The 483,373-nt window shown below is 48.9% G+C and overlaps 7 protein-coding genes, 3 long non-coding RNA genes, 1 other non-coding gene and 1 pseudogene across 29 annotated transcripts; 7 read left to right on the top strand and 5 right to left on the bottom strand.

Annotated features, from left to right (window-relative positions):
* Positions 1 to 8,121: 8,121 nt before the first annotated feature.
* GTF3C4 (general transcription factor IIIC subunit 4) lies at positions 8,122 to 29,028 on the bottom strand. Its single transcript, XM_010955903.3, has 5 exons — positions 28,451 to 29,028; positions 20,747 to 22,573; positions 18,208 to 18,338; positions 15,397 to 15,485; positions 8,122 to 14,012 (listed from the first exon to the last, which is right to left on the bottom strand). Exons 1-5 carry the CDS (start codon positions 28,793 to 28,795, stop codon positions 13,948 to 13,950), a joined length of 2,457 nt encoding a protein of 818 aa, XP_010954205.2. The 5' UTR covers positions 28,796 to 29,028; the 3' UTR covers positions 8,122 to 13,947.
* LOC141577510 (uncharacterized) lies at positions 18,243 to 20,235 on the top strand. The gene is made up of 3 exons (XR_012506589.1): positions 18,243 to 18,371; positions 18,986 to 19,123; positions 20,104 to 20,235. It is a non-coding gene; the product is annotated as an uncharacterized LOC141577510 (long non-coding RNA).
* A 323-nt stretch (positions 29,029 to 29,351) lies between the features above and the next one.
* Positions 29,352 to 96,522, top strand: DDX31 (DEAD-box helicase 31). Of its 5 annotated transcripts, none has more exons than XM_074362458.1 (20): positions 29,352 to 29,574; positions 34,078 to 34,334; positions 34,440 to 34,515; positions 35,536 to 35,579; positions 36,677 to 36,747; positions 37,662 to 37,726; positions 42,935 to 42,979; positions 44,346 to 44,387; positions 45,206 to 45,270; positions 46,860 to 46,979; positions 47,108 to 47,214; positions 48,705 to 48,931; positions 49,669 to 49,845; positions 53,205 to 53,264; positions 61,971 to 62,021; positions 63,540 to 63,679; positions 68,442 to 68,523; positions 74,745 to 74,856; positions 80,152 to 80,320; positions 95,008 to 96,522. In XM_074362458.1, exons 1-20 carry the CDS (start codon positions 29,479 to 29,481, stop codon positions 95,186 to 95,188), a joined length of 2,187 nt encoding a protein of 728 aa, XP_074218559.1. In that variant the 5' UTR covers positions 29,352 to 29,478; the 3' UTR covers positions 95,189 to 96,522. The 5 variants fall into 5 exon arrangements, with proteins under 5 accessions (XP_074218559.1, XP_074218560.1, XP_074218563.1 ...); XM_074362459.1 differs by lacking the exon at positions 95,008 to 96,522 and adding an exon at positions 90,815 to 95,001; XM_074362462.1 differs by lacking the exons at positions 68,442 to 68,523; positions 74,745 to 74,856 and having other exon boundaries at positions 61,971 to 62,020; positions 63,564 to 63,679.
* Positions 96,523 to 100,368: 3,846 nt separating this feature from the next.
* Positions 100,369 to 106,852, bottom strand: BARHL1 (BarH like homeobox 1). The gene is made up of 3 exons (XM_010955956.2): positions 106,387 to 106,852; positions 102,278 to 102,500; positions 100,369 to 100,663 (listed from the first exon to the last, which is right to left on the bottom strand). Exons 1-3 carry the CDS (start codon positions 106,850 to 106,852, stop codon positions 100,369 to 100,371), a joined length of 984 nt encoding a protein of 327 aa, XP_010954258.2.
* A 9,782-nt stretch (positions 106,853 to 116,634) lies between these two features.
* CFAP77 (cilia and flagella associated protein 77) lies at positions 116,635 to 239,734 on the bottom strand. 2 transcript variants are annotated; one of them, XM_010955902.3, is made up of 6 exons: positions 239,361 to 239,719; positions 172,212 to 172,311; positions 171,457 to 171,685; positions 145,269 to 145,374; positions 141,488 to 141,589; positions 116,635 to 117,491 (listed from the first exon to the last, which is right to left on the bottom strand). In XM_010955902.3, exons 1-6 carry the CDS (start codon positions 239,553 to 239,555, stop codon positions 117,369 to 117,371), a joined length of 855 nt encoding a protein of 284 aa, XP_010954204.2. In that variant the 5' UTR covers positions 239,556 to 239,719; the 3' UTR covers positions 116,635 to 117,368. The 2 variants fall into 2 exon arrangements, with proteins under 2 accessions (XP_010954204.2, XP_074217543.1); XM_074361442.1 differs by lacking the exons at positions 116,635 to 117,491; positions 141,488 to 141,589 and adding an exon at positions 143,837 to 144,672 and having other exon boundaries at positions 239,361 to 239,734.
* On the bottom strand, positions 165,761 to 167,315 carry LOC105069750 (ATP synthase peripheral stalk subunit b, mitochondrial pseudogene; annotated as a pseudogene).
* LOC141577381 (uncharacterized) lies at positions 198,537 to 200,826 on the top strand. Its single transcript, XR_012506259.1, has 3 exons — positions 198,537 to 198,608; positions 199,203 to 199,334; positions 199,681 to 200,826. It is a non-coding gene; the product is annotated as an uncharacterized LOC141577381 (long non-coding RNA).
* Positions 239,735 to 242,213: 2,479 nt separating the features above from the next.
* Positions 242,214 to 265,239, top strand: TTF1 (transcription termination factor 1). Of its 7 annotated transcripts, none has more exons than XM_045517341.2 (11): positions 242,214 to 242,262; positions 246,617 to 247,638; positions 249,314 to 249,540; positions 250,964 to 251,149; positions 251,920 to 251,998; positions 254,275 to 254,405; positions 256,264 to 256,498; positions 258,947 to 259,036; positions 260,264 to 260,329; positions 263,671 to 263,756; positions 264,533 to 265,239. In XM_045517341.2, the coding sequence occupies exons 2-11, from the start codon at positions 246,635 to 246,637 to the stop codon at positions 264,712 to 264,714; spliced, it is 2,286 nt and encodes a 761-aa protein (XP_045373297.2). In that variant the 5' UTR covers positions 242,214 to 242,262; positions 246,617 to 246,634; the 3' UTR covers positions 264,715 to 265,239. The 7 variants fall into 7 exon arrangements, 6 of the variants coding, with proteins under 6 accessions (XP_045373297.2, XP_045373299.2, XP_074218558.1 ...); XM_010955896.3 differs by having other exon boundaries at positions 242,215 to 242,266; XM_010955898.3 differs by having other exon boundaries at positions 242,221 to 242,262; positions 246,628 to 247,638.
* Positions 265,240 to 269,640: 4,401 nt separating this feature from the next.
* Positions 269,641 to 269,712, top strand: TRNAT-GGU (transfer RNA threonine (anticodon GGU)). The gene has a single exon. It is a non-coding gene; the product is annotated as a tRNA-Thr (tRNA).
* Positions 269,713 to 281,350: 11,638 nt separating this feature from the next.
* Positions 281,351 to 347,004, top strand: SETX (senataxin). 5 transcript variants are annotated; one of them, XM_074362454.1, is made up of 26 exons: positions 281,351 to 281,470; positions 282,394 to 282,510; positions 288,111 to 288,294; positions 289,335 to 289,542; positions 291,470 to 291,579; positions 294,981 to 295,200; positions 295,950 to 296,069; positions 300,041 to 300,212; positions 300,341 to 300,428; positions 300,897 to 305,024; positions 309,532 to 309,631; positions 316,340 to 316,513; positions 318,548 to 318,780; positions 319,851 to 320,018; positions 320,559 to 320,709; positions 325,549 to 325,650; positions 325,867 to 325,982; positions 327,737 to 327,808; positions 329,572 to 329,721; positions 330,850 to 330,957; positions 333,864 to 334,051; positions 334,716 to 334,808; positions 336,447 to 336,611; positions 339,882 to 339,980; positions 340,581 to 340,668; positions 343,868 to 347,004. In XM_074362454.1, the coding sequence occupies exons 3-26, from the start codon at positions 288,118 to 288,120 to the stop codon at positions 344,612 to 344,614; spliced, it is 7,977 nt and encodes a 2,658-aa protein (XP_074218555.1). In that variant the 5' UTR covers positions 281,351 to 281,470; positions 282,394 to 282,510; positions 288,111 to 288,117; the 3' UTR covers positions 344,615 to 347,004. The 5 variants fall into 5 exon arrangements, with proteins under 5 accessions (XP_074218555.1, XP_074218553.1, XP_074218557.1 ...); XM_074362452.1 differs by having other exon boundaries at positions 281,365 to 281,502; XM_074362453.1 differs by having other exon boundaries at positions 281,381 to 281,514.
* An 11,818-nt stretch (positions 347,005 to 358,822) lies between these two features.
* NTNG2 (netrin G2) lies at positions 358,823 to 429,378 on the bottom strand. 4 transcript variants are annotated; one of them, XM_074362449.1, is made up of 11 exons: positions 428,577 to 429,378; positions 424,789 to 424,892; positions 423,829 to 424,522; positions 398,358 to 399,001; positions 372,526 to 372,698; positions 370,071 to 370,097; positions 368,969 to 369,106; positions 363,998 to 364,099; positions 362,260 to 362,427; positions 360,774 to 360,908; positions 358,823 to 360,180 (listed from the first exon to the last, which is right to left on the bottom strand). In XM_074362449.1, the coding sequence occupies exons 3-11, from the start codon at positions 424,039 to 424,041 to the stop codon at positions 359,945 to 359,947; spliced, it is 1,836 nt and encodes a 611-aa protein (XP_074218550.1). In that variant the 5' UTR covers positions 424,042 to 424,522; positions 424,789 to 424,892; positions 428,577 to 429,378; the 3' UTR covers positions 358,823 to 359,944. The 4 variants fall into 4 exon arrangements, with proteins under 4 accessions (XP_074218550.1, XP_074218549.1, XP_074218551.1 ...); XM_074362448.1 differs by lacking the exon at positions 424,789 to 424,892; XM_074362450.1 differs by lacking the exons at positions 424,789 to 424,892; positions 428,577 to 429,378 and adding an exon at positions 427,899 to 427,918.
* LOC141577509 (uncharacterized) lies at positions 403,563 to 406,903 on the top strand. The gene is made up of 2 exons (XR_012506588.1): positions 403,563 to 405,633; positions 406,025 to 406,903. It is a non-coding gene; the product is annotated as an uncharacterized LOC141577509 (long non-coding RNA).
* Positions 429,379 to 483,373: the final 53,995 nt, after the last annotated feature.

Genomic DNA, 483,373 nt, shown 5'->3' with positions numbered 1-483,373 from the left:
GAGAGATTGGAGTGTAATGGGGGGAGATGCCTGGAAATGAATTATCTAGCCGTATCGACTGTACTGAGATGTAATTCCCGTATTGTGGAATTCAGCCATTTAAAGTGTGACTTAATGGCTTTTAATATATTCACACAGTCGTGCAACCATTCTTACTAATTTTAGAACGTTTTATTACCCCCCCCTAAGAAACCCTGTACCTATTAGCGGCCCCTCCCCATCCCCGACGTCTGGCTGTTAGCAGCCTCTCAGCTCCTGTCTGTCTCTGTGGATTTGCCTGCCCTGGTCATCTCATATCACTGGAACCACACGCTGTGTGGCCTCCTGTGTCTCTTCTTCCACTTAGTGTAATGTTGTCAGGTCTGTCCACGTTGCAGGAGGCATCAGTACTTCATTCCTTTTTATTGAGGAATAATATTCCATTGTACGGATGTCTTACAGGTTTGTTTATCCGTTCACCAGCTGCTGGGCGGTTTTGAGTTGTTTTTACTCTTTGACTGTTATGGGAAACACTGCTATGAACACTTGTGAGACAGTTTTTGTGTGGACATATGCTTTAATTTCTTTGGGTATATACGTAGGAGTGGAATTGCTGGGTCACATGGTAACTCTGTGTTTAACCTTTTGAAGACCTGCTGGATCATTTTCTAAAGTGTCTACACCATTTACATCTCCATCAGCAGTATATGAAGGCTCCAATTTCTCTATATTTTTTAAAATTTTTAAAAATTATTTTTATTTTCTATTTTTATTTTTAAACGGAAGTATAGTCAGTTTACAGTGTGTCCGTTTCTGGTGTGCAGCATAATGTTTCAGTCATACATATACATACATATATTCCTTTTCACATTCCTTTTCATTATAGATTATAAGATATTGAATATAGTTCCCTGTGCTATACAGTATAAACTTGTTGCTTATCTATTTTATATACAATAGTTAGTATCTGCAAATCTTGAACTCCCAATTTATCCCTCCCCACCACCTTTCCCCCCCTGCTAACCATAAGTTTGTTCTCTATGTCTGTGAGTCCGTTTCTGTTTTGTAAGTTCATTTGTGTCATTTTTTTTTTTTTAGATTCCACATATAAGCGATATCATATGATATTTTTCTTCTCTGTCTGACTTACTTCACTTAGGACTGTGATCTCCAGGTCCATCCCTGTTGCTGCAAATGGCATTATTTGATTCTGTTTATGACTGAGTAGTATTCCATTGTATCCCCAGGAGACAAAGCAGAGTCCCCACAGAGAGAGAAAGAACCATGGGGCAGGGTGGGTGGAGGTTAGCAATGCATTTAATTAATTAAACAGGATTACTGTCCAGAATATGCAAAGAAGTCCTCAATATTATCAGGATACAAGCAACCATGTAGAAAAATGGAAACAGACACGAGCAGACATTTAACAGAAGAAAACAGGAACGATCAATTAGCCACAGTACATGAAAAACGGAAAACCTCGCTAGCAATCAAAGAAATGCAAATTAGGGTCACAGTGAAAGCTGCCAGCACACTCACCGCCAGCATTTAACAGGACTGATGGACGATACAGAGCGTTGGAGAGAACAGAGAGAAACTGGGACTCTCCCGCAGTGCTGGTGGGAGGGGACATTGGTTTAACCATTCAGGAAACCGCAAGGCAGTTATCTACTGATGCTTCACACGCCTGACCCGCAATTCCGAGTATCACCGAGAGAAGGGAGTGCCTGTGTATACAAACATGTTCATGGCAGTTCTGTTCCTAACAGCCCCACATCGGAAACAACACGTGTCCGTCAATCATGGCATAGTCCTATAATTAAACGTGCCGTGACAATGAAAAAGACTCCTGATAAATGCCCCTGTGGGGGTGAGTCTCACAGCCAGACCCAGAGGACTGACTGCTGTCTGATTCCATCTAGACGAAGTTCAAGGACAGATAAGAGAAATCACTGTTAATAGACAATCAGAAATAATTAAGTCACCTCTGAGAGGATCATTGCCTGAGGAGGGGCACAAGGAGCCTTCCGTGGGATGTGAATATTCTCTTATCAGTCTGGGTAGTGGTTACACTGAAATCTTAAGCCATGGGCCTAATTGTATGTGGTATATGTTAACTTGAAAGCTGAATGCATCTGAGATAGGCTTAAACAGCATCACACATCTGTGACTGAAGAGAAAACTTTAAAAAAGGCACTAAGTGGGCATGTTACAGAAGGAAACATGAACTAAATACGGGGGGAAAGCTCAAACTTTCTAGTAACCAGGGGAATGCACCCTGGGAGAGCGTTACACGCGCCTAGCCTGGTGGTGGCTGAACAATCTGGCAGCTCCTTACGCTGAGGGAACGGGCAGCGACGGAACGCACGCAGACTATTGAGGGGGGTGAGAAGTTCTAGCGCTTTGGAAACGGGGCTGGGGGGCCAGGGGTCACCTGGGAGAGGGAGGCAGTGGCGCCTGCGCTCGGGCAGCAGTGAGAGGCTGCAGGCGAGTCATCAGAGGCATCAGCATCACCTGAGGAGCTTGTGCAACGTGGAGAGTTTAAGAGCCGCCCTCCCGCCACCCCGCAGGCTCTTGCCTTCTTGCATGCAGCCAGGCTAGGGCACCGCTTTGAAAACAGTTTCGCGATCAGGTCCCTGTATCTTGCTACCAACCTGAGGATGAAGCTGAAACGCAAAGGGGACCAGGGCCAAGAGAATCAGAGAATCGGGGGTTCGGACCTGGGGGCCTGGATTGAGTCGCCCGCCCCACTTGGGCCTCCCGCTGGATGCTCCGGGAGGCTCTCGGAGGCACCTGTCTTGAAAGATCCCCCCACACTTCCAACACTGGTTCGTGTCCCCACTGGGAGTCCTGGGCAGGGGCCCCAGGGTGGTAGATGGCGTGGTTTGTTGTCAAAGAATCACAGCCAGAGGACAGTTCCCCCAACATGGCCATTGTCTCCCTCTTACCCCCGACATCTTTTGCTTGTTTTAGGGAGAAAATAATGAAGGGAGGGAAGGGCACAGAACCTGAAAATCAGAGTACAGCCAGTTGTAGCACTAGCCGTGGTGCTGGGCTGGCTGCCCTCCCGGCGAGGACGGCGTCCTCCCACAACTGCAGGGAGAGGACCTTGGGGTTCTGTGCTTCTCCCTTCCTTTTGAAAACTAATCATGTTTAAGGAGCATGGTTTATGGGGTGAATCTCTGTGCCTGTTTCCATGGGACTGAAGGAGTTCCCAGATTTTCAGTTTAAAAACTGGGCCAGTCTTGGGCAAATTGGGACCAGTTGGTCACCCTACCAGGCTGATCAAATCTGGGAACCACAGGCCAGCTGCTTTCAGGGTTGGAGACACTTAGGAAAGCTAGAGTCCTCTATAGTCATGGTCATAGCTGCTGAGTGAGAGGAGGAGGGGGACATGGAGGGAGGGAAGCGGGGACCAAGTCCCCCAGATCCAGGAAACCCCTTCCTTCCGCAGTGTCCCTCCAGCGCCCTCTATTGACAAAGCTTAACATAGTGCTCATTGCAAAGGGACAACAGGCACTTAAGGGTGAGTTTGGAGCTGAGCATTAAAAAACCAGTAAGTGGCACCTGTGTATCACTGATTTGTTCCTTTTTATTGCTGAGTAATATTCCTTTGCATGGCTAGTCTACGTTTTGCTTATATATTTTACTTCTTGATGGACATTTGAGTTGTTTCTAGGCCTTGGAGTATTATGAACAAAACTGCCATATGTATTTCTAGAGGTTACTTTTTAGGATTCTCTTTGTATCCAGACACCTTGCTAATCTCACTTAATTCTGATAAGTTTATCGGTGGGTTCTTTTATGCTTTTTTCATGCCCAATCATACTGACTGAGGATATGATTTCTATTTTTTCCAGTCTTTATACCTTTCTCGTCTTATTGCAATGGCCAAGAACTGCAGTGCAGTGTCGAACAGGAGTGCTAACAGCAAGTCTCCTTTTTCTTGTTCCTGATCTCAGTAGAAAAGTTTTCAATATTTTACCATTAAGTATGAAATTTGTTGTAAGATTTTTTTAGATACACTTACTAAATTAGGAAGTTAATTGCACTTATTCCAAGATTGCTAAAGTTGGTCCTTTTAAAAATTGTTGAAATTAATCAATCTTTTTTCAGCTTTTGAAATGATCACACAATTTTTCTGTCTTATCCATTTACTGTGGTGAATCACATTGATTATTTTTTCCAGGTTCATTCCTAGAGTAAACCACTTAAAAAAAATTTTTTTACTATCTATTAAATGCATTTATTCAAATATATAATGAATTCCTTTTGAGGACATTTTGTTTAGGCTTTTTGCACCTGTGTTTGTCAGTAAGCTTGGCCTTGTCTTACTGGGGTTCCTACCAAAGCAGACCCCGAGACAGGAGGGGCCTGGGGTACTGGGAGGTGACCCCAAGCAGCACGCGTGTGGGAATGGGGACGTGAGACAGAAGAGGGAGAAAAGCCAGTAAGTCTAGGTTAGTGGGCGCGATACTGCTGTGGGCAAGTGGGGTGCTGTCCCACTGCGGGTCCTCCGAGCATCTCTGTGGAACACCCCTCAGAGTCATGCCTCCTGGAGAAGGGCATTTTTATCTTATTTCTCATTCCCCATTGCTTTAGAGTTGCCTCAAGGGGAGTTGACTCCCCAACACTACTGCTGTCTGCAACCAAGCAAGTTCCTGGGGTGCCAAAGCCCTCAGGCAGAGAAAAGAGACACCGATGCTCAGGCTGAGACGTGGTCAGGTGCTGGAACCTGTTTACTGCGTGTAACAGTGGGTCAGCGAAGCCAAGGGCATTCAGTGAGTGACAGGCAGCAAGCTTCTGCTACAGTCCACCCCTTAGGCTGCCCCACTGCATCTGCTCTGGGGCTGTTTCAGAAGCACGCCCTTCACCACTGAGCTAAACCCTCCCCCTCAGCTACTTTTCGATTAGTGTCTGCATAGTATAGTTTTCCATCCTTTGAAACTATCTGTATCCTTATGTTTTATCACTCTTAAGCTACATTAAAAGAAAATCAGTCGGACAATCTTTGCTTTAATTGGATGGTTTATTTGCATGTAATTTAATTACTGCCCTATTTCAGTGTAAACCCCTTATCTTACTGTTTGCTTTTCCTTTTCCCAGCCTATTCTATATTCATTTCTTCCTCCTTTCTTGCCTTTTGGGTTATTTAAAAAATGTTCTAGTTTCCTCCCTCAATTACTTTAATTATAGACCCTCTTGCTCTTCTTCAAGAGTTTACTCTAGAGAAAACATTACTTGTCAAAGTCTAATATGGATTCATTCTATCTGTTCCTGTTCAGGTCCAGGACTTAAAAGAACCAAGTGCCTGACTCCTCGCAGACCTGTCTTATTTCAGAAGCTAGGGCGTTCTGGGGGTTCGTGCAGCCACCTGTGCCTGCCTGCCTCCCCTTCTCAGTGCTCTTCCTTCAGCTTAGTTCCACCCGGCACCACCCTTGGAATTTCCTTCGGTGCTGGTCTGTGGTGATGTGTTATTTTCCACTTTTGTCTGGAAGTGTCTAACTTTCACTCTGAAAGGACTGTTTTTCCAAGCTCAGAATTCTAGGCTAGAAGTTACTCTTTCAGCCCCTCCAAAGGCACCTTCCCACTGCCTTCTCACCTTCATCATTTCCATCAAGAAGTTGATTTTAGTAAGTCTTATTACTGATTTTTTAAGGTAATTTGTCTTTTTACTTTGACTGTTTAAAATTTTTGATTTTCAGCAGTATTACTATTTTAATTTTTATTGAAGTATAATTTATTTATAATGTGTTCATTTCTGGTGTACAGCATAGTGATTCATTTATACATAAGGTATACATATAAAGGTATATATACATAAATATATATATATATATATATACACACACACATATATATATATATTCCTTTTTGTATTTTTTCATTATAGACCATTACAAGGTACTGAGTATACCTTTTCTATGTCTGTGAGTCTGTCTCTGTTTTGTAAGTAAGTTTATTTGTGTCCTTTTTTAAAAAATATTCCACATATAAGTGATACCATAAGGTGTTTCTCTTCCTGGCTTACTTCATTTAGCATGACAATCTCCAGGTCTATCCATGTTGCTGCAAATGGCATAATTTTATTTTTTATGGCTGAATAGTATTCCACTGTATATACAGCTTCTTTATCCTGTCATATGTCAATGGACATTTAGGGTGCTTCCATGTCTTGGCTGTGGTATATAGTGCTGCTATGAGCATTGGGATATATGCATGTTTTTGAATTAGAGTTTCCTCCAGATACATGCCCAGGAGTGAGGTTGCTGGATCATATGGTAAGTCTACTTTTAATTTTTTAAGGAATCTCCATGCTGTTTTCCACAGTGGCTGCACCAAACTACATTCCCACCAGCAGTGTAGGAGGGCTCCCTTTTCTCCACACCCTCTCCAGCATTAATCATTTGTGGACTTTTTAATGATGGCCATCTGACTGGTGTGAGGTGATACCTCACTGCAGTTTTGATTTGCATTCTTCTGATAATTAGCGATACTGAGCACTTCTGTGTGTGCCTATTGGACATTCGTACGTCTTCAGTGGAGAAATGTTTTAGGTCTTCTGCCCATTTTTTAGATTGGGATTTTGTTGTTGTTATTGAGCTGTTTGTATGTTCTGGAAATTAAGCCCTGTCAGTCTCATCATTTGCAAACATTTTATCCCATTCCGTCAGTTGTCTTTTTGTTTTGCTTATGGTTTCCTTTGCTGTGCAAAAGCTTGTAAGTTTAATTGGGTCACATTTCTTTATTTTTACTTTTATTTCTATTGCCAGGGTAGACTGTCCTAGGAGAACATGGCTAAGATTTATGTCAGAAAATGTTTTGCCTATGTTTTCTTCTAGGAGGTTTATAGTGTCTTGTCTTGTATTTAAGTCTTTAAGCCATCTTGAGACTGTGTATGGTGTGGGGGTGTTCTGACTTCACTGATTTACATGCAGCTGTCCAGCATTCCTAACACCACTTGCTGAACAGACTGTCTTTTCTCCATTGTATACTCTTGCCTCCTTTGTTGAAGACTGACTTTAAGCCCGTGGGGTTGGGGTTTATTTCTGGGCTCTCTATTGTGTTCCACTGATCCATATGTCTGTTTTTGTGCCAATACCATGCTGTTTTGATTACTGTAGCTGTGTAGTATTGTCTGAAGTCTAAGTTATTTCTCCAGCTTTGTTCTTCTTCAGTATTGCCTTGGCAATTCTGGGTCTTTTGTGATTCCATATACATTTTAGGATTATTTGTTCTGGTTCTGTGAAAAATGTCCTGGGTAATTTGATAGGGATCACAGTAAATCTGTAGATCGCTTTGGGTAGTATGGCCATTTTAACAGTATTAATTCTTCCAATCCAAGAACATGGGTTATCTTTCCATTTCTTTAAGTCATCTTTCACTTCCTTAATATTTCGTAGTTTTCCACATGTATGTCTTTCACCTCCTTGGTCAGATTTATTCCTTTTACTTTTTTGGATGTAATTTTTAAAATTAGGGACTGTTTCTTTGCTTTCTTCTTCTGATATTTCATTGTTAAAGAAGCACAACCGACTTCTGTATGTTAGCTTGCCTCCTTCCTCGCTGAGTTCGTTCATCAGCTCTAGTAGTTTCCACGCGGAGGCTAGGGTTTCCATACATAGCACCGTGTCATCTGTATACAGTGACAATTTTACCTCTTCTCTTCCAACTTTGGTCCCTTTTATTTCCTTATTTTTTCCTACTATTTTATGGTGCACCGTTAATAATTTTGTGTCCTGTTTGTTGTTTGTTTAGCTTTTCTGATTGTTCCTGGCAGGAGGATTTGTCTGAATTACAGGTTTATTGCTGCTGAAGTATGTAAGTTGCACTCAGCACTTCATTTACGTCCTCACCAGATACTACTGACCTGACCCTGTTAAGGATGTGCACTCTAACAGCCGACTGAAGCTGTCACTTCCCCCCACAGCCCTCACACTTTTTCTGGAATAAACCACTGAGGGCACACTTTACTGCTGCTGAGGCCTTTGCTAGTGGCCGTCTCCCTCTCACACACAGTTCTCTCCCTTCTCCTCTGCCAGCGCCTGGGTTGATACCCACCTTTGCTGGTGCTGGTCAGGATGAAAAGGTTTCTAAGTTTTGCTACAAACCATGTGAACTTGATAAAATATGCACATGATATACAAATAATTCAGTCATTTATTTATTTTGAATAAAAAAGTGGCCAAGATAACAATACTAGTGGCTCTGCATACAAAACACAACATAATTGAGGTTACTCCACATTTACAAAACTGCCATTATGTACAGCACCGGATATTCACAGCAGCTTGAATAGACTCTCTAAGTACTAGAATCATAAGAGCAATTGAGGGGGATCCAAAATGGGAAAAAGCTAAAAACCAATGATCTTTCATTAACTGGAAAACTGGCCAACCAGCCAACTGGTAAAGAAAGAGGATCTGCTACCTTTTTCTTTAGTAATAATTGAAATAGGGTCACCCCACAGAGTGGTATCTGACAAACACCCTCCAAAACTTCCATTTCGTTTTCTCAATAGTCTTTCCCACTTCAAACTTTCCCCAGAAAACTCTGCCCTCATATCAGATAAAAAGCTCAGGACACTGGCTTTTCTTCAGGGAAAGGTCAACTGGTGCTAAGGATACAGCATGGTCTGCTTCAAGCCCAGGAAAGAATTCCGCCCTCTCTGGTCATCAGTTCTTTGCAGTTTTGAACACCCTGGGAAGCGTGAACCATGCTTCCTCTTCGAGGTGGCGGGAAGTTACTCATTCTCTGTATCGAGAGCACCTACTCTGTGCAAGGCACTTGACATTAGGTGCTGCAGGAACTACCAAGACGAGACCGACAGTTCCTGCCCTCGAGGAGCTTACAATCTAATAATGAATGCTACGTACATATGTACAATGCGGAGAAGTGGCTGATTCTTCCAGATGGGGGCGTTCCAAGCAAAATGTGCTATTATTCTTAAAGTTTTTTTTTTTCATTTAAACACAAAGTCTAACACACCACCTTATCAGATGGTAAGAATTAAAAAACCATCTCCTCTCTGTAACCTTAAGTTTTTAGATGCCTGTTCTTTTTATTTCAGAAAATGTCATATGTAAACAAACACATAATTTGAAGCCAAGCACAGAGATTAGCACAGGCATTGGGTAAACAAAATATATCACCATACACAACACAGACTTATTTTTCTATATAGTCTTATTTCTGTGTACACAAGGTTGATTTTCACTTTCCTTTCATACACTGAAGTACAAATCTGAGTCAAAGTCTTTAAAAAGACATAATTCATTTTTTTGCATTTAATTCTGCGTTAGTACCAAAACCAAACAAAACACCCTAAACCTCACCAGTTTGTTAGCCACACGTCAGACTGATGAAAGTCTGAAATGCTCCCAAGCCATTACCACTACCTCTAACACCATCCAATGTAACCATGTCACAGGATTTTTTCTTCATGAAGCATGATTTCATGATTGTGAAGTAAGCAAATTTTTACCTTAGAAGTAACTGTAAGATTTAGAGTTCTGAAATTCAGTTCTCCCCGACTCATTTGCAGTATTTCAACCAGACAGCCTTTGTCACATCAGTTTGCAAGTATCACCCCCCTCTTTCAGCTCCTCCCAGCACCCTCTAGCAAACCGTGTAATACTGTGCTAAATACACTCCCCTCAGATTGTAGACCTCACTCTCCCCTACAGAACAGTTGTAACTTCAAGAAAAGGCAAGGTAAGAAAAGCTAAATCACCTTATCAGATAAAGAAGTTGGGGGAGAAACATTCATATACCCAAATTTAATTTCTTTACAGGACATCTTTATAAACAGTCACTCCCCTGCTAAATGTATTTCCAAAGCAAGTTTTCAGAAACAGCCGTCTTAAACCATACATGCAGACGGGAGGCTGCATCCTATTTACCAGACTCAGACTAGCCAGTGAGTCCTCGCGTTCACAGCCTCTGCAACACCCTGCTGTTCATCAGGACAGTGACGCTACAGCGAGAGAGATCTTCAGAAACAACTCTGCAAATCTGACTTAATACAAGGGCAGTCAAACCGCACGGGCTCCAAGATCAGTTTGAATACCAGCTATGTTAGCAAATGTGAAGATCTTAACTCCAAAAACCTCTTTTAGCGTCAAGAAAGAGCAGTTCAAAGCTTAGTAACTGTGAGACTTGAGACCTGGTCTGAAACTCTGCTTGAGCTGGCAACTGATATTTCCACTAATAGCTTAAGTAAAAACACTCACTTCAGTTAGAACCTTTAGAGGCATTTTTACAACCCGACAACCCTGAGGGGAGGAGCCAGACCCTCGAGAGGCTGTGAGGTCAGCAGTGCTGAACTCCACCCCACAGGGAGCGGGGCGGTGCGCGAGGCCGCGGCCACACTCGGCCGCAGGCACCTGCAGACGGGCAGCCCGTGCCGGGCTACTGACCAGGCTATGTGCTGTTTGTGCCGCCCGATCCCAGAAAGAAAAAGGGCGCAACCTGTCTTTACTTTAAAAAATCCAGGCCTGCCGACTTCGAATATACCAGAGTTTTTGCTCGTCAGGAATAACCAGCTCGGGGCGCGGGGTAGGTGGTAGCGAGGGGCTGAAATCTAGCAAACTCCACCCAAAGTTCAGCCTGGAGCTGTTGAGCTCTCTGACAAGGAAATCAGAATTCAGAATTTTGAAGAAAACCAGATAGTTGACCAAGTTGTTAACAATCGACAGTATTTCCTCTAGGAAGAAAAAGCTACTGCTTAACAGTTTCCTCTAGGAAGGGAGGCCCACTATGCTATTTAGACTTTAGAAATTTGGTCACCAACCTAGTTTTTTTTCAAACATTAAATCTGCTAGCTTGGAAGGCGTCCCAGCAGAGCTGAGAGAACTGCAGGGATGGAGATGGAGAGGTGTCTCCTGGAAGGAGAAGCAAGGGAGTGAGGTCAGGAACAGAGGATGGAGGGACCCCGTGGGAATCGGACAGTGATGGTAACTCCCGGTTTCATTTCAGGAGCTGTGGCAACTCCCCGAACCCTGATGCAGCACACACGCTGCCAGGGCCGCAGATGCCCCGTAAAACCAGCTGTGTTCCTCCTGACAAGACCAACTGGCCTTGATTTCTTTTGCATCTTACCTGGCACCATTACAATGACAACAGATACATTTCAATATTTAATTATCACCCTTTAACATTCTTTTAACCTAATTAACCAGTGACGCTCTCTACTCACAGAACTAACCCACACGCTCCAATGTGAATGTTCTCAGAACTCCTTAGAGGGAGAGGCAGAAAACTGTCACGCTCAGCCGCGAGCTCTGCCGGGGGTTCTAGTAACTTCTGACACTGAAAAATAATGGGTAGTTGTGCCAGGTAAAACAGTAGGCAGAGGCTGCCTGAAGTCTGGGCAGTGGACACATGAGGATTTCATCATGAATATCAAGCGTAACAAGCTATCAACTTCTGATCTAGAATAGTAGGAACAAATTAACCCTAGACAGAGAAGATGTGATGCAGGTGTGGATATCAGACTCCCAAAATGCAACAGTGTCGTAGCTTCAAAGGTCTAGTGGTACAGGACCTGCGCTCCTGCGCCTTAATGCAGAGTGGTGACATCACTTCTGCCACCTCTCCTGTTCCCGTGGAGACAGTGACAGCGGAAATAAACCTGAAAGCCCCTAAACAGGTCAGGCAGGTGTTAGGAAGGTGCAGAGGATACGTACAGGAAGTGTAAACCAGGACAGGCAACTGGTCTGAAGCTTCTGGTGTCACTCCCCCCTTCAAGGTTTCACAGGTCAGCACGCTGTCACCAGGTATGCTGACCCTTAGTGACAGTCAGAACTGTGTTTGTGATGCTACCATTAACTGAAAACCTCCCGTGCTCACAGGCCCATGGGTTAACCGCCAGAGTGGGGGGTACGGGGGAAGGGAGTGAGGGCTCCAACTCCATGTGGGGAAATCTGGGCTGAGGCAGGTGTTGGCTGGATTTCAGAGTCTGAAGAACGCCAGGGGGCCCAGCCCCATGCAGAGAGAAGCCATGTTCTAGTAGAACAGTTGCCATGTTTGTTCCTACACAGACATACAAAAGAATTTGGGAGATCCTTTTTAGTTAACTCCTGAGAGTCAAATTTTCTCCCAAAATGCATAACTGCTTTAAATAAAAACTTAATGTAAGTTTTAAGTGGCAGCGGCAAAAAATCCCCTCATAAGAACAAATCAACTACTACCTCTGATTAGGAATAAAGAAACAAGTGAACCTAAGCATGCCAGGACTATGAAAACTGCAGTAAGTCCTTGACGTGATTGCAACCTTCACTGTCATATTTATGATAAAGTGAAACAGGTCTTGGCACGAGCGACCACAGCTGCACCACTCTCTGAGTTGTGTTATTCATGATCTTAATGCTGCCTGGTTCTCCTCCTTGACAATCAATTTAACACGCTAGACCTGGATAAACATGATCCTTGAAATTACCACAAAAATGAAAAAGATAAGCAGAAGACTCAGCAAGTACAGAATTAAACACAGGGGACACAAACAAAAAATTGAGAAACAAAAGACATTTCAAACCAGACTGGAAGTGCCTCTTAAGGGCTCCTGTCTCCAGCCCACGGGACAGAGCGGGGAAGAGCACTACACGCGTGCTGCGTCCTGCAAATGACAGCGTTTCTCAAGTGAGGACAGAGGACCTTTCACTAAGGATACAAAAATAAAAGCAGTAGTAAGTGTTAGAATAAAGGCAAAATAGTGTGTAGTATGAGCTAGAATTTCACATTTTGTATTTCCCATCCAACTTTCCAGAAATATGCACCCTTTAAGATGCGTGCATTGCAGCCCTGGTAATTAGCACCAATCCCTAGGATACTTATTTTAAAAATCCAACAACACTGTAGCTCCAGAATGTCTATTTTTAATTCCAGGTTTTAAGACCAATTAATGCCTAGTATCTCCTCTTAACAGCCCACAGAAAAATACCTGTATTATAAATATCAAGGACCTTTGCAGAGAGAAGGAATCTCCAGGCTCTGGTCAACAGAGCTGCACACACCTGCCGCACCAGAGCTCAAGTGTCTGCACGTCTGAGTGGTCCGTCTCTTTCTGGAAGTCTCTAGATAGATCCTGTGCACACTATATGGGATATAAATGAAACGTCTGGAAATGTCAACATTAAAAATACTAAGTGTTTTAATTTAATACTAAAAGGAGAAAATATTCTTTTTCCTCTATGTACAAATCTCTCCCAGTCATCACAGTTAAGTCTGAAGCAGGGATGAGATGCAGGTGGACTGGAATACTTGACATCCTCATGCACATAAAGGAGCCGGAGGCAGGAGATCTGATGACATGGCAGAGATCGTTAAAAATGTAAGAGTCACCTGATCTTTTGACACATTAAAACCAACTCTAGTCTTGGCTTCAACCTCTTAAAAATATGTAGTTTCAAGAAAATGTTTTCAATATCCATGAAAAACAGGAATTGGCAGGATGCAGATCTGTGCCTATTTGTTGAGAACAAAATATCCGACACTTTTAGTATCTGCTGGAACACCGAATGCCACGTACCAGGTCACGGAAGCTCTCCGGAGCCACAAGGCAGTTCTAGACCAAGGCCGGGATTAAAGCCTAACTCAGCCCAGGCGGGCCCTTACCCACACTCCCTAGAAGAGGTTGTCCTCTCTGAGAAATGAAAGGGCATGCGTTTTGTTCAAGCCGCTTCAAGACACTTGAAAAATAAGTGTTCCTCACTGAGTAAGGAGTGGGGAGTTAATGTTCATCTCAAAATGACTTAAAATCTCCATACTCCGTCATTTTAAAGATATCCTTTAGTCTCTGGAGATGGAGACTGCACTTCAGCAGGGAGTTCCCAGGGCCCCATTTACAGTCATGAAGAGCACCTCTCCTGCTGTGAAGGCCGGGCTTCCTCCTGTGCACCCGGGCCCTCCCGGCTGGAGGGCATCTTTTATACAGAGCGTGTGCCCTTCCCGTCTTCCCGTCACTGACATTCAGAAGACAGGAGAATCACAGAAGGGGCAGGGGCTTTGCAGCAATCTCTTAATCCAGTCAGGATCTGCAAAAGTAAGATAATTAGTATTAAGTGTTAACTTCAGAAAAGACAGTCGAATGGGATGAGCCCTAGATGGACCAGTGCCAAGAGGTGGGCATCTGGTCCCAGCTCTGTGTCCCTGGACACAGCACCTCACTGCAACACTGTAAACGAGGCTTTAAAGAAAGGACTATACTTTGTTCTGGGAGTGTATCTATCATACATGGTTAATGTTAAAATACTCATAAAATTACAGTAACACTTTTAAAATGTTATTTTGAAGAAGGAAAAACCTGGCAACACTGTGTCAACACCTCTTCCCGCTCTGAAAGCCCCGTCCGGCTGCGGACGCTCCGCTCACTGCTTAGAGCTCTGCAGCTCTCCCAGACCCTCGTTCTCCCCAGAAGCTCTATGTGGCTCAGCTCAAAGTCAGTCAGCGTGTCTTTTTCTTAAATTTGTTTTAATTTTCTCCTGATTTCCTGTCTAAACAGTATACCAACGCTCAATTGCAAGGAGTGCTTAGAAGTTCCCTAAAATTTGCTTCAAAATAATCCAGTAAGAGAAGGGAAGGCCGGAGGACTACAGATGAAACATGAGAGGTCATCAGTTGGAAATTTCCGAAGTTAAACGATGGGTACGTAAGAGTTTCCTACACTCTTTTCTCTACTTTTATGATTGTATTTTCCATAATAAAGAGTTAGAACACAAGCTGCTAATATACCTCCTTCTCAGAATTAGAGCGATTCGGCCAGTTTAGAGCAAAAATCAATAAAGGTGTAGTTTACATGGAATGTTTGGTTTTACTTGAGAACAAGTATTACCCCCAAATGTACATAACTGTCACACTGTGTCTGTTCGCTGATCTGGTGAGTGTAACGTTAATGAACCTCAGGTCATAAACGGACATTCATGGAACTATTTAAACCACTAATCCCCTGCTCGTGTCTACAATCTTATTCCCAGCTACTCACTTCAGAAATGTGGGCTTTGACGCTGGGGCTATCAGGGAGAGAACACTGACCAACAGAAAAACACCACCCCCATGTCTCCTGGAAGAAAGACTGCAGGTGCGACCCCATCGCTGTGTCGGCAGTGCCGCCTTTGGATACGCTACCATCTGCAGAGTTTTCATTCAAATACGACCTATATATGTCATCTAAAACAAGCTGACTTTTTTTGAATGGATAATTTGCTTGCAGTGACAAAACAATAAACTGCAGCCCAACTTACATACCAAAATGCTGTGTGTACGCTAACACGACATATTCCAATGGTCATTTTTTACTTAGTTGTGGCTTCAAAATACAGTATAGAGCAGGATGGACCTGCCCACCATCCCCGATGGCACAATAAGCAGCACGGAGCCTGCGGACGCAAGCTCACCTGCCCGAGGTGGGAAAGCACTCACCTTCCGGCGCCGGGTGGCGGGCGATGCTGTCATGCAGCAAACACCTTCTGTATATCAAACTCTGGCAGGACTGGTAGGTTAAAAAGCACCTGAAAGTGGACGGAGTGCATCGTCAGTCCCACCCGCGGGGCAGCGGCACCGCGCCGGGGGGCTCACCACAGGCGGCTGTCCTAAGCCCGCAAGTTAACGAAGTAGAGGGCAAAACCAGCTCACAAGTTCATGGCCACGATGTCTCCCTCTGAACACCAAGGCGGCCAGACCCACACCAGCCCACGCTTAGTAAAAGTGTCTGTCTTGGGCTCCTGAACCAAGAGGCACAAAACTTCTCATCCAGTCACTGCAGCTCCTTTTTTGCCGCCATGTTTGCAGCACTGGGAAAGAATTTAGTCTGTCTATATCTCATTGTGCTTTGAATTTTTGATATGTTAAAAAAAACCTGATTTTGTATTATACCGGAAATTATTCTTGTTAGCGATTTTTGAGATTAGGCACTATCTTTAAGAATCTACAGTGGGGAAAACCTGACAGATATAGAAGACAAAATTAATGGTGCAAAAAAAGAAGAGCCATGAACCAAAGTGCACAGATTCCCTTCCACCCAGTGACCACGCACTGAGCAGCTTCCAGGAGCAGACAAGTGAGGGAAGGTGGAGCAGTGAGATGGCTGACAGCGCACCTGGCTTCTGCGGGAAGGTTTTCCGAAAGGTAAGTGTTTAAGTTGAGCAACTAAGGAGTGAAAAATATGAAGAGGAAGGGAGGTTGGGGGAAGAAATTCCAAGTAGGTTTACCTTGAGCACAGACCTGGGTGCACAGGAAGGACGGTAATGCCTGAGTGAGGGCAAGCACCCACCCTCATCTGGGGACTCCGGCACTAACTTCAATCAGCAAAAATTAAAATAATTTTTGTGAAAAAAGCCAGCTGAGAGACAACAATGTGTAGCAGTTACACATACAAAATCTGGAGCCAGAATGCCTGGTTCTCAGCTCTGCCACATCCCCCCGTGTGACTTTGGACAAATTACTGGACTTTCCCAGGCCCCAGTTTCCTCATCTGTAAAGATGGAAACAATCACAGTGCCCCACGTGTGGCTGTTGTGAGGACACAGTAACTCAGGATGTGTGTACTGCTCAGAATAGTGCCTGGCACACTGGCAGTGCCAAACAGTGCTGGTTGTTAGAAACTTGTTTCCTGTCCTCCCCTTTAAAAAAAAAGTCTGAACAAATTAGAAAAAGTATAAGAACACAATAAAGATTGGAAAGAATCCAAATATCCATCAATAAGGGAGTAAATAATGGAACATCCGTACAACGGAAAACTCTAAAGCTGCTAAGAACGGGATCTATGCACTGATGTGGGAAATGGCCACAACACTTTGATAAAAGAATTGGCAAGTTGTCAAGATAGTTATTTGTAGCCCAATCCTGTTTCTGTTAAAAATAAATTTAAAAAATTTACTGAGTGCCTACTATGTACCAGGCAATGTTCTAGAAAGAGCCATGAAAAAAACCACAAAACTCCCTGCCTTCGTGAAGCTTTCTATTCCAGAGGGAGGAGAAAAAACAGAAAGTAAAAAAATCAACGGTGGTAACTGCTGAGGAGGAAAATAAAGCAAGGGAGAGGGAAGAAGACTACGGGGGGAGGGGGAGGGGGCTGTCGTCAGGTGGTGCCATTTTAAGTCGCATGGCCAGGAAGGCCTAACTGATAAAGGGACACTTGAGGAAGCCATGGGGACACCTGCTGGACGAGCAGTCCGGGCAGAGAGAACTGCCAGTGCAGAGGCCCGGGGTGGGAGGGGTGCCACGTGTACCTGAGGGGCAATGAGGCCAGTGCACCCCGAGTGAAGTTAGCAAGATGCAGAAATTCATATGAGGTCAGAGAAGGGACGGGGGCCAGGCTGGGCGGTCTGAAAGGATTTTAGCTTCTGCTCATCAGAAATGGACAGCCACTGGAGTTCTGAGCAGAGGGGTGACGTGAGCTGACAATTTTGGCCCTGCTTAGAACAGGCTGGAGGGGGAAGGAAAGACACAGGAAGGTGGGCTGGGAGACAACTGTAATGATCTGGGCAAGAGACGACGGTGCCCTGGGCCAGGGGTGGAGGGAGTGAGAAACGTCTGGATTCAAGTCTGAAATGCCTATTAAACTTCTAAACAGAGAAACTGAGCAGGTACTTAAATATGAAGTCTGGACTGAGGGGGAGAGATTCGGGTTGAAGTGGCACGTTTAAGTTCCCAGTGTACAGAGGATATGCGACAGCCGGGGGAGAGTGCTACCAGAAGAGAAACAGGTCCAGACATGGACATCTAGGAGACAGGGGCCAGGACGCCAGGTGATAAGCGAGCTTTGAGGGGGAGGAGCCCGTGCCAAACGCAGCCCACAGGCCATATAATGAGGCGGCCTCAAGGTTCCCTCTTAAAGTGAGACCCGGGGGGAGAAGGAGGAAAGACCTCCACCTTTTGTTACAAAGTTAAGCCAAACAAAGTATATAAGCACTTCCCATTCTATTAACTTTAACAGGTATTGCTTTGGTAATAATGATTTTTAAAAATTTAATGCTACTTTAGAGCAAAACAGTATTATCAAAATAAAGAAAGAAATCCCTACATATGTTACACAGTAAAAAAAAAAAAAAACCCTCTCTTTAAAGGGTATCCTACTTCAGTCAAACTGACCACAAGAAAAAACAAGCTCACACCGGGTTTGATAGCAGCAGCTTCTCTCCCACCTAACGGCACGGGCAACATCGATTTCAGATGAACACTTCACGGTGGTCTGTGCTGCGTGAAAGTGACGAAGGAGCAAAAGCAGCTTACCGGAGCCAAATGTGGCCGTTGGAGCAGACTGCCTGCTTGCGATCTGTGAACGGCAAGATCTCTTTACACAAACTACAGTGCTCGGGGAACGTCTGCTTGTTCATCTTCTTTGAGATGTGTCCGATCAGCACCTAGTAACACAGGGCAGTCAGCAATGTTTCGTGGTGAGCACAGGGCTTCCGGATACAAAAGAGAAGTGGGACACTATGCAGTATCTTACACAAGACTGGAGCCCTGCTCCTCCACTTAGGCCCATCGCGGAGTCTGGAAAGTAAAAAAGCTAGACCATCACGTTGTGTCAACTGGCCGAGTAAAAGCAAATAAATTCATCCAGGCACCTCGTGAACTATCCCCACTAAAGGAAAAACTGTTCTGGAAACCCAAATCTTATTACTTGCCTTTAGTTGCTCCTGAAATAAGGACTTCAGAGTTCTGTTAGAAGACAAAGGACACTTAGCTACACTTAATGATGTTCTGACTTTCAGAGAGAAAAGCATAACCTCTTAGGCAAAATATCATGTGAAATACTAACTTCGTAGAACTACAGAAATGTCTACTCTTTAAGAAGGGTTTACAAAGTAAAAAGATCATCAGGATTGAAAAATAATAATTTCCCCTTCTGATGGCCCAAAGACCCGTGACCAACCCAGTTTTGGCCTGCAACCTGAGACCCACCGACCCTGCGGCAGGACCCTCTGTGGGAGGGGGAGGCGGGTGGGGCGCGCTCTAGGCCTTGGCCTGACTTCAGCTTTGTTTCCTCCTCTGCTTTGCTTATTAGGGTTGCACCACTTTAATAACGGAAGTCTGAAAAACTCCAATCTGCTTCATTATTTTGCTGGAAAAAACCTTTCCCGGCTCTATCACTGGGAGGCGTGGGAAGCACTGATCCTCAAGAGCCTCCTCGTCTCACTAGCAGGTAATGTCCTTCAGTTTTAACCCATTTACACTTCAGCTCTCGTGGAAGAACTCGAGTCTACCGTCACTAAAATGGGTTCACTGAAGTTCTGAAGGGTATCAGTAGCGCAGAAGTGTGTCTTACCTACTCTGCATGTAATTTACAAACTTCAAACCCATTCACTTTTGGCCTTTTTTGGCCTTGAGAATTCTAATTTATGGTCCTTTACAGCAGGGACAACCAAAGTACTAGGTTCGAAAAGATTCATTTAAGGCACACAGTGGGATTTTAAAACATGAAACGCGTTGTTTTCAATCAAAACTCAGTTGCTGCAGATGGGCAGAGTACAATCTTTCCTTCTTTAAATTGGCTCTGGTGGAACCAAGAACTATGCTAAACATAGCTTTCCATGCTCATGTCGCACCTGGGCAATTATTCTAAATCATTACCAACCAACTGCCATTACAAATTTCCTAAAATGCTAATATTTCAGGCTTATAATATCCCTGCTGGGGCCTATGAAACAGTGATAACCAGAAAACTCTTCCAAACAATTTAGATCACAATGAAACAATTTATAAAAGTTGACTTTCAAAGATGAAAAATCAGTTATATAAACAGTACATCTTAACTACTCTTGAGATTATTGCAAATACATCCTTAGGCGATAATTTTAGGGGTGTATGTACATATACATACATACACACACACTTTCCAACAAGAAAATACAAGGGGTTTGTAAATAGTTTAACATTAGCCATGAAGATCTGTGAATTTATGGCTTTCAGTTAATGTGTTAAATAAGACTGTCAGTAGTGAGAGTGTCTATCTTCAGAATAAAAAGGACCACGGGTGTCCGTGGTTTTAAGCATTTTAGTATACAGGCTGTTCCCTGAAACACAGTTCTTCAGGGTTTTAGATGCTGTTAGCTCAGGATCCCTGATTAATAAGCCTGGATAACCTGGTGAGCTACACAAAGTTACACGGTTTCTTTCCTACAGGAATTCCCGGAACCCTTAAAGGATGATGCACACTGGGAACCTTTAAGAGGAGTATGGCGTACGTGGTATTCCTCCATGTGTGGAGCCCTAGTGTTCTATCAGGGACCTGAATTCTGTGAAACACGTTTTGGGTAACACTGTAAGATTGTTCTAACATCAAAATAACGGTTACACCTAGTTTCTGCAAAAATACCACAAATAATCATGTTTACTTTACATGCCCTTCTAGACTAAATCAGACGACCTCCTCAAGTCTTTCCAAATAGAACAGTCCCTGCCAGGGTCCTCCTGCCCTCCAGAGGCGGGGGGCACACCACACTGCCCCTGTGGTGACTGCCCCATCACAACCTACTCTGCTAAACGCAGCCTCCTGGAGCTCATCCATGGCCCGGAAACCTCCCGAACCTTGCATATCAATCAAAGCCTTAGTGGAGAGTAAAAATGAAATATTCTTTGTGTGATACGCGTATGTCCTCTGCATTAATCCATGTTTCCTATTTATTCTCCTGCACCTCGTGCCAATAAATTACCTAAAAAAAGGTCAAAGAAGTTGTTGAGCTTTACAAATTAAATTTAGGCCATTCCTTTCTCATGAAGAAAGCAGTCTTCTCACAGTTTCAGTGTTTTGTTAACAAACACCTACCCGAGCTGTTCTGTCATCATACTCTTCGTCAGACATTAAAAAGTTACAGAGGCCCCTGGTGGGGATGCTGGTGTTTTCTGTGATCCAGGTGTGCAGGTACACTTCTCCTAAGACTCGCTTCATGTGCTCCCGGGTCAAGTGCATCTCCACAGCTTCGATTTTCCCCTGGATCTCAAGGAGTTTCTCTTCCATTGGCTCTCGGCCTCCAATATCTCCAGACTGAGTGAGTGAGTCATCTGTGGGGTCCTCTGGGTCACCTTCCCTGCTCCTCTCCTGAAGGCCTTGCTTAGCCGCCTGTCTGGAGGAAGTGCCTTCTTCTTGCTGTTCATCGTCAGCATTGCCCATCCCAGGTGAGTCAACTAGTAAGATTTTTGAGTCCTCGTTTGTGGGTTTCCACAAGGCTTCTGAAGGGGTTTTCTGCATTGACTGATACAAAATCCTCAGGAGGAAGAGTTTGAAACGCCAATAATAGGTGGCCCCACTGCTTTCAATCTTTTTTTCCAAAGCTTCTTGTAAAAATTGAGGGATATGCTTGTCTCTTAAAATCTTCCAGCGTACTAGGTCTATTAAATCTACCTGCCTAAAGAGATTCTGAACTGAGGATTCCAGAAGCTGAGCCGCTGCCTCTTCAAAGGTTTTCAGAGTAACGAACTGAACCTGGTAGTTTTTGTTAACGGGATGGAGGCCATTGACCATGCCCTCGGTTGTAATGACGGCCAGGTACGCGCCGCAGGGGCTCACTGCTATCCCGTGTGTCCTCACCGAGCCGAACACATCTGAGAGTTTAATCAACTGGTGCTCAAACTTCAACGCGACGTCTGTGAAGATGGGAATCAGCTGCCTCACCTTGCCATCACTGGAACAAGTATACACCGTTCCATTCTGCTTGTCCGCCGTCATGGAGACGATGGGCAGCGAGTGAAGGCCTGTGACGTGAGAATTGTGAACATTCAGACCTGCTTTGGAGATCAGAAGAAGACACCAGAACACATAGGATCCTCTGGCAGCCACCACTAAGCTGCAACTACACTTCTGGTAAGGGTGGTACAATGGGACACACTTGATGCTGTGCACTGGCAACTGGTCCATTTCTTTCCACAAGACGACAGGCTGCCTCAGAGTGAAGTAGCCTTTAACGGCTTTGAGGTTGACAGGGAGAATTTTCACGGGCCCAAAAGCACTCCCCACAATGAGGCCGCTCATCTTCCGGTTGTTGTGCTCGTACTCCCACCAAAACAGGACACTAGGAGAGTTGATTCCCGACTCAATCGTGTTGCAGGAAGAGATAGATTCCTTTCCTACAAACGGGAGCTGAAACTGCCACACGGCGATGTTCCCGTTCTCAAAGAGGACGGCCAGGAGCACGCTGCCCACGTCGCGGCACTCATTGTTGTGCTTGACCTGCTGAGTGGTACAGATGCCCGACCACTCCATTCTGACTGGTGTCTGCATGCTGTGCCTCCTCTGAAACTCAGCAAAGTCCCCGAGATTCCCTTCTGGGGCCTCACTTTTAGAGAGTCTGTAACTGGTCTCATAAAGACGTTCTCCGTAAATCTCAGTCAGATCGACCAGCTGGACCCACTGCAGTCTGTTGAGGTTTGCCTGGATGGTCAGGCGATTGTCCATGGTCAGTGCTGCCAAGAGGCACCTGCCGTTGGCATCACAACCCATGGGGGACCAGCTGGTGTATTTGAATCCTCTCATTGGTGGCAACGCCTTCCCCTCAGGGTTGAACACCCTATCCAACATGAAAGTCTGACTGACTGTGGGGTCTTTGGAGGTGGCAAATTTCTCCTTACACTCAGCAACTTCTGTTTTTGGGCCCACCTGAAAATAAGGGAGACAACAACTATCAGATAAATATTTCATTCTAAGAGGAATGTATTTACATTGCTCAGGGTGAATTAACTGACTCATGTTAACATACACAGTAATTTTACATCAATTCTGTTAATTTTGGTATGACATGCATTTAAAAGGTCAAGAATTGGAGGGAGGCTACAGCTCAGTGGTAGAGCGTGTGCTTAGCACGCATGAGGTCCTGGGTTCAACCCCCAGTCACTCTATTTAAGTAAATAAACAAATAAACCTAATTACCTCCCTGTTGAAAAAACCAAAATAAACAAAATAATTTTTTTAAAAAAGATCAAGAACATGTCTAAAACCAAATGAGCATTTACTCAGAAAATGGCAATTTTTTTTTAAGGGTCAGAATAAATGTTGCCATTACTCATGGCCTGGTTCCTATGTTCTTTTCAGAATTGACATAAGGAGGAGCAATGATGGAGATGCACTGGATTCTGAAGAGTCAGAGCATTCTGCTGAACCACTCACAAAACAATAAAGGACTTAAGAAGTCATGAAAAAACGTAAACCTGTATGTATCTTTGATAAAATTAGATGTGCAGATTTTTAACAATATCTTTGCAATACCAATGCCAGCTTTGAGTTTTCTATCTGAAATTTCATTTACAAAGATGCTGAGAGCCAAGTCCCACTGATTCTATAGGATAATGTTCACTCTCATTAGACTACTTGCTCTTCCCTGAACATTCCCACAGCCTTCCTGGCTCCCTTGTGTAAAATGCTCTCTTTCTTCCTATCTGAATCCCATCCATCCTTCCAGGTCAAACTCCATGAGGCCTTCTGAGATCATGCTAGCTTTCATTCATCTCTCCCTCCTCCAGGTTCATAACATACATCAGCAGTGCTATTTGTTTAGTGTCTAGCTGTACGATGGTGAGCTTTTTAAGAAGATTTTAAAGGGCCGTTAAAGACGGAGGAAGAAATAAATGACCAAAAGAAAGTGATTCAGGGCCATAAGAAAATATCCAGGAAGGCTAAAGTCAGAAAAGAGCAGGGGGTCAATTAAAATACGATTTCTGTTCTGGTGGAAGCAGGAAGAAGAAAGGATTTGATCCACTGTCTGTAGAGAAACGGGTAACAGAGAGAGAAAGCAGAATCTTTCGACTCCTTTTTAGTGTCAATCTTCCTTTACATAGAGGCTGATCTTCAAACTGGAAAGGGTAGAATAAACATGATTAAAAAGGAATTAAATCCTAAGATATATACAGCTATAATAAAGTCATTTTAAGTGAGTTTAAGTCCCCAAGCCCAGAGGAATTCCACTCCAGGATACAGAAAGAACCATTACATTCCTTGATAAAGCTTGGACAACCAGGAATGTGTCAGAAAACCAGAGTGCAACAAATAGTCAACTGCTAGATCACAGAATAAACAAGCATATAAAATGAAAGATAACTATAAAGTCCAACAAATGAATTAGAATACTTTTTCTAACGTGTGTTAAACAGACCATCCGTCCCCTAAACTGTCCGTTGAAAGAGTTCTGTAACCAAATAAATTTTGGAAATGCTATATATTATACATTATTCCCCTTTCAAGAGTTAGAGCCAGGGAACTACTGTAGAGGCTTACATCAGAGTTATCCTTACAGTTATACTTGAAGAGTTAACTTATTTTTTAAAAATAGAACCTTTTTTTGGGGGGGGGGTCATCTTTTATTATCCTAAATAATATTCTGGAAGTGGTGTCTTAAGCAGTGTATCGATTTTATTTTTTTTATTTTTTATTTTTTTAACATTTTTTATTGATTTATAATCATTTTACAATGTTGTGTCAAATTCCAGTGTTCAGCACAATAGTATATCGATTTTAGAAAGGCATTTAAGGTGATCTCTTGGACATGATGGAGAAATACAACCTGGAAATTCCAATTAAATAGAGGTGTTGCTGCCTAGCCTGTTAACAAAACAATACTAATCAAAGCCCAGAGCTTTGTACGCGTAGATAAAATTTGACTGAAAATCTGTGTTATGATGCCAGACTGCCTGGGTTCAAACTCTGGCTCTATCACACTCTAGCTCTGTGACCCTGAGCAAACTGTTTAAACCTTCTGGGTTTTAATTTGCTAATTTATCAAGGGAATAATAATACATGTCTCATAGAAGTAGGAAGGTTAATTAAGTCAATATATGTAAAGCATATATTAATAAACACTCAATAAATGTTAGCTATGATGACAATTATTAATACTCTCTGAGGATTAGGTAAATGTTAATGAGACCTAATAAAAATATGTACAATGCAGGATAGACAGGAATTAAGTTGTCCACCAAATGAAGGGTAGATATAAAACTGTTCACCAAATCCTATAATGCTGTAAACTAAGCAATACTCCTCAGACTGGGATAATCCTCTACAATGAAAGCTTCTACAGAACTGGATGTCAACTTACAGAATGTGTAACCCCAAACAGCAGCATAGGATGAAATGAAGCTCACGCCCTGTCCTACTCATTGCAGGACGAATCCTTGATAGGATGGAGAGCAGCGTGGATGTCGACCAGTAGGGAAAATCCTTAGGGTTTGTGCAGTAATTTCTAGTATCTTAGGTAGTTTGAATTACCCTACTGCACCTCACCCCAACTCTCCATATCACAAAACTAGTTAACAAATCAAAACAAGAACTCAGATGTCCAGGGAGCACACTAGTGAGTTCAGCTCCCAGAGGCCAGCCCCCAGCCAATCATTTAATTATGCACTATCCTGTTTCCAGCTGGCCACTACTACAACTAATAGCTATGAACTGAGTGAGCACCTAATATATAAAAACTCATTTGAAGTTATTAGACAGTAAGCTTCTTTAGGCCAGGAATATGATTCCAAAGACAGGCAATAGTTATTTAACTTAATGTAGCAGATGGAGTTAATATTGCTAACGTTCCTAACAATTGACACAAATAAAATTAGTTATGCATATATTATTAGAATTTCTAACTGTATACAATTATATGATTCACTAAGTCAGCAGTCCAATGGGAAGAGAAATTGCAACGTATTCTTAAATCACCACTTTACTGCTATTCAGATTTATATCATTCACCTTTATATCATAACCTCAGTACCCTGAACAGTAACTTGCAAGTAACATAATATTTGAATTATTATTTAACTGTGTATTTTTCTTAAAAAATTCATAATCTAAATAACAATCATGGAGCAAAAGCTTCAAAGAGATTTAACATCTAGCATTCTCGTAGCTGTATGCACTAAAACTGTGATCTAGGTGGCAGACTGTCCATGTTTTGTGTTAGAGCAAAGGCAAGCTGGACAGTACCGAGTGGAACTAAATCCCTAGGGATTGTCAATGGGCAGTGACATCAAACTACAGATACAGACTTCTTTACATTCCTACCATTACTCCAGTTTTCTCCCACAGAGGCCTCTTTTATAATTGCAGGGACAACTCAGCATTCACTCACCAGGCAGAGTTAGTTTAATAAGACCGCTAACTGATTGATGGTTTGTGTGAGGCAAATACCAAAGAACAGTACAGAAGGGGAAGATGCCACTACTTAATTTCAGGAAAGCCGTCAATTATTAGAGGAATATATAAAGATTTCCTACTACTCATTTGCCAGTTGTGGAACCAATGACAGAGTCAAATTTTTATCAGAATACAGTACAACAGATATCTTTACATTCATAGCCACAGCATTACTCCAGACCCCCTCCTTCATACTTGTATGACTATTTTTAACTCGAGCATTTAGGGCTGCCAGGAACTGTACTAAGCCACTAAACGTGTGTACATGTGTATAGGTATGTACACAGGTATGTACACATATAAGTACATGTGTTTAACTTATGCTTCCAAAAATTCTCATCAAGAGATTTTTTTATCCTCTATTTATAGAATTTATTATCGTCCTTTTAAAAATAGGCCTATCTTGCTATCTGTTGCCAAAGCGCAATCTCTTAACCCTGTTTTATATTGACTCCAACAATCATGTTCTTGCCTCTAGTGCAGCCAGATTCATACTCCTGACCCATACATACCAGGTCAGTCCGTGTTTAGGATACCGTAACAGCACTTTAGGGCTTCCGAGATTGAAGCCAGCCGTGTCAGACTGACCTTCAAAGTTCCCAAATCGGCCTCACCTTCCTTTCTCTGACTCTCTAGAAGAGACTCACCTGTTGATCCATCATTATTTACACAAAACAACAGCAGGTTAACGTTCCTGACTTACATGTATGTGCATGAGATGAGCATCCCACTCCTGCCATATGGATGACCCTTTCCTCCCTTCCTCTTACAACCCAAATCCGACCTTTTCTTAGGTCTGCTGCAGAGTCACCACCAAATAACCTTACCTGATAAAAAAACACCCCCTCACTATTCCTTTCTTTCTTTAAATTCTCTCTGCTACAGTATTAAATCTTTACTATATCGAGATACACTTAAAATGTTCTCTAGCTGGTGTGTAATATGAACATCCTTAGCAGCAGTAAGTTCCTTTCCAGCAGAGGATAGACCTTTTAAAGCCCCTTTGTTCTGCCTCCCTCCTTGAGTGTTTCTCAGTTTCATAGCATTACCAACATCTAGCCATCTGATTTGTTTTTACTTGAATCAAATTGTTCACATCTTGTCCAAGATCTTAGAGGGCGCAGGTCAAACAAGTTTATCAATGATCTAACTCAACATCAAATTGTCAGTTTAAAACGTGAATAAGTATGCTAAAAAGTGGTGTGGGTTCCTTGCACCCTACCCACAGTTAATAATCCATATTTTAAATGGCTGTGCAGAGTAAGAGTTTTTTTTTTAACTTCACTTTCACAGACACGTTCTCTGTACACAGATACATATCTTTACAGTGCTTATCACTACCTGATATTACATTGTTATTTGCTCGTGACTTGCCGAAAGAATGCAAGCTTCATGAGGACAAGGACTTTGTTTTGTACAATGCTTTATTTCCAGAACCTAGGTTGGTGCCTGGCTGACAACAAAGTGGTATTCAAATATGTGTTGAAAGAATGAATATACCCTTTGATAGTCACACAGATGCATACCGATCTACAAAGGAAATTCTAAGTGAAGTTTTTACACATTTAAACCACTAGAATGAACACTACAACTTACTACTCAAAAGAATTTGAAAATGGCGATAATAAAACAATAAAACTTTAAGAACCCTAAAGTTCTGAAGGCAAACTTCGCTAATATGAAGCTGAAAGCACTAAATCTACATGGAGATCTTGGGCTTAAAGTTTAAGAACTGCACTTACTTCCAGAGGCTTTACTTTTCATTCTACAAAGATTTTTAGTTATTGAAGAAAAACTGGAGTACTAACCCGGACCTCCAGTATTTATCCGTCTGCCCAAGATGAGAAGCAAGGACCATTTATTAAAAAGTTTTTGTTAAGACAACGGAAAGGACCAATTTTTCTTTTTCAAAGTATAAGAAGCGCAAGAAGAGGGCACATCACGGTAAACAAAGCCAGCCAAGGGCCTCGGGGAGCAAGCCCCAGACAATAGGAGCAACGGCAGAGGCAGGTCTGGGGTTGGGTCAACAGTGGGTGGAGCCTCAGAAAGCACCAAGGCAACAAATCTGCGCCAGCAGCCAGCTAGACGCCGGGGCGAAGGAAGAACCTGGCTCCGAGAGGGACCTCCCGAAATATATGTGTGTCAGGGCTGGTGATCTGGGAAACTGGGCACAAACGGCTAGAAGGTTTTTTGTTTGTTTTTTAAGCTACGGCGACCCTAACCACTTAGCTTTAAGCGCCGGGCGCGAGGAGGGGGAATCCCCGAACCAGGCGTGGGTCGGGATTCCCCAGGGACCTGTGACGCGGCCCCGGGAGTGACGAGAGACCCCGGGGCTGAAGCCCAGGGCTGACTTACTTTGAGGAGGCAGCTGTTGAGAGGCGCGGGCACCGACGTGCGGTGGATAACCAGGTCCTGGCCCGGGTTGTGCACGTCGCAGATGAGCTCCAGCACAGCGATGCTGCGGGCCGTGGACACGGACACGCGGTGGTCCTCGGACCACGCCAGCGGCTCCAGGCCGCTCACCGCATACTGCAGCTTCACGGCCGGCTCCCGCCGAGTCACCAGGAGGCGGAACGCGGCGCTGGGCCCCGGGGCCGCGTCCACCGCCGGCTCCTTCCCGCCCCCCTCGCCCTCCTCCTCCTCGGGCGGAGCAGGCCGGCTGGCCGCGGGCCCCACCCGGGCCTTGTCGGACGTATTCATCTCTCCTCAGACGCAAAGGACGGATCCGCGGGCGGGCTAATGCCGTGTCGCGGTCCCGTTGCCGCCTCCGGTACCGCGGCAGCGGGACCCCAGCGCCCTCCGCGGCGGTTTTCTCCCCTCAGGCCCGGAGCGCCGCCGAGCCAGGAAGGACCCCGCTGTTGCTAGGCGACCCAGCCCTGCCAGGTGGCCAAGGCACTGCCTGTTAAAAAAAAAAACAAAAACGCACCTCCTCCGTGGGCGGGAAGGAAATAAGTGGGCGAGGGGCAGGGAGACCGAGCGCCAAGCCCCTTTAGGCGTCTCCCAGGGCGACCAAAGTGCTGAGGAAACAGTAAACCGACGGCAAACCAGGAAACGTCGGTTAAGTGGGGGCACGTCTTTTCTTGTTTTCCAGAAGAACTCCAAGAACCGCACAAGCAGGAGTTGAGTGTAACTTGGCATCCCCTGCCACCGGCCACGCCACGAGGGTCGCCACGCGGGGCAGCCAGCCGTCCCGGTGGCCCCGGTGCCGCGGCTTCGGTCCCTCGGGGCGCGGGCCGTGTGTCCGCGGGCCCTTCGGGACCCGGAAGCGGCGCGGGCGCAGGACCCGGCGGGGCAGCTACTCGGGGTCCTCGCGCGCGTCCCACGTGGGTCGGAGCTGAGCGGCGGTCCCGGTTCGCTAGGTCCCGACTCGCCTGTCCGCCGGCATGGCAGCCACCGACCGGGTGCTTCTCCACGTTCCCGAGCCCCGGGCCGCCGTCCCCAGGACGTTCTCCAGACCCCGTCCGGCCCTGGCTAGGCGGGTGAGTTCCGATCCGGTTTCAGAAGCGTTCGCAGACGGAGCCGTGGCGTGCCGCGGGCTGCAGCCCTGCCTCTCGGTCTGGGTGCGAGTTTTCGCGGAATTAAAAGGGAGTAGGGGGGAGTCAGACATTGGGCAGCTTCTAGAGGAGTCGCTGAGCAACACGTGTCTAAGAGCGGATCACCACCCGGTGGAGATGTTCTTGGAGGGAGCGGAGCGGCGGTGGAGCTGGCTAGGGCTGCCGCTAGTTGGAGGACTAGTTGGAGAGGTAGTGGCAAGGGTCTGAGGCTGTCGCCTCTTGAAGTTAGGAACTGGCGCGTGGGTGTAAGTCCCAGCCCTGTCACGCACCAGCCACCTCTCAACTTCTCTTAGCCGCCGTATCCTCGACTCTAAGAGTCGTTTGTTTCAAGAATGCGAATTGGAGACTGGAAGTGTCTTCGAAGAGTTTTCAAAAAATATGGTACATTTTCATCCGCACGCAATGATAGGGGAAAAGAAAATACAACTCATCAATTAAAATCTCTTCATTAAGTGAGAGAAAGATACCTTAAATTTAACCCAAGCCAGAGCTGAAAGCTGGTTTTTAGGTTGGTTGACTTACCTCCTAGAAAAGAGGAGGGCTGTGGGATAGAAAATCTGTTGTAAGATCATAAGGTACCTTAATGACAAGAAGGATACAATTTGATGCCAAGGAGAGTGTGTCTGTATTTTCTCAAAAAAAGCCACACTTAGTTACGTTGAAAATTAATAGCCAGAGTTCGGTTCTGTTCATCCTTGAGTTCATATATGCTCACGCTAGCTAACACCCACTGTCTGAATTACCTAAAATTTTTAGTGATAATCAGCTTTAGGATTTAGAGGTTTGTGAGTAAGGAGTTTTCAGCTGGGCAATATGTAGCTGCATCTATTCAGAAGGGGGAAGAGGAAGTAAGTAGGAAAGAGCCAGTTGGGAGTATGGGATTTGGGGTAGGACAGACCTGGGATTGGATGCCAGCCTGGCAACATGCTAGCTCTGTGACCTTGGAGATGTTACTTCACCTCTCTGATCTTCACTTTTTCTATCCATAAAATGAGAACAGTAATTTCTACTTCATATCAAGTTGTTAGGAAGGTTAAGAGAGATAATATACATTTTCTGGCCCAGAAGAGCACTTAATAAATGTCAGTGATAAAAAATAAAGTCATATTGGCTCCGTTTTGGGTAATAGAATTGCTGTATCAGGAGGTCAGTGAGGTGCTTGTGCCAGGTACATCCCTAGGGACTAACACATAGAAAGTACTTACTAATACTTTGTTGAGTGAGTTGTATGAATAAAGGTATTTGGTTTTATGATTGCTTGAACCACTGTGTCCAGTGGATATTAGTAAGGTGATGACAGCTGTGTGCAGTGGCTTTGTCCGCACCTGCATTTTTATGTCACGAGTGAGGATTACGTCTCTGCTGATCAGATTTGCTAGCAGCCTGAATTTGGGATGAGTAGCTGATATAGTGGGTTTGGAAAGTCCTTGACACCTTAAATTGTGCTGTACCTAAGACTATGCAGAATGCTTTCTTTCTTAAGAGAAAAGTAGAAATTTATTGTAAACTTGGAAAATAGATGAAAAGAAAACAAAACCACCCCTGATTGTCAAACTCAGAGATAACGCTGGGTAACATTTTGGTCTGTATCATTCTAGAACACAGCGCAAAACAAAATAGGGATCAAACTATCTGTGATGTTTTCTAGCCAAACAGGATCCACTTCCTAAATGGTACTGTAGTGTCATTGTTAGGAACAGTGTTCTCTTAAAATGGGTTGATACCAGTACTGTATCCGCAAATGACTCAATTCTTAGAAGTACTTAGCATTCTGCATACTGCCTGGTGTATAGTATCTACTCAGTATGTTTATTACTATCAGAGACAGGGCGCGTAGCCTGTTAGGGCCAGATGGACACTGGAGCTCATCTGCTATAATCCCCTCATTGGACTGAGGGTGGGGGCGGGGAGCAGACTCAGGGACGTGCTGATTTTTAGGAGATCCATGTCCTTGCTCCTCCGTGCTCAGATGCCACCTCACGAAGCCTTCCTGTTTCTCTGCCTCCCTCCCCCTTGCTGAAGGCCATGGTAGTCTTTCTTCTCGTTTTGTGCCCTTACAACCCTTTGTTTGTACCTCTTCTGTTGTACGAGTATAGGTTTGGATTTACACTTTTACCCTTTTGTCTCTTCCACTAGTCTGTGACTCCTGCAAGGTCTTGGCACATCTTTGTATCATCAGAACCAAGCTCCTTGACAGCTACTAAGTGGTCAGTTTTTTAAATGAATGCGTTGTGGATGCTGGTGTGGGGTGGGAGGGGAGGAGAAGCGAACAAGTAGTAGACAAGTGTCCAGATCTTGGAAAAGAGTAATTCCATCATGTTACTCATCTTACAAGTATTTATGGAGTATTTACTTTGTGCCAGACATGGTCCTGTGCAGGGGACTCAGTGCTGTATGGGACAGGCTGGTCATTTTTTCCAGTCTAATGGGGAAGACAGACATCACACAACAAATTACATGCTGCATTTATTGTTTTACTGAGTGTGACAAAAGAGAATAAGAACAGGGACGTTGGTTTGATAGGGTGGAGAGGAGGTCAGGAAAGGCCCTTCTGGGGAGGCAGTAGGTAAGCCTAGATCTGAAGGGTGGGTATGTTAGCCAGCCAGAGGAAGGGGCGGGGACATGGGTGTGGGAGTAGCATGTGCAAAGGCCCTGAGGAGAGAAGGAGCATGGTACATTCTGGAAACTTGAGGAAGACCAGGACGGCAGAGGGTAAAGCTGAGACTGATGAGATGGGCAGAGGCCACATTCTCAAGGGCTTTGTAGATCGTATGACACATTTTCACCTAACAGCAGTGAAAAACTTGTCTAATACCATGCTTAACGCTGGACACTTGCTTTTAGAGAGAGCTTGACATGGGCATAAAGGGGGACCAGGACGATAAGGGATCCAAAGTTTGTGTCCTGTTTGGAATATTTCATCCAAAGAAGAAGAAAGAAGGAGTTCTGTGATGGATGAAGGAATGTTATGTACAAGAGCTGAGGCAGAAAGCAGACTTCAGGCTGGTAGGTAGGATTCAGGAAGACAGATCTTGTCTGAATGTCAGAAACAGCTTCCTAAGCCGCAGAATTTGGTCGGGAAGAAAATAGGTCGCCTCGTGGGTTGGAGAACAGTAGGGGCAGATGGGCAGGCAGAAGCTGCTGGGCCAGCTGTCTGGGTCCTGGGGTGGGACGTCCATGTGCCATGGGAGAGGCCTGTAGGCCTTTCTGTGCTCCAGGAGTCTGTGGTCTGTACACCAGGTGAAATCTGCACATTTCATTCCGTCTTGCAGATGATTCCAGAGACCCGAAACTTGACTTCATCTCCTTTTTTATCTGAATACTTAGAACTTCGTAAAAATAAATTTGAAAAGTGAAGCAGGTCAGTATTTACTCTATTAATATAGAATATGTGAAGTTGTATTTATTGACTTATTTAGTGATAGAATTCCTTCTGGTTGCCAGGAACAAAGAACTGTTGTTATCGGTAGGTTAGTGGGAAGCTGACGGTCATGGCTAAAGCAGGCCGGTGTGTAAGCAGAAGTCATGATTTCCAGCAGAGAGGAAAATAACATATTCCAAGAGAAACCAAAACTCCAGAATAGCAAGCACTGACTACTCCCGGGATGCTTTTATATTCATGTGTAAACTGGAAGAGAAGGCCAGAGGAAATAGAGGCATCGGGTGTTCTCCTCGGGGAAGTTTGGACATCATGCATTTAACAGCATTCATGTTACGGAAATAAGCAACAGGCGAGAAAATATCCGGTGTTGTAGTCTGTAATCAGCGCTCAGATGGGGAAAGGCGAGGAGAGTTGGAAGTAATTGTGAGAGAGGTGATGGATGGAGCAGAATTCTCATTTGGAATGGAGACTGGGAGGAAGAATCGTCTCCAAGCCATCTGAATCTGGGGGAGCAGCTTGAGGGCAGAGAATGACAGCGATCCAAGCACTCTGGGGCAGAGCAGTGATGAAGGTTCCGCTGCGCGTGGGCTGGGATGCGGCGTCCCACATGTAGTCCCCGACGGGCTTTGTGTAGAGAGAAACGATTCATTTCCCCCTTCCCCGCTCTCCTTGCATAAGTGGATTCCTAGGGACTTGGACTGACTTAGCCTGCATGCTTCACAAGGTGGGTCCTCGCGTCCTTTAAAATAGACTCTATTTGTTAACATTCAGCCTGAAAAATGTTTCTCTTTTCTTGATCCTCACCTTCATCTCGGTGGAGTTAAACGCGAAGATGATTGGAGGAGACTAGTAGATGGATCAGCTGAGCTTTTGTGGGAACTGAGTCAAAGAATCTGATTGCAGACCCTAAACTGTTGCTTGACATATGGGGCGTAATGATCTCTGCGGGGAGGGATGCAATTCTGTGGGCAGTCAGGCTTCACTCTGAGGTCTGCGTTCATGGACTGATGCACCTCTGTTGCTCTTTCCTTTTGGGATCGTTGCAGCAAGCAGAGGCCACCAAAAGAAGATACCACGAGTCCAGCGAGGCTCCCCCAGCGAAACGGAGGAGCAAAGCATCCTGTCTCCCAGCCAAGAAAACTGCCGCTAAAGAGACTCAAGGGACTTTTCAGGGAAAGGCACTGAAAACGTTTTCTCCAAAGAAGTCTTCGGCTGGTGGGAGTAATAGAAACCAAGAGCGGAAACCGGGCATTAAGACTTCATCCCTGTTTAAAAACAACCCTGAAATCCCGGAACTCCACAGGTATGTCCAGGTGCAGACGCACTTCAGAAATGAAAGGAGTTAAGTGTATTCTGCCTTTTTCTTGCTTCTTGGAACTGATGCCTGAGTCTTGTTCATCATTTGCAGACCTGTGGTAAAGCAGGTGCAAGAAAAAGTGTTCACTTCAGATGCCTTTCACGAACTGGACCTCCACCCACATTTAGTAAGTATCTCTCAGTGTTTTATGTGGTCGGGTTTGGGGATGTGTTTATTCATTCCGAATGTCTGAAATGGCAGTTCTAGGAAGAAAAATCAAAGAGTGGTTATTTCTGCTCCAAGTTACCTGAATGATTTCAGGTTGATAAGGTGCTGTTCCAGGACGATTCAAGTGAGCTTAGGATTCTGTTCACTGTCTTTATGCCCCGTGCCCCCACCCCCACCCCGTCCACCCCCACCTTTTTTTTTTAAGAACTCTAAAGACTTTGCTTACCTGATTCACTTAGGACTGGGACTCCAATTATTGGGCTTGAAGACCACCTCCTAATGACTGGACAGATGTGCTATTGGGGCTATTCTGGGTGGCAGATGTCACAGGAACCCTAGGAGGGGGACCTGAACTGGCATCTTGCTGTTAAGGGAAGTCTAGTTATGAAGACTTGAAGGAAGAAGGGGCTTTTTTTAAAACATGCATTTTCTACAGGCAAAGGAACACTTTTTTAAAAAAAAATATGAATGAGCTTTCCAGCCTTATTTATGAGTAAGGAGAGAAAATACATTTGACTTGCAGGGAGTCTGGATTTCCTTGGCTCGCGTGATCACGCACGGCTTACCTGCTCCGTCGGGTGGGTTACACATGCTTGCTTTCTCAGCGGCAGGTTGGAGCAGGCTTTCTCAGGCGTGGTTCCCCGCGTATTTTGGATGGATGACTGTGTCACGGGGACTGCCCTGCACATTGTAGGATGTTTAGCAGCATCCTCTGCCTCTGCTCACTTGATGCCAGGGCATCCTCTCCCCAAGTTGTAACAGCTGAAAGTTTCCCCAGACATTGCCCCATGTTGGGGCGTGGTGGGGTGGTGTACAGAACCGCCTCCAGGTGAGAACCATTGGGTGGGAGGACTTGACTTGATCATGGTCATCACTTTTTCCCCAGTATTTTCTCCCTTTCTACATCCTTAATTGTGTTAAGTTGATTTGTACTGAAAAAAAATCGATAAACAAAAATATTTTTTGTCTTTTCTCTTAGATTTCCACAATAAATTCAGTCTTAAAAATGTCTAGTATGACCAGGTAAGAGTTCCCAGTCCGTCTTGATTCTCTTAGGACTTCAGTGGGTGTAACCAGATGAAAGCAGAATTGTCTGTGGAGGACAGAGCCCGTTTGTTCCCTGGTGTTAGAGAGCAGTGCCCGGTTCTCGACCCTCGAGGGCTTGACAGCCACTTGGCCTCCCCACCTGTCAGATGGAGAGACTGGGTCTCCATCCACTTCCACTGTCAGCTCTGGACTATAAGAGGTCTCTGGTCCAGAGGATGGTCTGCAGAAGAGCCCATGGATGTCTGTGTTTCCTTGAAAGTAATTTGTCTAAAATACAGAATTTATCTTGTCACTTCTTAGTAGTAAAAATTAAATACAGCTGTAAGATAGGAGTAAATATTTGGTTGACTGTAATGGGATGCTGGAAAAAAAAATTTAAATGTTAGTTGTGATCACTGCTGGAGAATAGAAATGGAGTTGTGAGGGTATGGGGGTGAGAAGGGCCCCTCCACGAGTCTGTCTGCTGCTGTCCCTTTAACAGCAGTCACCTTCGCTTAGAAGTAAACACTGGTAAGAACATTGAGGAATGAAGTAAGGAGCCCGCTTGCCATTTTTGGGGTTCAGTGCTGTCACCGAATTGATTTCTGTTTTTGAACGCACACGTAAACACACATCTTGGTGTGTTCACAGCAGTCGTAGCTTGTTTTTCTGGGGAAGGGACAGCGGTTCCTGGCCGTCTGCAAGGCTCACGAGCTTCCTCTCACCCTTCTGCTTGGGAATCCCTCCCTGATGTTTTATCATTCCACATCCCCGGTGTGGCAGGCAAGAGGGCATGTGACAGGCTTTTGTGGTGGCTCCAGCTGTCATCACGCCTGTCCCATTCTTCTGTTTAACTAGTCTAAGAGAACAGCCAGTCTCTTGCAGCTCCAAAAGTCCCAAAAATTAACAGGTTTTTTTCTACTAGCTGTCAAAGGTCTCCCAGCCCTCCCCTTGACTGTTCAGGGAACCTTAAGGTGACAGGTGCTAGTCAGCATGTGAGCAGTTGCGTTTCATGTGTCCTCCGTCCCTGTCTAGAGACGTGGGGGGGCCATACACGATGGATAAGCATGTGCTCTTTCTTTTGGGCCCACAAGCGTTCAGAAGCAAAGTATCCCTGTGTTGCTGGAAGGCAGAGATGCTCTTGTGAGATCCCAGACGGGCTCAGGTCAGTCGTCAATTAATTTCTGCCCTTCCCCACGTGGTCGTGGGGTGTGTCGTAAGGGGTCTGGCGGGGGGTGGTGGCTGCTTTGTTTTGTTGCGGGGAGGGAAGCCCTGGATCCATTCACATCGTGAAAGGAAGGGGACAGTCAGTGGGGCTGCGATCAGGAGCGATCAGGAGGCAGCCAAGTTCCGCTCTCATTCCTCAGAGCCTGCCTCAGGGCTTTGCCCAGCCTCACTCTAGTGGGCAATGAGCATTTTCTTCTGGTATTAAAACAGTTCTGTGGTGAGCACACGCTGAGTGGACGCCAGTCTTTTGGCTTGAACACGAAACACTGTTTTTGTTTGTTCCAGAACAATCTGGACTTGCTCTTCTGACCCTCTTGTGCCCTTAATGGCAGGTCTCCTGTTCTCTGCCCCCTTCTGCCTCCCTACCCCCCCACCCCCCGCGCCGGCTTGGCCACCATTCGCGCGGGTGGATCCCAAAGTTTTTGCCATCCCCTGGTTTCTCCTTGGTCTTCAGAGGCCAGCTCTGGGGTTCAGACAGGCTCCTCCCCACGTGGGCACCACAGAGGATGCTCCCTGACCGCTGAGGCTCCTTGGAGAGGTTAGGGGTAGGGGATACAGGGTGACAGTCACTGAGCTGAACTTCTGTGTGACCTGGAAGGTGCATCATCGGCTCCCTTGTCCGATGTCAAAGGAGCAGAAGCTGCAAGTTTCTTAGAAGCAGTGACTTTACAAAGCAGAACTAGGGGTTGTGGCAGACAGGTGACTTCCCTTTTCACTGGGTGTGGGTGGGCCCCTCCTGTCCCCAGACTTCAGGGCGGCCTGAGGAGAGCAGCGCCAGCTTCCTCTGCTGTCTGTGCTTTTCTGACATCCACAGGCTCCGTGATGTTAACTGCTTTTGTGCTTCTTTAAAAGGTAAAACTCTTGCCTACTGCATCCCTGTGGTCCAGTCCCTTCAAGCAATGGAGTCCAAAATACAGGTGAGTGTAAACTGTGCTTTTCTGTTATTGTTCACGGCGCACAAGAAGCCATCAAACTGAACCAAAGCAGTAAGATTGGGACCAAAAGAGTCTTTTTGCTTAGCTTTGTTTTCTTCCCTCTTTTAAATTTATTACGTAAGCATGTTGCATCTGAAGCCTGTGTCCAGAGTGGACTGGAGTAAACACATGGTCATCCTGGCAGGTCTAACAGGGAACGTTTGTAAGATGCTCCCCGTGGGTCAGACATCCGGCCGAACGCTTTCCTTGTGTTATCTTCTTGACTCTTTTAACTGCCCCAGACCCCCCAGCTGTAAGGTATTACTGTTAACCTTGATTAAGGAAAAATCAAATGGAGGCTTGAGAAGGTCGGATAACTTCCTGAGGCTGAGTGGGGGGATCGTGAAGCTGAGTTTCCACCTCTGTCCTCTTTGGCTCTGGAGGCCCAGCTCCTCTGACTGAGGACGGTGAGCATTGTATTTAAGATGGTGGTTTGTCATGAATAGTAGGTGTGAAAATAAGCACCCAGTTGGTGAGTGTGACAGTTGGGCCACCTCGGATTTAGCATTTCCTAGAAATTTAGTTGTCAAACACACTTAGCACCTGGGCCAGAAGGGCCAGAGCTGGATTCCTTGGGTTCCCTGGGAGGCCGTGTGCCTGCCACGTTCCACAGGCGTGGGTGTCCTCTCAAAACCCAGAACCCCACACACGCCCTGGTTATTCTCACTTGAGAGGAAACAGTGAGATCAGAAATAGGGAGCAAAACAGGTTCACAAACAGGTGAGGAGAGCTGATTGGTTACTTTTTTCTCAGTCTGGACATGCAGAATTAGATGTGTGTCCAGCCTTCCTGTTATTTGAGTGACAAAATAATGAGAGTGTTGCTGTTTATAAAAACAGATTTTAGAAAGTTTCTTTTGTACAGCACAGGAAACTATGTCCAGTGTCTTGTAATTACCTTTAATGGAAAAAAATAAGAAAACGAAGACATGCATGTCTCAGCATGACTGGGGCATTGTGCTGTGCACCAGAGATGGACGCACTGTGACTGACTGTACTTCGATTAAAAAAAAAAAGACAGTGTTGGATCATGGCCTGTAGTCTAAAACAAATCCCCATGGGTCCAAATCGATATAAATTATTGATTAAATAGATGAGACAAGGGAAGGGCTTCCTTTCAGTAGAATTCCATGAGTAAATGTGAGACGTCGTCACCCGGCAGATGCCACGGCAGTACTGTTTCAGGCAAGAATCCCCAGAGCCGCTAAAATGAGAGGATGAAAGCATGATGAAAATAGGGTGTCTACACAGTCTTAGAGTATCTCTCCATAAGATACGGGAAGAATGGTAACTTCACGGGGGAAGCCGGCTGCCACCACCGTAGCCGAGGGGTCAGAGTGGGCTCACCGGTCCTGAGACGTGTCGACATCGTGTCTCCTGATTGGTGCGTGGAGCACGCAATGGTACACCCGTGGTTTTCTTGCCCAAAATGCATAACCCGAATTTAATCATAAGCTTCAGACAAACCCAAATCAAGGCACATTCTAAAAAGAACTGGCCAGTGCTCTTCAAAACTATTAAGGTCGCAAAAAATGAAGCAGTACTAAGGCGCTACCCCAGGTTAAAAGAGGTGAAGGAGACATGGCAGCTAAATGCGACTTGTGGTCCTGAACTGGATCTTAATCTGGAAAAGGGATGTTAACAGGTCAGGCGATGAAATGTGAGTAAGGTCTATAGATTAACTGGCCGTATCGGGTCAGCTAACAGTTAATTCCCTGTTCGATCCTTGCCCTGGGATTCTGAGACTCCGTGCCGCCTAAGGAAGCCTGCGAGAAGGGTGGAAGGGAGTCCTTTGAACTGTTGGTGCAATTTTTTGTAAGTTGGAAATTATTTCAGAATGAACACATTTACATCTTTTTCATACTGGTTCTGTCCGAGGCGAGTGAGTGAGAATTCTGTCTCCTGATGTTCCCCTCCATTGGGCACTTTGCAGTGAGATGGTTCGTACGAGGGGCTTAGCGTCGGGCCCGGTGTAGGTTACAGAAGAAGAAATGTGAATTCTTAGACCAATGTGGTAATCTCATCCGCTTGCACACTCCAGGAGAACTTCTTCCCTTAGAGGTTTTTTCCTTTCGGGAAAGTTGCAGAGTTTGGGCGTATATTTGAGCTGGAATGGGTCCTTTGGTTCTAGCCCAGCTGTCTCATTCCTGGAGCCACGAACTGAGGACAGGAGAGATTCGATTACGTTCCTAAGGTGTAGACAGTGTGGTGGGTGGCTCTGCTCAAGTCCTGGGTCTGAGTGTCATGTTGGGCAAATCATTTCATCCGTCTGTGCCTCTTGGGGAATAACTCGGGTTATCCTAGCGTTGCCACGAGGATCGAGTCCAACGTGGGGAGGTGGGAGCTGCTACTAGGCGCCTAGTGATAGTACTTGCTCATTAAATTCAGCCGTCGTCAACACAGACATGAGGCCAGTCTGAAGGGCAGCATTTTGAATGGCTTACATTCAGACCGTTAACAAGCCTTCTCGTTTTTATTTACTCAAATATTTTTAATATCAATAACAGCTTATTCTATTAAAGATTAAAAATATTCTGTAGACACAGTTTTCCAAGCCCAAATTTAATTCACTTATCTCGAGGAATATTCAGTCTAGGCCCTTGGAATTCATTGCGAAAGGATTTGACCTGTAAAAAACACATCTGGAGGGAGCAGCAAATTCAAGGCGCCCAGCAGAGCCTTCAGTTACTTTCGTGACAGAATGAGAATGGACTGACTGCCTTTCTGTGTTTTCACTCTTTCAGCTATTTTGGCTCTGATTTTTTTTTTTAACATCACATCCATCCTTCCTCACTCACTTCTGCCCTGTGAGGAACTGATTGTTCTTTCTTCTCCTCTGTGTAGTAACACCTTTTGAAATGTCAGCATCTCCTAACGTCACACTGTGGCATCAAGACGGTTGTACTAACATGTTTACCGTTCCTCACCTGGGCTTCAGCACAGTCTCGCCAAGTTGATGCCGAGCACAGACGGCTCTCGTTTGAATTCCAAATCCTTTTCTCCTTGTGGGTAAATGTTTCCCATGCAAAACATGAAAACCATCCTCGTAATTTAATTTGCCGCCAACTCTGCGCTTAGCTTCTACACTAGCGTAGTTTTGATTCACTCACTAGGTGTCTGTGAGCACTTCGGAGGTACAAGATGCCCCGTTGACTTCGGGACCTTTATCAGATTACTTTGTTTTCTTCTGTCGTCATTCCTATTATTTTTAGATATAATGTGCATGTTTTAAAAAATGTGAAGAGTACCAAAAAATACATAGTGGAAGTGAGTCATTCTGCCCCTTTCCCGGAGTGGTTCAGGATGCGAAGGTCCCCGTCACCAGACTCTTGTCTGTTCCCCTGGGGATAGTCTTTGCATATGAAGTACACATGAGTATGCGTAGTTCCCCTATTGAAGTTAATTGAAGTTTTTATTTGTTTGATACACAAATAGTTGCTTGCTATGCATGATTTCCTGGCCTTGCTCTTATTCACTTATATGTTGGGGATGGTTTCCTAACACCATGTTGACCTGCCTTGTTTTTTTTAATGGCTGCCTAGTATTCCACTGCCTGTATGTACCATAAATTACTGACTCATTCCCTCACTGGTGTTCCACACTTGGCTACAAACAAAGCTGTTATAAATACTCTACATTCTATAAAATACTTTAGAATTTCTTTATGCACACATATAAGGGTATATTTTTGAGAAATTTCTGCAAGTGGAATTAGCATTTTTATTTATAATACCAAAATTGACCTTTAAAGGAGTTATACCAATTTGCACTCCCACCAGCAGTGTACAAGAGTTCCTGTGTGCCTGTGTGTTTATCGACACTATTAGCTGTTTTATTTTGGCTTATCTGATGGGAAAATATTGTATCATGGTTTTAATTTGAATTTCTCTTAGGAGTAAAGTTGAGCATCTTTTTATATGTTTAAAAGCCATCTTTTGAATTCTTATTTCCATAAATTAGCTGTTTATGTCCTTCATTTTTCTGTTTGAGTTGTTGGTCATTTTTATTTTTTATTTTAATTGAATGTTAAATCTTCTTTATAAACTAAGAAATTGGCCCTTTCCCTTAGGTGGCATATTGTTTCCCCACATTGTCATTTGACTCAATTTTGTTTAGGTATTACTTTTCCATTCCGAAATTTAAAATTTTTACATAATAAAATTGTTCAGTGTTTTATAGTTTCAGAGTTTTATGTCACCTATAAAAATGCCAACTTAATTCCAACTTTATTTCTAACTTAATTTTTTTGTAAAAGGACATTTGAAATATCCATCTTTTCAGTACTGATACAAATTGCCCTTTTTCTAAACTGTGTTTGCTATTGTAACCTCTATTTGCTAGTATCAATTTTAATGCTACTATAGATTTAAAGTTTTAACATCTGATGTTGTTCAGAAATGCCTTGATTATTCTTGCACATTTATTTTTCCATATGAACTTTGGAATCAGATTGTCTGGTTGTGTATATTACTTTTATATGCATATACATGTGCATACTTGTGGCATTTTTTAGATATATTATTTAATATACACATAGAATGCATATGTATGACATTTTTGTTAGAACTGCATTACATTTATGGATTGATTTAGGGAGAATTAGCTTATTTATAATATTGAGTCTTCTTACCCAGTAATAAGATACATCGTTCCATTTATTCAAATTTTATTTTATGTGCCTCAGAGGTATTTTAAAATTTTTATCCTTCGGATTTTGTACATTTTTAAGCTCATTCTTATCTTTTTTTTGCTAGTATAAGTGTGATTCCATCCAACATTCTGTGTTGGAAGGCTGTTGATTTTTATATATTAATTTTGCATTCAGCTAGTTCACTGAATTGTCTTCTTTATAATAGATTTTCAAGTGATCTTCTTAAGTTTTTTTTTTTCTAGGATAAAATATAATCTGCTAGTAATGACAACTGTACGTCCTACTTTCTAGATTTATACATATTTATTTGTCTTGTCTGATTGCATGGGCCAGAACTTCTAGGTCAGTGTTCTATGGTAATGAGGGTAGTGGGCGGTCTTGTCCCCTCTTTAATGAGATTGCTCTGGTGTTTTACAAGTGACCACCCTTAATCTCTCTGTCTGGGCTCCCATGACCTTCATTCATTCAACTCATGGCACTTTTTTCCTTTTGTGTCGACAGCGTGCTGACGGCCCCTATGCCCTGATACTAGTGCCAACGAGAGAGGTAAGCAGTCTGCTTTCAGGATGGGCGCTGAGCAAGCACTCTCAGCCGTATCGTTGAGTTTGAAAGTGGTGTTACCTTTTTTCTCTCCACTGCGCAAATCGCTACACCCTTTCCTTTGCTGGGAACCACCTTCTGGTTCCTGTCAGGAAATAAAACCCGAGTACTCTTTGAAAACCCCAATTTAAGTATGGAAAAGTATCCTCTGTTACCCGAAAACTAATGACACTATAAATTTCTGTGCTTTTCAAAAGAATTAAAATAATCACACTTTTTCCTTTGCTTTTTTCCTATTGCAACTTAATTAAAAAATAAAACCAATCAGCCCTAAAAATGAACTTCTTTTTTTTAAGAAGCTACTGCACCCAAAATTGTGCTTGTTTCTGAAAGTTAAGCTTCTGGATAGTTTTCTTCTTTCTTGGTGGAACTCTCTTCTATCTGATTTATTTTATTTGCCTACAGAGGCAATTTCAGGGCAGGGTATCTGTTTTCCATGTCACATGCTAATCACTTCCTTGCAGAGAACTGACCATGGAGATGGAGGTCTCACTCAGCCTTTGGTACAGCCTGCAGCGCCCTGTCTCAGCTCCATCCAGTGAAGGAGCGGGCACAAAGCTATTTAAATTTTTACAGCAGCAAACTCGCTGCTTCCCTGGGATGCTTCGTGAATACTAAACGTGTGGAAACTGTGTCTGTCGTTGGATAAAGGGATTATGCAGCAGCTTTTGGGATGGTTTTTAATGGTTATAACTTAATGTTAATTTTTACTATTGGTGGTTTCCGGTGGGCTTGTTGGTGTTTTTGTTTGTTTGTTTCCTTTTTTTAATTTCCCCTCCCTTTAATAAACTGGGGAGATGACCTTCTCTGTCTTTAAGCTATGGCTCTGCTCTGGCATGTCCTTGGGCTGTAGTCACGTCACCTTTAAAGTAATGTTCTCAGGGCTAGCCTGTTGCTCCACGACGTGGTTTACCCCTTCACCCATATTACATTCTTTCTCTTTCCGGAGGGAACCGAATTCAGGTTGACTCTCCTTCATTTTCTTCCATCTTTGTGCCCCTTAGACTGTTCTCTGTGGTACTCTGGGAATTTGAGCCAGCAGAGGGAGCACAAAACACTATTTTTGTGTACGTCCAAGAAATAGATGTGATGTCTCTACCCATATTCTCCAAACTGACAGGTTTCAGAGTCAGTCTCAGAACAAGTCATACTTCCAAGTAGAGTCTGTGTGTAGGATTTATGTATTTATTTTAATCCTAATTTGGGGTCCAGCATTGGATCCTTATTCCTCTACACTCTCTAAATTCGAAAAAATAAACAAAAAGGGGAGACGGGATCTTGCTCCTTATCTGTAACTTTTTCATGTTTACAGCTGGCTCTGCAAAGCTTTGAGACTGTCCAGAAACTGCTTAAGGTAAGGCAAGCCATGAGTTCAGTTTTATCTTTTCTCCCCCTGACTTTTTGAAGAAAGAGAACTATGCCACGGCCTTTTCTTTATTTTTTTTTTTATAGAGCCGGGAACTATTCCGGTCCCCCTCTGTTCCCTGGCTGACTCTGCTCTCCCCAGGTACAGGGTGTGGGCTTTTATTGATCTGAACCGTATTAATCACCGGTTTCTAGTTTGGCTAAATTACAGTGTTTCCTGGTACTTCAGGTCCCGTAATCTGTTCATCACAGTCACCAGCAAGCCATGCACAGAGGTTCACAGGCACATCCTTAAGGTGACCCACTGAAACAACAAGCCACAAGTAGGGTTTGTGTAAGAAAGAAGAGAGAGCGCTTCAGAGCCGAAACCCACCAACCCGGCAACTTAGGCGGAGACTCGATCTGTCCTTTCTTTCATCACAGGGAGGCACGAGGAAGTGTTGTCCTTGGGTCTTAGCTCAACCAAAAAGGGAAAGAAAGGCACTCGACTTGCCGAAATGTGTTTTCAGTTCAGGCTCTGCGGGGACGCGGAGAAGCGACTCGAATCATTTAAAAAGCTCGCATTTCTCTCTCTCTCGGTGTTGGGAACTCATTGCATGACTACAACTTAAGTTACGGCTGCTAACAGTCAGATAATGCTGCCGTGGGCCTGGCCAGGCCTGGGAGTCGTGTCTGCCCAGTAATCCCTCCTGCAACGAGAAGCCCAGTCCTCCCTCCCGACTCCCTTGAGGAAAAGGAATTGGGAATCAGTCTCGGCTTTCATTGAACAGGACTTTGCATTGATTTTGGTCTGATGTCTTTCTGTAGCCATTTACCTGGATTGTGCCTGGAGTGTTAATGGGAGGAGAGAAGAGAAAATCAGAAAAAGCCAGGTAGGGGGAAGTTGGCTTGTTTTTCGTTCTGTTTTGAATCTCGTCGGTCCTGCCTTCCTATTCAGTAAGACTCTCTGGCCCTTCTTCTCCTGGAGAGAGCCTCGTGTCAGGCGACGCGGCCCAGTCCCTGGGTGTGGGATGGATGGAGCCTGCGGGGAGTGGTCACGGGGGGAGTGGTCACCGCTGGACAGTGCTGTTTTTTAAAACACTGGTGAACCAACCAGGGGCTGCCTTTTGATGTGGTCAGTGAGAGTGCTGGTTACCCTCCTGACCCCACCCCCTTTTGTTTAGAATGTGTTCCCTTGACTCCTTTTGTGTACCTTGGGAGTTTAGGCCTTTGTTGTTTGATTTTACAAAGACAAGATTATAAACCTACATAACGCTTTGCCTCTTTGCATTTTACACCCCAATACATCGATTCTTAAGTCTCTGTTGTTAAGTTTGGACAATGTGCTTATGTTCCAGCAAGGAGACAAATGGATAAACGGAATACGCAGGTCCCACAAGAACCTACAGAAGGAGGAGGGAAATTGTTACAGGAAGTAAATCTCATTGTCTGCGTTCTTTATAAAGCATTTTCATTTTATTGTAGTTTAATGCTTAGTAGTTATACCCAACCATGTGCAGCGTCTGTAAGTGAGGAGCTAATACTAAACTGGAAACCTTCATGTGTTGCTCAGGATTAGACTTAGCTGTAAATGAAACAACAGCAGTGGCACAGACAACGTGGAAGTTTTTTCTTTCTTTCACTTTTAAGAAGCCTGATGGTAGCCTGTCAGGGCTGGCGTGGTGTGTGCGCCGGTGTGAGGACCCGGCCTACTTCTGTCTGTGCCACCAAGGGAGGCTTCCGTTTTCAGACTTTCCTCATAGTGTTAGATAGTTGTTGGAGCTCCAGCCATTGTATCCAGTTTCCTGCCAGTTGGAACAAAGATAATCATACCTCCTCCTTCCAAAGGTACTTCTGGGATCTGCATGTTCCGTTTATCCATTTGTCTCGTTGCTGGAACATAAGCACATGCCCAAACTGAACTGCAAGGGAAGCTGGAAAATGCACTCAGCTAAGAACTGTGGGCTTTAATTACTAGGGACTAATGGGATAAAGGCTGTCTGGGGAATAAGAATTAGATTTATTCTGCCTAGTCTATGGGCAAGGGTAGGCCCGTTGTATGGAAGTTCCAAGGATTCAGTACGAGGAAAAAACGTTCTGGCCATTGGCGCGCTGGCGTGGGGTAGGTCACTCAGGTGAGAGGTTCCCTGGCACAGACGCCGTCAAGAACAGGCTGGGTGACCATCTCTCTGGAGGGTTCTAGAAAGCATATATAGATCAGATAAAGGGTGTTGGATTAGATAGTAAAGTTTCCTTTGAGGGTTAGGGTTTATGATCTTAATAGGATTTCAGATCTCACAGTTACGTTCTGTAAGAGAAACCTCTGAGGAAAGCTGGAACGCAAGTCTGTCGCTGTGTTCGCGGTTCCAGGCTGCGGCGCGTGGGTGCTCGCCCTGAGTGTCTCCTTAGCCTTTCCCCTGTGTTTTCTGTTGCTGCGGCTCCATCTGATTTACTTTCTTTTATGAAAAATAATTTTAAACAGACTCCGGAAAGGAATAAATATCCTTATCTCAACTCCTGGGCGGCTCGTGGATCATATAAAATCCACGAAGAACATTCATTTCAGTCAGATACGGTGGCTGATTCTGGACGAAGCAGACAGGTGAGCCTCTCCCAGGAAGCCTGAAAGGGGGAAGAAAAGGGCTCTTTCTGCTGTCTTCATGGAAGCTTCGGTAGCCCCTGAGTGTACATTCGTTCACGTAGATGGAAATTCCTTCCTTGAAATCACAGAATCTTGGATTTGGGTTTTGAAAAGGATATCACCGTGATACTCAACGCTGTAAATGCTGAGTGCCAGGGACGACAGAACGTCTTGCTGTCGGCGACACTCACGGAAGGTGAGTGAAAAGACGTGCTCTTTGTTCTTAACGAAGAGGGAGGGCCCAGGCACAATCTGCATTGTCTGTCAGCAGCAAAGATGCTCAGCCTTGGGGGAGAGGGCGAGGGGGTGAGTATCCCTAGGGGACTGCTTTTCAAACCGCGTGTCCTGCACGCCCGGCCTCCCTCTCCCAGTCATCCTGAGTCTCTGCGGTCCCCAGCACGTGGGGAAGGGGAGGAAGTCAGGTCCCAGATGCGGAGCATCCCAGTGAGGAGGGTCCTGCTGGTGCTCACATTGGGTGGAGGGGGAGGGAGGAGGCCGCCCGCCGCCCGCCACCCGCCTTGCGGCCTCGCGGGGCTGTGATCGCCATCGTTCCCCCGCTGAGAGCCAGGCTCTTGTCTGGAGGCTGACGACCTCTGTCCCAGCGCATTTGCTACTGTGATCCCCCTGCCTTTCTCCTGAAGAGATACTGAACCTGGAAAATCTCTGCTTTGAGCTCATTTCTGTCTGTCCACCGTCGTGAGATGGAATTTCTCAGCTCCTTGTAGTTGGTGGGAACACCTAGGCTGGGAGGCATTGCCGCAGTCTCCACCAGGGTCCCCCACACAGCAAGTCACTGCCTGAACAACAATACAGCTTTCACGCTCTTGGGTCTGGTTTACTCGGTTTACTGGCTGTGTGCTGGTGCACGCATACCAGATGCCGTTCACGTGACCCACCAACAGTCCTCAAAGGGTGTTCTAACTAACAGGAATTTTTTTTTTAATTGAAGTATTGTCAGTTACAATGTGTCAGTTTCTGGTGTACAGCACTATGTCTCAGTCGTGCATATACATACGTATATTCGTTTTCATACTCTTTTTCATTAAAGATTGTTACAAGATACTGACTATAATGTACAGAAGAAATTTGTTTTTTTATCTACTTTTGTATGTAGTGATTAACTTTTGCAAATCTCAAACTCCCAAATTTATCCCTTCCCACCCGTTTCCCCCGGTAAGCATAAAATTGTTTTTACTAGGTCCTAACTAACAGAAATTTTAAGATAGAATCCATGAAAAAGGGATTTTGTGCTCAAAAAATTAGGGAAATGCGACACATGACCTCCTCCTCCTGGAGATATGTGTGCACTCTAGCACAGTAAAGGTCCTGAGAAGGTCTGTAAACCTGTAAAGCCCGTGAAGGAATCCCATGAAACCTTTTCCTCAGGGCCTTCATAAGTCATTTGACCCTAGACCCCTTTCTGGCGGGTGGTGTCTGTTTCACTGGTCTTCCGTGGGTCGGAGCTGAGAAACCGTGGCGGTGTGGGTAGGCGGTCAGGCCACGGGAGGAAATCGGTGTCTGCCCGCAGCAGACTGGCCGTAGGGCTGATCAGTGCTGGCATTTGGTGAGACCTGTTAGCAGTGTCTTCATCAGCCCAGATGTGGAGTGAGGGGTGGCGGGCGCCTCCGTGGCCAGTTCCACACATGTGCCTGTTGGCTATTTGGTCTTTTTCGCTTTTTATCCGAGGTGTCACGCGGCTAGCCGATATCAGCTTACACAACCCAGTCAGTATTTCTGTCCCGGATGAAAGCTATGACCCAAAGAGCAGAGCGGTTCTTGAAGCTTCTGCCCCACGGACTGGCAGTGAACTGGACAGCTTTGCCATCCCAGCGGGTCTCGATCAGCACGTGACAGTGGTTCCCAGCAAACTGAGGCTTGTCTCCCTAGCGGCCTTCATCCTGCAGAAATGCAAGGTGGGTCTGGGGACTGGGCCCAGCCTGATCCAGGGAAGGATCATGGTTTTGTTTCTGCCAGGCTTGGAGGGCCGTGGGCTGAGACGCACGCAGAAGTTTCCCAGCTTGCCTGTGTTTGTGAGCCCAGACCTTCGTAGAGGTCTTTGCGGCCCGTGGTTCTCCGATCATGGTAAAGACTCAGGTCAATGAAAGCCATTATGTTCAGCGTAAAATCTGCCTCAAATGTCTTTCCTTGGAGTGACACTGGGAAGGTCACAGGTGGTAGAAACATGCCGTGAGGCAGAGGTGGGGGCCGGTGCGCATGTTTTTTAAAGAATCATGGTTTTTGTATATTTACTAGATTTGTGTGATGACTTCTAGTACCTGGGAAAATAGTAGGTGGAGGAGCTTGAGGGGGAGGCTTCAAGATGTCCTGCGTGCTCGGAGTGCCCACGGGGGTGCTGCGTGCTGTGGGTCCCGGGTGAGTGAGGGGACAGAGCTAAGGTGCAGCTCCACACTGGAGCATCATTGTTTTCTCAGGGGTGGGAGGCCCGGTCGAGGTTGTAGCCATGTCATTGTCCTTCCCCGCATCCTTCATAGCATGGAGCCTAAGTGTTATTTTTAAAAATAATTCAAAGCCATCTGTCACCTCTGTTTCCAAATTGGGATCAGTCAGCCTGTGTCTTTTACAGAGCGGTTCATTTTAGCATCACCTAATCTTAAAATGTGTGGTGGTTTTCACCCCTTTTTCGCTGTAGTTTGAGAGAGACCAGAAGATGGTTGTCTTTTTCTTGAGTTGCGAGCTGGTGGAGTTCCACTACAACCTCTTCCTCCAGACCCTGCTGGGCGGCTCGGGGGCCCCTGCCCCGGGGCGGCTGCCATCTGCCTCCACGCAGTTCGGATTCCTGCGGCTGCACGGGGACATGGAGCAGGAGGTGAGCGCCACACGCGTCCCGCCAGCGGGAGCCGGGCCTCCCGGGCCCGTCGGACGTGAGCCCGTCCTCCCAGGCTGGCCCTGGCCTCCCTGCGGCTGCGCTGGGCTGGCCAGGGATTTGGCTGCAGCGGCTCACCCTGCTGTGCCGATGTGGCCGGGGGGGCGGGGGGGGGTCCGTCGTCCCAGTTTTCCTTCGCTCTGGGGGCTGGTCCCTTCCACCTGAAGGAGCTCGCAGGCCCGGCTTGGCCTGAAGCTACCTCAGCCAGCTGTTAAGGCAACAGAGTACCACTAAGTAGCTGGCACCAGGGAAGGGCTCTGCCTTTTTAGTACCCAGTGTGTAATTAGGGCTTGATGTCTTCAAATTAAGAGCATTAATGGAGCTAAATTGTGGATCCCATATGGTACTGCTGAGCGTGACTGCTGTCATTGTCAACAAGATGCAGCGCTCCCGCACTCAACATTTTCAGTCGGGAGAGGGCACCGGGCACCAGCGGGGCTCCGGGGCTCGGCGCCGCCTCGGCTCAGGCAGGTATTTTCGTTCAGGGAGAAGAGTAAAACATTCTCCTTATTTTGGGCACTTAGCTGCGTTAGCTTCCCTTCCGCTGCGGGGAAGCCGGCCGTCCACTTAGGGGTCGGGGCGGAGCCTGGATGAACTCCTGGGCTTGTGAGAGGAGGACCAGCAGGGCTCGGGTGCAGGAGCCATCTTGTCCTCGAGGAGAGGTTACCAGGCGGCTCAGGAAATTAGAAAGCCCGAAACAAAGCCGGAATGCGAATCACAGTTGACTAGAACCAGCTTAAAAATACGGGAGCATTCTTAGAGCCAAGGAGACATTTAAGGCCATCGGGTCCAGCCCCTCTTTTTGCTTTTGCCTTTTTTGTTTTAATCGCTAAGGGAATGGAGGCTCAGGGAAGTGAACTCGCTCAAGGTCTCTCAAGGACACAGCTCCTTATTTAACACAGAGTTTCCTGAATATTCCAGCCTTAGTGCGTTTTTTAAACTGTTGGTTCTTGCCTTCAGGACCCCCAGGGCTGGCACGCTAGTTGATTCCGTCATGGAATGCCAGTTTTGTTTTGTAACCTTACTTTACCAGTCCTCTGGGTCTGTTTCCTTCAGACTCACTCTGCACAGTGCATGTGAGGGTGATGAGGGGGCTGGATGTGGACCCAGAGGGATGCAGGGATTTGAATAAAGGTCAACAAAAGATTCTGTAGTTAGGTTAATTCAGACGCTGCATCTCACATTGTAATGGCGGTAACCGGGTAGACTGTTTATAGCCGTGTGCTCTGGGGGCAGACTGCTGGTGTTCTGGTCCCGGTTCTGCCATTCACTGGCTGTGTGACCTCAGGGAAGCATTTAACCTCTCTGTGCCTCAGTGTCCATGTCTCGGAAATGAAGAGAACGGTAGTGCGTACTTCTGGGGTTGCCATGATGATTCACTGAGTCAGCGCAGATCCAGTACTCTGTGCAGGGCCTGGTACAGAGCAGGCATCCAGTACCTGTCAGGTGTCAGGATCATTGTTATTTCTCTCTCAGGGAAAGTGTAGTTTTTTCATAGTTTGATAATTATTCTTAGTATTTTACCTGTGTTGGCTTGTTTGTTAAATATTCAGCCTTCACAGCCTCCCTCTGAGATGGGTGGAAGGTGGCAGGGAGTATCTCTGCAGGTCATTTTCTAAATGTTGTTTAAGGGTCTTGTCGCAGGGGACTAAGCTTGAACAGTCCCCGTCATAGCTACCTGGCTTGTTACCCTGGCCACTGCTCCACGGGGACCTCAGCATGGTCTCCCTGAATGATTGCCATGACCCCAGCCAAGTTTAAGAGCATTAAGAGTTTGAAGAAGGTGCTAGGAAGTTGTGATAAATGCTCAGGGGTTTGGTGATTTTTTTCCTTACCCCAAATCTGAGTATCTGACGTCCAGTCTTTAAGATGTGTCACAGGCTTTCGTGAACTTTCCTGAGGTTTTTTTCTGATTCTGACTCTGCGATACCACCATTGACTCCCTGGGTTCAGCCCTTTATCCACAGTGTGTGCATGTGCTGGGCAAGTTACTCAGCCTCTCTGTGCCTCAGTTTCTTCCTCTAGAAATGGGATGGTGATAGTACCTGCTCATAGGGTTGCCGTGAGGGCTGAATCAGTTCAGACGTGTAAAGCACAGGCCAGCACCTGGCGCACGGAAGCTCTCAGGACATGTTGGTTGTCCCCGTCCACGGTGCTCAGTGAGGTGTATCCTGGGGTCCGGTTGTGGGACAGATGCGTGCACACAAAAGGCCAGAGTGAGACCCACCTCTGTGGCCCGGGGGCTGTGCCAGAACCGAGAGACTTCACTTTTTTTCTCCAAACCTGTAGTAATTTGGTTGTGTTTCCCTTTTTTTGTTGCTGATGGACACAGCCAAGTGTCAGCTGCTTACAACACCGTGACTTGAACGCAGCCCCAGTGTGTCCCCTGCAAGGTCACGTCCAGGGCCTTTTGGTCCAGCAAGTCTGCCTTTAGCTATTGACCCCAAGGGAATATTAAGTGTGTGCGCAGTGACTCACCTACAAACACGTTCGCCGCAGCGTTGTTTGTGGTTATCAGCCATGCAAACGGGCTGAGTTGCCAGTAGTGGGGTGTTGGTCACATGGGGATGGGGCACCTATCCCACTGAATACAGTGTCATCGCAGGAGAAGATGTGGTTTTGGGATATTTATCAGCGTGAAAAGATGTTCACATTCTGTCAACACATCATAAGAGCATGTTAGTACAAGAACCATGGTGCCGATTTTTTTAAAGCCCCATATTTGTTTATGTTTTGCATAGAAAGGGGCTCGGGATAGAAAGTGTTGCCAGCAGTGGTGGTTTGTTTTGAGCAGTAGGATGTTAAATTTTCTTCCTTTGACTTGAAATATAATTTTGGTACAGTTAAATATATGGTTTTTATCATTTTGAAGTATTTTTAAAAATCAGGTTTTAAAAAATTACCCTGGAGGGAAGGTTGGCTGTTCTTCAGCCTCCACGCCTCTCGTAGGAGAAGTATTGGAATAAATTCTGAGTTGGGGGCCCTGAGTGCAGTGACCTGTGACCTCTGGCCCTCACCACTCCCTGCTCTTGATATTGGCTGTTTCTGGAGGGTCCTGTCCCCCACCCCCGGCCTCGCCCTGTTGTCTTACGGAAACGTGCTGCCCTCAGAGCCCCGCCTTTGCCACAGCCAGAGGGGTCTAGTCCTGTGGAACCCAATTCTTCCTCTTTCTTGGCAAAGCCTCTCTGTGCCTAAAAATAGTTACAGGAGCGGTAGGAAACTGGGAGAGTCATGAGCGCCTAAGCCTCCCCGCTGGAATCGGACTCGGAGTTGTAAGGCCCTGTTTCTCCTTGTTTCTGTAGGAAAGAACGGCAGTGTTTCAAGAATTCTCACGTTCCAAAACGGGCGTCCTTCTCTGCACGGTATGTATGGTGCTGCGCTCCATGGGAGGGTTGAAGATTTGTGTGACCGTGGTGGGCATTTTTTGTCTCCCAACAGCGATGTGCCTTGTGGCTGGCCCCACGGGGAGCGGAAACCCCGGGGGTTGCTCGGTGTGGCTGGTCTCTTTACCCGCCTGGTTTGTCACCTGACTGCCACGGAGAGCCGGCTGCCGCCGTGCAGAAGACTTGGCGATTTGCTCACTAATAGTGGCAGCTGTTGGTCTGAAAACGTGTGAATCTCGGCGATTTCTGTCCACCAGAAACTTGTAAATTACAGCTATCGGGAGTAATTAGAGCTGAGAAAGCCTTTCCGTGGCAGAATCACGCTACCTGCCTCCGCTCAGCTTTTTCTTAAAGGAAAATAGCTGGGCTTGGACAAACTTTACTCACTATTGTCTGAAACTGTCGTTCGGCCTGCAGTTCTCAGGGCTAGTTCCCTCGGCCTCAGGCTTCGCGGGCTTGGGTAGCTCCCTCCTCCAGCGCTGCTTGGACCTTTCCCATGCATGCCTCTTGTGCTCTTTTGAAATTGAAAACTCACACCTTCAACGTTCCTGCTTCTCTGGGGACTCACTTCCCCCGAGTTGCTGCTCCCTCCTAAGATTAAAGTGCCTTCACTATTTGTGCCATGTCGGAAGAAGTAACTCAGTCCCCAGCTGGTTATTTGAGAAACCCCTGTGTATTTGGTAATGAAATTGCACTATAAATTTAGGAATCCCACGAACACGCGCTGGGTAGGAACAAAGACGTGAGCCATTTGAATGCCTGTCTGGGCCTCACTTATTGCGATGACTCTTTAAGGAACTGTCACTCCAGACTGCTTTCTTTCCAAGTTGAGAGCCTGTGAGTGAGTGCAGCTTGGGTGTCTCTGAGCATCTGCAGGACGGCCGCCCAGCCACCTCCTGATCAGACTGTGCCGATCCTCATGTGCATGCGCGCGTTTGCAAACGGACAGCGGTTCTGCCAACCCTCATCATTCACATCTGAGGACAGACCCCTGGAATGCTTGCCTCCTCAGGAGCTCTGAGTCGACCAGGTAGCCCTTCCCTAGTCAGAGGCTTGTGTTTGCTTTAAAACTTCAAATGCCAGGTCGAAAGTGACAGTGAGTCCGGGTAACCTGCTTAATGAAGAAATCTGCAGAATCCCACAGCCAGTGACACTCCTGGAGCCTGACCCCTTCCTGTCTCCTCTGTCCCCCTCTCCCTCTTGCTCCCTGTCCTTCAGCCAAACAGGCCCCTCTGGCAGCTCCTTGAAGGTGCTATTCTTGGATTTTCTGGTTTTGGGGTCTTGGACCATGAGTTCCCGCTGCCTGGGACACCCCACCATGACTTAGACTCACCCCTTCTTATGTCTCAGCTTCAGTTTCTTTCTTTCAGGAAACAGAAGCCTGGGTTCTTCCCCACGAGGCACCCCTTGTGCATCCTGTATTTCTTTATAACACTCGTCACCAGGGGTCTAGGGTCTTCCCACCAGGCCATGAGCTGGTGAGCTGAGGGACTCATGCAGTCCCGTCCCAGTGTCGGCCCAGAGCAGGCCTGCAGTAGGCTCTCGGTGTTTGTGGGTTAAATGGGGGGATGGCTGGGGCCCAAGAAACTCGGTGTTAGGAACCACTGATGTATGTCTTTTTCTGAAGACTGAGAGAGGCTGAGATGAATACATTTGCTTGTTGGGAGCGAGTTCACGTTTTTGCATGTACGGGGTTATCTGAAGAGTGACTGTATCGAAACAGAAGGCACTAGGAACCTGGGTGTTGGAGTTTGGATTAGGGTCGGAACAAAATGTTTCATTGTTGACCCTTAAGATGCTGAATTTACCCCTGGTGGGAAATGGTCGAGTCTCCTGGTGTGTAAGTGCCGCCGCGTATTGCAGACACGGGTGAGCCTTCTGTCTCAAAGAAAGCTCCAGCTATTTGAAGTGCCATGTTTTGTTTTGTTGTTTTGGTGTTTTTAGCAGCTTTACAGAAGAAAAGTTCCTTCTTCTGAAATGTAATTCTCAGTGGGGTCAAAAGCACAGGAGGACTTCCCTTGTTCTGCCTGGCTGATACCTGCAGGGAGGTGATGTCAGCTTGGCGAAGAGCACCGCTGACTTGGCAGAGCGCAGACCCCGTGCCCCTGCCCTTGCTGGTCCCGGGTACCCCATGACAAGCAAGCTCTCACTGGCCGCAGTCCGGTTTCTCTAAACCCCTCGGTGCACGTTCACCTGCTGGTCCAGGTCACATCCAGGGGGCCGAGCCTCTGCTGGTCTCAACTCTTCTTTGTGCTGCTTGAAGATATTATTGGAAAAGACTGGGTGGGCGCTCATGTCCCTCCATTTCTGGAAGCGAGCCCAGGCTCCCCAGTGATGAGTTCTTCCTTCCCTTTCGGAGTCCCTTCTATTTCTGCCCTGACTGTCTGCCTCAGCCTGACACTTCAGGCGTCTGAGACCCGCTGGCTGTAATAGCTGGCGCTGGGGTCGGGGAAGTATTGTCACTTTGCGTCTTTTTCAGCAGCCTGTTGCTTGCCAGGCTCTGCAAGCTCTCCAGGAACCTCCTTAGTGTTAATGAGCAGTGGGGCCGCGTTCGGACAGGCAGATGGAGGACCTGCTTTTTCTGGAAAGGGGGGATCATGTTGTTAATTGTTGTGCGGGGATTTTCCCCCTTTGTTCCGGAGCTTCTGCCATTTTGATTTATCATCCCAAGATCCTTTTAACAAGACCAGGAGACCAAATGCCTTGTGTGAGAAGTTGGGAGTGTGGTGTGATCACAGAAAGCTTACAACTATGCTGTTTCCTTTACTTCTAGAAAGTCCCTCCTCCAGCCCCATTTTCTTCCTCCTTTGTATCTTTTCTGTCATAAGGAAAGCTAAGTGTGCGTGTGCGTGTGTGTGCATGCGTGTGTGTGCGTGGGGGGGGGGCGTTTCCTTTCATCTTTTTTTTTAGTTGAAGTACCATCAGTTACAGCATGTCAGTTTCTGGTGCACAGCACTATGCCCCTCCCAGTCATGCACATACATACATATACCTTTCATCTTAATTATAAACATCTTAAAAGCAAAGGCCTTTTTAATTTCATGCAATCTTTTGGGACCTGCTACATGACTGTATACTGTGAGTTCTCGGTAAATGTGAGACCGTGGTGTCATGGATCTGGGCAGAGGTAAAAAGGCAGTTGGGCAGGAGAGACCAGTTTGTGAAGAGAAGTCTTTACACATTTGAAATGTAATTTTGTGTCCTCTAGAAAATTAGGTCTAAGAAGAAGCCAGGTTCAAAGCCCATTTTCCCAAATGGAATTAAGAAATCCAAAGCATCAGATGCAGGAGGTTGGATTATCTACAAAATACTTCCCCCTGCTTGTGAAGCACTCACCCCAAGCCAAAGGGTTTTAAAACCATCATTACGTTGACTGGTTGGTAAAGAGAAACCGCGCTCCGTGACTGGAATATGGTGTTTCCAGGGTCCCTCTGGTTTCAGGCTGATGCATGGCCCTCCCTGGCTGTCCCGGGGTAGACGAGCGCAAGAGCCTTTCCCCAGCAAGGAGAGGCACGGTGGGCCCCCCCGCGTCCGCCGGCCGAGTGCGCGTTGGAGTGTGTTGTGGTTGCCCAGCGCGTGATCTTTCAGAAGACACCTGACGCGCTGTGCTACTTCCCTCCGCCTCTCTCTCTCTCTCTCTTTTTTTTTTTTTTGTGCTTGAAGCACGCTGCTATGTCTGTGCGGTTCTTAATTTCCTCTCCTCCCGGGGACTTTGCAGCATGCCAGGAGGCTGGGAGACAAAGGAGTGAGGCTGTGAGGGTCACAGAAATGCAGCTCGCCACCCGAAAGAAAGTGTCGGCTTTCTTGGTGTTCCCAGGGGTATGCGTTTTTAGGCGAAGTTTATCTTTTTCCACTTTAAGTTCGTTCGTGTTCATGGCAAGATCATTTGGAGATTGTTGGCTGTTTACCCGGTTACGCTAACTCATGTTGCCAGTTTTTGGCGGCTCCAGCCAAGATCTCGCGCCTCTGACAGCTTCTGCCCTCTCTCCTCCCTCCTCTGATCACACAACCCAATCTGTCACCCGGCCGGCGGGGGCCTGTGCCCCGCTGATGGCCGCCCACACACGGCAGTAATGACTTCTGGCAGGCCGGGAAGGCGGCAGAGGCGCATTTGCTGCGTCCCTCGCTCAGAGAGCCGCAGGCCCCCTCTCCCTGTTAGTAAAAGCACTTTGTGAGGTTCTTGGGTAAATAAATGAGTCATTTTAATCCAACTGACAGGCTGGCACCTGAGCAAGCTGCCTTCCATCTGTACCCCTCGGTCTCATGGAGGCGGCCAATTGTCAGGCCCACGGCCCTCAAGGCCTCACTGTGGAGTGTCTTTCAGAACTGACTTTAGCGGTTCTTTCGTCCTAATTAGGTTAAAGGGATGTGGTTGGGTTGAATCTAAGTTCTGAGAGTGGGCAGAGAACCGAAGGCTTTGCCGCGTCTTCTACAGGCTGCGGTTTCCTGTGGATCTGGTGCCGTGGCTGCAGCGTCCGCGATGACGGAGCGCTCCCTGGCCTCTCCGTGGTCCTCGGCCTGCGGGGCGAGTGGGCTGTGGTAGGGGAGAGGCTTCTAAATCCCTGCCTCACTGCTTCTGTACCGGTTCATGAGGGATCGGAACGCTCGGGTTTGTAATTCTCAAGACACTTTTCACACACACTGTCTCCTTTGATCTTCACAGCAACTTGGCGAGATAAGTAAGTTACAGCTGTTTTATAGGTGGACACGCTGAGGCCCAGAGAGCCGAGCTGACCTGCCCATTGGACAGTGCTGATGTGATGCTGGAGCTTGGTTCTCTCTGTTCCTGCACCAGGAAGACGATTCCCCTCCCATCCTCAGCGTAGCCGCCTCGGCCGGGACTGGGCAGGGGCACTTACGGAAGCAGCTGGGTTGAGTCCGAGCCGTGGCTGGTTGGCTGTGGTGAGGTTCCCCGCCCCGACACGAGGAGTCGTGGAGACGGGAAGGTGTCTCAGCCAGGGGTCCTGAGCTCAGTCGCCCAAGTGGGAAAGAGAACCTTGAACAGTCCCAATGGGAGGCAGCTGCCATTCTCCCTGGCTTACCATGTCAGCGTGTTTGTACTCAGAGCGAGTTTCATGAACATCATATACTGTTTTAGCATTTTCTTGGTGTTTCTTAGTTGAATTTACTAAACTGATGAGCATTAAATTTTTTACGAAGCTTGTCTGTAAAGCTCAGACAGCCCATTGTCTTCATGCATCTCCCACTGCAGAGCACTTAAATAAAATAAATCATTTCTTAACAAGAGCTGAGCAGATTTAAGAACCCGTCAGCTTCTCTGAAGACAGTGACGGTGGTTAGCGGAGAACGCGGTTCCCGCTCCCTGAGAGAGCATTCTACATCGTGTTCCCAAAGCATCGGCTCTGGAACGTCAGCCTTCTGCTCTCAGGGCCCTTGGGAGCTGTCTGAAAGCACTTCTGGGTGGTTGACACACTTTTAGTGCATGAAACTTCCACTTAACACTTAAAAATGAAGCCTCTAGCCACCGTGCAAAGGAGACCAGCGGATCCCAGGTGTGATTCAGTCAGGGCAAAGGCAGACAAAGCCCTACCTGCCTGTGGTGGTCCTTCTGGCTGAGGTGGACGATGGGGGACAGCATTTGCCTCGGGTTCTGCCTCCGTCCCTGGAGGATAAGCACCAATTGTTTTAATGTGCTTCTTGCAGAACTTTGCATGGGATTTTTTTAAAAAAACACCTTAAATACATATAAATCCTCAGTGACACATAAAAGTGAGTGGGGGGAACTGTTCTTCACAGAAGAATGCCAGTTATACAATGGAACGAATGAGAGACTTGGAAAGCCACCATTCTGTAGCCATTGGGACACAGACAGGCAGCATCAGAGGCTGCTAAAACCACTGGGCCAAAGGTTCTGGGAAACAGTCTCCAAGTTTCATTCCTAGCTTACTCGTTAATCACAAAGGAGAAAGGTACCTTCACGACAGAGAGAGATGGTGGGGGCCACCTGCTCCAGTGACAGCACATAGTGTCACCAGGACAGGACAGACCGCCCTCAGTGTCCCCTGGTGTCACGTGCTGGGAGGTACCCCCCACCCTGATGTCTCTGCCAGAATTCTCCACCTGAATTTTACCAGGAGGAAACAATTAGAAAAATCCAGTTTCTGGGCTGTTCCTCAAGACACCTGGACTCTTCAAAAAATGATGCTTATCAAAAAAAAAGTCAGTGTTAAGGGCCGGGATACTGTCTACTCTAGGTTAGGGATGTCTGGGGGATATTAAAAAAAAAAGTAGAGTGCATGATCTGTGCTTCAGTCCTGAGTTAGGAAAGAAAAATCATCTTAGGTACAACTGGAGAATTTGAATGTGGACGTATTATTAGAAAATAAGATTATTTAACAGTAAATTTCTTAGGTGTGGCAGTGGTGCCGTGATTATGTAGAACAAAGTCTTTTTATGTAGGAGATACGTGCTAAAGTGTATAGCGGTAAAATGTCACAATAGTTGCCACTTACTTCCAATGGTTGAGAAAACCCTGTGCGTATAGAGAACAAAAGCGGGCGTGCCCACGTTTCGCGGGTGGTGCGTCCACATGACGGATGTACGAGTGCTCATTATACTATCCTTCCAACTTTTCTGTACATTTATATTTTTCTAAATAAAAAGTTGGGGGGAAATAATATGCATTCATTGTTAAGAGAAAAACAAAGCAAACAGCACAGGAGAACGTAAGGGAGAAAAGCAGAAATCACCCCAGGTCCCTCTCCTTCGAGGTAACCAGAGTTGACAGCTTCGGTGACCCTCCTTCCAGGTGTTGGTTCTCAGTTTATCTGTCGATCCGTCTGTCCATTTCCTTTATCCATCTGTCTACTGCATGTCTTTTCTTTTTGTCACTCTTTTTTTCCCCTGGATTTTTTTGGTGGAAGAACGACCATTTGCCCCTTAGAAGGCCCCACGGTCTGGATTTGGCTAATTGTGTCCTCACGGTGGTGGTTAGCCTGCTCCTGTCTCCCCGTATCTCCTCTGCACTAGCAGGTCTGGACACTTGTTTAGATTCCAGTTCAAGGATTTTGTTTTTGTTTTGGCAAGAATATGTCATGGGTGATACTGCACTCGGGACTTCCTGTCACGTGACAGCTGTCATCTTTTTAGTTGTTCTAAGACACGGTCCCAGGGTCCGAATGATAAAGGTCCATTAAAGGAAGTCCACCTTCCGTCCTTGTCCCCTCCCCTCCATTCTCTTCTTTTCCCAGTAGGTCACTATTTTTAGAGGCTTTGGGTTTTTCCCTCCATTATTTCTTTTTGAACTAAGAGCAGTTGTGTTTTTAATTTCCCCCATTTCCTACACATAAGCAGACTCTTCACACTCAAAATATACCCTAGATGTTCCCCCATGTCAGTACATCGGCCCATCTTCGTTCCTTTGGTAACTGTGTGAACTCGATTACACCGAGTCAGTATTGCCTTGTGTTACTCAGCCGGTCTCCTGCTAGACGCTGGGGTTTTTACCAGACGTACAACCGTAAATGGTACCGAAATGAATAGCCTTGTGCACGTGTCATTTTAAATTTTTGCCAGTGTCTCTTTGGAATGGATTCCTAGAAGGGAGATTGCTCTGGGTCAAAGGGCAAATGCCTGTGTGATTTTGCTGGATATTTCCAAATTCGACACCGTCGGGATCTGTATTTTGCATTCCCACCAACAGCGTGTGAGGGACAGCATCTTTTTTGATGGTGGAGCGGTGTAATATAATACAGTCTTGGAGAAGTAAAGCAGACCTGGATTTGAGACCTATTTCTATTTCTTAGCTGTGTGTCCCTGGACAAGTTACTCAGTCTCTCTGAACCTTGGTTTCTTCTCTGTCAAATGGGAGTAATAGTTGTTTGAGGGGTTATTTCAAAAAAGATAATGCAGGTGAAATGCTCTGCCCAGCGTCTGGTGCGTAGTGAGTGCTCAGTGCACTTTGGCTGCGGAGATTCTTGGTGTGACTTGTACTTGAAGGCGAATGTCAACTGTACATTTATTGCTGAAGACTGAAAATCCCCATTTTCTGGTCTCTCTGCCAGACCGGCCAGAAAGCAGACAGCAGTCTCTGTTCCGTAGATAGTGACCAGCTGAAAAGAAAGAAGTACCTCCAGTGCTTTTATACTTCTGGTCTGCGTGGCTCAGTCTTCGGCTTGTGTTCTGGCTCAGCTGTCAGCAGGGGCGAGGCACCCCTCGCTCCTTCCTGCTCTCTCAGGCTAATCAGCCAGTCCTCAGAACTCTGCAGCGCACCTCCACGACGGAACACCTTGGGGCGATCTTCCAGAAGCCCACGTCAAAGCACGTCGTTGTTGGGTGTGGCTGGTAGAGTGGGCTGGGGACAGCGACCTGTGAATGCGTTCACCATAAAGTAGGTTTTCAGATAAAATGGAAAGTACGCCGTGACTGTTCAGAACGCTTCCATGGCGCAGCTGATGGCGACTTACTGCGGTTCTCGGGCTAAAGTGCGGATTTCGTTCTTTTGGGCAAGTGGGCTGGGAGGTTCTGTAGAACTTGCCCCGAAATTGGACTTTTCCCCACAGATGGACTTCAGTGGGTTCCTGAAGTTGTGTGCAAACGTGTGCTCGCAAGTCCGTGCACGTTAGTGGGGGCTGAGCCCTCGTGGTTTGCATTAGATCCTCAGAGCCGTGAGCCAAGAAAGGTTGAGGTGCTCAGTCCTAAGCCATATTCTTTTCTGTTTTGAAGGATGTTGCCGCTCGGGGCTTGGATCTCCCTCAAGTCACGTGGATTGTTCAGGTAATTTTTTTTCCTTTTTTCTTGGTTAAGGGATGAGCTTGAGGCAGGAGTATATATGATTGTGAGTAGCTGTATTGGCTTTAAGCAGGACAATTATTATGACCCTCTTGGGTGTTGCCCTGGTAACCAGGCAGCAACCAGTCTTACCTGCACAGTTCTGACATCTTGCCTCAACCCAGCCCACCTAACTGCTGCAGTACAACCTCCATTCTGCAGTCGTGGGAGGGAGGGGCAGGCTCCCCTGCTCCCAGACTGATGCCTGTCACACACAAAGTTTCAGCCAGCTGAAACTAACGGGAATTACCTGGGCCCCTGGGCGGCCTCGTCGCGTCCAGAAGGAGACGGCTCGGCTGTCCTGAGAGCTGTGACCATGCACGTTGACCTGCAGGGGCAATTAAGTCCCTGACAGCATCTTATACAGACCTCTCGCCGTAGACGCTTTGCTGGAGGGTACAGGTGTTAGCGCTGGAGTCTAGTGGCCTTAGTTTTGTTTTTTCTTTTCGTTAGTCTGCGGGACTGGTATTTTTAAGCCCTTCTGTGTGGGGGCCAGGGGGCAGGTGCCCTGTTTACGTAAGTCATGGTTTATTCACATTTTAGTGGGATTGCATGCCTGTCACTAGCTAGGAAATCTGCTCTGCTCACACAGATGATCACTCTGCGACTAGAGGCATTGTGTCCTCTTTCCTGCTGGCCGCGGCACAAATTAAAAATAGGGAGGCAAGGATCAGTTTATTGTGCGGGAGGCCAGACACACAAAATCGATCATTTACAGCCGGCTTAGAGTCGTGGGTAATGGTCAGTTTAATGTGCCTGGCCCTCTGATCTTGGCCCTCTAATCATTGATTCATGTAGCAACAAAGAAAAAAAGGGAAGAGTGAATAGTTGGTCAGTTAGCTTTAATGATGGCGGCGTGATCACCACAGAGAACGCCTGTTCTCAGTTCTTAAGTTTGCTCTTTTCCCGAGTCAGGAGTACTGCCCGTGGGAGCGGAAGCACGAATGGGGCCTGCCTCTCAGCTGCCCTGCAGCTCTGCTCCGTTGGGGCGATAGGGACCTGATCCTGAGGGCCCAGGAGCAGAGGGAACCTCCAGTGTCCTCTGTGGCCTCACCCCTGCTCTGCTCGTCTACCGAGGAAGTAGGCCAAGGTCATGCGGTCATCCCGCAGCAGCCCCCCCGCCCGCCTGCATTTTCACCTTGCAGTCACCTCCATGAAAAGATGCAAATGGGAAAATGAAGAGACCTGTGGAGAAGTAAAATTAACAGGGAGATACTGGGACGAGAAGATGGCTCGTCTCTCTGAAACTTGGCCACTGTTCACATTCGCATGTCAGAGCCTTGTTATTTCCAATGAAGCCAGGAGTTTCGGGGTTGAGAGACTTCACCTCGTGATTGTGTTAGGGTAACCATAGCACCCGGGTTTAATTTTCGGGCTACCTGGAGGCAGGTGAGGGGTGTTGCACTTTCAATTAATGGCAGTCCCTTGATCTGCGAATGCCTTCATTCTTGTTACCCTTTTTAGTACAACGCTCCGGCTTCACCTGCTGAATACATCCACCGGATTGGGAGAACGGCCCGGATTGGCTGCCGTGGGAGCAGCCTGCTCATTTTGGCTCCTTCGGAGGCAGAATATGTCAACTCGTTGGCTTCTCACAAAATCAAGTGAGTCAGAAACCTGAATGCGGCTTCAGCTGATCTCACCTAATTAACTTTCTGTCGCTTTCTACAGTGGATGGGCCTTGTAAGCTGACGGAGAGCCATTAACCCTTGTGATCCCCAAATGAGTCCCAGAATAGCCAGTGGCAAAAACTAAAACCCTTCACAGCTTCAGCACATGACAGCCTTCGCTGCGTTGTGCGCTCGCTGAGCGGCCTGTTGCACGTCGTTCTCCTTTAAGGCAGAGGTCTGGATTTCATTTCTCTGACGTGTGTGCACCGCCCTCACCGCCAGCTTCCTGAAGAGCTTTTTTATTCACAGGTTTTGTTTCTTGCCATTAATTAACACCTTGGACCTTTAAAGTTGATGTGTCTTTGAAAAAAAATAGTACTCTTGATTCATCACTCGGCTCCCCCTTCCCCAGGAAAAGAAACCGAGGAAAGAAATTGTTAAGAGCAGTCGAGGTAGGCCCCGTGAGTTTGGGGCCAAGGCTCCCCCTGCCATCTTGTGTGAGCCCCCACTGTGCCCGGATCGTGGACTCGGCAGCCTGGAGCCTCCCTGATCTCACCCAGAAAAGGCCAAGAGAGCAGCCCTCCACCTAGCCAGGGGGAGTTAGGGCGAAAGGGCCTCGGAGAGGAATTTGTTTTGTCACATTTTCCGTAAACTCTCCAGCGCCTGAAATGACAAACTTCTAAAACTGGGCTTCTGAAGGCACACAGTTTTTCACACCAATGTATGTTCACGATTTTCTTCTGCTCAGACAGAGTGCAGTGATGCACAGAGTGCCTTTGAAGGCCAGGGCAAGCCACGTGTGTGGCAGGCTGGTGGGCGTGGACCCACACCGGGCACCGAGGCGGCCACAGCCACTCGGGGGCATCTCAGAAGCCACGCAGTGACGCCGGTGCCCAGCCTGGCTCGGTGGGAGGCTCTCGTTTCTTGGTGCGCAGCCTGTGTTTTATGGAAAGCATCCCATGTAACCACAGGGCTCTTCCCCCTGAAGCACAGAGCTGGGAGAAGCGTGGTCTCCTCCATCGGAACCGAAGGGCCCAGGCCGAAGGCATGCGGACCTGGTCTAGGGGAGCCTCGGGACGAAGCGCTGGCCACCCGCTGGGAGAGCTGGGCGTGGCCGCAGCGCCCAGCATCCCACCCCGCAGGCCCTCCCTCTCGCCCTAGTCAGACTTGCCAGCACTCTCCGCACTCTTTCCGGGTTGCTGGCGTGGCCGTTTACGGGCTGCGGCTTCCTCAGAAAGTGCTTCACACCCTGCTGCCTTGGGGGAGGCGCGGGCCCAGTCCCGATGGCTCTGGTGAGAATGTCAACAGGAGGGTGGTTTAGGTGTTCCTCTCACTTAACTGTCTCATCTTGATACAGTTTGTCGGTTGAAAGGGTGGTTTTTACCTGTTTTGGGAAGACGCGCGTCTGCTACCTTCCTTGTGAGGGAAACCTCTTGTCGATCCATCCGTCCATCACTCTTCATCCCCAGCTGGCTTCTGGGTTCCCTGGGGCCGGAGGCTGCTTCACACTGCTCTCTGTGGCCCTTTCTGAGTTAGGCCGGCACCGGATCAGGCCGCTTTGCTCCAGAAATCCAGGGGGTTGAGATGAAACCCCTTGGTGTAGCCCATTCTCACAGCCTGGGAGCCCTTCTCCCTCCGTCCTGGGAACTTGCGTACCGTGGAAGGCGTTGTCAGAGCGGTGCGCTGTTGTCCCGTGTAGAAAGTGCTCGCTGCGCCTCAGCAGACGCCCTCTCACCCCACGGCGCCTCCTCCTTCTGCTCTAGACCCGCAAGTTCACGTCCTCCCCGCCCCTCCCGTCAGCAGCCCTCTGGTTGGTCTGTGCTTGTTCCCTGCGTGTGATCTTGGAGAAACAGGCACTCACAGTCGTGAAGTCACACGGTGACTGTGCAACCCAGAGTCGGCAGCAGGCGTGCCGCTGCCACTTGGTGTTCTCACAGTCTTTCTCTGTGATGGCAGGTTCAGACGTAAGCCGCAGACTGAACAAGGCGAATCAATCACTAGCACCAACACGAACCATTCGTGAGCTGGGTGTGCTTCACAGGTGTGAAAAGGACGGTCATCCTTTGTGATGGCTCGTCTGAGGAAGAGCCAGCGGCATCCGTGAGAAAGCTGACAGCGTGTTCCCCTTCAGGCGAGAACGCAGTGCAGGCAGGGACCTGGGCTCGGACGGGAAGCTCAGGAAGGTGAAGACAGGGGAGCCCCGCGGGGGAGAGATCTGGGCCTTGCGTGCGCAGGGCGGCGTGGGAACGCTCACTTCAGGGGCGAAGGGTTCTGTAGGGGTCCCGCCTCGCCAGTTCCTCTGCTGAGTGTTCGCCCATTGAAGTGCCTGGGCCTGACAGGCTGCCTCGTGGGCGAGGTGGGAACCCGAGTGACGATCAGAAGCCGATCACTGCGTCGTTGCCTCAGCTTGCACTTCCTGGTTTCTGTTAGCGGAAGTCAGGGCAGCATGTTGGGGATCTATACGCAGACGGTTTCTTTGACTTCATGCAAAATAATTAAATCTAATAACTAATTACACAGTGTGCCATGGAAAGAGGCAGACTTGATGATTTTGGGAATCCAAAATGTGCACGTCTAAATATCCTAAAAGGGTGGCAGGAGGTGGAGGGAGGGAAACGTGTGTATGTTTGGTGCCTAAGAACCTGAGAGCCAGGTGGTGGGACGCCGGGATGGCTGATAAATTACTGGGAAGATTCGGGAAGGCAGGCGAGGCTCTCGGCAGCAGGGCCGTCACAGCAAATTGCCGCCTGCCCTCCTATGCCCAGCGGCCTGGAACTCACCCTGACAATTTAATTTAGCAGAAGGGGCAGGAGACAGGTGCCCTGGGCCGTGGCCGCCTCCTTCTAAATGCTCAGAACTTTGTTTCTGCGTCCTTTTGACTGCTTTGTATTTGCCAACTTCTTAAGTTTTCCTCACTTCTCCTTTAAATGCATTTCCAATGAACGTCATCATTGGTTTATTAAAATGTAAATGATTCATCAAAATGTGTGTTTCTTAGATCAGGCATAAGACAGTTCCTTGAATTTATTTATCTGTCTCTTCTAGTAAGGTGGGGTGGTTCAGATGTGCTGATAGAACCACGAATCAGCAGAGTAGATGTGCTTTGTTCCTCAGATGCAATGATTTCTTAGACGAGGAGGAAGACCCTTTTAAACTGTCACTCAGTTCATTCTCAGCTCCTGTTCACTAAGGTCAGCGGTCCCCAACATTGTCATGGGGACACCCGCAGCGCACGAGCCACGCCCTGGCTGGGGTGCCGGCCGTCCAGGGCGCTTGAGGAATCCGCGCCTTTCTCCAGCGTGTAATTCTGTGTATCCCGGGCTGTGAACGGCATCATCCTTCCTTTCTTTCTCCTGACTTCAGGATTTGACCCCAAGTTCTTACGTTTCTTTTACTTTTGTATTCCCCACCCCACCTTTTTTTTTCCTTAAGGGAAAAAAGGACGATAGAGTCAAGTCAGCAAGACAAAGGAAAAGACAGGACGGGGCTACGATTTTTACCTCCCTTCAGATTTCCAGGCCTAAATAAGAGGCAAATTCGATAGCCATAACGTTTCTCTCCCACATGAAAAATAGATTTTCCTGTAAAAGCATGCGTGTCTCCCCCCCAGCCCCTACCTCTCGGGGTGAACACCGCCTTCTCCGGGTGACTCTTCCTGCTGTGAAAAGACTTCACGTACCCACAGGGCTGGGAGCTGGCAGCGGAGAAAGAGCTGGGCGAGGGGTGGGGGCCGCGGGCCTTGAGGGCCGCGGTGACGCGTTTCAGGTGAATCGCTGCCGGAGGTGTGGCGTGTTCATTCAGAGCTTTGTCAGAGTAACCTTCGGGGGACCCGGGGAGAGTTGTCTTCTCCCACGGAGGAGGTTGCCACTCAAGTTTTAATTTACCGTTACGTTAAGAAAAAGAGACATGCAAGAAAATCATTTATCTTTTTATGACCTGCTTTTCTCCCCCGGAGCACCTCATTCCCTTGTTCCTGTCTCCCTGGGATGTGTGTTTCCGCAGCGTCTGTTCCTTCGTGGGTCTTTAAAACTTGAGTCTGCTGCGAGCCCTCCCACGTGGAGGGCTGCGGGCTTGCTGAGCAGGAGGGGACGGGGAGGCTGTCCAGACGCCACTGCTAGGCAGGGTGGGTTGTTCTGTTCTGGTTCCCGATGGTTTCTGTTGCCAGGTGAAGCCTGAGTTCTGGTGTCAGCCATGTGCCCAGAGCCCTGGATTCGTCGGAGACAGGAAGTGAAGTCTCTTCCGGGTAGATTAGGAGGGAGCTCCGGTGCATCGACGTAGTCGGTCACCTGTTTACTGTCACTCAGGTGTTCGCCCCCACAGTTAAGGGTCCTTTGCCATCTCCTTTCTTTTACTAAGTATGAAACTAAAGGGGCAGTCCAAAATGTTTTCTAGTTTGTCATTTTCTGCCCAAGTCAAGGGAGTGTGTCATGTCAATAAGCAGACCCATGTATTTAGTATTCAGGATTTATTGAGAAATAGTGCGATGATTCCTATAAAGGGAATTCTAAACGTAGCCTGCTTCAGTTTATCAGGGAGGAAGGAGACAGTAGGGAGTGTTACCCCACCCGTCCCTCTAATATCACAGAGGTCCCCTCCTTCCAGATTCTTGAACGTCTAGAAAATACCCGCTTTCGCGGGACCCTGTGTGGCTCCAGCTTTACGTGGAACCAGCCCGAGAGGCCGGTTCTGTGCGTCAAGATTCCGGACGTTTTTGAAAGAATGAAAAGTCGACCTTGATATACCTTTCCTTTTACAGCGTTTCTGAGATAAAGATGGAAGATATCCTGTCTGTTCTGACCAAGGATGATTGTTTTAAAAGGAGCCGACGTGGAAACCAGGTGAGTTTTGTGTTTTAGTGTGCTTGCTGCTAACAGACGTGACTCAGTTCCTGACTTGGGGCCATAGAGATCCTGTGTGGGGGGCAGTTGTTTTTAAGGATCATGAACATTAGATGAGGCCAAATAGTTTTTCTTTTTTTCTTTTTCTTTTTTAAGTGGAGGTACTGGAGATTGAACCCAGGACCTCGTGCGTGCTAAGCACGAGCTGTTCCCACCCGCCTTGGTCAAATCTTGATTGTGTTTTTTCTCTATTTGCTCTGGATGTGTTTGCTGGTCTCATCCAGTTAATGGGCTGTAGTCCATTCTGGAAGTGTGCCAGGCAGCAGCAGGCCTCCCAGAAAGGAAGTCTCATCCCAGAAAGAGTTTGGAGGCAGTGTTCCACCCTCATCCCTGGTGGTCCCTCTCCAGATTACCAACAGGGCCCATCCACCCAGGGCAGCATGGAAAAGGGAAATATCTCTGGATCTCCTTTCAGACACACTCAGTTCATCCATTTTTTAACGTGTGCTGTACACAGAGGAAGAGTAAAGTTGAGATCATTAAGAAGAAAAATGTTTATTATCCACACAGTTCCATATGGAGGTCCTGAGCCGTCGCAGACAGCCCAGAGCATCCTTTCCTGCTTCTTTTTTGAGGTTCCCCCGTCTAGGAATCACTTCCTACCCCACTGTAACAGGTTACTCGGTAGATCGCGTGTACTTGTGTGTGTGTGTGTAATTTTGTCCATGAAACTTTAATTTGGGTATTTTACATTTGCTTTCTTATGCCTGAGGATAGACTGGAAAATCAGGGCCAAATAGATCAAGTTTAAGAGTTTCTTTTACACGTTAGTGTGTCTCTTTATTTGGATCGATACTCTCCCCGAGGCAAGGACTCACTTTGACTGACCCTGACTTAAGTTCTCTTGCTCTGGAGGGTACCTAAGGAAACTTACGTAAGGAAGTCAGAGGAAGTAATCACAGTGTCTGGTACCCAGCGTGTGTCCTGGACCTGGGACTGTGCTAAGCTCGTTATACGCTTGGTCCCACTTAATCCTCTTGGCAGCCCTGTGAGGTAGATGTTACCCTCCCACTTTACAGATGAGGAAACTGAGGCTTGGAGAGTTGAGGGAACATTCACAAGGGCACATTAATGACCACTGGCCCTCCTGGGGTGTGAGAGCAGGCATTCTAAGTTCAAAGCACGTGTCCTCCACTGTGTACCAGCCCGCCTCCCTTAGTAGTAATTAGACCAAGAAGATGGAACTAAGTTGCTTATTAAATGAGGTAACATCAGCCATTCTCATAGAGGTGAAATTTGGTCAGTAAATGGTACCGCAGCAAAGGTCCCCATGAATAAGAAACGTGATTTAAGACTCAGTTGATCATATTATTTTAAGTGACACTGCGTCGCAAAGCATCCCGACCACACTAGGCTTTGGACCATCCTGTATTCATAGTTTGTTGTCAAGGGACCTCACCAGAAACTAGACACTCATTGGTCTTGGCGTGCTTTTCTGTTCCTCTGACTGCAAATTCTAGTTAGGGTGGGTTTTTTGTTTGTTTGTTTATTTTTAATTTTCAGATGATCCCACAGCTGTTTAATTTTCACTGTGAGGCAGCTTTGTGGGGTAAGCGGGGGTGCCTGGGGAACAGCCGGGGGGCAGTGCAGCTGGATGGTCAGGAGTGTGGCCTTGGGTCCCATTCCTAGTCTCCCCAGCTGCGTGGCTTTGGGCCGGGACTGCACCCTCCTAAGCCTCGGTTTCTCCACGTGTAGAAGTGAGGCGACATTAGTATTCTTCTCAGAGGAGGTTGCAGGGGTTATGTAGGAAGTAGCCTGGAAGTCCAGGCACAGATAGCAGAGGGTGTTTTCATTATGAGTGTTATTACTGTTGTCACGTCAGTTAGTAGCAGGTGTGGAAGCAAAGCCCAGACTCGGTGACACAAAGCCTCGTCCCTTGTTCTGCTGATTCACCCCACGTGGAAAACTAGCATCTGCCTGCCCTCCCGAAATAAGAGCAGGCAGGACCGTTGCAAAACAAGGCCGGAAAGGTCTGGTCGGATCTAGTCTTTACGACCTGTTTCCGCGACGGGCCCTGGGGTGGGTGTTTACCCCGAGCACAGGTCGGCTCTCTCTGGGGCTCTAATGGTCGCTGCATCTGCACGTGTCCAGGGCAGCAGGGGCGGCGCGGGGGCCCTGCTGAAGGGCGTGCCCCCCGAGTGGGAGCAGAGCAGCTGCCCCCCCCCGCCCTTTCAGGGCCGGGCCATGGCCGTCTTTTGAGCCTCTGCCCCTCCGTGGCCTGGCTGCGCCAGTTTCTCCCCTGAGGCCAGCCTCGAGGACCACTGGGCTGGAGGGGCTGGGAGGAGGCCGTGGGTGAGAGCTGGGCCCGAGGCAGGCACGCGGGCATGGGTTCGAGTCCTTGTCCCTCAGCTGGTCGTCCTGCAGCTGGGGGCTTCCAGTCCTCCCCAGCCTCAGTTACCCGTCTGTGGGGTGAGGCCCACCCCAATGCCCGCTGCTGGGAGGTCTCAATAAGACGGGGCACAGAGTGCCCTGCACGCTGCTGGGTTGCGCAAGCTCACCTCAGCCCTGGCTCTGCCTTGGTGGGTAGGAACGAGTGGAATGTTTCGATGGTCTTATGGCTTGGTGATCGCTGTTTTCAAAAAGAAAAAGTGCTAGGCAAGATCGAGCTTTCACCGACACCAAACGAACTGGTTACCTTAGAAAACTTAGCTAATCATAGCAGGCTCGCGTCCGTGAGCAGCACTTGTTTGATCAGCTTTAACTCAGAGGACAGAGGAAAACTAAACTGAATTGACAACATTGCTATCACGTAGACGTCCAGCCAGAGAGCTAGCTCTGTGTGTGACTCACGTGACCAGTAAAGAGAGACCAGAAAAGAGAACCAAGTAAATGCTGGATGCAACTTTTAATTCTGTTTTACATAAAAAGACAGCGTGTCTTAACTGGCATTCTCGGTTTGGACAGTTCCCTGGAGCAGACACACCAGTGCCGGGCGGAGCAGTGTGGCCTCAGCAGACAGGCCTGCTGCACACACGGCCAGACAGAGCCCTCATTAGGGTGCCCCTCTTCCCCAGCTTGGTTCGAGTCCATTGTAAACGTCCCTCTGGCGCATGTGTTTTTGGGTTTCTGTGAACAGAAAGAAAGCGAGCGAAGCATCTGTAAAATGTATATTTCATATTTAGGTGGATAAAATATATATAGCTACGCCTGGGTGTGTGAATGTTCACCTACCTACAAAGAGAATAAATTCCATCTTTGAGCTTGACTGGGAAGCGCTCGGAAGGTTCTAGGGACCGTAGGGGTAAAACTCAGCTTGGCAATAAAGTGATTAAAACAAAATCTTTCCATTTAGTTTAAAAACACCTTAGAAGTTGGCAAGATCAAGACACGTGCTTCAAAAAAAAAAAAAAAAAAGCCACCCTCCACCGACCGCTGCTCCCACCCAAAACTTTTACAGCACAGATAATCCAGCCCGCCCACCGTAAACTTGTCTGTTGCCTCTTGGTCTGCATGAATTTTCCTTCTTCACAGGGTAGGCACACATCCAGACACGTTCCCCTAAGTGTGCTTTTGTCCTATGAAATATGCCTGTAAGCTTATCCTAACCACACACTCACCAGTGTGGCAAGATACTAAAGCAAGACCTCTAGCCCTTTGCTCAGTGCTTTTTGATTATCTGTCCCCTCCAAGGTCAGCAGGGTCTTACTGACAAAGGGTTCTGAGTGCGTATAGACCTTTTGGACCTCGTGGTCCATTAGTTGCAGGTGAGCATCTCTAAGCAGCCCTAAGTCTGCGTCGTTGAGGGTGGGAGGGCCAGTCCTGCGGGGCAGCCGTGGGCCCTGCGGGTCTGACCCACTGTCGTTACGGGAGCGTCTGACCTGTCTGGGGCTGAGCTGGTGGTGCATGACTCTGCCCCCTCTGGCTTCAGTTTAATTTACACTGTCCTCCCCCAAAGACAACTGAGAAATACCTCAGTCATTCTCAAGAGGGGCAATTTTAAAATAGCGTATTTCTGGAAACGAGGGGCGGGCAGGGGGTGAGACCAGCTTTCTCCTAAGTACACTGTGTTTTCTGCCGTCAACTTTTTCTTACATTTCTCTAAAACTGACCTCATCATTTCAAAGGTGTGAACCTAGTCTCATCGCCTTTTTTCCTACAGATTTCACTTGTATACACACTCACATTATCTATATATGTGTAATTTTTTTCTTTTTCCTTTTTTTTTTATGGTTGGGAAGAAAAGATGCCTCATTTTGAAACCTAAAGGGGGGAATAAGAAAAGCCCTTTGTAATATATTGCCATATTATCACTAAATCCCCTGACAGTTGTGACACAGAAGCAAGTCACCTGTCACTTAAGCTTGAGGTCTCTTTAATTTTCTCCTGGAATTCGCACCAGGCTGTCTTTAATTTGAGGCCTTTATTGGAATTCTGAAACCTCTCTGCCTCCCTGGCGCTCAGATCTATTCTGAGAGCTGTTACAGAATGTATACAATAGCCAGCAGAAGGATTCGAGAGGACTGGGGCTCTGTTTGTTTAACACTCTAGAGGGATTTTTGTGCTTATTTGGTCCTGGCTGCCGGCTTTCAATATCGCTTTGACAACCATTCTGCCCTTCTCATTAATTTTAAACAGTTAAAACACAGGAAAAAGAGGAAAAAGTTTTCATTATTAAAGTGCTTTACTTTTTAATAACAGAGGATTCTGTCCGCCAGGGGAAAGGGCATCCTTGCTAATTTCACATTCATATTAAAAAAAAAAAAAACACGCAAGGAAGGTGACAGTTGTGCTGCTGAGGTGGCTTAACGAAAGAGGGCAGCAAAAAAAAAAAGTTTGCATTTCACGTCAGTTAAGGGGGTAGAAAAATAATCCTCGTTAACGACAACAGCAAATGTCCACTTTCGTAACACAGCTCCTGAGTGACTTTTCTCTTGACATTTGAATGCATAAAACCCTTAGGGGGACCATGTACTGTGAAACCGGCTAGACTGTCATCAACCAAACAGGTAGCAGGAATGATTTGACTAAACTAAGAACATCTTCAGGTTGTTAAGTCTCTATCAATCCGGAGACCGATGTCGCTCAGAGGGGGCTTTTTCTCTCCTCCTTCCTTTGTTCTTCCCCCAGCAGCTTTCAGCGCAGGAGAGACCCCGAGCCCGGCTGGGGCACGGTCACCCAGGCCCGGGCATGCACACCCTGTCCCCCGCAGGGGATAAAAGAAGAGCAAGCTGGCCCTCCCACTGGCTTTTTCCTGGTGACCTACGTGGTCTGGGGGTGCGGATAGAGCTTAATAGCACCGTTCATGGAATGGGCACCTTTGGGGAGACACAGTCACCAGACCAGGCGGGAGCGTCTGAGTTCTTCTCGGCCTCAGTTTCACGCCCAGCAGGAAGCCTTCCGGTTTGTTTTAAGACACAGGAAACACAAAGCCCTTGTTTTCAGAGGGACGTGGAGAGAGGAGGCTCTTCTCTGAGGTTGCAGAAGGATGAGAAAAAAATGAGCCTTTGTTTTATGCCCATTTTCCATCTGTAGAGGGTCCTTCAGGGCCTACAGATGTTTCCTTTTACCGGGGGGCCGTTGGCTGCAGAGCTACATGCTGTCTTCCTCGCGTGTGGTTTGCTGCGAGATCCCACTCACTCCCCCACAGGTCCCTGGGGGCTCAGCACAGCGGTCTGGGCCGAAAGCCCGGGTCTGAAACACGAAGTCTGAGTGTCCTAGGGCCGGGGACACGTGCTCTGCAGCTCCAGGACAGGCCGTAGGCAGGTCGCTGTGGGAGGCCGTTCAGCAGGAGTGGTCAGTGTTCCGTCGATGAGTACAAGGCAGGGGAGGGGATTTAAGGCCAGAGTAGAACATGGAAGATTCATTTGAAAACCGCTTATGTGCAGTGATGTTCTAAACACCTGAGCTGGACCTGGACAATTCCAGCGTCTCCAGTGGACTTTTTTTTTTGAACCTGAGTGCTATGAGGCCAGGAAGAAAAGTAGGTAAATAAGTAAATAAATAAAGAGGCCTGGTCCGCTCCCTCGCAAAGCCACCCTCGTCTTTGCTCGACTTTAACATCTTCATAGCCCTCTCTTTCTCCCTAGTAATATTGAAAGGATTACCCTTGTTGGCCCCTAGGTGGTTACTGTGTGATTTTACTGTTATTAAATCTATTATAAACTGCTTCATTATTCCTGACTCTGACTCTGTCTCCTTTAATCCTTCCATCACCCTCCCAGAAATCCCACGCCGTTGGCCCCCAGGAAATCCGAGAGCGAGCCACAGTCTTGCAGACGGTATTTGAAGATTACGTGCACTCCAGCGAGAGGACGGTCTCCGGGGCCAAGAAAGGTCGGTCAGTTTCTTAGGTGATGGTGGGTGGGGAACCCAGCAGAGCCTCAGCCCCAGCTCCACCCGCTTGGCCCCCGGACAAGCTGAGAGGCCAAGCAGGCGTCTCTGCTCCCTGGCAAAAGCCTTCAATCTCCCTAATTCTGCAGGGTTTGGAAGCAGGCACGGAAGGCTTTAAAGTGATATTAAATGTTAATTTCATCCTTCCCCGTGTTTTGCACAAATGAGGCTTTATCTTGGCTTACATCAGGACTCGAGCTTTGACCCAGCAGCTTGGATCTGAGGGATCCATTTTTCTCTTTCTTTGAAAACTGCAAGGAAGAGACATGACATGTCGGTGGAAAGAGCTGTAGAGATGGAAATTAGAGGTGAAGGTAAGGGCTGGAAATATTAGACCTAAGCAGTTCCTGTTTGAAAGTACAAAGAAAAATGAGAAAGAACAGTGCAGAGGAAGGACTGTAGACCATGAACCCAATTCCAAGGAAATCTGCCAGAGAGTTAGGTATTAATTTAATGTTCAGGCCCTTTATAGGATTAATTGGCTCCTGGGATCACCAGGCATTAGGTGTGGACTCCATAGCCCACTTTGAGCACAGAACAGAGCACAGGGGAAGGGAGCTTGGAACAGCTGAATGTCTTTTATGATGGAACGTGTGTGTCTTGGCCAGTGACTCTCCCATGTGTGCTTATGAGACCTCCCCCTTGTTGGGGGAGCCACAGTTCTTGGTAGTTACCTGCTATTTTGAGAAGAATGCCAGTCTGGCTTCCAGCAGATGAACACTGTAGCATTCTTGCTTTTCTTCTTCTTATGAATTGAAACTTAAAAAAAAAAAAATTCATTTCACAAACATTTATTGAGTTGGGCACTGTTCCAGGTGCTCAGGATACCACAGGGATCAAACCAGACGAAAGTCCCCACCTTTCTAACAGTCCAGTGGGGGAGCAGACAGTGAATGTAATGGACATAGTGAGTAAGTTAGCCGGGAACCAGATCGTCTGGTGAAAGGGGAGGAGAGCAGAGCAGGTGAGGGGACGAAGGGGTGAGGGCAGAGCGATCCCGTTGTGAAGGTGGCAGAAACCCCAAGGGGTTTCTGGGGTGGGGAGGCTCTGACTGAGGGCATCCAGGCAGTGGGGACAGAGTGCAGGGGAACGCAGGACAGCAGGGTGGCTAGTGGGAGGGGGAGGGCGAGTGGAACGGGAGCCACTGGAGGGAGACCTGGTCTGATAGGTCTGCACAAGTCACCTGCTGCCATGTGAGCATGGCCTCTGCGGGCAAGGGTGAGGGCCAGGGGCTGGTCACCAGCAGTTGTGGTCACCAGGATATAGATAATAGAAATGGGCCGGGTCAGCAGATGCTGCCAAGTGCCCATTACATGCCGAGCACATTAGAACAGCAGCCTTGATTGTGACCTGAACACTGCGGCAAGCCAGCAGTGCACAAGATGAAAGATGAGGTCCCAGTAATTGCCCCGTAACTACCAGTAAATAATTAGTGTGTATTCTGCTAGTCTGGTTGCCGATAATATCCTGTCCAAGCATTTCCCTAAAGTGAATTCAACAATTCCTAAGAGTCTTCCTTAGAACCTGCCTTTAGAGAAGTACTGGAACATTCTCTCAAGAGGAATAAAATGTTTGCCCGAGCGTAACTTTAGAGGTTGGTGCTTTGCTGGAAGTTAGGGAAACTCAGCTTGCGGTGCAGTGCGTAGCAAGTTTGCAGCAGAGTTTCTGGGTTCATAACAGTGGCAGCGAAGGGAAGGAAGTCAAAGTCACACCACCGTTGTGACATTGATGGCAGAGGTAGGTGCTTTGGATGTTCTGGTGAGACCACAACCATTTCAGGGTGCCTGGGGCACCAGAGTAAAAGTTACAGGAAATAATTCCCAGAGAATGTGATTTTTGTGTTTTCTCTCATTGTTGTTACCATTGAACTTACTAATCCCAAGAGGCAGGCAGAGCTCCTTGTCTTCTTGTAAAGAATGTCGGAGTGGGGCCACTCCCCACCATGTATGTCCCAGGAAGGAAATAAGTGTATCCTTTTTTAAGGAAACTGCCTAAAGTAGATGTTGGTCACCCCACATCAGACGTTAGGTTCCCCCCATTCTTCTCACTCTTCTTAGGACTGCAAGTTCTGGAGGCTTGGGGGGTGTGCCTGTGATTGCCACACCCTATGACTGGGTACTGTCTTCAGCACTTCAGTCTGCATATGCAAATTCCCCACTACTGACTCGCCTCCCTTTTTGCCATTTCAGAACCCATCTCATGAATAATTAACAAAGCAGCTGGGTTTTGCCTTTATGGCAGAAAACTAGTTGGAAACTGGGCCAAGTATGCATTTGTTTTCCTTTTGCATTTTCTGACCCAGTCATTGCTAATAACCAGCATTTCATTGTTGTCACTTTCCAGAAGCGGTGACCCCTTTTTCCCTCTCACTTTTTGCACCTCGTAGCTAGAGATTCAAGTGGTAAAAACTGAGGTAACCTAAGTTTGAACTCTAGGCTTCTGAACAAAAATTTTGGAGAGCGGAGTCCTTTACCTGCACCCAACCCCTTGTCCTGTGGTTGGAGCCTCTCCTCCCTGAAGAGCAGGGCCCACGTGTGTAGGAGTTGTGCTTGGCTTGGAAGAGGTGCTTCTCAAAGTCAAGAAAACACAAGTCACTGATGAAACCATCCCTCGCCCGTCGGTGTGATCGGAGGTGGCTGGCTACTCAGCCAGATGCTTTGTCTTTGGGAGGGTTGTAACGAGCTGCCTCCTTGCCCACGTCCTCTGGGTAGTTGTCGCTGAGGACGCACTGGCTGGGGAGATGCCTACGCCTCCTCCGCGCAGACCGGGCTCTTCTGAGCGCAGGGGTGGGTTCGGAGGAGCGAGGACGAGCGGCACCTCCTAGGCTGCAGTCCTGCTGCTTTCTGCTCCTGGACCTGGGCATCGTCCATAGATCATCGACCATTCCTGATCAGATGTCAAAGATTTATTAAAGAACAAATGTGATTTGATTGCTAAAAAGGACAACATGTCCTTGTAAGTTATTTTAAATAAATTTCCCTTAATTCTTTCGTCCTTACGACCCTGAAATAGGACTCAGTGACATGAGGGTGCGCACTCTGATGGGCCAGTACTTCATCTGTCATCCCAGACAAGCGTCTGCTTTCGTTACGTCTCTGCTTTCTGCCTGTCTTGGCCCCACAGCCCCTGTTCCTTCTTGACATTCTTGACACTGTGATCACGTGCCACTTCCTGCCCCTTGGAAGGTCCTCCAGGCGGCTGTCGCTGCATCTGAGGTTCCTGCTGCTCTGAATTATCCAAACCTGGGAGTCCACTCAAGTATGGAAGGCCCACCAGTGGTCACGACCCCCGTGAGACAGGAGACTTGAGGACAAGGAGGCTTAGTAAAAATACACAGTGAGAGACGCCCTGAACCTGACCAGCTGTCGAGGGCGAGGGCGCTTCTGCCATTTCTTGGCAAGCGCGTTGGCCCTGTACAGCTGAGTGTGCACGTCTGCTGGGACAGTGGCTCTCCAGCCTCAGCCCCGGGCTGGCGTGGAGGCAAGGGGGAAGGTGCAGGAGCGGGAGCCGGGGGCTAGTCTGCATCAGCGTAGGGGAGCGAGGAGGCCTGGGCGCAGTCTTGGTCTGCCTTTTCAGTCCAGAGCAGGGGTTCGGGGTTGGGGGAGAGAGGGAGGTGGAGGAGATGAGGCCTGAGTCTGCGGGTCCTGGTAGTTGTACCGACTTCCCCTCTGAGGCCTTGAGCGTGTGGCAGAACCCTCCCCGCAGCACAGACCATTTGAAGCGTTAAAGGTTTTCCTTGAAAAACCTAGTCCCCAGTTATTGAAAAGGGGGGTGAGCACAAATCTGAGAGGGGTGCAGAGGAGTTGCCTTGGTTATTATTTCTCATCGATTGGGAAAAGGAGTTCACTTTGCTCAGTAAATAGAGCTTTGATGGATTCCCAGGATCCTTCCAGGAGCTGATCTGCTAAAATGACACTTTTTATTACTGTTCATAAACGCCAATCTCCAGGTGCTGCTGGGATATTACGTTTAAGCTGTGGGCAAACTTGCCAGTCCAGTGGCTCAACGGGCGAGGGCGAGAGAGGGTGGTGTTTAGTGCCTGCTGCCATCAGGCAGTGCAGCTCTGCTGGGCTCCCCGGCTGGCAGGAGAGCGGGGGCTACAGGCAGCGGGGATGGGGAGGGGCGCCTTCAAAACAGTCCCCTCCCGCCCTTTTGGGAGCGAGAAAAGGGCAGACGCTTGATCACTGTTACTGCAAGATATTCAGGGGAACTGAGTAATCGTTCCTCGAAGGGATGCTGAATTAAGGTGTAACCGGAGCTCCACCCTCCTGGGTACCAGCTCTGGCTCCTCTCTGGCCAGTGCCGGCTCTAGAACAGGGGCGTCTTTCTTAATTTTACAATAGGACTGAGATTTTCATGCTAGACCCTCCGATGAACACCTCTAAACTGCTGGCAATCCTCAAGAGGTGAACTGGTTGGGGGACTATTTTAGAAATTTAACAATTTTTTCCTTCTTTTAAAAATTATATTTTCATTTCATTTTCCACACATTCTTCGAATGGGTAAGGAACACTCTGTAGGTCAGTCCTGGATACTTTAGAAAGAATTTGGTGTTACAATCCCATGAGTATATGAAGTGCTGGTCTCCGCGATTCCTTTGGATGGGGGAGCTGGCGGTGGGACTTGGGGCGGAGACTGCATTTAGAAGTAATAAGAGCATACAGTAATAATACATAAGATGCCAGTCGTAAGAAAGCCTTTCAAATTTTGTAACTTTTGCATGTATTAAGTATTCAAAAAAATTTAATATAATTAGGAGAAATTTTTTCTAGTTAAAATGTCTGATGATTTAGTTTTTCATAAGAAAATGATAGACATTGATCCTGTCTTAGTTTATTCACTCATTCTCTCATCCATTCATTTACACAACAAACGTGTGTCCACGGCCTTCTGTGTGCCAGGTGCTGTGCTGGGCCCCACGGCTCTACTGGCGAAGAGAACAGGTCCCCTGCCCTCTGTTTCATTACAAGCTACACAGTAGAATCTGCGATTATATTGGGTTTATTCAAGTGAAATTATATTGGGTGAATTAATTGTGGCTGGTAGATTTTTTTTTTGAGGAATTTAAGAAAACCACACAACTGTAGATTTAGGTTGTTCGTGTCTGTTGTGCTATGCTGGTTGTGTGTCCATCACTGCCTGGCAGACTGAACTGCACAGGACAGTTGTGAGGCTGGGGCAGCTGGGGCAGCCGAGCCCCCACCCTGACGGCCTCCCTCCCCATCACCTGTCTTTCAGCCCTGCAGTCCTTCATCCGGGCCTATGCAGCCTACCCCCGGGAGCTGAAGCACATCTTCCACGTCCGCTTCCTCCACCTGGGGCACGTGGCTAAGAGCTTTGGGCTAAGAGATGCCCCCAAAAATCTTAGTGCCTTGTCTGTAAAGAAGAAGAAAGCAAACCTGAAGAGGTAAGATGAGCTGAACTGGGCCTATGACAAGCAGCTGAGGGGCAGATGGGTGTAGAGAGCTGTGTTCAGGTGGGTAGGGGTGGTGTGGTGTGGTGGGCCGCCATGTGCCCAGTGTGAACTCTTCCAACTTGGGTTTTTGCAGTAAATTATCACTGGTATCTGCTCTTCTCTCCGTGTGATAAGTGCCGGGAACAGCAGGAGAACTGCCTAATCTGAACGCTTGCAAGGCACCTGCAGAAATTCGGTGGTCTCCTGTTGTGCCCAGAGTAGTGGGGATTATTGGAGCAGCAAGACAGATCTGTTGGGCTGTCTTCACTGCCCACTGGTAGAGTAACTTGGAGACACCGCAGTCAGACCTTCTCACGTGGTCCTTGCTGGAAAGCCTCTGATCCGCACGGGGCGGTGTGTTCCATAAAACTCCCAGGACCGCGTGCCGCTCTCCTTGGTGCTGACGCTCCTCCAATGCTGAGCACGACTAGAGACAAGCACAGTGGACTCTTCTCACGACCCCCTCCCCCTCCCCCGACCCTGCCAAAAAGCGTGTTAGGAACTGTCCAGGGGTCCTGGTGAGAGGAGAGTCAGAGTGAGGAGTGTTGCCCTGCTGGTTAGACACTGGCATCTGAGTCCATCTTCACAGTGTCAGGAGGTCCTGAGATGATTTCCCTCAACAAAATACATTTATTTTTAAAAGGTTTTCTTTCTCTCCTCAAAGACAGGGTGTTCTTTTAGTGCCAGACCCAGCCCCTTGAGGGAACCAGAGTATTTTAGATGCCAAGAGCTGCTTTTATAGGAAATTTGGGATGGATTGCCATTACTGCTTGTGGGATGTGTGGGTGGCAAGTATACACAGAACAAATGTTGGGGCACAAAGAACCCTTGAGTCCTCTGGATGGTTATCCTGCATCGTGCAGCCTTCTTTCTGCGTATGAATCACAAACGCCGCTGTACACTTGCCCTGGCACCAAGAGTCTGCAGGTAGCACCACACTTTCCCACACATTCCAGCACAGGGTCTGTCTTGCGTATTCGCCAAGGTGTGCTGGTTGTATCATCAGCCTCATCAGGCCCAGTTCCCCTGGTGTGAAATGACAGGAGGGCCACCCAGTCAGGGAGATGACCGTTGGGCTTAGGGTCAGGAAGCATGGACTTATTTCCAGCTCCAGTCCCGTGTGAGCCTGTAAGCTTTGGACCATTTCTCAGAGCCTCATTTTCGTCAGCTACAAACGGGAAAAGGAAGTCTGTTCACAAGCATCAGAATCAGGTGATACACATGACTCTGTCCTTTGAACCATAAAGGGCCGTACAGATGAAACACCTTAGGACAGAGAGTAGAAACCAGAAGAGTTAAGATTCCAGAACATCCAGCTTGATCTGTCCAGGGACTTGGTGCCTACAAGGCTCTTTATAATGGATAGAATGTTGCCTAATTCGGATCCCCATTTTGGAATTTTTGAGATGCTTGGGGTTTTTTTATTGTTTGTTCTATCAGTCCCTCGCAGACAGGACAGCACTCCAGTAATTCTGTGAGGCAGACATTTCTCCACACCCTGCTGTTCTCCGATGCCCTGACAAGGCTGACACGTCCGGCTCTGGTTTCTTCGGGGCAGTTTGGAGTGCAGAGCATTGCCTGCTGCGACACACCGCGTGCCTCGGCCCACCCTCTGCTAGAGCCCGGTCCTCCCAGAGGGAGACGGTGCCTCAGTTCCTCTCCAGATTTGGGGCTGCCCTGCACCAGAGTTAGGGTCCTGCCTTTGGACCAGCACAGTGTCTGGTTTGAGGTGGCCAATATCTGCGTGTAGTAACTGATTTTGAGTTGGGACAGAACCATGAGGCTTGCAGTCAGATGCGGGGTGACCCCCTCGCAGTCTGGAAGCCTAGCTGTCCTGTCGCCCTCTCTAAAATGCCAACCAACACTTGGAGAAAGTAGTACCAGGATGGCCAGATGATTAGTGGTAAGAAACACGTATTCCGTTCACTCCTCTTCCTGCAGATAAATGTGACCCCAATATTTTATTGCGAGCAGGCGCTCTACCTTTCCGACCGGGAATTTCATTAGCAAGTGTTCACCCAGGCAGCAGCCCTGCCGACTGACCAGGTGTCCTCAGCTTCTCTCCAGATCCTGGAAAGCAGAGCAGCGAGGCGGGAGGTGCTGGGGGGACTTGGAGCCAGCGTCGCCCTTCCCTTGGGAAGCCACTAGGGAGCGAGCAGGCCACCCCTCCTGCCTCTGCTGACCCTCGCTGGCAGATGGGCGCCAGGGCTGCCGCGCCCCTGTGAGCGGGGATTTAGCAGGGCTTTATCTGGGGAAGAATGGGCTGATTAGCCGATAAAGAGCATGTAAGATGGTACGGGGCAGCCTTTGATGTCTGGCTGGCGCGGCAGGGAGCCTGGTGGTGAGTGACAGCAGCGTGTCACAGGATTACTCCGCCCGTGACAATGCCGCTCTCTGTTCTTGCCATGTCACCACTCTGTTCCAGCTACTTTTGCCGTTGTTACGCCCTTCTTTTGAAGGCATTTCTCCCCACACTCCTTCCATCCTCCCACCGCAGCCCTGCCTCGCTGATGCAGACGGGCACTCGAAGATACAGTAGGTACCTTTTTTTGCTGGGGAAACTTGTCACTCCTGGAGGAAGAATGACTTTGCAGCTAATCTGCACGGGGACCGTATAATTGGGGGCAGGGTGAGCCGCAGAGGGGCTTGACAGATTGTCCTCACCTCAGTCAGGGCTCAAGCAAATGCCAGTTGCTGGTTTTTGAGGACAGGAAAAAAAGTCCATTAAACCCCCACAAGTGTGGAGAGTTAACGCCATGGCCACAATGATTGTTTCTGAGCTGAGGCGTCTCCTCCGAAATCCATCTGTCAAGAAAGAGAATGGGTTCCTTATGTCTTCTATGGCAGGATAAAATAATAGCACTAAATTCTCTAAGTTATTCTGCATTCCATTTTATGGTGTTTACTGCCTAAAATAATGACGTTATGTGCAAACCAAATTGGTCAGACTAAGCAGAATCCTGCCCTGCCTGCCGCACCCCAGACAAGAAGTTCAGCCAGGTGTCAGCGTGTGAAGCAAGGGCAGGTCAGGCGAGGAGCCTTGTGGGCCTTTCCATGGAGTGACGGGAAGTTTTTATCTCATCTCTGTGCCTTTATGCCTTTACTGGACCGCTGCTCGGAAAAAGAAAAGAAATAGTTAATGTCCCCAAACGAGATCTTAATTACTAGGTCTCTGACTCCTTTTTCGCCCTCAGTTCTGAAAGGGAACAGTGAGTGTCTTCCCTCTGTGCCCAGAAATACAGTCATAGTCACAGACTCTTCTGACACCGACACAGGAGCCTGTCAGAGCAGCCCCCCGCCCCAGACGCCTGCATACACGTGTACACCGAGAGCCGGTGCTGATGGTGAAATATTGAGTGGCCCCTTAGCAACATGCATCACGAACACAGCATTTTCCTCCCGTGAAATGCAGTTCTCATTTTGAAGCTGGATAGATGCAGCAGTGCCTGAGAGGCACTGGTAACATACCTTCCAAGATTGCCATCTTCCCAGGAGACGCTGAGACCCAGCACCGCCGGCTCTGAGCGGGCGCACCTGTGCTGTTTGCCGGGGTGTCTGTCTGTCTGTCCGTCTAGGCAGTCACACAACACCACACCCAGTGGGGGCTGCGAATCCCCCATCTGTTTGACACTCTGTGGTTCAAGAACGTAGAAACCAACGATCCTTAAGGTCTTAGTGTTTCTGTGACAATAAGAGCGAGCGAGTCTGTTGGTTCTCAGCCAGTCTGTCTCATTTGGATTATGTGCTGTAATTAGAAAAAGCACTGCTTTCCCCCAAACAGCTTCATTGTGGTGACCTAACACGGGCCTCCCCCGCTGCTGCCGTCTGCGACTTTCTGATGCCGTTCTTAGTGCTTGGAAACGTCTTCGTACAAATTTTCTCAAACCAGCCAGCCCCGCTAAGTGTTACCTAGTAGTTCTGATTTATTAAACAGGTAAACAGCCTGAAATTAGAGATCGCTCCCGCCTTAGTACTTACTGGATCTGGGCGTGCCCAGTCGGGGCTCGGCAGGCTGGGCTCGGGGATGAAGGAGGAGGGGGGCCAGTCCCCTGGGTCCCGGCCCCACATCCCAGCCACCACCCCCGGCTCCACTGAGCACGTCCCTCCCCTGTGACTTCCAAACTTCTCATTTAGCGTTCTCTCTGAAATAAGGAGACGTGCTTAGGGCGGTCGTGTTTGCCAGACTTTTCTCACCTGTGAAGTGCTTTATCCTTCAGGTTCAAAATAGAGAGTTTGCAGCCCTCCATTTGGGGGGCATTTTTCCTCATTGAAGGCCTTTGCCCTGCCCCTCCCTGGGATTCTCGTCCTTGCTTTTTCAGTAAGTGTTTTGTAACTTGTAAGAGTCGCTGTGCTGAATATACCCTGGTTGGAGAAGTCTGTACCCCTGCTAGCCATCTCCCTGCCCCGGCCCCCCTTTCCCTGCCTCCGGCCCGCCTTGTTCCTTAAAGGCTGGCTGTGGGAGTGTCACAGTGGTTACGAGTCAGGGCCTTACTCACACAGGCATCTGGGTTGAGTCACCGTTTCTGTTTCTATGGACCAGTGACTCGGTGCCTCTGTGCCTCAGTGCCCTCACCTCTCAGATGGGGGCCCCAGAGCCTCACAGCTGTCTGGGGACCAAGCTAAATGATGTGGATCGAGCGTCGACACGGTGCCTGGGACATGAGCACGGGGGAGCACTTGCTGATACGATGACAAGGACACCAACATCGGTCCTTCCCCCCAGCCCTCATCATTCTTAGAAGTACCCCTGTTAACTGTCAGCCTTTTAGCACCTTGAACTTTTCTTATCAGGAACCACCTTGAGAACACAGTCCTTCCAAGACGCGCACTCAGACGCTGCAGCCGCGTCTCCCCGCAAAGCAATATTCTCATCATTGCAAGCAGCTTGCCTGCCAATTTTTATGTGGCATTTACAGCCTCCCTAATATCACTTAATTAGCTGAAGGTAAACCTGGAGTCTTGCCCGCTGTGAGAATCTCAATTTCGTTCAGCCAGTCGTCATTTTGTAAAAGGACAGATTGGCCAGACAGGAGAGCAGAGGCTGGGCACAGCCGCCCTCGGAGGCCCAGGGCTTCTCCTCGGTCTCGGAGCAGCGTGCAGCTCTCCGGCCCTTGGCCTCCTTGCCTTGCTCTCTTTAGCTTTGAAACCCCATCCTCACCTGTCCCCTCAGCTTCCCTTCTGGAACCGTCTGCCACTGTGTTTCCCACGGCCACTCTGTGCCCCTGCCCAGTGCTGGCAGCTACAGGGCCTCCACCCCCAGGGAAGCCTTGCCCTGGCTTCCAGCCCTTCAGTGATGTCTCGTTACTCCCATGATGAAAACACCCCCTGGGTCCCCGTTCTCTCCTCAGGCCTTCACCAAGTGTGCTGTAAGCCTGGACCTCCCTCCGCTCCTCTTCGCCTCTGGGCCCCCGTCCCTTCTGTGGGGAAGGCGTCCCTGACCCGCCTGCCGGGGGGACACTGTACCCCCATCCTTGTTTGGCTGCTCTGCTCCGTCCATGGTGTTTGTGTGTGTGGTTCGTGTCTGTCTCTGGCGTGTGGCTCCAGGTGGAAACCCCTGTCTGGTGTTCCCCGTCGCAGCCCCAGCACCTACCTGGCACACAACAGGTGCTCAGGACGCATTTTTGAATAGGTGACTAGAACCTGAGAGCATTCTGTAATTCTGAAAGGAAGAGCATGAAGGGAAAGAGTAAAAAGGAATTGTTCTGACATAACAACCAGGGAAATGCATCTTAATTGTTCAGTGAACTCGGCAAACAGCAGACCCTGCCTTTCAGAGTCCCATCCACTCCCTGTCCGTCTGTCCTGAGAGAGCAAGCCCTGGGGCACTTTCCTCTTCGCATAAAATAGTCCCCCGAAAGGACCGGCCTTGGGCCCTGTTTCCCTGCTGTCACAGTAGAGGCGGGTAGGGAGTGGGGTCTCCACTCGGCCTGGGGACCAGAGGGGAGTAGCCAGGACCGTGGTGGTAACTGAGGACAGACAGACATGTCCTGTGGAGCAGGGGACAGACTCTGCTCTCAGAATCTGCTGGGAGTGGCCAGGCCCCAACCCAGGGGACCACATGAAGCCTGGAATCCAGAGGGTGAGAGGAAGGCCATTCTGACCCCCCAGCCTCCAGCACCTAGACCAGGTCAGCCCCTCAGGACGTGAAACAGCGTGGTCCTCAGAGCAGGGGCCGGGTGTCCTCCTTAATGCAGAGGGGTGGCGGGGTGCTCGCCGAGCGTCCTTGTGGCCCGCATGTGGGTTAGGACTAAGCAGGGATATTTAGCATAGAACCTGGCTCAGCTGCGCAAACTCTGCATGAGGGCGTGTTCGACTGGCCCCTCCATCAAGGGCGACGAGATGGGTGACTTTGCCTCCACACTAGACTGTCTCCTTGGGACATTTGTTCTGAGGAGAAGTGTCCAGACTTGGACAAGGGACAGGAAGAGTGCTGTGGATGGTGGCTGGGTTTCTTCTGGTTGGAGAACGCCTGGCACAGAGCAGTCCCTCGGGGACGATGTGGCAGACAAGTTCCTGGCTGATTATGGAGCTGCGCCCCGCATTGCATCGCGGCGGTGCCGCGTGGGCCTGCCCCCCCGCGCCCCGCGTCCCGCGTCCCGCGCAGCTCCTGGCCGCCCCTGCCGCCCACCCCGCGGCAGGGCCCCGCTCTGATGGCAGCCGCACAGCCCTTTACGCCCGGCCCCGGCTTCTCCCGTGGTTTGCCTCTGCCTGCCGCCGTGCAGTTACCAGCTCTCTGCCTCCTCGTGGGACACACACGCCCTCATCCCCACCTGGCTAATGAGGCGCTTAGGGGGACTTCTCAGTGACCCTCGCTTCCTCCACACCTGGGTCACCTGCAGACAGCGGGGACCACAGGGTGTGCTTTCAGCCAGGCAGTCAGGGCTGACAACAAAGAACAGGAACCGGGCCAGCCTCTCCCGGGAGGATGCCCGAGACGTCAGTCACCGTTGAGCCTTCCAAGCACTGGAATTGGAAGGTGCGGCTGGCCCAGCACGAATCGGCAGATGCTGGACGAGGCTGCGCGCGACAGGAGGAGACCCGGCTCTAAACCGCGTTGTCCTTGCCCGGGCTCTTCTCGTCCAGACCATTTGAGAAATCAGGAAAGAAAGCCACGTACCCCCCCCCGCCCCTGCTGCATACACACTGTTTAGTTTCTGTTAGCCTGGAGTCCTCCTGTCGTGGGGACAGCTACTCTCTCCCCTGACCTCCGCCCACGTTCCGGGCCCCTTTCTGAGTGGGGAGGTGTCCACCGCCAGCCCCTCCACGTGCCCTTTGCTTTAGTGACCCCAGAGCCTTTCCATCTGCTTAGGACCCAGACGGAATGACCCCGGGTCTTTTTCAGATGTCATCTCCAACCTGGTCCTGATGTTATAGCCAGCAGTCCAAAATGTGGACTCACGTCTTAACTACTTAACAGTCAAGGAGAGGGGTGTGGTTGGAGAGAACCGACATCCCGGAGTGATGGCGTGTGACTCTGCCTGGTAGTCTTAAGTTCTCTGGTGGCGCAACAGCATCTGCCTTGAGGGCTTCTGTGTGCCCTTGGGAGCGCTGAGCCCACATGCACCCTCTCACTGAGCCCTCATCATGTGCCCGGGACCAAGGCAGGGTCCCCAGTAGCTGAGGAGGAAGTGGCTGTGCCCGGTCGCATGGCACTGGGCATGAGACCCCAGGGTCCACACTCCCGGCACTTGACTGCATCTTCGCCTGCACCCCTTTGAAAGCTTCTGGTTTCTCGAATCAGTATTGGGCTAAGTAGCAAGTAGATAAATTCTGTTAATGGTGTTTCTTTCTGGGAACAGATCATTCTTTGTGTAACCAAAGAAGTGGACTTAAAGCAGGAGACATTTTGGTGCATAGATGCAAGAATTTGATTTGAAGTCAGAGTAGCAAACCCTGGAATGGATCGTAGAAACTTTGTGCTCATGGGGCAGTCATCTCGAAAGATTTTTGAGACACCTGTGGGCAAGATGTGGATCTTTTTCTCTAGTTCCCTTCCAAGTCTGGAGGCAGAAGGAGGCGGTGGAATAAGCCTGGGCTTGGGGTCGGGCAGTCCTGACCTTGGTCCCGACCCTGGCGCTGGCCTGGAACTCTGGGTCCCGGGGGGTCGTGTGGGACACGGGAAGAGATGACGGGCACACGGCACCTGGCACCATGATGAGCACGGAGTGGTTGTCCGTTAGGCCTCCGCTTCAGCGCTCCCTGCAGTTGGGGGGTTCGCCACCCCCACAGTGGACCCTGCTCCCTGGTAGAGCTCTTGAAATGGGCCTGAATTGACCACTTTCATTTCCCACCCTCTGGTCTCTGAGATTCAGATGCCGAATGTGTGCGATTGATTTACAAACATGAAAATACAAGGTGGTGTTGTCACTGATCAAAGGAGGCATCGGCGCAGCGTGTGGCTCGGGTGGAAACTTGGTGGCTCAGTCCCTGCCTGTTTGCACGTGTGGTGATCCAAGCCCCTGCCTTCTCTGGCCGGAGAACAGGGCCTTGCGCCTGCCCCGGCTCAGTGTTACCTTGCAGCTGAGGCCCATCCTTTTGGTCTGTTGGGGTGCGGTGGGTACTCTGTCATCCAGCATGTCAGCTGTCCCTGCAGGCGTCTTTCCGTCTGCAAAGGTGATAAATAGGCCTCATGACGTCATTCGAATCGTTAATAATGGTGGTGCGAGCGGGACAGGCCCAGAGGGTTTGGTGCCAGAATTTGGCCCCAAGCTTATCCATCTCCGTCAGTATCTATAGGATGTAATCACACCAGTTACAGGAACACGAACTGTTCCCGTGTCCACCCAGTATTTCTCCATCTTAACATGTTCACAGAGAATTCGATTTTATAAAGCACTCTAGCACGCTCTGGTTCACTGTGCCTTCGTGCTGGCCCTGTACCCGCGTGCAGGCCCCTTCTGACGTGTGAGCGAACTAGGCTCAGGGGAAGCTGCGACCCTGCGCGGTCATCAGCTAGGTCAGCGCCAGGGTCCAGCCAGGGTCATCGGAACCTGGGCCCCGTCCCTCCGCCCCGGCATGGCCACCTGCTGTGTGCCGTCCATGCCTCAGTCCCGACAGAGCTCCTGTGGAGGTTTCTGGCACTTGGGCCAAGTAATCTCAAAGCTCCAGCCACTTCTGGGGTCCTGACTCAGTGCTTCACTTTCAGACATCGGTCATCTCTGAACATAGCCTCTCTACCCTCTGCCACTGCTCCCGCCTTTCCAGGCAGCAGGTGGATCGTGGGGTCTACCTGCTGACCGCCTGTGACCTGCCCGGGGCTCGGGGCTCTTTTGTGTTCTTCACTGGGTCTGGTTCTTGGGTGTGAGGCAGAGAGGCCTTTTTTATCCTTCTCTCAGGGGTTTTGCTGTAATAGCCACGGCCCCAGCAGGGCTTACCTGGACGGAAGTGTCTCCTGGGGCCCTGGCAGTTTTACAAAAGCCAGAGCCAGTTTGATCCTAAGAAATCACAGAGAAGGTTCTCCTAAAATGGTTGGCCTACCAGCCGGCATCTCTGCCAATACAGAACCCAGACGTTTAAAGAGCCCTGAGGTAGCTCCTCTTCCTTCGGTGACCGAAGAGGTTTGAGAGCGTGTTGCCCTTCGGTAGGCTGAATGATCATCCCGCGCTGGCGGGTTCTGTTCTTGACCTACGTCGTGGCACCAGAGGAACTGCTTGTCAGGTTCTCCGTGGACTTGGTCACTCTGTCATCTGAGAGCCACTGAAACCCTGCTCAGACTTTTCTTCCTCCTTGAGGGTGAGGCAGGAGTAGAACCTGGCCTCAGACCACCTCAAGTCGTCACTGTCTCCTCGTGGTCACTTAGAACCCAGGCGTTTCTTCCAGTCGGGGGCCTTCCTTCTCCTGCAGAGTCTTCGGGGCCTCACCGTGGCCCTCAGCCATTCGCTTACAAGCAGGATTTTTCAAATTAGAGGAAGAAATACACCTTGCCAGTCTTCTCTCTGTTTTAATTATACTGTAAGAGAAAAATCCGTCACAAAATCAAACAAACTGGAAGCCAAAGGCAAAGAGGTTTTCATTAGTAAAAACTAAAATACTCTGGTATTTCAGCACAGGATAAAATGCTGCCGTTTTTTCCCCCCAAAGTGAACTTACCGTTTTTCTTGATTATAAAAATAATACATTTTTATTGTAAAAATTCAGGAAAAAGAGAAAAGCTTAAAAATCACCCCAAAACCACCCACAGTCTAAGTTAATTTTGATTCACAGTTTTTATCATTCTCACTTTCTCTGCATATATACATATATGGATTTTTTTTTAGTATCTATAGTGAGATTGAGCAAATCATGATTTTTAAAGTGCTTTTTTCACTTCAGTTATCCAACTGTGTTACAGTGCACTCTCTCTGGGGTTCTAAAAGTCTTTGAGATTTGATACAATGCGGGCATTGCTTTGGTATTAAAAATATTTTGTGCAAGGAACTTGCTCCTTATTTTGATAAAAACTTACAGCACGCTGGTAAATGTGTGTCACGGAGTCGGAAGTCCTGGGCTCAGATCCCGTCTCCTCCCTGGACGTGTTACTCAACCTCTCTGCACCTCGGTTTTGTCACCAGTAAAGTGGGAGCGCTCGTGGTGCCTGAAAGTTTCACGGGTGTTCAGGTGCGTGGGCTGAATGCCTCCCAAGTGCTTAAAACTGCGCCTGCCGTAAGTAAGGGCCACATAAGTGCTCATAATACCGTTATTATTGAAGTCACATAGCCAGCTTGAATGGCTCTGATTTGAACTGTGTTATGTTTAAATCCACTAACAACCCACGTAACTGTCACTTGCTTATGTGTTGTTCTAATGCTTTGGAGACTGCACTGCTGTCGGCCACAACCACCATCATCACCATCATTATGTCATCTACTCTTGCTTACACAGAGCCCGCACAGGAAGTGTCCTGAAAGTCTGAAGGAATGTTCTAGAAGTGTGTTTCAGGACCTCAGGGGAAAGATTTCTTGTCCACTGTCTTGGGTAACTGGATAACTCTTGTGAAGAAGTGGCTGAATTCTCCACAGCCTACCATCAACCAAAATACAACCCAGATGGGATGAAAGCAGTAGCAGACTAGAAGCAAATACACTCAAGTATGTTCTAAATGCTCGTATCTGAGGAAGGCATTTCTAAGCACGATCTTAAAGCCATAAAACATCTAAAAAAAACTGATGGGCTTAAAAAAAATTGATAGACTTTACATAAAAATACGTATTTTCTCTTGTGATAAAACAAAATTTAAAATTCTGTCCTGCAGTAGAATGCTGTTAACAGAAGCCTGTGTTAGAATGGCTCCTCCGATGTTCACCTATGAATTTACTGATAAAGTTGGGAGAAGGTCCTCAGATCTCTCTCCTCCAGTGGTCATCCTAGCGGGCACATTGGTTTACTAATTAGGCTGTGATTTCACCTCATTGGCAGTGAAAGTGGCATCTGCCTGTCCTGCTGGGTAATCCAGCCTGGTACCCGAGGGGGGTTATTCAGCCTTCACTACAAGGGAGTTCCCTGTGGCTAGATAAACTGATCTGTTGCTTGGTAACTACAGGATTACTCCGGTGGATGCTCAGGACGCCCATTTGAGAGGCGTTTGGGTATTTGGAGGGCAAGGAGGGCAAGAAAGTTGGCAAGTTTCTGGGAGGACTGCAGCTTGGCAGGAGGAAGAACCAAGCCCACATGTGCCCATGGCGGGCATGGGTTTATAGCGTTTCATCTTCCCATCTGTACTTTGCCTGTTTCAGCACTGGGACCAGAACAAAGGGAAAGCAGTCAGTGAGCTGGCCAAGGGAAAGGTGGGTCCCATCGGGGTGGCTGCAGGGTTGACCCCGAGGTTCTTCCCCCTGAGGACAAGGTCTGAGTCTGGAAAGTGTGACCCTGCTTGCTCTCTGGACCGCCACTCGGGGTTTGAGTTTGAGTCCCAAGTTGAAAGCCTGTTGACTAGAGTAAAATCATAGAATGGCTAGGAAAGTTTGAGACCGTAACCTCAAGGCAAGGAGGACCATCTAACCGCATCCTCTACCGCAGTGTGGACTTGAAGACCCTTCATAAATATTCCTGTTCAGTGGCGCAGCACACCCACCAGAGGTTACCTTCCCGGCCCCAGACGTGGCTGAATTTGGGAAGGGACAGATCTTGCGTGACTTGGAGGCAGACCGAGTGGTGTGTATATGCGTGTGCACAACAGTGTGTTACATACCTTTGTGTGGCCTTTCGTGCCGTGTCCTCCGCTCTGCCTGGTGGGGCAGCGGGCTCAGCCCTGGGCGGCTCCTGCGCTCCGGGCGCCTTGCAGGCAGTCGGCGTGCCAGTCGCCCAGATGCGACTCTGGTGATTTACTCTGCATTACTGGTGGCAGGAGCCGTCGTCGAAGTGGTGGCTCTTCTGCCGGGGAGGATATTTTGACTGAAATTTTGCATATTTTGAAACTCGGGTTGTTACGCTTAAAATTATACATGTTGTGAGTACCAGGCTTCAAACAAGGCCGGGAGAAGCAGCATTTCTTCCCGTCAGAACCTTCTCACTCTGTCTGTCAACGTTGCCCGACTGAAAATAAACTACAAGCCCCAGAACTGGCAGCCTTCCTTTGGAGCACGTTTGGTGTGTTCACTGCAGGCCTGTCGCTTCCCCACCACACGTGGGCCCCCGAGGCGCAGACCTTCGCCCGGGACATGGGCACACAGAGTCCACAGGGCAGCGTCCTGCTCTTTACGAAAGGGTGAGGTGATCCCAGAGCCCCGGCCCCGCTGCCAGGGCTTCAGAGTCGGTCCTGGCTCCTGTGTGGCCTGGGGGCAGTCGCTTGGCATCTCTGGACTCCAGCTGCCTCGTGCTTAGCTGTGATTGCCTGCAGCCCCGTGCCAGCCACCAGCCTCTGTGTGTCTTGTTCCCTTTTTACAAAGCCTCATGAGTGTCATTCTGAGTGGCATCCCCATTTTCCAGATGAGAAAGCCCAAGTCGCAGACGGGTCCATGTCCTGCATCTCTGTCCCCAGCAGCTCCTCCCCCCTCAGTTGTCCTCTCTCCCTTCTCTCCTCACTCTGTCATCTGGCCTCCACCCCACCATCGTCCCACTGGAACAGTCCTGTGAGACCATGAAGGGCTCTTCTGGGTCAAATCATGGTCACTTGTCACCCTTGACCCTGCTGGACCTTCCTGTCCCCTCCACTGTCCATCTGGGACTGGCAGCCCAGGGGGAAGAGCTCGGCCAGGTCCGTCCGCGCTCTGTTTGCTCCTGGGCTTCTGCTCTGAGGGTGGGCTTGGAGAGGTTACTTCCCCTCCTCCGGGCTTTGTTTCCTCGTCTGTAAAGTGAGATGGTAATCACACGTACCTCATCGAGGGAAGGGCATGTGAGATGACGTAGAACCCAGACAGTACTTCCCTGTGTATCTGTGATCTTCTCACGAAGTCCCTGTCCTGTACACGTGCTCTTGCTACAAATGTCCGGCCCTTGATTATCGGCCCTGTTACCGGCTCGCCCCAGATCTTTTCCCCAGCGCAGGATGACTTTGCAGTTCTCCCTCTTTGTCACAGCAGAATCCACTGTGTGACTGACGGAGCCCTGGCCCCGCTGTCACTTGCACCCCACCCTCTGCAGGTGAGTTTGAAGAGACGAGGTAGCTTTAACCTGGTTATGATGGGGTCCCTTCCATAATCAGTACAATAGCACAGATTCGTCCTGTTTTAATTCCTGGGCTTCAGAGGAGTTCTATTATATTTGCTTCTAGTCCAGTTTATCCTCTGATTTTTACAGCAAAGAAAATGCTGTAAATATAAGTAGCAGAGGGTAACATCTGCCTTTTGCAAGAAGCCAAGACTGCCACATCGGGCGGCGTAGCAAGATGGATTCAGTGGTAACGACTCTGTTGTTTGGTGAAAATCCTGTCTCAGGAAACATTGTTTTACTCTTCAATTTTCATAATCATTTTTCCTGTGTACCGCGCTGAACTTCTACAAATTTCCCCCTCTGATCTTCTGATCAAATAAATGATAAGGCCGCTGTCTTTTGAAAACAGCTGCTGGGATTCATCACCTGAAATTGATTTTCAGCCCTTGGCGGCTCCCGGGTGGGCTGGGGCAGGGAGGCCCTCCCTCCGACAGCCCTGGGGCTGTGGTCTGTCCCGGGTGCCAGTGCTGACGTCTCCCCAAGTGCTCCTGGGTCTGGGTTTTGCAGGGGTAGGAAGTAATTTACAAGGGTCTCTTCAGCCAGTGAAGAGGTGTCTGCGGCTGACGCCCCCACCTCGTGGCCGCCAGGTCCCTGGGAGGAGGCTGATTGCCTTGAACTGCAGGGGGGTCTCCAGGAGCCTCCGCTCAGTGTTGCCGAGTTCCAAGGCGGGTTTCTCCCCCTTCCTTTTGCAAACTGCTGTATCACACACCTCGTTTGCCATCAGAGTACGAGTGTGTTTCATTCTTTTTTTCCCCATGAAAACAACACAGAACAAAGCCTCACTTTCAAAAATGCCATGATATTTTGCCACCGTTATGAAAATCTGTCAGCACCGTATCTAATCTTCTTGTGCATGTAATATCAAAACATCGCTATTGAAGGGGCTGCACTTCTGTTAATGCAAAAATGTCAGTTCCACAGCCTCGGAACCAGCTGCTCGCAGCCGCTTCCAAATGGGAAAGAAAAAAAAATAATAAAGTTTTCTTTCCTCCTCTGCTGCTATTGTTCTTCAGGCCCGACCTTCAGAGGAGGACCCAGAGCAGACACCGCCTCGCTGAAATCTTGCTCTCAGAATACTCAAGTGGGATGGAGACCAGCGTCGCCAAGGTCAAAAAGCAAAGCGAATGCGCAGGGCCGGGCAGCCAGCGCCCAGCCTCGGCCGTGGGAAAAAACGAAGCCCAAAAGCCTTACTGAGGGACTGCGAGACTTCCCAGGAAGTATTTGTAAACTCTGCGTCCACAGAACGGGGCCTGAGTGGATCCCGGAGCTGGCGTCCTGTTCTCGTCAGAGCGGCCTTGTGGGAACTAACGGTGTGGCCTTCCCCGCTGACTCGTCCCTGAGACTGAGAGCACAGCCCAGAGCAGGGCTAGGGGTCAGCACAGGCTGGATTAGCTGAGCAGCCTGTCTTGTATTTACTCCATCAAGGCAAGACGCTCATCGACACCCAGAGATCACATGGTGCCCCCATGACTTAACGTGAAAACCTAGGGTCCTGCGAGCCAGCCAGGGATTTGACCCTGCCTGTGACGATGTTCTGTAAAGCATCACAGTTTACTTTAACCTACCCTCTCAATACCTCTGTTGGCATGAAATAGGATTTTTAAAACTAGAATTGACTCTGTAAAGAAAGAGAAAAAACTCTTTATCCGATCATTTTCTTGATGTACAAATGCTTTATTAAAAAGGACCACAGGAGTGTTCGGTGCGGGTCAGAAGCGACTCCAGGGTGCCCTGCTTTCCGCCCGCAGGCTGTTCGGAGCCCCCTGTCACATTCACACGCCTTGCGCTCTCCTTCTGGTCCAGGGAGAACACACTTTCTCAGGACAGTTGATTTACTGTTGCTTTTTTATTATTTGCCTTCAAAGACCAGAGGCACCGGTGTCCTGAGTGTTTTCTCCCCTCGAATCCCATCTTGTCTTTGAAAAAGGTCTGGGGTCTGGCCTGTGGCCGGGCCGCAGCGGCCCCTCCCCATTGTGTTTTCTGCGAGGTTTGAAAGAGGACCCCTGGGGCATATTGATTTCCCAATAAATGTAAGATTTGGACACGGGTAACTCCAGAGGGGTCCAAAGGAGAAGAGGGTAAAAGCCTGACCCTCTCCGTCCATCCGTCTGTCTGTTCTTTTCTCTCCACTTTTCCTCCTGTTATCCATTTAAAAATCCAGCCTCCTCCTCCTCTGAAGTTACTGGCACAGGGGTCGAGGCCCCGCTTCAGTAGCCCCTCCAGCTCCACACGAACTGAAGGGAGGGAGAGGATCTCGAGAGTTACAAGGTGGGCTGTCTTTGGGGACCATGGTGTGTGTCGGGGGGGTCCTTCCCTCCATCCCTGTCTGGTAGCCGCAGCCAGCCATCAGATGTAAGTGAACTTCAGCTGAGGACTCGTGAGGTTTAGCGTGAGCCTGGAAGCACTGGTCCTCTGCAGGAGGGAAAAAGTGACTTCTCAGAGCTGGCTATCACATAGAAATTAATAGGGGCAGTTGATGAAATCTGTAACAATAATAATAAATAAACCTGTAGCACATGTCATACTGACTTTGGGCAAATCTGCCTCCTTATATTTCGATGTGTGATGGTCCACACGATTTGGATGAGAAAAGGAGGGATCAAACTTTATAAAGACAACCCAGCCTTGTGAGAAACAGGATTAACGCCAGTGATGGGGGTGATCAAAGAGAAACCCTACTCTCCCCTCCCCCTCATAGTACTCATTCCATTAAAGGGTGAATCCACAGAGTTCGGCATTCCTCGGGGGGAGAAGTGCCAGAAGCTTGCAAGGCACGTAAGTGACTATAATTCTGAGATGGAAACTTACACTTAATTTGCTACCACTGAGGTGAGGGTTTCTTGCCATAGATGTTATGTGGGTCTGTTTCTAAGCAGAATCAATATATTACCCCCAGTTAATAAAGAAACATGGATTTAGCAGATTTAGGGTTAATATTAACTAAATTTAAATAACCTTAAAATAAATCTCTTTCTTATTATGGCTCTTGACAGATTATACATTTCAGGCATCAATTAGGCAAAGCTTTAGCCTAATTCCACTGTACATATTCTAATTTTGTGTGTCTTTCTAATCGAGCCTCTCCTTCTGACTTCCCAAACTTACCTCTTTCTCTGTGTCACAAGCCTGATCCTCACATTTAAGTCACAGAGAACTGGGGCATTTCATGGAATGTTGCAGCCAAAAGCTTTTTGCCCTCGTGGGCTTGTAAAATGCTTTTTTTTTCTTAGTCCCAGACATCTTCATGTCTGCAGTCCTCAGTGGCTGCACATCTTCAGAGGGGTCCCCATTCTCATGCACCGAAGGGCAAAGAGCCCTTGGTGAGTGATTAAGGCAGTGCTGATGCAATGCAAACAGCATTTTCCACTCTTAGAAGAGCAGAGCCAACCAAATCTCAGCAAAGGACATTTTGACAAAGCCTGGATTCCTTTGATTTTTTTTTCCCCCTGTAGTGAAGGGAGGCAAGATTTAGGGAAGAGAGGGGAGTAAATGAGCTCCCCTTAAGGCAGGTGTTCCCAAACTGCTATGCCCTCTCTACTTAGCCCTTCAGCCCCTCAACGGAAAGTCAGCAGAAGCCATTAAAATCCAAATATCGCTTCCAGGAGACAGAAATTGAAGGCTTTTTTCCACTGGAGAAGTTGCCCTGCTTGCAAAGGGCGCTTCACGGGTCTTGTTAAATTGCCTGCATGACCATTACACCTTATCTCTTAATCTGCTCCGTCGGAGGAAAAATTTAGAGCAAAGCCTGCCCAAGTGGGGGCAGTGAGGCACCCGGAAAATCAGCTCGACTTCTTAAAAATGTCCAGAAGCCTTGCAGTGAGGCCTGTCGGGGAATCTAGACTTCTTTTCAACTTTGTTGCCCCATTGAGTCTAGGCTTATAAGGAGGGTGGGGGTGGGTCATTGGAGCAGCAGAGGGGACGCCCTTCTGGGCGCCCCTCCTATTGTTCTGCATGCTGGGGGTCTCACACATGCATTTTTTTTTTTTTCCTATCTCCAATGAGAGTTCCCCCAGCCCCAGGGTTGGGAACAGAGAAACCAATTTAGCCTTCTAAATGGATGAAAAGCATCCTCACTGCCAAGGTTGTAAAGTTATTATTACAGATGGCAAGTGCAGGACAATTTAAAATATTGTAATTATAAACTTGTAGGGAGGCCTTGTTCTTCATTAATGTAAGATATGAAATCGCCTCCGAGGAACAAGGACAATTACATAGTTGAGAATGTGTCGGTGATTTACACTGCCGCTGTGTAAATGTAAGGGTGGTTCTCCAGCCTACCTTCTTCTCTCTCACAAAATGAAAAGCACACCAGTGCAAGTTGTCCTTTGATAGATTTTTAATATGATTTTAAAGAGTTTTGTTTGGTCTCATTCTTATTCAATGAGATTAATTTAAAGCACTTATCCCCTGGGTTTAAGTCAATCCATGTAGGATTTGGGCAGGGTTTGTTGCACTGGGGGGTTTTGTTTGCAGGAGGCTGTGAGAGACTCCTTTCTCACTTCATTAACCCTGAGTTGGGGACAGTCTCCCCCTCAACCCCCACCACAGCCAGAGTTGGGGATTTACCGGCCCCCATTCACATGCAAAAGAACTTGAAAGCCGAGGGAGCTCCTAGACTTAATCAGCTGCCGTGCATTTTGCAAAATTAGAATAATACCCTCACCACCCCAAGAAAGAAAAACGAGGTGTGAGAGTGTTGGGGGCCGGGGAGGAAACAATAGCAGGGTCCAGGGTGGGGGGAGTTAAGAGTTTAAACATAAGCCCACCTCTCCTTCACCAGGCAGCCCTCTTCCAGAGCAACCCTGCCGCAAAACGGGGGTGGGGGGCTTCAGCTTGCTGAGCCCCCAAACTTCCCAGCCCTGGGCGTGTCCTGGGAGTTCGAGCTGCAGGTGGTGTGTGGGAGGGGAGCACCTGAGACCACCCCCCCGGAGAGGGACAGCCTCCGGAGGTGACCTTGGCTCTCCGTGAACGGGAGCCTGGAGTCTGGCTGGAAACTTAAACCCCTCCCCTGAGACCCTGGGGCCGCAGGCTGGGGCTCCGGGGCAGACGCTGCGGTTTGGCTCCCCTCTGGGTCTCATCCCCAGCGTCCTCCGTGGGTGAGGGGGGAATGAGAAGATGCGGGAGTCGGGGTTACCCTGCGAGGCGTCAGGTTCCCAGCGAAGGTTCTTCGGGTCTTACCCGGCGCGGGGAGCTGGGAGCCGCGCCGGCGCCCGCGAGCGGCCGGAGCCGAGCGCGGCCGGGGCGCGGGGCCCGGGGGCCGGAGGGGGGAGTCGCCTCGGAGCCCATCTGTCGGCCCCCGCGCCCGACGGGCCGGTCACCAGCTGCCGGCGTCCTTGTTGCGGCCAGATGAGCCGGCTCAGCGAGGGCACCGGAGCCCGGCCCGCAGCCGAGCGAGCCCGCGTGCTGACCCCCACCCTGGCCCCCGGGACCGGCTGCGAGCAGCGAGGAACCAGATGGAGAGGCGGGGGAGGTGGGGGAGCAGCGTGCTCGCCTCACTATAAAGATAGGAAGACTGAGGCCGGGGAGGGAGACCCCCGCCCACCACCACAGCACCAAGGAAGAGCGCGAGACAAGGATTTCCTTACTGAGGGTGGAAAGAATCCGAGCCCCAGGTGGGGAAAATGAATCTTGAGGAGTAGTAGGGAAGAAGGGCCGAGCGGGGACAGGCGCCTGGTCATTTGTAAGAAGTTTATTTCCACATTTAAAAAAGAACCCGAGGGGCCTGGCTGCCCCTGGACGCAGGCTGGAGGTGAGGGCTGGGGGTCGGGGTAGGTGGGCAAGTCCCCTGGCCCCTTCCTGCACCGCCTGGGAGGGGGTGGGCACAGGCCACAAACTCACTGATTCACGGACACAGTCACGGGCTCATGGGTCACGAATAAATAACTTCATATACACTTTGCACACGGTATGTACAGCTCGGCCGCCGGCCCTGGCGCGGGGGGAGAGGCTGCGGGGAGGCTCCATACCCCCCTTCGCCTCTACACGTCGGGGGTGCGCAGAGAGGACTCGGTGTACAGCTGGAGCGTGGAGGGGGAGGGGGAGGGTGCAGCATGGGGGTCGCCCCACCTGCTCCCGGGAGGGGCGAGGGGCCGTGCCTGGGGCGGAGAGCTGGGGGATGGATGCACATCCGGCGGTGGAAGTGGCTCGCTGATGGAGTGGCGGGGAGAGAAAGGGTGCCCAGGAGGGTGAGGGAGATTCAGTCCGGGGGTCCGGGCCTCAAAAGACTTGGCATTTGGCCCTTCTGGGGACACTAGGCTGTACGCCAGGGAGGGCCGGACAGGGGCCCCCGGGAAGGGGCGTTGAAACCCCGCGCCCTCCCGGAGGCAGGCGGCAGGGGCCAGCGCGGAGCGCCGGGTGCGCCTCGAGGCGGCGCTTCACCGAGGCTGCGCGGCGCGCGGGAGGACGCCGGCCAGCGGGGGCAGCGGCGGGGGCGGCTCGCTGGCGCCCTGGAGTCCGTGGATGAGGATGCGGGGCACCAGAGGTCTCTGCAGGGCAGGCGGCGGCGCGCTGGGCCCGCGGTACAGATACAGTGCGGCGCCGGGATCCAGGTTGGAAACGAGACTCTGCGGGTAGAAATAAGGCGACGGGAACATCCGCTGGAGCGCTGAGTAATTGCCTGCCTCCGCCAGCAGCTCCAACCCGACGGCAGTCTGTCGCTTCCATTTAGTCCTAGGGACCGGAAAGAAAGGTGTAAGGCGGGGGTCAGAACTGTGGCACCCTGACATCCCTGCCTCTCAGGAGTGCTTGTCCCGGAGCCCCTGCAGGGAGTCCAAGAGGGATCACACGAATTCGTTCATAAATAACGTTCTCGCAGTTACAGGCATCGACTCCTTTAATCTTCCACCAGCCTCCCATGGCTGTTATCCCCACTTTACAGATAAGAAAATTGAGGCACGGGCCAGTTTTCAAGATGGCCTAGAAAGAGGATACGCACATTCTAAGCCAGGCTGTTTTATCCCTAAGCTGGGAATCTAACCTTGCCATACCCTGCTCAAGGGATCGCAGTCAGGGCCCTTGGAGTGGAGTGTTGGAGTTCCCCTGTGCATCTGTCCCCTAGGGAGGCCCTCGGAAGGCAAGACTGCCCTGGAGAGGACGGCGGGGCCCCGGGGGCCGGTCTGCTCTCCGTGGAAGGGGGCGCGGTTGGTCCAGCCGCACCGCCGGAGGCGGAGGCCAGCACCGCCGCGGTACCCCAGTTGGCGGCGCTTCTTTGGAAGCACGCGGGCTGGAGACTGCGACTGGAGAGGATGCTGGGGAGGATCCGTGCGCACCTCTCCACCAAGCGCCCGCAACCCCTGCACTCCGCGCACAGGTCGGAGGCTTGTGGGGAGCCCTGCGTTCCGTCTGGTCCGGAAGCAAGGAAGCCACAAAGGGAATGTAGGCCGGGGTTTGCGGAAGACCGGAAACTGGTTGCCAGGGCTGCTGTGGCTGGACTCGTGGGTGCCCCTGGCCAGCGAGGCGGTCCCACTGAGTCCGACTCAGCCACACCAACCCCGTTTCCCTCTGTGAATTATTCATCATCATCATAATTGTGTAATTACTGTAACGGGCCTTAATTATTGATGCCTGGAGCAGTAATCGGTATTTATTATTAATGGGGCAACGTGTTCTGAGGCTTGTTTATGGAAAGCACCATTCTGGCCTCCTCCACTAAGAGTGTGTGGGTGACTGTGGGTGTGTTTGTATTACTTCGTGAGTTGTGCAGATGGATGTGAGTGTGTGACTGTGGGCTGAGTGTGTATTTTGTCTGTGTTTATCATCATCCTGTGAATGTGTTGGGGAGGGAGGTTAGGAAATACCAGTTTCAAGACTTAGTGCCCAGCACCAATTTCCCATTCAATCAGTCACACAGTCCCCAAGGAGCTAGGGCTGGGCCCCTTCCCTCCTCAGGTTTCAGGTACTAGAAAGGGTGGGGAGGCCAGAAGAATCCTGGGAGAGCTTAGAGCCACCCCGTATGCCCCCAAGCAGCTGCCTGGGCTGTCTGGGCTGGTGGTAGGACCTGGCTGGGGTGAGGCAGGCCTTGGACCTCCAGTGGCCCACGTGTCTGTGCGTCTGTCCTGGGCACTGGAGACCAAATCTTGCCCTGTGTCTCTCCCTCACTGTGGACTTTGGGGGAGGCCTTCTCTCCCTGAGGCCTGTTTCCCCGCTTCCCCCCTTTTATAGAATGGGGAAAGCTCAGGAGCCCTCCCTTAGTGAGTCAGGCCACGTCCTGATGGGTCCTGTCCTGGGGCAGGGAGGAGAGGGGAGGGGGCCGTTTCTGCCCCCTGCCGCGCAGCGGGGCCTCACCTGCGGTTCTGGTACCAGGTCTTGACCTGCGTGTCGGTGAGGTTGAGCGAGGCTGCGAGCTCCATACGGTCCTGCACACTCAGGTATTTCTGCCGCTCAAAGCTGCGCTCCAGCTGTGCCAGCTGATGGTCGGTGAAGGCTGTTCGTGCCTTGCGTGGCTTTTTCAGGCGCACCGGGGGACTGTCCCTTGAGCTAGAGATCTCACGGTCACCCTCCTCCTTCACTGGGGAGACACAGCCGTGCATCAGGGCCTGGCTTCGCCAGCCGCTGGCCAGTGGCGTTCTCGTAAGTGCGGCTCCCCACGGCAGCGGTGGCCCCACCGCACTCAAGCCCATGGGGACAAGGCAAGGCCGCTCAGAGCCGGAACCTCTGGGCCCCCAGACCGAGGAGGACAGACACCTCCGGGGAGAAGTAACCCAAAGCCGAGAGAACTCAATCCGCTTTCTCTCAGCCCGGCTCCTCCAATGTGCTGGTGCTCCCTGGAGGGATTAGCGGATTGACTGGGCAGACCTGCCAGGGGAGGGGAAGAGAGGGGACCCAGGGGCTCCAGCCAGGTGGGCTGCGAGGGTGTGTGCTCAGGGGTTTGGGACTGTGCTGCACATTTGTGCCCCGATTCTCTGGCTACATCTGGACGAGGAAGGGAGGAAGCTGAGGGCCAGAGTCTGGGGAGAAAAACCCGCATGGAAAGACAATCCTGTTTACGCTGGAGCAAAACGTGGTCCCGAAGAGCAAATAATTGCACCCACATCCTGCCTGGCCCCTAGGTGGATGTGAATCTATAGTGATAGTTCCCTAATTCTTAAACTACAATCAGCATGCTGTGCAGAAGGCGAGTCACTGGGGGCCCAGATCTGGGAACTCAAAGCGCTTGGAAAAATAAGCAAGGAGTGTTCCCGGCAAATGCACGCACCACAGAGGTCAGCGTTTCCATCAACGTGGTGCCCACTGTGGCTGCCATGCATTTCCGAACCTCGCTTGGGATACCCCAGCAAGGTCTCCGCTCCTGAGTCCCAAGGAGAGGACCGGACAAGGCGGTTTCTTTTTTCCCCAACACTTTCCTTTGGGGTTGACTGCACCAAAAACGTACACTTGATCGAACAAACTCAATGCTCTCCCTCTTTCTCCCCCTGAAGTGATATAACCAGAGACCACCTTGTAAAATTGGCAGCTGGGGGCTGGGGCTTCCCCCCTCTTTTTCTCTATTTTCCTTTATGGTGAGTTTCATTGAGCGTGGCGTTTGCAGTGACAGGGTTCAGCTGAATGTTAGTTGATTTCTCTCTGTAGGAAACAATAATCCGGTTAATTGAGCCACTAGGGAGCAAGACTTTTCAACCGGAAAGGCAGCAGTTCGAGGCTGGGAGGGCACCGGGCACCGAGTGCACCGAGGCGGGTGAGCTGGGTGAGCCGGGAGAGTGCTCGCTGGTGAGAAACTGGGGCCAACACTTTCCTCCCGCCTCCACCAGGCCAGCGCATCCAGGTCCTCCCTGCCCTCCTGGGCTCGGGCCACATTGGAGCACGGGAGACAGGGATATGCTGGGACGGGGCAGGGGGTGGGGGGCGCTTGAGTTCTGTCTATGCAGATAGGCAGATAGAGTTTAAACAACTTCCAGGAAGCAATTACTCAAACTGCAGGCTTGGTGTTGTGGAAACCTTACTTTCTGACCGAATTCCCCGGACTATTTCCGAAGTAGTGGGGAGTGGGTCAGGGTTGAGTTTGTGGTGTTGGGAGGAAAGGGCTGCCTCCTGGGGCTTTTCTCTACTCTGTCTCCTGCGCAAGCTGGAGCCTTCGGTTACACACTCAGTGCTGCTCAGGCTTAACCCAGATCTCAGTGCCTCAGAGTTCCAGGCCCACCGACCTTGCAGAGCACCAGTTTCATTTCTCCAAAGATAGCGGCTCTAGCAGGCAAGGCTGCATGGCACACCGCCTTACTTCAAAGCCCGGTTTCCACTTCCTTAAATGTTATGCTGTGAGGTCTTTGATTCCAGAAACCCAGGATGGGACTGACCTTCCTTCCATGAGCTCCTTGGGGGAAATGACTCTTAGCTTGTTAGGTGCATAGGGGCTTAGATGCCCACCCCAATGTGTCTGTCTCTAGGCAAGGTTTCCTACCTCGGGCCTTGAAAAAGTCGCTTCCACCTTTGAGAAATGCTGCAGGTAGTCCCACTTCCTCTTCACCCTGGGCTTTGTTGGTGCAAAGGCAGCGGCGGTGCCTCGGGGTGGGGGAGACCTTCCACCCTCCTCGGCCCCAAACCTATTTAAGTGCTATGTGGCCAGCCGGCCTACCTCACCTCCCCGATCAGATATCGTCAGGGACAAGAGAAGAAAACTGATATTCCAGTTACTGTAAACGAAAGCTCTCCTCAAAATCCTGCCTACCGGCAAAAAAATAAAAGGAGACAAGAGCCCCGGTCTTTCACTGCCGCCGGCACCAGACGTTAGCACGCAGAGCTGGGGAGTCTCGCCGCTTACTCCAGTCATAGACCCGGGGTGTTGTTGAGAATTGCACATAATAAAACGTGATGTTGTGAATATATATTTACATTGCCTCCCTTGTTCCCCTCCCCCAACCCTTCACACACACACACCTGTCTTTCTCCCGGGCAAGTTTTCCGTGCCTCTCCAAATAGCCCCAGGGGGAGGAGCAAGGGTCGCTGGGCCACATGCCTCTGGACCTCCCTTCTGGCTGCTCCAGCCGGACCTGCCGCTTTCTAGGCACGACTGGCCCAGCCAGACTGATTCAGGCTCCGCCGTGGTGTGGGGAAGCGGAGGAAAGTGAGATGTGGAGTGGGCCCCAAGTGGATTTCAGTTTGAGGTCAGGGTGTTGTCCACAATCGAATTCTTGCTTAGGAGGAGTGTTAAATGAGCCTTCCTAAATTTTTGTGAAGACTTGTGCAATGCAAATATGGGCCAGGAGGTGCAGAGCCCCCAAGACAATAAAGAAGTTGCCTTTATAGGGAAGTTTTATCTTATCACCAGTGTGCTGGGAATTCACTATAAGGCTGAAAGAACACTGAACAGCCTCTGCCAGTCCCTGGTTTTCTGCTGGTTGGGGACACAGGACTCTCTCCCTTGAAGTCCCGATGCTCCTTCCCTTCCTGTCTCTGACTTTTTCCTAAGAAAGAACTTGGGGCCTCTGGCCTGACCAAAGAGCTTAAGTCAAGGCAATGGCTGGGGGTGAGAAACAAAATTAGAGAACTCTTTCCTTCACCCTTCTTTTTTTCCCTTTCTTCCTTCTTCTCTCCGTCCTTCCCCCTTTCATCTTAATCCCAATTTCAGCTCCCTGGTTAAGATGGGATGAAAAGGGAACAACAACTACTAATGAACAGATTCACGGAGGTGGAAAGGCAGGGAAAGGGGAAGCAACCCCAGTATAGAGCTGGGTGCTGGGGAATCGCTGGTACTGCACACACAGCCCGAAGTTGATTGCTTAATGCATGTAAAGTCAAATCCAGTGAGAACAGTTGAGTAGGTACAGGGGCCTCCCCTCTCCACTAGACCTCTGAACCTGTTCCTGGCCAGCCACCCACCTGGCTGCTGTTTCTACTTTGAAGTGAGCATTTCTTTTGCGTGATTCCCGGGGCCCAGATCACACCGAGCCCAGCGGGAGGGAAAGCTCAATTCCTCTCCCTGTCTGGAAATTCAAATTAAAGGGTGGAAAATTCTGACTGTTCTCAGGGCTCCAGCTGAAATTTCCTGCTAGGTTTTCACTCTTATAAAGGGGTGTTCAAGCAGAACCCTTTGGGTCTTCCCTTGCTTCTGTAGGGTCTTTTCCCAGAGAGCCACTGGCCTGATAGGAACTTGTTCCTGCCCACCGGCAGGCTGGATGATCCCAATCGAAGTTTGGAAAGTTTGCTTTGTGTATTTTAGGAAATCTCTCTTAGGGCTCACAGTATCCCGCTCCTCACTCTCTCCACTGGACTCTTTGTAGCCCAAAAGCATAACCACCGGGGCTGGCTGAATGGCTCAGGCAAGACCAACGGCTCAGCCTGGGCCCTGGGGGGAGCTTGGAGTGAACATGTATATGTCTTCATGTCTGTGCCCTCCAGTTTTAATACCAGTGTTCAGAAACATAGCATTCCCCCCAAGTTTTCACCTCCCGTTTTCTTACCTTTATACTCAGAGTCCGATGAGGCGTTGCTGCCACTTTTGTCCAGCTTGTCTCTAAAGTCCTCCCCGGCCTTGGCCGCAAGACGGCCCCCAGGCTCGGGAGCGGCTGGCTGCCCGCTGCTAGAGTAGGGTGCACAGGCCGCGAGTGGTTTGCAGTCGGCAAGGATGTCCCTGATCAGAAAGGAGGAGGTCACGGTACGAGACTGGGCTGGGGCTGAGAGCTGCCCAGGCTGCAGGTGGGAGTCCAAACCTGGGCCTGATGCCCCGCCAGGCCGCGGGGCACCCGTCTCCAAACAGTCTCTTCCTGGCGAGGCTGGTGAAGAGCAGTCGCTGCTGCTCTCCGAGCGCGGACTCAGCTCCAGGGGTGAGCGGCAGTCCCCGAGCAAGGGGTCCCCCTTGGGAAGGGCGGGGCTGCCCGCTCGGTGGGAGAGAATGGAGTCGATCCCAAAGCCATTGGAGCCTTCCATAGCCAAGCTGCGACCTGTCCTCCCCAAAAGCTCCCCACCCACCCCCAACCCCAGCCGCCGCTGCCCCTGCCCCTAGCTGCGGGCTGGCATGGGGAAGGCGGGCAGGGAGCCTGCGGGCACCTTGGATGGAGTTCAGCCTTGGGGGAGCCCAGGAGCTCTGGGCCAACCTCCTCTGCGCATTAGATCCAAAAGGGCTCAGCGCGTCTTCTGCAGCATCGCGCCGAGCCTCCGAGCCGAGGGGGGGTGGTGGGAGTGTCAGGGAGAAACGGGAGGGAGGGTGCGCCAAGTTGGGGAGAGCAAAGGGGGAGACGGACGATCTGAGCTCCCCTTTGGCACAGAAGAGATGCGAGAATGTTGGAATCTAAATAAAGAAGGGCCTTTTAAAAATCCAAACCACACGCTTCCTCCAGGCGAGCGGTTGCCGAGGGCAGTGGGGTCAGCACAGCGGATAGCAGCGGGCCCAAACCGCGCTACCAGCCGGGGGAACGGAGCGCACCTGGCGGCGTCAGCACCGCGGAGAGCGGCGGTGGCGGCCCTCGGCGCATGACGCTCCACCTGGCCCAGGAGGTCCTCTTTCCGCGCTCCCACGGCTCCGGGGGCCCGTCAGCACCGTGGACAGCGCCTCCTGGCTCCGAGGTTGCAGCTCTCAGCCCGTCCTCCGCGCGCGCCTTCGCTTCCCCCCCTTTCTTTAAAAAATGAACTTGTGTCACTTTTACTTTGGGGCTGGGTTTTTTTTTTTTTTTGTTTCTTTTTTTTTTCTCGTTGTGTTGTGTTTTTTTTTTTTAAGGGGACTCGCCCACGTGTCCCCGGAGTGATGAAGCTGATTGGCTCTGACCGATTTTGGGGGTGATGTCACGGCTCCGCAAGCCACTGACCGATTCCTTTCAGTTTGATTAAAAGAGACACTGAATTAATTACAGCACAGACCCAACTGTTTACCAGCGATTTCCACACGGTTTGCTTTCATTAGACTGGTGATGAGGCTCCTAATGAGGGTGATTAACCGAGGGGGGTACAGACTGGCGGGGAGGGGTCCGGAGCCCGGCTGCCGCTGCCGTTGGGTTGGGATGTGAGGTTTTTAAAGTTTTCCCCTACACTTTCCCACAGTTATTCAAATTATTCGTCCGCTGGGCTGTCATAGATCCCTTTTCTTTCCCCTCCCCACCTCCCCCGCCCCACCCAGTCGTGTTTTTTTTTTTTTTTTTTTTTTGTCTTCCTCCAGCAACAGAAAGGGACTAAACCCAGCAGAAAAAATGTGTGTGTGCAGAGGAGATTTTAATTTGTTACATTTTTTCAGGCATTTTCTTTGGGTTCTAGATGTTTTTCGTGTAGGAAAATTTGCAGCCCTCTCTTCTGACCTCTTTGGACCCTGCGGGCCTGGCAGAGGTGGGAAAGCCTGGTGTCTGCACCTAGAAGGAGCCAGAACCACGGCTTCACTATGGGGCGAGGGTGGAGAATCTGGGAGGATAGTGTCTAGGACGTTAGGGGGACCCCGAGAAAGCCGTGTGGCCCGACCGAGGCAGCGCAACAGACCCCAACGCAGCTGACAGCCTCTCCTGTGGCGCGGATCCCGGGAGTCGGGTGTTTTTTGTACCTCTGAACAGAAACGCGCAAGAGCTTCCGAGTGCGAGTATAGACTTCTGCAAACGGCTTCTCATTTCGCGCGGAGCCGGAACTCGCTTGAGGATTTATTTTCAAAGCAGCGCTGGATACATGGTCTTTTCATTGTGAATAACTCGCCCCTCACCCCAACTCCCTGACTCAGCTCCAGTGCTCTAGCTCCGCACGTTTCAGGGCTCGGTCTCCGGTGCCGGGGCCCAGGGAGGCGGGCAGATCTGAAGCGCGTTGGGGGCCTGGATCCATTCCGCCTGGACGCCAGGGATCGCGATCCGGGTCTGCGGTCAAAGGGCGGAGGGAGCCGAGCCCGCGCACTTGCATCCGCATCCCGAGGGCCCAAGACGTTCTTTGCTCGCCCTGCGCCGGGAGCCTCGGCCTTCCCAGGCGGCCCGCGCGCTCCTGGCCCCCTCCCCATGGGCCCCCAGAAAACTACCCGGGGCCTGATGGGGTTCAGCGTCTGAAACCGCAGCAGATTAGTGAGGCACCCGAATACCCCCAAACCCGAGCCGCGGCCCAGGGAAGCCCGGCAACCCGGTTGGAGCAGAAACTTTCTTCTTCCTCTGACGAGGCCGGCGGTGGCCTCTCGCCCGGCTCCCCGCGCTCTCCCCCCTGCGCCCGCCGGCAGATTGGAAGCGGCCCTGCCGCCGGCCGGACTGGGGGCGAGGACGGGCGGCTCCCCGGGGACGGCGAGCCCGGCTCGGCTGCAAGCTGTCGGGTCGGGGAGGCGGGAGGGCGGGCGCCGAGGGGCCAAGAGCCGACAGGCCCCTGCCCCAGCCCGGCGGCCGCTGCAGTGGGCGCCTCCCGTGGCGGGGCGAGCTGGCCGGTCGTTCATTTTCATTTGGTAGATGGGGAGCGGAGCATAAATCACGAGGAGCCTGCGCTGCCTGGCTCTTCCTGGCCAGCCCTCAACTGGCCTGCTCTGGGCGCCTCTGGAGACCCCGCTCCCCTCTCCATTCTCCCGCTTCACCCCTGCGCCCGGCCTGCGCCTGCATCTCTGGAAGACCTCATCTCCTCCTGACCCCAAGGTCCCAGTGTGGGTCAACGGGACCAGTTGTCCTGGTTTTGTTAGCGATCGTAACGCCCCAGAGCCAGGATCCGCGGACTCCGCGAAGCAGCAAGCAAGTCCCGTCCCGCGCTGCCCGCGGGCGGGCCGAGCCGCCCCGCCCCTGCCCAGGGCGGACCTGCATCCGGCGGCGCAAGGACTTTTAATGGCCTCGGGGTCTTAGGCTGGAGTTTGTTTTGGATCCTGCGCCCCGCAAAAGTGATGCCTCCGGTGGTGCTGGGCACTCTCGGGTATCAGAGCTGAAGCGTAAAGCCGGTGGGGAGTAGGGGCGAGGGAGCCAGCCTCTTAGGTGGAAAAGAGCAGCAAGGACGCCAGCTTCCTGCAGCCCTAGCCCGCGTCCCCGGCCTGCTCGGAGCCCCAGAATCTTTAACAGGTTGTTAGTATACTGTCATTAGTACTGAATTACCACAGGCTGTTGTGATATAAAGCATTCTGTGCCATTTATTCCATTTGGAATTTCCTCTGGGATTCAGCCCTCTCTCACTAACATCGTTTTATTCCTATTCGAGGGCTTCCACCTCCACTGCTGTGTCTCCTCCTTTCTCTTTTCTCCATCACCCCGGGGGGTTCTTTCATCCCAGCCTGTCCACAGTCTGAGAGATACGTGTGTACCCACCTGGGCTCTTGTTTAACTAGGAAGAAGCCCAGGAATTGGCATATTACTAAGCATCCAGGGGATCCTGAGTGGGTGACCCACTTCTTCCTTTGAGAAAGGAGCCTGGTTGGTCCTGGAGGGGCAGAAGGTCCAGCAAAGCTGGGCGTGAACCATGACAGGTTACTAAACTTCTGAGAGCTCCGCTGACACAGCAGGAGGCAGGCCTCTTCCCCCCTGTCCCCCTGGGCTCCACCCCCTACTTCAGCTGCCTTGGGCCCTCCCCTGGGAGGGCAGAGGCTTGGAGAACTCAGGGGTGAGAAAGGGAGTGAGAGAAGGTCATGTCCAGAACCAGGCTCCCAACTACTCAGTCTTCACCAGGGGCCCAGAACGGCCACACCAGCACCCAGACCCCTGTCCGGGCTCCCTTTTCAGGACTCCAACACCTCCCCAGCCTCTCACTTCCTCTAGGATCCTTTAGCTTCAGATTCCAGCCCCTGCCCATTCAGTCCTTTGAACTTGCTTTCTTTTAAACCATCAGTCTCTGGATGGACCCAGAGCCCCAGAAGGGCCCTAACCAAGCACTCACAGAACGACCCCAACAGAGAAGGAGAAGGAGCCACTGCTCTTTTCCAGGGAAGGTGGGCAGCTGCACGAACTAGCCTGCAGAAGGCCTGGGCTCTGGCCTTGTTCCTGCTCTGGACAGCTCATCTCTCTTGCCTAGACCTCAGCTTTCCCTTTGCTACAAAGACATTAACACCAGAGGTTTATAGTGAGATGCAAGGGTGGGAGAAGCCCATGGCTGACCTATAGAACCCATGTCCTTCTGCTCCACCTAGGGCACTTGGCTTGGGTTTGGCTTTGGGTCAGGAACAGGCCTGGGCCTCTGGCTGAGCTGTGGTTCTTACCAGCTTCCTCCCCACCCCAGCCCCACCTCCCTTTCCACTGAATGCCACTCAACCACCTCTCCCTGAGTGTGGAAAAGGCCTTGTTATGCTCACCAGGTAAGCACATGGGGAGATGTGCTCAAAGCTTTTTTTTTTTTTTTTTAAATTAATTTTTTGGAGGAGAAGGTAATTAGGTTTGTTTGTTTATTCATTTTAATGGAGGTACTGGGGATTGAACCCAGGACCTTGTGCCTGCTAAGCACACACTCTACCACTAAGCTATACCCTCTCCTCTCAAAGCTTTTTGAGAATGGTCTTGAGGTCTTCTGGGTAGCTGGGGCCAGGGGCAGTATAACACAGAGGGAGTGACATGGTTGAGGTTACAGAATCCAGAATCAACCAGACTTGAAGTAGAACCCTGGCTCTAGGATCCAGGGCTGGGGCCAAGGTGAGGCAAGGGAGATGAATCATGCAAGTCTTTCTGGAAACTGTTGCTAGTTTGTCCATCAGGGATTTTAAAATTTTGATTGAAAAATATTGCATGAAAAGATGATTTGTCTTGGTTACTGAGTTTGGGGGTAAAGTCAAACGGTTTGTACCCATGGCCAGGGCCTTACCTGTCTCACCATTACCCCAGCCCTGCTCTGTGACCTTGAGCAGACACTTCCTGGGCTGCGCATTTTCCAGCTGTAAGGTGCGGAAGATACTGCCCACTGCAGCGGTCATAGTGAGGGCTCTGCCCTTGGCTCAGGAGAAGAGCAATTACGCACGTCACAGCAGGGCCACTGAGACTAGCAGGCAGAGCTTTTCCTGTGGCAGGTTAGGGCCCCTGCTGGGGAAGTCAGCCCCTTACCCCGCCCTTTGCCCTGGGCCTTCCTGCCAAAACCAGCTTTTAACATGGAGGGGACAAGGGATTTGAATGACATGGGCCAGGCCAGGGTGCTAATAATCTCTCTGCTCTGTAAATAAATGGGTTGGACAAGGATTTGGACAATTTGTGGGCTTCAGGGTCGTGCTGTTCTCAATCATTTTTGCTGGTTTAGTTCAAAATCCCATGGGGCTCCAGAAATCAGAAAGAGTGGATTATTTCTTCTCTTCTGCCCTCCCTCCCTCCATTCTCCCTGCCTCTCTTCTCTCTTCCTCTTTCCCTCTCTCGTTCCCTTCTAGATGCTGGCAATGTCATGGGGACTATGACAGGGGATGGACCCGCCCTCACAGATTTCACAGAGCTCAGTGGCACCCATCGACCTAATTTCCCCTTCACAGACTATTTCCTGTTTGTGGATTCAAGTTTATCATTTGGCTACATTCAGTTCTAGGAACCTGTATAAAAAGCCAACCTACTTTTTTTTTTTATTCCTTCTAATGATGATTTCAAGCATCAAAGGGTTGCCCAAGTAAAAAGAAATACAGCAGAAAGACAGTTTTGGTCCATCAGGATAAATGGAAAAGAAGGTGCTTGATTGGAAACACATACCTGTGTGGCTGCCAGGCCCACCTTGGCACCTGAGCTGCTGGACTGCTTGCTGTCACCCACGTGTGCTCTCCCTGGACCCTAAATCTGTGGTTCGAAACCCATTGGGGAGCTTGGATGAGTGAACCAAAAAGACACGTGATCTCTAACTGGGTCCAGGGAACTCTTGGGACTGGATTTGGATTTGTGGCTATGAGCAGTGCTTTCTCTTCAGGCTTCTAGAAGCCCCCTGCCAGGCAGATAGCAGACACTGAGTGCCGTTGGCTCATTTCTACCTTCCCTGATAAAAATCCTGCACAACCTCAGACTCCAGAACTCCCTCTTCTTTCTTCTGGCTGAGAAAATTGTTCATTATCTGGGTATATCAGAGTAGGGGGGTGGGTGGCAGCAATGAGAGAACCAGTGAGGTTTGGACTCTCATTTAAAAATCTGGAAATAGACTGAAGTCAGTAGGGGTTCAGCATGAAAAGAAAGCTGGATGGACCTAGCCAAGAGGTCTGCTCCAGCCCTACTTTGGCTGCTAAGTGAATGCAGCCCTCTGTCTTCTCTGGCAGGACCGGATGTGTCCTCAAGCCCCTCCCAGCTTTGTGAGTCCTGGCGCAACACCCCAGGCCCATGCTTGCTCCCTGCCTCCTGCCAAGTGCACATCCACACGGGCACTGCCTTCCTCTCACCTCCGAGGGGACTTCTAAGAATTTCAAGCTGGCAGGGTGAGGGTCCAGACTGGCTGCCTCCCTGTGGCTTGTGAGGATAGTACACATGGGCCTCTTTGTTTGGTTAAATCTCTGATGAAGGTGTTGCCAAGAAACCCAAACAGGAGGTAGAATGCTCCCAATGCCAACCAGCAGGGAAATAAGCAAAAACAGGGGCTCAAGGCCATATCTCAGGTGACAGCCATGCTCACTCATGTGGCATTTATTGGCACGTGATTATGACAACTTGGGATGGGAAGCTGAGCTCTGTTTCTGCCCATCTTTAACTGAGAAGCAGTTTTGGAGGGCAGGCTCTGGAACACGTAGTGGAGGGGTCACTGGCCTGGCCTGGCTTATTGAGTGGACTCAGGCCATCTCTTTTCCATCTGTGAGGTGGGGAGAATGGTGATGGAGGGGGCAGTCAGCAGATGATCCCCAAGACCCCTGCAGGCTGGAACCTTCTGGGACTCTACCCTGGATCACGAAGGATAGTCAGGGACCCCAGCTGTGCCGGGAGGCCCTCCTGCCCCTGCCCTGGCCAGAGTCAGCATGAGTGAGGACAGGTGTTTGGCTGATGCGAAAGGACACCCGAGAAGGCAGAATCGGCTGGAATCAGACCTGGGGCTTTGTGCAGGCACAAATAATTAATGCGGAGGGAAGGACCAAGCTCGGGGAGGGAAGGAGACAGAGAGGGAAGGGCCAGGCACCTTCTTGGGCCTCCTACTCTGACTCGCCAGAGGGTGGCGCTGTAGGACAAGGAGCTGAGGGACTCTGCAGCAAGCCGCTCAAGCCTGGCCCCGGAGCACCAGGAGAGGCTGGGGGACTCCAGGAGAGGATGGAGGGTGTGCTCCCAGGGCATCTGTCACAGCCTCCGCTGGTCCCACAGCACATGGCCTGCCCACTGCAGAGGCAGGAAGTAATTGGACAGACAAAAGCGATTTCCTGTAGCGTCTTCTGGCCAGGTCCATACTGTCCCCCTTGGCCCGGTCCTTGGAAAAGCAGGCCTGGTGGGGCCACTGACCGGTGGGCATCTTGCTCGTCGCTACTGAAGAGTCTCCAGCTTTTTGGTGGATAGAGCCTCATTCTGGGTCCTTCAGGAAATTCTGTGTCCTGATGTGTACCCTCATTTCCATAGGGGATTTCAGAGCAAAAGAGTGGGTTCAATTCACAATATCTTACCTTACATATAATAATAAAATGCCTTCTCTCTGTATATAATGTACTATCTTCTTGATGCATCTGGATGCAAAGGCTTTTGTTCCTTTGAACATCCTGCCCTTGCCCCTCAGTCATTCACAGAGCTCTGGTTGTCCCTTTTCCATGTGCTTTATTAATAAGAAGAAAAGAATAATTCCCATGTATCTATTGCTTAAAAGTGCCGGATTCTGTGCTAATCACGTTAAACACATTCTTCAATGTAGTCATGATTTCACTTAGCTCGAGGAAACATCCTGCAGCGTGTCAGAGTCCAGTCTCACAGGTGAGGCACAGAGACGTTAGGACACTTACTTGGGGTCACACATGGTGGAGCTGGGCTTCGTGCCCTTGACCACATGGAATGGTGACCAGCTCAGTGGCCAGGACCCTGGGGCTTGACCTGCTTCCTCAGCAGGGTCGGGGCTCCCGGGGGTTAGAAGGCTGCGGGGTGGCTGCAGCAAAGTTGACTGGAGGTGCTGGTTTCCCTCTGGTTTGTGGGGTGGGAGGGGGACTTCAGGTCCTTAGAGTGGGGTGGGGCCCATCAAGGCCCCTGCTGAGCCGGATTCCTGAGGGAGTTTGTTAGTGTGTGTGGTATTTTGGCGGAATTAGCTTCCAGTGAGCTGCAACGTGTACACACGGTGGGGGTGGGAAGGCAGCTCAGGTTGCTCACCCAGACCTGTGATCAGCAGACCGCGTCTCCCTGCCCAGGCTGCTGGCTGATCCCTGTCAGGCCCTTGGCCTGTAGGGGCAGGAGCCAAGCAGATGTTCACGCAGTGGGCCATTCTGCAGCCCCTCACATCTGGGCCCTGGGATCTTAGGCCCCTGATCCTGGGCCCCTTCCCTTCTAGAGGAGAAGACACGCAGTCCATGAGGACCCGGTGCTTTGCAGAGAATAAAACAGGTTGGTGTGGCTTTAACTGGTGGCTAATTCACGGAAGGCCTTTGGAGTAGGAGACTTGACTTTTGAGCTAAGATCTGGATGACAAGAAGGGGCGGGCAGGTGACAGTCTGGGGCCCAGGTGTTCCAGGCAGAGGGAGAAGCAAAACCAAAGCCTAAGGCAGGGTGGGGCTGACGCCTCTGGGCAGTGAGAGGAGGGTGCAGAGCAGGGAGAGGGAGGGCCCTTGGCTGCCTTAGCGGGATGGGGGTGGGGGGGGGCTGTGGGCCCAGTGAGGAGTGTGGATTTTATCCCAAGAGCAGTGGAAGCTTCTGGAGTGCTAACAAGCTGCTCTGTGGGTAGCTGGAGAATATAGGTTCTTGTCTCACGCAGGCAAGAATTCAAGAGTGAGTCATAAAGTGAAAGTAGATTTATTCAGGGAGATACACACTCCATAGACAGCGTGCAGGCCATCTCAGAAGACAAGAGAGGCGGCCCCAGGGTTTGGAGTTGTTAGCTTTTACGGCTGGGTAATTTCCTAGGCTAACGAGTGGGCGGATTATTCCAACTATTTGGGGGAAGGGGTGGGGGTTTCCAGAAATTGAGCCCGCCCACTTTTTGGCTGCCTATGCTCAGCCTGGGAGCTGTCATGGCACCTGTGGGTGAGCCATGCAGCAGCTAGTGTGTTACGGTGAGCCCATGGTGAGGGTCAAGCTCTATCAGAAGCCAAGTCTTCCACCATCTTGGGCCAAGTTGGTTCTAACCAGTTAACCTATCCTCAGTTGCTGTGTAATTCTTTTAATGGTTGTGCCCCGTCCCCTTCCCTCCTGTCTCATGTGGAGAACGGATTTTGGGGGTGCAGCAGGGAGATGGTTAAGGAATCTGCTGCCATTCTCCAGGGGTGATGGGGACTCAGGGAGATGGGATGAATCAGGTGTTTTGTAAGGAAGGTTGCAGGCTTGTTGATGGGTTGGATGTGAGCTTGAAGGAAGCAGAGTTGTGAAGGTTTTTGAAGACACGAAGTATTCAGCATCTGTGTGGTCTCACGTATGAGATGGGAAAAATGGACAGAGAAGCCAGTTTGGTGGGAAAAATCCAGAGTTCTGTCCTGGCTGTGTTGGTTTGACTTGAACACCAGACACTTAAGTGGAGACATTCAGGGAGCAGTTGGATAAATGAGCCTGGAGTTCCGGGGAGGGCTCTGGGTTGAAGCACAACAATTGGGACCCTCAGACTAGAAATGGAATCAAGAACCCGAGAAGTTGCCTGACTTCGTACAGGTGCAGTTGAGGTGTTTTGGAGAAGGCCATCTACCCTGAAGCGCGTGAGGTTGGTTCTCCCACCGGTTATAGGTTTACTGGTTTACGAATAAAGGGCACAAGAGGAGAATGACAAACAGCAGTTTTAATTGGAAATAGATTGGTATCTAATTTGTGGGGAGAAGCCCAAGGACCTGCAGGAATACTGAGGTGCAAATTGCTGCAGCTCGTGCACCTTCAGCCGCCCACTCTCCCAGCAGGTTCTCTCTTTCCAGAGCGGGGAAGGGGGACCTTCCGAGGTCGGTGCTGGTGGAGAAGCCCGTCTGGGCGCAGCACTGAGGAGGTGGGGGCCGGCCCTGAGCAAGGAGCCTTGGCTCTTCCTGCCGTCAAGGGTCCCAGAGAGATAGTACTGCCTTGGAGAGACACTGGGCATCCCAGAAAGAGCAGTTAAAACTCATGTTTGGAATAGAAAGTGAAGACTTTCAAAGGATGTTACTGTCACACTTTCTGCAGGAAATGCCCAGGTTGTTCTTAGCACTGGAGGGCAGAGCCTTGGAATCAAACTGTAGCCTGGAGTCTAAAATCTGCCTTAGGATTTGGGCTTATCTTATCAGGTGAGGGCTTGAGAAGGGGGTGGGCGGCCTGGCCAAGGAGGGGAGTCCTGAAGAGGAGAGTCATCAGGGAGATAAGTGTTGGCTAACTCAATGGGGGAGGAACTCTTACCAAAAACCATTAACCTAAGACCTGAATCTGAGGTTCTTGCCCAAGCAGAACCTGCATAAGGATGGGAGAGTGTCTCGCGTCAGTTGGGGCAGGGAAGGTGAGTCCTTCAGAGGATTTTCTACCGGGTCAAGGAGGCTTTAGGGGTGGCTGTAGTTGCCCATCCGCAGGGTCCCCTGGCGCACGGCATGTTCTTCCCGGTGGGCTTTGAATGCTCTCTGGCGATCGGCCTCAGTGGGGAAGGTATCGAGATGGGGGCCCACCTGTGGACAGAAGGAGAACCGGTCAGTGGACATGAGTTCTCGGGGGCTCGGCCCCGGGGTCCCCCTTCTCTCCCTGGCCCACCCCCTTCTCCCATCCTAGAGTAATAATAAAAAGTGCTGTGAGAAGGAGAGAAGTGTCGGGGAGGGGTGTGGGTGTCCTGGCGCTGCAGGGTGAAGTCAGGGGTGACACGCCATGTGACAGATGCGGAGAGAGCAGGGCTGCCTGGTTTCCCCCTTCCATTCGGCTCACTGCTGGGAACGTGTGCATCAGGAACATCACCTGGCTGTGAGTGAGGTCCCCTGGCAGTGGGACCCGACAGCCAGCATCATCCTTCATATGCGGATGCTCCACCATTAAAAACCCCAGACAAGCTAACCTCACCAAGGGGGCGCCTCCTGGAGCAGCTGCTACAGGTCGATCTGACTCCCCCACCTCTGGGTGGCAGCTGCCCCCGGGGACTCACCAGCACCAGAGCTGGGGCCAGATCCCGGGAGTGGGAGCCTCTGCAGGTAACGTTTTGTACAATCAGTGTTTCAGCCAGCCCTTCCTTCTCAGGAAATGCCGTTGTTGGAAAGCGTTTCTGTCTCCTGGGTCTCTCACACCACCTCCAAAGGCCAGAAAAATCCCCCTAAAATGGCATTTCTCTTTTAGGATAACCTAAGGGAGGCATGGGGTAGGAAGAGTTTGGGCTTGCTTATGTCTGCATTCATTCATTCTTTCATTCAGGCCACACGTGGTAACCGAGTGCACTCTGCCAGGCACCACGGTGAACAAGACAGACTCCCTCTCTGCCAGAGTGGGAGCAGGCGGTGATGAAATTACGCAGCTATTTCACTAGAATTTGTGGAGTGGAGGGTGGAGGGCTGCAGTGAGCACAAATGATGGGCCCCACCCTCCCCAGAGTCAGCAGCCTCTCTGGGGAAGACGTGAAGGGGAGACGGGGAGACTTGTAGGCTGAGCAAGGATTTCCCAGGCGAAGGGGGCTGCGTGGGCTGGCCCTGGGCACCCCCCCCCCCGATGGCGCACAAGGGGACGCGGTGGCCAAGGTGGGGGGATCAGCAGGAACCCTGAAGTCTCTGTCTTGTCTTCAGGGTAAAGCAGGACCCATGCAGAGGACCGCCCCAGGCTCTGGCCAAGAAACAGGCGAGGGTTGGTCCCCTTGGGGGTGGGGGTTAGCTAAGCCCACAGAGCCTTCTGGGGATGAAAGGAGAGAGAAAAGAAAAAACCCGGAGAGGATGCGGTACTGAAAGGAAGTAGAAGGCAGGTCAGGAGGAACTGGTAGAGACCGCCTCTGTGCTCAGTGCCCCGTGCTCTGGCCCCCACCCGGGAGCGCAGAGGCCTGGGGACCCCCACTTGGGGGAAGTCATGACCCTTAAGCAGAGCTCAAGTCCCAGCAGTGGTTTCCCGACAGCAGAGAACAGGATGATGTCTCTGCTGAGGCTGGGCACGGAGCTGCCATGACCTCCTGCTTCCCTGGGGCTGGCATCTGCTGTCTTGCTCCAGACACCGTCAGGCCCCCCAGTCCAAGGTCTGGCACCATTTAGGGTCAGTGAGACCCATACTGTGGGCTGCCTGACCTCAGGTCCAGGGAGCTGTGCTCGCCGTCAGGGGAGACCAGGCACGTCTGGGCGCAGGAGGGCTCAGTGGAAGCCAACTTGACTGTGTTCATTTTCCAGGTGGGGAAGCTGAGGCCCGAAGCAGCGTTTAGTCCAGGGTTGGCCTCACAGGGAATTAGTGGCAGAGATACTCTGTTTTAGCCCCCACCCATCACCCCCACCCCCAGCCAGCCGCTGGGCACTAAGTTCTGGATTCCTTCTAGAATGTTCTGCCACAGCTGCCACTCATGCTGTGTATGGGGTGCTCCCTGCACCTTACTCATGAGGTAGAAAGGGGGTAGGGGGTGTGCAAAGTCTTATTAGAAACCCATAAAAAAATCAATCAGTGGTGATCGACTGAGTTTGTTATTCTAGGACATGAAACCACGTCCTACATCCCCCAGGGGATGTGGACCCTTTGAAGACTCTGCAGAAAGCCATGACCTCCAGGAAAATAAATGCCCACAAGTCCTATCCTACAAACAGGGCAGGCCCTCCATGGACCCTCACGGCAGCATTCCTGGGACCCATCCAGCTCTGGCCTCAGATTATGAGTTTCTTGGATGTGCATCAGGATCATCTGGGGTCCTTGTAACCCAGGCAGGTCCTGAGCTCAATCCCAAAGCTACGAGTGCACCCAGGCAGGGCCCTGACCACAGTCACCGAAGGCCCACCCAGACCTAGGGCTCAGTGCTTGGTGTCAACTCGTCTTGATCAATCCCATCATGATCATGTTCTCAGCTCAATCTCCAGTTTCAGAAAAATTGCCAAGTGGCCTCACAAAAGTTATTGAGAAGAGAGAAGGCCCAGTACATCGTGCGGGATGAAGTAGCCAATAAACAAAAGGCTTCCAAGGTGTGTCTTGTATCCCCTCTGGCAAGGGACAGGGATTTTTTTCCTGACCCCGTGCTTCCCAGGAGGCAGGTAGAGACACTCAGTAAGACTGGTGGGTAGGGTCTCTGGGGGCCTCCTGGTCGCCCCCAGCCGATTTGGATGTCCAGCTGACTGGGACTCGAGGTCTCCATGGTCTTCTGTAGCATTCGGAGTGGCAACAGTTCTGTCCCTGGGAGCCAGTCACCAATTGTTCTTAAGAGGGAAGCACAGCTCTGAAGTCCATGTCTGTGCAACTCAACACATGCCTCCCTGGCCCTTGTACAAGGCTGAATGGTAACCTCCCACCCGAAAAGATATACCCATATCTGAACCCCAGAACCCGTGAATGTGACCTTATTTGTAAAAAGGGGTTTGTAGATGTAGTTACGGATCTTGAGAATATCCCGAATATTCAGGTGGGCTCTAAATCCAGTGACAAGCATCCTTGTGAGAGACAGAAGACACACAGAGAAGAAAGCCACGTGAAGACGGAGCTGTAGATTGGGGTGGCACAGCCAGAACTCAGGGAGGCCAGGAGCCACCAGTAGCTGGACAAGGCAAGAAAGTCTCCTCCCCCAGGCCCTTCAGCGGCAGTGCAGCCCTGCAGCCACCTTGGCTTTGGAGTTCTGATTTCCAGCACGGTTGGAGAATTGATTTCTACTGTTTAAACCACTAAGAGTGTGGTAATTTGTTACGGCAGCCTCGGGAAATGAATAGAAGCCTCAAGCCGGTCCCTAGGTGGTTCAGCTTGCAGGAACGGTGGGAGGGGCCGGCGGTGGGTGGGGCCGGCGGTGGGTGGTGCCAGTGGCAGGAGGCTCAGAACTCACTCTCATCTCAAGAGTAGGTGGCAGGATCTAGGCCTTAGGGGCTGCTCAGCTTGGAGGTAATCAGGTTAAAACCAGCACAGAAACAAAAGAGGACGCTAGGAGAAATTTTCTTTTTTGCAATCTCCTTTTACTGAGAAACTTTGTCGAGGAAGAAATAGTCATTCCTCCATCCATCTAAAAAGTATTTATTAAGCACCCATGTGCCAGGGCTGGTGACGCACCACACCCTTTGTACTTCGGCATCCCCAGTTCCATTCCCCTGGTTTTCCAAAGGGGTGTTTGGGGCATTGGAGGCTCACCGGAGTGACTGACCAATAATTATGTGAATTCACTGTGTGACGTTCGGACACCTCCTACGTTCTCAGCAGCACCGCGCTGAAGTGGGGAGGCAGAAGGCACGTGTGTTGTATGTGGTCTCTGATGTGGATGAATTTCCACTCCAGCTGGACTCTCGTGGAGTTAAGTCATCCACGACAGGGCAGCTTAAGCGATGACAGAGCCATGTAAGGTGGGGTCTGCACCCGCCTCGTTCTCTGAGGACCCCCAGTGCCTGGCACGGGGCCTGGCATTCAGGACATGTTTAAACAAAGTTGGAAGGGTGAACAAAATGAGTGACTGAGTGAGGGAGTGAAGGAAGTGGGCAGAATTCACCTGGCCTCAGGTGGTCAGGGAAGGCTTCTCAGGCCAGGGGGGACTTGAATGTGGCCTGGAAGGGTTGAGATGAGGGAGGCAGAAGGGAGGTACAGCAGGGGAAGTGGTGTCAGCAGAAGCAGAAGCAGGCACCGCGTGCTTCTAGAGGTGAAAATCAGAGATGCTTAGTGGCTGGGGCTGGTGAACTTTCCCAAGAGCTAACTCAGGCAAAAGCTTACCCCCGACCACCACCCTTATGGGACTGTTGTTTAGAAAGTGGAGGGAAATTGGGCCTATTCTGTACCCAAGAAATCCCCAAATCCCCAGGCAGAACACGGGAGCCCACAGAGAGGGGCGTTCTGGCTCTCAAAACGCCAGGAAGCAGGTGCCCCTCTGCAGAGTCTGTCCTGGAGGCCCAGGACCGTTACAGTAACAGACCTGTCGTTTGCCAGAACATCCAGATGTTGTCTCCTTTTTACAGATGGGGAAACGGGAACTCAAAAAGGTTAGGTCACTTGCCCGAGGTCTCACAGACACCAGAGCCATGCGACTCCAGCCCCAGCTCTTCATCCGTCAACTCCACTCTCTTAATACATGCTCAGGAAATGAGTCGAGTGAAAGTCACTGCTGGGAGCAGCGTGGCCCTCATCCTGCACGCATGCACGCTCTCTCCTCCCCAAAATAGCAGCTCAGCCAGAGATGAGGGTCCTAATTACAAGTCAGGCCTCAAGTGCGTGTGGTCACGACCCTACGGACCCCCGGAGTCAGAGGATGAATAGCTGTGGAGCAATGAATTCCTTCCGAGATGCTTCTAAATTAAGCCATCTGCAGTCTATCTCTGCCTGGAGCTAAGAAATTGTAACAGCTTTGGCAGGAGACAGCTCTGCTGAATGAAGCTGAGTTGCTCTCAGGTCAATGCAGGTAAATAAGAGGCAGGGAGCAGGGTGGGCTGGCGAAAGCACCAGTCCTATTTGAATGGGGAGCATCTAAATACATTGTCCAAATAAGGACCGGGCGCTGGACTGCGCTGCGTACCCTGGGGATACACTGGTGAGTAAGGCACACCCACACGGACCCTGTAAGATGCGCTGGAGGTGGTCGCTAAGCACGCATACATGTAACTGCTTCATGGCAATTTAATAGGACTGTGGTCTGGGGAATTCAACTCCATCTGAGGGGCAGGAAAGTCTCTCTAGAGAGGATGAGGGAGCAGCTCTCCAGGGGAAGAGGAAGACTAAGATGCTGCAGATGGTAAGGACCAGCCCAAACCCTGAGATGGGAGATTGTGGACAAACTGGAGGAAATGAAAGCCAATCAGCGTATCTGGGAGAGAGACGAGGCAGTGGAGGTGAGCAACCGTCAGACCTTAAAAGAGATTTGTATTCAGCACTGTTCCTGGGGATCGTACTCCCCTCCCTGGATAATACCCTTTGCCTCTCTGCAAACAGACTAGAACAAAAGGGTCCCAGAAACCTGGGGCTGGAAGAGACCTTGGAGATCACTGCATCCAGCTCTCCCGCGATACAGATGGAAAACCCGAGGCCCAGAGGTGGGAAGCGAGCCTCCCAAGGTCTCCGTGGTCCTGGGCAGAGCTGACACCAGCAGCTACTCCATCACCTTTTCCTGAGGTCCACGCCCTGCCCACTGTGGTCCCCATCTCGCCCCATGGGATCTAGATTCCTGGGTTCCCTTGCTCAATTCATTTGTAAGCATCTGCACTTTCCTGAACTACTTGTGGGAACCAACTTTTCATTTGATTGATAACCTTAATTGTGCCTTTGACATTTCATTAATTTTGCACTTGACTTCACAGTTTCCTTCTTTGAAGTTACTCTGTTGTTCTTTTTTCTAGCATCCAGAGTTGTCTGATGAGCTATAATTACCTTTTAATCTTTCTCTTTTTTTCCTAATATTAACATTTATGGAACATAGCACTAGCAACAATGTCTCCCTCTCAGTTTTCTTTCATCTCACCTCGCAAGCTTTGACTATGTTTATTTTCGTTCAGTTTTCTTTTCATCTAATTTCCATCAGATTTCTGTTTGGATTTCTTCTTTGGTCCTTCAGTTATTTATAAATGTGGTTTTAAATTTCCAGTTAATTTTGTAAGTTACAGTTTTGACTGATTTCTAATTTAATTCCTTTGGTGCCAAGGTAACCTGTGTGAATCAGATCCTTTGGTATCTGTTGCGGGTTTGCTGTTGTTGTTGTTGATGTTGTTACTTTTTAATGCTGTTTGAAAAGTCGGATCTACTTTTGATGGAAAATCTCTACGTGGACTGAGCGGGCACCGTTACAGAAAAGGCACCCATGTGGTCTGGGTAAGGGGATAAGGAGGGGTCACTGTCCTTCCATCCACGTCCCTTCATTGCTCCTTATTTCAGTCTGAATCCTATGTGCCCGGCTCTCTGCTAGGTACTAGGATCCAGGGAAAATTTAGAAAGCCTCTGCTATCACAGAGCCAGGAAACTAGTAACAAAAATTGAATTACACAACAAATTATTCACTTACAGTTATGCTAAGCATTAAAAAAAAGTACCAGATTCTGTAAGATAAGAGCTTAACATACAGGGAATTAAAAACTCATACTTTGGGGCCAGAGAAGAGTTATCTTCCCAAGGAAATAACACACAAGCAGAGACTCAGAGGATTAGGCAGGGTAGGGAGGCAAAAGTGGTGTTGGGTCCCATGGTCATAGGAAAACAGGCAGAAGAAACGGACGGGCAGTTCACGGAGGGGAAATCTGAAGGCCAGCGAACTCAGGGGAAGGCACGCACCCTACAGTGTGTAATCAGGGGCAAAGCAAGAAATAGCAGTTCTCGCCCATCAGGTTGGTAATAATGATCAGAAACGGGAACTTTCATCACTGTAGGTGAGGGTGTTCATTGGTTCAACCACTTTGAGAGGAATTTGGCATCAGCTTGACACGCACAGCCTGTGAACCCCTGAATCCATGTATAGATACACACCCTGGAGAGACTTTTTAAAACGTCCACTAGGAGATGTGTACCACCATCCTCATTGTAATATGACACCGAATCCTGGGAATACCCACATGGCCATCAGTGGGGACTGGATAAACCAAGGTGGTAAATTCATGCCGTGGAATATTCTGCATCAGTTGAGATGAACCTTCCAGAGAGGACTGTCCAACACGGTGGCTACTGGCCACATGTGGCTATTTAAATTTCAAGTAACTAAAATGACAAATTTTTCACATGCAGTCCCTCTGTCACACTAAGCACATTCCAAGGGCTTCAGAAGCCTGCTTGGCCACATGGGCTCCTGAAGTGGGCTGGACAGACCTAGGACACTTCCCAGAGAGTTCTGTAGGACAGTGCTGTTCGAGGTCCATCCAAGTAAAAAACACAACGTCACATTAAATAAAAAGTCTAATTTACAGAACAGAACATAAGGAGGATGCCATTTATATGAAGAATTTAGAACACACAAAATGAGAGGGCAGGGCATAGCACAGTGGCGGAGTGTCTGCTTAACATGCGCAAGGTCCTGGGTTCAATCCCCAGTATCTCCATTAAAAAAATTAATTAATTAAAAATTAAAAAATTAGAAAAAAACACACATAAGATCCCCTGTGTGGTTCAAGGATGGGCGTGAACCTAGTTAAAGGGAAAGACATGGGAGGGAGGGACCTGCCCAGAAGGCAGGGCCAGCGCTGCCTCTGGGAAGGAGCGGGTGAGAATGGGAAGGGGGGCAGAGGGCTTCAGCTTTCTCTGTAAGGGAGCATTGCCTTTTCTGTTTTTTAAGATGAAAGCACAAGGGCTGATTTTCAAACTCCATTTCTTTGTTGTTGTTTTGTTGTGTTTTGGGAGGGGGAGGTAATAAGGTTTATCTATCTATCTATTTATTAATTTTAATTTAATTTTTTTAATGGAGATCCTGGGGATTGAACCCAGGATCTCCCACATGCTAAACACACGCTCTACCACTGAGCTACACCCTCCCCGATCCGAACTGCATTTTGGAGAAGTAACTGGGGGCAAGGGTTTCTCTCTCTGCACACATGCCCAGTTTAGAAAGTTACTCTGTTTTACCAGATTTATCTCTTGGAGACGTGTGTTTGATTCCATTTGAATCAGGAGTTCTGCTGCCACACGGAGTTTCACCACCAGTGGTTTGGGAGTCTGGCTTCTGGGCCCCACCCTCTCCCCATGGGAGGAACCCACCCACTGCTGTCAAGTCACAGGCTGAGTGGCTTTCCCACGATTCCCCAGACACATCCTCCTAAAAGGGGCAGCTGGGCCAGCTGCTCCCCAGTCCCCTCTCATTAGCCACACCGTGGTCCCCTAACTGGACACCAAGCCTTCCAGCGCCAAGTCTGGGGGCCGAGAAGGCAAAAGGTAGGATTTGAGGCAAAATGGATTTTAAAAGATTAAAAGAAAAATCTTCCAAAGAGCTTAAAAAAAATGACAGCTATAGAGATTTTAGTTTAGTTTTTTTAATGTGACAACTGCTCAGGTGACTGGAAGAGAGATTTTGCTTTAAGATTGAGGGGCTGTCTCCTCTAATGAGAGGTACTTGAAAATTATGGATCAGTCCCAGGTCAGTAATTTCTGTCAAGCTCAGGCAGCTGGAGGTCAGAGGCCCCGTAGCACACAAATCCATGCAAGATGCTGTTGGCGGACACGGTGTGTCCTGGGCTCTGAGGTAGCAGGTCCGCAGTGCAAGTAATTAACAAGGGCTGCAGTCTCTCCTGAGACATCTGGTCCCCTAAATTTTTATTCTGCTACTGGCTCTAATTCCTCTGTGGTCCAAAAATAGATGGAGCAAGGACGTAGGACCTGACCCTGCCTGCTGACACACGCTGTATTTTCAAAGAACATCCAAGCTGGGGCTTAGAAAACAAACTTCCTTCCTGCCCCCAAGGTCTAATGTGGGACCGCAGGGAACGGTGTCAGGTGAAGAAGGAAGAGCAACGACCCTCGAGGGTGAGGGGTCGGGGGGACTTCCTCACTTGACAAGAGAGGAGATTGACTCTCCGGATGGTTAAGACGCCAACTCAAGGAGACCCACTACTAAGCGGCAAAGCCAGACCTGGGAACCAGGTCTGCGCCCCACCGACTGTGGGGTTCTTGAGACTTAGTGGGGCAGAGGAAAGACAGTCATGAATGACTGAAAATGAGAACCCACCTGCTATTTTCAGAAGCCAAACAATACCTGTAGCTCATTCGCAAGAATTAGGGAAGGGTAGTCAGCAGTAGTTGAGATCAAAATCAAACAATGAATCTGTTTGCTAGATGCTGGCAGATAAATCATAGGGTTATGATACCAAGCCGGGGTGTTTGTCTGAATTTCCTGAAAGCCTCCAGGTCGGTGCCCACCTCTGCTTCCTCAGTGTCCAAGTTTAATAGGCTCCAGGTAAGTGAGACTCATCATGGGTAACGGGGGAAGCTGAGACCAGAGCCTCCCTCACCATCTGAGGGTGTCAGCTGTCCTAGGCTCCAAAGACAGAATCTGGGCAGTGAGCACTCATCTGACTCAAGTGGGCTTTTTTTTTTTTTTTTTTTGAGTTGTTTCTTTCAGCAGCTTTATTGAGATATAATTCATATACCATAAACTCACCCACTTCATGGGTATAAATCATTGATTTTTAGTCTATTTACAGGCTTGCACAACCACTGCCACAGTCTAAGTTTGGAATATTTTCATAATCCCCAAAAGAAACCTTATACCCTTTGGAATCACTCCCCATTTTCCTCCCCCAGGCCCCTGGCAACCACTCATCTACTTTTTGGCCTCAGTGGATTTGCCTATTCTTGACACTTTGCAATGATGGAATCACCCAGTGCAGGGGCTTTTGTGATTGGCTGCTTTCACTCGGCATAACATCCTCAAGGTTCATCCACGCTGCGGCGTGCATCACTGCTTAATTCCTTTTTATTGCTGAATAACATTTTGCCGTATGATCTCCACGTTTTGTGTATCCATTCAACAGCTGATGGATATTTGAGTGAGTTCCACTTTTGAGCTATTATGAATAATGCTGCTAGGAACATTCAGGTACGAGTTTTTATGTGGATGTGTGTTTTGGCTTCTCTTGGGTATACACCCAAGAGTGGAACTGCTGGGTCACGTGGAAACTCTGTGTTTAGCCTGTTGGAAAACTGTCACAATGTTTCCCAAAGTGGCTGCACCATTTTTTATTCTCACCATCAACGTTATTAGGGTTCCGATTGCTCTGTGCCCTTGCAAACACTTGTTATTGTCTCTCTTTTTAAATTAGAGCCGTCTTCGTTCGCGGGTGTGAAGCGGAATCTCACTGAGGCTTTGATGTGCATTCCCCTCATGGCATCTTCTGTGTGTACTGGTGATTTGGGATATCGTCTTTGGAGAAATGTCTGTTCGTAGCCTTGGACCATTTAAAAAATTTGGGTTGCCTTTTCATTACCGAGTTGTAAGAGTAATATTTATATTCATAGCTACAACTCCCTTGTTAGAAATTTGATTTGCAAATATTTCCTCCTATTCTGGGGGTCATCTTTTCGCTTTCTTGATTGTAGCATTTGAAGCACCAAAGGTTTCCATTTTGATGAAGTCCAGTCTATCGATTTTCCTTTGGTGAGTTATACTTTATTTCCTTTCATATAAAAATCATCTTGATGTAGCATAAAAAGACAAGGGCTCTTAGGAGCCTTAGCAGCTTATTTAAATGGAAGGCAGGGATGGCAAGGAGGCTGCACTTCCCGTGATGGTGGCTCACGCCTGTGTTCTGTTATAAAACATTCTCAGGCTGAATGTAGGCCTGTGAGAAGCGTGCGGTGATTGATTAGCAAGGTCTGCCACGGGCATGGGAGGGAGATGGTGCCATATTTTTGCTCTAAGAGATCAAAATGGAGTCTCCTATGGTGACAAGGAGGAATAAAGACTCAGAACCACACCCTGGGAGAAGACATCCATGTGTCATTCTGCCCTTAACTCTCTCTCACCCTCTTCAGGCAACCTGAGGTCACCCTCACCAGGGATGGCCAGTGGGTAGGTGGCAATGAGGGGGGAAACAGAGGGGCTTGAAAGAGATGAGATGGAGAGGCCGCCGGAGGCTGGGGAGGGAGCCAGCAGGACTCCCTGGAGTCTTGTTATTTATATAGCGCAGCCCCGATGTGGCATGGATGCGGGGGCAAAATAAGAACTAACAAATGCTCCCAGAGTCATCCCATAGGGGACAATGATATGTGCCACTTAAAAAAAGTGGTTCTGCTTTTTAAAACCATTACATCATCTTATAGGGTGCAGAGCGGGGGGGGGGGGGGTTCTTGCTGGTGAGGACTTTAAACGGAGTCTAAGAGAAGAGTCAGCTCCCCCGTGATGAAGCCCTAACAGCACGTCCGCCTCAGCGCGTCCTTTCGCCCTGCAGGCCCATCCCGGCTGGGCTGTCGTCCGCAGGCTGTGGGTGCCCTCCAGCCTCGAGGTGCGCTGCTTTTCTGCTGTGCTTCCGCCTGAGTTCCACCCGGGAGGCCTGGGAGCCACGGAATCCTCCGTCAGTCACCCCAGCTTTGCATCTTGGCTTCTCTTTGAACCGCCTCAGCCCGAGAAGGATGTCAGGCTAGACGCCGGCGTGCAGGAGCCAAATGCAACTTGGGAGGAGAGAGACACAGTGTGTCCTGGGCTCTGCGGTAGCAGGTCCGCAGTGTAAGTAATTAACAAGGGCCGCGGTCTCTCCTGAGACATCTGGTCCCCCAGATTTTTATTCTGCGACCGGCTTGTCTCCCCGGCTCCACTCCGGAGCCCCATCCCGCACACGCACACGCGCACACCCCAGGATGCAAATGATAACAGCAGAGCCATCACTTGTGAAGCTTGACAGAAAATAATGAGAAACACTAAATCTTTTATAAGGTCAACACTCGCCTTAGCCGAGCAGCTGTCAAACAAGAAAAGAATTTAGCGCTGGAGCCACGAAACTTCCATCGGCTCATTAAGCCCAACAGGGCCCGGGCCCGGCGTGGCGGAGGAGACGCGGGGCGCTCCGTTTTGTGTCAGTAATTTGCGGCGGAGGAGGCAAGAAGAAACAGCCAGCGCCAAAGGGGCCCGGGGGGCGGCTGGGGAATCGTTAGTGCGCCGGGAGCGGCCCCGGCTCCTAATTGGAAGCATTGGGCATTATCAACGGAGGATTTGCCTCAGTTCCCTGACAGCTCGTGGGCCCAAAATGATCGCCCACTTGTCAGTGTAAAAGACCATTAAAAACAAACCATTTTGATTTAATTGGAGGCGGTGCACCGAGGGGCCAGGTGAGAAGGCGCGACAGCCCCTCTCCCTGGGTGATGGGGCCGGGGGTGGACGGGGCGGGGTGGGGGTGGGGGAGTGTTTTCCAGACCTTTCGCCTTTCAAAAACTGTCGGAGGAAGGAGTGAATGGGAGATGGAACGGGACTTCACAGCGGCAGCTAGGGCTGTTTTCAATGGGGTTGTCAGCAAACACCGTGACAAGCGAAGCTGCCAGGAAAGGGGGGGGGTTCCTCCCCTTTCCTTTTCAGAGCCCAGATCATCGGAGTCTGCTTGGTGTTCTTCTTCTAGAAGATGGCCAAGAGGCGCCTGGCTAGGGGGCCTAGCCTGAAAAAGGGCAGTGGGATATCCCAGTGGGCTGCTTCACCCCCCCACCCCCCACCCCCTCCTTAGAGATACCAGGATGTGGATGGTCACGGTGGACTCTCATCTTCAGTGGACAGTGGGACTTCTTTTACTGTAATTGACTTCTTTTATTTTAAACTCCAGTACAAGCTAAAGAAGGAGTTAGTGGAGGAGATGTGTCGATAGGAACCTTTCGAGGAGTCCTTGTGAATGGCGTGGGCCCTGACGACGGGCTGGCGTCCCCAGCGGTGGTCCCCCGTGGAGGCCGTGGTGCTGGTGACGCCTGGTTGAGAATTTCACACCGTCTGCATAAGAGGAGGCCACTCCCTGTAAATATAAACCTAAACTCCCAGTAGGTTCTCCCAATAGGGCGGGGGCATCTCTCTGCGTGTAGCTTTTGAGTCAGAGTACAGACTCCCTGATGCCGGGGACTGTGTTTTGCATGTTCATACTCAGCACACGAACGCGGTGGGTACTTGATAAATATTAATTGGCGCCTGCCAGATCTCCGAGAGGTCTATAGATTTGTATATTAATCTCACCCCGTTCCCACAAGCGGCGATCTCATTTGCTGCTGACTGCTTCCCTGTCAAGACAACACACACAGGGGCACACGGTGCTGGAGAGTGTCCTTGGGAGAACGCGGGGGAGATGCGCCAGCCGATTCCTTCATAAGCTTCTGTTCATTTTGATGAAGGATCAAGCTGAGAGGAGACACCAGATCCCTGGCGAGCATCAAATTCCAGAGCTTCAGAATTTTGCTGCTGAATTTAGACAATGGGGATTCCTTAATTACTTTCTCTGGAAATTTACCTGGCAGTGCTTTCCCAGGTAGCACAAGGTGGCTATTCAGGCACACAGTTCCTCGGTTGACAGAGTCTTTGATTTTGTGCTTGGTTGCAAATTAAGTCCTTTGCTGAGCCGTCCATGCAGTGCCCTTCGGTGCCATATCACGTATTCATATTGGCTGTTGAATGACTCCTGTGTTACTGCCAGGGAAGCAGGGGACACGCTCAGATGAGCGGTGTCCATGGGGTGGAGTGCACTGTGCTGGGCTGTGGTGCCGTCTTTCCCCTTTTCTCTTACTGGCATCATGAGCAGGAAGAATTTTTTTCTGGTATCTTTTAAGGACTAGACTCTTTCTGTGGTTGACAAGGAAAGTCACAAATAGGAATATTAGAGTTGGGTGTCCTCAACCCACTAGTGAGGGTACTGGTGCCACACTCCAGACGCTCTTCCAGGTAAATGTCAGTGGACAAGGGACCTGACTCGACTCTTAGGGGCATCCTGTGGACATTCAACAAATCCTGGCTGGATGGTTGGCTGGACAGACAGTTGGATGGATGGATGGATGCGTTAGGAGCCTGGGATAAGGCAAGACCCTTTAGACACGCCCTCGAGATTCAAGCCTCTTAAAGATCCTCCCCATCTTCTTTGCTCTAAATAGATGTTTTATTTTCTTCAATATCTGAACCCACAATTTTGTTAAAAAATCATGTAGAAAGGTGGTTCAAGTTGACAAATCTGTGACTGTAGACAAAGGTAGAGGATGCATACTGAGTGGCAGAGGTCATGGCATCTGGGTGATCCACCGTCATTGCAACCCAGGGTCCCATCTTCTGGTATTCGGAACTCTGCCCCAAGGAACAATCAAGAACCCGGACATGGATGACAAAACAGTGTCTGACTTCAGGAATTTGCAGGACTATCAATGAGAAAGGGAAGCAGGTGATTCCATGGGGCTCCAGAGAGAGAAACACAACCAGGAGGTGCAAGGTAGGAAGAGCCAGAATGAGGCAAACTTTGGCTGAACTTGAGAAAGGAGCTGCTATGGACTGAACTGTGTCTCCCTAAAACGCACGTGTGAAGCCCTGCCCCACAGTGTGATGGCATTTGGTGGTGGGGCCTTTGGGAGTAATGGTTTAGATGAAATCATGAGGGTGGGGCCCCCATCATGGGATTAGTGCCCTTATAAGAAGAGACACCGGAGAGCTTGCTTTCTCTCTCCTTGTCACGTGAGGTCACAGGGAGAAGGTGGCTGTCTGTAAGCCAGGAAGAGAGTCTCACCAGACCCTGACCATTCTGGCACTTTGATTTCCAGCTTCCAGAGCGGAGAGAAACAGATGTCCATTGTTCATGCCACCCAGCCTCTGGCATTTTGTGACAGTGGTCTGAGCAGATGAAGACAGAAGTTCACAATCCTTAGGGCTATTGAACAGACAGACGACAGCCTGCCTCCAACAGGATGTTTCCTTTCAAAGCTCCAAATTGCTTTACGGCAAACATATGGACGTGTCGTGCCGGCCTTGGCGAATGTGTACTTCAAACATAACCGTGTAGGAGGAGTTGACATTGACCCAGGGACTGGGGGGCTTCTTGCTGAAAATGCAGGCTTGGCGGCTACCCCAGACCCACTGGGTCAGGGTCCTGGGTGGGGGGGGGGGCTGCAGTCTGCATTCTAAGCCTCCCCTCAGAGGACCCCAGGCACAGCCAGCGTTGAGGACTGACCCTCTGGAGGAGCAGATGCCAAAGCCCCGTCCGTCCAGCGTGGAGCTGTCCCTGCTCCAAGGCCTTCCCCTGGCTGGGCCGGGCCAAGCACTTCACACGCATCTTTGCACTTGGGTCTGTCATTATCCCCACTTTGCAGATGCAGAGAGGCAGGCCCGAGGCAGGCTGGGACCTGGAGGATCGGTGTGGTTTCTGAGCCCACAGGCTCGGCCCTCCTGCTAGGCTCCACGTCTGCCTCATGCCTTTTGGTATAGCAAGCCTGAACCTCTGGTCAATGGCTTCTTTCCTCTTTAGCCTTGGGGCCAAATTGCAATTTAAAAGAAGCTCAGGGGTTTTGTCCAGGTCTAAGGGCTATCAGGGCAGTGGGAAGTTTTGTTTATTGCAAGGGCTTAACTCAGCCAGAGCAGGGCTGACCACGACCCTCCGGACACCTATAAACTCACCCGAGCTCCTGACCGCCCTCCGCTTTCCTTCCCAGGTCCCGCACTCAGCCCCGCTGGCCCCGACCTCAGCTGTCGGTCCTCAGTACTTATTGGCTCTTTCCGAGCCCGAGACCTGGAGGCAGCTAGCCCGAGGGCTCAGCCGCCACTCACCACTTGTTAACAGTGACCTTGGGGCACGTGCCTTGAAGCCTCCAAGCTTTGGTGGTGTGACTTCTCTCTGCCACGTAGGGTTATTGTGAGCATTGCCATGAAACGACACCATCCACCAAAGCACCCAGCCCAGCACCGAAGGGGCTCTCGGGACGTGTGAGCTGTCAGCGGTGTTTTCGTGCTGCCGTCGGGGAACGTGGTCTTCTTGGACGCCCTTCCATCTGTACCTCCAGCCAGTGGACTTCGGTCAAACCACCCACGTTGTTTACACTGCTGCGGCACCATTTCCTGGGCTCATTTTGAGGAGAGGCAGGGAAAGGCCAGAAAAACAGCCCCATCGTCTTACTTTCTCCCCGACGTATGTTCTCTGGTGCCCATGAACTCCGCATCTCCGAGGGAAACCAGGAAGGCTGTGTTCTTTGCTTGAGGCTTTTAGACACAAGGCTGCCCACCCCGGGGTTCATCTCGCCTGCACTTTTGACAAACCTCAGCTTGAATGAACCTGAGTTTACCCGAGTAGATCATCTAATGTTGTTTATCTGTGAGACCCTGCTGCTGGTCATGTGCCAGGCGGCTTGGACCCCATCACGCCAGCAACCTTGGTGCCTGGTGACAGAGGCTGACAAGTGGGGGTGTGTGGAAATGAGGGGTTTGTGGGAGACGTGGAGGAAGTCATTCCAGAGGTGGCAGGCGTTAACCTGAACTCCTTCTCGAGCCCAGGAGAGTCTCTTTAGATCATTGAGGATTTATTCTCTTGGGGATGAGCTGGAAGAAGAAATTGGGACCCCGAAAGTCCTATCAACTCCCAAAACTCAACATGAGATTCTAGCTCTCTCCAGAGATTAGAAATATATACCTGATGTCAAAACAAGCTGTCTTAGTCTATTTTCCGGCTGATTTTCAACACGAAATTTGAAATATTTTTGCACCCAGTGGGGGAGAAGGGTTTCTGGATTAAACTGAAAATTCCCAGGTGTTGGAAAGATGAAGGGACAGCCAGGCTGGGGGTCCCCAGGTTGCAGGGCTGTTTCTGTTACAAGTGCCAGCTCCCTCATCCCCCACGACACCTGCCATCTCCCTCCATGCCCCAGGTCCCTCCAGACCCCAAGATTTCTCCAGCTGCTGCAGAAGCTTGGCCGCTATCTCCTCTCTGCCCCTCACCCCCTCCCCAGCCTCTTGTCCCCATCCCTAGGGCTTCGGCTCTGGCCATTTGCGACTTGCCAGTATTTAAGGAGCAATGTCACCTCGTGAGCAGGTGCCTAAAAAGTCTGTCTCTCCAAGGTGCCGGATTATGTAAAACCAATTAAGCCTCTGCTTTTATCCCTTCAGTGAGTCAGCTCCTCTGCATACTGATCTGATTTATGATGGGGGGGGGTCTGTATTTAGGGAAGAAATGTCAAGAGCATCGGGGCCTCTGAATCATCCTTCCTGCTGCCCTGTTTCGCGTGTGACATGTACCATCCCTGCTCTCAGTGCCCTACGCGGCAGCCTGGCACGATTCTTATTCCCATGTAACAGAGCGACAGGCAGGGACCTTGGGGAGGGGCAGTACATCTGAAGTCTGCCCTTCCTGGGTCTGGAACGAGTGACTCTGCGGCTTGAGAGACCCCGGGCAGACAACGGTGCATCTTTATTTGAATCGTGCAGGCCCTTTGGAGAGGGGGCGGCTGAGAGGTGGACAGGTCGAGAGCCCGCTCGGGGGGTTTAACAGAGAGTTAACTTCCCAGCCAGTTATGATTCGTGAGAGAGCTTAAAGGTAGGGAAGAAAATCCTTTTCTTAGATTGAGCAGCTCTCACTAATCATCTCTGGGTGTCACTGCTTGACTGACTGCTGATTTTTTTTTCCCCGCCGCCGTCTCCTGTTCTATTAGGAAGCCAGGGACCCAGGAGACCCGAGGCAGGGCTGGTCTTCCACAAAGAGAGGAGTCTGATCCCAGGGTTCAGAGCACAAGAGCTTGTAAATCAAACTGTTAGCTTAATAGCTTGAGCCATTATTCTAAAGCAGTGGGGCTGAAACCAAAAGCCAAATGAAAATATAGTCAATTTGTTCATACTTTGGTGACTGAACGACTATGTAATGTAAGTGGGTATCGGGGCTGTAGAGGAAAGATGGGGCAGTGATGGGGGCGGGGGGCGGCGTGTCCAGGTTGAAGTGGAGACCCCAAGATGCTTGGGCAAACCCCCTCTAAAATGGATCTCGAACCTCCAATTATGTCATGGGCTTGGCCCTAGAGATCTGGACTCAGCGTCAGCCACCTTCATGGCAGGGGGAGAGCGCGGGCCTCTGACCTTCACGCCTGATGGAAACCGAGTAGGAGAAACCAGGCTTGGCCAGCATCCCGGGAGCGTTCTGTGAGCCCTTGGTGGGGAATGGCGCGGAAAGGGGGATGAGCACTGGGACAGGCACCCGGGGAAGGGGGTAAGTCCCCCTCCTTAAAAACACTTTTTAAAAATAGACTTCCTGGTTTTGTAAAAGTTACCAGTGCTCACTATAAAAAGGGAAACAAGGCGGAGAAGAGCATCCGAGGAAGTAAACAGCCTCCAGCTCAGCCCGGGGTCATGGCTGCTGCCACGTGGGACCCCTCCTCCGTGACGTATGGATGCCTCCTTCCAAACGGGGTCACAGTACAGCTTGTTTCCCCCAGTAACATGTGGGGAGATTATTATTAAAGTGGCAACATATTTTGTAATTTTTACATATTTATTTACTATTTATATATTTTAATGACAGTACTGGGGATTAAACCAGGACCTCGTGCATGCTAAGTATACACTTTACCACTGAGCTATACCCCAACCCCTGAAAATATTAAAATGTCAGTAAGCACAGACTGAAGTCAATATTTTCAGTGGCTGTGTAATATTCCACAATGCTGTGAATCAGCTATGTAATATCTGTAATATCTCCCAACACGTACCTAAGTCACTGCTTGGCAGCAGCGTCCAGACTTTCACTGTTGTTGTCAGTGTCCCATAAATACTTGGGGCTCTGTCCCTTTGTCTTTGGGCCATTATCACCGGCAGTCTTTTTGGGCTTTTGGTTTTGTTTATTTATTTATTTAATTGAAGTATAGTCAGTTTACAATGTTGCGTTAGTTTCTGGTGTGCAGCGTAGTGATTCAGTTACACATACATATATATATTCCTTTTCATATTCTTTTTCATCATAGCTGTTACAAGGTATTGAATAGAGCTCCCTGTGCTACACCGTAGGACCTTGCTGTTTATTTATGTTTTGTACAGTAGTTAGTATCTGCAGATCCCAAACTCCCAATTTATCCTTCTACCCCCTTCTTCCCTTCCTGGTAACCACAAGTTTGTTCTCTATGTCTGTGAGTCTGTTTCTGTTTTGTAAATAAGTTCATTTGTCTCATTTTTTTAGATTCCACATATAAAGTGATATCATATGGTATTTTTCTTTCTCTTTCTGGCTTACTTCACTTATATGACAATCTCCAGGTCCACCCATGTTGGTGCAAATGGCATTATTTTATTCTTTTTTATGGCCGAGTAGTATTCCATTATATCTATATCTTCTTCATCCAATGATCTGTCAGTGGACATTTAGGTTGCCTCCAGGTCTTAGCTCTTGTAAATTGTGCTGCTATGAACATTGGTGCATGTATCTTTTCAAATTAGAGTTTCCTCCAGATATGTGCCCAGGAGTGGGATTGCTGGATCATATAGTAAGTCTATTTTTAGTTTTTTAAGGAATCTCCATACTGCTTTCCATAATGGCTGTAGCTTCCAAACTACATTCCCACCAACAGTGTAGAAATGTTCCCTTTCCTCTGCACCCTCTTCAGCACCTGTTGTTTGTGGACTTTTTACTGATGGCCAGTCTGCCTGGTGTGCAGTGTTACCTCGTGGTAGTTTTGATTTGTGGTTCTCTAATAGTTAGTGATATTGAGCATTTTTTCATGTGCCTACTGGACTGGCAACCTTTTGGTAAAGAGGGAGAAACCATGTTGACCAGATGACCGTAGACCATGTGGTTCAGACTGGGTCACTTTTGAGAGCGGGGTTGGGGGCGTGCTGTTCTCCCAGCTGGCCCAAAGGAGGGCTGTCCTGGCCAAGCCGGGTGTCTGGCCCCGTGCTGGAAACACCTGAGGAGGTTTCGGCAAAAGGCAGGAGAACAGGGTGGGCCAGCCTGTGCCTGAATTGCGTTGATGGGGTTATCATCATGAGGGTTGTCCCTACCCCCAGACTCGGGGCCACCAGCTCAAGGTTGGTATCTCTGCAGCATTTCAGGCTGTGGGAATGGACACCCGAGGGTGGAGTTTCTTTAAACGTCCCCGTCTAGCCATCCACCTGTGCAGTTACCTGTCTGCCGTCCATCACACAGTGGTGTGTCGTCAGCACTAAGAACAGAGTCTGACACTAAGGTGCTCGGCGACAAGTTTTGTGAATGAATGAATGAGTGAGTGACCACCAGGACCATCCGCACAGCAGCTGCCATTCACAGGTGATGTGATAAGGGTCAGGTGCTCTGCTAAATGTCGTACACCTGTTCTTGCAGAATCCTCCCAGCAGCCCTGCCAGGGCAGTGTCACTGGCCCATTTTACAGAAGAGAAAACGGGGCCTTGGACAGGTAGCCTCACAGGCCAGGAGTGGCAGGGTCACCACGTGACCCAGGTCTGGCTGACCCAGAGTCACACACACACACACACACACCGCCCCCTCCTCCCTGCCCACAGCCCCAGCACACCTCACCAAGGACAGAGAGAGTCTGGCCTCCAGGCAGAGAGGGCATGGGCCCCAAGCCCAGCGGTCCCACCACTCAGGGACGAGGTGATGAGTTCACAGTTTCCAAAAAACTCTGGGTTTGGGGTCTGCCACCTCCAGGAGCCCCCGTGCCTCCTGCCACATGGCTCCTTGCCAGTGAACTTGGGATCACGGAACCTTGGGCTGGAAGAAATCCTTAAGAACTAGTACCCCCCCAATTTTCAGATGAGGAAACTGAGGTCCAGGGGGGTCCAGGCGCTGGTCCAGCCACTGGCCCAGCCTGGTGACTGGCTGGTGGCCCATGGTGAGTGTTCCGGTAGCATATCCACTCACCAGCTGCCGGCCGACCCTCCCTCTGGGCGCTGGCCCTCGGGCGGTGGTTGCTGGTCACACAGACCAGGAGGGAGCGCTGGACGCTGTGGGGCTGGACCAGGACCCCACCAAGGGGTGCTTCTGCTCCTCTCCCTGGTCCCGCTTGGGCTCCGGACCCGGAGGTGCCCTGCTTGGTGCCGGATGGGGAGGGATGGAAAGCCAGCTTGCTCTGCGCTGACCCAGCCCAGGAGCGCCTGCGCCCTGCCCGCTGCTTTTCCGTGTGAAAGGTGTTTAATTATTTCTGACAGAGTTCAGCGTCGACATCTGTTCACGAGCGGGGAGAGTCCATTTAGGTTATCCATCACTGTGACATGTTCCACTTTTTTGGAAGCGCTTTTTCCTTTCATAATGGGGCCGGGTGGGGAGGGGGGTGAGGATCAGCGCAGACACGAGGCACAAAGACACTCCTGGGGCCACCACAGCAGCAGCAGGAGTGGCTCTGGCCGGCCCTTCTGAGTCCAGACCCCGTCAGTGGCTGCCAGGGGCCGGCGGGCACCCGGACGTTTTGGTTGGGGCGGCGGTTTCATCAGATCTGTGAAAGGCTTGTAAATTCTTCTGTCCTTCTGGGCTGGCCACTCATTCATTCATCCACTCCTTCATTCATTCTTTTTTTAAAAACTGAAGTACAGTTGATTTACAATGTTGTGTTAGTTTCAGGTGTACAGCAACGTGATTCGGTTATGCAATCTTTTTCAGACTCTTTTCCATTACAGGTTATTACAAGATGGCAAATATAGTTACCTGTGCTCTATCCTTCGTTCGTTCTTTCCAAAGACATTTACTGGCCACCTGCTGAGTGCCAGGCCCCGTGCTTGGCTCTGGGGACACAGTGGGGAACATGACAGGCATGTCCTTGTGGGCTCACACTTTATAGGTGAAGATGGGCCTCGAACAACTAATTGCCCAGTTAATTAGTGAGCTGCAGTGTGGATGAATGCCTCGAAGGGTGGGAAAGGAGCCCTTTGATGGGGAAGAGGAGCCCTTCACAGGGGTGAGGCCGGGAGGTGAGGGACAGTGTCCTCAGGAAGCATCCCCAACCGGCCGTGCAGAGAAGAGGCCCTGGATTAGGCAGCCACCCCCCTCTCACAGGGCAAGTTCCTTCACCTCTCTGAGCCTCAGTTTCCACATCAGTAGAATGGGGACATCATAGCTATGAGATAATACATGTCCCGCATTTGGCACACAGTCAGAGCTCAATAAATGCTTTTCATTGGGGGTGCTTCCCAATCAGGAGGGGACTGAATGTTGTAGTGGTGGCGGTACCACAATGGGGCTCTCGGGTTCTCTACTGGGCTGTGCTGGGTGGCGCCCAGGGACCAGCCCTGCTCTGAGATTCCTGTGGCTGAACTTCCAGAATCCCATGAACATCCCCGGAAAAGATGAACAACACTCTAGAAGTCCCCGGGGCTGGCGTTTTTATTCTATTTCTCATCATTTCTATGACACCGTGGAAAGTGCCTTTGAGCTCAGGCCCTGCAGTCAGAGGAACCTGGTTCCAGGCCCAGCCACGTGCTGGGCGAGGAAAGCGCAAACCCTCTCTGCCTCTCCTCTGTACCCTCGGGTGAGGATATGCTTACAAAATAATACCTGTAAATGACTTGGCACTGCTTCCGGCACCAAACAAGAGGCCAGCATCACAGGTTGGCGACTGTGCTCATAACAGTATTTTATAACAATAATCTAAAGACTGGAAGGGGCCTGAGGTCAGCAAACCCCGTCTTTTAGAAATAAAAACTCTTATTTCTGGATTTGTGCTCCTACTCCGGGCCAGGCTATGGGGATACCCGTGTGTGAGACAGGTGTTCCTGATACAGAAGAATCCACGTTACCTGGGGTGGGAGATGTTGGGTGTGGAGGGGGCCCTTTCCTTGCTCTGATGGCAGGGAGGGGAGACCACCTGAGCCCTCCTTTGTCCGTTGCCTTGGGAGCTATGGGTGGATTTTAAATCGGAGCGGAGAGGGGCTGGGAGCCAGTGCTGTAGGGCGGAGTGCTGCCGACGGCATCTCGTCCCCGAGGAGCCACGGGTCTCGGCCCTTCCTGGGCAGGTTCCCAAGGATGCCCCCCACCACGGATGTCAAACAGCAGGAAAATCAGAGAGAAATGAGCAAAGGAGGAAAGAAGGAGAGGCCAGGAAGGGGGTTGTGGATGGAGAAACTCCTAAGTGGGAGACAGCGAAAGGGGAGGAGGGATGAGGTTAGAAAGACGGGAAACCAGGGGAGGCCGGGGACCCGGAGGTGAATGGTGCTGCCCAGGCCGGGGTGCGGGGGCTGCGATGCAGCAGCGATGCAGCGCCTCCCACCACCTCCTGCCCGTGTGTGTGTGGGGACGGCACGGGCTGATAGGTGGCGGGGCACATGGTCACTGACATATGCTGATGAAGGCCACTTGGGCAGGACACGAGAACCACTTCAAGGGGGGCAAGCAGGCTTCTCTGGCAGCCTGTTCGATTGCATTAGGCTCAGGAAGGCACGGCCCCCTTCATTGTCTAAATTGCAGTTTAGCTCAACACAGCAGCCAGGCCTGAGCTGGCCAAGAACGTTGCTTTGTGCAGCTGTCTTCCTGGGACCAGGCGTGACCCTCGTGCCCCTAGAAGGGCTCACGGTGCCTGAGCTGGGCATGCCCAGCTCCCACCCTCCTGAAGCCCTGTCCCTCCCATGACGGCGTCCCCAGCTCCTCCCTTGCTCTCTCCCTGCTAAGAGCCGCTGAAATGAACCTGTGTCTGATGCTGCAGGCTGACGTGGCGAATGGGCCCCGGGTCTGTGCCGAGGCCGGGGCTTGGTGATGCTAGCTAGGTCACTCTGGGAGCCCGTCAGCCACAGGAGACATTTGCTCCAGTTTCCCGGGGACACCACCCCGTGGGAGCCTTAGTGCTGGTGGCACCGCGCTGTCCTGCACCCCCAGGTCCCCAGTGTGGGATGCAGTGCACGGCCCCACCACTAGAGGGGGTTTGTCCCAGACAGTGTCTGCCCCAGTGGACGGACTCCCTGGCTCTGCGGTCAGACGGCCCGGATTCAGTCCAAGGCTGCCCTTACCAGAGTTCTCCACAGTTCCTGTCTGTGAAATGGGGATGACAGTGGCAGCTCCCCACTTCAGTGAGTCGGAAGCTCAGCAGAGCTCAGTGCCTGGCAGTTATGGCATTACTATTACTATTGTTGTTGTTATTGTTCCTATGCCAGTCGACGGGCAGAGGCCCACAGAGCTCCGCTGCCTGGAGGACAAGCACAGGCCGGGCAGGGTGAGGGGCAGCCGCCCGGGCGCGGGAGGGGGCGGTGGGAGGCGAGACTGACCTTCTGGAAGTGAGGCATGTGCCAGAGGGCGCCCAGCTCCACGGGCGGCTTGTACTTCCTCAGCTGGCTGCTCCGGGTCTCGTACAGCTTCCCCAGGATCACCTGCAGGAGGAACGCGAAGGCAGGGCAGTTCCCGGCTGCCCGGAGAAGCGGGGCTACAACCATGCGGCCTGAGGGCCCAGGGTCAGGATGCCTGGTGTCGCAGGCCCGTGGTCACTTTCCTCCTGGCTCCGCCCCCTCTCCCAGCCTGATTTCCTGGCTCCCGCCCCCGGCCCCACCCATGACCCCAGCTTAGCGCTCTCGGGGTGAGACCACGGGATGCCCAGGGTGTGTCGTCCCTGGAGCTCTCTGGGTCTGGCCCGCTGCCGCCCTGAGGGTTTGGATGCGTCCCAGACAGCCGTGTAATTCACTCTGTATCACAGCCCTGGTGGTTACCAGGGACTCCACGATGTTGGAACCAAGAATGTGTGAGTCCATGGATTGTCACCGTTTCTGGGGAGCAGGTCCTCGCCATGGCCTCTTCATGGAGGAGGAAGGCGGCCTCCCTCCCGGGGAGGGATGTGGGGGTCAGTTCGGAGCCCTCGAGATCTCTGTGGGTGAGATTTCAGAGGCACAGGGGAAGTCCTGCTCCTCCTTAACACATGCCCTGTGCCCCCCAACATATGCTGGCAAGCCCCAAATTCGGGGCCTGCAGCTCATGGGGTCTGCTCCGGAGTGAATTGTGTCCCCCCCCCCAGATTCCTGTGTGGAAGCCCCAACCCCCAGTGAGTGCGTATTTGGAGCTGGGCCTTTAAGGAGGTGATTAAGGTTCAGTGAGGTCAGGGGGCGGGGCTGTAGTCCAGTGGGGACAGGTGTCCTTTTAAGAGGAGGAAGAGTCACCAGGGACGTGCACAGAGAAAAGGCCACGTGAGGACACGGGAGGAAGGTGGCCGTCTACAGGCCAAGCAGAGAAGCCTCCGACGGTGAGAAAACAGATTTCTGTTGTTTAAGCCACCAGGTCCGTGGTACTTTGTAACGGTCACCCCAGCAGACTCACACAGGGTCCCAGGTCTCCAACGTCAGCATCAGAGTTGGGGGGCCCTGACTCTGCATTTTAAATGTGTCAGGCACAGTCGGAGCTTAGCCCCATGGCCGTGATCCTTGTGAAAGTTCAAAACTCCCCAGGAGATCTAACAGCTGAACAGGGGGCTTTTTATACCTACAGCCTTGGTGTAGAGACACCCCATCAAACCCCTTTTATTGATTTATTTTGTTAATCAGTTATATTAATTTTATTGAATGCATCCGTGGATAACTTACGAGCCCTTTGGATCAGTTGTCCTCTCAGCTTTCGAGAACCACTCTGACACTTCATCTTTGAACCAAAGCAGAGAGGCTGCCTAGCCAGGGGTTAATGATTTGGTGTTCAGAATTGGAGGGACGCGGGCAAGTCTCGTCACCTTTCCAGCCTCGGTCCCCTCTGTGGGAAACGGGGCATCGATGCCTGACAAACAGGTAACTGTAGGATTTGCTGAGTTAGCTTTGAGCAGAGTGTCTGGTCCAAGATGACTGCTCACTAAATGGAAGTTGTTACCAAGAATTTCATCTGCTTGCATCACCGTCCCAAATCCAGGACAGCCTTACCTGCTGGAGAGACAGGCTTCCCCTTGGATGGTGGCAGTTTGACCTTGCAAACCAACCATCTTATCAACCCCAATAAACCGTATACCAGCCCCTCAGCATTTGGTGGGTCTGAGAGTTTGTAGCCGTTTGATGGACAATGTAGCAGCCACAGAAAATCTTGGAACAGGAAGAGAACTCCCTGGTTGGCTCGACAAGTGTTTTCTGAGTGCCTACTATGGGCTGGCCCAGCACGGCAGGCCCTCATTTCATCTGACCCCCTATTTTTGCCCAGTGAGGTAGCTGAGACCCCAACAAAGTAATGAATTATTCAAAGTCACAGCCATGGGGCTGAGCCAGTCCCCACGCATCTCTAGACTCAGAATATGCGTCCTTGGAGGCTTGGGATTCCGGGGACTCATGACACTCTGAGTTGCCATGAGTTAGCTGCTGATTAAAGTCATGACTCCGGCAGGGGATAGGTTAGCTCAGTGGTAGAGCATGTGCTTAGCGTGGGCAAGGTCCTGGGTTCAATCCCCAGTGGCTCCGTTAAAACTAAATAGATTGGAGCTCTAGATTGGAGCTATAAAGCAGCGTGTAACGGCAATGCTCCCTCGGAAACTGGTCGTTCCCATAGTGAGATGACTCTTTCTTGAGTCATTAACAAACAAACTAGTCACAGGCTGCTTTTAAAATACCATTACAGCACTCTGCTCTTTAATGAGCTGTTGTGAATGGCCGGGAGGGGCACTGGCACCTGGCCGGTCCCGGGTCCTGGGCCCCTCCGTCCTGCAGCCTCTCCTGGCCGGTCCCAAGGTGCCGGGACCCCTGATAACCCTTCCACTCCCCGGCTTGGTCCTGGAGCATCACCAGCGCTGTCGCGGCGTCCTGAGCTTCCCTGTAACAGGCGGGAGTGGGAGCACGCCCGCAGGGAAAGTCCGGGCTCCGGGGCGGGATGCTCCTGGGTCCCGGCCTGGCTGTGACACCTTGACCAGTCACTTAGTCTCTCTGAGACTCAGTTCCACCATCTGAAAGTGAAATAAACTGAATGGTCTGATGAGATGTGGACCTCACGGGGCGTTCCCGAGGAGAAAACACAGCAACGAGGGCTGCACGCAGGGTCCAGTTCTCCGCGTGGAACGTGGAGGAGGGACGGCGTTTGTGTGATTGTTGCAGCAACCAGACACTGAAGTCGTGCTGCGGACGAAATCTGTGTAACGCCACGTGAACATAAAGCGATTCTGATTTTGCCGTGATCAGTCTGGATCTCCTGGAGAAGAGGCCAGCCTTAGTGCTCCAAAAGTTCGAATTTCAGAATCCATTTTAAAGGGAGTACCATGTCTAGCATCTTCAGTGCGGTCAGCAATACAAATTAACAGCTAAAGGTTTTTTTCCCAGGTAAAAACCTCACCGAGCCTCGTACTGTTAGCAATGGGCAGTGCTTGGATGTCGTACTGTCCTCAGTTCAAGTTTCCCTTGTGCCAGTCTGGGAGCTCGGGTAACACCCTCCTCGCAGGCTGGTCCAGTGCACTTGAGATGATGTGTCTGATGGGCGTGGAGTGTATTGGGTGGGGCTTATTCATGAACTGGAAACAAAACATATTACTAACGTTTGATAAAATGTATTCTTGACAGCCCCCTCCTGGAAGTGGGTTGTTCTCTTTTAACTTTGCCTTACCCGCCTTTTCTTTTCTTTTCTTTTGGGAGGAAGCAATTAGGTCTATTTTGATTTATTTATTTTTTAATGGAGGTACTGGGGATTGAACCCAGGACCTTGTGCATGCTAAGCTCACCCTCTGCCACTGAGCTAAACCCTCCCCACCCAGCATTTTCTTTATAGATAGACCAGGCCAGGTGAGTTTAGTTTACAATCTGACTTCTAGATGTGTGGAGTCATGACGAGGTTTGGTGGGAGAGTCTCCGGGCAGGAGCTGGGAGACAGGGTTCCCATTCTGCCGCCGGGGCACACAGGGCCGATTTATGGGTGATGCCAGTCAGAGTCTGCCACTCTCGGGGCTTAAGTCGAGGTTGAACCTGATCATCACCAAGACCCTTTCAACAAAGCAATAAGCAACTTGGTTCCCCAGTCCCACCCCCAGCAACAAACACGCACAGCCCCGCCATCACCTCCCTTCCCTCCGGCCCCGACAGTCATCCACTGTGGAGTGAGAGCTGCGTTTACCTTATGCTTTTTCTCCAGTTTAATGGCTTTCTGTGTGGCCTTTTGTTCCTGCACCCAGAGCTGCTGGTACCGATGCTGCAGCAGATCAAAGAACGGGGTGGAGGGCCTGTGGGGAGGAGGTCAGACAGGCTTGAGGTCTGGGAAGGGCCAGAGGGCCCTTCTCCCCCGGAGGCTGCCCACCTGATGGTGGGGGCTACAAGGCAAAGTGCTCCCCCCAAGCCTGTGAGGGGCTCTTTACCACCTTCTGCAGCCGTTGAAGAAACAGGTGCCGTGTGTGAGTCAGTCAACAAACACTGCTCCCAGACCAAGTGCTGGGCCTGACGGGGAGACAGACTCTCTCCTTGACCAGACTGTAGACAGGATCCCCAGAGCCCTCTGTTTGATTAGAGCTCATCCTCGAGACCTGGCTTTGGCTGCTGATGCCAGTACCAAAGGACCCTGCTAGGTCAGTCCCCCACCCTTGGTACTGGTCACCTTGGCCTGCCTTTGCCAATAATCCTGTTAAGTCAGTTTAGCAAGAATCCCCCTACCCTTGAGGTCTCTCTCCTCTCAGTAGCTTTCCACCCACTCTGCTCCTGGGCTGTATTCAGAACTGAGGGCAGCCCTATAGCAAATTCACTTTCCCCTTTGCAATAGTACTGGATAAAATCCGTCTCTGCCGCTTTTAGCAGTCAGCTCTGGTTCTCTCTGACAGGAATCTCCAGCCAAGGAGCACTTCTCCTGTGTAGAGCATTTTGTGTGCCCCACTCCTGCACAGCACTGTAGAGTGGGTACTATGATCACCCCCATCCTGGAGATGAGAGGGTAAGGTCCCGGAGCTGCATGAGACCGTGTCAGAGAAACCTAAAGGGAGATGAGGGGACTTCTTTACAGAAAAACCAAAGCTAATAAAATCCAGGATGAAGGACAAAATTGAAGGGAAGAGAATCATTACTTTGCAACTCGTGATGAAATCATGGATTTAGGTAATAATCAATGGCTGCTAAATATTAGGTGGAAAGCTGATGGGGAACTTCACAGGGATGGGTAGCAGCTGAACCAAATGACCACTTTTTTTTATTGGGGTAAAATATCCATAACACAGAATTTACCCCAAGATCCATCTTACTGCCTCTGAAAGTGACAGACACGGTGCCAGAAGTGATACAATAGGAGGTACTCAGCACCACCCATCAGATGTTTTTGGGGGGAAAACACCCAAAGTGAACTGAAGCTAATCAGACCTCTAGACCAGCATTGTCCAACAGAAATATCGTGTGGGCTGCCATGTAACCAAAATACTTCCAGTCGCCATGTTAAAGGGTCCAAAAATAAACAGATGGTATTAATTCCACTGATCTGTTTTATTTGAATGTCTTAAATTCAAGACACTATTGAACTCATCTCCAAAACAGAAACAGACTTGCAGACATAGTAAATAATCTTATGATTACCCAGGGGTGGGGGTAAGGGAGGGAAGGGGGTGGCAAGGGATAAATTTAGGAGTTTGAGATTTGCGAATGGTAACCACTATATATAAAAATAGATTAAAAAACAAGTTTCTTCTGTGTAGCACAGGAAGCTATATTCAATATCTTATAATAATCTTTACTGAAAAAGAATATAAAAATTAATATAGGTATGTACATGCATGACTGGGACATTGTGCTGTATGCCAGAAATTGGCACATTGTAACCGACTGTACTTCAATAAAAAAATAATTTCTTAAATTCTTTTTTGGGGGGAGTAGTTAGGTTTATTTATTTACATATTTTTTAAATGGAGGTATTGGGGATTGAACCCAGGATCTTGGGCATGCTAAGCACATGCTTTACCACTGAGTTAAACCCTCCCCCTACTAATATATTTTATTACCCTAATATATCTGAAATATTATCATGTCAGCATGTTACCCACTTAAAGATAGTCATGGGGTATTGAAAAGGTTGTTTTACATTTTGAATTTAAATTCATTAAAATTAAATAAAATGAAATATTTGGCTCCTCAGTGGCGCCAGCCTGTGGGTCAAGTGCTCAAACGCCACAGGTGATTAGGGCGCCTTATTGGACACACAGCTCTCAGCCCAGCTACTGCAATTTATAGGAATTGCAGGGGACAGAGGAACACACCAAACACCACCATGAGGATGCCCTCTGCCAAGTCTGGTGTGTAGGACATTCTACAAGACAAATGACTCAGTCACTTGAAAAAACAAAGGACATTGAAGGAAAAAGAAGATGAGGAAGTGACATAGATTAAAAGTGACTTCAGAAAGGCATCAACCAAAGGCACCGTTTGGACCTTGTTCAGATTCTGATTCAAACAAACCAATGGGGAAAAGCTATTTTTTAGGCAACCAGGGAAAGGTGAACACTGAGTTTTAGAAGCCATGAGGAAATATCACTAGTCTTGTTATATGTGATAATGGTATTGTGGTTATTTAAGTTTTAATGTGAGTGATACATCCTGAAGGTTTTGGGGGTAAAATAATATGTAGCTTAGAATTTGATTTAAAAAAAACTCCAGCAAAAATAAATAAATAAATAAATAAAGCACAGTAAAACAAAATAATACAAAGTACAAGAAAGAAACAGAATTGGCAGAATACATTACTCGTGGTTAAGCCGTGTGATGCGGGTTGATCATGGGAGCACGTTACTCTACTTGCTATACTTTGGTGCGTGTTTGAAATTTTTCATAATAAGAAATAAAAAGAGAAAAAGGAGAAAACCTAGGGATTGAAGCTCATTCTTACCCCTGCTTGCTTCTTTCTAATCTTCCTTTGGGTCACAGAAGGTCTTCATGGCCTTCTCCATCAGACTTGAGCTGATTGCTTTCTCATGTCTCTGGGCCAGAGGGTCTCAGATTTTACGGTGCATAAAAATCACCTAGGCCCTGTCCCCAGAGGTTCTGATCCAGGAAATCTGGGAGTGGGGCCCAAGAAAGAGCATTTTTAGCAAATAAAGGAAGTAGTTCTGAATCAGAATGTCGTGGGTTGAATGGTCCCCCTCTCCTGCAAATATTTCCATTCTAACTTCCAGAACCTGTGAATATGACTTTATTTGAAAAAAGAGCTTTTGCAGATGTGGTCAAGTTAAGGATCCCGAGATGGGATTCCTGGTTATGTAAATGCTTTTGGGGTGGGGGGTTAAATCCAATGACAAGTGTCTTCATAGACACACACAGAAGAGTGGTAAAGGAAGTGGGGTGAAGGCAGAGGTAGAGACAAGCCAAGGGACGCCTGGGGCCCCCACAAGTTGGAAGAATCAGGGAAAGATTCTCCACTAGAACTTTCGGAGGGAGCATGGCCCCGCCCACAGCTTGATTTCAAGCTTCCGGTCTCCAGGACTGCCGGATGCAAGAAAATACATTTGTTGTTTGAAGTGATCAGGTTGGTGGTAATTTGTTACGGCTGTCCCAGGAAACGAGTATACACACGTTCCTCAACCCACATTCTGAGAAACACCCAGAGAAACTGCTGTGCAGATGAGCGCTGTCCAGAGAAGGTCCTGGAAACAGAAATCACGGTGTTTCACAGCTGAAGGCATCATCCAGCGGTGTTTTGCCAATTGTCATGTGAGCATGGATACCTGGGGGATCTTGTTACAGGCACGTTCAGGTTTGATGGGTCTAGGATGTTTAGAGGTGCTGTGTCCGGGACCCACACTTGGAGGCTTAAGACCTCATAGGTCATCCATCCCTGAAGCTCTTAACCCCCTGAAGTCCCGGGAAGTCGCAGACCATCATTTCTGAGCAGGAGCGTACAGACACTGTGTCCAGGGAGAGGGTCCACAACTTTTATCACATTTTCAAAGGTGCAAATGCCCCCAGAAATGTTCAGAGCCTCTGATCTTCCCAAATGATCTTATTTCACAGACAAGGGAAGGAGGAAATGAGGAGAGAGGTGACTCCCAAAGATGGTACAGACAGCGAACCGATGGTGCAAACCTGGAGCCTCTGGCTTTGTGTTTTATTTGGCTGCCACGGCAGTCTATAAAGTCTTCACAGTTGTCAACACTCACCAACTGGGAAATTTTACACTAAAAAACCCAGCTTTCCAGATTGTCCTGAAGATGTCTCAGTTTTGACTGTGCAGGTCTGCATTCCTCAGGGGCAACAACTGGCTGGTGCTGAATAGCAAGTATCACTTAGCCTGAGTCCCCTCCCGTCCCTATTGTCCCTCACTGACTGCTGATTTTGTGGCCCCAGAGACAGACATAGAGCCAGAATGGACCCTAAACATCCAGCCCCGACGCTGCTGCCAAGCCTGTGCCCCCTGGGACAGTTCACCCCCTCTGTGTGAGGACCTCTTTGGGGCCAGGCTGACCTGGGTCTCCATTTGAATGGGGACCCAGTGGCTTTGAAATGCCACTTGAATACAGAGGTCTTGTGGCAGAGCAGCCTGCAGTGCTTCTATGAATAGAGCTGCTTTGTTTTCTGGTTCCTTTACCCCTGCGGTGACTTTTATTACTTAATTATTACACACCCCGTGCTTCTGGGCAGCCTCGTTTATAGCCATGCTTTCTAATGACACAAGACGTATCATCCTCAAGATCTACCCCAAGAGGCCATTCACGACAGAAAAGCTGTCTTCCCAGCTGCCCCCGCCGCGCACGTCAGCGCGCACCTCCCCTCGCCGCCTCCTGCACCCTCGCTGCCCGCCGGCCGTCTTTGTGTCCTGCACCGGCCGGCGGTTCCCATTACTGGAAAGAGGCGGGGAGGGGCTCCGAGTGGGAGAAGAGCTGACACACCTTGTGAGTCACCAGCCCAGCCTGGGCTGGATGAAGGGGGTCCGCCGGGCTTTGCCCATTTCTGCTCTGGCTCATTAAGTTGGGTAAAAAGGTGGAGAGGCTTGTCTGACATGGGGAAAACCCAGGACATAAATCATATCACATCATTCCTTGCTTTAAACACCCTCAAGGGCCTCCCAGTTCTCAGCCTAGACTCCTCGTCATGGCCAGCAAAGCCCTTCCCTCTCCAAAATCCTCCCTGACATTGGCGGCTCCTTTGCCTCCAGGTCTCAGCTGCTGGGTCAGCCCTTCAGACCCCTGTCCCTGAGCAGCCCACCCTCAGATGGCCCTCACCAGGTGCCCTCCCACGCAGAAACTCTCTCATTCATTCGCTACTGGTTTATAACTGGTCTTGGCCAGTGAAAACCAACACCAGTAGGAATGGTTTAGGTCTGAGGAGACGTGGCACAGGGCTGCTCTCAACAGTTGGGTGTTGTTGAAAAAGAGAGGGGGAGAGAGGGCGGGAAGGAGACAGAGAAAGACAGATTAGGCAAAATTTTAGGAGGTACATTTTTCACAATTCAGTGTTCTAAAGAGAATAAATTGATGGAAACTGTAATCTGATGGAGGAAGGGGAGCCTTTTCAACAAATGACGTTGAAACAATTTGACGTCAGAGACAAAACCAAAATCAAACACACCAGAACCAAAACCCAAAACCCAAAACCAAACTCTTGACCCAAGTCTCACACCTTATACAAGAATTAACTCGAAGTGGCTTATAGATGTAAATGTACAACATGAAACTATAAAACTTTCAGAAGAAAACATAGGAGAAAAGCTTCAGGGCTTAGGCTAGGCTAGGTGATCAGTTCTTAGGCTTGAGACGGAAAGCACGATCCACGGGAGAAAAAAAATAGGGAAGTTAAACTTCCTCAAAATTAAGACCTTTTGCTCTGGGAAGGATGCTTTTAAGAAGATGGAAAGACAAACCATGACTAGGAGAAAATGTAGACCACGCGTCTGGCAGAGGACCCTCATCTACACTGCACAGAGAACTCCTGGGGGCGGGGGCTGTGGCTCAGTGGGCGAGCGTGCGCTTAGTGCCCACGAGGTCTTGGGCTCCATCCCCAGCGCCTCCATTCAAAAACAGCAAAGGAAACATCGAAACAGCAACAAGTTGGCCGACGTCAAGGCCATTAGGCCAGTCTCAAGAGGCCACATACTGTGCGATTCCATGTATCCACCATTCTCGGAACGTCCCAGGGATTAGGGAACCATGGGGGAAGGGGTCGCTATGCAGCAGTGTGAGAGAGGGTGCTTGAGGTGATGGAACAGTTGTGTACCTTGATTGTGTTACACAGATCTACACGTGTGGTCACATGCATGGAGACCAGATGCACACACACAAAGAAGGGCGTGTAAGACTGGTGCCACCGGAGTGAAGGCTGTGTTCTGCACCAGGGTAGGTTTTTAGTTTTGGCATCGCACCATAGTTATGTGAGATTTTATCACTGGGGATAACAGGGTGAAAAGCACTCAGGACTTCTCTGTACTATTATTACAGTCACCGGCGAACCTATAATTATTTCAAAGTAAAATATGTTTGAAAATGCAATCAAGCAGGTTAGAGGGAAGACTAGAAGAGCGTTCTACTTTATGGAAGAACATTAACAAAATGACTGTCGTACGAAGAGGTGATCAAAGAGCGTGCAGCTAAAAAAAAAATGTGAGGGAAAAATGAATATAGGGAGTGTCAGGCAATTAAATTTTTAAAAATGTGTTATTTTCTGGGGTTTTGTGGTTTATGATGTTTGTCAGCTTATTTAAAATTTTAATTTGTTCTGATTTCTCTTCTCCTTCTAATTAAGTATTCAGTTTTATGCCTAAATTTAAATTCCTGATTCTGAATTTTTTTTTTTTAAAGACTGCTCCCAAACTTGAACAATCTCCCGGTCCCACAAAACCTAGCGCTGCCCTGCAGTAGCAGGTAAGACGTTTCTTTTCATTATAACAGTGTTCCGTAGACCTTTATGCTAATAATGTGAAAGCAAAACAAAATGGGTGATTTGTCCAGGAAAAAATAAAAAGATCAAGGTTGACTGAAGTGCGTAAACAAAATGTCAAAAGAGCCGTGGGGACCAGGCCTGAGTGTGTTCACATGTGAGCCTCCCAGCCTTGCTGAGAATGGTATTCCAGGGCTTTCCAGAACTTTTCATAAAAAAGCTTCCCACATCATGTTATGATCCCAGAGTAAGACCAAGAGAATGTGTATTTACACTATCAGTCAGTCTCACTTATAAGAGCAAATGACATCTTCAATTTCTTTCATCAGTGTCTCATAGTTTTTGGAGTACAGGCCTTTTGCCTCCTTGGATAGGTTTATTCCTCAGTATTTTATTCTTTTTGGTGGGATGGTAAATGGTATTGTTTCCTTAATTTCATTTTCTGCTATTTCCTTGTTAGTGTATAGAAATGCAACTGATTTAATAGACACCTCTCCAAAGAAGACATACAGATGGCCAACAAGTGCATGAAAAGATGCTCAGTATCACTAACTGTTGGAGAAATGCAGATCAAAACTACAGTGAGGTATCACCTCACACCAGTCAGAATGGCCATCAGTAAAAAGTCTACAAACGATAAATGCTGGAGAGGCTGTGGAGAAAAAGGAACCCTCCTTCACTGCTGGTGGGAATGTAAATTGGTGCAGCCACTATGGAGGACAGTATGGAGGTTCCTTAAAAACTAAAAATAGGCTTATCATATGATCTGACAATCCCGCTCCTGGGCATATATCTGGAGAAAAATACAATTAAAAAAGACACATGCACCCCAATGTTCATAGTAGCACTATTTACAATAGCCAAGATGTGGAAACAACCCAAATGTCCATTGACAGATGACTGGATAAAGAAGATGTGGGGGGGGGTAAGTGGGTGGTGGAATACTACTCAGCCATAAAAAATAATAAAACAATGCCATTTGTAGCAACATGGATGGACCTGGAGATCGTCATTCTAAGTGAAGGAAGCCAGAAAGAGAAAGAAAAATACCATATTATCACTTTTATGTGGAATCTTAAAAAAATGACACAAATGAACTTATCTATAAGACAGAAGCAGACTCAGAGACATTGAGAACACTTATGGTTACCAGGGGTTAAAGGGGATGGGAAGGGATAAACTGGGAATTCGTAAATTGCACCTCCTGGGGAGAGATGGAAGTGTTAGCTCTCTTGATTGTGGTGGTGGCTTCACGGGCGTGCACATCTGTCAGAATTCATCAAACTGTACATCTGAAATCTGTGTAGTCTACTGTACAGGAGCCCTACCACAATAAATGTGTTAAAACAAATAAACAAAAAAGAGCTTGGTCTTTTGGAATTGGAAGTGAGCAGAAAAGCCACAGAGACCTCACCTGGGAAAGAAGTTGACCCTCAGAACAGGTTTGGACAAGGCGACGACACTCAGATTCCGAATCCCCTTGCCCCTCCCACTTGGTCACTGCACTGGTCACATTTATCAGGAGCTACGATACAGCTGCCGGGAAGAACGAAGTGGCCACACGTGTAATGACTCAGAAAGATCTCCAAGATGTCAGTCAAGTATAAAATAAGAAGCTGGGGAGGAAGAGTCAGACCTGCGTAAGTGCATCAACACAGGTGAGAAGGTTGGAAAAAAGACCAGAAGGAAGCCAGAGATGATGGTCCCGGGGGAGGGAGGCAGATGTGATGGGGGGGAAGGGGGCCCCGGGGGCCCCCTCCCCCTCCAGTCTACTTGCTGGTTTTATGGGAGGCTTTTGCAACAAATAAAGCCAAAAAAAAAGAAACAAAGAAAGAAAGAAATCGATGTCTGAGAGGTCATGTGCCTCGGCCAGGGCCACACAGCCAGTGATGGGGGTGATGGATCTGGGTCAGAATCCATGTCCCACCCCCACCCACCAGCCCCTCCATGCACAGCCCTGCAAACATCAGATCAGAAGTCTCCTGGCTGCGTTTTTCTTTTTTTCACCCTTTTCACCATGAGCAGTGGAGGATGGCAGGGCCTCCAGGCCCCAGGGAGGCTCCTGGCCGGAGCCCGGCGCTGCACTGTTCCGGGCTGGGGAGTTTCAGCATTTTCCCATGTGCTCAGCCCTGCTGGGATATGTCTTTAGGAACCATTTTTCTTGTTTTCTTCTGCAACTATTTTTTGCTGCTACCTTAAATTCTGTTCAGTTTTTTTTTTATTCCACTCCAAAATGAATGATTTTGCCCCAGGCTGAGAGCCCCCATGGTCACAATTATAGCCATCCAAACTGCAGCTTTCTTGTGAAGAACTGCAGAGGTTCACTCAGAAGATCTCAATTATTTATCTTCACTAAACGAGGTGGGAAATGTGGGAGTGGGGAGACCGAAGCCCAGAGAGGTCAAATGGCTGGCCCAGGGTCACACAGCACACTCAGCAGCCCAGCCTGGACCCCTACCACTCCAGCTACGGCATCTGCAGCCAAGAGGTTGCAAATCCATTTCCCAGAAGGCTGAAGGGGCTGCCAGCTAACCGACTGCAGATAGAAGCCAAACCTGGGGGCCTGGCTATTCTCATACAGGACCCAAGACCTCCCCAGACACTGTCCTTGCCATCACCAGACCCTCCTCCACACAGGAACTGAGGCCTCTCCAACGGTGCCCACCTGATGCTGTCTTCCTCAGGATCCACCCGTGGCTTCTCCTTGCCGCGGGGTGTCGGGCAGGATTTTCAAAGGCTCGGTGCCATCTCTGTGCCTGTGTGCCCCCAGGAGCTCCCTGGCCTCCCCCGCCCGGGGTGTCAGCCTCGGTGCAGGCACTGAGGCCAAGCTCTGGACGTTTGATGCCTCTCTCTGGCACGGGGGCTCAGTTACTGTGGTCGGGGTGTCAGAGCGGATCCTGGAGGACGAATGGGACCACAGTGGCACCCCACCCCATCCTGAGAACAGAGGGCGCGGTCAGGACGGGTGACGCAGGGCAGGGCCCCTTCCTAGGGGTGCGCTATGGGACTCGTTCTGCAGAGAAGGGGGCTGGACCAGGGAAATCTGGGACTCGCAGACCATTCGTTATGACTTTTTAAAAGCACGTTTGAAAGTGATTCAGGCTTCCACGTGACATTGGAAGGGTCCCCCAGAGTACTGGGGTTGGGGATGGGAGGCTGGGGGCACTTAGAGGCAATTTGGAGCCCAGAGAGAGAGGAACAGAGGGCTGGCTGTGCACAAATGTCTGGAGAGGGGCTCCTGGGCCAGGAGGGCAGAGGGAATCCGCCTGGGTCCACACCAGAGTTGGGGAGCTTGGTCAGGGCAGGGGTCCTCCTGGAGGTGGGGGAGGACTGGCCACAAAGGAGAACGGGTGACTTCTGGGGTGATGGAAATGTGCTCTGCCTTCATTGGATACCCAGGTGTATAAATTTGTCGATGCTCATCAAATTATATATGGACTATTGCATTATCTGTAAATTATACCTCAGTAAAGTTTTTTTTTTTTTTAAGAAAAAACTAAGAAGACAGATTGAGGAGAAAATAGCCAAGGCAAGAGTCATCACAGAAAAAAGTCTCTGTGAAGGTACTAGGGAGCCGTGGAAGGTTTCTGCACAAGGAGAGAGGGCATGCTGACAGTCACACTTTGGAACTGTTGCTGTGGTGGTGGCGTGAACCAGTGGAAAGGAAGGAACAGGATTTGAGGATCCAAGGCCATTGCAGGGGGAGGAAAGACTCAGCAGAGGGGCTACGCATCTCAACTCTGCATTCACTCGTCCATCCATCCATCCACCCGGCCCATCCAGGAGCATTAACGAGCTCCCCATCATGGACTGGGCTCTCTGCACTCCAGGTCACAGGGCACGTGGCAGAAACACCGGTCACCATCCCAGCTCGCACTTCCTGCCTGCTTCCTGTGTCCTTCAGACAATAACTCTAGAGACAGATACTAAGATCCTCTTTTCACAGGTGAGAAATCTGAGGCCCAGAGAAGTTCATGTCTTGCCCAAGACCACACAGCCTGTGGGTGACATATTGTATTTGCCTGGGAAGCCTGTGGGTGTAGCCATCCTGCAACCCTGCCCCCCTGCAGAACAGAAGGCTGATTGCCAGTGTAGACACAGTTAATTGAGCAAGGGCGTGGAATGAGCAAAGTCCCCTCTGAGCCTTTTAATGGGTCTCTAGGGTGACCCAGAGGTGACTGGACAGAGAAGTGAGACTCCAGACAGACGGCTCAGCGTGAACTAAGATGGAGGTCAGGCCTGGCTGGCACCGTGCCGCACAGCCCTCCAACAGCCTCCTGTTTTAATGAGCACTTACTATACCAAGCCTGCTGGTGAGTGCTCCAACTGCAGTCTCACTGACTCTTGCATGATCCTGAAAGGGAGCGTGAACCTTCCTGCCTCCAGACGTGGAAACCGAGACGCAGGGAAATCAAGCAACTTGCCTGCGGTTTGCTCATGGACATGGAGCGGGGAGGCCAGGAGGGTCCCCATCCAGCGTCCCCGGCTCAAAAGATGCCGGGTCCTGATGGTTAGGCTGTGTGCTCAGTGACCCCGCCGCGGCTCCCAGTGATCTGTGCCAGCGGGGCCACCGCCGAGGGCTTCGACAAATTAGTTGCTGATCACCTGGAAGGAACCTCTCGGAAAAGTTCCTCACCACTCTGACGTTCCACGACTAACAACAAAACCATGTCAAAACGAAGCCTGATAAAGCGGGAAATGGGGAATAAAATGAAATAAAATCAGCTCCTATCTGCAAGAAACTTCAAATTAGTTCAATCAAATCCATCTTCCACGGCTTGGCGATTGATACCCCAGACCAGGGGTTGATCTCCGATGAAGGCACTGGGGACGTGCACGGGAAATGGAAATTATCATTTGCAAACATTAGGCTGACACTTTGTGCGTGCGGGGGGATGAGGGCTGACAGCTCTGATTCGCCAGCGCGGCTCCTCTATGTGGAGGAGGGCTCTGTGGATTAAAGGGGGCCCCTTTCATGGCAGCCCATCTTCATCTTCGCTGCTCATTAAAACTTTGTGGAGCTGGAGAACTTGGAGGAAGAGAGGAAGCTGTAGGAAGCTTCTGAGGGACTTTAGGTACACATTTGTTGAAAGGTGTTTGAGAAGGGAGCCTTGGGTCTGACAAACCGGATTTTAGTGCGGCTTTCCGTTCACAGCGGGCTAAAATAATTGGTCATCAGTGACTACTAATTCGGTTTAGTAGCCAGAGGCAATTTTTTTCTTCCTGGAAAATCAATGACAGCACGGAGGTCTGTTCAACGTGATTCTGCTCAAGACGGGTCCTTATTTGGTGCTTGATGCTTTTTCCAGTGAAGACAGCTATTTTGTAAAAATAAAATTAAAATCCATCTCTAAGGTGCCAGCGGTCTGCTGCTCCCAAGGGGTGGGAGAGGCCGGCGCTGGCGCCCGCACAGCCTCAAGGGCTGAGTGGACGGTGGCCTCTGGGACAGGCTGCACCAGCTTGGAGTGAAATTCAGAATATGCCGTGGGCCCTAAAGGTCTGGTTTTGGAGGAGGGAAGAGGCTGGAGGGCTGGGTTTCTCTTGGCCGTTCTAAATCAAAATCCAGCCCACAAGGGACACCTGACAGCCACACCATCTAAGGAGATCCAGCTTCTCCTCCACCTGCGGGAGGTGCTTCTCTGAGCTGGACCCGAGCAGTGAGGCTCAGAGCTCCAGGCGCCTCCCTGCTCCCCACCGCCTGAGGCTTCGCAAATGTGTCCATCTGTGGGCAGGTGACCTTGGTGACCATTCCTGAGCACTTTACATGTGCCTAAAGTTGTACCACTGTTTCTTGTAATAAGCGATTCTGACATTACCCCATAGGCTACCAAAGCCACAGCTAAAGCTTTTTGTCAGTTTGCTTGTTTTTTGTAATTGAATTTTTTAAACTGAGGTCATTGTAGATTCACATGTAGTCTTAGGAAATAATACATCAACTTAAAAATAAAACAAAACAAAAAAACTCCACAAAAACCAAAAACAACAAAAAAGAAATAATACCGAGAGACCCCACGTACACTTTACCCAATTTCCCACAGTGCTGACATCTGGCGAGACTAAAGAACAAAATCCAAGCCGGGACACTGATTATGGAACAATCCACCCATCTTATTCGGATGCCACCCAGTTAACTCGTGCTCACTTGTGTATTTGCTTCGACACAATTTCATCACATGCGTAGGCTCGCGTAGTCACCACCATGGTCAAGACACACAACAGCCCCATCAACCCGAAGGTCCTCCCTGTTGCCCTTGGATGACCTCACCCAGCTCCCTCCTACACTGCACCCATGTGCAGGGACGCTTTTCTTTTCGTCCTTACAAGAACCCTAGCAGAAAGGAACTATTATTGTCTCACCTCCTGTTTTACTGATAAAGCAGCTGGTTGATAAAGCACTATTGATGTTGATATTGAACTATCGATAAAGAGTTCAGTGAGAGAAAACGCCTTGCTCCGAATCCATGTGTGGCAACACTACCCAAATGTGGTTGCAGGTAGAAGACTAGCTCCTGCCTGGCCAGCAGACATGCTTAGTTTGGTCTGTAGCCTTTAAAAATTCTTGTGACCAACATATATTTTTAAATCTGAAGAACTCACATAGAAATCCCAATGTCCGGCTTTTCTTAATGAGGCATTAGATCATCTGGTAACACTGGGCCCACATCCCCACCTGTCAGTAAGTGGCTGCAGCTGCCACCCTGGGACCAGGCATGCGCTTGAGTTTGCTGCAGTCCCCACCACTCCCTATTGTCTTACACAGGGCTGGCTTTGCTCTTTGACCTGCCACGCCTCTGCAGGTACATGGTACTACAGCCCCAGCTCCATGGCTCTTAAAGAGCAAAAGTACTTGGCATCGCTCTTCCTTCCTAAGAGCTCAGAGAACTCTTTCCCATTGACCTCACAGGAGCTAGTATTGGTCCCACGTACAGATGGAGAAGTGGAGGCCCATGGTGACGGTATGTGATAAGCCCCAAGTCTCCCAACACGGGAGCAGGAGAGTGCTGTGTTGAGTCGGAGTCTTCAGGCTTCAAGGCCGGAATTTCATCCTCTCTCTGCCTTCATCCCTGCTCCCCCTAGAAAGGGGGTGCTGGGAGGGACAGGAAGGAGTGGGAGGAGAGAGGGAACTCCCTTAGAGGAGAAACGGGGTGACAAGGCGTGAAGGAGAAAACAAAGGCCAACCTGCCCACTGGGCCTGGGAAGCATGGTGCCTGGGCCCCAGACACGCCTAGGGGCCCACGAAGATGCTCTCATTGCTTTTAAAACGGAAGACAAAGATAAAAATAATCCAGCCTGGATTATATTCAGCTTTATACCAGCACAGCCACGAAATATTTTAAATCATCACCATCATCACCATCACCACCATCACCACCATCACCATCATCACCATCACCATTGTGATTATGATTATTACTACTACTACTATTACTATTCATGGAGGAAGGGGCTCATGAGGGCAAGAGTGTCCAGGGTCCCCGGAAGTCCTGCCCTAGAGCCAGAAGACACAGGCCTTGACCCGCATCAGAGGCTGCATGTTAATCCTGTCTCTCCTCCCCACAGCCTGTGGAGGACAGAGGTTCTCAGTCCCTGCACAAGAGTCGCCCAGAGAGCTCATGGAAGGTCGAGTTGCCTGGGTCCCACCATCGGACAATCTGACTCACCAGGTCTGGGCTGGGGCCCAGGCAGCTACATTGTTCCAAGGGTGCGCTCCCCGTCCCCAGGGGATCCTGGCCACGTGGCCCCTGGTCCCTGGAGGTCACAGCTCTGAGCCTTTGCCCGGCAGAGGCCCCTACAGCCTGGTGGCCACCAGCACCTCTGCCTGGGGAGGGCTGGCCGGTCAGCTCTGACCCCAAGGGACCCCCGCGGCCCCTTCACCCCCTCTCACCCCCACCGCCCTCTTCTTAATTGTCCCGCTCGGCCCGAGGGCCTGTCCTTTCTAAGCGGCCTGGGAGAAGGGGTGGTAATTGAAGCAGAGCCTCTCTCGCTGGCAGGACTCTTAGAGCTAATTAGAGAAGAGGGCCTCTGGGCTTCTGGTTACTTTTTAATTGTTTGTGGATCCGACATAAAAGCTAATGACAGAGGAGGGAGGCTGAGTCAGCCATGCACTCCTGACTTCTAAATTTGTCTAAGAGGTCATTTGCAATTTGTTAACATTTTTCACAAGGGCGAATTCAATTAGCAGTTCCCGCACAGGCGCCCAGCGGAGGGCGGCAGGATGGGCAGCGGAACTAGATGGGTTTTCAGGCTTCTCCCAACTTTGAGCGCCTGTGCCCAGAACTTGGAAGCTCCCCCTGCATCCCCTGCCCCGACGTGCACCCCACATCCGGCACAGCTGGCTGTGGCTTGAGCCCCTCTGGAGCAGAAAAGCCTCAATACAGACGAACGGGCATCACTGAGGAGGAAATGGCCTCTAGACCCCTCCGGAATCCGTGTGCTGGGGGATCCTGGCATTTGGGGAAACAGGCGAGTACCAGGCGGGGATCCCCGATGGGGAGTATGGGGGTGGTAGCGAGAACGCCCAGAGAATGGTCCAGATGTGTCCGTCGGGGTGTCTGCATAAGCTGAGGAGGCCCTGCTCCCACCCAGCAACTCTGCCTGTGGACCGTGACCCCGAGGAATCCTGCACACGGGCGTGAATTGAGCAGGGCGCCTCGTTGTCATGGGAGAGACAAGAAGCAACCTGGGTGTCCAGTGATGGGACATGGATATGCCCACAGCGGCTAACTTGGACAGCGGACCAGGTGACTTTTGCAAATGTGCAGAGTGAAAAAGCAAGTCACCATGCAAAGTGACTTAAATGGTATGAAAACACACTAAATAGTAGGCGCTATCTGTGGACATCTAACCACAGAGCAAAAATGTGCACACCTGGGTGGGAGGCATGCCCGTCCCAGCCTCAGGAAGCAGAGGGAAGGGTGCGGGGTTAGGGACAGCTGTATTTATTATATTTTATTTCTTTAATAATAATTTTTACTTTTTTGAGGGGGGAGGTAATTAGGTTTTTAAACATTTATTTATTTACTTATTTATGTGGAAGAGCTGGGGTTTGAACCCAGGACCTCGTGCATGCTAAGCTATACCCTCCCCCACCAATAATAATTATTAAAAAAAAAGGATCAGAAGCAAATATGGCCAAGTGGTGACATTTGTTAACTTCCAGTGTTGGGTTCATGGCTGTTAGTAATGTAACTTCTGGATCTTTCTTTCTTTCTCTCTTTCTCTCTTTCTCTATTTCTTTCTTTTTCTCTCTTTCTTTCTTTCTTTCTCTCTTTCTTTCTTTCTTTCTTTTTCTCTCTTTCTTTCTTTCTTTCTCTCTTTCTTTCTTTCTTTCTTTCTCTCTTTCTTTCTTTTTCTTTCTTTCTCTCTTTCTCTCTTTCTTTCTTTCTTTCTCTCTTTCTTTCTTTTTCTCTCTTTCTCTCTTTCTTTCTTTCTTTCTTTCTTTTTTTTGGAGAATTTCCTCCTAAACACAAAAGAGAGGACCGGCAGAAATGTCTGGTCCTCGGGAAAGCATTCACACCCATCCTCTTTAGGCTGATTACAACTCTGGACTGATTACAAAGAACTTCTGTATTTTTCATAGAAGCATAACGGGCAAGGGGTAACAGGAGGCCAGGGGCAGCCACTGTACGATAACAATGCTGAAGACGGTTTCTCAAAGCCCAGTGTCTAAAATGCAGCTCTTTCTTTGTGTTAAGATGCTTTGGTGGTTGTCATGGGGTGGCCCCATTTTGGTGAATGGTGGGTGGCCCCCGAAAAGGTATGTCCTAGTTCTAACCCCCAGAACCTGGGAATGTGACCTTATTTGGAAAAGGAATCTTTGCAGATGTAATTAAGTGAAGGACCTTGAGTTCAGATCACCCTGCATTACTCGGGTGAGGCCTAAGTTCAATGCCGAGTGTCTCTATTCAAGACAAAAGAGAAAAAGACACAGAGACACAAAGAAGGAGGCCCTGTGACCATGAGGGCAGAGACTGGGGAGATGTGACCACAAGCCCAGGAATGCTTGGGCCACCAGAGGCTGCAAAAGGCAAGGAGGGAGTCTACCCTGGATCCTTCAGAGGGAGGGAGGCCCTGTGACAGCTGGATTTTGGACTTCTGGCCTCCACATCATCAGACAACACATTTCTGCTGTTTCCAGCCACCAGGTTTGTGGTCATTTGTTACAGAAGCCCGGGAAGCTAATGGCTGAAGCTCAGGCCTCACAAGTCTGTGCCCAGGGGAGAGCTGGACGTCTCCCGTGTTCTTCGGCCTGAGAAATCGGCTGTTCCCAGCGTCAGGGGGGGACCACATTCCAGCTGTCTGTTTTTTCTTGCACCTTCAGTCAACAAGCATTTATCAAGCACCTACTATATTCCAGGCACCGGCGACAGCAGGGAGCAAAACCAGGAGTCACCCGCGGCCTCCCTGGGGCCCCTGCCCCGCCCGCCTGGAAATGACATGCCTGTGTTGCTATTTTATCCATTTGTGTTTCCTGCTGTGTTTTGTGTCCCGTTTCCTCTCTGTCTCCCAAACATCCAGCATAACGCCCAGCAAAGGGGCCACTAAAAGGCCATACATCCTAGGACAGAGGTAACGAATGTGGCCTTGGAGGTCAACCTGGGCCTCGGTTTCCCCATCTGTAAAATGGGGATGAGAGAGTGGCTCCCTAAAAGGTCACTCTGAGGGTCACGTGGGAGGATGTGGCCAGGACCGACCCAGGCCCTGAGCTGGTCCCCAGTGCAACGTGCACATCTACGAATTCTTTTGCTTGCGGCAGCTGTAAGGACAAGAGGTGATGTGTCGGGCTGGAGGCCTGGCCCTTCTCACGGCCCCCATAGTACTGGCTGGCTCCCAGCAGCAGCACCCTCCCCTCCGTGCCTGTGTCACGGGGGACACCGTGTCCCTGGAGGGGCAGAACCAGCTGTACCCCAGCCACGCATCTAACCGTGTTGAGGCCGGGGGCTGCGGAGGTGAGGGGAAGGGGCCCTGGGCCGGGCTGCGCACCAAGCCCGCTCCCCATGCTTCGCCCACCGCAGGCGAGGCCCAGCTCGGGAAGAATGGAAAGCGGGAGCCGCAGCCTGTGAGATGCACCTGGGGAGGCCCCAGGGGGGAGCGGCCGGGCCTCGTTAGCGCTGACCCCCGGAACCGAGCGGCTCCTGATTGATGGGGTTCCGGCGGGACAGGCCCCGGGGGAGCGGTGGTCCTATCTATTACGGGCCCATCGGCGCCTCCCTGAGCCCTCCCTGCTCCGAATGCCACGAGCCTCGGGCCGGGAATAAATCTCTGTCTGGGCCTCTGGAGAGCCAGCCGAGAGGGAAAAAAGGCAAAGTGTGAAAAATGTCTTCTTCCCGGCTCTGGCAACAAAGCCGCCTTGCAGGAAGAAGACAGCAGGGGCTTGGGGAGGTGGGAGAGGATGGAACAGGAGCAGGAGCAGGAGGGCAGCGGGTCCCAGAGAGGCTGGGCTTCCAGGAAGGGAAGAGGGAGAGGCTGGGGCCCTCGAACCACCCCCTTCCCCAGCTGCATCTCCCCCCACCAGCCCCGACCCCTCTAACAGAACTCCCTCCAGATCAGGCCCATGAGGGCAAGCAGGCTGGATCTAAAGAGGAGGGACCTCTGTCGGGTCCAGTTGGGGTGTCCCAGGCTCCAGCCGGGCTGTGACTTCTGGCCAACACCTCCGCCTTCCCTGAGAATCTTTTCCAGCCGCTAAGTGCCAGGGTCCTAGAGTAAACACGCTTTTGCTTACCACCTGCAACCTCTGGCTAAGGGACACTCCGTGCCTCAGTTCCTCGTGGTGAATGGAGATGCCAGGCTTTGGTGAGAATTAACTGAGTTACCCTGGGGAAAGCTGGCCCCAGTGAGCGCCCTCCAACCCTGGCCTCGGTCAGTCATTGTTCACAGACGCATCCTGCTGTGAGGACTCACCTCCAGCTTGCATCTGCCTCCCAGAAGCCAGCGCCTGCGGATATGGGCAGCCACTCTGGAGGAAAATGTGGCTGAAATCTGCTGCTGCCACAGACTGGCCACGTGGCCTTGGACAACTGGGTCTCTGAGCCTCAGTGTCCCCATCCATAAAATGGGGCTACTCGTCCTTACATGGCACAGTCGTGAGGATTTAATGAGATGATGCATGTAAAGTGCTCAGTGTTACACCCATCAGCCACTTAGCGAGGGCTCCGGAAGTGTTAACACCTGTACTGGCCCCCAGACACACACACACACACACACACACACACACACACTGGTCCTTGTTTTGTTTTCTGAAGCCCCTGAGAGCAAAGCCCCTCCACTGAACTCATAGCATGACCTCAGAGAGTTGAGGATTATCTGCATCTTTTCTCATCCAGCTGGAAGACCTCATTTCTTGCCATGTTCTTTGTATCCAATGGTCTCCCTCTCCCATACTACTCACCATCCTTTTATGGGCCTTCTCCTGAATCTTATGATGGCCTACATTTTTAACTTGAAGCTACAAGTGTGACCTGAGCAGCAAAATAAAATAGGAAGGTCACCTCCCTCATTCTGGACTTGTTGCCTCTATTAATGTGACCAAGGAACACATTCAGTCTTTGAGGCAGCATCATTGCAATGCTGATTCATAACATCAACCAAAGGGGAATGCAGCAGAGCCTGCTAAATGACACAGAAATTGCTAGATTAACCATCTCATCTCTGGGTCTCACGTCAACTATCTCTCCTCTTTCAAGAATGTCTCAACGCTTTAAAAGGCCTGGGACCACATTTCTCCAACAAATATTTATTGAGTGCCTACTGTGTTCCAGTCTCTGATGACACAGTGGTGGACAAAACTGACATGGTCCCTATCCTCCAGGACCTGGGTGTACCCAGAGAAGAAGCAGAGAGCTATTTCACTACAGCTGTAGCCAGTGCTGGGGAGCAGACTGGTGGGGGTGGGGGCGCGTTGCCTGGCAGGAGGTACATTTCAGACCCTGCTCCCAGGTGCAGGGGTCTTCCCGAGATCCACGTGCTCCCCCTTGTGGTCAGCCCGGTTTCACTCAACGGCGTTTCGGGTCACCTGGAGCGGGCCTCCGCATCCAGAAACCGTCTCGGCTCCCTGGGACAGTTGCCGGAGAGGGGCTTATTATTATTTCACAGGCATTTGGGTGGGTGGCTTGGATTTTGGCCGTCAGCTCCAGGAGAAACAAAATCACCCAGAGTGATGGATGGGCCCATTGTAAATTTGTAAAATAAATCCGCTTGGCAGAGAGATTCAAAAAACCTGTCAGGCAGCAAACATTTTTTTAACAGCCTGTAAAATTTCCTCCATCCTTCACATTTGTCAGTGTCAGGGTGATGATGCATCTGCTAGCGGGGCGGGCAGCAGCCGCGGACAGGAGGGTGGGCTGGCAGCGTTCCTCTTCTTCCTTAGGTTGCTTGCTTGCTTGCTTGCTTTCCTTCCTTCTTTCCTTCTTTCCTTCTTTCTTTCTTTCTTTTGGTTTCAATGGTCACTTTATTGCAAGATGGTTGAATTAATTAGAAATTAAAACTATAACTTTATGGATGATCTTCAGTCAGATTTAGTCAAATTTTTGTTAAAAGCAAATTACTTGTTCAGAAGTGATCATGGAACAACTCAAAATGCAGAGCAAGAAGGATAAGAGAAACATCTTACTGGCCAATAGATTGTTGTAATTCTCTCATTATATGAAACTCAAACCTTTCATTTTTAGGAAAGGTAAACTGTAACTTCGGGAGACAGCAAACCAGAAGGATCTTGTCACGTAGACTGGTTTCCATTTAGTCAGTCATTCCTAGCTCTCTCCATTGGCCTAGATGCAGTTACAGAGCTGGCTGTGCTTGAGCCTTCTCTGCGAGGACCTTCAGATCTGCGGTGCACTTGGCAACTGTCTCCCTTTCCTGCTGTGCAGAGATGCTCTGAACCACGTGCTTCTCCCCCCAGTTTATCATGTGCTCTTGTTGCTTTTGACGCATCACGTTCTGCACAGCGATGCGATAGTCCAGGCGATACTTGACCTCCCTGCGTACGCTATGGCCGTTCCCAGTACGTAAGCTCCACGGCCATCGCAGTGTTATTCCTCTGGACATCAAAAAGGTAATGGCGTTTCTGAACCAGAGCCTGCTGTGACTTCTCCAGATCAATCGCATCCTGAATGTTTTGGATGGAAGCCTGTTTCACCTCTTCCAGTTGGGCAGTTTTTTGCTCATTGAGTTTATCAGCAAATTTTCCAATAGAGGCGCCATATTTTTTAAGTACATAGACAAGCACCCCCACTGCTGATGTGGCGGAGAAGGTCTCTGCAGCTATCACATGCGTTTCTTGGGCGAGTAAATACAAGATGAGCCCAGTTCCAAGCACATAGGGTCCTGTTACACCAGTTTTAGGATAAAGGAAGCGAAAGAATTCCTCAGGGATCAGCCCCAAATGAGCTTTTCCTCCATATTCAGGAACGGGTGGCACAGGGGCAAGACTTCGCTGCTTGATGTGAAAGATCCTTTGCCTGCAACGCCCCTGGACCCAGGAGGCCTGCGTTCCTCAGGGGCTGGGGGAGCTCCTGCGGTGGCGGCAGAAAGCACCACCGGGACAGCACTGTCAGGTAGTGTCGCACAGCGGTCTCGGGGTCCCGGCGACCCGGACAGGCTTAGGTTTCTTATTTTTCCATGATCTGAGTGCTTTTCAGCACCAGGACTGGAGGGAGTCTAGACTAGATTAACTGGTGGATGAGTTGAGTGATCTACCCAAGTTGCATGTTGCTAACTGGCTTCACAGTCAGACCTCAACGTCGCCATTTGTTCATGCGTGCATTCATCAAATGTTTACTGCCTTTTTTAGCGAAGGCACTGTGTTCAGCACTGGGGATACCGGGGGAACAGAAGCAGGCCTGGAGCAACCACTGTAGTGAAGGTTCTGGATGCCCCGTCACAGAGCTGGGAAGGGAAGTGACGCGTCCAAAGGGAAGCTCACTGGGCTCTTTCTGACGTGTTCAGATTAAGTTTAAAGCTTTAAGAAGATCCAGACAGGATGGCCTTCACCATATGTGTTCTGTCGCAGCCCCTCTTTGATGCAGGAAGAACTTAGGTGACATCTCTACCTGTGTCACCTCCATCCTTGTGTTTGTTAGGGAGGCAGCTCAGGGCCACGGTCACCATCACAGGTGACTAGGCCAGACTAATCCCCATCCCACTACAGAGCAGCCAGGGGCAAGTGACTTCCCTTCTCTGACCCTCTGGCTCTTCTTCTGTAAGATGAGGACGTGAGAGTTGTACTCTGAGCTGTTCAGTTATTTAAGGAGAGGATGCTTCTGAGGTGCTCAGCACAATACTAGTTGCCGTCATTAGTTCGAAGCAGGGTCTGCTCCTCTTCAATCTGGCCCATGTCTGATACTGACCTGCAGAAGGCTATTCGCTCATTGACTGAGTGATGTATCTTCCTGCTGGCATCCTTGCCTTGCTTGTGGCATGAGGCTCCCAGGCAGGGTGGAGGTAGAGCCCTGGATGCCCAGAATCTGCCAGGAGGACCAGCTACTGCCCAGCTCTCCCCTCCCCTCCCCTGCCATTGCTGTCTCACCATAATCAAGGATGTAGGACCAATTAGGAGCTCTAACAATTAAGATGTGCTGAGGGCATGCGAGCCTTTGCAAACACTTATTAAAACACATCAATAATGAAGCCCTTCTTCAATAGTTACATTTCTGGCCTCCAGACATATCTGTTTGTGGATCTGTTTGGGTCGCAGTATGCTTTGAGAGCTGTGTTATGACCTTCCATTTTGGTACTGAGAATTTAAAATTCTTCCCCAAATTGGATGCTGAGATTTGACAGTGAAACGGCAGAGAGAGAATGCATGGATTCTGTAGCTGCCTGATCCTAGAGGTGTGATCGTCAAAGCCAGCCAGCCGGACAGCGTACAATCCAGGCTCTGCCACCGTGCAGCCTGGGGAAGGGCCCGCACCCTCCCTTTCCTGGCCTGTGAAGCGATCAGAATGACACCCGCCTCGCAGGATCCATTAGTAATTATGGGCACAGATGCCAGCCACGTGTAAGTTCAATTCACAGCAGCTTCTGTGAGTGGTGGCCTTGAGCATCAACAAAGGACAGAAAAAGGGCAGCAGGTAGCTAAAGGGTCAGGATGCCAGTCTACACTAGCAGTTGCAAATCAAGTGCCTACCAGGACCGGACAGGTCACAAAAGTGAGAGAAGCCAGGCCGAGTGGGGACTGGGATGGAAGGAAAGGCTCAGCCCTGACCCCTGGTACAGGCAGGAGGGCAGAGCCAGGCTGCCTGGGCTTCTGACTGTTTTGAGGGGGGAGGGGGAGATATTTAGGTTTGTTTATTTATTTATTTATTTATTTATTTATTTATTTATTTATTTATTTAATGGAGGCACTGGGGATTGAACCCAGGACCTCATGCATGCTAAGCACGTGCTCTACCACAGAGCTCTACCCTCCCCACTCTGACTTTTTAAGAGAAGCAGGAAACCTGGGATTTTATATACGATCAACTGATTTTTTTTAATGTGCCAATTCCTTTGAATTTTCTATTTTTTTAATTACTGCACCGGCCAAACGAACATCTCTGTGGGTTGACTTGGCCTCGGTCCCCACTCGTGAACCACACATCCATATGGGCATCCTCTTCCAGGTAATTGCTTAGGGGCCCACTTCGTTTTAGCCGGAGGCTTGTGGATTGAAAGGCACCTCTCCGATTTAGTGACAATCTGTAACCGAGTGATGTGGATTGGAAACCAAATCAGCTAACTGGAGAGGAAGTAATTGACTAATCCCAAATTCAGGTTTTGATCCCGTCTGGCACTGAGAGGCTGAGCGGGCAGCGGATGGAGGCGTGTGCGGCCCCTCACGTCTAGTCGGTCTGTCTCTCATGAAATATGCAAAGGACAAGAGGATTTGATACTAGGGGCCCAGGGGGAGGGCTGTGGTCCAAATTTTCTCTCGCAGGGGGGTGGCAGCGCTCACACTAGCTTGGAGTATTCAGCATGTTTCATGCATTCAGTCTGAAGTGGAACTTTATTTTTTACCATATTTGTAGTTGTGAGTAAACGGTGGTCATTTGTTTCTTCGCTTCTTAATGGATTGGACCAAATCACCCCAACAACGAGTCGGGTGTAATCGGATTTGGTTTTTAACATGCTTTTAAAGTAAAGAAATAAATACCATCGAGGCTTGTAAAAGGTGATCATTAGAGTATGGGCCTTGGCCCCACAACTTCAAAGTAATAGCCCCATTACGGAGAGGGGCGATGATTTTTTAACCGTCCCTTGCATTTATGTAGCAAGGTTGAGGGGCTTTGCAGGCAGGTTGGGCATTTCAGTAAAAGCTTTCCAGCAGCCATTTAACCTCCATTTACGAAGAAATAAAGCGAAATTGATGCTGATTTGGACCTGCTTTGGGGGATATTTTTGTTCCATAAAAGCCCTTTAGCTTGCAATTTGCTGAGCTGCCCTGTCATATGAGAAAGGGCGGCTGTTGATGAAGATAAAGTTTTATGGCCACAATATTTGCTGCTAACAGCAACCTAATGCAGCATTTTCATTTTTGCGCAATTAATGTTAACGTCTGCTACGAAAATTGTCATTAAATACCATTTTAAAATCCATTCAATTTGCATATGCAAAGCCCATTTACCATCACGGAAGATATAGCCAGCACTTTATCATGTCCTTTGCCTGGAATTGTAGCCACTCGGTTTTATAGCAATTTAAGATTTTATATTGAAAGCTAAGATGGTAATGGATGTCCTTTCTGAGCCCAGCTAACTTCAGCTTTTCCATTGTATGTAGAATAACGCAGCCCCAGGACCAGAAACTGTGAGTGATCACGCTGTACCCCAGCCCTGAGGAGGTACGAGGTGGAAGAACGAGCACTGGACAGGGAGTCCATAAGCCTGCCTCTAGATCTGGCTTTTGTCTGGTCACAATTTTATGTGTGACCTTGTGAAAATCTCTTCACCTCTCTGAGCTTCTACTTTCCTGTTTTAAATAGGGACTTCCAATCGAGTGATTGCTAATGGGCTATGTGTTCTAATATTTCACATTTTTAAATATTAGCACACGAGGTTGAGAATCCAGGCCATGCCTTGTTGTGAAGAACTTGTGTGAACTTGGGGAAGTCAATTAATCTCTCCTTGTCGCTGCCGGACGAGTAACCCTGCACAACAGCATGAATAGACTTGATGCCCCTCAGCCGTTCACTTAAAAATGGGAAATCTTGCTCGACACCAGAAATCAACACAACACTGTAAATCGACCATACCTCCATAAAAAGAAATGGTGAATCTTATGTACGTTTTACCCCAATAAAAAGTGATTAGAAAAAAATAAAAATAAAGAAGGAATCACCACCACACACACACACAAAGTACGGTGACATAGCCAAAGGAAGGCACCTGTCCGGGGACAGTGCACCAGAGGCAGGAAAGAGGCTGGGGACAGATTGTCAATGGCCTTGCCGCGCAGATGGGTGGAGAAACTGACTTAGTCACAGGTGTCACACATGGGACTTGGGGCAGCCGGAGGCCCCAGGCCACTCACTGCTGGCTGAGAGCACTTCTATTTATTTGTACAATGCAATGTACAAGTACCAGTGGTTTCTGCAATGTTTGCGTGGTGACACAGTGTGGGTTAGGAAGCCCTGCTTACTGGACATTTGCTGTTTTTTCCCTGCTGTTGTGTTCTGATCACCTCCTTCTGGGTCAGAACCCCTGTTGATACATCTTTCCCATCATCAGCCCCTGTACATTGTGGGGACTGATTCCAGCCGTGCTCCTCTAAGGAGGGGCAAGGGATAGGGCCTGGCCAATCAGAGCATCAGATTCCCCTGGCCTTGGCAGTAATTGGTGCAGAGGAAGACATGTGACCTGGGACTGGCCAATCAGTGTGTTTTACAATTTCTACTCACCCCTGTGGCTGGTTCAGGGATAGGCATGGTACCCAAGTTAGACCAAAGAAAGAATCTTAATCTCAAGGCTTTCATAGTTCCCACACCCTTTCCGCTGGGGTCACTAAAAGAATGAGACATAAGGATGGAACTGCTTCTGGCCATTTTGCCTCATGAGGAAGAAGCTGGTCAGAGAATGGAGCCCAAACTGGGAAGCACAGCTGAGTCACAGAGAGAAATACCGAATGCTGATGATGTCACCTGATTGCTTAGATCCAGCTGTGCCTGAAGCTGTACCTTTGGACTTTTCAATCATGTGAGCCAATAAATTCCTCTTAAAAAAAATTAAAGTAGTTTGCATTAGAGATTTAATCACATGCAACCACATTCTACTTCTATAGAATGTCTTGCATTCCAGAGTTGGGACATAGGTCACAGGTCTGCTTCTGAACCAATCACCGTGACCATGGCTTCTGAAATACGCTGATTGGCCAGACTTGGATCACTTGCCCCTCCCTGGAGTCCAGAGTCATGCTCCCACATTTTCCCCTAATTCAGTCACTACTGGGCAGCCCCCTCACCCCGGGGTGAGGGGTGGAGCCTTAGAAGCCAGCCGTCTTACCGTGCCCGGATCCCGAACGTCATGTTTGGAGGGAGAGAGGGCAGCTCCTTTCTGAGGCGCCGGTCATCCTGGTCACTGATGCGGATGTCGTTGAGCTGACGGTAGAGGAAATTCTCCCGGGCAGTTACCAGGCCGGCTTTCACTGCCCCACGGTTCATGGCGATAAAATCCCGGGTCAGCTCATGGGGGCAGGTAGGCTGCTGTTTAAACACATCCCAGTGTCCAATGGCTGAGAGCAGGGAGAGAGAACCATGGAGTGGAGGTCAGCCTGGGAAGTAAAGCAAGCTGTGGCACCTGACTGGGCAGAAACGGGGGCACAACTACCTTCTCATTAACCCGGAGCTGCTGTGTGACAGCCCTGCCTAACCCTAACCCTGGAAAGGGAAGGCCGGGATTCCCAGAGATGCCAGATGGTGCCTAGCATCCTTCATGAAGCTGGCTTTGCCTGGCCTTGACCTCCTCTGGGCGGTCAGAGGGTTGGTCCTGAGCAGGCCTATGCTTGCAGGTACAGAGCCCAGAGGGTCTCTCGCTTGGGGACGAGGCTCCACGCTGTCTGGGGCCCTTGCTATTTCCCCAACACCGCAGACCTGGACCCTGCGTGGTCCTCTCCTCCTCAGCCAAGCCCAGACTGTGGTTTCCGCCAGAATTGTGCTGCGGGGCAGGCCCCTTGACTCTTTTCCCGGAGCGTGGCCAGCTGCCAGATGGCCCAGGCCGAGAGCTCACGCCCCCCTGGGCTGCAGAGCACCCTTGCTCACCTTCGGGGACCCCTCCATCCAGCCCCCGGATGTAGAGTCCATAATTAAAATTAATTCCGGGCAGACTGCAGCTTCTTTCCCGGGGCTTCCCGAGTTCAGCCTGTTGGGGGAAGGACAGAGAACAAAGGTGAGGAGTGAAATCTCAGAAGACCCTATTACAATAGATTCAGCAGCAGGGAGTCACCGGATGCTCACTTTGCCCCAGGCCCTGAGGGCGACTTTCGGGGTTACCAGGGTGAGGACTGAGGACGGCAGAGCCCTCGGTGAGATGAGCGTTAACTGCTCTTGGGCCCTGAGACACAACTTGGGGCAGCCTGCCTGGTGTGCTCCTGCTCAGGGGCAAGTGAGGAGGGCAGAGCAGGGAGGACCCATGTGGCTGGGGGTGGTCGGGAGCGAGGCCTTGAAGGAGGAGGCGCATTTGTGCGGCGGGAGAGGGGCGGCGCAGTCCCTGCACGGAGCAGCGGTATTTGGGAGCCAGCCTAGATCTGCACAGCTGGAGCTGGAAATGACACACCTCGCAGATGTGCGGAAACGTGGTTCACGGAGACTCACCCGGAGGCCACCCCCGAGGGAGAGGGTGTCATTCCTCCCTAACCCTTCATCCCTACCAGGGACGGCTCAAATCGTTGTCACTGGGGCTGCGTCCTGGAACTTTGCCTGAAGGTGGAGATACAGTGACAAGGACCATGGTCACCCTCCCGGCGGCTGGATAGCCATTGTCACTGTCTGGGTCTCTGGGGAACTCCTCCTTGACCTTCTGCAAGGGGTTTTATGGGAACAAAATCGCTCTATTATCAGTCAGATCAATTCTCCCATTTTGTAGGTAGGGAAGCTGAGGCACAGAGTGACGGGGCCACAACCCACGGTTCCTAAGGGACAGGGCTGGATGTCAAATGCAGGTGCAGTGGGCCTCGGGGTGAAGCTCTGCATCACGGTGCTCTGCTGCCTGCCTTTAGGCCAGCAGCTCCCTGAGGTCTGAGGTCCTGTCTGTACGGAGCTTAGAGCGTCATCGCTCTTCATCAGTGGGCACCTGCTGAGGCTTGTGTCTCAGACACAACACTCGGCTCTTCGTCTGTTTCTCTCACTAATCCTCACAGCTGTGCCGTGAGGCAGCTCAGGGCTGTCCCATTTCTCAGACGGGGAAGCAGAGGCACAGAGAGGTCAGACAGGTTGCACAGGGGCCACACGGAAAGAAGCGGCAGAGCTGGAATTTGAACTCGGGCTGTGTCTCCAGCCCACATTCAGATCCACCCGCTCAAGAGATACCAAGCCGGTTTGCATGGCTCCTAGTGCCATCAGGCCCATCGGCCAGGGACCTTACTAAGAAAGGTGCGTGCAGCTGCTCCTTCCACCCCCGCGGGCCCCAGGCAGTGGGCTCCCAGTTGCAGGGTGCTCTGTCTCCCAGGACATCCCTGGCTCTGACCTCACCGACGGCTATCCAGAGTGTCTGGTGGCTCCAGTCTCACCCTTTCTCCCTTTTCCATCAATCTTTGTTCCTCCTTCTCTGGTTCCCAGTCACTTGGGCACATAGAAGTGCATGAGCCAGGACCACCTATAATGGCTTATCAGTCTTTGGAATAAGCCCCTCCCTTGGGCTGGCAGTCCAGGCCCTGCATCCTCCAGCCCCACCCGTCTCTGCAGCTCTGCCTCCCTGACTCCCCAGTGTGGCCCTGAGATTTAGGCTCCATCGACCTCTCCCCATCCCTGAAGGGTCTGCAGGCGTCCCAGCCTCTTTTGCTTCTGGCCTGCCCGCCCCTTTCTGGTTCTTATTCTTCACACTCTCTGGACCCCTCGGGCTCCAGTGGCCTCTCCCTCGTCTGGCTTCAGTAACTCTTACTAACTCTTCTGTTCATTTGGGGCTTTGAACTTAAGTGACCTTCTCAATTTCCAGGAATACACAAACTGGGCAAGGCTGCGTGGATTAAAAATTCCTACGCAGCCAGAACCATGGCTTCTTTTGCCTTCTTTTGCCTGGTAGCACATAACAGGTGCTCAATAGATGCCTGAGATTTAAAAGCTTCTTCCTCTGGGAAGCCGTCCTGGGTTGCCCTCAGTGTCCTTGTGGCCCTGAACTCCACCTTTAGGGCACTTTCAAAATTACACAGTACAACCTGCTTCAGCATGGATGGGCCGTGACAGTATGATGCCCAGTGAAGAAGCCAGTCACAAAGGACCACGTATTGTCTGACTTCATTGACATGAAACGTCCCAAATAGGCAAATCCATAGAAACAGAAAGTGGATCATTGGTTGCTGAGACGGGGAGGGGAACGGAATGATTGAAGGGTGATGGCTAAGGGGTGTGAGGCATCTTTGAGGGGTAATGAAAATGCTCTAAAAGCGAGAGTGGTACTGATTGCACAAGCCTGTGCATGTGCTAAACGCCCTTTAAATGGGGGATTGTGTGGTATGTGAATTACATCTCAGTAAAGCCATTAACAATTGCTAAGTAGTGTAATTAAGTCATTAACTGTGTGATGATCAGCTTAATGTCTGTCTCCCTCAGTAGACTATGTGCTCAGTCTCTTTTTTTTTTAAATAGTTTTATGTATTTATTTATATCCTCCCTCATTCTTTTTTAAAGTCATTTTTTGTTGTCGATGGGGAGAGGTAATTAGGTTTTTTTAAATCATTTGTTTATTTATTTTAATGGAGGTACTGGGGATTGAACCCAGGACTTCATGCATGCTAAGCACATGCTCCACCACTGAGCTACACTCTCCCCACTCATTCTTTCTTTCTTTCTTTCTTTCTTTCTTTCTTTCTTTCTTTCTTTCTTTCTTCCTTCCTTCCTTCCTTCCTTCCTTCCTTCCTTCCTTCCTTCCTTCCTTCCTTCCTTCCTTCCTTTCTCCCTCCTTCCTTCCTTCTTTCTTGGTTAATTATTCAAAAAATAGACTTCCTTTTTCTAGAGCAGTTTTAGATTCACAGCAAAACTGAGCAGAAGGTGCAGAGAGTCCCCATCTGTCCCAGAGTCTTTACTTTCACTCCTCTTTTTCGAGGAGATCAGCATAGAATAGGTGCTAGTTAACAGGGGTTGAATGAATGAATGAATGAATGAACTGCCTACTTGGAGACCCTGTCTGTTCTTCTCCACTCACAGCCTCATCAGTTTTCTCCCTCTTCTTTCTCGTCTCAAACCCCAGGCCCTGACCTTCCGTGAGAGCTTGGAGTTCTGAGTTCTGAGAGGTGGGTGCCTCTGCCGGGTGGTTTGTTTTGAATTCCTTCCGCAAGATTCACTCTGAGCTGCAGACAAAGCGCTGGCTTCTCATTTGTTTATGAAAATGATCTGGCCTCTCCCGTGACTGCGAGGGAAGTTAATTAAAATGTGACTTCTCCAGGAGAGGCCCCGCCTCCCTCTGGGCAGGTGCAGGTGGGCAGACGTCCAGCTGGCAGAGGAAGGACAGACAGACTCGGTGGCTGTCGCTGGACAGGGGTGGTGAAGAGGGAGGCGGGGAAGCGGGCAGGTGCCTCCATCTGCACTCTTTTTAGTGAGGGTTGCCTAGGAATCAACAACTACCAAAAGCACTGATGCCTGCGGCTGCAAAACTCATCCCCATGGGAGAGACACTCGTTCTTTCAGTGCGTAAATACTGATTTTGTAACTCCTCTGCACCAAGCTCTGTGCCAGGAGTTCTAAGGTGAAAAAAGCAAACACATAACCCCGTGCCCTTATGAAATTCATCTTCTGGCTAAAAGAACAACTGAACAAGTAATGACAACCAAGCGCACCAGAGGGTTTGGTAGGGGAGGACGGAGTGCCTCTAGTTCTAAAACTTTGTGAGTCTACAGAGTGAAAGTGTTTGTAATACGTATATCTGACATAGGACTGTTATCGATCATACATAAAGAGCTGCCACAAATCAATAAGAAAAAGGCAGGCAGTCCTACGGGAAGATGAGCAAAAGACTTGAATAGGCACTTTATCAAGAAGACGTCCAAGTGGCCAGGATCCATATGTCAAGGTGCTCAACCTCTGAGAAATGCAAAATCAAAACTCAGTGCTGTTGGTGAGGACATGGAGAAACCAGAATACTGGTACACTTGGTGGGAGTATAAACTGGTGCAACCACTGTGGGAAACTATTTAGCAGTATCTATTAAAGCTAAACCTAGGAGATGCCTACCAATAACCCGACAGTTCCCTCCTGGATGGCCGGCAGGAATGAGTGCCCACGCCCACCCAGAGGGATGTCTGAGAATGCTCACAGCAGCTCAGCTCGTGATAGCAAAGCACCAGAAGCAACCCAGATGGCCATCCCAGGTAGACAAGAAAAACGTGGTGGCAAATGCCTTCCCTGGAATACTCCACAGCAGCGGTTCTCAGCTGGGGGCAACGTTGCCCCCAGAGGATACTTGCCCGAGCCTGGAGGCAGTTTTGGTTGTCACAGCTAGGCAGGGGTACCGCCCTCCATCTGGTGGGTGGAGACCAGGGATGCTGCTAAACATCCCCCAATGCACAAGACAGCCTCCATCCCCCAAACAAAGAGTTATCTGGCCCCAGATGCCAATAGTGCAGAGGCTGAGACACTGCTTGCCGGCAACAGGAACGGAAGAACAGCTATGCACAGCCACGTGAGTGGTTCTCGCACGACGTGTGGGGGAAGAGCAGCCGGACACACAAGGTGCGCACTGCTCAAAACTGGAGTGTTGCCTGGTGGAATGAAATAGAACACCCTCCCCCAAATGTGGCTGAGAAGCAGATTCAGCCCTCTGCCCTGGCAACTGGACCTCCTTCCCACCGGGCAAGTCACACGGAAGTCTCCGAGAGGGCCACCTGCAGGGAGCTTGTTTCGGTGTGACTTGAGCGCACCTGTAACAGCCTCCTGGGAGCCTTTGCCCGAGCTCAAGCTGTGGGAATGCTCCTGGCCCTTCTCTCTGTCCCTCTCATCCCAAATACCCCCAGACTTGGAGTTCCATCCTTGGCAAATTCATCCTTTAGGTTTGGGGCCATGTGTCTCAGAATCCCTGTGTTCACCCGTAAACACCCTAGAGGAGCAGAGAACTCACCCATTACCAGTTCAGCTGCCCAGTGAGACGAGCTAACTGGCCCCACCCTAGTGCCACCACCATCAAGCACAGCAACAGCAGTGTCACGGTGGACCAGGCTCCATGGGGGCACTTCACGCCCCCCGCCCCCATGCTGCCAACATGCAAAGCAGTCCTATAAAGTGGCGACTACCGTCCAGATTTCCAGATGAGAAATGGAGGCCCAGACAGCCGCAGGGCCTCGTTTATCCAAAGCCTCACAGTTAGTGAGTGGCCAAAGCTGGACTGGAACCCACACCTGACCCCACACAGCCTTGCTGCCTCTTGGCATTTAGCATCACCTGCCTGGGGCACTCCATTGTCTTTGCCCACGCACAGAGCTTAGATCTGCAGACTGGATTTTGCTCACACAGAACAGGTGATTCTAACTTGTTTGCACAGCACCCTCCACACACACAGAGTTCTTAACTAGCCTTACGCCCAGGGGAGCCCCAGGTCCAGTCTGCTGTGTCATATGTAGACTGGGGTTATGGGAAGAACCGTCATTTCAGTGACCTGGACACGGGACAGCTAAATGAAGCCTGGGTCAGAAATGGAAAAAAAGGAAAATCCAGATCTTGGGTTGGCATTCTGGGGAGAGCCAACTTGAAGAAGATTCCAGCGGGGCAGCCAGGGAGAACAGGAGTGCTGAGGGTTCTCCAAGGCGCTTCCTGGAGGCAGGAAAGAGGGTCCAGCCAGATGTGGGAGGTGCTGGCTCTGACCTGGGCCTCCTTCCCAGCTTGTCCTTCTAGAAACCTAGAGAAAAGCTGCCTGGGAGAGAGGTCGGCAGGTCTCTGGGCACCTCAGGGGACCAGTGAAAGACGGACATACAGGTGCTTGGAGGAGCTCCTGACCCTAAACTTCCAGATGCAGGCAAACTGATTTTGACAGACCTCTAAGATCAGCTGCCCTTGGAACCCAAGGGAATTTGAGACCTGACGGTATTGGTCACCGGCTTTGCCGTGGCAACCCCACTCAGATATCCATGAAATTGGTGAGACGTGGCCACAAATCTCAGCTTTGATTGGCCACCTGGGACCCCAAGCAGCCTGCCCCTCTAGCCCAGAATAGGATGAGAGATGGCTCTCAGCTGGAATGTTCAAAGGTCCTGGGGCAGATGGCATGGTTGTTAGACCATGTGAAGCCTGAGAGCACCCTCCCCGTCAGGGATCCCTGGGAACCACACCTTGTTCTCTTTACTACAGAAATAAAGAAAGAAACTAGGAAGAGAGTGAACATTTATTGAGCACCTCGTATGTGCAAGGCTCATGTACTACACTGGGGCCTCATTTAGCAAGCCCCTTTGTTGAGCACTTCCTGTGTCCTGAGAGTTTTTTGTGCTTCTCCCTGAACTCTGCCAACCCCACTGGGAGGTTGGTTTCCCATTTGACAGAAGGGAAAATTGAAACTTAAAGAGTTTCACTCTTTCCCAAAGCCACCCAGGTAGTAAATGAAAGAGCTGGGGTTAAACTTGGCCCCCTGACATCGTAACTCTGTGCTCACCCACAGCAGCCCCTCATGACAGCCCTCTAAGAGAGGCCACATTGTTGCCACTGGACAGATGGGGGAAATCGAAGCTCAGAAAGAGACAGGCCGATGGATCCCTTTCAGCCCCCAAATGCCAGCCCTTATTTCTCGTGGCTGAACTCTAAGACATCTCATGCAAAACCCTCAAGGTCTTTGAAGAGGCACAACACTTTGCACAACGGGCAATTGTGAAATATTGGAAGCTATTCAAATCTGGCCCAAGAGCTGGAATCCCCTGTCGTCCAAGTGTTAGAATCAAGAGGTGAATGTGGGAGAAAAATCCCGGCTCTGAGTCACGCCACCCCGCCCTTCTCGGCAGCTTTCATACTGCGCCTTTTTCTGAGTTTCCTCTGTCACAAAGTGGCTTGGCTGGGATACAGCTCTGGGTGACAGCTGTCCCCATCAGCAGACAGCTTCATTAAACCTCATTAAGATGTCATCCCTCGCTGCCTTATTTCCCATCTCTCAGCTCTAATTAAAACCATCTCTCTCCCCGTCCCAGGGGGTCCTGGGATTCTCTGGGCTCCTTCTGCACAGCAGCTCTCTCTGCTCCCCCACGTGAAGGACCAGGCCCTGGAAATCTGCGCTGGGACCCCGGCTGGGGCAGGCAGCCCCGGCCTGGGAGCCCCCTTGGAGCAGCCAGGCGCCAAGATCAGGACCACTGGGGCTCTCTGGAGGCAAGGGCAGGCGGCGCTTCCCGCAGGCTGCCACCTTGCTCTGAAGTCACCTGAGACCCAGGAAGGAAGGCTCCCAGCCCTGGAGCCCTGTCAAAGCCAATTTTCCTGGGACAACTTCGAAACAAGTGGCCTGACCTCGTAACTCAAGTCTAACAATTCCCCACTCCATATACTTTTAGAAAGTTTTCTCCAGCCCCTGTTTTGCACCAAAGGGGCAAACATGGGTGAAATCAGCCGGCTTTGTTTCTTGGATGGTCTGAACTGGGGCTCACTCTGGACAAACGGGCCGGTGGTCATTTCTAAGATGGGTTTTCTGACTGGGAGCTGGATGCCTGGGTTCTAGACCTACCTTAGATGCTCATCCGTCAGGAGCAAGCCCCAGTAAGGAATCATCCCCACGTCTTGGCAGCCCCAGAAGAGGCTCATTAACCCTCTTGTCCGGCGCCTAACTGAGTGTTTGTTCGATAGTTGAAAAGCCTCCACTCACTGTCCTGCATTCTGGTAAAATGCAGTTCTGTGAAATCCCAGTTATTGCCTGGTAGTTATTAAATAAATATCTGTATACCACTCTACCCACACGCACACATCACGGAGGGGGAGTTCATTATTGTAAAACAACTTAAGATCCTCGAATGAAAAGCACAATATAAATGCAAATTGTGATCATGATTAGCATAGAGGATATTTATTTATTTCCATAATGAGAACCTCAGATAAACAATCACGGGAAATAAGGTGCATTATGCATCAAAGGACCCCGGCATCGCCTTGGAAGCCAGACGCTCTGAACCATGTGTATTGTGTGAGTGGCAGTGTTCTGAACATCGCGTTACGATACTAGAAAGCCGCACACGGGGAGACCACAGCCGTAGATGATCAAAGGCATATAAAACAACGTTAAGTGAAAAAAAACCAGCAGGCTTCAACATTTTACATAGACTCTAGTTATGACCGTGGTAAAAAAAAAAAAGATTCATTGAAGAAAGATGGCTGGAAGGAAGCAGAACAACTTAAGTGACCGTGTGAGGTGTGTCGTTAGAGATGGGGCCTCCTGGGGCCGGGGCTTGTGATTCCACTTTTAGGATTAGAAAGGTCAAAAGACTGAGTTAAAGCCAAAGTGTCTGTTTTCTGTATACCTGCCAAGGGTCAAAGATAAGGTTCTTTTCCCGTGAGAGTCTAACTCTGCTGCGAGGTTGTAATGGGGGCCAAGCTGGCTGCCGCTGGGTTGGGGGGGAGGGGAGGAGGCAGTCGCGGGCCCAGCGGGAAGATACGGGAAGCCAGCAAGTCAATGTCACATAGAGCTAGGACCTCGCTCTGCTTCTTCCCGTGTGACCTTGGGCAAGTCACTGGATGTGTCTTGTCGACTTTCCTCACCTGTAAAACCTCTCCAGGCCGAGGCTTTGAGCCCAATAGCCAGTGGCTTCTGTCACTGCTGTCATTGTTGGGATTGCTAGCGCAGGTCTCCAGCTCAGCCCGCGGAGAGCCCCGGGCCGTGCGGCCCCCTCGCCAGGCCCCACTGCGCCTGCGCGGCCGCCCCACTCGGCCCCTGCCTGGTTCCCACGGCCGCAGGCTGCCTGCGTTTCGTCGCCTGCCTGGTTCCTCCATCCTGCGTGGGGCAGCCCCGGCTCCCTCGGTGCCGCAGCTGATGGATAGCCCTTGCCGGGCTAGGCGGTCACGGTGACAGGGCCCCCGGTGTTCCCTCCCCTCCCCCTTGACAGCTTGAAACCAGGTCCTTCATTTGCATTTACATGATCTCGCTGTGCAGCTTATGAGATCGAGAGATTTATTTGCTACTTAGCTTGATGTTTGATTACACTCGGAGAAGGCAGCAAGCAGCAAAGTGCACGGACGCCTTGCTCTGAGCCTGCGGCCTCGGGGGGCCAGTAACTCAACAGCAGGTTTAGGTGGATGAGGGGGGAACGCGCAGCAGCTTGAAAAAGGCAAACGTGAGAGGTTGGAAGGAACAAACGCCATGATTTGGATTAAAAAAAAAAAAGCAATGCAAACTGGCTGGGTTATGAACAGACCCAAGTCACTCTCCTGAGGAAGCTCATTGTCCTGCAGAATGAACTCCCAGAAACTTCCTCCCGGGCAGAAGCAGACACTCCTAAAAGAGATGTACCTCCGATGTTGGGAGGTGGTGAGAAAGGACTCCTGCTCCCAAGGACGGCTCTCGAATCAGAACATCTGGGTCAACACTGCCTCTGCCAACGGTTCCTGATCTGCGAAATGGGGAAAACAGTGCTTTGTCTTAGGTCTGTGGCTGAGATGAGAAAATGGGGTGACCCCGCAGCATGATGGACACGGAGCGGGGACCCAGTAAATGGAGCATTTATGGGCACAATTGGTCATTTTCTGAAGACATGACGAATAAAGCTAAACGGAGAGAAGTCCCCCAGTGCAATGCTCTGCCGTCAAGTGCCACCTGCCTGTTTTTTGGCTACCCACCGTGCAGGGTTTCATCCCAGCCCCCAGCCAGCCAGCTCCGGATGTGCACAGCTGAGCTGTGCTCGAGGAAGGCAGACTCGTTTTCCTAACAATCTGAGCCAGGCATGATTAGGAGCAGCGATCCGCTTCTGCCAGCCTACACCCCGCCACATTCCAGATCCAAACAGAAGTCATCTGGCACGTGACTGGGACTTTAGAGTTTAGTGCTTAAAAACTCAGGGCCAAATGACTGGATTGGAATTCTGGCGTCTCAACTCTGTGTGACCTCGAACAAGCTGCTGAACCTCTGAGCCTCAGTTTCCTTACCTATAAGATAGGTGTCATGGGGGTCCCCAGCTCATAGGGTTGTTGGAGCATTTCCTAACGCAGGGGGCATTCTTAGCAGAGGGCCTGGAAAGTGCTTAATAACAAGTAGTCGTGCACTAGCCAGTAGATGTCATTCGCCTCTCCGCCGGTGTGAGTCGCCATCGTCCCTGCCTCCATTTGTGCAAACAGAAAACTAGCAATAAAATTACTATGTCTATCTGATGGTTCTTCAAAAAGTTAAAAGTAGAATTACCATATGACCCAGCAACTCCACTTGTAAACATAGACCCAAAGGAACTGAAAACAGGTGTTCAAACTAATTTATGTACACACATGTTCACAGTAGCAGTATTCACGAGAGCCAAAAGATGGAAACCCCCCAAATGTCCACCAGCTGATGAATGGAAAAAATGCAGTCTCTCCATATACAGTAGAATCTTACCCATGAAAAGGACTGTGGTCCTCATATATGCACGGACCTTGGAAACACACGCTAAGGAAAGAAGCCAGATGCCAAGGGCCACATACTGTATGATTCTATTTATCTGAAATGTCCAGAGTAGGCAAATCCATAGAGACAGAAAGCAGACAAGTGGTTGTCTGGGGGGAGGGGAGAATGGGGGGTGACAGCTTAGAGGCTTTGGGATTTCCTTTTGGGGTGAGGAACGTGTCTTGGAAGTGGATGGAGGTGTGGATTGCACAGCATTGCAAAGGTCCTAAATGCCACTGAATCGTACACTTACGAATGATTAGTAGTTAATTTGATGTAAATTTTGTCTTAATAAAAAGAAAAATTAGTATGTCCACAGGAAGGATATGCCATGCCTCCCATCCCGGCAATTTAGGAAACTCCTCTCTCTTCGGGATGGGAAAGGAAAGAAATGCAAATGAAGTGGCCACTGCCTCACTGTGGGACAGCGTGGTCCAAAGACTTCACTCAACTTCAAGGAAGTGAGGCTAGGAGGAGGTGGAGGCGGGGGCTGGGGGGCTCCGGGCTGGGCCATTTCCCACCCGGATCTTGCTGCTCTGATAGTCCCATCGGCAGGAGCTGGTCCAGACATGTCCGCTCAAGGCGTCTTAGAGCTTCATGACTATTTGAAGGCAAGCCCGCGGACCGGTGGAACTGCATGGACCCCATTTCATCTTCTGCCCCTCCTTTGTGTGGTGTGGCCTCACTTTTGGGAGGCAGCTAGCGGTGGAGGGGAGAAGGAACACTGGACTGCGGGTCCGGAGACTCGGATTCTCGCCGTGCCCTGCTCCTCCCCGCCTCCCCTGTCCCGGGACTGGGACCAGACGAGTGACTGTTACTCTGAGTCCTGCACTATCTCACGGCTTGGAGTGGAGCTCAGAGAGCCTCAGATGGGTGATGAAAAGAGGCTCCCAAGCAAAGCCCTCATCCTGAGCCAACTGGGCGGCCGCTGGGAGGTGTGTTTTATTTGAGGGGTCTCGACATCAAACCTCTTGGAAGAGAAAGTTCTATGGTTTTAAGAAAAAAAATCACTCAGTTTGGCCATCTCAGAGGTCCTCTCTGCTTCCACCTTGTGTATATTGATGGGATTGGAATCCAGACTCTGATCCTTCCTCATCAGGACACAGGGCTAACCGTTCCCACCCCAGGGTATAATGACAAGGTTCAGACGAGATGCCCGTACTAGAGGTGCCGGGCACTCAGCAGGTGTGCACCAGCTGGGACGGGCTCCCCTCTGCCCCCCTCTCCCAAGTGCCACCGGTTTGGTATCGGAAGAAACACCAACAAGTCTACTTCGATGTCGCATCAGCAGGAGAAGGCGTATGCTTCCAGACGATGGAGAAGTAACAGAGTAAGAGGCCCCTCTGCCGAGGTGGGGCTGATGGCAGGAGAAGGAAGTAGCATGTGCATTTGGTCATTTGATCAGTTCAGCTGCCAAGGGTCAAAGCCAGTGGGCCTTAGAGGCATTAGATGTAAGAAAGAGCCTCCCTACCAAAAAAAAAAAAAAAAAAAGGAAGGAAAGAAAGAAAGAAAAAGCAAAAGCAGAGAATGATCTATGTACTTTTCAAAACTTAAAACAGAAATCAAAGGAAAATGGAACTGTTTTAAGTTTTGACAGCTGCAGGGATCATTCTGTTTGGTTACTCTATTTATGTTTTCATTTTCTTTATAGATTCATTGAAAATCGCATCATGTAATAGGGAAGAAAAATGTTCAGTGTTTTCTCCCCCCCGATAAACCCTTGTTCCTTCCCGAGAACAGATGAAAACCCCAGCTCCAGTGACTCCTGTTTTGATGTATATTTCATGATATCTCATTGATTGTAAGTTTTATTTCCATGTCAATAAAAAACCGGTATTGTAATAAATGAGAAGGAGTTTAACACAAAATGGCAGCTGACCTGTTAGCATAGCAGATAGCAGAAGCGGAGAAGTGGCTGGAAAATGCAGCCGGCTAATAAGGACGGCTATTGATTCCGGCACGAGGCTGGGCGCTGGAGGACAGGGTCCCACTGCACCCCCGCCCCCGCCTTTTGCGGGCTTGGGGTTGTTTTCTGGTGGCTTCTGGTTGCCGTTTTACAGGGAGGGTGAGGCCGGGCCCTGAGCAATGCTTCTTTTATTTAGAAGAGGCAGCAGCAGCCACTTACTGGGCGCAGGGCACTGCCCTTGGTACCTTGGAGCATTCAGAGATGGATAGTAACCTAGGTGCAGAGGGACGCGTGCAGGGAGGGAGTTGGAGGATGGTGGCTGATCAAGGAAAAAGATGGGACCACAGGAGGCATTAACCACACGCTTTGTTGGTGGCACTTGGACAGGGGTGTCCAAGAGGGAAGTCCCTCACAATATGAGGCTGCCTGGGCGCTTACAGGAGAGGGGGCAGCCATCCAGAAGGGGAGGAAGGCAGGGGAACTCTGGGGGAGAGGGGGATGGAGGGGTGCCCAGGTATCCGGGTGATGCACTCAGGTGAGTCTCTGGGTCTGAGAGTTCAAAGGGCAGCAGCGGCGTGGGGTCTTATGACCACAAGGCTGTATCTTATCAGTGGCCAGATGCTGGTGTAGTTCTAAGGGGTATGCGAAATGGGGAGGCCCCCAAATGGCTAAAAATCTGCTTGTTTGGGCTACACTCTCCGGGAAGTGGAGCTATGGGGGCTAAAAGCAGAAAAGGCCAGCTGGCCCGCTGTGAGCCCACAGGAAGGCAAGAGTTTCCAGACAGGGGGAGCCGCACAGGCAGTTTCCCGCCTCGTGACTATGAAAGGAGGGCAGGAACCAGGAGGGCTGGGAGGCTGGAGGGCTAAAGGGGAGGGCCAAGCCGGGAGGGGAGCCTTGGAGAGGCTGCCTCTCCCCGTCTCTGGCCTCAGTGTTCCCATCTGTAAAATGAGGGAGCAGAGCTGATTGGTCTTTGGGCCCCTCTGGCTCTGCCGTTCTCTTGCTGAAGTGTGTCTGGACCCACGTCACTTCAATCTACGCTGTCTGATTCTTTTGTTCAGGAAGCCAGAGCAGCACTGTGGGGAAGCTTTAGGGTCAACCTGAGCTGGATCCCAGTATCAACTCTCCATCTGCTCGCTCATCTCTCACACCACCCAGTTCATAGGCCTGGGGTGACGAGAGAACATTCAGTGTCCGTCACATAACAGGCACCACTAAATATCTGTAGCAGGACTGACGGAGATTATTATTGGAAGAAGTTGATGCTCCCTGTCCCATCTCCATCAGCAGCATCTGAGCCTGCTGACCAGCTCATGCCTGCCTGCCCACCTGCACTCAACCAGAATGACCAGAGCAAAGCCAACTGCGTTGCCCTGGGGTGGAACTCTACCCATGGCCTCTCCGGCACAACCCACCAGCCACTTTGAGGCCCCTCCCTGGGTTTGTAGGAAATCCTCTAGCTGCTGAGCTGCGCCAAGTACAAAGGATGGAAAGGATTTGAAGAATGGGTTAATGAAGACATTGGATCAGACAAAGCTGGTCCTCCAAAACCCTCCCGCCTACCCACCCACTCACTCGTGTCTGTATTGACAACTGAAAATGGGAAATGCCAAGGCTCCGTGGTTGGGAGCAAGGAATGAACCATGGGAGAGAAGGTCTGAGCTCCCCCGAAGACGTCCGGTGCAAAAGACAGCTGAGCGATATTAACTGATATTAACTGAGGACGAGGGCCTGTGCTGTAAATGATTGAATGGGTAGCTTCTCAGATGGAATCAGACTGCATAACCCAGGTAAAGATTTCAAATATACGGTGTAATTGCTACATGTGAAATCTGTTTGTACTTAGCTTTTAGTGTTGGAAATTACCAAGCTCCATTGCTGCTCCTACCACTAATCATTAAAAAATTAAAAGTGCGAGTACCCATTATGGTAGAAGACTCCAGTGATGGTCTTGATCCAACTGATGAAACAGACGGATTTGGTGCAACTGAATAATTTTCCTCTTCTCTGCACAAAATCAGGAATGCTAGTCATACTCAACGGCTGGGGCGAGTGCTTACAAACTGGTACAGATCAGCCCATAATTACCAAAATAGAAAAAGAACAGCATTTTGTAATGAATGACAAGCGGCTGAGCGGAAATCTAATTTGGTCTAATTAAGCAGCCTTTTGTGAGGATTTGTCTTCAGATGAAAAGAGGGAGCCGAGGAGATCTAAATGCAAATGAGCTCCATCATTTTGGTTTTAAAGGGCGAGGCTGAGACAGCGTCTTCACGCCTGGCCCTCCTCTTGTTACGTGCTTCGTCCTCTCCGTGTCACCCGAGCTCGCGCCAGGCCCCACTTGCCTTGCAGGAGCCTCACATTTCTTGCCCCTTGCCTCTCAAATCTTTTCAAATAGGCACCTCTGGTCAGCAGAGCTGTCAGGGAGCTTTTGCTTATTCGGGAGCACATTTTATTTTGCCCAAAGTAATAAAAGCCAGTGGGGTTTTGCTTACTAGAGGAATCTGCTGCTGCTCTCTGAGGGCGCACCTCCTGAGGTCTGGAGGGTTGAATGTACACCCAGTGCGATCAGCACTGGCAGAGCAACTGGGGAAAAACCAATGCTGTGTGGCAACCTGGAGGGGTAGACCAGATATCCGCCTGAGCTTCCCAGGCTGCTGTCAGCTCAGAGGCTTGAGGCTGGAATGCCCATCTCTTCAGCCAGTCACAGGCTCAATCATCAGACTGGGTGGGTTCTCTCTGGTCCACAGGGGATTACAACACACACCTCGCCCCACACAGAAATGCTGGCAGAAGCCCCTTAGCTTCACGCAGATACTTCAGGGATAAGCAGAGGCCAAACGCTTGGCTGCTGTCCAGGGGGTCATAAGATCACCTTCAGCTTCAATAATTCACTAGGAGGACCCGCAGAGCTCAGAAAAGCTGCTCTGCTCGTGGCTGTGGTTTATTATAGCAAAAGGATCTGGACTAAAATCAGTAAAGAGAAGAGGTACGTGAGACAGGGTCCGGGAGAGACGAGGCACAGAGTTTCCAGTTGTCCTCTTCCAGTGGCGCGTCTGCTTCTTCTGATGTCACTGATGTGTGACAATACGCACAGGGCACTGCCAGCCAGGGAAGCTCACCGAGCCTGGTGCCCAGGCTTTTGCTGGGGGTTGGCTGATCACTCGTGTGGTTGACCTTGGCCTCTAGCCCCTCCAGAGGTTGAACTGACACCGTGTGGCCCAACCTGCACCCCCTTCATCAATCACACTGTTAGCCTGGACCAACTGGTGAGACCCAGGCCCCCAGGGAAGCCAGACCCGCTAGTCAGCAGCACGTTCCAAGGGCTTGGAGGTTGGAGGTTTACTTCCCTGAGGCTGGGCCAAGGCCAGCCCTTGCTCAGAACGTGCAGGATGTGGACAGTCCAGACCTGCTGAGTTAAGCGTTTATGGCACGTTGGCTGGTACCGTCTTCCCAGCTGCCCCTACCGAAGCGGTAAGGCTGTAAGACTGGTTGGGCTGGGTAGACTGAGAAGAGTGAAAGCGAAGCCCACTTCCCCACACCGACTCCACGGCCTCTCCTCTTAGCTTCCTCTTTGTTTTCCAAGAAATTGTGACCTTGGGGGCCTTTTCATCTTCCAAACGGGGAACATCTGAACCAGCGAGGGAGCAGGTGGCTGTGGCAGCTCCTCCCCAGCTCAGCCAGCTCAGCGGCCCCTCTTTGAGGCCCACGGGCTCAGACCATGAGGGCCTGCTCCCAGACTGCCCGTCTGAGTCCACAGCCCGGTGAGTTCAGCCATCCCCTCCTCATCCCCAGATACCTGCTTTGGCCTCAGAAAGCCCAGGAGTGGGAGCCAGGAGGAGGGTCCCGAACTGAATGTGGGGCAGAAGGGGTCACAGAGCATCCTGCAGAGAGAAATAGCGACCCAGACCCATGGGTTGAAACCTAATCCCCAGTGTGATGGTGATAGGAGGTGGGGCCTTCGGGAGGTGATGTGGTCATGAGGGTGGAGCCCTCGCAGATGGGACTGGTGCCCTTATAAAGGAGGCCAGTTAGCCAGCTGTCTGTAAACCAAGAACCCAAACTTGCTGGCACCCAGAGCTATGAAAATAAATGTTTGTGGTTTAAGCCTCCTAGTTTGTGGCAACTCCTTATAGCAGCTCAAGATAATCTGAGTCACGGCTCTGTCTCCAGTGCCTAGAAATAATTCTTGGCATGTAGTAAGTGTTCAATAAATCTTTTTTGAATGGTGAATGAATGGATGACTTTTCGTAACCTAAGAAGCAGGTCTCCTTTTGTACCAGTTTTACAGATATAACGCTCAGCAAGGTTACATGCGTGTCCAGGGTCACCCAGCTAACAGCCAGAACAGGGCCGAGAGACCAGGCGTGCCTGACGCCAGGCACCCTCTGGCTGGTGATCCTATGATCTCCTACAGGCTTTTCATTGTCCTGCAGCACAGAGAAAATCATCAGCTTGATAGGAGGCACCAAGGTAAATGCAAGAGGCTGTTCGTGGCTCCAGCTGCCCGAGGCCTGAGGTCAATGTCACAGCACAGGCAGGTCAGGAAGTCCTCTCTCTTGCCCTGAGCCATCTCCTCTGAATTATTCCCCTGTGGCTGATGCAACAAATCATCAAACACTTGGTGGCTATAAAGAATGAAAACTTGCTTTTGCTCAGTCCTGGAAGCCAGAAGTCCACAATCAAGATGTCAGCCGTGCTGGTCCTTCCGAAGGCTCTCGGGCAGGGTGTGCTCCACGCCTCTGTCCCAGCTTTTGTGGATGTTGGCAGCGCTTGGCGCTCCTTGGCTTATGGATGTCTCACTCCAGTCTCCACATCCATTTTCACATGGCCTCTTACCCGTGTGTCTGTTTCTCACATCTCTCCTCTTTCTAAGTTACTGAATTTGGGATTCACCCTAAATGCTGTAGGGTGTCATCTTGAGTCCTCAACTTGATTACATCTGCAAAGATCCTATTTCCAAATAAGGTCGCATTCACAGGCACTGAGGGTTAGGACTTGGACATATCTTGGGGAGGCACTCCTCAGTCCTATTAACAACCTGACACCCCGGTGCCATCCTGCCATCCGTGCTGACCAGCGTGGGGCGAGGCCACCATCACAGCACAGCCCTGCGCAAACAGCATGTCATGGGAATCACCTTGGTGTCAGGCACTATATCTAGATGAGCTGGACCCGGTCTCCTGGGACTGACCTCGTGTATGTACCTTTTACAGTTCACGGGAGACGGGAGATGACCAGATTGGATAAGCTAAGATCTGGGGGCCCAGAAGCGGAAAGAAGCTTGGCCCCGCCCCAGGAGGTCACTGGGGATGATTTCTCAGATCACATGGTATATGATGCAGCAAGTGAGGGGTGAGCTGGATTTTTCTGGCAGTGACGTGGAAGGGGCGTTCCCGGAAACGTGGATCCTGGGGCCAAGCAGAGGATAAGACACACGCAGAAGGGGCACAGAGGAGACGGGCCTTAGTGTCCCAAGGGAAGTGTAACAGGCCTTGGGGATTCCAAGGAGGGAGCAGTTCCTCTGCCCGCCAGGCTCAGGGCAGACTTCCCTGGAGAGGCAGCATTCGAGAAGGACTTGGAAAGCTGAACAGAGAGAGATGGGGCAGCGTTTCACGGTGTGTGGCAAGGCGGCAAAAAACATGAACAGGAGACATGGGCAGCAGAAAATGGTCCAGCCGCCTGGGGGAAAGAGGGGTAGTGGGGCCAGGCCGTGCCAGGCTGTCTCCCTTAGGGACTCAGGGACGGTTGGGAGACAACGGTGGTGGGGCAATCTGTACTGCAGTTTAGGGAAGTTCGACTGATAACTGAGTACAGCAGAGACTGGAAGGGCGAGCAGGAGGTGGGGGTCCCCCAGGAGCCTGGTTCTGCCCTCCAGGTGGGAGGTGACAAGATCTGAGCCAAGAGGGCAGCTGTCAGGACCGTGCTGACTCAGTGTCCATGCGAGATGTTTGAGCCGTTCCGTCTCAAGTGTCTCCGAAGGTGAGTCGATATATAGAAAGGTGCTGGCTGAATTTCACAAGGATTCTGTATTCTTCCTGCTCCTAAACTAACCCACATCCCTGACCAATTCGCCCAGATTTCTCCCTTGACTGGGGCATGCCAGATAAGCAAGTACTAAAAAAGTTAAGGTCCTAAGTAGGCCCCCTCCCCGCCCCAGCATCCCCTCCGCAGGAAGCCTGGAGCCAGCCTGGGGTCCTGCGGTGTTCCCCGCTGCAATTCAGCCTTAGAACAAGGATTAAATACGCGTACTGGCCCAGATTTTCCTCTTCCCCATGATGCGTGATGTCCAGGCTGGGTGCTCCCAGATACCTGGGGCATCAGAATATCAGAAAAGTCTGAGTTTTAAAGCCTAGGAAACAAGCTCAAAGGAGACCTCCAATACTTTCCTGAAATCAGCTTGAAATGCAGTTCCTCCCCTCATCAAAGACCTCCAGCTCGGTTAAGGCCGCCGGCCAGTAGCAGAAATCTTCTTCTACCAAATAATCCCCGTTCCAACAATAAAATAGTTAAAAGCTTTGTCTAAAAGGATGTGCTTTCTTAATGTAAAACAATCTCAGAAGGACAGAGCATCTTTCCTATTCTACACTCCAGAATTCCCCTTAGAAATCAAATATAATCCTCTTTAAGAAGCTTTAAATAATTTTGAGCTTTCTTATTGACTTATTAAAATGCAGCTTAAAACACGTCTTCCATGCAATCCTTTTACAAGGGTCAGGGATATAAAGTTTGAAGAAATACGATTATTAGATCAGTTGGAAAGACTTAAGTATGCAAGTGCAATTTTGACTATTTCGGAGGAAACTTCCCTGAGCCTTTCTGATACCCGCAGCAGCCTGTCCTGGGACAGGGGTGCGCTGTGCCTGCCCGCCCACGTTTTGCTAACTTGGTGATTCCCGACAGCTTCCCAGAGCAGGAAAATCTGCTGCCACCACCCTACTCACGTTTCCCCCGCGGCGCATCCCTGGCCGCTTCATCTGAAAGCCTCCCTCTGGTCCTAATGACTGAACATTCTCAGAAATCCCTTTGTTAACAGCTTCAAAGGGCTTAGAACATTCCAAGGGTGGGCTTTGATCCCTGGCATCCTTGAGCAAAATGTACCAACAGTGTCCCGATGCACCACGAACCTTCGCATTTATCCCTCGTCACTAAGTGATGCCCCTTCCTCGGATGAGTGGAGTCAGAGTCACAGATCACTGATTCTCATGTTTGAATGAATGAGTGAGTGAATGAATGGGTGAGCGAATGAAAGCGTGCATGCACACGGCCTTCCGAAGCCCAACAGAAGGCCACACAGAACAGGGGTGAGGAGAACCACGGTCCTCCAGGACCACAGGCACTCCCTGCTTAAATGAAAGATACTGACCGATCTTAAGATTCACATTAAACTTTGTTGTTAACCAAGCAAGATTTTTGTCAGTGTAAATCCTTACAAGAAACAAAGCCCTGTTCTACAACATACTTCTATATGTCAGACAGGTTTTGACTAGGATTTGGCAGAAGAGGAGTGGATGTGGTCGATAGGACATCAGGGTCCAGCAATCCGAGAGGGACAGTGCCAGGTTCTGTCACAACTAGGACCCGGGCACCAGTGCCGGGGAAGGCTCCCGAGACACGTCCATGCATTGTTTGGTTTCCACACATCTAGTTTGGCCTGGAGTTGCTCTCTCTGGATAAAGGAAGTCATCCCCACAGGCGGACCATTTTGGGGTTCAGTGTCCAGGTATGGGAGCCGTGACTACCTGCCTGGGCTGAAACCCAAGCTCTGTTATTCACCAGCTGGACAGCCTCGAGCAGGCGACTTCACCCTCGTTGGCCCCAGTCTCCCTAGTTGTAAAACAGGGAAGCCAAATGGTAACCGTCTCCGAGGGTTCTTAGGAGAATCAGAGAAGAGGACGCCCCTCGAGAATCAGGCAGAACCCCGTGAAGTGGCTGGTTCTGTGGGTCCAAACCGGAAAACACTGGCGCTTTCCTGTGCTTCATCCCAACACTTCGCCCAGGACCGATGTGACCAGAACACGCTCTGTCAGGTCTCAGTGCGCCCAGTGCTGGTCACGTTGGTACCCGTGCTGCAGCTTGTTGGTTTCATTCTACGATGAAGAGCCACGCGAATAACTTCCTAAGTAACCGGTCCGTCTCATCACAGAAGCCTCCCCGAGCACCGTCACTTACATGCACCTGCAGACAGTAGCTAATGGCAGGTCAGTGCCAGGCACCGTGCTTAGTTCTGGGGACACTGAACGAGAGACGCAATTCTTGCCCTCCACCCGAAAAGCCCTGGTAATTTACTGACGGACAGAAACAAGGGAACAGGTGGTCCGGGATAGGCCATAGCAGCCGTGATAGGGGTCTGCTCAGGTCCTGGGCTCCCCTGCCAGACTTAGCAAATAAAAAATGCAGGACACCCACAGGTAAATTTAGATTATAGATAGATAGATAGATAGATAGATAGATAGATAGATAGATAGATAGATAGATAGATAAATAAATAAATAAATAAATAAATAAATAAATAAATAAATAAATAAATTTAAATTTCAGATTAACAATGAAGAACTTTTTTTAGTATAAACACATCCCAAATATTTCCCAGGGCATATTTATTACTGCATGGGACATTCTTATTATTCATTGGTTACCTGAAATTCAAATTCAGCTGGACATCTTATAGTCTATCTGGCGGTCCTAGCCAGGTAGGAATCCCAGTTCGTCCCCAGATGGGGGCCGAAGACTGTTGTCATCCTTATCAGAAATCACTTTGGAATCGAGCAGTGACCCCTGGCCCATTACCAAGTGACCGGGGCCCACATTCGTCACGGTCCGTTTGGGCTGCTGTGACGGAACACCACGGCTTGGGTGGCTTCGACAACAGCGCTCTGGAGGCTAAGTCCAAGGTCAAGGCTCTGGCGGATTCCATGTCTGGTGAGACGCCACTTCTGGTTTCAGACGGCCAACTTCTCACTGTGTCCTCATATGACAGAAAGGACGAGGCAGCTCTCTGCATTCCCTTTCAATTTTGTTTTTGTTTTGAAGGGGAGGTAATCAGGTTTATTTATTTTTTTGATGGAGGTACTGGGGATTGAACCTGGGACCTCGTGCATGCCAAACACGTGCTCTACCACCGTGCTATACTCTCCCCCAACCTGGGGTCCCTTTTATAAGGGCACTGATCCCATTCGTGAGGGCTCCTACCTGATGACCTAATCACCCCAAAGGCCCCACTTCCTAATACCGTCACTTCAGGGAGTAGGTTTCAAAATACGAATTTGTTGGGGGGACACAAACATTCAGTCCATTGCAATTTATCTTTCAGGTAAAAATCATACTCCTCTTAAAACAGATGCCCCTATTAAAAAACAAAACAAAATAAAACAAAACAAAACAGCCCGTGATAGCTGCGCTAGCTGTAACCTGGGGCTGGGCGGGTCTCCCAGCACCAACCTTCCTGATCATGTCTATAACATAATGTAAAAATATCCCAAAGTGGAGGAAACATGGGACTCCAGGAAGTGGTGTTAGAAGTCTGATGGAGTGACTGGTGGACCCTGAGTAAGGCCTGTAGATGGAAACAATGTCAGTTTCCCGGTTTTGATATTTCATTAGTTAAGATGTGGCTGTTGTGGGGAGCTGGGTGAAAGGTACCAGGGACCTCTCTGTGCCGTTTTTGCAACTTCTTATGAGTCTATAATTTATTTCAAAATTAAAAGTTAAAAAAAAAAAAAGACAGAGCCAGTGAAATACCCTCATAAAAGAGAATGTCGCTGCCAATATAGGGTTGAATGGACTTTGCAAATAACTCTCATTTTCTGGGAAACACAGATGCGCCTCTATGTCCCCTCACGTCCTCCCCTGCCCCTGTTCAGCTGCCGTGGTATTTTCCTTCATTATGCCAGCGCCTCAGAAGTAAACCTCTCTAATTTTCTACACCACAGCTATTTATTTAAATGCTAACTCGCATTATGAAGTGATAATCCACACGCGCAGGAGATAATTTATGAAGCATTTAAATTAAGAGGAGCAGCTAATTGGGAGCATGTGTCTTATAAGCCTTGCTAACACCAGAAAACTACAAATTAGGGGGGAAATGGAAGATATTTTTATCTTGCTTTTATCTTCTTTTGGAAGGCACTTGGAGGAAAAAACCACCTCCGTGCTCACCCGCGCTGGTCCCCAGCCCTCTCGTGGCTGGTGCCCCGGCCCCAGCGTTCGCTCGGGCTGCTGACAGAGACCCCCTTCCACCCAGACAAGTGGTGGATTTTCCCCACCATGCTTTTTCTAACAAGGGAGCATTTTTTTTTTTCCTTCGAAAGCATCTCAGCTCCATTACAAAGATGCAGGTGGCAAAGACTGGTATGTGTGAGGCATTGACCCCTGACTGGAGGAGAGAGGAAATTTGGGGAAGGGGAAGATCAAAACAAAATACAATGGCAGGGAGGGTAGAGCATGTGCTTAGCACACACGAGGTCCTAGGTTCAATCCCCAGTACCTCCATTTAAAAAAAAAATTAAATAAATAAATAAACCTAATTACCAACTCCCCCCCACCCAGGGAAAAAAAAAAAACAAAGGAAAAAAATACGATGCAATTTATAATTATTTCAGTTCTTCCATTTTGAAAAGGGTTGCCTGGTTTATGCACACTGGCTGAGAGCTCAGTTTGAACAGACAGGGCGCTGTGTATGCCGGGGAGATCATTCACTCATTCTTTCAAAAGATTTTCATGAACACCTACCATGCGAAAGGCACCAGGGGTAGAGCAATGAGCAAAAAAGACGTCATGGTTCTTGGCTGCTTGACAGTTACGTTGTAACCAGAGAGGTGGCCATGACAGGATGAAGCATTTAATTACTCCCTTGGTGTTAGAAAAACGAAGACCAATATTGAAGTGTGTGGAGGGGGCTGTGCTCTGGTCTGGGTTGGTCAGGGAAGGCTTCCCAAGGGAAAGACATTTTTGAGTTGAGACCTGAAGGGTGAGGAATAGCTGGGTGAGAATGAGCTGGGTATGGGCAGGGGCTGGCGGGGCAGGGGACACGGAGCCCCTGCGTTTCCAGTCCCAGGGAGGCACGATCTGGGACAGGTCGGGACAGCCCCATTCTAGGGTCTGGTTCCAAGGCACTAGGAGCCTTTGAAGGCTTTTGAGCAGAAGGAGAAGGGTGACCTCATCATATCTGCTTTTGCTGTGTGACTCTTAACCCAGAACACTTACACACGCACAGAGCTTTTAAAAGGATGCTCCCCTGCCCCTCCTCACACCTGTTAGGATAGCTACTATTCAAGAAAGAAAGAAAGAGAGAAAGAGAGAAAGAAGGAAAGAAAGAAGGAAAGAAAAGAAAGAAAGAAGGAAAGAAAGAAAAAGAAAAAGAAAAAGAAGAAAGAAAGAAAGAAAGAAAGAAAGAAAGAAAGAAAGAAAGAAAGAAAGAAAGAAAGAAAGAAAGAAAGGAAGGAAGGAAGGAAGGAAGGAAGGAAGAAAGAAAGGAAAATAAGTGTTGGTGAAGATGTGGAGAAATGGGAACCCTCATGTGCTGCTGGTGGGAATGTAAAATGGTACAGTCATTATTGAAAATAGCATAGAGGGTCCTTAAAAAACTAAAAATAGAATTACCATAGGGTCCAGCAACTCCACTTCTATATATATATCTCCAGAAGAATTGAAAACAGGGTCTTGAAGAGATATTTGCACACCTGTGTTCATAGCAGCATTATTCACAATAACTAAAACATGGTAGCCACCATGGATCAATGACTAGATAAACAAAATGTGATATATACATATCAATGGAGTATTATTCAGCCTTAAAAAGGAAGGCAGTCCTGACACCTGCTACAACATAGATGAAGAACCTGGAAAACGTTATGCTGAGTGAACTAAGCCAGACGTAGAAGGACAAATATTGTCTGATTCCACTCACGTGAGACCCTGGAGTAGTCAAATTGCTAGAGATGGAGAGTGGAATGGTGGGTGCCGGGGGGCGGCGTGGGGAGCTGTTTACCCCGTACAGTTTCAGTTTTGCAAGATGGAGAGCGTTCTGGGGATGGACAGTGGTGATGGTTGCACAACAACATAAATGTACTTAACGCTATTAAACGTACACTTAAAAGTGGTTAAGCTGATAAATGTTATGTTGTGTGTACTTTACAATTAAAAAAAAATAGGATGTTCCCAGCCTTGGGACACTTGGCTGTGACGAATGTCATTGGTTTATCTGAACTGAAGAATTAGAGCTGGTGGGAGCCCAGGGTGGTCTCTCCTGGCCCCTTCCACTGCGCACATCCTTGGGGGGTGACGGGGAGGGATCGGACAGGCCTCTGGAAGAGGCCCCAAGGGTGTGGCAGATGGGGGTCCTAATGCTCTTGAAGGACAGAAATAGCTCGTCAGGGCCTCTCTCGGTCAGGTGTCCCCATGCCAATGCCGTCTTTATTTCCTGGGGGCCTGATAATGCAGGAAATTGCTCAGTCGGGAGAGCAATTTGACACTGATTATCTGGCCTCTGGCTTTGCCGAATGTTCCTGTCTTCTGCCCATGAGTTCCAGGAACTGCACAGCCTCCTTGGATTCGGTTTACAGGTGTGCCTGGCTCCACACAGGAGAGACACTGACCTTTGACCCACAGGTGCTTGAATGTGTGTAAATCAAATGGTTGTCTGCAGGGCCCCCGGGACAGGAGCTGCGGGGACTGCAAAGCAGGCATGCTCAACAACCCAGACGCCCTTTAGAAGAGTCTGGGGGCTTTTAAAAAGTGCTAATGTCTGGGTCCCAGCCCTACATCGTCTGCAGCCAAGAATGCTTTGTAACCTAATTTATAACCCCATTACTTCTGGAGTTTGCAAATGCAAATGGTATTCATATCAGCTAAGCAGGGGCTGAGGAAGACGGGGATGTTCTGAGGTCTCCAGTGAGGCCCCTCCTCCCTCCTGCCCAGTCCGCTCAGTGCCTCATTCTCAACTGCTTTTTTTTTTTTGTCTCTTGTTTCTGTCTCCTCCTGCCCTCACTCAGTTCATCCTGCTTGTTTCTAAAAACTAACAACTCCCCTATCCCCCTCAATTAAAACAAACAAACAAACAAACAAAAACCCTAACAGGTTCCAGGACCTCCAAGGAGCAAATGGCAAAGAAGTTGCCTGTTCTGCCCTAGGGCCCAGGGGCAGCATTTGGCAAAATCGGGGGACCTTTTAGAAAACATTGTGGGTAACCTATTTTAAGTAATTCTCACTTATTGTAGAAATCAAGCAATCAGATGTGTGTAAGGGCAAAGTAAACAGTCTCCTGTCCCCAGTCTCACCCACTCAAGTCTCCAGTTTCCTCCTTTGTAAAACGGGGGGATGGGGGGCGGTGAGAGGGTTCCTGGGGAAACGGCCACGGAGGCTGAGCCTGGGCTCTGGCCTGGGGTAGACATCCAGTTAACGGTGCCAATCGGTCTGTTAGCTGGTGATGGAAAAGCAGCGAGTTTCCTTTAAATGTGAAATTATAAACCGTTTTTGTTGGCTTTAGGTACCATTTCCTGACAAATACCTGAAAGCTTTTATTGTTAGTAAATAGGAGAGGCGTCTTCCCTGCGGAGACGTTCACTGTTCGCAGGCTGTTATTTGGAATTCGATAAACCCACCTGTCTGTGACCACTCCCCCGACCCAAACTGAGATTAGGAAGTCTCAGGATTAGGGATTCCTCGCCCCGGGACCCTTGGAGTAGAATCTGCTCATGTCTGTGCATCTAAGGCCGAGTCCGTTGCCCTTCTACGCCAAGCCTCCTTCCCATCGGCAGCGCCATTTGCAGACGGCAGGGACCACATCTGTCCTCAGGCCTGACCCCCACATTTCCCTCCAGGGACTACATTTCCTGGGGGTTGCGACTCTTCTGGAGGCCCCTGGTGGGGCGGGCTGAATGGAAGAAGGCGTCACTTCCGTCTGCCTGCCACCAGCTCCGACGGCCCCTCCCTCCCTCCCTCCCTCTTTGCGTCTTAGGCTGGTGCCCCCTCTCCTCCTGGGTCAGGAGGGTTCTCCTATTGAGGCCACGCCCCCTCTTCTCCTGTGAGTAACCTCCTATCGGGAAAGACCAGCTGGTTGTCCAGGGCGGCGTCCGGGGACACTGCGCTTCCACCCTCATGCAGCAGTCAGTTGCAGCTTCCCGCCTGCCTGGGAGCTAGCTCCTTGAAGACGGGCCTGGGTCTTTGTTGCGGCACCAGGAACAGTGTCTGGCACCTAGCGGGTGCTCCGAAACTCACAGTGTGTTCAGTGTCGTGAAACACCGGTTCTGAGTCTACTGTTCCAGGGTGGGATGGGAGGGTGCGCGAGGGGTGGGGAAGCAGGCAAGCCGCACATGCGCAGAGAAGGTAGCTGGCTGGGGGTGGGGTGGCAAGTGGCATTCAGGCGCTGTGTCACGAAGTGCACGTTGGCCAGTCTTTGAGCAGGGCAATTTTCAGCACTTGTGCCTTTTTTACCTATGAGTACCCTTTGGTCCAGCGCCTCCCCGGCTACGATCTAACCTACAGAAACACTTGCACATATTTACCAACACGTTCTTGCGGGGTGATTTTAGAACATTGAAAAACTGAATATGATGGCGGAGGGTTGGGGACGGGGAGCTGGAGGGGGTGGGGCCTGCAGACTTTATGGTCCATCCAGGGAATGAGAAGCATCTTTGCAAAAGGACCAAGTGCCACAAAAAGATGTCCCAATCCTGGCACTGAGAAAAAGAAACACCCATTTGTGGAAAAACAAAACACAAACGGAAAGGGTTGGAACACGTGCAGGCAAGTAAGTGTTTTCTGGAGTCCCTCCCAGGAGACATCCCCCGGGGACCACCCCCAGGAAGCTGGGCTGGGTTTCTTCTCTCCCTCCCAGGGGCACCCCCTCCCGTCCTGCCGCTCCAGTACTGAGATTTGTAAACAAGGCCGCACACTAGAGCAGCCACTCCCTCCGGGGAACCAGGACACCGGCTGTGCGACAGTTACTAATCGCCACTTCTCTGGGCCTCTTTCTTCTCTCCCGCAAAACGAAGGAGCAAAGATGTCCCATAAACAGACATTAGGTGCCCACCGTGTGCCAGGGACCACAGAGCCCTCTCCGGGTTTCCCTAACTTCGCTTTCTTAACGTTTGCAGGGAAAACTGGAAAGGACCCTTGGGGCTTTTCAAAAATGCTTACTGCTTTCTCAAGGACGTAGGCCCTGGAGCGGAGACGGGGAGAAACCGCAGGTGCTCTGCGACAGCGGGTGAAGCGGCCCCACAGAGGCCGGCGCTGGGCCCACGCAGGGAGCCTGCCTCTTTAACAAAGCACCGCCTGCACACACCAGTAATTGCCTTGTTATGGCCATCGGTGTCATCGCTCATCGGCCGGTCCCGGGATGGGCCCGGGGGAGCAGTTCTACCTTTGCTAAACCAATATCCCCCACGACAACCCCCTGCGGTCTTCCCTTTGCCGTCCCAGCAGAATAAATCCTCCGCTGCTCTTTGCTGAATGATCATGAAGACATGATTAAAGCTCTAGATTTATAGCTTCCTTGGGCTGGAGAAATCCAGCTGCTCTCGCTGCTAGGGCCTGCCCCCGCGGCTGCCGGGGACGGGGAGCCGGGAAACGGAAGTGGTCCCCGAGCCGAGGGGAGGCTGCCGAGGCAGACGCAATTAACATGTTAGCCAAATGGCAGCAGGCATCCCTGGATGGACCGCGGGGCCTCTCACTCATCCTGCCATCAGGAACGGACGCAGGCAAAAGTGTGCCCTGAAGCAGGGCACGTCCTGGACCGCACATCTCCTCCAACGTGTGGGCTCTGTCTGACCCGGACACAGCTGGCCCTTCACCCACGCTCCCGCTGGCATGTCCTACCTGCAAGCAACCTCCTTGCACACGGTCACTTTTTTGAGCATTGCCCAAGCGTATGTGGCCTGCTCCTCATTAGAAATGCCTGTGACCAGGAGTGCAGATTTCGGCGGAGATCAGCGGCTGTGTGTTTGGTTACCACTGCTGCTGGTCTGAAGGCCCGGTCTTCATTCAGCATCTCACATGCCAGACACAGGGCTGAGGGTTTTATGTCAGAGAACTTTCATACATTTTTTTTAAATTAATAATATTTTTACCGAGGTGAAAAATCACATAACATAAAACTGACCGTTTTAAGATGCACACTTTGTGGCATTTAGGACTTTCACAATGTTGCACAACCACTACCTCTTTCGGGTACCAAAACTTTTTCATCACCCTAAAAGAAAATGGATACGATTAAGCTTTCACTCCCCACTGTCCCACCTCCCCAGCCCCAGGCAACCATTAATCTGCTTTTAGTCTCTGTGGATTTACCTATTCGAGATATTTCACATAAATGGAAATACCCAATATGTGGCCTTTTGTGTCTGGTTTCTTGCACTTAGCATCATGTGATGAGGCTCATCTATCTCATGTGTCAGTGTTTCGTGCTGTTTATGGCTGTATAATATTCCACGGCCTGGCTGTACTATGTTTTGTAGATTCATCCACCCATTGATGCGTGTTCATATGTTTTTGAAGCGGGTGCTGTTATGATTCGCTTTCTACAAGGAGGAAACGAGGGTTCTGGAAGGTCAGGTCAATATCCAACACCCCAAAACTCATCAAGTGAAGGAGCCCAGGCGTAGCCAGGCATTCTGACCACTGGGCTGCTTAGGAGCTAGGAGAGGAGCTGGGATAAAAGCCATGGCAGAGGAGGAGCGCCGGAAGCAGGATGTGGTGACTTTCGGCAGAATCCGGCACATCCAGGAAAGCTCTTCAATTCACTTTCAAGGGGTCGGTCAGTAACCCTACTGATTATGAAACCCTGCAGGGTATGGTGTGCACTGCACTGAATGATATTTTAAGACCTGGATAATCAGGAGTGGTTTCTTAAGATGTTCAGCCCACACACACACAATCCATCCATCCATCCAGGCTAGGTTAGATGCACGGAGATAAATTAGACAATCTCAGAGTTGTAAACTGAGCTGCAACTGAGAACCCATGTCCCAGTTTATCCAGATTATCTTTCCGTTTTTACCCCAAGGGAAGTCTTCCTCTCTGAGCTGGTCTGGTTATCAACTCTCTGAGTGTCTTCTCCTCTGGTTGTGCTTAGGGAAAAGAGTGTGACTTCAAAAGGGTTCAGTCATTTCATGATTTTTTTCACTGTACTTTTATCCCCTTGTACACATCTCTGTCTGTTCTCGGTGCTAGCCTACTTAGAAGAGCAGGTGCCAGGTCCGACAAAAGACACAACCCCGAGAAGGCTTCCTCTCTGTCTGTCTACATCTGTGCTGCCTAAGACGATAGCCACGGGTCACAGTGCTACTTAGATTTTTTTTTTTTAATAATTTAAAACTTCGTCTTCAGTCGCACTAGTCAGATTTCAAGTGCTCAGTATGCCCTGGGGGTGGCGGTGAGCCTACTGGGCAGAGAGGAGACAGGATGGACGCTTCCATCGCCACCAAAGGTTCCACTGGGCAGTGCTGGGCTACAAACGCCAAACAGCCAGGGGTTGCTCTCTGTTCCACCCTGACCTGCGTGGGCCTGACCCTTGAAAGGAAATCGACATTTTCTTCTGCTGAGTAAAGATCATAGTAAGGGTAATACGTGCCTCCACAGGCAAGACAGACTGAATGGATGAGCAGTGAGAGGACAGAGCCTGGTGCCTGGTGTGGCGGAGGGAGGGGCCAAGTTGGGACCTGCTGATCCGGCCCCGGCCCCCTGCAGGTAAAAAACGGTGGAGAGGCCTGCTGGCGAGGGAGACAATCAGTGTCCCTGAGAATGTGGCTGCGGGGCTATAAACAGCGTGGGCGGGATGCAGCCCTCCGAGGGCTCAGGGACGCGCCTGGCTCCCATATGGCAGGATCCTTTACGTTCTGATTTAAGGCCCGGCAGGATGTTCATGGCTGTGCCTGGGTCTCACACGCACAGCACCGCTGCTCTGAGTCGGGAGGAAACCCACATCTCAAGCCCAGCGCTTCTCTGCTGCCCTAAGCTGCAGAGAAAATGGGCCCATAAAACAGGACGAGGGAGGCCGGGGCCTTGGGAAGGAAGCAATGGGGCTGTCAGACGCCTTAGTGTGCCGGCGAGGGCTGGGCCCGGCAGCCCCGGCATGCCAGGTGCATCAGGCCACATGCACGGACTGGTTTATGGCAGAGAAAAGAGAGATGGCTTCGGAGCTGGTTTTGTCCAAGGCAGAATCCAGAGGAAACCATGCCCCCTTCTTTATGCTCCTTCCCTGAGTTTGCGCTCCCCTTCCCTTCCCGCCTCTGCTTCCCTGAGAGCAAGCAGGAGCAGTTTGTTTTCGACTGCCGGAGGAGGCTTGAAATATTACAAAGGTGGCGCGCGGAACGCTCCCCGCGGCCCTGCCCCGATGGCACGCGCACAGACATAAAAAGCAAATACCATCAGTAACCCGTCGCCAGAACCCAGCAATGAGCCGAGAGTTTTTCTCCCTGCCGGGGCTGTTAGCGGCGATGTATTTCTCCCTGCACTAAGCACCATCTTTCCCAAGGCTGCATTACAATGATTTATAAACCCCATTTCTGGGGGAAACGAATAGATCAAAGTGAGGAGAAAGAGAAGGAGACGCGAGCAGCTGGAGGAGGATATTGAAGCATGAAACAAAAACACAAATGAAAAACTAGGCAGTGACACGACTGAGCTGCTCCTCGCTGCACTCGTATCAGAGAAAAATAATAGCAAAATCTCGATTTTAATCCTCTTTTCCCCTTTATAAGATGCGGCTTTCTGTCAGTTACTGGGAGTCTGAGCCGTCGGCGGGCTCGCGTGGGAACGGGCTGCCCAGGATGGCCCGGGGTGGAGGGCTCTGCCCCGGGGGTGCTCAGACCCCAGCCACATCCTCTCCTTCCTCACTTTCGGGGGAGACTCGTTCTAGGGGCTTGGTGGACTCCTGAGTAAATAATAGGACAGCCCTTCGTTGCCTTCACAAGGCGGGGTGCTCAGCGGTGCGATGTGGTCCAGGGACCACCTTTTAAAAATCTCCAGCTGGATCAGAAGCCTCTTCCCATGGTCTCCCAGTCGCCTGTTGCCCAGACTGAACAGTTTCTTTGAACTGCTGGCGTCCACGAGGACGAGAGGGAGTAGAAACAGACTCGGGGCCCAGCGTGACAGACGCCCCTCTGGAAATCTCAGTTAGACTTTGCACCTGCGCTTGGCCATCAGTGCGAATGGGTGCAGAGACGCGGAATCAGCCGAGGACAGGGCCTGGGCGGGAACAGGCACCCGTGTGGGGAGGAGGGAAGGAGACCTCAGGATGGGGGTGAGACCGGGCTGCCGAGAGGGGGCACCCTTTGAAATGGGTCTTAAAGGAAGGATGGCAGCTGCTGTGGACGGGACCCCTCCTCAGTTATCCGTTCGGAGCAGACTTCCCTGCCCCTTGCTCAGCTGTTTACAGCAAGAAACATAACTCAGAGGTAGGACGTATTGCCTTAAGTGGACAATCTCATCTTGTTGGGAGCCAAGTGGAAAAAGATCACGGAGGGTTTGTTTTTGTTTTTCAGGTGAGAACCCCACGCGTAGCCAAGTACAGTGACACACGACATTGCCAGGAACAAGATTCCATCTGTCCCTAACGAGGCCTCAGAAAGGTCCAGAGAGACACTGCAAGTAGGATAATGAAAGCCACGAGCTCCCACAGAAGAGGCAGCCGAACTTTGCCGTGGCCTGGAGTTCTCCTTCCCGCAAGCTAATTTGTCGGCTTCTCTTTTAAAAGCCAACCCAATCAAACAAAACCTCTGTGGGGCTGTAACCAGGGCATAGTTTGCATGGAGTGTCATGGCATTTTGTGTCCTCGCTCTGGGTGGCCCTGGGATGCTCCAAGTGATAAAGCACTTCTGGTTTAAGGGGACTTTGAAAGAAGGGCCTTGGTATGTGGCTTGGGTGGGGAGAACTGCCTCAAGCCAGGGGTTGGTTGAGGTCAGCAGATTGCCCTGGAGTACCCGGCGCGTCTGCCCTGCAGCCTGGACCCCCCGCTGGCTCACCCAGCCTCGTTAGCCCAGTGGTGAAGGAAGCACTGGTCTTGGCTACGCTATGGGCATGTCCAGTTTCTCAAAAGCCAACATTCCAATCCAATTTGCTTTCCTGAAGGAGTCTTCATTTTCAGAAAAGGCTTCCCTATCCCATTCCGTTCAGAAAGGTGCTGCACCACATCACCGCCCAGCTAGTGAAAAGGGTGATGTGTAGGCGGCTTCTCCGGGATGCACCTACCAGGAGAGTACTCGGAGGTGCTGCTTCCAGCACCCGCTCCCTTCTACTGCCAGCAGAAGCCCCGGTGACAGCTGAATACTTCTGATGGAAAAAGAGGCTTAGTTCTACTGTATTCGTGGTGGTTAGGACAACCAAAGTTTCACCCTCAAATTTGAAAGGAAGCGAACGGACTCACGTCGGTTGTTTAACATTTTAGAAAGCATTCAGGTTCCTGGGGTGACAAGATGCTGTGTTTTCCGCCGGATCTGATTTTTAAATAGACGAGTTACAAACCTCCTGAAAATTGGAGTTTATAATTGAAATATTGATAAACTCTTTCCCATAAAGAAGCTACTAGATACTGTAGTAATAACTAGGAAACGGAAAAAATAGTAAGAATGCTTTTCTCTGCTTAGCCAAGAAATACAATGGCAGAGTTTATTGCTTACAAAACACAGCTGCCTCTCCTCAAATTGGATAGAGAGATGAACCCCGATAAATTATGATGCCCCTAAATTCCAAAGAATGTACATCAATTATTGGGGGTGCCACCGTCATCCTTCTGGGCAGCCTACTTATTAGGGCCATAATTTATTATTATTATGCTTTGGTGCAAATATGCTTTGGCTGATAAAATTCAGATCTATTAAAACACACGTCCTTCTTTCTCTGAATCAGTAAGAGACAACATTCCAAAAGGAAGTATTGTAAATTAGAAAAGCAAATGGTTCTTATGTACTCAGAAGTGAGAGACCAACGATAATTGAAGGAGGAAGCATGCCCTATTATCCAGACTTTCTGAATCTCATCCCGGAATTCAGGAATTGCTACAACAATGAGCAGCAAGATGCAGGATTGGAGCACCATTGTCTGGTGGTTCCAGCCCCTGCCTCTGGACTGAAGCCCCGTTTTATGAAATGATTCTATGTTGTTTTTTAAAAAATGAATCTTTCAGGTTCAATTTTAACCAACATGAGGCACATTGCCTTCTTTAAGAGACATGAATTATATAGGCTTTTTTTAAAAAGCTGAATGTTTGATTTGGGAGGGATTTTGGACATCCAGCCTCCCCACCGTGATGCTCAGCCAAAGAAAAGCCAAGCCGTTTGTATGGCTGAGCACGCACCAGGACTCCAACACGGCGCCACGAAGTGCTTCTCAGCCATTTTCATATCAGAAACAGAACTGCCTCTTAGAATGAGAGAATTTGAGAGTCACAAAGGGCCAAGAGGGCGCCTGGTCTACCCTGCCCGTCAGGGCCAATAAATGATCCTTGTGAAGGCAATGGCCCTCCAGGCTGGTGTTTGGTTCCTGTGACGGGGCACCCCTACTGCCCTGGGCGGCCCATCCCACTGAGTCTTAGTTGCCTGGCACAGACCTGATCGCTAGTAGGGATCCGATGATGGTGGCAGTGAGACCATTCTTCCCTCTGCAGCAGAGCGGAAAAGCTGTCTCCCTGTCCACGGAGCAACACTGCTTCAGGACTTGAAAATCACGATGGAACTTAACCTTGGCCCTTTCCTCTTCTCGTGGTCCTCCCATGGCTTCTGGACTGCTCACCAGCCTCCCTCCTCTTCTTCATGCCCACCGCACGCCAGGTGACCAGAACAGAGCCCGGGCTCTCTCTGCAGAGGGGGAGGGTGCCGGGCAGGAGCTGCCTGTTCATACCGTCAGTGCGCCAACCAGCACCCCTTGGTCGCTCGCTGTGAGACTGTCCTCATGAACAAGCTCGGTCTTCCCAGCTTAGGCCCCCAAAGAGGCAACGTCAAAGCTCTCCTCAAGGCGTGAGCCGCAGAAGCGCCTTCTCTGCTGTGGCCCCTGTCCTACAGGCTCACACCGACCTGGAGGAGGGGACGCAGGCCTGGCGACCAGCCCTGCAGATAGCAAGGGGAGCCCTAAGGGGCTTAAAGTCGGGGAGCGACAGGAATTGGTGTGTTTTTTGCAAGATTCTCATGACTCCGTGTGGGGAACAGAGTGGAAGGGGTGACGTCAGGTAGGGAGAGGCCAGATAGGAGGCAACTGCAATCAGCCTGGGGAGGAATCAGTGATGGGCCTGAACTTAGGGGGAGCAGTAGGGACAAAGAGAGACGGATAAAGGGTCTTCATGAGTGTCATGCGATGAGGAGGAGAGAACTACCGAGTGGGGTTATAGTGTGGCTGCTAGGTGGCTGGCTAGGCACACTCACTAGTTCAAATGACATCTAAACACACACACACACCTCGCACTGCAAGGTGTACACACTCATACGTCCAGAGAACTGCGAAGCACCAGATATCCCAGGCCCCTCATGTGAGCATTAAAACCACCAGCACCCAAACACCACAGTCTGGGGCAGACCCATTGTCCACATCCACAAGTCCAAACTAAGTTCACAACCTTTCTGCAGACCAGCTCCCTTTCTGGAATCTTCTATTTTGGTGAGAGTCACCATCATTGACTCAGTTGTCCAAGCCAAAAACCTGACAAAATCCATCCTCAGCTTTTCCTTGCCCCCCACCTTCAGTCAGGTACCTCCTAAGGAGCTCTCCAGTCCATCCCTTTGCTGCTTCCCCGCCGCTGCTGACTTACCTAAGACCCACCTCCACTTCCCCCCTGCACAGCCGCATTGGCAGCAGCCGCCCCTGGGGCTCCCTGCCCCCGACCATTAATAGTCTGCCCCAGGTAGTCTTGCAAAGAGCCAGCTCCTTCATTTCACTTCTCTGCTTAAAACCTTTAAAAGCACCACAGGGACATGAGCATCAGAGCCAAGATCTCGGGTAGCAGTGCGGTGTGAGGGTTAAGCACAGGGCCCGGGCAGCGGGAGTTCACACGTTCGCTCTGCCGCTTACTGGCTATGTGGCTGCGGGGTGCCAGTGCGGCACGCCTCCACGTCCTTATCTGTAGGGGAGATAATACGAGGCCACACCTCATCGAAGCTCAGGATCCTTTATTATTAACAATCCAGGCCTACATCCAGCCTGTGCCCACATTTTTTTAAATTGAAGTGTACTTGATTTATAACGTGTTAGCTGCTGGCATACAGCATAGTGATTCAGTTATACGTAATATGCATATTCCTTTTCATATTCTCGTTCATTATAGGTTACTATGGGATATTGAATGTAGTTCCCTATGCTATACAGTAGCACCTTGTTGTTTATTTATTTTACATATAGGATTTTGTTCTGCTAATCCCAAACTCCTAATCTATCCCTCCCCTGCCCTACTTTCCCCTTTGGTAACCTGCAGTTTGTTTTCTACGTCTGCGAGTCTCTTTCTGTTTTGTAAATAAGTCCATGTGTGTCATTTATTTATTTATTTTTTTATTTTAAACTTTATTATTATTATTTTAACAGAGGTACTGAGGTTTGAACCCAGGACCTCATGCATGCTAAGCACACCGTCTACCACTGAGCTATGTCCTCCCCCTGCATCATTTTTTTTTAGATTCCACGTATAAGTGATATTATAAGATTTGTTTTTCTCTTTTTTACTTCACCTAGTATGATCATCTCTAAGTTCATCCATATTGCTGCAAATGGCATTGTTTCATTCTTCTTTATGACTGGGTATTATTTCATTGTGTGTATGTGTATATATATACACACCACATCTTTATCCAGTCACCTATTGATGGACATACAGTTTGCTTCCATATCTTGGCTACTGTAAATCGTGCTTATGCCCATATTTAAAAAAATTTTTTTCTTTTTGCTGGGGGAGGTAATTAGGTTTATTTATTTAATGTTTTTCCTTTAATGGAGGTACTAGGGATTGAACCCAGGACCTCATGCATGCTAAACATGCACTCTACCACTTGAGCTATACCCTCCCCCTGTGCCCATGTTGTGAAGTCCTCCCCTGTTCTCCCAGCGTCCACACCCCCAGGTCCCACCCGTGTGGCCTCAGCGACACTGCCGTTCTCACGCGTGGCATTCTTCTTGCTGCTTCTCCACGTGCTATTTCCTCCACCTGGAATTTCCTCCCCACCCCATTTGCCTGTCAGACCCTAAGTCATCCTCCAAAACGCAAGAATCACAAATTAAAAATACAGACAACAGCCAATGTGGGTGAGAAGGTGGAGCCACTGGAACGCTCATACGCTGCTGAGGAGAATGCAAAATGGTATGGCTACACTGGGAAACAATATGGTAGAAACTTACAAAGATTCCATTTATCATGTAACTCAGGTCCTGTTCCTAGATATTTACCCAAGAGAAACAAAAATATCTGCCTACACAAAAACATGTATGGGGCTGTTCATAACAGAATTATTCATAATAGCCCCAAACTGGCAGCAACCCAGACGTCCATCAGCTGGGGAACGGGTAAGCAAATTGTGGTGCATCTTTATGATGGAAAACCACCTGACGATAAAACAGAGCGAGGAACAGATACATGCTACGACGTGGGTGAATCACAAGTGCATTATGCTAATGAAAGAAGCCACACAGAAGAGACTATGAACCATGGGCTTCCTTATACCCTAAATTCTAGCAAAGACAAAACTGCATTGACAGAAAGCAACCAGCAGGTCCTGGGGCCAGGACTTGGAAGGGGGTCAGGTGTGAAGGGGCCCAAGGGAGCTCTCCTGGGGGGGACAACTGTTCCGTGTCTTGACTGTGATGGAGATTAGGTGACTGTACAAGATTACCAGAACTTGCCAAACTGTATGCTTAAAATGGGTGAATTTTAATGATGAAAATAATACCTTCATAAACAATAAAGAGAGAAAAAAATTAAAACCAACCTCCAGACTGGCCCCCTCTAAAAGCCTTCTCTGACTGCCCCACCCATACACCTGCCCTATCCTTATTCCTGTCCGGTTGTTGGACTTGCCCCACGACCTGGGCTTTAGTCAGTCGGGCTATCTCTTGATCAGCCAAGAGGCGGGGGCCTGGGGTCCTTCATTCATCTTTGCCCCTCTGTGCCTTGTACTCTGGAAACCTTTCCATTCGTCCCCAACTCTGTCTCCCCAGGATCACGCAGCCAAAGCTTTGTGATGTATGTGTAACATCCCTGTGTGTGCACGTGTTCCTGAGCGACTAAAACCTGAGCTTTTTCTCTCTCCTCATTTCTGAATTAAACCAAAAAGCTAAATTAGCCCTCTGCCCAGGAGACCTGTATTACCTTGCAAACAGCTAGCACCTCCAAGTTGTCATCTAATTAAGCCACACTCCCAAACAAAGCACATAACAGTGTCACCGCATTAACGATGCTACCCGCCCTGGCAGCCCTAACTGCACACTACAGCGGCTGGCTGTAGAACAGATAACCCGCCGCCGTGTAAACTGCGCTCCTAAGTAGGTCCCTCCCTTCAGCAGATCTCCTTTGAACGCTGGGTGGTTTTATGAAGAAATATTCCAGGGCTGGGCACGGAATGGAAGTGGTAGGTTGGTTCTTTAATCAGCCTAATTTTCCGGGGTGTTCTACCTTTTAGCATTCCAGAAATCCGCTCTTTGAACCTGTACGTAGCGCTGGCTGTTTGAAGTCCCCGTGTTGGCTGCTGTCAGCAGCTGAGTGTGTGTTTGAGAGGAGGGTGCGCTGGGGGTCGCGGGCACGCTGTTCTGTGCAGACCAGAGCTACGTCTGCACCCTGCTGTGGCGGGGTGGGGGGGAGACGGTGGGGAGAGGCCACACGCTCCAGGGAGCGGGAGTGAGGATCCGGTCCATGGCAGGGGTGGCTGACAAAGCCCCCTGCAGCTTTGCAGGGTGAATTATTTGCCAGGCTTGAAATGAAGCTGAAATTAGAATAAGATGGCTTTTTTCCCCTTAGGAGGGGGTCCCCTAGAACAGAAAACGATCAGTTCATTTGACCTAGTTCACTTTTCTGCATCCCCCCAAAAGAGGCAGGTGCTAATTGACAGATGGATGTGCGCCACCTCCAGCTGCATTCAGATTTCACTCATTAGTTGATTTTAAGGGGGGAAGGCACTAAATGCAGAATCAGCGGCAGAGCGTGGGTGCCAGAGGGTGAGGCTCAGGTTTGAACCCTGGCTCCCTTACTCTACCAACTCTGAGACTTCGGGGGCCAGTCACCCACACCGCTTGGGCCTCAGTTTTCTCCTCTGTAAAATGGGAGAACTAATTCCTCTCTCACCAGGCTGCTGGGAGGCTTAACTTGAACGAGAGAACGCCACACATCGCTTAGCCCGCTTTTTCACACGGTAGAGCCCTCAGTCCCCCGCAGGCTAATCATTATTGCGATGCTCCGCATCCAATTGCAAGAGAAATGAGCCAATAGGCCACACACACGTGGTCAATGTGTAGCACGTGCAGGACCTCAAGGCTCAGCCAACGGTGACGATGTGGACGATAAAAGGCCCAAATTTTACTGGGTTTTTCTGAAAGAGCCTCCTACTCAGAATTCAACATTTTAATACAAAGATATCAGGGAAAGGAATGAATGCGGGGGATGAAAAGAAGAGGGCGGGGCTGGGAGGAAGGCTTAGTAATTCTCAAATCAAGGCGAGGCGCTTCCCTCCCCCCGGCCGCTAAACTTGCTGGCAAGGACGGGACGGCTGACGGCACACCCCGCCCCTGGCATGTCACCCCACAATGATCAGGACGTCTCGGGGAAGGAGAGCTGGCGTTAAGTGCTGGCTCCTTCGAGCACCAGCACAACTGTACCACCTGGTGCCTGTCGGTGTGGCCCAGGGACTGTCTGCACGGGAAAACCCCAAATGCAGATTCTGGGCCCCCTTCTGAGTCAGACTCTCCAGACACGAGGCCCGAGGAGCTGTGTTTCTGACAGGCCCCCAGGTTGTGAAGTGGGCTGTGAGCGGCACTGTAAGGCATCTGTCCCGGCTTCCTTAGAGCTGGCGTTTCCGCGGCAAAGAAGGAAAACAGGGCCACTCGTTCCTGGCAGACTTGGAGACCCAGGGCTGCGGGTGGCGGCCTCGGGTTCTGGGTCAAGGTCCACTCCTCTCCCGGGGCTACTCTCTGGGGTGGCTCAGGCTGATCCTTTAATTTTCTAGGTTTTAAGGAGGCTCTTCTGAACCTTTTTTCCATAGTGAGCTAGTTGGCAGGTCAAGTTCACGTGTGCTCACAGGGCCCAGGAACAAACCCAGATCTTGAGGAAAGTCCCCACTGTGATCATGAATAGGATAGCTCAGTCAGAACAGTCCTTTGTGATCAGCATAACTGTGTGAGGGCCCAGAGCATCTGCCTCTTGCTGGAGGCTGTCAGATGATGGAGAGTGGTACCCAAGGCCCCCAGCCCAGCCTGCAGGCCTCCTCCTGGGGAGAGCCCTCAGGGGGCAGAGGGTGACAGGAGCAAGAACAGGCACTTGTTCTCATCTACTTTGTTGTTTAAAAGCCGGTGACCTGTGCACTTTTGTTCTTAGCAGCTTTACTCACAATCGCCCAAGTACCACTGGTGATGAATAGACAAACAAAAGGTGGTTTATCCATACAACGGAATATTACTCAGCCATAAAAAGAAATTTCTGACACATGCTACAACATAGATGAACCTCGAAAACATCATGCTGAATGAAATAAGCCCATCATGAAGGGACAAATGCTGTAGGATTCCACTTACACAGAGACCTCGAGTAATCAAATCCGTGGGGACAGAAAGTAGAATGGTCATCGCCAGAGGCAGGGTGGGAGGGGGAAAGAGAGAGTTGTTGCTTAGCCGGGACAGAGTTTCAGCGGGGGAAGATGAGAAAGTTCTGCAGATGGATGGCGACGGTCGCACACAATGTGAATGTATTGAACATAGTTAAAAATGGTTAGATGGTCGATTTTATGTCATGTGTATTTCAACTCAATTTTTCAAGGGCAGAAAGGCAGTAACTTGCGAAAGTTCGTATTTTACCAGTAGCAACAAATGTTTTGCAGCACACCTCATGGTGGCTTCAGAGCCCGCAGGAGGCCCCGGGGGCCAGCGGGCAGGAAGGCCTTCCTGGGGGGCCGCGGTGGGGGGCAGGGGAGCGCGCGGCCGGGAGCACAGGCTGCGGGGCCGGTGCGAGGCACGTGCACGTGCTGCCACTTCATTTCTCTCTCGTTCCTCCTTCCTGGCACATGTTCAGCCCATAATTAGGAAGATTCTCCAAGGAGAGAGACTACTTCCTGCCCAGATGACAAGCCGTGGCTTAGGCAGATCACTTCCCAGATGTGACATTCGTCTCCCTGGCAATGCTGCAGGTGGCTCGGCGTTTACATGGCCGGAAAGCTCCATCTGAGGCCCTGATCCTCACAAATACCTTCTTCCGTCACTGGGGCTCGTGCCCAGGCTTTCCCTCTGCAGCTCACTTCCCTCAGAGCTGCAAGGCCCCTCTCGGGAGAAGCAGAAAGGGGAAGAGGGCAGGGGGTGTTCAGAACCCAGTGAAGGGTCGGGGGAGCCCTTCACCCCGGGGCTTCCCAGCTCTCATCACGGGATTGTCCACGCGTTGGTGAACCCTGGCGGCCGGCCACCATCCTCTATCCAGGGCCCAGTGCAGAGTTGACACTCAGTAAATGGCTGTTGATTCAATGGTTGATTGAATAAAATGGGGAAATGGCCCAGAACCACCAGACTTCATGCAGTGTTATGAGTGCAAACTTCATGCTCTGCAGGCCCAAATAAGCGATTTTCAAGCGCCAATATCTGCAGTTCAGGCATGTCCAGGAGCCCCACACCTAGAGCCTGGAGTCCTATTTTCAAGGGAATGCTCTGATTTGAGCCTCACAGACCAATATAAGTGACAATAACTGACATTTTGGTAACATAATAATCCAAAATGAGCACTGTTGCCTCGTGACATGTATGTCTAGATGGTCTGTTTTACATCAAACAGACACAGGCCTACTTTACATTGAAAGATTTCTTTTCAGTGAGTATAAATGCCCATCAACAAGTGACTGGATAAAGAAGTTGCGGTACAAACACACCACAGAATAACTCTCAGCCCTGGAAAGGAGAGAAATACTGATACACGCTACAATGTAGATGAACCTTGAAAACATGATGCCAAGCAAAAGCAGCCAGACACAAAAGGTCACATGTCGTATGATTCTTTTTACACAAAATGCCCAGAATGGGCAAACCCACACAGACGGAAGACAGATGAGTGGTTACTAGGGGAAGAGGGGAGAGAGAACGGGTCTGGAGTGTTCTTCTGGGGTGATGGAGAAGTTTTGAAACCAGAGAGGTGGTGGTTGCACAGCACTGTGAGGGCACTAGATGCTGCTGGATTGTATCCTTTGTTTATTTTCTTAAGTATTTGATTTTATTTTTATCTGGGGGAGGTAATTAGGTTTACTTGTTTATTTTGACAGAGGCCCTGGGAATTGAACCCAGGACCTCGTGCCTGTGCAGCACGCGCTCTACCCCTGAGCTAGACGCCTCCCCCCGCCGAATCGCACCCTTTAAATGGTTCGTTGTATGTGGAGTTCACCTCAATGAAGAAAATCCAAGCAGACAATAACCTGTAAGTTAAGATTACGAGGTGTGCAAAATGATGCAGCACAAAGTATAACACAGATTTTTTTTTTCTCATTTGGATATACTTTGCCAGTTGCAATCACAAGATCCAAATGCCACGCTGTCCAGGTAAGAATGGTTTCCTAATTTCTCTCCCTTGTGATTTCTTGTTCCACGTCTGGCTTCCTGGCTGGCTTCCCAAGGGAGGAGGGGGAGCTTTTTCTGTCTTATTCTTTGTATTCCTAGCACCTAAATTGGCTCTTGGTATGTAGTAAATGTCAAATAAATGTGCATTGAATAAGTGAGTGACACCAGCATCTGAGCTTCACTTAGCCTGGGTGAGGGGTGGAGGGTATCATGGGCCAGCTCTTCTCAACCTGGAACCCATCATCGGGGACCTTGTCAAAATGCAGATTCTGATTCATAGGTCTAGGGTGGGAGCTGAGATTCTGCATTTCCAAAAGTGCCCAAGGATACGGATGCTACTGGTCCACCAGCTCCTGGAGGAGCAAGGGCCCAGGCATGCCGGACCCCAAGCCTTTTCATGGAAGATCTCACCCAGCCTCCCTGAACACTTCCTGGTTACCCTGGGGAAGATGATTAAAGCAACTGGCAATTTTTTCCCATGATTCCAATGTAGGCTGTCATTCCAAGGAAAATACGTCCACTTCAATTCAGAACGCTTGGTGCTCAATGTTTTCTTACGTGTGGCAGGGGAGGGGGAGGGAAAGTCTGTGGCCCCCTCCCCAAAAGAAACACGCTGTTCTTCTGCCTTTGTGTTTCCGAGCATGTACACGCAGTTGGAATCACAGCTAATAAACAGGTCATCTTGTACTTCCAAAACAAAAACGTGCCGTGTTTCAGTAGAATAGCAACTGTACATTAAAAAGCTGTCAACTTCACTACAATTTCCCTGAACCTTGCACTGCAGAAAGATACCTTGTCACTCAGAGTCGAGTGCAGTTTCACTGAAATATCTCCTTGTCTGCGTAAATAATGAGCAGAATTGCATGAGCGTATCTGGCCCCAGCCTCCTCTCCCCACTACTCCCGAAGAAACATGCAAATAGATTTATGGGGTGAGCTTCTCAACACTTCACTTTGAAAACAAAGGCAGGTGGTCCCACCGACCCCAGTGCTGTGTATTTAGGATACAGAGGAGGGAGCTGGGGGTCCCGGGGCAAGGAGGAAAGGGTGATGGTGATGAAAACAGTGGTCTTTGCAGCTTCCAGTCAAGGAAGCCAAACTGCTATTCAACTGTTGTTTTGAGAACACACACAGGTTGCATCAGAAAGTGCTGTAGATGGGAGATATTTGCCGAAGAAGAATGACCCAGACCCCAGAAAGTGTCAGCCCACACAGCCTGCAGATTTCAAGACTCAGTTTCAAGAACAGCTCTGCTACCACCTGCCATTGATAGGATCTTCAAGTCCCTTCAACCCTGTGAGCATCAAGTTCTTTGACTCTCAAAGAACAGTGATACTAGTGATGGCCTCACAAGGTGGAAGCAAATGAGGTGATGAATGCAAAAGTACTTTAAACCCTCAAGTATGATCCAGTTGCTAATCATTATTGTCAGGAGCTTGTCAGTGGAAATCAACGTATGAGCTTTGGCACCAGCCCAACTGAGGTTCCGATCTTGGCTCCATCCCTCACCAGCAGTGTAACTTCAGGCAAGTTTCTTTACCTCTCTGAGCCTCGGTTTCCTCATCTGTTTACAGATGGGGATAACAATGGTATTTACCCTTGTGGGGTGATTGTAAGGATTTGATGCAAGAGTGCACGTTGGAACTACTGCCTGGCTGATAGAAAGAACTCAGGAAATATGGTATTGCTGCGGCTGCTGCTGACAGTGACTCCCCACTGACGATAATGACAGTGATGACAAGGAGGGTGATGATAATGGTGATGAAGATACTGATGATGGTGATGATGGTGATGATGGTGATGTTGGTGATGATGGTGATGATGGTGATGATGGTGATGATGATGATGATGATGATGGTGATGATGGTGATGATGGTGATGACAGTGAGATCCCCCATTCCTGAGTGGAGATCTAGATCACTGCATCCTAGGCTCAAGGAACAAGAGAGATGCTGGCTCTGGACATGGAGATTAGGACATATTACCCAGAGTGAGAGTTGGAACTCTAACAAAGACTGATTTATATGAGGATGAATTGGGGAGACTGAGCCAGACCATAAGAGTGGAATCTTTCAGCCAAGAGCTCAGAGGTGGAGGGAGGAAGAAGATGCTTCAGCTGCCTGGCTTGGCTTCATCAGGGGGCTTCCCGGAGCAGGGAAGCCAGAGCCAGTGATTTAAGCAGGTGAAGAAACGGGGAAACTGGCCCTGCATCCTCGTGCCACAGAAGCCCTTTGCTGGCTTAGCAATCTCCACCTGCATCCCCCCGGGTCTTTGGGACCTAGGGCTGGACCCAGTGCAGAATAAAACATTATATTCAACTTCTTCCTAAGTATTTATTTAAGATTATTGACTGTATCACCTCCACCCCACAAAACGAAGGGGAACTCAGAGATCCTCTTTTCCCTGAGATTCTACTGCACAGTGATGATTACCATCGCCTGAAAATATACACATGAGAGACTCTAAAAACCAGTGGTGTACAGAGCCAGTTTGTTCCAGATCACCAGAGCTGACTGTTAAATATTCAGGAATTTTGCAAGCCATTTGTTAAACACAGCCATTATTAAAATTAAATTAAATAAGCTTACAATTGAATAAGTTATATTAAAAACAAAGGCAATAAGTACTTAAAATTCTTCACTCCCAGTCGTTTTCCTACATCTTACCATTACCTATACTCTTGAGGTTTATTTGCATCGACTACATCCGTGTGGTGAAAATACTATATGCTCATTTACCACGCTCAGAGTAATCTTTCTAAAATGCAAATGTGATCATATCCCCCTTAGTGGCTTCCCCCTGCCCTCAGACAAGGTCCAGACCCCTGCCATGGCTTCCTAGTCTCCTTCCTCCAGACCCATCTCTTGCCACTCCTGCCTTGAATTTCAACCTGCAAATGCTGACAGTCTTTCTGTTCCTGGAGTACACTATGCCATCCTCCTCCTTCGGGTCTTTAACCCACGCTGTTACCTACACTCGAGAGGCAAGGAGGGCATGAACCGTTGCAAAATGGTGTGATAAGCACGCAAGGAGTGTGTAACCAGCTCAGGGAGTGCTCAGAATGCAGGTCCAGTCCTTGGGAAGACATTGATCAGAGAAATTTTCAGGATAACAGGACTTTCCATCTTTTTATGTATTTTGTGTTTTGAAAAAGTATTACATGCGCATGACACAAAATTCAGATGATACAAAGCACGTGAAATGAAGAGTAAGTCTCTTTCCCCTTCCTGTCTCCCAAGAATCTCCCTCGCCCCTGAGAGGCCACCTCCACAGGTGGACCTCATTTTATTGTGCTACACGGATCGTGCGCTTTTTTCATTAATTGAAGGTTTGTGGCAACTGTGCATCAATCACGTCTATGGGCACCATTTTTCTAACAGCACTTGCTTACTTCATGAGCTCACTTCCGTATCACATGTCGGTAATTCCTGCGACACTGCAAGCTTTTCCATTATTATTGTATTTGCTATAGCAATCTGTGATCAGTAATCTTTGATGTTACTATTGCAAAATGATTATGACTTGCTGAAGGCTCAGATGACGCTTAGCATTTTTTGTAACAAAGTATTTTTAAATTAATGTATGCACATTGTTTTTTTAGACAAAATGCTATTGCATTAACAGGTAACAGTTAATAGGTGACAGCATAGCTTTTATACGTACTGGGAAACCAAAACCTTCATGTGACTCAATTTATTGCAATACTCCCCTTCCCATGGTCTGGGACCAAACCTGCAATGTCTCCAAGGTATGACTGTATTATAATTTTTTCGGATTATCCTCATAACAGGAATTTTAAAATAAGGGTGAGGGGAGCCATCTAGAATATCCATCCCCTATATACAATTGTTACTACTTTTCATTTTTCAAGAGTTCCCTTCCAGGCCCTGTTCATTCATGGGCAAGGATAATTTTTGCAAAACTGTAACCAAACCAGATGTACAATATTGTATTCTGCTTCTCCAACTCGCACTCATCATTCTATCTTGAGCATGTTCCCTATTGCCTGAACTCTTCATAATTATTGCTTTTAATTCCTATAGCACCAAATCTCCAACTTTAAATGTGGACTGGTGGAACTGTCATGACCAATATCCTTAAAAAGTTGGATTCTTTTCTGAATGCTCTTTTCATAAAAATCACTGTGCATATATTTTCATGTCATGCAAAAAGAAGTGGAGGTACAAATTCTTTCCTTTTTTTTTTTTTTAAATGGAGGTACTGGGAATTGAACCCAGGACTTCATGCATGCTAAGCATGTACTCTACCACTGAACTATACCCAGCCCCCTCCCTGCAAATTCTTCCTTGAAGCAAGAGTGGAGAATGCTCATTTAATTGACTTGGATCAACTGTCCAACTCAACTTTTTTTGGCCCAACCCTAGTGCATTGAACGGTGGCCCCCCAAAAAGATGATGTCCCCAGAACTTGCAAACATGACCTTGTTTGGAAAGTGGGTCTTTGCAGATGTAATTCTGTTAAGGCTTTTGAGATGAGCTCATTCTGGATTATCTGTGTGGGTCCTAAATCCAATGAAAAGTGTCCTTACAAGAAAGACCAGGACAGAGAAGTTAGAAAACACTTGTCCAGATGGGCAAACAAGACATATACACATGTAACCAGAGCCTCCCCAGGTCTCACCCTCTTACAGGTAACTCGTTACGTCAGCAACTCCAACTGAAAGTTCAGTGGGACTTCATCTGTTGACAGAGTCTTGGGTTCAAGGCCCTTATGAGGCTCAATCACTTTTGCTGACCTTGGATTTTCCCATTGAAGTTCGCCTTTCTAAGCACTAAAAAAAAAAGAATAAAAAAAAAAAAAAAAAGACCAGGAAAAGACACACATTGAGGAGAAGGTCATGTGACCACAGAAGCAGAGGCTGGAGTGATTTGGTCACAAGCCAGGGAACACCTGGAGCCACCAGGAGCTGGAAGACACCTGGCAGGATTCTCAAGGCAACACCTTAATTTCAGGCTTTTGGTCTCCAGAACTGTGAGAGAATCTGTTTCTGTTGTTTCAGGCCATCCAGTGTGTGGGGCAGCTTGTTACGGCGGCCAGAGGAAATGCAGACCCCCGCCAAAGCCACAGCCAGACTGTCCCTCCTCGTCCCCGGCTTCTCCCGGGAATGAGCATCTGTGCTGAGGGACGGGCACCCCACGCCTCATGGTCTGCCCGTTGTGAAAATGCCCTCTGGCAACAAAACCTCAGGTTCAACAGCACAGAAATCCCACCGGATATAATCTATATCAAGGTGAACCCTTTCTTTTTTTCACTAGTCTAATGGCCAGCGGGGACCGATGAAGTCATTAGCTGAAATCACCAAGCATTTAAGGGGTTGAAATGAAGGAGGAGGGCCCCGGGGTGCCCTCAAAGTATTGAAGGATCAGGTCATGCTGGGCTCCATTAAATACCGTATTAATTGAATTCTTGCCGCCTTGGCGGAACCAAATGCTTGATAGGATCAGCGTTAAGTCTGTTTGAGCGCAGTGAACTTGTCTCACTAAACACCACTCGGTGTCCTTGAGGCCCCTCCAACTGCACTGGCCACCCACCCCAGGGGGCCAAGGCTTTCCTAAGCAAACTGGCCTCTTGGATTTGGGGGCTAATATGCTGAAAAGAGGTTCAGATTCCTTTCATTGTTATTTGGTTCAAAGTGAACATGGGCAAAGCCCTCTTCCCAGGATCTTGTCATTATTGACAACTGGCGAGAGAATTTCAGGCCACTTAAGACACACTCTGTGGCAGCTCACATCCCACAGAGCAGGGAGGAATCAGAAAGGGTCCTCCGGTAAATATCTAAAAAATTTCTCTCCCTGAGAACCCCAAGATGAGAGTTACAGCATAAAGTTAATAAATAAAACAAGTGGGCAATCTTGTGGCGACATTTTCATTAGCCCATTCTCTTCCTGTCTCATTAGCCTTCGTGGGGAGAGGAAGGATTGTTTTAATTAGCAGGGCTGAGAAGTCTTACTTGGGTTGCCTCCCCTCCCGCTGTTCCCAGGACGACCCTGTCGGCTTATAAATACAATACGAATCATTACAGCCCGCGATGCCACCTCAGAAGGCGACAGGAGAAAGAGACTCCACCCCAGTCCGTGTTAAGCGTCTTGGGACAATGTTCTTTCACTAACGCATCCAAGCATCATTCAAGCGTAGTATTGGGCTTTATCAAACAGCTCAATATCCTCTCATGGAAAAGCTCTTTCTAGTTTGGGACCAGCCATGTGTTACTCTTTTCTTCCCTTTTGTGCCCCAGGCTGCCCAGGCAGAGCGCACATCTGACAGGATGGCCACGGTCGATGCGATCACGGTTCCAAGGTCCCCGAATGGATTTACTTGCTAAGTGTGCAGCATCAAGAGGCCGACCAGAAACGACCCCCCAAGCCCCTGACGGGTCATATACGTGTTCCCACTGCTCTTAGGTACTTGGTGGCTGGATAACACACGTGTTGATATTAATGGGGCCTCAGTGATACAAAGTTCCGCACTGTTTTTCTCTTCCATGAGGCCAAATTGCAGATTCACAGCTTTCAGCCACCTGTGCACATTGCTGTGTCTTCCTTCACAGAGAACGCTCTGTCTTTAAATCTTAAAATGAAAGTTGTCTTAAGTTTGAATTGAAAAGTAAATCTAGGCGCTCACAGAAATGCCAAGGTGACTGTGCACTAGGAAACAGTCTCCCAGGTACTCATTACACCGTTTATTGATTCGCTCATGCGACAAACATTTATTGAGCACCTACTTTATGCCGAGCGCTGCAGGCGCTGGGGAGAAAAAGATGAATGAGATCTGATTCCTGCCCACAAGGAACGAACCCACCACAACAGACACTATAAATACATATGCTAACAGCAATGACAGGGATACACACAGAGTATTATGGCGGCAAGGTCGGGGGGAGCACATGAAACATCCCAGAATGGGGCTAGGTTCACGAACGGCCTCCAGGGTGGGGGGACTCAAAGCTGAGTTTTAAATGCCGAGTGAGGAGTGGCCACATGAGAATGGAAGGCTGGGGGTGTGTGCAGAGAAGCAGCACCTCGGGCAGGGGCAACAGCCTCCGGCAGGCAACCGGTCACCCCACCGTGGGTGTCCATCCTCGTGGAGGTGATGAGGCAGGGACCACGCACCAAAGTGAAACCTCAGCAACAGGAGGACAGGTGACCAGCTGTGTGGAGCTTGTGCGCATTATCCCTCTTTCCCTGTCATTTCCAAGATTTCAAATTTATTCCAAAGAGTGGTGTATTTTTTTTTTAAGAAGAACTCACAACCACTTAACTTGAGCATCTATTATGTGCCAGGCTCTGTATAAGATTCTTGGAATAGAAAAATAAGGAATGCTCCCTGTCCCCAAGGATTACAATACATTAAGGTGATCGCCACCATGAAATTGCATACAAAGAACACAAAGGCAGTACTCGTGTGATCGAGGGAGTCAGGGAAAGTGGCACAGAAGAGGTTGTATTTGGACTAGGATTTGGGGGATGAGAACGTATTTTTTTCCAGCCCAAGAAAAGAGTGAGGAATTTGTTCCAGGAAGAGAGAACAGTCTGTGCAAAGGCCCGGAGGCAGGAGAGGCCAGGGTATAGGTGGGAAGCAGCAGAGAGCTCAATATTCTCAGAGCATGAAGGTGGAGAATAACTCATGAGTTAGGCAAAGACCAGACCATGAAAATTTTTGCCAGACAAGACTCTAGATTCTATTGCATAGGAGATAGAGGGTCATTAAAGATGACAGGCTAACGGTGGAGCGCCTCAAGGGAAAAACAAACAAACAAAAAAACAGGGCCACCAGCGTATGTAACTCTTGTTTATTGCAGCGCCTTCCACAGCTTATCACCAAAGAAACCTTTAAACTGCCAATACATTCATTCATTCTCTCTTTCATTCTTTACACTCACGATGAAATTCAGAAAAAGAGAGTAAAGAAAACAATCCCTTTTTAAATCGCATCCAAAACAGTAAAATACTTAGGAATAAATCTGACCGAGGAGGTGAAAGACACACAGAGAACAACAAAACATAGATTAAGGAGATTAAAGGTGACTTACAGAAATGGAAAGCTATCCCATGCTCTTGGACTGGAAGAATCAACCTTGTTAAAATGGCCAGACTGCCCGAGGCAATCTACAGGTGCAACGCGATCCCTATCAAATTACCCAGGACGTTTTTTCACAGAACTAGAACAAAGAATCCTAAAATTTACATGGAATCACTCTTTCTTTCATATGCTCACTCATTCATCTATTCAAGAGACATTATAGAGTGCCCATGATGTGCCAAATGCTTGCTAAAAAACTTGAAATAAAGAAACGAAAAAGACACAGTCCTTGCCCTAGAGACACGCACAAGTTCACTGCAGGGAGCGAGACAGAAAGGGGAGATTTCAAAAGAGTTTAACGTGAAGGAGGCACGGAAGGTACTGGCAGACCAGTGAGTGCCTTCCAGGACAAGCTTCTTAAACTAAACCTTAAAGAATGTGTAGGAACAAGGCAGCTACACAGTGAACAGGCCAAGGGGAGAAGTGTCTGGGGAAGGTGAGAGCGCACCCAGGTGGGGCCAGGCAGCGGCTGGAGGCAGGGCTGCAACCTAAGGGAAGTGCAGACGGTGTGCAGAAACTTATCAGATCACCAGACCCTCCGTAAAAGCCAGACATTTACCTGCAAGGAACATTCAGACCAATGGCCTTCCTCCCAAACTCTTTGCACCCCCTTCTCCCTCATCCCCAGGCACTCATACACCAGCACATCACCAGGTCCTGCCCAGTCTACCCCCAAATTTGCTCCAATTTGCCCTTTTGTCTCCATCTCCTCCACCCTCATTCAAGGATTGCATTACTTCATTAAGTCCCCTAATGTTTGTCCCTGCGGCCACCCTCGTGCTCCACAGTCCGTTCCCTACTCTGTGAAGGAGGGCCTTTCCAATGCCAATCTGACATGTCCGTCTGCCTCCAGTCCCGACTCCTGCTTCACAGTCTTCACTGGCTCCCCATGACTCTTGGGCCTGAAGTCAAACTCCTCAACTGGCCTCCAACAAGGCCCTGCATGACCCAGTCCCAGGCAGACGCAGTTTTCTGCCTCCTACAACTCTCTCCCATTCCCAGGCTCCAGCTGCTCCAGACTTATTTCAGTGCCTCGAATCTCCAAACTCTCTCCCACCACAGGCTCTTTGCGCTTGCTTTTCCAAGTGTCTCAGATGCCTTTGTCTTTCCCTGCTGTCTCCCTGCCATGCACGTGCGCGCATGCGTGCCCCCCCCTCCACACACAGAGTATGCATTCCTCCCCTGGCTAATTAAAATCTCAGCTCAATTTTCACTTCCTCCAAGAGGTCTTCCCTGACACCCCAGCCAGGTGAAGCCTCTCAATTAGCTGCACCATGAACATCTTCATTCTTATCACGGCTGCAATCCTACATTTATTTGTGATTCTTTGGTTAATGTTCATCTCCTGATTAGACTGTAAGGTTCCACAAGGCCGATGACCACGTCAAATTCTGCTCACCAACATCTCTCTGATGCCTAGTCCAGGGCCTGGCACACAGGGTGGAAATTCAGTAAAGTATCTGCTGACTAAAACAATGGGTGGATGGATGACTAGACGGATGGAGAGATGGACGGACAGGTGGGTGGATGGATGACTAGCTCTGTGGGAGACATAAAGAAGCATGTTGTAGAGTCTGCTTGTAAGGAGCATCTTACAGGTGGCTAGTGATCCAAGTCAGTCACGCTTCAGGATTAAACACCAAGAACAAGGCAAAAGTGCCACAGAAGCCACAGGGTCACACGTGATCGATCGTCCCATGAGTGATCCACGCCACACTGGGGACGCGAACATAGAGCTCCAGGTGCTTGTGTGCCCACAGCCCCCATCGAGACAGCATCCCCTCAAGTTCAACACAAAGGATGCTGCCCCGCAGATTGCCTTGTTATCCTGACCACAACTTACGGACCTGAGACTAGGACCCGAGTCTAAAGCAGTCGCATGTTGAAGTCCTAACCCCTAGGACCTCAGGATGTGACTTGATTTGACCCACCATGTCATTGCAAAGGTAATTTGTTAAGACAAGGTGATAAGGGACCTAGAGTGGGCCCCTAATCCAGTATGACTGATGTCCTTGTAAAAAGGGGATATTTGGACATAGACATACACACAGGGAGAACGCCATGTGGCCGTGGAGACGGCCTCTCCAAGCCAAAGAATCAGGCCTGTAACAGATCCTTCCCTCAGAAGGAACCAGCTCTGTTGACACCTTGATCTCGGACTTCCAGCCTCCAGAACCTCCAGGCAATCAATTTCTGCTTTTAAGCCACCCAGGTTGTGGTCACTTGTTACTCCATCATCCCCGGCCAACTAAAGCAGAGGGCACGACCACTAGATCCAAGAATGACCAGCAAAGTCCTGACGGGGCGGGTGGCATTCAGGCTGCGTACCACAGGGAAGGGCAAAGGGGGAGAGTGTTCACACAGGGAAGGAAGCAGTGAGCAGGCTGGAAGGCGAATCTCATCTCATCTCAGGAAAGAAAAACATTTCGCACCCAGATGGAAGAATCAGGGCTCCTTAGGCTGCGGGAAAGTCTGTGCTGAGCTGTTCAAATCTGGGGGAGGTTGGCGCACATGTGTCTTAAAATGTACTCTCCCCAGCCTGGAAATAACTCCACTGCAGACCCATCGTGCTGATAAATTCCTCATATTACTAGGCAGCATCTTCTTTATATTTAGATTAATAACCACGTAATGATCACCTTGGCTGATTTAGAGGATGTCATTTTAACAAATTATGGTTTAGATCCGTCTTCTCTTTCCCTCTCCCTCTGCCCTCCCCATATTATTCCTGAGGAAGAAACCAATTAATAGCAGCTTGACTGTTGTAATGCAGCCTGCTGAACAATGTTGCACTGTCTAATGGAGTTTTAATTTCCCCACGGTGAGTCAATATTTGCTGTAAGAAAGAAAAATGTCACCATAAACCACCGCCCCCAGATGAATTTGGTAGCACACAGGGTGAGAGAGACTTCTTTTTTAGGCAAACGGTGATGGAAACCGGATCTGGGGGTGGAGGGACTTCACTCTCCACAGATAGGGTTGCTTGTGGTTTTTGCTTCCTCCTTCAGACAATGGTGGCTAGTAAGTATTTTGCTTTGCAAATGCAGGTAACTGTCAGAGACCACCCCCCACCCCAGTTTAAAGGGTCTGAAACAAAGTCATTACAATATAGAAAAGGGACAATTTATTCCGGCCTCTTAATAACTTGTGGGCAGCAGAGAGAGGGGAACATACAGTGGGCATCCCTGTCTGAAGGCATTATGGGGCTTTTCTCATTCCCCCCGACTAGGGTTGCAGGTGGAAACCAAATCCCACTTAAAAAAAAAAAAAAAAAAAAGAAGTGTTAGACTTCTCAGGATCGTGGGAGGAAATGAAGTTCTGCAATCCCCTCTCTCGTAATAAGTCTGTCCAAAAATGATGCTGCTCGTTCTGTTGAAAGATAGTTTCATTTCCTCCTCAAGATTGGTATGAAAAATTTGCCCTGCCAAATGAACATTGTGTACGGAGCTTGTCACATCCTTTCTCCTGACACAAATAAAAGGTAACATTGGGTGGCGGCGTGTAAAACAGCTCTGACAAGGCAGCAAAGGGAGACAAAGAAAGATACATATTTTGATTCTCTCTGGTTCAGAAGCTGGCGGGGCAGGCGGCGGGGCGGGCTGCCGCGGAGTGGCTGGCCAGCTCGCGGGCGCGTCAGGTAGCAATCGAACAAGTCACTTTCATGTAGATTTCCAACGGTATAATGACCCTGTTTCCAATTAGCCAAAACATGACAAAAATCCCAACTTTTAGAAGTGGTGCAAACAGCCAGGGAGAAGCCGGACTGAGTGACAAGGCGCCTCATTCAGAAGTTCACGGGTGCCCCGCGCGGCTGTAATTACGAGTTCCAACACGGTGGGAAATGATTCCTAGTGTGTTGAAAAATAAATAAGGTAAATGATCACCCTTTCATTAGATCCGTACTCATATCATATAAGTACCCTTTTTTTTTCCTATTAAAATTGTTGATTGAAGGCCGTTAGCTGTTTATCAGCTCAAAATTACATTTCTGCTCTCTTAGGGGCTGCCGCTGTTAAAAATCACACTCCGAGCCTAGTTAGTAACAAGAAAAGACTCCTAAAACTGCATTTTCGGGGGGAGGGGAGAAAAAACACGAGCAAGAAACCCAGATTGCACCTTCCCATCCCCAAAGGCATCACGCTTCTTTGTTCTGCTAAGAAAAATTAACCTCAATCTCAGCTCCGGGTCCCTAGATTGATTATCATAGTCATTTAAATACTGTAATCTCATTTTCAGCATTGGGATAAGGACAGGGGTGGGGAGAGGGAGGGAGAAGCCCGGGGAGCGGGGAGTGGGGAGCCAGGAGGGAAGGAAAAGAGAAAACAGAATAAATTATCTGACAAAGGGAAGCAGGCCTTTCGGCTCACAGAGCCTATTTCGGATCCTTCCACTTGATTGGAAAAGTTGATGAAGTTTAAATGAAGCAGAATTAGAACCTCAGGCCACTGAGTATTGACGGGGCTGCGCGAGAACGTGCAATTCAATAGCCCCGGTTGCAGCAGAAAACAAGGGAAAGGCCTAAATGGCATAATCTTCAATCGCATCTAACATCCACGCTGACGAGGCAGGGTAATGAGTTAGGCCAGATCGGGCCTGTTGGTTAAAGAAATTAATCCCTCCTGCCGCCCGCGAGCCGGGCTTTGAAGCCCATTGTGCGGGCCGTCCCGGGCTATCTAAATGCTAACTAACCGTGGGGGTGAGCAGGACTGTGCTTTTCATTGCTGGCGCTAATCTGGTAACAATTTGCTCTCTCTGATTAGGGAGGCGGGAGGGGACACTGCATGAGTGGGAGATGGGGGGGCGCCTTCTCTTTGAAAGGGTGGGGCCCCTCTGGTCAGGCTTGATGGATGTTCGCCCCCAGCTGGCCGGGCTCCCTGGCCGGCAGATGCACAACTTTAGAAAAACCTCAACTCCAGGCTTCTGTGGGAAACCAACTATCCACGCTCCTTTTCTCCTTACGCCTTGTCTCTTCCTAAAACTATGCGTGCTGACACCAGAAGTGCAGACTTCACCTGGAGCCACCCTAACCTGATGCCCACATCCTCCCTGCCTGCCTTCTGCGCATCACGCTCCCTCCAGACTTCTCCTCCAGATGTACCCAAGCTCGTGGCATCCAATTTCTCACCTTGCCTAGTCATTTTCTACGTCCACCATGACCTTCTTCCTCCTCTCAGCCTGGCTGAGCCCTGCTTGGTCTTCTAGCAACATCACTGGACCACTCCAGGCCACGGGGCCCTCCTCCTAACTGTTCTGTACGTCTCATATATCAGAGTCACGCTGGCCCTATTGGTTTCAGCCTCGTGCAGCAACTGCTAGGTCTGTCTGCGTGCGTGTGCGTGTGCGTGTGTGTGTGTGGTGTGTGGAGTATGTGCCAAACTAGATTGTGAGCTCCTTGGGAACAGAAAGCACACTTCTGGAGGAAGATGACCCTCTAGGTAGATGTAGATGTGGATGATGGAGCTGTAGATGGACTGGGTTCTTCTCTCCCAGCAGGACAAAGGCGTCTCTGGGATGACAGTGTGGCCCAACACATGAGGACCATGATAAACTGTGGAACTGCCAAAGAGTGGGAACTCCCACTCTGCCTTCTACCCTCTGCAGGACCTTGGGCATGTAACTGAGTCTTTCTGAGGTCAACACTCCAGCCTTGCCAACCTGAGGTCATACGTATAAAAGTCGGGCGCTTGGCAGGTACCCAACAATGGGAACTGCTGCTGTCACGAAGTTCTTTCGATTTACACAGTGGTCATGACCTCAGGCTGTGGCGTCACAGACCTGGTTCAAAGCCTGGCTCCTCCACACACATGCTGGACGACAGTGGGCAACTTGTGTGACCTCTCTAACCCTCAGCTTCCCCATCTGTACAATGGGAATGGTGGGAATCCGGTCTCTTAGGATTGTTGCAAAGGTTTAAGAGAGCCGGTGCCCAAGAAGGGGCGGCACAGTGCCTGGCACACAGTGGGCTCCACGAAGGGTGTCAGCTGGCCCAGTGGGTCAACAGCCAGGAGCTCCCTGGAAACCCAGACTCCTGGCCTCAGCCTCCTGGTCCCCTCCGCAAGCATCCTGTGAGGTGGTCCTTGGAGGATCCGCCGCTGGAAGCATGCAGCTGCCTAAGGAAAGACGGCGCTTGCAGAAGCACCAGACGCTTTCCCTTTAGAAAGGGAGTTTCTGGAAGACTTGCTTAAACCTCTGAATTTGTGCTCACTGGGTGCCTACGGAGAGAGCACAACCCTGAGTGACAGTTTACAAGGGTTTTGGAGGCAGCTGTGAAGCCCTGCACTCAGTCCTAGGGGATCCCTCGGAATCACCCCAGCAGGTTCCCTCAAACAACTTGGTAAAAACTCAGAGCATGGCAGACTGGAAGCTTGTTTAACCTGCAAAAAGTAAACAGACCGCGGTCGATAACCCTAAACAGTCGCATTGCTTGTCCCGCCCATGATGCTCTGAACACGCGGCCTGGGAGGGGTCAGGAGGCACTTAGCATGTCTGCTCCAGCAGAGCAGGGCCCTTGGCAATTCTTGGGTGAACCCTCAGCATCCTGCAGCCGGCAGACACCCCTCTGTTGGCTGCTGTCCCTGTCGGTGCGGGGAGGGAGGGAGGGGCTGGCACTGCAGACCTGCTGTTGATTTCTGGGCGTGTCTCCCCCCCTCTGATCTCTGTCTTGTTTATTCTACTTGTTCCGGTCCCTGCAGGTCTCATGGCCTCACTCCCTGCCCAGCTCCTCTCACTTGCCTTCCCTGGTGCTTCACTGCAGCTTCTGAAGTTCCAAGGTCCTCCTTGCCTTGGAGGCCCAACACCTCTTGTTTTGTCTGGAACACTCTCGCCCATGGCCCACCCAAACACGACACACACACTCGACCACCAGCACCACTTAACTGACCGGCTCTACTCATCTCAGAAGGTCGGGCTGAGATGTCACGTCCTCAGGGTAGGACATCCATGGCCTCCTGGTGGACGCCTCTTGGCACCTCCGCCACCTCCGTGGGGTTATCCTATGCCTTGGTAAGAGGTAGTTGCCTGATTGCCTGTCTTCTCCAGGGCCCTGAGCTCCCCACAGGCAGGAACTAAGTCTCTGCTGTCCACAGAGGGACCCCCAGGCCCAGAGCACTGCCTGGTACCTAACAGCCCCTCCATAAACGTTTTGCAAATGGTCAAATGAGCAAATGAAAGGTGGGCTCTGGGAGGTTCTCAGGGGAAAAGCCACTCAGATGTGCAGAAACCGAGGCTTCCAGACATCCCAGAGTTTCACAGGAGATTTCAGAGTTAACAGGAGTGTGCAGGAGACTGTGAGCTCAGGGCTGTGGTCCGTGGCTGGTGTGACTGGTTCAGGAGGAGTATGGAGTGCCAAATGAATGAATGACACGTAGCCTGGAGGGGAACTGAGCACCCTCAAGTCTGGCCATCCAGTGCATTTCCCCCCATCCACCTCCCCCAAACATGCCACCCCTTTTCCTGGAAAGCTTTCTCCCTTCCCTGGTCAATAGGTGATTTACCCCGAAGCTAACAGAAGGTAAGTCTCAGGGCCCTTCCTTGCACACGGCCCCCTCCAAGGCCCTGGACTTGATTTCTGATGTCATTTATCACTTGGTACTGTTTTTTCAAGAGAGATCCCCAAACTGCATATGCTTCAGGTCACCAAAAAATCTCCACCTCTGCCCCCACCTCTCCTTACTAATCTTTGTGTCAAGATTCAACTCAAATGATTGGATAAAGATGTGGTGTGTGTACATATATATACATACAAACATGCAGACATACATACACACACACACACACACATACACATAATGGAATACTACTCAGACATAAGAAAGAATGAAATAATGCCATTTGCAGCAACGTGGATGGATTTGGAGATTATCCTACTAAGTGAATTAAGTCAGAGAAAGAAAGACAAATATCATGATATCACATATGTGGAATCTAAAAGAATGACACAAATGAACTTATTTATAAACCAGAAACAGACTCACAGACCTAGAAAACAAACTTATGGTTACCAAAGGGGAAAGGGGAGTGGGGAGGGATAAACTAAGTTTTTGGGATTAACAATACAAACTACTATATACAAAATAGATCCATAACAAGGTCTTAGCGCCCGTGCTTAGGGGTAGAGCACAGGGAACTATAGTCAATATCTTGTAATAACCCAAAATGAAAATGAGCATATGTACATGTAAAACTGAGTCACTACGCTGCACACCAGAAACTAATGCAACATTGTAAATCAACTACACTTCAAGAAGAAGGAAAAAAAAAAGATTCTGCTCGAGCCATCCAGTCCATGAGACCTCCCCTCACCTGCCCCCACCCAGGCATAGCTGCCCTCAAGCACGGAGTAGGAATCCTACCCAGACGGTTGCCCCTGCATCTGTCCCATTTTGATGTTTGTTTTTATGCCTGTTTCTGTCTCCTAGACTGTAGGCTCTTCAAGAGCAAAGCCTCTCCCAGATTGGCTCACCCCTGTATCCCTGGCACCCCGCTCTGCGCCTGGGACACAGCAGGTGATGGAAAGTGTCTGTTAATTCAAGCAGCGTGTGCGTGGCTCGTCTGCCACTGCTTTCCCCGTAGTGCTCACAGAATCCTTGAGTTGTCTGTTCTTGTCCGTTTCAGATCTTTGCTCAGGCCAGTCCCTCTCCAGGTGCCTCCTCTTCTCCTGCTCATCTGGTGGAATCCAACCCATCCTATGGCCCTGGCCTGGGGCACAAGCTCCCTGAGCTGCCCCGGATGCTCCAACGCTGCTCCCGCCTCCCCTCCCAAATATGCCTCCCGGTACCTCTCCTTCCTCCTTTAATAACTTTTATTATTGATTTTAATGTGCAAAACCTGGTTCTCCCTTGACCGGGCCATAAACTCCTTGGAAATGAATTCTTAAACCTCTTGTGTTCCCACCCGTATCTTGCACATTATAGGTGTGCGATAAACATTTGCTCATTGACGGATGGGTTCATTAACAATCTCAGACACATACTAAAAAAAAACTTTTTTCAGCCAATCTCTCTGTTCTTAAAGATCTCCGGGAGACGGTGGGAACATCTGAACGCAGTTCCACATAACAGGGATGTGAAGGCAGCATTGCAACGCGGCACTACGGCCAAACGCACGTGTCCAGCAAAGCTGACCCCAAAAGCTGCCAGCAAATTTTCAAATTCCCTCCACTGCAATGCTATGGCCATAAGGTCACCCCTCTTGAGGTCTTCTGGGGCGCCCCCCGCCTTATGGGAGGCGGCGGATGGCTGGGGCTCCCCTGATGCAGTGACGCAGCTTGGACGCCGTGCTACTGGTCCCAAACGGCCAACCACCTGGCAGTGGTGTGGCCTTTCACTAACTAACGATGGACTTTGAAATCAAAGCACTTCTGAAGATCCACTCTCGTTCCTCTGGACAAACACAAAAGATTCTGATCCACACGAAGGAATTTATCTTGTTCACTTCTGGGTTCATGGTTCCCCCGCAATGAGTATTGTCTGGTTCCTACAAAGGATCAGAAGCCCCTCTCTGGGGATCATTGTGCATTTTCTAAGATGCTCTTGGTGGGCCATTCTCCCCCCGCGTGCTCCTCGTGGTGACCTTTCTGTTCACTGAGCCACGCTGGTCAGTCTCTTGACCGAACCCTGACGTGCCTTTAAATGACTGGGTGGGAAAAGACAGCTGTTTTCTTTATAAAGCACATTTGTTCGCGTCCGTGAAAGGCTATACTTAGTGCCGCATCGAAAGCGTAAGGGCGAGGCTGGTCCACCGCGAGTTTAATTCCTCATGCACCCAATCCGGTCTGTTTTCAATCCTAAGTGAGTTCATGCTGAGGAAAACCAAACCAAACCAGGCCCTGGGAAGGCGGTGCGCCAGGGAAACAGAGCTCGGCCAGAGATCGCTCAACAAACCAGCCCCGATGCGAATTAGTTTATCTGATGAATTACTGAATTGTCCGGATTGCTGGAAATGCTTCTTAATTTTTGAGACTACAACGTGGCTGAGGCTGGAGACAGACAAGCCCTGACAGAAACCACCAAACAGACGGAACCTGTAATTAAGGGAAAAGAAACAGCTTCGAAAGGGAGGGTTTAAAATGGTCATAAAATATATGGGGTTGCGGAGGGGTGGAGGCGGGGACAGACCCAAACAACGATTGGAGAAGCAATTAAAACGAAACCGGCTCATTGCTACAATCTCTGTATTAGGTCTTCAGGAGACCCTGGACCGTGGGGCAACATCGTGAATTCTCCACGTGTTAATGTTTCCTGGTTCAGGGTCTCTCAGCCTCAGCACTACTGACACGGGGAGAGGTGATTCCTTTATCAGAGGGGGCGTCCTGTGCATCGCAGGACACTAGGCAGCCTCACTGGCATCTGCCCACTGGATGCTGGTAGCAGCCCCTTCCCGGTTATGAGAACCAGAAACATCTCCGGACATGGCTGGACGTCCTCCGCAGAGCAAAACTGCTCCCCACCCGAACCGAGAACAACTGGCCTAACTCTAGGACATCATAATCTCTTTCATAAAAACAGTGTCTCCTTGAAATCAGTCTTCACTACATCCTGGGCAGGTGGACAAGGCAGGTTTTAGCACCCATTCTTTACAAATGAGGAAACTGAGGCTCAGACATTAAGCCACTTGAAACCTCCAGAGAGCTAGAAACTGAACTGCTTCCACCCTCAGCCAGGGTGCACCAGCCCGCTCCCGGGCACGTGGCAGCAGGAAGCATGAGATGGGGCGGGTGACAGAGTCTTTCAGCAAGAGCGCAAAGGGGACAAAGAGGAAGCCCTCATCGCCCACTTATAAGTTCGGATTTAGGACATTCACTCAACACTGACTGATGAGAACAAGGCTGTTGGGAGACTGAGCGTCAGAAGCAGGATGATGGGAAATAGCAGAAGTGCCCACTGGGCCCTCCTGGGCCTGGCACCCCTGTGTTGTCTTGCTGACGGCTTACAACTCCCACATAGCCAGGTGCCGACTCTATGGGCCCATTTTACAGAGGGGAAATTGAGGCTCAGAGTAAGTAACCTCACACGTGGCACAGCAAAGAAGTGGCTGAGACCGAGGCCCCCCTTGGATCTGCCTGGCCGCGTGGCCTGACGTCTACACCGTCGTGCTGGACTCTCTCCCCGGTGAGATGGTCGCAGTGTGACGTCTTCCCTGGGCAACCAACTTACTGCTGTAACGTTTGTGATTGCGTGAAAACGCTGGGGCAGCCTGGGACTGTTTTCACAGTCCTCATGTACACTGGGCCAGGCGCTTGAAGGGAGGCCCAGGGAGCAATTTCATCTGAAGTTGAATTGTTATCGATGACCAACAAATGCTCAAATCTTTATTTTTTTTTTTTTTAGCAAATACAAAAGTCAGATAAGAAGCACCTGACACTTACAATATATGCTGAAACCAACCAAGACGCAGTACGACTGTGACAGTGCCTCCTCCAGCCAGGGGTCCTGAGCGGGGAGTGGCGGCCCTGCAGGCGGGCCTGAGGTTCAGCAGAGCCTGTGCCCGGGGCGGCGGCCAGCGCTCCAAACACCGGCCTCCAGGACTGGACGCGCCCAGCCTAGAAGTCCAGCCAGATCTGAACGTTGTCACAGTGCTCCCCGCCTGTGACCCAAACACAGAACCAGCACCCCAAAAACGCATCAGCTCAAACAACAGCTGACAAGCCGGTAGTCTCCAGGGTTAGCACTTCATGCAGAATAACTTGATTGAGTTTCCTTCTTATTACAGTTTTTAAACAGTTAAAGATGTATTTTCTCAAAAAGCAGTCTGAATCAGACATTTTATGAGAACTCTGGATGCTTCTGGAGACTGGTGAACAACTGGAAAAGTGCTGTGCTGTGAAATTTCGTCTGCAGGGCCAGCTGTAAATCAAGAAAACTTTGACTTTTGAATAAAGGGGAAATGGCCTAAATTATACAACAAGCAGCACTTGATCCTGGAAGATTCTGGAAGGTGCTGGAAGTAGCTGCTGACTCTTCAGCCAGGAAGCCAGGACTCGAGAGTTCTTCCAGGAGGAAAGGCCTTCCCACGCACTGCTCTGTGGGGTCAAGCTGCCTTCAGAGATCTTATCTGCACTTACTTTCGAAGCCAAAGCCTTCCTTTTCCAGCGGACAAAGAGGAAAGCGGGCTCCTCACGCAGAGCTGCCCCCCGCTGGTGGGGAGGAGTTTGGGGTGGGCGGTGGTGAAAAGTCTGGGGGAAGCAGCTCCACTTCTGAACCAGCCACAAGGCTGGGCATCAGGGCGTCACTGCGGCCCCTGCTCGCTCCCCGAAGGATGGGCCTGGGCGCCGGGAAGCAGGAGGCTTTGATTTAAAAAGAAGAAAAAGTAGAAAAGAAGGACCAAAAGAGAGAGGCAGTCGCAGGGACAGAGGAGCCCACGGCTTCCCCTGGAAACATGAAAGCCGCCCACCGGCCAGCAGAGACTGGGTTGTTAGGACGGGCAGCCCGGTGTCCAGCCCCCTTCCTCGTGTATTGTTTTCTCCTATTTCGTTGCAAATTGGACAGAAAAGGATCTCAGCACATTCTCTTCAACACACAAGCCAAATGTAACATTTTTGCATTTTACTCGAACATAGTAAAAATACTGACCCGCACTGATGTGTTTGTACACCCGTGCGTTTGTCCGCCCACCTTCTCTGCGTTTGTCTCTGACCTCGCGTTGACGTTCACCGGCATGGATATTTATCAGAGATGATAGGCTCTGAGTGGGCACGCCTAATTTTGTAGAGTATCCAGTTTGAACCCTTGGCTCTAAATAAGAGCTTCCTTGTGATGGCAATGAAAAAGGCGCCAGCAGTGGTGCCGAGTCTTGTGAACTAGAACTCGAGTTGGGGTGAAAATCTATGAACGCTCCCCATCTAAGGAGGGCAGAATCCTTCGGCCCCAGAGGGCTGAGTTTTTCCCAATCTCCACTCCTGATAGGAATCTGCCCTTTCACCCTTCCAGGTCCAGATCCAGGTCTGTTCCTTTATGAAAGTCTCCCGAGCCCCCGCTCAGGGTTTCCTCTCCCCAAATCTGAATGCTTCTGGGTGGTGCAAAAACTTGAAATTGACAGGGGGTGACCCATGACACGGCTTGTCTTATCTGTGTGTGTGTGTGCGCGCGCACGCACGTGCATGCACAACAATAAGAACTAACATTTCCTGAGAGCTTTCTTTAAAGCAGGGGCTGTGCTAAGCAATATATATGCCATTGTATGTGCATGCAATATATATATGCATATATGGTATATATACACGTACATACATCCGTCTCCCTAGCTAAACAGTTAACTCTGTGGGCAAGAGCTGATTCCAAACTTGTTTCTATGTCCCCAAGAGAGCTTAGGATGGTGCTGAGAATTTAGTAAACATTCAAGAACTATTTCTTGGCTATCCAGAAATGAGTCAAGTTCACATCAGAGGGGAGGTTGAGTGAAACGATAATGGAATCAGATTCACTGGTGAACATCTTTTGACTGCCTGCCCGACAGATATAACCAGTCTGGGTTGTCATTAATTAACTAGTTGTACATTGTAGCCAAAAAAGCATGGGGCTGGAAGTCAGGTGACATGAATCTCAACCCACGTCTGTGACCAGGTCAGGGTAGCACCTTGAGCAAGTGTCTTCCCGTCTCTGGGCCTTAATATCCTCAAAAAAGGAATTGGACTAGACGTCTGTGAGCCTCCTTCCAGCCCCAAGTGATGTGATTCCATGACTGTCTTCCAAGTGCATGTACTTCTTATTTGTGACATGACCCCCCACCAGAAAAACAAAGTCAGTAATAAATTATGGAAAAAATCGGGTGCCATGATCATTTGCACTTTCCAAGGATGCTCAGTTCAATAAATTCCACCTCTGTACATAGCCTGCCTCTCCAGGGCGACAGAAGATTCAAGGCTGTCAGTGGAGCAAACCAAGCAGTCTCTCCCTATAATTGTATTGACAGGGTATCAGCTGAGTTTCGATGGCAGGAAGGGTTCACCCTGACAGGTTCTGTGAAGGAGCCTTGAAGGCTATTGTAGCAGGATTCTATGTTGAGTCACCGAGTTCTGGGGAAATGAGAATCAAGCAGGGAGAGGCTTGGTTCTTTCTCTATTTAATTTTATTCTTCCCAGAGAGTCACATTTGAAGGAAAACTGGCTAACTGCCCACCGCTTTATACAATAGAATAGAAGCCCTTTCTCACGGAAAATATTTACATCTTCTTGTGGCCACATAAAACACGGGGCTGATTCAAAGTCAGCCCCACTCAATAGCCAGTTGGCTTGGTTTTAAATGAGGCGAAGAGTGATTGAGCAGTTGTAGATAAAACATCTGCTTGGATGTCTGAGTTTTTCACTTTTCACTTGGTTACTGTGGCATCTTGCAGACATGTTCTTGAATAACTGATGTGTGTACGCCCTGGTAAATTCCATGGGTGTGAAACAGCAGTGTTGTGTTTGTTCAGGCAGTGTGTCTGCACTTTAAATGAAAAAAAAATCCTGATCCTATTCGCTGGAGAAAACAATGTCACAACAGCCCCTCCAGTACGGGGGAATAAATGACTGTTTCTAAGGCGTTATATTCTTCCAATATAGATGCAACCTTCAGATTCAGACTGAGACAAAACCAGAATATACTTCAGCTACAATCAGCCACTGCAGGCATCCCAGGCAGAGGGCACTCCCACCTCCGCTGCACACAACAAGAAAGTGCACAGAAACACGGGGGTCTGAACACCTGCGTCTGTGAAACCGACATGCCACAGGGAAGCAACCCACAGGCCATGTCTCAACAGAAACTTCAGCAACGTATTATTTTAAAAAAGATTTTTTAAGGGCTCCACTATCTTGAATATATTTAATCTTCTCCTTTTCTTGAAAGCTGAAAACGTCAAAGTTTTTTTTCCATAATTTACATTTTCTTTAAAATACAGGAAAGCTGTTTGGGGTGAAACATAGCTTCTATCCCCAGCTCGGCCAGACCCTTGCACGAAGAGCCCACTGCAGACAGCCTCAGCATCCCCAGTGCAAGGCGGGGTCTGGAGAAGGTCACAGTCAAGGTTCTTTCTCCCTCTCAGTGTTTCTGCAACTTTTACGTAGGTCAGCTTTTGCTGGAGAATCTGGTAGCACTCAATATTGAAATGTGGACATAACCTTAACTACCGTTAGTACCTTATGGCCCGTCAAGAACCAGAGGGAGGAAAGTAAGAAGGAAAGGCCTGCGGTGCTCCTGATGGGACACAGGCTGGGCACAACCACCAGGGCGCCCCCTGCCGTTCGGATCCAGTCACCGCGGGCGTGGCAGCCCGGCTCTGCGGTCTGAAGACAGAGCCCCCGTCGTGGGTCAGTCCTCTCCTGCACATTTTCCAGCCCAAAGTTCAGGTTCAGGAATTAGGACTGGATTCATCTGCAAGCTGTTCAGCTAGTGCCACCCAGAGGCCAAATATTGTGTTTCTTGATATGCAGTACATAAAGGATAAGGGGGCGGGGGGCGGTTTACCTATACATGCATATTATACATGTTATACACATGTATATTGTACATACGCACGAGTGTATTTGTGTGCACACATATGTGGAAAATGTATGTGTGTGTACAATATGTGTTTATCTATGCATATACATATATATATACTGGTGGGCATCACACGCTACTAATTCACCATGGAGAATAACTCCATTATGTGTCCATTCTGTATTTAAGTAGGAAGGAGTTGGTCCACCAGTAACTGCTTGAATAAAAGCAATGATCAGAGGCAGGGAAGTTGATTCTCCTCTTGACTCCAGAGCGGTGAACCCCCCCCCCCCCCCCCACACACACACACACTCTGGGCCATCCGTCCTCCGACAGCGGCTCTTCTCACCTAGAAATAAGGGAAAGACTTTGTTCCACTTTGGGGAGCCTAGGGAGGGGAGTGTATTAGACGGAAGGGTGCCGATTGTGAGAAGCCAGCTTCTCCCAGCTGCTGGCCCAGGAGCATAGTTCCGGGAAGGCAAGAGAGTCAACGTTTTCATAGGAGCCAATTAACGCAGCTAATTCTACCACGATGTTAAGAAAGCCTAGGTTCCCTGTACCAAAAACAAACAAACAAACAAACAAACAAAACAACTAACAGCAACCCAAACCTGTGGGCTCTAAGCAGCTCCTGGCGTTCAGGTAAATAATTGTTACTGAATCCATGGTTAGCACCTGTGCGTTCCACCGCGGGAATCGGCGGAACTGCGCGCATTTTTAGGAGCACACTGCCCTCCAGTGGCAAAAGATAGAATTGCTCCATGACCCGCTTCCCAAGTGCCAAATCTCAACTAGACTTTTCCTGGGGTTCCAGGAAGGCGCGTGGTGGCCTCGCCAGAGTTGGATGATCACCAATCCCCGAAAGGTGACTAACATGAGGGAGGGTGCAAATAAAAGGGGGGGGCAATTTAGTTGGAAACCGCGGCTCCCTCACTTGTTGGTGCCTGTAGGCCACCTAAGGCAAAGATTCGTGGGGAGTTTTTTCATCCTCTGAGGGTCGTAATTCCGGGTAAGAGTACGCTTGGGTGGAAATCAACGTGTGAAGTGATGCTTCCACGAGAGATGCAGAATGCCTGCAGCTTGGTAGCAGCCCAGGCTGCATGGGGAGGGGGAGAGGCGGCCTACACCCTGAGAGGGCTGGCAGGTGGTAAGGATGGAGTCTGGGTGCCTCTACCTGTCTGCCACCCCGCGGGTTCACCCTGGGCGAATACATATGGAAACAGCAGCAGCCAACACAGAAGGCTTACCGCGCGTCAGACACCGTGCCAGGGGTCCCGCAGGGACGACCTTATTCAATCTTCCCAATCACTCCCATTTGGAGGATGAGGAAACAGGCTCAGCGAGGCGGTGCGGCCTGTCCGTGACCCCACGGGGGTCCAGATCTGTCTGGACCAGAGCGGGAGCTTCCAGAACTGCACTAGGACCGGGGCTGGGGCAGGACGGCTAAAAACCCCTGGCCGCCTGGGTGCCCAGTGAGGCGCCGACCGCAAAAGGGTGGTGGGCGTGAGGACGGCTCACCTTGACGATAAGCGGGTTCTGAAACATGGAATCTCGCACGACCCCCAGCCTCTCGTTCTCCATGCCCGGCCGGATGTCGGCCACGGTCAGGGGCCGCCGTGGGGGCGGGCAGATCTGGCTGACTGTGCGGCGCACCGGCTGCTGCTTCTTCTTCCATCGCGTGAGGTCCTGGCAGGAGCTCCTGGCCTCTGGCATCCTAGGGGTCGTGGGGAGCCGGGCCAAGGGCTGGATCAGGCACGCTTTCCAGCTGGGGGTTCTGCGCGGAGCTGGGAGGACCCCACTACCAGTCCCAGGGCGCACCACCCGAATCTCGGGGTGGACCCCGGACGCCGGTCTTCCTCCGGAGCGAAGCGCACCCACCTCGAGCTGACCCCCCACCCCCGCCCCGCGTTGCAAGGAGCCCTGAGGATTATATAAGCCCCTCTGTCTCCTGAAAGCGACTGCCGGGTGCCGCGCTGCGGACTGGAAAAGGAGAGAAAATTAAGACCACCCCTTGAGGAAGAATGGAACTGCCCGTCTCCATGGCGACAGGACGCCAACGGCGCCGGAACGGTGCGGATCTTCCACTTTCAGGAAACTTACTGGTCGCCACCCAACTGGACCTGTTTGGAGTTTTCTTAAACAGACCTGAGGGAAAAACCCCAAGAATCACCACTGGGGTGTTCTAAAAGCCACATGGCCCTAGAGAGACATTTACAGTTGACGTCCAAGTCAGAGACACCTTCCCTCCACTCACCCGACTCCATGCACCGCCCCTTCTCACTTCTCCCCACGCCGCACACATACACACACCCGGGGTAGAGCGCCTGCAGTTTCAGGATGAAATAGAAATCCGCATTCCAGACCTGTTACTGCTCATCCACTGGGTGATCTCAAATTAGCTGCCCTCTTGTGTCCTCAGTTTTTCTTCTGTGAAATGGGTAGGGAGGAGAGTCTAGAGTTGAATGAAATCAGTGGTACCCAACTTGGCGCAGCGGAATGGAGGGAAGTTGAAAACTACAGATTCACTGAATGAGAATATCTGGAAATGGGATCTGAGAACCTACATTATAAAAAATCTCCCTCCCCTTTGGATTTTTTTGCTTATTTTGAAAAAGCTCAAAGCTATGGAAACTTTTAAGAGTACAATGAAAACCTGTATCTTCACCTAGATTCACTGGTCCTTAGTATTTGCCACACTTAATTTCTCTCTAAGTGTATGTGCACGTTCACATTGCTGTATCATTTTGAAAATATCTGCAGACAGTATGAGATTTGACCCTAAATACATGTATCTGCCAAGAACAGGGACATTCTCGCACAGAACTACAAAGATATTGTCATGTCTATGGATTTTAACAGTAATAGTGCCTGATATGCAGTCCATATGCAAAGTTGAGAGCCTGCACTTTTAAACAGCTTCCCAAGTGATTGGTGCAGCATTTTTGGAACTACTAGCCTGGCTGATCCCTAGCCTGCCTTCTAGTTTCAGCCTTATGAGGTCGTTCACCCAGCATTATCATCTTCATTAAACATGCAAATATCCACAAAGCTCTAGGTAATGAATTTACCACAGAGCAAGTTGCACAGACAACAAAACTGCACTTCAAGACCTTACGTGCCAACAGTGGACAACACCTGCACTACATTTCCAGAGCAAACCAGATAGACTTCCACCTGCTCATCCAGGCCTGGAGCAGATTTTGATGATGATGATGATGATGATGATGATGATGATGATGTGTGTGTGTGTGTTGTACGCTTATGGTTCCTCCAGTCTACTTGACCTCCAGACTTTCACCGAAATATAGGTTGTGCATTTTTTAATCAAAGCTGCTTGGAAGCTTACACAGAGGAAGTCAGGTGGTGCAGCAAGGGGCAGGATACTGGAGCAGCGGCAAGACCACAGGTTTGAATCCTAGCTAGGAGGGGAAGGGGGGCATAAGTTCCCTGGGACAAGTCACATGAAGCCGTAGTTTTCTCATCCACAAGACAAGGCTGATAATACCTAATGAAGATTCCTACAACAGGGGTTGTTATAGGATTAAATTAGGAATCTTGCTGGGATGGTTATGTTCACTATCCAATAAGGCTAAAAGTTTGAGTGGCACGTACACTGGCCTCGACCTAATGGCCTGGTTAAAGCTTTACTTTTAATCATAGGTACATTTTTTCAGGACTCAGTGGAAATGGGAGAATTGGAATCGATCTTCAAGGCTTCTCCCAGCTCTAACCTTCACCTAAGTTTAATGTGCATCAGACTCTACATCAGCTGAGCCCTGCCCACCCGGACTTCTCCTATCACTCTCCACATCACTCACTGTGCTGCCGCTGCCCTGGCCTTCTTTAAGTTCCTCCGGCCACCAGTTCAGGGCCTCTGTATTTGCTCCCAGCCTGGAACACCCTTCCGTCTAGATTTTTGTTCACCTTCTTCATTTAGAACTCAACTCAAATGTCACCCATCAAAGAGACTTCCCTACTATCCATCCTCGCACTCACTGCCCCCAGTCACTATCCATCACATCACCCCGTTCTGTTTTCCCCACAGGATAATCTGAAATGATCTTGGTTGATGTGTTTGCTGTCTTCCGCAGGTTAACCCTCGCCGTCTTGTTCACTCCTTGGACCTCCGCAAAGAAACAGTTGAATAAGTGGAGTGCGTGCATGATTAGCAAGAAAACGGAAGCGCTCTGTCCCCCTTTCTCTGTTTTAGCATCACGCTCTTACCAACCCCACCCCCCATTCCCCACGACCCCAAGAGTGAAAGGCGCAGGCGACGCCGCCAGGGTCGCGGTCAGGCGTCCGGCGCTCTGCTCCCGCAGCGGGATGCGGGAGGGGCCGGGCCGGAAGCGACGCACGACTACTTCCGCTTCCACGACCTCGCACTTCCGGGTTGGAAGAAAGGTGGCGGCGCTCTCGCGCGGTAGGTGAGAGCGTTTTTCAGTTGTTCTGACTTTTTTCCAGCGCGCGCTTATAAACCGAGTGGCGGTTGTCTTCCTCGCGCGGGAGACCCGCCTTTGGCCCAGGTCGCCAGGGAGGGGGTGGCGCCTGCTTCCCCGCAGCCGCTCAGGCCCTTCCACACGGGAGCCCAGGCAGGCTCCCCGCGCGGACCTCTCGGTAGTTCCTCCCTCCCAGCCCGGGACGCCTACCCCGGAGCAGAGCAGAGCTGGGTCTCTCCGGCACCAAAGTGGGCAGAGGCTCCGGGACCAGGCTTGGGCGCTCCCTGCAGGCCGGGGAGTAGTACGTTCCGAATAAGTGGGGGTAAAAGCATACCTAACTGTATCGAACGCGCGGGAACCATTTGCGAGCCAGGCGGACCAAAAGCGCCGGCCCTTAGGAGGCCGGTTATGACACGACGGAGCGAAGTGCAGCAGGGAAGCGGCTGGATGGTTGAGAAACACTGTATAACAAGGAGGCTGGACCCAGTCAAGGGATTAAGGAAAGTGATTTGCAAACTTAACCCTCTTAGAGCGCAGGAAGGTAACGCTGAAGAAAAGCATTCTTGGGAGAATGAGATGCTTTTGAAAAGTCCCTGGGAACGAAAAGCATCATGGTGTATTCTAGGAACGGAAACAAGGCAGGATGTCTGCAACTCAGAAATGAGAGGTGGAAAGGTAGGCATGGACCAGACTAGATCTTGAGGGGTATGGTAGGTCTGTAAGGATTGAGGACTTTATCTTAAGAATGTGAGAGAAACCATAAAAACTTTTTAGTGAGAAGTGACAATGTACTTCAGAGGTTGTGCTGAGTTCAGGAGACCAGAAGGAGAAGCTTACAAAGTGTTTACAAAAAAGAAAGAAAGGGGGAAAAAAAGAAACTGATTACAAGGAATGATCTTCTCTGTTCATTGTTGTTAAGAGATCCTGAAAGATGGTCCAGAAAAGCGTCTATTGAATTATGGGGCTTGAAGATCACAGACACTCTTACCGGAGCAGTCTAGGGAGGGGGAGTGGGGGTGGAAGCTGCAAAGAAGTGGGTTAAGAAGTTGGAAGTCAAGGAAACAGAAAGAAGAATTTCTCTCTTTAGAAATTTTCCCGTGAAGGAGGGGAAACGGAACAGCTCGATGGGACTTTAGGGTTAGGGGATGGTGGCATCTTTGGGGGTTTTGTTTGTATGTTTGTTTTAAGTTAGAAGAATCTAAAGATTATTGGAGCATCACTGAAGGGAGCCAGTGCAGAAAGGAGAAGCTGAAGGTGTAGGAGAGAGACAGGTTACCTTATGGAGCAGGTGGAGGAGGCTGGGACTCCCACACACATGTGGAGGCAGTGGCCTTTGACAGGTGCAGAGACACAAGAGGGAAAGAGAAGGGGGCAGATGCAGGCAAACATGCTGAATTTGGGGGGGGGGGCATCTTTCTCGGCTAATGTGTGTGAGAGAGTGAGGTCATAAGGAAGTTTATCTGCCGCGAGTGAGAATGCAGGATGGACTTGAGACATTCGTTGAGAGTCGAGGAGATTTGAAATGATTATTTCAAGAAGAGGGGGCAAGTGAGCTATCTGGAGCAGTGCTGTCCCCCAAGCCTCACGTGTCATTTCAAATGTGCTAGTAGCCACATTAAAAAAGAAAAAAAAACAACATTAAAAGGAAAGAGAATTAGAAATTCATTTACTTAACAATATCCAAACGGTTACTTCAACATGAAAGCAATATACAGAAATGAGGATTGAGATCTTTCTCTTTGTTCTCAGTCTTTGGGATGCAGTGTGCATTTTACAGTTAGAGGTGCACAGCAGCCTCGTGTGGCTGGCAGCTTTTTGTCGGACAGCGCAGAGCTAGTGGGACATGGTGCCATCGCTGGCCAGTGCTCAGGTCCCAGCTGTAGTCAGCAAGCAAGTGTTCTTAACAGTTCAAGGGCAGCCAAAGAGCAGGCATTCATTCTCAAAAAAAAAAAATTTTATTGAGCTCCTCCTATGAGCTAGGCACGCTGCTAGATGCCACGGCCACAGCGGGGGAGAAGACGGACAAAGCCTGCTAGACCCTCTCTGAATAGGGCAGCGACTTGCAGCATCACTCTGCCTATGGCTGAGGCCTCAGAGAGGCCCTAGGTGGGTTGCGGCCAGTGCAACAATGGTTCCTGGAAACGGACAGGTGACGCAGCAGTTAAGAAAGACAGACACAAGAGTTAAATCAAAGATGGGACTGGGGGACTCAAGTCCTCATGAATCAAGAGCCCTGAATGCCCTGTCTGCATCGTGTTTATTATGATTCTCTAGCAGGAAATAATCTAAGAATAGTTGTGAGGATTACTGAAGCCTAATAGCAATCACCAGGCGCCTAGCGCTCTAGACTAGTCATTAAAAAATAGTCATCATCCTGTCTCCTCCTGGCTTCCTTCTTCCGACTTGTGAATAGATCAGGTCTGGTCACAGATAACCTTTTTGACCTCCCTTTAGCAAACGGCAGGGTGTATGTGCTGGCGCAGGTTTCTGCTCATGTGAGCTCAGTTTTCTGAGATTAGCATCGTTTGCCTCCAGGAAGCATCTGGTTTCTGTTTAACAGCCTTAACCTGTCACGAGGGAATTTTGTACGGTCCTTGTTCTTTAGGAGGCATCACGTTGTTCCGTATTCCCACAAGATGGGTTTCGGTGAGCTTCTGGGTGACATCAGGGAGGAAGGCCTCAACCAAAGCTCTGGGTGCCGTATTGCCGGCGAGATCCTGGGACTGGGGGTTTGGCTTACCGGCGTAGCCCCGCACGTTCGTTCATAATCCGCTTCCCTCCAGCCGCACAGGTCTTACACTTCTTTACTCCCAGGAGAGATGAGGGTCCTTCTGTAGAAGCTGTGCTGAGCATTCAGGCTCGAAAGGCCACTGATAAAGACAGATCTCCAGGATCTGTTAAGTGGAAATAGCGAAATACAGATCGGAGTACATAGATGCTACCAGCTCCGTAAGAAAGGAGAGGAAGTAAAGATAGATTATTTTGATGTATGAACCACCTAAATGTATCAACTAGTCGAAGAGAAATGAAATCTTGACAGTTGAAACCCAGAAGCAGTACAGAGCAAGGAGTTTTCAGACGTTTGTAAAACTGCATTTTGAACCGTGTCTCTGTGAAGTCCACTTCTATTTCTGTACTTAAACCCCCTCCAGAATGCACGTGCTCTGTGTGAGTGTTGACACTGGAGCCTTGTTAAACTTGTTTCCAGCTTATCGCAGAGCTCTGACTTTTTCTTAGACACCAACAGGCCCCATTCAGCCTCTTTCTCCAAGAGGCGATCTCCTGACTTGAGGCCAGCGAGGCGCGATGCTCCCGCTGTGAACCCAGCTGGGCTAAGCGCTGCCAAGGAGAAAGAGTAGCGTTTGAGGGAGGGGCCAAGCCCAAGGGGCCAGGGGAAGGCTTCTTTCTTTGTTTTTGTTTTTTTAAAATAAATACTTACAGTAGACATATCCTTTCTGTCGTTTGTTTTGTTTTGTTTTTGTTTTTTAGGGGAGGAGGTAATGAGGCCTATGTATGTACTTTCTGTCACTTGCTTTTAAACACAAATGAAAGCAGTCTGCACCCTTGTTCTGCCCCTTGTTTTTTCCCTCCCCTTAACAGAGGCACTGGGGATTGAACCCAGGACCTCATGCACGCCAAGCACGTGCTCTGTCCCCCACCCCCAGCCCCCTGTACTCACTACTCCGATTACGAAATGAAAGATTACAGATAGAAGAGAAACTGGCTCCATACCTGATCCTAATCCCTGAATTTGCCAAGTGTAACCCCCATGCTGTATTCATAGTTATACTACACACATATCCATGCAGAAAAGATACATAAATTGTTTTGTGTGTTTGAAATGTAATGTACATGATTGCCATAATGTCTGTGTCCTCCTCAAGTAGGGGAAGCTTTCTTAAAGTGATGTTTAAGCCAAGCTCGGAAGGATGAGGATGAAGGGAGGGGAGGGAGGCAGCAGAGTGCGTTCCAGAAAGAGGGAGCCGTGTGCTTTAAGCCCTTGAGCCGACAAAAGGGTTTTGGCGTCTTTGGGAACCACAAAAAGGCACATGGGTGGAGCACAGAGTTGGAAAGGAAGCGCAAAAGGTGAGACCAAGGGGGAACAGGGGCCTGACCAGGCAGAGCACTGTTCTCAGTCAGCTGATTTTTTCCTATATCATAAAGGCAGTGGAATGGGACGAGTGAATTACAGCGAGCCTCCTATGCGTTTAGAGTAATACACAACTTATAGTTGTGCTGCAGGCTCGTCATTTGTCCTGCAGTTTCATTCTGTGCTTTTTTTTTTCCTCCTGAGGCTAACATTTAAAATGCTTTGCAAAAATAAACCATGTTGTTAAGTTTCCATGTAGGAACAAAATGGAAGGAGAATCAAGCAGATTGGAAACTCACACTCCAGTCTTTGACAAGAAGAAGACAAAGTGTCGTGTATATAAGGAAAGACATCAGAGGCATTGCCATGAAAGTTTCAGAGACTCCCCCCTGGCAAATGGACAGTCTTACGTAACTAAGAGGAAAAAAAAGAGAAAGGACCACCGGCATCTTGTTTCTTCTCCTTTGAAAAGATCAGAATTCTGTGATGAGACTGAAAAGGCCCCTTCTATCCCCAGAAAGAATAAAAAGAGAAAAAAAAGTGCCATGGATGTAGACAAGGAAACCAGTGTTGCGTACGTTGTGGTGGATAAAGAAAATATTGAGAACAGACCAAAGAAGGTTAGAAGGGATGTGGATGTCGTTTACGTTGATATAAGCAAGGGACGAAAGTCAGTGAAAGAGCCTGGAGCAGATGAACCACATTCCGTTCCTAAACCACGTAAAACTGAGTCAGAAAGACTGCGTGATAAAGTTCGGAAGAAAAAGCATAAAAAACGGCGTAGGAAAGCTGCATCCTGTGATGCTGTTGAGGAAGGCCCCGGTGCAGGTGTCCCTCTGCCTCCATCAGAACCCTGGGAGCAGGAAGCCCAGCCTTCCGTGGGCTGCGAAGGTGAAACTACGCATCTCACAGGACCTGCTCGTAAACACAAGTCTAAGAAAAGAAAGAGACACCGTTCAAATCGTGAGGAATTTGAGGCCTCGCCGGAGAGTGCTGAGACTGGGCACTCTGAGGGATCACAAGTGGTCGGCGAGGTCGGGACTGCAGAAAGTGGGAAGCAATCAAGCAGCATGAAGAAAAAGTCTAAGAAAAGGAAGCGAAGATCTGTTGAGAATGCTGCGGCGTCCGGAGGTGATTTTTCAGTGCTCGTGACGAGGTTTGAGGACACACCCTCTGATGCACTGGAAGATAATGGTACCTTGATGGAGGACAGTGCGAAACCCAGGCCACGAGAGGAGGGAACCCAGGCCTGTTTGGAAGAGGTGCAGAGGTAACGTGGGGGTGTCGGGGCTTCTGACGGTGTGCGTGTTGTGTGTGCATTCCGCCTGTGCCCTCTTTGTTCAGCACGTCCACAGTAAGTGGCAGAAATCACAGAGAGATAGGCCATCAGATGTACAGAAGGGTATGCCGAACTGAGTACCTTGGCAGGCACCTTCCTTCCTTCCTTCATGTATGAAACAGGCAGTTAGATTCGGTTTTCACTAAGAACTGTTCCAGCCCTGAAATTCTGTTTTCCCCCACTTTTGGTGATTTTTTTTTTTAAATTGAAGTGTAGTCAGTTTGCAATGTTGTGTCAATTTCTGGTGTGCACATGTTTCAGTTACACATGTACATACGTGTATTCCTTTTCATGTTCTTTTTCATTATCAGTTACTGCAAGATATTGCATATAGTTAGTTCCCTGGGCTCTACAGTAGAAACTTGTTTATTTTATATACAGTAGTTAGTGTATGCAAATCTCAAACTCCCAATTTACCCCTTCCCACCTCCTTTCCCAACCCTGGTAACCATGTTTGTTCTCTATGTCTGTGAGTCTGTTTCTGTTTTGTAAATAAGTTCATTTGTGTCATTTCCAGCCCTGAAATTCTATGCATAAGCTTAAAAGGCATTTTAAGACCACCAAATTACCCTTGTCTGCATTCACATAGCTAGAAGAAGGGATTAGGTAGCTTAGAATGTTACGGTGCAGGAAAAAAAGCTGAATTAGGGTTCTCACTAATAAAAAAGAAGTAGATATCATTATTTGTATAATTATCATTTAAGTACACTGGTTGATGCATAAAAATGCAGGAATTTCTTTAAACCACTTTGTCTCAGTTCCTAGGACTTAAGACAGATTTTCTCCTCATGTGTACTCAGTGACTTATGTTTGCTAGATTGTCCTGGCTTAAAATAGTTTCACGTAGAAGTTAAATGGGAGAGGGGCCCACTCTTATCATCCCCTGGGCCATGTCACTGGGGACAGTTTTAGATCACTAATCATGAGGCAGAAATGTTCTAGAACTGTGGTTCTTCACTGGTATTGGGCTGTGGACCCTGTGAAAGCTATTGACCCTTTGCTCAAATGCAGAGTTGTTTTGTTTTGTTTTGTTTCTCAGTTTCCTGTCTGAGTGGTTAGCTGATACAGTTGAACATTGTATGAGCAGCTCTGGACATCGGGCAGAAAGTTTGGGATGAATGAGTGATAGATACAGAGGAAGCTATGTTTTCTTTGTACTTCAAATGGGAAAAAATGTGGCCATTGTTACCTGCAACAAAACAATTATAACTACGGCAACTCTGAGTGTTGACTTAACTAGTTAGTAACCATTATTATAAAGCTTAACTCGTTGGAAGCCTTGGGGAGAGGAATCTTGAGTGTCCATGGGGTTAGAAGAGGGCTTAGCTAATTAGGAAGTCAGTATCTGAAACAAAAAAGTCGAGGAAGAGTAGTAGAAAAAAATGATACCCAGTGGGAAGAGGGCGCAGGGCTGCACGTGTGCCTCTGGGGCGTGGCCAGGTTAGGAGAGCGACACTGAAGAGTTCAGGCATCACAGACGGAGTCAGTTCCAGGGTCTAGTTTTAATGTGGCTGCAGTCTAAGTGAGAGTCACTGTGAGAAAAGAATTTAAAAGCCATTAAAGCAAATGACCTGTCAATGATAATCAATCCAGTTTTTCTCCTTAGGTTAGAACCTACAAATGAAGAAGAAAGCAGTTTGAAATTGGCTAAAGATTCTGAAAGAAAGTATTTATTTGAAGATTTGAGAGGTTCTGGTGACCGCGACGTGGATTTGGACTCCGCTGTGAAGCAGCTCCAAGAGTTCATCCCTGACATCAGGGAGAGGGCTGCCACCACCATCAAGCGGATGTACCGGGACGACCTGGGCCGCTTTAAGGAGTTTAAAGCCCAGGGTGAGCTTGTGGACCTTCAGTATTTGTTGAACTTTTCTGTCTACATAACTAGTCCTGACTTTCCTGTGTGAATGATTCAGACTGATTTCCAAAAAGCATCCGCTAGCTACTTTCTGCTTGACCTCCTTCCAGAATTGTGGTCTGAGCTGTAAAATTGGCAAAATGCAATACACTGGTTCTCCTCTTTTTGGCCCAACTTCTGGTAGAGGAGGCGAGGAGGAATGGGGCTGAAGGAGCCAGGCGGTCCACGACCTAGAAGATCAGACCTGGAAGAAGGGCGGGAGGAGGCTCAGTGGCTGAGGGCCTGGGGAGGGTGCACATGCGAGATAAAACTAACATAAACAAACAAAACCCCTCATGTCAGCGTCATCCGCTTTGACAAGGGCCATTTCTCTTTCCCCAGGATGTTAATTCAGGGATGAGCTGGTTGGAGTGGGCATGGTCTCAAGCAAGACCCAGCTTGGTTTCCTTGATCTCACTGTGTTACAGGAACCTCCCAGAAAGCTTACTGGGTTTCAGAACAAACCACAAATGTCAGGCTGTGACCACCATGTGAGCAGTTTTTACTCACGTGTATCCGCTGTGTGAGGCCTGATGCCACTGGTCATGGAAAGAACTAAAAAGAGGGGCTTTATGGAATTAATCATGTTGATGAGATGAGTTTTTTTTAAATATATTAAGCGAGAAAAACACAATTTATAGAGCAGTATGTGTAGGATTCCACTTTATTTCTGTATTTTGTGTTGAAATTTTTATGAGTATGCATTTTGTAAAAGATTTTTTAGATAAGTCTAAGTATAGGAAAATAGAGTGTATCGTGCAGTCAGTAATAATGACACTCGAGCGCTCTCAGTTATGATGAGGAACAGAACATGAAGTGCAGTGACATCGCCCCACCTCCCCCCAATATATATGCGTAGAGAAATAAGAGACTATACGTCCGTGTTCACGTTTGCGCCAGCCAGTGCACAGCCCTCCCGTGGTGGCAGGGCGGGGGGTGCGACAGAGGAGAGTGAAGGGGGCTTCTTTTAGATAACTTTTATATCAATACTGTTTGAACTTTAATGAACATAAATTACTGTTAATTTTTTTTAATGATTATTTTAAATGCTGGGAAGGTGGGGTGTAGCTCAATGGTAGAGCATATACTTAGCATGCATGAGGTCCTGGGTTCGATCCCCAGTACCTTCAGGTAAAAAAAAAAAGGGGGTGGGGAGAGATTGATGACACAAGAAAGGTCACATTGGAGTAGGATGATGAGGGAAAGCCTTTGGGAGGAGAGTGTGGTTTGAGCCAAACTCTACGGGAGAGCAGCTGTCAAAGGCGCGAGCAGGGGCCACGCTAAATGGCTAAAGACCCAACGTTGGTTCGCTTTCATTCATGGTTGACAGTTGCGTCCTTTTTCACCCACCCCCAACCCTAGGTGTCACCATTAAATTTGGCAAGTTTTCTGTGAAGGAAAATAAGCAGTTAGAGAAAAACGTGCAAGAATTTCTGTCCCTGACGGGAATCGATAACGCAGACAAGCTGCTGTACGCAGACAGGTACCCAGAGGAGAAATCCACCATCACCAATTTGAAAAGGAAGCACTCGTTCAGACTGCACATCGGTAAGTCAGGCGGCAGGCACTCTGCGCCCCCGCAGGCTTCCCGCCCTGCTTGGAGTCCCCGTGGCCCGCGCGGCGCGTGCAGTGCGTGTGCGTGGTGTCTTCGCTGCCAGCGTGGCTTTCAGGCACTGGGGCTGTCCTGTCTCCCAAGAGTAGCGCCTCACAGTTTTCATGTAGCCGTATACATGCTTGGAGCAGGAACCCTCCTCCAGGAGGCATCCTTGGAAAGTTAGAAGGTCAGGAAGCAACGTCAGTTTCAACTGAAAAAAAAATCTCTCTCGAATTTAAAGAGGATAATTTCTTAGGTGTTCTGTGGAATGCGCCAAGGAAATCAGAACAGCAAGCAATGTGGGGGTTTCTCTTCTTGAGAGTGGGAAAGCGGGGACGAGTTTGTTCGCTTGGAAAGCTTTCTTATTTATCTCATGGAGACCCGCTGGCCTGTGTTCTCCACCTTAGCAGCCCTGCCTCCTAATTCAAATTATGTTAAAATCACTTTGCCTTGTAAGGGTCTCTTCCATGAATTTGGCAGACCCAAAGCCTGGAGCCTTACACACTAAGCGTCTAATTTTTGGAGTTCGCCAGGGAAACTGATGATTTTGTGTATCTGCTCCCCGAGACAGCTTTCTGTGGGACACAGGAAACCCCAGCCTTCCCACGGGGTCTGGGACAGCTCGTGCTATTGGAAGCGACTGTTCTGGGTTCCTTTCACCATCGGGACTGCACTTCACGCCATGCTCTGTGTGCACCTCTGAGTACCTTTCTCCTGCCTTTAGGGAAGGGCATTGCCCGGCCCTGGAAGCTGGTGTACTATCGAGCAAAGAAGATGTTCGATGTCAATAATTACAAAGGCAGGTAAGTAAACAAGCTTAGCAGCTTGAGCAGACCATTTCTCTGGTCTTGGTTGATACTGTAAAGCAAAATGTCCACAGGAACAGATTAGAAGCGCCAAAACCGTGACGATTTCTGTGTGCGGACCCAGAGTGTGTATCTGCTGTCAGGTGTATGTCTTCAAGGCTCCCTTCAGTTTCCACTTTGTTAATAAATCTTCTGTGATCTTTCCCTGTCGAGATCTGCAGCTTTTTCTTTCGTTTTAGCCCTCTGCATGCTCTGCCTCTTACTGTTGCTCATGAAGTTTTCTCTGCTAAGTTGTAAGCTCCCTGCAAACCCAGGCATTCCTTCTCACTTAGCCTAGTGCTTTGGGTTTTCAGAACCCAAAATATTCAAAGGTGGAGTTGAGCGCTGGTGTGAGGTCATTTCAGTGTGATTCAGTAGCATCGAGGCAGAGAGCTTCACGTAGTGACAACCATTCTCTCCTCCCTTTTATTCTAAATGAAATACCCAATTATAGTCTGTTTCCAACTTTCCAAATAAAGCGAATGTAGATTAAGTGTCGAGTATGGGTCAGCACTCTGCCCAGGGACCAGGGGAGGAGCAGGAAGGCATCGGGCCCTACCTGCGAGGACCCAGGCAGCAACCACGGGCTCAACTACTTGATCTCGCTCTGGGAGGCAGAGTGAGTGCCGCCAGCAGGGCCGGTTGAGTCCTCCTTAGCTACGTGGTTTTAAAGCAAGACGTACGTATTACCAGAACTTCCAACAGTGCTATGACCTTGGTTTCTTTTTTTAAATTTTAACCAAAAGAAACAAACCTTAAGTAGAGGAAAGGCCCCCTACATAGACTGAAACCTGCCCTCCCTTTTTCCCAAGCTCCAGTGTTAGACAGCCATGGACAGAACTTTTAGGAAATTCACTGAAGATGACATTGTAAATGGGACTTAAAAGATGCTTTTGGTAAATCAAGGAGGTGGCATGTTTTTCTACCCATCACATCAGTGCAGGAATAAAATTTTTAGAATAATGAGCGCCTGTCATTCTAATAAGAAAGTTCATTCATTTGTACCGTATTATTTGTGTTGTGATGACCATTTACCTTAGAATATTTTTCCAATTTAAGGAATTCCTAAGTGAAAAAAACTGCAGAAAGTCCAAAATCAAGGAATTATAAGGCTCTCAGGGGTTGGGGAGGTCAGTACCCCTGTTCCCTCATTTTTGTACATTCAATTTCCCTCTTCTGTCCTCTTTTCTGTTGCTTCAAGGATGCCTTTAAGTCGGTTTTTATTAATCTCAGAAAGGCCCTGATTGCTTTGAGTTGGAAACTGCTAGAAAGCTTGATTCTCAGCAGTGAAGGCCTACACATTGGTGTTCACCATTCTCTGCATTTTAGATGAATTTCTGAGAACAGTGGGATCTCATCGTCCTGACGTGGTTGTGGGTCGCTGTTGTTAGAAGTGGTTTGCCTTTCACTAGGACTGCTTTTGTGTTGCGTTAGTAATAACAGAATCCGCCACCTCCCACCCCGCCACGTTAAGGAATTGCTTTTCCTTCACTTAAACGTTTAAGGTGCTTCATCTCAAAATCTACTTATACTGTAGTGCATTTTAGTTCTTTTCTTTAATATATTTGTTCTATGTGGGGTTCCTGTACCTTAGCTTCCTTAAAAAGTTACATATTTGTGCTAAGCCTCTGCCGTGTAGTTCTTGGACATCTGTCTGTCAAGCATTATGGATGCCGTAGTGTAGAAAACCGACAGGGTCCCTCCCCTGCTAGGACCTCCCCGCCAGAGCTGTGCTGTCCATCCCGGTGACTGCCAGCCTCGTGTGGCTTTTGACCGCTTGAAATGTGGTTAGTCCAAGCCAAAATCTACCAAGGAGTAAAACACACATCGGACTTAGAGGGTTTAGCGTGAAGAAGAGAATGTGAGGTATCTCATTTATGCTTTTAAATACTGATTACATGTTGAAATGGTTGTCTTTTTAATATATGAGGTCACATAAAATATATTGTTAAATAAATTCATGGAAACTAAATAAAACTAATTTTCACGGGACCACTAGAAAGTCTTAGGTGGCATACGTGGCTCATACGACATTTCTGTTAGACAGCGCTGGTCTAGAGGCAGAGGCAGATAAACAGGGGTGACGGGGCTCTGGTCCTCGCAGGGCTGTGCTGAGCCGGGTTTCTGACAGCCCACCCCATTCCATCTTTCCCAGCGCTGCGGCAGCCCGAGATGAGGATAGTTTTTAATCTTGTGGCTAATGCATAATTGTGATACGTTTCCCTTCCTCTTAGGTACAGCAAAGGGGATACCGAGAAGGTAAAGATATACCAGTCCCTCCACGGGAACGACTGGAAAAAGATTGGTGAGATGGTGTCTCGAAGCAGCCTCTCCGTGGCCCTGAAGTTCTCCCAGATCAGCAGTCGTAAGTCGTGCTCTCTGGTGCCCACCAGCGTGAATGAACCAGCCCAGCAGGCCTGCGTCAGCCCTCAGGGACCAGGACCCGGGCATCAGTGCAGGCCTGTCTTCCCAGAGAGTCGTCACTTTTAAGCCGTCCTCTGTTCTGATTCATTTCCTTATGTGTGTCGATGAAACCGTGCAGCCTTTATTCACCAGGCTGATTTCTAGCTCACCCCAGTTCAGTAGCTTTCAGCGTGATTATAACCCACAGGTGAACCGATACCCAAGGAAGCTGGTGGGGAAGAGACCCTGGGCCACCAAGGCTGGGAGGGAGGGCCTGGTAGGCAGGGACGTTTCCCACAGCCAGCATCGGGGATCTCCTGTCTCTTTTTCTCCTCTTTCATAAAAAATGTCCTTGGTTATATTCCCCACATTAAAAAATCCCCAGCTGCTTTGAGAAGACAGTCCTTTGTCGGTGTTAGGTCAGCACTGAGACTCACATGCGGGGTCCCCACGGGCAGAGCCATGCACGTGGCCGGCACACGGTAGACCCTGAGGTGAGTGGAGACCAGGCCTCTTGTGCCCCCAACTCCAGCCCGTGGTGCTGTGCAAAGACTCCGTGTGGCCAGTTTTTTCAGTTTCCAAAAAGTAAAGCAAAAATCTGGATTTGTCTGTGTGTGTGTGTGTGTGTGTGTGTGTGTGTGTGTGTATGTGTATGAATTCTAGATACCTTTTTTTACTTTGAGACTTGATTTTTTAAATATTCATCCAGATTGTTATTGGAGAAACAGTAACAGCAACCCTCTGTGTGCCAAACCAGAAATACTTGTAGCCTGCTGGTTTGCAGCCTCTCCCTTAGAGTGACTGTGAACATCTGGACAAGAGGACTGAAGCGTGGAAGCTTCTGACGCCCTACCCTGATGGTCAGCTTCAGAAATTGTCAGGCGCATCCATCACCACTGCGGTGACATCACAGTGGTTAATTTCACTCCAGGAACTCTTGGGGAGAGCTTTATGCATAAAGTCACTTGCTCAGTTTTTCCCCACTGAATGTTCGAGAACCTCACAATTTTACATGGGTGATATTACTCTCAGAAACGGGGAACGGCTTTTTGGAAGTTAAAGAAAAATAGATTACTCTAAGAAAGGATTTTTTTCCTTGGCATTAGTTCTTAAAAAGAATTTGTGGCCCCTTTAGTAATTTTAGTATTTTAATTTGCACATAGCCATTTGATAGTTTTTGTTGTGTAATTGAGATGGTGCCCATTGTCTTATGAAAAGTGCCTGATTTATCTTTAAGACTATTTTTCTAGAGCAGTTTTGGGTTCACAGTGAAAGTCAGAGGAAGGTACAGAGATATCCCCTATACCCGCTACCCCCACACATACACAGCCCCATTGGCAACATCCCCCACCAGAGTGGTCTGTCTGTTACAGTCCGTGAATCCACTTTGCACGTCCGGGGGGAAGGGTATAGCTCAAGTAGTAGAGCGCATGCTTAGCATGCACAAGGTCCTGGGTTCAATCCCCAGTATCTCCTCTAAAAAAAAAAGAGTCACATTTAGACACATCCTAACCCCTCCAGTTAGGGTTCCCTCTTAGTGTTGTACCTTCTGTGGGTTTGGACAGACATCTAATGGCATATCCATCACTGTCGGGTTTTTTAATTTATTTGTTTGGTTTTTGTTTTGGGGGTAGGTAATTAGGTTTATTTATTTATTTATTTTTAATGGAGTTACTGGGGAATGAACCTGGGACCTCATGCATGCTAAGTACGCACTCTACCACTGAGCTATATGCACCCCCCCGCACTGTTTTGTTTTTAATATTGTGTTTGGCAGCAAATAGATAAGCAACTTCAAGACCATCCTTTTCTGTCAATAGAAATAAATCATGGTGCTTGGAGTAAGACGGAAACCCAGAAACTAATCAAGGCTGTTGAAGAAGTGATTCTGAAAAAAATGTCTCCCCAAGAGCTAAGAGAGATGAACTCGAGACTCCAAGAGAATCCGGAAGGCCGCCTGTCCATCGTTCGGGAGAAGCTCTACAAAGGCATATCCTGGGTAGAAGTGGAGGCGAAAGTGGAGACCAGGAACTGGATGCAGTGTAAAAGTAAGTGGTAAGTCTGAGGCTTCTTACGCAAGTTTCAACGAGCTGCCTTCTCCCTCTGTCTCTCTCAGAGACTTCTAGAGAGTGGGTGGATTGGTGAGGTTACTAGGAATATGTGTAATTACCATGTGGAGAGCCTCACAGGTCAAGAAGGACCATCTCTAACCAAGCAAATTCAATAGCGCCGCCCCTTTACTTTTTCCTTCTAATTTAGCAGTTCCCCTGCCTTCACCCGGAGTGAGGCAGCCACGCTCTCCATCCCAGAGCTGCTTCAGGTACATCTGCCCCATAGAAGTGTTTTCAGTGCTGAGCTCACTGCGTGTTCTTTGCCTGCTATAGCTTTTCCTAGCCCTGGAGGTTCTCTGAGCTGGACATTCAGCTGCAACATGACTGCTTGAAGCAGTGGTTCTGCAGCCCACAACCCACGCCTCCTGCACAGAGGGGGCGTGGTCACCTTGACTCTAAGAGAAGAGCGAAACCCAGTGGGCGTACTGTATGTTAAAAGCAGACTCCTGCCCGTCCCCAGCCTAACTCTGGCCACCACAGGTGTGTTCTCCATCACTGCAGTTTTGTCTTTTCCGGAGTGCATGTAAATAAAATCAAACAGGACTCAAAAAAAGGGGCAAACTCCTGGATTATACTGTTTATTGTTTGAATACCTTAGAGTTTGCTGTAGAATATTTGTTTATTTTAATAGAAGACTACACTCAAGGAAATAAACTCTAAAGAACAGATAATTTTTGGGGGGGATATGTATTGTATGGAGGAACCAGAGCCCTTTCTACCCCTATATTTTTATTTTTTTTAATTCATTTATTATTTTTAATTGAAGTACAGTCAGTTTTTTTAATTGAAATATAGTCTGTTTACAATGTGTTAATTTCTGGTATACAGCATAGTGATTCATTTGTATGTATATATGTATATATATTCCTTTTTGTATTTTCATAATAGGCCATTAGAGGCATTGAATGTACTTACCTGTACTATACAGTAGGACCTTTTGTTTATTTTATATATAGTAGTTAGTATCAGCAAATCCCGAACTCCCAATTTATCCCTCCATACCCCCCTTCCGCTGTGGTAACCATAAGTTTGTTTCCTATTTCTGTGAATCGGTTTCTGTTTTGCAAATAAGTGCATTTGTGGCTTTTTTTGTTTGTTTAGATTCCATATATATGTGATATCATATGTGATATCTCTTTCCAGCTTAACTTCACTTAGTATGAAAATCTCCAGGTCCATCCATGTTGCTGCACGTGGCATTTTTATGGCTGAGTAGTATTCCATTGTATAAATATACCACAACTTCTTTATCCCGTCATCTGTTGATGGACATTTAGGTTGCTTTGGGCATTTGGGCATCATTTCATTCTTCTTTATGACTGAATAATATTCCATCTTATATATTTACCACAACTTCTTTATCCATTCATCTGTCAATGGACATTTAGGTTGCTTCCATGTCTTGGCTGTTGTAAATAGTGCTGCTGTGAACATTAGGGTGGATGTATCTGTTTGAATTAGAGTTTCTTCCAGGTATATGCCCAGGAGTGTGATTGCTGGATCATATCTACCCCTGTATTTTGGACTTAAAAAAGGAAGACTCCTCAATTGGAGGACAGTGTTTTAAAAGCGAAATGATGAAGGGTAGCTATGCTTCAGAATCAACATAATTAAATAACATGCAAGGCTTCTTTTTTAATTTGAAGCAAAAAGTAGGGAACTTGAATGCTGAACACATACTTACTTCACGAAACATTGAAATGACATCAAGTGATACATTTTAAACCAGTGAACGTGGGTGGCTGTTAGTAAAGGTGGTGTCAGTTATCTGTGTGTGTGTCGTGTACCTTCCTTATCAAGAATGTAAATGTCACAGCTAATGATTTGGCGATCAGATTGTGACAAATTTCACTCTTCAAGAGAAGTACTTCAAAAATATTCTTAATTGGGTTGCCGCTCTCAGAACTTCAGACAGCCCTTTCCCTGAGCTGTGAGCTTTGGGCCTTGGAGGAATCATTGAATCATTTATCACTTTACTAAATTTGCCTTATTTGGTGTTCCAGCAGCTCTCGTGGTAATGAGAGCAATGTCTCACTGTTTTATAAACAGTCAAGAGTAAATTGAATTTACTCAGTGTCCTTTAGTACCTGCTAACAGGTTTATTCTTTTTCTTCCCGTTTTTAAACTGTTTATTATGGAAATTTGATAACACACACAAACTTGAATTCCTTGTATCCATTATCCAATTTCAATAACCATCAAACTTTTTATCACTTTATTTATCCTTTTCTGCTTTTAAAAAATAGGTATATTCTTGGTAGTGGTGAATGTTACCATGATGAATTGCAAAAGTTAGAAAGTGGTTCTGAATAAGGACAGTTTAAATGAGAGAAACAGCAGGCATTTTGGTGTTTACTCCCTTAAAGTAAACTGTGTTTTCCTTCTGATGTAGGACAGAAATTCTAACCAAGAGGATGACAAATGGCCGGGACATATACCGGGGAGTTAATGGCCTGCAGGCCAAGATCAATCTTATTGAAAGGTATGGAAATAGAAGGTGACTCTGCTTCACTCGTTTTCCCCTCTAGCCGGAGCAGCCGGTAGACAGCAGCATCTGCAGTGGGATTGCTGCGGTTCGGACCCCGCCGCCGCACGTCCTGCGTGCGTGACCTTGGGTGTTTCCTACCTTTCTGGGTCTTGCTTTTCTCACCTTAAATAAGGATGATGATAATGGTCCCACCTCTTAGTGTTACTGGGAGAAGAGGTGAAATAATGCATGTAAAACACACCGTGCACGCAATAAAGTTACGTTAGTCTTTAAAGCTTTCGTGTAGACATGAGTTATTTCTGTCCATTGGAAAGTGGAGGGAGATAATTCCGGCCGAGCCCTGCTGCTCTCCAGCACGTGTTAGCTGGCGTCACTGCCGCTTGGTCTTTGGTTTTGCCTTTGAGTCCCTGGTCCATGCAGAGTCCTCCGCCCCTGGTGGAAGGGGAGACATGGGCCTGATTTACAAAGCCTGCAAGTCTAGTGGACGTGGGCTGGCATCAAATGAGGAGCTGCAGAGAGCAGGAGAAACCTTGGAAGTGGGCCACCCCGTCCCGTTTCACTCTTCCTGCCCTCAGCTCTGACCCTGCTCTTCCTCCGTCGCTGTGCTTCCTCCTTCTCCACGCTGGTCAGCCTGGGGATGTCTCCGCCTTTTTTCCTTTCCCAGAGAGACAGCAGAGACTAGCAGAGCCAAGGAGGGCATCTTCAGTCAGGCGGGCCTGGGTCCCCATGTTGGTACCGCCTGCCTATTAGTCATGAGACCTTGAGCCAGTGACTCGGGCCCTCAGCCCCATTTCCTGGTCTGTGGAATGGACATACTCCCCCGCCTTCATCAGGTGGTGTTGAGGGTAAATGGATTAGTGGGTACAAAGGTCTGGACCCAGTGTCCGTCACTTACTGAGTCCTGAGGAGACCCATGCACAGCTCCTGTGTCTCTGCACTGAAGGGTGAAGCTGTGTGTTGCACTTTGAGAAAGCAGCAGGGTCTGGTGGGAGATGCAGAGGCTCAGGAGGAGAAAAGGTGGCTTTTTGGTCTGTAGCTCACTTACTCCATGACCTTGGGCTAACCTTGGGTTAGCATGCCAGTGTCATTGGGCCCGTGTGATACAGGGCCTGGAATGGGGTGCACACGCTGAGGCCTTCCATCTCTTAATAGTCTGTGCATCCGTGAAGTCCCATCATGCTGATTTTTGCTTGGAAACTTAATTTTTATTTTTTCTCATAGGCTGTATGAAATAAATGTGGAAGACGTTAATGAAATAGACTGGGAAGACCTTGCTAGTGCCATAGGGTAAGACCATTTGTTTACTATTAAGCTAATGAAAAGATAATTTTAAGGAGCAGGACTGAAATTTGTGCTGCCTATGGAACTCACCTATAAACTGTACTTACGTACCTAAGTATTGGGAACCCCCACTTTAAGTACTGGGCCAGGTAAATCAGTCAAGCCCTCCACCCTCCACCCCCCACCCCACACCCCACCCGCAAGACACCACAGAAGAATGAATGACATGTGTGCAGAGTCTCTTAAAAGCTTCAAGGAGCTCACCGGTTACAGCTGGTGCAGAGAGCCCACGTCCCCTTCGCCCATAATCAGCCTTTTACCATTTGCCACGTTGGCTTTATGTCCTCAGCAAGGATTTATGCTGCATAACCTCAGCGTAATTATCGCACTGAGCCATGCGACACTGATACGATACTATTTTCTAAAACCCAGTCCACTTTCAGACTTCACCAGTTGTCCCAAGTAATGTCCTTCCGAGCATTTCCCCCTGATTTAAGATCCAGTCCAGCATCTCTCTTTAGTATCTTCTGTTCTGCAAAGTTCTTTTACCTTTGTCTTTTTAAATTTTTTTAAAAATTAAAAAAAATTGAAGTATAGTTGATTTCAGTGTTGCAGGTGTGCAGCACAGTGATTCAGTTAAACATAAATATATACATATTCTTTTCCAGATTCTTTTCTATTATAGGTCACTGCAAGATATTGAGTATAGTTCCCTGTGCCATATAGTAGGACCTTGTTTGTCTGTTTTATATATAGTAGCGTGTATCTGTTAATGCCTTTGTCTTTGTTGACGTTGAAATTGTGGGAGAATTCAGGCTGGTCATCCTGTAGAGTGGCCCTCAATTGGGGTGTTTGTCAGATGTTCCCTCCCGGTGAGATTCGGGTTCTGTGTTTCTGGCAGGACGCCGGCACAGCCAGGCAGTGTCTCCGTCACCTCGTCACATCCCGCCATGAGGCACGTGGTTCTGACTTCGATGCCCTGGCTCTGGCGGCGTCTGCCCCATTTCCCGACTCTAGTCAAGTAACAGCTCTCCTCTCGGTGCCAAGGCATGGCTCTGGGGAGGTGTTTTGAGACCATATAAAGATCCGGTTCCTCTTCAGGCTTCCCTCAGTAATTTCGGTGTTGACTTGCATTTGTTGCCTGAGTGGGGAGCTGTCTGCTGTCACTGGGGCCGCCTCAGCTTAGTCCTGGCATTTTCCAGTCAGCTCTCGCTGAGGGAGGGAGGCCAGCACCCCCAGTACCTGAGTTTCCCCGGCTGGGTGAGGAGAGCCAGCTTCCCGGGCACCGTCCCCCTGAGCAGAGCACGGGGATGAGCATCGTGGGCTCCGGGGCTGGTGGACTTTGGGAAGCGGGGGTGTTGAGGGGCTGTTCAGCCTTTAGTTCTGGAGGGTGGACAGCAGTGCAGGGCTGTGGTGGCCCTGCTCCTTCTCTGAAGTGTGGCTACTTGTGTGAAGTTGTCAACATCACACAATTAAACCCATTAGGAGGGGTTTAAACTGGTTCTGGTGCTTAGTTATTTATGCCTCACGATTATGAACAAAGAACAATCTGTTTTTTGGTTTTTTTTTTTAACTTGGAGAATTGGAATCTTTGAATGACAAGCCCTGTCAGGAGTCAAGAGACGCGTGCCCAATGTTCCAAACCTTTTCCTTTTCTAGCTCGTCTCAGGGGTGGGGCACCTGCTCTTCAGTATTGTGGGGCCCTGAGCAGAGAGGGTGTCAGGTGTTTTGAAGGTTGGAGGTCCTGCTGTGCACGCCACCAGCTCCCATCCTGAGAAGTATTCACATTGACAGCTGCTGGTATCAAACCACTTTCTGCAAATCTGACTTTGCCAATAAATGTTTGTGTGTTTTGTGACATTGCCTCAGATCACATTTCTTAAATTAGAATGGGGTTTTAATGATTTTAAGTAAAGTTATATACTTAAATAGTGATCTAGTTAAGATTTATAAATCTCACAGCTGTAAAATCGACATTTTGGCATCTCGTCAAATACTGTTTGAAATAGTACACGCTCAAAGGTTTAATAATGTATTAAAACAGTGAAAAAAATTAAATTGAAAGTTCAATCTCCTCAGATTCTTGAGCCTTCCTTGTGAATTATTTAGGCAGGATTTAAAGAAAGCATCTCCACCTAATGAGATGTAACATCTACCTAGTTTGAAAACGTCCAGACCAATTATTGTTACTTCTTGAAGTCTGAGCTTTGATCAAGAACAACCCAGGCTCAGGGCATTGTAGGACGGGGGAGGCACAGATGCCCTAGAACTTGGGCTTTGCCGTCACAGGGGCCGGGCGTTGAGTCCTCGGACCCTGCGCATTGTTGAGCCATCCTCGGGCAGGTTCTTCCCTAACTTGTCTCTGAGCCGTGGTTTCCTCGTCTACTACACGGTTTAAAAGGACCGTAACGAGGATTAGAGGAGACAGGACACGGCTTGTGGTGCACATTCAGCGGGTGGTTGCAGCAGCGCAGAGGCTGAGAGCCCGACCGTCTTTTCCATGCGTGGCAGAGAAAGTTACTCACACTAGTCCTGTAACAACGAGATGAGTTAAGTATTGAAACAAATACATCACGCTTTGATGGTTTAAGAAAAAAAGGTGCCCAGGAAGTGAAGGTAGTGATGTTCCCTTTAGAAAGCAGCCTAACACTTGATTGTTTCTGTCCTGCTTACTGTCAGTGGAAAATGTATTTGAGTCACCAGAGCATCCCCCTTTCTGAAGAAAAAGCTTTGCAAGATAACAAATCGTACCTCTGCCTTTGAATTGTGACAAGTATGTAGTTATCCAAAGTGCAGTGGCTGAGAGTGCAGGGTTTGAAGTGGACCCAGGCTGACGTCCCAGGCCTGCCTCTTACTAACTGTCAGATCTTGGACAACTTTTCCATGCTTCAGTTTCCCCATCTCTGAAATGAGGGATAAGAGTCGGGGCTCCCTCGTAGAGTGGTCGTGAGGATTGTTTGTTGCTCCGAGGGAGGGCTCAGGGCGGGGCCAAGGACGCAGGAAGGAAGCATCAGCCCGCATGAGCTGGTGTTAAACCTTATCTTCCCGACGGGTCGCTTCAATTATTCTAATTTAAACAGAAACCGTCTTGTACTGCTGTTTTTCTTCTGTGTTGTGTGTGTGTTTGTGTGTGTGTGTGTGTGTGAGTGTGTGTGAGCGTGCACTTAACCAAATGAACAGTAGCTTTTCACCTGTGTCTTCTTTTTATCACACATTCATAGATGTGAGAATTTCACTTTTGGATGAAGAAAGCTACTTACGTCTGGTCCACACCTTATCGTGCACAGGACTAAAGTGATTCATTTTGAAACTGCCACTAACTGTTTTACATCTTTTCCTTCCTAAAGGGACGTTCCTCCGTCTTACGTTCAAACTAAATTTTATAAGCTGAAAGCTACCTATGTTCCCTTTTGGCAGAAGAAGACTTTTCCAGGTCAGTGTTTTCAGTATTTCAGTACTTAAGAACACAGCGTGGGTCCACACACTGATAGTATGACCTTGGGCAAGTGCTTGATTTCCAGGAGCCTCAGATTCCTTGAATGTAAATGGTGAAAAATGGGCAAATTATAGCCCCTCCATGACAGGACGTTCCAAAGTGCTAACTGAGTTAGCAAACTTGTAAAATGTGGTCACCAGGGTGCTGGGTGCTTAGTAACTGCGAGTGCTCCTGGGCCGCACACAGCGCACACACACGTGCACACACTCACACCGTGTGCCTGTGCACACACTGCTCCACAGAAGCCTCGGAGATGCCGGTTCCTTCTCTGCAGCCATGTGGGTGGTGTAGATGTGTGATTCCCGAACTTGGACCATCAGAGTCACATGGGGAATGTGTTAAAAATACACATCCCTGGGTCTCACCCAGACATAGTGGATCCTGATCTCTAGGCTGGGCCCCGAGGCTGGGTGTTCTCTGACAGGCTTCCCGGAGAGTCGCCAGCGGCCTCGCCGGCACCACTGTCTCAGGCGACACTCTGTCCCAGAGCACGTGATGAAACACTTCCTGCACTCAGCAGACGTCACTTCCTGAGTTTGAATCCTGGCTTTCTGAGAGAGGACTGAATGAGCAAATATAAGCGAGTCGACCGAAGCCGGGTCCCGCACACAGCAGTGCAGTAGCAGTGCGTTATCATCACTGATGCCCTCTGGCCTTTGACCTTGGGAAGAGGCTTTGTCAGGTCATTTCTAAATTCAGTTTTTTTTCTTTAGAGATCATAGACTACCTTTATGAGACTAGTCTACCTTTGCTTAAAGAAAAGTTAGAGAAGAAGATGGAGAAAAAAGGGATCGAAATCCAGACTCCGGCAGCCCCCAAGCAAGTCTTCCTGTTCAGAGACATCTTCTATTGTGATGATGACAGCGAGGGAGAAGACGGAGATGAAAAAAGTTAAGCCGGTGATAGTGCCTCCTGTCCATTTTTCTAGGTTTGCTTGTATTTGTATATGTGTCAGTAAAGCTATTTTCAGTGTCTCAGTAAAGCTATTTTCAGTGTCAATGTTTATTTAAAAAGTTGCAACGGCCAAAGGAAGGGTTGGAAAATGATAACTTATGTGGTGGAGCATTAAACATTGATTAGCGTTTTGTATTCAAGTTTGAGTGTGAAAATAAAGGGAGCGTGTGGGTTGGTTTAATGTTTCTGTACCATTATATTGAAAATAATTGCAACTAGTGGCTTTTCTAGAACAACAATATCCCGTGTCCCTCTACTTGTGACAGAGGGTGGTTGCGTCCTATGAACGTTTCATGGTGGGGGGAGGGTACAGCTCAGTGGTAGAGCGCGTGCTTAGCAGGCATGAGTTCCTGGGCTCAATTAAAAAAAGAAAAAGAACCCCTAAACATTTCATGATGTGGATTAAGCTGTATGCACTCTGAGCAAAACAGCGAATGTGAACAGTTTTAATAACGCATGCCATTTTGCTTTGTGTTTTTCACTTGTCTCTATGTGCGTTCTCAGACTGTGTAAGGGATTAGCTAAGTGTTAGAGGGAAGTTGTGTTCCCTCAGGCTGGTTTCAGTTCCTGTACGCCTGTCACGGTGTGCGTCTCTCCTCTTCCTGAGTCTGATGCTGGTGTTTAAAGATAGGTCTTTTTCGTACAAGATGCCCTTTCAAAGCCAGTTACTGCTTCATCTGGTGTTCAACTGGAAAAAACAAACCAGCAATCTCTTCCATTCCTTCCAGAAACACTGACTGTTAGACGTACAAGAAGATGCTGTGTGGGTCTCAGGCACAACTCACGCCTAATAGAATTTGAAAGACAACTTTAACTTTGGGCTGTTCCATGAATCAGGAAAGGAAAACCACTCTAGTTATTTCAAATGGAGAATTTAATATAGGGATTTAGGTTGCAGAACAGTTGACAGAATGAAGGAGCAGAGGGGGGAAGGTTGAATTACCCAGTGATGGGGAACTGCTGCAGTCCCACATGGCCCAGGGAACACACAGCTATGTCCCCTTGGAATGCAACAGCTTCTGCCTCCCTCCGACCTTCTGGCCTCTCACGAGTGCCTCCCCCGAATGCCTCCCACGGGCAGCCCCTTAGCAGACCCCTGCTGGCAAAGGAAATAAGGTTTCTAGGCTCTTAGCCTCATGTGCACAGGGTCTGAGAGCATAGGAAGGAAGGTGTGGGTGAAGCCTCCCACACAGTGATGTCAGCGTCTGTGCCAGGGTGCCACACCCGTCTCCTGCATGTTCCCTCTGCCATCATCAATGTAACACCATGATGTGTGGTGTTGATTAATTCATCCACAAAGCTAGACATTTTCCCAAACCTGCCATAATTGGAGAGGGAAGGATACAGAGAAACAAGTTTAGGGGGCCTTAGCCGCCAGCATATCCCAGCACCCATCACAGTGTTATGCAAATAACAGACCCTCAAAAAATAGTTAGCAAGTGAGTATTTTCTTTTTAACAAGCCTTTAGTCCCCTCCTGTCTGTCAAACAGCAATCTCCGTGCTGATGGGAATACAGATTTTATGTTCCTTTTGGAGGACAATCTGGGAAAATACACCAAAGCCTTAAGAATGTACATATTCTGTGATCAAGCAATTTAACCCCTAGGACCTAAAGAAATAATAGAACCAGGGTATAAGAATGGCACATTTATAGTATGAAACATAGAAAAAATATGAATGTTCTTTAATAGGAAATCTGCTATATTATGGTATATTTTTAGAATGGAATATTATGCAGTAATTAAAAATGAGAAGACAGATTTGGTTAACATAAAAAGAGGTAAACAATATTATCAACTAAAATACATATTGTATTTCCTGCAGAAGAGTACATATATTTTCTTAAGTTTGTAATAGTAAAAAAAAAAAAAAAAGAAGTTAAGGAAATTGTGTAAATACAAATACATTAAAAAGTTATGGGAGGAATTAAACCCAAAGTGTGGACGGTGGTTCTCTCTGGGCAGTGGGATTGTTAGTTTATAGGTTAGAATTCTCGATACGGGATCGCCAGGAGATCAGACCAGACAGACCGAAGGAGTCTGGGACCTCTCAAGACCAAAAGTCCAGAGGGTGAGGCTGGATCCAGCTACTTGGAGCCCTCAAATGTGCTTTCTTGCTGATTCTCAGCTCTCCCTTCTCCAGAGTCCACTTCATCTTCCGCCCCAAGGGATGCCTTCACAGAGCCACATGTATAGCATCCTGGGCCCATTCAGGAAAGAAAAAAGGTCTTTTCCAATAGCTCTTGCTTAAATCCTAGGTTTTGCTCCCAGTGCCCAGATTAGAGCTTGTACCCAACTCTGAGCCATCACTGTAGCCAGGAAAGATGGGATTGTCTCCAACCAGTCTGGGCTCATCTCTGGAGCTGGGATTCAGCTCCATGTGCCTTCAGTGGCTGAAAGGGTAAACACCCCAGTGGAAAACGGAGTCCCATTAGAGGTGAGTGGACTCGGAGGAAGCAACCCAGATGTGTGTGTGACTGTGGGTAAATTACTCTGCGGTGCATTTTACCCGATACACTTGGGCACTTCATAAGAGTTTAATTTTTGAATTTTTTTCTTGCCCCTATCTCCGTGCCCCTCCCCTAAAAAAAATCTTACCTCTGCCAAACACCCTTTTTACATATACAAATCCAGGAATTTGGAAGAAAAAGAAGGGGAAGGTAGACAATACGTCAAACACAGATCCAGGAGAAGACAAGGTCGTAAGGGAAGCCATGAGTTTGGTTGGGTGTGTAGACTCTGTGGTACTGACAGGGCCCACTGAGAAGACCCCAGACTACAGCGTGGAGGGAACAGACAGGAGAAGAAAAAAGCCACACCGGAGAGATGGGCTTGTGGGTGAGCTCTGTGAAGATGAGAGTTGGAGCCGAGAGAGGGACCACCCCAGTTGAGGGGGGGGGGGGGGAGGCAGGAGAGGAAACCTGTACTTGGAGGGAGATGGAAGAGGAAGACTAGACTCAGAAAGTGGACAAAGGTAGAGAGAGAAAGGCCTATCTCACAAGAAACAAGACCCGGGAACAAAAAAAAGTGGCTCTTAAACAGTCTTGACTGCGCCGTCTGAGTCTTAGCTCGGTTCTCAGTCATTTAGCACTTTTCAACGAGCACGCCTTTCAGCTGTCTGTCTTAGTTTGTAGACTTCAGGACCCAACAGAGAGGCCCAAGACTCCGCAGCACCGAGGAGGCAGAAAGATGAGCGTCGTAACCAAGACCACGACAGCTATTCTTCTCAGAACGTGACTTTCAGTTCAACAAGCATCACTGCCCACGCGCAGTGAGCCAGGTACCGTTAGGAGCTGAAGATGCAAGAGTGAGCAAGGCAGACTCGGTGCCTGTTTCCTAGGCAGCTGTTCTGAGCGCCATTTCCAGTTCATCTCCTGAAATACACACCACAGTTAGAATTCTTCAAACTCGTCAACCAGTCCACTGATCCATCCACCCACGCCTAGCCTGTCTACACTGTCACCAAGTCCATTATCACAGTTCCTCTCTTCTAACACCCTTGGGTTACTTCCCTGCTTAAGATCCCAGGCCTGGGTGAGCCCTTCCATCTGCCGCCTACCTGCACCTGAGGAGCTGAATATTCTTAGAAGAAAATCACACTGAGCTGGCTGGTTTCACTTGAACGATCGTACCCAAACGGGCACGCGATGTTACCAAAGGACCCTCCTTTGATTCTCCAGTAGGCTTGCTGTTCTCTTACCCACATCAGCTGTTTCATGCGTTCAACCATCCCGTGCCTCTCTTCTGCCCTTTTCATGATTCACTGAGAAACTGAAGCCATCCTACATCAGTTCCCTCTTCCCTCCACTTATACTCATTCTTCTGCTACAAGCTCAGTCCCTACACTTGAGCCCTGCAGCCTGTCCCCTTGTGATATCTCAGACACATTGGTCCTTTGCTGATCCTTTAAATTGTCCGTCTCGCCTATTCTGGCCGGTTATCACCATATAAACCAGCTGTAGTATTAGCCAGCTTTGATTCTGTGTATGTAGAATCAATTAGCACCCCTTCCACAGCCCTCAGCTTCTAAATGTTCGTGTTCCTCGGGGCTGCTCTAGGCTCTTCACATCTTCCTGATGCCTTGAAAAAACATCTACATGCTGATGGCTCCCACACGTGCAGTGATAGGTCAGATTCTCCCCCAAACTCCAGGCTGAAAAATTAATCTGCCCACATGCCATAACATTCAAGCATCTTACATCTCAAGTTTGACTCATTACAAACAGCATTTTAGTCGCCCACACACCTCAAAGTCTGTCACCCGCCCCCAGGCTTTCTCTCTCTGCCCGTGGTGTCACTGTTCACTGTCACTCAAATCAGAAACCCAGGAGTCATCCGTCCATGCCACGTGCGTCCTTTCCCCCAAGATCCACATCCAGTCCGTTAGCAAACCCCATCAATTCTGCCTCCACTCACTCACCTGGCATCTGCTTCCACCCCCATCTACCTTGATCTCAGACACCGTCCTCTTTGTATGAACTATACTGACCTCCCTGTTTCCACGATTGGTCTGTCTCCAGGCTGCAGCTGCAAAATTGGTCGTATCGCCACCCTGTTCAGAACCTTTGAAATGGTTTCTCACTGCACTTTAGGATGATACTCAAACTATGTCATAGTGTCTCAAAGGGTCTGCACAATCTGCCATTGCTTCTCTCTCCAAGCCCCTCTCTGCCCTTGTTCCCCTCACACCACAAAAAAAAAAAGGAAACCCATCAGTAGATTTATGACGTTAATGAAGAATAAAAACCGTACGTATGTGCTGGAGTGGGTGGTAATAGCTCAGTGGTAGAACACATGCTTAGCATGTGTGACATCCTGGGTTCAATCCCCAGAGCTTCTATTTAAAAAAAAAAACGGGCCAGGGTATAGGGATATAGCTCAGTGGTGGAGCATGTGCTTGGTGTGCACGAGATCCTGGGTTCAATCCCCAGTGCCTCCATTAAGGGAAAAAAAGAAGAGAAAACTCTATTTGGGGCCAAAAAAAAGGAAATTGCATTTGTCAAACTCCAGATACATCCAATAAGAATAGAAGGCAACTTCCTCAACCTGATCAAGGTAATCTACCAAAACCTGCATGCGGCAAGCATTATTTTTAAAGGTGAGACATTGAAATGATTCCCTTTGAGGTCAAGAAGGAGAAGGATGCCTGCTCTTCACAGTTCTCAGCATTAGCCAGCGAGGGCCGTCAAGGAAGGAACAGAGGTAGAAGCTACATGGATTGGAAACGAAAATCTAAAACTGCCATTGTCCACAGAGGATTCGATTGTGGATGTAGGAAATCCAAAGGAATCTACAGAGGATGTACTGGAATCAATACATTAATTAAGTGAAGTTACTAGAAACAAGATTAATACGTAAAAATCAATCTTATGTATCGGTGGCAAACAAAATTCAAAATTTTATATAAATATTATATTTCTATGCTGCCATAACAAATGACCACAAATTTAGTGGCTTGAACCACACAAATTACTATATTACAGTCCTGTAGGTCAGAAGTCGTATGGGTGTCACAAGGCTGAGAGCAAGGTGTCAACAGGGCTACATGCTTGTCTGGAGGCCCTAGGAGAGAGTCCGGCTCCTGCTCCTCTGGCTTGTTGGAAGAATTCAGTTCTTCATGGCTGCAGAGCTGTCTTCTTGCTGGCTGTAAGCCGATGGCCATTCCCAGCTTCTAGAGGCTATTGCGGCGTTCCTTGGCTTGAGGCCTCTTTCCTCCACCTTCAAAGCCAGCATGGCGGTCAAGTCCTCATGGCGCGTCTCCTGGACTCTCTCTTCTACCTCAGTCTTGAGCTTTAAGAGCTCGTGACTAGACTGGGCCCACACAGATGATCTTCCTATTTTAAGGTTGGCTGATGAGCAGCCTCATTCCATCTGCGAACCCCAAGTCCCTTTTGCCATGTGCCAAAACATAGGCACTGTAACACAGCATAACACAGATTCTGGGGCTTAGCATATGGACATTTTGGGGGACCGTTATTCTGCCTGCTCCCGTCACCGTTAATAATAACATAAAAAACGAAGATATTCCTAGGAATGAATCTAGGCAAAAAACTATAAAATAATATCGGGGGAAAAAATTAGAGATTGTTCAATCTCCCTAAGGTAGACTTTTAAAGCTTTTCATGCATTTGAACTCTACCTGGTTTTGGATCAACCCCATGATAAAGAAGAGCTGTATTTTACATAAACTCAATTGCATTGCTGCTTTAAACTCAAACGGCTCACAGGAGGGAAGTTGCTTTAAGTGGAGAAGTTATGTACTTTTAAAAGCCATATGAATCTGTATAAACTATCTTGAAATATTATAAAGCCACCATTAAAACCCATAATGTTTTAATTTGGTAATTAAATTATATTTTTAGAATGAAAGTTATCATGAGAATAATATGTGACTTCAAGAAAAGTAAGATTAAAAAAAAAAGTATGATTTTATTGTATTAAAGACCACTCTCTTGATTTGGCAAAATACTGTTAAATTGGTAAAGTTACTACTTCCTTTGTGTTTGTACCTCCGTAAGTCCTTATGATTTGGTGTGCCGTGCTGTGGGCCAGATAAGTTAACTGAAAAAAAATAAAGTCATTATCTGAGCTTTGCAGCACTCATTCCTTAAACAAAGAAATGGCTGCTCTCATCCTTTAGCATTTCACATTTGCCGTAACTTAAAAACCTGCCGTGTGTCAAAACCATGCTTCTGTAATTGCTAAAGCAAGATATGTCCTGCTGTTTGAATAGAATTACCTTTTGAAATAACTGTGACCAGGAGGCATCTTTTTTACACGAAGAGCTGTACATGATTTGAAATTACTCAAATGATGTCTTGATTAGAAGCAAAAATCCCAGGTACTAAATGCTTGGGGGTGGGGGAAGAAGAAAAAAAGATTGATTTAAATGAATCATTAAGAATTTCACTATAGTTTGTATTTATAAGAAATCCTTATTTTGGATGCCAGAGAGCAGGTGCAATTTGGGAAACAATCTAGTGAATGTATTTTGTTAGATGTTTTGTAGCAAATAATTATCACCCCCACTGTACCAGTCACCTAAGGCTACCATGCTAGTGTGTCACAGCCCGAGGGCCTTAAGCAACAGAAACTTATTTTCTCACAGTTCTGAAGCCTAGAATTTCAAGATGAAGGTGCCCGCGGGGTTGGTTTCTGGTGAGAACGCCTTCCTTGTCTTGCACACGGTGCTTTCTCACTGCGTCCTCACACGGGCTTTCCTCTGGGTGTGTGTGCCCCCCACTGTCTTTTCCTCTTTGTATAAGGACAGCAGTCTATTGGATTAGGGACCCACACTTATGACCTCATTTAATCTTAATAATCTCCTTAAAGCTCCATCTCCAAACATAGTCACATTGGAGACTAAGATTTCAATATGGGAATTTGGGGGAGGAGGGGTACACAGCTCAGTTCATAACAACCACTAAATAATACCTTTGATACTTACAGTTGTTACATATGGAGTATTTTGTTAATGAGAGTTTACACTGTCTTTATTTTACAATACTTAATATAAGTGATTAATCTAGTCACTTATAATATATGTACATAAATAAACCATAGAAATTATATATTGAACTGACTTTAAATTAGCATATTTTTAACTTAAAATATTATTTACCTTAAGATTTAGGACTTTACTTATAGAAGGTTAAATTCAAATAAGTGTCTGATTATTTTTTGTAACAAGAGATGGTTCTCAGGATTTCAAAATTGTAGAATAGATAGACAAGATTATACTATATAGCACAGGGAAATATATACAAGATCTTGTGGTAGCTCACAGAGAAAAAACTGTGACAATGAATATATATATATGCTCAAGTATAACTGAAAAATTGTGCTCTACACTGGAATTTGACACAACATTGTAAAATGATTATAAATCAATAAAAAAATGTTAAAAAAAAAAGAGATGGTTTTCACAACTGAAATAACATTTTAGGTAAATAAAGCATTGGTAATTACTGACATTTGATTTTTTTTAAAGCTAAGAATATAACTACTTTAAATAGTACTTGTTCTAAAAAAAGGTATAATGCCCTAATGATAAAATACTTCTAAACAAAACAAATGTATAAAAAATATATATTATTGACAGAAATTTTAAAAGACAATAACTGGGGCGATATATTCATTGATAGGAACCTTCCCTCAGTTGTAAAGATGTTAATTCTCCCCAAATTGATCTCCAGACTCTACACAACGAAACAAAAATTATCAGTAGGGTTTGTTATGAAATTAGATGATCAATGTTTGATGAGTAAATGAATGGATTGTTGGACGCAGAGGTAAACCTACTCTGAAGCTGCCCTAACTTAAGCTCCAGGGACCACCCTTTCTCAGGCCCTGTAATGTCTTTACAAGGTAAAATATTCTTATTCAAAAGTATGTTTTAACTGAAATTGATCTAGATTTCTGTTTCTTCCCAATCACACTTTAAGGCAGGTGGCATTGGAAGGGCTGTGGGCATTTTGGGGATCTGTTTTAGGGAAACTTCATACAGAAATACTTATTTTTAACCTGAGTTTGAAAGGATGTTTTGTAATGTTTCAATAACATGATTGAGAATTTGTGAGTTCAGGGTTTGGAGAAACATGAAGGGCGTTATTTCTAGCAGTTTTTTGATGCTTGCTTTGGACTTTCTATATACAGAATCATATCATCTGTGTATAGAGATAGTTTTACGTCTTCCTTTCCAATATGCGTGCATTTTGCTACTTTTTCTTGCCTAATTACTCTGGCTAGAACTTCCAGTGATTTGATCAACAGTGGCAAAAGCAGGCCTTCTTTTCTTGTTCCTCATGTAAGTGAGAAGGAAAGTTTCTGGTCTTTCACCGCTGAGTGTAGTGCTAGCTGAGGTTTTTCATGTATGCCCTTTATCAGAAGTTCCCTTCTTTTCCTAGTTTTCTGAGTGTATTTATTATGAAAAGGGGTTGGATTTTGAGAAAGAAGGGATTTTTCTGCAACAGTTGAGATGATCATGTGGTTTTAGCCCTTCGTTCTATTGATGTGGGGTACTACATTGATCTTTGTGTGTTGAACGACCCTTGCAGTTGCTGAGACAAGTCCCATTTGGCCATGGTGTGTAATCTTTTGAATACGGTGCTGAGTTTGGTTGGCTAGTATTGTGTTGAGGATTTTTCACTCTATATTCATAAAGGATATTGATCTGTAGTCTTCTTTTCTTTGCAACGTCTTTGGCTGGCTTCGATACCAGGGTAAAGCTGGTTATTGGCGTTAGCTGCATAGAATGAGTTAGGATGTGTTCCTTCGTCTTTTATTTTTTGAAGACTTCGAGAAATATTGGTGTTAATTCTTTAAATGTTTGGTAGAATTCATCAGTGAAGCCACCTCTCCCCGGGTTTTCCTTTCTTAGGAGGCTTGTGATTACTGATTCAGGCCTTTAATTGTTATGGGTCTCCCAGACTTCCTATTTCTTTTTGATTCAGTTTTGATGGTTTGTGTTTTTCTAGGAATTTTCTCATTGTGTCTAGGTTATGCTGGTGCACAACTATTCTTAGTCCTCTCATAGACCTTTTTTTATTCCTGTGAGAACAATATTAATGTCTCCACTTCTTTCATTTCTGAGTTTATCATTTGGTACCCCCCCCTCCTCTTTTGGTCAGCCTAGCCAAAAGTTGCCAATTTTGGTAATCTTTTTAAAGAACCACCTTATGTTTTTTGTTAATTATCTCCTACTTTTCATTTATCTGAACCCTTATCTTTATTATTTCCTTCTTTTGCTAACTTTGGTTCTCCTTAGTCTTCTTTTTCTAGATTTTCAAAGTGTAAGTTGATTTGAGATCTTTTTTACAACTCTAAGTTTCCCTCTAAACACTGAGAGCCAATAAATCAGTAACTGGCGAAGATGCCAAGGATGGCAATCTTTTCAAAATATGGTGCTGAGATGACTGGAAAAAAAAGTAGAATGAAGACTCCTTTTTCATCACATACATATAGAAAAAAATATTTAAAACTCTGGAACAAAATATAAGATAACATTTTATAAACTCTTAGGATACAAAAATCACTAACTATTAAAGAAGCAATTGATAAGTTAGACTTCATCAAAATTGAAAACTTCTACTCTGCTAAGGATACTGTTAAGAAAGCAAAAATGCAAGCCACAAAGCAGGAGAAACTATTGGCAACAAATGCTCATAATAGAGTCCTCATAGGTAAAGAAGTCTTACAACTTAATAAAGACAAGCAATCCAATTAAAAATGGCCAAAGGAGACTGCTTTCAGGTTCCAGTTCTGCAGTAAGGACCTTGGAAGTAGCCACTTAATGCTTATGAGTAAAAAGGTGAACTGACTGAAAAATTCTTACTTCTTCTAGGATCTATAAGAGAGGGGAGGACACAGGGCAACACGCCACCTCAAAGACTGGAGAGGCAGACAGGCAAGTATGGAGAACAACTTACCTGAGCAGAGACCCACAAATGGAAACTGCCAGGGGAACCAGCGCTGAGTAAGGAAACCTGAACTACAGTTGAGGAATTGCTGGAGACTCAGTGTGGACAACTCTGGGAGTTAAAAACTCCAGCGACACTGATTCATGGAGGGTGGGGGCACAATTTTATGAGATTTACCTCCAGGAGTTCAATAGGGTTCTCACAGTAAATATTGGAGAAAAATTCTTTTGTTCTTCCAGTAGGGGGATGAGAAAAGAAACCATTTTGAAATACACTAGACCTTTATGTCCTTATCAAGACCTGCCCTCAGGAGAAACTAGCTAACTAGAACCTAAGCTGCTAAGGGTATTATCAGAGCCTAACTGACCTGGGGAAAGAAAACAGCCAGACCCAGTCAGTTCCAGTGAACCGGGGGAAGGGAGAGACCAACTCCAGCCCATTCTAGCCATCCTCTCCAACCTAAAAGGGGAGAAAAATGAAAGTTCCAGTCCAGTGCTAGTAAATGACTAAAAGACTGAGACCTAATCACAGGACAATAGAACACTTTCCTTCCCACCACACCTCACCACCCTGTTATTAACGCTTATTTACAACAGTTCTTTTTACATGACACGTCATGTCCCACCATCAAGAAAAAATTACAAGGCATACCACAAGGTAAAAACACAATTTGAAGAGACAGAGCAAGCATTGGAATTAGACATAGGAGGGATGTTGGAATGGTCAGAGCATGAATGTGAAACAATTATGATTACTGTGATAATGGCTCTAATGGACAAAGTAGACAGCATGCAAGAACAGATAAGCAATTTAAGCAAAAAGATACAAATCCTTAGAAAGAACCAAAAAGAAATGCTAGAGATTAAAAACACTGTAACAGAAATAAATGCTTCTGACAGGCTTACTAGTAGACGAGACATGGCTGAGAAAAGAACCTGAGCCTGAGGATATAACAGGACAAACTACCAAAGCTAGAAAGCAAAGAGGACAAACACTGAAAAAACAAAACAAAACAAAACAAATTATCCAAGGACTGTGGGACAACTGCAAAAGGTGTAACATATGTGTTAATAGGAATGCCAGAAGAAGATGGAAAAAAAAACAGACGAAATATTTGAAACAAAAATGATTGGGAATTTTCCCAAGTTAATGTCAGACACCAAATCACAAGTCCAGGAAGCTCAGACACCACCAAGTAAGGTAAGTGCCCCAGAACTACAATTAGGCACAGCATTTTCAAATTGTAGAAAAACAAAAATAAAGGGAAAGAAGCCAAAGGAAACCCTTAAGTAGCTACATCCTACTTAACGGGGAGACTCAAAGCTTTCCCGCTAAGATCAGGTACAAGGCCGATGCCCCCTCTCATGACTTCCTTTTCAGCATCATTCTGGAAGTCCTTGCTTAAAGCTTTAAGGCAAGAAAGGGGGGAAATGTATACATAATGGGAGGAAAGAAATAAAACAGACTTTATTGGCAGATGACATAATCATCTATTTAGAAAATGCAAAATATTTGAGAAAAAAAAAACAAACCCTGGAACTAATAAGTGATCATTATTAGGTTGCAAGGATGTTGGTTAACATACAAGACTGAATTGCTTTCCTATAGATCAGCAAAGAAAAAGTGGCATCTGAATTAAAAACACAATAGCATTTACACTGTGTTGGCATCATAGTATCAACATATGCAGAGAGAGCTGATGGCTATTCTAAAAGTTTATTAAACTACACAGGCTTATAAAGCAAAAGAGAACAATATGGAAAATGTTTAACTATGGTATGACATTTTATGACTCCCTAGACACACAGATTGTTTTAAGGTCAGGATCTTAAGATCCTTTGATATTTTTGATAGATTACGCTTGCTCATCATGGAGCCAGTGAGCCTTACATCTTATCAGGGCGGAACATATAGGAAAATAGCTGTTTGACGACATTCTTTCTGACTCAGGCGGCTGTGCCAGTCTTAGGTTGCCCCCCTCTGGGGATCCTACCTGTCATTGGCTAACCAGCCTTCTCACCTCTGAGTCTGCAGCCTTTTATAACTTGTTTACCATTCCAGCCCAAGGCTCGTTCCTTTGTTCACACAATCGGGGAGCTACACATTGGCACCAAAATGAAATACTTAGGTATAAATCTAATGAAATATACACAAGATCTATATGAGGAAAACTACAAAAGTCTGATGAAAGATATCAAAGAAGAATGAAAAAAATGGAGAGATATTCCATGCTTATGGATAGAAAGACTCAATATTATCAAAATGTCAATTTGTCTCAACTTGATCTATGGACTTAATGCAATTCCAACAAAATCCCAGCAAGTTATTATGTGGCTGTTGACAAACTGATTCTAAAGTTTACATGGAGAGCAAAAGACCTAGACTAGCCAACTCAACGTTCAAGGAGAAGAACCAAGTCTGAGGACTGATGCTATGTGACTTCAAGACCTCTTATAAACGTAATCCAGACAGTGTGGTATTGGTGAAGGAAGAGACAAGAAGATCTATGGAACAGAACAGAGAGCCACCCTCAGCCACGGGTGAGACTGGGAGGGTTGAATAGGCAGAGCACAGAGGATTTTTAGGGCAGTGAAAGTACTCTGATATTATAAGGACCGATACATGCCATACATTTGTCCAAACCAATAGAATGTACAACTCAAGAGTGAACCCTAATGTAAACTACGGACTCTAGGTGATAATGACATGTCAGTGTAGGTTCATCAGTTGTAACAAAGGTACTGCACTGGTGGGGTATTTTGAGAATGGGGGTTGCTGTGCATGGGGGTGGGGTACAGCAAGTGGCTATATTGGAAGTCTCTGTACCTTCCTCTCGATTTTGCTGTGAACCTAACGCTGCTCTGAAAAAATAAACTCCTTTTTAACAAAATGTTTAAAGCACCCATGCAGACAATTCACAAAAAAAAGATAACTCATTCCCAATCTACATATGAAAAGATGTTCTACATCATGAGCTATCAGGGAAATACAAATGAGGCACACTGTTCACCCACTGGGATGACTGAAATGTCAAAGAGTCACGACAAGCATAGTGTTGACAAGGTTGTGGAGCAAATGTAAGTCTTACACTTTGTTTATGGTAATTTAAGATGGTAAAATCACTTTGGAAAATGGAATGTTAAGTTCTCATAATGTTAAAGACATACCTACCCTGCAATCCAGCAGTTCTACTTCTGCAATTTTATCCACATTAAACAAAATATATGTCCATTAAAAGTCTTGTACAATAATGTTCATTTCAGCTTTATTTGTAATAATGGAAAACTGAAACCACACAATATCCATCAGTAGGTGAATTAAAAAAACCAAATTGTGGTATATTCATTTAATGATAATCTTACTCTGCAATAAAGAATGAGTTGCCAATTCATTCAACAATATTTGTCAACTTCACACACTTTATGTTGAACAAAAGACAGTCAAAAGAGTACATAATGTATAATTCCATTGATACAGAGTTCTAAAATATTCTAAATGAATCTAAGCTGATAGATCTGCTGAATCAGATCAATGATTCCACTGAGTGAGTGGGAAGAAAGGGCTATCCCGTCAAGTGGCCCAAGAGCACTTTTCTGGCATGAAGAAAATGGTTTATATTGATTAGAGATGGTTACATGAAACAATGGACTTCTAAAAATCCTCAACGATACACTTAAAATGAGTATTTTACTGTGTATAATTGTATATAAACTATATAAAGTTGATTAAAAAAACGAATGAGGCAAAAGTGAAGGTTAATGATGATGCAATCAATAGAAATTATTATAACAAAAATTCAGTATTTCATTAATAACAGATCCATCTCAAATAGAAATAATGAGTAATATGTTCTCAGATTGCTGATAATCCAAATAATGATGAGTAATGAGTCAAATGACCCAACTGGAAAAAGTACTGAAATTTTGACATGAAATACTGGCATATAAAATTCACAATATGTAGCTAAAAATCAGAAAATCTATGACAACCTAGTAGTAACGTATAACCGATTCTAAGTATTTAGGTTCAATCACCACACCAGAAACTTTATGTGCTCTGAATCCCTACAGATTATAGGTGAAAAAAAGCTTCATAGAAATTTTTTTTAACTTGACAGTCCTAAATATTTATGACATTATCAAATGAAATCATTAATTTGGAAGAAACTTTTATAAACAATTTCATCATTCTTACCAGAAAAAAGACTGAATTATCTTTGTGTTCTCTGTATAGAAAATGATCTTCAACCTCCTTGTTGAGGTGAAGTGTATTAAGCCCAAATATGTAACTTTTATTGGGTTGTGTTTGCAGCTTAAATATATTTTAATGAAATTTTTTATATGTGTGGGTTTTGTCCATTTAAAAATTTGGAATTTGCACTATTCATCCCAAATAAATATTAACGATACCCCTCAAATTGTGTAAACTTTAGACTCTGCAACTTCTGAGAGTACCTTGAAATCAATGAATCTCTGAGCGTAAATAGCAATTTGTGGGAAAATTCATTCAGTCTAATTTCATAAGTTTAAAAACATGTATAACTTAATATATTTACAGATTAAATACAAATATGGTAAAATTACTAGGAAAGGCCCACGGTGGGCTCAGGGGCACAGTGAAATTATGATTTTCGTGGGCCCTAAGCACTTTGTGCCTTCATGGGTACTTTCCTCCTTAAAAATATCAGAAATGATATTTTATGACTGTTGATATAAAGAGCAATAAACGGTAAATGTTAAAACATTTTTCTGTGTAACTGAATAAGTAAGAAACTAACACATCGTAAATCAACTAAACTTCAAAGGAAGTTTTTTCCATCAACCTAAAATTTCACTTTTTTTTCTGATTTTATAAAAAGTTAAAAACACTTTGGGGTGTCCCTGGCCCAAACTACTATGTGTAATGGAGAAGTCCCCCTGTTCAGTAATCAGGGTGATATTCCGCTTCCTACACCGTGGTGAGTAGCTTATTTTATAAATGTTCTTTAAGAGCTACTTTAATAAAAATGTATGTAGTCAGCTCTGCAAGGATATACATGAAAATGGTTATCTCAGGGAAAGAGAAATTCAGCTAATTTTTACTATGTTTGTCTACCTGTCTTTCAAAAAAAGTTTTTTTCAATAGCCATCCAGATTCCTATCTTTCAAAAGTGTTCATATTATTTTTAAAACAATACATACACAACTGATAACGCAGTATAGCTTGAAACGGTTTTTTAACTTTCTTATTCAATCAGTGTTTCTGAACATGGCCGACATTTTTCACAGGGCAGAGAAAACTCCAGAAACGAGGAGAGTAACGGTTGCGGCCACGTGCCCAAGCTTCGCAGGCTGGGTTTGCGGAATTTCCATAACGGCCGTCACGCGGCCCCGGGCCACGCCCCTTCACTGGAACGTTCTCTCCCGCGCCTCTCCCCGCCTCCCGCGGTCTCCCCGCTCATTCTTCGGTTAAGGTTCTCCTAGGTGAGGTTGTCGTGGCTGGCCCGTCAGCGCCGGGCCCACCTCGGCGTCCTCTCGTTTAGCGCCTTGGTCAAGACTAGTGATTGTTTTACTTTTCTGCTTCCTCCGTTAGAGTGTCAGCTAGCGGTAAGTCCTCACAGTCAGTCAGTAGTAAGCGTTAAAAAGAAAAAAAGGGTAGGCTTTCCAGAGGTCGTTCTGTCAGTCTGTGTTGTTTGTCCTCGTCCAGTGCTTACTGTACTCTTCTCCGTCATACAGTTTGGATGTGTTTCCCCCAACTAGGTGTTGATTACATGTTATTGACTTTTAGGTCTCTAAAGGAAATCCAGAGAGAAAAAAACCCCTTCGCGACCCGTAACACCTCCTGCTGAAACACCTGAGGCGTTGGAAAGAAGAAAAAGGACTGAAGGGAAAAGGCAGCAGGGTGAGCGTCTTAAGTCGTCTAGACCGCGACGTCGGGGCGCGGCCGCTCCCCGGAGAAACCCTAGTCTAGGCTACGGTCACCCGTTGGCTGCAAACTTTCGCCCCGCTCCTTAACCCGCATAGACTCTCCTGATTGGCGGGCCCCGCAGCCCGGAAGTGACACCAGCGCCCGGCTTCCCGGCCTCCCGGCGGAGCCTGGGCGCGTCTCTCCCCACGCCCCGCCCCTCCGGCCACCAAAACAAGCGAGCTGCACAGGGGGCGGGGCCTGCGAACGGCCGACGCCGCGCAGGGGGCGGGGCCTGGGCTCCCGGCGACCTCGAGTTGGGCGGCCGGACGCGGAGGTTCCCAGGTGCGCGCCCGCACTTCCGCCCTCGGCAGACTGTTGAGCCGAGGCATGGAGGTGGGCTGGCGGCCGGCGCGAGGCCGAGCGGGGTGAGGAGAGCGGTGGGTTGAGGCCACAGGACCCGCGGGCGTAAGCGCTTGCGCGGCCGGTGCGCGCGGGGCGGCGTGGAGTAACGGCTGCGGCGCGTGAGGCCCGGGCGGATGGGGGAGGGGCGGCGCAAGCTCGCTGGCTTCTCAGGAGAGTTGCGGCGCCCGAGGCGGGAGCATCCCCGAGGCGCCCGGTGGTGCCGCCCTGTCTTGCCTCCTGTTCCCCGGGACCCCAGTTCCTCCGTCCGCGTCCTCTACCCTGCGGTCTCGTGTGAGCTGTTTTTGGCCCGGACACTACGTAGTTTCCGTGGGAGTGACTCGGGGGTCTCGCTGTAGCAAGTCTGTCTGCTGGACGCCCCCTCCTTCCTCCTGCTCCAGGGCTCGTCCCTTTGGAGAGTGTGGCTCTCCCGCTTGGCCACCTGAGTTCTCCCTGCCCCACCTGAAGGCGATGGAGGGCTGACAGCCCCCAGAGGGGCTCTGAGCGCCATCCCCACTCTCCAGGAGCGAGAATGTGCCAGAGACTGGAACTTCGGGCCCGTGAAACCTGGCAGGAGGCTGGAAGGGAGACGAACCCCACGGTTTGCAGAGATGAGTTAGTTACTGTCCCAGAGCTGAACTTACCTGCATTCGCTAATGGGCGTTTTTGAGTGCCTCGCTGGCCCCACCGTGGAGCCGAGGTCTCCCGAGGAACTGCTCCCCCTGTGGAGTCAGATTCGTACTTGCACTGTCTCCTCTATTACGGGTAGATCCATGGGCGAGTTGTCTGATCTCTCTGAGCTTGAGCTTTTTCATCAAATAGTTGCATTTGGTTCTACTCTACAAAGATTGTTGTGAAACTCAGATAAGATGGTATAAAACCCACTTCCTTAGTTTTGTTTTGTTTTGCTTTTTCAGAAATGTTCTTTGGGGGCCAGAGTCTGGGTATCTATGAGTGCAGATCCTCACCCATTCTCAAATAAGCCCAGGAATCTCGACTGAGAGGATTACTTCTCTTAAGGCCGTTACCCTCAGGTAATTATGTTCTGACACAAGCATTTAAAACATTTTTTCAGTCACTTAGTATGTGCCAAGCACTGAAGTAAAAAAGACAACACAAAACAGATCCTTGCCCCCTGACAGAGCAGGTAGGTGGGATACATAAGTAACCTCCTCAGCCCAACATGGTAAGCACGATTATGGAAATGTGTACAAAGTCCTGAGGGGACAGAGAAGAACGTTGTCAAAGACAGGCTGGAAGGGAGAGGATGAGTCAGACAAGGCCCCCAGATGATGATGCTCAGGGATGCATTACACGTAGGTAGTTCTCAAATCTGGCTTTTTATCAGAATCACTAGAGTTCTTTTAAAATGAATCTGAATTTCATCAATAGTATCTCAGCATCCCCCCGCCTGCCGCCCCCCATCCCCCCAAGTTCCTTAGGTAAGTCTGAAGTGCATTCAGGGCTGAGAACCAGGCAGAGGTATGTAGGGTGGGTGTTCAAGGCACAAGAGCTTCCGTAAAGGCAGGTAATGAGACACCAGGAAGCATTCTGGGACGAGCAAGTGAGAGGGAATGCACGAGGTGATGCTGAAGCCAGGTCATGGAGGGCCTTGTGTGGTGAATTCAAAATTTTTAATTTTATCCCCCAAATGTAGAGTTATTTGTGCTTTCAAAGTCCAGCTTTTGCTTTGGCCTTTGGCAGCATTTTGGAGGAAAAATTGGTGGTGGATCAAACAAGAGGCAGGTCATTTAGTTTCTTCTGTAATTCCGACAAGTAATGAAAAGGAATTAAACAAAGGCGGTGGCAGTCTCACTGAGAGTGTAGAAGTAACTAATTGGTAGACTCTGGAACTCATAGACATGGGGGCTAAGGAAGGAGAGTGGAGGATAAGTCACAGGTTACTGGTTTGAAAACTGAAGGGATGGTCATGCCATGGATATAGAGAATACAGGCCAGATAACAGCTTTAAGAGAAGGACTTTGTTCTGTTTTGGTCCTGCTTGCTTTGAGGCACCGGTCAAGTGAGTAGAGATTCACTGTATGCAGTTGGATTCTGAGTACAGTTGGCCCTCCATATTTTTGGGTTTTGCATCTCCAGATACAGAGGGCTGACTGTTCATTGTACTGTTCTGTTTTATGTAAGGGACTTGAGCATCTGCAGATTTTAATATCCATGGGGGGCTCCTGGAAGCAGTCCTCCGCAGATACTGAGAGACAGCTGTATATCTTTGTGGAATGCTAGGCTTATTTTTCATTTATTGAGTAGCTGAAACGAAGTTAAGCATTGTATTGAGTTGTGCCTACAGTCTCTAGGGGAAGCTTCAATTCAGGTAGTAGCTGAAACAGTGGTTTGAATTAAGACATCAAGAAAGAGGACATTGAATAAAGAGGTTAGAGTCTTGAGGACAAGGTTTGGAAGTTTTGATAGTAAGAGGTGGGGGAAAAGGAAGATGATCATGAAGGGGATTGAATAGAGGAAGTGAAAGGAAAGTGGTATCTTAGCCAAGGAATACGTGGTTAGCATTTTCATATGCTTTAGAGGAGCCGAGTAAAGGATCTGTTGGATTTGGTGGTATTAGGAACTTTTTGAAAACGTGCAGTGAAATGTAAGGTGGAAGCCAGAATTCAAAGGAGTTGAAGTGAATATAAATTACTTTTTCAAGAAGTTTAGCTAGGCAGGGTAGAAGAAACAGATTGTTATTTGAAGTTTCTGGCTAGCTATTATTGAGAAATGATACCCCCTGGGTAAGTCTGTGGAAAGTTACAGTTCTATCTCTGGTGAAGAAGCATTCTGTGTTATTGACAAATCAGCTTTTTTTTTTTTTAGCATTCTTTTTTTTTTAACATTTTTTATTGATTTATAATCATTTTGCAGTGTTGTATCAAATTGACAAATCAGCTCTTGATTTGATGCATGGGAGCAGCTTTTATGTCTGTCCTGCAGCCCCATCAATGATTCCATAGTGATTCCAAACAGTTAAAAACAGTGATGAAATTAACAGAGCTGCTCTCTAGAAGAACTAAGTTGTGCAAAAATGTGTAGGATTCAGGATCATCTACCAGCAGTTTTCCCTTAAAAATTGCAATATAACCTATTCAGATTTTTTGGCAGGGGAGGTAATTAGGTTTATTTGTAGATATAGATATTTTATTCTCCATTTTTTTATTGAAGCATAGTCATTTTACAATGTTGTGTCAATTTCTGGTGTATATATTTTTTAATAGAGGTACTGGGGATTGAACCCAGGTCCTCATGCATGCTAAGCACACGCTTTACCACTGAGCTATACCTTCTTTCCCTCCCCACCACTCTCATTCTGATTTTGGGGGCTTAGCTGTTGGGCCAGTGAAGATTTTATTTTGTTTTTTTGTGGGGAAAGATAATTAGGTTTCTTTATTTAATGGAGGTACTGGGTATTGAACCCCAGACCTTGTGCGTGCTAAACATGCACGCTGCCACTTAAGCTATACCCTCCCCCTCTGAAGATTTTAGATTTGGGGACATAACCACACCCATTTATGGCCTTTTGAGAGGAGCTGTGGAAACATGTTTCTGTTATGCATCGGCCTTATAGCACCATTCTCTCTGCATTATAAATTCCATGGCACTTAACTGATAAATGGCAGTAACTCCCATCTACTTGGAGAAAATTTAGTTCCGGATTTTGGCATGTGGAGGTGGGCCAGCTCTCTGGGTGAAATAAAGAGCAGACTCCATAATTTTCTTATTAGGAGGTTTCTTTTGCTAACTGCTCTTCTGTTAATAATTATTTTAAAGTGTACACCAGTTTATTTGTACTTCAGTACCTTAATTTTTTCAGAACTTCAGTTAACTGCACTATAATCTGCCCAAATCAAGCTTGAAACAGTTGATGTTTGAGAAACCCATAAGTTTCATTTTCTGTTCTTGAGTCATCTAGAAAGTGAAACTTACTGAATTGAATTAGATCACCGGAAACTTCTAACTTCATAGTATTATAGTATTGGCTGTTCAGATATAAGAAATTCTTCTTTGAATGAAATAATTTATGTCCTGCAGAAACATAGTGTCCGTTATATTACTTGGTATTCCCTAGTTTGCAGCATCCTTCAAAAAATGTAATTGAGTTAGAATTAGTGTCAGGAAAGAGCAGGACCCTCCAGTTGAACTAGCATGTTACTTTTCATTTTTTCCCAAATGAAGACTGTGATTTAATCATGTCATCTTTTGCTCTGCTTTTCAAAAAGAAGCTCCTAATTTAGGATTTAGTGAAATGAAATTTCTTCCAAATAACTTTTGATTTCCCTCTCTTTTTTAATCTCCTTTTAAAATGTCCTTTTCTGTGTGTACTTTAATGTTGAAAGCTGCCCTAAGTTCTTTTTTAGAAGCATGAAGGAAGTTATACAACTTATATTTAATGAATTTTAAAATCGATTCACAAGACAAATACATGTTTTTGATGACACAGAGATTATAAATTCTGTCAAGATGTGATCCATTTCCCATTAGCAGAGCCTATGCACTTTGAATTTTAGAGTGATACGCATTGAGAAACTTCACACTGCCAAGTTTCTGTACCTAAGTATTCAACGACTTGAGTCATGTTTCTTACCCTTTTATTATCCCTTCTCCCTCTCTGAAAGGAGACTTTTTAGACATTTCTTTCCTATGAGTTTCCCTTGAATTTTAATACCACTAGTGTATTATATACCTCTTTATGTACTTTATATATGTCTGTGCTTTATGCATAAAAAGAGTAGGACTTTTTTATGTCTCACTAGCGAGTTTGGTGTCCCTCCCAATAAGAGTGCACAGGTTAGGTTCACCCAGTTATGATGTGAACTTCGTGGGGTTTACATTTGGGTTTGTAACTTTTTTCCCATTAGTCTGATACTTTACATTTGTAGGATAATTAAGGTCAAGTTTTTAAGGTCAGGCTTTTGGGGTAATTTCCTGGCCCAATTCCCAGTAAAACAAAACATTTTCATATGATAGAACACTTGGTTCTATTCCCTTTGGGTGTGGTTTTCTTCCTTGTCAAAGACTGGCTAATATCTGTTTGGATAATTCCTTAGGCTTGTCTTGCGGTTTTTCTTATGAATGGACTGGGGTTACGGGTTTGGGGGAAGCATACAACAGAACTGAAGTTCTTTCCTCTTCATGGTATGCCAGGGATTACCAGCACGACTTGCTCCTGGCGATGTTAACCTTGATCGCTTGCTTACCGTTGTTTTGGCCAGGGGTTTCCACTGTAAGTGTGACCTTTACATACTGTCTTCTTTGGAGTGCTTATCAAGTCCACTCCTCGCTTAAGATGGGATGGGGTTAAGCTCCACTTCCTGGAATGGGGAGTATCTGTATCACTTTGGAATTCTTCTTTGGGCAGATTTGTCCTTTCCCCCACATTTGTTTATTCAGTCACTTGTATCAGTATAGAGTCATGTATATTTACTTTATACTGTGGTTTATAATCCAGTATTACATTATTTTGTTATTTGTTTCAGCTTTGGCCACTGAGAGCTCTTCTGGTGTCTTGAGCACTTTTTTTCTGTCACCATAAGATGTCGCAGACTCACTTTTATTTTCCCTGCCTCAGCCTCTTACTTGTTTATTTCAAAGCAAACATTTGCTATTTGTTTAGCCACAATGCATTGCTTACTGACAATGCGCTATTTACTTTTATATGCATTTAGTTATTTATAAGAACATAGCATCTTAGCTTTTATTGCACCTCATTAGGGTTGGAGATCTCTTTGGATTTTGGCCTCCACCTTATTTGCTAATCCTCTGTTTCATGCATCTGCAGTCTGATAAACTTGCCTTAACGTGTATCTTCCTTAAAACTGTTGACCCATTGGGCTCTTGGGATTTCACTTTGTTTCCTGGTAAACTTGCTACTTTGCTCTCTTTGAGACTGCTAGAATCTGGGAAATTTATTTCATCTTAACCCTTTCACTTGAGTTTGGGTGGCGGAGGCTCCAATAGGATTGTAAAACAAAAATTGGAGTTAGTCAGAAAACTGCGTGTGTCACACTTACTAGCAATAGATTGTCAACGTTTGTAGTTATTACAGTTCATACTGCATCAATGAGCAGTGAATTATGAGCAGCAGTTCATACATACGTGCAAATTCATGTATATACACTTTCTAACCAAGAGAAAATTCATCTATGAATTTCTATTATTGGTATGGACTAATATTTATAGATTTTTAGGTTTCCAGGGATTTCTGGAGCATGGCTTCAGGAAATATGAAAAGTTTCCAGAGCTTTTCACTTGACTCCAGTCCATTATTAGAGCACTCCAAAATCTGTACTTTGAAAACATTGATAATACATATTTTTCATCAATACTGCATAGTTTTGAGTCTTCTTTATAGCACAACTGAACATTGCCTAATGATGTTTATCACTAACTGCTCTCATTTCACTATTTTTCATGTGTCACAGATAAAGATTTTAGGAGTAGGCTCAGGTTGAGTTTAGTCAGTGATTGATAAACTGGCCAGCAGAATGGATGTGGTCAAGACACATTTTAAGTTGAAGACAGGATCGTTACTAGAAGGTGTATCCATTTGTCACACAGAATAGGCCTGAAGGGTTGTGTTGTTCTTTTTTCTCAAGTCTTTCAGTGTCTTCTTTTCTGGATGTAGGTACAGAATGAGCACATGTTGTTGGTGTACGCCTGGTGGTGTTTCCACCATTGACTTCCTACAGCGCTATGCATCCAGGATCCACTCCAGTGAATTTCAGACAGCCAACGAAGACCTCTGCTACTGCTTAGAGTGTGTGGCTGAATATCACAAAGCAAGGGACGAATTGCCACACTTACATGAGGTAATTGACATTAGATGGGCAGTTTTCTAGAGCTTGATAATTAGGAAAAGAATAAATTTGAACTCTGTTGGAAGCATTTGGGGAACTGATGATGTGATTTAACTTTGAAGGCCGATATACTAGTACCTGACTCATTGCCTGGTGTGTGGTAGGTACTGAGTAAATGCTTATTGACTGATGGAATTGAAATACAAAGCAGAATTTTATAATCCTCCTCTTTTAGTCATTTTGATACAAAACAATTTTATGAAATGAAGTGATGTATGGGGGTTTTTTGATTCATGCTTTTATATCATTGTGTTTGACAGTGTTATTCTGAAGTATCTGAATGGCTTGAGTTATTTTTTCATGTGACTAATAGTTTTTTTTTCCCCTTCTCTTTTCGTTTCTTAGCAGGTAAATGTTATAAACCAGTTAGAGTAAGTATATTTTTTAGTCACAGCAACCAAAGTGAAACACATAATTTTAAGTACGTGGGTTTGAATATTTGGTTTATTACATTTATCTGCTGAAAAATGGAACACAGATCATAGAGATAAGTATAATAATACAGAAATTTGAGGAGAGGGGATGATTCGTTATGAACCTGTTGAGAAAACTTTTACAAAGTTACCCTGCTTCCAAGTTTTACAGAGTTTTCTAGCTGACTGATGTCTTTATGCTGAAGCTGATGTTTTCAGGTGGGTACCTATGGCTGGAACACAGAAGGGAAGACATGGAACACCTAGCTCTTGCCTTGACAAAGACGCTCCAGCTTCTCATTTCCTTTTTAATAGAGTGTAGTTGATAGAGATAGTGACATATTTTATAGTAAAACTCCGCAAGAGCATCTCAGGCTCTGTGTGCTCATGTTCATGTATCATACAGACCGTTTTTATGTTTAGTGGCTGTTTTCTTCAAAGCTAATATATGATGTTTAATACTTCTTTAAACTTCTGAATTTTTATACTTAGGAAGAGGCTTTCTAGAAAGATCATCGCATCCAGTATACTTTGTTGTTAAAGATATAAAGCACACTGCCCATTTTTCTTTCCCTGTAGATTTTATGGGAATTAGAAACCTTACGTCTCATAAACCACTTCGAAAAATCCATGACGGCAGAAATGGGAGACGACGATGTGTACATAGTAGACAACAATGGGGAGGCACAGCTGTTCGACTTCACTGGCCAAGACTTTGAAAATAAGCTGCGAGTTCCTCTTCTCGAAATACTGAAGTATCCTTATCTACTTTTACATGAGCGTGTTAGTGAGTATCTTGGGTATTCCACAGTTACATCAGCTTTATTATTTTAAGAATTGTAAGAATTTTGGTTTATCTGTATTGAAAATCTGTTTGTTAAACATATAATTAGGATACTTATTATTTTTCCCCAACATTTTATTATGAAAGTTTCCAAACATACAGAAAAGTGAATTACACAGTGAGTACCGTATACACACCACGTAGATTCTGCAGTTACTAACATCCTGCTGTATTTGCTTTATCACATGTTCATCTAAATTCAGTTAACTTTCATCTTTGTAATTGCCTGTAGCAGAGTTTCTCAGCCTTGACACTGTTGACATTTTGGACTGGATGGTTCTTTGTCGTGGGTGCTGTGCTGTCCGTTGTAGGATGGTTAGCGGCGTCCCTGGCCGCTCTCCGCTAGATGACAGTAGTTCTTGCTCTCCCCACTACCCAAGTTGTGACAACCAAACATGTCTCTAGATATCACAAAATGTTTCTTGGGAGTTGGGGAGCAGGGCCAGGGAGAGGCAGAATTCATTGCCCCTGGTTGAGAACCATTGGTCTGTAGTAATTTTTGCTAATCACAGTGGCATAGCAGATTATGGCTACCTAGAGTTTGGTCATTCATATTTGCATTTCTTAATATGAATCTTAGGGACGTTTTCCTGGTCTATCAAATCTAACAAAATAACAGCACCTTTATGGCACCTACTATATCTAGTCCATGTTCAGATTTTCCCAGTAGTGACAAAATGTGGTTTTTGGCTGGTTTATTTAAATTAGGGTCTGATCAGGGACCATACATTGATTGCATGTGATTCATATTTTGTGCATCTCTTTTAATCCAGAGTAGTCTACTCTTAAACACATGTACATACACTTTTTTTGTCATAACTTTGGCTTGCTGGGACCAGATGGGTGTGCTATAGAATAATGAACTTCCTGGAGTTTTCTCATTGCTTTCTTGTCATGTTGTTCAGCTTGTTTCTCTGTCCTCCGTATTTTCAGTAAGCTGAAAAGTAAACCTAAAGGTTTATTAGGTAAATCGGTTCTTTATAAATAAATTCAAAATAGATTTTTAAATTCTAACAAGTCATTTTTTAAACATTTACTAAAGAATACTATATCCGGAAAAGTTTATAAGCTTGATGATTTTTCATACACTAGATGCACTTGTGTAGTCAGCACCCAGATTAAGAAACAAACATCATCAGCGCCCCAGGAACTCTCCTTTTACTTTTCCAGTCTTTATTCCTCCTCCGCAAAGCTAACCACTGTCACTACAGTATTCTTTGAAGCTTGACGAGCTAAAGTTGATTCATCTGATAGGGTAAATGTGTGAGTCTATTCAGCACACTTTTGAAAGAATAGTGAAGAACCTTCCATAAGACAACAGGGATTGGAATAGTGCTGGCACAGGGAGACTAATGGAACAGTAGAGCGTCCGGAAGTAAAACAGGTATATTAGGGGAATGTGGTGGTTGTTGATGGGAGCATTTCAAGCTAGTGGAGAAAATGGGTTACTCAATAATTGACAGTAGGACAAAATAGCCATTTGGGGGAAAAGCTGATTTTATCACTCAAGTACCAGATAAAGGCCACATGGGTCAAAACGTAGAATGCTAATGCAATTGGACCCGTAATCATACTTCCAAGAAGATACCTTGTGGAGATAATTACGTCTAGTGTGAAAAAAATAGACGTATGTGCTAGTAAAGTCAGAGTAATTCATAGAACACGCTGTAGTCAGCTGATCAGGCTTTCAGGTAGGTTAAGTATTGTTCTTATATATTTATAGCATTTTTATGATTCAGTTAAAACAACCACCACAAAAGAACAACTTTTCATTTACTTACAGAGCAGCTGAAGGAGCCCGATTTAGGGAATCTTGGTAAGTTGGTAATATTCATGTTTTATGTTTATTGCCTTATTTTTTTCTCTTTAGACGAATTATGTGTTGAAGCACTTTGCCGAATGGAACAAGCTAATTGCTCCTTTCAGGTTTTTGACAAACATCCAGGGATCTATTTGTTTTTGGTCCATCCCAATGAAATGGTGAGTGTTAGGCAATGGGAGGGTATATTTTATTTTTGCATATACAGATAACTACAATAGAGGGTTTTGGTGTGTATTTTGTTTAAAATATTTGCCCGAATTACTGACTTGCCGTTTTAAAATGACTGCAGTCGAGGAGAGGGTGCTGCGGGGTGGAAGGAGCGGAGACTTAGGAGGGTAGGGAGCCCTTGCGGAAGGGGTGCTTCCGTGTAAGGGACAGGTGCAGGAGTTACTTGATCTCCTTTCCGTGTCCTGGCCTGAACTAATGAAGAGGGACCGTTCTCTCTTGCCTTCCTTGCTTGCCTGCCCTACCCCAAGCATGTGGAAATACCACTTAAATACCACTTGATACAATTATCTTGCTAATAAAGGAGATTTTTAAAAGGCGGCAGGGTTGGGAGGGTGGCAGTGGAGACGAGGAAATTCAGTTCCTAAGTGCTAGAGAAGAAGAGAGACGTAAGAATCAGAACAGTGGGTAGAAGAGAGGCAGAGAGCAACGCCCGAGTTCTAGAGCCTGACGTTGAGCTTCACGCTGAGGCTTGAGGTTTACCACCCTTTGGCAAGGCGGCGTGTGCTGTAGGTCCTGTGCACATTGGCCTCTGGAGCCAAGTTACACCATGAAGACAACAGCTGTGAAGGGCTGCTCTGCCAATATAAGGCCAGAAGAGAGGCTTTTTTTTTTTTTTAAGTGGCTAAGAGTGGTAATGGGGTTTCCAGGCAAAATGGTGGTGAATTTCAGTTTCCTCTGTGCTAGACCCATAACAATGATAGTAGAAAGTTCAAAAGAGGAATTTATAAAGGTACAACACACCCCTTAGTTTGGAACAGAAACAAAAGAGTGACAAATGGTGGCAGCCCATAGGCCTGGGTGGCCGTGGGTAGCTGGGGGTTGAGTTCGTGCAGGGTGATGGGCATTACGAGTGTGCACCAGGCAAGGGTAGGACCAGAGGCAAGGCCTGTGCTTAAAATAAGGGTGAGGCTTTCCTGCCTGTGAAAGAAGATGGGCAGAGTACAGCTCTCTGGGACTGGCTTTTTCAAAGCTGCAGACGTACCAGTAGAGGAAGCTGGTCCAGCCGCGCAACCAGGGCCTGGGCCAAGCACTTGCAGGCGTGGTGGCTGAGTCTGCGGGGCCAGGAATGGCTGTTCATTGTCTGTGCCTGTTTTATGGATGAGGAAGCTGAGTCCAGGCGTCAATGCACAGTTACACGGGCTGATGGGTGGCAGCTGGGATTTGTACGTAGGCAGCCTAGCTGCAGAGTCCGTATGCTTTTTTATCTTTTTTGCTTTTGTTTTTTCTGTTCTGTGTGCTTTCTAAAAAGTTTTTATTTGAAGATACTTTCAAACTTTCAGAAAATTCTCAAGAATAAAAGTAGAAAACAGCTATAGTTCCTTTACCTGTCATCCCCAATTATTCACAGTTCCCGCCATTTGCTTTTTCATTTCAATTAACTACATAGCTTTTCTGTTTCCAAACCATTTGAGAGTAGATTGCATATATCATGGCCCTTTACCTCTCAATACTTCAGCCTAAATTTCTTAAGAAACAGTACATTCTCACAATATTAAAAACTTCGGTGAATTTAATACTGACATAGTAAGTTCTGTTTTCCAGTTGTGACCCAGTATACTGCATGGCACTTCCCCACCATGCTCCAGCATGCAGACCAGGATCAGGATTTACATGTAGTTACATTGGTTTAGTCTCCCTTAATCTGAAACATTTCCTCAGCCTTTCTTTGTCTTTTATGACAATTACATTTCTAAAGAATAGTCATTTCTTCCCCACCCCATTTAAAAAAAAACTGAATGCTTTTTTTCATTTTGGATTTGTCTGATGTTTGCTCGTGGTTAGCTTCAGGCTGTATGTTCCCACCTGGAGTACCGCATACGTGATGTTATGTCCTTCTCGGTGTCACGCACAGAGGTGTGCCGTGTCATTTTGCCTCTCATGGTGATGTCAATTTTGATCACTAGTTGAGGTGCTGTCCAGTTTTTTCACCGTTTAATGTCTGTTTCTTAGATGCTTTAAGATCGCGTAAATACCCTGCTTCTCAACAAAATTTTCTCCTAAATTTAACATCACCTGATGGTTCTTCCCTGAGCCAGTTTTTCTAAGATTGCAAAATAATTTTACAACCCCAGCCTCTTCCATGTTTACCACTCAGCGCTTGACATTCCTTATACTATAATCAAGGGACGTTTTCCCTTCTCCTGTTTATTTATTATCATTCTAGATGCACTGATTGCTTTTTTCGATAACTTTAAATTCATTACTTATGTTGCCATAGAGCCCATTCTTCTGTCTATTAATTGTTTTTCAAACTTTTCTGCCCATAACCTAAGTTAGAGTTTTTCATTGAGTACACACATACATATGTGTACGTGACATAAACATTTCACAAAACTGTTCTTACTCTTACTGTGAGAGATGCACACTGATACTTTTTCTGTTCCATTTTCTTAAGCTTATTAAGGTTGTAATTGCTAAATTTAATTTGTAGCCCACAAGAAATTTAACATCACTTCTCTTCGCTATATGGCCATTTAGAGGTGACCTTTGATTTCTTTTTAGGTTTCTCTTCATTTTTTATTTCTTTTTTCTAGCTTTCTATTATGGAAAATTACAAACATACAAAAGTATATTGGCATAATGAACCCCCATATATCCATGACTAGCCTCATCTATTATCAGTGCATGGTCAATATTCTAGCTCCCTTCGGTTTAGTTAGCACAATTCTTAGCAGAGCATTTCATCCAAAAAATACTTCAGTATATGTCTTTTAAAAGATGAGGACTTTACAGAAAAAACCAATTACGTCAACACACAGTAATAAATCTTAATTTCATATTTCTAGTCAATGTATAAATGGAAATGATTATCTCATAAATGCTTTGTTAGGGTTAGTTTGTTCAGATCAGGATCAAACAAAGTTCACATATTGCATTACAGTTGACCCTTGAACAACATGGTTTTGAACTCTGAGTCCACTCCTATGCAGGTTCTTTTTAATAGTATATAGTACTACACGACCAAGGTTGGTTTAATCCATGATGCAGAACCTCGGATATGGAGGGCCACCAGCTATATTATATTTGAGTTTTCAACTATGAGGAGGGTCGGTGCCCCTAACCCCTCCATGTGTGGTTCAAAGGTCAACTATAAATAGTATTGCATGTCTTTTATGTTTTTTAGGGGGGAGGTAATTAGGTTTATTTATTATTTTTTAATGGAGGTACTGGGGATTGAACCCAGGACCCTGTGCGTACTAAGCACACACTGTTAAGCTATACCCTCCTTCAATGTCTTTTAAAATCTATAGAAAACCCTGTTATAAGTAGATTCTTGCTATATGTAGACAGTTGTTCATTGAATGAAGTAATAAATGTGTTACACTTTTAGGTTCGGCGTTGGGCTATCCTGACTGCAAGAAACTTGGGGAAAGTGGACAGAGATGATTATTATGACTTACAGGAGGTTTTGACTTGCCTTTTTAAAGTCATTGAGTTGGGGCTTTTAGAAAGTCCAGACATTTATACTTCTTCTGTCCTTGAGAAGGGTAAACTGATTCTTCTGCCCTCACACATGTATGATACTACCAACTACAAAAACTATTGGTTAGGTGAGTATTATTCATAGACAAATACAGTTACTACTTTCCAGTAGTTCTTACGGCTATCCTGCAAAGGAAGTTGTCTCATTTGGTAATCTACAAAATTGCTCAGTGAAGGATTTCATAGTTCCCCATTCCTGTTCTGTCATTAAATTGACTAACTACATCTTGGTTTTAAATCATCTGTAATCATCTGTAAGAGGTACATTTTCAAGTATGGCAAGTAGATCTTTTATTTAAGGCAATATTAGATGTAACAAAATATTAGCATAGCAGCTCACTTTAACAGGGTTTGATCTATTTAAAAAAATAGGTTTAATATCTCTTTTCTCATCTGTAAAGGGTTTCTTGGCAGAAAGAGGTACTAGCTTTGGTTTTCAACAATTTCTATAGTAACTAAAATAGTTCTGCCTTCCTTCATTGATTCTAAGTCTTGTGTCATATTTGGCAGTGATAGGTATCTGAAATATGGTGATCTTAAAATTTAAGGGGTCTCAGATTTTATGAGATCAAATTGTGTGGTAGTCATCTTAGAAATTGTTTTCTAACCAGCTTCATGCCATTTTCCATTTTAATTCAGTCTAAAGTTCTGTTCTTGGGAGTAGTTATGTGTGAGTGTCTCAGACTTCAGTGTTTGAAGAACTGGATACTATCTTGTTCCATCTTACTGCCTTGTTATTCTTTTGCCAACGAAACCAGAGAAGGCATTAGAACAGTGTTATTTAACCAATTCAAGAAAACTCTACATAATCTTACAGGTATTTGCATGTTGCTGACCATTCTCGAGGAGCAAGCCATGGATTCACTGTTGTTGGGTTCAGACAAACAAAATGATTTTATGCAGTCGATACTTCACACCATGGAAAGGCAATCAGATGGTAATAACCTTTATTTGCTGACTACTGTTATGATGATGCACTTTGAAAATACTAGTGTCACTGCAAGAATTTGAATGCATGATGTGAAGAAGAATGAACATTTTATGGTTTAGGTCACAGATTCAATTCTTTTTTAAAATTGAAGTATAGTTAATTTACAGTGTTTCAGGTGGATAGCAAAGTGATTCAGTTATATATATCTATTTTTCAGGTTCTTTTCCATTATTGGTTATTACAAGATATTGAATATAGCCCCCTGTGCTAAATAGTAGGTCCTTTTTGTTTATTTATTTTATATATAGTGGTATGTATGTGTTAATCCCAAACTTCTGATTTATCCCTTCCTCTCCACCCTCCTTCCCCTCCCTTGCTTGGCTTTCAGTCTTGGTAACTGTAAGTTTGTTTTTTATGTCTGTGTGTCTATTTCTGGTTTGTAAGTAAGTTCATTTGTATCACTGTTTTTAGATTCCACATATAAGAAATACAGTATTCGTCTTTCTCTGTTTGACTTCACTTAGTATAATAATCTCTAGGTCCATCTATAGTGCTGCAAATGACATTTTGTCATTCTTTTTATGGCTTAGTAATATTCCATTGTGTGTTTTTTGTGTGTGTGTCTGTTTGTGTGTATATATAATATACACCGTATCTTCTCTATCCATTCATCTGTGGATGGACATTTAGGTTGCTTCCATGTCTTGGCTATTGTAAATAGTGCTGCGATGAACATTGGGGTGCCTGTATCTTTTCAAGTTAGAGTTTTCTCTGTTGGATATATGCCCAGGAATGGGATTGCAAGATCATATGGTAACTCTATTTTTAATTTTTTAAGGAACCTCCATAGTGTTCTCCATAGTGGCTGCACCAGTTTACATCAACAGCATAGGAGGGTCCTATTTTCTCCACATCCTCTGGCATTTATTATTTGCAGGCTTTTTAACAATGGCCATTCTGACCAGTGTGATGTAATACCTTATTGTAGTTTTGATTTGCATTTCTTTAATAATTAGTGATGTTGAGCATCTTTTCATGTGCCTTTTGGCCATCTATATATCTTCTTTGGAGAAATGTCTGTATTTAAGTCTTCTGCTTATTTTCGATTGAGTTATTTGTTTTTTCTGATATTAAGCTGTATGAGCTGTTTGTATATTTTGGGAATTAATCCCTTGTCAGTAACATCATTTGCAGTTACTTTCTCCAAGCCTGTAGGTTGTCTTCATTTTATGGTTTCCTTCACTGTGCAAACGTTTTTTTAAGTTTAAATTAGGTCCCATTTGTTTGTTTTTGTTTCTGTTACTCTAGGAGACAGATCCAAAAAAATATTGCTGCAAATTATGTCAAAGAGTGTTCTGCTTATGTTTTCCTCTAGGAGTTTTATGGTATCTGGTCTTACATGTAGATCTTAATTCATTTTAACTTAATTTTTGTATATGATTTAGAGAATGTCTTAGTTTCATTCTTTTACATGTAGCTGTCCAGTTTATCCAGCACCATTTACTGAAGAGACTGTGTTTCTTCCATTATATATTCTTGACTCCTTTGTCATAGATTAATTGACCATAAGTGTGTAGGTTTCTTTCTGGGTTTCTCTCCTGTTCCATTGATCTGTATGTTTTTATGCCAGGACCATACTGTTTTGCTTACTGTAGCTTTGTAGTGTAGTCTGAAGTCAGGGAGCATGAGTCCCTCAGCTCCGTTCTTCTTTCTCAAAATTGTTTTGGCTGTTTGAGGTCTTTTGTATTTCCATAAAAATTTAAAAAAAAATTTGTTCTAGTTCTGTGAAAAATGCCATTGGTAATTTGATAGGGATTGCACTGAAGCAGATTCAGAATTTTAAATTGGAAAGGACCTTTAAAGTTTAACTCAACAGCTTACTTTCATGAAAGATGAGACTAAAGCCCTGGGAAGTTAATTTACTTTTTCATGTTGAAATACCCATAGTTAGTAGAATCAAGGCTAGAACCTAAAGGAGGTAAATTTTTAATGACATGGTAATTAAAATTGTGGAGAAAGCCTTCTCTGTCCCACTTTCTCCCTTTTGCCTGATTTTTTATTTCATTCTGGTTCTCTAGGGTTCCACTGTGCAACAAGGTGGCTGCCAGCCAAATTTGGCTAAATTTAAGTTAATGAAATTGAAATAAAATACCTAATTTTTCAGTACCACAAGCTGTACTTCAAGAGCTCAGGAGCTGCATGTGCACGGTGGCTACTGTATCGAACAGTGCAGACCTAGAACATTTCCATCATCACAGAAGGCTCCCTTGGGCAGCACTGCACAGATAGGCTAGAAAATAGGGTCTAAAATTGTCATGTTTGTTATTAGAGCCCAGTTGTGTTTTGCTAGTGGTTTTATCAGGCTGATTAGGGAGAATCTGTACTAGTGTTTCTAACCTTTCCTTCTTTATGAAAGAATGAATAAAGACCAAGCATGCCAAATTCTATGAAAACATAATAAATTTTTTTACCCATATTCATTTCTCTTTAGGCAACTGCAGTGGGGATATAAATTCCTTTGTGGGAGATTCTAAAAGAAATATGTAAATGTTCTTTTTTGATCCACATATATTTTCTTGCTAGCTTATTTCTGATTAAGGTTATTACTGATTTATTTACTAGCATTTATTATGGAAATTATTCGTTTCTTTCCCTGTGCTTTGCACATGTATTTCTGTCCTCTTTGTTATTTAGCTCCCCTAACCACCTTCAGAATGTGAATTGCCTCCTTAAGGAATCTTTCATAATTGTTTTCACCTGATGACTTTTTTTTTCTTTGAGAGCTTCCTAGACAGAACTGTGTCAGCTGCAGTAGAGGATAAAAAAGAATATGAGAAGTACAACACAAATGACTTATGATTTTTTTTTTTAAAGTAGAGTCTAAGAGCCCTGAGGGGGAAAAAAGCAGAACATTCTAGGGTTATCAGTAATCGAGAGAGTTAGCTCACTTGCCTAAGAAGAGTACTGTAGAACATTAGATGGGTGGGGAATGTTGGCTGTCGGGGGAGGTATTTGAGCTGGACTTCAGGAGGGATAGGATTTTTGATAGGTGGTGCTAATAGTGAAGGCATTCTGGTTCTTGTTTGGAAAAAGCTTGCTATCTTTTTTTTGCTGTAGATAGTATGTCTTTATGTGAGTGTGAAAAAATCTGGAAAGAAACAATAGAGTAAGATCTTGTAAGTGCTTGACTGAGGACTTGGAATTTTCTTAGACAACATTAAGGAGCAATTGAAGGTCTTTGAGGAGGGCAGTTTTTGCCACTGGATATTTGATAGAGAAGAGGGAAAGGACTAGAGGTAAGAGCTTGTGAGTAATGAGATTCTTGCCAGTTGGATGAAATGAAGATAACCACAAGGCCATGTTGAGATACAGCGAGTTGGAGGGTGTGTATCACTGCTTATCCAGCAGCTAAGGGATTCGGTTCTTTACATCAGCCAGGTCACACACACAACTCAGGATCACGTGAAACCAGAATTTCCTGCATCATGGTAGCTATAGATACTAAGTTTTTCTTTCTCTCTTTTTTCCTCTGCTTTTTTTCTGTTATTTTTTGGAGGATGGGCGTATAAAGTTCTAGATGAAGCAGAGTAGGAATGATTATTTCAAGTGTGGCAAACAGGATGAGAAAGTTGGCTTTATCTAGACTATCTTGGGGGGTAGCGTAGCTCAAGCACTTGCTTAGCATGCATGAGGTCCTAAATTCAATCTCTAGTTATCTCCATTATAAAAAAAAAGATTATCTCAGTTTGTTCTACACAAAAAGATTTCTCATAGAGGTGTATTGCTTTAAAAAAAGATGGAAAAACAATTTAAAAATTTGCCAGCTTTCTGAACCTTATAGTTGACAGCTCTTAACTTTAAATTACTTGCTGCTTTGCTTTCAGTTTTGTTGCTACCCAGGTAAAGAATGTTTAATTCTCAATATATACCTTTTTCTAATTGTTTTGTGATTTGGCAATTATTCCATTGTATTTCAGATGACAGTGTGGATCCTTTCTGGCCAGCTTTACACTGTTTCATGGTGATTCTGGATCGCCTTGGATCTAAGGTCTGGGGTCAACTTATTGATCCTATTGAGGCATTTCAAACCATCATCAACAATACGAGCTACAATAAAGAGATCCAAAATATACGGAACAGCTCTGTGAGGTTGGTTCAGTTCGTGTGTCAGGATTTCAGACAGTCTGGATGAGGAAATCTGTTGTAACTGATGTAACAACAGGGTTTTTTTTCTTTTTTTCCCCTTCATTTCAGTAATTTCTATTTATTCTTTTAAGGGCCAAGTTAGAACCAGAGTCGTATTTTGATGATATGGTGACTTGCAGCCAGATTGTGTACAATTATAATCCTGAAAAGACCAAAAAGGTATAAAACATTTTGAGAATTCAGACGATAATTGTATTGCATTTGTATTGTATAGACAGTGTTTCACATAATTAGTTCAGTTGCCGATTTTATGATACGTAGTTATTCTGAATCAACTGTTACATAAAATCTTTCTGATTGAACAGTAGTGCCTGGGGTAAAAATGGACTCTAATGGCACTTAGGAAGGGTGGAATGTTTATGGCATTGGGAGAGACAAGTTCCATGACTAGAAACCAAAACCAGCTAACTCTGGAAAGAAGGTCAGAGTTTATGGAGATGTTATAAATTTACCTTTTCATGAAACCTTAACCTCAAAATTGAGCTGTGTTTTCAGTTTCTAGGGGGTATGTATATGTACACCAAAACAGGAAAATTGAGCAGCATATTGTCTTGTTTACAACTTGTGTGTTAATCCTGTCACGAGTGGTGCTTGTTTATCTGAATGTCAGTATTTCTTTCATTTTAGGATTCGGGATGGAGATCAGCCATTTGCACAGATTATTGTCCTAACATGTATGAAGAAATGGAAACATTAGCCAGTGTGCTTCAGTCAGATATTGGTCAAGACATGCGTGTTCATAACAGCACATTTCTGTGGTTCATCCCTTTTGTTCAGTCCCTCATGGATCTGAAGGATTTGGGTGTGGCTTACATAGTGGAGGTTATTCATCATCTGCATTCTGAAGTCAAAGATGTCCTCAACCAACCAGATGCCATGTGTGACAAAGTCACTGAGTTTTTTCTTCTGATTTTGATATCAGTGATTGAACTTCATAGGAATAAAAAATGTTTGCATTTGCTGTGGGTTAGTTCCCAGCAGTGGGTGGAAGCCGTTGTAAAGTGTGCCAAGCTTCCCACCTGTGCGTTTGCACGGAGTTCTGAGAAGTCATCTGGAAATTGCTCCAAAGGAATGGGAATGATATCGTCTTTGTCATTGCATTCAGTGCCATCCAACTCTGTGCAGCTGGCTTGTGTGCAGCTGATTAGAAGTCTCCTTAAAGAAGGTTATCAGCTTGGGCAGCAAACTCTGTGTAAGCGATTCTGGGATAAGCTCAACTTATTCCTGCGAGGAAATTTATCTTTAGGTTGGCAGTTGACCAGTCAGGAAACCCACGAGTTACAGGCTTGTTTAAAGCAAATTATCAGAAACATCAAATTCAAAGTGCCTCAGAGTAGCACTTTCGTGGGTCTGAGTCCTCTGTGTGAAACCCCTTTCGTATCTTGTGAGGAAGAAAGTGAGCTGTTAGGGAAGAAACCTAAAAAGGACATGAACAGCCCAACACTTTCTAAACAGCCATTGAAAGCTGAGATGCATCACCTGCAAGCAAGTATTTTGAGCAAAGCAAATAATGAGCAAAACCACATAAAAGATCTGAAACTAGACCACCTCTCAGCTGAGCCTTGCTTAAAGCAGAGAAGTAAAAATATCACTGAACGAGCTCAAGACCAAATGAAAATAAGTACAGGGAAGTGTAAGTCTGTAAAAGAGAATGCCTCATGTACACCGCAGCATTGTACCTCAAGAAATGGTCCAGAAAGGGTATTTGACAGAGGAATAATAAAGTTGACTGATTCTAGCACTGATTCTCTGGAAAAGGTGTCCACATCAAATGAGGATTTCTCTTTAAAGGATGATACTCTTGGCAAAACCTCAAAAACAAAAACTAAGACACAGAAAGATGAAATCTGTGCTAAGTTATCACATGTAATAAAAAAGCCACACCAGAAAAGTTCCGTGGTCAGCAGTGCTGTCAGTTTAGAGGAAAACCTGCCTGTATCTAGCATTGAGAGTTTCTATTCAAGGAAGGATCTAGGTCAGAAAGGAGATGGCTTCATGCACAACCTCTCTTTGGACGCTAATGGTATTCTGGACGAGAAAAATGGAGAACAAAAGTCTCAAAACAGTTTATTGCTGAAAAAGAAACAAATAAAGAAAGAAGAGTTGGATACCCCTGAAAACAGCTGTCAAATACAGGAGTGTCATGTTGGTAATAAGAATTTGTTTGCAGAAATGCCCAATACTATTGTGAAGAAAACACCTTTTAAAGATCCTGTGACTGTACTTGAAACAAGAGGTAAGGAAATTAGCAAGTGTACCGACCAGGTTTCTTCTGCTTTGAGAGAACAGGCCCCTAGCATCAGTCCTAAGTCTGACATCTTAACAGATTCTCAGGTAGACAGAGACCTCCACAACTTATCTCTAATAGCTCAAGCCAGTGTTACTAAGTTCCCATCAGATTTGACCCCAAAAAGTTCATCCCAGCTACAAAGAAAAGTAAAAGATGATAAAAGATGTTTCACAGCTAACCGAAATAACGGGAAAACCTGCCGTGAGCATGTTATTGTTATCTCAGATTCTGATGATGATGATGATGATGATGAAAGAACTCTGGGTTTTGAGAAACTCATTAAACAGGATGAACTGTGCGTTGGGAAGGCCTGTCCAGAGCAGCATACTTCAGTAGCTGATACGAATGTGAAACAGAAGGTGATCAAGGAAGAAAAGACAAAGTCCCTGTTGGAGTTTGAGGAATCTGATTCTCAGTTTTTTGAGTTTGAAAGTCCATTTGAAATGTTTTCAGTTTGGCAAGATCAGAAACCAGACAACAACAGTTCAGTTCAAGAGGATGAAAAAAATTCATGCTTGACTCGTATAGGTGATACCACAAATGACTGGGGTTATGATACAGATTATGTGTCTGGAGAGGTCATTAAAAAAGTAACAGAGGGTGTTGAGGAACAAGCAGAACCACAGAGGAGTAGTATTTCTGTTGAGGAGTTTTGTGAAATTGAGGTAAAAAAACCCAAGAGAAAACGATATGAAAAACCTGTGGCTGAAGATCATCTAAGGCCTTCTTCTGTCAGAAGTAAGGACCAGTCTGATCTTAACGAGGGAGAGCTAACTGAAGATGATGTAAAAAGTGCAGATGTAAGGACCACAGCTCCCAGTTCAAGTATTCAGAGACCCACCACGGCGTCCCTAAAGAAGTCCCCTCCAAAGCTTCGCACTTGCTCCAAACCTGTTCGGAAAGTCCCACTTTCTAAAACTCCTAGGAAGACACATTCCGATACCAGAAAAGGGCAGAATAAAAGTTCAAGTTACATAAGCTGTCGAACAACTCCTGCTGTTGTGCCACCAAAGAAGTTTCGCCAGTGTCCGGAACCAGCTTCAACAGTTGAGAAACTTGGTCTGAAAAAGGCTCCTCGTAGGGCATTTGAGTTGTCTCAGCGATCTTTAGACTCTATATCTCGGTTACGTGACTATGGCAAAACTGTTGGAGTAGTCGATACCCGGAAAAAGGCTAAATTAATTTCTCCTCAAACTCTGTCTGTCAGAAATAATAAGAAATTGCTGACGAGTCAAGACCTTCAGTTGCGAAGGCAGATGAGACCCAAATTGCAACAAAATAGACAAAGACTCCTTGACTGTGAAAGTACAGTTACTCCAAGAGCAGGACCGCACGCAGCACAGGATTCTGACACATTTGTACCGGAGTCCGATAGGTCAGATTATAGTCATAAAGGGGGATCTGAGGTAGCTGCTAACAATAGTGAAAAACAGTTAAAATGTGTGTCTTCTGAAACAGAACCCACAAAAGCAAAACACGTTTCTCAGGTAACTGATGATCCTTGTCTCTTGAACCAGTGCAGTTCTGTAGTGTGGAATGGAAGAATACCAACGAGTGAAGTCATTGTCTCTACTTCAGAGGACCCTTTAGGTGGAGGTGACCTAACAGTACATCGTTTAGAGGTGGCATCTTTGAAAGAGGGAGAGCCTGAATCCAACAGTGATATAGAGGGAGATGATATATTTCTAACACAGCGTGATCCTGAAGATATGGATTTATGTTCACAAATGGAGAAAGAGAATGATAACCTCATTGAAGTAGTTCATGGAAAAGACACAGTTCAGGTAGAAGAAGTTTCCACCAGTCGGCCTCAGTTGGAATCTGTGAGTAGCACAAAATGTAAGTATAAAGATTGTGTTGAAACTCTGAAAAACCAGGGTGAATACTGCTTGAAACACTCAGAAGCTAAAGCAGCAGATGAAGATGTATTTCGTAAACCTGCCTTGCCTCTCTCTGCGTCTAAACCTTCCAGACCCTCCACTGCTAAGATTTTTAGCTCAAGTAGTACTTCACGAATTGCTCATCTTTCCAAGTCTTTGGAGAATACCTCAGCACTTCCACCAGCTCTAAAAAAGTCAACTGGGATACAGTCTGTTTTGAAAGTACCACAGCCGACTTCTCTGGTGTCTCAGAAGCCAATGGGTGAAGTGAAGAGTGCATGCAACATCCTTCATCCTCAGACTCCAAATAATTCCAGCAGGCAAGGTTACAAAGTTCCACTTGGTGAAAGCAAATCTTTTCCGGTCTCCTCTCCAGTAAACATCCTGTCATCACAGTCCGTCTCTGACACCTTCGTTAAAGAGGTCTTAAAATGGAAGTACGACATGTTCGTGAACTTTGATCAGTATGGGCCCCCGTCAAGTCTTTGTCAGTCCATCGCAAGACGTGTGCCTGTCAGATTCCAAGACTGTGGAGATTATTTTAATGTTTTTTTCCCTTTGATGATATTGAATACTTTTGAAACAGTAAGTATGTGCTTTAATTGTATACATGTAGACTTTGAAATTGCCTTTCTTTACCGTGCCAAGTAATAGTACAGCTAAAATAACTGACCTTGTTTTGACTTAGATGTAGCTTGTAGATTTCATGCTGAACAGACTCTGTGCCAGACCGGGTTCTAGATGCTGGTGGTACAGAGGAAACGCTTGGTTGACCTCTGCCCTCCTGGAGCTTACAGACACAGTTCAGAGTGCTAATGTGCCAAGTCCAGAGGTAGCACAGGAGGAAGTGTTTTCTGGGGCAAAGGTAAGGGAGAACATCTCAGAGGAGACAGTCTCCCATCTGCATTTATTTTTTTGAAAAGGAATGTAGACCTTTACTGAAGTTTCCTTGAGGAGGTAGCAGAGAGTGAATTACATCGATTGACACAAAGCAATAAATCCAGATTTCTCTGTTCACATCTGCCTTCCCAGCTTCTTACACCTCATAGCAGCTGCTCTCTCCCTGTAGCTGCCTCCCTTACCCCAACACATCCCATTCTGGGTCTTCTCTCTCCCTCCCTCTGACTAGGATTGCTAAATAAAATACAGGATTCCTGGTGAAATTTGAACCTCAGAAAAACAGCTAGCCATCCTTATAGTGAAAACACCCAGCTGCACTTTGGTATTCTCAAAGCAGGTAGATTTTTACTTCTTCCAAATTCTTTGTAAAAAAAAGACCAAAGTATGTATGTAGTAAAACTCTTAAAAACAAAACCAGGAGCACTCAGGTGAATACTTGCGCGTTCACTCACGGGACAGATACTTTGGTGCCTGATACTTGCCAAGCGCTATCACAGGCCTGGGAGGGCAAGGGGTGAACGAGACGACAGGGCCTCTGTCTTCTGGGAGTGGTCATTTCAGATGAGGATAAAAGGCTCTAGCGTGATCTAGAATGACCTAGAACAAAAGGGAGAGGGCACTATAGATTGAAAGGTCAGACAGCCTCAGGGAGCACTGGTGTTCACACTGAGAATGGAAGGGGTGGGTCACGGGAAGTACGTTCCAGGCAGAGGGAGTGCAAAGACACTGAGGGGAGATCAGGCTTAGGATGTAGAAGCGTTGCACGGAGAGGCCAGTCTGTATCAATGTATGCCCCAGATTCCAGCCAGTGTCTTTTTTTTTTTTTTTTCAGCCATTGTCTTGAGACTTGTTTCACTAGAGTTGGGAAAGCATTAGAAACAACTAATTGATAGAGAGTCTTCAGTCTCTCTCCATAACAACACAGTGAAATATTTAGTATTACAAGAATTATTTTCTTACCTTACAAAAATTGTTAGCTCAGTGAATAGTTGATACAGTTAAATAAGCCAGGGAAAATACAGAAATTTTCTTCATTTTGAAGCTAATTTTTTTCTTCAGCCTTTACTATTTCTGGAAAGCAATAAACCATTTGAAAGTCATTCATAGTTCTTAAATTTAGGACATTTTTTTCTGATTTTATTTTTCCCTGAGTTAAGAGGTATTTATATGTTCCTCTTTAAGGTCTCCTTCTTCACGACATTTTTGTAGCCCTAATCCTTTCAAAGCAGAATGAACACAAGTTTCATTTGTATGTGCACAGAGTTTAAAATGGTCAAATCCTGATGGAAGGCCCATTATAAAAAAAACAGCACACACCATCACCTCCTCAAGTAGTCATGTTTGAGTCTTGATGGATCCTCTTGTTATTTGCTTCCATATTTCTAAATAACATGCCACGATTTTGACTTCTCAATTTTTCAGTTTTAGGCATTTTCTGTTAGTTTCCCACTACAGAAAGTACCCTCTCTTCCCAGCCCTACCTTCACACACCCGCTTCCCCATTTCCCCATCCTGACTGTGGAGCTGTCTTGTAATTTTTAGGTCAGTATTTGTTGTTGTCTGACTATGCAAGAGGCATCCACAGCTTAGTCATGTGGTGTGCTAGAACTACTTTTGCTTTCCTTACCAACTCTTTGCTTTCTCTGAATTTATTATTTTATTTACTTAATTTTCTATATACTTACTGCTAAACTAGCTTCAGACTCTCTTTTAGATTTTAAATCTGACCATGTAAACTGCCTTGTGTCAAACTACTGCTTGCTTTTGATTAGTGTTAACATGGTTTATCTTCATTCTGTTACTTAGTTTACAATGTCTTTATATATAAAGTGAGTTTCTCGTAGACAACATATAGTTAGGTCTTGTTTTTTGATCCACTCTTCCAATCCGAATTGGTGTATTTAGACCATTGATATTTAATGTGATTATTGATAGAGGTGGATTAATTTCTACCATATTTGTTACTATTTTCTATTTGTTACCCTTGTTCTTTGTTTCTATTTTTGTCTTCCATGCTTTTTCTGCTGTTGTGGTTTTAATTGAGCATTTTATGTAATTCTGTTTTCTGTCTATCATTAGCATATCAGTATATATATTTTTTTATTAGTGATTGCCTTAGAGCTTGCAGTATATATTTAAAACTAATCTAAGTTTACTTTTAGATAATGCCTTATGGATATTGTGACTACTTAATAATAACAAAATATTCCTAATTCTTCTTGTCTGTCATGTCACTGCTGTCATTCATTTCCCTTGCATAGGCATAGATGAGCATGTATGTACACACGCGGAAGCATCCATAGTTGAATATATTGTTGCTGTTATTTTGAATAAACTATTATCTGTTAGCTCAAATTACGAATAAGAAACATAAAAAATTTAATTTTACCTTCTCTTATTCATTCTCCAATGTTCTTGTCTTGTTTAAGCAGATTAGAGCTTCTGACCTATGTCATTTTCCTTCTCTCTGAAGATCTTATAATACCTCTTGCAGGATAGGTCCAGTGGTAACAAGTTCTCTCAAATTTTGTCTGAGAAACTATTTATTCTTCACTTTTAAAGGATAATTTTGCAGGATTCAGAATTCTAGATTGGTAGGTTTTTTTCTCTCTTACAGTCTAAATATTTTTCCCTCTCCTCTCTTCTTGCTTGCATTGTTTCTGAGGAGAAGTCAGGTGTAATTCTTACCTTTTCTATAGGCAAGGTGTTTTTTTACCACTGGCTTCTTTCGAGATTTTTTCTTTATCTTTGATATTTCATATTCCTGAGGTTTGAATATGACATGGCTAGGTATCGTTTTTGACATTTATTCTGTTTGGTCTCTGAACTTCCTGGATCTGTGATTTGGTGTCTGACATTAATTTTGGAATGAGTCATGATTGCCTCAAATACTGCTTCTTTCCCTCTCTCTTCCTCTCTTGTGGTGTCCCCATTACATGTGTGTTCCACCTTTTCTCATTGTCACATAGTTCCTGGAATATTCTGTTATTTTTTCCCCAGTTTTTTGTTTCTTTGGTTTTCAGCTTTCGTAGTTTATGTTGCTGTGTATCCTCCAGCTCAGAGATCTTCTCCTCAACCATCAGAGGCATCTTTCATTTGTGTTACAGTGTTTTTGATTTCTAGCAGTTCTTCTTGATTCCTCCTTAGAATTGACATCTCTTTGATTACATTATCCATCTATTATTTCATAGTCTACTTTTTCCATTAAACTCTTAGCGTATTAATTACAGGTTTTTTGGTTTTTTTTTAATTCCATCAGATAATTCCAGTATTCCTGCCGTATCTGACTGGTTCTGATGATTGTTCAGTCTCTCCAAACTGTGATTTTTGCCTTTGAGTGTGCCTTGTCGTTTTCTGTTGCAAGGTGGACATGATCTACTGAGTAAAAGGAGCAGCAGTAAATGGGTCTTTAGTAATATGGTAGTGAGGTATGGGGGAAGGGGAAGCATTCCAGTCCTCGGTGTTGGTCTTTTAGTGAGCGCTTGCCTCTGGACAATGAACTTGACACACACTTCTTAGTTTCCCCCACCTCCTTGGGGGAGACAGGATGGCTCAAACTGCTGGACTTGATTATCTTCCCTCAAGTCGGTTGGGCTGTGATAAATCCCCAGCAGGTTTGGCTCTGGTAAAATAGTTGCTTTGTAGACCAAGCCTTGTTAAGGTCAGAATGCGCGGGTGTATTTCAAAGTGGTTTCTTCCCCTCAGTCCCTAACCACCCCCTTGCTGGAAGCACACAGGGAATTTTCTCCAGTATTCACTGTGAGGGCCTGGTAGAGCTCCTAGATGTAAAACTCACGAGAGTGCGGGGTCCCCCTTGGGCCTGGGTCCCCCTCGAGTTTTTAACATTCAGAGTTGTCCATACTGAGCCTCGTGTAGTTTGTCAGTTACAGTTCAGTTTTTCCTGTCCTGGCACGGAGGTTTCTACTGAAGAGTTTCTGCTCCTAAGTTATGAGGGTAGGTTGTGATTGTCTGCATCCCCTGTCTGTCTCTGCTTGTGGTTGAGATGGAGCAGCGACTTCTGAGTTCCTTACATGCCAAGCTGGAAACCGGAAGTCCCACATTTTTAATGTTTCTGTCACCTGGGATTCTAGGTTCTGGATTTTACTGTTGCTTACTTTGGAAAATGTTGCTGTTTAGCATTGGTTTTTCAGATGATTTTGCTTTCTTAATTTGCTTTTTTGGCTTTGTGTAGGTGGCACAGGAATGGATCAGCTCTCCCAATAAAGAGAAATTCCATCAGTTGCAATTACGAAAATTTCCTGCTGATTATAAAAAATACTGGGAGTTTGTGGGTGAGTCCTTTCTTATGTAACTTGGAATATATCATATAATAAGTGGAGATTTCTATCTGAGGAAACATAATGATTGTTGGAATTTTCTGGGACATAGGTTTCCTAATTTGTAACCTCTTATAAAGAATATGTTTAAAGTCTTAATTAATGAGGATAATTAACAGGATGGTTATGAGTATAAAATTCATGATTTTAATCATTATGCGATTAGAACACTGCAGGCCGAAGTGTCCGTGGAAGCTGGGCCTGGGAGAGAGAGGGCCCGGGAGGGAACGTGACTGGCGGGGGCGGATGGGCAGGGGTGTCACCATGATAGTGTTCATAGATTTTGAGTAAATCTTCCTGCCATGTGTCTTCTCATTGCATGATTGGTCTGAAACACATACCACATTTATGTATTAGTTATAAATAAGCCAAATATTCAGAACCCTTTGAAATAAAAAGTATAAGTTCTCTTTTTGCCCTCCCCCCAATCTGTCCTACTCCATAGAGTCAGTCAAGAAAGAAAGCATGTGTCTGTTTTTGGGGGGAAGTATTATAATGCTCATTGTAGAACATTCAGGTAATATCAGCAATAGTAAAATAAACATGACCCACAACTCCCATCATTCAGAGATGATCCTGTGAGCACAGTCATGGCTGTCTCCCTGCTAGACTTCCTACTTATCTATGGGAATTGTGTGAGGGGGGAGGGCAGGGTCATTTTAACTATTCTTGTGACTTTTTCATTCATTTATTCAGCAAATATTTATTAACTTTATACTACCTGATAGTGATTCTAGAGCTAGGTTTGTAGCTGTGATGAAAACAAAATTCTGCCTTCATGAAGCTTACATCTTAACTTACTTTCATTTACTCTATTATCAGTGTCATTTCAGAGATAATTAAAAGATAACAGTACATTTAGTAATTGTAGTTATTCCCTTGTAAGCATACTCCATAGTTCTATTTAACCAGTAACTTCTAGTTAGACCCGTACATTATAGTTTTTCACTGTTAACAATCACTGAATAAATCCGTTTGCTACGTCAAACAGTACGTGCTTTGTAAGACTTCCGATTCATATTGCCTCTGCCTACTAAAAAGAATACATTTTCACATCTAGCATAAGGATGTAAGAATGTGTCTCTCTTCTTCTTTGTTACTTTAAACTTTTTCCTCAGTTTTGTGTGAAAAATGTATCTCATTTGACATTTCCAGTTTTTGTCCCCAAACCTTCCCTGTCTCTTGTGTTCCAGGCTGGGGGGTGGCCGACTGCTCATCTGTGCGCGCCCCTTGTCCTTTTGTGTTCTATTCAATTCACATGCAGTTTGTGAGGCACAGACAGTTTTTATCTTCATGTTCAAAAATACCAGATTTATTTCTTTACCGTTTAGATTTTGGTTTTAGATATTAGATAAATACTTTCATTTTTTTCTTGTAGTAGGCTTTTATTTCTCTTTAGCTGATTTACCTGCCATTTATCTTGATCATATGATGGAATCACACGGTGTTCTCGGGTCTGCCGTCTTTCATCTCACATGTTTGTGTAATTCATCCGTTTTGTGTGCACCTTTGGTATTGTTTTCATTGCTGTGAATAGATTATCATTTTACTGTTGCTGAACGTTTTTTCCAGCAGTTTTGGTCCGTGTGTCAGGAGCCGCCCCAGGCTCAGTGGTCCACTAGGAGGACTCACAAGAATTAACATATTCATGCTCATGGCTATGACAGACAGCAGCAAAGGGTATAAGCAAAATTCACACAGGGAGAAAGCGCATGGGGTGGCCTGAAGCAAACCAGCAGAAACTTCCAAGAGTGCTTTCTCAGAGGAGTCACGCAGGACACACTCAATTTTCCCAGTAGTGAGTGGTGACACCACATGTGAAATGTTACCTGCCAGGGAAGCTTAGAGACTCACTGCCTAGGACACCCTCTGCCTGGCCTAAATCCGTGACTTTCAGAAGTAAAGTGGGTGTTTGACGTAAATCATACTCTGTTTGAAGACAGTTTAGGTACAGCAAATGGTGAGACCCGCCCTGGAAGCCAGGTTCCCAGACGCCCAGGGCCAGCCTTCCAGCCTTGTAAGCAGGCCTTCCTTAGAATACCCTCAGGCCTGCTGTGTTAATTAACTCTTAGACACAGCATTTTATGAAGAATGTTACTATGATCACTCATGTGTCTCTTAGTGTTTTTGTGAGGGCATTTTTGTTGAGAATGTCCTACAGTGGATTTCAGAGTCGCAGGGTATGCGTAAGTTCAGCTTGAGTAGGTAATGCCAAGCCAGTTATGTGCAGTTATGCACCCCTGCCGGTGTGCGAAGTCACGTTGTCCCTGCCTTCGCCACATGTTTGTCTTGACCGTGGTGTTAATTTTAACCATTCTGGCGTGTGTGAGTATTGATGGCCTTTTGTGACTTTATTTTGTAATAGCCTTGTTATCAGTGAGGATGGGTGCCTTTTCGTGTATTTAGTAGATGCTTCAGTGAACTCTTCGGGGAAGCGGCTCTTGTTCATTTTCTGTTAGTTGTCTTTTTCTTGCTGATTTGTAGGGAGTTCTTTAAATATTCTGGGTATAAACCATTCTCCTACTTTGGTTTGCGTTATGACTCTCTTAGTGATGTCTTAAAAATTCTTATTTTATTCTTGTTTAGAATTTCTTATTTTTAACATAACAAATGCACCCTTTTTTTATGGTTGGTGCTCTGTGTCTCATTTAAGAAACTTCTCTGCTGTAGATCATAAATATATTATCAACATGTAAAACAGGTGTCAGCAAACTACAGCTTGCAGATCTGCCCCATATTCTGTTTTTATACTGCCCTAGAGTAAGGTTTTTACATTTTTTTAAAGGCTTTGGAAAAAAAGATGATGAATATGCAGCAGACACCATATGTGGCCTGCAGAGAAAAATCTGGCTCTTAACAGGAAGTTTGCCAACCCCTTTTCTAGAGTTCACTGCTTTGTCAACCTGGAATTGATTTTGTGCCCAAGTGAGACGTGGAGGTCATGTTTCGTTTTTTTCCTGATGGAGATGTAGTTATCCCAGTGCTGCGTACTGAAAAGATTATCCTTTTTCCATGCTCTGCACTGGCATGTTTATTGTAAATCTAGTGGCCATTGAATACAGTGGTCTTTTTCCGGGCTCCTTTTTCCTTCACTGGATTTTTTGCCTACCTTTATGCCCATATCACATGGTTTACTTACTTAGTCTGGCTTTATAATGAATTTTAATTAACGGGTCATCTTAACTTTGTTTTGCCTTAAAGAGCAGCTTAGCTGTTCTTGTTCCTTTGCATTCCCGTGTAAATTTTAAAGAAAAAAAATGTGGAACTTTGTTAAGAATTGACGTCTCTCTAATACTGAGTTTCTAATTCATGAATAAGATGTATTTCTTCAGTTATTTAGGTTTACTTTCAGTGGTGTTTTATAGTTTATGGAGAGGTTTTACAGATCATCATTGGTTAGATTTTTTAAAATGTCGTTTGTAATTATGTGACTATCTCTAAAAGATATGGATGTAAAAATTCATAATAAAATATTGCTAAAGTATTAACCATGATTCCTTAATATTAGATAGCTAGTCAGTGTTCAGATTTTCAGTTTCCTCATAAATAAAGTGTTTATTTCTTATTCAGTTAAGATCCAAATTAGGTACACTCATTGACATTGGTTGATAATGTCTTTTTCAAGTGTAATTATTTCATTCATGTTTTTCCCCCTTTGTAATGAATTTATTGTATTTGAAGAAATTGAGTTGTTGATCCTGTGGAGTTACGGTCTATGTCTTGCCGATTGCGTCCCCCTGATGGTGTTTAGTATGTTTTTCTGTCCTCTATTTCTTGTAAATTGTTAGTTGGATCTAGAGGCTTAATCAGATTCATTTGATTTAATATTTTTGGCAGAACTATTTCATAGGTGGGGTGGGATGTTCCTTTATCAGGAGGTACTTGATCTCTGATTTCTCTTTTTTGTAATATTTATAGCTACTGATGCTTAATGCCTAGATAAGTTAATTTATTAAAGGATACAAAATGGTATTTTTATTTGATCATTTTTTCACTTACTAGCTATTCTCTATAAAGAGAAAGTTCTCTATTTTATTTGATTACTTAGTGGTATACTTTTATAAAGAAAGGTAGAATAAGGTCTTGACTCTTGACCAGTTTTCAAAATAATGAGTTAATTTACTGCAAGCACTGGTGTTGACCAGTGACCCTTTTAAAAAATTTTTCGTTATAAACACATGGACTTAAATATGCTTCCATTTCAGTCCTTTGTAATTGGCTTCTTCAGGTTGGCTCCTGAACCCTTTAGACAGGACCCTTCTAGTCTTTGAGAACTTTCTTGCCATCTCATGTAACCGGTATCATTCATATTTTTTATCCCATATCTGAACTTGAAATTTTCTAAGTAGCCTTAGTATCTTTTGGTAGAAAGTGTTATTTTAGGATCAATATGGGCATGTTATATGCTATTAACAAGTAATACATGTAAATGTAAGGATACAGAAAGGTTGAAAAAAAAAGCTTGGAGAAAGATACTCATTCAAACCCAACTAAAAGAAAACTTGTTTTGCTCTGTTAATATTAGACTAAATAGACTTTAAGGCAGAAAAGTATTATTTGAGATAAAAAGGGAGTATTTCACAATGTTAAGTTCAATTAACAGAAGATATGACGAATTTGAGTGCATGTATGTGCACCTAATAAAATATATAAAGAAAAAACTAATAGAACTGCAGTATGCTTTTTACATATACGTGAGATTTTTGAACCGTTAAATCAACAGAGGTGACTATAAAAAGCAAACCATAAAATGAAATACATCCACAGTACCTCCGTTATAAATAAATAAATAAACTTAATTACCTCCCCCCACCAAAAAAAAAAAAAACAAGAAATGCAGTAACAACAAATGAGCCTAATTATATACTAACTATTAACTTTCTTTTGATTTGGCTGAATACTCTAAAATTTTCTTTCCATTTTTAAAGTTTTCAGTTTTTCTTCTCTTTCAGTTTGGAAATTATACCCCAATTTATAGCTCTTTTGCTATTAAGTATTTAGTTAAAACTTATAATGTTCATGCTTGATTTATCAGAAGTGCATAGTTTTAATAGATATTTTAATTGTCTCTGTAGATAAGGAAAAAAATCTTTAAAAAAAAAAAGACTTTAACTCTGTTAATCCCCATCCCAATAGTATATTATTGTTGTTATGTATTTTAATTCTATATTTTAACCTGTGTAAAACATACGATTGGTCCTCTGTATGTATAGGTTCTGCATCCTTGGATTCAACCGTGGATTAAAGATATTTGGGAAAAAAATTCCAGAAAAACTTGAATTTGCTGTGCATCAGCATCTGTTTACATACCACTTCTGTTGGACTTACAAGTCTGCACATAGCATTGCGTTGTGTTAGGTATTATAGGTGATCTAGAGACGTTAAAGTATGCAGGAGGGTGTGCCTGAGCCATAGGACATACTGTGCCATTTTATGTAAGACACTTGAGCATCTCAGGATTTTGGTGTCCGACAGGGGACCCAGTTCCCCACAGATACCAAGGGACGGCTATACTCAGTCGTGCCCTGTGCAGCCCTTTGTTTGTTTGTTTGTTGATTCTACCAGTTCATGTATTTGTTCTCTCCTTGTGCTTTGCATAATGTGTTGGTCATTGTCTCTGGAAGGTTATGTAAAAATAATCTTGAGGCCTAGCATGATGCTGTCTTCTTCCAGAGAGGCTTTTCCTTTGCTCTGCCAGGATTCTGGGAGCAGTAGCAATGTGGGATCATCTTAATCCTGTTTAAAGGACTGAGCTTTCCTGAAGTACTCAGGTGAAGTGAAGCTGGTCTGCAGCCCATGCAAAGGCCAGTTTACTCCTGCTTCTTCCTCGGGTGTCGTCCTTCCGGTCCCAGCCTGAAGCAGGGGGGCTACCAGGTGCCCACTCTCTGCAGGCCCTGGATGCCAACATTTGTGTTTTTTTTCTGTGTGCAAGGCCATCCCAGGTACGGCTCAGACTCCTGACTGCTACTCCCTGAATAGTTCAGATGTTTCTAGGGAAAACACTGGGCTGACCCCTGTGGATTTCCTCACTGTTCTGGTTCTCAATATAGTGATTTTTCATTGTTGTATTTGTTCTCTGATGCCTTCAAATAAGTATTTCTTACACGATGCATTTAAAAAAAATTTTTTTTGACTCTGTGGTTCAGTCTACCTAGTCCCCATACTTCATGCTTTAAATTTAGTTCAACACGCTGTTGCCGGATTTAGCTGCTTGTACTAAACTTTTTAATTTTAGTGATTGGCCTGTTTTCCCAGCCCCATTTGTTTTACTACTGTCCTTTTCCCCTTGTTTGAAATATCACCAATAGGCTAAGAATTCTTATATATACTTGTATCCGTTTCTGGAATTTCTCTTGGGATTTTGAAAGTAGGGAACAAAAATGAATGTTTCTTGATTAAAACCTAAGATAAACTTCAAGGACAGGAAATTTATTAGCTACTTTTGAATATTATGGTTTCATCTGTTTTTAAGAATAATTTTGTAATACCATATAATCAGTATTTGAAGGTGTTGACTGGCTTGGACTGCCATTTTGAAGTAATACAAAGTCCACTAGTGCTGTACACTTGCTTGACTTCATACGAGTTTCATATCCTTTCAGTAGGTAATCTTAAGTAAAACAGTTCTGTTAGAATTAATGCTGGTTTCTTATTGTTTTATAGTTTATCTTGAGGAATGTGAACTAGCTAAACAGCTTCATCCAAAGGAAAATGATTTGGTGTTCTTGGTTCCCGAAAGACTAAATGAAGAGAAGAAGGATCTACAGAGAAACTTTGTGCTGGATCCCCATGAATATCACTGTGGTTATGTTCATAAATTTCGCCGCACTTCAGTCAGTAAGTAAATAATGAGCGGGCGAAGGGACATCTGTCAGAAGCTCATCTTGTAATTTCCCTCTAAGTTAGGCTTTACTGGCCACGTGTTTGCTGGACATTTACCAGTTGTATATTTACTCTGGGTTTAACAGACCTGTATTTGCTGTACATTTATTTACCAGACCTGTATTTGCTCAGTTGATTACTTGCCATTCAGGGTCCTTTTTTAGTTTTTCTGGACTCAGCTGGAAAAGGCCCAGTATTTATTGCATTAGACTTACAATTTAAAAGCTTTCTTTTGTTATGTCTTCTCCTTCTAGTAAATTCCTTCATCTGTCAGTGTGTTTGTTACAAAACAGACAATGTGCAACCTGTTTGTTAAATCACATTCCAACCTTGGTTTTGTGGCTAATTGTTTCTGAGAAGGCCAAACTTACAACTCACTGTAAGGCAGCTGGAGGGGTTCGCTGTCTCCATCACTCCCATCCATTGCGTTGTGGGGGCTTCTCTCCCTAAGGTAACATAACAGAAGTTTTAGCTTGAACTTAAGGAGCACCACCTGTGCCCTACCTGGGCACATTTGTCATCTTTTCCCAAAGCCCTGCAAAATAGTAAAAATTACTCATTCCCTGCTCATTGGGAAGTCAGAGCTCAGGGATGTTAAGTAACTTATCCAGGGTCATCCTCAGTATTAAAAGATAGGTACATAATTGAAACCTGATTTTGTTTGGCTGCAAAGTCCACGTTCTTTGTTATATTCCAAGCTGCCTTTTTGACATTGCTGCTTTCTTAGTCTCTATTATATGAAGACAATATGATTTCATTATTCCTTTACCTTTTTGTGTTTTATCTTAAAAATTACAACAAAGCCCCTTAGAGCTCAGCATTGTGCTGCCTCATAACTGATGTGCCATATTTACTAACATAGGTGTGATCAGGGCGCAGGGCTTTGTGTAGAATGCGTTTAGAGGAGTAGCAAACGAGGATATGTGCCTTAATCTGTGCTTTAGACTCTTTCAAGTGGTTAATTTGCCAAATTTCTGTTTCTAAGGTAGCATCCTTCCCTGAACCCTTCTTGCATCCCACTCTCTGACGTCTCCATTTGGAGATAGATTAACCATTTCAAACCTACACCAAAAGGAATGCTTGATTTTCTGCCTGACATCTGCAGTTCCTTCAATTTTCCCATCTCAGTTAGCAGGGCTTCCAATCTTCCAGTTGCTCAGCCAAAAAACTTCAGCATCATCCACCTAATTCACCAGGAAATCGTCTTGACTCTTCCTTTGCAGTATATCCAAGATCCAGGCCCCACTTCTACTATTATGTCCTGGCGCACACTTCCACTAACTTTTGCCTGGATCCTACAGTGGCCTCTTAAGTGGTCTGTCTTTGCTTTTCCCATTGCGGTTTATTCTGTAGTCTGCAGTATGTGATTCTCTTAGTGTGTAACTTAGAGCATGTCTCTTCCCTCCACAGAATTGTCTCAGGTAGTGTTCAGAGTCCCTACTGGTCTACATAGTCCCATAAAGTGTGGCCCTACTCTACTCTGTCTTCTAGCTCGTTTCTCCCTACTTTTCCTTCCAGCCATTCTAGCCTTCTCCCTGTTCCTAAAATACTCTAGTCACATCTCTGCCTCGTGGTCTTTGCAGTTGCTGATTCTCCGCCTGTAACACACTTTCCCCAGGTCACGGCGTGGCTCACTCCCCTGTGTCAAGCATCGGCTCTGGTATTATCTTGATCAGGAAGGCCTTCCCTGACTGTCCTGCCCGCGGTAGTCCTCCCTCACATCCTGCATCCCTTTCTTGCCCCCTCTCTGCTGTCTTCATAGCACTTACATCCCCTGACACAGTCATTCATGTATCTGTCTCCCTCTGCGAAAAAATGACAGAAACATTGCCTGGCTCTTAGGAGGCATTCAGTAGATACTTGTTGAGTAAATTATTGATTTAGTATATAAAGTAACATGTTACAAAATACCAATTCTGAATAACCTGTTTAACTGGACACTGTTACTCACTGGTGACTGAAATGGCTTTTTCTCCTTCTTGGTAATAGTGCGTAATGGGAAGTCTGAGTGTTCCGTTTCCATCCAGACTCAAGATAACTTACCAGTCAGTTTAAGTGAATTCGTGAAATGTATTGTAATTAGCTCTCTAGTAACGACACAAAGGAAGTTGAAAGCCATGTCTTTGCTGAGTGGTCGGAACCAACTGGCCAGAGCCGTTCTGAATCCAAACCCCATGGACTTCTGTACAAAAGATTTACTAACTACAACATCTGAGAGAATTGTGAGTAATGATCATCTAATAACAGGAAAAGTTGGAACATTTCATGTCAGAATGTTGAAGCATCATGTTGTCTTTATCTATTACATGTTCCCTCATGTCTGCAACAAAGACATAGTCACCTTGTGTGCCCAGTGACATTGTTTAGTGCTTAGGTTTTTGATATTTCAAAGTATGTCTTTGTGTTGGGTTAGTCAGCTTTAGGAAAAAGGTAGAGTACGATAAGGAATTGAAAATATGATTGAAGAACAACATTAAAATGTTTGAGCATGCTACTTAAGTTTTTGTTTAGGTAATTACAGTTCAGGAGTAGGAGTTGATTTAGCGGAATTAATTTTGATTTTGAATGATCAATGGAAAATTGACTGGTATTGTCGCAGGTATGAAGATGAAGTTGTCATTTTGTGTGAACTCATATTTCTCATTGTAAGAGTTGTGTGTAAGATCCAGGAAGTTAACACAGAGTTAACACAGAGACAGGCACAAGGAAAGTAGTGCTTTTTGGACATCTGCTGTGTGTTAGGGTTTTCATGTGAGTTATTTCACCCAATTCTCACCCTTTTTAGGAATCCTAGACTTAATATATGACAAACACTGAAGCTCAGAGTTAGGAATTTAGAGATCTAGCTTGTGAATGAAACTGAGGTATAGACTCAAATCTGACCCAAAATCTATCTTCCTTCTACTATATCAGCTGTGTTAGTAAGAAAGAAAGTCTTGGAATGTTTTTTCTTTTACTGCGCAAGAAGAGAATTGACTAAAATGGGAAGAAACAGGAATAAATAGAAGAAAACTACGTAACAGTTTGTGATCATCTCTATAAGAATGTCAAATAAAAATACAGTTGTATTTGTAGGTGAACCGGAGCCTACAGACACTCATAATAAGTAACTTTATTTCCAGTAGTGAAAGTGGTTCTTAGATTAAAGGTCATTTTGGGGTCTGGACTGATCATAACCAGAGCTTCTGTCTGATAAAGATAAGGTGAAATTCAAACAGATGTTTTCCATTATCTCCCTCTCCTGCGCCGCTGCAGGAGGAACAACTCATTCTCACTAATGTCTTTTGTATAGATCGCCTACTTAAGAGATTTCAACGAAGACCAAAAGAAAGCAATAGAAACTGCGTATGCCATGGTGAGACACTCCCCATCGGTTGCCAAGATCTGTCTGATTCATGGACCGCCTGGCACAGGAAAATCAAAAACCATTGTCGGTCTCCTGTACCGCTTGCTGACAGAGGTAGAGTCCGTGTGAGGGCATCAGTGCTGTCACTGAGTACTTCCTTTTGCTTCACTTGAATTAACTAACATTTACATGAGTACGAAAGTGCCTTTTCTCCTTCAATTTTGTGTATCTTTCTGATGTTGTGTGGAATTGTATCAGATAAAAGGGCGGCACAGGTGGAGAAGGTTATCAAATAAAAAGAGCAGAAAACGTTGTCTTGTGTGAAACTAATCCTAAGGGCTAGGATGGTGGTCTCCTGGCTTTATTGGAGGTCACGTCTAACACCAGGAAACCATCTTCATCTACATTTTGGTTGGATTGAGTGTTGAGTAAAATAAGTGGGTAGTAAGATAAGACTGAGGGAAGTTACGGTAACGTTCTGTGCTAGAGTAATTTTCTAGTATCAGTTGAAGATACGGGCGCTTTTATTTACTTTTAACTATTTGTAAGGGGAACTTTGAATATACATGGAAGTAGCGGGTATAGCACTGCAGAATAGTGCTCACCAGTGTTTGTTTGTTTGTTTGTTTGTTTGGTGGCAAATTGTGGGACCAGAGGAGGGGACACTCAGATGAAAACTCCAATGCCAAGATCAAACAAAACCGTGTCCTTGTGTGCGCGCCTTCCAATGCAGCTGTTGATGAACTCATGAAAAAAATCATCCTCGAATTCAAAGAAAAATGTAAAGACAAGAAGAATCCTTTGGGTATGATACTAACATGGGCTTTTAATTTGTTTTTGCTTTTGTTTGCAGTGTTTAGCGTGGGCAGCTTTGAATGACAAAGTGCAGGCCAATTCTGGTGGCCATTTCCACTTAAGGCTATGGACCACGTGTACTCACTGATTCGCTCAGCGAACATTACTGAGCATTTATTCTGTGCCAGGCACTGCATAAGTACTGAGGTTTCGACAGTGAAACCTTCAAAGCGTCAGCCTGATGAGGAAGTGGGTGGGCAGTTAAGTGCAAGGGTGCGAGCTGCATAACAGGGGTGAAGTGTGGGCTCTCTGCAACACCTAGAGCAGCCCTTGATTCCGTCGTGTGGTGGCCAGGTGAGGCTTTACAGAGGAAATGATGTCTGCGATGAAGCTTGAGGAACGAGTTAGGAGTCAGCCATTGCACGTGGGGTGGGGGCGGGGGAGCTCTAGTAGACGTTACTATAAACAAAAAGGAGCAGAAGCAAGAGAACCTCAGTTCAGTGTAACTAGAATTAGAACAAGCTCCATGAAGGCAGAGTTTTTTTAAATTTGTCCACTGCAGTAACCCCAGTGCTTAAAACAGTGCCTGGCACTCGGCTGGGCTGAGTAGATACTTAGTGACTCAAAAGCGGGAGCAGTCATGGCTTATGGTTGCTGAGCGCTCCTTGTGTGTCAGTCATCTCAGAGTGATCCTGTGAGCCCGGTAACAACTGCCCTCACTGTCTGCGTTTTATAGGAGGACAAACTGAAGAGTTGAGGTGGAAAACATACATAGGGATAACTTTTTTCAGTACAGTTGACAGACGGTGAAACGCATTACCACGGGTGATTTCGGGTGCTCGAGTGAAGATGTGAGAGAATTTCTGTGTACTTAACGTTAGCACTCACTCTCACGCCTCCCGTTCTGAGTGGTGTGGTTGCAGCTCTGTATTAGACGATTCTTCCAAGCACGTATGTCTTGTCTTCCGTAACCATGTTCTGTTTTCCTTGAGCATACTTTAGTTAGGATTGGATTGGGCTGCAAATAATAGAGATTCCAAATAGTGGCTTAAATATGGTAGACGCTTCTTTCTTTCTTACTCAGAACCCAGAGATGGGCAGCTGAGGCATGGGACTGGTATGATGACTCTGCTTCAGAGAGTCTTCAGAGACTGGGGTCCTTTCATCTTGTTTCTCCACCACGTGTGACCTCTGTTCCTTAGTGCACCTCATGGTCAGAAATGGCTGCTCCAGCTCCAGTAATCACATGCATTGAGTATAAGTAAAAGACGAAGAAAGGGGCAAAGGGACTAGCCATACTTTAAGAAAAGTTTCTAGACCCTGCCAGAAACACCTCTGCTTATTTCCTTTTGGCCAGAACTTACTCCCATGGCCACACCCACTGGTGTGAGAGGCTGGGACATGTCACCTTTCTTCTGAGGGATCACACACGTTTGTCCTTTTACTACATGTGCTTTACCTGCATATAAAATTCATTTGCTGTTGAAACTTACATTATCAACCTGCAACTTTTTTACTCACCGTGTTTGTGAGATTTATGATTTTATGTATCGCTATATATTGATATAGTCTTTCATATTAACTGCTATAAGGTATTTCATTGTATGAGTGCACAGTTTGCTCCTTATCTATTGATAGAATTTTTTTTCCTGTTTTTTGTTATTTCAAACTGTATTGCAGTGAGCGTTCCTACACTTGTGCATGTTTCTCCACTGCGGGTGTGAAAACATTCACTACGCTGAATAAATGAATTGTGTGTTGCAGACAGTTAAAGGGAGCGCACTGAAGTCAGGGTTCTCACTCGTGTCTATTGTGTGTTCGTGCAGCCTTCTAGGGCAGTGCTTTTCAAACTATGGCTTGTGACCTGTTAGTGGATTGTCAGATCAGTTTAGGGACACCAGAACCAGCACAGTTAAACAAGGTAAAGTAGAACAGAAGAGAACAGAAAAGATCAGAGTCTGGGTAGTGTGAGGGGTTAGTACTGTTTTGTGAAACCTGTTTTACTGGGGAGGTGTGTGAGTGTACTGGCTTTCAATGTGAAGTGTACTTCAACTATAGTTCAAGGTCAGAAGAGTTTATAAAGACACTGGTCTGTATACCTGGAAGTGAAAATGTTGGGTTGAAGGATTTGTGCATCCTCAGTTTTCTAGATAGTGCCAAATTCTTCTTGAAAGTGGTTGTATCAAATTGCACGCCCAAGAACAGTCTTTGTGGGGGGGGGGTGCAGTATTCACTCCCCACCTCTGACTGAAGGAGGGGGATAAGTGCTTCTGCAGGTGTGTGTTGACCACACGACAAGGCCGGGACTTGGACTGGGCCAGCAAGCGTCCAGGTTGGAGTTTTATTTTAGTTTTTTGGTTAGAAAACAGTGTCTGACAGTAAAGAAAGCTTTTTTCTTCTTTTTCAGTACTTTTAGTTGTTTTTTTTTTCCGGAGGGGGGTAATTATGTTTGTTTGTTTGTTTATCTATTTTTAGAGGAGGCACTGGGGATTGAACCCAGGACCCTGTGCATGCCGAGCATGCGCTCTACCACTTGAGCTATACCCTCCCCCTTCAGTACTTTTATTTCCACCTCTTTTCACTACTTCCAGTGGTCCTGGGTGTCCTTTAAAAGGAAATGCCTCAGACATCTAACCGTTAAGTTTGATGTTTGTTTTTGGAGTTTGGTGTGTCCCCTTTATCGGGTTAAAGAAGTTCCCTTCTCATTAAGAGTTTTTTAATGAATTGGTATTGAATTTTATTGCATGCATTTTTTTATCCGTTGAAATAGTAATGAAGCTTGTTTTTAACCTGTTAAAGGTGATAAATTACAGTGCTTTTCTAATGTTACGATATCTTTGATTCCTAGAATAAGGTCACCTTGGTTGTGTATAATTTTTTTTTTAACACATTGCTGGATTGCTGATGTTTTATGCAGGATTTTTAAAATGAATATTCATAAATGAGGCCAGCCTGTAATTTTTCTTTGTCATATCTTTGTTTGGTTTTAGTATTGAAGTTATGCAGACTTTAAAAATGAAGTTATTCAGATATTTATTTGGAATATTTTGTATGAGACAGAATACCTGTTCTTGGAAGGGTAATTTGTTTTTAGTGTTGTTTTGTTTGGGGAGTTTTTGTTTTGGTGGGGTTTTTTTCTTTTTTTGTCTGTTTTTTTGACAGATGGCTAAGTTTCTATCTGCTGTCTAAATGTAGTTATTCTTGGTCTGTTCAAGGTTTCTAGACTTGAGTGAGTTTTGCTAATTCGTATTTTTCAAGAAGAATTTTCACTTTATCTTAGGTTTTCAAAAACACTGGTATAAAGTTCATTATTCCCATTTTAAAAATCTCAGCTATTTTGGTTGAGTCACCTTTGTCATTCTCTGTATTACATGTTTAGTCTCTAAATCCACATGTGGCATGGGCCCACGGTGAGGGAGTCTAGAAGAAAATTACTTCTTTCCCAGCTAAGCCCAGGCCAAGGTCGAGCCCCGTCTTTTCCACCCCTCCACTCCTTCCAGGCCCCTTTGCTTTCTAATCCAGGTCTAATCCAGGTCCCCATTATAAAATTTCTGTATCTTTCTTGGATGGTAGCTTTGCCACTATAGACATTTGTCAAACTATGGAACTAAAAATTTTTTAATCTGTGCATTTTATTATGTATAAATTGAAGAACAGCTAAGCACCTAGACAGTGAGCAGCCATCACCCCCTTCCCTCAGGGGAGGCCACAGCATTTCAGGGGCTTTCAGCACTGGTTTTCAGCTTTCTCTTTGTTTTTGGCCCCTAGGAATTTCTCGTACATTCTTAGGAGCTCACCCTGCAATTTAAAGGATGTCTGTTTTAATTTCTGGAGCAGTTTTAGGTGTTTATAGTGAGTGAGTTTCCAAATAATCTCATGTACCTCCTGGTAGAAACACAAGTTAGCAGTTTTGAAACTTTCAAGTAAATGTTGGCCAGAGAAGATGGCTTCAGATTTAGAAAAATGAGCTGAACTAGGAACAAAAACATGTGTAGACAACTGTATAGTAAGTCATTTATTCATTCATTTGTTCAACACATATTTATTGTACTTCTTACCTGCCAGCTGCTGGACTAGGCAGTGACCAAAACAAAACCCTGTTCGTAAGGGACTTGGATTCAGGGGAGGAGGTAGACAGTAGCAAGCATGTGATGTGTCAGGCTGGGGTACGTCTGCGTGATGACTGTAGTCTAATTCAGCGATGCAGTGAGAGGTTTTTAGATTAAGTAATATTAGCTGAAATTTGCTAATCTAAAATTAAAATGTGTTTAGTAAACCAGTTAAAAGGGGATGATGTTGACAGTTTTGGAATTGCCATACTCCAGAATTTCCAGCATCTAATGTCCCTTAGATCCTGGAGTGGCATTATGATGTAGAGCAGAGATTCAGAAACTTGGTTCTGAGTATTCTGCAGAAAAGGATGTGATGGTCAAGATTCAGTTTTAGAAATCCACACGTATATTAATAAATAAAAGTCTTTATTTTTGAAATAACCTATGGTTAAGAAATCTGTTTTATTTTAACCCTCCATTTCCCAGATAAATTTTACTATGGAGTGTTGTATAGAACATAGTTTGAGAAACAATAGAATCTCAACTCTGCAACGTACTGTTTATGCAACCTCACTAGCTTTTATTAGGTAGAAATAAGTCCTTGCTTTATAACGTTGTTCTGAATAATATCTAAAATAATGTGTAGGAAGCCTCTAGTATAGTTTCAGGTGTCTGGTTGATTAATAGTTCATGTTAGCAGCCTTCTCTGATACTTAATATACTTGCTTAGAAATAGATATTATGTGCAGAGATTGGCAGTGTTCTTATTAATGTCTAAGTGTGACTTTTATCAACAGGAAACTGTGGAGATATAAATTTAGTACGTCTGGGTCCAGAGAAGTCTATTAATAATGAGGTCCTAAAATTCAGTTTGGACAGCCAAGTTAACCACCGAATGAGTAAGTACTGAGTCAGGTACCTGCTAATGTTACCTCTGTTTTCTTACGTGTGGTCGAAAATGGCCTGGGCATTAAAGGTAATTTGGAGACCCTAGAAACAATCTAGGAGACCCTCGAAACTAGCTTTGGAAACTAGTGTTTCTTCTCACTGTGTGTGCACGTGTGTGTGTGTTGAAATTAGCATATCATTCATCTCCCCCCCCCCTTTTGTTTTAGAAAAAGAGTTACCTTCCCATGTTCAGGAGATGCACAGAAGGAAGGAATATCTAGACCGTCAGCTGGATGAGCTTTCCCGCCGGCGTGCGTTGTGCCGAGGGGGGCGGGAAGTACAGGTATCTAAATGCTTCTTGGTCAGTGTTTTTAAATAACTCATAGATAAAGTAGTTGATGAGTATTTGATACCATTCTTTCATTGTGGAATAGCATAATTTGTGTATAAAAATGTATGCAAAAATTGTGTCTTACATCAGGAGTTACAAACTTTTCTTGAAAAGGACAAGATGGTAAGTATCTTAGACTTTGCAGGCTATGTGGAGTCTGTTTCAACCACTCAGCTCTCCTCTTGAAGCGTGAAAACAGTGATTCATAATCTGTAAACAGGGGTGTGGCTGTGTTCCGATAAAACTTTATGAAAACAGATGAGTTGAGTTTAGCCCGCAGGCTCAGTTGGCTGTTGCTTGCCTTATCTGAAAGCCATACTAATTTTGTTAGGTATCTTTCAGTTGCAAGTTAAAAACCCAATTCAACTTAAGTTGTACCAAAAGGAAATTAACTGGTTCATGTACCTGGGGAATCTGGAAGTGGATTAATTTTTCAGCATGGCTGGATCCAGAGGCTCAAATGATGTCATTTCTCCACCCCTTGATTTTTCCCGTGAGTCATCCATTTTTTCTCCTGCGTCCACCATCCCAGCTTAGAAAAACTGTCTGAAGAGGTCTCTCTCCCAGTATCCATGCATCAGTTTTAACAAAGGACTCTGATTAGTCCCTGGAGGATGCAAGCAGGTCTAATCCCTATTTTTAAGGGAATGAGTGCTGTGATTTACCAGGCCTGTATTAAATGCCTATTCCTGTGACCAGAGGAATGACTGGGGAGCAATTGATAACCTCATTTGACCTCCTAGATGAGTGGAGGGTTGGATGCTAAGCAGACAGACAGAGCATACCTGCAGTACATGGGACAGAACTGAATCTTTACAGAGTGTTAAGAATGTGTCAACAAAAGGTTCATGCTGTACAGTGCAGGGAACTGTATTCAATATCTTGTAGTACCTTATGGTGAAAAAGAATATGAAAATCAATATGTTTGTGTGAGGTGATACCTCATTGTAGTTTTGATTTGCATTTCTCTTAATTAGCGATACTGAGCATCTTATGTGCCTATTGGCCTTCTGTATGTCTTCATTGGAGAAATGTCTGTTTAGGTCTTCTGCCTAGTTTTTGATTGGGTTGTTTGTGGGGGTTTTTTGTTGTTGTTGTTACTGAGTTGTATTCACAGGTCTTGAAGGAAGTACAAGGCATGCCTTATGACAGGGAGGCCAGACAGAGTGCGGACAGAGAGAGGCAGGACCTGGGCGCACGCCTTTGTTAGAGCCCATGGGTGGAGTGCTTTAGGGTTCCCGGGCTGAGGCTGGATTGGTCAGCTTTAACCAAAAGAGCAGGAGTTTGGTGAGCTGCTTGGAGGGCCTTATCTAAGGAAGGTCTTTTCTAAGGGGCATGTAAGGGGAAGGCGTGAAAGGCAGGGGAGACTAGATCACAAGAGCATGCATTTGCTTGTGACTCTGCGTGCTGCTGTCTGGGGCCTAACTGAGCTTGAAGAGGCTGGCGTCATTTTAAGGTCTCCGCAGGCCGCTCGTCCAGAGTGGCTGCCAGGGCAGCGACAGCATGGAGCGGCTTGGCTGAGCGCTGACGTGCGGCAGCACAGGAGCGTCACATCAGGACTTCACTGGTACAGAGAGAGGCACCGGCTGAGTAAGCTTTTCGTTAATAAAGTATAGGCACACCCTTTAGAAATGCGAGGCAGTCTGTTGGAAAGCATTTTAAAATGCTTAGTTTGATTCTAATGATGGCATTCTGATTTTTTCCAGAGGCAAGAATTAGATGAAAAAATTGTCGAAGTTTCAAAAGAAAGGCAGGAACTTGCTTCTAAAATTAAAGAGGTAAGTAGTTAACCTGTAACATTTTCCCTGTTCTTCTTTTTCTTTCTTTCCTTTTTTTTTTTTTAATTATGAACTGGTTCAGACAACCTATGGTCTTTTCTCAATTACATTTTAAAATTTTTTATTATGAAAAATTTCAAACATATACAAAAGTGGAGAAAATGGTGTAATTACAGATATGTTTAAACAGGTTTTTTTTTAAGCCTGATAGTGAATTCTTATTACTGCCTGAGATTTCTAAGAAAGAGGTGATTATAAAATTTTCCTTTTCTAGGTCTGGCTGAATGTTTCTAAAACTCCTGTCTACTGAACTGCTCTGCTTCTCCCCTCCCCGCACAATTGTGTTATTTATCTTCAGATTAATAATTAATGAAACTAGGTTTGTAGGTTTTCTCTGTTAAAAAGAAAAAGAAAACACTTGTCTGAATTCAAGTAGGATTTGGCACAAGAAAATACAAGTACCTTGCTCTCAATTTTTGGGTGAAATCATGAACTCTTTTTTTCTTGTTTTTTATCATAAGAATCCTTCTATAATATGTATAACTTTTTCCCCAGTATTCTTTGGATATAAAAATGTCAACTGAGATTTAGAGTGGTGATGCTAGGATGAGCCAGGTGTATACCCTCACCACCAGAATGCAGCCCTAATAAAATGAATCCAGAGTCAGGGAGAGGGGTTGATATCCACTGGTAATGGTATTTGTATTTTTGCCCTGAGATTTTTTCTCTTGAGCACATTATTAGCCTTCTCTGTGTGGCTGAATAAACATAGTTAAATTTAATGCATATTTTCATTAGCAGTTTGTTTATTTAAATTAAAAATTACATGGGAAGCTTTTTATTGAAATTTTAAACTGAGCCCAAAATTAATTTTCCTAAATTCAAGCACAGTGTCCGTGTCTACAGGTATTGTGAGTTTTGCTGCTCACCACATTGTTCTGTGGGCCATTCAGTTAGTTGTCCTTGGCAGTTTCACTCATTAGATGGCTGACGGGGAGTACGTGACAGTGCTTCAGCGTGTCAGCACTGGAAGACTGCAGGCACCACCCTCTTCCTAAAGCTCACGTACAGCCTCGGAGTCCGTGGTTGAATATCTCATGTGTTCAGGGATATTTCACTGCTACTTTTCAGGAGCAGGAATAGGCAAACCAGATCTCTGATGAGAAAACTAGTTTATTAATTTGAACACTAAACAGTATACATTGTGAGGTGTCATTCACGCTGTCAGTCTCCATCACAGTTTATGCTACTACATGTGTAGACCAGGGTGGTTTTTCTTACTGTGGGAGTAGAATGCTCATCAGTTTCACAGGCATTTTTGTTAGTACTAGCCTTATTTAAAAAAAAAGAACATTGTTACGTACTTAAAAACTCAGGAAAAGGTGTGTTGAAGCTTAGTTCTGATCCTGGTTTCATGCAGGTGAGTGCTTCATAACTCAGTAGAATTATTTAATCTCATTCTGATACCTTCCCACATAAGAATTGTAATCTACTTTGACCAAATTAAATCTTGAATGAATTTTTCTAAATGTGCTTAAATCATGTTCTAAGATTAGACTCCACTGCAAAGCACAGTGTTCTTTCTGGTGACTTCTGATTATCTTGAATGCTTCTGCTGTTTTCTAGATTTGAGGTTCCCCCCAGCATTTATTAGATACAATTCTGTCACATAATAAATAGTGGGTGTTTTATAATGAAAAATAGGCCTGTTGTAGTCAAGAGTGTATATACAACTGAATGTTGATTAACTTCTATTTTGTTAGGTTCAAGGACGCCCACAGAAAACACAGAGCATCATCATTTTGGAGTCCCACATCATCTGCTGCACGCTGAGTACGAGCGGTGGTTTACTGCTCGAGTCTGCTTTTCGTGGCCAAGGGGGTGTCCCCTTCAGTTGTGTCATTGTCGATGAGGTCAGTGAGCAGTCGGCCTGGTGCTGTAAAGAGTAAGTCTTAGGCGAAGAGTGGCGGCCGGGGTGTTGACAGCGTGGTCTTTCTGCATCTGGTTTTCCCTGCCGTTGCATGCGTATCCTCTTACGTTGAAATACGCTTCTGCTGACCCGCCACGGTAAAAACTGCTTTTCCAGCATTAGGATTATGGACTCAAGGTGTCCCTCCCAAGGATTATCGTGCTCCTGCTTGAAATATCTCTGGTTACCTTTTTAGGCATTTTTTTTCTTTTGATTAAAGACAGATTAATTTAGGGAGATACATACTGCATAAAGTGTAGGCTTTTCAAAGGGCAAGAAGAAGGCAAGGAAAGAGGCGTGGAAGTTGGGTGCTCAGATTAAAGTAAAAGTGGGTGCACAGTCCTGAGACAGAGTGTGGGCCATCTCTGAAGAGGAGGGAGCGAAAAAGGCTTGAAGCATTTTTAATATAACTTTGGACAGCTCTGAGCCACCATATTTTCATCCTTTATTCCTAGTTTATTCACTGAGCAAACATGTACTGGTTATTTACTGTTTGCCAGAACATAGGGCCCAGAAGACAAAAGAGACGGAAAATGAGGTACAGAGAACCAACCCACCCAGGAGATCTAAGCTCCAGGATTCACCAAAATGAAGGAACAGCAAAGGTGGAAGTGATGAAATAATTGAAGGAGATGTCATTGAACTGAGAAGAAGCTTGAGTCTTACAGTTGAAGAGGCCTAGAGAGGAGCAAGGAAGAAGGCAGGGGGTGGGGGCTGGGACACACACAGACACGCACTCCCCTCAGGCACGTGCCCGCCCAGCAGGAGGAAGGAGTGCAGACCTGGGACGCTGCGAGGCCTGCTGGCTTAGGGCTGGTTCCCAAGTGGTAGTGGCACCCGAGTGGTGGCTGACTCCAGAACGTAGGTGTGAATTTTTTTCAGTGTTTAGAATATTTTTGTTGTTTGTTTTACTTTCTAACTAAAGAAAATCCTTATTTTTGATATTTGGTGCAGAAGGAGAATGTGTGGCACTTTTCCTGAATGATTAGAATTCTTATGTATTAGACTCTACATGGATAAATAAATAGCAGATAATTAAGAATATGCCTCCATCCTATACTTTGTTACCCAGGCTGGGCAGTCTTGTGAAGTTGAAACGCTTACTCCACTCATCCATCGTTGCAACAAGCTTATCCTTGTAGGAGATCCTAAGCAGCTCCCTCCCACAGTCATCTCTATGGTAAGTTTTTTCATATTCAGATTGCTTTACTGTGGAAGGGGCTTTTTTTGGATTTTGAGAGGATAGGCGTCTTTCTTGGATCATCATCTCTCACTTGCAGGGGAAGACAGGGAATGGCTGAGAATAGAGAGCCACTGTTTGGAGCCTTAATAGTGAAAGTCTCTGGAAATGTTCCTTTGTTGATAATTGTGCTTTTGTGTGTGTGTGACAGGAGCAGAGTACATGTTAGAGAGCAGAAGTCTAGGAAGACGGCGTTCCACACACAGTGGGCTGTTCCTTTGACAGAGGCGGCGTGCAGCTCTTCTAAGGGCTGTACCTGAATTATTTTAATAACATAAACTCCAAAACATTAATAAAAGAAAAACTTTAAAAGCAGGGAGAAGAATCTCAACTTTCTGATTTATATTTAAATATGTGCAAATTTGAGGAAAACATTGTAAAGAGAAATGATTTTTAGAATAAGATTTCCAATTTTAGAATTCTGTATCCTAGAGTGCAAGAAAGTGTGTCCCTCACTCCTCTGAAAGGGATGGGAAAGGAAGAGAGACTGTGAGCTCTGCTGCTGGGGTGGTGAGCACGGAGACTGTGGTCCACTCCACTGCACTTTTTTAATCTCACTAAAGATGGCCTCTAGAAACACACGGCAGAATGAGGATTCAGATATTTTGGGTAATCTCCATAGGTCTAGACCATGGTTTTAAAATTTAATAAAACTTGAACATTTTACTAATACAGGTTGTTTGTACAAATATATAGAGTAGTGGCTGCATGAACGATCCCAGAGGACAGATCATTTTCACAGCATTTCTGTTCAGTGATGGAATGAACGCATGTTGTTTTTGTTACTGTTTTTGACTTTGGAATCACTGGAAAATGACAGTGCAGCTCTTTGCCGTCTAAGCACGCATTCGTGGCCATGAGGGCGTAGCCTGGGGGCCCCTCCATCTCTGGGTGAAAACTTGTCCAGAGGGAAGGGCTGCTGCAGGTGACTCTGCTCACAGAGAATCAGGAGGGGCCAGCTCTGTACTGCCTTCCTTGAATAACACAGTGTTTAAAAAGTTTCCTGATTTGACTTCTTGAAGGGCCCAGCATGTAGTGAAAATGATTTGTTGACGGGCCTTAACTTTACTGCCTACTTGGTGATTGATTAAGAACAGCAGAAATGAGAAAAATCCATTTGGGTTTTTTTTTTTTAATTGCAAAAAATGGTACAGTTTTATTGGGGAAATTTCAGAAGAGAATTCCGAAGTTAAATTTCATGCCTTTCAAACCACCTATTTCCAGGGATAATTACAGTGAACAGTTTAGTGAGTATTTGAACAGTTTGTGGACATGTGTGTGCTCACTTTTTTTCAGTCTGTGTTTATTGAATGTCAGCATAATTCAGGCACTGTTTTAAGATCTGGGGTATGACAGTGATGAAAACAGACAAAAATCCCTGCCTTCACAAAGTTGACGTTCTGTTGGGTAACAGACAGTAAATAAGTTATTAAAAGATAGTTTGTCAGGGGGATCGGTGTAGCTCCATCATAGGGCACATGCTTAGCATGCACTAGGTATCCTGGGTTCAATCCCCGGTACCTCCATTAAATAAGTAAATAAATAATGCCTCCATGAAACAGACAAATTACCCCCCCAAAATACAATTAAAGACAGTATGCATATCAGGTATGTATACATTTGTGTATAGATAGGGTGTGACCTTGTTTAAAGGTGGCAGAATCAGTCTGTGCCAGATTGCCTTTTGTCCGATCAATGAATAGATCAGGAATATTCTTCCATGTCAGAACATAAAAATCTCCATCGTTTTGTAAGATGGACCCAGTTTTTTTCTGGAAGATGCCTTACCTCATATAAGCCGTTTTATTTTTCTCCAAGTGTGGAGAAAATGAGGTTTTGGCTAACTTGAATAGATAAACTTTCAGGAGTATAGATGAAATTGCCAAATGTCTACTAATAATATTTATTCTGTTTCGTTACACAAACCTATTTAAAATCACGTATATAAATACCATAAGAAGTAATGCCTTGTTTTCCCCACTCTGATAATTTATGAAACAAGTTTATTAAAACTTTGCACATAAATCTTTTTTTTTTTTGCACATAAATCTTAAATGCTCATGTCTTCATTATCACTCATGAAGATTCCATCATCTTAGTGGGTTTTCTTGAGCATATTTTTGCTTCTAGATTATACAAGATACAGTACTTTCTGAATCTTGATGTGATGTTGACATTGAAAAGCATATCCCAAGGCACAACTGATAACATTAAGACGATTTCCTTCGTCAGTTAAGTCACTTTTTCAGATTGTAGATTGTGACCCTTTATTGGATTTATAAAATCAGCTTAGTAAGTTGTCTATCTCCTCCACTAGAATGTAAGTTCTGTGACACTTTATCTTGTTCACTTTAGCAGTCTCAGCACTGCAAATTTTAGATGATCGATTTATATTGGAAGGATGGATGAAGAAATTGGTCTCTAAAAGGCTCATTTACCATAAGATTCATTACTGGTTGTGAGAACGTGTCCCAGAAGTAATTGTTGAAATCTGCATTACAATTCTTTGCTTCTTTTATCATTGGTTCTTTCAGGTGACCTCTGTTAGCACCAAAATAGCTACAGTTGTGGTGACTCACAAGATCACATCTCCTTCATAAGCAGTTTGTGGGTTTTCTAAATAAAGAGAAAATGCCTCAACTTTTCTATTGACATCTTCATGGCTTTTCAGGGCTGGAGTCAGAATCACCATCTTTCTCTGAACCTTTGGTTGTTGGTAGTGACACCTTGTACATTTTAGATGTACCTTTCCCCTGTGCTAGTTTTAGAGCTCAGTAATCATCTTCATAATAAGTGGGAAAAGTACAAATGAGCTCTTGGAGAGTATGCTTTCTTTCCTCTCTCAGAAGGCACAGGAGTATGGCTATGACCAGTCGATGATGGCCCGCTTCTACAAGCTGCTGGAGGAGAGCGTGGAGCACAACATGGTGGGCAGGCTGCCCGTGCTGCAGCTGACCGTTCAGTACAGGATGCATCCAGACATATGTCTCTTCCCGTCTAATTATGTTTATAACAGAAACTTGAAGACAAACAGGTGGGTTCTAGTCCTTGCATTCTAGCTTGTTCTATTTGTAAGTTTAGCTGCTTTAGGAAGAACAGCTCTTATACTATATTCTTAAGTCTTGTTATGAAAAACATAAAGGTTTAATAATTTTAATTATAATAGTATGTTGACTGCAGCAAATGCAGATAAACAAAAAAGAAGGGGAGAAAAACCAACCCCTATTTATTTATATTACCCAGAAATAATCACTGGTAACGTTTTGAAAGTGCCGAATCCTGATCCCTAGACCAGCAGAGAACTGTTGACATTTTAGTACCTCTCCTTCTAGTCCTTGTATGATGCGTGTCTTTTCTCACTTTTTCTCTTTTTGGGAAAAAAAATTTCATCATTCTCCACGTAGTGTTTTATAGCTTGCATTGTCCATTTATTGTAGTATGAGTAATTTTCTGTTTTTCTGAATAATTGTTATATTTTAATTACATAGATCATTCCCCCTAGGGCTAGAATAGAAATAAAATTCATTATATTCTTTTCACTAAAATACATTATTTAAATGTATTTAAATTTTATTTATAAATAAAGTCCTTCTTGTCCTCTTACTTTCCCTAACTCTCTCAACAACAACAAAAAAATGATAATTAAAAAAATTTTCTTCCTGTAACTTGTATTCTAAATGGTGGTTACTTTTTTGTAGACTGACAGAGACCAATCGGTGTTCGTCAGACTGGCCATTTCAGCCCTACCTCGTGTTTGATGTTGGGGATGGTTCAGAAAGACGAGATAATGAGTATGTTCTTTTTTTTCTTCAGTTCCCACCGATGGCCCCAGAATTTTTATATTATTTTTATTCATACTTACATTCAAAAATGTTCCATACAAATCTCTCTGCCTAGTGCTGGAGCACAATCATTTTTCTTTTAGTGGGGTTGATATATAGCCTTACCTTTTTAATAGCAAATTGCTGATATCTTTCTATATTTCAGCGTTTTGATTTTCTCAACTGTATAATGGGGATCGTTATTACCTAACATGTTGTAAGCACTTGAGTAGATAAATGCTATGATCACAGCTGTGAGTAAAACAGACGTGCCCCAGTGCAAGGCAACTGTGGTCTGATGGGGGACAGATGTTAACCAGGTCATCCCCGTGGTAACTAAGTTTTCCAGTGAGGTGAAGTATTGTGAAGGACGAGTACAGGTACAGGTGAATTAAGGTGTGAGACGGGGTGGGCAGTACTTTAAGCATATGGGGTTGCGAATAAGGTGGATGACAGCCAAGGGGAGTGGTGGTTGCTACTTAGGAAACACTGCTTCTGAGGAGCCTGGGCTTCTGTGAGAGAACAAAGGACTAATAGTCTCGAGGCCGAATTTGTTAGTACAGATACGAATGCCACCTCTATCATGAAGTGTGAAGAAATAAAATTCCACCTCTGTGTCATGAGAGAGCTACAGAGCAGGTGGTGTCCTCGGTGAGAATCACATTAGTTCGTAGGACGGAGGGAGGGAGCATTCAGTGAGGAAGTGAGAAGTGCAGAGAAGCAGTTGGTTAAGGGTTTGGTGGGGTCTGTTAGAATGGATCAGAGGGCTGAGAGATCAGCCTCATGAGTATTATGGGGATGGACAGTCACAAAAGAAATGTTGCCCTGAGAGGGGACCAAGGAAAGATTTCAGGTGTGGAAAAGGGAGCGAGCTGACCGGGTTGTCAGTACAGTAAGTCTTGACATTAGGAGAGTGAGTATTTAAGGCTCTTAAAGTGAGACAGACAAGGTGGCCTCAGGAATAAAGGTCCAGGTGCAGGGCATCCCCTAGGCTGCACGCGTGGTAACGAGGGGACACGCAGTTTGAGAGATGAGTTGGGAGTGTAGGATGAGGCCAGCAGGGGCAGAGAGGACGTGAGGCTGCTGTAGGGCCCTGTGTTGTTCATCTCAGGGGTCGGGGGTGTCGGAGGAGGGTGCTGTGTCACATTGAGTCTGTGGATTACATCCTCTCTGTCATGTGGAACATAATCTGCACAGCCGGTGGTGGGGAATGAAGGAAGATAACATAACTGAAGCACTTCCCTCAGTGTCTGGAAGATAGTAAATCCTTACTATTAGCTATTTACTAGTCACATCTTCACTGTAAATTCTTTTGTTCTTACTGTGGCTATCCCTGTTTTAACAAAGAAATTGGTGCCTAACATCAACTTGACTCCAAACTCTTTTCTCTCATATAACTTCATGTTTCACTGGGCGGTTATGTTAATATTATTCATATGTGTAATATTAATGGTCATTATAACAGCCTCTTTGAGTCAGTGCTGACTGAATAAAGATGAAAGTTACCTATCTACCCTTTACTGTAATGGAAAAACAAAGTGGAGCTTAAGTTAGCAATTGGACTGCTATTAGTTTTGATTTATTGTATTTTTTTTCCATCTTATTTAGCTCATATGTAAATGTTCAAGAAATAAAACTGGTAATGGAACTAATTAAACTTATTAAAGACAAAAGAAGGGATGTTACTTTCCGAAACATTGGCATAATAACCCATTACAAGGCCCAGAAGACGATGATTCAGAAGGATTTGGACAAAGAGTTTGATAGAAAAGGGTGAGGCATCTATATTTTTACAGATATTTCCAGTTTTTCTGTTGATTTTCTGAAGAAGAAAGAGGGGATAGAAGGAAAGAAGAAAAGGAAACTTAACTCTGGGGAGTGGCCTTAGACCATGGTGGTATATAACAAGGAGACTGGGACACTGGCGTCCATAGACTTGTGCTGGGAAAGCAGTGTGGTTACACTTGTAAGCCTGTAGACGGAGTACCTCCCACCAGTTGGAATGTCATCACCGTTATACTTGATAATGGAATTGACTGAGAAGCTCTAGGCCTTTCCTGTTAGTTGGATGGCTTGTTAATCTGAATTCTAATTCTACCGAGACTTATATAGTCACATTTTCACTAAATTATTTAACTGTTTTAGTGCCTTCATGTATAGGGTGAAGGTCATATTTTTATCTCCCTTTTACCTCAGTAGTAAAATTAAAAATTAAATATTGGATATCCATTAACTCAAAAGTTTCTTCACCTAGAAACACACAAACTCAAAATTGACTCTAGGGGAAAATTTTTTTGAAAAGACCTATAAAATGTAAAGAGATGGAGTTAGTAATCACTTTCCAACAGAGAAAAACCCACCAGGCTTCACTGGTGAATTTTGTCAAACATTAAAATAAGAATTAACACCAGTCCTTCTCAAATGCTTCAAAGAATAGAAAGGAAGACTTTCTAACTCATATTATGAGGCCATTATTACCCTGATACCAAAGCCATCAAGACATCACCAAAAAAGAAAACTGCAGACCAGTATCCCTTATGAATACAGATGCAAAAAGTCTCAACAAAATCATGGCAGCTGAACTCACCAGCATACTGTAAGGATTATACACCACAATCCAGTGGAGTTTATCTCATGAATGCAAGGGGGGCTCAACATATGAAAACCAATCGATGAGATACACCATATTGATAGAGTAAAGGGGGAAACCCTATGTGATCATCTGAATAAATGTGGAAAAAACATTTGACTGAATGCAACAACCTTTCATGATAAAAATACTCAACAAACTAGAATAGAAAAGAACTGCCTCAGCCTAATTAAAAAAACATCTATGAAAACTCATGGCTAAAACATCATGCTTGATGGGAGAGATGGAACGCTTTCCCCTACGACCAGGAAGGATGCCTGATCTCACTACTTCTATGCCACGTTGTATTAGAGATCCTAGGCAGAGCAATTAAGCAAGGAAAAGAAAGAAGAGGCATCCATACTGGAAAAGAAGTAAAACTGTCTCTTCACAGATGGCATAATCTTATGTACAGAAAACTTTAAAATTGCACAAACTACTAGTCCTTATAAACAAGTTCCGCAAAGTTGTAGGATCCAAGATCGATATACAAAAATCAGTTGTATCTCTATACACTAGCTATGAGAAATTCTGAAAAGGAAATTAAAGAACAATTCCATTTATAGTAGCGTCATAAAGACCAACATACTTAGGAATTCATATAACCAGAGAAGTGTAAGATTGTACACTGAGAAGTGTAGCACGTTGTTGAAAGAAGTTAAAGAACACCTAAATAAACGGAAAGACATTCCATGTGCATGGATTAGAAGACTTAATATTGTTAAGAAGTCAGTCCTCTCCAAGTTGAGCTACAGACTCCTTGTTATCTCTATCAAAATTCCAACTTCTTTTTTTACAGAGATGGAGAAGCGTACTCTAAAGTTCACATGAAAGTGCAAGAAACTGTAAATAGCTTGACAGAGCAGTGTTGGAGACTCACACTTTCCTATTTCAAAATGTACACAAGGCTAGTTATCAACACTGTAGTTCTGTCATAAGGATAGACATATAGACCAATCAAATATAATTTGAGATTCCGGAAATAAACCCATACATTTATGTTCAATTGATTTTCAACAAGAGTACCAAGACCATTCAGTGGGGAAAGAATAGTTTTTTCAATAAATGGTGCTGGAACAACTGGATATCCACTTGCAAAAGAATGAATTTTGACCCCATGTATACAATAATTAACTCAAAATGGGTTAGAGCCTTGAATCTAAGAGGTAAAATGATAAAACCTGTAAGGAAACAAAGGTGTAAATCTGTGTGACCTCAGATTCTTAGATGTGATCCCCGAGCACAAGTAACCAGAGAAAAAATAAATTGACCTTCATAAAAATTAGAAAGTTAATGTGTCAGAGGACACTATGAAAAGAGTGAAAAAAGAGCCAAGAGGATGGGAGAAAATACTTGCAAATTATACATCTGTTAAGGGTCATATTCAGACTATATAAAGAAGTCAGACAACTCAATAATAAAAAGATAATCTGATGTTTTAAATGAGCAAAGAATGTGAATAGCATTCCTCAAAAGAAGATAAATAAGGAACAGGCACAGGAGAGATGTTCCACATCATTTGTCTTTAGTGAAATCCAGATCAAAACCACAGTGAGATGCCACTTCACACCCACCAGGATGGCTAGCATGAAAAAAAGACAGGCAATAACAAGTTTTGGCAAGAATGTGGAGAAATTGGAACACTTACACATTGCTGGTGAGAATGTAAAGTGGTAAATCACTGTAGAAAACAGGTTGGCAATTCTTCAAAAAGTTAAACATGGAATTTACTGTGTGACCCAGCAGTTCCATTTCTAAGTAAATACCTGATAGAATTGAGAAAATGTATACACAAAACCTTGTTCATGAATGTTCATAAGCAACATTATTCATGATAGTCAAGAAGTGGAAGCAACCCAAATGTGTCCAACAATTGTATGAAGGTAAATTGTGGTGCACCTTTACAATCAAAGATTCAGTCATGAAAGGAATCAAATAATCAGTTATGGAAGGAATGAAGTTCTGTTACATGCTACAGCGTGGACAAACCTTGAAAACATTATGCTAAATAAGAAGCCAAACCCAAAAGGTCAAGTATTTTATAATTCCATTTATATGAAATTTCCAGTGCAGAAAAATCCATAGAGACAGAAAGCAGATTAGTGGTTTCCAGGGCCCGGGGAGAGGGGGAAATTGAGACTGGTGACCGATAGACACAGGGTTTCTCTTTCGGATAAAGGGACATGTTCTGAAATTAGCGGTGATGGCTGCACAACATAGTGAAGGTACTTAAACTCACCAAACGGTGTACTTTACAATGGTGAACATTGTGTCGTGTAAATTACACTTCATATAATGAAGAAGATACAGATTTTTAAAAGATGCCCTTAAATCATTTCTAAAAAGTAGTACTGCATAAATGTGGATATTTAATAGTTTTTTTTTTCAGTGACTATGTTTTCCTTCGTAAATAGGCCAGCGGAAGTCGATACCGTGGATGCGTTCCAGGGTCGTCAGAAAGACTGTGTTATTGTTACCTGTGTCAGAGCAAATGCCATGCAGGGCTCAATTGGGTGGGTAACTGCCATTATTGGTTTTTTGCTTGTCTGTAACCCAGAGATAGATCTGTTTTTAATCACTGTTAGAGAAAACAATCATTTGCTTTATTTTCTTCTATAAAAAATTGCGTAATATCATGAAGGGTTTTTTTAAGTTGTGAAGTTGATCCACTGTTAGGTCTGCTTCTCTTGGTACCTGTTTGTTAACCCAAGTCATAGAGTGAATGTTTTTTCACTTGTTAAGAGTGAAATAGATTATTGAATCCAGTATGCTTTGCAGGGGCAGGTTCCTCTCCATAGTACGTGTCATAATTGGTATACTGTCGTATTTCTAGGATTTTTTTAAGGCTTAAAAATCACACTGTTAAAATTTCTAATATCTCATCCAAGGCAAAATAGGAAATTGACAGACAGTTGCATCACTTTGAAGGAAAGCACTGGGCATCTTGAGTGGGAATTGCTTCTGTGCCAGGCACCCTGTGTTGGGAAAGGGAGTATGACTTTAAAGTAGAAAGAACCCAAGAAAAACTGTCTAAAATATCGCCTCTGTCTCATCTACACTGACATGCCAAGTCATCCTGTAGAAAGAAGTAACTTTCTTTTCCTGTTCCCTAGATTCCTGGCAAGTTTGCAGAGATTGAATGTCACCATCACACGAGCCAAGTACAGCCTTTTCATCCTCGGACATTTGAGGACCCTGATGGTACGTACATCCTGGAGGCCCAGGGAACTCGAAAGTGTGCCCGTCACTACTGATACTGGGTTGAGGTTTTGTTTTTATTTTTCATCCAAATGGAAATGATTTCAGGGTTACAAACAGAATGAGCCTCTTCCCGCTGGTGGTTCCGTCCTCCAGCAGCTGCTTCCTGCAGCTGAGCGGCTCACCCTTTCTCAGCCCGCGGCCCACGGGTCCACAGCAGGCTGTCCAGATGACCTTCAAAAAATTGTATCTACAGTATAGGGTTGTCAAGGTATGTAAGTTCCTACACGGTAAGTGCTAGAAGACTGGTTAGCGCTTAGTGGGCACTCGGCAAACGCGGCTGTTCGCCCAGCTTGATGCCAGAGAGAGGGCTTTGCGGGGGAAGGCATGGATCTTCACTTCTGTCTGGCACCTAGAGCAGCGCCGCTTGCTCTGTTTCCCTTGAGAGGTGATGGCATCGGAGCCCCCCCACGGGTGCAGGCGCTCCTGTGGCCGGGGCTGCGTCTTCAGTGGGCAGGCGGCACAGCTTGGTGGCGGCACAGCTGGAGAGAGCCTGCGTGTGCTGCTGGTCTCACTGGAGGGGATAACTCAGTTTTTCTGGTTCTCTATTTAACAGTGATTGGTTTATCTTAGGTACTTTTCCCCCTATTCTGGTTAGTTCCACCAGAGGGCATTCAAATACAGTCTTTCTCATTCACCTGTTCTGTAGGTCTGTGGTCTTCAACTTTTGTTGTTCGTGTACCCTCTTGAAAGATTTCCTGAAAGCCATATATCCCGTTTTTAAGTTGACATTGAAAAATTTTTATTATAAACTTAAGTATTGATAAAGATGTTGTTCCTAATATATTATAAATATTGACATTTTAAAATAAAGTTATGAAAAATAAATTTATCACATCACACTCTTAAATGTATCCAGTGGAGCAGAGAGCAGTGTTCTTTCTGCTCTTTAAAATTGAATTGCTGTTTACACTGTTCAGGATAATATTCAGTGGATAATTAATATGTTTTTATAATTAAAAGCTTTTTTGTTAATATGATTATTACATTTCTCTACCACAAATATTTACATATAAATTGCAAGTTTAAAACATTGTTTTTCATAACTATTTGGAGAAATTGCATAAAGGATGCATGGAACCTTTGTACTTTTCTTGTAACTTCCTGTGAATCCTGAGTGTTAAAAAAAAAATCTTCTCAGTTGAATAATCTATGAACAGTCATTATTTTTGCACAGATGAATTTTGATAATGTTCAAACCTGAAAAGTAAAATGTTATTAGTGCTGTATCTCTTAATGATGCCCTGATGACAGGAGCCTTCATGGGCACCCCTGGTTTTACCGCCCCCTTTATTTGACACCCAGGAGATTTCACATGCCCCAGTGGTGCACCCCGTGGTCAGATTTGGGATGGCTAAGAGTTGTTGGGATTGTGAAGGGTGGAGCAGAAGGGCAGGAAGGTCCCAGGGGGACGTAGGAAATGGGTTGGGAAGCTGATTCTCAGAAAACGTTCTCACATCCCTGAGAAAGCCTTTGTGAGCCCCAGAGTCTCACCTGCACAGATCTGAGGACCGCTGACCTCTGGCTGCAGCACAGACTCGTCTTCACTCTAGGAAGCCAGTGCTACCGAAAGAGACAGAGTAGAATGGACAACTCCCAACTTACCACTTGGGCTTTCCAGTCCAACTTAACGTTTGTTGTCCCTGAGACTTCCCCCTGTTTTTGGTTCTCCAGCCCAGTTTCCATTATGGAAACAGAGTCAATGATTAAGGCACCTGGTTTCCGCTGAGAAACCAGGACTAACGGCCCTTTCTCAGGTTGTCCCTGCGATCTTAGGGTCGGACTAACAGCAGGTTTAGTGCAGTAGTCGCTTCCAAACTAGCAGCAAGGCCATCAGCTTTACACCTGTGGTCCAGCCACCGGATAGGACCTGGGAGTCCTGCAGGAGAAGGAGCCCTGAGCCCAGAGCCTGGTGGCGCCTCCGTGTGCCTGTCAAGTGCGTGCGGTCACGGTGCCGCACGCTGTGTTTCCACAGCTCCCTTTAAACCTTACAAAGACCCTGTGAGGTCAGCATTGCTGCCCTAGTTTAAACACATCCAAGAAGCCATTAGCTGTAGTATGCACCGTTATTTTATGTACTGCTGTTTACCTATGATAGTTTATTTTCACTTAGAATTTTTGTCTTACATTTATTGAAAGAACTCTTTTAGACTTGTTTAGACAGGTGTTTATCATGCCAGTCTTGTTCATACCTAGGGATACAAACAAAACAAGCAGGTTAAGCTATTCCTAACGATATTTCCCCTTCAGAATCTGACACTCCTTACTCGTTTTCCCGTCCCTGGTCACACGTGTCCTTGTTCACACACATCCCGGTCCCCTGGGCAGTCAGAAGCGTTTCCTAAGAGTGCCCCACTGTGGTCTCAGGGGCTCTTTTCCAACCTCTGATCTCCATTCCCCAAGTTTTAATGCTAGCACTTCCTTGTCTTATCAGAAGATGTCTGTGGAAAGGTTTTTAGGCAAGAGCCAAGACTCATTCTTTTTTAAAATGGTTTATCGACTAAAAGTCAAAGGGTTGTAGTTACCTACCCGTGAATTCCTCCAGGAATGGAAACTGCTGCATGGCCTAGAGGCACTGCAAATCCAGGAATGACAAAATATGAAAACAGCGTGCATTTTGGATTCAATTAAGTAAAATACTATTCCTATTTTACAGATGAAGAAACAGGCTCAGAGAGGTCAGGTGACTTGACCAAAGTCACACAGCAAGTAAATGCTATGTATGCGGCCTCACTGCTGTACCCTCACCCACCTTTACGAATAGTGCAGGAGCCCACCTGAGGGTAGCTGTCCATTCTTCTCTTTCCTTCAATTGTCATCTTTTTTTGTCCCCCATGCATACTTTTTTCTTTCTAAAAAGGCCAAGTTCTGATTACCGTGTAGCATGAGTAACAGTGGTCAAAACGGAGAAAGCTTGTTCTTAGAGGGGGTGCTCAGGGTTCTTTTCTAGCAAAGTGGCTTTATCAGTCTTATTTGATCTTGCTTTTCTGTTCAGCCGTGTCTCACCAGTAATGGATTCTTGAGAATTTGTTCATGAAAGTGTACTCACGTTTATTCAGAAATGAAAGCTGGAACCTCTGCTTCCCACGCATAGGAGTGTTTCTTTGGGATGTAATTGTTTCCCCCTTCTCTTTGTTTCAAGGAAAATCAGCATTGGAACCACCTGATTCAGGATGCGCAGAAGCGGGGTGCCATTATTAAGACTTGCGACAAAAACTATAGACATGATGCAATGAAGATCCTGAAACTCAAGCCCGTGCTGCAGAGAAGCCTGACTCACCCTCCTGCCATCTCCCCAGAGGCATCCAGACCCCAGGGTGGCTTGCCCAGCAGCAAGCTAGACAGTGAGTTTGTCAAGACATCTTTTACTTCTTCTGTATACCTCTCACCCTCTGACTCCAAAGAAGCCACTGTTACTGTTACTGCAAAGGACCCTGAAAGGCCATCTATTCAGGACCGGCTTCGGGACCCACGACTGCTGAGGCGGTTTGGCTTGATCCCTGAAGCCAAAGAGCAGTGTCTCGGAGAGCCGCAGCCCCCCAGCCCCCAGCCTCCTGGAGCAGCGCCTCCCTCGGGAGAGCCGGGCTCCCCTGGCAGCCACCAGGGTCCGGCTGGTACAGGGCAGCAGTCCGCCGCCAAAGGGGCCACTCCGAGCAACCACAGACCTCACACGCAGTGCGACCCTCCAGCTGCTAGTGCTGACGCTCCCACGAGTAAAAGAAAATTTGACCAGGAAGGGGGGCTCAGCCACAGAAGAGAGACCAGGGCTTTCAGTGAAGGGGCTCAGGAGAGGTGTGGCTCTGGGAGCCATCACCCAAAGAGGAACTCGGGCTTGGACGAGAGGGGACTGGAGGAGGACAGTAGCTTGAAGAGAAGGAGGCTGCTGTAGTAAAGCCGGATGACGGGGACTGCAGCCACGAGCATTGCTGCTAATGGGCTGTCCAGTTCCGACACTTTTTTTCCTTAAAGGAGTTTGTGTGCTGTTGGAAAACATGGAGAACGTGCCCTAACACGTGTGCCTCTTGGTCATCTCCAGTGCTTCATGTCAGCTGCAAAAGTTTTCAGAGGGTGTTTGTGTATCGGTGGTAATGTCCTTGAAGTTGGAGACTTGAAGCGTTGATCTCTTGTTCTTCCATAGAAAAGGAGGTCAGACTGGAGTGAATGTTGTAAAAGTTGAAATGTATATTTGTATAGCAAATAACAAAAATCCTTTTAAAATTTAATCTGGTAGACCGCTTTTCTTTCCCCTGCTTAAAATGTTAATCATTTTCAACAGAACAAACCTTATATTTAAAAAAGAAAAAAGATAGGAGGGCAGGTTCTTTCAACCATTGTTGTGGCAAAACATCTCTTTAACAGCCCGAGTAGTTTGGAGCGAGCTGAGTTAGTGCCAGTGGGTCACGTGTCTCTAGTTCTACTTTAAAAAAACCTGGAGTCTCCTAGGGGAGCCTTGGAGGGGCAAAGTTACGTTAGGTGAAGTCCCACGGGTGTCCATTTTCAGACGAGGCACCTTGGCACAGGAATTACATTTCTGTGATGAGGTCAGCTGCTCGTTTTAGTAAGCATATAGTTCTCCAGCTAACATTAGTGTTCTTTTGGAATAGAAATGAAAGAATAATTCTTGAAATATCATTCAAATACCCCCAACATATTGTGAGTTTCCTGTAACTAGTGGATTACAAAGCCAGTGGGTGCCAAGTGCTGGATTGGTGCTGGGTGGCTCTGTAAGAACCAGCTCAGGTGGCTGGTGAGAGCTTGCTGATTGCCGAGAGAACCCACCGAAGTAGTTTTGGGTGGAGCCTTGAAAGCTGGATGTTAAACATCTTCCCAAGGATTCTGGTCACCAGGCAGCTTGGGAACCAGGAAGACAGGCCAGATGTAATATTTTATGCAGGAGAGAAACATCCTTTTAGAAGAGAAGGATGAAAGAGGAGGGCAGATGCCTGGAGTTCAGAACCAGGAGGAGAGTTGACAGATTTTCTTTGATTTTTGGAAACCATCTTAATTGGTGAAAATACACTGTTGTTGTAGACTCTGGTTAAAGGGGTTTGTACTTCTGCAACAGGAAGTGGCCGTGGTGAGTAGGGATTTAGAAGACTTGGACAAGGGCAGGGCTGCCTCATTGCTAAGTCCAGTTTTCCAAGCACGCACACGATGAACTGGAAGCCTCCCAGGCACGAGGATGTGCGTTAGTAAGGGACAGCTGTCAGAACTAGTGCTTTGCAGTGAGTGCTTCCCAACCCTGAGCTCATCTGGGGAGGAAAACAAATCCCTAAAAATGTGCACTATTTGAAACATTTCTGTCACCTGCTTTATAAGCAAAAAGGGCTTGTGTTAATCAGAAATTCAGGCTCAGGCGGTCTCCTCCCTCGTGACACCGGCCCCTCCCCCTGGGAGTGGAACACCGCGTTCTGTCCCCACAGGCAGCCCCTGCTCCGTGTTCATGGGCCTGGAGCTCATCCTTGGCCGTTCCGGGGCGGGGGGAGCCCCACTCTGAGTCAAGGGCTTCCCTAAGTTTCCTGCCTGGGCTTTGGCGAGAAATCTCATTGTTACTCTAAGTTTACTTCCCTGCTGTCTTGGTAAAATGCTTGATTTAGCAGATACTTGTAGTGGTGACAATTCATAGACAGAGTAAAAACTGTACGTTGTTGACAAGCAGCTGGGGTCAGGGCTGCTCCCCTTGCTCGTACGACACACGGATTAAGACATGCGTCCCCCCCTCGCCCGTCCCCGTGCGCACTTGGCCGCCACATCTGAACGACATCGCGTCCAGTTAAGTTTGATTCCTGTTCTCACCCGCTGGTTCTCCACTCACCTCCTGGGATGACGCGGAAATCAGTAGACGGTGTAATCCCTTCTAGTGCGCACGCCCGGGTCCTGACGCTGCAGTTGAAACTGTCTGTGGTTCCAGTCAGGATACGTACGTGCATTAAGTGTTCCACGTGCCCAGCGTGGCCCGCCTGCACGTGGCTGTCCCGGCCGTGCTGTTGGCTGGCGGTTCATCTCACTGCAGGTGAAAAACACGGCCGATGGTTTCATCCTCGCCATGTCGTTATAAGAAAAGTGCCCTGTGTTCTTTCAAAATGAGTTCTTTCAACATGAATTTATGCTACTTAATAACTTGTTTTGCTTCTCTGTATATAATTTGCCTTGGGTTTACTGTGCACGACTTACTTAGTTCTGTTTTCATGTATTACCAGGAGCAAATCTGATAAGTACGTGTGAATAGCCTCCTGTAAATGAGTTTTATAACAAAGTTGTACTAAACTATTTTCTGAAGTTAGTTGTGCAGATGGGTAATTTTTTGCTGTAGCTTTGACTCTCTCTGTGCTCTGAGTTCCTAGCCAGGACTTGGCAAACAAATCCGGTTGTCTTTGTTAAAACCTTAATTTTAAGAGAAAATAGCGGAATTAAAAGTGGAAACAAGAAATCTGACATGGGTTAGGAGTTATATATTATTAAATGGAGGTTCAAGATACTTCCCAGATAATCCGTTTAGTCTGCCATTTGATTTGTTTCATGCTGAAAGTATTTGGGTGGGGATTTGTTTTATTCGGATTTCTTATCCAACCCGCATCCCCAACTCCCTTTGCTTCTCAAGCTCTCTTTGGAATCTTGCCCATAAGGTTCTGAGGTACTTTGTGGCCAGCTGTGATGTCTGTTACACGTTGAAGTTTGGTCCAGCAGAGATGCATGCTCACCTTTAAGGCTGAGATTGGAGTGGGGGTGAGAGAGGAGGAAGGAATGAACAGTGACCCCCGAAGGGCGCCCCCGGGGACACTGATGGAGGCGCAGTACCGCATAGATGGCCAAGTCAGGGGTAATTGCTGAGGGTTACAGAAGTAGAACGCGTTTCATAAAAGCAGTAACTTCTGGGAGCAGAGTCAGACATGGCCACGCTGCCTCTTGGAAGGTGCTTGCCCTCAGCCCCCGTGTCCCACGCCAGCAGGACGTGTGCACACACAGCCTCACGGGAGTGCCTTGCTCTTTCCGGTGAATGCAGACTGCCCGTGAGGGCAAAATGACGTATGTGGGAGTTAACGGGGCATCAGTTTGCCAAACGACCTGATGAGGGATGAGTGCTCCGGGACCTCCATTTCATTTGTGGACATTGCTGCAGCAGCTGTAGCAATGCTTTTTAAAGTCGGTCCTGACCAACACACACGCAATCGCCACCACCTCCTGGGTTTCGCCATTCATTGTTTGAGGAATAAATAATTCAGGGAGGAAACTAAAATTTAGCATCAGCTTAAATAGAATTTATAGTGTTGTGCAGCACCATTAAGGCAGTTTCTGTATGCAAGGGGTCCCTCCATAACTCTTAAGAGGACCTGAGTTATTGTCACCCTGTCCTGTACAGAAGGTATGTGCCAAGTCAAATGGCGTAAATGGTACCCAGAGATGGACAGTGCTCGGAGCCACGGGAGCAGGCTTGGTGCCGGCTTTCCTCGCAGCTCAGGCTCAGCTGACACTGTCACCTTTGTTCTGAAGCAGCCTTGCTACAAATAGAATTCATAGTTTTCAACCTGAAAGGTGCACTTTGGAGTCACCTGGGGAACTTTGGAAAAATTGCCACTCCTGGGCGCTACCCTAGAATTTCTGATTTAATGGATCTGGGCAAGTACTTGGCTGCCTTTTTAAAATTTAAACTTAAGCTTAAATGCTCTCTTAAGTGATTCTGTTGGGCAGCCAGCCTTGAGGCCTGGCCCCTAAGGGTCAGGAGGAAAGAGGAGCAGCCCTGGGGCTCATCGGGGTTGCATCTGCTGTCCTCTCAGTACCTTGTCTGCTGCAGGCACCTTGGACAGGGTGAGACCTGCCACCAGAAGCCATGTGGGCGTCTGTGTTTTTGTTCAGGAAGGGGTTCCCGAGGGCAGAGCAGCGGGGCTGGGCAGGAGAGCTGGAAACAGCGCTAGTGACTCCTGATGCCGGCAGTGGGGACAAGGAGGCAGAGGGCTGCCTGTGGAGTCTAAGAAGATCAAAAGTGAATCAGGACACGCGGGACCTCATGCCGGGCTGGCCACGGAGCCACAGACACAGGCCCGGGCAGGGAGTCGGCGTCCACGGGAACGAGGTGGGGGGTCAGCCTTGGCTCTGCCTTTGCCCTGCGCTGTGGACAATTCACAGCCTCTGGGGGCTTCACTTTGTTTACCCAGAAACCATAGTTGGAGTTTGAGTTCTCTGCTGGTTCTTTTCCCCAGTTAGTTCTAAAATTTCAGACCAATCCCTGAAGTTCTGGAGAGGAAGAGGCTAAAAATCGTGGTGGATTTCTGTCTTAGCCTGTGTGAGCTGCTGTAACACAATCTCAGAGGCTGGGTGGCTTAGAAACAGCAATTTATTTCTCACAGGTTCGGAGGCTGGAAGTCCACGATCGTGGCTCTGGCTGATTCGGCGTCTCCCCACTGTGCCCTCACGTGGTGGAAGGGGCGAGGGGGCTTTCTTGGGCTCCAGCTCGTTCGCGTGCACCTTCCTTTCCCGCCCGCCTGCCTGGCATTTCAGGCTTCAGCATCAGACGTGCAGATGTCTGATTAACTGCTCCCACAGCTGCGTAAACCCAAGTCCTTGCGGCCAGTACCTTATTTTTTATATAGTGGTTCTGCTTCTTTAATTGAACCCTCCCAGACACGGAATATACTGTTCCCTCTGCGTGGTCACATACCTAGGGAGCTCCTCCTACGGTGAATAGGGCTGGCCTGTGTACCCAGTTGGATGTCAGAGGAATGATGATGTGTGACCAGATCACTTGTTCTGGGCGAGGCCCAGGCAAGGTCCCCACAGGGAGAAGCTGAGACCTCCTGCCAACAGCCGGCCACACCAACGTGGGCAGTGAGTGCACTGTCTTGGAAGTGGGTCCTCCAGCCCCAATCAAGCCTCCGATGGCGCAGCCCCAGCCGACGCCTTCACTGCAACCCTTAGAGAATCCCAGAATCAGAACCGTTGAGCTAAACTGCGTTGGAAGTCCTGACCCGCGGAACCCAGGTGAACTAAACAGTAGGGGCCCCGGACCCCCGCCCCCAGTCAGTGGTTTTCAGCCAAGCTGAGTGAGATCCCGAGAGGGCGTACAGAGCATTGTCCTGTGCACAGTAAGCAGACAGCCCGGCTTGGGGAGGCAGAGAAGGCTGGGAGCTTGAGGGTGGCCTAGAAGTTGGCATTCCAGAAGCCTCGATGCAGAGCGTGATGAAGTCAGGGGCTGGCAGTGAGCCTGAGGGACTGGCAGGGGAGGGCCAGGTCCAGGGGTCCTGTTAGGCTGCGAGCGGTCAGGTCTAGTCCTAGAGACAATTGGGAGCCCTCAAGGTTTTCAAGGGAGAGGAAGGGGAGGCTGAGACTAGAAGCAGGAGCCGTCCTGGGGGCTGAGGTCACAGCCACAAGTACAGCTGATGAGTCCGCGCTGCTGGGACTTGAGAAGCGGCCGTCGAGCCCCTGGGCTCCCCCGATTCTGAGCTCCTCAGCTCCACGCTCTCGGAGCCCACAGCTTCCATCACAGGGCTTGGCCCAGAATCACCCAGACACGCGGTTGGGCAAGGAGCCCGCAGACGGTGCCCATATTTGCCCCGTCTTGGTGGGGAATGTTGTGAAAGGTTCTATTACATTTACAGTTCCTTGGGTTCTGTGATCATGTTAGATTCTTATAGCAACAAATAAAGCAAAAACTAACTTTCCCAGGTCTTCAATCCACACATCTGACATCAAAGAACTCTGCGCTGTAGCAGAATTCTGCTCAACCAGGCTTCCCTCTAGAAGCAGCAGCAAGAGAAGAGAGATTTTAAAGTAACAACAGGGGTTCCCCACATACTGTCACCGTTCAGGCCACAGGGACATCTTATCCTGGTTCCTCTGGTCAGAGGGATGGGTTTTCTATGAGGATTTTGGGAATTCACAGCAGGTAGTCATGCAGCTCCGACTGGGTCAGACCTTGGGGTAGGGCTGGGAGCAAAAGCAGCAAACCCCTGAGGATAAGCAGGGGTCACCCCACAGTCCCCGCTCACGGGGACCTCCCTTCCAGCCCCCCAGGACTCTGCGAAACATTGCTGCATCTTCCTTATCAAATACCCCCTGGGTCACTGATCAGGCCCTAAAATAGTTGGTTCTGATCTTTTCCAGCCTGTGCCGTGAAAAGGAAGGCGTGCGGACGTCAGGCTTCCTTTTTAAAGTGCATTTGTAAATTAAATCTTTACCTTTTTTTGCAAACCCTTCAAAGGCCACCTCTTCTAGGATTTAAACCGCTCGAGTAAATCTAACTCATTAAACTCTTAAACACAGTGAGTCTCAAGTTCTTTTTAAAATCCCATTTAGTAAATTGCCCTTAAACTTTTCCATTGAATCCTAAGCGGAGTTCTTCAGTAGGTTTCAAACTGAAACAAAACTAACCTGACAGATGAATAGCCAAATTCTCTTGAATGTTAGAAACCCCTTAACTATCCGATACACTGTATGTAACAAATATAATTTGATACAAAAGCATTAGAACCAGGGTTTTAAGTTACTACATCATCTCAAGTTTAATTTTTAATCTCCCCAAAGTTAGGAAGAAGCCAGTGATGGAAGTTTTTCTCTTTCCAATTGAATGAAGGTTCACATCCCAAGCAAGTTGAAGCTGCAAAACAGCTAGATTTGTGACCTCGGGATGGGCTATGTCCAAAGTGATGCTCAGACCACAGATTGGCCCAGACCCAGCTCTTAGAACTTTTGTAAAATAGATTCTATCCATCAGTGTCTATACAAGACCGATGTAAAATGAAAGACTGATAATAACCCACTGTGTACCCACAGCCCCATTTTGAGAAATAGGACACGGCTGATGCCGGGGAAGACCACCCCCAGCTTCTTCCAGCTCCCCTCCCTCCCTCTTCCACCTGGTTGTAACTGCCGTCCTGAAGTCTACAGCTTCTGAAAGGTTTCCTTGTTTATAATCCACTCCAGAATTATCTTCACTTAATTTTGAACTTTCTGTAGACACATCTTCGGTGGGTATTCTGTGACACTTCCCCCCTCATCCTTAAGTTCCCGAGACGCCACCAGCTGTCACCCACTCCTTTTGGGTGGAGTATCATGTTCCATTTTCAAGAATATGCCACAGTCTGTCCATTCTAGTCTGAGGGACTTCAGGGTTGTCACTTTTTTTCCCATCACGTACCTCTGGTGCACAAGCCAAAGGGTTTTCCCAGGCAGTGCTCAGATGTTTGTCACACAGGGACACAGAGGACAGGAAGGCATTCCATGGACTTAACGACTGTGACGTCAGGACATGGTGCCCCTTCCCCAGTAACTGAGCATGAGCACTGCATGCCAGGTGGGCCTGCCAGGTGCCACAAGTGTGACTGGAGCCCGGCCCTCGGTCTGCACCGTAATCTCCACATCCCACCAGAAGCCCCCTTGATCCCAGGGGCAAGCCCTTGTGGGTTCCATTCTTGGCAACTGGACACCCCATGTCCTGCAATCTACTCTCAGGTGATCTCGGGGTACCGTGACCCATCCTGCAGTGCTGGAGATGGCGTAACTTCCCGGCACAGTCTTTTACAACCAACACCAGGGGGTGGTTAGTGACGGCTCCTCCCTAGGGCAGAAGGACAGACCCAGATACAAGCAGGTCCTGGCTGGTGGGAAATGCGCACTGTGTCATGGGGAGGGGGGAGTTACAGTTTTGTTCTATGTGGGTGTATATATGTGTGTGTGTGTGTATGTGTGCTCTGCACGTATATGTGTAAATATCTGTATATACGTGTCTGTATGTAGACAGGCAGGCACACATACTGGTTTTTTTTTTAAATAGGAAAAATATAAAAAGACATTCACCAAAATGTGAATAGGGGTTATATAGTTTTTTTTTTAATAGACTTTATTTTTTAGAGCAGTTTTAGATTCTTAGCACTATTGAGCAGAAGGTACAGACGTTTCCCATATACCCCTTCCCCCATCCCCACCCGCCGGTGCCCGTTACAATCCATGAGCCCACCCCTGCGCGTCAGTGTCACCCCGAGTCCACAGCTGACATTAGGGCTCACTCGGGGTTGTGCGCGCCGTGGGGTTTGACAAACGTGTCATGACGTGTATCCGCCCTCAAAGCATCACAGAGCACTTTCACTGCCCTGAAGGCCCTCTGCGCTCCGCCTATTCTGAGGAGTAACTCAAGGTATCCGTTCTTCTGTTTTTCCCTTTGTTGCACAGTGTGCGTGAATTACTTGCACAATAAGAATCATTTTATTTTAAAGACGACACACTGCTTCTTCAGTCATTCTCTTTGTAAAAAGGCGTTGCCCAGAGCCTGCGGAAAAGCTGTGCCAGCAAATCTTCATCGTGTCTCGTGGCGACCAGTCTCTGAGGTGGGCCCAGGGGACGGCCCAGATCAGGGCAGGCCCTGGGGACTGTGTCCAGCAACGTGGTGTCCCCACGAGCCCTCGATAGGTGTGCACACCGTCTCTGGGGCTCAGCGTAACCTCCTCTTCCCCATGGGGGCGTCCCCTGCTCCCACAAGGTCTCCTGGCCTTCCCATCCTGCACCCCCAGAGCCAGGGGACACAGTGGGGGCTCAGGAAAGAGTTTATTGACTAAATGACCAGAGGGCAGCTGCTCTGGGAGGGACCTCCAGTTGTCTTCCCCACCCAGGGTCCACCCCACCCAGGAGCTGTGCCCGGGACTCCCACCGCGTCCCTGTGGTACTCACAGTGCCAGGTGTGCCCCAGGCCAGGAGAGGGTGGAGCTTGCCATCTGGGCAGCTGCTGGCCTTGTGGTACGAGGTGTTTGGGCTCACCCCAGACTTTCTCTGTCCAGCCGTGGAATCAGACTTCACTCTGAGAAGCCCTGTTTCCTCTTAGGGAAGAAGGGTGTTTAGAAACCAAGATCCAGGTCCCAGGTTTCCACTCCCCACAGGCCACCAGTACCGGCTCCTCTGCTAAAAGCTCTTCCCAGAACTGAGGTCCTAAGGGTAGCAGGGTGCTCACTGGCCAAGCAGATCAGGGCCTCCCCAAGGCCCACCTCCTGCGTCTCGGTGGGGTGATGGGAGACGGCTTCTCAGCACTCCACAAAGATGCCCGGGCATGTGACCCCATCCTCCGCTGGACACAGCATGGGATGAGGATGGGCTGAGGTGACTGGAGGAGAGACAGGCACTCACTGCGCCTGGGCCGGTGCTGGGCATCAGGGGGCAGCAAGAGGTGTCTGCCTGGTTCGCTGTGCCCTGGGGCCAGCATGTGGAGGGACTAGGGAATGAGGGACGGAGGGAAGGGAGACCGAGTGATACGGCACCCACATGGCAGGTGTTTGGGGATAGGAGGACGGAGGACATGGATAATAACAGCTGACACTGGTTCCCTACTTCGGGCCAGCATGACATGTGTCAACTGGTTTAATCCTGACAAAAGCCCTATGATGTAGGTACTGTTTTTAACATCCCCATTTCACAGATGAGGAGACTGAGGCACAGAGAGACTGAACTTGCCCCAGGTCATCCAGGTGGTGGAGGACAGCTTCAAACCCCTGTGGTCGGACTCCGGAACCCCTCAAGGCAGTCCCTTCTGCCTTTGAAAGCAGCCTGCCCATCCTGGGCACTGGGTCAGCTGTGACTTGTCCAGGGCGGGACAGGCTCCAGTGCCTTTAGTGTCAGGGGCAGCTCGCTGCTCTGGGATCTCTGGGGACTCAAGGCCCCGTCCTAGCTGCTCCTGACCAGAACTCTGGGCCCACCAGTTCAGTCAGGAAAGGGGATGTCCGTCTGGAAGCCATCTGGAACTCTGCCACAGGTGAGCCCACTTGTCTCCAGCCTCAGCCCACCCTTGCAGGACCACAAGGTCTTCAGAGCCTCTGGGATCCCAGGCAAGGGGGTTCTAGGGACTTGACCAGACCCCACTGCATGGGAGGGGTGTGTGGGCGGGGCAGTGGGAGGGCAAAAGTGTAGAGTTTTGAATTTCCTTTTTATTTTAAAAGACCTCCTTTGATAGGATATATTGCTAAATTTTGTAAAGCAGGCTAAAGATAGATGTGCATGAGATGAAGCCATCATTGCTAAAATAAATTAAATAATGGAAAAAGTGGCAGCTGTGTGGCTCCAGTGTATTTATAAGCTTGGGCTTCTGTGCAGGAGAGACTGGATTTGCATCTGGACTTTGCCTCTTCCTGGCTTTGTGACCCTAAGGGACTTGCCCACCCTCTCTGGGCTGGATAGTCATGGTTTCTTTGTGCCCTTTGTCTGGTTGGGGAAAGACAGCCCATCTCCCTTGATGGGGTGGGAAAGGCTGGACAGGAAGACATGGGCACATGTAGGGGCCGGATGGGGAGGCCAGCAGGAGGCAGGTCTGGGCCAGGGGTGGTTCCTGAGGCAGCACCGGGGGCCCATGGAGACAGCAGCAGAGGCTCTCTGGCCAGGATGGATTCATGGTGTCCCCATCCCCACCCAGTGCATCTGGCTCCTCTGTTGTGTCTGGGGGGGATCCTGTGACCCTGCAAATCGTCTCCTTTTCTTCCTAAATCACGGGGAGTTGTCTTTGTGTGCTGTGCCCAAAGTCTCTGTCCAGGACGCTTTTGGAGCCTCGGTGTTCTTCGCTGTAAAAAGTCTCTATTATGGGAGCCCAGCTCTCAACTTCATCACTGGATGCTTGAAATAAGAGCTATCCAGCCTCAGCACAGTGCTTAGCATCGTCCTAGCAAACGCTGGGCAAACTGTCTGCGTGGGGTTTTGTTTTATGGAAAAATACTAGAAATGCACATCAGAAAATATTAATAGTTATTAGCTCTGGGTGGAGGATGGTGGGTGATTTTAATTTTGAAATTATTAATATTGCACATTTTGGTATTTTCTAACTTCCCTCCAGTCGTGATTTGTGTTTTAAAAAGGAAAAAAAAAACAATTAAAGCTTTTCTTCCTGAGGCCTTTACCCTTAACTCCTTCTGCCTGAGATGTGCAGGGGGTACTCTTGGGAGTTGGGGGGACAGTGGCCCAGCTGGAGGCACAGGGCTGGGGGCAGGGGTATGGGCCTCAGGGTGAGCCCCCGCTCAGCCCTGCCCGCCCAGGCCTGCGGGAGATGCCCGGCTGCTCCCCAGGCGCCCCTGTAATGCATGGCAACCAGACAGGAAACGCAGACTCAGCAGGCCGGCCTACTTAGAGGGGGCAGGTGGGGGCAGGGGGCGAGGCATTTCCCCGACAGCAAAGCCATTTGGATGACGCCAGGCTCCCTAGGGCTCCTAGCTGGGGGAGGGGGCGGGCAGGAGACGGAGCAGCTGCAGACCCGCGCTGGGCGGACGCCCCTGCCTGGGCTGCCCTCTGGAGTCACTACGTCCTGAACTTACTTCTGCACCTGCTGCTTCTCCAGTGTGGCTTCAAGCAAGTTACCTCCAGTCTCTGAGCGTCGACCTCCCTCTCTGTTACCTGGGGAGGACGGTCCCTTCTGCTGAGGACAGTCATTCTCAACCCGGGGCAGTTTTGCCCCCAGTCTGCGATGCCCAGAGGCACTTTTGGTTGTTGCTAGTGGGAAGGGAGCGTCCCTGGCATCTAGGCCAGGGGGAAATGCTAAACACCCACCACCCCCACCCCAGCCCACAGGAACTATCCAGCCCCAAACGTTGATGGCGCTGAGGATGAGAAATGCCCCCCACCCCGTCTTAGGGGGAAGGGGACGCGGAAGTGTAATGGGGCACGCACAGCGCCTGCGCACAGGGCTGCTGCCCTCCAGCCTGTGAAGTGGGCTCTTCACCGCTCAGAATCGGACATGAAACCACGAGCTCCGGGCCGGGGGCGCACCGTTGAGAAGAGGCCGGGCTGCGACCCTGGGCTCCGCGAACCTCGTTTTCTCCTTCTCCCCGCTGCCTGGAAAATGTCAGAGCTTTCCAAATGGCCACTGGCAACTTCCCCTCCACCCTCCGGCGGAGGTCAGGGCCGAGCCGCATCCTGGGGGACTGGGGCTGCCACTCTGATCTCTGACGCGCTCCACCTCCCTGGCCATTGCTCCCACTAGTCCCCAGGATGCTGACACAGCGCCAGCTGAGAGAGGTCAGAGCAGGCAGAGCGCTGCCCACTGAGGCCCCCTTCCTCCCAGACCCTTCAGGAGCCTTCCTGGGGACACATCCAGGGTGACACAAATGCGTGTGTGCAGCAGAAGCAATTGGTGCCTGGCCCGGAGCCTGTCTGTGGGAATCCCCCCCTCCACTAGGTGATGCTGGTTAACAGCTCACAACCTCCCACCTTCTGTCCTGGGGGCGCTTGTACTGTAGCCTCGGAATCCAGCCTAAAGCCGGAGGCATGAGACTGCCCCCTTGCCTCAAGAGGTGATGGATGCTCAGAGTCCCACTGGGTGGACCAGGCTGAGGCTGGAATCCTCATTGGGGTCCCCACCCTCCCCCAATCCTAATTCTTTTACTCCCTGACACATGTTTCCTAATAGCACACCCTCCGGAAACCCACGCACTGAACCCCTGTCTCAAGCTCTGCTTCTGTCAGACCTCAGTCTGTGTGTGTGTTTGGGGCTGAATTGATGTAGTTCCTTTATATTTCAATATCGCAATGATTAGGAGGAAGGCATCACTGCTTACAGATCACAGCCACCAGGTGCTGTTTCTCTAGAGGTAGATTTTGGTCAGCCTGCCCTGTGCTCCCTTTGAAGGTAGAGGTATTTTCTGTCCTGGGAAGAGGTGACTTGAGACAGAGAAGGCCCTGGACCCCTTGGCCTAATGCCCCTGTGACCTGTGGTCATGTCCTGGGCAGGATTACATCCTGGGGGCTGCGGCTGAGGGAGGGGTCTCTTAGTCTCTCTGGCCTCAGTGGACTGGGGGGAGGGGGCAGGTATGGGTGGGGAGGACCCATAACTTAGGAATTGGTGAGTCTGCGTATAACAGAAAATCCAAAGACTGGTATTTTAATCACATCAAGATTTATTTTTTTCTCACACATTAAGAAGTGCGGAGGTCAGCAACCAGGGCTGGTGTCCCTGGCTCTTCTAGGTCCTCGGAAAAGCAACTTCCACCTTCTCGGCCCCACCATCCTGAGGGGATGGCTCCCCCACAAGTGCTGACTGAGCATCAGGAGGAAGGGTGAGAGAGAAAGGCCACGGCCCCAAACTTGGTCAACTGAGGCTCCGTGGGAGTTGAGGGGAGGAGAGGCTTTCTAAGGGGCTTTCTGGAGACCCCGCCCATCAGCCCTGCCCATCAGCCCTGCTTCTATCCCATTGGCCAGAGCTATGTCACATGGCCACTCCTCTCTACTAGGAGCCCAGGGACCTTTCCTTTTAGCCATTGGGCTAAGTGGGGTTCTGTCAATAAGAAGGTGAGGATGGTAACAGAGAGGCCACTGGGGGACCAGAGAGAAGGCACTTTCTTTAGGGTTGAGAGTTGAGAGCGGTGGCCAGTAGAGGGTGGCGTCTGGCCCTGTGAGGCTGTAAGTATAGTTTATACCCTCTTGTAGCTGTGTTGTAATCTCTTGTCATCCTCAAGGCCAAGGTGGGTCAAGCTCCGTCTGGGGACTTGCAGGAGGGATGCGGTTGGTTCTAAACTTCCCCACCTAGAAAGAGCAACTGCAGGCAGACGGTTACTGCAGGCGGAGGCTGTGGGAGCAACACGGGACCTGGTCCGTGCGGCTGGGAGTCTCCTGGGGCTGCTGGGAAGTAAGCAGGTGGGCAGGGAAATCTAGACCTTCTCCAGAGACAGCTGGGAAGTGAACCCCCAAAGGATGGAGAGACCCACAGGTGCTCCCAAAGCACGGGGCTAAGTTCATGGACCCCTTTCTTCCGAGCTTCCTTTTACAACTCCCTCGGTGCCCCCGGTCTCCTCGACCGTCCCCTTCCTGATGCTGGGGAGGTAAAGAGGAAGGAGGGAGGAGATGGTGGTCCGCGTTGGGTCTTTGTATTTCCTGTCTCCACCAGCCTGCGCCCACTTTTAAATCTGGCCAACAGGGGGCGCTGGAAGGAGGCAGCGGCAGCAGTAGACATGGGGCCTGAAGCTGGAGGGACCCGCAGGGCTGATAGGACCCCCAAATCCCCATGCTGATGTACAAATAGGAGCATTGAAGTCAAGCTCTGTTAGAACGCTCTGCCAGTCACTTCCCTTGGACTTCTCAGCAATGGTCTCCGTGTCCACCACGTGCTTTGAAATTTGAGGACAGCACAGGAAAAGTGCCAATAAACTCTGGATTTATTTTATATATTTATTTTCTTTTTAGGGAAAGGAGGGGGACAACCTCCCAAGTTTGGGGAACGTGTGCATCACTGCGGGGCCATGCCTGGCCAAGCGGTGAGATAGCTCTGCTGGCCACCCTGCCTGTTATTCCCCGAAGGGCCTGGGGAAGGGATGGCACTGATGGTGAAATAGTTTAAGGCTGTCTTGTGGGTTCCTCTTTAAACCCCAAGCTTGATGGGTATAAAAGAACAGAAAGGAAACAGGCCTTGGAGGCAGCAGTGAACAGATTCTTTACTGTCGGATTATACACCATCAACCACCCACCGTGGTGACCAGCCTCCTGCTCAGGGCCCTCCTTCTAGGGGCGGTTAATACAAACAAAAATAATTCTCTACAAAACGAAGTTTCCAGTCCTCCCGACCCTCCTTCCTAACTCCCTCCCCCAGACAGTGAGCTCCTTGGTCACCAGGCCTCTCCCAAGGCCTGGGGTCTGGTGGGTGGCCAAAGAAAACAAAGAAAGAATATAAAAGAGAATCAAGTCAGCGACTAGAGTTGTAGGCAACTGGAATTCCGGGTCCCCTGGCTGATTGAGGGCCAGAGACAGGCGCAGCGGGTGTCTGCAACAGTCGTGTTTGTGTGTGTGTGTGTGTGTGTGTGTGTGTGTGTGGTGTGTGTGTGTGTGTGTGTGGCAGGAGGCAGGACCTGGGGGTGTTGGGGTGAGACCTCTGTCTCATCGCCAGTAAAAAAAAAAAAAAAAAAGAGAGAGAGAGAGAAAGAAAAGAAAAAAAGAAAAAAGAAAGAAAAGAGGTGATGGGTAATATGAAAGAAAAACTAAAACTAAAATCCAAAATCGCAGGTCGCTGGGGCCAGGGCCCCACAGCGCCGCAGCTGCAGTGCCGGGCAGGGGGGCAGGTGCCACTTGGGATGTTGGGGGCGGGAGGAGGGCGGGAGGACTCTGCTGAGTAGCACCTGGGAGCAGCTCAGGCCGCACCCTTCTCGCCGACTGGCCTCGGACGCCGGCCCCGGCCCCCGCCCCCCCGCCCCCGCCGGCTCCCCGGGCGCGGGGCGAGGCGGGGCGCGGCGCGGCGCGCGGACCCGGCCGCCCGGGCGCCGCGGGTCCTCCGGCGGGCTCAGCAGTCCAGGCGGGCGGCCAGCCCCAGCAACAGCAGGCAGCCGAGCAGGGTGGCGGGGCGCGGCGCGGCCCCCGGCGAGCGGTCGCAGTCCAGGCCGCCGTCGTCGTCCGCGGGGTCGCAGCGGGGCTGCTCGCAGCGCGCGCCGGTGTAGCCGCGCGGGCAGGCGCAGCGCTGGTTCTGCACGCAGGTGCCGCCGTTCTGGCAGAGCAGCTGGTCGTCGTCGCACACGTTGGCTGCGGGGCGGAGGGGCAGTTAACGCGGAGGGCGGCCCGGTCCAGCCCCCACGCTGGAGCTTCTGCGACTCGGACGTCGCGGCCTGGACCAGGGGGTGCTGGAGGCTCAGGGCCCACTTGGTAAGAAGCGTACCTGCGTGGATGGTATCAAAGGCCAGGCGAGACCTGGCCCCCGCCTCCCTCCCGCCGGAGCCCTGGCTCTCCCCGCCCCGGGGCACTGGCCTTGGAGAGGTACTTCAGCTGCGCCAGCTCTCTGGCCTCCAGAGCTTTGCACGTGCTCTTCCATGTGCCAGGGGCGCCCTTCCACCCTCTCCCGTGGCTCACCTTGGGTCTCCGCCACCCAGCGTTTCTTTGGACAGCCTCCCCTCCTCCCCGCAAACTCTCTGACTTCCCGGAGCCTTCAACCAACTCTAGCCAGCCCCCAACTCCACTTTTGCCTCCAGCTCCTTCAAGGACCGACTCCCCACAAGGTCGCCCCAGGCCCCGCCCACCTGGCCCCGCCCACCACCAGACCCTGCCTTTGCCAGCGTCAGTCCCCGCCACCCAGGGGCCCCACGGCAGCCGGCCCCGCCTGCGTGGTGGCGCGCACTCACGGTAGCAGCCCTGGCGCCAGTAGTGCGTGGGGAGGCAGTCGTCACACTTGGGCCCCGCCGCGCCCTCGCGGCACTCGCAGAAGCCTGTCTCGTTGCACCGGTCATGCAAGGAGCCGATCTGGTTGCAGTTACACTCTGGACGGACACGTGTAAGGTGCGCGATCAGGGCGACTTAGGCCCGGTTCGCTCGGACCCACCCTGCCCGACCCCGCCACCCTCCCAGCCGGATCTCCGCGCTCCCGGCTGGACGGCGGGTGGGGGTCTGCCAGGGGTGTCTACATCTGGAGGGAAGACTACTTTCATTCCGTCACATCCACTAACTCCCTTGCCCTCTCTGGCCCTGGCATTGTGTGGCCCCCGCCAGCCCCTTCCCCTCCCTGGACCTCCGTCTCCGCATCTGTAACCGGACGGGGCGCTGATCCCTCTCACCTCTAAAGAGCTGTGACTGACAGGTGGGAGGAGCCTCGTCGGAGGCCACCGGGCAGCTCTCCTGGGGGCTGTGGTTGTGTGCGTGTGTGTGGGGGGGGTAATCGGCCACCATAGCTCAGTGCTGGGCCTGGGGGTGGAGGCAGACAGGCAAGGAGAAAGGAGGGGGCTGGGGGGCGAGTGGTGCCTCTAATCGGATCCAGAGTCCCCGCCCTGTCCCCGCTGCTGGCCAGTGTGACAGGCCAGTGCAGTTCCGTTGGGATCACTTTAGAGTTGATGGAATTATCTGAAGGCTGCTGCCGTAATTCAGCCTGACAGCTGCAGCTTCGTGGGCACCCCCCCTGCGCACAGCCAGAGCTGCCTGGGGAGCTGGGGAATAGGCAGTGTGTTCCCAAGTGGGCAGGGCACCCTAAGGCCGAGAACTGGCCTCTACTGGCGACAGCCTTCTAGGCTAGTGGGTATTGGTGTGGGCCATGAGTTTGGCCTCTTGGGATGGTCTGTCCCTCCCCTGCCCTGGGCTCAGGACCCATGTAGATTTCTTTCTTTACCCCAAAAGCCAGTCCTGGAACAGTTTGAAGAAAGCAGACCATTTTCCCACTGAGGGTGGAGGGCAGCTTTATGAGCTGGGCTCTGCTTATCAAGCGTGAGAAAAATTTCATTTAAAGAAAGGCTTCAGTTACAGAAAGGGAATTAAAAGCCTTTGATCTGCTCCACCTTCAGGTTTTGCAAACAGGGAAACAGGCTCAGAGCCGGGAAGAGTTGCCCAAAGGCACACAGCAAGGCAAGCCCTACAACCAGTGTTCGACTCTAACTAGTGGATCTGAAACTCCAGTGCCTGCAGGGAGGACTGCATGGGGAGGTTATCATTAGAGCCGGTTCTGGAAGCTTCTGTCTTTAGAGATGCCCAGCTGGAGGGGGCCCTGGGGTTGGGATTTCCACAGCCGCCCCAGGGGGCCTCTTGAGGCAGGGGTCCCCACGCCCCATCTCACACCGCTCTTGCTCCAGGTGCCCGTCCCACGCACTCTCGCGCTGCGCCCCCGCATCCCAGTCGGCGGCTCACCGATGCACACGTTCTCATCGTCCAGCTCGGCGGAGCCGTTGCGGTAGTAGCCCAGACGGCAGTGCTGGCAGTGCTGGCCCCGCGTGTTGTGCTTGCAGCTGACACAGGTCACCACGTTGAGGAAGTCGATGTAGCTGCAGCGGTTGGAGTGGCCGTAGCACTCGCAGTCTGAGCCGGCCGAGCGTGGGAAACACCCCGGGTCAGCGAGCAGAAGGAGGCTGTGCCTTCCTGCTGCCCCTTCCCCCGTGCACTTGGGACAGTTGGGCACTGGGAGAGGAAGGACCCACCCGGGACAAGCAGGGGCCGGGACCCTGTTCGGGCAGCTGCCGTGGGCCTCCCACACTTCTGTACCGTCTGGGGAGAGATGGGCCTGCTAGCTTTGAGCCTGATCAAGAACCAGTGCAAGCGCAGCCCACTAATTCCCACCCGGCCCTGTGGGCAGGGGACCAGGGAGGGCCCGTGGGCAGCACCTGCTAAAGGCCCGGCCAGGTGCCAGGGGAAAGTGCCCTCTGAAGGGATGCCCGCAGGATTCTGGGGTGATTAGAAGTGATTCATGCAGGGAGAATGGGGCATGCTGCCAGACTGTGAGCTCAGGGAGGGCGGTGCCTGGGTTCATGGTGTTCACCACGTTATCCCAGTGTCAATGAAGGAGAGACGCATGCGTGAATGCTGGACAAGATGGAAAGGGCCAGGAGCTTCCTCCCCGTGCTGCTTTGGAAGACGACTGGAAGGAAATCATCCACCTGGAGGACCCTGTCTTATTAGCCTGAGCTGTTCTGCAAATTTGATTGGCATCAGAGGGCCTGCTCTTGTAGGAGCCTGAGAGTGAGCGCTGCCTTTAAGTTTGTGCCCTGAGCATCTCCTGCTAGTTTTGGACCAGTTTCTAACTCTCACTGGAGGTACACGGCTCCATGCCGAGGACAACCATCTCCCAGCCTTACTGCTGTCTCCTCCAGCCCTACACCTACTCCAGGGACTGCCTTGAGCAAGGCCCCCAGAGGTTGGAGTTAGCTCCTATGACTTTATCAAGGGGCAGGATTTGGGGAGAAGGGTCACCTTCCCTGCCACAAGAAGGGGGGCCATCCCTTGGTGTCCCTCTTCAGGGGCTCAACACCCTTGAACAAGAAAGCTGATGTAGCTCCCCTCGAACAAGGAAGGATGCCAGCCACCCTCTGTGAAACACCGTGTGCAGCTCTAGAGGACCCAACCTCCCTTTTGTGATGGGGGAAGGAGGGACTGACGAGGTGTCAAGGTCAAGTGCACGGAGGACCTTGGAGAAATGAGCCTCGGGGATGTGCCCAGGAGGAGGTGGTGGGCATTCCCACACCATGGCCTCCTGGACCTGTCCCCTTCACCTTGTCCTTCCAGAGACAGAAAGTGAGGCACCCTCCAGGTGTCCCAAGGAGTAGTGTTGGTGACCCCTGTGTCCCACAAATCTTGCTTCAACCAAGACGAGCCCCAGGCCACACCTCCCAGGGGAGCCAGGGCACGCTATTTCTGGAAGTTGCTCTGCCCGCCCTGTGCCTGCCCACTGTGCTTCTGACTCACACCTACTCCCAGCTCCCTTGGGGAGGGAGGCCTGGAGGGGAGAGAGCTCGGTTTCACCTTGACCCAGCTCTCAGGGAGGGTTTTTCTGAGCCAGGCACCGGTCCTTGTCCTGCATCGTGTCTTTTCCCCAGTGGGAGTCAGGAGAGAGGTGCTGGAGGAGGGCCGATTCACCCCGGGTCCTTCCTCTTACCTTGGAATTCTTCAATAGGCATCACTTGAGGAGATTTAGGCCTGAGCTGGAAGAGTTTGGAGACCTTGGCAAGGGCAGGGGCAGCAGCAGAGGTGCCCACGGCTTGGAGAGATGAGAAACAAGCTCTTTTATCAGCCATGGTCCAGCTGCCCGGGGCGGGGTGCTGTCTGGGCCCAGGTAAAACCCAGCAAAGACTCCCTGGGTGCCCTGGGCAAGCTCTGGGGCAGCTTTGTTACCTGCTCAGATTTGAGATGCCACAGCATGCAAAACCAGGCTGGCATTTGGTCCCTCCTCAGAGACCACCTACACATCCAGCTGGATTAATCCTCTAACTCCCCTCGTATTAAGCTAAATACTTTGCTGAAGCTGGAACATTCTTTGACTGGTTGGAAACATCTCTTTGCACCCCCTTCTACTCTTGTTCTCCCCTATCCTCTCCAAACTCCTGTGAGCACCAAGTCCAAAGTCTGAACCTGGCATTCAAGATTTTGGCATCTCCCTTTCTTCCTGAAACAATCTCCCTGCTCCAGCCGAAGCGAGTCCTCTTCTGTCCATAGACTCCCCACCCACAGGTTCTGTCCAGCCACGAGCACACACTGCCCTGCCTCCCACTACCCAGAATCCCAGCCCTGTGTTTGGGGGGGGATCATGCCATGTCCCGGGAGCATCATCACCTTGGCTTCCCCCTGGAGGCTGTGGTGTCCTAGTCAGTCCAGGGCCGGGAAGGGTCGGCCCTGGCCTACTCTTTCTGACTCCGCCACCGTCACCGGGGAGGATGCTCAGACTCAGAGGCCTCCAGGTGCCTGGGAACTGGACCCTCACCAATTGTGGGACTGGCTCTGAAACGGCTTGCCAGCAGGGGGCGCTCAAAGCTCTGCTCACTGTCCATAGCTGGCACTGGAGGAGAACTGGAAGTGTGGGTGGGGTTGCTGCCCAAGCTGGGCATTAGGGCCTAATGTCCAGGGAACTCTGAGCTGGGACTGGGGACAGCTTCCCTTCTTGGAGACTCAGGCAGGCCCTGTGTGCTTCCTGCGCATGTCCACCGTGGCCGTAGGTGAGCCCACGCACCCATGAGTGGAGACTAAGGCTCTGGGCTTGGTCTCAGTGCCTTCCACGACCCCTCCTTGCATCCCGCTTTGTCAGGCCATTGCTCACTGCCATCCTGCCGCCAAGCCTTTGCCCCAGCTGGTCCTGCTGCCTGGAACACGCTGCCCTCTCCCTTCATCCACTCACAGCCACCCCACTGCAGAGAGCCCTCTGCCCCTCTCTGAGGTTCACGCGGCCCAGGTGTCCTGTGAACACGGTGGCTGGAGAGAAGGGTTACTGTTACCAAGGCAGAGACTCCGCTTGGCTTGGGAGCCCCCGGGGAGTGTTGGATTAGAAGGGATTTGTGGTGAGGTCACATCAGCGCCCCTCCCCTCAGCACCCTCTGGCCCCTCCCCCTGGGCCCCCACCGCGTGCCCCTGCTACCTCCACTACAGTCTCACAAGGAACTTGCCCCCGTACCTTCTGCACTGGAGGACCCCTGGGGCCAGGGGGTGCTCTCCCAGAGGGGAGCAGCGGTGGCTGGCCTGACCCTCTCTTGGGGGAAAGAAGAGAAGAAGCCAGGTTATCCAAGGGGCTGAGGCGGGGCTGTCCTGGGGACCCACTGAGGCATCACCCACTACAGGCCCCTCACAGGCAGCAGCACTATAAGAAGCAGCTCTGTCTACACTAGCCAAGCAGAGCTGGGTTCAAATCTACGGGAGAGGCAGCGTCTACACTACCGCAGCCTGTGAAGGGCACACGGAATCCAGATGGAAGGGGGCCCCATGCCCGAGAATCTGCGCACTTTGGGCAGTCCTATCTTCAGTGGAACACCTGATTCTTGGAGCTCTTCCTCCCTCCCCACGTAACCCCTTGTCAGACTGAAGGGCAGAGTGTCTGAGCCCTGTGTCTGGGCCTAGACCTCTCGGTGCTGATGTCTGGCTAATGGCTGTAAAGGGGACGTGTGATCTGGCCGAGACATCAAACGTGTCCAGAGGGTCCTCAAAGGCTTCCCATCCAACCCCCATCTGGGCACTGGAGCATCCTCCCTGACCCCTATTTGGGCCCTTTTTCACCAGGGATCCCAACGTGAGTCAGCCCCCGAAGGCCCCAGTGCCCATCTCCAAGACTGGTTGGAACAGCAGGACACACAGGCAGGGCCAGTAAGGCAAGGACTCGCTCTGCACCGAATTTCAAAGACAAACCCAGAGGGACAGGGGAGAAATCAAATTTTTCCCACTTCTTAAAGGGATTACGCATGATGCCGGTTGGCGGGGAAATGAAAAAAAAAATCTACCAGCTAAAAAGTGCGGGAGACTTTCCAGCTGGGAGCCGGGAGCTTCTGGACATCAAGTTGACATTAATGTGATGTTCAATGAGAGGTGGCCAAAGGACCCAAATTGGCCAGGGCTTAATTAGCGCTGCAATAAGCCTGCCCTGAAGGCATTCTGCTTTGCAGCCCCTCCCACCACCCTCCGCGGCCAGGCTGGGGAGAGGAATGGGGTCCTGAGCAGCCTTTCCGCCTGCAGCCCCTGCCCTACAGACATCTTGACACTGGCAGGAGGGAGAAACATCTGGGCCAGGGGTTTACAGGTCCAGGTGGACTCTGGTCGAAGAGCCTGGAGCACCTGTTGGGAGGCACCTGGAGAGACTCAGGACCTTTCTGGGGGCCAGGAGCTGGGGATGGGAAAGGCTCCAGCTGGGCCTTCCAGGGACACACTCAGGTGTGCAGGAAGAACCTTCTCGCCATGGCCCGTGTAATGTGCCAAGACCAGTTGGAGGCCCCGTCTGTTCCTTCGGAACTGGGGAGCGCTGCAAATCAGGTCTTACAGGTGGCACCACCTCACAGCCCCCCAAGGCCTGGGGCAGTGGCATTGGGCCGCTGAGGGGGCAGGGAGCGTCTGGAGTCAGTGAGCCCCGAGTTCCAGTCCAGCCTGTTACCTCGAGCAACTGCTTCTTTCTTTTTTAAACAGCTTTATTGAGATATAATTTACCTACCATAGAAGTCCAGCGGCTTCTCCCTAAGCCTTAATATCCTCGCCTGTGGGACTAGGAAATTAGCAGCCGCATCTCTCGGAGCTGAACAAGAAATACGATACCAGCTCCCAGCCCAGGGCACGTCCACTCTCCACCAGCTGCAGTCGGGGCCGTGATTAGTGGGGGTCCAGGCTTCATGGGGGCCCAGGCAGAGGCTCCAGTTGCTAAAGAGGAGTGATGACCCCTAAGGTGACTCAGGTCACTGGCTGTCATACTGCAGCCGCCTTTGTCCGTTCATTCCTGCTGCCCAGTGCTGGGCTCAGGATGCAAAGCGGAACGTTTGCTAGTCCGGCCTGGAGGGAGGGCTGCCTCCTTCTCACCATCTGAGTCCTGGAGACCCTCATGATTCAAACCTTACCTCGTCCAGGCTCACCGCCCTGGCTCTGACGCTGCCCTTAATTCTAGTTTTGCAGTTTGTACCCCTTGTGCTATGTCAGAAGCAGCTCCGAAAATGGAGCTTGGGTTCCTCAGCGTGTGTGTGTGTGTGTGTGTGTGTGTATGTGTGCACGCCTGTCTGGCCTCCCAGACAGATCACCGTTTGCAGGCAGACACAGCACCCACCATGGCTATTTTTGGACCAGTCTGCCCATCACAGGCTCAGCGAAAAAAGCGCAAGTCTCAGGACGCTGGACCACCTTATGTCCGGAGCCCGGAATTCCCAGGGTGACTTGTGTTCTTCACCCCAAAGAGGATTCCTGGGTCAGGAGGCTCTCCTGAAATCCTTGAATCTCCTGGGTAGCCCCTGCCTCCTGCAAATGCCTCCCGGGGAGAAGGGAGGGAGGCAGAAAGAAGAGATGTGATGTGCCACCCCCTGGTCCCAGGAAGAAGCTGGGCGAGGGGAACTTCCCACGGCTTTCACTGGCTGGGAGAGGGCTGGGCGCCCTGCCCCCTAACAGGGGAGGCAGGAGAGGTCGGAGTGCAGGCGGACCTCTCCCCAGCTGACAGAGGGCTCTCTGCCTTTTGGAAATGCTGGCCCTCCCAGGGTCCCTGAGCATCAGAGAGAGGAAGGCCACAGCACTGCCCAAATAGTAAGGAGCCCCTACAGTGTCATCTCCCCTGTGCAGAGGCAGGTGGGTACAGGGTGGGGGTTGCTGTTGGGGTACCACTTCCCGGCTGGTGGGACCAGGAGGAACTGCCCTTGGCCACATCCTCCTGGCACCCTCTGGGAAGGATGAATCCTTTCAGACTCCTGGCACCTGCAGTAGGCAGGGTCTTGTGGGACTCCCCAGGTGACGTGACGTGACACCAGAGAGCCACTCCCACACCCCAAGCCTTGAACACACCCCTGGCCTGGCCCTGCCCCCCACACTCAGTATTGAAAGGCCCAGCAGTCCATAATCTGAGGACCCCAGCTCAGAGGTTCCCTTCTGCCTTGCTGATCTGAGGAGTCAGCCTTCTTGGCTAACCCTGCACCCCCTAATTTCTAGGGGTGGGCTGCTGAGGGGCGGTGGGGACAGAGCTGGGTGTGGGTGGAGCTGGGCTGGCTCCCTGGAGGCAGGAACATCACTGGGAGACAGGCCCCAGCTCTGGGGGAAATTTCACGTGGCCTTCCAGCCACAGGGCCCCATCCTCCGAGGACACACCCTGTCCTTTTGGCCACACCTGTCTGGGGTCCTCCTGAGCAGTGCCTTGGGGCAGGGCAGGAGGAAGAGGATTTAGGACCTTGAAGTGAGCCCTGGATCCCCTGGCTGGGGCCCCATGACAGGTGGATCCAGACGGCCTGGAGGCCTCCTGGCCTCATGCTCTGGCGGCTCTGGCTCTGCAGCTCTAGCCTTCTCTACACTAAAAGCCAAGCCCCTGCCCTCCCCGGGGCTGATGCCTCCCACATCATACATCACAGAGAGAGGCGGGGACTCGGGCAAGAAGCGGGAAAGGGCAGGGCAGCTGGGGCTGTACCTGGGTACCCACCTGTGGGCTGTGGGGTGCTGGGGGCCACGGGGGCCCCAGCAGTGGACGTGGAGGGGGCAGGAGTGGTGGGGTCCCCCCTTGTGGCCACAGGGGCCACAGGGGCTTGGGGGACGGGGTCTTTCCGGGACCTGCTGTTGCCTGGTGAGAGATGAGAAAAGTAAGAGAGGGTGGGGGGTTGGTGGGGGGCCGAAACACAGAGGAGCAACTTACGACCCCGCTGAGTGGACAGGTGTCCCCACCAGATCCAGCCTCCTCTGGCCCCCTCTCTGTCCACTGGTGTCCCAGCAGGGAGCCACCTGGGGGCGAGTGTGGGCCTAAAGAGCCCTGGAGGAGGGAGGCCGCGCCCCCGGAAGCCTTTCTGAGATTTGGGGGGTCTGCCGCTAGCTGGCGGTTTGACTCTGTCAGGTCCTCTCCTGCTGCGTCTCAGAGCAGGTGACGATACCTACCTGTCCGGGGGGCGGGGGCTGGAAGGAGGAAAGGACATAATCCAAGCGTCCTGCTTAGCCGATGCCCGGTGCTGTGACTACTTGACGGTGACTCATGACAGTCTGTCCGTCACCCTCCCACCCTCCCTCACCTTCCCTGTTGAGTTCTCAGGACTCCCCGACTCAGATGGTCTGACTGCTCTGGGACCTGAGCTGACCTGGATGCATCAAGATGCGGACTTACCTCCCCCAGCCTCACTGCAGGGGAGCGGCTGCAGAGGTGACAGCTTCAGGCTGCCCGGAGGGAGGCCAAACCCCACGGTCAGACCCGGGGAGGTGGGGGTGGGGATTCTGCCACTGGTTGGGGAAGGTGACCCCCCCTTGCCTGACAGGAGAGGGAGAAGCAGGGAGTTCACCTGGGGGTGCAGAAGGGGACCTTTCCAAAGCAGCACTGGCCAAGAGGCTGAAGGGGAGAAATTAGGAGACAGGCAGGAGGCAGTGAGGAGGGGGAAAGCAAATGTGGCGTGATTAGAGGAGAGGTGGGGAGGCCCCTGGGCTCAGCAGGGGCAGCAAAGCCCCTTCTTCTCTCTCCTGCTCTTTCCAGGACGTGCAAAGAGGCTCGTGCACTGAGGGTCCCAGTCACCTTCCCCAGGGCGGTGACCCAGCTTTGTACTTACTGCCAACGGCGGAGCCCGCAGCGGCACCTGCAGGAAGAGAAGGGTCACAGCAGAGTAAGGGGCCTGGCCGCCACCTCCCTGCAGAGGAGGGGGAGGCAGGGCCGGGGGCAAGAAACTGGGGGGCCTGGGCACCTCACTATGTGAGGACTGGGTTGGATTATCCACTCCATCCTCACCGGCACCCTGAGAGGGGTTGCTATTAGCCCATTTTGCAGATGGAGAAACTGAGTCTCAGAGCTGTGACTTACCCTAACCGGGGGCTTTGCACACACACTTCTTGTTTGATTTTAGACTCTTGGGGCCTCCAGTGCAGGACAAAGAGGTGGGAGGACATTCTCTGGAGGGCAGTGGGATGCCACAGAAAATGAGGGTCTCAACCACGGGGCAGACTAATTTACTGGGCGCCCAAGAGAAACCACAGTGCCTGCTCCCTTCAGGGGAAATTCAGGGACAGCTGAACCACTGATTGGAAGATAATCTCTCAACTCACAGGTGTTGAGAGAGTTCTGCCTGAGGGCCACTCAGGCCTCACAACAGTCCCACAGGGGTTTTATTAGGGTCCTGATTCTACAGACGAGAAAACAGGGCTCAGGAGAAGAAATGGTTTGTCCAAGGCCACCCAGCTGTGAGTGGCCGAGGCCTGATCCCAACTGGGCTTTTCTGTCTCTGTGTGTCTGTGCCCCAGGGACGGGTTTGACCAGGGGACTTACGATACTAGGGTAGGAACCATCAGTCTTAGGCGGAAGGAGCCGGTGCCCAAGCTCCACCCCCCACCCCAGGTGTTCCTGACAAAGGAAGGAGCCACTCTGTGCTCCGGGAAGCCCTCAGGTGGATGCCGGGGTGTGGGCAGGGGTGCATGTGGTGGGTGGACCTCTCCTGGTGACCCTGGCGGCAGGCAGTGAGGGAGTCTTGGAAGCTGAGCCTGGGGACCCCACAGTGCATGACCTGAAGGTAAGGGTCTCAGTCTGTGGGTGCCAGGGGACCTCAGAGGATCCTTCCAGGAGGAGGATGGGGCACAGAGACAAGGCAGGGAGCAGGCGGGGAGGAGGTGGGTGAGGTCAGCAGGACGGATGAAAGGAGGCGAGACTACCAGTCAGAGGGAGGTGACAGCGACTAAAGAAAGGGTTCAAGAAATGGTTTTGGCACCAAAGAGACGGGTCAGGCACCCCGTGGGGAGGGAGCCAGGCGGGGCCGGGCTGTTGGCGCCCCAAGCACAACCTGTGCCTTTGAAGGCCCGCACGCTATGAGCCTGGCAAGTCACCCTTCAAAAGCCTGTGGAGTCGCTGCCCGGAACACGTAGGACAGGACGCGTCTGTCAAAGCCTCATTGTGAGGCTTCCAGCTTTGATCAGCCTAAAGTTACATAAATCTTTCACCGGTCGGTGGCAGGGGTGCCGATGGAGGGGCTGCCAGGAGTGCACCCTGAAGGGGCGGGCTGAGCAGTCCTGGTGCAGAAGCCTGCCACCCTGCCTGGCTTTGGAATCAGGTCCAGTTGCTGGCACCTAACTCGCTGCTAAATCGAGGGGCACTGACGGTCACTGGGCCTCAGTTTGCTCATCCAGAGAGTGGGGGAATTCTAAAAATACCCCTCCAGAGGTTATGGTGAGGGCTCAGAAGCTGTGTACACAGTGCCCCGTGCAGCCTTGTCAAAGCACGAATGTCAGACATCAGTGAAGTCACTAGGGTGGGGGGACTGGGGAGACCCCACCCAGTACCAGCCCGGGCCCTTATCCGTGGCAGCGCAGCAGTGCCCGGAAATTCTTGATTTCATGGAGACACCCGTGGACTATGCTGGGGGCTGATGATGGGTGGCCCCCCCGAAGGGTGTTCACGATGCAGGGGTGTACGGGCACCCCCTGAGGCTGGCCTCCGGCACAGGAAGGCTGAGCCAGGAGAGGAGAGGATAGTGCAGAGGGCAAGGGCCAGGGCCTCGGAGGACCCCTCTGTAAAATGGGACAAGGGAAAACCCACTTCCAGGAGCCGCCCTGAGGGTCGAGGGCGTGGGGACCCCCCGCCAGCACTCGCTGCTGTGCAGCACCTTGTAAATGCCCCATAAGGCTGGTTAGGAGGAATGGGGCTGCTTGCCACGGTCAGCCTGGAGTGAAGGGTCCCCAGGGCTCCTGACACCCTGCGGGCCCTCTCTCCTGCCTTGGGGTCAAGAAGGGGAAGGAAGGAAGGCAGGGAGGATGCTGAGCCGCTCCCCTCGGTTCCGGAGGACGGGGTGGGCAGGATGCAGTCACGCTAGAGGGTCTGATCGCAAGGCCTGGCGCTCAGGAGCTGAGTCACAAGGAGTGAGCGTGCATGTGCGCGTGTGTGTGCCTGTGCTAGTGCCTGTGTGTCAGTGTGGGCGTGCTTGCAAGTCTGTGCATGCCGTGTGCGCATGGGAGTGACGGAATCCACAGCTCCTGGAGACCGTGACCTCGCGGGGCCCCGGTGGGGAGGGGCGCGGTACGCACACGCGTTGGGAGAGCCGTGGGGCAGCGGCAGGTAGGAGCCGGCCCGCCAGGAGCGTGTGCGGAAGCTCCTCTTGCACTTGCCGCAGTCGGGGCCCGTGGTGTTGTGTTCGCACTCGCACTGCAGGCTGCCCTCGTGCACGGAGCACAGGTTGGCGTGGAGGTTGCACTTGCACCTGGGGGGGCACGGAGGGGGCAGAGGCGTCAGCGAGCTCGCGGGCGGGCCGGCCTGGCTCCCGGGAGGGGCTGGGAGGGACCCTTCAGGCTACTCGTCCAACCTGCCACGACGCTCCCCCGGGCCAAATGTTCCCGATTCCCCACCCGTCGAGGGAACACCCCCGTCCCCGGGCCTTCCCCTGGCTCACTGCTGTGGGTCTTCTCCAAGATGAGGTGCCCTTGTCCCAGGTGCTGCATTTTTTAATAACGCAGCTTCTGATCACCTTTGCTCTCAACCGTGGTGGGTTGACAGGGAGTGAGGGGGACCTGCCCCTGGTTGTGTAGACGTGGACCTGGCCCCAGGCTGCACCTCTGCTCTTGGCTGCAGCCTGCACCCATGCCCTTGAGGGCAGAGAGAAGCCCCGACTCCCAAGCCCCTGTCAATTCACCCACACATGTATTATTCATTCCTTCATTCAAATATTTATAGGCAACTCATTATTCTGAACCCAGTAAATAAAAGGAAAGAATCAAGTATTTGCCTTGCCTGTCCTATATAACTGTACCTCCAGGTAACCAACAGTTGATGAGAGGATGTTTCTTTTTATAGAAGCATTCTAGCTGATAATTGGAGAAGGAAAGATAGAATTAGTCCCCACTTAGCGTCCCCTACTGAATAGACGGCTTTAGGCACAGAGCATCCACAGAGAAGCAACCTGAGAACAGCTTCCTGATGGACGGGCACACCCTACCCTGAAGCAGCCTCGTCAAGACACACTGAACTTGAATCTGATCAACACTCTGGACCCAGCTACGAATTCACAGGAAATACAGAGGACAGAGAAATGTACTAAGCAACACTGGGGGGACGCAGTCAGCAAAATCCAGACTGTGGGAAACTCCAGAACTGATGACATAGTTTCTAGAAAGGGTGAATTGCAAAGGGGCAAAACTCGATGAGGTGGGCGGACGACCAAGATGAAGAGAAATCTCAAAGGCGTCGCGACCGAGTGCAGGGCGTGGGCCTCGCTGGGAGCCCGGTTCAAACAGCCTCTAAACTCAGATGAGCAAGACACGTATTCACAAGACGACTGGAAATTTGAACACTGACTATATTTGGTGATATTAAATGAATGTTTGTTAAGTTCAGTGATGGTATTGTGGTTCCTTTTTAAAAAGCCCTTATCTTTAGGGTCACACACACATACTTACAGATGAAATGATCTGATGTCTGGGATCTGCTGCAGAATAACACAGAAAGGGGGAACACGGGCAGAGATTCAGACGAAACAAGAAGGGCTGTGAGCTAATGGCTGAGGCTGCGAGTTAGGTATACAGCCGTTCACGAGAGTACGTTCTAGTTTTGTGTGCATGTTGGAAATAATTCATAATGAAAAGTTAAAGAGAGAGAGTGTGCTCTATATTTTGATATGGGAAGATTTCCAAGATATAGGGTCAATATTTGTAAAAAGCAAATTGCAGAATAACGTGTTTGGTAGAATTTTATTTTTATTAAAATATGCAAAGAAACATATTTATAGGGTGCCTGTTGTATGCCAGGCTCTGAGCTGGGAAGAGCAAGTCTAATGGTCGACAAAGCAGACAGGCGTCCCTGCTCTGATGGAGGATAGAGTCCAGCAGGGAGATAACTTTAAAAAACCAGTGATTGGGGGAGGGGCAGGAACTGGATAGTTGGAGCCCAGGGGATTTTTAGGGCAGTGACACTATTCTGTGTGACACTGTCATGGTGGATACACGACATTATGCATTTGTCAAAACCCAGCTCCAAGACAGAGCCCTAACGTTAACTGTGGACTCTAGTTGACAATAACACATCAACGATCGTTCATCAGCTGTAACAAAGGTACCAAACGAATGCAAGAGGCTAGTAACGGGGGAACTGTGTGGGGAAACGGGTATTAGAACTCTCTGTACAGTCTGCTCAATTACCTGTGAACCAAAATTAATCGAGACAATTTAAAAATAATAATCATGCAAATCTTTAATGAGTGTCAATTGTTACACAAAGGAGAACGTGTCATGGGGGGTCTTGGCTTAGTCTGGGGAAAGCAGGAGAGGCTGCCAGGAAGAATGGCTTTCAACTAAGACCTGAAGGAGCATCCAGAGTTACTCAGGCAACTGACAAGGGCTTAATTTCCAGAATACAAACAGCTCATACAACTCCGTAACAACAACAAAACCCCAAACAACCCAATCAAAACGCGGGCAGAAGACCTAAACAAACATTTCTCCAGTGAAGACGTACAAAAGGCTAATAGGCACATGAGAAAATGCTCAATATTGCTAATTATCAGAGAAATGCATATCAAAACTGCAATGAGGTATCACCTCACACTGGTCAGAATGGCCATCACTCAAAAGTCCACAAACGATAAATACTGGAGAGGGTGTGGAGAAAAGGGAACTTGCCTACGCTGTTGGTGGGAATGCAGTTTGGTGCAGCCATTATGGAAAGTAGTGTGGAGATTCCTTAAAAATCTAAAAATAGACTTACCCTATGATCCAACAATCCCTCTCCTGGGCGTGTATCTGGAGGAAACTCTATTCCAAAAACATACGTACACCCCAATGTTCACAGCAGCACTATTTACAATAGCCAGGACATGGAAGCACCCTACATGCCCATCAACAGTGAGATACACACACACACACACACACACACACACACACACACACACACACACACACACACACACAATGGAATACTACTCAGCCATAAAAAAGAAATAATGCCATTTACAGCAACATGGATGGGCCTAGGGGTTACTATACTACGTGATAAACCAAAAGGAGAAAGACAAATATCGTATGATATCACTTATATGTGGAATCTAAAAAAAATGACACAGATGAACTTATCTACAAAACAGAAAAGGACTCACAGACAGAAAACAAACTTGTGGTTACCAGGGAGGAAGGGGGTGGGGAGAGATAAAATGGGAGTCTGGGATTTTCAGATACACACTACTATATACAAAACAGAAACAACAAAGACTTGCTGTACAGCAAGGGGAACTATATTCCATATCCTGTAATAACCTATAATGGAGAAGAATCTGAAAAAGAACATATATATGTATATGTATAATGAATCATTGTGCTGTACACCAGAAACTAACACAACGTTATAAATCAACTATACTTCAATTTTAAAAATTAAAAATAAAATTTTTTTAAAAAAGTGACTCAGGCAAGGAGGGGAGAACCTTCGGAAAAGAGGCAAGAGCGTGAGGGAAGACCCTCGGGCTAAGAGCTCAACCTGTGAGTTCTGAGATGAGCTAAGAGGGGAGGAGGAGGCCAGATGGTGACACAGAGCCTGGATTCTGTCTGGAAGCCACTGGAAGGCTGGAGGTGTCCCGCTCTGGCTCCGACCTTATATACCACTGTGGCTGCTCCATGGAGGGTGCTCTGTCTGTGGGGATGACAGCCAGGGTGGGGACAGCAGGGAGAAAGCTGTGCCCGGCGGGCCACTGAGGACAGGGGTGCCTGGCGTGTGCAGCCCTTCCCCTCCCTGACCCCCAGCGTCTCAGAGATCATCTCCCGAACACTCAACCAGCATTTCTTCTCTTGCTCGTAACGTCCCCCTTCTCTTTATACCCCACCTTCCACTGGGCCGAGTGATGCTTCTCACCCGCCCAGGATGTGACTTCCCGCCTTGCATATCCATCCCGCCAGCCCCTTCATCCCGGCTCTTCTGCTCCCCTCCTGCCCTCTTTGTCTCCATCTGACCAGAGCACGGCTGGGAGGCCAGCCTTCCATGCCAAGTTTCTAGCAGCCCTGCAGATGAACGCACTGCCTGCTGGCTTCAGAAGCGCCAGGGCTGCCTTCCTCGTAATTTCTCTCTGCCCTCCAATCACCTGGCAGGATGGTTACGGAAATTAGGCACATCCATGCTCTGGAGTGCTATTAAACATTAAGCTATTAAAAATAAAGCTATTAAATATTATATTGTCAAAGGTTTTTGGGAGCCCTGGGGAGTGCTCCTAACACAAATGAAAAGACCACACGTAGCGAGTGCTTGTTGTGCACTGCTGGGTATCTCATTCAGCCCATGACTGACCACGAGAGCTGGTTCTGTCTTCAGTACTTCATTTTACAGACAAGGAAACGGAGGCTCAGAGAGGTTAAGTATCTTGCCCAGAGTCACAGAGATCCCCAAAAATGTGATTGGGGCTGGAACTCAGAGGTATTCAACTCCAGAGTCCAAGAGGTTAATGTGGGCTAGACTATGGATTGAAAATTTTTTTAAAAAAAGGAAACCGAAGTGCACGTATTGTAGTGGTGTGGACTGAACCGTATCCGCCTCAGGTTTATATGTTGAAGCCCTAACCCCCAATGCAACTGTATTTGGAGCTAGAGTCCTTAGAGAGGTAATTAAAGTTAAAGGAGGTCAGAAGAGTGGGGCCCTGATCCAATAGGGTTGGTGCCCTTATAAAAGGAGGAAGAGACACCAGAGCTCTCTCTCTCCCATTTGCGGACAGTGGGACGTCGGCCATCTGCAAGACAGGAAAAGTGATCTCACTAGAAACTAACCCTGCCAGCACCTTGATCTTGGCCTTCTAGCCTGCAAAATTGTGAGAAAACAAAAAAACACCTGCGGGTTAAGGCCCACCCCCCAAGTCTGTGGTACTGTTGTGGCAACCCAAACAGACCACCCAGGCAGCTTCTGATTATGTTTAAATACGTGTATCCATACCCGAAACACCAGCAGACAATGCATCTGAGTGTATCCCTGCGCTTGTCCTAGGGAGGGAGGGGGTAGGATTATAAATGATTTCTGTTTCCTTCTTTGTCACTTTGCATGTTTTGCTATGCTCTTTAATGGTGAGCAGGTGTTACTTTTTAAAGCAGGTGACACATGTTATTTGAAAACCGGAAACCAGGTTAGGTGAGGAAGGAGGCTGGTTCCTGAGCTCACACAGCCCTTCCTCTCAGGAGAAGCAGGTGCATCATGGACCTGTTTGGGAAACAAATATTCGCTCCACATCACACACCATGCACTGTTTGTGATTCTCAGTTCCCAGGTCCAAGGATGTCTTTTGAGTTCTGATGCAGAGCGAAGGCGCTGTCCGTGGGGGTTAGCCGTGCTAAGTCTGTGTTATTTTAACCCCATGTTACCTGGACCCTAACCCGGTCAAGGTTTTACTGCAGCAGAAGTAAACAGAGCATGAGAAAGCCTGTTCATTCTTTCTCTGGAATTCCGACCCACTCCCACACAAGTACTGTGGGCCTGCTATGTGCTCAGCTCTGGGACAGGAACAGAGGATGATAGGCAGGCAGCTTTGGTATTTTGGATGGCCCCTTCTTCCTGGGGACACTATAGCCAAAAGATCGTCCATCGCAAAGAAAGGTCTTGTGCTTAAACCTTGCTGGTCAACATACGTGATGCTTTCCTAGTGCCCTCACACCCTGCTCCCTGACCACCCCCTCCACCCAGGACATATCAGCATATTAAAGGCTCTGACAAGTCCTGCAGGAAAGAAACTGGCTGACTTTAACAAATATTTATTTGCAGAATGTACTTGACCTTGGAAAGTTTTAACTTTTTTCACCTGAACTCGTATTTAATGTCCCACTTAGCTAGCTGGAGAGGAACAGCCCAGCTGCATGGAGCCAGGAATGTACTCCATGCCCCTGGCCTGAGGATGGGATATTTTTAGATATCAGCTACATAAACAAAAGATGCCATCTCAACTTCGGGTGACAACATTGACCTTGGCTGGTTAAAAGTCCGTAAAAGAGCAGCTGAATCTGAGATGTCTATTGTAATGATGATAGTACGGGGTTGTGGGACATGAGAGCTGGACTGGCCCATGAGAGGAGGGGACAGGTGAGGGAGAAGCCGGCCCGAGGTCACGCACTCTGGACCCAAATCCAGACGTCCCTCTCTGACCCCGGCTCTGCTCAGGCCCCACGCTGGCCAGCCCCTCCCACCATCTTCATCTCCCAGAGGGTGTCTGGGCTTCCCTGCCCTCCCTGGTTGAGCCGTGGAATGAGCACGGTGCTTTCTCTATCAGGGAGAGAAGAGGTTCCCTGCTGGGCAGGGCTGCCAGGAGGAGCCCACACAGTGTGGGGGAAGCCTCGCAGGGGCTGGCACAGAAACAGAACCCAGTCAGTGGAGGTGCTTCTCAGACGTCCTGACTTTTGCAGGGAGCTCTGGGCAATGCTGCCTCTGTGTGTGTGTGTGTGTGTGTGTGTGTGTGTGTGTGTGTGCACGCGCACGTGTGCATAGGGCTTGAACTTTCTGGCTCTCTTTCTGTGTTCCTCTATGCCTCTCCTTGTCTCTGTGCCTCTCCCCAGTTCTGTCCAGCAGGCCTTCTAACCCCGCTTTCCTCTGGTCCTTTGCACATGCTGTTCCCTCCACTTGGATGGCACGGCCAGACTCCACCCCCTTCTCCTAAAGCTAACACCTAGCGGGAGTGTCAGGTTCACGGCCACATATCACTTCTGCAGGGAAGCCTTTCACAATCCCTGCCTCCTGTCAGCCCCTGCTATATTCTCCCTCCTCCCAACACTCAGGATTATCAGCACCTTCTCCTGATGTGGAGCAGACAAGATGATGGGGAAGGTGCGGGCAGGAGCTATAAAACAGTATGATGGTTATTGTTTATTTTTGATTACACAGCATTTTCTTCAAGTGACAAACTCACCAAACCTGGGAATCTCAAAAATATTATTGCCTAGGTGAGGCCAAATTTTAAAAGAATATTCATTTAAAGAAATTATTAAGTAAGAAAAGAAAGAATTAATGTGAGATCTCTTGATGTAAAAGACTGAAGTTGGAATTCTACCTTACGTCCTAAACAAGTCAATTCAAAATGGATCAAAGGTCTCTATGAAAGACCCAAAACCAGGTACATCTGGGAAGGAGATGCAGGAGTGAATCTTCATGACGCTGGATTAAGCAATGGTTTTTTTCACACATGACACCCAAACTATAAGGCACAGGATAAAAAAAAACAGATACACTGGACTTTATCAAAATTAAATACTTTTGTGTTTCAGAGGACACCCTCGGGAAAGTGCAAAGCTAAGTCACAGACTGGGAGAAAAATGTTGTGAATCTTATCTTTAATAAGAGACGTATCATTGAATAAACTCTTACAACTCAATAATGAAAAGAATTCAATTTTTTAAATGGGGAAAGGATGTGAATACGCATTTCTTCCAAGAAGACACACAAATAGCCAAGAAGCACATGCTCACATCATGAACCAGCAGGGAAATGCAAATCAAGTCACAAGGGGTTCCTACCTCACACCCTCAGAATGGCTATTATCAAAAACACAGAGAAGGTTTAGCCCAGGGAACTGCATTTGATAGCTTGTAATAACCTATAATGAAATAGAACATACGTACAATTGAAGCACTATTCTGTACACCAGAAACTAACACAACATTGTAAATCAACTACACTCCCATTAAACATACACACACACAGATAGTAACACATGACTGTGAGACCGTGGAGGAAACAGAACCCGTGTACACTGTGGGTGGAGGTGCGAAATGACGCAGCCACTTTGGAAGGCAGGCTGGCCCTTCCTCAAAAGGCGAGACTGACTTATGAGATGACCCAGTAATTCTGCTCCTCAGTATCTACCCAAGAGAAATGAAAACATGTCCGCACAAAAACGTGTCCATGAATGCTCACGATTCATAAAAGGTAGAAACAACTCTCAGATGTCCATCAACAGGAAAACTAAATGCGATGTATCCGCACTTTGGAATATTACTCAGACACAGAAGGGACACCTGCGGCAGCGTGGGTGAACCTTGAACACATCATGCTACGTGCAGAAGCCAGACACAAAAGGCCACATATTGAATGATTCCACTTATAGGAAATGTCCAGAATGGACGGAAAGTAGATTCGTGGTTGCCGGGGGCTGCGGGGGCAGGGGAGGGGAGAATGGGAGTGGCCGCTGGATGGTCTGGGGTTCATTTTGGGGTAAGGAAAATGTTCTGAAATTGATAGTGGGGATGACTGTCCGACTCTGTGAAGATACCGAAAGCCATTGAATTGTACACATTAAATGAGTGTATCTGGGCATGTAAATGACATTTCAGTAAAGCTATTAATAAACAAGTGAGTCAGTAATTGGGATGTTTGGGAAACAGTGAAGCGGTGACCTGAATGACTAACCCTGGGAGCCAGGGATCTACTGTGATCTCTCATACAAGCCTTCAGAGCTTGGTTTTACTCTCTGCATCAACCTATCACGTTGTGCCTTGAAGAAAGCCTGGCTGGGTGAACACAGCCGGTACAAGGCACCGTTCCCAGAGCTCCACCCGGATGAACACAGCCCTTCACAATGGTCCTGTGAACAACATACTATTATCACCTGCGTTGTGCAGATGGGGAAACAGGCCTGGGGCGGTGCACTGAGCTGCCTGAGGTCCCCTAGTTGAGAAGGGGGCAGACCCAGGACTTGAATCCGGGCAGCCTGACACCAGAGCCCAGACTGAACGTCCGCCCTCCCGGGGGCCTGGTGCCATGGGACCTGGGGTCCCCGGATCAGTGGGCGGGGCTTCTACCCTGCCCCTGCCCCCCATGCACACAGCCGAGCGGCCCCACACAAGTTCTTCATCAATCTGAGCCCCAGTTTTCTCACCTGGAGAAGGAGGAGCAACAGTCCTGGCTCCACCACGGGCTGTTGTGAGGATTGGTGACACTGGTCATTCACAAACTTGGAATAAGCTCATGGACGTAAGCAACGCACCTGCCACACCACCCAGCCTGGCAAACGGGGACCCGTGGGGGCTGGCACTTCTCCTCCTGCCCTTCCTGCTGATTGTAAGACTGTAGCCCTGGCCCCTGGGCGCACTAGCCTGGGATATTCTGCCACTGACTGGGTGAACTTAGGAGAGTCGCTAAACTTCCCTCGGACTCAGTTTTCTAATCTGTAAAATAGGGATGGCAGTGGCGCCTACCTCATCCAGTTGATGGCAGGAGCAACCCAGACACAGCCCACAAAGCACTTTCTTAATACATTTAAGTGCTTGGCAGACGTTAGTGTCCTGCTGGCTTTCTCATTTCTTGTACTTATGAGTGTCTAGACACAGAGAGCTTTCCTTGAATGAATGCATCCGTTCTTCACAAGAACCTTATGAAAACTATTATCTCCATTTTACAGATAAGGAAATGTGAGCAGAGGGCTTCCGTAAGTTGCCCAAGGTCACACAGCTGGTGAGCCCGACATTAGGAAGTGTGTCAAGCGAGCAGCAGGGTGGTGGCCTGGAGAGTGTCCAGTGCTGGTTCTGAGACAGACGTGGGCTCAGAAAAGCGCAGCCCACCCACAAGTCCCCCAAACACAGCATGTCCGTCTTCCCCGCCTCCCAGAACTGTCGGCTGCTACGCAGACTTGGACTTCATCGCTGCGCTCTTACCCTGTGTCTCTGTGGACTCTCGTCTTAGCCGATTCCACTTGGATAATGCAGGCCGGTGGGGAAGACCACCAGGGGGTCCTCCCGCGCCCGCCACGCACAGCCCTGCTTGCCAGTTCTGAGGCCCCCAGCCTCGGCCAAGGAAATGAGGGAGAAAGAAGCTTGCTTTCCCACCTTCCCTCCCAACACCAGCGGCTGCATCTAGACCCAGGAGGGTGGTCCAGACTCCTGTCTGCACCTCTAGCCCGGATATCTCTCCTGCATCTATGGGATCAATTTTCCCAAGGAATTGCTTTCTGAATCTGACCTTCAAGAACCATCAATCTCACCAGAAAACCATCACCTGAGCCGCCTGACCCTGCTACCCAGCACTTTTTGGCTCATCCATCAGGAAGCATCATTTAATAATGAACAGAGAGATGGTGCAAGGCCAGGCAGCCCAGGGGGCCTGCCCCTGGCCAGCAGTCCACCGCCAGCCCATCGGGCTGTGCCCCCTCCCCTCCCCCACCCCGTCACAGAATCCCAGGGCTTCAAGGGCCCTTTGGATGCAGCAGGAGCGGCTCCGTAAGAGAGCAGGGTGGGGGCTGGGGAGGGAGGGGGAAAGCTGAGTGCTGAGTCAGCGCTGGATTCAGAGCACACGCTCTGCTCCTGATTTGCTGGGTGACCTTGAGCCAGTCACTTCTTCAGGTCTCAGACCTCTTGTTTGCAAATGGGAGGGGCTGAATTACATCTTAGATTTTTAACTTTTCTGTTTAGTTATTCGTGAGTGCCGAACACACTGTCCGACACCCAGCGGGCCCTCAATCGATAGCTGTTGAGTGAACGGAGGTAGAGGAAGGAGATAAGGCAGAGCGTCTGGCACGGAGGGCCAGCTCAGCGAAGGCCAGGCAGTGTCAGGTGACCGGCCTCAGGGTCTTAGTCTCCTGGTCTGTAAAACTGGGGAATTGATGGTTCCCATGGGACAGGGCTGTTAGAGGATGGGACAGGCTGCCACATGGGGAGTGCTTAGCCCACGGTCGGGCACATAGCGAGTCTTCCATCAATGCCAGCGACGTTGCCATTGCTAATGGCCAACAAGTGACAGAGGTGAGAGCGTGGGGATTCCTGGGAACAAAGATTGGCCTGACCCGGCAGCTCCCAGCTGCTCAGCCTCAAGGGACAGTTCCCCTTATCCTTACTGTCCTGCCAAAACCCCACTCCAGAGCCCCTCAGCACCAACAGCCCCCCAATCAGATGACCCATTCTCCAGGTCCCTGGGGGCCACCACCAGGGGGACACGCCCACTGTCCTCTTAGAGTCCCTTCCCTGAAGAGCCTCCTGTCACTATGGCTGCCAGATTAACAAATAAAAATGTAGGATGCCTGACATTTGAATTTCAGGTAAGCAATGAACAATTTTTTAGTATAAGTACAGGCCCGTCTCGAAGACATCGCAGGCTCACTTCCAGACCAAAAAAGTAACATCGTAATAAAGCAAGTGACATGAATGCTCCGGTTTATCGGCACATAGGAAAGTTCTGTTTACACTATCCTGTCGTCTGTGAGGTGTGCAACAGCGTTTCGTCTCAAAACCCAATGGACGTTCCTTAATTTAAAAAATACTTTATTGTTAAAAAAATGCTAAGCATCATCTGAGCCTTCAGCGGGTCGTAGTAGTAACAGCAAAGACCACAGATCACCCATCCCTGTGACAAACGTAACAGTAATGAAAAAGTTTGAAATGTGGCGAGAATTACCAAAATGTGGCGCAGAGGCGAGCAAATGCTGCTGGGAAGACAGCGCCGACAGACTGCCCGACACAGGCTTGCTGCAAACCTTCAAGTTTCAAAAATGAAGTAACTGTGAAGTTCAGTCCATTTAGTCGGTGAAACGAGGTGAGCCTGCACGTCCCATGAAATATTGGGGACACACTTATACTAAGAAAATGACTTGTTCTTTATCTGAAATTCAAATTTAGCCGGGCATCCTGCATTTTAGCTGGCAGCTGCCACCCTGCTCACACACATGGTGAGTCATGGTCCTCTGGCCTGACCCCTGACCCCTTGCAAGGCCCACCGTGGGGTGCAGCCACTCACCCACCGGAAGCTGGCCCAGCTGCCTGTCCTCCAGAGAGGGGGCCGCAGCTGCCTTCTCCTCTAAGTCGCTAAGTGGTTCCTTTTCCTCGGGTTGATGAGTCCCTAACGAGCCCCAGGGGACCACAACCATTTGGAGGCAGGGCCCGGTCTCACCTCCAGGGGAAGACCGTCCCAGACAACCCAAGTTCTTGGGAAAACGTATTCTGCTCCTCCCAGGAGGAGACTGACGTGTTTCTCCATCCTGTCCACCTGCCGGGCCCGGCTGGGGGCCTGACAGCCTCATGAAGCACCAAGCACGAAGCGGTCGTCAGGACGGCAGGGGCACCAGCCTGTGCCAGGCCCGAGCGTGCCCTGCCCAGCAGGGAGGGGCGGGCAGTGCCTGGGAGCTGCTGGCGGGAGCGCCATCTGGACCCAGGACTGGCACCAGCGCTTCACGAAAATCGTGCACCGGGCCCTCCCCTCCTCAGGGCGAGAGGAGCGGGGTGTTTGGAGCGCCTCCCAGACAGGAGGGCGGAAGAATGTAGGTCAACTCCTGGCTGCCGGGAAGAGTGATGTCATCGCTCCTGGGAAAAGATGGGGACGCAGCGAGTTTGGGTACTGGTGCCGGAGCCAGGGGGGAAGGGCCAGGCTGGCTCCCCCTCAACAGTCAAAGCCGCAGGGATTTAAGGGCACTCAGGGGCCCCTCAGGGTGAGCCTGGGGGCAGCAAGGAGGGCCCAGGGGCCCGGGGCTCTTGGGAATTGATCACCGCTGCCCAGTGTCTCCCCTGCTTTTTTCCCCACTGGTCCGAGCATCATTCCATACGGAGCCTTCAGGGTGTGGATATACACATTCCCGACACCTTAAAGGCTAGAGTTGCTAGAAACAAACTTCTATTTTAAAGCAGCCGGCAGCGTTTTCCCATTTCTCTTGCCGGAGAGAGCATTTATCTTTGGGTAAAGACGGTTCTTTTGTTTCGGGAAAAACATTTCAGTGGGCCGTTGGGTTTATAGGGCAGTGGACTCCGAGCCCACGCTAGCCTGGGAATGTTAGCAGGTGAGGGCGGACATGGGAGGAGAAGGCCGACCTCACACAGGGTGCTCCCCTCACAGAGGGGCTCATGCATCTGGGGTTGGGACCTGGACTGCAGGGAGGAAGGACGTGGCCATGGGTGGGGGCTGGGGGCTCACAGGAGCGGCGCTCAGGGTTTCCCTTCCCAGCCAGCAGGTGGCCGTGGCCAGCGGCTGGACCTCAGGGTCAGCGCTAGCTAAGGGCCATCCTTTGGGGCGTTTGCTTCCTAGATGAGAATTCTCATGGGTTCTCCCCAAGCCTGAATGAAGTTGTGACAGAACCCTGCAGCTGGGGGTGTCAGACCTTCTTTGGGGGATTCAGGGAGCGACTGTGTCCTTGACTGGAGCACAGCAGTGTGGAGAGATTGGAAGCCATCAAAGCAACAAGCAGTGGTCAGGAGAAAAGCCTAGAGAGGCGGCTGCAGCAAGGAGTGACGAGTGATGAACAGGACAGAGCTGGGGGTCGTGGGAAGGGGAGCCTCTAAGACACTGGACTTCTAGCTAATTAGTGGAACTGGGGCAGAGCTGGGGCATTAGAGGGGAGAGGGTGCCTGGATGCTGGAGACCTTGAACTGTCTGGGTCCCAGGGCTGCGAGTCAAGGCCCAAGACCCCGAGAAGAGGGGGGCGGAGGGCAGAGCTGCCGGGCCGCAGGTCTGCATGGCCTTGGCCGCCTGCCGTGACCTGGCTTTCTCAGGGTAATGTGGATAAATGCCGGCTGGTGCGCCTCCTGGAATGCAATCAGGCCAGCAATCGAGTTCATTGGCCAAATCAGATTTGGGCTTCTGTGCGAAGTCCTTTTTATATTAAGTGCTTTAACATACATCACCTCCTCCGGTCTATTGATAAATCCTATTATCCATTATAAAGCCAGAGGCAGCTTCCCAGGGAACAGGCTGGAGGCTGCTGGAGGGGGTTGCTGACGGGCTCCGGGGAGGGTGGCCTGGGGGTGATATGGTGGGTATGGCCAGGCCTGGGAAGGCACCCCACCCAGGCTGATCAGGCTGGTTGACTAAAGCAAGATCCCTGTGGGAGGTCCCAACACCCAGGCGGTGGGCAGGCAAAGGTGAGGAGGGCTGGGTGTGATGGTGGAAGAGGGAAAGCAACGGGGTGGGTGTCTGTAAGCTGTGCACGTGTGTGCGTGCGTGGCTCTACAGCTATGACGATGCAGTGGCACCCCTGTGCCCCTCGAAGGCCAGAGAAGGGGATGGAGAGGGTGGCTCCCCAGATCCAGCCTTCGGGAGCCCCAGAGAGGCGTTCTCCCAGCCAAGCCCTGAGGAATGGGGAGTTCGCCAGACAGGAGGGGTGGGGACGGCCAGGTTGTGTTCCAGGCAGAAAGAGCAGCCCAGAGGCAAGTCGGAGGGACCCAGCATCTGGGGCGTGGGCCGTGATGCAGGGCTGATCTTTGAGGACTAAGAGAAGGTGAAAGGAAGAGTCTGTGGTCCACGTGAACAGAGTTACCATGTAGCCCTGATTCTAAGGTCAACCAGAAGCTGCTGAAGGGTATTGTTCAGGGAAGTGACGTGACTGGGTCTGCGTTTGGGGAAAAACCTCTGCACGGAAGGGGCAAGGCTGAAGGGGTCAAGGCCAACTCCTGATGTGGCGTGTGCCCCTCTCTGGGGCACAGGGCTGGCGATAGGGTCCGTATGGGAACCTGCTCAGGCTGAGGGAGTGGGATGGGAGGGGTCGGGGGGAACCCAGAGGTGGGTTTTTTCCCAGAGAGTAGGAAGAGGCAACTCCAAATGGGGGAGAGGCACAGGACTCCCCAAGGCCAGGGCAGCCCAGCCAAGACCCCTGGTTGAGCCTGGGATCCTGCAGAAGCCCCAGCTCATCCTCGGTGAGCCCGGGTGCAAGGCGTGTGATGTATATGCAACTGGTGCTTGTGGAAATGGGTTCATGCGTGTAGGTGGGGCAGGTAGGGGTGTGTGGCCCAGAGCAGGTACATATCAGGGAGCACGTGCGAATCTAAAACGTGCTTGCTATGGGTGGCACGCCAGCGAGCCTTCAAAATGACCCACTCCAGGCTCCCTCGGTTGAGGGGTAGGGAGTGGCCACCCGACCAAGGGCAGGAACAGAACAAGACCTGGAAATTAGTCTGGAGTTGATCTGCCTCTTCCCCAGTCTGATTTCCCCTCTCCAGCCCTGTCTGTCCTGCCCATGCCTCATTAGCCCCAGTTACAGCTGATCAGGTCCTGCAAACTGCCAAGCAGTGGGCAGGCACAAGCTGCCTGGTCCTCCGGGTTGGCCCGCGAGGCACTGGGCTGTGCAGGCGTACATGCCCTGATATGCTGTTAGCAGTAACGTTCTCTGTCTAAGATGTTAAGATATGGTTCTTTTTCCTGCCCACCTACTGACTAATGAAGGGGGCCGGGCAGAGAGCCACACAGGAGCTGAGATCCAGGGGTTCAGTTTGGCTGGAGAGGGACCTCCAAGTGAGCAATGTCCCCGTGGAAACGGGGTTCTGTTCAGGTGACTCAATACTGACTCCTTACAAATAACAAGGGCTCCCATTTCCCGAGCACCTGCTGCGCATTGGGTCTTCAGCTGACCCACGAGCTGTCAGACAGTCCTCACGACAGTAGGATCCCATTTCACAGATGGGGAGTCTGAGGTTTGGGGAAACTGAAGAGACTTGCCCTGGGCCATAAACCAACCAACGAAAGAGCCTGAATTCAAAGGCAGGCTTCTCTTGGACACCAAGACATGCTGCTTCCATCCGTTACAAAGAGACCTCCTGGAACCCCGAGGATGGCTACCCTTCCTTGCCGGGACTGACACGAGGTCCTTAGAAGTGGCCTAAATGTTAAATCTGCCGGCCTGCACCTGCCCTCTTCTCCTTACACATGGTGGGAGGCTCCCTCCACCCTCTCAGGGTGTCTGCCCCACGCGGACCGCTCTCTCCCACTGCCCCTCCTCTCCACTCTCCCAGCAGCAGCATCAGAGCCCAGCGTGCTGCGGTGCCCCCCCTGCCTCCCCCAAACTCCCCGCCCGCTCACGTCCCATTGCCCTGCTCCTTTTCAGGGTCAAACTTCTTAAAACCTTATCAACATCACTTTTTTTCCCCCTCATTCATTCTTTTAACATTTTTTTTGTGTGTGTTCACCCTGGAATCCACCCAAGATAGCCTTCGTCCCCAACTCCCCCAGATCTGCTCTCTCGAGGTCACCTTTGACCTCGTGTTGCCTTCACTGTCCACCTTCCCAGGGCTCCACCCCAGCCAGCACTGCCCTCATCCTCCCCCTCTTTCTGAGGCTCTGGCAATTTCTTCCCATGGCCTAGGGGGTCAGCTCCTGGTGCCCAGTCTTGCCTGCTCTTCAGACTTGGATGTCCACAAGGGCCCCTCACAACAACAGGTCCAAACAGAACTCTGTCTTCCTCTGGGGCACAGCCACTGGGGAACACCGTTCTGCAGTTTCTTATAAAGTCAGACACACTTATCACGTGACCCTGCAATTCCACAGCAGGGTATTTACTCAAGAGAAGTGAAAATGTATGCTCACCCAAGACCCTTACATGACTGTTCAGAGCAGCTCTTTTCATGGTGGCGCCAAACTGGAAGCAGCAGGTAAATGGACGGAACCTTGGTGCCTCCAGCACCTGGGTGGGATGCTGCTCAGCAGTAAAAAGGACCATGCTCGACGCCACAACATGAACACCTCAAGGGCACTGGGCTGAGCACAGGAAGCCGCTTACATGCTGCCCAACTCCATTTGTAAGACTTTTTCAATGAGACAAAACTGCAGTGACAGAGAGAGATCAGTGTTGGCTGGGGGCTGGGGGCAGAGGGTGTGGCCACGAGGGGGAGTCTGTGGGGAGATGGGCTGTTCTTGCTGTGTCTTGACTGTGGTGATGGTCACATGAATCTACATGGGTTAAAATTCATAAGACTCTCCCCTCAAAGGTCAATCTTACCATATGATAATATACAAAATGTAAAAATGTAAAAAAAAATTTCTTCCAGCAACTTCTTCCCCTCATGAGTTGTCCCCATTTGACTAGGAACAATCTCCACACACCCAGTGTCTCAAGCCAGAATCCTGGGAGTCCCCTGGATGTCTCCTGCTCCCTGCCAGCCACTCCATCCACTCCATTGCCACCTCCAGGTGGCCCTCAGCTCCCACCTCCACCTCTAGAACCCGGCCCAGGCTGTTGCTGTCTTAGAAACACCTGCCTGGTCTCTCTGCTGCCCCCAGATAGCCCTCCCAACTCAAGTGTCCAAGCATCAGAAATCAGATCACGTTACTTCCCTGCCTAAAATCCTGCAATGGCTTTCCCTGAACTTAGAATAAAACCAGCTCCCCCTCAAGACGGCAGGACTGGTACCACCTGGCCCCTACCCGCCTGCTCTCGGGGCACTCACACATAGCCGCAATGCATTAAGCCTTTGGAAGGCACCACCCGTGGGTTGAACACAGGGCCTTTGCACCTGCTGATCCCCTGCTATTAATGCGCCTGCACCTGCTCCCACTGACCCTTGCACCTTCAAAGCTGCCTCCTGGGAGGGCTTCCGCCCCACCTGGAACCTGGTGTCAGGTCAGTCCTCCCAGCCCCTTTCTCTAAATTCCCCTCCGTTTGTTACCTTCCTAGCACCTTTAGGTACCTGTGGTGGTTTGGTTTGTTTATTCCTATCTCCCTACTAGACTGTAAACCCCCTGGGGCTCTTGGATCTGCAGCACCTGGCTGTGTCAGACACAGAAGGTACCCAGCAGAGGTTGAACTGTGTCCCCTCCCCCAAGTGATACATTGAAGTTCTAACCCGCGGTGCCTGTGATTGTGACCTGATAGAGAAATAGGGTCTTGCAGATGTGATTAAGATATGAATTAAAAGGAGGCGATCCTGGACTAGGGTGAGCCTTTGGTCCAGTATGACCGCTGTCCTTCTAAGAAGAAGAAATCCAGGGAGAACTGTAGAGTCAGAGACACAGAGAGAGGACGACACGAGAAGACAGAAGCAGGGATGGGTGATGCACCCACAGCCAGAGAATGCCAAAGACGCTGGCTACGCCCAGGAGAGCAGATTCTCCCCCGGAGTTCCCAGAGAGAGCATGGCCCTGCCCACACCTTGACTTCAGACTTCAAGCCTCCAGCACTGCAAGATGATAAATGTCTGTTGTTTAAGCCCACCTAGTTTGTGGTACTTGGTTACAGCAGCCGTAGGAAAGTGACAAATACAAGTGCCCATTAAATATACTTGTTGAATGAGTTACTGTGGTAGTGACGAAACCCTCAGAAGGAAATGCTTCCCACTCAGCGAGAGAAAGGGGGGTCCTGGCTCCCCCAGCACCGTTGGAAGGCACTGCTGTCAGTGATTCCATCCCTAACTCACTGGCAGGACTTCCCACATCTTCTGCACCCCAGCCAAACCCAGGAACCCCCTCCTGGTGGGGCCACACCTGGTAGGTGAGCAGCCCAGGGCTCCCAGAGGAGCCTGCCGAAGTGCCGCCTGAGCCCCCGGCCACACTTGGCAGTGGACACCCCTCCCCACGTCTTCAGCACAGCTCTGCCCACCCACTCCCCTGCAGAAAATAGTTTGTTCATTCCTCAAAAAACTAAGCATAGAATTACCACATCATGCAGCAGTTCCACTCCTGGGGAGAGAGCCAGAGGAATTGAAAGGGGGGACTTGAATAGAGGTTTGTGCATGCATGTTCCTAGGAGATTCACATGATTCCATTTCTCAGCGGACAACAGTATAGTTTTCAACTGTGCATGTCCCATCGTTGGTGGGAGCAGGAAACTTAGCAGCTGTAAACTGCGCCCAACAAAATCTCCGTCCCTAATGAGCTGGGATCACATATGTTGGACTGAAAAAGTAAAAAGGAAGACACAAAACCATCCCTCCAGACATTCTGGGATCAGGCACCACCTTGGAAATGGAATGAAAAGTGGGGCCCACAGCCGGGCCGACCGCACATCCGCACAGCACTTAACATGAATTTCTGGGAGTCCCGGATCCTGAAGTCCACCCTCCCGAAAGCCCGTGTGCCCCGTAGAAGGACTTCCAGGATGTGCCCAGCACTTACTGCAGGCTCACCACGGCCTGGCCGCGGCTCTGAACGCTCTTCGTGGGTTATCTCATTTAAACCCCCTGGCTACTGCCTGCGTTTTATGGAAGTGGGAAAGGAGGCACAGAGAAGTTAAGAAACTTGCCCAGGGTGGCAGCTGAGCCGGGATTTGCACCTGGACAGTCTGACATGGAAGGCTCTACCCATTTCTTATTCTTCTTTTTTTGTGTCTCTCTGTGTTAAAATACACCAAAACTCACTATTTTGCCACTTTAAAGTGTATAGTTCAGTGGCATTAAGTACGTTCGCATTATTGTGCAACTGCCATCAATGTCCTTTCCCAGAAGTTTTACATCACCCCAAACAGAAACTCTACATCCACTAAAGGAACCCTCCACCCTGCCCCTGGTGGCCTTATCCTACTTTCGGTCTCTCTGAATTTGCCTTCTCTAGGTGACTCACATGTGTGACGCACACAGTATTTGCCCTTTTGTGTCTAGTTTATTTCACTTGGCGTGAAGTCCACAAGGTCCATCTGAGTTGTAGCTATTTGGCTATTGTAAGTAATGCTGCTACAAGCATAGGGGTACCCATATCTACTCAAGTCCCCAGTTCCGATCCCTCTGGGTCTCTCCCCAGGAGTGGAACTGCTGGATGACATGGTAATTCTATGCTTAGTTTTTTGAGGAACCGACAAACTATCTTCCGCAGCAGCCGCACCATTTTGCATTCCTACCATAGTGCACAAGGGTTCCCGCTTCCCCACATCCTCACCAGCACTTGTTTACTGTCTTCTGACAGTCATTTTCTGGTTTTTTGACAATCGTCACCCCAATGAGGTACATCCATCAATTTCTTTTTTTTAAATTTTAATCTTTTTTAAGTTGAAGTTTAGTCAGTTTGCAATGTTGTGTCAATTTCTATTATACAGCATAATATTGCAGCCGTATGTGTACATACACATATTCCTTTTCATACTCTTTTCCATTATAGGTTACTGTAAGATAGTGAATTTAGTTCCTTGTGCTCTACAGTATAAACTTGTTCTGTATCTATTTTATATATAGTAGTTATTATCTGCGAATCTCGAACTCCCAATTTATCCCTTCCCCCCTCCGTCCCCCCACCCCATAACCATAAGTTTGTTCTCTCTGTCTGAGTCTGTATCTATTTTGTAAAGAAGTTCATTTGTGTCTTTTTTTTTAAATATTCCACATATGAGTGATATCACATGGTATTTTTCTTTCTCTTCCTGGCTTATTTCACTTAGAATGACAATCTCCAGGTCCATCGATGTTGCTGCAAATGGCATTATTTTATCCTTTTATCCTTTCTCATGGCTGAGTAGTGTTCCATTGTATAAATATACCACAACTTCTTTATCCATTCAACATCTATCTATTTTTTAACCTCCAAGCTTCAGTTTCCTCATCTGCAAACTGGGGACAATGACACTCATGGGGCAGGACTCAATGTAGAAACACACATAAGGGACTTAGAAAGCCACTGGGCCTGTGAGAACTGTTCAGTAATGACAATTAATATGACTGAAGGAGGAAGCCCCGCCCCCCAACCACGGGTGAGGATGGCAGAGCTACAGGGGCCAGTGTGGGCAGAGTCACATCACACCCTTCCTTTTCGCTCATGTTTCCCGTGGAACAGCGGAGGAAGAGACCAGGAGGAGGGCTGAGCACGTAAGCACCATGAGTGCGAAGGCCTCTGCTCTCTCTGCTCCCCGCCCCCTCCCGCTGCCCACCACACACATGTGCCCAAAGCCTTCTTCCCTCCTGTGGTTTCTATTCTCGTCCTAAGTTCCGTCCATCTCCAGTTACCGGGGAATCAATAGGAACAAGACGTTTATGGAAGAAGACGAGAAAGCAAGAAAGGGGTGGGGGTGGGGCAAGGAAGGAGAAAACCAGGCCAGTGTTGGCCAGCCCAGGGTGAGAAGCCAGAACCCAGCAGAGTCTGGGGAAGCCGGTGGGCTGACCTAGGCCAAGGTCAGAGATGCCACCTGGGTCTTCTGCCTCGCCAAGGGCTTCCTGGGTAAAATGGCATGAGGATGTCATGCCTGACGCTTAAAACTCACCACATTTTAAACCTGTATCTGTAGTTCCTTCACTTAATCAGCGGTGAATGGATCGGGTGCACAGGACCTTCACCTGACGCACGGGACCTCTCTCCATCATCTCCCACAAACACCACCCTGCTTGACTTGAATACCTCCGGGAACGGAGAGCTCACTCTTCCTTTCCTGTCTCTGGCTGGCTAAGACCCAGCTGGACTGCTTCCTTGGAGTCTCCATGGGTTTTCTGGGTGGGGAACTTTGCCCCTGGGCAGGGCCTGGGGATGAGATGGTCACCTCCCCTTCTCTCTGTCCCAGACCCAGAGTCAGCAGGATTGGCAAGGCTGCTTACCCAGATCCCAGGGTGCCTGCACTGCCAGGGGCCTGCTGAAAACTGTCAGTACAGAGCTCTGCTATCACAGTTGGGAGAAGACAGGATGGTCTCCGAGCAGAGGGGTACCATCAGCTCATGAGCTTCCCCGGGCTGCAGGTCTGTTTTGTTTTACCTGCACAGGATTTTCAAAAGTTTTTGAAATGGGTGCCAGTATTTCAAAAATCAAGAGATTTCACATATCTGTCTGCTGTGTGCCCTCCCTTGCAACATCAGACGATCTGGCAGTATTTGGTCCGCCTCTCTCCCTTTCCTCTCTTGCCACCTTGCCAGAGGAGTGGGACACTAGGGTAAGCTCTTCAAACACATCATTTTGCTGAACCCTCATTACAAGCTGGTGAGGTGGTTACTATAGTTCCATTTTGCAGGTGGGAAAATTGAGGCTCGGACAGGTTAAGGAAATCTAGCTAATCAATGACAGAGCCAGCGTACAAACCCAGGTGGGTCTAAAGGTGCCAACTTCGACCTGGGGGTTCCCATGTCTCCAACTCCCTTGAGGAACTTTGTAAAGACACAGCCTTCTGGACCTCACTCCAAACTTATGGGATCCAGAGCTCTTAGCAGTGGGGCTGGGGAGGCTGCTGTCTTAAAACGCTCTCCTGTGCCTGGGCTGGTAGCAGCCATAATATCAAAGACCTTTGGATTCCATAGAGAGGTGAACTTGAGCTTGGACACACTTGGATAGGATCTTGACTGTCTGGTGTTTAGTTTAGCTGTGTGATCTCCCGATGGCCCTTGACCTCAGTCTCCTTATCGAAACACATGAAGCAGAGGGGAGAGCTGTCCCCATGGGGAAGGCTCCACGGGGCAGGCATCAGGTACGGCTTGCTCAATGCTCCACTTGTGCAGCCTGAGGGATTCAATAACCATCGAATGACTATTGATTAACTCAGAAGATGCATGTGAGTCCTTAGCTTGATGCTCAGCAGGAAATGAGCCTGTAGCAGATGCTCAATAAATATCAGTTACTATTGTTAGCAGGGCACAGAAAAGGGGGCCGTGTAACTTCGGGTCTGAAATTCCGAGCAAATACCAGAATAGGTTTGGTCTCAAATTCCAGCACCTGAGAGCCCCGGGGTCCCCAGGCGCTTACTCAAGAACACCAAGGGCTCATCTGGGTGGCCCATGGCCACCTCTGCCACCCCATCCTGGCTCTCCAGCCTCTCTGGCTCCCTGGCACAGCTGGGCTTTCCCACCTGGAATCTGAAAAGGAAAAGCAGAGGAAGTCCCAGCCCTCTGTTGAACTGTCTAACCAGACCTAATTAATCAATAAGCCAAGCCAACCAGCCGCCTTCAGAGTACTTACTTCAGCCGTGAATTGATTGTGCACTTTCGCCACAACTACGGCTCATCCCCACCGCCCACAGAGGCTGGCTGCCAGCGGGAGCTGCCGGGCAGGGGCCGTCCTGCCACCTTGCCAGGGAGGCGAGGGTTCCAGGCAGCCCCGGTCCTCAGGTTACAGGAAACAGGCCCAGAGTGGGGCACAGACAGGTGGGCTGGAACCCCGCTCACCCTGCCCTGGGTCACCCAGCACCAGCACCAGCACCAGCACCGCACCGCCCTCCTGATTTGAATGAAGCTGAAAAACTGAGCCTCCTTCTTGCCCCTCCGGCCCATCCCGAGTACGACTCGCCCTACTTCTGTGTCTCAGTCCCTCCTATGAGAAAAATGACCTTCACCCCTGCCTGAGGTTTAAGGTGCAGGCCCTGGCGGGCACCATCCCCGACCCTGCAGCCCACCCAGGCATCAGGACCCCCCTGATGAAGTGGAAGGCGGGCCCTTGGCCGGACTCCTAAAGGTGAGGGAATCCATCCAAGGAGGTTAGAAAAGGGGCCACAGCCTCCAGAAGGGGTGGGAATCTGGTTCCCATCTCCAAACTGCTAATCTGGAGGGTCTGTGGGAGGGAGGGTCCTAAACCAACCAGGCCATTGCATCCCCAGTGCAAGTAGAGGTCACCGCAATGACCAACAGCCCAAATCCTGGGCACAGAGCTGAGAAATGGGAGCAGGAACTCGACACTTGTCCCCCAGCTCCCGCTACAGCTACCATGTACTGGGCAGTTTCCAGAATATTCCTGGTTTAAAACATCCTGCCCCGAGTGAGGGAAGGCCAGGGGTCATGGGTATCAGAACCACAGGCCCTGCACGTGCCCCTGCCTGGCTCCCACCGCCAGCCTTGAACCCGACCCCCCTTCCTGGACTGCTTGCTTTTGCCTTGGCCCACCTGGAATCCACGCACAAAGTCAAAGTCAAACAAAGTGCAAACACCAGCTGGTAGCCAGAGGCCCACGCCCCTGCCCGGCCCCGCTCCGCAGGCGCCACACAGTGAGGGGTTAGTGCACAAGATTTCAGCACCTCCCTCCTCTCCACGACGCTCTGCCCGGCCTGCACGGGCTGCTTTCCAATTTCAGTTCAAGATACAGAAATTATGCATGTGGGCATATTATATATTTTGCAAAAGTGGGACTGCACTATACACACCATGCAGTAAATGCTCTCCTGCACTTGTCAGCAATTACATACTCGGGCCGTCTTCAGAGTCTGCTGTGGAAAGATGCCCAGGGTACACTGTCCCAGATGAGTTCTGGGGCAGCCCCGGCCCAAACTGGCCTAAGCTGTGCTTCTGGCCCTGATTATGCCCCGACAGCCTTGGGTCTCAACTCGATCCTTCCTCCACCTGGCCCAGCTCTCTGACGCCATTCTTTTGACCACTGCTTTCATTCAACAAAGACCTCTTTTGCAGGAGTTGCGCACCAGGCAGGTAGAAGCTCTGAGGGCTTCGTCGCAATCTGAGGAGACAAGCATGGTCGTTACCATTCCCGTTCTAGGGATGGGGAGCCAGAGGCACAGAGAAGTCCTTGTCCGGAGGCTCACAGCCAGCAGACGGCAGAGCTGGATGTTCGAACCGGGCCACGTGGCTCCAGACTGCCTCCTCCCAGCCATGCCCCCGGCGGTTCTCAAACGTGACTGTGCACCAGAATCCCGCAGAGAGCTTGTTAAGCCCCAGGTCGCTGGGCCCTACCCCCTGGAGTTTATGATACAGCAAGTCTGGGATGAGGCCTGAGAATCTGCATTTTGGGCAAGTTTCCAAGAGACGCTGATCCTGCCGGTCCAGGAACCACACTTAGATGCACTGCTGCCCCTCGTGACCAACCCCTTGGTTACCAGGGATGGGGCCTCCCCTGGCCTCGCTCCCGAGCGCAGACCAGAATGTCATCCACACAGCTTGGGACAAAGGCCCTGTCCCTGTTGACCAGCACATCATCTGTCCAATGAACAAATGATCTGGGACAGCGTGGAACCATCTTATCATCCACAGTCTAAACAGTTCCCGGGAGTCAAAGGCTGTTTGATGTCCTGTGACGGTCTTTTGTGTCCCCCAGAGTGTTCTCAAAACATATTCTTCTCCCAAGCTGGGAGTAAAGGAATAACTTGGCAGGTTTGCATTTTCCAAAGAAAAGTGTGGCCCTTGACTAGCTCCTAGGAGGTAACCCTGAGCCTTGGAATGTCTTGGCCAACAAGAGTGTCTTTGTTTACCTGGGGCCTTGGGCCACTCCAGATAGTTTACACCAATGATGTGATTTATGGTGGTGGCCTTGGGCCACGTGGTATCAGCTCCACCTCTGGGTTAAGGACATGGGGACCAAGGCTGACCACACCAGAAGTCAGCCATGCCTATGTGATCAAGTCCCAGTAAAACCCCTGGGTACCAGGCTTGGGCGAGCTCCTCTGGCTGGCACTCCTCCTCGTGTGTTGTCACACATCATTGCTGGGAGAATCAAGTGCTCTCTGCACGACTGCACTGGGAGAAGACGACCGGATGGGTGATCCGAGGGCCGGAAGCTTTAACTGGTGCCTCCCAGAGCCTGGCCTCTGCACCTTTCTCTGTTGCTGATTTTAATCTGTTCCCTTTGATTGTAACAAACTGCAAGTGTGAATGTAAATACCGTACTAGGTTCTGTGAGTCCTCTGGCAAGTCATGGAGCCTGAAGACAGTCTTGGGGGCCCCCAGACACAAGTGCGCATTCATTGAGTCAGTGGACAGTGACAGCATACATCCTGAATGCCAGGCTTTAGCCCAAGCCCCACCCACACTGCTCAGCCTGCTCAGCTCCACTCCCCCTCCCCAGACCTCCCAGCTCTGTGGCCAGAGGTGGCCTGGGTCCTACAGAGGACACTTATCAAACACCATTCACCTCCCTCCATGGAAAAACAGGCAGCCCCTTTGATGTAACACTAGGTAACGTCCCAGGTACCAGGTAATGTCTCAGGTATCAGGTCACATGCCAGGAAACAGGTACCATACTGGGTACCAGGTAACACTCCAGGTATCAGATAACATCCCCCAAACCAGGTAACATCCTGGGTACCAGGTAACATCCCAGGAACCAAGTAACACCTTGGGAATAAGATAATGTCCCAGGAACCAGGGAACATCTCGGGAACCAGGTACCATCCTGAGTACCAGGTAACATCCCAGGTATCAGATAACATCCCCTAAACCAGGTAACGTCCAAGGTATCAGGTAACATCCTGGGTACCAGGTAACATCCCAGGAACCAAGTAACATCCTGGGAATAAGACAATGCCCCAGGAATCAGAAAAGATCCCAGGAACCAGGTAGCATCCTGGGAATAAGGTACCGTCCCAGGAACCAGAGGGCTTCATGGGTACCAGGGAGCATCCAGGCCTTACCTGCCCATGATCTCGATGTTGGAGATGGCGTAGAAGTACTTGTAGAGGTTCTCGCGCTGCACGTAGGTGCCCCCCAGCGCCGGGCGCAGCAGCCGCATGCGCAGGTCGGTGAGGGTGAAGAACTCCTTGAGGCCCTTGGCGCTCTCCAGCCGCGTGTACAGGTTGTCCATGTTGCGCAGGTCGGGGCCCGCGAAGATGGCAAAGCGGTCCCGCACCTCGAAGCGCACGTGCTTCTCCTTCTTGGAGCCGGCCCAGCGGGAGTACTCCTCGGTGCACAGCACCCGGTGCGCGCCGGACGCCGACAGGTCGCGGGCCCGGCGCGCGGGCATGCCGAAGGCCTCCATGCAGTCCTCCGCGAAGAACTGGTAGGGCTGCCACGTGCGCCCGTTGTCCAGCGACTTCTCCAGGACCATGACGGTCGGCCGGCCGTACTCGAAGGTCACCACCACGTCATCCGTTAGCTCCACGCTCTTGTTCCACGACAGGGTGATGTTGGCTTCCAGCGGGCTGGGGTAGCGGCTCCACGTGACGCTCTGCCAGTAGGTGGCCAGTCCCTCATCCTCCTTGTCAAACATGAGCCGGGGTGGGTGGGCCAGGTCCGGGTTGGAGGCGTCACACTCGTTGCTGCACAGGTAGGGGTTCTCCTGCAGAGGGGAGAGGACGAGGGTGGGCGGTGGCTGCTCTGGTGGGCCTGGGAACCTCAACCCAGCCTGGCCCCCATGGGTGCCCAGGCGCCTGCCTGGGGTCCCAAAGCCTTTGCTCTGATGTCTGGGCACCGGGAAGCCTCTCCTTCTGAAAGCAAATAAAGGCTTCCCAAGAAAACAGACACTTGTTCCTTCTCTAAGCACAGACAATCAAGAAGAGTGGCTGATAGCCACGTACTCCAAGGTCCCCCGTGGCTCCCCATTGCCTTGAGGATAAAGTCCTACCTCTTTACAACATTGACCCCAACCTCCTCCCACCATAACTGGAGTCACCGTTCCAGGCCTCCTGGCCTCCAATCCCCAGTGGAGTACCTCTGAGCCTTTGCAGATGCCATTCCCTCTCCTCTACATGCCCTTCCACTATGGGTCTGCCTCCAAATTCCTACTCACATTCTTGACTCTTTAAACATCTCCTACATGGAGACACCTTCCTAACCCTTCCAACAATACAATTAGTAGCAACAGGAGTGGCAGCAGCAGGAGTCAAAGTCACGGCCAATGTGTGTCGACTCGTAGCCTGGCACCCAGGATGATCTCACTCGCAGCCCTTGCTATCCTGTTTCTCTCCTGTTTAGTGTCTCGCCTCCAAACACAGCGTTAGCTCTGTGCTCTGGATGAAGAAACCCGGGCTCAGGAAGGTGGTGGCCCAGGGCCAAGGCCCCACTACGAAGAGCTGGGAGCTGCGCCCCAGCTGGTCTGATGCAGCACGTGGCCATCATGCCTGTCTCTGTCCCCGCAGGACACGTGTCTGCCTCATGCACAGCCTGGGCATGCTGAGTGCTTCTGGGTCCCTCTCAAGGGGGTGTATCTAGTGGCAAGTCGTTTCCAGGTCCTTCGCACGTGCCTGGCAGGAGAACACGGGGCCCCCACGGGTGTCCTCTCCTCCCCTCCGCCCCCCCAGCATCTCCGAAAGCTGGCAGCCCCCTCCCAGGCCCAGTGGGCACCAGCTGTGTCTCCTCTCCACGGCAGTTCACATCCATTCCCTGTGTCTGGTCCTCTGTGCGAACTCACCCAGAGGCCTGGAAGTGTCACTAACATGGTGGTTCCCCGGGGTTGGAAGGATGACTAGGTGGAGCCCAGGGGATTTTTAGGGCAGTGAAGCCATCTCGTATGACACTGTCACGGTGGAGACATGATATTATACATTTGTCAAAACCCACAGAATGTACACCACCAAGAGTGAGCCCTCCTGTCAACCGTGGACATGTGTTAACAACCCCAGATCTCTGTTGATTCATCAGCTGTAACCGACGCCCCACAAAAATGCAAGACGCTCACAGCGGGGACTGTGCGGGGAAACGGGTATTAGGAGCTCCCCGCACTGTCTGCTCGATTTTCTGTAAACCTAAAACTGCTCTGAAAAATCAAGTCTATTCATTAAAAGGAAAAACTGTCACTACAAACCACATGCGCCCCGGACCAATTGCAGCCCCCTTTGATGAATATTTCAGGTCTCTGGTTTGCTCAGAAACAAAGCAGCTTGGATCTGAGTTAAAGCCTTCCACTGCGAAAATGAGGCTTTGGGCTCCCAGGGGGAGTGGGTGCCTGGTCTCCCAAGGGGCTGACCCAGCGCCTCCCACCGCCTTCGCCAGCACCACTGCAGCGGCCTCAGGCCATCACCTTTGATGTCCACTCGTGGAGGACCACATCCTGGGCCACCCAGGGATCCTCGGTGGGCAGGCTGGCTCTGGGGTTTCCTGAGGCAGGTTCCACCAAAATAGCTCTGTCCTGGATCCCCATGGTGCCAATATCTGCCCCACCCAGCCAGCCCTGATGCCGATTGCCAGGACTCGCAAACCTGGGGTGGAAGGGGTACAGCATGGAGTCGGACCCTGAGCAGATGGGGAAACTGAGGCCCAGGGTGGGGCAGGACGGGCCCAGGCCTCCTTGAGAGTGGGAGGGGTTTGGAGATGAGCCTGCTCTGTCCTGGACAACCTCAGGGGTGTCCCAAAACACAGCAAGACAGGGAGGGGGCCTGGCTCAGCTCATGACAGTTCGAGCTTCCTCGAGCTCCAGTTGGGTGATCCAGTGATGTCGCCCTGAATGGGAGGGGCCAAAGGCCCCACGGGCATGGCTCAATGGCCTGCAAGGGCTGGTGAGGAGAGGGCAGCAGGCTGCCAGGGCTGGAGGAGGCAGCTCCACCTGTGGGGGACAGCCCCTCCCCAGGCCCTTGGCCGGCCCACAGCAGAATGGCTCTGGTTGTGTCATGCGGGGTAGAGCCTGGTAGGCAGATGACCCAGAACTCACACCCGGGCACTGGGGACTGGAGGACACCATTTGCACCTAGGTGGGCATCCTCCCCTCCCCTGGCCCAGCAATCACCCTCTTCCCACAGCTCCCCCTCCTTCTACTGGCCCTGGCATCTCATTATGGACCAGATTGTGTCCCCTCCAAATTCATATGTTGAAGCCTTAATCCCCAGGACCTCAGAATGTGACTGAATTTGGAGGTAGGGCCTTTAAAAGGGGGTTGGATTCACCTGAGGCCCTTAGGGTGGGTCCTAATCCCATGTCCTGACAAGAAGGAAAAATTCTGACACATAGAGAGATACCTAGGGCAGGGGTCACAAGAAGCAGCAGCAAGAGGGAGCCATCTGCAAGTCAAGGAGAGCACCTCAGAAGAAACCAACCTGCCTGAGTCTTTAAGGGTCAAACAAACCTTCACCTTGGACTTCCAGCCTCTAGAACCCAAGACAATAAATTTCTGTTGTTTAAGCCACCCAGGTCCTAGCAAACTCACAATTGCCTCACACCCTAGGGAAGCAAAGGATAGGTCAGGGTGGGAGGAATGGCCCAGAAGCTCTCTCTAGGGCCCTCCTCTACAAGCCTGCTTCGCACACTGGCACCAGGTGGCATCACCCTTCCCTGCCGCCCTGGAAAGCTACCCACCCAACCCTGAAGCTGTGCCTTCTCTCCAGCTGTCTCATCCTTTTTCAGCTCTGAACCTGCGCTCCTGCAGCCAGTCTCCCTCCTCCAGGCTTTTAGAGCCTAGCCCATGTGCTTCCTCCAGGAAGCCCTCCTGGTCTGCCTCATTTTTGAAACCAGTTCCCTTGTCATCCAACACAGGGTTGTGACCGCGCTCCTCTAGGACAATAGAGTGAAACCTCAGCAGCCACCCACTAAGTTATAGTTATTACTGTCATCCTATTCATACGTTATAATAGAATGATAATTAGATTAATATGAACAGATCTTGTATTGAATGTTGATATTACGCCTGTCAACCCCCAGCTGCTGTAAATCAGCCACACCGCATCCCCCTGCCTTCCCTTCCTCGCCCGACCCCGGCTCCTGTGGTCCCCACCTTGGGACCTCGGATCCCTCACTGCCCCGGCTGCGCCCGCCCCGCCTGTGTCATCAGGAAACTGACGCAGCCAGCTCAGCCGAGGGGTGGGGGCTCCAACCTGGCTGCCGGCGTCAAGCTGCCCTAACCCGCGGGGCCCACTGGCCCCCCGCCCCCGGCCCGGGAAGCAGATGGTCAGAAACTAATGAATCAGCCTGTGTATTTACCGGCCCGCCTGCTGCAGAGCGGGCTTAATCAACAGTGAGTACGAGGAACAAATCCCAGGCCGGCGCCAACGCAACTCCCTCTCTCCTCCTCTTCTTTCTTCCAACGCCCTCCCACCCCAAGAGCTCAGAATTCCATTTAACCATTTAGGGGACAGAGCGCCTCTGTTGAAGGTGCCTTCCACTCGGAGCCCACTGCCCTTCCCAAGCATCAATGGCTCACACTGTCCCTCTCCTTCTGTTTTTGGCTAGGGAGGATTCTGAGGAGCAAGCCTGGGACTTGAAGCCCGTTCACCTGCACCCTGAGCGCTGCTGCCTCTGACGACTGATCACTGTGTGCGTGGGGGGGCCTGGCTGCAGGACCAGCGCCTGCCAGCCTCCTTGGTCTGCACATCTCCACTCATCTCTATGAGATCAGATTAACTAATAATGAAACAAACCATCAGGATAAAGTGGCCGAAGACCAAGGAGAAAAAGCCAGGGGTGTTTGGGACACACCCTGAACTTTTCAGGATGGCACCAGAGCCAGCCTTTGATATGATCGAAAGCGCTAACTGCTTCCTTAGACATTTCATGAATATCACATGCACACACATAAAAAAACCACACCTCTGATGAAAAACCTTGCAACTTGCTCTGAAAAAATGTGACACACCACGTTTTCCATTCAGGGGACTCAGGGAGTCCCCATTTCCCCAATGAGGAGCCCCTGTTCCAGAGTCGAGCAGTTTGGGAAACTGCTTTTGGGGTCTGGGAGCCTTGGGGTCAATCTCAGTGCAGTCCCTTGAGGCTGTGTGACCTTGAGGAAGTTGCTTTGCCTTCCGGAGTCTATTTTCTCATCCAATATCATGTGAGATAATCTGTATGAAATGCCTAAAAAAGTCCCCAAACGGTAGCAATTATTATTAAGCAGCAGCTTCATGTACACTAGCCCAGGGGCTTTCCCAGCCACCTCCCATGGGAAGAAGTAAGGCTGAGAGCAGCCGGCACCTTCCTGGTAAAACCAGGAACTTCTCACATGACACAGACTGCCTTGGGGACTGCTGGCCTGAAACAGCATGATGATCATGACATCCATCGGGTGCCAACCAGGGGCCCAGGTGGGCTGGGTGCTCTGCATCCATCCCAGTGCGTCCTCCCAGCAACGCAAGGAGGTGGGTGCTGTGAGCATCTCCATCTCACGAATGAGAAACCAAGTACTTGCCGGCCCCGCATCACATCCTCTGGATCCTGAGGGACCCAAGCAGGGAAATCTTGGGGAATCCAAGCCCATCCCATCTGCAGCTCTCCTATCTCTACAGACACAGGCAAGTCACTTGCAAGGTGAGGCAACGTAGCTGGAGGGCGAGGGGAAGGCAGCCAGCCTGGCCGCCCCAGCAGAGAACGGGGTGAGAAGGCATGTCCTCCACGGGCACTGAGCAGGAGTGAACTATGAACTGTTCTATAGAGGAACATTTCCTACCAGGCTTTTTTCATTTAAGAGATCTTGCCACGGTCTCTTGAATGCTTTTACTTTCATGTTATTTTTTTTGTACAAAGGGTGCAGCTGGAGTCACAGGCCAGGTTGTAAACAATGCAGACAAGCTGTCGGCAAAAAATGCCATCGGGTGGGAAAGCCCGCTGTCCACAGGGACAGAGGTAACCTACCCGGGGACGTCCGGCTCTTCTAAACTCCCAGCCCCCAACCAAGGAATCCATGGAGGGGCAGTCACCGGAATTGTAACCATGTCTTAGGAGGAGGAATAAACTTCAAGCAGACTGGCCTTGCAATTCAAACCTGTGTTGGGACAAAAATCACGCTATGGCTTGGCACTGCCAAAGCCGGTGTGGGTCTCTGCAAAGTTGCTGCCACAGTGTGGCAGGAAGGGTGTTGCACCCTGCATCTGGGAGAGCGGGGACAGTGGCTCAGCTGCTCACTAGCCATGTGAGCGGAGTCACTCCACTGCCAGGAGCCTCAGCTTCCCAGCCGGAGGGGAAGCGCCACAAGGGCCGTGACTGCCCCCGCCTCCTTCCCTCTGCAGCCCAGACCTTGGGAAAGCTCTGTCCAGCGAATGCAAGTCCAGCGAAGCCGAGAACGCTGACCTCATGGGCTGTCCTGAGAATTACACTTGGTGCCACATGGCAAGCACCTGGCGTAGCCTGGGCTCGTAGGCATGGGTGTAGGGACAGCATCACGACCTTCAGCCGCCCTGAGGCCGGGCAAAGAGCAAGGTCCACGGCCGTGCCAAGCACAGCATGTGTGTTATCCTGGAGGGTAGGGTCCTGTTACTTACATTCTGCAAAGAAGGGAGACTGAGCGGTGCCTCAGGGTCAACGTGGGACAAAAAGCCAAGGGGTCGGGCTCTGAGACACGCTGAGAAACTGTCCTTCACCCCGAGGGAAAGGCCGCTGCCGCCCCAGTCCTGTGCCACTCCCCCGAGACTCAAGCTCGGGTGCCACCGAGGTATGTGGGTGGATGCAGGGAACAGTTTAGCAGCTGACAGATTTTTTGGAACCTGTCTGCCGAGTTGCCAGCTGAAGTCAGCCCCGTCAACCTCAGCTGGGGCTGGGGCATCTGCCGGTGGGAGGCTGGAGGCGGGAGGCTGCCAAGGAGAGCCCTGGGCACAGGGGGCCGGGGGGCGACGGGGATCCCGAGGGGTGCTGAAGGGAAGTGAGGCAGCACAACTCCCTCTTCCAGAGCAGGACGCAGGCAGGAGCAGCTGTGAGGAGGCGGCCTGCCGTGGAGTCAGCCCCAGCCTCCACCTTGGACGATGCTTCTAGAGCTTTGGGGAAAGTCTCTGGGGCTGGGCGGGTGTGTAAATCCCACATGGGGCCACAGAGTCAGGGTCCCGGAGACTGCCCCAACCCCATGTGCCACCTTGGGTGGCGTTCTGCCCTCTTGGTGCCTCGGTTTCCCCTTTCAGGAGAAGACGGAGCTCTGACTCTGACCTCCCCAAGTCCAAGTTCCTCAGCCCCACCCGAGTTGGGAGAAAGGACGCGGAGGCACAGCCCCACCTCCCCCTGTTCTAGGGAAGAAAGCTGGGGTACTGCGGGAATTCTCCTTAACAAATTATTTCCTATTTATTGGTAAGAAAAGTTGCAGCGGGGATAAATTATTAACAAATCGGAAACGGAGATTCTGTTGGGAGCTGATTCTAATTCTAGCTGCCCTGAGGTCTCTCTCTGCTCCCTCCCTCAGCTCCTCTCTTCACCCCCCCCCGCCCCCCACCCTGCTTCCTCCCTCTGTGGTTTCACTGATCCTTGTTCTGCCTCTAACTCTCCCTCCTCCCCCAGGCTGCTATCGCTTCCCTTTTTCTTTCTGAGCAAAAGCCCTGGACAGCAGCAAGGTCACCCCTCTCCGCTCATGAATCAGCGCAAACTGACCGGTGTGTTATTTCAGGGCAGGAGCTGCAGCCAGCCAGGGAGCCTTCTCTTGTTTTTTCAATTTTTGTTTCTCATTGGAGCTATTTCTTCCCAGCCTGGCCGTCACTCATGCAGGAGAAGGCATCTTCCTGGGACTCATCCAACCTGGCAATGAGTCTCGAGAAGCCATGACGATGTCCCCAACTCCCATCCCAGACCCTGGCCCTGAGCCAGCCACAGCGAGCATCTCGTGGTCCAAAGTCCACCTCAGACCCAGAGTCCCAGACCACCTCCTGAGCCTGTTCCGGCTTGGCCATAACGAAAGGAAACGCACCTCAGTTCTGCACCTGCCTGGAGTAGCCTTCCACTCTGCCTCAGGTCCCCTTTCGTTTCAACTCTGCCCACAATTTACCTCCTTCCAGAAGCTTCCGTGACTGAGCCTGGACTCTGGTCTACCCTTGTCACCCCCACCCCCAGCAGTGGTTTGCACATAGTGGCATTTGATAAACATTCTCCAACTTGATGAGAGTCCTCACCAGCTGGGTCTAAGGATGGTATCTGCTGATACACCTGCTTACTCAGTGTGACCTTCCTAACTCGCCTCAGTGGTCCCCCTGCTCTGGCATGGCTCAGAGAGGGTAAGCGACCTGCCTGGCAGCAGGCAGGGGGTACTGTGTGGTTACCGAGGCGAGTGGGCAGCAGCCAGCCTGGACGCTGTTCCTTGTCCTCGTCCCAACTCGGTTTCCCTAACAGACCCAGCCAGCAAGCCTCTCCAATGACCCAAGGCATCGGGCTGCCCTGGCAGATGAGCCGTCCAGGAGCAGGGCAGGACCGCAGGGCTGAACACCGCTTGTCACACTGCAGACCCAGATGGCTGTCCATCAGCTGAACAGCTGGAGGAAGTGGGGTCTTGCCAAGGATCTGGCTAGACAAGGGTTAATCTCTCCAGGAACTGAAAATTGCATTCCTTTAAAAAAAAAAAAAAAAGGATATATTTCGCTTTGTCCTGGGCATATGTGGATTCTTCCCACAGCCAGATTTCTAGGAATGTTTGGGGTGGAAAATTCTATCCCAGCTGCAGAGTGCCTGGGCTGATCCTTGGCCCCCACCCAACCCTGGCACGGGCGCCTGCTATACCCCAGCCCCTTGCCTGGTACCACACAACTGACCAGATCCACGAGGGCATCTGTCTCAGGCAAGAGATGGCTCCTCTCCACTTGCACACCCCCCACGACAGGGAACTCATCACTACCAAGTGCAGATAGGCCGCTCTGGACTATGCTCGCTCCTTCAAAAGTTGGACAATGTTTTTGACTCACACTCTGAGTATTTCCTTGACTCCAGGGCTCCTTTCTTTTATGTGTTTGTCCTGTTTTTGCTGGTTCTGCTGTAAACATTTTCTAATTGATTAGAAAAAGGAGCGTGAGAGGCTGGATTAGCCCAAGTCCTTGCCTGCCCGCTCCGCCCGCGGCGGGAGCGCACAGGCTTCCCCACCAGGGCCAGCAGGACAGCTCGGCTGATCCTCCCGCCTCCTCCCTGCACACACAGACTCCACCTGTCCGCCCAAGCCGCTGCCTGCCTGGCAGCTGCCCGGCTCCACTCTCCCTGCCTGCCCACCCCCCTCCCCATTCGAGGCTCGCCACCCAAACAGCTCAACACTTTTATTTAACACTTTTTTTAAAAAAGTAAATAGGAGAGGCGGAAGGGGAAGGACCAGAGAAAGAAAAGGAGATACAGAAACCGGGACAGGGAGGGGGGAAGGGTGCGGAGAGGAAGAAAAGCTATAGCCAGAGAAGCCGGTAAAGTGCCTTATTGATTCAGGACTTAGAAAATGCTTAGAGTGTAGGAAAAGCGGCCTCCTCTCTAAAAGCTTGTGCAAAGCAGAAGCCAGACACATGCAGCCTTCCCAAAGCGGGCCTGCGCTGCTGACATGAATATTTTATCACGGAGGAAAAAAAGCGGCTTGGAGGATTCAATGCTGGGGAGGGTGGGGTGGAGGGCTGTCAGCTGCCCCCTCCGAGGGGCCTGGCTAGAGAGCTCAGGGCACCAGCCACCCTCAGATCCCCAGGGCCTGGGCCGAGCCCCTCCCCTCCTCTCTGAGAGCTGCCCTTGGCTTTCTTGATGATGCGCAGAACGATGAGACCTCAGCGGGTCCTGAGAGGCCCAGGACTTGTGGGGACCATCGGCTGAAAGGTGAGGGTCCAAGAGGGTTGAGGTTGAAACTTGATCCCAGCAGTCCCCGCCCCTAACCTTTGCTTTGTCCACCCCCTACTCTACCCCCACCTGCCACCAGACATTCCCTAGAAGACACTGGTATGTCTTCAGCTCCCCTGCTCTGGATGAAGCCCAAAGCCAAGCTGGTCCTGGCTCTGCCCGCCTCGCCCACCCATCTCCCGCCTCTTCCTGCCTTGCTTCCGTTTTTCTTTTTTCCAACCTCCACGCCGAATAGTTTTCTTAGCACCAGACATTGAGATCAGAAATTTTCGTGTGAAATTTCATTTTCCCTGTTCGTGACGAGCCCAGTCTTCCTTGCCAAGTGGAGAAACTGATGCACCGATAGGCTAGAAAGTGCGTTCGACAGCACTTTGCTGAGAAAAGGGCAGAACTGGTGTCGGAAGGCCCAGCGTGTGTCCCCTGCAGAGGTGTCCCCTGCGGAGGTGTCCCTGCGGAGAGTCCGCTGCTCCGCCCTGCCTCGTCTCAGAGAGCCGCTCCTTGGTTTAGGGACGAAGAAATCAACTTTGGTACCATGAAATGTACAAAACATGTACAAAATTCTTGCAGATCATTTTATGATCCTATTGAGGCCAATTTCCCACCTGTTTGGTTTTTTTTTTTTTTTTTAAGATAGAGGCACTGGGGACTGAACCCAGGACCTCATGCATGCTGAGCATGTGCTCTACCACTGAGCTCTACCCTCCCCCCTCCCACTGGTTTTGGACCCTCTGGTCTCGCCTTCCTTTCTTGTCCCTACCCCCTCATCCCACCTGGGCTTTCAAGATCGGACACGTCTGTCTAGAGCTCTTCCTCGCCCCGCCTTTGGAAAGACCTGCCTTCCTGGGAGAACACCCTGGCCACTCACCCCCCACCCCCACCCCACTCTGGGATGGACACTGGATTGGTTTTCCTTAGTGCCTTTTTTGGTTAATGACTGTGTGGTCCCCACCCACACTGTGTGCTCTGTGAAGGCAGGGCCAGGGCCTGTCACACTGCAAGGTACTTAATTAAGGTTGGCAGAGTGACTCCCCCTCCTTGGAGGGTTCCCTGTCCAGGTCCCCTGTGCCAGAAGGAGGTGTCAGGAGTGGATGCAGCACCCAAACCGGTGGGGTCTATCTGTCCCAACAGCCACAAGCCAAGACTTCCTAGGGTTTCTTCTTGCTGGCATCTGAGGAGTTGAGAAGCATCGGGATGAAGGAAGGAGGAAGAAGTGCCTGGGCCTGCCGCTTCCCCAGGCACCTCCCCGACCTGGACAGGTGCATCGCTCTGTGGATGAAGCCCTTGGTAGGGGTGGGGGTGGCAAGTCTGAGATGATAGGTTTTGCTGCTTTATTCATTCACTTATTCCACAACTATGTCTAATGTCCTCTGGGTGCAAAATGGCCCTGAAGAAGCAGCAATCAAGCCTGGCTGCCCATCAGAATCCCTAGGGAGGGGAAGGGGAAAGAAAATGGTTCTGGGCCCAAAGACCAGAGATTCTGCTCCAGATTGAAAGCCTCGCATAGTTGATCCAAAGAAGGGCCCTTGTGCTATGGTGTCGACCCAGCTAGTACCACCATCCCCGCTTTCCAGGTGAGGGGACTGAGAGCCCCCAGAGGCCAGACACAGACTCAAGGTCATACCTGCAGTAACCTGGGCACTCTGACCCCTTCTGGGAGCGTGGACCACTCTGCTGTGACGACCAGAGGATGACACAAATGACAGACCCGGAGGGGAACTGGCTGGGAAGGTCAGGAAGGCTTCCTGGGGGAGGGGGAATTTCAGAAAGACAGGCCCAGAACGATCAGGGTAGGGCTGGTTATGGACAGACGTGGGGAGATCCAACCGGGCTGGGGGTAGGAGCCCTGTGTAGAGGGACCAAGCGAAGGGCAGCCAGACATGCAAGAGCTGTAGGGAAAAAGGGGTCGATGAGCTTGGCTGGGCCAGAAGCCTGGTGGGGAATAGGAGATAAGGCCGAAGGGGAGGCCTGGAGCCAGCCGGCAGCCCTGACAGTTAGCAGCTGCAGGGAGAGCCCCAGCTCTGGCCAGGCAGCCTCCTTCCAGAAGGAGAGGTTAAGAGTCTGGAAACAAAGAGCAAGGCAGAAGCCAGCGCCCTTCAGGTCCCAGGAAGCCAAAGCAAGGGAGGGGTGCCTGCATCTCAGATGTGAGGGAAGATTCTGAGAGCAAAGTCCCGAATTGAAAAGATGCTTAAGATGAAAAGGCAAGATGCTTATAGCTGGAGGGGACTCCGTGCTGCCCTGGGAAAGACTGAAATGTGGCTCTCAAATCTGTGCACCCGAGGACCACCATCAGAGCTTGAACAAATCTTTGGCCCAGGTCCAATCCAGAGACTGTGAGGTAGCTGGTGGGGCCCCAGCCCAGGCTGGGGGAGGGGGGATGTTCAGAGATCCCAGGTGATTCCACTGTGCAGCTGGGCTGAGGACCACTCAGGTGGCATGGGGGCCCCGGGCAGAGCCAAGAGCCTGCTCAGCTCCCTGGCCTCTGGAGTCCCAGCTGCCCATATGGGTTGGGGGCCTTCAGGGAGGCTGTCCCAAGGGTTAGGAGACGTGGGGCTAATGGAGGAGAGAGCCACAAACTCTGAGCCCCCTTTCCTGCTGTGGAGACAGCGGTTCCCATGTTAGGCTCACCCGGGAGCACCCCAGAACAGCCGCACCAGACCTTCGGGGGCAGGTCCCTTGCCAGGCATGGGCTGGCTACGGCTTCCCAGGGAACTCCCACATGCAGCCAAGTTCTGGGGCCATGTCTGGGAGGACCTGCAATGGGACAATTCCCCATCTTGGGGTGGCACCTGGCTCTGCGGCCCTCCTTGCCTTCCCCTCCCCTTTCCCGGGCCTCCCCACCAGACTGAGAGGCCGCCAGCCCCTTGGGGAACCCGGCTGGGGAGGGCCGCCGGGTGCAGGCAGACAGGCCCAGTGGAAGGCAGACGCCTTGCCCCCTCTCCGCCTGCCCGCTGCTCCCCTCCACCTTCTATTTTTAGACCCATTATTGTTCATTCTTGGGTGTATTTTTTCCCCCACTCCTTCCCCAGCAAAACAGATCAGCTCCCTCCAGGCAAAGCCATCTCGCCTTTCCCAGAGCTGGTGCGTGGGAGCTCGCACGCTGCCAAATAGACATGAAATAAGTGAATTATCAAATAAGTGGGTCAGCAGACTCCGTCTTGTCTCAAAGGGCAGAGGGTGTGGGCAAATGCTCCCGTTACTCCTCCCCAGCCCTCCTTCCTCAGGCCGACGGGGTGTGCCGGGGAGGAGAGGCAGACGGCGACGGTGCACTCACCCAGCACAGCCGGCCACGTGGCCGTGCGCGCACGCACATGCCCGCGGACACAACCACCCCTCAGTCTACCAGGGGAGATGGATACTTAGAGTGCCTCGGGTCGGCCAAGCAGCCTGCTTAGGAGCTAGGCACTGGCTCCAAGCAGCTACGGGTGGAGGTGCCAGGCTCCTCTACTTAGAAGCTGTGTGACTTTGGGCAAATGCCTTAACCTCTCTGAACCTCAGGTTCCTCATATTCAAAATAGGTATAAATACAGGATCTGCTGTAAGTGTTCCAGGAGGGTTCAGTGAACTACTTCCGGCCAAGGGCTTGGTATACAGTAGGCACTCAATAAATGTAAGCTGTTGCTGGTCTGAGGAGGTGGTGGAGGATGTGGACTCGAGAAAATCCTCAGACAACAGGACCAGTCAGCTACAAGAAGACAAACGTTGATTTTCCTGAGTTTAAGGGCCCCCAGAGGGACCATGGGGGCCCGCAGGTGGACTCAGGGAGGTTTGGGAAGCCCTGTGAGTATTTGCAACTGTGTGTGTGGGTGTGTGGGTGTGTGGGTGTGTGTGCACACGCGCAAGTACACATTGCTCTAGAAAGAGCACCACAGATTCTCAAAGGGGCTGCGACCCCTCCAAGGTAGGAGGCCCTGCCCTGGGGCTTTGCAGCTGAGGTCTGGTGGGGGTCCTGTCTCCGTTCGTCCCCTCTGGGTCCTCCAGTGCCTGCAGGGGTAGGGTGGCATTGCTCTCTTCATGTCTCTCCTTCTCTCTAAGTCTGAAGGTCCCAAAAGCCAGAGGTAAAATCTAGGAATGCAGTGGGGTTTGGAGGATAAATACATGGACCCCCTCCTGTGAAGGCAGGAAACTTACATCCCAAAGGGGGACAGACAGACCCGAGGTCACCCAGCCCCTGGCAGCCAACCCAGTGTGGAGCCTGGTCCCCAGAAGCCATGCCCAGCACAATGCCAGCCCCAGAGCTACTGGCAAGAGGTTTTGGATGGCGCCTGGGTTGGGGACAGGGACAGAGATGGCACGCCCTTTGGCCAACTGGCATCTCCTTCTGCTGTTGCCTGCCTTTGCTGTCCCCTGATTCCCCAGGCAGACGGGACAGTTCAAGAACGTGCAGTCCCCCAAATGGGCACCACCTGCTTTCTGTGGGCTCGGGCAGATCGGGGCGCTGTCGCGACTGATGGGGGCTCTGAGGGTCACCTGCAGGCTTCGTCTCTCATCCGCCTCCTTTTCACCTTTTGCCCAGCAACAGACTTCTGCCGTGGCCAAGGGGAAATGCCCTGGTCGTGTTTCATTTCCTTTTATTTCCCCGGTTGACACTTGGAGTCAACTGGACAAGTGACTTGGGCAGCAGGAGGGAGCTGGAATGAGGGGTGGAGGGGGTCCATACTGTCTCAAAGCCCTCAGGACAAACTGTGCTGGGAAGAAGGATGCCAGGTCCTTGAGGACGAGCCCGGGACCCTTCAATAGGAGAGGCAGCTCCAGGAAGCCCCGGCTTTCCATCTGGAGGGATCTCACCAAATCCATGGACATGGGTTTGTTCAATTCCTTTCTACTGACGAGACCCTGAGAGACAAGGTGACCCCTCTGTGGCTGCATCTTGAGATCCTGGGTCCCCAAGGACAGGTTTTTGTGTTCCAGAGCAAGGCAGGATGGGACAGCTGTCAAAGCCCTGGAGATAGATCCTGATTTTGTCACTGCTGTGCAAACTTGGGTAAGTCTCTCCGCCTCTCTGAGCCTCCCTCTCCTCGTTTGCAATATACCCGGCTAAGGGCGGTGGAGAGAAGACAAAGCTATGCACAGGAAGTGCTCTGCAGGGGGTGCAGCACCCAGGGAGGCCTCGGGGAGCCACAGCTGAGGCCCATGAGATGGGGCAGGTGGAAGAAGTACCAGGTCGCGGCAATGTGCGCAAGAGTGTATCCCCGGCTCTCGCTTCCTGAAGCTCCCTGCTGAGGGGCAGGGTTGGACCACGCGCACCCCATGCCTAACGGCGGAGGGTGATCACTGATGCTGATCCGGCAATGATCCCGAACATTCCACGCACCATCCTGCCTCGCCCCATCATCGCCCACCTGCCACGTACATCCCCTTCCTAGTCACCTTTGGCAGCGTTGCCATAGCAAGAACCACACTCTGAAGCAAGTCGGGGCAGGGGTCTTAGAATCTCCAGGGCCTGTGAGAGGAAGCGCTGAGGAACTACACACAGGTGTGAGAGCTCACCTGAGCAGGCCAGACAGCGGACTTTAACCTTATGGCCACACCTGCCCTGAAGGCACAGCTCCGGCTCCCACTGGCCATGGGAGGCTTTCAGACAGGCATCCCACAGCCCCCACCAAATGCCACCGTGTGACGTCAAATCCAGGACGCGAGTGGATGGATGGAGACTTGGTGTGGAAGGCCTCGTGTCCCCAGGGCTCCACTCTACTCTTTTGGGAGAGGCCCTGGCTTATGGTTGAAACTCCTGGGTCTTCTGCTCCCTACCTGGGGCCCAGAGAAGTCACTCCATCCTGTTGGGCCTCAGTTTCCCCATGCAGGAAAAGGGCCGGTGGTTTCATACTGTGTTCACCAGAGCCCCAGGACTTCCGGGGTGGGGACAGAGGGTGGCAGCAGCCACATCCAGGCACCCTCTTTCCCCTGAGTGCTCAGTTCCACTATAGTGTCATCATAGGACTTCTGGTTTGGACAGTCTCTAAGACCTCTTCCAAACTGCACTGTCTGCTTGAGATGAGGGATAATTCTCATCAGCATTTATTTATCACCTACTGTATGTAAGTACGGCCTGTGGAGCGAAGAGGGAGACACAGAATCTGGTGCCCTGATGAGCAGGGGAGGGGAGGAGTGAGGCTGAAGCTGGAGAGGAAATATTCGAAGACCAGAGAGGTCAGAGGTTCCTACATCCCCTCCCCAAATATCCTCCCCTGGGAATCACAGTCAACATCCCAGCCTAAAAGATATGTCAAGAAAAAAGGAGAAAAGAGGGAGGAAAGGGTGAAGGTGGGAGAGCAGGGAGGGAGGGGGTGAACACCTGGGCTTCCTCCCTCCTCTGGCCTCACGTGGCGGAGTGGTTGAATGACTTGGGTCTGAGTTTGAGCCTGGACTTTGCCACTCAGTATTAGAGTCTCGGTTTTCTCATCTGTAAAATGGGGACAATAAGATAAAGGTAGTTCCCACCATGCAGGGTATTTGGGGGGCCTTGATGAAATACTGCACATAGAGTGCTTGGTGCCTCCACGGAATAGACCTGAGAGTCCAGAAATAAGCCCATACATCTATGGGCAACTGCTTTTCATCAAGGGTGCCAGGAACATTTAATGGGGAAAGAACAGTCTCTTCATCTAATAGTGCTGGGGAGACGGACTGTCCCCATGGAAAGGAATGAAGTTGGATGTTTGTCTTACACCAAATGCAAAAATTAACTCAAAATGGATCAGAGATCTAAATATAAGAGATAAAACTAGAAGTCTTAGAAGAAAACATAGAGGTAAACATTCGCCACCTTGAATTTAGTAGTGGTTTCTTTGGCATGACACCAAAAGCACAAGTAATGAAAAGAAAAAACAGATCCATTCAACTTCGCTAAAATAAAACTTTGTGCCTCAAAGGACACAATCAAGAGAGCGAAAGGCTATCTGTAGAATGGGGGAAATATTTGCAAATCATATATCTGATAAGCATTTAGTATCCAGAATATATAAAGAACATGGACAACTCAACAACAAAAAGACAAACAACCCACTGAAAAAATGAGAGAAAGACTTGACTACGTATTTCTCCAAAGAAGAACTACAAATGGCCAATAAGTACATCATATCCAGTCATTAGAGAAAGGCGAATCAAAATCATAATGCGATACCGCCTCATAACAACCAGGTTAGCCATCGTGATAAAAAACAAAAACCGAAAATAATAAGTGTTGGCAAGGATGTGCACCCTGGTACAGTGCTGGTAGGAACGTAAAACGGTGCAGCTGCTCTGAAGCACAGTTTGGCAGTTCCTCAAAAACTTAAATATAAAATTACCAGATGACCCAGCAATTCCACTCCTCGGTAGAAAGCCAAAGAGAGATGAAAATGTATGTCCACACAAGAACTTGTATATAACTGTTCATAACATTATTATTCATAATAGCCAAAAAGTGGAAACAACCTGAATGCCGATCCACTGATGAACAGATGAACAAAATGTGGTAGATCACACAGTGAAGTATCAGCCAGTCGTAAAAAGGAACAAAGCCGTGGGGTCTGCCACAATATGGATGAAACTCGAAAACATGTTGCTGACTGAAAAACCCAGACACAAAAAGTCATATCTTGTATGATTGCATTTATATGAACTGTCAAGAAATAGGCAAATCCAAGAGACAGAAAGCAGACGAGTGGTTGCCAGGGGCTGGGGGGAGGGAGAGGTGGGGGGGTGCTGCTAATGGAGATGGGGTTTCCTTCTGGGTGATGAAAATAGCTTGGAACCCAGCAGAGGTGGTGGTTGTACAACATGGTGAATAAGCTAAAACGCCAGTGAACTTTACAGTTAAAAATGGTTTAAAAGGCAAATTTTATGTTATATCTATTTTATCCCAATGGAAGAATGTGATGGTTGATTTCTTGTTAGGTGAATATCACCTCAATTTTTTCTTATCACAAGAAAAAAAAAGTGTAACTGTGTGTGGTGATGGATGTTAACTTACTGTGGTGATCATCTCACAGTACGTACCTATATCAAATCATTATGTTGTACCCCTGAAATGTGTACAATGTTACATGTCAACGATATCTCAATTTAAAAAAAATTTTAAAGAATTTAGAAGCAGAAATCAGAGGGAAATGATGTGATGGGCCATTACATTTTTAGCACTCAGCTTTGTTTTTCTTTGTTTGTATTTTCCTTTGATAAAATACTTTAATAAAGGGGTTTGAACTTGGCAGGGAAAAGCCTAGTGGATACACACTCGGATATACACAGGTGTATACACACTCGGAACCCCTCTATCTGCACTGGAGCCCCCATTTCATCTGTTTGTGACCAAGGCCGAACCCCAGCAGAGATTTCCCCCAAATCCAAGAACGTATCTGCAACCCAGCAGGACTCTGGACGAACTGGTTAAACTAGCCGAGCCCTATCGCTGCATAGTTGGGGAAACTGAGGCTATGGGGCTCTGCCCAGCAGCAAGGAGACTTTGCCAGGACCCAGCCCGGCCTGGCTCACATCCTGCACTCTCTCTGCTCTGACACACCACCCCGCTCTCCCCGCCCGGCCCCGCTCCAGCATTTGGTGTGTGATCGGAGAATTAGAAACACATTTTCATATATTTAAGCAAATCTGCTGTGATGAAAAACAAATCAGAGCCTGCAAACCAAAGCCGAACAGAATCAGTTTCTGCATCATTTGCCATTTCCCCATCACTTTCCTCGTCACTCAGGTCCCCTCCAGGAAGGAGCCGGGCATCCTCGTGGGCCACGTGGGCCCTGGCCAGGTGGGAGGCAGGAAGGAAAGCCTAGGTCCTGGGCTATGTGACAGGAACAGAGCTTTGTAGCCTGGACCCCCTTCCTGGGGTGGCGACGGCTGAGTGGTGAGGGTGAGGGGGCCATAGGTTGGCACCTGCTTCTTGGAGCCTGCCAAGCTCTGTTCAAGCCCCGTGGTTCATGCCCTGTGGGCCCCCTCAGGTCTCTACCTCCCCACTGTTTCCTGCTGACACCGCTGTCCCCACGCCCCTGACACCGGAGAGTGAGTAGGAGCCAGGCAGAGGAAGGTTGAACCCCAGCTCCACCATTTAGAGGAACTGGGGGAGGCTTGGTCTATTTCTACATCAGATGACACAGTAACATCCCCACCCACAGGATTATGGGGTGTGAGGGGGCTATAATGAAACGAGTAGATGGAGTGGCTTGTCCCCTCCGTGGCACCCGCACATCCTACCTTCGCGTCTCCCAGACCCCTTCCTGCGTCTCTGCACGAGCGATTCCTTCTGCCCAACCATTGCTCATCTGAATCCTTCCAACCCTTCAAGCCATAGACCGCCCCACCTGGGCGCCCGCACCCCCGCCGACCACGCCCCGACCACGCCCCCGCCGACCACGCCCCCCGCTGACCACGCCCGCCGCACACACTTGGCCAGCAGCTCCTCGCTCGCTGTCTGTTCTGCTCTACTTTTCCTCCTTTTGTCTCTCAGGCTAAATTCTAGGGTGGGAAAAAAAAAAGTTTCCCTTTTTGGGGAACATTCATTTTGTGCTGGGCGCCCAGCCGAGGGCTCTGCACACCTTGTCTCAGCTCAGATGTACAGCCTTCCTCTGAGGTCGTGCTTAGCGTCATCCCGGTTTTTGGATGAGAAAACCAAGGCTCAGAGTACGGTAAGTCCCACAGCCCAGAAGGGGCAGGATGAGCGCGAGCCCCCGTCTGCCCCTCCCCAAGCCCCAAGTTCTCACCCGCCTGTCCGGCCCTCCGGCCATGGATCCATACATGCGTTACAGGAGGAAAATGCGAATATGTGGAAAATCAGGGCCAGGGAATGTAGAGAAGGAAGAGGCCAACGAGCCTGGGGGTGGCGGGGGGCGGAAACTGTAGAGTTTTAGAACCTCCAAGTCTCTACCACTCTTTGGAAAGATGTCCCCTCCAGGCCCGTTCCCTCCCCCGGCACTACCCCGCCCCCTCCAGGGGGCGTCTTCCTTTAAGAAAAGTTATGAGGCCAGGCTCTCACTCGGACGAGCCAGCCTTTGCAGGCAGCGCTGCCCCCATCCTGTCACTGTCTGCTCCCCAGGAAGGAGACTTCACTGAGCAACAAGATGTCATGCATGGAACTATTCTTGTCCCAGGCTGGGCCCTGCCTCAGGCATTTCAAGAGATTGAGTGGCTTTAACTAAGGGCTGGGTGAAGCTCAGCTTCCAAAGTCACTTCCTGCTTAAGGACAGAGCTGTGCAGACCTCCCCATGTCATCTGCTCAAACATTCCACAGAACTGGGACTCTAATGGAGAGAAGCAGAGGCTTTCAGTGCCTCCTCCGTCCTGATCAAAACCCTAGTGCTTCCTGTGAGACTCAACCCTAACCTCTCCTCCTCCCAGAAGCCTTCCTGGATCACACTGTCCTTCCACCCACCCATCCTTGAGTTCAGTAGACACTTACTGAGCGCAGACTGGGCCAAGAGGGAAGGATGGAAAGACAAGGGAGCCCCACCTCTGAGGAGCTCACAATCCAAGGGAGAGGCAAACATCAGGAGCATAATAACGAGAGTGGATTGAGCATCCACTGTGTGTCACGCACTGTGTGTCATGCACTGTGTGTCACGACAGTTTCATACATGTCTTCTATCAATAGTCCCATTTAAGGAAATGAGACTCAGAGAGGTTAAGCCTCTTGCCAAAGGTCACACAGCACGAGATTCCAACCTCTACCTCTCTGCCCCTAGGGCCTGAGCTCTTGACCATTAGGCCATACCAGTGAGCACCATGATAGGGATGTGACCAGATGGGGCCTTTTATCCACCTGGGCTAGGGAGTCAGGGAAAGCCTCCTGGAGGAGGTGGGGTCAACCTGAACTTTGAAAAATAACTTAAGGTTATTCAGGTAAACATGGAAGCCTCGGGAATGAAGGAAGCAAAGAAGGAATTCTGAGTGGAGGAGGCAGTGGAAAGTTCAGAAACTTCGTGGTGAGCTGCAGCCGGAGGGCTGGGGGGAGGCGGCCTCGGCCCCCTTCTCAAGCTCCTATTGCTTTAGGCCTGTCTCCCCACCTCGCTGTTGGTTGTACACCAAACTTAACGTCCACTGTGCTTCTGTTGTCTGCTTAGATCTGTAAGAGTCACCTCACTTCTGCACTGGTGGTGCCTGACATGAGGTCTGGGACAGGAGGGGTGTGATGGGGAGATGAGAGAGGCTGGGGAAGGGAGTCCCCGCTCTCCCCTCTGTAGGTTTGGGGCCAGAATACATGGGGAAGGGGCCTGAGCCAGGGGGCTGGTGAGCTGGGTGCTGCTGGATGGAAACATTTTTCCAACATCACAGTCTAGCAGGAGGCAGGGCATCTGTGACCTTGATTCTGCACGTGATGTTCAAGGTCATGGTGGGGAAGGGCTTGAGGCCTCCAGGAACCACCCACCAGCTGCAGTAATTGGCCCAGCCAACCCCCGGGGGATGGATGGGGCCATGTGCTCTGCATCTGGGTGAAGTGAGGCACAGAGAAGGTAGAACCGGTTCTGAGGAAGACGTGGGCTCAAAGGTGCGCCTTCACCGTCCTCTCTTCCCAGGCGCCTCTGTGCGCTGAAGTGTCCTCTAAGATGAAACATTTAACGTTCACGCATTTCCCCGTGGAAAAATCAAGATGATCAAGACTGGATAAACGGCCCTATCAAAGCCCCACACTAAAGAGACCTCGGTCCATCCGAGCACTTCCAGGTGTTCTGAGGAGGCACTGCCTTCTCCCAGGGAGGTGGTGAGGGGGGCAAGGCTGCCACTCCCATCATCCCCCGTCACAGATGGGGAAACTGAGGCTCGGAGAATGGAGAGCCTCGCCCCAGACCACTCAGCCCACAAGCAGCAAAGCTGGTATGCAAGCTCACGTCTTCAGATTCCAGGCCTGTGGCTCCCGTCGGGACACCACACCACCTTCCTTTCTCTGGAACCTTCCACGGGTCCCCAGCATTCAGGACCCTGAGCTCCAGCTCCACCCCTCACTCCGGGGACCCCCCCCACACCTCCTGCTCTTTCCCTTTCTCTCTCAGCAGCGACTCCCCCCTCCCCTGCAGAGATCCCGTGGGAACCACAGGCCCACTGAAGGCAGTGTTGCTGAGATCGAACCCTGCGAGCATCCGAATCCCCTGGATGTCTTGTTAAAATGCAGCTTCTGGCTCAGCAGGTCTGGGGGCACGGCCTGGGAGTCTGCATTTCTAACAAGGTGAGTCCGAGGACTATGCTTCGGGTGGCACATGGGGAGTTAGCTGCGGGATCACTGTCAACACCACCTGCCTGGCTCTCCTCACCGCCCCTCCCCAGAGGCACGAGGAGCGGCTTTCCCTCTTGCTTTCATGGTTCTCGAGCAGCTGGCTGACAATCTCTCTTTTGGAGTGCTGGAGGGGCTGCTCCCCGTGCCCAGCGATGCCCCCCGCGTCCCAAAGGGGTTCTGTGAGGGGCTGCGAAGCCTTTCCCTCCTTCCTGGCCCTGCAGCTTCGGCAGGCTGGAGAGGGCCAGCCAGGCACCTGGAGTCAGGGGTGAGGGGCCGCCCGCCTTCTCCAGCAGCTCCCATTGAAATTTTGCCCTTGCCTGAGAATCCTTGGTTGAGAGCTCAGCCCTATTAATTCTCATTGTGCATTTAGAGCCAATAGGTTTTTATTTATTCATTTATCTTGGTCTTCCCACCCCCTCCCCTTCCTCACCAGGCTGGAATTTACAATTCAGCTCTCAGGTGGCCTTGCAGAAGGACAAGTGCCCAGTGGGGAGAGAGGGTCTGCATCCTGAACCCTGAAAGGGGCAGTTGCCCCTTGGCCCCTCTTGCCTCCTTGGGGTGCTCCAGGGCTCACGGTCCGGTTGAATGAATGCTGGGACAGGCCCAGCACCCACTGCAGGAGGGGTGCGGGGAAACGGGGACCCACTGGGTCCAGCATCCACCTGGGTGCCACTAGGGCGCCCCCTAGTGGCGGGTTAGCATCAAAGGCTGTGGCTGAGGTAGTTTAAACTTCCTGAGGATGCACCCACCACCTGCTGCCCTGAGACTAGAAATACAAGTGTGGCCTCAAGGCTGGAAAGAGGCAAAGAGGCAAAGGTAGGGACCCCACCGAGGGTGTAACAGCAATAACAAACAAATAACAGCTCCCACACGTTGAGTACCTACTACATGCCGGGACACGCACGGCGGGGCTGCGCCAGCACCGTGACAGGCCTTCAGTGTCATCTCTACTTCACTGAAGCTCAGAGAGGGACGGGGGTGGGGCGCCTGGTGGGGAGGCACGAGCACTGGCTGCACACGCGCTCCCCGCCCGCCCTCCAGACCGAGTGACCTTGGCAGGGTTTAGCCAACACTTTCTAATCCCTAAAATGGGATTAGAACAGTACCCACCTCAAAGCATCCTAGAGATGGTCTAATGAGACACGCACAGATCCTGTGCAGGGGAGACTGCAGTAAGTGGTGGTGTGGGCGTCTGAATCCATCTGGGGGTGACCCCCCTCCTCCCTGCAGAAGCCAGGCCCCCCAAAAGCCTGCCCTCCACCTGCCAAGGCAGCGTCCCCATCCTCACCGGCTGCACATTTGTAATCAAAGGCGGAGCTGGATGATGGCCCACAATGAAATATTCAAGTCCATCAGACAGGTGCCGAGACACTGAGGACCCACCCAGGCAGGAGATGTGGAGATGCTCTTCCTCCTCCTGTCCTCCTTACCGGTCATCCCAGGAGAGGAGAAGAAGGGAACAGAAGCTCCTTCCAGACCCCAGGGCTCGAGGACACCAGCCAGGCAGCATCAGGACTGTGACGGGGTGACCACCCCACCCCAGCAGCTGTGCTGGGATCTCTGTGTCAGAGTGGGGCAGGGCAGAGGCCCAGTGCCAAGGGCATCCTGAACCAGCTTTGGCCAGGAGAGGGCCTCAGACTTGCATGTGATGGTCATTTCCACCCTCAAGCCCTTGACCAGAAGCTGGTGCAGCGATTTATGGTTTAGCTGCCCTGCCCCATGCCCCCTCCCCCAGCACATTAAGGCAATGATTAATATTTAAAAGGAGAAGTACAGTCAAGACGCTAATACAAGAGGCAGCGGCTGAGTCTGCTCAGGGAGCGTATGGGGGGTCCTCAATGAGCTGCGGTGGGCAGTCAGCCTGAGGTGCGGGCTCAGAGTGGGGCTCTGCCCATGCTGGCCTCACCCTTGACCTTCAGGGACCAGCTCCCTTGCCTGTCCCTGAGCCAGCAAAGCACTGGGGTCCCCAGTGCAGTGATCCTCACAGACTGTCCACGCCTCAGCTCCTGGCCCTCTGCTGCCTTCTCCTCCCACCCCTGACTCTCCCAAGCGGCTCCTGCCAGCCCAGCCACCACCCACGGTGACAGCCTACTGACCACTGGCTGTCCAAGTGGGAACCTATCTTCCCAGGCTGGCTGCTCTGGGGCAGGACTGAAGCATCCTCAGGAGCACAGTGGGCACACCCACTCAGTCCAGCCATGAATCCAGAGCCCAGAGGCACCACATGCCCCCACCCCCAGGACACATGGAGACAGCAGCCACCGAGGATGACACAGCCTCTCCCATCAGTGCCTGCAGCCTGGTGGCTCTGCCCGGCCTCCTGCCCCGCCGGGGCCTGCAGAGCTCTGCCCAGGGGGAAGGCACCTCTCGGGAGGCAGTTTTGCTCAGTTAACTCTGGAGCCAGCCCCTCAAGTCACAGCTTCAGCATGCCCTGGGCTGTGACTTCAGGCCTCAGTTTCCCCATCTGTACAACAGGAGTGACAATAGCTCACATCCAGGGGCACTAGCTCTGTGCCAGGCCCTCTTCTGAGCATGTTGGTGTAAATTAGCTTACTCAGTCCTTAGAGCGACCTGAGTGTGCGCCGTTAGTGTACGCACTGTACCGGCGGTAGAACGGAGGCCCGGAGACGCCGGGGGTCAAGAGCCGACCTGCCGAAACGCCCGCTTTAGACAACACAGGATCAGTCTGGTCGAGCTGAGGGGAGGACTCTGTGGGATGACTCGTGTTGAGCCCTCAGCCCCCACATTCAAGGGGCTCACGTAAATGACCCCGGCTGTTATTACTGTTGCTGTTGTTGGTGTTAATATCACTTGAATACTGATGTGCGCCATGGCTCTAAGAACCTGTCTTTCTCCAACTAGGGACTCAAATGACGACACCTGAAAGTCTTCCTGCCCCCTGGCTTAACCACTGACTGTGGTCACTGACCGTGGGGACGGAATTGGAAAGGGCATCGCCCACACTGTCTGCCCTGGTCTGACCCCCTCCTTGCTCCCTCATGAATCCCCTCTGCACTTCCGTCAAGCCTTTGCCCACAAAGTGTCTGCTCGGTGCTTGGCATACCCCCACCTGGCAAATCTTCCAGGTTGGACTGGATGGAATAGGAGGTTGCACCGCAGAAAGGACGAATGGAGGGAGGTCAGAATGCAACCTTGCAAGTAGTACCTTGCTCACTTGCCTGCCCTGGATGCTGACTTCCTACGGGGGAGGTGGGGCTTCCCTGTGAGGCTGGGGAAATGTGACTACTATGGTTCTCCCCGAGACGAGAGGTTCTAGTGATCACCTGGCCAAGAAGTTCCCCACCATGGATGATGTCACGTGACCCCAGCATCTTCAGGCTGGCCTTCACTTTGGCACATTTCCCAGGTGGGACAGAGACCTGGTCCCAAACCTAGATGCAAGAAAGTCAACCTTGCATCCTGGTCCTCCCTCTCTGCTCACCCATCCCGAAGGTCCGCTCCCAGAGCCCCTCCCACCTGGCCTGAGCAAACAAAACAGCGGTGGGCTGACTTACGTGGGAGCAGAATCTCTCAGGGGGGTCCCCGCATGTGATGCCGGAGGGCTCCACCTTCACCTTGACGTAGTCCTTCAGGCGCATCACCTTGGGCTGGCAGGCATAGAACTCCCAGGTGGGGCCTTCATCCGTGGTCACCCAGGACTTGCAGATGTCGTAGTCCCCAGAGGCCAGTGGGAGGCAGTGCAGGAAAAGAGCCAGCAGGTGCAGCATGGCGGCGCAGTCCACAGGGGCACAGCCCGAAGAGGGCCTGGAGAGGCAGTGACTCGGTCAGGCGGGACTCGCAGCCTCAGCATGGAAATGCCACATCTACCAGGCGACGGAGGCCGGATGTCCCAGGGCCTCGAGCGCTGCCAGGTTGCAAAGAGCGAGGACCTTGTTTTTTCCAAAAGGCCGATATGGAAAACTCAGAGCCAGCGTTTCTCAGACTGCTGATGGGCAGATCACAAAGTTGCCCACAACTTTGCGTCCTCCTAACCTTGGCATCACACCTCTCCCAGAGGTGAATCTGATCAAATCAGGCAGACTCTCAAATTGTGACAGTGGATGGAAATGGGATAGGGAGAAAATCCGCAGGGATCTGGCATGAGGCCGGATCAGATTGCTTTTAATTTTGGTCCTTCCAATCAATCCAGGTCTTTAAAGCGCCCTTAATGTGTGATGTGCCAACGCAACTGCAAAACAACCCTCCGGCCTGTGTTGTAAAGATAAAATAAAATCAGGAGGTGTACCTGTTAGCTGCAAACATGTTCCCTCTATGGGGCTGGACTTGGCATCTCAGACCAATAAAAGAGATTTCTTTTCATAAGGGCTTAAAGCGACAACAATTGCACGGCTGGATTGAAACACAAAAACGCTACCGAGGTATTAACTGGGGAGAAGCTTATTTGACTAGGCTTGGGTGGGGACAGGCACTAATGGGGGCCAGCTGACCTTGGCTGGTAGCCATCTGCAACTTACTATGAAGTTTCTGAGACATGAGCTCCCAACCCATCCAGGTACCCGGGGTCTGGCTTGTCTTTCATTGTAAGAAGGGAGGAGAGAGACCTCATTAGCAACAACACCTGCATCAAATTAAATAGAGAAGTGGGGGGAAGAAGATGTGTAAGAACAAAAGCTCTCCCGCAAAATGCGCAAAAAAATGAGGCTGCATTAGCAAGGTCTCCCAAGGAAACCGGGTTATTTTTATTAACATTGGAGTTGCACATTTGGAGATCGGGTCCCTCATGACACAGGCGGTGTGCTTTCCTCTTATTCACGAGGGTGTTCGGGTCAGCAGAAGTGCCCCTGCGTGGGGTCAGTGACTTTCCAAAAACACCCCCGGGAGCTGAGACTGAATGGTTGCTTTAAAATATGACAACTGACAAGTCAAAATGTCAAGACTGTTGGAGGCAGAGATGAGACTCTGACTCTCGGTGCAGAGGAGACCGTGTGGGCAGGTACACACCCTGGGCCAGCAATTAAGAATCAGGCGCCAATAAACCTCTCTCCAGCACTCTGATACGGTGAATGTCATTTTTAACTGCAAGAAACTAGGGATGTTGAAGACTGACAGAATTGACAATGCTTTGTCATAATAGATTTTCTGATCAAGGCCCAAATTTTGCAATCACCTTAGAGGGTATGTTTATAAACAGGTCACCATTAGGATTATTGCCTTCCTGCTTTAAGCTACTGGTAATTATTTAAAAGCCCAAATAGATATAACTAAGATGAATGTTCCATTGTGAAAAACACGACTGGTAACGTGGTGTGTTCCCAGATGCTTGATTTATCAACAGGAGAGTTTGAGTCCAGCCAGTGTGGGATCCTGGGCCAAAACACTAGCCAATAGGGCAAAGGTTACTGCAATGAGTCACAGCAAAAGCGCCTGTATTATTAATTCTGGTTATTACGTTGATGATTATTGCATCTGAATTCCCAAACTGCCACGGCATCGGTGCTCACTTCACCTGACTCTCACCTGACAGCCTCTTCAGCCATTGTACACACAAGGTCCTGAAGAGTTAACTATGTTGCCATGAAACTCCATCCTCCACCCAGACACAAACATACTCCTGCCAGAAATGACAAACCGAAGGGGTGGACATCATCCAAAGAGGGCCGGCCGCTCAGCACCTCCCCAGGAGAAGTCGCCAGCCTGTGCCCCACACTCCCGGCTGGGGGAATCATAAATCCGCATTAAGGCAGCCCCTCTCTCTGGCTGAAGGGTTCTTGATGGAGATGAATGAGGAGCCAAGGGGGACCACATTTTCACATCTCACCTCTGGCTGTTTAAAGAGAAACGTGTTAGAGAGCCTGCCCGGCCTCGAATTGTGCTCCTCGCTAGAAAACTCTCAGAAAGAACTCGCCTGGAGACTATTTTTACAACCTGAGAAAATGTAGTAAAAATAAAATAGCGCGGCCGGCAAAGGTTTGGATGCCTCTCTCTGAGCTTCGTGTTGCCCAGAAAACAGCATGTCCCTAATTAATTCTTCCAGCCTCGGACTCCCAACTGTTCACTAACAGGTAGGGCGCTCCTGATGCAGGACACCAGGGTGCCAGGCTGCGGCTGGCAGGGAGGGCCCAGCCGCGGGCTTCCTTCATCTGCAGGACCCGGGCTGCTCCAGGCCTGGACCGCGCTGGACGCGGCCAGGCGTCGGGAGGCAGCGAGACCCGGAGGCCAGGAGGCCCGGGCGATCGAGCGGCGTGGCAGCACGCCTCGCAAACCTATTAATTGCTTTGCAGTTCCGTTGGCTTAAATGCCATGCATTCCCGGGAAAATGGGGTGGGGGGAACTAACAACAACAAAATCTGCTGGTGGGGGGCAGGGAGTAATAAATGTGTTTGCAACTAGTCAATCAATGGGGCGTTCCTGGCATCATAAGGGGATTGTGAGCTCAGCACGGGAATATTACTGCCGGGTTTTGCCAAAAAGAAAAACGGGGAGGAGGAGAGATGCAAGAGTCTCCGGAATAATTAGGTGGAAAGCAGGGAGTGAGGAGCCAGGAGGGGAAATTTCAGAGTAAGAGGTGGTATCCTGGTGGATGGTTTTCTCCTTGGAAAATAAATCTTCACCTGATATTATTAAGAAACTGCAGCTCCCAGAAACAAATAGAATCAATGCTCTCTATTTTCTCTTAAGAGTCCTCAGGAACCGAGGGGGGCTGATAGCCAGGGTATTAAAACGCGAAAATTAGATTTTACCAGGATTTCTGAACTCAGATTTCTCTGTCTTATTGAATTAGCGCCTCTCGGAGCTGGCTGGGCTGGAAGCTGGCTCCTCCCGGAGTTGCCAGCTGCGCCCTCGCCTCGGGGGAAACTTCCCTCGGAGGACGCAGAGCCCCTGGGGGCGTCCCTGGAGAGGGGGTCCTGGGGGCTTCTCCCAGGGCCCAGCCCACCCCGAAGTTCCGTCTTCCTTCCCAGCGGGGACAGTGGAGGGAAGTGAAATCTGTCTTCAGGGAGTGGTGCCAGGGATCAGGAGGGAAAAAGGTCAGGAGGGACCCCCCCCCCCCCCCGCGGGCTAGGGTCACCTTCCAGCCCCTCCGCCCCGGGCCGGGTCCAGTAGGTGCCCGGCTCACCCTTGCCAGAGCGAGCATCCCATTTCCGGCGCGCTGGTGCCCCCAGCCCCGGAATGGGAGCCCCATCAGAGTCCCGGCACCCTCCACGCCCTCTCGGCGGCCAAGGAGCCCCGAAAAGTTGAGCGCGGGTCGTCAGGCGCGAGGAGGACGCCTGGGCTGGGCGGCTGGGGCCGGGACTCGGGGCTGGGGCGCGGGGCAGGCGGGCGGGGTCATCTCCCCGCCAAGGGACACGGTCCCGGCTGCAAACGTCGTGCATCCTATCGGGACGTGCCTGGCAATCCGGCGGCTGCTTTTGTCTTCCCGAAGTTGAGTGCAAGCCGCGGGAGCAATTAATAATCACGCCTTTAACAAAGGCCCGGCCAGTACCGAGGATGCCCCCTCATTTGCACCGCCTCCCTTAATTAGAAGGCACCTAGCAAAGTGCCTACGAGTTAGTTGCATCTTTGCCCCAGCGATGCTGCCAGCGCGACCCTACCTCCGCTGTTCCCCTGCCCCAGGCAGGCAACTTACTCCGGATTGGGCGGACCCCTCAGCCCAAGGTCCGCTTCCCGCCTTCCGGCGCAGCCTCTGCTCTCACCAGCTGCGTGCCACCCATTTGGAGGTTCCACTCCACACTGTCCCCAAGCCCGTCCAGGCACATACCCCTCCCCATTAGCTCAGCCCTCCAGGGCACGGAAAGAAGTTTCTAGCCGTGGCTGGAACCCAGAGTTTCACTGTGCAACTCACAAACACCCAGTTTTCAGAGAGAGGGGAAGGGGATAGGAGGAAGAGGGGTGGCTCTAGATGGTGGCAGTTAAATTGGGGTGGGGGAATGGCGCGAGAGAAGGGTTAATTTCTTTTCACAAACACATCCAGGCATTCTTGCAACAGCCATCCCCACCACTCACTCACACACGCGATGGAAAAAGACCCTGGTGAGGAAAAGGCAGCCAGAAAGACAAGCTACACCTTTAAGATGCTGCTACAAATGCACACTCACACACCCCTCTCCAAGAGACTCCGGTCCTCTGCTAGTAACAGCCGCCACCAAATAACTTTTGCATCCGAGCCTTTGCTGGGCTGCTTTAGTGGCTCCTGGGCCCCGGGAAAGCCTGCATGGTCACCCAAGCCCTTTAAAAATGAAACCAGGCTTGCAAAGCTGCAGCATCTCTCCCCCCGCGCCTCCCGGGCTCTCCCCGCCCGCCTTACCCCAGCTCGGAGCAGCTTCCCGGAGCGGAGACCCGGGAGGCCGAGGACCGCCACCCTCTGGCGCTCTGCCTCCCCCGTCTGGCTGGCGCTGGGTGGGGGCGAGGGCCGGAGGGCTGCGAGCCGGTGCTCCTTTTCCGCGCCGCTCCCGCTGCCGCTGAGGCCGCCGCCGCCGCGGCCGTCAGATCGGGGCTGGGGAGCCCTCCGGCCGCCGGGGGGGCCACCCGCAGCCGTCCCGGAGACGCGGGCCGGGGGAGGGGGCCGCCCGCGCCGCCCGCATCGCCCGCCCCGGCCGAGCGGGAGGTCGCCGCTAACAAGTGCAAACTTTTGGGGCCCCCTGGGCGGCTCGGAGAGGACCCGCGCTCGGGCACCAGGCAGCCCCCGGCCCGGGTGGGCTTCGCAGCCTCTCGTCGGGGCGCCGGGGCATCCCCCCGGCGCGGCGCGGGCCAGATGGCGGGGCGTTTCACTGCCCCCCTGCACTCCGCTCCAAGTTAATGCCGAGGCTAAATCCTCTTGCCATCACTCACGATCACCATCGGGGCTTTTATCTCTCGGTCTGATCCGGGCTGCGTAACTTCCTCTGTGTGGCTTTAACACACCATCCCACCACGGAGCAACGGTCTTCTTAAAGGTGCAGGAAGAAAATACTGCGAGACTCGGGGGACGCGCCACGGCCCGGGGAGGGGCGCCGCGAGCAGGGGCGTCCCGGCGGGTCCGCGGCCAGGGTGGCTCCAGCAGGCTGCCGCGGGAGCGAGCCTGCTCTGGGGGGGTCGCAGCCTACACATCTCCTTCCGGCCCTGGGGCCAGCGGGTCCCTGAGCGCAGAGCTCATCCCCAGCCAGCTCGGGTCAGGCGCCGCGGGGTTGCAGCTTTCTCTTCCAGATCCCAGGGGCCTGACCGGGTGCCAGCGCCGGTGGGTGTGGGGGCTGCCCCATCGGCACCAGGGAGGGGGCCAAGTGAGTCAGTCCGCCCACCCCCAACAGCCAAGGGCTCAAGGCTGCTGCTCTGTCTCCCTCTGTGAAGTGCTGCCACCCAGAAGGCCCCAAGCAGTGGGTAAAGGGGTGGGTGGGTGGATTTGGGGAGATGGGGAGGGGGAGCGATCTGAGCCACACTGAATACCAGCTGACACATCGCCGCCTCCACCCTGATGGGCCCTGCTTTTGAAGGAGCCAAGCCAGCTCGGGAGGGAGTGTGGAGTAGGGGGGCAGGAGGGGCCTCACTCTCTGGGAAGCCTGGGAGGAGGGTGTGGGAGGACTCCTGCAGGGGCCAGGGCAGAGGCCAAGGAGTTGGCATCACTGGGCAGCCCTGGGCTCTTCAACCCCCTGGAGATTTCCTTCCCGGCTGCCTCCCAGGCCTGTGGGGACAGGTTCCTGCATCTTGCAGGGGGACATGTGGTTTTCAGGTCCTCCTGGCCTTCCTCCGGGTGGGTTCTGACTGCAGGGCTGAAGCAGCCAGCATTGCCATTTGGATGCATCAAAAACAAAGAGCCTGAGGACAGAGAGAGAGGGAGAGAGGGACTGGCCCAAGGTCACAGAGGGTGTCAGGAATAGAAGCGAGATGTGGTACCTGAGGGCTCCACCCCTCTGCCACCTCTTACCTTCACCTTAACCCTTCCTTGCTCTTAGTTCTCCCTACCCTTGGAGAGAGGGCTGTGCTGCCAAGTAACATGGAGACCGTTGTCACAGAACAGGCAGAGGATGCAGAATTAAAGACTGTCATCTGCTTTAATAATAATAATAATTTAACATTTATCGAATACCTGTTTTGTGCCGGGATCCATGCAAACCAGTTTATGTGTATTATCCACTGATTCTTCCCAACAGACCTGTGACTTAACTCCTATTGGTAAAGTCCCAGATGTTAATCAACTTGCCCAAGGTCACACAGCTGAGAACGACTCCAGCCAGGCAGGAAGGGCTCTCAGGCTCCAGGTGGTGCTCTGACACCCCCGACTTACTGGGTAACTTGGGGCACGACATTGTTTCTGGGCCTCAGTTTCCCCATCTGTGAGATGTGAATGGTGAGTCTTTCCTTCTCCAAGGAGCAGGCAAAACAAGGCTCTCGAGTGCCTCCTCCTGCAACTGCTTTCAAATCCCTCCCACTGGACAGCCCCTCACCCCGCCAAAGCTGTCCAGATGCCCGCCAGCCCCTGCTTACCTGCTCCCTGGCCTCAAAGCGTCCAGCAGGAGGAAACTCTTGCAGGAGGAGAACACATCTCAGCAATTTGATTTTTAAGCATTTGGCCTGCAGGCAGCAGTGAAGGGCACAGTGTGGGGCTCCCACGCAGGCAGGGTGAGTGATGACCGGGATCGGCCCTCAGCCTGCTGTTACCCCCCGGCAGGGTCATCAATTCCTGGGAAACGCCCTGCTCCTCCATCATCACTGAGACTGGATGCTGTCAGGACAGCCAACAGGACGTAGAGGAGGGTGCTTCTTATTTGTGGTTTGCCTAAACACAGTGGAGGGGCTGGGACGTTCTGTTATTTCCCAGATGGTTTAATTGACCCATGTGCAAAGCTCTGTGCCTTGGGAAACAATGTTTAAATCACCTCTGCCGCCCTCCTCTCCCCAGTACTCCCTGCCTCTCCAACAAGCTGATGCCAAGAGGCTTTTTCAGGGACCTAATCCTGAACCTGTCTTCTGGTCCCCCCATAATCTCGAAATTATAGGATCGTGGAAAGAGGGCTGACCCGAGAATCAGGATAATGGGCTTTTCTTGGCTCAGCCCTGAACTAGCTACGTGATCTGGGGTGGTCACTTCCCCACTAGGAGCCTCAGTTCCTCCATCTGCATGATGAGTGCGTTTACCCCGGAATGTGGTCCCTGTGCAGTGGTCCTGAGTTGACAGCAGACCTTGGCAGTCTCCAGGAGCCAGCATTCCTTTCCAGTGACAAATAAAGTGCTTATCTTCCAAGATGGAAAACAAATAAGATTCCAGCCATGTAGGGACCAGGTGGTCAAGGGACGCTCATTTTTAAACTTCATTAAAGTATCTCATGACAAATGACCTCTCTGCAGGGATGAAAAGAAGCTGACTACCAGGGGCAGGAGAGCGTTAATGAATACCCCCCAATAATTGCTGGGTCCCCCTCACAGCAGCCTAATCGTCCTCTTCATTGGGGGGATTTTGGCTTCACTGCACAGTGTTAATTTGAATTGTGTATGTGGAATCTACTATCAAAAAACATCTGCAGAAAAATGCATTTAATTTTATTCCATCTATGTTTTCTTAAACAAAGGAGATTACATATAGAGAAAGATATATACATATCTCTACACACACACACACACACATATATTTATATGTAAAATAAAGACACCAAAGTATGAGCAGGGGAGATGCGGGAATGACTTGCTTTATTACATACATATTCTTTGTCTGTTGCTTGAGTCCTTTACAGTGAGGAATATGCGTGGATGGGATAGACGGGTAACAGGAAATTATAAAGTCGCACTCCAAAATGCTCCACCAGCTTTGCAATGTGAGGTAATGCAATGAGGTCCAGCCCCTCTGGGGATTTCCAAGAGAAGGCAAATCCCAATGCAGGCAGACTAAAGGATGGGCAGATAAAATTAGCTCACACCACTGATTAAAGTCAAGCTTTAAAGTAAGCTCAAAAGCCACCCCCACCACGTTCCCACCCTCTTCTTGGTTCACTCTGTGCTCAGTTATGCCAGACAAGATTTGGATTTGTTCCCTTGACCTTGAGCAGTTGAGATACGCTGTAAGTAGATGGTAAGATCCTGGGAACCAGCCCAGGACCATCTAAGGGTTTGCAGGCATCCCTGGGCCCCGTACTTCCACAGGAGGAGAGAGACTGAGACCCAGGCCCAGGGCATCCCCCAAGGTGACACCTCCAGGCAGTGGCAGAAACTGTAAGAAGCTTCCCAGCTCCTCCCTGCCAGTTCTCTGCTCTAATCTCCAGACCACACTCCCATTAATTATTATTACTGTATTAATCATACATGTGATTAATTCAGTAATGGTGATTCATAATTGATTGCATTTTATATGGTGCCTTTCATCCACACATCTCCCAAGATGTGCACTGCCTACAACAAGAGACACATAAAGCAAAACGTGTTCTTTGCTCGTCTGCATTTTGTTGGATAAACTTCTCTTTGCAGAGGCAGGGGGCTAATGGATTTGGGGCCGTCTGGGCTTGCCAGCCCCAGTTCCATGCCCGTCTCTTTGGGTAACGCAGCTCAGGTGGCACCTACCCAGCTGGGGGCCCCTGCTGTGCCCTGCCTTGCCTCTTGGGAGCCACGCCCCAGGAACAACCCTGCAGACCACATTCCCTTGGCTGCCTGGGCCCTGGGCTGCAAGGCAAGGCCAGCCTGGGCTCTGCAGGGAGGCGGGGCTACAAGTGGCATTGGATAAGGGCTCTAGAGCTTGACTCTTCTGGCGTGAGTCCTACCTCGCCTGTTAATTAGCTGTGTGACCTTGAGTAAGCTACTGTCCCTCTCTGCCTCAGTTTACTCGAGTGAAAAATAGGACTAATAAAAGTCTCTCTCTTCCTAGGGGAATGTAAAATTTACATGCAAGGATGCTGTAGAGCACTTAGAAGCTGGCACATAGTATGTGTTCAGTAAATGTGAGCAGTAACTGTGGGAGTCGTAAGCCTGGTTCCAGCAGCAGCTGCTCTGTGACTGGGCTAACCTCTTCCCTTCTCTGGGCCTCGATTTTCTCAGCTGTAAAATGGGATGATGGGTCAACTTCAAGGGTTCCGTTCAGATCTTGAGGAGCACTGGTTATAGTCACAGTGGGGATTCAGGGCTTCAGAATCAAGCAGCCCTGGGCTCACGCTCCGTCTCACCATTTCCTATTGTGTGACCGCGGGCAAAGGACTCATCTTGCTCAGCCTCTGTTTCTCCGCTGGAAAATGGGGATAATGATAGCATCCAACGCCTGGGCTCGATGTCAGGGTTTAATGAGCGACTGCTTGAAAGCTGTTTGGCTTCTAGAAAGCGCTTAACACAAGGTGGCTCTGGTTTCCCGCGGCCGGCGTGGTGCGCACGGCCTGCCGGTGCCCTCATGCCGCTGCTGTGCCACCGGCCCGGGAAAGGTGCTTCCATCCTCCCCGCTGTGCAGGTGCGAACACTGAGGTGGAGTGTGTGCTGGGTGATTCGGTTACGGGTTGGAGCAGGGCCAGTATTTGAACCCAGGCCTCATGGGCGCGCTCACTAATGTGTGGTCTTTGTCCTAAGCTTACTACCCCAGGACTGTTTTCTTCCCCATGACCCTGGGAGGGAACTGGTGTTGCAGTTCCCATTTGTCAGCAGAAGGCCTGGAGACCCAGAGAGGTTCGGTGGCTTCTTCAGGGCACACAGCAAGCGAGTGCCTGGGGATCAGAACAGGCTCTGCTGAACGGGTGGGCGTGGCACGGGCTGCCTCCCTTTGACTGCGGAGTCTCTCCCCTGCCCCATCCCCTCCAAGCCTTCCCTCTCTACACAGCCCTGTCCGTCTTGAGCCCCAGGCAGCCTGGCCGGGAAAGAGCTCAGCCCAAGAGGAAGAGCCTGGCTCCTTCCAGCAAAGCTGCTCGGCTCCTTCGAGGGTGGGGGTGGCTGCTCCAAGGAGGAAGCCCCGCTCCAAGTTCCCAGGGGGACCAGCAGACAGCCTAGGTTTCAGCCCAGAGCCCAGACTGCCCTCTGCAGACAGCAGGTCTCCGGTGCTCAGGCCCCACAGGCAGAACTGACTGCTGCCCTTGGGCATCCCAGAGTCGCTGGGACTCCTCAGCTTGGGAGATGGGGTGCAAAAGAGCCCTGACCTCCCTCTCTCAGTGGGCAGGTCACCACCCTGGTCCTGCCAGCTCAGGTCTCAGGGGACCCCTCCCTGCAGGGCACCTCCTGTGCTCCAGCGCCCTGCAGTGTCCCGGGGATGCAAATGGTGACACAGTCACTGAGTCTTGCCTTTAGATTGTCCATGTTGCAGATGTCAAGCTGCCTGTGCACCCAGCAGAGTTTTACTGAGCACCTACTTTGTGCCAGACCACTGTAAGCCAGGGCTGTGGAGTCTGGGAAAACGTGAGTGTGTATGCGTGTGAATACATGTACGCACACGTGCATATACGAGCATGTGTGTAGGAGCAGCATGAGTGTTAGTAACGGCTTGGCAGCGTTACCAAAAAACACTGGACAAGCCCAAGTCACTGAAGAGGCAAGTCCTAACTCTCAGGAGAGGAGACAAGGAAAGTTCGAACCATGAGCATCAGGAACAATGGTACTCAGGCTCGTGGGGACCCAGACCTCGCCTCCCACTTCTCTGAGCCTGCGTTTCCTCATCTCTCAAGGGGACAATGAGAGCACCTACTTCCAGGGGCCTGGGGAGGATTCACTGAGAGACATGTAGGAATCCTTCCACATTGGCAGAGTTAAGTGCTGGAAAAATTGTTGACCTGCTGTCTCCTTTGGAGGAGGCCCTCCATCCAGTGATGAGGGGAGCCTGTGACCCAGTAGAGGACAGCGCTGGTGCCAGAAGAAAATGGGGTGCATCAAGTGTGGGAAATACACAGGGACGCCAGCCCCAGCTCTCCTCCCCAGTGCCTCGTCTCCCAAATCTGCTCTTGGGAGGTTGAATCCCCACCCCCATCCCACCCAGCAATCAGTAGGGGAGTAGGGGGCTGGAGAGCAGGGGAGCTGAGGAAGGAGCCATGCCTGCCTTCGCCGGTAGGCTCCTTCGCCTGGATCCTCCCCACCTCCAGGTGCACAGGCTGGGCTGGGGGGGCAGGTGGACGTTCTCACCAGCCAGGAGGGAGGGGGAGGGACCAGCCATTGGCCATGCACTGTCAGTCACTCCTCCTGCAGGTCCCCTCCCACCCCGACTTCTCACCTAGAGGAAAGCATTTTGCTTTCTTCCCAGAGCAGGGGATCTGGACCTCCAGGATGAGGTGGCCTTCCTCTCAGACACGTGCTGATTGCAGAATACTTCACCCAGTTATAGAAATACCTGCCCTCTCCCTCCCACTCCCCACAGCAAGCCAGAGTGGCCTTCTGAGCACCTCCGCCCTACCCAGGTCCCCCCCCACAGGCAAACATGCAAAGTCCTGGGCAGGCTGATGTCCACGTGGGCAGGCTGAGAGCATGAGGCCCTGTAACAAAAGGCAGCTGGAAATTCTGAAAGACAGCCCACAGTGAGAGAGAAACACATAAACAGAAAGGCATCCTCTCTGTCTCAGTCACACGCACACACACACACACACACACACACACACACACGGCCTGTGCAGCAGGCAACAATTTCCTCATTAAATCGTCCACCACCAGGAGGTTGCTGTGGCATAGAAACTGCTCCGCCAGCAACCCCTGAATTCTAAGGGCCCTGTGACCCTGGCCCTTGGCCCCTGGTCTGGGTCCTGCCAAATAGGCCCCGAGGGGCACGGCTCCTAACTGCCCCGGTCTGGGCTGTCAGGCACTCCTGGCTGCGAGACAGCATCCCTCTCTCTCTTACTCCTCTTGGTCAGTTTTTCTGCCCAAAGGAGGGCGTCGGGATTGGGGCTCTCCAGACAGCTGCAGGTACCATCGCTCATCAAGTTTGACTCTTCATCTTAGGAACCCACTTCGATTTCTCACTCTAATGGCACTTGGCATAATGGATGGAGACGGCTCGCAGCTGACACTGCTCCCTGGCTCTGTGGACTTTTGCCGACTGTCACCCATGACCTCTAGGATGTCCATGCTTAACCCATGCTGCCCCGGTTCCCAGGAGGGTTCCTCAACCCCACGGGGTCCTCGTGAGCCTTTGTCCTGAGCTGGGCTGCCCCTCGGCAACTCTGCCTCCTGGTCCCACCCTGCTCCTTGTCCACCATCGTCAGTGTGTGCAGATGTGAGCCAGCTGGTTTCTTTTTATGTCATCTGAGAGTCAGAAGGACATGGCTTCTAGCATCCCACCAGTGGAGGATGCCCAGAAGTTTTTTTTTTTAACCTGGAAAACAAAAGCTCTGTATCAGATTTCCTCTCAACTTGACCCTGCTAATTCCGGAATCCAAATTTGCTGATGGCGCAGTTCTATGGCTTGACAAGTCCCATTCCTTTCCGGGCCCCTGTCTCAGCAGGGACCTCTCCACAAAGCTCTAACCACCCAGCAACTTCTGCTGCTTTGGAAGTGTCTTTGGGGGCCCCCAGGGTCTTGAGCCAGGCGTCTGAAGGGTGGTTGCTGAGCCAGGCACGGTAGTCCAGGCTCTGTGTGAGCCTTTGACCACGTTTGCAGGAAGCCTGGCATTCACGAGCAGGGTTTAGAATCCCCACCTGCCGCTTGTTTCCTTGTGTATCCCTCTGCGTCTCACTTTTCCATCTGCACCATGGAGACAATAATAGTACCCACCTCTCAGGGCTGTTGTGAGGGTTTAAGAATGAAGTCACCAGGCACACGTTTCTACTTGCTAGCTGGAATGCCACCTGACTTGTGAATTGTTGAATAAAGACAATTAGCTCTTCAAATAATAATTTGTATTTATTTATTTAACTTTTTTTCAGGTTTTGCTTTTTTGGGGGAGCTAGTTAGATTCGTTTGTTTGTTTGTTTAACGGAGGTACTGGGGATTGAACTCAGGACCTCGTGCATGCTAAGCATGTGCTCTGCCACTGAGTTGTACCCTCCTCTCTCAAATAATAATTTTTTAAAAAGAATGAAATCGTGGCTACAGGGAGTTTGAAAGATCCCAGGTGTGACCAGGCTGCCAGGATTAGATTGACCCTTGACCCCCGAGGGCCCCCCTTTCCCTAGAGAAGCCCTTTGAGTCTCCAGTGACAGGACATGCACACCCTGCCTCAGATGGGCAATGCCACCTTTGGCTTTGAACTCACAAGGAAGTTAAGCTAGGGCAACACCGGAAGCCAAAGGGAGTATAACTTCAGGTCAAACTGGGTGATGTCCCTCTGTTCCCTTACCCAGCCGAGCTCATCTCTGAGACCAGCTTAAATCATGATCGATGGCGAAGCTGGAGGCACAAACCCCTGTCTTCCAGATCCCTCCCCATGATTCTCCAAGCCCACCGTTGGCCCATACAATGCAGCCACTACTCCTGACCTCAGGGTCGGGAGACTGCTGGGGTTTCTTAAAAAAAAGTCTCAATTGACTGATAGCGCTCCGTGTGCCAGACCTGGGGAGGGGCTCTTATTTGCCTCTACTTTCCAGACAGGGAAACTGAGGCTTAGAGAGGTAAACTGCTTAATATAAGTGCTGCACTGGCATTCAAACCCAGACCCACTTGACCCCCAAAGCCTGTGCCCTTGAGCCCCCTAACCCCACAGCTTGGGACTTTCCACAGTTCTGTCCCTTACGAGCTTTTGGGGCTCTTGACAGAGCCCTGGGCCCCCCTCTCTGGGCCACGGAATCTTCACCGTCAGGTGAGGGGGTTGATCTGGTGCTGCCGAGGGTCCTTGCAGCACTAACATTTTCAGATAAACTGCTGGCCCCAGCGCAGCCGTCTGAACTCCCCCATTACAGATGTTTCCCTGAACAATCAACAGCGGGACACGTCCCTGAGGAGAGAGGAGACACGCGTCAGGAGCGGGCTTGCTAGAAGCCTGACATTAACACACCTCGTACACCCACAGGGAGAGACCCAAGCCTGGCCACAGGGGATGCGGTGGCGGCCAGGTAAATGGGCCTGAGATGGTTCCAGAAATGCCTCGAGAGCACACAGTGGGGAGATCTCCTTTTGTAGCTAAAAGGCCGACCTGTGCCAAGTAACCACTATGTACCTGCAGCATCTTGGGCACAGACTGGAACTCCTTAGCCAAGTGGGATAGGACCATTTCCAGAAAGACCCTCTTAGCTTGAGGTGTCCCCACGCAGGGCAGCTGCTGTTCCACTGGTCTACACGAGGCTCTCCTCTGCTGTTTGTTGAATATTGAAATGCTTCATGCATTCACCAGTCCTGAGCCCTGGGGATGCTCCCATCACCCCACCTTCCAGGCCACCCAGGACCCGTCCTTAGGACTCTCTAGACCGCCCCACAACCTGGCAGCCTCCTGGGCTAGCGCACCTGGCGTGGCAGCGGGGCCCTCCAGGCCGCGCTCCTGCACTCACCTGGCACCTGCTTTGATAGGTCGGCACGCATGGCCCACACAGGTGGTCTAGTCTCATGATCACTGCTCATGGCACACACCCTACATTCTAAAGAGTGGGGATGAGTCTCTGTTCACCCTGTAGAGAGCCCAGCACTGTGCTAGACACAAATAGGTGCTTGGGAAATCCTTCTAATTCAGGGCGATGTTAAACTTTATCCAAGCAAACTGCACTGATGGAGCACATGCGACATGGGATAACACAAAGTAGGGGGAGGAATTAGCAGTGATGTTCCTGGGAAATTTGAGGGTCGGTTTATTTGCCCATCCATCCATCCATTCACTTACTCCACAGGTGTTTATTGAGTGCCTACTGTATGCTGAGCTCTGTATTGGGGGCTGGAGTTACAGACCAGCATCTGCTCTAGGAAGCCTCCAGCCAGGTGGTGGGGAAGACAAGGTGAGGACAGGTGGTGTGTGAGCTTCCACGGGTGGCAAGGCGGGTGGATACAGCCCTGCTGTTCTCATCCCTTGCAGAGTTGCCCTCCAAGGACCCGCCAGGGCTATTAATATCCTGCTGAGTCAGGGGGCTCTTCAGTTTCAGCATCACAAGATGTTAGATGTCCTTGACTCCTGACTGTCCTCTACCTCCCTCCTTCCTTAAGAAGCTTCTACCTGCCTCAGGCTCTCCAGAAGGCAGCAGGTGCTGATGGAAAGAGGTCTCTTTTGGAAGAAAGAGGTGTAGTGGGGTTAAGACCTTGGGAGTGAACAGGTTCCAGTTCCCACCCTGCCATCCATTAGCTTCCCCGTGAGAAATGTCACCTCTTCGAGCTGCCTTGTCTACAAAAAGGGGAGAAGAATAGTAACGATGCAGCATTAAAGGGGCTGTGAGTGCCGTGGGCTGAGCCCTACCCAGGAGGTGCTAAAAAGTGATGGCTGTTCATCCAAGTGTCCCATCAGGCTGCTCTATGTGCCTCATCTGGGGAATGACAGAAACAAGATTGACCCAGCTCTACCCTCAGAAAACTTGGACGGGTTGTGAGGAAGATACGGGACCGTGATGGGGAAACCCAGGACCCAGCAGATCCCACTAGATCCCATGAGTGCAGTCATAGGGAGCCCTCCCCCAGTGCACTGTGATTTCCGGGTTAGATGCCCCTCCCCCACACCCCCGCTGGACTATAAGCTCCAGTTGGAAAGGCTTTGCCTCTTTGGGTCAACAGACTTCCCAGCGCCTAGCCCACAGTATGTGCTCAATGAACGTTTGCTGCCTGAATGAACAGACAAGCAGCAAATAAGAAGTGTGATGGCTCCTGTGTACACAGGTAAAGTTTAGTAATTAGTGGGTTAATAGGATCAGTATAGTTGCTAACTGGAATATTTAAAGTCAAATTCCCTTCTAGTTCTTGCTAGTGGATGTGCTTGCTTCCTCTCCCTCCCTCCTTCTCCCTCCCTCTCCCCCACCCCAACCTCTCTCTCTCTCTCCCAAGTAGAGTTGCCTCAACAGTCAGCTCCCACCGTGTAGTTGTGTAGACCTGGACGATCACAGCTCTGAAAGATGTTCTCAGCGTTCGGATGAGAGGTGGAGAGATGTGTGTGTGTGTTACTCTGCACCATACTAAGCGAAACAGTCATCTGAGCTCTCCCACCCCATCTGGAATTTCCAGAGCAGATCAAGGAGCGCCAGAAGCTCCCACTACAGAGAAGAGAACACAAGGTCCATATGGGGTGCCCCTGCCCACTTCCACCACCCCGATTTCCCCTCATCGTGCACTCAGATGGTCCTCGATTTCATGCGCACGAGGGGAGGAGGAGGAAGAACAAAGGAAAGCAGTAACTGGAGGCCGAGGGCCAGCTGATGGATGGCGGAGGGATGGACACCACCAAGCAGCATCTGACCATTGGACATCGGTGACCCTGATGGCCCTGTGAGCCCCCAGGAGATATGTTCCTCCACTTGACCTCAGCCAGCTTATGTTTTAGTCCGGGAGGTGAGAAAGAACAGTTCAAGGATGCTTCTGATAAGTAAACGGTTGAGACGCTCAGAGACCTTCAGAAGACAGTTGCATTCCTGACACCTGCCTTTGATTCAGTCGTCTCCACAACCCTTTCTTCCCCTTTCAGTCCACACCTGGCTATACTCAGCTTCTCATCGCCTAGAAGTTAAGGTTTAAAAGTGACACGCAAATGTTAGCCCAGCTCACCTCCACATCCCCTTCGTGGCACCCCTCCTGCCCCACCCCTTGTCTCAGTCAGTGAGGCCCAGGCTGCTTCCCAAACACACCTGGGATGTTCCCTGCCCAGATCTGTCTCCCCTTGGGAACAGAAGAGTAGGCACTTAAGGGGGTTTGAGCCCGAGCCTGCGCCATCTGCCTTCTTAGATGTCCAGGAAGTCCCATGTGGCTTCAGAGCCTGGCACCGATGCTCTGTCTTTGGCCTGGAAGAGTCAAGGCCGGCTCCTGACCCCAAGGCCCCTGGACCACTCTTGTGGGAAGATGGCACCAGGTGGCGATGCTCAGGACAGTGGAAATCCCAGCCTCCGCCCTCGGCAGATGTGTGACTTTAATCTCTTTGAACCTCAGTCTCCTCATCTGCAAAATGGGAGTAAGAATAGCCCTTCCCCAGCAGGAGTAGAAGCCAGCCCGCAGGAAGCGCGCGCCTTAAACCATGGACACACACTGTGAGTGCTCAGCGGACCCTGGCTGGGACTGTTACGGCCACAATCTGACTTGCCTTGTGGCTATTTGGACTTAGGGCTCCCGTCCCAGACGAGGCTGTGAGGAACATGAAGGCAGAGACCACTCATGACTCATCTGAGTCTTTTAATCCCTCCCCTACACCCCCCATCACACCCCAGCCCCTTGCTGAGGGAGGGGTGGGGGGAGGAGAGAGTGCTAACAGAAACAAAAAGCGATGCTGTTGCTGCTCCCTTTACAAAGCAGCTGGCTTGTGCCTGGCGCTGTGTTTACAACCATCACCTTAATACCCACTGCCCTGTGCTGTAGCCATTCGTTCCTCCTCGTTTACAGGTGAGAAAACTGAGGTTCAGAGTAGTTAAGCCCCTGGCCCAAGGTCACCCAGCTAACGGGATGCAGACCCCCAGGACAACTGATTCGGAAGCCAGGGCTCCAGGCCACCCTGCACAGTGTGGTTGGAGAGGGGCGCTCACTGTATATACACAAACCAAACCCTCCGGGGGTCCCCAACCCATCTTTCTCGTAAGAGACTTTTTAAACCAAGTTTCAGCAGGTGCTAAGGGTGGTGGAGGAGCAGTTTGGGGATCGCGGTCGTATTGAGAAACAGGAGCTGATGTTTGGCGTGTTGGACCAATCCTGTCCCACTCTCGGCTTCGATGCTATTTTCACACATGGTGGGAAAAATAACCCTCTCGTCCCCCTCCTCCCGTCCCAGAAGGGGTGGCTTGTAAACATATGGAGAGCGGGGAAGACAGAGCGCTGAGCGCCTTGACTCAAACTGTCATTCGTGTGCCAGTTTTCGGTGCAGATTGAAATGAAAATCAGCGGTGAAACACACAGAGGGAAATGAAATTTGGATAAAAGGAAAAACAACCCAGAGCGGCTTCTCCTCCCGGTAATTCCTGCTCCCTGGGTATAAGGCTGCATTCCATGGCAACAGCATTCACACTTTGCTGAAATAAAAGCTCCTACCAGCTGGACCCGTTATTAAAGTGGAGCCCCAGGATTAGCATCTTCCACGTGACGACAAAGTGAACCGGCTGCCCCGTAGCAGCTGAACTGACTTCAGGAGGCACAGGGGCCCAGGGGCGGGACGGTGAGCAGCCTCGCTTGGCCAGACCCCAGAGGCTCTCTGGCCGGTCCACCCAGCGTCCCTGGCGGCCACTGGGCTGCAGTGCCCTAGAACAGCGGGGGCCTTAGACCCAGAAGCAAGTCGAGACTAGTGGTTAGGGACCGGGGCAGGGGGACAAAAAGAGCTGAGTTGGAATCCCAGTGTGGCTAAGACCTTGCCATTTGACCTGGAACAAGTCCATTCTCTTCTCTGTGACTCAGTTTTCACCTCTACAAAATGGGTATAACAACGTACCCCCACCAAGGATTCTGTACCGACCAAGGAAGAAACACAAACGAAGCACCTAGCACCCAGCAAGCCATTGATACAAGCCTACTTTCTAGTGAATTCCTCAGGAGAACTACAGTTAACTTTTCAGGAATGTACCTATTGGGTAAAGTGAGGATTCTTTTAACATCTGATGCTTTGTGAAAAAATTCTATACTAGCCAGTTGCTAAGTATGGTCATAAAGTGATGTGTCTACGTGTGTGTGAGTGTGACGTGTGAGTGTGTGTGAGAGCGTGTGTGTGACATTCATGATGTGGATGATGGGGAGCAAGTTTTGGAGCCAGACTGATGGGGCTTGAGTCCTGCCTCTTTGTTGACTGGGTGATCTTGGGCAAGTCACGACACCTCTGATCTCAGTTCCCTCTCCTCTCCAGAATGGCGATAAGGCACCTCCATCCTCGGGTTGTTTAAAATGACCCTTGCACGTAAAGAGCCTAATTAACACCGGTCAGCCTCCTGAAGGATGAAAAATGGCCAGGGCTAAATGCAAAGTTGTATCCTAGAATAGGAAAAGGACATTAGCGAAAAAGCAGGTGAAGTCCAAACAAAGTTTGGAGTTCAGTTAATAGTGCTGTACCAACGCTAACTTCTTAGTTTTGATAAATGTGCCTTGGTTATACGAGATGATAACGTTAGGGGACACTAGGTGAAAGGCGTAGAGAATTCTCTGTACTGTCGTTGCAACTCATTCGTAAATCTAAAATTTTTCTACAATTTACATATATGTGTATATTTTAAAGGGCTGAGGAACTGGTCTAAAGGGACCTAAAGATTAGAGAGAACAACTTGATTCGTGTGGGCTCTTGGACTGGATCCTGGGTCAAGGGAAAAGACAAAATTGCTGAAAGGAATGGCATTGGGGAAATTAATAAAATGTGCGCACAGCTGTATGTAGGATAGCAATATTCTATCAATATTAAATTCCTGAATCTGATCGCCTTCCTGAGGCTGTGAATGAGAATGTCCCTCGGAAGGACGATGGGTGGTTGCCAGGGGTGGGGGTGGAGGGAGGCAGGGAGCAATTGCTTCATGGTTACGGAGTTTTATCTTGGAACGATGGAAGGGTTTCAGAACGAGGTAGAGATGGTGGTTGCCCAGTATTGTAAATATACTATATGCCACCGAATCGCTCGCTTTAGAGTGGCTAATTTTATGTTATATGAATTTCACCTCAATAAATTTAAAAATACATGGAAGAAGAAAGAAAGGAATGTCCTTGTTCTTAGGAGACACGAGCTGCAAATAATTACTAGTGAAGGAGCGTGATGCCCGCAACTTCCTCTCAAATGATTCAGCAAAACACCAGCCGTAACAACAGCGAAATGGATCACGTACGTTCACACGGGGAGAGTAAGACAGCGCGGAAGCACCAGCGGCAAAAAGTGAACAACCAGTGAATCTAGGTGAAGGGTGTACAGGGATTAATTGTACTCCTCTTGTGCGGGTTTGAAATATTTTCAAATTAAAAAGCAAACACCAAAAGCAACCGCATTTTATTTTAAAGCAACCTGGCATCTGCTACACGTAAGAAGCTCACTCGATAACGGAGTTTTATGGCACATGCACACAATACTGGAATTGTATCTGAATAATTATTATTTATTTTCACGGTAACGTCTTGAACCCTCCTCTGAGGGGAGAGCTGAGCTGGGCCCCGGCAGAGGCGGGTGCATCAGGCAATGCCAGCCCCGATCGCTCGGGGTGAAAGCCACGCCCGGGGACTGTGGTCAGGTGACAGTAGGTTCTGTCTCCCATGCCCGGCACCTGGCAGGGGTCCGGTATAAAGGAGATGCCCAGCTGGGAGTTTCAGGATGGATACTACACAAACAGATCAACAGATACCGGAGCTGCATACTGTAGGTGCCACAGAGAGGTCCAAGGGGACCGGCCGGCGTGTTACGGGGCTCGGTGGGCGGTGCCACCCCACCTGTCCTTCACAGCCACGGCAAGTGGAGAGGCAGCCACTCGGGAGAGCTGAATGGCTGCAAGGCCCTGGGAGGTGCAGCTCCCAGGTTCCGGACTGGTCACTACAGGGACGATGTCTGATCAGCCACAGACCTGATGCTGGGTGAGCGGGGTGGGGTGGGGCAGGGGAGGAAAGTGGGGGTGGGGGTCACAGGCATCATGGCTGCTGATCAATGCTGCTTCCTGTCGCGTCCCATGAACACCTGAGTCTCCAGGTCCCTTGCGTTAACGATAGCAATCAGGTTAGGAGCGCATAATTGGATAATTCAGTTGCTTTCCAGGGAGAGCTGCTGTTTAATTAAAGAGGACTGAAGACAGAACCAGGAAGCTGGGAAAGCCTGACCTGATCGTCTAGAGAGATTGCAGCAATTGGACGAGGTGAGGGGTGTGCCGAGCTGTGCCTACAGATGCGGCCACAGGCAGCATGGTGGCTGCTGTGGGCAAGGGGGTTGTGGGGGGCACCAGCTTGCTTCCATGGAAGGGCTGGGAGCAGGTGACACGTGACAGCAAATCAGAAGGCAATCCCACTGGCCTAGGCTTCAGATACATTTGCCTTCTAACAAACACCTTATCCTTTAGTCTGCCAGTTTCTGACTGTGTGACTTCGGGAAGTTACTTAACCTCTCTGAGCCTCAGTTTCCTGGTTAAGGACACAAGGGGAAGAATGGACCTATTGGGTAAAGTGAGTGGATCTTCTAACATATGAGGCTTTGTAAAAACTTTTTAGATTAGCCAATTACTAAACATGGCCACAAAGCTGTGCACGTGTGTATGTGCAGGTCTGAGTGCAGGCGAGCAGGGGACGCCTGTCTGTTCTTGGGGACCCACCAATTAAGTGGTGCTCAACTCACTGTGGGATGAGGCTGCTGGCATCCTTGCCTCCCCAGGTGTGCAAGGGTTAAGTGAACTCGGGAACGGAAGCCCTCAGAAAGGGCCAGGGTGCATGCCCAGTTCCCAATAAATGTCAGTTATAAGTAAAGGGGGAAAGTAATTAACACATTTTGGACCTGGAGAAAAAAGTTCCTGCTAAATTCCTGACATAAATATCTTTATGATGAAATGTAAGCTAAAGAAACCCACTCCCAAGGCAAGCAGAGATGTTTAAATGTTCTCTGCTCCTCCTCCTGATCATTTCCAGGCAATTGGGGGTGACTTTTAATGAACTAGGGCTGAGTGGCCCGACAATACTGTTACCATTATCACCTGGCGAGTATGTGTGTGCAGGACCCTCGCCAGCACGGTGAGCACAGCAGGCGAGGTCCCCGCTCTCAGGGGTCTTCAGGGGCGTCCATGCCGTTGCCTCTGGTCTCAGAGGCAGGAGATCCCGCACGGCAGATGGATGGTTGAGATGGCGTGAAACAGGCACAGAGCGCCAGGGAGCGGTTTTGCTCCCAGCAGCACAGGCAAACGATGCGCAAGACTGAGTTCTGGCCACTTCCTCCCCCATTTCTTGCAGGATGTCCCCACCAATCTTCCTCAAAGAGCCGAGCTGCTGCTCCTGCCGTGACCAAGCCCTGGGTTGGAGCCCTGGCGTCGGGGTTAATATTTTTAATTGGAGCCTTCTCGGATTGTGGCCCAGTGTCCCCCAGCTGGAGCTGCCATCGAGCTGACGGGCTCCTGGGGAGGCTGCCCCACGGGGCAGTTCCCTCTGCCCTCCTGTGAATGATTTTCTTTCAGTCCTTTCACTCTATCTGTGTCATCTCTCTGCTGCCATCTCATTAGGGAGAGCTTAGCCTTCTCCCCCAGTGTCAGACATTGTCCTGCCTCCCCAGAAACCACCACGGCGTTTAACTACAAAATAAAGCTGTAAAAAGGCCCGTATTCCCTGTTTCCAGCCGGAGTGGGGCGGGGGTTGGGGGGGGCGTTTGCTGAGCGGCTCAGCACATGTGGCTGAGGGTCGGGGAAACAATGACACAGCCCCTGAATGAGTGGCGGAAACTCTGGCCTGGTGCCCTCTAGAGGGGCAGTTCGGGGGAAGAACCCAGGCTTTGGAGAGCCTGGGTAAGGGCTGAGACCACACTGAAAGAAGTGCAGAAATAAAGAGTAAGTGCCTTTAGAGGAAGTATTTTTAAGGGTCATTAATATTAATAGCGTCGTTCCACATAGAATAATGAGTGGGACTCTAATTAATCATCTTTAATGGCAGCTTTGCTCCCATTTCCATACCGCATTTTTAATCAACAAGTTTCCCAAGGGGCCATTGGGAACATTAACTGGAGGTGGCTGCTCCCCTGCCCCAGAGGAACCCCTCTCTATAGCCTGCAATCTCGCAATTGCTCCCAGGTCAGAAAACCCATGAGGCTGCCACAAAGACGGAGCGATTGCAGAGATGATGGTCGTGTATTCATTCAACAAACATTTTAGAAATACCTACTATGCGCCAGGCTGGCCTGGAGGCGGCCGGATGCTATAGGGGACCACCAGCCTGTTCAGGCATAGCACGGAGGCTTCCCGGAGGAAGTGGTGTGAATCTGAGCCCTGACGTGTGGATAGGAGTCAACAGAGAGGAGGGGGAAACCAAGGGGTGGAGCGGCATGTGCAAAGGCAGCAAGAGAGAAGTGAGCAGGTTTGAGAACTGCAGGTCTGACTGTCGTGGAGAGCAAGAGTGTGTGAGATGCACACCCACATTCAGGGCAACACGATTCACTACTGGCAAAAAGGGGAAGTGACCCAAGTGTCCATCAGTGGATGATGGAGAAACAGAACATGGTCCTTCTCTACAATGGACTACTATTCAGCGATGAAGAGGAACAAAGCACTGATACCTAGTACAGCAGGGACGGACCTCAGATCGTTATGCGAAGTGCAGGAGCCATGGACACAAAAGGCCACATATTGTACGACCCCATTTATATGCAGTGTTCAGAGCAGGCAGATTCACAGACACAGATCAGATGGTGGGGGCCAGGGGCCGGCGGGAGGGAGAGCAGGGAACGACTGCTCACTGGGACAGGGCTTTTCCTCAGAGTGATGAAAATGCTTTGGAATCAGACCGAGGTGGTGGTTGCACAACATTGTGAATGTGCTAAATGCCACTGAATTGTTCACTTTTAAATGGCTAATTGATGTTATGTGAATTTCACCTCAGAGGGAAAGAACAAGGCAAGAGAAGAAAAGGCGTGTGTGAGTGGCCAGGCAAGAAGACACGAGCTGCACGTGGCCCACCTCCTTCAGGGGGCCCCAGCGAGGAGTCCTTGGCCACCTGCCCCAGCATTTCTTTCTAATCATAAACTCCTTGCCAGCTCGGTCTAAGAGAATGTCTCTAAACCTGCCACTGATTCCAGTCAAGTTCTCAGATTGGCAAGAAATTTTCTAGAAACGGCTGTGATGCCTGGCTAGCTACCGCACTGTTGAAGATCCAATGCATTAATGTACAGAAAAGTGCTTCAAAGTGCCTGCTGGAGAGTGAGGGTCAGACATTTCGCACCAGCTAAGGAGAACCGAACGCTTTCTCTGGCCCAGACGGATGTCAGACTCTGCCTGTGTTATCCCACCTAACCTCCCACCAGCCCAGCCGTCAGGCACCGTTACTACCCCCAGTTTATGGATAAGGAAACCAACAACCCGGAAATGGTCAGTCCTTTGCTCCAAGTCACACAGTTGAGAAGTAGAGGACCCGGGGCTGAAATGCAGGCCGGTCCAGCTCCAAAGTCCGAGCTCTCCACTGTTACGCTCTGGTGCTTCCTAAATTAGAAACTTTTTTTTTTTTTAATGGAAGTATAGTCAGTTACAGTGCATCAATTGCTGGTGTACAGCAGAATGCCCCAGCCATGCCTATATATACATGTATTCATTTTCATATTCTTTTTCATTAAAGGTTTTATAAGATATTGAATATAGTTTCCTGTGCTATACAGAAAAAATTTTGTTTTTTATCTATTTTTACGTATAGTGGTTAACATTTGCAAATCTCAAACTCCCAAATTTATCCCTTCCCACCCTCTTTTCCCCGGTAACCATAAGATTGTTTACTATGTCTGCAAGTCTGGTTCTGTTTTGTATGAGTTCATTAGTGGCCTCTTTTTTCTTTTTCTTTTTAGATTCCACATGTGAGTGATATCGTATGGTATTTTTCTTTCTCTTTCTGGCTTACTTCACTTAGAGTGATGAGCTCCAGGTCCATCCATGTTGCTGCTAAATTATAAACTATTAAATAAAAAAAACTTGACCTCTTCCCTGACCCCACTCCACCCACTTCGCCACATCTTCGTGACACCATCTCTCTGCTTCGAAAGCCTCGACGTCACCTTTTTTATCCCCATGGCAACACCATCTGGAGGACGTCAGTGGGAGCAGGACAGGGCTCCCGGTCTCTGTGCTCCCCCGTCACAGTGACCCGCCTGCCTAAGTCCAGCCTGCAGAGAGTCGTGTTCCCTTCCAGGTCTTGGGATGTGCTGGCCACCATGGAAGCAGCCCTGAGGCCAGTACCAAGTTGGAGGTGATCATCTTTCCCACTTTATTGATTGCCAGAGGACAGGGCTTTTGGAAAAGGTAAACCGAGGGCTATTGCCCTGGTAACTTGTGCGTGGATTGGCCATCAGGAGTATTACACGCCCCCAGCAAAAGCACGTTCTCATCCCAGGCGAGCCAGGAGCGGGTGATTTCTGCTTCCTTTGTGAGTACCCTCCCGGGAGCCTCTGCACTGCTCCCCGGGGCTAATTTCTCTGAGAGGACTGGAGGCTGCCTTGAGTGCTGGAGACAACCAGGTCCAGATTGGCAGGACTCCAAGCAGCAAAGCATTGAAAGGTGGTCCCCAACGTCACGGGAGGGTAACAGAGGCAGACGTGGAGATCATAGAAAAAGATGTTGCCGTGGGTGAAAAAGAGTTGACTCATTTTACCAGCGACTTCCCCAGATCCATTGCAGAACTGTGTACTTTTTTGTAGCTCATCAGAGGGTCATTGACGGACTTTGGGCCTCACATCGAACTGAAATATAAATACTAAAAAGAGGAGGGCAAGGTGACATTTTTATTGACTTGATTGTAAAGGAAGCCAGAGATCCCAAGGCTGGCGGCTAAGGGAATGCTATCAAGTTGCCATGAGTTTGAATTCCATAGCAACAGACCGGCCTGAAAACCACCTCATTACCCAAAGACGAGGGCACCTGGGAAGGAGGTGGTGGGACATTCACGAGTGACTTCTGGGGGTTCTTTGGCCGTGACAAGGAAGGAAGGCTCCGGAGGCATGGCTCAGCTGGCTCGAGAGGGCCCGGAGGACTGGACCCAACACCGCAGCCACCAAATAGCCAGCAGCCTTGGATCCGGGCTCAGCAATCAGCCGCCCTTCACCGCAGGTGGGGGCTCAGGGCCCCCAGCCCCCCAGCCCCCCAGTCACAGCAGTGAGCTTTTGAGGAGCCGTGGCTCGGAGAAGAAGGCCCAGAGTGATGAGGGTCGGAGGCGGGAGGCGGGAGGCGGCAGTGAGCACAGAAAAATCCCATTAGGGAACAAGGCTAATCAATGCTCACTGCAACCAGGAAGGTTTAAAAGCCTCTCCACAAAGCCCGCTCCTCCGTCAGTGGGGACAGACAAGTGGCAGGAGAGCTGTTTGGACCCTTCTCTGGGAAGGAGCACCGTCCAGCCGGGAGGAGAGCCTGGGGCGGGCGTGTCACAGCCTGCGGGGTGGGTGGAGGGGTGGGTCAGCCGCCCCTGGGGGATCGGGGACATCAGAGCATCTGTGGGAGCCCATTCTGGGATCGCTGCACTCCAGCGCTGGAAGGGGCCCTGGAGACCGCCTCCTCCTTCCCCCCATGTCACAGGTGAGGTCGCTGACATCCACAAGGGAAAGGATTTGCCCAGGGTCGTGTGGCTGGAAGGTTCCAGGCCTCCGCCTCCCGGCACAGGTGACTTTCCCCCCCAAAGCCTCGTAGCACGACCGTCCCTCTCACTTCCCTAAATTGTCGTTAATGGTGCCTGCAATCTCCGCATCTATGACTAACTGACTAAATCCACCACTCAGCGCTCGCTCTGCCTGGGCAGGGGGCTTACCGTGTTACGTGAGTTCTAGGAGCTCATGTGACTTCAGTGAGGACGGAACCTTCCAAACACTATGAAGTTGGTTCCATTTTGGAGAGGACGGAACAGAGCCCCGGAGGTCTCAGGCCTGGCCCAGGGCCTCCCTGCCTGGGGCCAAGCTCCATCCCTGGGACTCTGGCGCCCAACTCCACGGGGCAGTCCTTGGGAGTCACTGTTCTGTTGCCACATGACCCAGAGGGGGAGGGGAGGCCCATCTCTGGTTCTTCCTGTGGCCTCGGGGTTCTGGGGCTCAGTTAATTCAGCCACCCCCCCCCCCAATTAGCTGCCTCTCCCGATGCCACTGCCTTAGCTGATCTGGACCAGCCGGGTGAGTGTGTGGGCGGCCAAGGCGGGCTGGCTCACCCTGAATGGATTCCTGGAGTCGGCAGAGGAGAGAGGCACTCTCACCTGCCCCACCAGCTCTCCCTGGTCAGAGCCCCGCCAGGGTTAAGGTCACTAGGAAAGGAGGCACGTAAGACCTGCATCAGAGGTGACACGTAGAAGGAGCTTGCCCAGGCCTTTGCGTTCCCCTTGGATGAGATGCTCTCCAAAGTTCGCCCAGCTCTGTCATTCCAAGTTTCAGCCACCATTATCGGTGTTACCATGCGAACCATGGAGGACACATAGCTCCCAGATGCTCCCTCCCTCCCTAAGAGGTAAATTCCATCATCACTCGCACTTCACAGCGGCTCAGACTGAGGCTCAGCAGAGTTAAGGAAGAGCTCAGGGCTGGACCCAGATCTGTGTGATTCTGGGGATGTGATGACTGAAGGGGCCACTCAAGGGACTTTCTGCTTTCAGTATCACTAGGTAGGAGCAGTGTGGGGACCGGTGATTCCTTAAAAGCTTAAACGCAGAATTACCATATGACCCAGCAATTCCACTCCTAGGTATAGACCCAAAGGAATTGAAAACAAGTCCATGGACACACATGTTTATAGCAGCACTATTCACAGTAGCCAAAAGGTGGAAACAGTCCAAATGTCCATCAGCTGATGAAGGGATAAATAATGTGGTCTGGCCATCTAATGGAATATTATTTAGCCACTAAAAGAAGCAAGGTACTGATAACATGCTACAACATGGATGAACCTTGAAACATATGCTAAGCGAAAAAAGGCCAGTCACAAAAGGATAAATACTGTATGATTCCACTTCTATGAGATATCCAGAGAAGACAAATTCATAGACACAGAACACAGACTGGTAGATGCCTGGAGCTATGTAGTGGGTGAGGGGTTCTGCTTTGAGCTGATGGAAATGTTTTGGAACTAGAGAGGGTGGTGTTTGCACGACATTGTGAATGTACTAAATGCCAGTCAACGTGACTTTGAGATGATTAATTTTATGTTTTGTGAATTTAACTTCAATAAAATTTTTTTTGGAAAATTAAGTGTGGTAATGATGAGGGGGTGGGAAAGTGAAGATTAAAGGTTTAAATGAGAGGGTCGAGTGTGCCGGTCGTTGGGGGGCCCTTTGACTTCACCTCTTTTCTGTCCCCCACCTCCTGGATACACGTGGTTCAGTGAGGACCACGGGACATCTGTATCTGCCACCAGGCGAGGAGAGAGGCTGAACTCACAGCCTGAGACTGTTCACACAAGCCCAGAGGATCACGTCATCACACTAAACAAAATGAGGAGGAGGGGACACCCAGCGCCTGCAGACCTCGGCGAGAACAGCAGGTGTATCTCCTCGTTACACCACGTGCAATCACGTGATGCCAGATGGACCTCTGCAAGAACTCTGGTGGGGGGGCGGTCAGTCGGTTCCCTCTCAACCCTGTCTCCAAGTCGTTTCCCCCCAAATCCAAGTGATGTGCTGGTTAAAGGTTTACAATTTGTCCTCAGGGAGGAAAAACAAAGCTCTGATTTGGAGGGCTGGCTGATTTCCACGGTGGGAGTCCTCCCACGGGGGCCGATTTCGCGCTGCCTACAGGATGTCTCTGACCACGGAGTCAGAAGAGATGCTGCGTGGCTGTCTTTACACGGTATTCCCACCACACGTGCAGAAGACACAAAAGTGCTCAAGGGCACAGGCAATAGCGAGACGTGGTTAAAAAAATTAGGAAGGGATGAGTTTTGAGCACGTATTTCTTTTCCTTGTGGTGTTATTTTATTTAGTTATGAGTTTATGGAATTTAATGTTTAGTAATGGCTGTGTTTAACAACCAGCTCACCAAATTCCTGAAAATCGAATCGTCCGCCCCTGTGAGCCAGTAGGAGCCAGCTCCAACGCAGTGCTCTCCCCACCCTTACCCCCTGAAGCTCCTCCCCTCCCTCTTCCATCCTTGTGTGGTGGAGTAAAATCTCTCCCTTCAGAGGAAGGGGTCAGGTTTGAGGTTCAGGTTTAGCTCACAGCCCTGGAAGGGGAAACACCGGGCTTCAATGCAGATTATTCCCCCAAAGCAGACTTAATTCATGAGGGTGACAAAGGCTGGAACTGTGGACACTGGAGCAGCAGGGCAGTCATAGCCATGGGGAGGGAGGAGGCACGGAGAGCAGGTAGGGAGCGCTCAAGCTTCCAAGAGAAAAATCCTCTTCCTCACTATCCCGGCTTCGACTAGCCGTGCTGATAGGGCACTTGGAACTAAAATTCCTGCCAACAGACATCTGATTTCCCTGCCAGATTTCCACTCCAAATTATTAACTGCATCCTTGATCTGTGCGATCTGATGCTGTGTAACAATCTATTCCATACCCTAGTGACTTAAACAGTGTGAAAATGGAATCGTAGTCCCTCACAGTTGGGGCCTGATGGGGCTCAGCTGGGTGGTTCCTGCTCAAGGTCCCTCTCACGGTTGGAGTTAGACAATGGCTGGAGCTGGAATCTTCCAGAAGCTTGTTCACTTACATGTCTGCCTCAAATGGCTGGGGCACCAGGGGCACCTGTCTCTCTGCGAGCTCACTGTTGGTCTCTTCAGCATGGAAGCCAAAGTCATCCAGATTCTTACAGGGCAGTTCAAGGCTCAGAGAGACAGACAGACAGGCAGACAGAGGATAGGGACACACACATACACAGAGACAGACAGACAGACAGAGACAGAGAGGAGAGAGACAGAGACACTGAGAGAGACACAGAGGAGAGAGAGACACAGAGAGAGGAGAGAGAGACAGAGAGAGAGAGATTGAGAGAGGAGAGAGACAGAGACACTGAGAGAGATGAGAGAGCTCTCCAAGCGCCATGCCCAGCCTTCTCCCCACTTCTGTTGTTGGTCTCATTGGTTCTCCATCATGGGCATCCCCAAGCTTAGACTCAGTTCCAGTGACTCCTGGTCCCTCGCCCCTACCCTGTCCCTCTGCAGTATTCCTCATCTCCCCCCACTTATTCCTTTTCCGCTGAGTTTATTTCACTTTTATGCCCTTTACCTCCCACTGGAGCTCCTGGCAACGTCTTCTAAAGACTTGGCCCCTGCAAATCCTCTCTGATCCGAAGCATCCCATGACAGGCAGGCCTGGCCATGGACAGGGTGAGTGGGCTTTGGGGTCAGACAGATTAAGTTCAAATCCTACAGGAGCCTTTCACAACTGTAACCTTGAAGTGCTGTTAAGCCTTCTGACACCCACGTCCCCATCTGTAAAATGGGAATTATAATAACTGCCTGGTGCACTTCGTGGGAATGAAATGAGGCAGATTGTAAATTCCTGCCTGTGGTTGGCTGAGTGATGCCCCCGGCCCCAAGATGTCCTAATCCCCAGAACCTATGAATATGTCTTTTTATAGGACAGAAAGGGACTTTTCAGGTGTGATTAACTGCAGGATTTTGAGACGGGGAGATTACCCTGGGTTGTCTGGGTGGGCCCAGTGTCATCACAGAGGGTCTTGTAAAAGGGAAGCTGAGGTCAGAGTGATGCAGGACCACTGGCCCGGGAATGCAGGCAGCCCTCAGAAGGCCTGGAAAAGACAAGAAATGTAGTTTCCCCTGGAGCTTCCAGAAGAAATTCAGCCTTGTCAATATCTTGACTGTAGTTTGTAGAGACTGATTTTGGACTTCTGACCGCCAGGACTGTGAAATAAGAAACGTGCATTGTTCTAAGTCACTAAGTGTGGGATAATTTGTTACAGCAGCAACAGGAAACTGATACAGTGGCCGCAGTGAGATACTTCGTGGGAAACTACCTCCCTTCTCTCCTTCTGGAATGACCCCCCCCCCCGGCTGCTGTCTATACTCGCTGCCCCCACCCCCACCCCCACCCCTCCACCGGCTTCAGAATAAAAGAAATTTCCCCAGCCGTCACGCACCTCTTCAGCCTTCTGTCATGGGACCGGCCGTACCTAAGCACGCATCGCTGAGTCCCCCTGCCCTGCCCTGCACATCTGCCCCTGCTTTCCCCCCTCCCCCTCCACCCTCTGTGCGTGCCCTGTCCCCGGGGAAGCCCTCCCTGTCCCATCCTGAAGCCGGGACTCAAGAAGGGCTCTGTCTGTACCTTTCCTACAACTCATCACAGTCGGCTGGGCAGGGCTTCTGACCTCTAGCCCTGCCTCGCCCACCAGGATGCTAGCGCCTCTTGTTCACGTCTGGATCCCTCACGACGTATAACTCGAGCACAGAGCGAGTGCCCAGTGAGGCAGTGGGACTAGGCTGAAAGGGAGGCGGCAGGACGACATACACGGGGCAGCGTCCAGCACTGTTCCGCCCAGTCACTCATCTTCCCGGGAAGGAACAGAGCCAGGAAGCTGGGAGAAAGGCCACAGCCAGCACCGAGCAGTATGAATACTTAATAACGTAGAATTTACACAAACCAGCGGAATCCTGGTCTAAAGGGAGGAGATGAAGTCCACTTGTCAAGGGAAGGGAGATGGGCTAAGTGCAGGACGGAGCAGTCTAGAAGGGCTGGGGGAGCCCCAGACGCGATGTTTCTGTGCTGAAATTAGTCAAATGTCTGCACAAACAGAAAAAAGGGAGTCACATGTCTAGGCGGCCGGGTGTGGCTGCCCTGCCTAGCCCAGCCCTGCAGAGGAACCTGCCGCCAAAGATAAGCTGGACCTGTTCCAGGTGAGTTGTAACAGGTGCAGTGGGCGTGGTCTCTACCTGGATTAACGTGACTGGCAGGACAGGAAGATGCTGGCCCAGAGCTGCCTGACGCTTTAGATCTCTGTGAGAACTTTACCTGCACCTCAGCTCAGACACAGGGGCGGTGAGAAGCTTGGAACCTTTGACAGGAGAGGGGTAATAACTGAACGGCTTGATCAAGGCCGGTGCTGCTGGCAGAATGCAGTGGCCTGAGGGTCAGTTTTGGAATTGGGGTGTAAGGGTGTAAAGGCAAGTTTCCAAGGCTGAAACAAGCCCCTTTGAGGCTGAGCTTGAGGGGCTTGGTGCGTGGAGGGCACGTGCTGTCAAGGATGGAGTGAGAACACACTTCCAGCCACAGGTGATAGGAAGATGCCAGGAAACCCGAGGTCCCTTCAGAACCTGGAAGCCAGGCAGAATTTCATGAAATCTCCCCCTTCCTAGGTCTGTGTCTGAGGGGCGCACAGGGAAATGCCGGGGAGGCCCACCACTTAGGTTGCAGTAACACAGTCTAGTCCAACTTAGTCTTCAATCACGCCACCTAGAACAGCCTCTTCCACGACTACAGCCAGTTCACCGAGCATCCCTGGTGGAAGAAACGATTCTCCCCTCACTGTGCCAGCCCCGGGGAAGGAGAGCCAGGATCCAGAGCAGAGCGGGACTGGAGAAGGTTGCTCCTGTGCAGAGAATCCTGAAGTCTTAGCTCTGCGAGCCAGGAGGGACCTAGAGAGATGCTCTGGTACATGTCCTCGACCTGCATGCCATGAAACATAGGTACTTCTGGGTAAAACTGAAAATGATTCAATGCAAACCCATCCCCCACTACTCAAAAAATAAATAAATAAAATCAGCTCAAGTGCATGCAACTGGTGGGCTTGGAAGTCTGAGAACCAGGGTAAGCATTCTGGTCCCCAGAGCTTTTCAGGAGCGCCCAGACAGACCAGAGTGGGGCTGGGTTCCTGGATTGCCCTCTGCCCTCTGTCACATAAAGGATAGCTTAGCTCCTTAGGTGGGCTGTCAGAAAGGCCAGCGGGCTCCTGGCTGAGGGAGGGGTGGCAGAGGCCACTTGGCATTTGGCTGAGTCTCCACTGCAGGCAGAACTTTGACGGGGCCAGAGCGGTATGGCTTCATTGTGGCACCAGGTGGAGTTCACCTCACCCAGCGTTTTCCAGATGGCTGGGTCCTGACCCCGACTCTCTATGTCCAGCCAACCCCGAGCACATCACATACACCACCCTGTTGTGCTCTTCTTGCCTCCCCAGCCCCCTTCAGCCTCCCCCACTGCCGTCAGAAACTGGATATCCTGGTGCCACACGGTGACCCTTTCTCCTGGTGAGGAGAGCATCACCCAGTCTGGAGGTCCCTCACCCGGGTGGGCGTTCTGTTGTCCTTTGTGAGTCCATCCACTTACCCTGCTTCGATGAGCCAGGCACTGTGCTAATTGCTGGAGATCCAGCCGTGAGCCAGACAGATACGCCACCTGCCACGGGGAGCTTGCATTCCAGTGGAGAGAGGCAGAAAACAGAAGTGAACAGAAATAAAATCGTTACTGCCAGTGATAATGCCTATGTGGAAAATACTGTTTCCTGGGTTCCAGCTCTGGAGATTCTCCCTCAGTGGGTCTGGGACCGGGCCCTGAAATCCGTCTTACTACCACATGCCACGGGGAACTTGGAGACCCAGGCAGATGTGGGAACCATGGGTCTGAGCCATCCTAATGTGCATAGACGCTACCTGTAATTGACCCTTGGACCAAACAGTCCCGCAGCTGGGACCCTATCTACAGGTCTGTCTGCACAAGTCAAGCAGTTTGCATGGAAGGGCAGTTTGGAGGAGCAAGAGACTGGACACAACTCTGTGCTTGGCAGTGAGAGCTGGGTTGAATAAACTCTGCTCCACCCACACAGCAGTATACTATGCAGCCAGGAAAAAGAGCCAGAACAATCCACATGCCCTGTTCTGGGGAAGTCACCAGGCTAAATGGCTAGGTAAAACAACAAAGGTATAGATCCATGCTGATGGTATGCTAAATTTTTAATAAGAAAAGGAAAGGCGAAATCAGAATATATATATTACATATGCTATACATCTCCTGATTTGCTTGTGTTTGCATACAGGGCCCAGAAGGTTAAATGAGAGCGTAATTAAAATGCTTGTCTGCAGTGGTGGGGAGGGCGGGGGCGGCTGGTGGGTGTAAGGCAGACTTCTCCGTGAACAGCTTCCTACACAGTGTTGATTTGGTTTGGTTTTAACGTCATTACCTGCTGTTAAAAAGATCAGCCGGGAGGGCAAGTGCGTTGTTAGATTCTTGGGCAGAGCTGAGCTCCTCCTCTTGCCAGCCACGAGCCCTGGCCGGCTGCCTCCCGTCTCTAAGCCTCTGCCTTCATCTGAGGATGAGGGTAGCTCCCCTCGCTTCCGGGGTTGCTGGGAAGGCAGGTGAGCGTCCAGAGGCGATTTGCCCAGAGCCCGGACAGATGTGAGCCCCCCGGCCTTCTTCTCCTGAGTGTCACTCGTTCCGAAGGAGCGTGGGTTCCCAGGGGGTCCATGGCCGGTTGGGAAAGGCATTCCAGGACATGACAGTATTAATCATACCCATTTCTTTCCTCTTCATAGCATTTTCCCATCCACAAGAACTTCCCCAAATTTCTTAGTTGCTCTTTTTTTCAAAAAGTATCTTATTTTATTATTTTTTGGAGGGGGAAGGTAATTAGGTTTATTTATTTGCTTACTTAATGGAGGTACTGGGGATTGAACCCAAATAGAAGACCCAGGTCAAAAGGGTAACAGCCACCCCTATCCCTGTAGCTGGGGTCCTGGAGGCACCTGCCTTGGTTCCAGGACCCCCGGCCAGCAGAGGCAGTGGAGAGGATTCAGCTTCTCGTGGGGTTAAACGGTGCCTGGGCCGGAGCCTGGAGCAGAGAGACGCGTCCGCGCGGATTCACAGACGCCCCCGTTGCACGCCCCTCCTCAGCCTTCCTTCAACACCAATGATGTATCACTCAGGGCTCATTCTATTTGAAAAACCAGCTTTATTGAGATATAATTCGCATAGTATAAAATTAGTCAGTCTAAAGTACACAATCATTGGCTTTTCTATTGATCTAAAGAATATTATTTCATTTTGGTGTTACTTCTTTGCCCGTTGATTTATAAATTCAAGGGCAGAACTCGCCTTTAATTCCAGGTGTTGCTCATTCGGGCTCTCCCTTTCTCTCGTCCTCTTTCCCTCCCTCCCGTCTTCTTTCTCCCTCAATCAGTCTACTAGGGGTTCTCAATTTTGCTTAACTTTTAAAAGAACCAGATTTGGGCTTGTTTTTAACTTTTGCTTGTTTTCTATTTCAATGAATTCTGCAATTATTATTTTTGTGTTTGCCTTTACTTACGCTGGGTTTTCTTTGTCAGTGGCTTTTTAGCATGTTCCCAAGTTGCTCACTGACCCCCACAGTCGACTGTATCATTTTTCATCATCCTAAAAAGAAATCCTTCCCCTCTCAGCTGTCATCACCCCCACCTGCATCCCCAGCCCTGGGCCACGACAAATCTCCTTTCTGTCTCTATGCAATTGCCTTTTCTGGACATTTCCTATAAATGGAATCACACAATGTGTGGAGTTTTGTGTGTGTGACGGGCTTCTTGCACTCAGCCTGATGTTCTCAAGGCTCATCCATGCCGTGACCTGTATCAGTATTTTATTCCTTTTTATTGCTGAACAGCATCCTACTGAATGGCCGTGTAGGATATTCCGTTTATCCCCTCGACAGCTGACGGACATTTGGGTCATTTCTACCTGTTGCCCATTATGAATAATACAGCTGTGAGCGTTCACATCGTGTTTTGTGCAGCCCTGTTTTCATTTCTCTCGGGTAGATGCTGAGGAGGGGATTCCTAGATCAGGTGGTGCCTCTGTAGCTCAGCTCTGCGGGACCTGCCAGACGATTTTCCAAAGTTGCTGTGCTGTTTTATATTCCTGCCGGAGGTGCCTGAGGGTTCCAACTTCTCCTCATCCTCACCGACGCTTGTTATTATCTGTCTTTTGGAGTCTAGCCATCCTAGTGGGTATGAAGTGGTGTTTCACTGGGGTTCGTTTTTGTCTGTTTGTTTGTAGGGGAGGTAATTAGGTTTATTCATTTATTTATTTATTTTAATGGAGGAACTGGGGATTGAACACAGGACCTCGCGCATGCTAAGCGCGCGCTCCACCACTGAGCTCTGCCCTGCCCCTCACTGGGGTTCTGATTTGCATCTCCCTGACGGCTAATAATGTCGAGCTCGGCTTCCTGTGCTTAGTGAGCCAGGGCTCCCGTAGAGGCAGATGAGAGAAATGTACCTCAAACCAGCTTGAGCACGAAAGGCATGTGTTGGTTTAGGTGAAGAGCCAACGAGAACAGAGAGATTGGTGGAAGGGTCCCCTGGGTCCAGGGACTTGGACAGAACCAGGAATTTCTCTTTCTGACTCTCTCTCTCACCCATCTCATCTCTCCTCTGTGGTTGAGCCCCATTCTCTCAGAAGGAACAGCTATGGGGCAGCCATGCCTTTACAATTCCTCACCAAGGAATTGTAGGAAAAGGGGACTATCCCCCCCCAGATTCACGAGAACTGACAGGGAAGGACTTCTATTGGCCTGGCTGGCTTGAGTCATGTGTCCAGTCATGGACCCACCATTACAGTTCCTTGAAGAAAAGGGTGTTTTGGGTACCAGGGGAATGGGAGGAGGGGTCTATTCAGGACAACCCCCCACGATGATCTTCAGTTGCCCTGAGGGGTCCTGCCCACCCCAGCCCCACTTCCTTCTCCCAGCCCCACTCCGGGGGCAGTTTTCAGGGCCTTATCTCCATGACAACTCAGAGCCAGCATCTCTAAACTCCAAGCATTCCCACGGCCCTGCACATATATCACTATATCCATATACCAGCCAGACTATTATTTAATTTTTAAACTTTGAATCATCTGAAGCTTAACTTAAATATATGTGCTTTAAAAGGAAACTTTATATCACAGTGGTAACTGCAAAATCAGGATGACTGGCTGCAAACGTCAGGTAACTGTAAAAATAAATAGAACGAAAACCAAACGATGCTGTCCACCTGAGAAGCTGCCGTTCCCATCGGAGGCCAGGGAGCCTGAGGACAGCTCCCCTTGTGAAGTAGGGAGATTCTCAGGTGTTAGGGAGGCGTGAAAGACGCAGGAGCACCGCAGTCACAGGTTTCCCCTCAAGCAACATGAAGGTTGAAAAATAATTGGAAAGAGAGTAATTCTCCCTGTGATTTAACATTACTCAACATCCTGCTCGATTCAACTGAAGCTCTTCCGCTCACCACCAGGGCCACGCTCCCCGCACGTTGGCAGGCAGCGAGATAATCCATAAGGAGACTCCACTGGGGGTCCCTGCACCAGATTTCAGAAATCCAAATCACCAGGTTTGCTACGCCATCCATCCGCCCTTTGCCCTTGGTCCCTGGGGATGCCTAACCGACTCCAGTGTCTGAGCCAGAGTCTCCCCTGAAGGGTCCCGGGAAGGTCAAGGGCATAGGACCCGCTGGCCTGTGTTTCCTGTCCCAGAGACTCCATTCAGCCTAGATCTGGAGTTTATTACATGTCCCCCTCTCCACAACTACCCAGAAACCGCTGACACTCCATCAGGCAGGCTGATAAATTGGGAGCGTTAGTATTTTGATAACTTGAGGCCCCGAAGCCACTCACCAGCAGAGACAACCCCACCCTAGGGCTAAATTATTAATAAAATCATGATGAGATTGGAGAGGGCTGGAATGAATACTCCGTGAGCCTCACTTGGAGAGAAAGAGCATGTAGCATTGCAGACCATCGGCGAGGCAGCGGGCCGGGCTGGCTGTCACTGTTTTTATTAATTGCAATGACATCGGCTCTTGTTGCTGCTGTCTGGTTTGTGTTTCAGGAACAGGGGGTCGCTGGCAGGGAGTGGAGGAAATCCTCACGTTAAAAAAGAAACTCAAGTTTGCTTTGAGAACAAGGAACAGGGGAGGGGGGCACTTGATGACTGGCTGGGTTTATCTTGGGGGCTGGTGGAGCCAAGGGTGGACTGGGAGACTTGCCTATTGAAACCAAGTTATTGATTGCTGGAAATCAATAACAGGAAAGAGTTCTGTCTGAATTGCTGGCTTTGAAGGACTCAGAAATCACTTCCCTTCTCAAGTTCTTTCCCTGCCAGGACTTGGAGAGCTCTCGTCCACTGGCTGATGAGTTTGGAGTTGAGATGGTGCCGAGTGCAAGCCGCGATTTCACTCTCCCGCATCCAAACAGGAAGACCTTCATTCTGACATCGGATGGGGATGGCACGTGGAGTCATTCTCTGGATGCAGGCAGGCTTTTCCCCTCCGGAAACCAAACATGGAGTTTCCTGAAACGGGATCTCAGTGGTCAGGGAGAAGGATGGGGGAGGAAGCAGGGGCAGCCACCCGAAATAATGGGTCCCTAATGGACTTAGAAAAGCTCTGTTGTGTCTCTGGTGGTCTCCTGAAACCAAACCATCTGCTGGAGGCTGGCCATGGGAAAGGGAAGAGCGGAGGGGCGGAGAGCCTGCTAATAAAGGAGGCGGGGGGGTGAGGGGAGGCCCCTGATACCCAAGCAGCTGCGGCGCTGACCTTGTTTCAACAGAAAGCCGAAATTAACACGGACTGAAGACTGCTGGGAGTTCAGACTTGGTAACAGGGAGGAATTAAGCTTCGTGAGCCCTGATCAATACTGAGATGACGCCAATAACAGCTTGTATCTCTTTTGCCACTCTCTTGTGATAGGCCCAAATCCTTTACGCAGGCTTTCAACCTTTCCCTCCAAATCCCTTTGCGGAGGGGCTGGAGGGGCGGGAGGCGCAGGCTGAGGTCCTTCTCCCCTGTCTTAAGGTTGAGCGAATGGAAGCCTGGAGGTAGGGGGGAGCCGCTGGGTTTGGACCAAGTTCACACTTTCTGAGAGATGCTCGCTAGAAGGAGGGGCCAAGGCTGTCTCCTCACCTGGTTCCCTCTGGGTAAACAAATGCACCATCAGCACGTCAGGGCAGAACATCCGAGGCCCCTGGAGGAATTACCTAACATACTTAGTATTTTGGGAAAACTATACAGAATAAGCTGAGACTGGAAATGCAAGATGATCTGAGTGTGGTACAAATATCTCGGAAAAGACGGAGATGTTCTCAGGTCGCTCACCCAAACCTGGAACGCAGCCGTACAGAAGGCCTCCTCCCTGCGGGACTCGCAGAGGGAACTGCTCCCTTCTCCTGCTTACTGGAACCTTTTGTACCCCCTACCCCCATCCCTGCCCTGAATCAACTTGGTACCAGAGCTGATCAACTTCATAGCTTTTCCCCAGGCGACGACCTGCTGTCAGACAGAGCGAACAGGTTGTCTGTCTGGTGTGGGACAGACTGAGCTGAGCCCCGCCAAGCACACGACACAGCTATTCCCACGGAGCCCCAGCTGAGCGCCAGGCCCCTGTGTCCTTTGGCTTCATGTGCACAACAACCCTTGAGCATTGTCAACTCCAGTCATGGAGGAGGAGATTCGGGCTCAAAAGTTGAAGCCGTTGCTCCAACTGGAGGCAGAGCTCGCACCCAGATAGTCTGGGATTGAGCCAGTCCATCTTCTCTGGGAGTTACCTGCCTGCCCTGCCTCCCTTTCACCCCAGCCCTCTGCCGAGCCAGGCATAAAGGGCTTCTCCAGCAGTGGCTGGGACTGCCTTGCACCTCTGGCCTCTTGCTCTCTTTGGTTTGTGCCTCTCTTCCCTTATTCCCCCTTCCCTTCCCCTCAGAACCCTTCCCAGGCACAGCATAGTTGAGTCAATAGTAGATGTTCGCTACAGGTTTGTATAAATGTATTTTGTAATTGTCGCTAAGCTGAATAATATTTCTTTTATTGGCAGTGGAACGATTTGCCGTATGAAAGAATCTCAAAGTGAGTTCCTCTGCAAAGAAAGAGGATGGACATCTGTCAGGGCCACTGCAGACAAGGCTTCTCTTTTAAGGGCGTGGGTCAGGATGGGGTGGGGGCTGGGTCGCTGTGAACAACCTCTAGGCTTCCCTTCCACTCCAAGGGTCCGCGTTTCACGTTCTTGGTTTGTCTTTAGTTTATCTTAGATTATCCCCCGGTTGATCTTTCTCTCTGTTTCCATTTTACATAACAGACATCCTTTACAACGGACTGCATTTGGAATTCTACAGGATAAATAACTGAGTTTCTTCCACAACTAAATGGCATTTTAAAACTGATACATTACAGGGGGAGATGGTAGAGTGCACTCCTAACAGGCATGAGGTCCTGGGTTCAATCCCCAGTACTCCATTGGAAAAAAAAACCTGACTACCCCCACCCACACACAAAAAAGCTTAAAAAATAAAAGGATACACTGCAGACCAAGAGACTTCAGAGGCATGTTCATCACATGCAATATGTGGTCCTTCTTTGGGTCCTAAGTCATATGATCCAACTGTAAGAAGACACTTTTCAGACAACCAGGGGGAAAAATTGGGCATGGACCAGGCATTAGATGACATGTCCTGAGCAATTATCTGTAATTGTGTCGGACATGATAATGGTACTCTGGTTATTTACTTATTTTTTTAGTGTTTGTCTGTTAGAGGAACATTCTGAAGTAAATACTGGTGCTAATGATATGATGTCTGGGATTTGCTTTAAAGTGTCCCCCTGCCCTGCATCCCCTTCAAAAAAAAAGAAAAGGAGAGAAGAGGAGATGGAGCAAAAATGGCAAAATGTTGTAACTGTTGGAACTGGAGGATGGGTGCGTGGGGGCACATACTCATTCTCCTTTTTGCATATGTTTAAATTTCCCATAATAAAAAACTAAAGTTTTAAAACACATGCTACCCTCGAGTACACGCAGCCTATAACCGGACTGCCTGCTGCTTTTGTCAGAATCCTAACCTGCTCACATCTCTCCATGCGGTGGGTACACGTGCGCGAACGTTTTCTCTGCTCAGTTCGACTGTAAGGTTCCTGAGGACAAGGGTCACCTTGTCCACGTTGTCTGCTTGTCCCGGCACAGTGGAAGCCTGAATCCAGTAGGTATTTAGCACATGGTCTTGGCTAGTTGACCAAGTGGTAGAGACATTCAAGGAAACTCAGTTAACATCCCAAAGACCCTGGACTTCCTGGCAACATTTTTGTTGAGAGCAAGCAGGTCCCTAAGCTTAATCACTCTTCTGCTAGGACCACATTTGCAGGGGGGACTGTGGATAGCTATAAGATTAGATTTTAGTCAAATGTTTGCCGTAATATGTTATGAAACTTTGCTTATAAAATAGATTCAAACCAGAATGGAGACGAACCTTCCTTTGGAAATGGAACTGTGCACACACTTAAACCGAAGATAAATGACAGAGCATGGCCTCGCTGAAGGTGTGTGGAATGGGCGTCTGTCCCACTCGTGTTTAACATCTCTAATAATGATCTGGATGATGGGGTGAATAGCATGCTAATGAAATTCGCAGAAGCTCCTTAATCGGGAGGTGTTGCTATCGCCAAGAAGGGGCAGAGAGTTGATGCAGATGCCTCAAAGCGGGTTAAAGCTATCGATGGAAAATAACACAATAAGATCTGGCTCAGAGGGAGAAAGACAAATTCAATTGGGAGGAAAGTCTAAAACAGGAAATTCCCTAGAGAGAAGAACAATGCAAAAATAATGCTGAGAGAGGTTCAGGCGGAGAGCAGCCTTAGCTGGAAGTGTGCGGTGGGAAAAAAAGGTCAAGATTGGGGAGGACATTCAAAGGGAGATACAATGCCATTCGTGGGGTCCCCGTGCCCCCAACTTCTCCAAGTTCATAGACTCCAAAGGCTCCATCCTGGGCCCCACAGGTCACTCAGGCCCCGAAACCTCTGCCTGGGGAAATGTCCTTAGAGAGCAGTAGGGAATTCCCTTTATGAGGTCATCCTGGCTCCACAGAAGCTACATGTATGTTTCCTAGACGTCTCATCCTCTGGGAGGGCACCCTGGGCCAGGAGGTTTTGGCCCCTGGAAGGCCAGTGGACTAGGGCCAACAGGTGGCCCTTTGTGGTTTTCTGGACCAAAGAAAGAGAACTTACAGCTTCTGGAAATGTTTCCCAGAGACCAGGAAATCAAGGAGGCTGGGCTGCTGTGAACTGTAGAAGGCATCTTAGCCTGCTGGGAGATGCTGGTACCATTTCTGCTCGATGGAGATATAAAACTCATTTGTTCAACAAATATTTTGTGAGCATCCACTGCAGTGCCAGCATCCAAACAGACACGGACCCTGTCTTCCTGAGACCCACAGTCTAGTGAACGTAACACTGCTATGGTGGTCACCTGCCTCTGAAGGACTTGTGCAGAGGGTGCTGAGGTGATTATATTCTTTTCTAGGAAGATATCACCCTCCAGATGACTGCACTAACCTCTCCGCCCTCCTCCCCCCAAAACAGGGGAAAAAATTCCAGGAGATCAGCAGGTGACAAGCAGTGATTAAAGAAGTGGGACGAGGGACCTGGAAAGATGAAGATGAATAGCAAGAACAAGAAATTAAGATGTAGATCATTGTCAAGTTCTGAGACGCTGATGCTGGAACAGTATTTTTTCAAGTGTTGGCTTCCAGGTTGATAGCTGTTTGGGTTTCAGGTCTGCAATTCAATGAGAAGGACAACCAGACAATTTTGAGATAATGGACCTTTGAAATTAGCAGACCAGGTTTCAAGTTCAAGTTTTCACTCTTACTAGCTGGGTGACCTTGGGAAAATCACTTAACCTCTCTGAAATTCAGTTTCCTCCTCCTTGAAGTGGGAGTATCAACAACATCTACCTCTTGGGAGTTGATGTGTTGAAATAATTTGCTTAAGAAACAGACTGGCAGACATAGTAAACAAACTTATGGTTACTGGAGGAAAAGGGGGTAAGGAAGAGATAAATTGGGAGTTTGAGATGTGCAAATATTAACTGCTATATATAAAACAGATAAAAACCAAATTTCTTCTGTACAGCACAGGGAATTGTATTCAATATCTTGTAGTAACCTATAATGAAAAAGAATATGAAAATGAATACATGTGTATATATACATATATATATATATATGACTGAAACTTGTACACCAGAAATTGACACATTGTAATTGACTATACTTCAATAAAAAATAATAAAGTGCTTAGTGCTGGGTCTGACCCCTGGTGAGCATTCAGTAAGTGTAACCCTTACGACTTTATCACTGTGCCCAAGAGAATTGGCAACACTGGCAATTTGTGAGCATCTTAAGGCAGAACCCCAGCCAGTTGTTTGTACTTTCTGTCTGTCTGGGGTGATGTCAGCACACTCTTATTCTCCCAGGTGTGTAATATTGGCAAGGCATGGACTGTAATGTTTTCTGTGTGGTACTTTCCTCCCCTCATCTTCACTCTGGTAAAATCATTTTCCACACTTCTCATTATGATTCACCAAACATTTTTTGAGTGCCTTCTCTGTGCCAGGCTCTGTGGATTCACAGATGAGTAAGCCCCATCCTTGAGCCCAGGATGCTCCCAGTGCAGAATAGACAACTTGACAAACTGCCTATTTCCTTGGGGCTTGGGCCCAGAGGCTTGCTCCCCAAAGATAACTCTTCTTCCTTTCTTCTGCCATCTTCGGAATTTGAGCCTCTTCATTGCTACTCTTCTGACTTCCAATCTCAAATGTCATCCAGATTGAAGGGACGGGCTTTGAGTTAGGAAGACCTGGCTTTGAGACCCAGCTGTGCCTCTAGTTGCTGTGTGAGTCTGGAAAAGTTATGCAACCTTTCTGAGCCTCAGTCTTCTCAGTAGGGAAATGGGGATAACAGTGCTCACCTCCTAGGGTTGCTGGGAGGATTGCATGAGTTAAATCACCTGCCTTGGGAGCCCTTTTCCTGACCAGCCGGCAGTGCTCAGTAAACAGCATTAAGCTGTGACAAAGCAAGTAGATCTAGTCACATGACCTTACTCATGAGAGCAATATGCATTATTTTATCTAATAAAATCCTATGGCTCATGCCAGAAACTGACACAGCATTGTAAACTGACTACACTTCAGTAAAATAAAAATCCTATAAGCTTATTTCATTTTAATTTTATATGTATTTAGATTCAAAAAGCCAAACTATCTTTTAAAACATTGGTCTTGCAACTTTGCTGAGGTCGTCCCTTCCCTTGGCCTCAGTTTCCCCATCTGTGAAATAAGAGGACTGGATGCTCAATGACCACTTAAGGTCTCTCCAGTTTCCAAAAGTCTAGGTGTCCATGGCTGGGGCGGGGCACAGATGTGGTCCTCATTTCCTGGTTGTTTTTGAAGCATCAAAAGAAACGTCAGACAGAACGAGTGGACCGGTGTTGAAAAGCATAGACTCATGGGGAGGAGGGAGGAGTGATTTAGCTGGGTCTGAAGAGGCATGATTGATGAAATTTAGGAACAGGTGATGTAGACTACGTATCACGGAAAAGCTCTCTGACAGTGAGAGATCAGCCTTCTTAGAAATTCCCGGCATTTACAGCCAGGCTGGTCCTGCCGTCCTCAAGGGGAGCTCAAGTAGACCTTTGCGGGATGGGGCTGTGGCTCTCTGGGACCCGAGGTGTTTAAGCCCGTGATGGCTAGAGGTAGGGAAAGTTTGGGGAGGAGCACTTGGGAGCCCCCATTTTCACCAGCAGGCAGCGAGGCACAGGTGGGCAGAGAACAGAGACCCTGAGAATGAAAGCTATTTGAGTTCCTCTGGTATCTGCTGTGTTTTCAACATGTGTCCCACTGAGCTGGGCACCCCCTCCAAGAATTTTTACATAAGTGCTCTTCTGTCCCCATAATTGCCCTATGAAACACGAGCAACTATCTCAAAAGCACAGATGAAGAGACTGAGGGTCAGGGAGGTTAAACGACTTTGCTGGGATCACACAGTAAGCAAGAGGTGGCAGTGAGATTCAAACCCTAAAGCCTGGAACTTTCCACTGCCCTAGAAGATGTATCCATCTGCACAGAACCACAATCCTGTTTCAGTAAATGTTTATTGCACCGGTGAACTAAAGAATAGCACTGGTGCTTTTATCTCAATACACTTTTTATTAACCCTGTGCAACAGGAAATGTATCATTTAATTTTCGCCTTACAAGTGAGGAAACTGAGGTCCAAGTAGCTAAGGTCACCAAATGAGCTAGCGGCAGGGTCAGGCTAGAATTCTACATTTCTAACTCGAACCCAATGCTTTTCTTTCTTTTCGATGATTTTTCTTCTTTAATTATATTCTACTGTCATTTATTGTTTAACTGGGAGCTTGGGGTCTGGTAAGAACCACTCCCTTATTAGTAGGGAGACTATGTAAGATTGGGGGCAAGTTTCGAAGGAAAGACAGCCAGGGAGATAAGATAGAAGGAAATGATTGAGGAGAGAAAGGCAGGTGGTTTAAGGCAGGTGAATTCCGTAAGGTTCAGACTTGTCTGTAAGATGCAGGATACTAACCACCAACCTTTCCCAGTTTCTGCAGTCCCCCACCACCACCCCAGGGTTGCTCTTTGTAAGAAGGATGCAGGGAGACTTCCAGCGAGGTGCCTGGTGCACAGTGGGTGCCCTGTAAATGATACCACTGTCATTATGAAGAAAAGTACATTAGGGCTAGAGCTAAGTTCCCTCCCTAACTGGGAAGCTGGTTGACCACTTTAGGGAAGAGAGCCACATTTCAAAGAATCCTAAAAATCCAGCTTGGCACACTTTTAATATGCCTCAGGACATCAATGACTCCAGGCTTTTTTGTCCCTGGCACCTCAGGGGCTTTGCACCATGATTAAACAGCAGGTCACTCACCAGGCATTTAATGTCAACTTGTTCTGGGCCTCCTGGTCCAGGACCTTCTTGGCAGTGCCCATCCATACCCTGGTACAGCAGAAAACTAAGGGCAGGGTCCCCTCGGTGCCCCTTCCCTTTTGCCCATACCTCCCTCCCTCCTCTTCTCTTGCAGTGATGGAACTGGGTATTTGCAAACAGCTTAGGCACACATGCACGCAATCGATATCACAGAAGATAAATCTGCAGCAATTGACTCCAGGCTGTACTGCCACTAAGTGACAATGAAAAATGATCAGCACTTGAATACATTGCATTTTTATCTTTAAATCTTTCTACAGAAGCGGTGTCAATATCAGAGCACTAAATAATCTCTAGATAGCAGGAAGATGCAAGAACATTCTTTTTTCCTTTGTGGAAGATGGATGTAGCTTTTTCGAAGATCTTAAATACTGAAGCAAGGAATTAGCTCTCTAAATGCCCTACAATGACTGGCCGCCTTGTCAGTCCTCCGAGGGCGATTTGAATACCCAACTCCACTCTTCCATCAGTGTTCTTTAAATAACAGTGCTTGGCTCTAAGGACTAGAAGCCTTTCCAAGCCCTAATGAATCCATCAATCAACGCTGGCTGCATCTTCTTCCTCAGGCCAACCTCAGTGAGCCCATAGGGGAAAATGAGGCAAACGGAACTGTAGTGTCTTGTCTAAGTCATGGAGGAACTCAGTTTTTCCTCAGAGTCAAGCCTGTGGTCCTTGAGAAGAGGACAAGGCAAGCATCACTTGGGGCAATAAGATGGAACTTTCATGAGCAATCAGATTGCTGGGTTATCGTCATCAAATGTTTGCTGGGCATTATTAATTGTAATACACTGATAACCATCAGAATGCAAGGAAATTAGCCTTACTCATTCAAGCTTACAAGGTATCGGGCAGAAGACTATTTGCTTGGTAATAATGACTAGGCATTGCACTGAGAACTCCGTAGGCACCCTATCAGCTGAGTGGGTCGCCCAGTAGTCCCACAAGGTGGACATCACCAACCCCATTTTACAAACAAGGCAACATTGTTAGTGACAGCCAGCCAGAGCAGGGCAGCAGACCTGGGCTGGAGTCCCAGCTGTGTGTGAACATGGACAAGCTATGACCCTCTCTGGCAGTGCTCTTATAAGTAAAGTGAGGGGAGCCGGACCCAGTGGCCCCTGAAAACCCCCCAGCTTTTATCATTGTTGGTTCTGTGAAGGTTCAAACAGATGGGCAGACTGTGCCCCGCCCCCAGCATTTGCTGAGTGCCTGCTGCATGCCAGGTCATGTGAACACTAGTTTGCAGAGCTGCCACTGAGCAACATATCTTTTGTTCTCCAAGTGGAGAGAGAGACTACAGGCACCCGCCCTCTCCCATAAAATTATTGTAAAAAAATAATTAAATATTGATCAGCTCTAGTGTGCCTGGCACTGTAGGGGAGGGGTGTTGAGACAGAGCATGCAAAGGAAAAGAAAACAAAGTTTCTGACTTGAAAGGTTTTTCAGTTATGCTGAAGAGAGGGAATTGTTCAATAAAATATACTTCACAATCAAGTATGGAAACAGGGGCTGGGGAGGCTGCTGGGTGGCAGAGAGCACACTGGAGGTAGAGTCCAAAGCCTTTTGATCTGTAGTCAGTCATTAAGGAGCTGCTGTAAAGTGCTCGGGGGTTTGGAGCTAAAGACCCTCTTTCAATACGGATCTGGTAAGCATCAGCATGGAACATATAAACTTAGACATTTGTTCACTCGGGGAAATATCCTGTGAATGCCTTGCTGACTTGGAAACACTCAGCTCTAATAGAGGTGACTGGGGTACATTATCAGGACTAAGAAACTGGTATCCCGACTGATTGTGCTCCAACCTGTCTGGAGAGACCCTATTAACAGAAAAGTATTAGTCAGTGTCAAGCATAAAAGGAAAGGAGTTGACCAGCAGGAACTAGTCAGTCCTTATCCAATAATGCCCAAGAGGGTGAGACACTATCTGAAGCAGCATTTTCAAAGTCTGTTTGGTAGCTCACCAGTTCCCCGAAATGTCTGGGGAAAGAGTTCTAAAATCCAGTACAGATGGGAAATGCTGCACGCCACATCCCCTCTGTGAGAGTCACCACGGACTCTCCACTGAAGTTCAGAGAAGTTCCTCAAGTGAAAAAAAAAAAATCATTACTTCTGTTTTTAACCTGGCATTTCCCAAACTTATTTGTAGGTGTGGCGGAGAAAAGAATGTCTGTGAACATGAAACACAAATTAGAAAAGAATGGCCTAAAGATTTAGATGAAAAGCATTGACTGGTCTCACAGAAAAAGATAGATAATGAGGAATAGTGGGAAACAATTTTAGAGCAATGAGATGCCTTAAATTCTCAACTAAAGTATACAACTGATAAGGAAGATCTCCCAGATATATGGTATCAGATGAAAAATCCGATGCAGAAGAATGTGTACAGTATGCTTTCATTATTTTTTAAACAAAAGGATGAAAAATATATGTGAATATATATACCATATATATAAATCATATATTCACTTTTATAGGCAACAAGACATCTCTGGAAATAGAAAAAAGAAGTTAATAACACTGGTTGACTCCAGGGGGAAAAAGAAGGGAAAGACTTTTCAATGAATCCTTCCAAATTTTGAACCACGTGAAAGTATCATCCATTAAAAAGTCAAATAAAAACACCCTGAGGTGTATAGGTATCATTCAGTGCGGATGGACCTAAAAAGTGACTACTGCTAAAGTCACTGCTCCCCTTAAAATACTTCAGTGGATTTCCACGTCCCTTGAGACAAAGTCTAGACCCCAGGAGAGCCTGCACGATGTGCCTTATCCCTCCTCATGTTCCATTCAGCAGCCAGGGCAAAATTCTCGCAGCTTTTCTAACAAGCCAGTCTCACTCTCTCCTCACGGTTTTCACACAAGCTAGTCTTTACACTTGGAATATTTTCTTCCCAAATGTTCGTGTAGGAAACCCACGTTCATCATTCAAGTTTCACGTTAGGTGTATCTGATCCACCCCTTTAGCTGCCTCCCTTCGTGTCTAACCTCTGCAAGGTGTGCCCTCTGCGGGCCGCTGTCCGTGGTGCTGACAACAAATTCGGGAACAGGGCCGGCTGCCCTCGTGGAGTTCTGAAGCTGTAGTGATGGGAATTATAGCACAATACAGACTACTTGTTAATGGCGCTCTCCCTTTTCACTCTCGTAGAGCCATTTGTACTATAAGTCATAAAGCCATGCTATGAAGAAAATACAGCAGGCTAAAAATAATGCCTTGTGGCCTGGTTGCTGCCTTGTGGACCAAGGTTTTTCATGACCCTTGAGTTGACTGTGTGTGAAAACAAACATCCAGAAACAGAAAAACAAAATAAAGGAAAAGGATGGCTTAAAAACCCACTAGAAAAGAAAGAAGCCTCTAAAAACAGGGTCTTGCCCCTCTTGAGAATTACTTCTGCTCTTAGCTTTCATAGGTGATATCTCTTACCTTTAATCTTTCAGCAGCCACAGAAATACTGAACTTCACTAAAATTCAATCTTGATCCAAGCAAAGTGGAAGTGAGATTTCCCATCATGGGGACCAAGGTGCTTTACAGACATGTATTATATGTATGTCTTACTAATAAACCTATTGGAGGGTGGAGGATGTAAAGAGAAAGTTAAGGAGCTAAAAGAGTGTACACCTCTGGTGCCCTATTCCCTCCTCACAAAGTGTCCTAGAGAGGAAACAGATTATTTATGAAGATTCTATCACTTTTTTAAATTTACGTTGCAGACCTGGACAAACTCCTTTTCACAAGCAGTTAATCCATATATTCTTGTTGATTGCTACTTTCTGAATCCTGATCTGGTTACCTTTTTTTTTTTTTTTTTTTGAGTTTTGGGGGTGTTGCCTCACTAGAATGGGAAACATGCATTTTGGGGAGTGGTAGCTAGAAGATTCAGTCTTTATCGATGGAGAGATTTTATTTGTATAGCTGAAGGACTTAATCAGGAGTAAAAGCCAATCCTCCAGGCATATCATTATCAACCAAGGAGTGTGTGCTTTCCTTGTAAATACATGTGGTTCCTGATATGATGCCAGAAGTACATTTTAGGACAGGCTTTTCTCTTCCTCTCTGTGCCCATAACCTGAAATTGCCAGGCTATATTTGAGAAGTGAGCTCACATACAGACCCCTAGACTGTATTTTGTTGTTGACAGTTCTTGCCCTAACCTCTCCACCCACCCCCCACACCTCCTCCACCCACACCACAACTACCTGCAGAAATATAGTTAGCATGCTTGTATCAAGCTGAGTCTTGCTAACCAATATCTTTAAATATCTCATTTGTACCACTGGGTTGTGTGGGGTTCTGTTTTCGGGGTTTGGCTCATTCATTTGTTGCCTCTCATGGTAATTTATTGAGCATAGTATATAGCACAGAGGTTTGGGGGGGCAGGAAAACTTTTTTTTTTAAGACAACTACTCAGATCTCAATATAAATGGGTTAAAAGTAGAACTGTTTTGGTTGAAGAGGATCAGAGTGTCTACTCTCTGACCATCCCTTCCTTACTGTTACCCTTGAGGCATAACCTTCATGATACTTCTGAAGAATTCTGGTGCCTTGGGGAACCCAGTTTGAAAACCATTGGTAGAGTCATAGCATTGCCTCAAAGTTCTGAGGCCTAGTTCTATCCTAGTTCTGCCCTTAGCTGTTTGACCTTGAGCAAGTCATTCAATCCCAGTGACCCCAGTTTCTCCATATATATAGTGAATTTCATAGACTGGATGGTTTCTGAAATCCTGAACTGTCAGCTTTGACATGATAAAGATCCCATGACTGTGAAATTTAGATTCCAAAATTTTATGATTCTCAGATTCTGGAAGTCTGCAGCTTAAGATTCTCTGAGAGTGACTGTGTACTTTAACAATAATTTCATAGTAACTACTATATCTTTTAAAAAAGAAAACAGGCTTGAAGAGTTAGCTTTTTTTTTTTTCTGAAAGAGTGGTTAGAGAATGTTTTCTCTATGGAGAAGAGGCTTGAATTATACAAAGATCTGTGCGTGAAATATTCCTGGGAGACAGATCAGCATATGTAAAGGCCCTGTGGTAGGGAATGAGCTTGGTACATTCAAGGAACAACAAGCAGACCAGCAGGGCTGGAGCAGGGGGGAGATGGGTAAGAGGTGAGGTGGACAGGTTAGCTGGGGTCCTCTCAGGCAGAGGGCTGAGCTGGGATTTAATTCTAAGTGCAACAAGAGGTCACAAGAGAGTTATAAGCAGGGGATGACATAACCTGATTTATGGTTTTAAAAAATGCTTTTAGCTTCTGTGAGAAGAATGAACTATAGGGAGGCAAGAATGGGAAGCAAAGAGACTAAGAGAAAGCTAAAGCAGCATCCCAGATGAGGGATAGCCACGACCTGGACCTGGGAGGCATCAGGGGAGGTGGCGAGAGGTGGTTGGATTTGAAATACATTTTGATGGTGGCGCAATCAGGATCTCATGACTGATTGGATGACATGCCACCCATACTAAGATGCCGGGGACCTAAGAAACAGAGAGCAAATACTAATACAAGCTTTAAAGGTGGTGAGCATGACGTTCAGAATTGTAGATGTTGGTCTGCAATTGGGCTGCTTCTCACGTGGACAGCTTCAGGGAGTCTGCTCCAGGGCCAAGAGTAGCAGGGATGTGTTTATTTAACAACTGTTCAAGATTCTTCTGAACCACACAAGTTTGGGCAGCTAGTATAGATGGAAACATGTATTAATAGGATATATGCAAATAGAAATGCAGCCAATTGTAAGCAATTCTCTTTTTCATGTACTTCTTTAGTTTCTAAGTTATTTTTAATAGGTAACTATGTCTTAAACATGAAAAAAATCCCTTTAAGACAGAAAATAAAAAATAAATCTAATCCAGTCCTACTGGACAGAGCTGTAACTTGATGGACTTGGGGAGATGTGTTTGTCTTTTCTGCCACCTTTGCTGTCTTTCTGATTCCCAGTTCTCAGCTCTCAACTACAGCTTTTGGTAATTTGCCCATCGGTCAACTGACATGTCCCACCTTGGTTGCCCCCGCCACTTCCTCCCAGCTGTCAGTTGGGTTTGGGCTCCAGTTGCCCCTGGGTTGCACCAGACGGGCCCCAGCTTCGGCACCATGAACTGCACCTGCTCGGCGCGAGGCACATCCAGTGCAGGCAGTAACTGCGATCTGGCTGCCTGATTGATTCATTAGTCTAATGGTAACACATTGCTGGGATGCTAAGTTTGCTATTTCCCCAAAATGTTTTGAGGTTTTCCTCCTGACAACTGTGCTCATTGCAGTCCTGGTGAAAACAACAAAATGAAAAGGAATCTCATGGGCCACACACTTCTAAATGACGTAGGGAAACATTTGGTTCCTCATAGCTGTCAACACAATTATACCCACAGAGAAAGAAAATGAAAGGCGAGGCTGAGACAGCTCAATTTGGCTTGGAGAGTGGGACAAAGGCTTGGAATCTTCACGCCTGGGCAGAAGGATGCCAAGACCTCTCTGGCTGGGCAGGGGCAGAGCAGCCGTGAAATATACTACTGAGAGCCAGTTGCAAAGCTGACAATGCATGAGTCTTTATGCCAAAGGCCTGCCGACCCTACAATGAGCGCCTTGCCAAAGCCCCAGGCAGGAGATTAAGGAACAATGAGGTCTCCAAGGCTGGGGGCCCCGGGAGGGTGACCCTTCATCCCAGCACAGGTGACAAGGGCACCACAGCCACCCTTGCTGTTCTTTTTCTCTCTGGGGGCTCACATGAAAGCATGGTACTGAATAACACATGATTTTAGGGCAAAATTAAGTTCTCTGGAGGCTCCTTTAGACTATCGATTCCTGAATGGAAAGAAAGGATGTCCCCTTGGGGGAGGTAACAGAGTCTCAGAGAGAGCTTTCCTCATCTGGCTTCTACCCCCACCTCCCACATATTCTAATTTTGCTGCCATTGGGAGAAGTGGGCCCCACTGCCAGCTACAGCTACTATTATGAATAGAAGTGCCTTAGTCACTCATTCAGCGACTATTTACTGGCCACTGACCATGTGCCAGGAACAGGCTCCGCCTCAGGGGGCTGGGACTAGACACACAGGTGCTGAGCTCCTGTGGTTCAGACTCTGTGACAAAGACCGGGTGAATGTGACAACTGAGGTTTTATTTTATTAAGTTTTCTCCCTTTTTCTGGTATTTCTTTTCTTAAAGACAGAGGGAAAGTAATGCCCACATTGATTATCTCCAATGTGCCAGACATCATGCTGCTGGACATGCGTCATCTCATGTCATCCTAACAAGAAGGTTAAGAAGCGGGTATTCATCTGTCTGTTTTACAGAGGGAAAAGCTAAGGCCCAAAGAAGGTGATGAACTGACTCAGGTCACACAGCGAGCACGTGGCAGAAGCCGGTCTCTAAGCCAGGAACTGCCAATGCCAAAACACGTGGACTACGGCCTTGCCACTCACGTGGACAAGCTGCATTCACGTTACTTGGGCACTTGTTAGAAAGGCACCTGCTGAATCATGATTTGAGTTTTAATAAGTATCGAGGTGATTCATTTACACATTAAAACTTGAGAAGCACTGAGCCAGGAAACTCACACACAAAAACAATCTCACTCTTAAACATAGAACACTCTTTGGAAATCAAAAAGATTTATTACATTTCCCCTGTTGTGTTTTCAGTGGAGTTTCTCAAATGCTACAGTATAGCTTTTAAAGAGTATCCCCGCCCCCCACCACCACCCAGAGTGAGAAAACATTGAATTTAAGTGGTAACAATTGCCTGGTGGCTTTTGTGTACTGCTGATGCGCCCTATGATCACCCCATGTGCTATTCAGGGTGGATCAGAGATGGAGGGAAGGGGAAATTTTATTTACTGATCTGAATGGCTAAGGCTGAGTGCCCCAGTCTTGCAAAGGAAGGCTAGAGGACACGGACTCTGTTTTAGAAAATAATTGGCACCAGTTCCAAGAGCATTGGGCAAAGCTCACGTTTTCCCTTTCTCCCTTCTCAAATGAGCTAGTGCAAGTCTGCCGCCCTTAACGCGGGACTGACAGCCATTCAGCTCAACTTTGGAATTTAAAGACCCTAATGATAAACCCAGAAATTATTGACATGAGGCCATTCACGGGTCTCTAAATCCTATAACCTTCCTGGAAAGGAGGTCAGAGTTGCTGCTAATCCACACAGCAGCACCTTTTTGCAAATTAGAAAAAGGGGCCCCTCCAGATAGATGCAGCCCCAGACCGTGTTGACTTGGTGAATGGACTGAGGAGTAGATTTCACCTCCCACCTGCCCCTTTGGCCTGCACGCCCTGCACAAACACACGTGGTGGCCCTGCAGGAAACAGTCATTTAAGATCAGTTATGAAGCTGAATTGTCAGCTCCACCAGGAGCTTGTTCATTGTATCCAGGCATCTAGTTCAGTGCCTGACTCAGAGTTGGTGCTTAATTAAATATATGTTGGACAGATGGATGAATAAATGAAGGAGGAAGGAATTAATGACTCACCAGTCTCAGATGTGCAAAGTCAGTGGCCTTGGAGAGCATGGGCCAAGGTATATTCATGAGACTACCTTTGTCACCTGACAACTTACCATGTCCTTAAGGCACAAATACTGCATGAGAAGGTTCTGTTCCAAATGGACATATGGTACTCTGCCTTTGAAAAAAGTAAAGGGGCCCTTTTTAAAATTGAAGTATAGTTGATTTACAATGTTGGGTTAGTTTCTGGTGTACAGCATAGTGATTCGGTTATGCATATATATTCTTTTTCATATTCTTTTTCATTATAGGTTATTACAAGCTATCGAATATAGTTTCCTGTGCTTTACAGTAGGACCTTGCTGTTTATCTATTTTGTATATGACAGTTTGTATCTGTTAATCCTAAACTCCTAATTTATCCCTCCCCCACTTTCCCCTTTGGTAACCATAATTTGTTTTCTACGTCTGTGAGTCTGTTTCTGTTTTGTAAATAAATTCATTTGCATCATTATTTTAAGATTCCTCATATAAGTGATATCACATGATATTTGTCTTTCTCTGACTGACTTAACATGATCATCTCTAGGTCCATCCATGTTGCTGCAGATGGTATTATTTCATTCTTTTTTATGGCTGAGTAGTATTCCATAGTGTGTATATATGTGTATATATATATATACACACAAACACACACATATATATACATATATATATACATATACATACATATATATACACATATACACACACACACACACAACTTTATCCAATCATGTTGATGGACATATAGGTTGCTTCCATGTTATGGCTACTGTAAATAGTGCCACTATAAACATTGGGGTGCATGTATCTTTCTGAATTAGAGTTTTCTTCAGATACATGCCCAGGAGTGGGATTGCTGGACCATACGGTACCTCTATTTTTAGTCTTTAAGGAATCTCCATACTGTTTTAAGGGACCCTTTCTGAAACTGTTGCATGAGGGCTCTTAATAACAATATGTATTTCTTGGCCTTTGAGAACTAAGGCATGGAGCTAAATAATTCTGACTCTCAGGGTGGTGTGGCCTCAAAATTCTCATGATAATTTTTTTAGGGGATCGAAGAGAGAGCCAAGAATTCAGGAAAGAATCAGAAGAATCAGGTCTGCACAGGTCCTGTTTCCCAAAGCTCTTCTCCACGCTTAAGGAAATCAACAAAAAACAAAGACGCCTTGTGTGAAAACCAGGAGCTACACGGCTGGTGTATGAGACAAGCTCGCGTCCCACCTGCAAACGTTTCAGGGCAGCCTCACTGAGGCGGGGGCTGGGGAGCAAAGAGAACGAGTGTGTTCTGACCAAGCACACCACACATAGGCACTCAGGATTCCCGAGCCCTCAGGCCCTCCAGATGCTTGGCCAGTGTTTCCCAAAGTGTCTTCCATGGAATTCTAATCCTATGGGAGGCTTCTTAAAAACAGGTGCACCTGTCAGAAGGAACAACTCTCTTTAGGACATTTACACTGAGTGTGAAACTATTCAGCATTCCTGCCCACTTCCTAGTTCATCCCAGCATTTCCCAAACTCGCTTGCCTCCAGACAGCCCTCTCTTCCTCCGTACCTACCATTTTAGCATTTGTTTCTAATTAACAAGCCTAGTCAGTTGCATGGAACATGGGTTTTAGTTCTGTAGAGAATTTGGGGGAATAAACTTTTTTTTTCCTCCTGGGCTCAAGAGGGACCTGTTCACAGTTCAAGGGCCTCCAGACTGGTTTTCCATCTCCGTTTGACGACATCAGGTCCTTGAAGTCTAGGCTCCGATGTCTTGACAGCACATCTCAAATGTGTTTTCCTTGCAAGGGCCCAGCATAATTTACTGGGGATCGGCATCACCTTTTAAAAGAGAGATGGAGGACATCAACAAGGATCGCCGGCCACTCTTCTGTCCCCGGGCTAGCAATGACTGGGTCCTTTAAACTCCTCGCCACCGCAGTGCCGGAGCCCGCACCGCCCAGGTGCGGCCCGTCAGGAGCCAGGCACCTCATTGCTGACGGACGGCGGCGTCTCCCTTTGCTCCCCGAGTTCCCCGCCAGCGCTGCCTCACTTCCTTGAGATCTTCAGAGCTGGAGACAGGAGCAGGGAGGTAAGGACAAGAGGACGAGAGTGGCTCTGGCTGCCGGAGCCAGCTGAACTGTATTCACAGTCCCAGTGAGTGTCAGGGGCTGGAATGCAAGAAAGAGCCCCACCCCCACCCCAACTCCCCAGTCTCCCTCCAGTTCTCCCCTCAGCCTCCCCCACCCCACCCAGGTCCATCCAGGAAGCATTGTCACTCCCAGGCTGACCCCTCCACCGGGGCCACCAGGCCTGCTGGGAGGACTCCGGGCAGTGACAGCGGCCTGCAGCTCACGGGGTTCTGTCCACCACCCCTCCTGCTGTCAGGGCAGCAGCCACTGTGGTTGTTGGTCTTCATGGCCTCGCTGGACCTCCTACAGATTTGATGTCCTTTACTGAGATCATCACCCTCCCCTGATTTAATGAGGCTGAAGTCAGAGACGACCTGAAACTGACAGAGGGGCTGTGTTTCCCAGAACCCACCACCTGCCTCCTTTCTCAGGGAGCATCCCTGAAAAGTATCTTTCCCCTTTAACACTTTTTAAAGTTTACTAAAGTAATACGTGTACATAGTTTAAAAAGTCAAAAAGACTTAAAGCTTATGTTTTAAACTAGTCCCGCTTGCTGACTGTGTTCTTTTCCCCAGAGGCAGCCGTCTTCAACTCCCTCAGCTGTCGCTTGATTTTTTTCAAGTTTAGGCATCTTTCTACTAGAGAAAATGAGGATTAACTCTTACACACACACACACACACACACACACACACCCATACTTCCCCTCTACTCATCCTCCCAATATCATAGATTCCAGTTAAATCAATACTATAATTACATTTCTGTACTATTTTCTGTTTTTCAGAGTTAGTTTTTTCCTTGCTTCATTTTCTATGTTGCTAACTACAAAACATCTCCTAGCTCCCCATCATAACCACAACGTTCTTGTTAATATAATAAAAGCCCCCGGAACCTATCAATTCCATGTTTTGCTGTGAGACTTACACCCTGGGGACAATCAAGGCCGACTGCTGTGCTGGATTTGATGCTCACCGATGAGCCAGGGCATGTCTGTGGTCTGACTCTTTTGGGTAAACTTTGTCCCTCTCCTGTGTTGCGTCTGCTGTTTCCCAGATTCTCTGTTTTCCACTTTCTTGGTTTACTCTCTCATTTTGATGGAGATTCTCCAGTAGCTTCCTGAGAAAAGTGAGACCTAGCATGTCTGAAATGCATTTTGTCCACACTTAGAATTGGTTGAAAAAATTATTAGTAAGTTTCTGGGCTGGGAATTATTTCCCTTCAGGATCATGAAGGTTCTGCACCATAGCTTCCAATTTCCAGTGATTATGTTACAAAGTTCAGCATCTGCCCCCTGATCCTCTGTGTATGACATTCTCCCTTTGGAAGTTTTTGATAAGCTTCTGTGCTAGACTCTTTAGATCTGGAAATATATAGTACTGGGAAATTACCATGTACAGTATTTTTTTTATAATCTTCTCTCCTCTATTCTCTGTTCTTTTTGTCTAGAACCCTTATTTTTGGATATTGAACTTCCTAGATTGTGGTAGACAGAATAATTTCCCCACCCAATCCCTGAACGCTGTGAATGTGTTATCTTACACGGCAAAAGGGACTTCGCCAAGGGAAGTACGTTAGGGATCTTGTGATAGTGAGATCACCCTGGATTATTCAGATGGGCCCAATGTGATCACAATGGTCCTTATGACCGGGAGGTGGCAGGGTGGGGCGGGGAAGGTGTCCAAGTCAGAAAAGGGCGACATGGAAATGGAAGCAGAGGTCAGAGTGTTGTGCTTTAAAGATGAAGGGAGGGGCCAGGGGCCAAGGAATACAGGGGCCTCTAGAAGCTAGAAGAGGCGAGATTCTCACCTCACGTCCCCAAAAAGAACACAGCCCTGCTGACGCTATGATTTTAGCCAGGAGAGAACCATTTCGGATTTATGACATTCAGCACTGTAAGGGAGAAAATTGTGTTGTCACTAAGTTTGCAGTTATTTGTTTCAGCAGCCATAAGAAACCCATATAAAGGACTAAAAAGTACCTACTATGTGCCTGGACACCACCCAACAGTTTACATTCTTTAACTTCTTTGCCGAAGCTCTCCTAAGATGTCAGATCAGGAGGGGTCCCCCCTTGCAGACTCTCCCTCTTGTGTCCGTCAGAGCTCCGATTAGACAGTGATGGCTGGCATTATTCCTGAAGCGTCTCTCTGCCCACTAGACCACGCGCATCATGAGGCCTGGGGTCGTGGGTCTGGTCATTTGATTCATCACTTTGTCCCATAGATCTTAATTCATGCTGTGTGAATGACGAAATTAATCAAATGAATTCTATTCAGTTGTCCTCACCACAAGCCCATGAAATGGGAGCCATTATCCATCTCACAGATGAGGAAACCAAGACACAAATGAGGACCCATCCCATCACTTTGCCAAGGATGCATGGATTAGAAGGGGTAGGGCCAGGATTTGAACCCAGCATTGTCTGTCTGTGCCCTATAGCCCACCAGTGTTGCCACTAAGCTAAAGATGACCCTCCAGACTGTCTACCTCTCCCCCTCTGACCGTCCACCTCTCCCCCTCTGACCGTCCCGCCCCCTAGCTGACTTCTGCCTGGCAACCTGACACTTCGGAGCAAGGAGCATCTTAATTAGGCCGCGGTGCAGCTGTTAAGGGAGCTGCCCGGCCGGCGCAGGCGGAGGTTTCAACGACCAATCCCGCGCTGAGCTGGGCTGGGGGGCGAGGAGCTACAGGATTTGTCAACTTGCTCTGGGATCCTCCGGGATGGGCAGTGTTCCAGCGTTATTATTGTTTTTAATCTAATCTGTTCTTGAGAACAACCATTTTGAAATTGGGCAAAAATACAGCCTAATATATTTAAACATATATATTTTTATTTTTATATAAGTTAAAAATAAACGCATTGATGTACATTTTCCAAGTGCCTGCCTGCTGAATTCCTAATGTAATACAACATGACTCAGAGCTAAATTTAAAGGGAGAAGCACATATGTTTAAAGCAGGCACCAACTTTCAATCTGAGGAGAAACAGAGTCAAAAGTATTTTTTTTAGCGTGTGAACGGACTGAGTGCAAAGTGAATTATCTCCGAGCCATCTGGGGAGTCTGGTGTTTTTCAATGCATTCACAACTCTAATTTTAAGCCGTTATTTGGCCTTTAAATAACAATATCTTTTCTTTCCATTGGAATTTGCACCAGATTCCGCATTTATTGCGCTATCGACTCCAAAAAGAGACCTATCTTTGAGAGCAAAAAGAGCAAAAGTTATTGAACGTATTACTCTGCAGATTGGCTCTGGGAAAAAAAAAAC

The sequence above is a fragment of the Camelus bactrianus genome, chromosome 4 (genome assembly GCF_048773025.1).
Source record: "Camelus bactrianus isolate YW-2024 breed Bactrian camel chromosome 4, ASM4877302v1, whole genome shotgun sequence".
NCBI classification, from domain to species: Eukaryota; Metazoa; Chordata; class Mammalia; order Artiodactyla; family Camelidae; genus Camelus; species Camelus bactrianus.
Note: the sequence above shows the minus strand (reverse complement) of the source record. Positions and strands in the feature narration are given on the sequence as shown.

Bases quoted from the DNA above. Each gene is read 5' to 3' on its own strand.
- SETX (XM_074362454.1), top strand. From the start codon at position 288,118: ATGAGCACATGTTGTTGGTGTACGCCTGGTGGTGTTTCCACCATTGAC. The intron at 325,983-327,736 runs GTATCTAAATGC...GATTTTTTCCAG, and splicing joins GAGGGGGGCGGGAAGTACAG to AGGCAAGAATTAGATGAAAA. The intron at 334,052-334,715 runs GTGGGTTCTAGT...ACTTTTTTGTAG, and splicing joins AGAAACTTGAAGACAAACAG to ACTGACAGAGACCAATCGGT.
- CFAP77 (XM_010955902.3), bottom strand. From the start codon at position 239,555: ATGCCAGAGGCCAGGAGCTCCTGCCAGGACCTCACGCGATGGAAGAAG. The intron at 172,312-239,360 runs GTGAGCCGTCCT...TTCCCCCAACAG, and splicing joins AGAACCCGCTTATCGTCAAG to GCTGAACTCGGGAAGCCCCG. The intron at 145,375-171,456 runs GTAAGACGGCTG...TCCTCCCCACAG, and splicing joins ACGTTCGGGATCCGGGCACG to GCCCTCCACCCCGTTCTTTG.
- NTNG2 (XM_074362449.1), bottom strand. From the start codon at position 424,041: ATGCTGCACCTGCTGGCTCTTTTCCTGCACTGCCTCCCACTGGCCTCT. The intron at 372,699-398,357 runs GTAAGGCCTGGA...GTGCCCCCCCAG, and splicing joins AACATCGAGATCATGGGCAG to GTGCAAGTGCAACCTCCACG. The intron at 360,909-362,259 runs GTGAGCCGCCGA...GTGTCCGTCCAG, and splicing joins CGATGAGAACGTGTGCATCG to AGTGTAACTGCAACCAGATC.
- BARHL1 (XM_010955956.2), bottom strand. From the start codon at position 106,852: ATGGAAGGCTCCAATGGCTTTGGGATCGACTCCATTCTCTCCCACCGA. The intron at 102,501-106,386 runs GTAAGAAAACGG...GTGTCTCCCCAG, and splicing joins ATCGGACTCTGAGTATAAAG to TGAAGGAGGAGGGTGACCGT. The intron at 100,664-102,277 runs GTGAGGCCCCGC...TCCGGTCCCTAG, and splicing joins ACCTGGTACCAGAACCGCAG to GACTAAATGGAAGCGACAGA.
- DDX31 (XM_074362458.1), top strand. From the start codon at position 29,479: ATGGCAGCCACCGACCGGGTGCTTCTCCACGTTCCCGAGCCCCGGGCC. The intron at 42,980-44,345 runs GTAAGCAGTCTG...TCATGTTTACAG, and splicing joins TACTAGTGCCAACGAGAGAG to CTGGCTCTGCAAAGCTTTGA. The intron at 53,265-61,970 runs GTATGTATGGTG...TCTGTTTTGAAG, and splicing joins CGGGCGTCCTTCTCTGCACG to GATGTTGCCGCTCGGGGCTT.
- GTF3C4 (XM_010955903.3), bottom strand. From the start codon at position 28,795: ATGAATACGTCCGACAAGGCCCGGGTGGGGCCCGCGGCCAGCCGGCCT. The intron at 22,574-28,450 runs GTAAGTCAGCCC...CCTTATTTTCAG, and splicing joins TCAACAGCTGCCTCCTCAAA to GTGGGCCCAAAAACAGAAGT. The intron at 18,339-20,746 runs GTAGGTGTTTGT...CTGTGTTACTAG, and splicing joins ATGATGACAGAACAGCTCGG to GTGCTGATCGGACACATCTC.
- TTF1 (XM_045517341.2), top strand. From the start codon at position 246,635: ATGGAAGGAGAATCAAGCAGATTGGAAACTCACACTCCAGTCTTTGAC. The intron at 251,150-251,919 runs GTAAGTCAGGCG...TCCTGCCTTTAG, and splicing joins CTCGTTCAGACTGCACATCG to GGAAGGGCATTGCCCGGCCC. The intron at 263,757-264,532 runs GTCAGTGTTTTC...TTTTTTCTTTAG, and splicing joins GCAGAAGAAGACTTTTCCAG to AGATCATAGACTACCTTTAT.